The following is a 576,716-nucleotide window of genomic DNA, read 5'->3' as shown; positions in this document are numbered from 1 at the left end:
ACTTACTGATAAATTAGTGGTTAATAAAGTTAAACATTTTAAAAGATTTAAGTTTGTTATATGGTTATTAAATTATAGTCGTAAGCCTCTTGAGTTTTGAATAAACACCATGGCCAAGCCCACTGAAAAGTAAACAAAGGTCTGTGTTTATTGTGTGGTATCATTTTATTTATAAAAAATATTGCCTACTATACATATAGATGCCACTGGCACTAAAGCAAACATGTATGGTGGCAAGGAATGAGTTAATCTGCCCTGTCTGAGATTTGAATGTATGGAAGCTTTACATTTTGTGCCAGTTGGTCAGTTAGAAATGTATCTAAGCAGAATTGGTGACACTCCTGTTGCTGGGGACTGGATATAGTCAGGGAGTGGTTAAAGGTTGCAAGTATAAAAAGAGCGGGAATCTGGGACAGTATAAAATGCATAAATTGTTCATTCCTCTAAGAGTACACTTAAAGGGACTCTATAGTCTACATATAAAAGCAAGAAAGACAGGTCCCCCAGCCTTCCTTCTTGCTTTTATATGAACTTACATTTAATTAAAAAAAAATTCGAGGTGTTTTTATATTAAAAACTTACCTCCGTTCCAGCGCCGAGCTCCCAGCCAGGCCACGCCCCCTTTTTCGTCAAAATGACGAAATCGCGGGGCCCAATAGGACGCTTCTCTGAGAGAAGCGTCAGGGCGATGTGGTGCGCATGCGCGGCTTCGCGCTGCACCAATCGCGTTCTTCATAGAGCGGCATTGACAGCCGCCCTATGAAGAACCTGAGCGCTTTACCGCGCATGTGCGCGGAATGCGCGTTCGCGAGCTGAGCTGTCTGACTGACAGCTCAGCTCGCTTTCTAAAACTATATCAATAAGGGGGGACCTACTGTCCCCCCCCCCCGGCCCCCACCCCTGAGCGGTGGGTGGGGGCCCTAAAATGCACAATAGGGGGGGACCTACTGTCCCCCCCCCGGCCCCCACCCCTGAGCGGTGGGTGGGGGCCCTAAAATTCACAATAGGGAGGGGACCTACTGTCCCCCCCCGGCCCCCACCCCTGTGCGGCGGGTGGGGGCTCTAAAATTCACAATAAGGGGGGGGGGGCCTACTGTCCCCCCCCCGGCCCCCACCCCTGTGCGGCGGGTGGGGGCCCTAAAATAAAAAATAAGGGGGGGACCTACTGTCCCCCCCCGGCCCCCACCCCTGAGCGGTGGGTGGGGGCCCTAAAATTCACAATAGGGAGGGGACCTACTGTCCCCCCCCGGCCCCCACCCCTGAGCGGTGGGTGGGGGCCCTAAAATTATCAATAGGGGGGGACCTATTGTCCCCCCCCGGCCCCCACCCCTGAGCGGTGGGTGGGGGCCCTAAATACAAAGGGGGTGGGGACCCTAGTTAACCCTCTCCTCACCACCCCCCCTCCCCAAAAAAAAACTTATCTCCCTACCTACCCCCCTCACCCTAAAAATAATGAGGGGGGACCCTTTAACTAAAAACCTGTAAAGAAAAAAAAAATAAGATAAAAACAACTTACCATTCGATGTTTTCTTTCTTCTAAAATCTTCTTTCTTCAGCCCCAAAAAAGGCCAAATAAAAATCCATAATAACCGACGCAATAAAAAAAATAAAAAAAAACCCGAGCGCAAAAAAAATTATCCATCTTCACCCATGGAGGGCTCCGCGCAGACTGAGCTCCGCAGGGCGGGGGAAGGCTTATAAAGCCTTGCCCCGCCCTGCAATTAGGCTAAGAACACTCTGATTGGTGGGTTTAAGCCAATCAGAGTGCTCTTTGTCATTTTACAAGCGTGGGAAAGTTCTTTGGAATTTTCCCACGCTTGTAAAATGACACAGAGCAATGTGATTGGATGGCTTGAAATCCATCCATGCACAGTGCTCTGTGTCATTTTACAAGCGTGGGAAAATTCCAAAGAACTTTCCCACGCTTGTAAAATGACAAAGAGCACTGTGATTGGATGGATTTCAAGCCATCCAATCACAGTGCTCTTTGTCATTTTACAAGCGTGGGAAAGTTCTTTGGAATTTTCCCACGCTTGTAAAATGACACAGAGCAATGTGATTGGATGGCTTGAAATCCATCCAATCACAGTGCTCTGTGTCATTTTACAAGCGTGGGAAAATTCCAAAGAACTTTCCCACGCTTGTAAAATGACAAAGAGCACTGTGATTGGATGGATTTCAAGCCATCCAATCACAGTGCTCTTTGTCATTTTACAAGCGTGGGAAAGTTCTTTGGAATTTTCCCACGCTTGTAAAATGACACAGAGCACTGTGATTGGATGGATTTCAAGCCATCCAATCACAGTGCTCTTTGTCATTTTACAAGCGTGGGAAAGTTCTTTGGAATTTTCCCACGCTTGTAAAATGACACAGAGCACTGTGATTGGATGGATTTCAAGCCATCCAATCACAGTGCTCTTTGTCATTTTACAAGCGTGGGAAAGTTCTTTGGAAGTTTCCCACGCTTGTAAAATGACAAAGAGCACTCTGATTGGCTTAAACCCACCAATCAGAGTGTTCTTAGCCTAATTGCAGGGCGGGGCAAGGCTTTATAAGCCTTCCCCCGCCCTGCGGAGCTCAGTCTGCGCGGAGCCCTCCATGGGTGAAGATGGATTATTTTTTTGCGCTCGGGTTTTTTTTTTTTTTTTATTGCGTCGGTTATTATGGATTTTTATTTGGCCTTTTTTGGGGCTGAAGAAAGAAGATTTTAGAAGAAAGAAAACATCGAATGGTAAGTTGTTTTTATCTTATTTTTTTTTCTTTACAGGTTTTTAGTTAAAGGGTCCCCCCTCATTATTTTTAGGGTGAGGGGGGTAGGTAGGGAGATAAGTTTTTTGGGGGGAGGGGGGGTGGGGGGAGAGGGTTAACTAGGGTCCCCACCCCCTTTCTATTTAGGGCCCCCACCCACCGCTCAGGGGTGGGGGCCAGGGGGGGGGACAATAGGTCCCCCCCTATTGATAATTTTAGGGCCCCCACCCACCGCTCAGGGGTGGGGGCCGGGAGGGGGCAGTAGGTCCCCCCCCTTATTGTGAATTTTAGGGCCCCCACCCGCCGCACAGGGGTGGGGGCCGGGGGGGGCAGTAGGTCCCCCCCCCTATTGTGAATTTTAGGGCCCCCACCCACCGCTCAGGGGTGGGGGCCGGGGGGGGAACTAGCCCCCCCCCCCTTATTGTGAATTTTAGGGCCCCCACCCGCCGCACAGGGGTGGGGGCCGGGGGGGGCAGTATGTCCCCCCCTTATTTTTTATTTTAAGGCCCCCACCCGCCGCACAGGGGTGGGGGCCGGGGGGGGGACAATAGGTCCCCCTTATTGATAATTTTAGGGCCCCCACCCGCCGCACAGGGGTGGGGGCCGGGGGGGCAGTATGTCCCCCCCTTATTTTTTATTTTAAGGCCCCCACCCACCGCACAGGGGTGGGGGCCGGGGGGGGACAATAGGTCCCCCCTTATTGATAATTTTAGGGCCCCCACCCGCCGCACAGGGGTGGGGGCCGGGGGGCAGTATGTGCCCCCCTTATTTTTAGGGCCCCCACCCACCGCTCAGGGGTGGGGGCCAGGGGGGGGGGAGGAGAGTAGGTGTCCCCCCCCCCCCCTTCAACCACTATTGTGGCCAGACAGCATCCCTGTGGGTTCGGGCTTCAGCTGTCAGCTGAAGCCACGCCCACAGCAGTGCTGACAGGCTATCAGCACACAAAGCGCGTTCACAGTGCTTTGCGTGCTGATAGCCCGTCTGATGCATTCACCCAGAATGCATCGGACGAGAGGCCTTTTTAGGGCCTCTGAACTCGGAAGTCCCTCTGGTGGCCGTCTGATTGACTGCAACAAGAGGTGTTCCAAGCTTCCAATGTAAACACTGCATTTTCTCAGAAAATACAGTGCTTACAAGAAAAAGGCTCCGGGTAGCTGTAGCACTCACCTAAACAACCTCATTAAGCTGAAGTTGTTCAGGTGACTATAGTGTCCCTTTAAGTAGGAGTGACGCAAAAGGACCCCGCAATCTATTTAGTTAATTTTATTTAATTGTATTGTTGTGGGGCTATGAAGCATTGGTGCAAAAGTCATCCATTGGGTCAAGTTCTGAGGAAAGATAGGTGGTAAATGGTTTTAAATAAAAGGCAGCCAGGTCTTCTAAGACTGACTGACAATTTCGTGGTTAATAAAGTTAAACGTTTTAAAAGGTTAAAGTTTATGTTATATGGTTATAGTTATGAAATTATGGTTGTAAGCCCCTCGAGCTTTGAATAAACACCACTGCCAAGACCATTGAAAAGTAAACGTCTGTATTTGCTGTGTGGTCTCATTTTATTTATACAAATATTGCCTACCATACATATCAAAGTTTTTTGTTGTTGTTTCTTGCAATCTGGATATGTCAAAATTCTTTTTTTTTTAGAAGTGTATAACCCTTTGTGAAAAGAAGCTGAACACCCACACACCACAATCTGGTTTCATGGTAAGGGGATGTTACCAATTTGAGAAATAGAATTGGTGAAATTAATAAATAATGATAACAATAAATTGCTGTAGTTTTTAAAAGTTTAAGTGACTTATACTTTAATCACTTTGGGTTTTGTGATCTATAGTGATGACTTTGGTGATGGGAAATGGGGCATATGACTTTAGCTCAAAATAGAGGTTAGGGAAGTCCCCCAAGAGATACATTGTAACTGGGGTTACAGTGTTGCTGCAGGCCTACCAGTGTTCCCATAGAGAGGAATCTCTGCAGGAGGTTTTGGCCAGCGTCCAGAGTAGTGAGGAACAGAGGGGTACTGAGGAGATAGCAGGAAACAGGCGTAGGACCAGGCTGACTAGGCCTCCTTCATGTTTGTCCCCCAGTTCAGTACGGTGCAGACGAGACTCGGTTGTGCCTGGTATGCCTGAAACCATGAGTCCGGAGGAGGTGCCGTGGAGGAGCCCGGTAATTAGGCCCACGCACCAAGAAGATGGTGGCAGAGCCACGCTTTGCTCGATGAGCCCCATGCCTTCTCTTCCGGTACAGCCACAAGTTGCGTCAATACGTCACCGTGCACCGGAGCGCGGCTACGTCACAGGCAGTGGGAACATCGCCGTAGCTGCAGGCATCGGGTAGGGAGACAGGTGGGCCCCAGCAGCACCATATAATGTATGCATGTTCAGGTGAGTGCAGCCTCTTGGTTTCATTTTTATATTTGGGAGTCCAGGCCAACTGCCTGGTTTTGCACTCCTCCCTGCTGTCACAAGTGCCTCATCCAAGGGCCCTGTTTAACCTTGACCTGCAAAGTGTCCCAGGAGGAAGCATTTCCCAAGTAAGTGGATTAATCTTATAAGAGCAGGCATTAGGTTGCTAGAGTAGGACCTGCCAAGAACGGGGTACATTGACGTTGTGGATTTTGTATTCTGTTTGTTCACTCCTACCTTCCGGTTTTCGCGCAGAATTTAAAATCGGTTATAGAGAGGAAGACGTACTTGGACAGAAGTTGGCACAGGAGGTTAAGTTGGGGCAAATGGTGGATTTATTTGTCAATCTCCAGGTGTCACTGTTAGGACTGGTGCAAAAAGGCATCTGGTTCCTATTGGCTGATTCATCATTTGCTGTACCCACCCATAATTTCCCTAGGTATGTTTTGCTTCCTTTGATCAGGTGTTGGAGCTGGTTAGGACAGCGGGTCCAGGTGCTTTGTTAGCAAAATCTGATGTAGAGTCCATATTTTCATTTGCTTCTAGTTCACCCTGACTGGTTTCATTTGTTGAGTTGTTCTTTTCGGAATTTGTTTTAATATGACATATGTTTGTCTATAGAGCTTTTCTATTTCCTGTGCCTATTTTAAACAGTGGATTGGGTTATGATGCAGGTTTCCAGGTTGTCTTTCTTTTAATACTACCTGAATGATCACTTGTTTGTGGGTTTGGCAGCGTGGCAGTTTTACTTCACTCGTTCCAGTCAGTGGCAGACGACTTTGGCGTCTCTGTGGCAGAGGAAAATACAGTGGGTCCGTGCATAGTGATTGAGATTGATTCCAGGAGATGGTATTTCATTTGCTGTTAGACAAATTGAATACTCTGGTTACGTTGATTGGGTTAAGAACGCACGAAAAGTGCAGCTTTCGTTGCTACAGTCTCTCCTGGTCATCTAACTTTTGCTTATCGGGCAATGACTACGGGGTGCAAGTTTTGTCGGCGGTTATCACTGGCTATGGTGGGTGTGTCGCAGCCTTTTCACTCTATTCAGATTACAAAGGGGTTGCACTCTGATCTGGGGGTAAGGAGTGTGTTTCTTCAGTCCTTTAATGGATATACATGTTGGCCGCTCCCGGAAGCATGCAACTTGATTTGCCTATCTGCAAGATCAGTGGTGTGCGGCTCATTGGCCAGCAAAATGGTTATCGTGTGACAATACTCCTAACATGACCTTTTTGGAGCTATTCCCTCTAGTGGTCACAGTGGAGCTCTGGAGTAAGGTCTTGGCGAGTCAGAGAGTCCTATTTCAGACCGACAATATGAGCATGGTGCAGGTGGTTAATATATTCTTTGGCATCCCCTCCGGTTTTAGGTTTGTTGCGGCACTTGGTTCTAAAATGTTTGCAGTATAACATTTGGATTAGGACGTGTCATGTTCAGGGTGTTAACAATGTTATTGCTGACTCCCAAAAACTATTTCAGTGGGATCGTTTTTGGGAGTTGGCCACGGAAGCCAGCAAGGTAGGAGTTTCATGCCCTGGAGCACTTATAGACCCTTGCAACTTGAGGAGGTTGGTACAGTCGTGTTTGACTCCGCAGATGTGGGCTGTGTACTTCGGAGTATGGTCTTGCTGGTGGTCTATAGGTAAGTGGTTAAAAGGCAGTCAGGTCATCTAAGACTTACTGGTGGTCTATAGGTAAGTGGTTAAAAGGCAGTCAGGTCATCTAAGACTTACTGGCGATTTAGAGTCAGAACCAGATCTGGAGTCAGAACCAGTTTGGGTCGATCGTATTTTGCTGCTGTTGTCGCAGCTACAGGACGCGGGTGCATCTGCATTGCAGCAGAGTTGACGCTGGCAGCGTTCTCTTTTTTGTTTCATATGGCGGGTTGGAGAGATGTCACAAGGGAATATTTTATTTGGTAAGTTTTAAAAGGTTGCTGTGTGGGAGGGTTGGGATTGTTTCTTCTGTTGTTAAAGGTTCCAGCATACTTCCGTAGTTTTAAATATGCTGTTGTTCTGGGTTGTTTTTTTTCTTTTTTATGATGCTTTTCTGATTGATGAAGTGGTGGTGCATGGATTGTGGGGCACTCCATCTACTGGGCCACTGGGGGGAAAGGACATATGGTACAAATTTTGGATGACAGATGGAGATGTTTGCATGACTTGAGGTGGGTTCAGATTAATCCTGAGTGCACAGCTTTCAGCAGCTTTGTTTCTGGTTTTGTTAGTTTAGTTATACATGCGGGAGGTAACAATTTGGGCAGAAAGTGCACAATCGATTTGATTTATGCAATCAAATACGATCTGGCATGTTGTCACGCTTATTCAAAGACCTGGTGGTTGTCTAGCCGAAGGTGGTTCCACGGCCTGTTTGGCAAACTTTGCCTTATGGCAGGGTGCTGGAGAGGAGTAAGAAGCTGAATATGACCATATCGAGGTATATCCAGAGGCTTGGTGGGGTTGTGATGCGTTATCAGGAATTGGAGGGCGATGTGCAACCTATGAGCAAACATTGTATTGCTCAAATGTGTGCCAAGCAGAACACTGGAAAAACAAAAATCAGTATTCAAACACTAATGTAAATTCTGCATCACCTATAAAAATTAACCCAGAACAAAGAAGAGGAAGATCCAGCGTTCTGCATTACAATCTCTTATTGCCTTGTGACTTCCTACCATTGAAAGTAGAACTAAGGACTGGGTCAAGATCAAAGAGGAAGGTGACCAAACAATTACTTGTAGACAAAATTAATTAAAGTCCAGAAGAGGATTAAGACTATGGTTAGCACTACTTACCTGTAGATGAAAGCAGTGAGTTTGAAAATACAGACTAACCAAATGTCCATCCTTATGAACCGGTAAACTAAGAAAATGAATTGGGTCAAGAGATGATGACTAATGAATATCAGCCTAAAAATGGAAAATGGCGAGTGTTAACAGGACAATGTACCTCTACAGGAAGAGAATGAAACCAAGGATGAACAACCTGCAGAAGCACCTAATGGTATAGCAGATGTACACGTAGTCCCAGATGAAAGAAACAGTAATTATGAAAAGGAGTCGAGATAGCCTAGAAGAAAAGGAAGACATCCAAAGACATTTACCTATGACTAACTGGGTACTCCAGCATGCTACAGTATAGAGCACACAAACATAAGGCCTTATAGATACGAGCCCATGCTGTATGGAATGCAGAACCTGACTCAATAAGCCTACCCAATATAGCAGTGTCAGCCAGCATATCTATACATACAAGAGACCTCAGGTGTATCTCAAATTAAAGAGACTGAGAAAAGTACATGAAAAGAAAGAAAAAGAATGTACCTAGTCCATAGACTAGGTACACATGTGCGTCGCAGGGTTAATCAGGGGTCAGATCGCGTCGGGAATAGCACTGACCGCGAGAGCATTTAGCAACAGCTGTTGCTGTACCCTCGTGCGTTTTTCAAACAGGGGTCCGCACAAACAGTGCTCTGTTTGGAGCACTTGTCCGCGAGGGTACTCCCTGGCGGGAAAAGCAAGTATTTAAGGCGCCCTGAGGTAAGTCCTTGATGCCAGAAGAAAGAAGATTTACCCTAAAGAAGAAGCATCTACCCTTTCTGGAGCTATTTTCTCCTCCCTCCCTCCCTATTCATTTGTCGTGGTCTTTTATTGGGGTTGAGGTCACCTGCCTAATTTAAAGGGGGGTGGACTAGCTGAGTTTATGACCATTTGGTTGAAGTTCTGGCTAATAAGGAGGGAAAGCCTCAAAAGGTAATTGCAAAGGAAGTTGGATGTTCCCAAAGTGCTGTATCAAAGTGCATTAATAGAATGTTATGTGGAAGAAAAAGGTGCACAAGCAGCAGGGATGACCGCAGCCTGGAGAGGATTGTCCGGAAAAGGCCAATACAAATGTGTTGGGGACTTTCACAAGGAGTGGACTGAGACTGGAGTCAGTGCATCAAGAGCCACCACACACAGACGGATCCTGGACATGGGCTTCAGATGTCGTATTCCTCTTGTCAAGCCGCTCCTGAACAACAAACAACGTCAGAAGCATCTTACCTGGGCTAAAGAAAAACAGACCTGGTCTGTTGCTCAGTGGTCCAAAGTCCTCTTTTTCTGATGAGAGCCACTTTTGCATCTCATTTGGAAACCAAGGACCCAGAGTCTGGAGGAAGAATGGAGAGGTACACACTGCAAGATGCTTGAAGTCCAATGTGAAGTTTCCACAGTCTGTGTTGATTTGGGGAGCCATGTCATCTGCTGGTGTTGGTCCACTGTGCTTCATTAAGTCCAGGGTCAATGCAGCCGTCTACCAGGAGATTTTGGAGCACTTCATGCTTCCTTCCACAGACGAGCTTTATGTGGATGCTGACTTCATTTCCCAGCAGGACTTGGCACCTGCCCACACTGCCAAAAGCACAAAAGCCTGGTTCAATAACCGTGGGATTACTGTGCTTGATTGGCCAGCAAACTCGCCTGACCTGAACCCCATAGAGAACCTATGGTGCATTGCCAAGCGAAAGATGAGAGACATGAGACCGAACAATGCAGAAGAGCTGAAGGCTGCTATTGAAGCATCCTGGTCTTCCATAACACCTCAGCAGTGCCACAGGCTGATAGCTTCCATGCCATGCCACATTGAGGCAGTAATTGCTGCAAAAGGGGCACAAACCAAGTACTGAGTCCATATGCATGATTATACTTTTCAGAGGTCCGATATTGTTCTATGTACACTCCTTGTTTTATTGATTGCATGTAATATTCTAATTTACTGAGATTGTGGATTTGTGGTTTTCATGAGCTGTAAGCCATAATCATCGCACTTATGGCAAATCACGGCTTGAACTATCTTGCTTTGCATGTAATGCGTCTATCTCATATATTACGTTACATTACTGAAATAAATGAACTTTTGCACGATATTCTAATTTTACGTTACATTACTGAAATAAATGAACTTTTGCACGATATTCAAATTTTTCGAGTATCATCTTTAAATCAGTTAGGCAGGATAAAGCAGAGTTGAAAGTAATCCAGGTTGGTATGGAGCAGGGTTGGAAGTAGCCCAGGTTGGCAGGATAAAGCAGAGTTGTAAGTAATCCAGGTTGGTATGAAGTAGGGTTGGTATGGTGCAGGGTTGGAAGTAAACCAGGTTGGCAGGATAAAGCAGAGTTGTAAGTAATCCAGGTTGGTATGAAGCAGGGTTGGAAGTAACCCAGGTTGGCAGGATAAAGCAGAGTTGTAAGTAATCCAGGTTGGTATTGTCAGGATCGGGACAGGGATCCAACACGCAGAGTACAAACAGTAGCCAGATACGTATACCGGACCTTAGAATGGCCGGACTAACGTAAGTAGTACCGTATAGAATGGTCAAAGACAAGCCGAGATCGAGGGTAACAGAAGACAGGTAAGCGAGAGACAAGCCGAATCAAGGGTAACAGAGATAAGCAGAGTAAGGTAAACAAGCCGGGTCAAAACCAAAAGGGATAATAGAATACACAAGCACTGAGTGACTAGAACAAGCTAGAACCACGACAGGGCAATGAGCTAATGAAGAAAGCTCTGTTAAATACCCTGTTCAGAGCAGTAACCACACCTCCGAGACGTCCTGATTGGTCCTGCAGCAATTGACTGACAGGTCGATCCGGGGGAGTGTCCTGATGATGACTTCCTGCCTAGATGGTGTAAAAGGCAGTCACTCCCTCGCGGCCGGCCTTGCATGACCGGATAGACCGCGGGGAAGGGAGTCATCAGACCGTCTGGATGGTGGAACAGCTAAGTCTCTACCTCTTTTGGAGGTAGAGACCACAGGTACCCTGACAGGTATGAAGTAGGGTTGGTATGGTGCAAGGTTGGAAGTAAACCAGGTTGGCAGGATAAAGGAGAGAAGCAGAGATGTAAGTTATCCAAGTTTGTAAGGAGCAGAGGTAGTAGCAAATTAGGTTGGAAGCAATGCAGGTAAGTGACAGGTTGTTTCACAGGAGCCAGAATCTGACGTCTTTTTAGTATGAACATCAACTTCAATGTAAAGGCCACTTGGTTTGTTGGGTGTGGCCTTGTATAGCAGAACTTGATTTCATGTTATACAGGTGAGAGTCTGAGGTGACTAGTGCCTAGGGAGGTCACTAGAGGCGAGAAACAGGTACTGGATTTAAAGGAACAGTATTAAACGGAAAAAGTCTTGCTAGTCAGACATGTTAAGTTCCTTTAAATTTTCCTTGTATAATCATGCCCTTGAGGCTTTTTGCAGTAAACACTGTCTTTTCAGAGAAAATGCAGTGTTCACATTAGAGCATAGGGATACCTCCACTGTCCACTCCTCAGATGGCTACTAGAGGTACTTCCTGGGGCACTGCTGCTTAGTGTGCAGCACTGCCATTCAGTGTCTGCACCCTCTGCATGCAGACACTGAACTTTCCTCATAGAGATGCATTGATTCAATTCAGTCTTATGAGGAGATGCTGATTGGCCAGGGCTGTGTTTGACTTGTGTTGGCTCTGCCCCTGACCTGCCTCTTTGTCAGTCTCAGACAATCCTATAGGGAAGCATTGTGATTGGCTCAGACCACCACTTCTGATGATGTCAGCAGACAGGCAGGTCAGAGGCAAACAGGAGCAGAGGCAGCAGCTGCAGACTTCAATAAAAGTAATATTTTACTATATTTGGGGAGGTAAGGAGGGTCTAGACAGTTGTTAACACTATAGGGTCAGCAATACATGTTTGTGTTACTGACCCTATAGTGTTCATTTAAGCACTACATTCCTTGTTTATGCTGGGAGCATTGTGGATACCATGAGTACATCTGGAAGCTATACAATTTATGAAAATAGATATTAGTAAAAAAACAAAATCTACCATTTATTAATTACATGCTGGCTCTTCTGCAAATTATAAGAATAATATAAAATACCCACATTATACTGGTCTCAACAGCAGGTGATAACAGCCTCTATCTCTCCTAAGATGAGTTTGAAAATGAAACCTTTATTTTCAGGATGTTGAAGTAAAGTGTTCAGCAGTCATGTGGAGGGCACACCTGCATCATCCATTGCTTTCTAATAGTGATGCTATAAATGTACATTAAACTGTCATAAGCAGCTGTTAGCAGTACTTACTGAATAAAATCGTGTTATATTATATTATATAATAACTATTATAAAATCATGTCTTGACTTGGTTTGAGCAGATAACGAGATCACTATTGATACTTCACTCTATTGCTTGATAAGATCCGTCTATGTTGGAGCGTCAAAATAAGTGGTTTTCACTGGATTTAATACATTTTTCAATTACCATAAATTATGTGTGTGTGTGTGTGTGCTCTCGAATGAGCGTGTTTGGATATTTTAAATGAGTGTGTGTATTTGTGTGTCAAATGTGTATGTGTATTTGGAATTGTTCATCTTCTTGTAGGCACATTAATCTTAATATCTGTCTTGAAATCTTAAGAACAAATATTTATCATCTATAGCAACCTACATGAATCTTGTGCACCATACTCCTTTGTAATCTATTTCCTAAATTACACATTTTACCTTTAATATAGCTGGTATGCACAATACAGTTATCCTGTTATACATACATAACCATTACCGGTTACAGTAGGAAATAGTTTAATAGTCACGTTGCTATATTTGCATTCTTATGTCTGTTCCCTGTATTTATGCCGCAGTTCAAAGATCAATGGTGAAAATGGATATTATGCTAAACAGCATCATTGAATTTAAACTTACGATGAACCCAGTTCAATAAGTTTCACATCTGCCAGTAGCCATTCACGATACACACAGCGTGATCATGTGGTTGATATTCAACGCAGGCAGTTGTTTTACCATAAAGAGCAATTTTCCTTTTTAGTATAAAATAATAGATGCAGATATGAACCAAACAGAAACAATTTAAGAAAATGCTGATTGGAAAAATATATATATATCACTGTTTGAGCAAATGTATATTTCAAGATATGATATGCAAATTCTGTGCATTTCTTTGTTTGTCTGTCTGTTATTCAGTGTAAGTTTGTTTGTGCTTTTATACGTTGCTTTATATATGAAGTCATTTCATATCAGAAAGATAAATAAACTGAAAAAAATAATTATTTGGCTGCTCAGATCGCATTATACTATCTTTATTAGACTGCGGAATAATTTTCATCACAATACCGAGGAATCATTTCATGAGACCAAGGTGAATTAAAGTTTGACCTTTTTAATGCTGTCTCTCTTGACATTTTCTTTCATGTACACTTGTTTTCAAGTTCCTGAAATGAACAGCATTGATCCTGATTTTGGAAATCAGTCACAGTGGTAAACAGAGGCTCCCATGATTTATGGATGGCACTCTGAGAGAAGGTGGAAAAAAAGTCTAAGCTTCCCGCAGATTGAACAGAGACGAAGACACAGGGGTCACACCGTCACTTGTTTCATTTTATCATATCATTTCCTTATACATTGGAAAGTGGTTTAAAACAAACAATGTAAGATGAGGACTTAAAGGACCAGGGAAAAATACTTCATCTTATAAAAAGTATCAAAACATGGATAAGGAGCATTACGGTGCGTGCCCTGTTTGGCTCAGAGCAGTATTGCCGCATGATTGATGGTGCAAGGCAAAATTAACGCATGATGGATGACACAGAGAAAACGAATGAATGATTAATACCATTGCAAAAAAATTGACTGTTGATTGAAATAGATGATTAGGATGAGAGAGGTAAGATTGTGAACTCATATTATTGGTTATTCTTGAACATTAGTGTTAAAGATATGGGTTCAGTTTAGAAGAGATTGATTTTGGGTCGGGTTAGAGGTGGGCTTTTCAATTAAATTTGTGGTAAGGGTTTGGGATTAGGTGTTATAACTGGACACTATGGATTAGTATATATTATTGATTATTGTTGGAATACGGTTTTGAATTTGGGGTTAACAATATTATTAAAGATTAGATCTTGGTATTAGGGTTATTGTTCCTACTAGAGGTAGGGTTAAGGGATGGGGTCTGGATTTAGTTTAAAATTCGGAAGAAATGGCTACGCTGATGCTCTATACAAATGATAGCAACTTAATTCTATCATTCATCACTTTTGCTTGATGCACATTCGTTTAGCTCTGCCTTATCAATCTTGCACTGATCTGCATCATAATATCAGAACCAAACTAGAACATTCTAAATTATAATATTCTATACCACAATCCAAAATGCTTATTTTCTTAATTATTTTTCCTACAGTTCTCAAGCAAATATGTCAAAGAACCAATGCTGTAACACTGTGCAACACTTGGGACACTAGGAGATCTATTCACAAAGGTCCTTAGATTGCAAAGAATAGCCAGGATACATACATAAAGAGCACTAATTGGTTTTTTTCTGGGGTGCAATAAGACCCTCGTCCCACAGTCGTTCCAGTCGGTGAAGAATACAAGAAAAGATGGTCCAGTTTCACTACTGTGTGTGACATGCTCGATAAATTCTTATGTTCACAAAGGTCCGACCTCAATATCACTTGAGACCAACTAGGAAACCACTCAAATTCAGCTATTAAGTAATTGTTTTAAAAGATGCTTACTGACATTATTTTCTAGGTCCAGAGTTTTAACAACATTCATCAATAAACATCAATTTGTGGTAGAATAGAGAAATATGTTGGGGGATAGCCATGCATTTGTCTGTCCATTTATATTGAGACCATTCGCAAAATTGATTTGAATATGCTTCATATTGGAACATTAGATTAATACATCAAAAATCTTAATCTTTTATTTTTTTTGTTAACTCCGCTTGCTCTGTAGCTCTTTTAATTACTAATTGATGTTTAGTTTATCTAATTGTTGTTCTATTATTTTGATTATTATTTATGACAATTTAATTCCTTAACAGATTATTACTTTCTACAGTAACATGAAGCTGAATTTTGATCAAAGTAGAGAAAATAAATTATTTGTTTTGTTTATGAAAAGTCAGGTTAAACATTTCTCTCAGGAATAGAGTATATTTTTTAATAATTAAGCTTTTCATTTGCTTGTTCTTTCATTTTTGTTTTTTAAAAAAGCATCTCAAGCACCATAACCACTAAAGCTCACTATTGTGTCAAGTGTGACCGCCATTGAAAGAAGTCAAACTTGGATCCACTGAATATGTGTTTGTTTGTTTTTTGTTTTTTAAATCATTTTGTCTTATTAGGAAGAGGTCCGTCTTTGAATCTATTCTGTGATTTCGTATGCTGCAGATCGGCGTTCATACGGATAGCGGAATATGTTGCTGTTTAGACTTCCTACTGTGTGACAGCTACATATGTTATTCTTGAACAGTAATCCCCACGATCCTGTAATATCTAACAGATCATCTAAATGGTGAATAGCATTTTAGTGGTGTCTTGGATATCCCAAGTATCTTTCTCCTTCGTTAATCGTTTCAATTAAAAATGTAAATATTCTGGTTCTTGGAGCATATAAACACCTCACAACAGAACTACTAGGGTTGGTAAGCTGAGGGAAGGAGCTTGGAATATGAGTATGGCACTCATCCGCAGCCCATAAACCATTTATATAGCCCATAGAAAGCTCAATCTTCACATTGTAGTAGGGATTGGGGAGAGAGATTGACGGCCTGCTACAAATAGCTGTCAGTCTTATGCTGTCTGCTCGATAACATATTGTCAGATAGTTCATCGCTTCAGAAGCCAGTGGAATGATCTGATATCTCCCATTATGAATAGAACTGACATAAGAGTAGCAGGAGAACCCAAACCTAAAAAAAAAAAAAAAAAAAACTCACTAAAATATTTTTCTTTATTCCCAATCACAGATGAACAAAGAAACGGCAGCATGATCACCATGTAATACTATTGATAGAAAGCTCAATATAATATCTGTGAAAACCATAACAGCTTCTTTTTTTTTTTCTAAAGTATGTGTGGTTCTAAGTTTTCAGAACCTATACAAAGGTTATTTTCTCTGCTCTCACTGGAGACATGTGAAGCATCAGTGTAAACCTATAATATATTTAAACAAACTGTGTTGCAAAATTAGGTTTCTTAACCCTGCCTCCTCTGCCCCATATCCCTCTTTCTAAAATATTTCCTTTTTGCTGGTTGCTAAACAGATTTACAAAAAGTCACTGCTCCACCATCTCATGCATTCTGCCCCACCCTTCTGAGTGGTGTTGTTCCCATAATAATTTGGTACATAGCATCAGGAAACACACCAAAGGATTCTGGGAGTTGCAGTTCAGATAAACAACTTTCATAGGAGGCAAACTGAGAACTGAACTGCAAGTCCCAGAAAGCCCTATTTTGAGCCATACTGAGTCTGTGCACAAAATGCACTCCCCTAGACAGTGTAAACATAATTTAGCAGATTTATAGGAGTGAGTTATTTTATAAACCAGAGATTCTCACATTTCTAATCTCTACAATAAAGAGTTAAACAATTTGAAGCTCTAGATTAAATATATTAAACAGTTCAGGTCCTTAGATTAGAATGGTGAGGTTTCTGAATGACCAAATTACTTTCTGTTGTGGACAGAGTTAAAGGTTCATGATCCGAATATAGAGGATTTCTTTTAAATGCAGCAACTTGAATGTTTTATCTTGTATTCATTTGTATGTGTTATTTTTTTTAAAGCACTCCAAGCACCATAACTACACTATATAATGCAAGCATTATATAGTGGTTTTCATGCCAAGTCTGCCTGTCTCCCCCTCCCCCCTCCAATGTAAGTAGTCAAATAATTTTAGATCAGACCTGTGGATTAGTCAATTCCTGGAGTAGCCATTTTAAGTATCCTGGAATATCCTAAAGTGTCCTGGAGTATCATATTCTAGAGCAGGCATAGGCATCCTTCGGCACTCCAGATGTTGTGTACTACATCCCCCATAATGTTGGCAAAGCATCATGGGAGGTGTAGTCCAAAACAATTGGAGTGACGAAGGTTGCCTATGCCTGTTCTAGAGTATTCTGAAATTACCTTGAATTCTGTGGAATGTCACAAAGTAAGGCGTCACATATTAAAACAGTGGATGGTCCTAACAGCCAACATTTGGTGAAAAAGAGGTTTAATATATCAATTGAAATGTATAATATCCAATCATAAAGTAATTAATTAATCCTAAAAGAATTAAATGATCCAAAATCTTGGATTGAAGTGGAGTCTGACTATGTTAATATAATGCTTCAGTTGCTAATGATTACCTATGAAAATGTAGATTTAGGCTGCATGCGCACAAACACATAGGATATTCTCTATATTTTTCTACGGCAAGTGGTATGCTAAAGTAAAACTTGCCTTTTGGACAAAAAGGTTAAACGAAAAATTGTACAAATTCTATAAATGTTATATGGTTCAAAGAAATACAGTTCATGAAAAGGAAGATGCAAGACACGTATACAGAATTCATATGCTCTGTATCAGCTTGCGATTATTCTTTGTAGAATGTAAGGGCAAACCGACAAAATAAAAATCATTGCTAGTATGCTTGTCTCAAGAACAAAGTATCGCATGTCGATTAAAGTCAAAATAAAAGTAAAATAAGTATTTATCAAAGGGTGAGTTGAATATACACATGGGTTGTCTGTCAAAGAGAGCATTCAATCTGCACCTCATGTAGGCACAGAACACCCTGACTGCTCCCTCAAAGTCTTGAATTTACTATTTTGGGAGAGCCCCATCACATGGGTGTGACAACATCATAACCTATAAGAGTGAGTGTGGTCTACTATATTCCCAGCCAAACTATAGGTTAGAAAGACAGTCAAAACAATGTAATCCTGAAACGAAGAGGCTAGCCTGCTAACAATGACCCCGATTTAATATTTTTGCTTAATCTTTTTTTAAATGATTTATTTTTGGGTAAACTTTTAAAACAATGTAATATTTTAATAATATTTTATTTTGGGGGGAAAATATTTTAGTTTTATACATGTTTGGTATTTTTATATTTAAATAAAAATATATTTGGAAATTGTATCCAAAAATATTAAATCATTTGAAAAGCTTACCCACAAATTATTAAATCATGGCCATTATCATTGTTCTGCATTATTTGGGAGTGTGACGAGACCAATCTCACCACTGTGCATTGGAGGAGCCTGGTTGCCCGCCTGCTGCCTTTAGACTATGGCCCCTTGTTGAAACGCTTGATTTTCCCCTGCAAAGACAGGAAAGCCGGGTCATTCGGTACTTGCCCTGTTCGAGCGGTGATACCCCAGATATAATGCCATGGAGCCCATTCGTATAATGAAAGACTATGGGAAAGACTTTGGCTCCATGGCAATTGAACTGTATGTGTGTGATCTGAGCGTCATTCAGTAATAATGTGCGCTCAGATCCGAGCTATCTGGGGATATGTTGAATGTACCTGTTTTATGCAATGGCTGCACAGTTATATATTTTTGTGTATTTTATTGTCTTTTGCTGCCATGTGTTCAAAGGAGTTTTGCCTCTGTCCTTGGAGATAATTGGATTACTTCCCAATTATCTCCACGATAGAAGACTCTGTGGAACTGTTTTGGGCAGAAAGGCTATGCTTCATTTGGTCACAAAGGACTACGATCTATCTTTTGAACCACTGGACCAATTTGTATGATTTTGACGTATGTTTGTATTTGGAGTATGCTGATTCTGAAAATGTATGTGAATGTGATGCATACTTTTAAAGTTATGAATAATGTGGGAAAACTGTATTTCTCTGCCTGTGATAATTACATTACCCATTGTGTAAGGTAATTGTATCACAGGCAGAGGGGAGGATTTTGTTTGGGAGTGTCCGAGTGTATTGTACGTGTTTATTGGTTGTTTTCCAAAAACCCTGTGGGTGGTACTAATGTGTATATAAGAACAATAAAACCACAGCTCTGGCTGTTCCTGTTTTGACCCTCAACACGGAGCCTTGTCTCGTTTTTGGGGGGATTTATTGTATGCTGTTCCAGTTCGACTGCTAGGAGTGTAAACCTTTCGTATGGTTTTTCCTATTCGATTGTTTACAGCATTCGTATGATTCCGGTTCTGCTGTTTACGGCATTCATACGCTTGTACGGTTTGGTGTCTTGGTGTCTACAGTAGCTGCCTGTATATCTGGAAGGGAATATCCTCTAAACAGCGTTTAACCCCCTTTTATGTCCTGAGTGCCGTTACAGGGAGGTACCTGCAATGCTGTTTGGTTTTTACTTTTTTCAATGAGTTACTCTTTCTATTCATTTACCTTTACTGACATTGGCCTTGTTGAGAATATTTGTGTGTGTTTGCATTGTTCTCCTTGCCAATTCTTCCAAACAAGTGTAAAAAATACATGGACGTATGACAGAATTACCAATAAAAGCTAACACTCTAAATTAATTAAGTGTTGTCTATATCATACATGACGCCATCCTAAAGATCCCAGAGATATCATGTACAGGCGATATGGTCCGTTTTTGTACTACTTACTACATGATAACAAAGGCATGTGGGGTCCAGGTCCCAGCAGTTTGTTTATCAAACATGTTAAGAGCATGGATGACCGTAACATGAACACAATTGTCATAGTTGGCTCAGAGTTGTCCATCTCAATTAGAAGATATTCTTATCAAAACGGCAGATGAATTGACACATTTGTTGCAGACATACAACGTTAATAGTACATTGAGATATCCCTGAATTTGTACACAATAGAACATTAAGAAAATAAAAGTGGCTAATGATACTATCAATTATAATAACAAAGCCAAGCTAACCATTATCTAATAATGATTGATACATAAGTCGTGCACCTTATCCTTTATGTTTGACTTAGTTCATCCACTGCCGCTCTGTCATACTCCAGTGAGGATAAAGCCTGTCAACTGAGCTGACTTTTAATGACAAAATGTTCACATAACCTTCAAGCAAATCCTTTATCACAGACCAATCACTGGGCTTCCAGTGTGTCCCAGGGTAGCAGTAAATGTCATATATTTGTCTTGCACTACATAAAAGACGATGGCTAATGCCTCCTGGAGTGTATGAAGAAACACACACGTAATTACATGACTGTACATTTCTAATCTTCTAAAAGTGCAAATTCTTTTTGTATTTATGTAACAGCCTAAGTACAGTTTTATGTCATTTATGATAGGGTTTTTGGGTTTTTTGTTTTTTTTTCTCTCCAAGAAATATCAATCACAGAGATAAAGACTTGATCTCAGAACAAAAGCTGCTGAGCGATCTCCCTTGTGGAATAATGTGCAGGTTGTAGCCTAGTATTAGCGCAGGTCGTTGAGAACAAGATGAATGTCTTGGAAAAGGATACTGTACATGAATGATATCGGCATGTGCAAAATTATATTGGGCTGTGCCCAGGAAATACGCCGGGGCCTGAAGGTGAAATGGAAAGGAAAGATCACAGACTTAAATGGTTCATAAAATATGAAAGTTTCGTTGTCAGCTATTTCTGGTTGTATGTATGTATATATATATTTATTTTTATTTATTTATCCAGAACCTTGAGATGGCTTTATTTTCCCTAATACACATTTCACGATTAAGTATCTTATATTACATGATAGTTTTAGGTTAGTGTAAGTGTTAAGGTAGTAAAGGGTTAATGTTTACTAACTGTTTAGTGTGTTATGATGATCTAGTGGCTAAGGTGTAGTGTAGTGTGATAGGTTAATATGTAGTGTTTCATTTAGAATATAAGGGTAGTGTAGGAGTTTAGGGAGGACTCTTCTTGTCCCAGTGCTGACAGAGATAAGTAGGAGTTACAGTCCTGTGCAACAGCTATTTGCATTGAAATGACTACAGGTGCCACTCGAGAGTCTAACGACCACCAATCGTGGGCAGCACTAGCAGCAAGCAGGCAAATAGTTTTTAAAAAGCCTATGGCAGTCAATATGACCCCCACATTAGTATATGGGAGGTTTAATGCCTCCTTTATGCTGCCGCGGCTGCTCACGGTACTAATCCAAACACGTGACTGGGTAGCTATTGTTGCATAGTGTCCTGACAGGTCTATATGCGTTTCACCACTAGTGATGCCCAAAAGGGGTGGTCACACCTGGACAGGAGGTAGAGCTACATGAAGAAGGGGCATGTCAGCTTCCCTGGCAGGCCCCAATCAGGCCAAACCACGTACAAGAGTGCTTTCAGAATCCATTTGGGCATGGTCTTAGTTGTCCTGACGTTCAGCACAGCATTCATACATCTTTCCTTTCTTTATGCACCCTGTATAATAATGATTATATTCCTCCCCTTGTCTCTCATAGTGAAGCACTCTCTGTATGTCCACTAAGCATTTCTGTGAGAAGCATTTGATTGGACATAAGTCAACAAGATTAATTACCAGATTTTACTAATTACATGACGTAAAGTCATGATTTTATTATGGACATGGAGGCGATTATTAGGCTTTATCTCTTTCTTTATTCATCAGCAGCAAAGAAAGGACAAAGTATTAATAGAAAAACAAAAACAAATACCCTTAACCCCTTAAGGACCAAACTTCTGGAATAAAAGAGAATCATGACATGCCATGTGTCCTTAAGGAGTTAAAGGGTTAACCATATAACATATTCAACCAATGGGACAGTCCTCGTTCCATATACTTCCATGTGACCTAAGCCACTCCCTCTTTCTTGATGATGCCAAAGCCAAAAAAGTCAACGACAAACAACCAACATGAACAACTGACTCGACATGACCAAGATTCCAACATCCGAAAGATGCAAAGACATAATTGTGGTGTATTACCAAACTCTATAAATTATTATGTACGCATACATATATAAACTCTGGTTCGTCTACTTTAACAAGTATTTATTCAGAGACAAAACAACAACAACATACAAATAATGACACACAATCTATCTAACTATACCAACAACAACAACAACAACAACAACAGCAACAACAACCTAACTAACAATAACAACTATATCTTATAAAATCACCAGATCCCACTCACAGTTCACTATGATAAAAATTAGCCCATGTCTGCTCAGTAGCACAGCCAAGAAGGAACAGGAAGGAATGAGGATAGGGGGATGTGGTTATCTCTTTCCTGACCTGTAACGGTATTGAATTACCCAATTACCATATCAAAGGTAAAGCTTATCCCACTGTGAGAAAGGCATACATGAGCTTGGTCACATGACCACTGGTCACCATATTAGTTTGATGACAGAATGTCACCACATTCCCTCACTTTTTTTTCTCTTATGTTGAGCACATTTAAAAGTGAGAGAAAGAATATAGTCAAACAGGGGTTGCATCACCCCACATTCCCCCAATTTCTATTGTTTTCAGTTGTTCCGTTTTTAAATTAACTACTGCCCTAGTGGGTTGGTAAGAACCCTGGTAGTTGTTCATTAATATTATATGGTAATGTGTTCATGTGAAGTAAAGTAAAATCCAGACACAATCAACCCCATACAGCAGGCCCGGACTGGCCATCTGGCACACCGGGCAAATGCCCGGTGGGCCGCGATGGCCGTGGGGCCGAGGCCTGCAGGGGAGATCACAGGATCTCCCCTGCCAGCCCCAGCAGGGCCAGCGCTACCCGAGCGCCGGCCCTGCTCTGAGCCTCCATGGGCCGGTGGGGAGATCAAAGATCTCCCTCACCGGCCCAGAGACACTGACAGGCAGCCGCCGGCTGTGGGGTGTGAGGGAGGCAGCAGAGAGGACCGGCGGAGCTCTATCCAGCAGCTCCGCCGGGTCCTCTCGCGAGGTCTGAGCGTTGCCGCGGTTAACGCGGCAACGCTCAGATCTCGCGAGAGTGAACTCTAGCCGGCAGGTTAGAGTTCACTCTCACCACTGGACCACCAGGGAAGGAAGCTGCAGAAAGGATCCCCCCCAGGCAGAACGGGGATATAACTTTTTTTTTTTTTGATTATTAATAAAAAAAATATTTAAATAAAAAAAAAATCACACCAACAGCCCCCTCACGCACACACATCACCCCCAGACACACACAGCCCCCCCTCCCCCAGACACACAAAGCCCCCCCAGACACACACAGCACCCAAACACGCACAGCACCCCCAGACACACGCAGCCACCCCAGACACACACAGCACCCCCAGACACACACAGCACCCAAACACTCACAGCGCACCCAGACACACAGCGCACCCAGACACACAGCACCCTCAGACACACAGCGCACCCAGACACACAGCACCCTCAGACACACAGCACCCTCAGACACACAGCACCCTCAGACACACAGCACACATCACCTTCAGACACCCACAGCACCCGCAGACAGACAGCACACATCACCTTCAGACACACAGCACACATCACCTTCAGACACACACATCACCCTCAGACAGACTGCACCCTCAGACAGACTGCACCCTCAGACAGACTGCACCCTCAGACAGACTGCACCCTCAGACAGACTGCACCCTCAGACAGACCGCACCCTCGCTCACACACATACACATGTATAAAATAACCCCCAGTGAGTTAACAGACAAAGAAAATTAGAAACCTAGAATGTGACGGCAGATAAAAACACCCTCACACACAGCACCCCTCTTAAATACACACACACTGCGCCCCTCACACATACAATACGTCCAAATATATATATATATATATATATATATATACACACACACACACACACTACAGCACCCCTCACACTGCACCACCACACACATTACGCTCCAGATACACGCTAGATCCCTTACCCTATATGCACTCTTAATCCTCTATATATATACACACACACACACACAATCTCCTATACACACTCTGGGTCCTTTACACACTAGATCTCCTACACACCCTCTCTACAACCCCTACACACACTACGTCACCTATACACACACACACACACACACTACAGCCTGTATGCACACACTCGCTACATCCCCTATAACACTATGCCCCCTATACACACACTATCTACAGCCCCTAGCCACACATATTACACCACAAACACAAATGAAATTGACCTATTTACACAATACCACACCACACTCTACACACACGCAATTTCACAAGCAGGCCCCAAACACATGCACCATACACTTTCCTGGCCCAATTGTCCTCTGGTATCCCACTTGTGGAGACACCAGAGACAATTTAAAAGCAAACACAGCGCAAGCCTTTTTCTAATGCCAGAGCTCTTCAGCAGGGCTCTGCGCATTGAACCAACTTGCTCACTTTGAGAGGGGGTGTGCTTGTCATTAGTGATGACAAAACACACCCTCTCTGGCCCTGCCCCCTTCTTAGGGGGCCGCTCTGATTGAAAAATGCCCGGGCCTAATTTTTTTCCCAGTCCGGCCCTGCCATACAGTAATTATCACTAGTTTATGACACAATATGATGTTTAGTTTAGCCTGGGACTGGAATCTGAAGACTGTGACTGATCTGTGTGCTTGATAGCTGTGATTTTAGAATGAATTATCCTTGAATATTGTCTTAGCCAATCCATTACAAAGCTTGAGGTTTGTTTGTTTAATGGCACATGCAAGTTCATGAGTGTAGGGGAAACTCATTCTGTGACCACCTTGAAATGACACAAATTCCTGCTTCTTGCTGTTACTTTATCCTCATTCTGGGCTGTTTTAATAGTTTGACTTGGTAATCTCAGCACTTCTTCATCTGTATAGTATCCATTTTCAGGATAATAGTTTGACGTGTAATCCCAGTATCTCTTCATCTGAATAGTAATCATTTTCAGGATAATAGTTTGTCTTGGTAATCCCAGCACTTCTTCATCTGTGTAGTAAACTGTGACAGGACATGTCAGTTACCTTCACCTCTCTGGGCCTTCCAATTAAAATGTTCTTTGAATCAAACACAGACAATGAAAAATGTACAACAGTAATCAGCGTATTGTCTTGTGTCAAAGGCTTAACTAGTGTTGTCTGATAAAATCTAGTTGGTTGTGGTGTCTTAAAGGGACACTCCAGGCACCCAGACCACTTCTGCTCATTGGAGTGGTCTGGGTGCCAACTCCCAGTACCCTTAACCCTGCAAGTGTAATTATTGCAGTTTTTTTTAAACTGCAATAATTACCTTGCAGGGTTAAGTCCTCCCCTAGTGGCTGTCTATTAGACAGCCACTAGAGGACACTTCCTGCTCTATAGCACAGGTTTTCTGTGCTAGAGCGTCGCTGGACGTCCTCACACTGTGTGAGGACCTCCAGCGTCGCTCTATTCCCCATAGGGAAGCATTGAAATTCATTTTCAATGCTTTCCTATGGGGTGCGCTAATGCGCATGCGCGGAATTGCCGCGCATGCGCATTAGGTCTCCTCGGCCGGCGGGCGAGATCAGTCTCGCCCACCCGCCGACGTAAGCAGAAGGAGGAGCGGCGGGGGAGGAGGAAGCAGCGACGTGGGACCTGTCGCTGCCTCTGGTAAGTCACTGAAGGGGTTTTCACCCCTTCAGCAACTGGGGATTGGGGGGTGGGAGGGAGAGGGAACCTCCAGTGCCAGGAAAACGGATCGTTTTCCTGGCACTGGAGTTTCCCTTTAAGGCTATGTTTACATTTTAGATGTAGGTAAAAGACCCACAAATGTCTCCTGAAATTTTGATTAATTTAGACATTTACTCCACACCTGATGGAGAGTTGAACACAAAACCATATTAGTTATTTTATAATTTACTGATGAATACATGCAATAATCACAAAATGTACATAGTTTTAGCCAAAAATTATTATACATGAATGTGAGTGGGAAAGATGTAAGGATGAAAAATGTATTCGCAATTGAACGTAGGTGCAAATTCTCATACCCACAACTATTTAATCCCCTGCGTATAGCCAAATAGAACAAATAGCATACATTGTCACTTTATTATTTATGCTATCTTCACTCAAGGCAATCTAATTTCCCTATATTCTTAATGACAAAAAAAAAAAAAAAAAAAAAAGCATCAAAGATGGAGAGAGAGAAGAAAATAAATAGACTGAATGCTACCATGGCACAGTTTGGCAGCGTGCAATCTATAGAAAACTGTCTGTTGCTATTCAAAAATCAAAAATCAACTTGAGGCTATATTTGTTGGGAACCAAATAAAAAAAAAATGCTTTTAATGTTTTTACTGTTGTAAACCAACAGAAAGTTACACTATCACATCTCTCCAGTGTGATCAAATATAAGCCTCTCGTTGGCCACAATTCACTTAAACTATGAATTTTTTAATTATTAACCTGACTGTAATTAATGAATTTAGAGGCTTATCCTTAATATGAAAAAAAATAATACATAACAATACATACTAAGGTCCTCTTTAAACTGGAGTGTTACGAGATAATGGTGAGACAGATAAAATATAGAAAGAAAAGAAAAACAAACATACATACATACAGATGTAGAGGACAACAAACATTATGAGAGTTATTAATTACTGGGGACCCCCAATTGATCAGTATTTCCCTCCCTCATCTGTTCACTAAGCGCTTTCACGTCTGCCTCCAATCTCTCAGTCTGTCTCTTTAGGTCCCAGTAGTCTCTATTCCCTTCTTTATTCCTCCAATTATCCCAATTCTGTCTATTAGTCTGATGCTCATCCCATCTATGGTTCCTTCTCCAATTATTCTCCCAATAACTGCTCCTGTTGTTTCTCTGTTTTTCTTGCCAACTGTGATTTTTGCAGTTATTCTCTCTCCTTTTTAGCCTCTGCCATGTATTATTATTATTCCAATTATTATTGATTACCTTAGGCCCCTCCCATCTATTTTTCCAATTATCTCCCATTACATTGCTTCTTTTAGCACTGTCCCTATTTCTACGGTCCCTCTGTGGATCTCTCCATATTTTGTCAAAGTCCTGTTTTGGTCTCCAGTTCTCATTATCCCTCTTGTTCTGGGGTACATCCCACCTCTGGCTTCTCCATTTACCATCTAAATCTCTACCAGAGTCAACCTTGAATGTTCTTATGGCTGAAACAGAGAAGGCCTGTTCTGAGGAAGGATGCTTAATCCACCAATTGTCAGCTCTAGTTAGTACAATTTCTAAGTCTGCTGGTGTTGGATCAAAAAGCCTCACAAATTCCTGACACTCCCAGGGAAGGGCTTCCATTACTTTAGCAATGTGTTCTGGTGAGCCCAAGACCAGAGGCTGTTGAGGTTGGCGTAGCATATACCAGAACAATATCCTTTGAGCTACCTCTCTAGGACCATCTGCTGGCCTCATCATAATATTAGCTATTTCTTTCTCTATGCTGAGTAGATAGAAATTTGTTGCAGCAATTCTTCCTGCCTGATCAGACACACTGTTATTAAATCCAAATAGTCTGCTAGCCAAAGGACCCATAGCATATTCTAACAGTTCTGTCCATTCTTCTAAGTTAAGACCTCCTTTTTTTGCTCTATTTGCTCCCCTCATAAACCAATGTGTAAAGGTGTTAAGGTCGTCAGTTGGCATACTTCCCCACCATTTCTGGAAATCATCTTTATCTGTGATTGACATAGTCCTTGTATGCCTAGAGAAGCTACTAGGCATTTCTCTTACATTAAAATGTTCAGTTATTATTATAGGGGCTTGTGGGACACAATTTACAATTGGCACATTTCCCTTGTGTTTTGTTCCCAGCACTGGTTCTTTACTTTCTGATATAAAATAAGACTGGTCTGGGCATACTCTAGGAATCTCCTTATCCCATTTATTTGTGTTTTCTTTAATTTTCATTTTATATTCCATGACTAGGTCTTGGAGTTCAGTGATCTTAGCACTATATGCATCCCTCTGTTGTTCTATTTCCTTTAATTCCTTCTCCAACCCCTCGGTCATTTTGTTTGTTCTTAGGGCAGCTATTTTAAAACAATCTCTTTCATCAAGAGCATCTTCCATTGCATTAGTGGTTACTAAATTAGCATGCTTGCCAAACACCCTATTGCAGCAACAACCGCTTGTGCCACCAAGCTTTTCCTTTTCTTAATATGGCACTTTTTATTAGTAACAATCTGTGTCAAAACATCCATGAAACCTTCATATTTTCCACAATTGGGGCCTGCTGGTTCTGGAAGCTCATATGGTCCATCATGTTTGTCAATGTCATTCTTGAAGTACTCTAGTACTTCTACAGAAAAGTACCTAGAAATGACATTTTAAAACTGAGCTCTCCCTGAGTCTTTAATCGAAACAGACCAGCAGACTAAGTAAAAAAACAACAAGCTTGGGCGGAGCCTGGCTGTGGAGCTGAACAGACGCGTGCAGCACGAGCTCCCGCCTGAAACTCTATTTACCTCGATATAATCCTTGCTCCCCAGCTACAAAATCGACTAAAAACACAGCACCCACGAAGGGGAAGCAAGAGTGAACAGATCGAGACCACTCTTGAAAAGCTGTGCCACCGTTAACGCGGTCTGCAAAGTTGGGGCCTACTGCAGAAACGACTGACCTACACGGAGATAAGGGAAAGGGTGAGGCGGCCGATCACCCAGCCCTGAATGCCGACATGAAAACTGCGAGGAACCATCCACTAGCCTTCCTCCCTCCCCCCCTGCCGGTGGGGGTTATCCCGGCACCAACAGCTCACTCACCGTGGACACTCACGTCCCAGAGACTGCATGCATCAGGAGCCCCTGGCTCCAAAATGGCGGATGCCACGCGCCAGTCGGCAAACACAGGTACGGAAGGCGAATCGACATACAAACCGCTGACAAAGCTAGACGAAATCTTTGCTGCCTTCTGGGCTAGGATCTCTGAGAGAGCGCATAACACTGCTACCACTATACGACCCAAGCCTACCTGCACGCCCCCGACAATGGCGGGCTCCAAATGCAAGAAGGATGCAACCGCCCTGAAGAAGGCGGTGTCCCTACCTTGGACCAGACAACAAAGCCCGGCTCAAAATCACCCAGCCGGATCCAGAGGCCTACCTAAGAGCCCACAGCTACACATACAGCGGCAGGGACGCGGCGCTAAACTGCCACGGCGAACCACTCAAAGCTTCCGACATCCACTGGAAGCCACTACCGTGGGCCGCCCACAATACCTTCCCAGGTTGAAGGCCACAGGGAATCAGATTCCGAGGCACCGACCACACCGCCGGAGGCCTGCCCGCCGCTGGCGGCGGCAGAACACCCAGGCCTCACATGGCGCCCGACGAAGGGTCGACCTGGCCTCTATGAGCAACCGAGTCGGTGGATCACGGGTGCAGGCCTTTGTGGAGACCTGGGGCCGGAGGGCGGCCGCCATCAACCCGCACCATGCTGCAGCCTTGAGGAATCCCCAAGACGACGGTGCCGTACATTCCATTTTGTCGGCCCTACCCAGCAGCGGCATAGGCTAAACTAACCTCTTGGATTGACAGTCCGGTTGCCAACACGCACAACCGATGACTTTAGGGGTCCTGGCCCGGATGGCAGGCACAAAACCCCCTAGCTGGACTTCCACCCACGGACACACGTAACACAAGACTTAGGGGTATCGTCTAATGATTGTATTCAGCTAGTATATGGCACCCATATGTATAACGACTTGCATTACACCTGCCAATGTTGCTAATCCACTGTATTTTTATGCTGTATTGTTTAGCTTGCTGCTTATCTTGTTACCTGGTGCTGCATACACGGGACCTGGACGACTACAGTCGACTTCGCCTGTATAACTGCTAATAAGCAAGTAGACCGTTTAGTATGGGGGTCACCTTGTTCACGATATGTTAACCTGTCCATAACGCCACCTATGCATGCGGGCCCTGGGATCAGAATTGCACTTACCCCGCTACTGTTTAATAGTCCACTCTCATAGCCTCGCTGCCTCAGATCATGACACCACATTCTATTTTCTTTAATTTAACCTAACTCATTATAGTTACCAAGCTTGTATCATTATACTGTTCCCATGATGTTTTAAAATACAAAAAATATGGCAATCTTTCTTCGGAGTGCACTAAATGCCCTCTTGTTATCATTCACCTCTGTTACCCCACATTGCCTCCTTTCTTTATTCTGTACCCCATAACGCATGTGCCATAATAAAAGAAAGATTTACAAAAAAAAACAAAAAAACAACAAGCTTTTAACAATGGGATTAATTTAAAAAAAAACTGAAACTGGCTCCAAAGAGATTGAACCATTTGAGAAACTTAATTACATTAACCTATTTAAACAAACTCTTGTCTTTTAAGAAAAAAACTTCACAGTCTCAATACAACAAATGCCCACAGATAGCAAAACACAAAACCACCCTTCTGCTTTTAAGTGCAGTGAAGCCACAAAATGTACAAAATGTAACATCTAAAAACAATTACAATATATTCAGTTTAGTTCTAGTTAGTTGCAACAGGAGAGAGACAATACAGCACATGGGCTATTAAAAATGGCCGAAAGATCAATAATACCAATGCAGTGCAACTATTCAATCTTCCCCTTTAATCACCAATAAATTAAAACTGTGCAGAAACAAAATTAAACTATAAATGCTACAATTTGCAACAAAATACGTTCTGTCAGTCATAATGCACAAACATTATGCTCCTATCCTGAATTCAATTATTCAAACAGACAAAAGATAACAACAACAAAAACGTTTGCTATTTAAACTTAGAATGCAGTGAAGCCTCAAAATGTAACATCTAAGAAAACAATTAAAATAGATTAAGTTTCATTCTAGTTAGTTGCAACAAGAGAGAGACAATACAGCACATGGGCTATTAAAAATGGCCAAAACATCAAAGGTTCCAATGAAGTGAAACTATTAAATTTTCCCTTTTTATCACCAATACTTTACAACTGTACAGAAACAAAGTTAAACCTATAAATGCTACAATTTGCAACAAAATATGTTCTGTCAGTCACAATACACAAATTCAAAACAGTCAACAAAACACATATGTATATTTGTTTCAACAACGAATCCTATGCTATAAGGTCTCTTAGATTATGTATCAATATGGTAGTTATTGCGCCTCACAAACATTGTAGAAGTCTAAAATTCATGGTCGCATGAATTCATGTTCGCCAAATGTGGTGTATTACCAAACTCTATAAATTATTATGTACGCATACATATATAAACTCTGGTCCGTCTACTTTAACAAATATTTATTCAGAGACAAAACAACAACAACATACAAATAATGACACACAATCTATCTAACTATACCAACAACAACAACAGCAACAACAACCTAAATAACAATAACAACTATATCTTATAAAATCACCAGATCCCAATCACAGTTCACTATGATAAAAATTAGCCCATGTCTGCTCAGTAGCACAGCCAAGAAGGAACAGGAAGGAATGGGGATAGGGGGGAGTGGTTATCTCTTTCCTGACCTGTAAAGGTATTGAATTACCCAATTACCATATCAAAGGTAAAGCTTATCCCACTGTGAGAAAGGCATACATGAGCTTGGTCACATGGCCCCTGGTCACCATATTAGTTTGATGACAGAATGTCACCACAATAATCCGATGGTAGATGGTTCTAGGGAGCATTCTCCATTGCAACCAAGAGAAGAAAACCGGTCCCGATTGACCCATTGTAAAAGTTCAAGCTGTAGGAGACAGAGAAACAGGTGGTAAAATAGGTTCAAATACAGTATCTGTGAGAGTTAAAAACTTGTAAAATTAAGCATGTCACCGTGAGTCCAGCGAAGAAACAAAATCGTTCTAAGTATTCAATAACCCACACTAAAGTTAAGTCAAATCATACATGCTGTCGAAATTGGGTGAGAAGACAAAACGTATGACTTACCTGTCTTCTGGATGGGCTAATACTCGCCTCCGTGTCCTTAATAAAATCATGACTTTACGTCATGTAATTAGTAAAATCTGGTAATTTTATTAAAGGACACGGAGGCTCATATTAGGCCAGATTAAAGCTGTGAGATAACCATAGAAGAGATGTGTTCTGCTGGACGAAAATAGTAATCTTTGAACGTTGATTCTCGAGACCAATCAGCTGTGTGGAGAAGGTCCTCAAGTTTACAACCCAATGTGAATGCCTTTGAAGCCATAGCGCCTCTAGTAGAATGAGCTCCATAAACTGATGTGTCAATGTTCACAGACGACATTATCCATTTCACCCAGCATGCCAGAGTCACTGTGGATACTGGGTGAAGAGGTTGCTTCAGAGCCAGGAACAGGTTGTGGTGTGTTGGTTTCCTGAATGACTGAGTCAGTAGCTCATACTCTTGGAGGCATGCCACTGGGCAGAGATTAGTATTGTGAGGAAAAGAGGGATAGAAAACTAAAGTGATCTTCGATTTCGTAAGTCTGGTGATATTAAACAAAACACAGTTTGGAGTAAAGGAACGTGCATCGATATCCAGAGCTCGGACGTCCACCACAATTTTACAAGAAATTAAACACAAGAGCATAGCCAGTTTTGAAGATGCTTGTTTGAGCATAAGTTTCGAGTTCATAGGCCAATCTTCCAATAGATGAAGAACCAGGTTGACGTCCCATAGAGCCGTGTATCGGGGCTGGGGAGGACGTGCAAATCTAATGCCTCGTAGAAGGCGACAAACCAACAAGTGTTTCCCAGCAGGGAAGCCATCCATTCCGCCATGACCAGCTGAGATTGCCAATCTATATACGTTTATCGAGCGGTAGGCCAAGCCTTGGTCATACAGGGCAGTAAGGAAACTCAAGATGGGGTTTACAGAAGCATGTATGGGATCCACGTGTTGTTCCATGCACCAACTACTACATGTGTTCCAGGCATGAGTATAGGATCTTCTTGTTCATGGAGCCCAATGTCCTGCCCATAAGTCAAGAGTTGCTTGTAAAACATTTGGCATGACCAAAGGTCCCCAGAGAGGAGCCACGCCAGAAGTCTGAGGTGCCCCTGAACCAGAAGGGGGTCAGAGTTCCCATCGGGATCTGATAGTAGGTCCATGGATCCCGGGATTAGTCTGGGGAGGTCGACAGAACGAAGGGAACCAAGGCTGTGCCGTTCAGAACGGTGTTATCAATACCAGTGACACTCTGGAGCGTTTTAGATGCAGTAGGGTCCGAGCTATTAGAGAGAAGGGAGGAAATGCATAGAGCCGTTTGTTTGGCCAGGGTTGGAGGAAGGCATCCACCGCCAGTGTGTCTGGGTCTGGTTTTTTAGCTGAAGAATGACGGTAGTTGAGAATTCAACCGGGAGGCAAAGAGGTTGATGTGCATTGGGCCCCAGAGTTGTTGGAGCCGCAGGAATATTGTGTGGTTCAGTCGCCGGGCACTGTTGTCTTGTAGATGCCTGGAATTCCAATCTGCTACGATGTTGGATAACCTCAGAAAGTATTCCGCTTGTACCGATATGTTGCAATCCAGGAAGAAGTGCCAAAACTCTTTCGCTAGGTTCGTGAGTATCGTGGATCTCGTGCCACCCAGATGGTTGATGTTACTGATGGCCGAGATATTGTCCATGCGAAGTAGGATAGAACAATTGGTTGTGCCCCCGAGGAGGCTCCGAAGGGCGAACGACCCCGCCAGGAGTTCCAGACCATTGATGTGAAGCTCCTTTTCCTGTGAGGACTATTTTCTACCCGTAGAGGGTGGAACACAATGCACACCCCAGTCGAGTCTGCTTGCGTCGGATTCTATGATGAAAGCCGAGGTGGTTCCCAAGATTGCCGTGCCATTCCATGCTTCCATGTGTTGAAGCCATCAGGCGAGTTCTTCTTTTGCTGAGCAATCTAGTGGAACAGGATCGGAGTAAGACTGACCCAAGTGTAGGTTCACGTCTTTGAGCTGCTGTAGGGCCCTGTAGTGGAGGGGCCCTGTAGTGGAGGGGCCCTGGAAAGATTGCTTGTATGGAGGCTGAGAGAAGGCCGACTATCCTCGCGAGTTGTTGCAAGGTTAAGACCGGTCGTGCCAGCGTCCGCCGGATTTCATAGTTACATAGTTACATAGCTGAAAAGAGACTTGCGTCCATCAAGTTAAGCCTTCCTCACATATGTTTTTTGCTGTTGATCCAAAAGAAGGCAAAAAAACCCAGGTTGAAGCACTTCCAATTTTGAAAAAAAATTCCTTCTTGACCCCAGAATGGCAGTCAGATTTATCCTCGGATCAAGCAGTTATTACCCTACATTGAAAGATTAGATCCTTGAATATTCTGTTTTTGCAAGTATGCATCTAATAGCTGTTTGAACATCTGTATGGACTCTGATAAAAACACTTCTTCAGGCAGAGAATTCCACATCCTGATTGTTCTTACAGTAAAAAAACCTTTCCTTTGCCTTAGAATAAATCTTCTTTCTTCTAGTCTAAACGCATGACCTTGTGTCCTATGTAAAGTCCGGTTTGTGAATAGATTTCCACACAATGGTTTGTATTGGCCTCGAATATATTTGTATAATGTTATCATATCCCCTCTCAGGCGACGTTTTTCGAAACTAAATAGGTTTAAATTTGTTAACCTTTCTTCATAGCTGATATGTTCCATTCCTTTTATTAATTTTGTAGCCCGCCTCTGCACTTTTTTTAGTGCCATAATATCCTTCTTTAGAACAGGTGCCCAAAATTGCACAGCATATTCAATGTGTGGTCTTACTAGTGATTTATAAAGAGGCAAAATGATATTCTCGTCCCGAGAATGAATGCCCTTTTTAATGCATGGCAATACCCTACTGGCCTTGGCCACTGCTGATTGACATTGCACATTGTTGCATAGTTTGTTGTCTATAACAATTCCCAAGTCCTTTTCGTGTGTTGTTATCCCTAATTCGCTTCCATTAAGGGTATACGTTGCTTGTGTATTCTTTACGCCGAAGTGCATAACTTTGCATTTTTCAACATTAAATTTATTTCCTTCTTGATGAGTTTCACTTTTGTGGTAGGTAAACTGAGCATTCCGTGAATTGCATTTATGTTGAATCCCAAAAACTCCATTGTGCAGGAAGGATGCAGGATTGACTTGTCCCAGTTGATTAAGAAACCTAGATTTTGAAGGAGGGACAGCGCCCAGGAGAGATGTTGACTTAGTAATTTGGCATCATGATCAGCATGTCGTCAAGGTATATGATCATACGGACTCTGCTGCGTAGAAGGGCGACCACCGGCTTCAGCAGCTTTGTGAAACACCACATAGTCTTTTCCCTTTGGAACTGAAGGAGGTGTTGACACTCTTTGGCGATCGGAATCGTGAGGTACGCATCCTGTAGATCGAGTTTGACCATCCAATCTCCTAGTGTATCCCTTCCATCTTGAAGTGATGGTACATGACAAAGGTGTTGAGGGTTGAAGATTGATTACCGGTCTCATACCACCACCTTTCTTGTGTACCAAGAATATGTTGCTCAGGAAACCGGGAGAGGTAGTTGGAACCTGGTAGATCGCATCATTCTCTTTTAATCTGAAAACTCCTCTGATACTAGGCCTTTGTCTTGTGGGGAACAAATGGGAGAGTCTGCCCCCCACATATGACAGAGAAAGGGTGTGTGATGGAAAATAACTCACTATAAGGCCAACAGCCATATGAGGATCCCCTGGTTCCACGGGGTTGCCACGACCTGCCCCTGGTCGGGAAGAACTGTGATGGTACTCTGGGTTCTGGAGGTTGGAATCTTGATGTGGCGGAGCCCCGATAGCCCCAGTACGAAGTCCGGGAGGAGCGGCGGGACAGACGTCCCCGATCTCTGCCGGCCCCACTGAAAACCTTCTGGGAGAACACCCATTTCATATTCATTTGTGCTTTGTCTAGTGCCGTATTTGCCCAGGTCTTTAACGAAATTGTCTCCGAACAGGAGAGCTTTTGCCTGTGTGCCAGGCTCAGATATTGCCAGATTGAGGAGTTTTGGCTCAATTTTCATCAGGATGGCTTTGCGCCGTTCGGTGGCCAACGCAGTGTGAGCATTTCCTATCAAGCATATGGACCTCTGGATCCATCCTCTGATGGCCATCAGGTCTATTGGTGTCCCCTCGGTCAGGGCTGCTTCGACCATGTCGAAGATATTGGCTACAGGCCCTAACACGTCTAAGACTTTGTCCTGACAGTGTCTCAAGGAATAGTCTAGTACCTTTTTGGCCTTCCAACCCGATTTACCAAGAAACTGGGCGATCTTAGGATCCACGTCCGGTGTAAAACAGGCCATGTCAGGGACCGTAGGGCGTGGGCACTCTTCTCTGAGTTTACTTCTAGTGGCCTTATCTAGGGGTTTTCTATCCCTAGTTGCGATGTATATGGCCACATGGTCAGTGGGGTACCGGTTAGCCAAGCGAGGGTTATGCAAGGCATCAGGGTCAAAAAGGGGTTCCCCTTGAGAGTCTAAGACAGCGGATTCGTCCGCCTCTCGCCTAGCTTTGATAGCTGGTGGCGCAGTCATACTGCCTTCAGGAGATGAGTCCTCCGAGTAAACTGGGTCGATGGCAAACCTCCTCCGAGTCTGAATCAGAGTCAGATGAATCAAATAGGGCTTTTGCCCTCTTCCAAGTCGGCACCGCTTTTGCCCGGTGGGTGACTGATTTACGTGGGAGCACCACGTCCTCAATATCAACAGGGCGCAACCTGTCCATCAAATCATTTGGAGGTATTTTTAGCCACATGGTGGGATTTATTCGTAGCCTTGCAGCCACTGGGGACAATCGACTTATTATCAGAGGCCACAGGGAGCGTTGGGCCAGAAGCCCGGCCAGATGCCATGATAGCTGAACAGATGGAGTAGGACAAGTTATCTGACATCACTCCCATGGCTGTGTAAATGGCTTGGGTAACTGATTTGCTCATGGTAGCATTCAGGAGCGTGTGGAACTCTTCAGAGTTATGCCTCTACCCCACCAGGGGTGGTAGGACCAGCGGACACAGAGGGTATGCACCCCGAGGTCGTCCTGCGAACAACTGGGTTATAAACAACCCGAAATTGCAAGTGGTAAGGGTTTGCCCCAGGGGAGAGGTGAGGAACCCTGTAAGGGAAAATTAGAAACCATGCAGTATACAAAATAGATAACACAGACAATTACAGTATACAGTATAATAGTAAAATACAACACAAATCTGCAGAGCAAAAATTATGAGGTACTTAGCTGAGGCAGCAGCAAAGAAAGAGGGAGTGGCTTAGGTCACATGGGAGTATATGGAACTAGGACTGTTCCCATTGGTTATTTATGTTATATGGTTAACTTTTTAAGGGTACAGTGGAGCCTCGGTAAAATAAAAATTTGGTTTACGAATGAGAATCCGTAAAAAATAATGCCTCGGTTTACAATTTTTTTTCACAATACGAAACAAATGTCCCGGTTTATAGCTCCGCCCCCTCATACTGGAGTCTGGGTAGCACGTGAGTGTGGAGTGTGGAGGTGTTGGAGAGCTTTTGGGGCCATTTGCAGCAAGTTTTGGAGCCTTTTTGGTGCATCTCAAGAGGTGGAATGGTAGGGAGCTGAGCTTAGTTGTTTGCATGCCTTTTACTGTGTGTTCTGCATTGTGGGGTGATTTCCATGCCAGCTCATGTGCTGTGCATGCCTGTTACTGTGTGTTTTACATTGTGGGGTTATTTTCCATGCCAGTTTATGTGCTGTGCATGGCTTTTACTGTGGTTTTCATGCCAGCTCATGTGCTGTGCATGCCTTTTACTGTGTGTTTATTGTTACTGTTATGCCTTTAAAGTGCACTTTATAAAGAGTTTTGAACAGATAAAATACTTTTTTTTACTTTTTTCTCACCTCCGGAACACATTAATTGGTTTTCAATGCATTCCTATGGGAAACCGTGTTTCGGTTTACGAATTTTTCGCAATATGAAACGTCCCGGAGAACGCATTAAATTCGTAAACCGATGTCCCACTGTATTTGTTTTTCTATTAATGCCTTAATATCCTTTATTTGCTGCTGAAGAATAAAGAAAGAGATAAAGCCTAATATGAGCCTCCTTGTCCTAATTAGTTCAGTTAGGGCGGATTGGTCTGCAGTGAGGAAACCCTCTCAGTTCGGGTATAAAGGTAAGTATTATAGTGATATTAAACATTTGTTTTCAAATTGGGGGAGCCAGTGATCTAAAGTGATTAAGGAACAGAGGCATCTAAAAAAATGATAACTTTAAGTAGAGTTTTTCTTTTAATTTATATTTCTTAGCAAGCACAGCACAGGCAACATTACCAAAGCTAACATTAGTAAGTTCACTGCAAAATCCAACCCTAAGTTGCATTTTCTAAACAAAAACGTCCACTTTATTTAGAGTATATCATGGTAAAGAAAAAGTGATGTCCGGGGTGCAGACAATGACCTGACAGATTAAAAAGTCTCCTCTTTGCAATTTCACCATTACTTGTAAGTGACAAAGCACCAAAAGACAGGATTGTGGCAGTAGTCATATATTTTCTTCAGCATAGGAAAATCATCAACAAGATGTCTCTTTCTCTTGCACGGCTTGAATATGAAAGCAATTTTCCGAATCTCTGCCGTTTAATCTTTTCCTTTTATCCATGAAATAATTCTGCATCACTTTTTGTTTTTTTGCTGATGATTGATCATAATAAATGCCTACGGCTAATAGATGATCTGATGTTTGACTACTAAATAGTGGTATAATTGCTTTGATTTTTTTTTTTTTTATTCCTTTTTTAGTTTATTTCTTTTTTGTATTTGGCTTCTTATTATTAAGCTGTAAAAGTTACTCCAATGATTTTTTGAACATGTTGTACCTATTGGCCAATATTCTCGAGCCGCCCCTCCCTTAAATTAAAATTCTATGTAAAATTAAATGTCAATTTACCTGGAATCCAGTGCCAGCTTCCCACTCCCCATCTGATATCAACTGAGCCGTTGTGAGGTCCACTTTTATGCTTCACATAGAGAAGTATTTGACTGGACCGTTTACCCAGCTTAAAGCACATGCACGCGTTCTGGGCCAGTAAGGAAAGGGATGGGGCGAGAGTGAGAAGGAGAAAACATTTATTTTAAAAAGTAGCGGAGGTTATAGAGAAGCGCAAGGGTTTTAATGAGGCTGGGGAGTCCAATGCTTCCCCTGTGCGCTGATGACAGATAGAAACAGAGTTTCGGGCTGCCTAAGTAGCATGTGCTGGAGGTGCAACGATTTCTCTGCATGTGCAGTGTTCTCAAGCATACACTGCGCATGTTTAAAATCAAACTGTTTAGGAATGCTTTACTATAAACAGGGAAATCTCTGTACCCGGGGGCCATCATCATTTCAGATATGCATCTCAAATAACTCTTCCTTATTATAAATGTTAATTTCACCTGACCATGACAAAATTGATTGGCTGAGAATGCTGGGCTAATCCACCCCAGGCACTCTTCCCCAACCACCGCTGCCCAATTTGGACAGAATTGACATTGTTAATGTGGAAGAGGAGAACATATTTGATTGATATCAAACTATTCTTAAACTGATTGTTCTTTAACCAGAGGACTGCACCTGGGGACTCTGTAGTGTTTATGTTGTTTTGTGTGCCCCTCTAAAACGTTCATTGAATCCTTTATTAATCAGAACTTGCATGTGTCCACATAATCCCCATATCACATGATCAACATTAAGTAAGCTAAGAAAATAACAGAATTCCAAAGGGTTCCCACTTAACAAATGGGAACGTAACAATGGACCCCCTTTTCTGATAACCTATATGTAGTATGGTACGTGTTAAATCAACACTATCAGCCCACAACCACTGCAGCTTCCAGGCCGTTCCTCTCACTCGAATTATAACCAACAGGTTTCAGAGAGCATTCGGTTAAAGAACACTAAAAGCTGCTAAATGTCATTATGATTCGCAAACAGTCTCATACTGTGGACTAGAAACAATATGTAACACAAACCTTTATGTTTTTGGACATTCCTTGTGTTCTCAGAAATTTTGGTTTGGCTTGTCTGGATATTACTAGGGTCTCCCTACATCTAAAGGATATGCAAGACATGGAAGGTAATGTTTTTTTAGAAATGACATAGTTTGATACCAATCAAGGTCACATTGAATACCAATCTAAATTATTTTGAACTAAAATAGTTTGATGCTACTCTTCCATGTAGTTATGCTGGTGTTTTTTGTTTTTGTTTGTTTTTATTTAGTTTTTTATCCTCCCCCTGGCTCAGAGCATTAGTGTTTCCTTATATGTTCCAATAATAATGAAGTATAGGTTGTCATGAGTTACGAGTCTGGGAATTGATGTTCAACTTTTACCTTTCTACAGTAAAAACAATTGACATTTGAACTGCATTTCCTAGACACCCTAGCTGTGCCCATAAAATTCTGATTGTTACATAAGTTCAACAATGCTATTAAATATTATGTGAGCATCATGATTGGTTGACGGAGTCACATTCTGATCTGGGCAGACCTCACTGCAGAAGCTTTCAAACCTGAGCATTTGCAGCAAATGAAAGAACCTGACAGGTGTATAGTCGCCATTTTGGGCAGTCGGAATCCAGGACAAACCAAACCCATATCCTAACCCAATAACACACAGACACTAATGAATATGGGGAAATTTGTCCACAGCTTTATTAACCAATAATAATAATAATATTAATAATAATAATAATAATAATAACGATAATAAATTAACAGATAAACATGGGTCATTGCCCCCCATACTCTGCCCCCTCGCATCCTGTTCCTTCGGCTACCATACAAAAAGCAATGACCCCCATATAATAACACATATACATATTTATAACATACACCAACATTATTCCAATCCACCAATTGTAAAAGTGCCAACCATCCATTAACCAAGGCAGGGGTATACCCGGATACCCCTGCCCCACCAGGTTCTGAGCGACCTCCAGGACTCGAAACCTCTCAACCACCGATGACCACAATTTGTTTATTCCACCTCACGTTCATCCTGGGGAGCCTATTTCCTCTCCTTCAGCTCCCCGTCCCGCCGCTATGAAAGAAACGGGTAAATAAACACATAACAAACAAAGGGAGGGTGGGTGGGACAAACTCAACCAGGTAGAAAGTTAGAATGACTCACCTAAAATGGCTGCTCATTTAAATAGCCAATCCTACTTACCCATAATTCCAACCCTTGCTTACTTCCTCCTAAGCCCGCCTCCTAACCCCTGTCAAGGCCTTTTTCCGCTTAGCTGCGCTCTAGCTACATGGGGCTACATGACAGGTGTATAGTCGCCATTTTGGGCAGTCGGAATCCAGGACAAACCAAACCCATATCCTAACCCAATAACACACAGACACTAATGAATATGGGGAAATTTGTCCACAGCTTTATTAACCAATAATAATAATAATATTAATAATAATAATAATAATAACGATAATAAATTAACAGATAAACATGGGTCATTGCCCCCCATACTCCGCCCCCTCGCATCCTGTTCCTTCGGCTACCATACAAAAGGCAATGACCCCCATATAATAACACATATACATATTTATAACATACACCAACATTATTCCAATCCACCAATTGTAAAAGTGCCAACCATCCATTAACCACGGCAGGGGTATACCCGGATACCCCTGCCCCACCAGGTTCTGAGCCACCTCCAGGACTCGAAACCTCTCAACCACCGATGACCACAATTTGTTTATTCCACCTCACGTTCATCCTGGGGAGCCTATTTCCTCTCCTTCAGCTCCCCGTCCCGCCACATGCTCAGACCTTGACCCCTTAAGCTGTCTGAGCTCCGCCACCCCGAAGAAACAGTGCCATCCATATACCATCCTGCCAACCCAAGTTGAGCAGGTCCAAACCCACATCCAAGAGATGAACACCATCCGAGCGGTAGTATCCTGGCAACCCTTCCTCCAGCTCAAGGTGCCTCACCACCACACCCCCCACCTTCCGGACAAAGCTTGCCATCAAGCTGTTCACTTTCTTCCATAGCCACCGGATCCCGTGCGTACCGCCACCGGCGCCGCGGGACAATTTCCGACCAAACTAACATGACCCCCGGAAGCAGGCCTCTCAACTTGTTAATGTCCTGCTTCATCCCGCAGGGCATCCCCGCCGTCCAAGGCCGACCCGTCCAGCGACCGCTCCCACAAGCCCCAAACCTTACTGTACGAGGCCCAAGTGGCCGGTGCCAGGGAAACCTTCACAAGTCCTCCAAGCAGGATGCTCCCAGCTGCCAAATCTCGTCCGGGCAAGCCTTCGATGCCCCCGGCGCCGCCAGCCAGAATCGGGACCACTGAAAACGAGACAGAGCATCAGCCACCTCATTCAAATAGCCTGGAACATGGCGCGCGCGAAAAACAACATTCCGAGACATACACAGCAATACAAGTCGCCTAAGCAGCCTAACCACCGGCTTCGAGGCCGCAGACTGACGATTCACCGCGTGTACCACTGCCATGTTGTCCGAGAAAAAGACCACCTTCCGATCGCGCAGCCCGTCGCCCCACAGTGCCATTGCAACGACCAACGGGAACAACTCAAGGAAAGCCAAGTTGCGCATAAGAGGGCTCGATCCCCAAGAGTCCGGCCACCTCTCCGCGCACCAGCTACCACCAAAATACGCCCCAAAGCCCACACTGCCCGATGCATCCGTGAAAAGCTCCAGCTCGGCCGACGACTGGCCCTCCTGCCGGAACAACACCGTCCCATTAAAATCCCGCAAGAAGGCATCCCAGATGCCCAAGTCCGCTCTCATGGCCGCCGACACCCGGATGAAATGGTGCGGGGACCGAACCCCCGCGGTAGCAGCCGACAAACTGCGACTGAAGACCCTCCCCATTGGTAAGACCCGGCACGCGAAATTGAGCAGCCCAATCAAAGACTGCAGCTGCCGCAGGGTAACCTTGCGCGCCCCAGCCACAGCAGCCACTGCCCCTCGAAGCCTGTCCAGCTTATCCCGGGGCAGCCGACATTCGCCCAGCCCTGAGTCTATCTCCAGTCCCAGGAAACTCAGACACGTGGTCGGGCCTTCCGTTTTATCCGCCGCCAGCGGAACCCCGAAGTGGCCCGCCACCCACTCAATCGTCCGCAGCAGGCGCAGGCATTCCAAGGAATCAGCCGGCCCTACACACAGAAAATCATCCAAATAATGCACAATAGAACGATTCCCCGCCTCCTCCCGTACCACCCATTCGAGAAAAGTGCTAAATTTCTCAAAATAGGAGCACGAAATGGAACAACCCATGGGCAGGCACAAGTCCACGAAGTAGGCCCCTTCGAAGAAACACCCTAGTAGGTGATGACAGTCCGGGTGGACCGGTAGCAGCCGAAACGCCGCTTCAATGTCCACTTTAGCCATCAGAGCCCCATGCCCGGCCCGCCTGACCAGTTCGACCGCCCGGTCGAAAGACGCATACGACACCGAGCATAAGTCCTTACTAATATCGTCATTCACCGACTCCCCTTTCGGGTATGAGAGATGGTGAATGAGTCTAAATTTACCCGGCTCCTTCTTGGGAACCACCCCCAGTGGGGAAATCCGCAGGCCCTCCATCGGAGGCACTGCGAACGGGCCCGCCATGCGGCCCAGCCCGACTTCTTTGCCCAGCTTCTCCCTCACCACGTCCGGGAAGTCAGCGACAGACTTCAGGTTGCGCAGCCTCCCCGATCCCCCCTCCCGCTCCTGAAACGGAATAAAAAAAACCATCGCAAAACCCGCCAGGAGCACAGCAGCATCCGCCCTGTTACCGTAGCGGCTTAGCCACGGCTCCATCGCGCTTAGCCTCACTGGGGTTAAGCCCCGGGGAAGCGGATGCACCCCCTCCCCCGGCCGCGACAGCCGCACCGGCGCCTCCGGACTTACCCTTCTTGAAGCAGCGGTTGAGCCCATGAGCGCCCCCGCAGCCGGAGCACTCGTGCTTGAAATGACAGGTGGCCCCCCATTTGCATTGGCCCTCATTATAGAGCCAGCAAAAGCCCTTTTGTAAGGTGGCCGACGAGGCGGACTGCTCCCTTGCGCCGGCCGAGTTCTGAAAGGGCTGCGCCTTCTGCGCCATCATCAGCTTTATCCAGAGCGGCAGGTCCATCTGATCCCATCGCATACCTGGATTAGCCGCCAGCCGTTGCCTAAACTGCTCGTCATACCGCCACCACGCCAACCCCCCGTAAGTACGGTACGCTTCCCAAATGCCATCCAGATAGCAAAACAGAGACGAGCATAACCCCGGCAATTTCTCGCCGAGCACGCTAGCCAGCACGCAAAAGGCCCTCAACCAATTACCAAAGGATTTCGGAATCTTGCGATACCGCTTCCTCTTTTCCTCCTCTTCCTTTTTCACATCCTTCTTATCCTCCTCTTTGAGGTCAATAAAGTCCTCCAACGGGAGGAGGGAGAAAATCTCACAGAACTCACCCTTCCATATCTTATCCTTTACGTCCTGTTTCAAGTGAACCCCCAGCGGACCCGCAAAAGATACATACGCGTGCTGCCTAGCCGCGTCGGGGATACCCCCTGTCAACTCAGCCCGCTCACTCCCAGCCTCCCCTACTTCCTGCGGCACCACCATGTCCCCGCCCGAACTAGGCCCTGTGTAATTCCCGACCCGAGAGCCCGTTGCCACAGCTCCTGGAGCCCACACCTGTCCAATGCCGCTAGTGTCACCCCCCGCCCCCAATGAGTGGAGTAGTGCCTGAAGTGTTGTAACTAAAGCGCTGGAGTGTAGTGACCCACTGGACTCACCGGCCAAGCCCCCCGACACCTGAACGGTGGGGGCTGCAGTGCTGATCGCCCGACGTCCAGGAAGAGGAACTTCCGCCGCTGTCTCGCCGACCGGGGAGCCCACCCGGTGTCCTGCCTGCGAGGAGGCGGAACGGCTCCGAGACCTAGGACAAGGAGAAGTCCTGGGTAGGGTGTAACGAGCATCACTTCCCCTCCCGTCACGACCCCGGGAGCACCTGCTCTGTACCGAAGCCTCCCACTGAGCTCTACTACCACACGGCACCTGGGAAACCCTGGGGCTACGACTCCTCCCGTCTCTACCAGTAGCCCGCCCCCGCCGACCATACCTAGGGGCCGCCACACCATCCCCTGCCGAGCTGTCCGAGGGGGAGCAGTGCCGACTTGACCTCCCCCGAGTATCCCGGGACCCCAGAGATCTAACTGGCGAGGGGCTGCCACTACTACTCCCAGAACCCGGGCCCCCCCGAAAGCCACAGCCCCCCCGCCGCCCACCCACCACAGAGGATCCCAATCCCCCGCCTACCCCACTTCTCTGCCTATCTACCTCCGGGACCTCCTTCCCCGCACCAACTGCCACAGCCCCTTTACCCTTCCCCCCATGCTTACCAGACCCTGCCAGCACAGACCTACCATCCGCCCCCTCAGGGGACCCGCTCACTGACCTGGCCGCACCCTGGGAACCCCCACCGCCCTTGGAACTTAACCCTTTGTGACCACACTTTCTCTTAGGGGCCCCAGGACCCCCCCCTTACGACTAGGGCCCGGGCGCCCTCTACTGGCCTACTCCTGCCCCCCCCTAGTGGCAGAGCTCCCCCTAGCGTCCTTCCCGCCAAGAGGGCCCCGTCCGGAGCCCTCTGCACTTGCCTGTTGCCTCCCAGGCCGGCCATGCGGTCTCCCGGATCCAGACTCATCGGCATCATCACTCTCCGATGGGGGGGAAGCCCTCCTGGACCTCCCCTCCGTGGTTCCCGAACCACCAGGGGGCCGCCCGGACACCTCTGTCCCGAAAGCAGCAGCGCCCCCGTCCGCGACATCCTTCCGCCGCCAAGCACTTATCCGAGGCTCCGGCCGCTCGCGGGGAGGCGGAGCCTCGACCACGCGGCTACCGAGCCTGCTGCCGCCCGCAGCGGACCCGCCACTGCCACCAGGGATGTCTTCACCGGGCCCCACGCCCGGGCTTAGCCTCCTCGGGGGCCTCCTGCGTCCCGTTCCGCCGCCTCCGCCAGGGCAGGGCCCAGCTGGGCCCGCAGCCAGTCTGCTCCCTGATTCCTCGCCGCTGACCTGATCCCCTCCAGCAAACGCTCCACGTCGTCCATCGTACCTGCAGAGGAGACAAAAAAGGAAAATCCCACCAAGCCAAATCTGTGCACACAGGGGTGAACACAAACTCAACCAGGTAGAAAGTTAGAATGACTCACCTAAAATGGCTGCTCATTTAAATAGCCAATCCTACTTACCCATAATTCCAACCCTTGCTTACTTCCTCCTAAGCCCGCCTCCTAACCCCTGTCAAGGTCTTTTTCCGCTTAGCTGCGCTCTAGATACATGGGGCAACATTAAAGTAACTGTATAGGTAAAAAAAAAAATGCATATTTTTGCCTCACCCCCAAGAGTAAATCTACTGTCACTAAATGACAGTTCTTTCCCTGAATAGTGTCAAAATGAACTTTAGAAGTACATTTATTGATCTTCATGTCATTTCAACCTTTGCTTTTTCCCTGCTTCCTGTATCACAGCCAGACTGTCCATCAATCTCCATGCTCTTTATGAGAATCAGAAATGGCACACCTTAGTAGGCATGCAAGAGCTTAGTGATGCAATTTGCATCACTCAACACACGCCCACAATGCCGTGGGTTACACCAAATAATTAAAAACGGCATCAAAATAATAAGCAGCACAATCAGGAATCCCTTAATCAGGGAAAATCAGCTGATTGAGGGATTTCTGATTGTGCTGCTTATTATTTTGATGCTGTTTTTAATTATTTGGTCCCTGAGGAAGTCCTAAATGCAGGACGAAACGTGTAGGACCTTTAGCTACTTGATATTGTTTTAGTTTGTTTTTTTTCTGTATGCAATAGAGCACTTTACTGAAGTATACTCGGAGTCCCATCTTCTATACTGGTGATAAGGCCGGCATTCAAGAAACGGGGTTCTGGATTAGCCCCGCAGTATTCCAAGGGGAGGCACCTAAGGCGATATAAACCATCTCGTTCCTGTAAGTGCAACTCTGCTAGTGCACAGATTACATTTAAACTGTATTATACTATTACCTTCAGCTGTACCCTCCATATTGCTTTTGGTTATATTTGAGCTTATTAGCTTTAATTTAATCTTGACTTGTTTAGATGCCTGGTGTGTCCGTTTAAATGAGAGTATCTTTATCATTTATTTTACTTTTAATTTATTGTTTTTGCGTTTATGTTTCCAGCATTTTCCACAGAATGTATTAACAAAGAATACTTCATCGCCGGCCTGGAGTCTGTTTTGAAACTATAAGGTTTTTGTTGGTGCATTAAGCTATAACTGAGTCTTTCGCTAAACTAGGAATCCTGGGCAACTGGCAAGAGAACCACAGATTTCAAACCGAAATAGATGAGGAGGAAATTTTTCCGAATCCATCAAATTTTGACCTAAAATTGGCAGCTTGTGGATCCTCCACAATTTCTAGTTTACTGAATAACCCAGTAGACCTGTACTATATATTATAACACATAGAGTAAACAGCACTACTGTTTGCACGGCAACAATATCATACAGGACTTCAATAAGCACATAGTTATGACAACAAGAAGGGTTTTCTTAATGCATAGACTTTCAGCATTATCAGTGATGTAGAATGGATAATAATATTGCTTCTACTTACAAAATCAAAGCAGATCTAACCTTTCAATCCTCTTATTAACAAGCATGTCAGGATTCTCCTTGAGAAAGCACCTTACTGCCACTATCTCCAACAAGTGTCCTTTCATTCACTTTCATTAAGAGCCTTGTTTTCCTGACAAAGGATAATAAATGGTCATTGCTCGTTCCTAATGTGCTTGCTGATGCTTAGCTTGTGCCACAAAGGCAATTATTTGTCATTTTAATATGATTTGGCAAAGATGTATCAAAGAGGGGTCCTTTCAATCAGTATGTAGATTTCCCGAATGAAAAGGTGTTCGGTAAAATCTCTCAGGATTAAAGGGGTTAATGACATTTTTCTTCTGGAGTGGCAGAAAGAATTTCATTGATTCCTGTGTGTAAAGGATATAGATGTCAGTGAATGAACCCTCTAGACGATAATAAGCAAAAACGTGTCCCATCTGGATGTTATTTTATTGAAAATACCAAGGATTTCAACAAGAATCTAACTATATGTTGGTAAAAGTACGAAATAATTCATTTGTTATCTTTAGTTTTGTTTTGTTTTTAAGTTTTATGCAAATAAAAAACGTTACAAACTTCACAAATAAAAGGGATATGTCATAAAACAAAATGCAAATTAAGAAATCTAAACTTTACAAAACAAAGTCAAAATGTCAATTCATGACTGATTTGGGGATGATATAATGTGGACATTAACCCCTTAAGGACAGACGACGGATATATTCCGTCATGATTCCCTTTTATTCCAGAAGTTGTGTCATTAAGGGGTTAAACGTTATAAACTCTTGTTTCTTTATGTATTTTACTCTATATTTCTAAGGAGAATTTTATCAGAGTTTTTTTTTTAGTAAAGTCGGAGAATTGTCGAAATTTGAAGTGAATTCAAGGTGAAATTCTGATTTAAGGCCAAAGTACCAGAACTTTAAGCATAGTTGACTTGGAGAATCGTCGCAGTTTGGCTACTTTGCCCTTAAATTTGCACAATTCTCAGTTTAGTAAATAACCCTGTTAGTTTTTAGCACATTTCACATCCTTGTTATATTACTAAGGACTACAGAACATTGAGGGTTCCTATATATTTTTTTCCCAGTACAAATGCCTAAAAACATCTGAAAAACGTGCAATATACAAGGAGAATATTACAATGGTATAATAAAGCTTTTAATAAAACTAACTACAAATATAGCTCCATCTTCACTAGAAGAGAATTCAAAGAGTTTATAATTACAACTGTAATAATACACAGGTGTTATTTTTACCCGTCCGAAGGGTAATTGTTGTCTTGACATTGGATGAGTTGTCTGTACTGACTTGTATAGTAAGACAGATGTGCAGTGGGATCTCTCTACTGTTGTATCCCACTACACCGTTACTTATACCCTCTACTTCCTATGCTTCACATCCCTTAACCCAAACCCCTACCTATGTGCTCCTTCCAGATTCTGCTCATTTACATTAACCCCATTGTTCTACAAATTACTGCAATCTGTGTTGTATAATTACCAGATTTTACTAATTTCATGACGTAAAGTCATGATTTTATTAAGGACACAGAGGCGAGTATTATGCTTATTCTATTTCTTTTATTCCTCAGCAGCAAAATATTTATTTTAGAAAACAAATCTAAACATGTAAACATGCCCCCAAAGGGTTAATCCTATAACAGTATAACAGTACCACCAATCATAATGCCTTCAGCACCATCAAGTACCCATGTGACCTTAAGCCACTCCTCTTTCTTGATGTTGTCGACGAATAATCCACAGCAGAACATAAGTCAACTTGAATGAAAAACAAAATGCAAAGAACGCCACAAAGAAGAGTCCGGTACTCTTCAGAGATTGGAGACTTTCCGTAGGTCCTGAAGGAATCCGTGCACAACGGTGCCAAATCCATTCATGAAGCTGAAAGGAACAGAGAAACAAACTGGTAAAATGTGTTTCTGGACATTTGATCATAACCCTAGTACAGAAATCATCATCGGACTATATGCCACCAATAACAGATTATCATCTAAACAAACCTTTCAATACCTGCAATGTGCTGTAGTAACTTAAATCCGTAGTAATCTAATGACCACATATCCGTGGGAGGGCGCCACTTACCTGCGTCGGGTGGGATAATACTCGCCTCCGTGTCCTTAATAAAATCATGACTTTACGTCATGAAATTAGTAAAATCTGGTAATTTTATTTAAGGACACGGAGGCTCATATTATGCTAGTTCAAAGCTGTGAAACTACCACATCAGAAATATGAGAAATCTGCCGAAAATAAAACTCCTTGAAGGTAGATTCGCGGGACCAATTAGCTGCCCGGAGTAGGTCCTCCAACCTGCATCCTTTGGAAAAAGCCTTAGTCGCCATGGCACCCCTGACCGAGTGTGCTCCATACACTGTAGTGTCGATGCCCGCTGATGCCATAATCCATTTGACCCAACGAGACAATGTGACTGTTGAAACAGGGTGATATGGATGACGAAGGGCCAAGAATAACTCTGGAAATGTAGGGTCACGAGTAGACGAAGTCCTGGACTCGTATTCCTTGAGACATGCCACTGGACATAGCTTAGCGTTTTGTGGAAAGGCCGGGTAGAAAACTGAGGTGATTGACGTCTTTGTACGCCTGGAAATATTAAACAAGACACCTTCGGGGGTGAATGAACGTGCGGAGAGGTCCAACGCACGTACATCAGACACCCGTTTACAGGAGATCAAACAAAACAACATCACTAACTTTGCTGTGAGTTGTTTCAGTGAGAGATCTTCGTTCTTTGGCCAGTCTGTCAGAAGCTGGAGGACGAGGTCAACGTCCCATGATGAAGAGTACCTAGGTTGCGGAGGACGTGCAAATCTAATGCCGCACAGGAGTCGGCATACGAGGAGCTGTTTACCTGCCGGGGAACCCTCCAAACCTTGGTGTCCTGCGGAAATTGCTGATCGGTACACATTTATCGTGCGATAGGCTAGGCCATGGTCGAACAGAGAAGTGAGAAATTTAAAAACGTAATTTACAGGGGCAGATAAGGGATCCATGTGTTGTTCCATGCACCAACCACTCCATGAATTCCAGGCATGTATGTAGGATTTCCTTGTTCCCGGAGCCCAAGCTCCCGCCAGAAGGTCAATAGTTGTCTGTGGAACGTCTGGGATGAATCCAAATCCCCGGAGAGGAGCCATGCCAGTAACTGGAGATGTCCCTGTAATAGCATGGAGTGCGTTTCCCCGTTGGGGTCTAATAAGAGGTCCGGAGAGGTTGGAAGTAGCCTTGGGTAGTCCATGGACATTTCCATGAGTGTAGGGAACCATGGCTGAGCCGTCCAGAATGGGGAGATGAGAATCATGGTGGTTTTGTAGCGCCTGAGATGTAAAAGCGTCCTCGCAATCAAGGAGAAAGGAGGAAAGGCGTACGTTCGCGTGTCCGGCCACCGTTGAAGGAATGCATCTGAAGCTAACGCCTCTGGATCCGGTCTCCAACTGAAGAACCTCGGAAGTTGGGAATTCAACCGTGATGCGAAGAGGTCGATCTCCAGTGGGCCCCAAAGTGACTGGAGTTGCAGGAAAATGGTGCGCTTCAGCCGCCAGTCGCTGGCATCCCGTAGGTATCTGGAATTCCAATCCACCACCATATTGGACATCCCGGGAATGTATTCCGCGTGAACCGAGATATTGCGATCCAGGCAGAAGTGCCAGAAGTCTTTCGCCAGTTCCGCTAACACTACGGACCTCGTACCCCCGAGATGGTTGATGTAGCGGACTGCTGACACGTTGTCCATCCGTGACAGAATGGAACAGTTGGTTGAGATACCCACGAGACTCTGAACTGCAAATGACCCCGCTGTAACGTGTATATACCCCTACACGCAGGATCCAGCAAAACAGAAGACAGCACAGAGGAGAGATACGTCTACCGGACCTTAGAGTGGCCGGACTCGACGTAAAGGAGAAGTACAGAGTCAGGAGCGATCCGAGGTCAAGGGCACAAAGAGACAGCGTAAACGAGAACTAGCCGGGGTCTGGTACACAGGAATCAGCAAGCCGGCAAACAGTACAGACAAGGATAAAGCGAAAACGAAGTCAGAATACAAAGCCAAGGTCAAGTACGGAGAAACACAACTGAATACAACAAGCACTAAAGGGAACTGTAGCAGAAACCACGATAGGGCAAGGAACTAAGGGAAAAGGGTAAGTATAAGTAGCCTTCAAACTAACGTGATTGGCTCCTGTCTCTTCCACTCCCCCAACAGGTAAGTGTATGGGGTGATTGGCGTGACAGGAGCCAATGGGAGCCTTTTTGCAATTTAGGCTCCCACTGTCTCTTTAAGAGCGCGCCCGAGATTCGCGGCGCGCTCTTAGCTGCAGGCGGGACACGTGACCGCTTCTCGCGGTCACTGCCCGCCTTCCTGTTTGAGCAGTCGGATGAGCCGCGCGCGGCTCGTGCAGCCGCAGGACCGCGCGCGGCTTGAAGAGAGGACCGCGGCCGGCCCCCGGATAAGGTAAGTACCGCTACAGTACCCCCCCCTGAGGACACGCCCTCCGGGCGGGCAGGACCAGGTCTGGCAGGAAAACGCGAATGGAAAGAACGTACAAGGCGGGGAGCATGAACAGCATCCGCAGAAATCCAACTGCGCTCCTCAGGCCCATAACCCTTCCAATGTACCAAGTACTGAAGCCGACCCCTGAGGAAACGAGAGTCAATAACAGCAGACACTTCGAACTCCTCATGACCCTCCACAGAGACAGGAGGGGGAGGGGGTGTACTCCGGGTATAGCGGTTGCGTACGTAAGGCTTCAACAACGAGGTGTGAAATACATTGGGTATACGCAGATTTTTAGGCAGACCCAAGGCATAAGAAACGGGATTAACCTTATGTATAATGCGATAAGGACCAATGAAGCGGGGAGCCAATTTCATAGAAGGCACCCGGAGGCGAATATTCCGTGTGGAAAGCAAAACCCTGTCCCCCACAACATAGGAAGGAGCCGCTCTGCGATGCTTGTCAGCCTGAGCCTTCTGGCGGGCAGCAGAGTCCACCAAAGAACGCTGAACCTGCTCCCAAGTATTACGCAAACCAGCCAAATGCTCATCCAGAACTGGCATGCCCTGTGAGGAGAATGCAGCCGGAAGAACAACGGGATGCTGGCCATAGACAACGTAAAAAGGGCTTTTGCCGGAAGAATCATGAGTGGCGTTATTCCGAGCAAATTCAGCCCAAGGAAGCAGGTCAGACCAATTGTCCTGATGGTGAGACACAAAACAACGGAGGTACTGCTCCAGAGACTGGTTGGCACGTTCAGCAGCTCCATTAGACTGGGGATGGTAAGCGGAAGAAAATGAGAGGGAAATACCCATCTCCGAACAAAAGGCTTTCCAGAACCTGGAAATAAATTGGCTACCCCTATCGGATACAATAGATAAGGGAATACCATGTAATCGAAACACTTCTTTAGCGAAGATAAGAGCCAGTTCCTTGGAAGTGGGCAACTTGCGAAGAGACACAAAGTGAGCCATTTTGGAAAACCGATCTACTATCATTAGGATGACTGTGTTACCATTCGAAGGGGGTAATTCAACAATAAAATCCATTGATAGATTAGACCAAGGTCTCTCGGGAACGGGTAACGGATGCAACAGCCCACAAGGAACTCTACGAGAGGTTTTCATACATGCACAAGTAGAACAAGCACTTATATAGTCAGTAACATCCTTACGTAAGGTATCCCACCAGAAATACCGAGAAACGGCTGACACTGTTTTGGAAATACCAGGATGTCCAGCAGTCTTAGTATCGTGATACAGTGACAGAATATCCCGTCTCTCGGGAACGTCAACGAACAATTTATCATTAGGCCTCTCGCCAGGTGCCATGCTCTGTTTCGCTTGTATGGCCTGCAAGAGGGACGAGGAAATAGACAATATAGTAGTTGCTATTATCCTGTCTGGGGGAATGACAGGAGTGACATCAATCTCCTGTTTGTCAATAGTCTCGAATTGTCTGGACAGAGCGTCCGCTTTAGTGTTCCGGTCGCCTGGCCTATAGGTTATTATATAATTAAAATGAGACAAGAACAGTGACCACCTAGCCTGCCTGGAAGACAATCTTTTAGCTTCGCTAAGGTAGGACAGGTTCTTATGATCCGTAAATATGAGGATGGGATCCTTAGTGCCTTCTAACAAATGTCTCCATTCTTTAAGTGCTAAAATGATAGCAAGGAGTTCGCGATTACCCACATCATAATTCCTTTCTGCTTTGGACATTTGTTTAGAAAAGAAGCCACAAGGATGCAATGGCTTGTCAGGAGACTCTCTTTGGGATAAGACAGCACCTACCCCTATATCGGAAGCATCAACCTCAAGTATATATGGCAATGAGGGGACAGGATGCTGTAAAATAGGGGCAGAGGCGAACGTAGTCTTAAGAAAGTCAAAAGCCTGAAGTGCCTCAGTAGACCAGACACGTGTATTGCCATCCTTTTTAGTCATACGAGTAATAGGCGCTACTATAGACGAAAAACCTTTGATAAAACGTCTATAATAATTAGAGAAACCCAGAAAACGCTGGATGGCTTTCAGACCTTGTGGCAGAGGCCATTCTATGACCGCAGCGAGCTTCTGGGGATCCATCCGAAAACCCTCAGCGGAAATCAAATACCCTAAAAACTGGACCTCGGATTGGTCGAATAGACATTTTTCTAATTTGCAATAAAGACCATTAGCAAGAAGGGTCTTCAGAACTGTCGTAACATGTCTGTGATGAGTGTGAATGTCTGTAGAATATATTAAAATGTCATCCAAGTACACAATAACAAATGAGTGAATAAAGTCCCTTAAGACATCATTAATAAATTCTTGGAACACTGCTGGGGCATTGCAAAGCCCAAATGGCATGACGGTATACTCATAATGACCTGACCGAGTGTTAAAGGCTGTTTTCCATTCGTGGTCCTTTTTTATACGTATCAAATTGTATGCTCCTCTAAGATCTAATTTGGTGAATACCGTAGCATGTTTGAGCCTGTCAAACAATTCTGTTATTAACGGTATAGGGTAAGCATTTTTGATGGTGATTTTATTAAGACCTCTATAATCAATGCAAGGTCTTAAATCACCTTCTTTCTTCGATACAAAGAAGAACCCCGCTCCAGCCGGAGAAGAGGATCTCCTAATAAATCCCTTTTCTAATGATTCTTTAATGTACTCCTCCATGACACGGTTTTCTTGAACCGATAGGGGGTACACCCTGCCCTTGGGAGGTATCGTACCAGGCAACAAATCAATAGCACAATCGTAGGGTCTGTGAGGCGGTAATTTGTCAGCCTCTCTTTTATCAAAGACAGTCTTTAAAGTTAAATACTGAGAGGGTATAGCCGTAGATAAAGGAGGAACAGTAGGAACGTTAATAGAATTCACAGGCGTGACTTCAATAGTACATGACTCATGGCAGGCTTCACTCCATGATTTTATCTGCCCTGTCTCCCAGTCAAAAATGGGATTGTGGGCACGTAACCATGGATACCCTAATACCAACTGTGAAGAGGGAGAGGTGATGACCTGGAACCGAATGGTTTCATAGTGTAGAACCCCTGTGTACATGTGTAGCGGTGCAGTCTCGTGAGTAACAACTGGAGATATCAATGGTCTACCATCTATGGCCTCAACGGCCAAGGGTATCTCCTTCTCCCTGATGGGAATATTGTTTTTCTTTACAAAACCAGAGTCTATAAAATTCTCAGCTGCCCCAGAGTCAACCAGGGCGTATATGTTTTCAACTATACAACTCTCTCCCATATGTAAAGAAACAGGGAGAAGCAGTCGGTTAGGAGGCAATGTAGGAGACTTAGAAATCACACCCAAGGCCAGTCCCCTATAAGGTCTTAGGTGCGAGAGTTTTCCGGGAGCAGAGGACACTCCTTTACCATATGTTCTCTCCTACCACAATATAGGCAGAGTCCCTCTCTTCTCCTATGTAATTTTTCATTATCAGAGAGTTTGGCAACCCCTAATTGCATTGGCTCCTCTTCAGATACTTTTACACTCTCCGGTGGATTAACTCTGGGGTGAATAGGCGTAACAAAACGTCTATTCCTGTTCTTGGTATAGAGCCTGTCCCGAATCCTATTATCTATATCGATGAGGTAGTCAATAAGGTCCTCTAAGGCAACAGGAAGTTCCTTAGCCGCTACCTCATCCAATATAGAATCTGATAAGCCTTCCATGAAGGCAGTAGTTAACCCATTATTGGTCCAATCGACCTGTGAGGCAAGGGTACGAAACTGTATAGCGTAATCAGCCACAGACCTAGAACCCTGTTTAACCCTCATTAATGCTCTAGCGGCATTCTTAGACCTTTTCATAGTGTCAAAAGTTCTGCGAAAAGCTGTTAGGAAACTGTGAAAGTTATGCACCATAGGTCCATTAGCCTCCCAAATAGGGTTTGCCCATTCAAGTGCTTTGTCGGTAAGTTGGTGCATAAAGAACCCAACTTTGGACCTCTCTGTGGGAAATGAACGTGGATACATTTCAAAATGAAACTCTATTTGGTTAATGAACCCTCTGCATGTCTTAGAATCCCCTCCATACCTAGGAGGAGGCGTTAAATGTGCTGTAGCATTAGGCATAGTCGATACTTCAGGAAGCAGGGGTGCAGGAGGGTTAGGTGCGGTTGCTGGAATGGTTCTAGCTAAGAGCGTCTGGAGAGCCTGAGCTATTTGATCCATACGGTGATCCTGCTCTACAAATCTAGCCTCATGGGTCGCCATCTGTTGAGCTAAATCTGCGGGGTCCATGGCCCTATCGTAATGTAACGTGTATATACCCCTACACGCAGGATCCAGCAAAACAGAAGACAGCACAGAGGAGAGATACGTCTACCGGACCTTAGAGTGGCCGGACTCGACGTAAAGGAGAAGTACAGAGTCAGGAGCGATCCGAGGTCAAGGGCACAAAGAGACAGCGTAAACGAGAACTAGCCGGGGTCTGGTACACAGGAATCAGCAAGCCGGCAAACAGTACAGACAAGGATAAAGCGAAAACGAAGTCAGAATACAAAGCCAAGGTCAAGTACGGAGAAACACAACTGAATACAACAAGCACTAAAGGGAACTGTAGCAGAAACCACGATAGGGCAAGGAACTAAGGGAAAAGGGTAAGTATAAGTAGCCTTCAAACTAACGTGATTGGCTCCTGTCTCTTCCACTCCCCCAACAGGTAAGTGTATGGGGTGATTGGCGTGACAGGAGCCAATGGGAGCCTTTTTGCAATTTAGGCTCCCACTGTCTCTTTAAGAGCGCGCCCGAGATTCGCGGCGCGCTCTTAGCTGCAGGCGGGACACGTGACCGCTTCTCGCGGTCACTGCCCGCCTTCCTGTTTGAGCAGTCGGATGAGCCGCGCGCGGCTCGTGCAGCCGCAGGACCGCGCGCGGCTTGAAGAGAGGACCGCGGCCGGCCCCCGGATAAGGTAAGTACCGCTACACCCGCCAATAGCTCGAGGCAATTGATGTGTAACTCTTGTTCGACTGGGGACCATTTCCCTCCGGTGGAGATAAGACCGCAACGCGCGCCCCAGCCCAGCAGACTTGCGTCCGATTCCACGACAAAGTCTGGCCTTGTCCCAAAAATTGCTCTTCCGTTCTATGCTTCCATGTGCTGCAGCCACCAAGAGAGTTCTTCTTTGGCTGCACAATCGAGAGGTACTGAGTCTGCATAGGAGAGACCCGAGCGAAGGTATCTTGCCTTTAGGCGTTGAAGTGCCCTGTAGTGAAGTGGGCCCTGGAAAATTGCTTGGTTAGAGGCCGAGAGAAGGCCGATGACCCTGGCCAGTTGTCGTAACGTTAGCGCCGGTCGAGCCAAAGTCCGGCGGATTTCTTTCTTGATAATCCTGACTTTGGAAGATGGTAACAGGAGTGTTCCTTTCACCGAATCGATGGTGAAGCCCAGAAATTCCAAGACTTGGGCGGGTTGTAACACCGACTTGTCCCAGTTGATGAGGAAACCAAGGTTGCCAAGTAATGTCATTGTCGAATTCAGATGTTCCTGGAGTAAGCGTGCCATCAGAAGCATGTCGTCCAGGTATATAATCAGACGCACCCCTCTGCTGTGCAGGAGGGCGACCACTGGCCGCATGAGCTTCGTGAAGCACCATGGGGCCGAGGAGAGGCGAAGGGCAAGCATCTGAAACGCCAAGTGGTTTCCTCCCATTGGAACTGGAGGAAATGTTGGCAATCTTCGGCCATCGGGACGGTGAGGTACGCATCTTGCAGGTCGAGTTTGACCATCCAATCCTCCAATAGGAGCAGGTCTCGGAGGGAGTGGATGCCCTCCATTTTGAAATGGTGGTACGCTACAAAGGCATTCAGGGGGCGTAAGTTGATGACCGGTCGGACACCTCCGCCTTTCTTGGGCACCACAAAAAGGTTGCTGAGAAAACCTGAAACTCTCCGATGTGACTCTATGATTGCACCTTTGTCGGCCAGAGACTCTATCTCTGCTGCGATTAATGATCTGTCGTGGGTGGAGGAGACGATATGTCTGGGAAGAGCTATCTGGGCAGGTGTTTGTACAAATTTCTATGGCGTAACCCACTACAGTTTGCAGGACCCAAGTATCCAAAGTCAACATTCGCCAGGCATCTATAAAGTGGCATAACCTGCCCCCCCACCAACGTTACTGAAGGGAGTGATGAAGGAAGTGAACTTACCATAAGGGCGTCGGCCATAGGAAGAGCTTCTGGATCCACGAGCCTGCCAGGGTCTTCCTCGAACTGGGAAGAATGGAGAGGACTTGGGTTCCGCACCCTGGTAACGTGACTGGAAGGAGCCTCTAGAAACCCGGTATGAGCCCCGGGAGGAACGGCCGGGCAGACGGCCCCGATATCTGCCGGCCCCGCCAAAAACTCTATGGGAGAATACCTTTTTCATATTAGTTTGCGCCTTGTCCAGAGCAGTAAACGTGCCCACATAAGTACCCAGCTCCTTCACAAAACCGTCCCCAAAAAGAAGGCCTTTGGCCTGTGGCCCAGGCTCCGTAATAGCCAAGGTAACTAGCTTTGGCTCGATCTTAATTAGTATAGCCTTCCGTCTCTCTGTAGCTAGAGCCACGTTGGCATTTCCGAGAAGACATATGGCTCGCTGTATCCAGCCCCTGATAGCTAGCGGGTCTATGGGAGCGCCCCCTGCCAATGCCGTTTCGACCATGTCGAATATCTTTGCACTGGGTCCGAGGACATCCAGTACCTTATCCTGGCAATGGCGAAGTGCAAAGTCTAGACCCTTCTTTGCCTTCCACCCAGTCTTTCCCAGGAACTGGGCAATTTTAGGGTCCACCACAGGGGCGACACATATCAAATCTGGGAGCATGGGGCGTGGGCATTCTGCCCTCATCTTACTTCTTGCCCCCTTATCAAGGGGTTTTCTGATCCGTGCGGCAATATATTTTGCCACGTGGTCCAGTGGGAACCACTCAGTAGATCTTGGGTGCTGCAGATTATCAGGGTCAAACAGTGGTTCGCCCTGTGGGTCAAGGAGAGTGGAGTCTTCCACACCGTCCTTAATCTCATTCACAGACACAGATATAGAGCTGTGGTCAGGGAATAGTGCACCCAAATTGTATGAGTCTTCATCATCAGACTCGCTCCATGCCTCCTCCTGTTCCGAATCTGACTCGGATGATTCCACTTGGGTTTTCGCCCTTTTCCAACTCCTCACCGATTTTGCCCGGTGGGTGGCTCTTTGTTGTGGTGCAACCACATTATCTTTGACAGGACGTTCCCTGTCTGTCAGTAAAATTTTGGAGGCTTCCTCGTCTATATGGCGAGATTTTTTGGCGGCTTTGCGCCTACTGGTCTTGCCAGTATCGTGCTCTGTGGGGTTAGGAGCAATATGAGTAGAGGTCCGCTGGGCGGCCATGAGGGCATGGCTGATAGAGTGGGACAGAGTGTCCGACATAACTCCCATGGCCGAATAAACGGATCTAGTCATAGTGGCATCCAGGAGAGAATGAAGCTCTTCCGAGTTCAAATGCTCCTGGTCTGTCACATCAGTGACAGTTAAGCCGGAAGGTCTGGTGACAACCTGGGGAGCAGGGGGTATATCAGCCCTAATAGGCTGTGCCCAAATCCCTTTGAGACTGCATAATAAAATAGCAGTTCTCACAGTGGTTATAGTAAGAAATATAAAAAGGTATTCAAATACATAAGGGGTGGAAACCCAAATAACTCTAGGTGGGATAGAGTGACCACACTGTTAAGCCCACAAGCTTATAGGCAATATGGGACAAATAAGGCACTAGCAGAAAGATGTATTATGCAAACAAACTATGCAGCAATATGAAAAAGGCAAGCTCACCAAGTGTTCCCTCAGGAATGGCTCCTAGGGCACACTGGTATGCTGCCCAGCAACTGTGCTGTCCAATCAGCACCCACTCCCGCCCCCACAAGCTTAAAAAAGAGCGGGAATCAAAAAGGCGGCAAAAATGCCAGCCGCAAGATGGCCGCCGCAATGAGGAAAAAAACCCTCTGAGGCACTGAATGACACTGGGCGGTAAGAGCCTCCACACGGAGAGCTGTTAGCCGCCCCAGCTCAGTAGGTGATAAGCCACCTGACTGAGCAAGAGATGGGAGGGGGGGGAAGGGGTGAGGAATTGGCTCCAGGTCAAGGAAACAACCCAGAGCCAGCAATAAAACCAAGCACAGAAGCAGGGCAGAAGCCCTGCAACAGACAGAAACAACAAATAAAATATAAATGCAATATCAACAAAAATTATGACAAAAACACACTGGCAGCATACAGAGAAAAAAAATAGAAATGTACTTAGCTGAGGAAGGCAGCAGCAAGAAAGAGGGGTGGCTTAAGGTCACATGGGGACTTGATGGTGCTGAAGGCATTATGATTGGTTGTGCTGTTATACTGTTATAGGATTAACCCTTTGGGGGCATGTTTACAGAATAAGAGAAAGAGAATAAGCATAATATGAGCCTCCGTGTCCTTAAATAAAATTTGGAATTATTTAACCTTAATGTTTTGGAACCTACTGTATCTTAACTTAATTTTGTTTGATGAAGTTTTCCTGGTTACAATACATTTTATTGCCTTATCCTACACCCACCAAGTAGGGAGGAAGGGGAATATCCTATTATTACTCTCCTCCCACAGCACATGGGTTGGAGGAAGTAATAAGACTGCTCATGGATCCCTACCAGTATTTGACACCCTCCACCCCACACAAGTAAGAGGACCAACCTTGGGTTCCCAATGTTACTTTTCGGTTCATATGGAACATCACACCTTTTTTTTTTTTTAAATCCTGCCCATGGGACCTGACTCGCCAACATTAAAATCTATATTTGAAGGTTTATCTATATTTAAAGGTTTATTTTTCCATCTATATCCTGCTTTATTATTGTATTGTGCAAACCCACTTCTTATTCTTAGACAAAACCAAATATTGTCTTAAAGTGACCAGTTATGCTTGAATTTCAACCCTCGCCTATTGCTAGTAAATAGGAAGGAGCTTTTTCTTTTTTCTTTTTTTTGTTACAAACATTATTCATTTCCCCTGCTATGCAATTTTCAGCAATTAGTAAATTGATCCCATTATATGCTGTCAATTATTTAACCATTATTGAGTTAGCATGTTTTTCTTGAAAGTTGATTCTGCACAATTATCTTAAAGAGGCTTAAAATCTAAAGAATCTTAGAACATATTCCTGATATTTGCCTTTACCCATAAATACAATATGATACTAGATGATGTTTAATTTGTCTCTGAGTGTCATTGCTTACAAGAGAACAGATAGAGCAAAGCAGGGAGTCTGGTGTGCAAAGTTTGAATGATGTTGCTTTCAGAATTCTCTTCGTCCTTGCTCTTAGAATGTAATATATAGGATTTGCTATGGGCATAGTGTGTATGCCTTTAATAATGATGTTTTTGCTAGTAATAATCCAGAATGGAAATGTTTATTTATCTTGTATCCACAAAACATAAAATATGCTAAAAAAAAATACTGTCCAATTTAAATTACAGATTGTGTGTGTGTTGCTTGTGCTAAATCAGTGTTATCTATGTACCTGTCACTTATTTAAGAAAAAAAAGGCAAATTGTACCAGTTCAAAGAAAATGTTTTTTTTTTTAATAAAATATGGTTGGAAGAAAATAGAAGAACTTCTATTTTGATACTCAGTTCAGTTGCATTATTTTTAGTGATGATAAAACTTTTATAGAGATTAAAATGTCATCATCACATATCTATATTAAGAAAATATACATTTCATGATTCACGGCTATAATTACGCATGTTCTGCATAGCAGCAATCTGATAAATAATCAAAAAGTCAGGAAACACTGAAATACATGTAAAATGCTAAATGTTACATTGTATTCTGTAATAAGTCAGTTGGTGTTCCTATAATATAACCTAACATTCTACTATATCTTGTTAAATTAACAAACAGTTATTTACTAAAGGGAGAATAGTTGGGAATCCAAAATTATTTTAAAATGTAACCAATGCCAATGTTACCGAACTGGTAAAGTTCTCCAATTCTGGTATGCATCCTGTTCTGCTATTTTGCCCTTAAAGGAACACTATAGTCACCTAAATTACTTTAGCTAAATAAAGCAGTTTTAGTGTTTAGATCATTCCCTTGCAATTTCACTGCTCAATTCACTGTCATTTAGGAGTTAAATCACTTTGTTTCTGTTTATGCAGCCCTAGCCACACCTCCCCTGGCTATGATTGACAGAGCCTGCATGAAAAAAAAAACTGGTTTCACTTTCAAACAGATGTAATTTACCTTAAATAATTGTATCTCAATCTCTAAATTTAACTTTAATCACATACAGGAGGCTCTTGCAGGGTCTAGCAAGCTATTAACACAGCAGGGGATAAGAAAATCTTAATTAAACAGAACTTGCAATAAAGAAAGCCTAAATAGGGCTCTCTTTACAGGAAGTGTTTATGGAAGGCTGTGCAAGTCACATGCAGGGAGGTGTGACTAGGGTTCATAAACAAAGGGATTTAACTCCTAAATGGCAGAGGATTGAGCAGTGAGGCTGCAGGGGCATGTTCTATACACCAATACTGCTTCATTAAACTAAAGTTGTTCAGGTGACTATAGTGTCCCTTTAAATCTGAAATTCACTTTGAATTCCCTAAAATTTGCATTTTATTAAAACCATCAGTTCTGGATTCTATTATAAATGATAAACATAACACTGGTAACTGAATAGCAGTTTGTCTCATTCACATCTATTCTAAATTGCTATTCAATTACCTGAAATATGCTTATCTCTTGTGATAGAATCAATAATAATGTACATCCTAAATCTGTGTCTGCAGTTGCTGAATGCAAAGGATCTCATTATCACAGTGCAGCTTGTTTTATGAGAAATAAATTACTTATTGGGAACACTGTTAAAGAATTCCTTAGTGACGGATCTTGGCTTTGGGCCTGTGGCGAGCCAAATGGCGTCTGAAACGCCTGGATTACTGCAGAGTTGTCGAAGCCGAATGCAACTCACCAACACAACGGCTCAAACATGGGACTTTTCTTAAGCTGTACAGAGAGTCAGGCGTGCTGGAGAGACCCTGAAAGCCGAAAATGAGCCTACCTCCAAGCTTTGTTGTGACGCTACCACGGCTCTCGCATGTAGCCCTGTATCCAAGGACTTATTGGCCGTACCTACACTCTGTCGAACCACTATGTGGCATCAGGGCTGTCTTTAACACCGGGCAAATGGGGCAGCTGCCCTGGGCCCTGTTACACCGTTTTGCTGATAATACAAAGATTTAGAACAGAGTGGATGTTCCATGAGGGATAAGCCAAATGGAAAAATGGTCAGAGTTGTGGCAACTGACATTTAATGTGGATAAGTACAAGATAATGCATCTTGGGCATAAAAACCCAAGGGCAGAGTATAAAATATTTGATGCAGTCCTAACCTCCACATTTCAGGTGACATAAAGGTAGGCAGACAATGTAATAGAGCAGCAGGAAATGCTAGCAGAATGGTTGGTTGTATAGGGAGAGGTATTAGCAGTAGAAAGAGGGAAGTGCTCATGCCATTGTACAGAACACTGGTGAGACCTCACTTGGAGTATTGTACGCAGTACTGGAGACCATATCTTCAGAACGATATTGATACTTTCGAGAGAGTTTAGACAAGGGCTACTAAACTGGTTCATGGATTGCAGGATAAAACTTACCAGGAAAGGTAAAGGATCTTAACATGTATAGCTTGGAGGAAAGATGAGACAGGGGGGATATGATAGAAACATTTAAATACATAAAGGGAATCAACACAGTAAAGGAGGAAAACTCCTATATTTAAAAGAAGAAAAACTACCACAACAAGAAGACATTGTCTTAAATTAGATGGGGCAAAGGTTAAAATATCAGTAAATATTACTTTATTGAGAAGGTAGTGAATGCATGGAATAGCCTTCCAGCTAAAGTGGTAGAGGTTAACACAGTGAAGGAGTTTAAGCATGCGTGGGACAGGCATAAGGCTATCCTAACTATAAGATAAGGCTAGGGACTAATGAAAGTAGAAAATTGGGTAGACTAGATGGGCCGAATGATTCTTATCTGCCGTCACATTCTGTGTTTTTATGTTTATCAAAACATTATACATTTTTCAAAAGCTTATACAACACTATTCAATTGAAACCTATGTATGACTTACATATAACTTACGCACAGAATCATGCAACAGTTTTCAAAGTGATCCAAAATTCACTGACCATTTTATTGCTTACAACTTAAGAAAATGTTTTAAGTTGAAAGTAAGGAAATTCATAATTTGCAGAATTATTTTTAAAAAATCAATAAAGGTGATTCTGAAAAGTATTGAAATTGTGCAACTGTGAATACTTTAATATCATAAAAGGCTCAGTGGGGCCCATTAACATGCTAAAAAATATTAAATATGAGATTGTCATTTATACCAAAATTATCCACTTCTAAATCTTTTATTGAGCATGGTTTTTAGGTTGAAATGTGCTCTTTTCTTGTTGACTGGTTAATTTTGATTAAATAGATTTATGAAAGCAATTCAGTTAGAGTGATCTCTTAATTATTGCTACAGTTATTATTGTGCTACTATGTATCATTAGTAAATCTGTCAAATATATTTCATACTTTCTGTTAAGTAAACATAAACTCCCTTGATAAAGGCAGCAAGGAGGTTCCGAAACGTTGGGGGGTTGTTTTGGAATAGTTTTTCTGCCCTATTAGGTTCGTGGAATTTTTTACTGTTGATTCGTGTAAATTCGTGATTCGTTGATTCGTGTAAATATTTACTGTTGATTATTATTTCTAGCCTGTTTATTATCACTTGTTGTTGTATTATATTTGTAAACCTAATGTTGGCTTATTAAACCAAGATAGAGATTTCTTGTGGTTTCTGGTGTGCATTCTCTTTTACATTTAACTATTTAACTTTCTGTTAAATTCACACATAAAAGGTTGAAATGGGGGGGGCGGAGTCTGACCACCGAGCCGTGCAGACGCATCTGACACGAGCTCCGGCCCGGTGGGCAGAAAACGGCAAAAAACGGAGGCTATGAAGCTTGAAATTGCTCGAGGGTGCGCCACCCACGTCGGGGACGCCCCGCTGAGCACGATGACACCACTCCGGTGCATGCCGAAGCCGGGAATACGGAGCTCCAACTGCGGCCTACTGGGGCCGAACCAGGGGGGAGACGGCCGCTCCCTTCGACGCACGAGCCAACAAGCAATCCCAGCACAGCCTACCCTCCCCTCCCCTCCCCCCCTGGACCGGTGAGGGATATCCCGGTCCCTTCTGGCCACACAGACCAGCAAGGAAAGCGTGCAACATAGCCACAAGACATGGCAGGACAACGGGCCCACAAAGTACAGTCAAAATGGCCGCCCAGCCAAGATCTACTAAATAAAGCAACCGCCCACAAGCACATATATCCCCTTTGGCAGTGTTTGACCAGCTATGCGCAGGCCTCAAGAAAGCCCTGCTAAGCCGAGGGGTAACCCACCGACAAGCTGACCTAACAGTGGCCTCATGGATAAGACCAGCTGCGAGACGCAGATATTATAAGCAGGTACCCCGAGCATCTAAAATGTCCGTCAGGCAATTCAGATACCAGAGAGCCCTGAGAGTCACAAGCTTCCACCCGCACACAAGCAATACAGGGACCTTAAAGCACACTAAACAAGCGTCTGACCCAGTTTCCGGCTACCAGCGTAACACCAAGCACCTCTCCCTGACCAACACCGCAACACAAGCGGCTCGGAGGCCACACATCATGAAGAGAAGTGCCAGAGATGACCCCTACAACAGAAACACAGGACCCAGCGGCCCTTATGAGCCTGCGACACTCCGCAGCCGCGCTACCGTATCCGGCCCGTGGGGGTCCAACGAGAGGGAGGTCTGGCGGGGAGACATCACGGGAGACCGGCATAACAACCACCATTCCAGTGACACCCTCCACGCTTCGGGCATCGGTTGAACATCTAGGACTTACCTACAATAATCGTGAGCTCCATGTTGTGCAGTATGCAGTTTTTTCTTACCAGTAGCCTACAATAACTGTAGGGCTAAATGTGACACAATTTACTATTGTCTATAGTTTTACTCTCCCTGAATCCTGCTGCTGAGACCAGAATAGCGAGGGAATAGAATTGTTAACAGGCCTTTGCATTGCTCTGGCAAATATACCAGCTTATACATTGCACTTGTGTTTAACAGGAGTTTCTTATTCTGATAACTTAATAAATGTATTTGGGTTCTGGTAGCCCAAATGTTCATCGCATGATTAGCTAGACAGGGCAAATCGCCTCAACACTGTACCAGCGTACGTGAAGTTCCACAATTAAGCCTGACCTAGCGATATATAGTCTACGCATGTACACTAATACTCATACGCTTATCTCTTGAATCGTTACTCGTTAATCTTCTAAAAAAAAAAAAAATGTATGCAAGTCTCTCATGCCACAACACTGTTATGTTAAACTTATGATACTGGAGGCTGCTGAAGCCGTTGTGGCCATACAGGCACTGTTGTACTCACCTGCATATAAAAAAAAAAGAATAAAAAAAAAAAGGTTGAAATGGGCAGCAAACAAAACAATATATCCCTGTTTCATTAACCATACTCTATCCCTGTACAATATTACAACACACTGTGTAAATTAAGTAACCTTTCAATTTAACTCGTACAGAAAAATTGGCAAAATCTAGTATAGAGTATATGAGATAAATCCCATTATTTGCATGTACATAATATTTAAACAAACTTGCAAGTTTCATTTAATCAATATAGTTTAACTCCTTTTAAATAGGACATCTAGCCTGGAGAGATCACTTTAAGGAGATAATTGGAGTTTCCTGCTCATGTTTCAATATGGCCATTGTTCTCTCACTAGCGCACGTGGGAATATTTTCTGCAGCGAGCGGGGATAAAGTTTACTTAAAAAGGAATTGTCAATAGTTTCTAAAATGGACAATAAAATAACACAGCCCTCCTCTGGGTTCTCCAGAGTATACTTTATTTGTCCTTGGAAAAATCATATCCGTTGTACCTTTCAAAATGATTTATTGCGTGTTATTGTAACAGTGTTCAATATTGTTCAATACCCGACTATTGTAGTGATTACCTCTCTCCAGTCTGGTTTAGCTCTATCATGTGCTTTTATTTATCTCCTGAGGCAAAAACATTTTAATTGGTTTAAAAAAGTCTGAACTCTCTTTCATCAATGACAGATTACATCAAAGTGAACTAATCCCGTATAGTGGAGCATTGTGTGCCCTCAATAGTTGGCTAAATGCACACATACTTGCTCTTTTATTTCTTATATGAGATAGATAGATAGATAGATAGATAGATAGACAGACAGACAGACAGACAGACAGACAGACAGACAGACAGACAGACAGATAGATAGATAGATATATGATGGATAGATGGTAAGATGGATAGATAGATAGATCGATAGATAGATAGATAGATAGATGGATGGATGGATGGATGGAAAGATGGATAGATAGAAATAGATAGATAGATAGATAGATGGGTCCATATAGATAGATGGATGGATGGATGGATGGATAGATTAGATAGATAGATTAGATGGATAGATAGATAGATAGATTAGATGGATAGATAGATAGATAGATAGACAGAAAGATAGATAGATAGATATATATAGATAGATATATAGATAGACTGACAGCTAGATAGATGGATAGATATATAGAGATAGATTAGATAGATAGATTAGATAGATAGATAGATAGATAGATAGATAGATAGGTAGATTAGATAGATAGATAGATATATAGGTAGATAGATAGAAATAGATAGATAGATAGAGAGATAGATAGATAGATGATGGATAGATGGTAAGATGGATTGATAGATAGATAGATAGATAGATAGAAATAGATAGATAAATAGATGGATAGATGGATAGATGGATAGATGGATAGATGGATAGATAGGTAGATAGATAGATAGATAGATAGATGGATGGACTATAATCTTAACTATCTTTCCCAGAATGCTGATTCGATCTTTTGGCATCACTATGTTGACGACAGTGCAGTTACACTGATTCAGACCGTGTATTTGGTCATTTGTCCCAGAAATAGGCAATTATTTTGCAGGATATTGTTATTTTAAAACTGAGAGATAAGGTATTGATTGCTTCACTAAAATACTGCAGTTATTGCATTGCATTGTTGGATGGGAATATTTAATATGACCTTTAATCACATTCAATATCTCATTAGTAAATGATGTTGCATTGAGGGAATATACCGCTTTAAGAGACAACAACGCTGAAACAAAAGTTGTTTCACATTTTAAAGAGCTAGATTTATTGCTTGAGTAATTTCCATTTTAAAGAAGATAGAATACAGCAATGATGTAATTGTATCTGTGCATCACATGTCCATGATATATACTAATTATATTCTGATTGGCTCAAAACAACATGATTTTAGGCAGTGCACAACTGTGCGAAAACAGAAAAAATGAAAACGGACAGAAACTCTGAGAATCTCAATAGTTTGCCCTTCTCTTAATCTCCGCTTAGGTCTCGAAATAGAAATTGTTCCATAGAATGTGACAGCCCATCTAGTCTGTCCAATTTTTTTTTTTTAAATACTTTCATTAGTCCCTGGCATTATCTTATAGTTAGGATAGCCTTATGCCTATCCCACTCATGCTTAAACTCCTTTACTGTGTTAACATCTACCACTTCAGCTGGAAGGCTATTCCATGCATCCACTACTCTCTCAGTAAAGTAGTACTTCTGGATATTATTTTTATACCGTTGCCCCTCTAATTTAAGACTATGTCCTCTTGTTGTGGTAGTTTTTATTCTTTTAAATATAGTCTCCTCCTTTATTGTGTTGATTCCCTTTATGTATTTAAATGTTTCTATCATCATATGCCTGTCTCGTCTTTCCTCCAAGCTATACATGTTGAGATCCTTTAACCTTTCCTGGTAAGTTTTATCCTGCAATCCGTGAACCAGTTTAGTATCCCTTCTTTGAACTCTCTCTAAGGTATCAATATCCTTCTGAAGATATGGTCTCCAGTACTGCGTACAATACTCCAAGTGAGGTCTCAACAGTGTTCTGTACAATGACATGAGCACTTCCCTCTTTCTACTGCTAATACCTCTCCCTATACAACCAAGCATTCTGCTAGCATTTCCTGTTGCTCTATTATATTGTCTGCCTACCTTTAAGTCATCAGGAATAATCACCCCTAAATCCCTTCCCTCAGATCTTGTGGTTAGGACTCTATCAAATATTCTGTACTCTGCCCTTGGGTTTTTACGTCTAAGATGCATTATCTTGCACTTATCCACATTAAATGTCAGTTGCCACAACTCTGACCATTTTTCTAGTTTACCTAAATCATTTGCCATTTGGCTTATCCCTCCTGGAACATCAACCCTTTTACATATCTTAGTATCATCAGCAAAAAGACATACCTTACCATCAAGACCTTCTGCAATATCACTAATAAAAACATTAAAGAGAATGGGTCAAAGTACAGATCCCTGAGGTACCGCACTGGTGACAAGACCATGCTTCGAATATACTCCATTGACTACAACCCTCCAGGGCCGGCCTTAGGGGTGTGCGAGCTGTGCGGCCGCACAGGGCGCCATGGCAGCAGGGGCGCCGGGCGGCCGACACAGCTCGCACTCAGTCACTCACAGGCCGGCCCGAGTCATGTGCAGAGCAAGTTAAGTGCATTGTGCTGTGCACTTGACTTGCAAATTATGAAGAGAGCGGCGGCCGGGAGAGAGAGGAGGTCAGGAGCACGGAGGAAGAGCATGCTCCGCCTCCACAGTCATTCGCGGAAGGATCCGCACAGTGAGTGTGAGGGAGGAGGTCAGTGCTGGTATCAAGGTCGGCAGACTGGGACACTTTCAGGAGGGTCCAGGGAGCAGCAAGATGTAATGTAAGTCTGCTTATTCTTGTTGTAACTATTGTTTTCCTTTTATTAAATAAATTGTTGTCTTTGTGTGTGGGGGGTTTCCAGAACGGGAGCAGAGGTTTTCTGGCTGGGATTTTGGGGAAGGGGTTTTGTAGAAGGGGAGGGGTTTTGGTTTAGGGAGGAGCAGAGGTTTTATAGAAGGAGTTAGGGTTTTGGTGTAGGGAAGGGGTTTTGTAGAAGAGGGGGCAGGCATTTCTGGTGAAGTGGCAGGGGAAAGGATTTTGTGGAGGGGGCATGGGTTTTGTTGAAGGGGGAGCAGGGGGTTTGTAGAGGGAACAGGGGCTTAGTATAAGGGGGGCAGGAGTTTAGTATAAGGGGGCAGGAGTTTAGTATAAGGGGGCAGCGGTTTAGTATAAGGGGGACAGGGATTTAGTTTAAGGGGAGCAGGGGCTTAGTATAAGGGGCAGGGGCTTAGTATAAGGGGGCAGGAGTTTAGTATAAGAGGACAGGGGTTTAGTATAAGGTGGGCAGGTATTTAGTATAAGAGGACAGGGGTTTAGTATAATGGGAGCAGGGGCTTAGTATAAGGGGCAGGGGCTTAGTATAAGAGGACAGGGGTTTAGTATAAGGTGGGCAGGGGTTTAGTATAAGGGGGGCAGGGGTTTAGTAGAAGGGGAGCAGGGGTTTAGGAGAAGGGGAGCAGGGGTTTAGGAGAAGGGGAGCAGAGGTTTATGTAGAATGAGTACAGGTCTTTTGTAGAGGGTGGCAGTGGTTTTGGTGGAGGGGGAAGGTTTTTAGTGATAGTATGTGTACATTGCTGTATAGTTGATATATACAATGATAGCATGTGTTTGTTAAAGGGGGAGAAAAAACTTTGTAGAAGGGTGGGCAGGGGTTGTATTAAAGGGAGAGCAGGGGTTTTGTAGACGGGGCAGGTGTTTTGTAAAAAGGAGGGCAGGGTTTTTGTAGAAAGGGAGGCGGGGGTTTTGTGGAAGGGTTTTGTAGTAGGTGGAACAGGGCTATTGTGGAAGCAGCAGGGGTTTTCCTGAAGGGGGGGGGGCGCCATATGTTGGGCTCGCACAGGGCGTCTGATCACCTAAGGCCGGCCCTGCAACCCTCTGTTACCTGTCATTCAGCCACTGCCTTACCCATTGAAAAAAATTGGAATCCAAACTTAATTACTTAAATCTAGGTAAACAATTATACTGCACCACCCTGATCTATTATTTTAGTTACCCAATCAAAAAAATCAATAAAATAAATAAAATCAAGTTTGGCATGATCTCCCTGAAGTAAACCCATATTGTCTCTGATCTTGAAATCCATGTGTTTTTAGATGTTCAACAATCTTATCAATTAACATGATTTCCATGACTTTCCCTACTACTGAAGTAAGGCTTACTGGCCTATAGTTGCCCGACTCCTTCCTACTACCTTTCTTGTGAATGTGCACAACATTTGCTAACTTCCAATCGTCTGGGACTACTCCTGTTAGAAATGATTGGTTAGGGGGCGGGGCTTGGCCAAGGAGCTGAGAGACAGCAAATCTCCTCAGCTCTCTCAATCTGAATCGTATAGAGCGGATTTCACGGATCAAAAGACGTCTTACCGACACAAAAAGGTCACCAACAGAGAGGTGACAACCAGAGGCACAAGTGGATACCATCCGTGGCACGAAGCAAGTAATATTTCCCTGAGATGAGGTCGAGGACTAACAACATGGCGGGCTTGGAGGAGACAGCCGCTCCTCAGCCGCCAAGACAGACTGATCTTCTGCGGAGGGACTCTCGTTCCCCCCCCCCTCTGGGCCGGCGGGGGTTATCCCGGTCCACCCCCAGCATGAAGGTACTCACCAACGGAGAGGGGCCAACAGGCGAGAGACATGAGACCAAAGCAATGGCGGACGGCACAGACACCAGCACAAAGAAACAAAGTCCCAGGGACTGGGCAGCTGCCTTTCAGGCAAAGTTTGATGCAGTCTGCGAACGCTTCTGGGCACAGTTGGAGGATAGGCACCAGCCTCTACAGCCACCAATGGCCAGCACCACGGCACAGGCATCCACACTGCACCAACCAGACAGTGCTAACTGGCACCAGACCAAGAAGCAGATGGTGAAGGCCCAACCGGGCAAAGCACTCCACGACGCTCCACAGACAGCAGAGAACCAGCTGAAAGGCCGAGCTATAACACTACACGGCCAGAGACTTACCCACAAGTGGCAGCCACACACGCCCAAGAATACAGAGAGCAAATGGAGCACCACGCGGGCAACATACGGTGCCCACCGCGACACCGCCTTGGGGAAGACCCAGGGCCCCACTACGAGTCAGGCATGCAGAAATGGAGCACCGGCTCACCAGCGACCCCAGAGTTGGAAGGGCTCCTGACCCCCACAGCGCCCCGTTGCAACTAAACGCACACCTAGACCTACTCACCCACTCCACCTGGCAGCATCAGGGGCCTGAAGCCTGCACCCTTCAGCTCCACCACAGACCCGGATACTGCCAACACACCAGCCCCTTCAACCGGCATCCGTGCGCAGAAACCCGACCAGCCCGGAAGAATGAAACATGGGACAGCCAAGACAGGCAACGGAGGCATGGGATCCTGGGCTGCGCTCCTGCTCCTGTCGGAGTCACTAACGGGCCACAGAAAGGACTATCTGCTCCAGCACATAAGTGGTATCGGGTGAAGATCTGTGGCTGTGGGGACTCTCTGTACTGCAGCTGAGTACACTACATTCATCTGACATTTATTGTTTGGTTTATCCCTATTACTTTGCAATTCCCTACCTCGGCCTTATTCCAGCAGTTTTACAACACATGCATTACCAGTCTGTACTTAATTCCCTGATTTCAATGCCTAATCTATGTGTCACTCAACCATTTTACATAATAGGGCAATATCGCCATAGGATATTTCCCCGCCTACACCTGTATGTCTAAACCTACTCAGGAACGAACTCAACCAGCCCATGTAAACCTGTTAAACTAATATATATGATAAACGTTGATCTTCAACTTCCTGTGCAACAATAGACTGCTATGCAGCAGTCCGTTCTTAGAATAGCCTGTTTAGTATAAGCCTTATCCCAACGCTCAGTGAAAGCATAGGTACCAGAATAGGCATGCTATGCAATTCTTAAATCGAGGTTAACGTAACCTAAAATGCACGTTTTCTTGTTTAACACTACCTTTAAAAAATTGTGCTGTTTCTCTAATGCTACACATTTGTCTAACCATGTTGAAATTCCTGCGCCTGTTTCTGCTGTTGTGGTATGGCAGGCATCATTGTAATCATCTGCACAACAAAAATAAAGAATATATTTATTTAAGATTGGTTAAATAAATCTGTTAATGGTTTTGCTAGTACACCACTAAGCTCTTTTAATAACTTTGGGTGTATTCCATCTGGTCCCATTGACTTATTTGTCTTTACTTTTGACAGTTGAAAACCTCTTCCTCTGTAAACTCACATGTAACAAATTACTTATTTGTCCTTTTTCTAACTGAGGCCCCTTTCCTTAATTTTCATCTGTAAATACTGAACAAAAATATTAATTAAGGCAGTCAGCTAGACCTTTATCCTCTTCTACATACCTTCCTTCTTTCGTTTTTAATCTAACTAATCCTTGTTTTACTTTCCTTTTCTTATTTATGTATCTAAAAATGTTTTGTCCCCTTTTTTTTACTGACTGTGCTATTTTCTCTTCTGTGTGTGATTTGAAAGCTCCTATAACTTGCTTAGCCTCTGTCTGCCTTATCTTATAGATCATTCTGTCTTCCTCACTCTGTTTTTTTTTATAATTACTAAATGCTAACTTTTAGTTTTTTTACTATTTTGGCCACATCTGCGGAGTACCATAATGGTTTCTTGAATTTTTTGCTTTTACTTACAAGCCTAATGCAATTTTATGTTGCCTTCAGCAGTGCAACTTTTAAATAATCCCATTTCTCTTGGACGCCATTTAAATTGCTCCAGTCTGATAATGACTCCTTTGCACATATTCTAATTTTAGAAAAATATGTGTTTCTAACGTCAAAAACTTTTGTTTTTGTGTGGTGTGACGCAGTCACTGTTCTTATATTAAACCACACTGACTGATGATCACTGAATCCTAAACTTTCACCTACAGTAATATCTGATACCAAATCTCGATTTGTTAACACTAAATCTAGTATGGCCTCCTTACGAGTTGGCTTCTCAACAACTTGTTTTAGAGACAATCCTAGTAGGGAGTTTAGAATATGTGTGCTGGCAAAAGCAGCTATTTTGGTTTTCCAATTCACATCAGAAAGATTAAAGTCACCCATGAGGATAACTTCCCCTTTATTGTCATTTTAGCTATTAGTAGATTATCTGACTGTTCTATTTGTCCTGGGGGCCTATAAATCACACCTACACAAGTTATTGTGTGATTACCAAATTCTAACGTAACCCAAACGGACTCTATGTTCGCCTCACTAACTTTTATTAGGCTAGATTTTATGCTATCCTTCACATACAGTGCCACTCCTCCCCCTTTCTTGCCTTCCCGGTCTTTTCTATATAAAGAGTACCTTGGTATTGCTATGTCCCAGTCATTTTTCTCATTATACCATGTGTCAGTAACAGTGACTAAATCTACATTATCCGTTTCCATTATTGCCACAAGTTCATGGATCTTATTTCTTAAACTGCGAGCATTTGTAGACATGACTCTAAGCTTATAATTGTTTAACACACTTGCTACAGGCACCTTCTGTCCTTGTTTTCGTAGGCAATTGGATTGATGTTTTATCACCCTTTTGCTCCCTCCTCCTAGTTTAAATACATCCTAGCAAAACCTCTGAACTGATCACTGAGAACATTTGTTCCCTTTTGAGAAAGATGCAAACCATCTTTTTTGTACAGTTTATTTCCATTCCAAACAGAGCTACCATGAGAAATTAAGCCAAATCCTTGCTCCCGACACCATTCACAAGCCACAAGTTCCCTTGTGCCATTACAGAGTAAACCTATCCAATTGGTAATTCAGATCCGAGATGCCAGCAAGTCCCCTCTGTAGAAGACATATATAATCCCCATATCCAAACGATCGTTCGGCCTTTTTTGGGCCTTATCAGTCGATTTAGCTGATATCTCTCTAAACACCGAAGGCATGGGGTCCACGTCTGGATTACTCTTTAACCTTAGGGAGAGCCACGTGAAACAATGAACACAGTGAACCAATGCAATTTGCTTGTCAGACTGATTCCACCCACAAGGACAATCCACATCCAAAATGCCAGCAAGTCCACACTACATGACAGATACAGCAACCCTGGACGATTGTTTTGGCCTTCTTGCCAGTGAGGTGTAGATGCCAGATGGTGTAGATGCCATATGTATTACCTGTTTATACTACTACCAGTTTCTACATTGTAACTTCCAGAGAGAAGACACTTACATGACTCACTAATTGAACACATAGCTTGTGAATATGGTGGAGTGCTAGAATATATCTCTGAAACTGATCACTCAACACCAGGTACTCAATTCCTGGTCCAATGTGATGTAATTTCCTGCTCAACCCTATAAACATATAGATAATACATATGTTTGGGAAACAGCAACCAATTTAAAGAGTTCAAACTCCACCTACTGAACATGATATACTATGACAGCCCAAACACAGGACAATACACAGGCCGGTCTTTCAGGGCATTCAGGATCTAATAGGTAAATGCAAAGCCAATGAGTAACATCAGAAATCAGATTGGGCAGAAAACACACTTAACAGTCATCTATAGGCAGAGAAAGAGACAGTTTTTTCAAGTATTCACTAATAATTTTTAAAAAGTACTTACCTAAATTACCAGGTTATGACCCTCCAGAAATGACATCCTCTCCCATAGTTGATTCACTGAACATTTATATTTATATCATGACAGTCCTGTCAGTCATCAGTCACAGGGCTGGTGCAAGGATTTTTGACTACACAGGCGTAGATGCATTTTGCCGCCCCCTCCCACCCCTATAAAAATGCATCTTCACCTCTGTGTCTCATAGCCCCCCTTTTGAATTTCTAACCCCCATTAGTGTTTCATATCCGCTCTCTTGAATGTCTTACCCCCTTTGCCCCTTACACTCCCTTCAGTGTGTCTCTTACAACCCCTCTTATGTATTTCTTACTTCCCCGCCAGCCCCTTTGTGTATCTTTCTTCCCCACAACCCCAACCTCTCTTTCTCCCCTCCAGCCCCTATCGATCTCTCTTTCTCCCCTCCAGTCCCTATCTATCTCTCTTTCTCCCCTCCAGCCCCTATCTATCTCTCTTTCTCCCATATAGACATAGATACAGGCAAAAATATCTACATGCACAAATACAAAAACATACAGACACACAACCATACAAGCACACAGACATAGTTATTTATGCACACAGTCACAGAGATATACAGACACAGTCATAAAAGGCACACAATCAAACAAACACAGTCATACAATCTACACATACAGGTATACTGTCAAACAAACACAAACATACATTCATACAGACACAGGCACACAGAGAAATACAGACACAAAGAGACATAGAGATAGGCATATAGAGACATACATACACAGTGATACAGAGACTTACATACGCAGACAGTCATGCAGAGACATGCAGACAAGACAGACTGTATGTCTCTGTATGACTGCCTGTGTATGTACACAGGGTGGCTAAAATATAGATCCCAATCTGTCGTGCAACTTCAACAATGCTTTGAAAGCTGGGGCTCTACCAATTCCCCATGCTTGCAGGAATGTATTTAGCACTGAGCAGTATTTATGTTTTTGAATGTAAGCATGTTTTTGAATGGAGTATGTTTGTGTGAATGTAGGGATGTGTTTGTAGGTAGTGTTTGCGTTTGAATGCAAGCATGCATTTATGTGTAGTGTTGGTTTTTTAATCCGGGGGTGTGTTTATATATAATTTTGGTGTCTAATACAGTGGTGTGTTTGCATGTAGTATTGACATTTGAATGCAAGGGTGTATTTGTGTGTAGTTTTGGCGTTTGAATGCTGAGATGTATGCACATATACACATACACTGCCAAACAAACACACACACACTGTGATACACATACACGAAGATACACACACTGACACACATTCAGATACACAAACTGATACACATTCAGATAGACAGACACACAAATACACACACACATAAAGATACACACAAACACTGACAGAGATACAAATAAACACACACTGACATACAGACACACAGATACACACTGATAGACATACAGACACACACATACATATTGACAGACATACAGATACACACACGGACAAATACACACACACAGACAGATACAGACATACACATGCTGGTTAAAATATGCACTTTTCTAAGCACACTATTTCCTACCTTGTGAGTTCAGGAAGGTGACTTACCTGGGATCCAGAGTGCTGCCTGAGGTAGTTGGGAGTTGAAGGAGCTGGCTCTGCCCAGCCCTCCTCCTTTTTGCCTTCTCCTACTCCAGTCTTCTTGGAAGGACATCACTTCCTCCCATGCCGATAAGAAGGGGGGCCGCGGTAGCTCTGAACCTGCTGGGCGCCATCCGCGCTGTGTGCTACAGAAGGAGCAGAGATATAACGTGTTCATATCCCCGCCCCCTCCACACAGTCCGCGGCACTGCAGAGTGGAAGGCAGGCTGGACATAGTTGCTGGGGCTTGGTCACGCTATGAGTCGTGACCATCAGGAGAGGAGTGTTGTTCCAGACATTTGCGCCCCCGGGTCGTTGTACCCTAAGATGGCCATCTGTGCCGCCTTATTGACGCGCCCGGCCCTGACCAGCAACTAATGGGTTCATCAATCACATGAGTCATTTGTTGTTGGTTTTTTTTCATCCAGTTGTTTAAGGTTGGCTTCATCACAAATTCTTTGATTTTTTTATTGTGAAGATTATCTACTTAGTTTCTTCAAGATCAGGTACTCTGTAAATCTTTCATTCTGCCTCTGACTCTATGAATCTCAGTCCCTTTTTATTTGGTACTAAAATTCCCCATTACAAAGAAGAACACATTGGTTAAATTGGAGCAGAGAAATCAGCAGGTGTAATATATCAATCTCTTTCCCAGACCACAACTAGGTTGTACTTTCCTTGTAAACTTGCTATAAACTCAGGAGAATGGCAGGGATTACAATAGAATGGTCCCTAGCGTGCTATACGCCATGGTCACATTGAAACTGGATAATTTTCACAGTGATACAGGTCTAATCTATCAACCGTTACATAGTCAAGAAAGCTGCAGAAAAGTAAATAGACCACATATACTTTAAACCCAAAAGTAGATCCCATCTTCTCCGATTAATCAGCCAAGTCTTAATCATTTCTTTTACATTTATTGTGGTTGAGGTAAGTGTGACACATGCAACATTCCAATATTATTTAGAAGCGTGACTATGGAGTAATATTTTTTACTAATATATACATATATAATAATACATATAAGGGTTTATTACAGTGCAGCATTGTGGTGGACCGCCTGGCCCCCCCACTGGGTACATCCGCCAATCACGCTTCCTAGTGCTCACCGAGTACAATAAGCACCGCACCCGTCACCATAACCACTGTAGCCCCCTTTGCCGCCGCAGCTTGGCTGGGGTCTCACCGTCCCTTCCCACCCTGGACCAAACACCTGGATCTAGCTCCCAGTGGGAAGACCTCTCTTTCAAGAGAGTATTGCTGTATAGCCAGTAAAAGAGCAAGTGATATGGCAGTTTAGCTGTTCCCCCACACATGAGCAAAGGCTTAATGCTGGGACTCATCTCATTTATTGGAGGCCACACACGGCCTTATTTGCAAAAGCCCCTGCTAGGGGTCTCCAACACAAGAATACAGGGAAATCCTTCCCATGATCCTCTGTGCCTGAGAGATAATTACCTGAGTAAACACTTATAATTAAATTATCTCTCAGGGACAGAAAATATAACAATTTATAAAACACCCCAAAATTAAATAAATGAAACAACCATGTACCCCCCTCAAGTCTTACATCCCTGGATAGCCTGGATCTGAGCACACAACATATCCAAAAAGCACTCAGATCCTACGAACACAGCCGGATCACCACCGGGGTAATGTTCTGACCGTGTGCACACGTGGCTCCTCCCCAAATAGTTCCATGAAATCAGTGCTAGCGGTCAGTCTCTTTCGGGAGTGCAAAAGTAATTAAAATATCGAACGGAATCCATTGTTAACATATGTAGCTTGTTCACCTTGTTTGTGGGAACGATTCCACCGAACAGTGCCCTTCTAAGTTGCATAGAACTGAACGCAGGTGATGATGGAAGTCCAGCGGTGTTCGATGTCTAATGAACCACATTTTCTTTTAAATCTGGTGGTTGGTGCATGAAAAGAGATGGCAGTAGGATGCACTATGAGAAGAAGGAAGGCCAGTGGAGGCTCTGAGCAATATTCTGCTGGGAAAACTTTGTTCCTGGCATTCTTGTTGCTTTGACACGTACCCCCTTCCTTGAGATTGCTGCAGAACATGTACACCCCTTCATGGCTACGGTGTTCCCTGATGGCATTCTATCAATGAACCCTGCCACACTGCAAAAAATGTTCAGGAATGGTTTAAGGAACATGACAAAGAGTCCAAGGTGTTGCCTTGACCTCCAATCTGTCTGAGCATCTGTAGGATGTGCTGGAACAACAATGGAGGCCCCAACTCACAACTTGCAAAACTTTAAGTATCTGTTGCTAATTTCTTGGTGCCAGATAGCACAGGACACATTCAGAGGTCTTGTGGCGTACATGTCTCAAACCATCAGAGCTGATTTGTCAGCATGAGGGGGGCCTACATGATATTTGGCAGGTGGTATTAATGTTGTGGCTGATTAGTGTAAAGCTCTATATCGTTTTAGTTGTTAACACCAAGAATTTGTAAAATCATTCTATTTATGTAGCATATGTCCATGGAAATTGAACTTTACAGGGATTTAACCTATTTATGTGTTATTAAAGGAGTTTATGACCTGCCAGGACTGGTGGGAACTCTGACCTAACTGACAGACCCCCATGATTTTATTGCCATAATATATGACTAAAACCATTTTTTCACCCCTGATATGTGTTTTTATTTAGCCTTGATGGATCAATAGCCTGTTGGATATCGAGTGCACTATTCTCTCCTTAGGTAGTTAAGTGCACTAGTGCTATTCTGGGAACCGTGAAATCAATAAAGGAAGAGAGCACTCAAGGGGCCTTGTAAAACCAAACTCCTAGATTAAATTGTAATAGAGCGATAACATTATATAACGCTCAAATTTTTAGTTTGTATTTAAGACCTTAGGTTTTCAACCAGGCTTTTGAGTGTTGCCTCCTTGTATTGCTGTATATATTGACTGTTCTATGATGTGCACAGTTCCTAATCTAATATATGCCCCAGTCTGTCCAAGATTAGTAGCAGTTCCACTTCCAATTGACAACTGCCACCAAGGGGTGTAAATTCCACTAATCTTGGGCAGACCAGGACATGTATTCCTTATAAAAATCATCAAATATAAAAAAAAACAGTAACACCTATATTAGGGGAAAATACCATAATTGTTTTTTGGAGACGATTGTCAAATTCTGTTTCTGGGCAGGCTAATGACAATTCTATGATGCTGCCATAGGTGGAGTTACACCTCCGGCAGCAGAGTGTTTGAACTTGTAGCTAAACACTGCACATACAGACTCCAGGCACCATAACAACTTCCAATCACTGAAGTGGTCATTGTGTCTCATGCACCCCTTTAAACTATTCATATATTGTTTATTCAGAATGCTTTCTTTTTTTTTCTCTTATGTCACTACTTGTTGATCATTGCAAGTCTGTAAATTTGGCCTGTTGTAAAAACCATCAAGGTGCCATAGTCGATTAAGCTGTACCTATTGCTTTTTATAATTAATATCCATTTTCTTAAGGGGGTTCTCCAAGGTTATCAGTGATTACGGTGCCTTGAAACTGCTTATGCAAACTTATTTTTCAAATTAGTTCCAGCTAGACTTTTTTTTAGAAAGTCTGATATTAAAGTATGGATTTCACAAATTTACTGTAGTGTTGGAATTCTTTATTAGAGCATTATCTCCAATAGAAAATGTTATGGATCTTTCAAGGCCTTCAATATATTTTTTTATGTTCACACATATAGTTACACTGGTGTGCCCAAATTATTAAATGGACACCATAGTCACTAAAACAACTGTTGCTTACTGAAGCAGTTTTTGTATATAAATCATGCCTCTGAAGTTTCACTTTAGGAATTTAGGAATAAATCACTTTTGTTTCTGTTTATGCAGCCCTAGTCACACTTCCCTTGGCTCTGACGGATACAGCCTCTATGAAAATGGTTTCATTTTCAATCAGATGTACCTTACTTTAAAAGTTGTATCTCCTGCTCTGTAAATTGGACATTAGTCACACACAGGAGGCTCCTGCAGGGTCTAGCAAGCTAATAACAGAGCAGAATATAAGAAATTCTAAATTAAACAGAATTTGCAATATGGAATGCTAAACATTAGATGACTCTTTACAGGAAGTGTTTAGGAAGGCTGTGTAAGTCACATGCAGGGAGGTGTGACTAGGGCTGCATAAACAAAGTGATTTCATTCTAATACGGCAGAGAATTGAGCAGTGAGACTGCAGGGGCATGATTTATAATTTAATTAAGCTAAAGTTATTTTGATAACTATAGTGTCGCTTTAAGATGGAATGGGGTCTGGGTGCCAGAGATTTTGCTGAAAAGAATAAAAATGGCAAAAATATTGCAATGAAACAATGTATAGTCAGATTCAAACGACTAAAATAAACTGTAGTGGTTATGGTGATTTGAGTGTTCCCTTGAGAATATATAGATAATGTTATTTTTCATACATTTATTTATGTATAATAAATGTGTTGTGCACAACCCTAAATGTACTACGTAGCCTTTTATTGTTATATAATATTTTATTTATTCTCCACTGTCAGAAAAGAAGAAGCATACCAGTTTGATTTTATAAAAGCTAATGCGAAATTAGGATAAACATAAGTTTTACATACTTTGAGAATAAATGAATTACTCAATTTAACAAAAAAAACAGTGGACTTTCAGCTCCTTGCTGCTGTTTTATGAGAAAAGTCAACACAATCTCCACAGATTAGTGCAGAAGGCTAAAAAAAAAACAACCAGTGCGATTTTTAATTATGTTAAATTGGCCCAGTAGACCTGATAAATCAAGTGTTGTGCAAGCATTTAATCATGGAAACAGATAACTGAGTCAGTCTTTCCTCGGCAAGTTTGTGGTGACTCAGAAACCAACTTTTAGGCAACATTTAGGCCAGAAAATAGTCCATCCATTAAATTAAATATGCATGGTCATAGAGGTGTCTTCCAATACATAAACCCGTAATAAGTGCCAAATTAGGCCAGTGTTATCCTCATTTATGAATAACAAAAGAACAATCAAGTTGATGCACTAAACAGAGAATTATCAGAAACTCTACAAAATAGCCAAACTGTGAATATAGTTGAGTTGAGTTTTGTGAAAATTTGAACTTCTAAAAAAATTCAGTGTAGTGAATAACCCTAAAATCCCAAATACGTATTTTCTAAACCTTCACTTTCTTGTTTATCCTTTTCCGTCTTCTTTTAAGTATTCTCAGAAAACTCACTTATGCATCGTAATTTTTTTACTTTTATGTTTAAATTCAATGTTTCTCCGTGATATAGAATGATTGATATTACTTGGTATAAGTGCCCCCTATGAATATTATGCCAGGTTCCTAACGCATTGACTAAATAAGGTATCCTGCATTGTGTCCAGAGTGGCAGAACATCTTTTTCATAGTTTTCTGTATTTATTTTTTATGGAGACAAAGAAATAAAGAATAAACATACAGCGGCGATGATAAAGAAAATCAATTACATTAAATAGGTCACAAAGGAAAACAGAAAACAATAGGACAGTTACGGCACACAGTGAAAGATATAGAGAGAGTAATTACACACAGGAAAGACGAAGAGAGAATACACTTGATTGAGAGGGAAGAGAAAGAGGTATAAGCAAAAGATTGGAAATAAAGTGGTAGAGGGAATCCAAGTCTGCTAAAATGGACAGGGACAACCTGGTATGAAGGCCTGCAGAAGAAGGAATCCACAGAAAAAGCACCGTTATTAGAGTTTGAAAGAGTAGGTTGTGACAATCATGACTTTTGAGTATCAATAAAACCATTGAGTATACTTTTATGTGCCAGATGTTAAGTGAATGAGTCATTTCATTGCTTGCATGACCTCCCCATATGGTTCATCCATTCTTAGACAGTAGGTGCAAATGTCTGATACCAGTGAAAAGGAGCTAAAATTTTAGCAACGTTGTCAGATGAATGACTGCAGTCTTTTTATATGCAGAAAAAGGGAATAGTTCATGGTGTAGGAGAAATGGTTTGAGTGGGTTGTGAGGGAGTATGAGTGATGAGAAAGGTTTGATGATGAGACAAACCCACTAGATTTGTACTATAGTAGCCACTAGCAGACAATGTCGAGCTGGGAAAAAGAGTGATGAATTGCAAAGTACTGTGTGAATGTGTCATAATTTTCTCCAATTCTTTCTACAAAAAGATGTTTAGGACAATTTCTCATTTAGCTATGAACGAGGGATATATTTTAGATATGTGATAGTAGTGGGTGCAATAAATAAGTCTACTCCAGGCATGCTTTTTGCTTGTTTAAGTGGGTTCAAGGGATGAAAATCACTAGTCAATAGTTCAAAGAGAATGAACCATTGCTACTGCCACCCATACTAAGTGCCACTGGGGGAACAACTGGCAGTGCAGCTGGTGTACCTCATACTTGAGGACACGAACACCCAATGGGCATCTCTGATTAGGGACCCGGTCAGGTGCCGCGGCCTTTTAACTGCACAGTCAGACAGTCAGATCACTTCCTCCCAGCTTACACAGCAACGTGCAGGAAGACAGAGGAGGCAGAGGAGAACCCGGAGAGAGAGGAAGAAGCAGACTGATACTGTTAAATAACCGTCCTTGCCAACAAACTTAAGCAAGTGCCTATGCACCAAAAAACTTTACCCACTGGTGTCTCGCCTCACCCCCTCGTCCAAACCAAAATTCCCATCATCTTAAATGCTCTACCACCAGCCGGCTTTTTGCTCGGTGGGCATGTCCAATTCGGTAACTTGAAAGTTTACCTTACAGAGCAGGGGAGGTTGAGACCCACCTTGTCCATCTCCTAACATTCCATCTGCTCCCCAACTCTGTTGGCAAGGACACGCTCCACGTCACAAACCCCGCTGTTTTAAACCTAAAATCAGCGGGATGCCCCACCACAACCAACCAAGGCCTGTTCCACCATTTTCCGCTTGGCAAGACGAAAAAGGTCGAGCCCGTATGCAGACCCAGGACAAACAGGAGTGCAGAAGCAGGGGAAGTTGTTTTGTGGCCAGAATCCCAAAAGGCACTGAGGTAAGATGATCCCTGCCCCCCTACAAACACATAACCACTCCCCTAAACACATACAGCCAATCACTAGCACCATCCCCACACTCATTAATGTGCCCTTGTCTGTTTAGCTGTGCTGACTCCCCAGGGCCTACTCTTTATGCCCACTTGCCCAGCTCTCTCCTAATATCAGATGGATACTGGAAAAAAGACGATATATAATTAACTATAACTTTATTAACTATAAAGCAGATAGACTAAGTACAGAAGAAAATACTGCTTGGAGTTCAAAACATACTGCTCTCTATTTCATAAACATTAATTGAATGTTTCATTTTGAATATTCTGTATCTAGCATCTTATTCTACCTACAATGCTCCGGTTTTGCATTGATAAACACGGTTTGACCTATGAGCAGTAACTCGGCGGTATCTATTGCAGGCCACACGAATGTTGCGGACAGATTAACCATGCACCGTTTCACTAAATTCTCAAAATTCTTTAAATTGCTGCCAGAAATATATGATTGTCATGCCATTCCTATAAGTACAGACAGCTGGTTTAATTACGATGCTCAGTGTGCGCTTGGTTATATTATGTTAAAAAGTGTTTATATTTCAGCAGCTGTTTTAACGCTTTCTTGAAACACTATTTTCTTGGCAAATGTCAGTTGTTTTGAGAAGTAACCTATATGTCGAAGCTGTCAAAATAAGAGAACGTCATAATATGCCAACTGGTTTTCTGGCCTACACATGAATTGCAAATGATCAGTTTATTTTTGCATTTTTCAGGTATGTTAGCACCCTTTCAAAGGAATGTGAAACTGGCCCTTCAGTCGCCAAGATGTTTTTAATATATGTGGAGATTGTATCAGAATTAATAAGTTGCAGTAAATGACAGTCTCGTGCTAGTCAGCATAATAGATCTAATTAGAAGTTTTAGTTTTTTTTTTTACCATTGCTTGTGAAGTGTCTGAAAATATACAATACACACAAAGTATAAATTTTCCAGTTAATACATTTCTGCATAAACCCTGCATACATGATTTAAGCACATTTCCAAGTCTCCCATGACTCTTTGCACTTGTGGTCTGACCAGTGGTGTATTTTGGTTTTGTGCTGCCCTAGACATGACTAAACCTGGGCACCCCCCTAATCTAAATTTGCCCCACCCATTCCTTTGAAGGCCGCACCTCTTCCTGATTAAGAACCCACCCCTTCCTCTTTAGACCTTTTCCTACTACTTTTACATGTACATGAGTGTGTGTGTTTATGTTTAGGGGCTTTGTGTAGTGATTGTGTCTTGTCTAACCCCAGGCAATGCTCTGAGAGGACTGATGTTGCAGTCCAAGAGCAGTTCACCTGAGATGTAGACCCGATGCTCCTGGGACTCGTTAGGTCAATCAGGTACATCTTAATTTCCCCACCAGTCTATAGAGCAGTAATGTCCCTCTTGGAAAAAAAAATATTGTTAATGTAGTTCGTCCATGTGGTGGGTCAGTTCGTTCGAATATTGTCCATGCAAAATATGCAGGAAAATTATTCGGATTAACAATAAGAGACACAAAAATGGCCAAACAGTGTACTGTAAAATGTAACTATTATGTTTGATTTTTCCCTGACATTCGCATTTAGATGCATTTAGATGTCATTTGATTTACTGATCAAGTGAGAAAAAGGAACCAAAAAAAGGGAAAAAGAGGAGGAGCAGTGAAAAAAAATCGATATTTATATCTAATGCTTATTTTTTTACATTTTATTGCTGCTACTCTTTTTTCCAGTCTGTTGGCCACTTCTTGTGTTGTGCCAGTGTTTGTATCTGTATGCGTGTCACTGTGTGTATCTGTGTGTCTGTATCTGTATGTGTATTATTGTTTGTGTCTTTGTATCTGCATGTGTGTCAGTGTTTGCATCTGTGTGTCTGTGTATCTGTATGTGTGTCATTGTGTGTGTATCTGGATGTGTATCTGCATGTGTGTAACTGTGTATCTGCATGTGTGTCAGTGTGTTTGTCTGTGTATCTGTATGTGTGTCATTGTGTGTGTATCTGTGTGTCTGTGTATCTGCATGTGTGTAACTATGTATCTGCATGTGTGTCAGTGTTTGCATCTGTTTGTCTGTGTATCTGTATGTGTATCATTGTGTGTGCATCTGGATGTGTATCTGTGTGTCTGTGTATCTGCATGTGTGTAACTATGTATCTGAATGTGTGTCAGTGGTTGCATCTGTGTGTCTGTGTATTTGTATGTGTGTCATTGTGTGTGTATCTGGATGTGTATCTGTGTATCTGCATGTGTGTAACTGTGTATCTGCATGTGTGTCAGTGTGTTTGTCTGTGTATCTGTATGTGTGTCATTGTGTGTGTATCTGGATGTGTATCTGTGTGTCACTGTATCTGCATGTGTGTAACTATGTATCTGCATGAGTGTCAGTGTGTGCATCTGAGTGTCTGTATGTGTGTCAGTGCGTTTCTGTTTGTTTGTATCTGTATGTGTCATTGTGTATGTCTGTGTATCTGGATGCGTATCATTGTGTGTGTTTGTGTATCTGCATGTGAGTCAATGTGTGTGTCTGTGCCTTGTCTGCCTATACAGCTAGGAGCTGTTTACTCTATACAGTTTATTCCCAGTGCATAAAGCCAGCATACTTTCTATCCTACTGTTCCTATCAATATGCACTGTGCTCTTCATGTCTATTGAAATGCTACCCTATGAAGTGTTACTTCACGTCGGACTACCCAATGTGTAATATTTACTTTTTGTTCTGCCAAGCTCATAAAAAAAAGATTTTTTAAAAATATAAAAAAAAACAATAATTAACAGTAGTTTCTGTTATGTATTTAGTACATCACAGAGTTCCACAGCAATACATTTTACAATGCAATAACTATGAGTCTATACAAGAACTCAACAGCACTAAAACTCACATTAATGTGCATTGTGTAAGAATATATCATTGAATTCCACAGGTACAAAACCTACAGATTCTCCATTGTCCATGAATTTACCCAGAATTCCACAGCATTAATACTCACAATAACGCCAGTTATGCTGTGTGTCTGAGTATATCCCATCATACCAAAGTAATTTAAGTCATGGTTATAAATATATACAGTGTGTATGAGGATGACTCAGTACTTCACAGCAGTAAAACTCATATTAACGCATAATCACTCAACAACAATAAACATTACTGCACTGTGGGTATAAAAAAATAGGTTTTAAGGTCGTGGAGATATGAGTTCTTATGCCGACATGAGTTTCAGACACCCAATCTTCACCAAATGCTATTATGAACCATGGAAGTGTAGATTTAATAATTTGAATATAATTGTGAATATTTTTTTCTTTCGTATTTTATTTTCCTCTTTTAAAAAAAAATAAAAGAAGAAGAAGTAAGGTAGGAAGGAAAAAGATAAATGTAACAGCAGGTACAAAGACTAGCTAGTTGTTTCCATGTGTCTGGAAGACAGAATTCTATTGACAGCCTGATTTCAGAATGAGTAATCCGGCAAATTTGCTCTGCGCTTGATCCTGATGCATGATGCTATAATCTCATGATACAGTGGGAGTTCAAGTGGAAGGATAATTCAGCTTGAATCCAAAATGACATGAAGCATTTTCCCTGGCCACCAGGAGATGTCCTATTTTAGCCAGTTATTGAAAAACCCTTCGAGCAAACATTTTTAGCCAGCTTCGGCAATCTGTTTACAACAAGATTTGAAACATTTCTCAACAGTGAAGATTACTGGGACAATCATCCATTGCAGCTTTGTAGATGCTCTGAAAGCACATGACAAACGAGTCATCCACATTAGTGTCAAGAACAAAAGCAAAACATTAGAAGAATAATTACAACAGGGTGGGCATCGCTGGGATGATTCCTGTTTGGTAGTTGAAAGAAAATACAGTTCAGGGTCTGTTCTTAGAAATTTCAGATAATACAATGACTACAGTATTCCAGGATTGTAATTGGATTAATCAGAGAGAGAAAATAAGATACGTACATATGTTAGTAAATTTTATATTTGAATTCAACATGGGCTACTCAACAATTTTTAAATGATTCTCACTAAGTAGTATCTCAGCTTGGGAATAAAACATTTAAAAAAAAAAAAAACAGCTTAAAGCTGTGAAATCGTGCTAAAATGAGTTATTCAGAAGTCTGTGAAAAGTTTGGTGATATTTATTATCATGCCTAACAAGCTGATTCGCAGCTTAACTCATCTTAGTCAGCATAAATATTTTTCAGGAGTAACTGCGGGTTTTGCACAACACCAGGAAAATACCTGGCATAAGTAATTAATTATAGCAGCAAACAGAGACAGAGTTTGTGTATATTTTCTAATGCCACTGAAAAAAATTATTTGTATGGCTCCACTCGCCTAGCGGGAACATGAGCTGGCTCTCAGTAGGACCAGCATTTTTGCCTGTTATACGGCAAAACCAGACAGGAAATTGCAAATTATGTTTCAGTATCTTTGGTTTCCTATGGAGGGATTTCTCCACAGGTAGATAGCTTACTATATAAAACATGGTATCAAGTGCCAGAGATAGTCACCAAGTATAAATGATTGTTCAATAGCACCTAAGGGAATACCATTTTCAGGAAGTCTCTGAAGTCTTTTAGTTGCGGCTCGTGGCTAGACAAGGCAGCACCTAAACCACTCTCACCTTCCATGCTCTAGACCAGAGCTCTCATCTTCCATGCTCTAGACCAGAACTCTCACCCTCCATGCTCTAGACCAGAGCTCTCATCTTCCATGCTCTAGACCAGAACTCTCACCCTCCATGCTCTAGACCAGAGCTCTCATCTTCCATGCTCTAGACCAGGGGAATCAGCCTTTGGAACTTCAGATGTTGTGGACCACATATCCCATAGTGCTCTTGTGTCCATAATGCTGGCAAAGCATCACTGGATGTTTAGTCCATAATATCTGGAGTGCCGATGGTTGCCTACACTTGCTTTAGATAGACAGCTAAGTTGTCTAATGAGTGATCTGGCTCTGTGTAAGGGTAGGCTTTAAAAGGTTTATGGCCCATGAAGTCTGCATCACTCGGTCGTCAAAACACAAGGAACTATTTACTAGAGAGTGGGTTTTAACTGGATGGACAAAATCCGGTGAAAATTGCCTGATTCCGACCGGAATGCAATTCTAAGATTTGCAAAAGCCAAATCTGGTCAGAGTTCAGTCAAAACAACCAAACTTACAAAAATCAGCCAGGTGCTCCTGGCGCTTGGTTTAAAATCATTGCTTTTTACATCCAACGTATACGATTCTGTACATTTACAAAGACCCAAATTTAAACTAAATAGGGATAGATTTCATTCAGCAGGATACACATTTGCAAATTATCATTCATTTTATGCAAGAAAATGTTAATTTGAAGTATTATTTGCCCACTGGGCAGTGCTAGCAACCAACAGGGAAATAGTTCAAAAACCCTTGGAGGAGCAAGAGTTAACCATGGCTTTGAAAAGGGATAAAAGAAGCCTTTGAAGGTAAATATGATCCCCCATTTTAGTCCTAAAATTGTCTTATGCCCCCACCTGTCATGCTACCCAGTCATTAAGAAAGACCCCATTTCATGGGGATATAAAATAACAACGGAGCCTGTCACTGGCACCACCATGCCTGTAACTCCGTTCGTCACTTTATTAATAATCTTCTAAGCAGATATTCAGATATTGTTGTGCACAGTGTTATCCTTTATGCATCTGACTTTCCCAGACCTTAAATAAGTGTTTCTTACACTAACAAATGAGACCACATCGCAATAAAATTTGCAAATATGCTGTTGTGGTATACTTAGCAATTCCTGCTGATTCCATATGCATTCCAGAGTATGTGCAAACAGGATAATTTCCCCAAGTACTTGACATAAGTGTGTTATGCAAGCAAACATAAGCTGCCATATGCATCATTTTTATTTATGGAGCATCTTTAAGATAATTCCTGAGCATGTTAAACAGTATACACAAATCTCTTGATAATCGTTTTAAGCTTCCCATCAAGCGGCGGTGTGCAGATTGCTGATAAAATGGAATGTACAGAGTAGGTTATGTGTGACATAATGAAAGGACTACAATTAAATCCTTATTAAACAAAATCACAAATGTGATCAAACACCAGGCAATTAAGAAGAAAAAAAATGAACATTATTTTATATTTACAAGTGAAATGAAACATTAAATGTTATCTAAGCTCTGTCTCTTAAAATAAAATGTCTAACATAATTAAAAGTCTTGTCTGATTTCATTTGGGATAAAATTCAGCGCAGTGGGGAGTTGGAATGCAGATGGGAGAGTTTTCTATTTGCAGTTGGTACCATGCTGATATCAGAATCTGGTGCATCCTCAGCTGAACAAAGCAAATCTCTGCGAGCTCGCTTCACTTACGAACTGTTTCTCTGTGATTCTTATAGATATCAGTATGTATTTACATTTTCAATAAAATTTGTTTAATTTGTAACAGCTTAAAAGGTTTTCGGGGGTTGTCTGTGATTTATACATTTTTATTTATTACTATTAAAGGACCACTATAGGCACTCAGACCACTTCAGCTCAATGAAGTGGTTTGGGTGCCAGGTCCATCTAGGGTTAAGCCTGCAGCTGTAAACATAGCAGTTTCAGAGAAACTGTTATGTTTACATTAGGGTTAATCCAGCCTCTAGTGGCTGTCTCATTGAGAAGACGGTATATACACACATATATTAACAAGGTCTTTTTTGTTGTAGATATCTCAAAGATTTAAAAGAAATGGAGAACAGACAATATTAGTGCAATATGTTTTTTAAAAAGTTTCTGGATTACGTTTTGTAACAAAGGCACACTCACACTTTTGAGAGCTACAGAGAGCTCAGTTAATTAGCCCATGCTAATAACAGCAGAGCTCTCAGTAGCTCTCAAAAGTGTGAGTGTGCCTTTGTTTCAAAACATTATCCAGAAACTTTTTAAAAAACATATTGCACTAATATTGTCTGTTCTCCATTTTTTTTTTCTTTTTGAGCTATCTACAACAAAAGAGACCTTGTTAATATATGTATGTATATACCTCTTATGTGTGATTTCACTCACATGTTTTAAGGTGCATGTTATCTGTTGTTTGTTTTTGTCTAAAATATATTATATATATTATTTTTTTGTACAAATTAATTTATTTTTACTGTTTTATTGTTTTTTTATATTTAAAAAAATAAATATTAAATTAACTGCGAAATTGTTCGCAAATAGTTGATACAGATTGAAAACTGACAACTCTTTTACGAACTCAGCTGTTAACATTTATGTTCTTGTTTAGCTTTGGTTATAATTTATTAATTTGATACCAAGATGTTAGAAAATCTAACTATTGCATCAATTAATTAATTCTCACTGTGCTTGTTTGAGTCTCAGCAAAATTAGATATATCTAAAGGAAATAAGATTTCTAGAGTTTTCATTTGTGCAAAGCAGTAAGTATTGATAATATATGGCTATTGCTAATATTGACTGTAATCCAGCTGTATCCTGTATCCTAAAGAGAGCCAAAAAAATGAGGAGTTGTATAAATCTGTTTATTGTTTAGAACACAGGAGATTCAGAGCAATCAACCTGCAGTACACCGATTCCCTTGATGGATTGCTGACAGAAATTAAACAGTTCTCCAGAAATAATAAAATTTTATTGGATATAAAAAAATATATCTGTGAACATGAATGGGCATATATTACTCTATAAATAATGCCTACTTCTTGTAAAATATGATCCTAAACCTACGTGAGCACTAGAGATAAAGATAGATACGCGGGAGCGGGGCTTGACCACTATGCCGGGTGGACACATGGTCTTATCGCTCCTCGGGGAACGTGAGCACTACTCTTAATATCGGCATCTAATAGCTGCTTTTCTATCTCTGATGAGAGATTAAGCTTTGGCTTTGGAGAGTGGCACCTCTTTTTATGCTGACTAAGTCCACATCTGGCTCGATACAACGGAGAATGCAGGTCCCCAGTTCAGAGGCCTAGCCTGGAGATCGCAAGAGCGAGGTGAACGTTCCCTATATGTTTTGCTTGAGCCTTTAATCTTTGCCCTGCTATGGTTTCTGTTACTCTTGGGTCTTGATTTGCCTTGTTTATCATTAATATTGTTCTCTGTTATCCTGACCTGGTTAACACACCTGAATATGTGTATTTCTGTGTTCTATGAGCTGGTTCTGTTGTTTTGACTTCACTAACCTGTTCAATGGTATCTTTCTTATGTTAAGACCACCAATGTCAAAGCAGCCATGACAGAAGCAGACCTTCATGGTGTGGCCCATCATGCACAATTTTGTTTTCTAAGAAATATATTCACACACCCATAAATACAGTATTAACTGTTTGTTGCAAATACTCATGATCTGCAGATACCAGGATGTGGGTGTTTTTGTTGCAAATACTCATGATCTGCAGATACCAGGATGTGGGTGTGCTTTCTCAGCCATTCAAGAAACAGAGTGGAGTAGGGGTTCTATGGGATAGGTACAAGATGATTCAATCATAGGCATGGCCACCAAAACGCCGATAGATCTTATAAGTTCTTGTAGAGCTAAGTGAAGATTGTCCTGTGACATATAGCTGACATTTAGCTGCAAAATTCGTTTGCAACAGGATGAAGTGTGATATTATGTTATTGCACTATAATCTATAAAAAGTAAATAAATAAGAATATATTCCACAGTGTAGTATCTAAAATCACTGGTAATGTGGTGAAACGCATCATTGTTAAATATTTTCTATCTTTTATATACTTCTAATAAAATACTGAATTTGTACTCTTTTGGTATCTATTCGCAGGATTTAGGTGGCAATTGTTACTTTTGGTGGGAGATTTTTCGCCCGTGTGGGCCATGCAAATAGTTCAAGCACTGGGTAGCTATCGGCCTAGGTAGGCGAGTAGGAGATTGCTTAGGAATCTGCAAAGTGGTATCGCCCCGAGGAGATCTTTCCATCTTCGACAACATGATTCTCCATTTTCCTTTTCTTTGCGTAGGCTAGCTGGATTACTCACGGTTGCGTAGTGTTTCCCAGAAGCACCTTAAAATCTCATCCAGCCGCTTCAATGATTATTCAGTGGAGCTTTGCACGTCAGGGTAGCACGAGCAGAAGGCAGAACGAGAGCTGGCAATCATGAGAAAAGGTGCCTGGAGGAATCTACACTCGATCCGATATCAGCTGAGGTCGGTGTAGGGCACCAAAATGAAAGGTAAAAGCTTTTTAAATAGGTATTGTTGAGGAGCTAATGCAATCTGCATCCCTCTAGCTTAACGGTCAGACCCCACACCCCACTTTCTTTTATTTATAATACAAAAAAACAACTTTCTACACTATATAGTTTTCCTCTGTGTGCTTGTCCCATTTCATACTGGAATACTCCTGAGGCTCTGCTCTCTTCAACTGTTCAACTGTAGACATCCTTCCTTTGAACAAATAAAGAAACTCTGGTTTGGGTTGTTCCAGCTGTTACTACCCAAAATTACAAGCGCTGGAAACTTACCTCTTTGTTCTTTCATTTGGAGAGTTTATAAGAATGATTGACACGGAGTTAAGAAGGAGGTGCCCAATAATGGTGTGTGGGTTTCTACATTAATTTTTCCCATATCATACATGCTTGTTAAATATAGAGGACATGTAAACATTGTATTAAGAATCCTGCGACATGACATTTCGTCATCAACTCTGGCCTAATTGGGGTAACAGCAAAGGAGAATCCAGACAATCTAAGCTGGAGTATGGAGTCTGCACAATTTTTAGGAACACATATATTGTCTTGTCTATCATAGTTTCCAAAAAGCAAAATTTCAGATTTAAACAGATTTAATGCACTACAGAAAAATATAAGGAATGAAAATATATATATATATATATTTAAATTCAGTGAAACAATGCAAAATTTACAGGTAGAGTGAATGATATAATCACTGCATGACTGTATGTTCAATCACTAGACAGTGATAATATGTAAATATGAAACTATAAAATTCCTCAAACGCAGTAAGCTGTCTAACATAGCAAATCAGCGCCCCCTGCTGAATGGACACAGGAACACACATTCTATATGGTATATTACAGCAAGACACTTCATCTAAAATTAGACTGCATTTTTTTCAATCTTTCATTTTTTCTATGTGTAAAAAAATAAATACGTGGGTTAATACTGATTTTAATTAATTAGACATAATAATTTCATATATCAAGATCATTTACAAATATAATTTAGTGCATATAAGTGTTGTTTTGGTGTGATCACAGCACTGAAAAAGCATCCACTTAGAGTGTCACTCATATTGTTACATTGTCGTGTTATATTAATACTGCATGTGAATATTTACAAGTTTAATATCTTACTGCATAAATTATTTAGTTCACCATATTCTATAGTTTTAAATTATAATTTTTTTTAACCATTTTGTGGTGTAGACTAGTGCGGAATATTTTGATTGCTCGGCCCTAGGCAATGATGTATGGGCACTAAAACAACCTTTTAGGGATTGGTTGGGAGGAAATGTAAAATATATTCCTCAGTTAAACTAGATTCTACATTAAGAAGATATGTCGAATGGCTTAAATAAGGCCAGGCAACATGCAAGTAATAATACAATACAATAACTGTAACAAAAAGCGTCAATTAACCTTTTTTCACTTCAACTATGTAAAATCTCTTTTGTGAAGTTGAAATGTATGTTTAATATTCCTTATAAAGATGCAGGTGAACATTTAATATGCAATTTAAAAGATTGAGTTTGAATGTCGCTAAAGTATAGAGGAACATTATAATGGCAGTACATTTACGTGGCCACATGGCCATTAAACCAGTGTTTAATCTTGGAGGCATGTACCCCCTAGTTCTAAGCTCCTCTACCCCTAAATCTACCACGTGGAATATACTGTTGGATTCAATGCAACCTTGACAGCGTGGTGCCTTTTTTGCTTTAGTTTAATTTTGCTGCGGTCATATGAGCACATCTTCATTATAATGTTGCGTAGTTTAACGATAACTTTTTTTACCTAATTAGTTCAAGTTGGAACTACTCACGAGAACCGTATGTGACATATATGTGTATTTTCCTAAGTTGAGTTTTTAAAGTAACTGCACTCAGTAACCAGAGGGGGTTGCAACCTTGGGAACTTGAAGCTTAGCACCTAAGCAATTTGCAGAGACATTTAACTAATGATGTCACTGATTCCGCTACATTATATTTTCCTATTTATCTAAACTTTAGTTTTGTGACTAAATCCCAAATGTATCTAAAGATGAGATTTGTAGCTTTTATTTATGGGTATTTCTTTTTAATGCTTCAATGAGGATATGAGACCGCATGCTTGCTATTTGACCTCTTGTAAAACGCGATGAGAACAAGGATGTAAACTGATTAGTTCTAAACAAGCACCAATTTTTAGCCACGTTTCTCCCCAGTCTGTAAAAAGTGCTCATCTTTGAGTGAAAGATCAGCGTCTCATGCGTTGTTAGAAGCCGTTTGTTCCTAGTCCACATCTGGCGTTAAGATGATAACAGTATTACCCGCTTTATGAACTGGAAATGTTTTGTTAAAAGTGTTATTTCTATAACCCTGTAAAGCTTCCTTAACTACAATAATTTCTTGTCGGTAGAAATTGATTTTTTTTTCTTCATGCTTGGGTTAGGCATAATATTCCCTTTTATTAAGAACAGAGAAAACAGCAAGATGAGATGACATAAGGAAGTGGGGGTGGAGGGATAAGAGAGACCGGATGACTTGGGGGGGGGGGGTCAAATGGAGTAAATAATATGAAAGAATATAAAACAGCATAGGAGAAGGAGTGGAGAGTTGATTGGAAGGAAGCAAAGGTTTACAAGAAGAGACTTAGAGAAACATGTTATTAGGGTGTTGAACTTTGAAGAAAATAGCTGTGGCTGGTGATCGGAGAACGTTTACGGACTTACTGTTTTTTAACTGCTTAAGTGCCAGGTGGCACGCAACTGATACGGCAGAAAATACATCAATAGGTAGTGCACAGGAAGTATAAACCATTTAAAGGGACACTATAGGCATCCAGACCACATCAGCAGTGGCGTACACACCACCCATGAGGCCCCGGTGCAAAAAATGATCCGTGGGCCCCCCTGCGCTTACTCTGCGCGGGCTGGGGCCGCAACACATGGCGGCGGGCACCTGGTCACAGGGCTGCGAGCCCATCGACCGCGTTATGTACGCCAGTGCATGCAGATGCACACACACTTAAAGGACCACTACAGACACCCAGATCACATCAGCTCAATGAAGTGGTCTGGGTGCCAGGTCCCTCTAGTTTTAACCCTGCAGCTGAAAACATAGCAGTTTTAGAAAAATGCTATGTTTCACTGAGGGTTAATCCAGCCTCTAGTGGCTGTCTCACTGACAGTCGCTAGAGGCGCTTCCGCAATTCTCACTGTGAAAATCACAGTGAGAAGATGCTGGATGTCCATAGGAAAGCATTGAGTAATGCTTTCCTATGGGCGGTTTGAATGCGGGAGTCCGGCGCTGGAGAAAGGTAAGTGCTGAAGGGGTTTTAAACACACACACACACACACTCTCACGAACAGACGCATACACACTAGCTAACAGACACACACATTTACTGACAGAGACACACTCAGCGACATACATACATACATACTCACTGACAGACAGACACACATACACACTCACTTACAAAACATACACTCTCACTGACAAACACACACTCACTAACAGACATCAAACAGACTCACTAACAGACACACACACAGTAACACACTCACTGACACATACACACTCACTGACACACAAACTAACACTCACTAGCAGACACACACAAACTAACACACTCACTGACACTCACTAGCAGACACACACACACTCTAACACACACACACACACACACTAACACTATCACACATACATACTTTTTTTTTTTAAATCCCCCAGCCTTCTTACCTTTGGGAGAGCTGAGGGGATTCCCCGGGGTCCAGTGGTGCTGCTGGGCGGCCAGTCACCGGGCAGACGGGCTGGCGGGCTAGCTGGCAGGCTGGCGCGTCGCGAGGGAGCACTCCCCCCTGACGTCATATTCCGGTTCCGGCATCTACGCGGCGCGCGAGGGAGCTGGGCAGAGAGAGTTTAGGGGAGAGTGCTCCCTCGTGCGCCTGCAGGAACGGCCGCCCGGTGACACCAGGGCCAGCCTCGGGGGGCCCTGAGGTGGCCAGCTCCTGGGTCCCCCAGAAGAAGAGGCTGACCACACTAGCGTGCATACCGGGTCGCAGGGCGGCCATGCCCCCTGGTGGGCCGGGGCCGGTCGCAGCCGCGACCCCTGCGTTAGCGGTATGTCTGCCACTGCACATCAGCCCATTGAAGTGTTCTAGGTTCACTGTCCCTGTCCCTTTAACCTTGCAATGTAAAACATTAGTTTCAGAGGAACTGCAATGTTTACATTGCAGGGTTAAGACAGCCTCTAGTGTCTTCCAGAGGGGCCTTAGTGCTGGAGTTTAAAGTTTTTTTTTAACTCTTTATTTGCCGGGGAGTGTGGGTAAGGGACACTAGAAGGAAAGGGACACTATAGAGATTTGTATTCCTGAAACTATAGTGTTCCTTTGAATGTTTTCTTTCTTTTAATGCACAGAGAGGCTGAATGATCAAGTGCATGGGAGCATAATGAAACCAGCCATTTTATGCAGCACCTATTAAATAAATGACACTTTAGGGAAGCCACGCCCGGTCTTTATTTACATCCAACACTTTTGGATGGTTTCAGCATGATCATAATTCAGTTAGTAAATGGTACAGTTTGCAGATGAATACTGAGTGCACTGGAAATCATTTGTTAACTCGCTGTATCCTGGCGTCAAATCCAAAGCGCTTCCTGACAAATAAGAAGATATATTAGAAGAAATAATGTTTTTAGAAATGGTCTATTCATAACAAACTTTTTTCTTTCTTTTTTTGATTTAGATATCTCACCTTCAACAAGATTATGAAGATTGCAGTAGTTTATCCCATCATCCAGAACTACGTACCACGGCTCCGAAACCGAGAATGCCTGTGAAACACAGCGAAGTACCAAATGGATTTTCAATCAGACCAGTCTGGACATACCAGTGTATTAGAGCCATGTTATTTAGTACAGGAATTCATATATCTGCAGTGATACTATTTCCTATTTTACTATTGACTGGCAGAAGTTTGTAAAACTCACAATGTACAGAGATGTGGTCATACATTTGGTGTGGAGGCAGTGATTTCAAAGAATTGCAGTTTCATTCCTGGGATTTTTTTTTTTACTCCAGTGGATACTTACATTTACCCTACTCATTTCACCTTGCGGCGATGGCAAACACCAGGGGCGTCATACATATTAATTGTATTGGACTCAGATACCTCATTCCAACCCAGAAATTTCCTAGTGGACCAGTAACCCTGGGGGGGAATTGAGACCACAACTCAGTAGCCATTGCACAAATCCACAAAGTACTGGGCTAATAAATACTCTGGACAATTCATATTACTTTACTGTGCTGAACTGTGCAAACAGTCCAACACACCTCACACTATTTTAATTTTTAGTAGAATGCCTGGAGTCCAAAGTCCAATATTTCATTCCCAGCTCTTGCCCACTGTTTTAAATGCCTTTATCAAGTGCGTTACACCATATCCTTTCACTGACCAAGAGTTTCCCTCTAATCCATTAATAATAATTTGATAAATATAGTTTAAAGCATTTTAGAACATATTTTAAGATGTATTTAGGGGGTAGTATACTACCATGGGTAGTATACAATTTCTGTTATACATACCACCACGCGGCAAGATATTTCTTGAACCGGGATCAGCTTAAAAGTGATGTCGTCCACATACTGGTGTATCATATTTGTATGTTTTGCAACTACGTAATGTTCATTAGCTGATTTAAGCTAAAGAAAGAAATGAAATCATTAGTTGTTCTTCAAATTTGTTGCTGTGATTTTTTTTTTATTAGCCAGTTTGAGCGAAAATAGAAATTAATTAGTTGTTTTTCAACGTGTTGCTTTGACTGTTTATTTCATTTAAATAATAGAGGGGCAGTTAGGATAGAAGAAAGAAAATGAAAATAAAAAATACATTCTCAATATGTTTTTAACCCCTTAAGGACCAAACTTCTGGAATAAAAGGGAATCATGACATGTCACACATGTCATGTGTCCTTAAGGGGTTAAGATGATAACATTTGTCGAACTTGTCTTGTTGCAACTTTTGTGTGTTGGTTCACCTATTGTACAGCTCTGCGGAAAATGTTGCCGTTTTATAAAAAAAAAAAAAAAAGAAAATTCTAATGAAGAAACTAAAAAGAGATTGATGAGTATGTCTTAGTTTGCTTTGTTTAGAATTCTTATATATGAATAAAAAATTAAAAAAAACACAACGTACGACCAGTTCAATAGATGTCTGTGTATCTGTTTCCTCCAAAGAACATAACTAACAGGGATTTTACTAAATTGAGAATTGTCAGGAAATTTATGTGAACTCAACGTGAATTTCAAATTTAAAGCTAAAATAGCTCAATTGGATGCATAGTTGACTTCTGCATTTTTGGTCTAAAATGTGCAATTCCTGACCATTCTCACTTTAGATTGTAAGCAGGGTCGTTTGAGCAGGGTCCTCTTCAACCTATTGTTTCTGTAAGTTTTCTTGTAATTGTCCTATTTATAGTAAAATACCCCCTCTCCTAATATTGTAAAGCGCTACGGAATCTGTTGGCGCTATATAAATGGCAATGATAATAATAATAGCAAACAGACCATCCAGTGAAGCATGATTGTGCCTAGCATGATGCATCACGTAAGGCATTCTGGGATGCAGCGCTAAAGGCTCGTTTCCAAAATTGTCCATAAATATTTGTCATAAGCAGTGAAAGGAACAATCAACACTAACGTTGACATTTTGCGGTGGGGAAACAGCTGTTACTACACAAGATTTGCGACAGCTACTATAGTGCGTAATAAGCCCTAAACATTTAGGGAAGGGTTGGTCTATTCATTCGTGTCTTCTTTGGCAGAGATTTCTGTAGACAAACTTCCAACTATTTAACATACTGAATTGTGACTTCTCAGGATGTTTGCACAAATTTGTGTACGCAAGCTCTAAAAAAATTAAATGAAACATAGAAATTGACACGGCTGTATTTGTCTTTGTCCTGAAACTACGTACTTCCATTGTGACTCAATGATTGTAGTGCCAACTAATAGATCTTTAAAATACATTTAAAATAAAATGCATCACATAAACACAACAGAAACTTAATACAAGTTACATGTGGTTTTTAAAAAGACACTCCACTTCCTAAATAATCTATATATATATATTTTTTGTAATCACTATTTAATATTTATCCAATGAAAACATGCATACATTTAATTATGCATTGTTTTATTGCGAGTATGCCTAAGAACAGTTTGTGAATGCTTCAGATTATCGTGTCTGCAGCCTTGCAAGCCCTTCCCTTATAACCCCCGCCCAGACTTTTCCTGGCTGTTAAATCACAGACTTCCCAATGCAGCTCAATGTGATTTTTTAACTGGGCAATTATCTGCCTCTTGATTTTAGCTCCACTGAGGTAAACAACCAGGAAGTAAAAGGACCAGTTGTCTAATTGACATAACGGTGGTGTAAAAAGGTTAATTTATAAAAGTCACAATTTCTATTGAAAACTGCACTTTCTGTAAATTGAAAAACAGTGACATGCACTTCATACGTAAACACTTCAGCAAGCTAACATGCTTTAGGGATTTGGTGAGCCCCTTTAATGTTTTATTCAACAGTGTATATATTCTAAAGAAGTAACAGTTCCTCTTTAATATGCACGATGGTGTATATATAGAAGACAGAACAATTGTACAAATGTTTGAAATTTAAGCCCTTTCACTACGTAGCTGAAAATGTTTAACCCCTTAAGGACACATGACGTGTGTGACACGTCATGATTCCCTTTTATTCCAGAAGTTTGGTCCTTAAGGGGTTAAGAGTCTTATTCACTAAACATTCAATATCAGACATTCAACTTGCTCAATTTGACTGATCTAACCAATGTGGCTTTTTGTAAAAATAAAAGAGAAAGGCAAATTCAGTTATTTAAACCAAATTTGCATTTCCATTCAGCTGCAATTCCACGTCTGTGGAAATCGGCTAGTTCTGCACGTAACATGGCTGATTAGTCTATTTACAAAAAGCTGCATTGTTAGTGAAATGCCTTCATTTGGGTGTTTCCTTACCTCTGGTAGAGAGCAGGGAAAATGCACCCATAACTCTTAGCACCCCAACCTTAAGTCACCCTAACATTATCACCATCCCTTTAACTTACCTTGACTCCATCTCAAGAAATTCATTAGCAATTTGCTTGAGCTATTTTCAAATAAATCTCACTGTACTGATGAGAATTGTTGCTATTAGAATGGATCAATTCTGCTCAATTCGATTAGCATTGTGTTGTTAGTAAACACAATAAACAACAGAGCAATTTTACAATGCTATAGATTTGAGTAGAATGCGGTCAGCCAACTAGAGTCCTTAGTGCAATCTTTTTGGAACATGAGATTCATTACGTGGCATAGCTAGGTTGCTGTACAGGGATACCTAAAATAAAGTCAAATTTAGGGATAAAATGTTTTAGATTTTATACAGTATTGATTATCTTGCAAATGTTTGAGTCAGAACCTGAAAGATTAGCTTGTGAGCAGAAATATACATTTGTGGTCAGAACTCAATTCGTATATGAAAATAGAGAAGAGAGGGAAAGTTGGTAGTGATGTGCCGAAACCAACGTACGGGTAGGTCTGTAATAAAGAGGGCCCACCAGAGCTAATGTAATGATGATTGTACAGCGCTACAGAATTTGTTGGCGCTATATAAATAATAAAATTATAATAATAATAATGATAGTAAGTTATTAGAGGCAGTGGTGGGAGGGGTCGCTCTAACAGGAACCAGCATAGGTAAGCAGGGGGGTATAGCTTATATGGGGAAAACTCCTACCACAAATTCAGGCCTATGGCCTTTTACAGCTGCAAGCAATGGAAATGGAACTTAAAACCCTGGATACAACAATCAGCAGATAAAGAATGTAGCAGTGTAAATAGCAATGGTATGTGTTTTAGAAATATATATGAAGACATTTTCTAAATTGTTCACATAAACCAATATAATCATCAAATCAGAGGACATATGGGTTTTATATTGAAGATAGCCAATCCCACCATATATGTTTATCATGACATTAATTTTAAGGGGTTTGAGTGAGGTAGTCTTGATTTTGTAGTAATATGAATGATACATTTTAATATTTGTGATTATTTCAAAATGGCTGCCAAATCACATGACTCATTATCAAATGAAGCGACCAATAGCATAATAGCATCGTTAAAGTACATAGAACCATAAAACACAGCCAGGGCTCCATATTGGCAATAGCAGAGTACTCCCGAGATTGTATCACCATGACAATTTTAAAGAGTTTTGCTGAACAGTTTTATTGTATAGTTAATTTGGCCACCCACTATTGACATACGTTTGCTGAATGTTATATTCGTATGCAATACTTACTTCATACAAACATCTTTCACCTCCTTGTTTACAGTTGTCGTCTGTCCTCCACAGTTTAATTTGTGTCACCAGAGTTACATATACATCAAAACAGGATATTCCAAAGGTCCTGAGTAACAATTTGCATTTAAAGAAACAGTTACAACTTGACTTGTATACCTCTCATATTTAAAATTTCCTAATTAGCATATTTTCTTTATGTTGTAAGTATGTATTCATTGTCCATACACACTGCGGTATAAAGATGTCATGGAAAATTCTAATAGAAACTGCTGTGTTCATTATACATCATGGTTAGTCAATGATTCTCATCCTCAAGTTTTATTGTGAATTATTATTTTATAGCATTTAACCCCTTAAGGACCAAGCTTCTGGAATAAAAGGGAATCATGACGTGTCACACACGTCATGTGTCCTTAAGGGGTTAAATATATATATATATATAAAATTTTAAAAATTAACAGCATTTTACCCTGCGTCGTCTGGGTGATATAGATTGAATTCAACATATGAATTTAACTGTAACTTTGTTACACAGCTGTGTGTGGGTCATTTTAATTTACCATCTATCAAAAATGGTTTTGTGCGGATTCAATGTTAGTAAGTAAAGACCATATATTTACAACGTGATCAACTGTTTGTTTTTATAAAAATGACATAAAATCAAAGTGTTACAGTCTGAAACACTGGTGTTTATTTCTTATTAAGCGAGATTTGCCACCCATTCCCATCTATGAGGTAACTCACATCAGCTCTCTTAACAACCAGTCACAGTGTTAAAACTTACCAGGAAAGGTTAAAGGATCTTAACATGTATAGCTTGGAGGAAAGACGAGACAGGGGGGATATGATAGAAACATTTAAATACATAAAGGGAATCAACACAGTAAAGGAGGAGACTATATTTAAAAGAAGAAAAACTACCACAACAAGAGGACATAGTCTTAAATTAGAGGGACAAAGGTTTAAAAATAATATCAGGAAGTATTACTTTACTGAGAGGGTAGTGGATGCATGGAATAGCCTTCCAGCTGAAGTGGTAGAGGTTAACACAGTAAGAGTTTAAGCATGCGTGGGATAGGCATAAGGCTATCCTAACTATAAGATAAAGGCAGGGACTAATGAAAGTATTTAGAAAATTTGGCAGACTTGATGGGCTGAATGGTTCTTATCTGCCGTCACATTCTATATTTCTATGTAAAAGCACAGACTAGGCCAGTCCTTGTAATTCTGGAACCCTAGGCAAACACTGAATTTACAATCTTTGCGTATAAGTTATAAATTAGGTTTACTTACCGGAACTCTAGAATCAGGCGAAGCTCCCAGCGCTGCTTTCCCCGCCCCCTCCTGATGTCAGACCTGCAATTACGTAGTCCAATCAAAGGCTTCTCACAGAGAAACCTCAGATTGAACCACGCTGGTTCAGAGTGCATGCATACAGGGAGGGAAGAGAGTTACAAGACTCCCCTTGCAGGCTCTGCCTGCGTGCAGTGTGTGCTGATAACCGATGTAAAATATGCACAGAATTTACATTAGGCAGCCTAAGTCACATTGGGCTGCCTAAGTCACATGTGCCGGGGGTGTAACTAGCCCCGTCACAGAAATGCAAATACCTGTGCAGTGTTTCACTAGCCCGTCACAAAAATGCAAATACCTGTGCAGTGTTTCAAAAACTGAACAGTAGACACCTTCTTACATAACTACCTCAAAAAGCTGAAGTGGTCATGGACATGAAAGTAACTCTTTAAAGAATATACAAATGCAATATATTTAACTAGGGTTACCATATCCACCATGTTTTCAGGAACACATGTCACATATTCATATTGATGGGCAGCACATGAAAAGAGTTGCCCTGTTGTATGTAGAATTCACAAGAAGGTGTATAAGACGAAGTAATTGGGCAATGAAGAATCCTGCAGAGTATGTATTATACATACTGCATTTCATAAATATGACAAAATTATATCTGTTCCTGAAAACATCATGGATCTGGTAACCCTATATATAAAACATAAAAACATGAAAAAAGGGATAGGAACAAGTATTTGTTCATCCAAAATAGCATAGGATTAATCAAATTAAAAATATATATATAATTTATTCTGAATAGCATGGGAAATCATTGGATTGGCTAAAAATGGGCCATTTTGATGATGTCACAAAGGGGGCGGAGCCAGCGCCGGCTGACCCGCGCTGCACTTGAAAAAATGTTTTTTTTTTACTTTTATAGTGGGGGCTGGGCGGGGGGGGGGGGCGGCAAGCCACTTAAGTGGTGGGTTAAACACCATAGGGTCAGGAATACATGTTCGTGTTTCTGACCCTATAGTGATCCATTAAGAATATAACAAACATTATTAAAAATTATTGGTAGTTTGTTTTTTTCATTTGCTTAAACAGTAGAGAATATGACCATTATATCTTGGCCATCATGAATACATCAGATAAGGAATTTAATTCATGATTTATTTTAGTAATGAATACTAGAGACTTTTAATATCATTTACCTCACTCAGTGAGGCCCACAATAATTCACATTCATCTCAGATGAGATATCAGTAAAAATCTAAGAATTGTAACCGTTATAAAACTGGACATCCACGCTTTCACAAAGAGCAATACGTCTTTTCACTGTCAATACAATTAGTTAAGATTGTGATCTTACAAAAAATAAATATCTGTTCACTTACAAGATGGTCCAGCTTTTAATTTATACCAGCTTTATAAACCATATTTTATAAAATATGATTTTTTTATTTTTCAAAAATTGCCTCAGGAGAAATCATAGTTGACTGGCATGCTGTGATATATTTTTAATAAAAGAACAGCTATTCCATGCTGTGTGTATATGATTTGCACTGAGAGATGCCTACACACCTGATTAATATAATAAGCTAGTCGTTATTATTACAGTACACAGAACTAGAGATATATGCTAATTTATCCTGCTTATTATAATGTCAAGCTTGGATTATTTTTACATACTGCAGATTAGTACAAAACACATCAGTATTTTAGCTTTTTTATGCTTTAAATTATATAAATCTATTGAAAATGAAAATACACACCGTGCACTATTGTACTACACACACGGTTTGGTTGGAGTAATCCTTACATATTTACATTGGGCAAATTAAATCTTGCCTAAAACTGTATAGACTAACATTTTTGCTACACAGAAAAATGAGTTAAATTAAACCATGCATCTGGTGTCTATATTATCCTATTACAGCCTTCGAGTGTGCTTTTTTTCTGTTTTATAGTATATCGGCTATATAGGCATCGTAATATATCATTAGGTCAAATAAACTTCACACTTTTCAATATGATTGATCATTTTGTGCTGGGCAAAAGGATGTGGGTCAGCTTAAGTTTAGACTTTAAGTTTAGACTTAAAGCAGTTAGAAGGGGAATTGTGAAAGCTAAAAAAAAATTATGTTTAAACAGGGATTTGATCAAATACGGTATGCATGTCTTAAAAACTATTTAAAAGCAGTGATTTGATCATATGCGGTATGCATGCCTAAAAAATCATTTTAAAGCAGGGATTTGATCATATGCTGCATGCCAGCCTGCTTCCTTGTGAGTCAAAAGTAAAGAAATTAATCAAATTCTATAGACTGATATTACATTACAAACAAGCAGATGCATTCTGGAATACTGAACATTTTATTTTAACTTTGCAATTTACTACATCAATGTTCCACCTTCTTCTTCTAGCCAGTCCCTGGCACTTTAAAAACAATGAGCATTAATTAATTAATATCCAGATATTTAAGTCAAGAAAACCAGTACATACCATTCGAGTCTACACTGGGCATGGAGAGGTCCAGCAACATTTAAAGTTGGAAAAGATAGTAGAAACGCAAGATAAAATGCCTCTTTATTCTTAAGAAAGTTCATTTTTTACAAGTTGCCTGTTCTTGTCATCTCAGTCCCAACCAAAGGAGAGATTGGTTCGTCTTGTCATATTATGCTAAGTCACAAGGGTTAGGATTTTTAATTGAACACACTAGCACTGTCATGTGGTTAGAATCAGTCTAGCTTTAGTTACATTGATACGGTCATTACTCCCCATTTCCAACCAAGCAGAGTGTCCTGATAAAACCCAGTAATGCAGAAGAATCAGGCTTAGTCACTGAAGTGTAAATTCCAAACGAGTTTCAAATCAATTAGATCTCGGAACTAAGCACCTTATATACAACTATAGCCATATGCCATCTCTCAGATAATTAGGCAAATGTTACATTTTCAATTCTTAATGCTCATGTATGGTATATAAACCCATAGAACCTGCTATGCTTTAAACTTGTAAAACCTGCATTTCCAAAAACCAAGAAAATTATGCTCCATAATACACATCTTTTGTATTTATTTTGGTGTTATATAAGGGCCAGTTTTAGAGTCAAAACCACTTAAGCTTAAAGGAACGTGGCATTGCCCCCCAAAACATATTATTTTTGTAAATCACTATTTAGTAGGCTTTCCCCCAATAAAAATATGCATGCATGCATTTAATTATGCCTATTTCATTGGGGTATATATAAAACATCTTGCAAATGCTGCAGATATCTTGTCTGCCTCATATGCAAGCCCTCTCCTTCCAACCGCGCTCAAACCTCCTATGGCTGTCCAATCACACTTCCCAAGGCAGTTCTGCATTAAGAAATTGGTGGATGTCTCCCACCAGCCTGCACTTATGTACAGTGCAGGCCCTGTGCCAGATGCTCCTTCCACTGGACCACCAGGGAAAATAATTTCTCCCCAGCATCCTCTCCTGCCAAGGATCAAGGTAAGGATGAAGGATGGGAGAGTATGTAAGTTTTTTTGTTTAGTTTTTTTGTCCCATGTCCCCCTTCCTTACCCAGCAGTCCCTGCCCCTCCCACCTTTACACCCTGCAGTCCCTACTCCCCTCTCACCCAGAAGCCCCATGTCCCCTCTTCTACCCTGCAGCCCCTGTCTTCCCCACTCACCCTGCAGCCCCTGTCCCCTCTCATCCTGCAGCCCCTGCCCCCCATTTAACCTGCAGCCCCTGCTCCCTCTTAGCCTGTAGCTCCTGCCCCCCGCTTACCATGCATCCCCTGCCCCTTATTACCCTGCAGCCCCTGTCTTACCCTCTCTTTGGGTCAACTTAGGAGCTAGATCTGCAGCAAAGAAAGTTAAGACTTTAGACAGTTGGGAAGGGAATTCTAAAAACCAACAACTAATTAACACTTTTTAATCTGCATTGTACAAAAAATAAAATCAAAACATATGAATTCTGTAACCTAGAAATTCCCTTTAATGCTCTTTTCACATTAATTTCCAGTGACACAAGTATAGATTAGTCTACAGTAATACAATTATAAAAAATAAAAAAAACATCTAGCCATTTACCAACCATTGCAGAAAATTAAGGTTAGGCAATACAAATTGTATTTGCTTCTGCACTGGAACCATAATCTTACATAAATTGTGTTTTCACTGTCTATTTCAAGAAATTAGTACTTCCAGTTGCAACCACTAGATGTCACCGTAGACATTCAGCTAACCCAATAAGCTATATGTTCTGCTGGAGATGTAAAATAAAGTGAGTTATTCCACAACAGTGCTTAAAAGAAATATTGCCTGTAAAAAAAAAAAAAAAAGATTATTATATAGATTTATGATTATGGTGCAGTTACGGAGAACGTGGACACAAACCCATAAAATACTCACTTATAGCCCACTCACCAGCAGAGCAAGGTTCATTTTTGGAATCCTGGAGATGACCTGAACAACGAATGCACTGTGAGTGGCCACCGGCAGAGCCTTCAGACAGTACATTAGCAGGCAGCTGTCTGCACTGGATGAAAGGTGAGTTCTAAAAGGAACCAGGAAGACTGTGTCTCTAAATACAGACACGTATTTATAATGTTAGAGTGTTTCTTTAAAGGCAGGCATCACTAAACCTTAAGATCTCATTAACCTCAAGGTTACCACACAAGTTTTGTTACTCTATTCCCTCCATCCCTCTTAGGTTTCCATACTCAATTCCCTCTGCGCAGAGCAAGAGCATGTCAGGGGAACTACTAAAACATTTAAAAATATATATACATATATAGAATAAGAAAAGTGGTACACCTCACCAAAAAAGTGCTCAAAAGTGCAAATACATATATTATACATACATATTCATCTTGATTCATATAGCATAATGAGATCTTCAAAGGAAACAAAGAAAAAAAACAATAGGATAATAGTGCAATATGTCAAATACAAGTATATATAAAAAAAATTCCAGATAGAAGGCAAACTCACACTTTACAGAGCTAATAAGAGCTCTGCTGTATAGCACTTGGACGGTACAATCCCCGTCTTAGGATGTGTAGATGTTGGCTGCATGGGATATCCAGGCTCAGCAACCATATATAGGAAGAAAGAAAAAAATACAAAAACCAATGGTACAATATAAACACCAGAATTGGGATATTAAAATGAAGATATCCTACTTACAGTATCCAGAGCAATGACTTGCTCTTGTATAGTTGGCTTGTGGTGGTATAATCCCCACCAAAGTATATAGGAATGTAACAGGAATCCAGCAGCACCAGGTAAAAAGAAAAAAAGATTGGATAAAAAAGCTTGACTTTATTAATAAAAAACAATATAAAATAAAATGCAGCTTCCAGTCCTTCACTTGACGCGTTTCGCCCGAGTTTGGGCTTTATCAAAAGTGTAGAAGCTGTATTTTAAGCTGCTCTGGAAGCTGCATTTTATTTTATATTGTTTTTTTATTAATAAAGTCAAGCTTTTATATCCAATCTTTTTTTCTTTTGTTTTCCTGCTGCAGCCTTACAGCAACACTTTTACCATCTGGGGTCATCGCAAATTCGCAAAGACCTTTGACGGTGACATTGTCGCCTGCAATCTGGTGCCCGGGTCGGCAGGTAAAGGTAAGATTTACTTACCTGAACCTGTCTATTGCTGGCGCGTCCATCTTCTTTCTACGGGCCTCTTCAGCTCCTAAAGCTGAGAGTACTGCATTGAGTTCTGTGGAGGATCCCATGGCATCCTCCATAGACAGAGCTAATTCCCTGCAGCATCACTAGTGACAGTTGTCAGGTTTGACACTGTAGCTCCCCCTAGGGACCAAGAAAGTCAGGCGCAGGAAATATACAGAGACAAAGTATTACCTACTCTGTCTCTGTATATCTCTTGACTGGATTGGAATTTCAATGAATTTCCAACACAGTCAAAATGAGTATTTTATAATATTTTTTATCTTTATGAAATACTGAATTTTTATGGGTGATGACAGTGCCGATTTAAAGAGAATAATACTTACCTTCCTTTTTTTCTGTCTTACATTATTTACATTTTCGGGTCATTTAATTGTATGTGAAATAATACATTTAACATATGGTGAGTTATTTTCTGTTAATTGTGATTCTTATGTTTGTGACATTTATGTAGGGATTTAATTATTACTGATCTGGTCTTTTTTTACTCGGAAGTGTAATTTCTTTTTATCTTATGAATGTATTAACAGTTATTAACAAAACAATAAATATCTCCCTAATGGTTGGGGATAAGGATGAACTATAATTTACCTTACTCTTCACTTACAAACTCTTTAAATGGGTTTGTTTATTCTGTGCTTGGTGATGTCCATGCATTCCAGACTTCAAGCAGTCATTGCCTGCAAAGGATTCTCAACAGGGTATTAAAAATTAGCATTTTATTTCTGATTGTGTTCATTTGTCCAATTACATGTGAGACCCTAATTAATGGGACTTTTATAAAAAATTGTTGCAATTCCTAAACGTTCCATATGATATTTTTGTTCAACCCCTTCAATTGAAGTTGCAAGTCTGCACTTCAATTGCCTCTGATCTTTCATTTCAAATCCATTGTAGTGGCGTACAGAGCCAAAATTATGAAAATTGTGTCAGTGTCCAAATATTTCTGAACCTAACTGTATAGCACTCAATACAATATAAGGATAAGTAAACATATTTAAAGTTTAAATTTGGGAAGGGGCAGTTCCCCCTCAAACATTTCCTTAGCACTAGCAAGTTCCAGGGGTATCGCTTCATTCCCATTGTACAGCGCTACGGAATAACATTGCTGGCGCTATATAAATAATAAAATAATAATAATTCTATGGGAACTGAAGTTGATACAATGGTGCTTTTTACATGTGAAGTTAATACAGTCTTTCTTTATGAGGTTTAGTACATTGCCATGGTTGCTATGGTAACGAGGTCCCAAAAGACATTTTTCTCATCCACTTTAACTGGCTGGACTGAATGTAACATTCCTGAAAATGGATTTTGGCAAGGCCGTCACGGATATCTGAAATATTAATCCAAAACATTACCGGCAGTTAACTGTTCTCTTTGTTTTAAGGAAACCTTGTGATAAACTCTTTATATCTCAGTACGGGAATGTACTACATCTGTCAAATTAACCACAAATAAATATTTGGATACCGTCATTAATAGTATCATCATTTTATTCTTTCTAATGTATTACTGCATTTATACAAAAATAAGAGGTAAGAAAATGTATCTCGTGATATCTGTGAAATTCTAAAACATGATTTTGAATGAAGTGGATAATTTTCAAGATTTTAAGTAAAATAAAGATCTCGCTTAATGAGATTTTATCTTCCGTGAATGCCTACAATGAAATAGAAGATAATCTGAGAGCAGTACAATAGGGGAGTGACTGGGCTCATCCTAGGAGAGGGGTGTGTACAGACAGAGGTGGGGTTTCAGCCGGAGTCAGGACAGCATGCCCTGTCTGCTCTTCGTCCAAGCTGATCCTGAGCATGTGGGTGAGTTATTGCCTTATCTTTCACTGTAAGACACTTTTAACCTTAATTTACATTTAAATATTCCAGGTTTTATTTCATTACTAAGTGACACGTGAGTAAACTATAGCTGACACTTCCTGGAAATTCTGGTTTGAAGGTATTTATTCTTTCTACACAAACTTGCTTCTGGCAATGGGTTATGGGTATTAACCCTTTCAATATCAGTTGGGTGTGAATGGGTATCATGCTGTTTGAGAGACACATATCTTTAGACTAGTAATGAGCAAATAGCACTATAAAGTATGCACGGGTGGAGTGAAAACAAGAAATAGTACATTTAAAGGGACACTCCGGTCACCATAACATAATATAAATGAAGTTGTTATGGTGCTAGGACACCTGCCAGGCACACTCTTACCTTAATAGGTTAAACCGTCCTCTAACAGTTAAACCCCAAAAGATGTCTCCAGCCTCTGAATCTGAGTCACAGGAAGTGTACGTACCTTTTTATCGATGGGGAGCTACTGGTTAGTAGAGTGTCTACTGACTGCTCTAGCCAGTCTGCGGCGCCCCTGCCTGGCGGCACTCCGCGCTTCCTGGGACTCAGATTCAGAAGCCAGATGACATCTGGGAGACCTGGCGATCGGCGCTGGAGGCAACTTTTCGGGTTAAACTGTTCAAGAACAGTTTAACAACGTAAGGCAAGAGTGCGTCTGGGGACCTCCTGGCAACGTAACTACTTCATTTAACTAATCATGAAAACAAGAGATTTGCCTAGAGTGGTCATGATGGAGATAACAGCATATTTTGGTCCTGCAGCATATGAATGTTACATACTCATAGTTATTCACTAAAGAAAGAATTGTCAGGAGTTCAGTCTGGATTCAGAATGAGACAGGAATTTGATCAATTTTCCAGCTTGGCTATTTTTGGCCCAAATTAGAAATTCACTTTGAATTCCTAATAATTTTTACTTTAGCAAATGACCCTGATATAGGGTCACATATACAGCATAACTGTATCACACAAAACACTGTTATCTGACACCTGTATGACAGAAACATTGCAAAGATTACATGTTTCATCTCTGTAGATACATTTTGTATAAAAAAATGAAACGTACATACATTTGTCAAGATTAAAACAATTACTTATAAATAATATATTTGCATTACAGGTTCTCCTCTGTGTTTACTGTGACCCACTGTTATCAAAGTGAATTTGAAACGATTGGTTAAAAATAGGTACACTGGAAAAATCCTCTACATTGTTTGTTTTGACATGAGTTTGACATTAATTTAGGGCTCCAGACGATCCACCCTTTAGTGATTAACTGGAATTATTGGTTGTTGCGTTTCTATAGAAATATATGCGACCGCTATTGTACAGTAAAATGATACCTGTTATAAATTAATTGAGCTCTAGATAGTAAGCTTATTTGAGCAGGGTCACCTGTTCACCTATTGTTCCTGGAACATTTTGTAATTGTGTCATTTATTGTTAAAGCGACACTATAGTCACCAGACTAACTACAGCTTCATGTATTTGTTCAGGTGAATATAGTCAGGCCATGCAGGCTTTTTGCAGTAAACACTGTCTTTTCAGAGAAAAGGCAGTATTTACATTATTACAGCCTAAGGACACCTCCAGTGGCCACTCCTCTTCAGTGGCTGCTAGAGGTGTGTCCTGGGGCAGGTCTGCACAGTGTGCAGCACTGACATTCAGTGTCTTCACCCCCTGCATGGTGACACTGAACTTACTTCATAGAAATGCATTGATTCAATACATTTCTATGAGGAGATGCTGATTGTCTAGAGCTGTGTTTGGCTTGTGCTGGCTCTGCCCCTGATCTACCTTCTTAATTTTCTTAGCCAATCTAATGCTTTGCTATGGGAAAGCATTGTGATTGGCTGACATCATCACTTCTGATAATGTCAGCCAAGAAAGCAGTATAGGTGCAGAAACAGCACCAGCAGACTGGAATACAAGTAAAATTTTACTATATTGAGGAGGGCAGGGGGGATAGTTTGTGTTTTAACACTATAGCATGTTTGTGTTCCTGACCCTATAGTGTTCCTTTAAATTTCCCCCTTTGTAATATTGTACAGCGCTGCAGAATAAGTTGGCGTTACATAGATACCAAATATCATAATAAATGTTGCCTCTTTATAATAATACATTAAAGGGACATTACAGTCACCTGAACAACTTTTGCTTAATGAAGCAGTTTTGGTGTATAGAACATGCCCCTGCAGCCTCACTGCTCAATCCTCTGCCATTTAGGAGTTAAATCCCTTTGTTTATGAACCCTAGTCACACCTCCCTGCATGTGACTTGCACAGCCTTCCATAAAGACTTCCTGTAAAGAGAGCCCTATTTAAGCTTTCTTTATCGCAAGTTCTGTTTAATTAAGATTTTCTTATCCCCTGCTATGTTAATAGCTTGCTAGACCATGCAAGAGCCTCCTGTGTGTGATTAAAGTTCAATTTAGAGATTGAGATACAATTATTTAAGGTAAATTACATCTGTTTGAAAGTGAAACCAGTTTTTTTTTTTCATGCAGGCTCTGTCAATCATAGCGAGGGGAGGTGTGGCTAGGGCTGCATAAACAGAAACAAAGTGATTTAACTCCTAAATGACAGTGAATTGAGCAGTGAAATTGCAGGGGAATGATCTATACTTTACAACTGCTTTATTTAGCTAAAGTAATTTAGGTGACTATAGTGTTCATTTAAGAGCTATGGGCTGTCATAGTTTAGAGGGAGCACGCTCAGCTCTGCATTGTTCTCATGAACTGTGTTGGTAATCTTTTTGCTGGAATTTTTTTGTCCTTACTTAGGAAAGTAGAATGAACTGCTTTGTTAAGATACAGTCTGATTATTATACCAGATTCACTTCCTTCCCAATATAAAACAATGCATGTGTTTACTATTTACTTAAAGCGGGTCTAATCAGGGCTCGGCAAAGTTAGTCTGGGCCTCAATTTGGTTTTAGCTAGTGCTGCTTTTTCCAGCCATCAGTCATTAAACTGCACCTGCACAATTTTTCAAATCTACATTACGAGCAGCAGCTAAGTAACAATTGTGCAACAATCCATATGACTCATACAGCACCCGTGTGACATGCAGTGCGTCAGCCACATGACCTTAACACACGGCAAAGAGCACTCGCATCACATATATCTACATACATTGGCAATGCAACAAAACAGAGTCGCATCATATCTTTTAAAATAAGGAAGTGAGAGGGCGCCTATGACTCAATGAGCATATGTTTTTAAAAAAGTGGCATGACTCATAGGTGCCAACAGTCCCAGATTTTCTGGGACAGTCCTTTGAATGTTTATCACTAGTAGCACTGTAAAATCTACATATTCTGTGTTTCCTAAAAATAATCTCATGTTGTTATTTATTTTCAATGTTTTAATGTGTTTCCTTTTTCTTTATGGGTTAACAACCTTCAACTGTAGGAGTCACCCAGTCTAATAATTCCCCAGTATTCCCTTTTGATCGAGATACATCACGTGCATCCTAGTGTACTATGTATAGAAGGGAATGCAGCAGCAAAGGCTGACACTGGGCGTAGCTTAAATTTGGCCTTGGGTCACTTGGCAATCATCATTACCCACAATGCATCCGTAAAAGGAATTCCCTAGAAGACGTCATGGACAGAGGGAACATAATGGCCGCGGCCAGAATTAGGGCAATGAAGAAAAGATAATAAATTTAAATAGGGGCAAGGGATGGGAAGGGTGTAATCATTAAAATACAGGATGATACGGAAAGAAAAACATGCAGAATTTTTTTTTTTTTTTTTAGAGGGCCGCCTTAAAGCACGTCATCAGATTTCAATAATGTCTCCAATCTAAGGAGCTGTCATTCCCCGAGGTAGCTCCAGTACAGAAATTCACCTCTGTGTTTTTATTTGCCAGGAAAAAATGGTTTTCCAAACATTGCATAAAGACGTTCTTTCATAAGAGAGTGATTTGTAACGTCCCCAGTTCACTTTCCCGTCAGTGATTCACTGTCTGCTTCTGACCACAGACATAGTGATTATTTGTTCACTCAACATACCTTCATGAAAAACAAACTGCTAAAAAGTAAAAGAAATGCAAAAAAGAGGAAACAAATGCACGTAAACGTTAGAATCTGAAATCGTTCCTGCTTACACTAAGCGAACACGTCTTTTATTCTGTTTTATTAGATGCATGCTTGGCTGCGTGGACTGAAATTAAGTACAGATGGATAGCAGTAGGACAAGCACTGGGGTAAGTTGACCTTTTATTTAGCCCTTAGTATACAAATATGTACACAGTGTGTGCTGGTGAGGCTCTTAGCTCATCAGTTATTTATTAACTGCTAGATGAATGAATTGTAAACAATCAAATTAAAAGAAAGCAAATTATTAATTTCTATAATTTTAGAAACCTAGCACGCATGGTGATCGTATTACTAATATATAAATACCAGGACGTACTTGAAAACTAGAGTAATCTGAATGTACCTTTCCTGGTTAAATACTTTGTTATTATTAGTATTATTATTATTATTATTATTAGTGGATGATGATGTATGTTTGGCTGTTTCATTAGTTTCTTTCCACGTCTCTGCATATTGACAACCTTTTTGCAGATCCTTTAGTTTGTTTCTTAGAAACTTTTTTTCTAATATTGTAGAAACTACGAAGGCATCAATCAGGTTTTAAATTCCTGCAGCCAGGAGCAGATTAAGACTTAGGATAACAACTTGAGCCTTTATTTCATATTTTTGGATAAGCTTTGCAAATTATTTAAGATTTTTGGATACACTTTTTTTATATATTTTTTTTTATAATCAATTTTAATTTTCAGGCCTAAAAAATAAACATTACATGAATAAGTAGGATAGATATATCTACTATAATATTCTGGGTAGCATCTTTTTGTCAGGGTAAAATGTATATTCTGGTTTTTTTTTTTGTTTTTTTTTAATTCTTTGCGTTGCCACAACAGCATTAGCAAGCCGATTAGGAACAATTGATTTGACATGGAATGCGATTTGACAGCACATTTTTATATTAGTATCAGGCTTACGCTGGTACGGTTATGTCTAAACAAGGTATACAACTTTAAACTAAAGGTTATGGTAATTCAAGCTTAGTCACAGGTACGGTTGATTATAAACATTTGTAGCAAAAGACAAGCTAAATACAAGCTGATTAATGATGTCTGTTGTAGTGGTGCTTGTTTGCTGGCTTAAAGGCATCTTCTCCCAATACCATTGGTATGATCTCACGGTAGTCCATTCCCTGGCCCTTCAAGGTGTCTCCCATGGTAGTCTCACCAGGTGTATTGATGCTGACAGTACCGGGGGATATGTTCCAGTGACTCTCTGCGTGGGTTGGAGACCGCATAGGTGAGAGTCTCTGGATGTGCCGCGTGAGTCAGCCGATGCCCCTTCTGGAGGCTGGGTTTCCAGGTGCTGCGTGTGGATACTGCTTTCCCGTGTTGCAGTCAAGCTGCCAGTCAGGCCTTTTTGATGGTGTGTTCCTGCTGAGGCCACTTTACTGCCGGGGAGTCATTGCGAGACGGGGGCCGGCTCCAGCATCTCTCTTCGGTATGTCTCCTGTCCTGCTTCCTCTGCCAGGTGTTTGTGTGGCCTTTTGAGGGAACAGTTGGTCGGCGCCGTTCGGGAGCCGCTCTGGAGGCGCGAGGGGTACTCCTGCCTAGACTCCGCCGGATCGCTGGGTGGATCCAGGCCTCCACCTCATCGCCCTACTGAATGTCCATTTCTGGGCATGAAGCCTGGCCCAGAGAGTGGCGCAGATCTGTTCGTGGAACTCCCATGTGTGTTTGGGAGGCTTGATTTGCAAGCGTGGTAAGGTTGGCTGTGTGTGGGCCGCCATCTTGTTTCGGCCCGGACATGCCCGTCTTGCTTGGGGTGCCGTCGCCTGGCCATGCTTTGTTGTGGGGGTACTCGCCCCCATCGAGGACCTGGATATCCCCCGCCGGTCCAGAGGGGGGGTAGCAGGGCTATGCTTGTGTGCAGGACCCGTGCCGAAAGATCGGCCGCTTCTCTCAGGCCTCGGGCTCCGCTCCACCGCAGGCCGCATGTTTGGCCCGGGCCATTCCACCTTACTTCGGTACCGGACTGGTATCCTTCTGCTTCTCTCGTTTTCCTGAGATTGTTTCCGGTCACCTCGTTCTACCAGCATTAACGGGCCGGTCGGTAGTCGCTTGTGTTTGTATGTGGTACCGCTGGAGCTCTTAGATTGTTCGCCCGGCCATCTTGGTTGTCAGGCCCCGCCCCGGATACACTTTAAAATTATTTTTCAAAATATAAAAATATAAAAATTTAAATAAAAACAAACTAAGAAATAATATAAGCTGCACCTTATAATGTGTAAAAGCTAAAGAAACACATAAATAAACATAAACCATAAAAAAATAAAGTGCTCTGTATCTTTAAACCATGTAATATATGGCATACATGGCATACTGAGCAAGCCACCGAGCCCCCTCCTGGTGTCGGGTGACCGAGGACCCGACACAGTCTGCCGAATGTGGTTTAGGCAGCCGCGAGGCCTTCAGTGGCTGCCTAAACCACCTAAGTAGAGAGCCGGCCCTGATTGCAGAGCCTATACAGTTAGAGCAGGCTTCTCTGCTATACACTTGTGAATTGAATATTCTCCCTTACTTCCTTTTTACACCATTGTTACGTATTACCCTATGGTTTTTTTTTTTTTTCTATTTATTTTTATATGATATACTCCTGATGAGATTCTTCTTGCTGATAATAGTATGTATCAAGAGTTCTCATATTGACACAGACTTAAGGCAATATATTTTCAGCTAATTTTGATGCACTTTATTGTATTTTATTGCACAGTGCACTTTTACACAGTTTTACTTGTGGCTCACTTTGTATTCACAATTATTAGAATATATGTGTGCACTTTATTATTGAGTGAAATAGACTGTTATCACTCTGCAACATATTATATGTTTTAAAGGTTTTCATATATACAATATATTAATATCTCACTCTACAACTTTTAAAAGGAGCAACATACATTTGCTATGCCAAGACACATGTTATGTTATGTTATGTATAGGATGTTATGAAATGTCTGTTCAACGTCTTATGTGATATCTGTTCCAATTGTATAAGTTGGGCGTACAATGATTGTGACTGTGCTTAAATAATCAAACAAACTAAAATCTTGAAACATTTTGAAAAATCAATAAAAATCCAAAATATAAAAAAATATATATATATATCAAATATAATATAAAAAAGATTTTTCAAAATATTAAATAACTTTAAAAGCTTATCTAAAAATGATCCTAAAAAGTTGCTATGGTATGGAGAGGACCGCTCTCTGATTGCTCTGCTCCTGAACCTCCGCTCCATATCCCAGGCTTCAATGAGGAAGGTTCAGACCAGGCACCACTGATTATTATTATTATTATGTTATTATTTATATAGCGCCAGCAAATTCCATAGCGCTGTACAATGGGTGGACTAACAGACATATAATTGTAACCAGACAAATGGACGCACAGGAACAGAGGGGTTGAGGGCCCTGCTCAATGAGTTTACATGTTAGAGACTGAAAGTGGCAGCTGGCATCCCCAGTCAATCAGTAGCTCCCCATTAAAGGGACACTCCAGGCACCCAGACCACTTCTGCTCATTGGAGTGGTCTGGGTGCCAACTCCCACTAGTCTTAACCCTGCAAGTGTAATTATTGCAGTTTTTCTTAAACTGCAATAATTACATTGCAGGGTTAACTCCACCTCTAGTGGCTGTCTACTAGACAGCCACTAGAGGTCACTTCCTAGTTTCTAGTACAGGTTTCCTGTGCTAGAGCGTCGCTGGACGTCCTCACGCTGTGTGAGGACCTCCAGCGTCGCTCAAAACCCCATAGGAAAGCATTGAAATGATTTTTCAATGCTTTCCTATGGGGAGACGTAATGCGCATGCGCGGCATTTCCGCGCATGCGCATTAGGTCTCCTCGGCCGGTGGGCGAGATTAGTCTCGCCCACCGGCCAACGTAATCACAAGGAGGAGCGTCGCGGAGGCGGAGACAGCGGCGAGGGACATCCCCGCTGTCCCAGGTAAGTCACTGAAGGGGTTTTCACCCCTTCAGTAACCGGGGATTGGGGGGTGGGAGAGAGAGGGACCCTCCAGTGCCAGAAAAACTGATCGTTTTTCTGGCACTGGAGTTTCCCTTTAAGAAGAGGTACGTATCTTTTTCACGCTATTTTAGCAATGGAAGATGATCTCAGCCTATCAGTAGCCCTCGGCTTACTGATTAAAGCCTCCAACATGGAGTTAAAGTTCAGGCTCAGAGCGATAGGGGGCGGGTTTAAAGACTTTCTGGTTAAACCGTTCTTTATCTTTTTAACCCCTTCAGTTAAGCCAGCACCCGAGATCTCCTTGCACCATTATAGCTTCATTCCAATTAAGTTGTTATGGTGCCTGGAGTGGTCCTTTAATTATCTTAATCCACTTCTGATGGTATGCATTTTGAACCTCATTGGGGTTTCATTAGTAACCGCATGAAACAATATATATTTTATTATATTGTATTATAAGAAAGGGGTGAATTCAGGACACTCTTGGGACACTTACAATCTCAACTGAACACAATACGAATCAACAATTTCTCTCTACTAGGGTTATAAACTATAATGTGAATTATTAGGAATTGAAAGTGAATTTCTGCTACTAAATTCCCAACAAATCTCCATTTAGTGAATAAACTTGGTAGTGTACACTCAGTGTTATGTTGGCATGGTCAGCCTAGGACATAATTAAATAATTTCTTTTTTTCAATTTCTACTGTTACTGTATTTGTTTGTTTTCCTTTTCTCCATTAGGTAAATAAATGATGATTGTGTCTGTGGTCAATAGTAAATAGTGAATAATTGGCGGGAAATTTAGCTGGACAGATTACTAGCCACTCTCTTAAAAATAGAAGCCGTTAAGCAAAATTTATTTTTTTCTTGGCCCTGATGTCATCCAGATTCCAGGATGGAGGAGGTTCAGGCGATGTAGGGATTCATTTGTAGACTGGTCACAACACCAACATCCAAATCTTCTTTGCACTGATTACTAGTGGAGAGCCAGGACTCCAGAAATTCCAGAAATTAGTTTGTTTACAGTTTGGACCCCTTATCAGCTACACCTGTTTGCGTTACCTGTCCAGTAATGCTCTCTGTCAGTTTGTTAAACAAACATACCTCCCATTATACTACAACTGCTGACATCCAGTAAACCAGTAAAACACACATAAACACACAGCACAAACACGCACACACACTCACCACCAACGCACACAGAGGCACTCTAACTCCTTTCAGTCTAGCCCAGAAATTGGATGGTTAAGCCAGGCCTCCACTCCCTGAAGTAAGAGTCCTTATAGGAGATATTTGAGCTCAGGGACCATGTGGGTACCCTCTTCCTTCAAACCCTGTCTCGTGAGTTTAATTATTGAATTGGTCTTTCATTTTGATTCATATAGCATTGGAGAAATAAATCCTCCTATAAAGGATCCAAGCTGAGGCCCGAACATTCATTTATTTAAAACCAAACATTATTTCTGGTTATCTGTATGGATTTGCTGTAAATAAAGAAAACACTAAACATTGGGTGTGTTTCTTAAAGTTTACTGGGACATGTTAAGCGCCATAACACCCACAGCTGATTGTAGCAGTTATGGTGCTATTCCAATCAATATACTGTTCTACTTTTTTTTTTTTTCAAAACTGACAAAAAAAAAGTCACTCTGACAAAAAAAAGTCCCTCCCTAGCTCCCAAAGCCAAACTCCTAAGGACCATAACCACTACATCTCTTTAAGAGTAAAACACAACACCTATTGGAGGGGATGCGGCCATAGAGGCACATACATTCACATGTGGTGGGAATGCCCCCAAGCACAATCCTTCTGGACAAGGATATACAATATGATTAAAATAATTTTTCATAGAGCGCCCGACTTAAATCCCTGGATATATTTGCTTAGCAGATCTATAGACGATTGGACAAGGAGGGAACAGAAGCTGTTCCATAAGATCACTCTAGCCGCCAGGAGAGCGATAGCGCAGACCCTGCTACAAACACAAATGCCACCGACTCGGAGGGTCATATCCAACATAAAAGAGGTATATTTGATGGACGACCTAACCGCCCGACTAAAAGGGATCATGACCAACTTCGACAAACTGTGGGAACCCTGGCAGAATAGTGACCTCTCCAACGAAATGACAATTGAGGACCTCCCAGAGGACTCGGACATATGCTAGGGAACCCCGCACAATGCCATGCTACATGGGACTGATGTACCCACCCCCCTTCCTCCCTATTCCTTTCCAGCTAACTCTCTACCTTATTTCTTGTTCTATGTTCTGTTACCTTTTTCTCGTTTTCATTTTTACCATATCATAATTTTAGCCACAAAGTACTACATAATGTACGACACCACACGCTACTGCACAGTGAGATAAATAATAATAGCGAAAAGTGCACCGCCATGGTGGACACAGAGCCCGCCCTATCGAAGGGGGTAACCACGGGAACAACCTAGTTACATTAGGCACCCCTACCACACTGTACCAATGGGGAAAGGTTGTCAAAGAGACGAACACACAGGACGTGTGGCATAATACAGTTTAGCATATACTCTGTTATTATATCTTCTGTTAAGATTAATAAATGGAAAAAACCTTGACGGGTAACTAGGCAAGCCTACTACTACTGTTAAGTTGCATATGCTATGAGTTGTCAATTGTTTTACAGTGTTTAACTATGTCGCAAATTTTTAGGCTTTTGCATAAGCCATGTTGCCTACGTTATTAAACTATCCTTGTCAAGATGAAAAAAAAAAGAAATAAAAAAAAAAAAAAAAAGAGTAAAACACAAAAGCCATTTGACTGTAGTTAGTAATTGACTTGTTTAGTGAGGTTAACTGATGAACTTATGATGTGAAATTTACCTAGTAAAATTTAGTGATTATTTATAAAATAAAACATTTTTTTTTTTTTTTACATTATTACTTTTTGACCCACAGCAATCACCTGATGCAGATGGTTTCCATACAACGAATGGAGACGCGTTGGCCACTCAGCAATCGAAGAGTAGACATTCTGAGGTATGAATTGGGACTTTACATCTCTTTTTTCTTTTTTTTACAGTCAAACATAGCTTTTATTTCATTTCTCAATATCTCACTGTTTATAGCTGTGATAGTTAACTTGTAAATCTGGTTTTATATCAACAATGTGCACTTTGCTGCCTTTACACAGGCTTTATTAAGGTTAAGATACTTGTTTACAACATTACTATAATGCGATAGGTGTACATGGGAGACTCGCAGGTCTCAAAGCTGTTGAGGGAGAATGCGATAATACATGTGCAGTTTCATATGCAGTGTTTCGAAAAAACATAAGCAGTAACAGTACAGAGTTATAGAGGTTTCGGAGCCTATCAGCTATTTCTAAGCATATAGGAAGAGCGTGTAAACACCACTGTCGCCGACAGGGTGACGACCCCGCAGAATGAACAATTCACCGGTTATTCCACGGTAGTCGAGTGGGCCGGGCCGGCAGGGGGCCCCCAGAACACATTGAACACCTCTGATTGGTCAGCCTCAGGAGTGTACGTATGTGTATGTCAGGACTTTACTGTCAGGTTACCTTGTGTATCAGCCAATGGGCATGTCACAGGCTGCCGTCACATTGCAGGGTTTTGGGGACACCCCTATCAACTCTGCGCTTGTCCCAAGCGATTCTCACGCCAGCCGCAATAACCCCGCCTCCTTTTATGATGCGGCTAATGAGCGCCGACGTCATGACGCTAAGAATGCCACGGCTCGCCAAGGTGTTTCCAACGAGAAAATTTTGGGGGCGTGGTTACCTACCTAATTGAAACGGTATTTAAAGAGAAACCAAGGAGAGACTCATTGCCTTGTTGTGGTTCTTGATAGACTCAAGAGCGCGTATCTCGTATTGGTATTCTTGTATTCTGACTTTGGCTTGGTTTGACTATTCCTCCTTCTGTGTTCCTTTGCTTTATCGTTGATCCTGATTTCTGGTACCCCTGACCACGGCTCGATATTGACTATTCTTTGTGTGTGTAGTGTTAGTCCAGCCATCCTAAAGTCTGGTATACATTACTAGTATTTGCATTCTGCGTGTAGGATCCCCGAACGTTCCTGACATTTACATCTTGACTTATATGTTCACTGAAAATCTTCCTTCACATAGGACTTAAATAGCTGTTTGTCCTGGTTTCAGTATATAAAATATACTACCTGTTCATTATTTAGGGCAATGTCTTCATTTCCAGTTTAATGTAAAGGGACTACCTCCTATTTTATTTCCCCCCTAACTTCATCTCTGTATTGTTAAGGTAATATAGCCTTGGAGATCAAATTTCCTGTACAACTATGCCAAGCCCTACAAAGAAACTAGAAAAAGATTTAATATGGACAAACTCCACGAATTGTGGGACATTTCACACATCAGATTGTGGGAGTGGCAACACTTACAAGGCTTACAGTTTCCATCTGGAAGCAAAGACACTCCCACCCCCGCAGCCCTAAAAAAAAAATGGAATAATCCATCAATTACTTCAAATTTGAGCATCTTTTTATTTTTTTATGTTGATTGCTTTTGCTTGTATTTTTCATACATTTATATATAAAGCATTAAAAAGAATGAGTCCTCTCCAGTTTTGAGCATTCCTCTACGTTTTAATCTATGATTCACATCTTGATGGAAGCACTATTTCTACTTGTTAATCAAGAATAACAAGTTGGACACTGCTTCGTAGATCTTGGGAACAAGTTATACCAGCAAAGTGAGACTTAAGCAATGAGACTTGTTCAATAACCGATGCATTGATAACTGATTTGCAAAAACTAGGCAAAATCACAGAAATTGAAACGAAATTGAGATGAGGCGGACCATTTTTTTTTTTTCATTACTTGGTTGTTGTGGTTGAAGTTTTGCAAGTCAGACTTCAACTTAGTTTACTCCAAGCCAGTGTCTGGTAAATAATAAACCACTTAATAAATAATCCTCTTAGTATTTTCTACAGTAGGATATTGTAAACACTAAAGCCATGCATAGTCTAAGTGCCAATATTAATCTAGAGGCAGGTGCCACCCTGCCAATTTATCCACTTTAATTAAAGATTAGGACACGTGTGTGGGAGGACAGATTACAAATATTAGGACAAATTCCTTTTCTCTGTAGTTAGTAATTACAGTATAAAACTGATCCTCTAAAGCGCTGACCTTGAGTACACAACATATTATTTATTATCTTGTTTTTTAAGGCATAGTTTTCATTTCGTTTATCAATGTCCTGTATTTTATCTACTAATAAAGGGATTTGTTCGCTGCACACTGAATAGTAAATTTGGGCTAAAGTAATCAAGCTTTGACTTTTCAGTTTACCTGAATTCACCAATTAGTGAATTAGTGAATAGTTTGTTTTTGGTTTTGCCTAGGTGGAGCGTATTCATTAAAGGGGCACTATAGTGTTAGGAATACAGAGAGGTATTCTTAACATTATAGGAACCCTCTACCACTCACCCCCACCGACTTGATGATATAAAGGGTTAAATAACCATTTCAACATTTACCTTTACCACTAGAGGCAGTCTTAGTCCTGCAATCTAAATATTGCAATTCCTCTAAAACTGAATTGTTTTACATTACCAGCTTAAGGGGACTGGGACACTCCACCCAGGCTACTTCAATGAGATGAAGTGGTCTGGGTGCCCATATTGTCCCTTTAACCCCTTAAGGACTGGACTGTTTTTGCGATGTTGTACATTTGCGACCAGGCCTCTTTTTACACTTTTGTGGTGTTTGTGTTTAGCTGTAATTTTCTGCTCTCTCATTTAATGTTCCTATACAAATTATATATAATTTTTTTTAGGACAAAAATGGCTTTCTTTACATAATCCCATGTAATTTAATTTTAAGAAAATAAAAAAATATGATGAAAAATTGAAAAAAATACATGTTTTTTGACTTTTACTTGAAAAATCTTTTACTCATCTACAAAAGCAAATGGAAAAAAACTGCTAAATAGATTCAAAATTTTGTCCTGAGTTTAAAAATCCCCAGTGTTTACGTGATTTTTTGCTTTTTTTTTGCAAGTTATAGGGCTATAGGTACAAGTAGGATATTGCGGTTTCAAAACATACATTTTTAAAATGTATCAATAGTGACATTGTAACACTATTATCTGTCATAAATCTCTGAATAACACCCCACATGTACATATTTTTTTTAAAGTAGACAACCCAGGGTATTCAATGTGGGGTATGTCCAGTCTTTTTTAGTAGCCACTTAGTCGAAAACACTGGCCAAAGTTAGCGTTCATATTTGTTTGTGTGTGAAAAAAGTACAAAACTAAATTGAACGCTAATTTTGGCCAGTGTTTGTGACTAAGCTAAAAAAGACTGGACATACTCCATTTGCAATACTTTGAGTTGTCTTCTTTTGCAAATGGTATGCCATTATGGGGGTTATTCTCATTCCTGGGCTACCATACGCTCTCAAAGGCAACGTAACCAACCTGGCCATTTTCAATGTAAAAATATTTGACCAATATATTTGACCCTGTAACTTTTAAAAACGCTATAAAACCTGTACATGGGAGGTACTGTTATACTCGGGAGACTTTGCTGAACACAAATATTAGTGTTTCAAAACAGGAAAACGTATCACAACAATTATATCATCAGTAAAAGTGCTATATGTGTGTGAAAAATGCAAACAAAAGTCACTTTCACTGACAATATCATCGATGTGATATGTTTTACTGTTTTGAATCACTAATATTTGTGTTCAGCGAAATCTCCCGAGTAAAACAGTACCCCCCATGTACAGGTTTTAGGGTGTCATAGAACGTTACAGGGTAAAATATAGTGCTAGCAAATTAAATTCTCTGGACTTTGGCCTGGGTTGGCAGGCAGGTCCCTCAAATTGCAATCAATAAAATTACTTAATTATGTAAAAATATTACATAAATACGCACGTAGAATGTAAATATATATGCATATTTATATATTTGAAGTCTACGTGTATATTTATATAATTATTTATGTAATTTTGTATATGGACATATGTATATTTTGTATTATTTTTATTTATTTATATATACATAGATATATATACAATTTCATTCTAAGTGTATTTTTATATAAATATATATATATTCCTATCAAAATACAGTTAGAATCAAATTTCATATAGATATATAATTTTTTTACTTTTTATTATTTTTACATGTTTTTATTTAATTTAAATTACTTATTATTTGTATTTCATAATAATATTTATATACAATATATATAGCTATTATATATATTATATATATATATGTATATATATATATATTATATATATACGTGTGTAATTTAATTGTAAGTGTATTTTTATATTAATATATGTACATATTAATATAAAAATACACTTAGTATGACATTATATATGTGATATATAGACATATATTATATAGATATAATATATGTCTATATATCATATATATATACACACATATATAATTATTATTATTTTTTTATTAACATTAACTTTATTTTTTTTAATGATTTTACAGTTGCAGGGAGACTGCCTGTCAGCACAGGCAGTCCCCCCTGCAGGCAGACACATTTCCCAGCCACAAAAGTTAAGCTCACAGCTATAATTTTTCCAAAACCTACATTTTTTCTTACTCTGTAACTATTCTAAAGATTCCTGAGCTCATGGGATTAATCATAAATCCATAAATTGAGCTAATTCTGATTAATATAAAGTGAAGTATGAACTAAAAGGCGCCTGTAGTGCCTTCCTCCTTCCGAGACGCATTTTGTCTGTAAATGGCTTTTTCAATGGGTGTCTGATGATATCCTGGTCCTCACCCTGCAGACATGACCGCGACTCTGCTAACAAGGCCGAGGAGCCTAACCACTGCATCCAAAATGGCGGGAGCCATGTGCGTGGACGACACGGAGAATACCTCCCTCTTAGCGTCTATTAATAGCAAGACAGCTCATGATGTCCAATCCCGCCACATGGGGAAGCGGCAAAACCCGTGGCAATCCTCTCAACCACTCAAGCTACCATCACGAGACACAGGCGGCTCGAAGAGGCGAGAGACAGCAGCGGCACCGATAGAACAGAACGTCAAACAGCGACTATTCCTGCCCGGGGTGACCGCACCTTCTACCCAGCGAGACACCTTCATTAGTGGACCGACCCAGTGCTCACCTACCAAACAGCCTGCAACAGAACAGCCCGGAAAAAGGCAGATCCCTGCAAACACCCAGCCTTTACAACATGGCGAACACCAACCAGCGGATGACCGTAAGCGGCAAACCCACCACAGCAGGGCTGCTACTCGGAGGAACAAACGGACAAAACATATCCTGATGTCTGCTCTGAAGGTCCCTTACTCCCGACTACACAGACAACAGAGCAGCTCTTGGACAAAAACAGGACTGTCCCTAGATGAGGGGCCTTGGGCCCACCAGGATGCGGACCCCATCCCACGGAGGAGACTCTGGGAATCCCGAGCCACCAGGGTGAAAGCTTGGCTCATTCTCTTTTTCTTTTTACTTTACATATAGATGGCAAATCAGCTCATAATTAACATATACTAGCTTACCTGCGATAGCATAACTTAACTGTATACCACACTTAACTCAACCATTATGGCACTGCATAACATGCTTTAATATTATGGCTCCATTAGCACAGCTACCTTAACATAATTAACTTAACCTAACCCTGATGTAAACGCTGATTTAGCTAGGCTTGAAACACAAGGAAAAAGGAGTGAATAAATACAATAGTCTGTTCTAGAAACAACATGAATAATATATCCCTGCAACATAAGCATACTATAATAACAGTTTATTTTTCAATGTAATTTTAAAGGACCACTCTAGGCACCCAGACCACTTCAGCTTAATGAAGTGGTCTGGGTGCCAGGTCCAGCTAGCTTTTACCCTTTTTTTTATAAACATAGCAGTTTCAGAGAAACTGCTATGTTTATACTGAGGGTTAAGCCAGCCTCCAGAGCCTCTAGTGGCTGTCTCACTGACAGCCGCTAGAGGCGCTTGCGTGCTTCTCACTGTGAAAATCACAGTGAGAGCACGCAAGCGTCCATAGGAAAGCATTATGAATGCTTTCCTATGCGACCGGCTGAATGCGAGCGCGGCTCCTGCCGCGCATGCGCATTCAGCCGATGACGTCGCAAGGAAGAAGAGGAGGAGGAGGAAAGCTCCCCGCCCGGCGCTGGAGAAAGAGGTAAGTTTAACCCCTTCCCCCCCCAGAGCCCGTCGGGAGTGGGTCCCTGAGGGTGGGGGCACCCTCAGGGCACTCTAGTGCCAGGAAAACGAGTATGTTTTCCTGGCACTAGAGTGGTCCTTTAAGTTTGACTGAATATTTTCCATGTATACAACCTATAGACTCATAAAGTTGAACCTGTTATACCTGTTAAAAAATGTGCAAGGAAATTATGCCACTACCTAATATGTATATTCATGCATATGTGTACGCTGTTGTGGCGTCCTGACAAAGATATTGTACTCACCTGCACACAAAAATAAAGAATAAAAAAATAAAAAGGATTAAAAAAAAGGTAGGTATGTACATAGAAATACACACTAATACATATACAAAATATTTAAACAATTACTCAATTCAAAATCAGCATTAAGACTAAATGGGATTAAAGTATTAAGATTATAGATCCATTTCATCTCTGTTTTACCTAATATTTTAATGACATCCTTTCCTCTCCAATTCTTATATACGGTACTTTCTTTATAGCCATAAATTGTAGAAACTGTCGGTCACTATTATGTACTTGTTTAAAATTTAGTGAGACGCTATGTTTTTCATATCCATTGCTAATGTTTTCATATAATATTATATGTAATGGGTGTTTGGTTATTCCCACCTAATACAATTGGCATGTCCATGCAAGGAGATAAATGACACTTTTAGCAAAGCATGTAACTAAATTCCTGATTTAATATCTCACTCATGTGAAGTGTCTTTATGTGTCTCTTCGTGCTCTTAGTATTTTTACACGCCAGACATAATCCGTACCCAAAAAACCTTCTATATGAGCTCATTTTGAATTGGAAAAAATGAGCAACTCATCTAAGTTGGGGATTTCCCATTTTCAGTCAGCAGTTTACTCCAACTCATAAAACCTTTTTTTTTTCTTTTCATATCTTCAACTTCCTAGACTCAGAAAATGTGCTTGTGTTTTCACAAAAAAAAAACAAAAAAAACCATATTCACGGGGGGCGGAGCCTGCCGACCAACCTGTATAGACGCCATTTTCCACAGCTCCCGGACCGCCGCCCGCAATCTTGTTAATATCACCCGAAAGAGGGACCATCCGACCAAACAAGGCACATAGCCAGACTCACAGCGACGGGGCGAACAGGCAGATGCCCTTCTTCCAAGCCGCCAAGCAACCTAGGCAGCGGCGCAAAACCGCTGCCTACCACGCGGTGCCAATCCTCAACCTAGAGGCGCTTTTCGGCAGACAGGGGGAAGGCCGCGACTACCAGGCATTCTCCCCGCCGGACACACCAAACATGGGCCGCCGCACACCCAAACCTGCAGCCGGAGCCAGCTCCCAAGGTAGGGACATAGGGGAAATGCTGCTCAGACCGGGACCGGCCGCGCCAATACATGCGGACCCCTCACCAAACATGGCCCGAACCCCGGAGACAGAGGGAAGAGGGACCCCAACTATACAGAACCCCCAGGAGGGACAAGCCATACCCCCGACCTCACCAGAGGACTCAGCCCCCACCACCAAAGGGGACCTGAAAGCACTCCTAGCAGACATCCAGAAGCTTTTAGCCGCTGATGTAGCCCTGATCAAAAGGGACATGCAACAGGTCACAGATAGAGTCACTAACACAGAACTGGACATAGCAAGAGTCCACAACAACATAACCACCTTGCAAGACTCAGTCCAACAGCTGCAAACGGAACAACATGTACTAGCAGCATAAATAATGTCCCTAGAAGACAAACAACGCCGCACACACATTAAGATCCGCGGCATACCCAACACCATCACCACTGAAGAACTGCCGCACTACACGCGGCGCCTCCTGTCGACAATTCTGACACACCCAGTGGCGAAGAAAATTACACTGGATGGAATATACAGAGTAACCAACTCAGTCCGCATTTCACCTAACACCTCTAGGGACGTTATCTTAAGATGTGTCACCATACACGACAAGATTCACATAATGACTGCCCTGAAAGGCAAAACGCCACTAGAATTCGAAGGCGCAAAACTATTGTTTTTCCAAGACTTAACCAGGGCCACATTACTCAGACGCAAATCTTTTGGCACAGTGACGACTGCCCTGCGCAAAGCCAACATACCATACAGATGGGGTAACACCGGCTCCTTACTTGTCCATCACGCGGGGACCACCCACAACCTCACCTCCCCGATGGGAGCCCCGGCCTTCTTGACTGCACTGGGACTTCACCCAGGACAACATCACACTGCAGAAGACACACAAACCACTACCTGCGACACAATAGCCAACACCTCAACCGGCCAAATGGCGAAGAACCAGCAACCTCAGAATACCTGAACCTGCTCTGGACTTTGATACAACAAATGAGAGTCTACAGCCGAGAGTTACTCTGCTATTTCGCTATTGTATTACTATGTTATTCTGTTCACGTTATTTTGCTTACATATGGCTACCACATCAAACTCACACATGCAAGGTATCCCACACAAGAATGCAACCACAACCCCCGACCACAAGGGGTCCACACATTTACTCCCGCTTACCCAACAAACAAAAGGCCCGCAACAAACAAAAGGCACTACGAAGACAAAAGGCGTCCCAAAGGCCCCCCAACCATCCCACTCAGACCAGGGGTAACATTATGCATGACAGATCGCACCTGGAATACAATCCAGACCAACACATATGCGCACCGCGCACAGTACCTAGCAGATGCACCACCTAAGCACCAAAGGAACAAACATAAGAACGCACATGTGTAGACCCCTAGGCAGCATGGTACCCTCCTGCACCACAAAGGAGCGTACACCACACCACACGCCTGTAGTATCCCGGGAAAGTAATACATACCATTTACCAGCCTGCTACAAACCAGCCAGACCCGGGCTTGTCCCCTAACATGGTCATGACACAAATGTGCTCACCACAAGCATTTCACTGTACAGCTTGAAACAAACCACAAATGTTGCGTAAATAATTGAAACCAATCTATACGTGAAAAATGTAAACCCACGAAATGCCTAAATTACCTTTCTTGTACAACTGAGCACGAAAAATAATCATAAAAAGAGAGAATGTCAAAAAAAAATACATATTCACTACCAGGTTTTAGTTGCAATGCAAAATGAAAATTAGTTCATGTGCTGATGGAAGGAAAGGTTTTACATTTAATCAACCTGTAGACAATTATAATGGATTTTATTTATAGAATGCTTAGTGCTAAACAACTTATTTGTTCCCATAAAGCACAATAAAGTATTACAATAAAAACCCTGAAGAATAAAGTTACTTGCACACTATCACAAATCCATATGCATATTTAAATAACTGGAGGATTGTTAGTATCAATCTAATGGCCATTTAAGTGTAAGTTCATCTGCCACGTCAAGGCAAACCCTCCTAGGTACACTAACAAGTCACCTTGCGTCTTTTAGCTAAAAGGCAAAATCTCTAAAGAGACAGAGAGGGGTATTTCTCTAACCCCCTACTCACGTATTAACCCTTAATAGGGTACACATGCAGTGGGCGGCAGTACTGTAACACGGCTGTGTAATACAAAAGCTAATACAAATATATACAAAATAAAGCTCTGCGCTCAAACTCCCACTACTCCTGGGCACCAGCAATGAGCATAGTACACATAAGCCTCAATACATACAAACAAAAACAAAGAAAAGAGTTACTTGCGCACTGTCCCAAATCCCTATGCATATTTACATAGCTGGTTAATATCACTAAAATGGCCATTTACGTGTAAGTTCACCTGCTACGTCAATACAGGTAAGGTGAAAGTGTTACATCCAAGCATTGGCAGCTTGCCTAGTTTGCATACATCACATATACTTCCTTAAAGGAAGAAGTTTTGGCTCCCACTACCCCTACGTGTCTTTTTGGCATAAACTGCTTTATCCGTTAGCGAGGCATTAGGTTCAGGTTATTTGTAATTAAGATAATATTTAATTTACTTTCACAGGCAGAAGAAATAAATATCCTGTTTAAATTTTACATAATTTTCTTACACAATTACTTTTGCCATGCAAAAACACATTTTAAAAAATAATCAGGAAAAGGAGTTTAATATTGGGAGACATATACTGACATATACTGATTAAAAATATGTAGTAATAACTGTCTCACCACTGAACTAGTTTTGTGTCTTACACTGTTCGTGGAGGGGGTGACTCCTGGCCATCTGGCACTTGCGTGACCTAACTACAACGGCAAGTGCTTCTCATTCCCAGTATCTCTCTTTGGTGTATAGGTAATCCTAACAGTCTGACAAGGTCCTTTAAATGGACATAGTAGGCACCATAACCACTCCAGCTTATTTAAGTGGTTATGGTGCCATCCCTTCACACTTTTTGACTAATTTGCTTAACTCAGAATTAACAGACCAAATTGCAATCTAACATGAAAATCAACTCTTTTCTGATTGCAACCGCATCCCACCATTGAGTTTGGAACTGCAAATCACCGGAATGTATAGCTAGTGCTGTAATTGTCTATTGCTGGACATAGAACATTATTCAGGGTAAGGTGCCGTCAGATATAGTTAGCAGCATAGGCGTTTGCACCCTAAAGCACAAACGCACACGCCGCATGTGTATGCATGTGTATATATATATATAATACACAAGATCCAGCGCACTCACCTATCCACTAAACAGCAACTTCAATGTTGAAAGATTTTATTTGTTTTGTTTTTAAAACACCTAATCTAGGCAAAAATAATGGGGGTTTAGTTACAATATATGATCATACATTGCATAAGCCTTCCACAACGTCAATGTACCCCATCTTTGGCAGGTCATACTCTAACAGCCTAATGTCTTCTCTTAGAGTAGGACCTGCCAAAGATGGGGTACATTGACATGTACACTCCCCATTTCATGTTCACCCCCAACCAATCATATTTCATGTCCATTCCTCTGTATTTCATGTCAGCCCCCATATTTCAAGTCCATCTCCCCTCCCGCCCCCATTTCATGTCTATTCCCCCATACGGAATGTAGGGTACATGTTGAGAGATCAGATTGTCTTATTAAAAAGAGATCATTTGCTCTCAGATTTAAGTCCAAATTTTTTCATTTTCTGTTTGAATGGTTTACAGTCAAATTGAAGAAAGATTAGTTATCATGATCTTGCCAGACAATACATTTCAATGGGGTTTCTTGAAAAAATACGTAGAGCAAGGTTAAGCAACCAGCAGAAGCTGTTAATGTTCTGCAACACTTACTGCCCACGAAGATGCATTTGATGGCCACAAAAAAACTGCATTATATGTAAGATTCATAGGGAGAAGTAGGTAGGAGGAAAATAAGGCAGGCTTGGCTCACTTGGTTCAGATTACTGGGATAAGTGTCCTGCCGCTCTCCCAAAATGCCCCATAGGTGCTACGCAGGCCCGGACTGGCCATCGGGCATACCGGGCAAATGCCCGGTGGGCCGCGATGGCCGTGGGGCCGAGGCCGGCAGGGGAGATCACAGGATCTCCCCTGCCAGCCCCTGCAGGGCTAGCGCTATCCGAGCGCCGGCCCTGCTGTGTGTCTCCGTGGGCCGGTGGGGAGATCAATGATCTCCCTCACCGGCCCAGAGACACTGACAGGCGGCCGCCGGCAGGAGAGGGTGTGAGGGAGGGAGGAAGGCAGGCGAGAGGACCGGCGGAGCTCTATCCAGCAGCTCCGCCGGGTCCTCTCACGAGGTCTGAGCGTTGCCGCGGTTACCGCGGCAACGCTCAGATCTCGCGAGAGTGAACTATAGCCTTCAGGCTAAAGTTCACTCTCACCACTGGACCACTAGGAAAGGAAGCTGCACGGCCCCCCACCACCCCCCCAGGCAGAACGGATCCCCCTCTCCCCACAGGCAGAACAGATCCCCCCCCTCCTTCCAGGCTAAAAGGTAAGAAGGGAGGAGGGGGGATATAACTTTTTTTTTATTAATAAAAAATATATATTTAAATGTAAATAAAATATACATTCACACTCACACACACAGCACACAAACACACACAGCGCCCTCAGACACACACACACAACACCCTCAGACACACACAGCACCCCCAGACACACACACAGCACCCTCAGACACACACACAGCACCCTCAGACACACACAGCACCCTCAGACACACACACAGCACCCCCAGACACACACACAGCACCCTCAGACACACACAGCACCCTCAGACACACACACAGCACCCTCAGACACACACACAGCACCCTCAGACACACACAGTATCCTCAGACACACACACAGTACCCTCAGACACACACACAGCACCCTCAGGCACACACAGCACCCTCGCTCACACATATACAGCACACTCCCACACACACACATATATATATATATATATAAATAAAATAACCCTCAGTGAGTTAACAGACAAATACAATTAGAAACCTAGAATGTGACGGCACATAAAAACACCCTCACACACAGCACCCCTCTTACATACACACACACTGCGCCCCTCACGCATACAATATGTCCAAATATATATATTTATATATATATATATATATATATATATATACACACACACACTAAAGCACCCCTCACACTGCACCACTACACACATTACGCTCCAGATACACGCTAGATCCCTTACCCTATATGCACTCTTAATCCTCTACACACACACACACACAATCTCCTATACACACTCTGGGTCCTTTACACAGTAGATCTCCTACACACACACACTAAATTCCTTGTCAGCAAACACATACAACATTCTCTAAACACACCCTCTCTACAACCCCTACACACACTACGTCACCTATACACACACACTTCAACCCGTATGCACACACTCGCTACATCCCCTATAACACTATGCTCCCTATACACACACTCTCTACAGCGCCTAGCCACACATATTACACCGCAAACACAAATGAAATTGACCTATTTACACAATACCACACCACACTCTACACACACGCAATCCCACAAGCAGGCTCCATACACATGCACCATACACTTTCCTGGCCCTTTTGTCCTCTGGTATCCCACTTGTGGAGACACCAGAGACAATTTAAAAGAAAAATCAGTGCAAGCATGTTAATAAATTTGCTTGCGCTGCGCAGAACAAATTCAGGGCCTTTTTCTAATGCCAGAGCTCTTCAGCGGGGCTCTGCGCATTGAACTAACATGCTCACTTTGAGAGGGGGCGTGCTTGTCATTAGTGATGACAAAACACACCCTCTCTGGTCCCGCCCCCTTCTTAGGTGGCCGCTCTGATTGAAAAATGCCCGGGCCTAATTTTTTTCCCAGTCCGGCCCTGGTGCTACGTAAGGTTGCTCTCCATTATGAGGATAAATAGAGGCTTTGTGATAGCAGTCGGGCTGTCAGCATGAGCTATTTTGATACGTAAATTTAAAGTTAACTGATTGCAATATTTAGAAAGGCTATGGTTTATTTTTTTATGTCTTTTGGCCCCTTTAGTAACGCTTCAGCCTTTTTTATCTGTGAACTGATTTTTTTCTGCATATTCTTGTATGTCTTTTGTTGATTAATTATATATATCATTAAAGTTAATACACTTTTATTCGTTAATTTCTTGTGTAATGAGTGAATATTTTATCGATTGATAATGCTATATTTATTACGTTTCTCTGCTTTTGGTTTTACAGAACCTGGATTTCCATCTAGACTGCGTGCGCCAAGAACCTGATAATATTGATAATATTGACAAAGCATCGTATTTTGACTTGTTTGAATGGAACTCTCCCATTGACTCAAAAAAGAAACTCACCCTGTTTCCAAAATGGCATTTACCTTTAAAAGTAGCAGCCGCACTGACACTATTTATTTTTATTTATACCTTTATCAGAGAAGTACTTCACCCTTACGTAATGCGTAGCAGAAATGAGTTCTATAGGATTCCAGTTTTGGTGGTGAACAAAGTCTTGCCAGTGGTCTCCATAACACTTTTGAGTTTGGTTTATTTGCCGGGTATATTGGCTGCAGTTCTCCAACTTTACAGAGGAACAAAGTACCAAAGGTTTCCACAGTGGTTGGACACATGGATGCTAAGACGAAAGCAGTTTGGGCTGTTGAGCTTTTTCTTTGGCGTAATGCATGCCCTCTACAGCTTGTCCTACCCAATGAGAAGGTCTTATCGATACAGGCTTCTGAACTGGGCATTTCAACAGGTAATATAATCAAATAATGCATATCACATGGCAAAACCTTCAATATGGTAATTTCCTTTCCCCAAAAATGTAAATATTATTGAGTACTCATTACCTTGTATGTTTAGTGTATGCGCACATTAAAGCAGAATCTAGTACATCACAAGGTAGCCATTGTTAATGAGGTCATTATAGTCACTAAAACAACTTTTGCTTAATGAAACCATTTTGGTGTATATATCATGCCCCTGCAGTCTCACTGCTCAATTCTCTGCCATTAAGCAGTTAAATCACTTTGTTTATACAGCCCTAGTCACACCTCCCTGCATGTGACTTACAGCCTTCCTAAACACTTCCTGTAAAGAGTTATCTAATGTTTAAACTTTCATTATTGCAAGTTCTGTTTCATTTAGAATTTTTTATCTCCTGCTGTTAATAGTTTGCCAGACCTGCAGATCCTCCTCTATGTAATTAAAGTTCAATTTACAGAGCAGGAGATAAAAACCAACTTAAGTAGTTCAGTTTCTAGAACTAATCTTCAATATACACTTCAATTTCGCACCAGGGCCCCATGGATTGTGTGTACGACACTGGCAATCAGTGTGCTGTTTTGCAACTGAAAGTGTAACATGAACACATTGACTTTAGTAGTTGAATAAAGTCCCTGTCTATTAAAACTAATAAATTAGTTTGTCTAGAATAATGCTTAAAGGACCACTATAGTGCCAGGAAAACAAACTCGTTTTCCTGGCACTATAGCGTTAATAGGTCCCCCCACCCTCATGGCCCCCCTCCCGCCGGGCTGAAGGGGGAGGAAGGGCTTACAATCTTACCTTTCTCCAGCGCCGGGCTCCCGCGGGGACTCTCCTCCTCCTTCCGACGTCATCGGCTGAAGGCACATGCGCGGCAAGAGCCGCGCACGCATTCAGTCAGTCGATAGGAAAGCATTATCACTGCTTTCCTATGGACGCTGGCATCTTCTCACAGTGAGAAGCGCGGAACCGCCCCTCTAGCGGGTGTCAATGAGACAGCCACTAGAGGCTGGATTAACCCTAATATAAACATAGCAGTTTCTCTGAAACAACTATGTTTACAGCAGGCAGGGTTAACCCTAGATGGACCTGGCACCCAGACCACTTCATTAAGCTGAAGTGGTCTGGGTGCCTATAGTGGTCCTTTAACTCTTAGGTATGTGTGACATTCATGAGCTGCTGATGAAGCATTTAAAACAAGCTGTTCCTTGAAAAATGTTCTCTTATTGAAGTATGCTCTTATATTGTAAGAGTTCCATTGTTGCAAGAAAGACAAGGAGATCTCAAACAATAAACAATTCTTATAGGTTAAAGGAACGCTCCAAGCACCATAACAACCACATAATGAAATTAACACCGTGGGATCAGTGTGATGAATCCAGGAGCTGGTCCCACGGTGTTAATTTCATTATTTCGTATTTTCAGACAGAGTTTTGGTGAAATCTCTGCCTATATCCAGTTTTGAGCGACTCCATCCACCAGTCAGACTCCCTCATTCCTGTGTGTTGCACTAGGCATACCAGATTAACCCAACCATAACAACCACAGCCTATTGTAGTGGTTATGGTGCCAGAAGTGCCCTCCCCCGAGTCAAATAGTTTTGAATGGTCTTACCTGCTTACCTGTGCTCCCCACCTCCACTAATATGTCGGTAGAGCTGCAAGTTCCTAAGCAGGAACTCAAAATGCGTTTTGTTTTTGTTTTGCTGTTTTCATTTTAATAGGCATACATGAGCTGCATGTTTAGCTTATGGCAGTCTGGGTTTATATAACAAAATGGATTCATATAATGATAAACAAATGTCTTTAGTAAGATTTTCTCAAAGCTTGGTAACTCTGCATTATCAGAAAACCTATACAATTCTTAAAACCAATATATCGCTGTCAAACTTTGCAGGTCAAAGAGAACAAAGAAAATGCCTGGATTGAGAATGACGTATGGAGAATGGAAATCTACGTTTGTCTAGGAATTTTATCGCTTGCTATCCTGGCAGTTTTGGCAGTAGTGTCAATCCCAACCATTGCTAGCTCTTTATCCTGGAGAGAGTTCATTTTCATTCAGGTACATTTCTGCGGGGTGCATATTAGACTAATTAGTGCACAGTTTGCTAACTGTAGGTAAAATCAGGATATATGTGGCAGGAGCTGTGTGTCCATGGATGTTAAAACTGTGACATAGAGCAGAACACCTACAATAAATACCAAACAGGGAGAAGGACACCCCAAATGAAGGCAAAACAGCAACTCTTCTTCCAAAAAACAACTTTTATATTTCAAAAGATTAAAAACAAGCTCCAATAGACATATCTCGTGCTGAAATAAGGGTGTTTTTTTCACAGGAGTGAAAAGGCTTGAATAAGATGTGGAGATAATATATATATAGATTTTTTAATTATACTTGGTAACTTAATTATTATAAACCTTTTCTTTATATGTACAGAGCCAAACTGAACTCTTTATTCTTTTTAATAAGCTACATTTGGTAACTTTGACAGTAAAACTGAATAAGTAAATCTATGTATAAAACAAAGAGAGAACATATACGGTAAAATATACTACGTAAACATGCATATACGTACTGAGGTGACAGTGTTTAGATTACATAAAGTCTAGTCACTAGTAAAACAAAAATGTTACTAGCATTCCAGGTAATCTTTGTCATATAGAGACAGGGGAGAGAAAGTACTATAAATCGGGGGCAATAATTAAATCTAGATCTCAAGATTTACTCGTAAACATGTGACAAGCTAAATGTACCAATCCCAGTTAAATACTAAATATCATATTGTGCAGTCACTCTCTGTCCCACATCGCAAAATGTTACTTGGTAGAACTGGATCACAGACGCTCGCAGTCAGTCTAAAAGTATAATCGTAAGAGAACAATTAAGAGGTCTTTATGTAAGAAGAGACATATAAAGATTAAGATTAACCTCATAAATTCTTCTTCACTACAATACCTGCTACAACGGGAATATGCATGCGCAGTACATTTCATTCGTGGTGTTTTTGCCCCACAATTTACTTTTGGAAAAGGCAAACATTTATTGATCACTTTGGCAACATTTTTGTTTATTTATGTTTAGCTTTGAAAGAAATGCCAGCTAAATTTTAACTAAAAACTACATGCTTCAAAAATATATATTAAAAGGGGGAACCTAGGGACAAATTGTCTCAGGTACACCGACTGCGCATTCTGAGAATCAGATAACTTTTTGAAGTACTTGCTGATACAAAGCCCTTTTAGCACATATTATATATCTTGTGTGTTTTATATATGTATATATCTAGCCTAGTCTACAAAGTATATACTTAAAATTGACTTTAAAATCATTAATAATTTCACACTTTAAAACAGAAATACATTTTTTTTTAAAATAAATATATGCCACTTAACTAGAAAGCCACATTTCCTGTCTAGACTAGTTTTAAAAAAAATAGAGGATTCTTCTCATCAAATGCAGTCTTAAAGATGCTTTTATGTGTATCATTCAGAATACATTAGACATGCAATACTAAGTCATACTTGGTTAGATGTTCATTTGTTAAAACACTATAATCCCTTCTTTTGTCCCGAGCTCAATGTGTAAAATTGCTGTATGGGGAGCGTTTGATCTTTTAGATGATTATTTTTTTTTTTTTACATTTATTGGCTTAACGTCATTATTGCTAAAAGAGGGACGCCAAGCGTAAGTTATTCCCCCTCCCTTATGAATGCATTAAGGAGATAATACGTGAAAAATGCAAACTACAAAGTCAGATCTACGTTAAAGTTTTATTACTAGGTAACCAACTCTGCAATTGTCTTGTGGCTGGATATCTATAGAACCTTCAGGACTCAGGAAGTGGCTGAGAATTGCTAAACGGAATGCTTAATTTACCATAACCCCTACCACACATTGTGAATTCATTTTGGAAAGAATTATTGAAACCATTCCTACTCTTATTTTTTTTAAACCTGGCCCCAGTTACACAACTGCGTTATCCATCCAATGTGCCACAATGATATCCCCATGTCTATTCTCCACAAGTCCCACATCAATTGATAAACCGCAATGTCTCTGCACTTTTATATTTATTGTATGATGTTGTTTCTATGCTAAATAACCCCTGCCTTTTATTTACAGAGCAAGATGGGATACATTGCATTGTTCCTGTGTACTGCTCATGCGTTTGTGTTTGCTTGGGATAAATGGGTGGATGTGAATCAGTTTATATGGTACACACCCCCTTCTTTCATGCTCGCGGTTATTCTTCCCGTCATCACTTTGGTCTGTAAAGCAATCCTCCTTCTGCCATGTTTGAACAAGCGGGTACAGAAGATCAGATGTGGCTGGGAGTCAAAACAAGAGATTGGAAAAAAACGTGTTATGTATCACTTCTAGCAGTAACACAGCAAGTGAAAAAAATTCCATGTTGTGTTCATGTAGTTTTGTAAATGATTTATGTGATTGCATTTCACACTTTTCTACAAAGCATCTTTACGAGTTTATCACTAAACACAAAAATGTGGACAATTGTCAAAGCAATTTAAATTTTTATTTCAAAGTAGCTAACGGTTAAACACCTACAACAAAGTTATTTTTCAACTCCGCTATTTTTCTCTATATTTTGCAGTTTCCTCGGCAATCCTTTACAATTCCAATTTTAGTGAATAACCCGAACAGTCTGACAGAGGCAGTAGGTTTTGACGAGCTAACACTGTAGGGATTGTTTCACTGTTCACCAAATAGCATTGAATTGAAAACCGAATTGTAACATTTGGCCAAAATACGGGATATGATAAAATGTTCCAATTCGACTCTAGCCACAGCTTGGTTATTTTTGCCTATATTTTGGGATTCAGTTTTCAATTCACTATAATATTGCTTCTAATGACTAACTGCCAAGAATTGCAAAGAGACTGCTGATAGAATAAAGTCCACATTATGGCATTTGGCAGGTAGAAGACATTTCATGTAGACATGGTACTAGCAGACTGCCCTGCTTCACTCCTAATGTCCTATATAGAGTTTGGGGTTTATCCAATAAATCGCACATTGCTGAAAATGTGGAAATTTGTATTTGTATTTATGTTACAATCTTAATTAAATTTATTTATTTACATACAAATAATGTATAACTGTATGATTTATTTACACCACTCTTACTTCTTCGGCACACTGCTTCATCCACACTGCTTCATCTTTCTACCCCCTATGTTGATCCAAAATCAGATGGAAAAAAATGTAAGCAATGGCCAATTATACCATATAAAGGGGGCATCTTTAGGTAAATAATTCCACATCTTTATTGTTCTTACGGTAAAAAATCCTTTCCTCTGCTGTAAGTGAAAACGCCTTTCTTCCAGTCTCAATGGATGACCTTTTGTCTGTTGTGTATAAACAGAAATTGCACCACATATTCATGGTGGGATATTACCATTCACTTACTGTATATATAAACAAAGAAATTAAGAGAGCATTCACAGGACCAATTTCAGGGGAATGTAACTGCCTTTATTGAAGCAAATTCAGTGTCAGAGCAACAAGTTCAACGTTTCAGTCCTATAGCGGACTTTTATCAAGACTTTTTTAAAGGGACACTATAGTCACCAGAACAACTACAGCTTATTGAATTTGTTCTGGTGAGTAGAATCATTACCGTCAGGCTTTTTGCTGTGAACACTGTCTTTTCAGAGAAAATGCAGTGTTTACATTACAGCCTAGTGATAACCTCACTGGCTACTCCTTAGATGGCTGTTAGAGATCCTTCCTGGGTCATGGCTGCCTAAAATGCATCCAAACATTCAGTGTCTCCTCCCTTTACATGCAGATACTGAACTTTCCTCATAGAGATTCATTGATTCAATTCATTTATTTGAGGAGATGCTGATTGGCCAGGGCTGTGTTTGAATCATGCTGGCTGTGCCCCTGATCTGCGTCCTTGTCAGTCTCAGCCAATCCTGTGGGGAAGCACTGTGATTGGATCAGGCTACCACCTATGATGATGACAGCAGACTGCTTGTTTTTTGTTAGACAAACAGCATGCAGATCTACAGCTTCTGGCTTGAATGCAGTAAGATTTTGCTATATTTATGGAGGCATGAGGGGCCCAAGGGGATTAGATGGCGGTGTAATCACTATAGGGTCAGGAATACATGTTTGTTTTCCTGACCCTATAGTGATGCTTTAATAAAAGTCCACTATAGGACTGAAACATTGAACTTATTGCTCTGACACTGAATCTGCTTCAATAAAGGTGGATATATTCACCTGAAATTCATCCTGTGAATGCTCTCTTCATTTCCTTGTTTAGCTATCGGCCGGAATAACACCCAGGCCAGTACTTTATGTTAAGAGTCATCGAGTGCCTTGCTCACCTGTTTCTGTATATATGTATGATATTTGTGAATATTTGCCTATTCGTCATCTCTATCCAAGTTTACTACACCGTGTATGAACTCATGTGTCACAGTCTATGCCAAGAGTTATAAAGTAAATTAAACTATTGTGTCAGCCAGTTATTGCCCAATATTACACCAACACTGCCAGGCATCGTGACACTGAACTAACTTCCCGTCCTGTAATTCTGACCTGTGATTAGAATATGGCATAAACAGACAAAGTGCAAATCCCCATGTTTGTATTCCTGGCACTATTATCTTCCTTTAGCTTTAATAATAAACATATTTAATTTTTAATTTTAGAGGGTTATTTAAAAAGGTGTACTGTCAGTTACCAGAATTTTTAATACTATGTTTATGTATTCCCTAGGTTTAACAAATAGGTATTTGTAAGGTCTGAAAAATAAAATTAGACATTGAAATCCACACCTGTATGTTTATCACTATCCTGGCATTAAGTGACCCCATCTTGGCTCCCTGTAATATGCTTCATCCATTGCACGTGGCAGTCAGCATAGAAAGAGTATAACAGAGGAGAGACTGAAACAAAGTCTTGTGTGCCCTGGCCAGGAGTAAGCTGAATTTGAAACGTCATTGCTAAATCGCATGATAAAGAGCTTCACATGAAAATGTTATAAGTGCTTTCAAAGCTTTATTTAAAATCCCAAAAAGTTATTTAATCCAACAACCATGACCACTTCTTTTAGAAGAGAATTACACCCATGATGGCATACCATTTGCAAAAGGTATTGCAAATGGGGTATGTCCAGTCTTTTTTACTAGCCACCAGTCATAAGCACTGGCCAAATTTAGCGTTCATATTTGTTTGTGTGTGAATAATGCAAAAAACTAATTTGAATGCTAATTACCTTTTCTATGGTTAACAGTGATAGTTTTTTTTTTATTGAGAAGAACTTATGCACGGTTTGTTACCTTCTGAGACAAAATACTATATTGTTTAGCAACAAGTATTACAATTTAGTCACAAGTATGTTTCTCTTGTATCATGTATTTTGGTTTGGTACATTTTGATTTTTCTGGGACCATTTGAGGATATATTTTACTCTATTTTTATCTTATTGCATGGGGACTGTGGGGATATTTATGGGATGATAATATTAAACAGTCGAGAATTGCCCACTATTTGAATTCTCTTAGATCTTAGAGATCGTTATCATGTAAGTGAAATGTATTCCATACAAATAAAATCACAATTTATTATAAAAATAGATATAATTTATTGTGACAAATAAAATAATAATAATATTAGGCAGCATGCATGATAATAATCAGTGAATATTTAGTATAACATAAGTATGCAATACAATGGCAATGTTAAAACACGTTCCAATGGCTAACAGCATCAACTGTCAAGACTTTAGATTTATGAGGGTATTTCACAGACAGAAAGGAAAACTTCCAGAGAAAAGCCATAAAACCTTGGCTAACAGTTAAATCAACTGAGTAGCCCTTTCAATGCTGGCTAGATCCTCCTAGGCATTTAATATCCTATTCTTATGTAATTTTTAATTAAAATAACATTTAAACCAGCTCATTAATCATTTCCTGGAACCATCCAATAAGAATAATCTACCAGGAGGGCGTGGCTTGAGCGCCGAGCGGAATGGCGGCGTGAACCAGGAGCTCCCTGCAGGCTGAAAGAAAAAACCCCGTCTCACTAGCCTTAGCCCGCCGACAATGGGGAGAAATAACCGGTCCCAACAAGCTACCACGACCACCGACACCCCGAGGGGGTCACAGGCGACTAACATGCGCAAATTCCTCACAACCCAAGCAGACCAGGCTGATCAGGCCTCCGGGGATACGGAAGCCTCAGGCACTACCCACGCGGCCTTGCCATGCGGTGGACACAACGAGCAGGTACTGACACCACCCGATCTGCCCCCTTCCCAGCTGGACTGGGCGACTATACTGCGCAACCTGCCCACGAAATCCGACCTCAAAGAGGCCAACGATGCCCTCCACAAGTCCATAACTGGAGAATTACATGCCCTGAGGGAGGATATGCAGGGGATCCATAACAAACTGACTCAACTAGAAGCTGACTGCGACCATGTCACGACGGCGCAGAACGCAACAGTAAGCATTATAAAACGACAAGAAACACAGCTACGCCAAATGGCCCTCCACATGGAAGACCTAGATAACAGGGGGCGACGACAGAACCTCAGGATCCGAGGTATACCGGAAGACCTGGACCAAACCACACCGATCCGTGACACACTCACGGAAATATTTAATGCCCTCCTGCAGAAACCGCCCGACTCGCCCGTTGAGTTTGTCAGGGCACCCAGGGCACTCAGGCCCAGGGGCCCGCCGGAGTCCCCACCACGGGACGTCATCTGTTGCCTAACACACTTCCAGGTTAAGGAAGACGTCTTGAGAAGTGCCAGAGACCGACGCCAAATCCTACACAAAGGTGCAGAACTACAACTCTACCCAGATTTATCCCCGGCGACCCTGGCATACCGCAGGGCCATGCGCCCCCTCACGAGAGTGCTACAGACCAACAAAATTAGATACCGCTGGAGCTTCCCTAATGGATTACAAATCACCACGAATACAGGCCCCTTTATGGTGAGGAGCGAAGAAGACCTTAGAGACATTACACGGGAACTCCAACTGCCTCAGATACATCTGCCCTGGCCTGACCCGATGGCCTTTTACACCTTTTCACCCGAGACACAGAACAGACCGCAGCAACCGTCGAGGCCTCGGAGACCGAGACAACAAACCACGCGCCCCTCGGGCGCCAACATGTAAACAACCGAGCTCCTAGAACCCCCCCAACCCGTGGTCCCCCACTGACGAACCAAACAGCCGATCCCATCTCAGCCCCGAGAAACCAGAGACTATGGACACACCAAATGGACTCCGCTATGATGCAACACACCACGCCATTGTGAGACGAGATCCCCTACGATGACAAAAGAATAACGGAGACCGAGTGCACAACGTGAACTCCACAATTCAGTGGAGTAGGGTAACCTATCAGACTGAATGGGCATTGAAGGGGTTCCCACATGGGGGGCGGGAGGTAATGGGAAGGGAACGTACTCAATGCTATCTTATATCACACAAGCTGTTTATTATAACCTGAGGGGGTCCCCCGCACTGATGAGGTTCTCGCTTGGAGGGAGAGGGGTAGCGGGACGGGAACGTGACCACTGTTATTTATCACTATATCGTATGTGCTGTGTAATGTGAACTGAGGGGGGCCCTTCGCGCTGGCTGGGCCCGGCTGCTGTCACCCACCTGCCCTGTGATGATCTTCGGGGAGCAGGCGGGCGGTGGCGCCGGCGGGGCCCACCTGGGGCGGGGGACACAACCGACAGGGGTGCCTGAGAAGCAGTAGTCAGGTAGAGGCTACCCAGCCCGGGGCCGCCGGCGCGGTGGACGCCACGGGGCTCAGGAGAGGCGGGAGCCTGGGCCCTGGGGGGTCCGCTGCGCTGGTTACGCCCAAAACACCAGCAGTGAGGTCTAACAGCTTCAAGGGGAATAGGATTGAACCAGACCTGACCCTGGCCTCGTGGGCGCCAGCACTAAAACTAGATACATCCACGCAGCCCAATGGAAAGGGGACCTAGTCACTACACTCCAGCTAGCTTAGCCGGGGGGACCAGGGGGAGGGGGACAGTGATACGCTTAATGTTTTTCTTTTAATAATGATTGAATTGCCAGTTAATTGTATATACTTGTTGAGATGAATAACTCACTGTTAATGCTGTTGTTTATGCTACACCTCACAGTAGCGACCGGACATGATACACACGCGAGACCATCAACACACACAAACCCATGAATAGAAACATAATGAGACGGGGAAGACGAACAAACCCCTTTATACCACCACTTAAGAGCCGCACAGGGACACCTGGTGACATGTCACTAAGACGCCGACACAGACGCCCGGACACCCGACCAACGCCTAACAGGAGAGACGCCGACCAAACGGTGAGCAACCCACGTGCACCACAGGTGGTGCCGAGGACTGTGACTCCCCGACGTCTACACCTAACGGTCGAGAGACCGAGACACAGACTACACGTTACCCTACCCCCCCCCCCCCCCTCGCATACCCTACTACCACCCTTACTGGACACCGGACGGCCCCCCTGACTGAGACACCAGACCTACTTTAGAACCGCCCATATAACAGGGACTAGGAACTGGAAGTGACACCCACCCAAGACACGAGAAGACAGACATGGCCCTGACGCCCGCTCCCCTACATGTAATTACTATTAACGCAAAGGGACTTAACAAACCGGAGAAAAGATCCGGGGCACTGAGGGACTTTCACGAGCGAAGGGCCTCAGTAGTTATGATACAAGAAACGCACTTTAAGAAAGGGGCTAGACCCAAACTGACTGATCACCGCTACACGCAAGGCTACTACAGTGACTATCACGGGGGAAAGGCCAGGGGAACAGCGATACTACTCCACAAGAGCGTGCCGTTCCAGGGGGGAGAATGCATGATAGATGACGAAGGCAGATACCTATTCCTCAAAGGGAAAATAGCAGAGCGCCCATACACGTTCGCGACAGTATATGCCCCCAACACACGGCACTACAGCTTCCTCAAGCAAACACTCCGCAGACTCATGGAGTTTAGGGAGGGAATCCTCATACTAGGGGGGGACTTCAACATGACATTGGACCCAACATGGGACACATCGTCAGGCACCTCCCACATTTCCACGCAACAACGACAAACCGTTAAATCACTACTCCGCAGCCACCGTCTGGTCGACTGCTGGAGAGCCCACCACCCAGACACAAGAGACTACACCTTCTTTTCCCACCCGCACAACTCGTACTCTCGCATAGACCACATATACACCACACACTACGACCTCTCACTGGTCACTCAAGCCACGATTGGAACGGCAACGTGGTCAGACCACGCGCCAGTCACCATCAAACTAAAATCGCCACTCTTTCACCCCACCACCCCGAAATGGAGATTAAACGAATATCTTCTAACTAACCCAGAGGTCCTAACCCTGATAGGCGACAAAATTAGAGACTACCTGTCCCTCAACACAGCCGAACACACGTCCCCGACAGTACGTTGGGAAGCGCACAAATCAGTAATAAGGGGACACTACATTCAACAAGGAGCGCTCATAAAGAAACAAACAGCACTAAGATTAACAAGCCTCCTAGAGGAAATACACCAAACAGACGACCAAAACAAACTCGACCCGAACCACAAGCTCCAATCCCGCCTCCTACAATTGAGGAGGGATTTAGCCACGTTAATCCACTCTAAACACCACAGGGACGCCGCCAGACATAAAGCCTTCTTCACCCTACACGGGAACAAGAGCGGCAAGCTTCTGGCGGCTATGCTAAGGAAACGAAGGCAACACACATATATTGACAAGATCAGGGACAAAGGAGGGACCATACACCGCATCCCATCGGACATCATGACAGCGATCCGCGCATACTACACGGATCTCTACACACTCCCGCAGCCCCAGACAGAACCAGCGAAGGCCCGCCTTCGCCACTCGATCCAAACATATTTAGCTAAGTACCCAATGCCGACCCTAGACGCCGAAACCGCCGAAGTGCTCGATGAACCCATCACATTAGAAGAGCTATCGGCAGCTGTCAAGAGCACCAAACCCGGTAAAAGCCCAGGGCCAGACGGCCTGCCGGTGAAATATTACAAGACGTACGCGGAGGAGCTGCTTCCACCAATGGTGGAAGCGTTCAACGCAGTGAGGGAAGGGGAATGTATCCCCAAGCAAGCCCTGACGGCCCACATAACTGTCATACCCAAAGATGGCAAAGACAGAGAATTCTGTGGGAACTACAGGCCAATCTCGCTGATAAACTGCGACGTCAAACTCTTAGCTAAGGTCCTGGCCGCGCGCCTCACGAAGCACATCCCCTCTCTGATCCACCCTGATCAGGTGGGGTTTGTGACGGGGCGCGAGGCCCGGGACAACACCATCAGGGCACTTACCCTCATGCACGGCAACGGGAGGACTGCCGGAGGCCTTCTCCTGCTGTCCACGGACGCGGAGAAGGCCTTCGACAGGGTGGGATGGGAGTACCTCTTCGAAACACTAGCCCACATGGGTCTGGGCCCCCACCTAAGACAATGGATAGAGGCACTTTATCGAGAACCTACTGCCCAGGTACTGGTTAACGGGGCGCTGACGAGTGCCTTCACCATCCACAATGGCACCAGGCAGGGGTGCCCCCTGTCGCCGCTCCTATTCGCTCTGGCCTTGGAGCCGTTCCTTACACATATCAGACACAATGCAGACATCACAGGCCTAATGACAGGCCCAGTACATCATAAGGTGGCGGCATACGCCGACGACCTGCTGTTTATGGTGACCAACCCAGTAATTACCCTACCGAATATAATGAAAGAACTACAAACATTTGGGGACATATCTAATATGAAAATTAATTACGGAAAATCACACATCCTAAACGTCAGCGTACCCCAAGCAAGGGCGGAACCCCTGAGACATAGCTTCCCCTTTCAATGGGCCGAAAACAAAATTAAATATCTGGGAATCTGGCTGACCAAACACACGGGAGACTTGTATAGGGACAACTTCACGGCCATCCTACAGACGTTCCAGAGGGACATGAGGGAATGGTCGTATCCCCATATCTCGTGGCTAGGGAGAGTGCAGGTCATAAAAATGAACTTCCTCCCGCGCCTCCTGTACCTTCTACAGGCCATCCCCATTGTAATTCCGAGACCCTTCTTCGTAACACTCAGGAAAGAGATGACCAGATACATATGGGGAGGGGGGAAGCCTAGAATAAAATTCTCCACACTGACCAGACCCAAGGACAAAGGGGGATTAGCCCTCCCGGACTTTCAGCTATACTATGTGGCCACACACCTACAGAGGGTTGTAGAATGGTCTAAGAACGGGGTACACAAACTGTGGAAAACAGTAGAAGAAACGGAGGCAGGTAGACCGATCGCAGGACTCCCATGGAGTCGCGGCTTGAAGGAAGGACATGACATGTCCATATACACGAAAAACACACTGGGAGTATGGCAGAAGGCCCAACGACAGGGAAACTTGTCACCCTACCCCTCCCCCCTTATGCCACTAACACAGAACGAGGACTTTCCCCCAGGACTAGACCCACGAGCCCTCAGGGACATCGTCCCGAACGCATCCCCACGTCTACATCACATTCTCCAGAGAGGGGCCTGTAGACAGCTAACAGATATGCTAGAGGAAACACCCCCCACATTCATGCACCGTTTTCGTTATGCCCAACTTATAAACTTCATACACACCCTACCACAGGGTCCAGCGCTCGCAAGGGAATATACCACAATGGAAAAGATCAGCGCGCACCCAGACCCACTACCTCACGGGATATCCTTCTTATACTCCATGCTACAGTCGGAACTCCCGACGGAACCGCCCCGTTTCATGGGAAAATGGGAAGCAACCCTAGGTATCACACTCACGGAAGGGGAATGGGAATCAATATGCTACCTCACACACCACTGCTCCACACACAGTAAAACACAGGAAACGGCCTACAAACTCCTGACGCACTGGTACAAGACACCACACCTCCTACACCAAATGAACCCAAACATATCTAGTCTGTGCTGGAGATGCGGACAGGAGGAAGGCACATTGAAACACATCTGGTGGGACTGCATGCTGGTCACCCCGTACTGGAGGGGTATACACAAAATGTTAGGGAAGTTTACAGAACGCCCACCCCCCCTGGAACCGGCAGCGATGCTCTTACACCACACACCGGCCCCCCACTCCAAATATAAAAAATCTATGACTATCAGAATATTGAACGTAGCCAAACGAGTACTTCCTCAATTCTGGAAGAAACCAGTCACACCATCAATGCTGGCCTGGTTCAACCAGATGGAGGAACTAAGGACAATAGAGGAACTAACAATGACGACAAATGCTACCCCGACGACATACACAGAACTATGGACATACTGGATCCTAGAGACAGCAAAACCACAATTCCAACTAGACCTTAGGACAATCACTGACGCCCTCCCCCCGACCACTCGATAGAACTCGGAAACCGTACACCCAAGACGACAGAGGACCACTGACAGACGACCAACCCGACCGCCCCACCCCCTCCTGCTTACCTTTCCCCAATTCCCGAGGAGAACATACTGACAGACCCCACTCGACTGAATAAACCTAAAGTAGGTCAAAGCTGCCCGCAATCGAAGACACCCTAGTGGCCACTTGAAAGCCATGGACAATTAGTGGCAACACCCCTGGACAGTTAAGAGTAGGACACAGGGTGGAACCCGCCCAAACCGACCAGTGGGAACGGGACCTACCTAACTCACTATCCTACTGCCGAGGACAGAGGGGGCACAATATTAGAAATTCATGATACTCAGACCTACAATTGAAATTGAAAATTAAATGTAAACCCATAAGACAGTAGTAGAGAGCCATACGGCTCACAACCATGGTACATATGTGGAGTCGAAATAGACAACAATTGGATCTGCGCATCCACAAACCCTTAAGAAGCGAGGAGACCTGCGAGTCTCAATTGAATGACTAACACTAACGATGAATAAATGAGAACCAAATTGTCAATGAGGAAAAGCGGGACCTGCGAGTCCACATGATTTTATTGGGGCCTGCGAGCCTGGCTACATCTGACACTTGTCATTATTGCTAGGGACCTGCGAGTCCTATTATCTTGTGCCTATCTCCTGTTGGAATGACAGTGCAAACACGTTAATAAAAATCAAATTTACGAAAAAAAAAAGAATAATCTACCAGATTCTATAAGCCGAATTTTAATTTGCCTAAAAAGATATAGATTAATTAAATAAAACCATTCTGACGTAATTTGGCTTATCTATATGACTACCATAACTTAAATTTACTTGTCAGTTCAAAGCGTTTGCCTCAGTCTTTGTGGCAACTATTTTGATCGTAATTTCTAAAATTGACAGTTGTAAACTCAATTTCACCCCTTAATTACAATGGGACCTTGTAAAATTTAGAAAGTGATATTAATTACTTGTCTTCTCTGTCACTAATGTCTATGTTTAGAATTATTTCTATTCCATTAACATTTAAACAGAGCCTTCCATCCCCCTGCTTCATTGCTTATCACTTGGCTTGTTTATATAATGCATTCCTTAGTTCAGGCTCAGTGGTTAGTTACAGAAAGGATAGAAATTTTATGTATCTTTGTTAGCCTGAAAATAGCAAAATGGAGTCCGCTCTGTTCTGAGTGACTCTGACAATATACACTTTTAATTTCTATTTTAGCACAAAATGTCTGCCTATATAAATATCCTGACAGGACTTTATGGACTTTGTGTGCTAAATATTGTTTATTTACACCTGTTATATGATTTGTAGGTTTTATACGTCCTTCGATTCGATCAACTTATTTAACCCCTTAGTGACCAGACCGTTTTTCAATTGTCTTACCGTTAAGGGCCAGGGCTGTTTTTACATTTCTGTGGTGTTTGTGTTTAGCTGTAATTTTCCTCTTACTAATTTACTGTACCCACACATATTATATACTGTTTTTTCTCGCCATTAAATGGTCTTTCTAAAGATACCATTATTTTCATCATATCATATAATTTACTATAACAAAATTATAAAATATCATGATTTTTTTTTTTAACCCCTTAAGGACCAAACTTCTGGAATAAAAGGGAATCATGACATGTCACACATGTCATGTGTCCTTAAGGGCTTAAACACACTTTTTCTAACTTTGACCCCCAAAATCTGTATGCATCTACAACCGCCAAAACACCTGTGCTAAATAGTTTCTAAATTTTGTCCCGAGTTTAGAAATACCCAATGTTAACATGTTCTTAGCTTTATTTTTGCAAGTTATAGGGCTATAAGTACAATTAGGACATTGTTTTTACAAGTAGGACATTGCTGTTTCAAAATATTTATTTTAAAATGTATCAATAGTGACATTGTAACACTGTCATAAATCTCTGAATCACACCTTACATGTACATATTTAGACAACCCAGGAATCCTGATCCTGATGAAAGTCCTAGATAGGGACTGAAACGTTGATCTAATTTTTTAATGGATTTATAATAAAGCTTGAAGATTTTTTTAACCGCTGAAAGGCAGTGAGTGCTGATCACTACCCTGCATGAATATATACATATACAAACACATACATATACCTACACACAGATATATATATATATATATATATATTTTATTTATTAAAAAAATATATATTTTAACAAAAGCAGGGAGTCTGCCTGTCAGTACAGGTAGTCCCCCTGCAGGCAGCACTATGGACGCCTATTGCTCTTTTAGAACGATCACATAGCCCACGGGGGGCTAATTTGCCAAGGGGGGACTGTCTGGGCTGTAAGGCAGTTCCCCCAGACAGGAGCAACACCAATCGCCGGGGTGGGGGGAACGTCGGAGATCGGGTAAGTATTAAGAAATGCCGCAGATATACTAGGTACATCCGCAGTCCTTAAGGACCGTTTTTGTCGGACTTACCAAGTACGTCCGCGGTCAGGAAGGAGTTAATTTACAGTAACATTGGCATTATATATTTTTTCATTTTTTATTGTTCACTACCAATTTCTGCATCTGGCTTTATGATCAGTTCATTCTGTTACATTTTTTGTGATTCGTTATCTTTTTTTTTTTTTTTTTTAAATTCTTTATTTTTGAGTGCTTGAGTGAACATAAGTATCTCACAATGCCACAACAGCATATGCAAGATTGGTATTATTACAGCATTGTACAGTTATGACATTTAGGTTTAGCACATTTTTGGTATAAAGTTAGTCAAGTAATACATATACGTCTTATGGTTGTACACAGAAATGAAAGTAAAGCGTATAAACTAGACGTGGTGAGTAACCGATAGAAAAGTGATTCGTTATCTTTTAAGTATTGTATCGTATAGTTGAGAGTGCTATTTAGTAGCTTTTCCTATACATTTTTTCTTTCTCTTTTGTATATACCGCAACATATCGTCTGTGGACCTCGCCCTGAGTAATTTAATTCACCAGAAACTAAACTTTAACACTCAATCTTTATCAATCACTGCTGGTTCTGATCAAAACAAATATTTAATGGAACTTTGATGCAAAATCTGCTAACTGTTTTGATGCCGAACATCTAGCAATGACATTGTTAAGTAATTCTGAAAACTCAAATTTAGCCAATAAAGGCTTTGATTTAATATTTTTGAATAAGCTTTTCAAATTATTTAGTATCTTTGGATAAATTTTGAAAATTATTTATTATTTTGATATAGTTCTTTATTATTATTTTTTATATTCTGAATTTTTTTTCAAGATTTACCCCAAATTATTAAATCTTATCCAAAAATATTAAATTGAGGCTATAGTTGCTTATTTTGTAATAATGACATGCCTAAAAATATTGATTTCTCTTCCTTAATGTGTTTGAGTGTCTGATTCTACTTACCAATCGAATGTTTATTTAGTGTGAAAGACACTTGTTGAAATATAATATTGTATATGGATGCATCATCTAGCGTGCCTTTCCCACATGGTAACGCACAATGTGCCTGATCCTTATTCAATATTTATACTGTATCAAGTCTTGAAAGACTTTTTAATTACTATATTATACAAACAAAGTTTGTAACAGGGTATCACAGTTTATAAAAAGTATTAAAATTTTATTTTTTATTAAATCTAAACTTCTATTACACATCAGATGCTACTTCTTTCTCAACTTCACAATTTATTATAAATACTAATGGCCAAGAAATTTGCCAGTCCATTTGTACCAGTGGAGGCTGGTTCATAGGGGAACTTCAAAATGAATTGAAAATCAATTTCAATTGTAAGGTCGAAGTAGCTAAATCTAGAGAATGTTTCCAGGTTATTTTTGGCCTTAAAGGGATACTCCAGGCACCCAGACCACTTCTGCCCATTGGAGTGGTCTGGGTGCCAACTCCCACTACCCTTAACCCTGCAAGTGTAATTATTGCAGTTTTCATAAACTGCAATATTTACCTAGCAGGGTTAAGTCCTCCTCTAGTGGCTGTCTATCAGACAGCCACTAGAGGGACTTCTGTGTTCTTAGAACACGAAAAGTGTTTTAAGCAACGCTGGACGTCCTCACATTATGTGAGGACCTCCAGCATCGCCAAAATCCCAATAGGAAAGCATTGAATAATGCTTTCCTATGGGGAGGTCTAATGCGCATGCGCATTAGGACTCCCCCGACGGCTGACATAGGCAGGGGAGGGTCATCGGCGCTGGACTCCAGTAAGTCACTGAAAGGGTTTTAACCCCTTCAGCAACGTGGGATGGGGGGGGGGAGGGAGGGGGAGGGGCACTACAGGGTCCTGCAGTGCCAGGAAAACTAATACCGTATATACTCGAGTATAAGACGAGTTTTTCAGCACATTTTTTGTGCTGAAAAACACTAACTCGTCTTATACTCGAGTCAGTTGTCTGTATTATGGCAATTTACATTGCCATAATACAGACATGGACCGGGGGCTGTCAGGAAGCTGTTACTTACCTTCACAGCAGCTCCTGTCAGCTCCCTTCTCTCTTCTCCGGTGCGTGCAGCTCCCAGGTCAGCTCCCTCTGCAACTCTCGCGAGAGCCGCGGGGTCAGAGCGTTGCCACGGGTTACCGAGAGAAGGGAGCTGACAGGAGCTGCTGTGAAGGTAAGTAACAGCTTCCTGACAGCCCCCTCCTACAGCCCATCCACTGGACCACCAGGGAGTGAGAGCCCCCCTCCCTGGCCAGCTAACAAGCAGGGAGGGGGGACGAAAAAATACAAATATTAATAATAAAACAAAACATTATTAAAATAATAACATAAAAATAATAATACAAATAATAATAAAATAAAAAAAAATAGTTACCTAAAAAAAATAACATTTAAAAAAATATTAAAATAATAATTAAATAATAATTAATAAAATGCCCACCCCCCACCAATGCTCTGCACTCATACACACACACTGCACATACACACACTGCACATACACACACTGCACTGCATTCATTATAAACACACTGCATTCATACACACTGCACTCACACACACTGCACTCATATACACACACTGCACTGCATTCATTATACACACACTGCATACACACTGCACTCATACACACACACTGCACTCATACACACACTGCACTGCATTCATTATATACACACTGCACTCATATACACACACTGCACTGCATTCATTATACACACACTGCATACACACTGCACTCATACATACACACTGCACTCATATACACACTGCACTGCACTCATTATACACACACTGCACTGCATTCATTATACACACACTGCACTCATACACACACACACTGCACTCATACACACACACACACTGCATTCATACACACTGCACTCATACACACACACTGCACTCATACACACACACTGCACTCATACACACACACTGCACTCATACACACACACTGCACTCATACACACACACACTGCATTCATACACACTGCACTCATACACATACACACTGCACTCATACACACACACACACTGCACTCAAGCACACACACTGCACTCATGCACACACACTGCACTCATGCACACACACTGCACTCATGCACACACACTGCACTCATGCACACACACTGCACTCATACATACACACTGCACTGCATTCATTATACACACACTGCACTCATACACACACACTGCACTCCATTCATTATATACACACTGCACTCATACACACTGCATACACACACACTGCATACACACACACTGCATACACACACACAGCACTCACACACACACACTGCATTAATTATATACACACACTGTAAATAAATATTCAGTTAATATAATTTTTTTAGGATCTAATTTTATTTAGAAATTTACCAGTAGCTGCTGCATTTCCCACCCTAGTCTTATACTCGAGTCAATAAGTTTTCCCAGTTTTTTGGGGTAAAATTAGGGGCCTCGGCTTATATTCGGGTCGGCTTATACTCGAGTATATACGGTATGTTTTCCTGGCACTGGAGAATCCCTTTAAATTATAAATTCACTTTGGATTCTTAGCAATTCTTACTTTCATGAATAACCCCATAAGAAAAAAAAGAGAGATGGGCTGGATAGAATCAGTGACAGAGTGAGCAGAGAAATCATGAACATAGAGGATGTCAGCTCCGGGCAAAAGAAAGACAGGCGAAAGATAGGGGGGGAAAGCTGAAGAGAGAGAGATGACAAATGGCAAAATTTAGACCCAAAATAGTTGATATGGAAGAATTCTCTAACTTACAACTATAGTCACTGTTGAACTGTTTTTGCTTAAACTTTTTGATTTGGTTTTCAATTTACTGCTATTTAGAGTTTGGTAAATAAACATCTGTAAGAATGTAGTTGAATTCATGAGATGGTGTCAAAATGGATCTTTGCCTATGGCGGCAGGAATACTTGCACCGGCCCGGTTAAAAGAGGTGGGCCTCATGCTCACTGTGCCGGGAGGGGTATCAGTTACACCTCGCTGATGAAGCCTAAAGAAGGCCAGAATGATTGTCCGGGGTTGCTGTATCTCTTGTGCAGAGGGAACTTGCCGGCATTTTGATTCTGGATTGCCTTTGTCGGTGGGGATCAGTCTGATATGCACATGGTATAGGTTCTCTTTCTAAGGCACAAATGAACAAAAACTACTTTGAGGTGAGGATATCCAGTGTTAGCCACAACCCCATAGGAAAGCAGTGATTCAATGCTTTCAAGATTGTTTTCCTGGCACTATCTTTACTTTAAGACCTATGGGGTAAACTGTATCTGGGAAGCAATGGGTTAATAAATCCTCATATAATCTGGAATAGTATGTCAAGGTGTGTTTTATTTTCCAGTTTGTAAACCAAACAATGAATTTCACAACTGCTCTCTGGGGCACAGTCATATTTATTACTACAGGAGCCTGAACAGATGTCACAGTTGAGAGACAACACTTACAAAATGTTGCAAGTTCAGTGAAAGCTCTCTCTCACTTACGTTTTGGGAGGATTCTAGATCTAACAGGTTTTGAGTATGTATATGTATGAGATATATGTCTGGATACTCATAAATCATGTGACCTGGTTACGAAGAGATCACAAGCTCCTGGACATAAATTTATTTAGTTTTATATTTTCAGCCAGGTTTGCATTAATTGCCCTCATGAAACTGGATTTGTTGCACCCCTGGCCTGCACCTGGGCTAAGTAAGCAGAGGTGCTACGTGCAGGGTTAATACAGCAGGCGTGTAGTTTACATAATATAGTTATTTAATTCAGTGTGGTATTATTATTATTATTATTATTGCCATTTATATAGCGCCAACAGATTCCGTAGCGCTTTACAATATTATGAAAGGGGGGGATTTAACTATAAATAGGACAATTACAAAGAACTTACGGGAACAATAGGTTGAAGAGGACCCTGCCCAATTGAGCTTACATTCTATAATGTATATATATATGGTACATGGCAGACTTTTAAGAGAGGAGAGTCACTACAATGTTTACTAAATGGCTAGTTTAATATTATATGTGTTGTTGTGTTAATTTTCTGGATAAGATTAAACAGTGCATATGTCTTTATACTAAAATAAAATCCTTCAAAGTTTTATCCACAAAGACTAAGGGGGATCTATCACAGTGTCCTGTTCTCAAAAGAGGTAAAGGTTTTTAGTAATGGTGCATCAGCCAATGAAAGGTACCTGGGGATTCCATATGTCCCCATGCCGATTTAAAACTCTCCGTGTACCACTTCTAAGAACACAGCAAAGCACTTTGATAAATCTCCCTTAAGTGGTGCAGCAAAATTCCACAAGTGGAACGTCGACTGGTTTCCATGGTGATTGCATCACTATATGATGGTCCTGCGACTGTCCATCATATATGACAGCCACAGTATGCAGCCAGTGGGGTGTCTGCAATGTGACGGTGGCTGGCCAATTCTTAAAACAAACTCTGCTTTGTCGAGAACGTCTCCTGGCTGGCTGCACAGATACACGTTGGATCGGGAGCGCGCCGACTCCCAGGTAACTTGAATGCGCAATCGCGCTTGGCATACTGGAATTCCGTACTGCGCATGCGCGGCAGTGCCAACTCCGGGTCTCGACGCGCTTGCGCCCTTAGCCAGTGATGCATCTTTAGAAGGAGAAGAGTTGCAGGTGTTAAACATGAAATAGATGCGCAGGGTGAGTATTACCGGATTCTATCGCTTTGGGTTGGATTGGGCGCACGCTTAGCAAGGATTAGGTCACCATTCACTGTTACGGCGGCTGCAATGAAAGATGTCAGTGTTAAGGCAGCTTGATGGTATCTGTACCCAATGGTAAAGGGAGGAATATCAATGTGGCTGGTTACATGTAATGGGGGTGGTCTGCCTTTTATCTCCCCTTGACATGTATATCTCCAATGTGAGCACAGGTGGTCCTCACTACTGAGCCAGTTAAAGGTCCATTGCATTGAGACAGTTAAAGGTCCATTACTGCTGATTTCATTAAAAAAAAAAAAAAAACAGCCTCAAAAAACAAAATATCTGTTATCATTGAGAACATATAGGTATGTGGTACCATCACCAAAGGGATATATTTACAGCACAGATCATTTCTTCTCCAAATGTACTAAACTTGTAGCATTCCTATTATTCTGAGTGAGCATGCACCCAAAATACTCCCTGTGCAATATGTGTCCAGCACAATCTTTATTTTTTCATTATACATGTTGGACTATGTATATATGTGTAGTCATTCAGGGTGAAAGCTCTAAATCTGGATCCACTTAGCAGTATTTCGTAATCACTCTAGAAAAATGTACTGGTATATTTGTGTCGAAATTTGTGCTGAAATCCCAGAATAATCAAAAGATGCACATTAAGCAACATGGAGACTTCTTTGACTTGTGTTTGTCTTGGAAAATGCCAACACAGGGAAAAGCCAGAATAACAATGAATTTACAGTTGCCTTGCCATGCCATTGTCCAACACAACTCTAGCATGAGAACCTCTGTGTAAAGTTGTGCTGGTCAGACCCACTGCCCTCTCCCCTCTCCTGTGGGGGCCACCCGTGGTATCTGGCCACAGGTAAAGCATGCCAGGGCTCATATTCCATTATCTAATAGTAAGTGGTATTTGGGTCCCCAATAAAGTGATATGCTATTGACACAGTGGTGTATTTTGTATTTGTGCTGCCCTAGGCACGACTAAATTCGGGCACCCCCAAAATCAAAATTTGCCCCCGCAATTCGTGTCAAGGCCATTTTTGTGACTGACAGACACATGCCCTCATTGATACATGCACTGATATACACTCATTGACAGATACACAGTCATTGGCACACACATACAGTCATTGGCACACACTGTTTAATCCACACACACTTTCACTGACAGACACACACTGACACACTCACTCACTGACAGGCACACACTCTCAGATACCCAAAAAATGACATACACACACTGACACACACTCACAGGCACACCCATTCTCACTCACAGACACATACTGACAGCTACACTCACTCACTCACTCACTCACAGTAAGGTGGACAGCCCCAGAACACGAGGCAAACAAGGCATTTTTCTGGGAGCTTGTGGAAGGGGGAGGGGGGGGGGCATTTTTGGCGCCCCCTGTGGTGTACCCAGAAAGTGCCGCCCTAGGCAAATGCCTTGTTTGCCTTGTGGTAAATACATCCCTGTATTGACAAATTCTCCTCTACTGAGGAGTTCATACAAAAAAATAATCTTTTTACATTTCATTTAGACTGAAACATCTTTATGAAAAAATGGAGTCTATCACTATGATGGGAAGTCCAAAGAGTGTGAATGATTCATTCCTGCCAAATGGAACAACCTGCCTGAAAGAGACCAAAACAACTATTGGAATATTAGGAAGTGGAGACTTTGCCAAATCATTGACGATTAGGCTGATAAGATGCGGTTACCACGTGGTCATTGGGAGCCGTGAACCAAAATGTGCAGCTGACTTTTTCCCACATGTCGTGGACGTTACCCACCACGAGGACGCAATAATGAAAGCGAGCATCATATTCGTAGCAATACACAGAGAACACTATTCTTCCTTATGGGACTTGAAACATTTACTCACTGGAAAAATACTAGTGGACGTCAGCAATAACATGAGAATGGATCAGTACCCGGAATCAAATGCAGAATATTTGGCTTCGTTGTTTCCAGACTGTTACGTTGTGAAAGGATTTAATGTGGTTTCAGCATGGGCACTGCAACTGGGCCCAAAAGATGCAAGTAATCATGTAAGTTTTAGTTTCAATAATTTGTACAATCTTTTTTTTTTTTTTTTTTATCAAAGCAAATAAGTTACCATACTTTTGCAACAAAATGCCTGTTCTTACGATTAATAACAATAAATGTATTGATGAGGCTAAAGTAGCTCTGTTACCAAAACAAAAGTCATCTAATCTGTTTTTATATAGCTCGCTGTGCATGATCCCTTTTTTTTTTTTTTTTAACCTGAGTTTTAATAAAATTCATAAAGAATAGTAGGGACTACTTTCCTTTATGTATAGCAGTTAAAGGACCACTAAAATGCCAGGAAAACAAACTCGTTTTCCTGGCACTATTGGGTCATCAGGTCCCCGTCCCCCCTCCACCCTCAGGGCTCCCCTTCCGCTGGGCTGAAGGGGTCCTCCCCCTGCCGACGTCAGCTCCGAATGCACATGCATGTTATTTGAGAGCCGCGTGCATTCAAACCACCCATAGGAAAGCATTACTCTATGCTTTCCTATGGACGTCCAGCGTCTTTGATTTACACAGTGATTTTCACAGTGAGAATCGCAGAAGCGGCCTCTATTGTCTGTCAGTGAGACAGCCACTAGAGGCTGGATTAACCCTCAGAAACTGCTATGTTTTCAGCTGCAGGGTTAAAATTAGAGGGACCTGGAACCCAGACCACTTCATTGAGCTGAAGTGGTCTGGGTGCCTATAGTGGTCGTTTAAGTTGACAAAACTTGACAGTGGGCATTGCTTAAAGCAAGGTTCAGCTTTAGTTCCCAACTTACCCCCTCACTTTGCCACAGTCACCCCTGATAACCCAATTACAGTACCCACATGAAGATAGTCATTGTCATACAGTCACCTCCCACATACGAAACACAACCTCACCACAAACACAACGCACAAAGCCCACAAACAGTGTCTCTTACACACAACACAATCACTTTAGAAGTTACACCAGCTGCCTGCACCTGAAAAGAAAAATAATGGGCACTCAACTCTCAGTCTCAGCCCAGATTAAAAACATGTCTAGCTCAATAAGGAATTGAAATTTTTATTGGCAGCATGTTAGTAGAGCGTGAGGATGTCCAGCGTCAGATACCGGACCAAAGGTCCATTTCGATTCAGGAAGCCCTCTAGTGGCTGTCTGGTAGACAGCCACTGTGGGCAGACTTAGAGCTGCAATGTAAACATTGCGGTTTCTCTGGAACTGCAATGTTTTACATTGCAGCACTAAGTGCAAAAGGGACATTGCACCCAGACTGCTTCAATTAGCTGAAGTGGTCTGGGTGCCTACAGTGTCCCTTTAAATCTTTAGTTATGTGAGGGTGAAATTGGCTTACTAGTGCAATTTACTGTGTAGAAAGGAAAGTGTCTGCTTTTGAAGAACTTTGTCAGCATCCATTCATGCAAAGATGTATTTAGATGTTACTATACTGTAATTGGACGTCTTGCTTTTTTATTTATATTTTTGTGACCTTCTTGTAGAAATGTCCTTTTTGAGGAGTTGCATGATTTTTTTTACATTTTTTTTGTTCCTGTATATAGAATGTTAAAAATAATTGTGGTATTTTCAGGTCTATATTTGCAGCAATAATGTTCAAGCTCGTCATCAAGTTATTGAACTCGCTCGTCAGATGAGCTTCATTCCAGTCGACTTGGGTGCACTGTCTTCATCACGAGAAATAGAAAACATACCTCTGCGTCTTTTTACGCCATGGAAAGGCCCAGTGGTGCTTGCGATTAGCCTTGCTACGTTCTTCTTCGTCTATTCCTTTATAAGAGATGTTATTCACCCGTACGTAAGGAATCAACAGAGTGACTTCTACAAGATCCCCATTGAAATTGTGAACAAGACTTTACCAGTAGTGGCCATCACACTTCTCTCTCTGGTATACCTAGCTGGTCAACTAGCCGCTGCTTACCAGTTATATTATGGAACCAAGTACAGGCGATTCCCACCGTGGCTGGAGAGTTGGTTACAATGTAGGAAGCAGTTAGGTTTGCTAAGCTTCTTCTTTGCTGCAGTCCATGTGGTATACAGCATGTGTTTGCCAATGAGACGTTCAGAGCGTTACTTGTTTCTCAATATGGCGTATCAACAGGTAAGTAAACAAAAACAATCTAGTTTATACTTTTACACTAAATGAAAAGTTCTACGGTCATCAAATAGAGCAAAGGTTGAGATAATTCCGTTTAGCAGCCAACTAAAAGTTAGTCAGTAGAGTTCTATATAGAGTAGGCTAGCATTTGTAATGGTAAACAAGTAGATAATATGCCTAATGATTAATAATGTGAATGTTTTAAGCCTCCCCTGCCTACAATTGATTAACATTTCCCGCAGTAGGAGGTATAATATCTGTTTTTTAAGTGTGGAGGACACTTCTGTTGTCACAGATGTAGGGTAGTAGATACCTGGAACAGCCTTCCAGTAAATGAAATGAAAAGCATGACAGAAACTAAATATACACTTAAGGATATTTGGGATGTCTGGGGTTTCAAAAACTGGTTAGATGGACTTAACGGTTCCTCTCTGCTATCTCTATTAACATTTGCTACTTAAAGGGACACTATAGTCATCAGAACAACTACAGCCTAATGAGTAGAATCATTCCCTTCAGGTTTTTTGCAGTAAACACTGTGTTTTCAGAGAAAAGACAGTGTTTTCATTGCCCACTAGGGATACCTCCACTGGCCATTCCTCAGATGGATTTCAGCGTGGAGACGCTAAACTTTCATCATAGAGATACATTGATTCAATGCATTTCTATGAGGAGGTGCCGATTGGCCAAACTGGCGTTTGGCCATGCCCATGTCCTGCCTCCTTGCCGATTTCAGCAAATCTAATGCTTTTCCTATAAGAAAGCATTAGATTGGAAGAAATCATAGATTCTGATGATGTCAGCAAGGAAGAGGATATGGGGCGGGGCCAGCACCGATGGACCAGCATGGCGCTGAAAAAATTTATGTTTTATTACCTTTTAACAGGGGGACAGGCCACCTATATGGTGGTTTTAACACTGTTTGTGTTTCTGACCCTACAGTATTCCTTTAATTACATGTAGTGCTCTAGCACTCAATGGATCTTGGCATATGCTATGATTTGACATGCACTTAAAAATTATAATAATCGCATACCCTCAGACTCTAAGTAAATCCCCCGCAGAGCTCCCACGGTTGTTCTAGTTATAGAATTTTTTTTTTTTTAGAATTTTAAACATTATTGTTGGTTTTAAAAATCAACTCTGTCAGATTAAAATGAAACGAAGCTGCAGTCAAATCCTAAATGCTGTAATTATTATTGTATTGAATAGGTTCGTGCTAACATTGATAACTCTTGGAATGAGGAAGAAGTGTGGCGAATTGAAATGTACATTTCCTTTGGCATAATGAGCCTTGGATTACTTTCCTTACTGGCAGTGACGTCCATCCCATCTGTCAACAACGCTTTAAACTGGAGAGAATTCAGCTTTATTCAGGTATGGTAATGACGAGGTGGATATAACACAATAGTTTACCCATACAGACAGAATTAAATAAATTTTGAATACGTTTTTTTCTTTATCAGCCTCTACCAGGGGTGCTAAACATTGCCTTCTTTCTTCCCATCCTATATTGCTACCATCTCCTCTTTCTTTATCTCAAGCAATATATTAGATTCCCTGCTCCACGGCTTTTAGCAAACAATTGGATAACTTTTTTTTAAAGGGGCATGCATCACTTTGAGACAAGAGTCTAATTGACAGGCTCCAAACCAGCAGTGTTGTAAATATACTTAGATTCACGTTTTAGCCTAAACGTGGCAAGCAGAGCCTCAAATCACCAAAACACATTTAATTGAATAACAGCCCCATAGCCTACGTACATTCCTGTACAAAATACATACTGCCATAGGCAATAAATAATATTATGTCCGAATACTATCATTTATCTTCATTAGTGTAAAAAAAAAACAAGAAGTTTTGTTTTCGGGGAACTTTGATTCCCTATAAAAATGCCGCCTTTCTAGGCACCTGTATTAATAGATATACTGTGACTGTATAGACATGGGGAGAGGAAGGATGGGCATGATTTAGGCAGTGATGGCAAACGTGGCATCCTTGATGTTTACCTGTAATGATTATTCAGGCTGGCTGAGCATTATGGGAAACGTAGTTTAAAAACATCTGCTGTACAAATTTTGTATTTTTCACCGCAATGCGACTGATAAAAGGAAATTTAAAGCCTCATCAATCAATGATGGAAATTTTACCTTTACATTTAGAAACAGCCTTGGGAAGAAAAATTACCAGTTTGGTTTGTGCACTTACCTTTTTCATGTACAGTATAATTTATAACTTCTATGGAGGACTGAAGGCTATATTTAGCTGTAATTTGTTTAATATGTTTCATATAATATGTGGGTAGGCCTGATTCAGACATAATAATAGTAATGTAGTGATTACAGGGGTGGCTTCCAACCATTAATTGTTGTGAAGAATGATAGGCAAACTACTTTGGCCTCTAATTAATATTTTTGGATAAACTTTTCAAGTGTGTGTGTGTGTGTGTGTGTGTGTGTATGCATGTTTGTGCATAGGGGGGAGGCTGAAAAAACTTCCAAAGCTCAGAGGCGTGCCAGAGAGAGCAAAATGACAAAGTTTATAGTAAGTTTATAAACATTTATTACGTACATTTCCAACTTTTATTACTTTATTTTAGTTTGTAGATTTGTGTAAAAGTGTTTGCTGGTTTAAAAAAGAAAATTGTCAAGTGATGCATGTCCCTTTAAATGAAAGGTATAACTGGCATGTAGATATGAACTGTAGATCTGGATTGAGTAAATCTTCCTGATCACAAAAACTGCTACACTTGGTATTGTGAAAGGAAAGTCTAAACTTTCATACCATTTTGCTGGTCAAAATTTTCATAGTAAGCTAAAAGGGACAGCAGTGTTTATTTAGTGAGGTTTTTCTATTGTAAAAAAAAAAAAAATCAACATTCCCAATTTGTTAAAATAATGTAAATTTCACAAATAAAGGGGATTTTTTCTTTTGTAACAAAAAAAGAAATACGAGGAGAAATTTTGTTATAGTGCATCACAGAGGAGGGGGATAAAAAGGACCTGAAATAAGGCCATGAAACGCTACCAGGATAACAGAGATACATTAAATATATCAGATATTGTTGCTGTGGTGTATTTTATAATTTGCTGACAATGTTGTATCACAGTCTGTTTTTGTTTTTTTTCCTCTTAAAGTCCACCCTTGGATACGTTGCTCTGCTGATAAGCACATTCCATGTTTTACTATATGGCTGGAAACGGGCATTCGAAGAAGAGTACTACCGTTTTTACACCCCTCCAAACTTTGTCCTGGCGTTGGTCCTCCCATCTATTGTAATTCTGGGTAAAATAGTTTTGCTCTGCCCATGCGTGAGCAAAAAGCTTCGAAGAATTAAAAGAGGCTGGGAGAAAAGCTATTTTAAGGACAAGTCCAGTGGCTCGGCGGCTCACGTATCTCCAGAAAGGGTTACAGTAATGTAATGTGCCAATGAACTGTTCTCGAATTCTCCATTTTTCAATCCAACATTTATTATTTTCTTTTGCGTTAACATGAACTGTGCAGGAGCTATACAGAAAAAGAAGGTATAAATAGCAATAGAGCAACAGTTTGAACAAGTACTCTTCATATATATTCTAAATTGCGTTCACATAAATTAATCTTGCTAATTTATGTAGTATTAACCAGCGTTACAGCAAGATACTGTATTCAAATGTAATAATATCTATCTGTGTAACAGACAATTGCACTACAGCTAAACATTATTAGAACATTGTGAATCTTTTCATTACTACGGAACACCATCTGGAGAGCTCCTACCATAAGCACACAAGAGCATCTTTTAACATGGGCTCTCTTTGACAAATTAAAGTTGTATCCTACATACAGGAATAGTGCCAATTTAGATAGATAAATTCATAAATAAAGTGCAAATAAAAATCTCATTCAATTTTAGAATCCCTGTATTAACACACTTGTAGATTCCATGAGGTTGACCCAAAATAAAGACGTTCATCAAGAGGAAAACTAATTGGTACTCTGTTTACAGAATACAAACTCCTTGGTGGCTTCAGTTTAGAAAGAGGCTTTTTCTCAAAATTACAGAAGATGCCCATATTAAGAATATTCCTATTTCCTAGGAGGAAAACAGTAATTTAATGTTTAAAACTTTATTGTTCCAGATTAAATTAACATTTTTCAAGCATAACACTTGTATATGACCGGCTGGGGTGGTCAGAATGAACTGTCTTTGCATCCATAGAACATAAACAATTTATTGAAACTATGTTTTAAAACTCAGTGCAATAGCAGCTCATATCTGATCACCCCCATGGTACAGCTCTGGTAGGTGTGAAATATTTTCAACATCAATGTCTAATTTGTGTTATTTTGTTGCAATATTTAATGACCATTCCACACTCTTATTCGTCCTCTTCCAAAGTTATTTGGCTAGTAATTCTATGGGGAAAAATCATAGCCGTAAGTGTTCAGTATTAGACGACTTCTGATGTTACAAGGTTTTCAGTCATGTTTTGTATTTCCAGAAACCCATTGATACATCACCTTTTGTAGTGATATTGGATTTGTATTTTTTTATCTAGAGTTTCATATATATATATCACCAAATGTTTTTAAGATAGTATTCGTGAAAATAATGTTAATTGCACATGTGGCATATCAGCATTTCTTATGATGTTCCTAATTGCAGTGTTTTTAGAATATATATGTGCCAAAATTCCTTCACAGAAGCCTTCTGGAGAATGAAGGTTATTGAAAAGGATTATTCACTAAAGTGAGTATTCAAAGTGAATTTCCTATTTAAGGCCAGAGCAGCGAGATTTTTTCCAGTTTGGCAATTTTTACCTTAAATTTGAAATTCATTACAAATTCTCACTGTAAACCTCTTTAAAAGAAAGATAAATGACGTGCGTTTAAGAAAAAACAGAAAATTGTGAGCAAAAACATGTTATCAACTGCAAACAAAATAAAAAAGGACAGGGATATCAAAAGAAATAGTTCAGCTTATCTCTAGCCACTTCAAATACTTTTGTTTTGTTTTTCTGTAATATAATTTTGCCAAATAGAAATCAACACCATAACCACTTCAGTTTATTGAAGTAGTTATAGTGCCTGTACAATCTTTCATTTCATTTGTGACAGAATATGTTTTTAAAGTGGAGCTTGTAGCTCAGCCCACAATCCCTCTCAGACAGAGAGCTGGGAATTACACCTTGAGTTGGGACGGAAAGAGAAATACAAAGATTATAATGGCTAATTGAAAAAGATTTAATAAAAAGATATTTCCTATAATGATAAAGTTTGCCTCCCCTTACCATCCATTACATAGCTCACATAATCCAACTGTAACCATCCATTTCCACATTCAAATTTGTTGTTATCCTTCCTGAAGGGTTATACTAGTGTTTTCTAAAAACATAAAATACCCTTCTGACAACAACCTTTAAGCCTCTATACCAGGGACACCTTTGGCACTCCAGATGTTGTGGACTACATCCCCCATAATGCTCTTACACACATAATGCTGGCAAAGCATCATGGGAGGTGTAGGCAAAAACATCTGCCGTGCCGAAGGTTGCCTATGCCTGCTCTACACTATTGCCGAGCAGAGTCTTTAAAATTCAGGCTTGGCCCGTCCTTGTAATTCTGGCACCCTACAGATACTACACTGTGTGTGATTTTGTGGACTACATCTCCCATAATTCTTACATTCATAAATATATGAATATTTGTCGATCAAACCATCAGCATTGATTCTGTTACGCAGGATAGAGCCCATGTCTGCATTAGTTAAGGCAGACCATTTATTTTGTACAATTTTTAGAATGCCCAGTTTTCTGTGTGAATGTTCCTGCGTTGTAAGCAGTGCTGTACCCTTCATTGTAAGAAGTGTGGGAACACAGAACCATCTACAGATATAGGCCTCCATTTCATATTTTTCATATAAGCTTTTCAAATCATTTTTTATATTTTTGGATAAACTTTTAAAAACGTTCTTTCTCAAAATATAAAAATATCAAAAACATACGTCAATGGGACGGAGCAGTATACCGAGCTCGACTATTAAGACCATCCTGAAGACCCTCAGGGACCTTCGGCTCATAGACACGTGGCGGGCACTACACCCGGTGGAACGAGACTTTACGTACTACTCCACACTACACCACCGGTACTCCAGAATTGATTACATCTGCATACAGCAGGAGGGACTCACCTACCTCAGGAAGGCTGACATCCAACCTACGCCCTGGTCGGACCACAGTGCGGTAAAAGTGGAACTTGAATCGCCCCTATACCGCCCGACCAAGATGACATGGAGACTTAACAACGCCCTACTTCTGGACGAACCAACGAGAACGCAGGTGGCTGAGCACATCCATCAATACTTCGAGGAGAATATGACGGAAGAACTGTCAGGCATGACGATCTGGGAAGCGCACAAAAGCGTCTTGAGGGGACACCTAATACGGATAGCAGCGCAGAAGAAAAAAGACGCAGGACAACAACTAAGAAACCTCACCCAGCAGATAGCGGCCTTGGAACAGAGGCATAAAAGATCCCAACGTGACCAGACATATAGAGACCTCGTCGCGAAAAGGAGACAACTAACGGACATCATAGAACACAGGTATGCAAGACAACTGCAACACTCAAAAGCATTCTTCTATAGACATGCCAACAAGGGTGGGAAACTGCTGGCCCAAATGCTGCGGGGTCCGCAAAACAGGGCCCAGGTGCACGCCCTGCGAACCAGACGAGGCAGATTGTCGCAATTCCCTGAAGAAATCACAGAGGAATTCAAGCTCTTCTACACAAACCTCTACAACATAGACGACTCAAACGGGGTCCCTGATGTCGCGCGAAAACAAAAGGACACGGTGAACTACCTGCAGGACTTCAGCCCTGATGCCCTCACCCCGTTGGAAGCAGAAACGCTTGACGCGCCGGTGACTGAAGAGGAGGTCAAACTAGCCCTAAAAGTAGCTAAGAACGGTAAAGCACTAGGCCCAGACGGTTTCCCGGTAGAATACTACAAGAAGTCCAGCGACGAACTGGTACCGAAATTGGTTAACGCACTAAATAGCCTACGGGAAGGAGCATCCTTTCACAAGGAATTCACAAGGAAGCAGCGATGATCACGGTGATTCCGAAACCGGGCAAAAACACAGAACAAGTGGGGAACTACCGCCCGATATCTCTCATCAACACAGATGTCAAGCTCTTCTCGAAGATACTATCTTTTCGACCACAGACGTACATGCCGCGACTGATCCACCCGGACCAAACAGGGTTCATCCCAGGCAGGGAGGCCAGAGACAGCACCCTCAGGCTCTTTGTGGTCCAACACGCAGCGAAACACCTTAAGAAGAAGCTACTTCTGCTATCCACGGACGCTGAAAAAGCATTTGATAGAGTGGATTGGCGATTTATGATGGAAACACTGCGGAGAACAGGCATCGGAGACCAGATGCTGCAATGGATCGCAACACTCTATCATCAACCAAATGCTAAAGTCCGAGTGAATGGGGCACTCACAGATAGCTTCAACATAAAGAACAGAACCAGGCAAGGCTGCCCACTCTCGCCGCTTCTATTTGCGCTCACCTTGGAACCACTCCTGGATAGAATACGAAGGAACCCCAGGATACTAGGCTTCAGCCATAGAACGCAGGAACACAAGGTCACCGCTTACGCAGACGACATGCTATTCTTCCTGGCTGAACCCCTGGAATCGACCCCCCCACCTTATGACAGAATTCCAGACGTATGGCAATTTATCGGGGCTCAAACTCAACATACCCAAGTGCGAGATACTGAATGTGACGGTACCAGGGGAAGAATGCGAGCGGCTACGACGACAATTCCCGTTTCACTGGTGTATGGAGAGCATGAAATACCTGGGGATACAGGTTACCCCCGACGCGAAAGATCTGTATGCGCATAACTACACACCCCTCCTGTCCACTGTCCTGGAGGACCTCAAAAGATGGAACTACAACCACATCTCATGGCAGGGACATATCGCGGTTGTAAAGATGAATATCCTCCCCAGGATACTCTATGTGTTCCACACACTCCCGCTCATAATCCCACAAATTTTCTTCAAAACGCTCCGGACCCCGATCCTTAAATACGTATGGAAGGGGGATAGAGCCAGGATAGCACACGAAAAACTGTGCCTTCCCAAAACATGGGGGGGGACTTGCCCTACCGGATCTGAACAAATACTACCAAGCAACGGTTCTACAGCGCATTAGAGAACTCCATATCGCCACACCTCGTAAACGATGGACCACACTGTGCAAGGTTCTCACAAATAATCAACTACACCAATACATCTGGCACGACGGGACCGAGGCCTCGAACTCGCTGGGAGAAGACTCCCCCATCACACAAACGCTCAAATCTTGGACCAGACTGAGGAAGGCACCCTACATATCCCCCTCTCCCAGCCTGCTGATCTGCATCACACACAACTCGAACATAGGAGACAGTCTACCGCCGTCAGCATGGCCACTGGAAGCTACATCCCACTACATACGATACTAACTGGAACCGGACTGAAGACCCTGCGGGAAATATCGGACGGAAGGACAACTACCCCCAAACACCAATTTCACTATGCCCAACTCAAGCATTTTTACCACAACCTTCCAAACAAGACCAAGCTGCACAGGGACCTAACCTGGTTTGAACAACTCTGTTTCCAGACGCCCGAAGCAGATGGCACTGTCTCGTCCGTATACCAACGACTGGCGACGGGCGAAAGGGAAAGGAAGGACCTGTTCAAGAGGTAGTGGGAAAACCTCCTGGATAACACATACACAGAGGGACAATGGGAACAAATATTGCTGCTACAGCATAAAAGCTCATCGAGCACTAACTACCAAGAAATTAATTATAAGTTGTTATCTCACTGGTACCGCACGCCGTCTCTCCTACATCGGATCAACCCGACAATACCAGACACCTGCTGGAGATGTGAAAATGAAATCGGCACTCTCAAACACATCTGGTGGGACTGCGACAAGATTCAACCATACTGGAAGGAAATTGAAGCAGAAATACAAATTATAATGGGAGAACCCACTGGCCCTGCTACACCATACGAGAGACACGCTCTCGGCGTACAAAAGATCAATCCTCAGACACCTGCTAAACGCAGCTAAGGCACTGATACCGATACTGTGGAAAACGCTGACCCAGCCGACAATCGGGCAATGGAAACTCAAGGTCGAAGACATACACAGAGCCGAATCCACAATAGCTAGTCTTCTGGGGAGGCAGGAAAAACACGCAGAGCAGTGGAGACTATGGTATGTCTATTGCTCTTAGAACACATACGATAACCAGAGGGGAGGTGGGGGGATGGGAGACGGGAGATGGGACACCTGGACTCGCCGGACGTAGCACCACCGGTCCAAAGCCTAGCTCCCCCATACACTATGAAGACGAACTTACACAGGACCCTACCAATGGGCAAACGGGAAGAACTAAGACCCTAGGGGCGGAAATAGGGGGGTTTACTATTAGACGACAGGTGGACAGACACCCCCACGACCCCCGAAACCAGAATACAAACTACCCCATATCACACGGGGGGAAAACAAGATGGGAAACAACACCATTCACCACCACTGGTCTACCACAGCCCAGAACATACACACTGCACCCCCACGCAGGGATCCTCCATGCAACCACTACAGCACATACACACATACAAACCACAACAATACAACCATACCCCGAATCACGGGGTCAACCGCATGAAAACAACATCGAGGACCTCACTAGACAGCAGCTTTGATACCTGACATCCCCTGGAATAGCTCACGCCAAACAACCGCCCCAACGACCACGTAGCTACCTGGTGTTGACGGGACTGTGGGAGCTGGAGGGGAAACAGCAATCTCAGGGGCGAACATGACCCCACACTAGCCCTCAAATGACAGACACAACATATGTTCTACAGAAGCAAACACAGAGGATCAACCCCCCCCTGACTCACAGGGGAGTCAGGCAACTGGCCAATACGAACCATGGACACAAGGGGGGCCCAGTCAAAAGGGGAGACGCACCACACGGCACATCACTCCACACACACAACACCACACAGACTCAGATAAACACGGACGGCAACACTGCCACATAAAGTTATAAATGTAAAGCAATAAATAATGAAGGAAAAACATATTTTGGTAAACGACTAGGTAATGAAAATAAAAACGAAATGATAAATAATAACGCTACGACAGACCCATTATGGTCACGATTACTAATTGTTGAAGGGACCTCTGCGTCCCGTTGTTCATACGCACTTAAGTTAACTCTTAACACTCCACTGATTATATATAGGCAAACTGGTTAATAAGGTTTTCGTATGGAGCAAGGTACCCACTTTCTCTCTACGAACGAATATATGCCTCCCTATAGTGGAGCTGCTTATCCAAATCATATGTTATTGATGTCACCCACATGGGGACCTGCGTGTCCCACTGCTATATCATCTGACTGCCATGTTTGCTTATTTATTCTGTTCATACCTTACAATAAAAAGTGATTTTACAAAAAAAATATCAAAAACATGTTGCGTTTAAAAAATATATATATATATGAGTATATTAAAAAAATATATTTTTCAAAATATTAAATCATTTTAAAAGTGCATACAAAAATATACAGCTCATACTAAAATATTAAATCGATGCCATATTGAGGGAACTGAGGGAATAGAGCCCTTCTGGTTCATAAATCAGATACTCTCTTATAGTAAGGTTCATTAAACAGATATTATGTAAAATTGCATTATCTCATGATCAGTAAAGTAAATTTTATTTGCTAGAGAGAGATGATAGTGTATCGAACAACTAGTAATCATAAACGTGGTTACTACTTACTCAGTATCTGAAATGTGATATTCTAATTGTGTAAGCATAAATTATAGCACAACACTTCTTATATTGTACGTGTTGGTCCATAGTTTTCTCTATTACGCCTTTCAAACATATATTTTGTTAAGTTTGGTAAAGTAAATCTAATATGATTTTTAAAGAAACACTGCAGCATTAAGAGTAATAATGTGTATTGCTAACTCTATTGTGCCCTGTTAGTTGTTTAGGTCCCCTGACCCCCACGTCCAGGGAGTAAAAAAAAAAGTATTTTACTTACCTTTTTCTCCCTCCCAGCACCAGTCTCCATGGGGGAAGCTTCGCCTGCTTGGCTAAAATAATCGAGATCAATGATCTCAGCCAATCCACAGCTTTCTCATGAGAAACCTTTGCTATGGTACAGCGCATGCGCGGCAAAACGCAGCACTGTGCACCTTAGATGGTTTCTCAGAAACTGTCTGATAGAGATAGCAGAGTTTTACTCTATTTCAGAGGAAATGCTCTAGTGACTGTATGAGTGACAGCCACTAGAGGCATGTAAACCCTACAATAAAAACATTGCTGTTCTGTAGAATGGCAATGTCTTCAGCTGGGGAGAAAATGGGGAGACATAGCATCTATTGAGATGAAGTGATCTGGGTGCCTATTGTTTCTCTTTAAATGATTAAAGTTGACAGATTGTGTATTATAATATTCAATGCACGAAAACTACCAAATTAATCTATTGCCAGGCTCTGGGGCAAGCAAGGTGGGTGCCAGAGGGCCAATTTGTGTTGTTAGTCTTTTGTGCACGAAGGAATAACATTTGGCTTTTAGTAACATAAAATCAGCCATACCTTCTGTGAATACAATACAGTGTTTAGCAAAAAATAACATGACAGCTTCACTTTAAATTGTCACAGATCTAAAATATAGATACAACATTTTTTGGAAAAAATGGTCTTTAAAAAATTTCATGAATGGTGCCATCCTCTAGCATGGGCGTAGGAAACTTTATTCACTCCAGATGTTGTAGACTACATCTCCCACAATGTTCTTACAGTTATAATGCTGTCAAGCATCAGGGGAGTTGAGAAACCGGAGTGCTGAAGTTTGCCTACCCCTGCCCTAGCAACACCCCCGGGCACATTCTCTGCTTTACAATTGCCCCTCCTTAGTCGTTTTGAATTGTTCTATACGCACTTGACTTAATAAAGTGGCATACTGGTTTATGGCATCTTTTACAGGTATATAATTAAAGGAGCACTATAGGCACCCAGACCACTTCAGCTCAATGAAGTGGTCTGGGTACCAGGTCCCTCTAGTTTTAACCTTGCAGCTGAAAACATAGCAGTTTGACAGCCGCTAGAGACGCTTCCGCGATTCTCACTGTGAAAATCACAGCGAGAAGACGCTGGACGTCCATAGGAAAGCATTGAGTAATGCTTTTATTTGGGCTGTTTGAATGCGCGCGCGGGTCTTGCCGCACATGAGCATTTGGATCTGACGTCGGAAGAGGGAGAAGAGTTCCCCAGCACAGAGGGAGCCCGGCGCTGGAGAAAGGTAAGTGGCTGAAGGGGTTTTAACCCCTTCAGCCCTGAGGGTGGGGGGACCTAATGACTCTATAGTGCCAGGAAAACTAGTTGTTTTTTTTCCTGGCACTATGGTGCTCATTTAAACAAAATTTAATCTAAAAATAAACGCACTTTAACATACTCTGCAAAAAAAAGTTATATATAAATGAGTTATATTATAAATATATGTATTTATATATTAAATATTCCAATTCTAGGTTAGAAGTGATACCCAATTATGGTCAGAGGAACAAAATATCTTGACCTTAGAGCAGATTGTATTAAAAGTAATTAGTATGGTGGTATTACTGGAATTGTGTAAAATTATTTGTACAAGACACTTTACTATCAAATGGCAAAAAAAATAATATTCTGATAACATAACGATAACATTTTTAATCTTTGCATAGAAAGCTTCAAGCAAATCGGTCAAATCCGGCTGGTTCGTGAAACGTGATTAGATAAATTGCTTGTTTTAGTGGTGTAGTCATGGATGAAAATAATAGGATTAATAACATTTATTTTATTTCTCAAAACAGCTACTGTTAATCCCCCTTTATAAGATCATTTTGATGCACGTGCCTTGTTCTTGGAAATCTATAAGTTAATACCAAGCCTGGTATTCATACAGCCCCTCTTTGTGCTTCCAAAATAGAATAAAATGTAACATCCACTGTAGTAATATACACTAAAATCACGTTTTACCACGTAAGGTTCTCTAAAGATCTGTGGAATTTCTGGTTTCCCTCTATGCAGTTACAAACTTCAGGATGCCATGAAGGCATGTGAGACTTACAAACTAGTGTGAGAGTGTATTTTACAATTATTTTGTTTGGGGGGGGTTTGTACAATAAAGCAATATGGTCAGCATTTTAACCCTTTAAGGACCAAACTTCTGGAATAAAAGGGAATCATGACATGTCACACCTGTCATGTGTCCTTAAGGGGTTAAAGCAGTGAACTCGGCTCTCTCCTTGTCCAACCTTCTGTACTCCTTGTATGCTAAATTATTTAAGTAGGAAACTGAGGGTATTTGTGAATTCAAATATCTCCAGACGTATACACTGTATTTCAACTATTTAAGTAAGCATTTGGCTTTTAAAGAAATTGAGTGTGTTTTGTTTTTCTACTGTATCACACTATAGTCATTTTATTTTATGCTGAAACTCTCTATATGATGATGTGCTGTCTGAATCTTGAATCCGTTCTAAAACAAAAGGCAAAACTACAAAAGTATTTTTTTCTTTTCTCAATATTGTTATTTTAAATATTTAAGGTGTCTTTATGTTTTAATGTGCTACACTTATATTCTGTTGTGTTGTTTATTATGTGTGGAGAACAATTCTGGGGCAGAGTGCTACTTTTAATATATTTACTTTGCTACCAAACTGAGTATTTCTCTGTGAATATCTTGTTTCAGAGTGGCTTCAGTGTTTAGTTTACTAATATATATATATATGTGTGTGTGTGTGTGTGTGTGTGTGTGTATGTATATATATATATGTGTGTGTGTGTGTGTGTATGTATATATATGTGTGTGTGTGTGTGTGTATGTATATATATATGTGTGTGTGTGTGTGTGTATGTATATATATATGTGTGTGTGTGTGTATGTATATATATATGTGTGTGTGTGTGTGTGTATGTATATATATATGTGTGTGTGTGTGTATGTATATATATATATGTGTGTGTGTGTGTGTGTGTGTATGTATATATATATATGTGTGTGTGTGTGTGTGTGTGTATGTATATATATATATATGTGTGTGTGTGTGTGTGTGTGTGTGTGTATGTATATATATATGTGTGTGTGTGTGTATGTATATATATATATGTGTGTGTGTGTGTGTGTGTATGTATATATATATATGTGTGTGTGTGTGTGTGTATGTATATATATATATATGTGTGTGTGTGTGTGTGTGTGTATGTATATATATATGTGTGTGTGTGTGTATGTATATATATATATGTGTGTGTGTGTGTGTGTGTGTGTATGTATATATATATATATGTGTGTGTGTGTGTGTGTGTGTATGTATATATATATATATATGTGTGTGTGTGTGTGTGTGTGTATGTATATATATATATATATTAGTAACAATCAATTAGGAACTATTGTGAATTAAAAAAAAAAAGCACAACACATAGCTAACCTACTTTTCTATGAGCTGAAACAAAATACTACATCTGACAATTCTGCTTATAAGACTAACAAGATAATTTAAGCTTTGATGCAGAAATAGCCGATTTAGAATATGTTTTTTACATATAATCTTGGCAATTCCCAATAACTCATGTTTAAAAAAAAAAAATGACATTGAAAGTTTGCCTTTTCTTAAAAAAAACTAAGTGTTAGTGTTAAAACAGAAACATATATTTAGTATACAAGTAAGTCATAAACTTTTTTAATCCATTCAACCTGTCCCCTTTCTAATCCAAAAATATGAGACCGTGCTTGATCTTGTTTATAACTCTGTCCATTGTTAGTGCTTGACACTGTTAAACTCCTCTATTGTATTGGCAGCTCCTCCAGACAGTTGGCCTTTTTATTGATCAATAATCCTTTTGAAATAAATACATCTGCTAATGTTACCCACTTAAGAGCATAAGCCATTTTTTTCCCAATGATTTTTGAGGCTGCAGAGAAGCTTATCGTTTTGTAATTTGATACTTTTAATAAACCTCTCATTACCTGTTCTCTGTCCCATTTAATTCCTGTTAAGAGCTTTTAAATCATCTGTGCTGTGTTCTTCAAAAGTTAAGCCATAGCAGCCACAATTGAAATGTGTATTTTAAGGTATTTTGGCATCAAATGTAAAATACACTTTAAATTCCTAACAATACAATACATTTAATTAATCTTTAGCAATATATTAAACATCCATAAAACTTATTTATTTAGTTGTTTACATTATGTTCCTAGTTACACTTGGCTTGCAATTCTTCTTTGCAGAGTATGTCTAACTTTGTGTCGGTTTTAATAAATTTTTTGCAGATTTAATTTACTGAGCAGCTTAACACTAACTGTCTTAAATAACACTAACTGTATTTTAGAGGAGGGTAAACTGCATTTAATACACTTGTACATTCCAATTGTGTATTTTTATCTTCATTTTTTGTTTCATGTGATTTTAACACTATAACTCCTGCTTTACGTCATTACAATGCTTGTCTAATGTGTAAAATATTGTAGTGTCTGGTGATGATGGTAACATTAAAATAGTGTTGGTAGAAAACCCGCTGTGTAGCGTCGTTATTATTGTCAAAGTGTTTGCAATGTGTAACTGGTACAGAATGATCATCAACCATATGCTATCAGTTCCAGTTCATTAAATGCTTTAAACACTGCATTTTTTACTGGGTTATAGCTGAACTAGTGGATATGGCAAGGGGACGTTTATAATTCAAGGAATATCTGGTGGATTTGCAGAATATAAGCATGGTCAGCCTCATTATGTAAAGTAAAATGCTGGCACTGCAAAATACTCTAACATGCTGCTGAATCCTGCACACAACTATCCAGCCATGCATTCATTATTTCTGATTCTGGAGAGACACGGGTCACTGACAAAAAACTCCTAATAAGGAACACTAATTTTGTATTCAGCTAGGGAGGGGGTGCTTACGATGGACCCTGAAAAATGTTGCACAAGGATACGGAGTATGTGAAGGTGAAAGTGTCTCAAAACGTTTTTTGTTTTGAGTTCATCAACTTTCTTTTATTCACTTAAAGGGAAACTCCAGGCTTCAGTTAACCATTTTCTGCCTAGTTATATAAATAATTCAAATATATGTAAAACCATACAATAAACAATATAAAACCGCTGTACAGCTATATCATTGGAGCAAATAGGAAAGCACTCTAGGTTGAGGAAGGTGTGGAAAGGTGGGCTTAAGGACCAAACTAATAATGGGGAAATCAAAAACCCTGGACATTAATTTAAAAAAAGTCAGTCTGACCATCTGTAACCTAGCCTACATATTGCACCTAACAAGGAACGTTTGTCTTTAACGTGGAACCGTCCATACAGGTGTTTAAACTGCAATTGGATACATACTTGTAAAAACATAACATACAGAGATATAATTTCTAATTAGTTAATTGGGGTAATAGCTGCTGTATCCAAGGAGACATCTGACTGCTATTTTGGGGGTCAAGAAGGAATTTTTTCCTAGTTTGTTGCAAAATTGGAAGTGCTTCAGACTGGGTTTTTTGCCTTCTTAGATCAACAGCAAAAACATGTGGGAGGCTGAACTTGATAGATGCAAGTCTCTTTTCAGCTATGTAACTACGTAACTACGTAACTATGAGTTCCATCTATTTTTTATTTATTCATTTTTTTTTACTTAAGTAGATTTCCCTCTCCCCTCAACCTTACTTGGAATTCTCCCTATGTTATGGTTCAGTCCATTGATCCTCCAAAGATGATGATATGTTACACATCATTTGCTAAGATGCCTGTTCCTATCAGCCATGGCGAGTGATAGTGTACCCACTGTACAGCGATGCGGAATTTGCTGGCGCTATATAAATAATATAATAATAATAGTGTAATGTCGCCCGTGCCGCTACCCAAAACAGATATATGAAATCATTGAAAAATGTACTCACTCAGTTCAGATTATGTAGAGTAGATAGATAACCATGGTGCCAGTTCTTCTAATCCTTGCACAATAATGCACAATATAAAAAGTTGGATCCCCATTCGAATAGTATCAATTGCTATTTCCATGGAGATTTTATTAAAAGTTATGTTTTTTTTGGGGGAAAAAAACAAAACACATTTAAAGATTCATGGCAATATTTATGACCACATAGGTGTAGATAGACTTGATAGAGCACAAAAAACAATAACCCCACTCCTGAAAAATTAAGGGGATTCAGGAATAAAAAGAAAAAAATCTAGCGAAGACCGGACACATTGCGTGTTTGTACCGATGCTTCCTCAGTCCAGCCTTTGAATGTTTTATACTTTTTTTTTTTAAATCCCTCCCTGACTCCCTTAATTTTTCAGGTGGATTGATATATTTGTGCTCTATCAAGACTACCCACACCTATATGATCAGAAATATGTATGTTTAAATGTTTATTTTTTAATATATTTTTCTTTCCTTCAATAAACCATCAGTTTTAATAGAATTTTCGTGGCATTGGTGATTGATACTATTTGACTGCTGCTCCAGCTTTGTGTGTTGGGTATCCATGGCAAGTTATACCTGATCTTTTCAATGAAATTACAACACACCTATACATTGATCAGCCTCAACGTTAACATCACCTGCCTAATATCGTGGAGAAATTTTTGGTGGTCTTTTACTCTTACACGACAATGACTACGGTAAGCCTGTTTAACATCTAACAGGGTTATTGGCTAACGTGAGAATTCAAAGTGAACATCAAATTTAAGATCAAAATAGCTGATTTAGAAAAAGTCAGCTATGTTTTTAGTTTGGCTACTGTGGCCTTAAATTTGTAATTCACTTTGAATCCTCAATTTAGTGAATAAACCTGTAAGATCTACCAAGAGCAGGTGATTATAGACTGGAAATGTGGCAGCGAAGATGCACCTTAACAGTATATAACTCTAATCAGGAACCCAAAGAAAATACTAATGTAACACTTCACAGAATCATTTACCTGGTATTCCATAATGGGAAACTGTAGTGCCAGGAAACAAAATCCCTTTAGTACCCACCTTCCCGACCCGCAGTGCAGGAGGGGTTAAAAACCCTTTCTGTCACTTACCTGGGTCCAGTGCCGATGTCCCTCAATGCTGGTTTGGAGGGACCTAATGCGCTTGTGGGGGATTAGGATTTCCCCATAAGCAATTCATTATACAATGCTTTCCTATGGGAATTCTGGTGACGCTGGATGTCCTCATGCACATCATGAAGACATCCAGCGTCATGTGACCAAAAGTTGCCTAACAGCCCGGAAGTCCCTGCTGGAAGATTGTTTAGTCAGACCTAGTGCTTTAATCCAGCAGGAAAGGGGGAATGTAATGCCTAAATCATTTTCCCATGATTGCATACATGGTAGTTTATCTGTATTGTTGATTTCGTTAGAAGCATTGTAACACAAAGATAGGGATTCAATTTTAGAATATGTCCCTAAGCAACAATGCCCAATGGATGTAATTAGTGTAGGATCTGGTGCAGGTATATGCTTATATAACAATACATTTTTGATCCTTGAATGAGTAAATAACTCCCTAGCGGGAAGCGAAAATTCCTGTTGTATATCCGGAAAGCTGTTAATCACAGAAATATTGTATACAGAGCTTATTTTGTGAATCCCATAGGAGGTCTACTTATTCAGCTTGAGGTTTGGTGTAAGAGCCATCAAGGCTGTCAATGTGGCTAGTGAGAGAATTTCTAGATTCCCCATCAATTGTGGTACCCATTTTTTTTAACATTGGAGTATAAGTTTGGAAGATGGGAGCATGTTGTGTGTCAACTGGTCGGGCATTGATGCCGTCCAAAGGAGATTTTCTAGTTTATTTGAGAACATGCACACATTTTCCAAATTAGCATATTAGATCGAGATAAGATTGCCAAACCTTGAAATAGTAATGTTGCCCTATAGTATATATCAATGATTGGAATGCCAAGGTCTCCTTTTAGGAGTGGAAGCCATGTCAAATGATTTTTCTTCCAAATATGTACATTAACAAGTTGCTGGACTTGCCTCAGCAGTTTGTTTGGTAAAGCAATGGCTATGGTGCGGAAGAGATATAAAAGTGTACCAAACTTAATTAAAGCTTCGGATATTGTCCAAAATTTGACTTCAAAAATCAGAAACACATTCAACTACTGGGATTCCTTTTTGGTGGTCTCCCCCACCCATTCTAGGAGACACAGAAAGGACCATGCATGACAGGTAAGTCCTTACAAGAGTTTATGGTCACAAATGTTAGGTGGTGTTTGGAGTCACAATATGCCTTTCTCAAACTCCAGTTGAGACCACTTGCACACTGAGCCCCATGGCATTCCTTCTAGGCTTTAATTAGAATCCCTCTCAGTCCAACCTGTCTGCTCTGTGAAAGCTGCCACATCCATTGGGCCCATGGTCTTATCCAAATACTTTCTACATTTTCGGCTAAATTCTCACAGGAAGGAGTTATCAAAGTAAAATATCTTAAAGACTGGATAAGTTGTACTAACACCTCCCCTGTGTATGTGCATTGTTAATTTCATGTTTTATTTAAATTTTTCTTCCACTTAATTTCATAAATGCATAAACCAGTATGAAGTAAAGCAGAAAATAAATAATGAAAATGTAACTTGTGTTTCAGACTGGTAGAACGCGCACGTTAAGTTTGATCCTCGGCAGCCGCCGTACCTCAGGTTAGAGACTCGTCTCCATGGTAACGGCACCCAGCCTGTGTTGACACCCAGAGCCCAGGGGACTCGCCTGGGATACCGAACTGCGGGCTTACTGTCCTGGATCCAGACAAAACATGCCGGCGGCACAGGAGACGGCAGCGACGCGGGCACCACTACCGGCAGCAAACATGGCGCAGACCGGGCGCAACAGAGCACCGAACAGCAAGGAATCCCCGCGGCCGGTGGTGAGGCTGGTGGTGACGGACACCGAGCTCGGGGACCAGGAGGTAATAATACAGGGACAGATAGGGGCCCCAGGGGTAATAGAGGGGCCCCACGGGTAATAGGGGGACAGAAAGGGCCCCCAGGGGTAATACAGGGACAGATAGAGGGGCCCCAGGGGTAATAGAGGGACAGGTAGGGGCCCAGGGGTAATAGAGGGACAGGTAGGGGCCCAGGGGTAATAGAGGGACAGGTAGGGGCCCAGGGGTAATAGAGGGACAGGTAGGGGCCCAGGGGTAATAGAGGGATAGAAAGGGGCCCCAGGGGTAATAGAGGGAGAGATAGGGGCCCCAGGGGTAATAGAGGGAGAGATAGGGGCCCTGGGGTAATAGAGGGACATATAGGGGCCATGGGGTAATAGAGGGACAGATAGGGGCCCCAGGGGTAATAGAGGGACAGATAGAGGCCCCATGGGTAATAGAGGGACAGATAGGCCCCATGGGTAATAGAGGGACAGATAGAGGCCCCATGGGTAATAGAGGGACAGATAGAGGCCCCATGGTTAATAGAGGGACAGATAGAGGCCCCATGGTTAATAGAGGGACAGATAGAGGCCCCATGGTTAATAGAGGGACAGATAGAGGCCCCATGGGTAATAGAGGGACAGATAGAGGCCCCATGGGTAATAGAGGGACAGATAGGGGCCCCAGGGGTAATAGAGGGACAGATAGGGGCCCCAGGGGTAATAGAGGGACAGAAAGGGGCCCAGGGGTAATAGAGGGACAGATAGGGGCCCCAGGGGTAATAGAGGGACAGATAGGGGCCCCAGGGGTAATAGAGGGACAGATAGGGGCCCCATGGGTAATAGAGGGACAGATAGGGGCCCCATGGGTAATAGAGGGACAGATAGAGGCCCCATGGGTAATAGAGGGACAGATAGAGGCCCCATGGTTAATAGAGGGACAGATAGAGGCCCCATGGGTAATAGAGGGACAGATAGAGGCCCCATGGGTAATAGAGGGACAGATAGGGGCCCCAGGGGTAATAGAGGGACAGATAGGGGCCCCAGGGGTAATAGAGGGACAGAAAGGGGCCCCAGGGGTAATAGAGGGACAGATAGGGGCCCCAGGGGTAATAGAGGGACAGATAGGGGCCCCAGGGGTAATAGAGGGACAGATAGGGGCCCCATGGGTAATAGAGGGACAGATAGGGGCCCCATGGGTAATCGAGGGACAGATAGAGGCCCCATGGGTAATAGAGGGACAGAAAGGGGCCCTGGGGTAATAGAGGGACATATAGGGGCCCCAGGGGTAATAGAGGGACAGAAAGGGGCCCCAGGGGTAATAGAGGGTCAGACATGGGCCCGAGTGGTAATAGAGGGAGAGATCCCAGGGTCAATGTATACTCTCACACTTAATAAATATAATAATTATTATTATTTATATATATTAATATCTTTGGATATAATAAAATTATTTCAGTAAATGTAAATATTAATATATTTGTGTTTATTATCATTATTTTAGTAAATGTACATATTATTAATATATTTGGGTGTGATATCATTATTTTAGTAATTTTGTTTATAATATATATACTTGCATTATATTATTTCTCACTGTAATTCTGAATTGAACAAGCTAAAGGCGTTAATTATTACTGTTAATTATTACTTACAGGTCCAAAATCATAAATAAATATATATATATATATATAATTTGTTTCCCCTTTTCAAAAATGTATTAATTAATGGGAAACTACTCAGGTAAAATATTTTCATTAAACAACCCTTAAAGGTCTCTTTTGCTTTTGTAGGTCATTGAGGTCATTGAGGTCATTGAGGTCATTGTATCTACATGATTTGTTTCTTATATACAGAATTAAAAAAAAAAAACTAAAAAGCCCTGTAGTGGTTATAGTGCCATCTGTGCCCTGGTGCGCTCCCATGGTAAATAGTCAAAAAATTTAGTATGGTTTGACAACTTACCTAGGTCCCACCAGGCAAAATCAGCCCCCTCTGGTTTGTTAGACATGCAGTATTGCACTCTTCTGCTAATATAGTTGATTAAAATAAGTCTGTAAAATACAGTTGATTTCTTTCATATAATAACACCATTTGCAAAAAGACTCATTTTATTAAGAATTATTGTTTGATTTTATATATGAAAAATACAGGTATTCTATTTATTGTTTTACAATATAACCTTTTACTTTTTTAGGCAGTCCCATTTAAATCTATGGACCTTGCGCGTGTGCTCAAATTATTCGAAGACCCTTTCTCTGTAAGTTTTCATAATACTTTTTGGTATTTCTTTGGGCTTTATTCAACCAAACAGTGCACTAAACAGTGAGTTATTGTGAATAGATTGCCAGCTTAGGCAATTTAGCTATCACTGCCAAACTTAACCCCTTAAGGACCAAACTTCTGGAATAAAAGGGATTCATGACATGTCACACATGTCATGTGTCCTTAAGGGGTTAAAGGGAACCTATAGTCGTGAAAATAACAATTGTTATTTCTGGACTATAGGTCCCCTTAGTGTGAAGTAATCACAGTCCATCCCCTCGTTTCCAGCTCCGCCTCTAGTGATGCCAACATCCTAGCTGATTTCACCTGCGATATCCTCCAATCCATTGCTTCTTATAGATAAGTACTGCCAAAGCGGTAAATAGATCCCCCTAACCCTAATACTACCCCAACACAAACTCTATTCTTTACCCTTATACTACCCTAACTCTTACACTAACCTTTAACTATTACTCTATCCTGACACTCGTGATAACAATAATTGTTAGCCCTAACTCTACCCTTGTACCAACCTTAACCTCAACCCTAACCATACATCCTAATCCTAATTTCAGCACTGAGAAGCTAACCCAAGCAAAAACCCAGATAATATGTAATATAAAAGACTTTTATAACGGTATAGCATGTATTAGGGAAATAATGCCTTCTCTGGCATCTGGAGATATGCATAAACCACTCAATATTCAGTCTTGTGGTTTATTCTGATGTCTCCACAGCTCCTCAGAAGCATTGATTTTTCATAATACGTGTTTCACCATGATTTACTGTGCTTTTAATCTGACTCTTTAGCCCCCCATATATGCTATAATTCTCCCACATATGCTATAATACCCCAAAAACTATTAACCAGTTGCTTATCCCCCTCAAATTGCTGCAATATTTATTAACCCATAATATTCTTATACTCTTTATATGTCCAGTGCAGCACACAGAGGCTTACTTTTACTTACCTTGTCAGGCTTTTTATTTTAAACTATAGTGTGAATTATCGGGAAGTCAGAGGGAATAGAATAGATGAATTGGGGAAAAATGTATGTTTTCAATTTAGCTATATGGCCTGAAATGTCATATTCACTTGAATCCCTAACAATGCACACTGTATTGAATACATGTGTATATCTTATGGTCTATTCATAGGTTAGTATGTTGTTGTTATTATTATGTATTTAAAAATGTGCGTTACATATCTATCTATAATATATCATACATTAAAATAAAACAGTGGTGAATCGACTCCAGTATTCTTTCAACCTGCATACATTGTTGCATTTAAAAGAATGGCAAGTATTTGCAGATATTTTAAATTGTATAATATTTAATTCTTTTGGAAAGGGAGGGTACTATTCCAATTTGCATGTCCACGAACAAGAAAGAAAATCGTCTTTCTTTCTTCACCCAGTAAGGAATTGTAAGCACAATACTAGAATTTGTTTATTGTAGTATATTCTTATCTGAAGGCCAGGGGAGTGAGCAAGACTTGTGTAACCAAAGAACACTTGCTTACATCCAACAGGCGTAATTGAATCACCGCATGCACTAATGAGCTTTAAAACTTTAGATAAAAATATCTTTCCCTTAATTCATCTGAAAGCAATTGGCTACCAAGATTAGAAATAGAGATAACAGTTCTCATTTCTTAAAGGGACAAACTAAGCATCATAAATACTACAGATGGTTGTTCTGTTTAAGGTGCAAGGAGACTTTAAGTTCAGACTCTCCTTTTTTGCTAAACAGTTTACAACAAGAGTGAAGTAAACAAACAAAGCCTATCCCCTCTGCTGCTACAAAGATTTGAACAGCATTAGTAGTCTGTAAGTGCTAGACTTAGTCACCCCCAATGTTCCAGCCTATCATTGATCATTGCCATCCAGATTTTTACTGATTTATACATACTATGTGCAGGTAAAAGAGGGTCGAGCCTTTGTTTTTGTCAAACCACTCAAAATCAATTTGTCAAATATCAGAGAAGCTCTCCCCAGAATATTTGCATCATAAACACTGCAATACACTGAATTGGTTAAGATGCCATATTGTTTCTTTGCAGCAAGCTGTCCTTGGTTGGTTACTAATGAATTTGTGATATTTCAAACCTTCTCAGAGTTATGAATTATCTGTCAACGATTTGTTTTTGCATGGTCTGTTCTTTCTACTGCATATAGAATACATGTTGTTTTTTTTATTATATAACTTTATAATACCTTGCAGGTTTTTTTTACTCCTGTACCTAGAACTGATCATGTAATTTCTGTTTTGACAGCGAGATTTAACAGAACGCCATGTGCGGGTTTTGAAAAAAATATCCAAACATTATTGCAATGGTATCGTATCCTTTTTGTGATGTTATGTAAAATCGAAATGATAAGAAAGTTTTAAAATCGCATCTATCTATCTATCTATCTATCCATGTGTCTGTCTGTCTATTTGTTTATGTGTATGTGTTCCTGGTATTGTATCAAAATATATTGCATTGTATGCAGCTAATTATTTATATTTTCTTAACTTGCAACCTTTAATGCAGCCTTTAAAAGATTTGACACAAATAATAAAAATTCTGAATATTTGTGCTCAAAGGATTGAAAACCATAAAGATTTCATAGACCCTATGTGTGAAATTATAAAGCTTTTCGGGTAAGTATACCTCTATATTACAATTATGGAAAAAGTGTTTGAATGAGAAAAGACAATAGGTTCTGTTTTGGATATTCATTATTTTGTTAATGTTTTGAATTTGTTATTATAAACAACAATTTTGAGAAAACATATTTTTCCTTGAAAAACTAAAACAATCAATGTTTTAAATAAAAAAAAGTAGAACAATGTAATTTGTCTGTTTGCTTTATTTTGACTTTGTTAATATTTAATTTGTTTAAAGTTGGTTAAATGGAGAATACATAATGGTGAAGCATGTACTATGGAAAATATAATGCCATTGAGACCTAGATGATGTCATTTTCACATGATACACACTTGTGCATAATCTACATGTTAAATATTTGAATGCATAAGTACTGTTTGTTACTGCTACTGTTAATGCTAAAAACCATAACAGTGAAACAAAGCCTTGCCCGAATGCTAACCATAACCCAGATCCTAAACAAATCATGTAATTTAAAGTATACATGACACTCCACTGCCCAAATGCAAAATAGATTTTAAAAATCACTGTTTAGTAGACACACCCGAAATAAAAACATGAATGCATTTTGATTATGTATATTTTGGAGGTAAATCTAAAGACATATTTTAAAACGTGCAGTTCTCTTGTCTGCTCCCTTTGCACGCCCTCCCCTTATAGCCACGCCCAGACTTTCTGTGGCTGTCTAATCACAGGCTTCCCAATGCAGCTTAATGAGCTACATTGGTCATCTGAGCAATTGCTGCTACCTGAGTTTAGCTCCACTGAGCTACCCACACCAGGAAGTAACAGGAACGCTTGTCTGCTTGATAGTCAAGTGGGTGTAACCTTGATATTGCACTTCACGCCTAAAGCTTTTCAGCAAACTAGTGCCTTAGGGATCTGAAGTGTCCCTTTAAGTGCATGTTATGGAACAAATAATGCTATTTTTGTGGGGGGGGGGGGGGTTTATGTCTCCAGAACCCTTCTATGGTGTTATTCTTCCCTATCAATGGTTAAAGCGGCACTGTCATGTCGAACTTACCTTTCCCCAATCGATTTCTCTTTTCTCCCTCTGTCAGTATCTGTTCTTAATTTCTCCCTGTCTGCTCTAGTTTTTTTTAAAACATAAGGCAAAGTAGGGACTACTTTGTCTTATGGAGTTTCCTACGGCTGACCAGCTATGACCAGCGAAAGAGCAAAGTGTGCTTTATTTCCGGTGGTCAGAGCAATTTCCCCACAATTCTCACCTTTCCTCCGTGTTCTTGTGAAGCCTCCTTTCACATTTCCCGAACGTCTTATCATTTAGAATGAATGAAACTCCGATCCTATTCGTGCCGCGGCTCAGTCTGCAGCGTGCCTTTCATGGGTGAAGATGGATTACTTTTTTAGCGTCCGTTTTTTTTTTTTTGTTTGTTTGTTTTTTGCGCTCAGGTTTTTTATTTTATTTTCAAAGTTTGACAGGTATTATGGATTTTTATTTGGCCTTTTTGGGACTGAAAAAATAAGATTTGAGAAAAAGAAGACATCAAATTGTAAGTTTTATTTATTTTTTTACAGGTATTTAGTTCTCTTGTTCACCCCCTCACTATTTTTAGAGTGAGGGGAGTAAGTAGGGGCTTATTAATTTTTTTTTGGGTGGGAGGGTGACTAGGAGCTTGGGGACCCCTAGTCTCCTGGGGGGGGTTAACATTTTAATTTAAGGCCCCTACCCGCCGCTCGGGGGTTGGGGCCGGGGAAGAGGACAATAGGTCTCCCCCCCTTATTGTAATTTAGGGCCCCCACCCGCCGCTCAGGGGTGGGGGCCAGGGGGGAGTAGAATAGGTTCCCCCCGCCACATTTACATTTAGGGCCCCCATCTGCCGCTCAGAGTTGGGGACCATGGGGGAGGACAATAGGTACCCCCCTTATTGTTATTTAGAGCCCCCCACCTGCTGCTCATGGGGGGGCGATGACGATAGGTCCCCCATTCAGTTTAATAGCCCCCACTCGTATGGCTCGGGAGGGGGGATACTAGGGTTTGTTTTGTTGTTTGTTTTGTTACAGTGAGCAGCCACAGGCTGCTCACTGTTTAGTAGACATGTCCCTACTTGCTGTATAGCGAGTAGGGGCAGAATTTACTAAAACTAAGTAATATTTACTTAGTATCAGTAAATTTGGCTGAAAGACAAATTTAGGTCTTTCTGCCTTTTAGTAGATAGCTCCCTAATACCGTGGGAATTAGGAAGCTATCTACTAAGCGGCTGCAAGATGCAACCGCGGCACAAATAGGATCGGAGTTTAATGCATTCAAATGAAATTCCGATTGTGAATTGTGTCCTAACACGAATGGAGAAACTGTTCTCATTCTGTTAGTATGCAAATCGGTAGTTTCGCCCGCGTTCTGTCTAAGTGACAGGACGTTTGAGAAATATGAAAGGAGGCTTCGCGGAAAGGTGAGAATTGTGGGGAAATTTCTCTGACCACCGGAAATGAAGCACACTTTGCTCCTCCGCTGGTCATAGCTGGTCATGGTGTAGGAAACCTCCATAAAAGAAATAGTCCCTACTTTGTCTTGTGTTTTAAAGAAAACTAGAGCAGACAGGAAGAAATGAAGAACAGATCCTGAGAGAGGGAGAGAAGAGGAATCGATTAAAGAAAGGTAAGTACGGCATGACAGTGCCACTTTAACTGTTATGTATCCAAAATGTATTGCACAATAAAGATCTGAATGCATTTTTAGCTAAAGCTTGGCAAACATACTTTCACACACGTTCAGCACTGTCACGTATTAAATGTTTAAACGTAAATATAATTTATTTTATAACTATATAAATGTAAACTTGTTATTTTATCTGCTGTAACCTATGCACAAATCTTCCAATAAAACTATTTATTAAAATAAACTCTTTATAAATAATTGAAGTACAGAAAAGAGTTAGCAATAGTTACAGAAAGAATGAAGAATTTAAATAAAAAAACTAGTCCCCTGGTGCTGGTCTCTGATATAATATGAAAATGTTAAAAATATAAAAACTGCTTGGATCGTTATAAACAGAGAGTCTTCATGGTACTGAGAACCTACCCACATTTCAGCTTCACTGGCAATGCAGGATATATCAATATCAGTTTTAACCATTGAGCTTTGAGCGGAGCACTAACCCTCCCATAGTGTTCTAAGGCAGTCACCACCGTCAGCTGACAATGATAATGTTTATGTGTTAATTTTGCATTATCAGTGGGGCTGAGGAATGGACTGTCTCTGTAGAGATTCAGTTTGTGTCAAATTATTCCTAGACTAAGTTACTGTAGTGGTTATGTTGCCTAGAGTGTTCCTTTAAGTGATATTGTGTTACAATCTCCAATGTGACAAAATATGCTGACAAATTATACTATTTGCAGGTTGATGAATTAAAGTGACTCTGTCACTTTTAAACTTTTTTTTTATAAAGATATAATCTTTATGAAACATTATTTTTGACTGTTTGAAATGTATTTGACATTTCAACACAATCAATAAATATACAGAAGACAAAAAGGGACTACTTTGATGTAACTGAAAATCTATGTAAAACGTTGAAGTTACCGCTCAAGCTTCCCGTCAACTGTCAGTTGCAATGTCTAATGGGCGCAAACAGCAGCATTGCGCAATCAGGAAATAATCTATGGAAGATCCCACATATGCGTGACAGCTGCTGTCAGAAAAAGTCTGCAGGAGCAGAATACATATGTAATTTAAAGAAATAAAGCTCTGGCACTCAGTAATTTTAGGTGCAATGTGTGTTTTATCCAGCCAATTCAAATGCTAGGAAACTTTTTGACACGATGTGCATATTTATCACGCCATCGACACAGGTACCAAAAATCTTGGAGCTTTAATAGGTTTCAGAAGAAATATGTGTCAGCACAAAGGAGGAAGCATTTTAGTATCTTTCCCTGATTAATCCTCCCCCCATCTTGACCACAACCATACATACAGACATGTGACAATTGGAAATCTTTGCTGAAAATTAAATTACTTTAAAATTGAGAGTACCACTTTAATATATTACAGTAGAAATGTCTACAGTTAGAGGATTCAAGATCTCATCTTAAAAATGAGTGCAGTGAGATTTGTTGAGTTAGTTGCAGGCCAAATCTGCAAGAGAAATCTTGTTCAAGGTTTTTTTTAGTTTCCTATCATAAACTCACCCTTTTAATTCCATTGAGCAGTAAAATGTTTGCTCAAATTAAAATATATCTGTACATTTTTGTCAATGCAAGTTATGTCTTTCGGTTCTGTCACTGTTATGGTAAGTGATAATTAGACTAACTGTAACCCTAACTCTAAACCTAAATATAAAAGTTAACACATAACATTAACACAAAAATAAAATTGTTATTAAAATTAATGTTTCTATTGTGACACTGTTTAAAAATGGGACTTTTACAGGCTGCCTTTTCTGAAAGAGAAATCATCAGATGAACTAAATTATGCAAACGCAGTCATGCAATCAATATCTCAGTTGGGTATGTTCCTTATATTGACAATGGCTTTCCTCCATATTCCAAAAACTGGCATCTTAGTACATTATCAGAATGATAGGTGAAATGTTTATGGCTCCTGATTGGTCCAAGCGTCCGTGGGCTTGCTATTACAGGTCCTCTGGGGGGAAACAGAGTGGGGGTACAGTGGGGTGTCTAACTGGATAGAGAAGATGTGGCTTTTGTTTGGTGTGTGTGACCTTGTGTACAACTTACTAAAATAAAATATCTATTACAATATTTTATAGAGCCTCTTTCATTTTACACTATTTTATAGTAGGTACGTACTGTATTTTACAATATTGTATAATATGTGCTGTCATTCTGCAAGACTAGTGCTCTTGCTGATCTTAAAAAATACATTGAGTTAATAAGAGATCCAAAACACATTTAGTTATCCTTAAATAACATAATCTATTTGAGATAAATAAAATCATTGTGTGTATAATACCTACTTTATTAGAAGGCATGGAAGCACAGAGAGAAAAAATAATGTACAACTGAAAAAGTACATAGAGAGGGTTTAAAATAGACATCGTAGCCATAAGCTTCCTTCACACTACAAGCACCACATTTTCTTTTAAAGTACCATTTTGTTAAAGTAAAACTAATACCACAGGGTTTGAGAGATTATCAGATTTTGTAATGTATTAACGCTCATTCATCAGTATCAAAAAGCAATGTTGTTGTCGTCCGTATTTTAGATCGAATAATACAAGCTATTAAAACGCATGCAATACTTTGTGAATTCTCATGAAACCAGCTATTATCATGATATTTTGCCTAATACACCAATGTCTCCCATTGGGATCTGCAACCAGACCATTTGAAGCAAGGTTTTTTTTGTTTGTTTTTAATTCTAATGTGGAAAGCAACACACAAAGTAACTGTTTAAAATAACTGTGATTCTGGTAATTCAAAATGAAGTCATATTTAGGCTTAAAATAGCCAGTGAATATTAACCAGAAATGCTACACACTCTGCCTAGCCTTTTTGAATGTAATCGGGGTGCTGCCTCTTAAAGAGACAATATAGGCACCCAGACCACTTCAACCCAGGCCCCTTACACCCTGCAATTGTAATTATTGTAGTTTTAGAGGTGGTTAACTCCAACTCTACTGGCTGTCTACCAGACAGCCCCTAGAGGGACTTTTTAGTTGATAGGTGACTCTTGGGCCAAGCGATGCATGAGGACACCCAGCGTCACTCAAAACCTCATAGGAAAGCATTGTGCATGCAAATTAGTCGGAGGGACATCGGCACTGGAATCAGGTAAGTAAGGAAGAGGTTTTTAACCCCTTCAGCACCATGGGGGAGGGGCCGTGAGAGAGGTGGCCACTATAGGGAGCTATAGTTTCCCTTTAATGCTCACTGATTACATACTGTACCATTGGAAGATGTGTCCTGTAGAATAGTGATTTCCAACCTTTTTTGTTTGAACTGTTTTATAACCTTAGAATATTTTGCAGACACCTACATACCAATAGAATCTTTTACCTTTAGTCCCCTAATCCCACGCTTTTGGCCTCTATCTCTCAAACCCCAGGTTTTGCTCTTTTAAATTGTTATTTCTTTTGTAGGCTGCTTGATGCGGGTCCCGAGCTCTCTAGTAAGGATACAGATATGCAATTCCATTGCCAATTTTTATAATCCAGAGTCCGTTAAACAACCGATTGAAGGTAAAAAAAAATCTACTTTAAATTAGATGTGATATAGTAACTTTTATGAAGTGTGTATGTTTTTCAGTTACTAGGTTTTACATATTTACATTTCTTCCTTTTCTATCTGATTTTGCTTTTCTAACTTCACGTTTTATAAGCAGGCTACTGAATTTTCTTATTCTAGCAACTCATCACTATTTTCTCTAAATCTCTCACGTTTCCTTTGCTGTCCTGCAATAACCTCTTAACATTTTCTCGAAGCTATTATAAAGAAATTTCCTTACCTGCCTCAGCAACATCTTCTAAACCTGATCATCTGACTCAAACGATGAGACCTAAAATCACTGTGTTCTCCTTAAAACACTACTTTAGTTTGGATTTGCATGCACTTTTAGGTGCATTGTATATTTTCCAGTCTGTCTCTAGATCGTGTCTTTCTCTTCTTCTTTTTTTTTTTTTCTTTTTTCAGTAGTTGGGGTTGAGAACCTTAACATGTCTTGTATTTTTGGATTAATACAGAGCCCCCTACTCATGAATACTATTATGACACCATCTTAAAACTGCTTGGTATACATTAAAACCATCCATCCCTCCCCCCCCCAAAAAAAAGATGATTTTCCTGGGATTTCCTCTGTACACTTTTGTATATTTTATTACCCAGCGTATCACATCCCGTTTTTGGGACCTTTTGCAATATCTCTGCCCTAATAAGTCTTTATATGTCTTGATTCATTTCATCAGAGCATTTAACATCGAACCTAAACTGACATTTGGAATTCATTACTCTGCATTAATAATTTTATTTATTTATTTAATTCGTTATGGGAAATAGTACGCATACTATTATGAATGAACCTATTAAACAGTAGGATCAGATAGAAACTAGATTGATATTAGCAGTTAGCAGTAGTGATGGCTAGATGTTTTAGGCTGTGGTTGCACAATGCATTGTAAGACGTAAAGGGAGGATTTAATGAGGTCAAACAGAGGGGCTGGTGAGATAAAGATTGATTGGGGTTCAGCAAATAGATTGAACTATACAGAGTCAAGAAATGTATTTGTGAAGAAATTAATCTTCAGGGGTTTGTTGTGAGAGTGGTGGCTGAATGTAGTAATGATTTTTTTCCGCTAATTAGGGGATAATAAGAGACCGAGCTAGTGTAACAGGGAATGAGCGTCTGAAAGCGGCTGGATTTAAGGGTGGTTGGGTTAAGGCCTCAGTGGAGAAGGGCAATAGTATAGCAGCAGGTAAGAAGGAATGAGGATGTAGAAGAATTTGTAAATAACAATTTAGAGTTTCTAGAATTGGAAACTAGTACAGGTTTGCATTATATTTGGAGGTAATAGAGCTCTGGGGGCGGCAGAATATGTAAGGCAGAGATAGTCATTCTCAGGTTAATTCTGAAAAATTACATTATTTTCCTTTCTTGTGTGAATATTGTTGGATACAGGTTTTCAACCAACCAATGTACATTTCAAGATCCAGATGGCTGAAGCAGGCGGCTTGGCTGAGACTCTGGTATTGTCTCTAACATTGGTTGAGAATCATCTGCAGGAGAAGATTTCCATGCTTAAAGTATTGCAGCTTCTGTCTTCTACTTCTGGTATGATATATATTGAATTAACTGTGTTTATACTATATGTTTACTGAGGGCTAATGACACACTGGGATCCTGTGCATATTGCAAAATTGCTCTGGTTTGTCACAAACATAAGACCTGCAGATTATATGCTTGTCACAATACTTATTGATTATAATTTTTAGTGTAGGTTCTGCACTGATGGCAGATCAGCTTTCAGCGCAGATTATTCAGCAAATTATACTTATTGATCAGGTTTAAGAGCATCTTCCTTGCTAATTACTACACCCATTGATTACAGCTTGTGTGTAGTAATAATAACTGTCTAGGTACTCCAACTGTGTAGTTATTTTACATACTCAGAATTTAGCATGCTGATTATTTACCACAAAATTCACTGATCACACTTTGCTAGCTACCGTATTTTTCGCTCCATAAGACGCACTTTTTTTCCCCTCAAAAGTGAGGGGAAATGTCTGTGCGTCTTATGGAGCGAATATGAAGCTTTACTTACCTGTCTTGCAGCGTTGGCCGGCAGCACAGGGCGCACCGCGGTAGTGGAACTTGAATTTCATGTTCCGGTTTCCGGCGGGACTGAAAGGAAGTGTGCACAAGCTGAGTGCGCACTTCCTTTCAGTCCCGCCGGAAACCGGAACATGAAATTCAAGTTCCACTACCGCGGTGCGCCCTGTGCTGCCGGCCAACGCTACAAGACAGGTAAGTAATTATGGGACAAGGGGAGGGGGACAGTATGGGGGAGAAGTCTATGGGGAGGGGGATGAAGTCTATGGGGAGGGAGGGGGATGAAGTCTATGGGGAGGGAGGGGGATGAAGTCTATGGGGAGGGAGGGGGATGAAGTCTATGGGGAGGGGGGATGAAGTCTATGGGGAGGGGGGGGGTGAAGTCTATGGGGAGGGGGGGATGAAGTCTATGGGGAGGGGGGGATGAAGTCTATGGGGGGGGAGGTGAAGTCTATGGGGAGGGGGGGAGATGAAGTCTATGGGGAGGGGGGGGTAGATGAAGTCTATGGGGAGGGGGGGAGATGAAGTCTATGGGGAGGGGGGGAGATGAAGTCTATGGGGAGGGGGGGGAGATGAAGTCTATGGGGAGGGGGGGGAGATGAAGTCTATGGGGAGGGGGGGAGATGAAGTCTATGGGGAGGGGGGGAGATGAAGTCTATGGGGAGGGGGGGAGATGAAGTCTATGGGAGGGGGGGAGATGAAGTCTATGGGGAGGGGGGGAGATGAAGTCTATGGGGAGGGGGGGGAGATGAAGTCTATGGGGAGGGGGGGAGATGAAGTCTATGGGGAGGGGGGGGAGATGAAGACTATGGGGAGGGGGGGAGATGAAGTCTATGGGGAGGGGGGAGATGAAGTCTATGGGGAGGGGGGAGATGAAGTCTATGGGGAGGGGGTGGATGAAGTCTATGGGGAGGGGGTGAGTGAAGACAATGGGAGAGAGGAGAAGACTATGGGAGGGGGGGACACTATGGGACAGGGGAGAAAAAAAATATTCTGTACAAACTGTCCCATAGTAAGAAACACTATGGGACAGTTTGTTCAGAATATTTTTTTTCTGGGTTTCTTCCTCTAAAAACTAGGTGCGTCTTATGGTGAGGTGCGTCTTATGGAGCGAAAAATACGGTAATTAACTAATTATTATGCTTGCAGTTTTGCATGTAGATTATTCACACTGATCACAGGGATAGTTTATTATAGTTTTGAATGTAAATTATGATCACTGCACTTGCTGTTCACCATTCAGTGGACAGATTATTCACTTGTCACTGTAATAAGTGGTAACAGTTTTGCATGGTTTCCAAAGAAACACATTGTATAGCAGAGTTATACCACTGAAGTATGTTTTGCCACTGATGGGGCTATATTGTTATTTACTATCATTTTAAATCCATTTAAAAAGAATATTCAGTTTGATAATTCATCCTTTCCCTCCCCCCCAAAAAGCTAGTTTCCATGCTCGTCACAAGAAAAGAATATTTTAAGCATTCATAATATTAAGATCCGGTAGATATTAGCAGCTAAAAATACTGAGAAGTTTCCTCTTGGTCCACCCCTGCGTTTAATGTTTTGTCGCTGTTCACATCTTCATCTTCTGATGGTGAGTGACCACCATATAGCCGTAATTAAATAAGTATAGTCAATGCACGTGGACTTCGTGTTTTCATGAAACTTGCTTGCCAATTTCACAAGCATTGAAAACTACAAGTACCATGCTTTATGCCCAGATTCAGAAATTATTTTTCTTTTATAATTTTCAGAAATTATTGCTCCCAGAAACACTATTGGTTTTCACAAAAATAACCATAAACAGGGAATATGGTTACTTTTCTCTATAATTTTTCGCATCACCTCTTCTAAATGACAATTTATATGTTATTTTATATAAAAGTGTTGCTTGCATGTGGAGTTTCTTACTTGAATGGTTGTGTCTGCTAGATGTATAAATGTCCACTGTACACAAGTGGTGTTTACTCATAAAAATGAACTGGGTGTATCTATATGTTTAAACACCCCACTTTTTATTTGATTTTAGGCTTTATGTTTGGGACATCATTTTAGGGGAGAATGTACTAAAATGTGCTCTTCTTGTATTAATTAATTTAATTTAAATAATTTCATTGTGGAGGGGTAACAATGCTTATTACTGGTTTGTGGATTATGGGAAATGATTAAAGGTAATAACAAAGTTAAACAATGAATTTCCAACTGTGGAAATATCTGTTAACTCTCCACTGGGAATTTTAGTAAGTGTTTCCTTTAGGGCAATGGTGCAGTTTAATTTGAACTGGGAAGAGAGATCATGCCAATGAGGTTTCAATTGAGGAATAAGCATTGTTCCCAAGAAACAGATATTTTTTGTTTCACATCCCTTAAAGGGACACTCCACTGCCCAAATATAAAGTAAAAATCACTGTTTTGTACATATAACCCCAATGAGAACATACTTGCAGTTAATTTTTTTTTTTTTTTCATTGAGGGTATATTTATAAGCAACTTGAAAAAGCTGCAGATCTCTTATCAACTATCTTTGTAAGCCCTTCCCTTCTTCCCAGCCCATACTTTCTTCAGCTAGCCAATCACAGAAATCCCAGTGGAGATCAGTGAGAAATCTTTGCAAGGCCGGTGCTCTGGGCAATTGCTGCCTCTTGAGTTTATCTCCACTGAGCTAAACAAACCCAGAAAAATAGTACTGGTTGTTTGACTGGCAGCCAGGAGGTATAACAGGGTTAATTTATAAAAGTACCAATTTCTATTGAAATCGGCGCTTTCTGTAAAGTAAAAAAAGAGGACACACTCTTCACACATAAAGCTTTTCAGCAAGCTAAAGTTCCTTGCTGACTAGAAAAATATATGATGGAATGAAATATCTATCTATCTATCTATCTCACATCATATACAGATAAAACAAGGAAAAACCGCACTCCAGGGATGTAGTATTACAAAATATAAAACTTAGCTTTTATTTACATGATCCAATAGAATTTCGATGTTTCAGCTTCCAACTGAGAGAATTTTTTTTTTTTTTTTTCTGTTGTCCTGATGAAAGCTCTAAGTTGGGAGCTGAAACGTCGACATCTTATTGGATTGGAGTTTTATATTTTGTAATGCTAAGTCCTTGGAGTGCTGTTTTTTCCTTGTTTTTTTTGTACGATTTGTACAAACCTGCACCGGGCTTTTTTTGGTTATAACCAGAAGTGCACGTTTTTGGAATATATATATATATGTTGAATAAATTACTTGACAAAAAAAAGTACTGCAGTAAAAAAAAGTTCCCTTCAATTTTCAAACTAGCCTTTCAGTGCTGCAGGTTTCTCCTCAACGCGTCCATTTTCTTGACACTAGAGTCTCTGCATGATATCATTCTTTAATGGACTGTACTCTGACCTGCTATTAGTGAAGACATCAGTCATTGTTCTCCACACTTCATTGATCATTTCACAGGGGGATCATTACTTCTAATGTCGAATAAAACATTGGCAATCACTCATAACATATGATGATCATAATTTTTTTTTATAATAATGACTGACAGGGAGCTAAGGTGGAGGCGCCTGGTTGCAAGATAAAGAGGTATGGATTTCGGCATTTAAACCACTCAAATACATATCTGTTAGATATAAGGATACATAAACGTAATAGTAATATAATAACATAATGTATATATTATATATATATATATATATTCTAATCTACAAAATGGTTTATCATATATACCATTTTGTAATATCTTTCTAATAACCTACAAATAGGAGAAATATTGAAAATAAATATATATTTTCTTCTACTTTTTTTTCTTAAACTCCAGAGAATTGTAAGCTTATGACAAAAGCCCAAGCTGGCAGCAGAATTTGCTCCCGACTAAATGACCCAGATCCGTCTGGACAGCTTCTTTTCCGTTCTTCTGAAATTTTGTGGAACCTGTTGGAAAATGGACCCAAGGAAGAGCTCATTAGTCAGCTTAGCACCATAGAGTGCATCTAGTAAGTGCTAACTACCTAAATCGATCTTAAAGGGACACTATTAGCACTCCAGCTTTAAATTGCATTGACAGGCCATTGAAGTGGAACTGTCTCAACTAAAGCAATGCATTGCTAAATAATAGTAGTCAGTGTCCTTATACTTATATGTATATAATTCTGTATACTTTTTTTTGACAGCTTTGCAGTGTTAAATAAAAAATAAAAAACCTACTTAAATTGTTGATAGTAGTCTCCTCCTAACATGTTATTTTTTCAGTCCATTAAAAGATTCGTTTGTGCGACTTCTGACGAACGGTAACAGACATTATGACCGCCAACTTAGAAATGATCTACTAGTAATTGCTACATTGATTGCAGAAAACAATGTGACGCCAATGATTGTAAGTATAATTAATATATATATATATATGGTGCATGCTTAAATAACCTTAATGTGGATTTTTCATTCACAGATTTGTGCAAAACAATGTCTCATTTGGGTTAATTATACAATTTGTATACCTGTATAGATTTTCTCCCTGGTCTGCACTGTGGTTTACTCCTGCATCCTTAAAACGAAAATGCCAATTCTCTACAATTTACACCATTGAATAAAACATTTAAATCTCCCTATAACTTGTGTTAATAGCCGTTATTCATGTGATTCTTTGCTTAATTTAAAATGCACATTAAAGATTTTGCAATAGCGTCGCACTCTGGTTCAGTCTAGGTATAGCTACACAGGGTAAATGAGGAGAAAAGAAACATTGCTTCGATTTCCCCTCTTCCTCTAACAAAGTTAAATGACAGAAATAAAAGAAAACAACAATTATAAACGTGATTGACAGGAAACTGAGAAGGAGATGTCTACATTTATTTTGTAGACCTAGCAGAAAGAGTTTTGCTAAATATAGGGAATCAGAAAAAGAAAATCTGGGGAAGCAATAGTTTCAATTTAAAGGACCACTCTAGTGCCAGGAAAACATACTCGTTTTCCTGGCACTAGAGTACCCTGAGGGTGCCCCCACCCTCAGGGACCCCCTCCCGCCGGGCTCTGGAGAGAGGAAGGGGTTAAACTTACCTCTTTTTCCAGCGCCGGGCGGGGAGCTTTCCTCCTCCTCTCCATCTTGATCGCGACGTCATCGGCTGAATGCGCATGCGCGGCAGGAGCCGCGCTCGCATTCAGCCGGTCGCATAGGAAAGCATTTACAATGCTTTCCTATGGACGCTTGCGTGCTCTCACTGTGATTTTCACAGTGAGAATCACGCAAGCGCCTCTAGCGGCTGTCAGTGAGACAGCCACTAGAGGATTTGGAGGCTGGATTAACCCTCATTATAAACATAGCAGTTTCTCTGAAACTGCTATGTTTATAAAAAAAAGGGTTAATCCTAGAGGTACCTGGCACCCAGACCACTTCATTAAGCTGAAGTCGTCTGGGTGCCTAGAGTGGTCCTTTAAAGGAATAAGCCGTTTTGGTTAATACAATGCATTGGGGAAATGTTATTGTCTATGAAGTGCCACAATGTCATTTTTAATTACTTCTGTACTTTAATATTTATTTATTTTTCTAAAAAGGAGGAATTTTTTTTTTTTTGTACAGTATCATAGTTGTACAATCTTCTGTGTGAGTTTATGAATATAAAGAGTTATAATAGCTCTGTCTCTGACATTAAACTGGCCTTATACGTTTATTTGCATAGCAAAGTCCTGTATCATCATTTAAGAAATATATAATCCTTTGACTGCTGATTCCGTCTGTCTGTATGGTTCTTCTGTCCATTCATCCATCCATCATATGCATTATTAGCTGTGAAACAAATTGGACATCAGACTTTAAAGTGGAATGTTACTCTAACCTTTGCTCTGATGCAGTGTGTAAAAACAGTATACTGACAAAAGCTACTGTTAATGACAAACACATATTAATGAATACTCAGCAGCAGAAAACAGAACAAACAATCTTCAGTTTGTCTTATTTTAAATTAATTTTGTTTTTGATCTGAATATTTCATTGTCTTTTCTTTTGTGTGTGTGTTTCAGGAAAGTGGATTTGCCAAGCAACTTATCTTGTTTGCTACATTTTCAGAAGGTGAGTCTGGAATGGTTTTTACACGTATAACATGGAAACTCCTAAATCAGGACAGTGGATGATTAACAAATAGCCATGTCTTCGTTAAAGAAACACCCGATTATTAGAAGTAATAACATGTATTTAGAACACTGGAGTGTTCAGGTGTTGGTTTAGATTTACGATCCCACATCAAAATGTCTAAAGTAGAAATTACCCATCTTTTTTTCCACTGGTGAGATGGTCTCCTCTCAGCAGCTCTAGGTGGTAATGAACTCCACTGATACTGCACTCCATGTGTCCACCCTCTGTCAGAACTGTCTATCTTCAGTGGGTAAATATGCCACGTTTGGTGGTCATACCCAACTGTTCTATCAGAAATTAACAGAACCCTTCAGCAACAAGCCATTACACCCATAGCTACTGTGCTGTTCCATAATAGGTGTCAGCACCTGACAGAGGGTGGACAAAAGGTCTTTGACACCTAATTTCTTAAATGAGGCAAATCTCTAATCCTCATTTTTTGGAAATGTTCCTTCATTCATACACTTCAAGATTTGAATAACAGAGTGGGGATCACTTAGAACATGTTGGAGATGCACCTTAGTGCCCTTTATAGGGATTGTCATATTTGACAACATAGTATGCTTAGTTCTCCCACTTCTAGGATCCCCTCTGTGTTCGAATTCCCCCTCATCAAACCCCTAACCCAGGCAATTCACCTCAGCATTGACTATTCAGACCTATTTTAGCTTAATATTCTCTGCAAAGCATATTGATTATTTGTCTAGCCGGCTCTTACACTTCCTTTCCTAAGGTAAAAGGAATTTAAAAAGTAAACTTGTGGCATATTTAGAAATATGCAAAACATTTCCTTAATTTGCCACATACTCATGCCCTTAAATGTATTTTCTGTAACATTCCACCTGGAACTGCTTGATATTTCTCAATGTTTTTGTTATAACGTTCTGCTTTCCTCAATAAAAAATACATATTTAAAGTAATAGCTGTATGTGTGTTTATTATGTGTTTTCAGTGAAAAGTCACAATCCTTTGGTTAAAAATCTAAAACTTTTACACAACCATGAAGATTTTGAAATGAAGAAATTGCTGTTCAATATGCTTGTGGTCTTAGCCAAAGAATTTTCAGCAATTCAGGTATAATGCTGTTACTACTTATTGTCAAATTCTACCAGCAATGTGCAACAAGCTATAACAATACAGTGTTTGACTTGTTTGACCTGTTACTGTTTATTGCCAAGTTCTACCAACAATGTGTGACATGGTAAAACAAAACAGCCTGCTGTCTTTTAGACAGAGTCCATATTGACCTATGACTTTGTGTACTACAGAATTGAAAGGGGTGAAGGACGAGCACAGGGAATAATGCTACAGTTTAATCAAATTGATTGCAAGTTTTAAGAAAGACTTTAAAAAACAGTTTCCAGTGTCTATGCTTTGACAGAGCTAACAGTCTTCTATAGCTGGAAGTTACCCATCACGCAAATGAAAAGCCTGGGAAACATGATTGGCTTGCAGCCTGCTTTGAAGACTTGCAGCTCCATGCCACGCCACCATTTCAAACAAACAAATATGGACACTTTAATCTTAGATAAGGGCGTAGCTAGAGGCATGGCTGTTCTGAGAAATTGTAGGTGACTTTCTAATATTTTTTTAACCCCTTAAGGACACATGACGTGTGTGACATGTCATGATTCCCTTTTATTCCAGACGTTTGGTCCTTAAGGGGTTAAAATAAAATTTAATTTAGAACAAGAATGATGTATTTTATTTATAAATAGTGTTTTCTAAGCTTTATTGTAGTTGAAAGCCACATTACCGTGAATTTTATTGCTGTGGAGCTCTGATATTTGCTTATAAACATTAACAATATGGAGCTTTTAGAGAAGAGGATCATTAGGACAGAAAAGAGGAACAGAGGGATTTGGGCCTAAATAGGGGCCATCCTTCCTAAATAGGGATACTTGAAGCTGTGCACTAGATTAGAACTCCCTACATATTTCATTGATAAATGTCACATTTGTGCACATTTTTTTTTTGTCTGCTAGAGAGAATAAATATATTAAAGTGACCAAGTGTCTTGCTTTGCTCTTATGTATTTATATACATGCACTCTGATGATTTACAAACATATTATGAAGATTCTTTTTTTTTGTTGTTAAAGAAATCACACCAGACAATCACATTTTTCATTCATTAGATATTTGTCTACAATCACACTTTAAGAGCACGCATTGCTAGTCTCCAGGATGCCATGTGATTTGTTAAATAGCATTGTGAAATGTATTTCTTGTCCTTGTTTTATCTTCTTGAAGCTGCTCAGTGATGGGAAGGTGGTCTTAGCCCTTTTTAACTATGTAAAAGCAAATGAAAAGCCTGGAAAATATGACTGGCCTGCAGCCCGCTTTGAAGACCTGCAGCTCCATGCCATCGCAACCTTGACAACAGTAGGTCCCTTACTGCTGGAAGACTACATGACCTGTCAAGGAAACACACGCATCCTTCTGTTCCTTGATTGGTGTGTCAGCCAAGGTGATGTCACCTTTATGATTATTCTGTAACATATTTTCATGTTAAAGCAGTTACTCTTTACTTTTATTAGTATAGTATATGTCTGAAGTAACTATAATACATTTATTTTTTAAATAAGGAGTGGGGGAAACTATTCATTGTGGTCATTCTTTTTCTGTTGAATAAATTACTTGACAAAAAAAGTACTGCAGTAAAAAAAGTTCCCTTCAATTTTGAAACTAGCCTTTCAGTGCTGCAGGTTAATGTTGAATAAAACATTGGCAATCACTCTTATTTTTTTATAATAATCACTGACAGGGAGTTAAGGTAGAGGCGCCCGGTTGCAAGATAAAGAGGTATGGATTTTGGCATTTAAACCTCTCCAATACATATTTGTTAGATATAAGGATACATAAATATAATAATAATAATATAATAACATAATATCATTATGATTACAAATCATGGGAAGTGACAGCTCTTCTTTAAATCATTGTGACTGGTGTAGCTGATGCTACACTTCCTGATGATGATGATGATGATTGGCTGATGGGTGCGGATTGCTCCGATTTACTGCTCTTATGAGGCAGCCAATGAAAGTCTACAGTTCAGTGACAAACATATTAGGATTACCAATAGCAGGTTAGAAAGGGGCAGCCAATAACATAATCACATCACTCAGTGACCATCGAGCTGTACTCTATGCTATTTCTCATGGCAGAAATGTTAATCTTTGAAACTATTGTAGGTTATATCTGCCATGTCATGTGGCTTGCTGAATGGCATGTTAGACAGTCCATAAAAGATCAAGTAGCAAAGGTTAGCCATCAGTATCCAACTCCTTCCAAGTATTCCAAAGTATTCATCCACAAAGCGTAGCTTAGATATAGTTATAGTTACTAGTGCAGTCCAAATTTATTCAAAGATCCAGCCGGTCCATGCAGAGCCGGCGCTATCCGAGTGTCAGCCCCGCTGTGTTCCATGAAGGGCCGGTGGGGAGATCAAAGATCTCCCTCACCGGCCCACATGCAGTCAAACGCGGCCGCCGGCAGGGGAGAGAGGGAGGGAGACAGACAGCCAGGAGAGGAACCTGGAGGAGCTCTAACTTGCAGCTCCGCCGGGTTTCTCTCGCAAGATCGGGTCTTGCGAGAGTGAACTCTAGCCCCACAGGCTAGAGTTAATTTACCACGAGGATGTCAGCAGCACGACCCCCTCCTTCCAGGCTACAGGTAAGAAGGGAGGGGGGGGTATAATGTCTGGTTTTTTTTTTTATATTATTATTATTATTATTATAAAAATACATACATCAATATTGGCATTTACCTGCCTCCCCCAACACACAATCCTTACAAACACACACAGCACCCTAACACAGCACCCTAACACACACACACATCACCGTCACACAGCATCCTAACACACACACACACACACACATCCCCCTAACACAAACACACAGCACCCTAACACACAGCACCCTAACACACAGCACCCTAACACACAGCACCCTAACACACAGCACCCTCGCTCACACATCACCCTAACTCACACAGCACCCTAACTCACACAGCACCCTAACTCACACAGCACCCTCACTCACACAGCACCCTCACTCACACACAGCACCCTCACTCACACAGCACCCTCACTCACACAGCACCCTCACTCACACAGCACCCTAACACATACAGCACCCTCACTCACACATCACCCTCACTCACACATCACCCTAACACATTCAGCACCCTCACTCACACAGCACCCTCACTCACACATCACCCTAACACACTCAGCACCCTAACACACATCACCCTAACACACAGCACCCTAAGACACAGCACCCTCACTCACACACAGAGAACCCTCACACAGCACCCTAACGCACATGCACAGCACCCTAACACACACACACATCACCCTCACACAGCATCCTAACACACACAGCACCCACACACTGCACACCTCACACACACACATTGCACACCACACACACAGCACCCACACACACACATTGCACACCACACATACTGCACCCCCCGCACACACACAGCACCCTCACACACACACATCCCCCTAACACAAACACACAGCACCCTAACACACAGCACCCTAACACACAGCACCCTAACACACAGCACCCTAACACACAGCACCCTAACACACAGCACCCTAACACACAGCACCCTCGCTCACACAGCACCCTCGCTCACACATCACCCTAACTCACACAGCACCCTAACTCACACAGCACCCTCACTCACACAGCACCCTCACTCACACAGCACCCTCACTCACACACAGCACCCTAGCACACAGCACCCTCACTCACACAGCACCCTAACACATACAGCACCCTCACTCACACATCACCCTCACTCACACATCACCCTAACACATTCAGCACCCTCACTCACACAGCACCCTCACTCACACATCACCCTAACACACTCAGCACCCTAACACACATCACCCTAACACACAGCACCCTAAGACACAGCACCCTCACTCACACACAGAGAACCCTCACACAGCACCCTAACGCACATGCACAGCACCCTAACACACACACACATCACCCTCACACAGCATCCTAACACACACAGCACCCACACACTGCACACCTCACACACACACATTGCACACCACACACACAGCACCCACACACACACATTGCACACCACACATACTGCACCCCCCGCACACACACAGCACCCTCACACACACACACACTATACTCCTCACAAATGCACACTACACCCCTCACATACACAGCAGCCCCAAACATGCTGCACCACTCACACACACACAATACTTCCAAACATATATGTATATATACTACAGAACCCCTCACACACACACTGCACCCCTAAACACATTAAATTCCAGACAAACACTGTGTTACTGTGGATGTGGCATGTGTGAGGGTTTCAGCTAACTGCATTTCATAATATTACTATTATTTCTTTCAGATGCTTTCTCTGGCCAGGGCAACTGTTTCCATGGTGTTGGTGGCCGTGGAAACAAGCACGCCCACATGCGCTACAGCTTAAGGCTGCTAAGGTCTGTTGTGGCCCAGGGGGATGAGACTGTGAATCAAGACCTTTGTGATCAGGGAGCAATTAGCCAACTCTTGGGTAAATCAAAACATATTTTTTTTTTTAGCATATCCTATAATATGTTGTTCGAAGTATTGTTTAAAGGGAATTTTTTTTTATTAGTTTGAGATATGTATCTACCTTATGCACTACATTGGCGGAGCCGCGCAGGCACAACCATAGCAAAAATAGTTGTAAAAAAATTATTAAGAACATGCAGTTCCTTGCATAATACAGTTTGATGATATCACTGGCTTTCCATTGACAGCACGATGCTGGTAAACTTGTAAGGAACTTGTCACTAACCTGGAACAGGCAATCTCCCCTTATATCAGCTAGGATAAATCCCAGAGCTGCGTGAGCAGTAGTGACGTATTAGTATAGTAGTTTGTGCAGCTGGAAATCTGCATTCTTGGCTCACTCTGTGCTCACACTTTATTACCCCCCTAAGGATTATAGGTAATATTTCCCACATCTCAGGGTAAGTAACCACCGAGGGCAAATAACTCAAAGGTAACCAAACATTTGAAATGCATTAGGACTATACTTGCTATACACCCATTGTACAACTTCAAAAAGTGTAGATGGTTCCCAATGTTTAGCTACTTAACTTAGTAAATTTCTTACTGTTTGTGTGATTTCCTTAAAGTATGCAATTTGTTTTTATTTTCTTTTTATTTTTTTTTCATTTAGATTGTGCTAGATTTAAATTAAATGAACAGGTTTTTTTCCAGTAAGAGTGATATTGGTTTTTGATGATTTAAGAAAGTGTTTAATTTATAATCAAATCTGGATTTTTTTTTAATTTTTTTTTTTTTTAATGATAAGGAATATTGAGGAAATTATTGACTGATGTGGATGGGAAAGAAGACGGTGTTCTTCTGGAAATTCAAGCGGACATACTGTTCATATTATCCACTGCATGTGAAAACGATCTTCATAAAAAGGTTTGCATCAAACAGCCCACTGCAGCAAAGACCTGCAAATTGTTTAAAATGATTCCGTATTGAATATAACTATTTATTGTATCTTTTAAACATAATTATTTCTGAACTGAAAATAGGGTACACAATATATGCAAAGTATATTCAATATCATAGTGAGTAACTTTCACATTAAATCTAACATAATTATAATAATCATATCTGTCTGTATTATAGATGGCCAATTCTGCCATCTATAATACAGATTAAGGAACAGTGCACACATAAAAATACATTTTAAAATTTTATAAGGCTTCTTAAAATTAACAATCTCAGCAAACAAATGTGGGTATTCAGTTCCACCTTATGGCCATATTGAGTTAAGCCCACCACTACTTCACAGTACCCCAATACCGGTGGGTCCTACACTAATTGCAACGTGGGAGACAAATTAAATAGTGCTAGTGCTAAATACACTGAAGTGTATTTAAATAATCTTTTCTAAGAGCATTGTTATATATATATATATATATATATATATATATATATATATATATATATATATATATATATATATATATATATATATATATATATATAAACAAAACCCAGGCCAACTCCTTGGTTTTGCACCCCTCCCTGTTACAGGTGCCTCATTCCAGGACCCTATTTAGCCTTGACTTGAAGAGAGTCCCAGTAAGGAAGCATTTCCCAAGTAAGTGGATTAATCTCATAAGAGCAAGCATTAGGCTGCTACTAGAATAGGACCTGCCAAATATGGGGTACTTTTACATAGTTGGCAGGCTTATGCAATGTATGATCATATAATGGAACTAAACCCCATATTTTTGGGTTTTTTTAAATAAAAATATTACAATCTCTAAGATTTGAAATCATTGTTTAGTAGATAAGCGAGTGCGCTGTATTCTGTATTTTGTATGTATATATATATATATATATATATATATAAATTAACGTGATAAACACAATTCAAAAAATGCAGTGTCAATACTAAACAATTAAAGTGATAGTGCTTAGATGTATATACTCACAATGCATATCATATATCTGTTCTATAAAAATTATAATTAAAGTCACACTACTAACAATAACCTCTTCAAATTCTGTCATCTATGTCACCAGTTAATTCACCAAATGACATGAGTAATCTACTATTTTTTTTTTATTTAGACAACCGCAGTATTATTGTTTAGTTGTCCTGATTAACATTTAATTGATAAACTGAGAATTTGATGAAATAAACCAGTGTTTGTATTAATGGATTACCTACGTGCTGCGCTTTAATTTAACTGAAATAAAAAAAAATATATATAGGCAACATTTGCATGTACATAAAATGAAACCACAGAAGACAGAAAAAAATATGAATCTGTGTGTTATATGGATATAGTTCTGTCAAATCCATATACTTCTATTTCATGTATTGTAGTTCTGGTGTTTGTTAAAAACACTCCCATTGTCATTATTTCCCCATTTTGGAATTTTAGGAGTTATTTGGCACAGATGGGGTAGACCTGTTACTCCAGTTGCTCAAGATGGATTCCTCTAAATTCTATAGCGGCCTAGGTCACAACAAACTGATCTTTTGCACATTGGACTGTATTTGGTAAGCATCTAAAATATGTGATGATTATGAGTATATGATATCGAGTATATGATATCAAATTATATGGATGCTCATGTATATTAAGACACACCTACTGTCAGTTCTGCAGACTTACTTACCAGGGAAGTTGATTCCTTTCGGCCCTTTTTAATAGGAACAAAAAACAATGAGCCACAACCCCAGAATTATACATACATGTGCTATTTTACGACCAGAAAATGAAGTAAACGTGACGTTTAAACCAAAAACAGGCTGGAAAAAAAAGCCATACGTCTTATGTTTATTGCTACACAATTTCATTCCTGATTAGCAGGATGTAGGGAAAGAACTGAAATCACGCACACTACCCTGGTTAAGAAAACCTGCTTGCCTGTTTCAAAGTATTTATCGTAATGTTTTTTGTTTATTTTTTATATCTCAATTTGTAGCTCACGTTTACCTTGCAATTTTTCACCCATAAACCTCTCAGCCCGAATATTTCCAACTTCCTTCCTTCCTCCCTTCTTCCCTCCCTCTCTATCTCTCTATTTCTATCCCTCTCTCGCTCTCTCTCTACTTAATATTCAGTGTAGTATAATTTGACTAAATTACTTGTTATTTTTTATTTTGAGGTGCTGTATTATAGGATGTTTCTCATCAGAGGACTATTTCCTTGAAAAAGAAGGCATGTTTATAATTCTGGATTTATTAGCTGTAAGTATAAAAGCATATTTTAAATGCCCATTTGTTCATGGACTTGCGTCATATAGTTTTTGGTTTTTATGTTAATGTTATGTTATGGTTTTTGTTTAAAGTAAACTAATATGATACAATTACATCTGGACAGTAACTTTTCATTGGAAACGTTTTCACCCAGCCCTATTAACCACTTAATGAACTAGCAAGATATAATTCAAAATATAAATATCTGACATTAGTGGATGTATATAATAAAATAAAACATTAATAATGCAGTACTTTTACAAACAATATATATTGTTCTAATTGGTGGTAACACAATTACATTGAGTAGATTTAAAAACTTATATTCTTACAAATCCATACTTTGTATCATATGTGTGCACAGCACATTTTGTTTTAACCCCTTAAGGACACATGACGTGTGTGACATGTCATGATTCCATTTTATTCCAGAAGTTTGGTGTTTAAGGGGTTAAGGAAATGGGGAAATGGGTAGAGAGATACTAGAACTACAGTTTATCCAAAGAAAAATATATGCACGCACACAAAATTTCTCACCCTCCGCTTCCACATCTCTTCCCAGTCTCCCCCCTCTCCCTTCCCACATCTCTCCCCCTTCCACATCCCCACATCTCTTCCCTTTCCACATCCCCACATCTCTTCCCTTTCCACATCCCCACGTTTCTTACTCTTCCAGTCTTCCACATCCCCACGTCTCTTCCCCTTTCATATCTGCACGTCTCTTCCCCTTTTGCAGCCCAACATCTCTTCCCCTTTTATTATACTTATCTGCATCTCTTCCCTCGCCACATCTCTTCACCCTCCCTCCTTTACCTCCCCAAATCTCTTTCCCCTCTACCTCCCCAAATCTCTTTCCCCTCCACCTCCCCACATCTCATCCCTGTCCTCCTCCCCTTCCACATATCCACATATATTCCCCTTCCCTTCCACATATCCACATATATTCCCCTTCCCTTCCACATACCCACATATATTCCCCTTCCCTTCCACATACCCACATATATTCCCCTTCCCTTCCACATACCCACATATATTCCCCTTCCCTTCCACATACCCACATATATTCCCCTTCCCTTCCACATACCCACATATATTCCCCTTCCCTTCCACATACCCACATATATTCCCCTTCCCTTCCACATACCCACATATATTCCCCTTCTCTTCCAAATCCTCACATCTCCACGTCTTTCCCCCTTCCACAGCCAAACATCTCTTCCCTTTTACTTACTTATCTACATCTCTTCCCCTTCCACATACCCACATCTCTTCCCATTCTGCATCCCCACATCTCTTCCCCTTTTACATATCTGTATCTCTTCCCTTCCACTTCCTCACATATCTTCCTTCTCCACAAAGCCACATCTCTTCCCTTCCAATCCACACATCTCTTCCCATTCACATCCCTACATCTCTTCCCCTTCCAATCCCCACATCTCTTCACCCTCCTCCTACCCACATCTCCTCCTCTCTTCCACATGCCCACATATCCTCTAATTCCACATACCCACATATCAATCCCCAGGGCCAGTGCAAGGATTTTTGCCGCCCTAGTCAAAGAAAAATTTGCTGTCCCCCCCCCCCCCTTGTTACACCACAATGCCCCACCGATATGATATGCCATATGAACCAACGCCAGTGCTACACACAGTGTTTGTTTAAATTAAAAAGCCTGCAGGGACAGGCTATAGACACCAGAACCACTACATTAAGCTGCAGTGGTTCTGGGGACTATAGTGTCCCTTTAATGTGAGGTAAATGAGAGATTAGTGTCACAAATAATATACTAGATTGCCTACTTACAACCAGATGAGGATGATGATGGGCTCTGGTGGCAGTCTGGCTCCACTGGTCTGGTGTAGAACAGGCTCTCTGGAGGCTGTTTGTAACTGTGGTTACAAAAATTAATGTCCTGTAGGAACAGGAAGCAGCTCCATTTTTTGTGGCCCCTTATACAGCTTAAGGTCTGGGCCCCAGGACCTGACGGTCAGTATGCCCATAAGTCCACCTACATGTTCCGCCAATGAGTTCGCTCACAGGGAGTGGAGTGTGTAGGGGATGTGTTATGTGTTATTGTAGAGGATCTCTACAGTGTGTGCTTATGGAATGTAGTGTATAGGGATACCAGTTTGTGTAGTGGATGCAGTGTAAGTTTGTGTGTAAGGGGATGTATTGTGTTTTTCTGGTTGTGTGTAAGGGATGCATTGTGTGAATCTGTGTTTGTATGTGTAAAGGATGCAAGGTATGTTTCTGTTTATGTAAGGGATGCATTGTCTTTGTGTGTAAGGTGTGTGTGTGTGTGTGTGTGTGTGTAGGGATGCATTGTGTGTTTCTTTGTATGTATCGGGAAGCATTGTGTGTAGTGTGAAAGAGAGAGTTTTTTTGGGGTAGGATAAGGGCTGTTCCCCCACCCCTCCCTTTCCATTAGTGTTCTCTCCACCCCTCCCCCCTTTCCATTAGTGGTCTCTCCTCCCCCCCAGTGGTCTCTCTTATCCCCCCTTGTTGTCTCTCCTCCCTCCCACTCTTAGTGGTCTCTCCTCTCCCTCCTCCCCCTTAGTGGTCTATCCTCTGCCACCCTTCCCATAGTGGCCTTTCCTTTCCCCCACCCTTAGTGGCCTCTCCTCTCCCCTTTCCTTAGTGGACTCTTCTCACCCCACCCCCTCCCTCCTTTAGTGGGCACTAATCTCCCCCCATCCCATCCCCTTGTGGTCTCTCCTCCAACCCCACTCCCTCCCTTAGTGTTCACTCCTCACTCCCTCCTTCCCCCCCTAGTGGTCTCTTTCTCTTCTCCACCCTCCTCCCTTAGTAGTCTCTCCTCACCCCTCACCCTTAGTGGTCTCTCCTCACTCCCCCCTACCTCCCTTAGTGGTCTCTCCTCACCCCCCACACTCCCATAGTGGTCTCTCCTTCACCCCCTCTACCTCCCATAGTGGTCTCTTCTCTATCCCCTCCCATAGTGGTCTCTTATCCATCACCTCCCATAGTGGTCTCTCCTCAACCCCCCCCCCCCCCCCCCCTTAGTGGCCTCTTCTACACCTCTCTCCCTCCCCTAGTGGACTCTCTCCCTCCCCTACCTCTATTGTAGCGTGGCCAAGCTCTGGTCCAGTCCGCGGTACAGGAGCTTCTGTTTCCTGTGCACAGCTGGACTTACAGGAAGTGCAGTCCATCCGGGTACAGAAAATGGATGCTCCTGTACTGCGGACCAGAGAGGAGCTCAGCCACGCTACACTGAGGGACTGGGAGGAGGGTGCGCTGTGCGCTTCCTTCCTGCCAATCTCTCATGGACACGCCAGCCTGGGCAGTGCTGCAGCCACCAGAGGCTCTCTATAGGATGCGCCGGCCCTGTCAATTACATATGCCTCTTAAGACCTCTATGTCACCCCTTCACAACTCCATATCTGTATTCCCTCTCCCAAACCATATTTCACTATGTCACGGGAGTGTTAACCCAACACGCAGGAAAGAGGAAACCACAAAAGGTGGTACCGAGCCTTAGAATGGCCTGATTTAACGTGACTAAACAACAAGAATCAGGGTCAAGAATAAATCAAGGACAGGAATAACAGGAATACTCAGAGTCAAGACAAAGCCGGGATTAGGATACCAGAAATCATAAGTCAAATACGAAGCCGGGGTCAGGATACCAGAAATCACAAGTCAAATACGAAGCCGGGGTCAGGATACCAGAAATCACGAGTCAAATACGAAGCCGAGGTCAAACACAGAAAATCACAAGAGAATGAGCACTAAACGAGGTTCTAACAGAAACCACGATATGGCAATGAATAAGGGGTAAAACAAGCCTTAAATAGGCTTACCTATGTTCTGATAGGTACACGTCATCACTGCGATTCTAAACAGATTAGGATCGCAGTGATGACATGGCCACTTTAAGAGTGGGCGTGACGCCATGTCCACATCTATATATACACATCTTACCGCGCGGCCGCGTAGTTCAGTTATACCGCGCGGGAGGTGGAGGTTGGCTAGGATCGAGGGAGATCCGCGCGGTCGCGTGGAGCGGTCGGACTGCGCAGCAGGAGGGGTTCTGCGCGGCCCAGCGGAGGCAAGTAGTAATGCCACACACTGATAGCAGTTGACTGTATAGAACAAGTTCGTTATATAATGTCACCTTTGGAGGCCAAAGAAAGGAAGAACATTTTGATTCCCCCCGCATAACACAATTGTTTAATGTCACAACAGGGATCATGGTGTCTATATTTTCTATATTGTTTCTATATAGTTGTTGTTGTTTTTTAGTCAGTGTAAGGGTTTTATTCTCTTATTTCAGGGTTTCCATCTTTAACATGCTGGACTCTAGGGTACTTTCCCCTTCTGGTGTGCTGACTTGTCAAATAGGACAGTCGGTTGCATCAGTCAACCTGTTGCCATATAGTGGACCCCTAGTCCTGTCTAGCCATCCAGTCAGGTCTTCATTAATGTTTCTGTAAAAGCTTTTAAAATATGAATATTTTAGTTTATTTTATTTTCCTCCGGTAATGGCACTTTGGCTCCATCTTGTGGCCGATTGCAAGTCCTCTCAAGAATTGTCTGACATAGAGCCATCATTTTACTTGTATGAAAACTCCATGCAGTCTCTGACTTTTATCCGCTCTATACTGCCACATAAAAATACAGAGCACCTAGAAGTTTGACAGGTTTGATCCATTCTGTGAAAACAGTTGGCACGTGTAGCGGAGTAGAGGTATGATCCAAGGTAGCTCCGCTGGTAGACAGGAACAACAATCCAAGACAGGTATAAAACAGGTAGCGTAGTTACAATCCCTTCCCTCCAAGAACTAGACGACACATAGCTTGGAGGTCAACTGCCAGCTTTATTCACACATTTGCTTTTATGTCCTTTTCCCATGCAAGGGAGGTAACTTAAAATAACCAATCACATCGTAGTCACCTCCTCTCCCTCTCCTCCCCTTAGATTAACAGTTAAGCTCATTAGTGGGAACAGAGTTTTCCCCAGTTTCTGGATGTCCCCTAAATACAGGGGGTACGGTGACAAATGAGGGGTCCCCTGGTAGGTCTGCTCTGGGTGAGCAACATATTCAAAATTCACCCAGATCAGACCAGGGGTTCGGGAGTTACAGACATTTAAAGATTTGACCGACTGCAGGGATTCAGTAGCCGAAATCAGCTCCATAGATTCTGGCCCTGTAGTCGGTCTACTTCACTGAACAGAAAGTACCGAACATTTCAGCCATCCGACTCTAATCTTTCGTTCGGATGAATCCCCTAGTCTGGGAAATTCAAACTACCGAACGGCGGGCCGTTCGGCAGTTTGGATCGTACGTTTTGGTGATCCTGGAGGTCTGAGCGGTGTCTGGTTAGTCGAGCGTCCGATTTTAGTTCCAGACGCTCGACGACCAAACACCGCTGTTCGGCAGTTAAGATGGCCGCCGCCACGTGGAGATTAGGCGAACGGCGGCCACCCACGAATTCAATTACGGTACTTGCAACATTGTTTCTTTCGATTAATGGGAGGCACACGACCACAGCAGGGTGGTCTTGCATTCGGTACTTTCAATCGGTTCCCGAACCGGCTACGTATATCTGATTCGGGAACCGATTACATTAACAGGCTGGTAAAATACACGGTACATTCAGTGACAGGTAGTTCGAATAACATATAACAGTTTAAGTAACAGTCTCTTGTGGCTGCTTCTGCCACAGCACGAGACTGCAACACGTGTGGGAAGGGATGACAGACACACATTTGATTTAGGGATGATGTCTATCAGAAATGCTTACTTTTACTTAGGATTACATTTTAAAAAATGTTCATTCGATAACTAAATCTCATCATTATCTGGCAATCCTAAAGCTGAGATTAATTTACCAATTGTCACCCTTGATATATCGGGCTGTAGTTAAACAGCAGCTGTTTACTGCACAGACCCACTCTCTGAGAACGAAGAATAGGACATGAGCTGCAACAAAGTGGCTCTCACATTGATATATTTGAGGGACAGACAGAGCATAGCTAGCTGGCTCCAGACACCCAGATACACAAGTATATTTGCAGTAGGCTAACATTGAAATAGGCAGTGGGTACTGTGATGTGATATCACATTCTTCCACCTGCTGACTGTCTAAAAATGCAACCGCATGCTGTGGGGAAAGTTTTGCCACATTGGAGTCGGAAGCATTTTTAGTGGTCTCTCCTACACCCCCCTCCCTCCCCTAGTGGACTCTCTCCCTCCCCTACCTCTACTGTAGCGTGGCCAAGCTCTGGTCCAGTCCGCGGTACAGGAGCTACATTTGCAGCATTAAGACAAAATGCAGAATTAAAACAAAAAAAAAACTAATGTTGCAAAAAAAAAAAAGCACAAAACTAAAAAATCCCCATAGTGGAGAAAGAACTACATACCAGACCTCCACAGTACTGTCACACTGCCGTGAGCTGTAGCAAGAAATTGGTTACCTTACATGTATAATCAAAAATAAAAATGTTCCAGACTTATGAAGTTAAAGACTTATACTACAATGAACTATATTCCTCTTGATATAATCAACTCATGAGAAATACCAGCGTTATTAGTTTTATGTGTGATGTTTAACACGTAATAATTCTGAAATGAAAGTACTCACTCACTTGTTTTTTTATTTTTAATACCGTAGATGTTTGTCAGCTATTTGACACAAAGTTTATTTTGTTGTCTCGTATTCTTCCCAATAGTTAAATGTGAAAAACATGATCAACATAGTGCTTGGAATCTTGGTGGAATTTTGTGACAATCCTAAAACTATTCCACATATTGCAACATGGCGAGGGAAGGGGAATGAGACAGCCGCTAAGCTTCTTCTGCAGCTGTGGAAGGAAGAAGAGGAAGAACTGGGCGTAAGACGAGATGAATATGGACGTATTATTGGTAAACTTTTATTCTAAAAACTATTTTTAAAAAATTACTTATTACATAATTCCCACTTCCCTTTAAGGTGGAATTCTAATTAATCACACATTCGCCACTAATCAAAGAGGAGCTGTTTGGACTTACTCTGGTAACTGACACGGTCAAATCTAGGACAATAGAAATCTTTATTTGTTCTGTTTGATGCTGATTGTGGTTTGTTGCATTAGATCCTGTCTCTCTGGATTTCTACTGACAGCATTATGTATGGATTTATTTCCAATACAGCATCAGTTAAATGGAAAAAATGATAAATACTGATTGAATCTAACCAAGTATCGCCTTTATAAAACCATCTAGATGTGAAGAAACCTTTAGTTGGACAGTTCCAGGAAGCTCAGGAGGTGACACCAGTGCCTGCTAACTCTTTCAGTATTGCAATCATTGAAGTGGCTGAGAACACTAGAGCAAAACTTTATTCCATATTTTCTAAAATTGGTGAGTTCTTCATCTTAAATGTTTCACTTAAAGTGCCAATAATGAAAACAGACCTAGAGGCACAGTTTTGTTAATATAATTTCATTTATAAATATTCAATCACCTTAGAGCAAGCATGTCAAAATTGCGTCCCACAATGAATATCTTTGCGGCTGCCTTCCCTGGGACCCCTTTGTGCTGTGGCTGCAACCAGCCACAATAAAGTACTGCAATGTATTAATTTGGGGTGGGGGGAGGTAGTGGGCAGTGTATTAGAGTGGTGTGAGGGGGGGGGCAGTGTATTAGAGTGGTGGGAGAAGGGGGCCATGTGTTAAATTGAGGGGAGGGCAGTGTATTAAGTTGAGGGAGGGGGCATTGTATTAGATTGGTGGGAAGGAGGGAAGTGTGTTAAATTGGGGCGAGGGCAGTGTATTAATTTGGAGAAGGGAAGGGGCAGAGTATTAGAGTGCAGAAAGGGGGGGACAGTGTTGTTCATTGGGGAGGGAGGGCAATGTATTCAATTAGAGTGGTGGGAGTGGGGGTAGTGTATTCAATTAGAGTGTAGGTGGCAGTGTATTGGAGTGGAAGGAAGGGGGGCAGTGTATTAGGTTAAGTGGAGGGGGCAGGGTATAAGAACGGAGGGAGGGGGCAGTGTATTGGATTTGGGGGCAATGTATTGGATTTGTGGGCAGGATATTAGAATGGGGGGATGGGGAACTATATTAAATTGGGTCTGCATGGAGGCGCTGAGCGTTCTCCATGGAGATAGTGATTGGTCACGCAGCTTTTTTTTTTTTTTTTACATTCTTTATTTTATATGTGCAAAGTATAACAGACAGGCATACAGTGACATTTCATATGAGTGTAGACAAGAGTATATACAAAAATAGTTATAGTGAGGTTGAGAGATGTCAAAATACTCCACTTGTTTTATAATAACAAAAAACAAAATGATAAAGCAAAGACTTGTCAGGGAAGAGAGAATAGAATTAATCAATCAACAGGCTGCTCTAACTGACAATGTGATTGTATGTTAATACCACTGGGTAGACAACAGTGAGAGAGAGATCATGAGGCAAATAAAATTAAAGCATAAGGTACACATTTTTTATTTTTTATTTATTGAGTTTATTGGTTTTCAATAACAAAAGAAAAAGGGGAGGGTACAGAAAAAAAGGGGGAGGGAGAAGGTACACATTTTTAAGAAGAACTCTTAAGCAATAGAAGTTGGAGCAGAACATGTGTGGGGTGTCACTGTGGTAGATCACCCTATGCCACAAGCAGGGCAAACTCTGCATTTCAGAGTCTTGTCAGGATTGCTATGTGACCCCTCCACCAGACTACTGTGCCGAATCTGCTTGTTTACATACTGCATTAGGTGGGGTATGTCTTCTTTCTGGGTTACCCCACAACTAGAGCTCCGGGCCTTGGTGAGGGCTTGTGCCTTGTGTCCATTGATCTGCCTTCTCCGAGAGGCTGAATCTTGAGCCTGCAGGGTCTCTGTGACTCAGTTTCTCCAAGGGGTATATGGATGGCTGCCTGGATGTCCCTCCTTATGGGCCCCCAGCACAGAAGAAGAGTGGGGAGCTGGGTTAGCTGGTGTGATCGTTGGAGCGGCAAGAGGGGTGAGTGCCTGACAGGCTTCGGACCCCGAAGGATGGTGATGGTCTGCTATGGTTGCTTGCTAATGTGGGTCTGTTGGCTTAGCAGGGTTGCGAGAAGTGCGCTTAGAACTTTGCCTTGAATTGCTCCCTCCATTCCTGGCTCCCAGAGCCTGCATTAACTTGGTGAGATGTATGCATGGTGGCCATCTTGACTCCACCACGCGGTCTTCAACAAAACTTTGTTGAAGGCCTGTGGAGATGTTAGCTTCCCCAGTGGGGAGCAGGATAACCTCCACCGGACGTGGTAAGTATGTAGGGAGATTTGGTGCGATCCGGGTGTTTGTCAGCGTAGATTGCCTGGTTGTCGATCTGCATTCAGCATCGGGCACCAGTGGGCAAGGTTTCATGCTGTGTATACCGATTTTAGGCCCAAATCAGCAGTAGCTTAAGAGCGGCATGTCCGACCATCTTGGGTGTTCAGCCCCGCCCCCCGCCACGCAACTTTTTGCCACACATGCACAATAGCCTCCCAATGCTTTCCTATGGGAAAGTATTAGATTGGCTGAGATCATCAAGTCTGATGATCTCAGCCAAAGTGAAGAACACACTCATAGGACTTCAAAATCAACAAGATAACGTCATTTGTTTTTTACAGCTGTGCAACAGTATACATTCACCATTTCAGTCCCATTACCAAACTTTTCTTCATATGTCAAGGTAGTTGAACTGATACATTGGTTATATGCAAATGCACATCTCCTTAACCCCTTAAGGACAGAGCTTCGGAAGCTTGTCTTTCACTTAATGACAACGGCATTTTTTTAATTTTTTGCATTTGACTAATTAATTGCATTTATTTGTGTTTTTTAAAGGGCAGAAAGGGTTTTAATTTGATGTAACATATATATATATATATATACATGCTTATTTATTATAAAAAAAAATACAGAAAAATGCAAAAAAAATTAAAAATTTCGTGTTTTTTGTTTACAGTTTTTGCAATAATAACGTGTGCACAATTAGTGCAGGTTAAGGAAAGTAATTAAAAATAAATTAATTTAGTTGTTCTGATTTACAGAATATATAATGTGTCTGGGATTTTAAGTTTGTTTTGGTAGTTACAGGTCACAAAGCACAAGGAGTAAAATAAACTTAATGTTGAGTGATTTTATAATTTAGTATGTTTGTCTTGTAAGCTTAATAGCCATAAAAGAAAACAAAATTGCCACACAAAAGTATATATTTATATAAAGTAGACACCACAGGCCATTTACCTAAGGTTGTTTTGACACTTTCTACTTAGCCATTTCACCGCCAATCTCTGCTAAATATTGGAGTAAAATTGTGTTTTTGGGGCGTTTTGGCACACAAACTTATAACAAAGAACTTCTCATGTGTATTTTGTAAAGTTGGTGTGTGCTTTTCCTGTACAAAGTTTTATTTTGTGTTCAGTTACATCTGCTGAGTAAAATGACACCCCCATTGTATGTCTTTGGCACTATTTTGTGAAGCTACAGTGCCATATAGGAGACCTGTCCTTTTCAGTATTCACAGTCGAATTTTGAGAAACTGATTTAATGAGCCTATGCTTCCATTTGGGGTACTATAGTAGTTTGACTGTTAAAAAAAAAACCCACAAAGGCCTACCATTTCTAAAAGTAGACACTCCAGGGTATCTCATAAGGTGCATATTGTGCCTTAACATGCCCCCATTTTTTTACCAATATATGCCAAAGTATGTGGTAAAAAATAATTTTGTGCATTTTTTACATACGGATTGCATTTTTGCTGGGCATTTTGTATATTTCATATGTGCCACTAAGTTCAAACCCCCCAAATTATGCTCAGCTAAGTCTTCTGAGTAAAAGGACACCCCCATTGTATGTCTTTGGCACTATTTCGTGAAGCTACAGTGCCATATAGGAGACCAAGCCATATCAGTTTTTACAGAACTTTGACGCTGGGCCTATGTGCAATTTCCAAGCATCTTCGCAGGTTTTAAATTCAAACTACCCCACAAAGGCCTACCATTTCTTAAAGTAGACACCCCACGTGGGATCATTTTTCCGCTAGCTTGTACCAAGTGCAGTGGTAATAAGCGTTTTTTCTGCCTTTTTGACACACAAAGTGAGTTTGCACAGTATATTTTGCAAACCTTATGTGTACCACCACTCTATAATACTTCATATGTTGCTCAGCTATGTCGGCTGAGTACAAAAATACCCCCGTATGTACCTTTGCCAGGTATATGTGGACATTGGAGGGGCACATTTGGGACACAGCCATTCCAGTTTTTTTTCAAACTTTAAATTTTTACGCTGTGCCCATGTCCCATTTTAGAGTATTTTACCAGGCTATATGATCCAAATACCTCATAAAGCCATACCATTTCTTAAAGAAGACATCCCAGGGTATTTCAAAAGGCATATTTTGAACCTTAGCGTGGGATCATTTTTCCGCTAGCTTGTACCTGGTGTAGTGGTAATAAGCGTTTTTTCTGCCTTTTTGACACACAAAGTGAGTTTGCACAGTATATTTAGCAAATCTTATGTGTGCTATGACTGTATAATACTTCATATGTTGCTCAGCTATGTGGTCTGAGTACAGCAATACCCCTGTATGTAACTTTGCCAGGTATATGTGGATGTTGAAGGGGCACATTTGAGACGCAGCCATTCAGTTTTTTTCTATCTTTGAAGTTTTACGCTGTGTCCATGTTCCAATTTGGAGTAGTTTAGATGGTTGGTTATTGAAACTTCCCCACAAACACATACTTTTTATTAAAGAATACACCCTGGGGTAATTCAAAAGGCATATTTTGAACCTTAGCGTGCGATCATTTTTTATCTAGTTTGTTCTAGGTGTAGTGGTAATGAGCGTTTTTAAATGTATTTTGTAACTTTTTTTTTTACTTTTTTTACTTTTTAAAACTATTTTTTAAACTTTTGTTTTGCTTATTAATTTTTTTAAACTTTCCTAAACTTTCTTAACCCCTTAAGGACACATGACGTGTGTGACATGTCATGATTCCCTTTTATTCCAGAAGTTTGGTCTTTAAGGGGTTAAAACTTTTTTTACAGATTTTAAATTTTTCTAAGCTTTTTTTTTTTACCATCAACCCCTAACTAGCAGTAAGCAGCACTAACAGTAAATTCCCAATTTTCCCATAACTCCCACCCACCCCAGCTAGAAAAAAATATTTAATTATACAATATTTAAATTAGTTAATTAAATAAATTGAACCCCTGAGGATTAAAAAATAAATAAAAGTTAATCGTCAGGGGTTAAAAAAAATGAGATCACAGTATAATACTGTGATCTGTGTTTTGATCACTGTAGGCAGTGATCGACGGGCAGGGAAGGGGTTAATTTTTATTTGGACTGGGTAAAGGGGGGTGTTTTTTTTTTTTTTTACTTAAACGTTATTAAAACTTTTTCTAGCTTAATTTTTAACTTTTTAAAGCTTATTTTAAAACTTTTTTAAACGTTAACCCCTAGTTAGCCTAACACCAAATCCCCCAATTCCCCACTAACTTCCACCCTCCCCAGCTAACTAAATATATAATTTAAAAATACTTAAATTAATTAATAAAATAAATTTAACCCCTGAGGGTTAAAAAAAAAAAAAAAAAGAATTAACCCTCAGGGCTAAAAAAAAAAATCAGATCATAGTAAAATGCAATCCCTGCCAATTGATCACTGTAGTCAGTGATCAATTGGCAGGGAAGGGGTTAATTTTGTATTAAAATGGTAAAGGGGGGTGGGATTTTAAATAAACTTTATTTTTTTTTTACACAGGGAAGCAGATCAGCACTGATCCGTCTCCCTGCACTTCACACTGAACCCGGAAGTGCAGGGAGGCGGAAGGTGAGTATACACAGCACATGTGCCCGCTCTGACATGCTGTCAGAGCGGGCACATGTGCTGGGACAGCCCGATCCGGTGCTCCTGGTCTGCCTCTAATACAGAGGCAGACCTGAGCACCATTAACCCCGCGATCGCGGCGATCTGGGGTTAATTTTACCGCGTGACGGACAAGGTCCGTCACTCGTCGTTAAGGGTTTCCCCTGAGTGACGGACCTCGTCCGTCACTCGTCGTTAAGGGGTTAAAATAAATTTGACACGTTCAGTGTCAGTTAGGCAACTTTTTTATACTGTACTTTTCTAAATAAACCTACGTTTCTATGAAAACTGAAGTTTTGCGACTAAATTAAACAATTTATTGACTCCAGTATGCTCCTCTTCAGGATCTATATTAGCGTTAAATTTAGCAGATTAAATTGTTAGCTGTTGAATGAAGATCACTGTTTCCAATCATTACTTTTAACTTGAAGTAGCTTTTTTTATATTAATCATATGATTTAGAAATATGACTTCTTTTTTTGTTTTGTTTTTTAGGTTTTGACAACCTGCCGGGTTTATCAACACTAGATTATGTCACACTTAGTGTGATTAGTAGATATCTTGATTTTAAAGTAAGTATAGCACCAACTTTGTATTGTATTGAGGGAATACTGTGTAAATACGTCCTTAGACTACATCGCTCAATCCCTGACAGCCTTCTAAACCCCCACTGTATGTTTATGCCATTTACGTGAGCCTAGTATGCTTGCAGATGCTGTGCTGTGAGTGCACAGTCACATTCATAAATTATTTTCTTATTTATTTATAAAATATTTTACCAGGAAGGATACATTGATATTTCTCTCGTTGTATGTCCTGGGCCCACAAACATTGCATTGTTACAGGGTACAGTATAATATTAAAAATGCAAAGTCATATTAAAATACACATATATAAATTTAACACATAACAGGTAAGAAATATAATCAACCATGATTACAGTGATTTCTTGAAGGATTTTAGTGTGGAAGAAGATTTAATTGTGTCTGTGAGGTTATTCCATAGTTGTGGTGCCCTGTATGAAAATGAGGATCGAGCTACTTTATTTTCGTAATGTGTTATACCAAATAAAGTGCTAGTACTGGATCGGAGATTATATGAGACATGTCCTCTTCTTTTCGTAAATGACTTAGTCTATCTAACGAGTATTATTCTTCCACACTATTTACATGTTTTTAAGGACACTATTAATTGCCATATTTTGGCGTGACGTGCTCAGCACTAAAAAAAAGATGGATGTCTGCCTCTAATAAATCGATTCTAATCTGCATTTGGCATGATCACTAAGTAGAATAAAATATTACGCGATCATAAAGCTTTTTCATAAAGATCATAAAGTGATCATAAAGCTTTTTAAACTCACCTCTTACTATTTTTTTTTTGTTGAAGGTTGGAGAAGTTTGGCGTGAAATCAGAGAAGAGCTGAAAGCTGAGAATATTAAACCAGTAACCTCTGATCAGGAAGTCTTGGACGTTATTGCAAAAGCTACAGAAAACATTAGTAAAACTGTTGCCTCTCACCAGACAGAAATAATTGAAAACCAGCAACAAACTGAACTTCAAGAAGAACAGCAAACATATGCAGAGGTAGCACTAAGTCCATCTATGATTTATATATATATATATATATAGAGAGAGAGGGAAATAATACTCCAATGCAGCAAGATTTGCCATTCAGTGGAAATCATTTTGTGTTTTGCAGTTGAGCACTAACCACAAACAAGGTTTATTCACTGATGTGTGAGCTGTTGGGAATTCAACACAGCTTTTTTTGATTTGGCTATTTTTGCCTAAAATTCTGAATTGAATTCAATGTTATTAAATGAACTTGTATAACAGCCAGTAAAAACACCTCCTCCTATAAAAGGCTAGTAAAACTATTTAATGTGTTGTGCCATGGTCAACCACAGGTTAAAATAATACAAAATATTGTAAGTAAATCTGCCTTTCCTCTGTCTTCACTAACCTGCTGTACACATTTTAAAGTGGCTGGGACACCATTTACTAAACCATTCTGAGATGCTGCAGACAGCATCAAAGCTGCTTCAAAAGGACTCTTTATTCAAAACATCTTCATCTCAATGAAACTAACAAACTAACACTACCGACTCTACTCTAGCAATGGGCAGCCAATCATAGGCTGTTTTGAGGAAGAGAATCTTGCCCCTCTGATACCCACTCCTGCACAACAAGTTTAGTTGTTTTCTCACCCCCTTGAAATCTGTGCAGCATTCTGTACAGAAAGAATGCAGAGGAATACAAGTCTGTGGTCTTTCTTTACCATAGTTACATCACCAGTTACACAAGGTCTATGAAAATCACTGCAAAATTGTGTGCGTGTGTGTTTAAAAATGTTAATTATTCCCTCTACATTCAGCAGAAACAAAAAAACTGATCATTTCTTTTTAACTCATCAAGTGTCATTGTCAATATTATATATTATTTCTTCTTATGCAGATGAAATCAAACAACAAGCAGATTGAATTAGTCATGAAATCTTGGGATAATTTCCTTGCTCGGACATCAAATTATGAGTCTTTAAAGGTAATATTTTGTGTTGTACAAATTCATGTTATGTACCGATATTAGTGGTCAAGCATCTTTATAAAAATTCTTGTGGAGGTTTCAGAATCCTACTATAATTATTATTAGTGTCTTACATTGTTCTCCTGAGAATAGTCTGTATCTATAGCATGATCTATTACTGTTGTTTACTTTGGTGCAAGGTTTTCTGGGTTATTTTCTATGTATTTTTATTCATTTCTATTGTAGATCCTCAAAGAATATGATGTTTTTATGAATCCTATGTTCTAAATACAGTTTCAGCTTCCCATATAAGATGTTATCCATAGTATCCTGTGCTATTTCTTGGTACAAATATAGGTGTCATAGGCTTTACCTATGAATGTGACAATATTTAACAGATAGAAACGTATTTCTGCCAATTTGGCCCTTGCTAGTTCTCCAAATGCTTTAGTGAATTATACCACATCTATAATTTGGTCTTTTTTTTTATTGCTTTATTTAATATTTTAGAAAGCAAAGCGCCTGCAGGAAAAATCTATAGAATCTTCTAGGCCTAAAGCGAGACCAAAAAATGCCATTATCCATTCAACTCAAATTCCCCATCTTAATACCACAGTAAGTAATAATGAAGGGGCATTTACCTTCTGTTTGGAAAACATTGTAAACAGTGAATTAACTTTAGCGTATTTACAAAGTGTTATATAATAATCGTCTATGGATCAAAGCAAAGTAAATGTTTTTGCTACTGCCTGTAGCAAATAGTGGCTTTTACGCAATGTGTTATTATGTCGTTGAAAGGAGAATTGTGTATACTGTGGTCATTAAGCCAAGCCATCTGCAGGATTTGTTTGATGCAAGCTCAAAGCGTCTTCTGTACATCAATTGTTTGTGTGTGTTTATATTTAGTGGATCATCACATCTTTTAAATGTGTCATATTTATACCTGCAGTTAGGTTACTTTTCAAAAATGACACATCGATTTTGAAATGCATACATTTAAGGTTTTGCAATCCACAAGTCTATTTTTTTTTATTTATAACTATTATGTTTACTGGAGAATTGATTTAAGCACAAAATGACGTGCAGTGTGTGACATCTTCTAGCACACAGCTAAATACACTGTAAAGCAACTTAAGAAAAGACAATTGTAAATCAAAGTCAGATTTTGATTAGTGATCAGTGTTTTTAAAGTAGAGATGGGATTTTTTACATGAATTCAAATGCTAGTTTTGAAAATGCACTGAGGCTCTATTAGATAATTATCTATTGCATGTGACTTTCTCTATGACTGGGTTCACTGATGAACCCTTGATTTCAGTGGAATGTACAGTGTAAGTGATTGGTAATGTTTTTTTTTTTTTTATGGGAAACACTGGTCAGTATGTAGACTCCATAGACAGTGAAGACAATCTTGATTTCCCTTGCTGATCCTATAGATAAAATAACTGAAAGCCTGCTAACATGAATTAATATCTTGGGTTCAGACATACTAGCAATAGATTATCACGATGAAACCTGATTATATGTTTGTGAATTGAGTAATACTTGTTGGTTCATTGAAAATTAGTGTGCTTGGCTGCATCCACGTTCTCTATTCATTTTAAAAAATACCAGTACTGTAGAAAAAGTCTGTACATTTTTTAAATGTAGACATATCAATACAGATTTTAGTGAATACATTTTCTCAGACTCATACCAAAGTATATATAATTTCCTATTTTCAAATTGAATATATTTATTCCAGTATTAATCAGGGTAAAAAATAGGATTTCAACGTGAACTTGCCAAATAAATATGACTTCTCTTGTGTCAATACATGCAACCTGTTCTTCTAAGTTATAATCTCTATTTACTTTTTAGGTTGCCTCCGGCCGTCTGGTGACTGTAGAAAGTACACCTTCCCATCTCATTGGAGGGCCACTAGCAGACACAGATATCGCTGTAAAAAGAGTTTCCATACGTGGCGGAGCTCTGCAGAAGACCATGAGTGTTAAAATGTTCAACCAACACAGCATAGACTAGGTGTCTCTCAAATAAACTATGTTCCATTTCATTTTATTTACAAGTAACCTATTTATAGATGCACTTCATGTACAGTGGATATAAATTTAGAAGGCAGATGAGAACCACACAGGCAATCTAGCCTGGCCATTTTTCTAAATATTTTTAACAATCCAAGAGTTTGCAAGATGACCTGATATCTGCCTCTCTTATTCTCTTGCATAATCATAACATTTTGTGTCTGAAAATCCTGTCATATATTTCTGATGGATAACATTTGGCATTCCGGGCTGTTGAAGTTGGCTTACCATGGTTCTAAGCCAGCCAGTAGGTGGGTTTAGAATCACAGGAAGTGTGTCCCACCACCTCAACTGTGCCAGGGTTGTAGGCCATTAGCTTCATGTCAATAATCATTTCTGTTTACATCTTCCAAGCTATCGTACTCATCTCTGCTTGAAAGAACTAGATTTAACCAAATATATATGGTTATATGAGCGTGTGGGCATGTGTGTAGTTATGTATCTGAATTACTGCATAAACAGCTATACAAATACAATGGGTTGTATAAAATAATTAACTTTTTAGAACACTTTAAAATGTATATATGTGGTTTATTGACTTCCTTATAGATATTACTATGATACTTTGTTATGTGTTACTGAGTTGTAACGCCATTAATATTTTAACAATTTCCTGGCAAATACGTGATATTTATGAAATAAAATAATATTTTATTCATTATTCTTCATACTGATCGGCAATCTCTAGATTATTTGATAGTGCATCTGTTGTCATGAGTATTAAACTCAACTACAAATAATTTATTTGACTGTAGCTTGGTTAGATGAAAATAAAGTCTGCTGTGTTTCATTTTAAACCGATTCATGTAAAGGCATATTTAATTGACAGAACCTTTTTTATGGATTATAAATATGTAACAAAACATTGTCACCAGAACTGTATACAAACAGAATATGTGAACACAGCCCCATACAAAAAGTGTATGATTTAAAACAAACCGGAACTTCCCTGTAATAGGTGAAGTATCCATATAGGTCCCCAAAGACTTCCTCCTGTCTTCAGCAAATATATACAAATAGAATAGGGGATAATCTGCTAAATACAGATAAAATGGAAAAACATAGCGTTTAACTGTGCGAGAGTGAGTGACAATGTGTTGATTACAATTGGCCACTCACAAATTTTCAGATGGAAAATAGCCTTAAGTGAAATCCTTTCTTCAATGGTCACTGTACTTTCTCATCTTCACACCCCCTTCATAGGGTTGGAATATGTAGCTCAGAAGAAGAAATATACAAAAAATTTAATGCACTTCCAGAATGTAGTAAATGTAGATAATTCTGTTGTTACTGATCCACCAAGTCCCAGAGGAAGTCCGGTTTTAGGACGAAACGCGTAGGATGCCCAGTGGTGATATGAGATTTGTTTTAAGCTTATGTGTAAGTTATTAAATTTCTTTTTTACTACATTCTGGAAGTGCACTACATTTTTTGTATATTTCTTCTTCTGAGCTACATATTCCAACCCTATGATGGGGGTGTGAAGATGAGTAAGTACAGTGACCATTGAAGAAAGGATTTCACTTAAGGCTGTTTTCTATCTGAAAATTTGTTATTGGCCAATTGTAATCAACATAGTGTCACTCACTCTCACACAGTTAAACGCTATGTTTCACCAGAACTGTAGATAGAAGTGCGATAAGCATGGTACATGTTGATTTGGAAAACTCTGTCCCCTAGTGGAAGATGATGATTCAAGATTGCTCCCAGTTCAAACACACCCTTCTACAGGGTTATTTACTTAAGTGAGAATTTCAAATTCAAGGCCAGAGTAGCCAAACTGAAAGCATAGCTGATTTAGATAGTTAGATGAGTTCAGCTATTTTGACCTTAAATTTGAAATTCATCTTGAATCTCATTTTAGTGAATAATCCAGTTAGTATCCGCATCGGCTGTCTTTAATGTTAACAGCTGACCTTCATATGTACAACATCCATATTATAAAAACAACTGCTCATTATTCAGCCACTCATTAATGATTAAAATAATTCACTCTAATACCAAATCATTACCCGGGATCCTGAACATTCTTCACACTATTATCTGTTTTAAAGCACATACAAAAAAAGAAGGCAATATTACAAAATACAATATATACACAAGTTTAATTTGTTTCACTCAACCTTATTAAGTGAACAACCAGTCTTTCCTGAAATTAACTATCAATGGTTGATGTAGTTTATACAAATGATTTGGACTTGTTAATTGTCTTCTGCCAACTCCATGTGATCTTGAGAGGACACAATCCACGTATATATCCCAGAAGTTCTGTGCTAGGCCATCAAAGAGCGTATTGTGCTTGGGGTTAGTGGATTCTTTCAAATATATCATGAAATCCCAAAGGCCTATGATTGTATCTGAAACTCTGAGCTTTTTCATTTCCACCAGCTTGCGTGATGAGGCATCCCAGCACTCGTGGTCAATCTCACCCAGGTTCCCAGCATGTGGATGGCCGTGAACTTCTTTGTGGTAAATTGACCGTGCACTGACAGAGCCTATCATTAGGATGCACATGAGATTAATGTACCTTTTGCTACCTGTAGGTTCCATGCCCTGGATAAAGTACCTGCAAATAAGAGATTTAACAATTTCGCAGTGAATAGTCATGGTTAGAAAATAGTGTGTTGAATGTTTGGTGAAATGATTTTAAATATTTCGTCTGATTGCTAATTAATTTTGGAGGATGTTTATGATATTAAATGTATACTACTATTCAAATTAGATACCACAATATAAATGTTTAACCAAATAGATTACTATAATAAAATCTGTTGCTAGGATAGGTTGCTGAAGTGCTTTATGCGTGAAGCGTGTCCTCTTTTTTTCAATTTTTTTTTTCAGAAAGTGCAGATTTCAATAGATAATTGGCAAATTAATCTTGTTACACGTCTTGCTGGCTCAGACAACATGTCCTGTTACTTCCTGGTTTGTTTAGCTCAGTTCAACTAAGCTCAAGAGGCATAATTTGCCCAGCGCACCTGTCTTGCAAAATCTTTCACTGAACTGCATAGAGAAGTCTGTGATTGGACAGCCACAGAAATCTGGGTGTGGTTAGAAGAGGAGGGCTTGCAAAGAAAGCAGAGGAGAGATCTGCAGCTTTCGTAAAATGTTTGTAGACATAACCCTAATGAAACAAGTTAATTAGATGCATGCATGTTTTTATTATAGGTATATGCACTAAACATTGATTTGTATTTGGGCAGTGGAATGGTCCTTTATTATAAGTAGCTCACGGTTCAGGAACCATTTTCAGCATTTCAAAAATGTTGTGGCGCACATTTAGACCGTGATGGCTTTTGCAGCTATCAGTTTTATTAAAGGAAATATAAAAAATGTCCCTAGTGTGCCTTTTCAGAAGGCAGCTGTATTGTCAAACTACAGTTTTATTCAAATATGAAAAGTACAATCAGCTGTTTTTTAAATGCATTTAAAAAGTACTTTTTGTGCTAGAATTACAGGTACTTCGCTCAAGCATAACACAATTTCTATTTAGCACTTTTCTTCTCTCCCGTACCTTAGGGAAATTAGGCTCAAGCATTTTGAGCGTGTCAAAAGATTCAGCTGCTTTGTAGCATGTTGACCCCATCCCTAGCATGCAACACTTTATTTTTATGTTTATATGAAAAGCATCATTAAAGAAGTATGTGATAGATCATGATAATATTCAGATATCTAGATAATGAAATAAAACATATAAAAAAGAATGAGCTGGAAATATGAGATTCATATACGTGATCTATGTCTGTCAGAGGCTTTGAACTATTCAGTTTACATATTCAATAAAAGGACTATAATATGAGTGCTGTGCCCTGTTTTCTGTTTCAGCCTATGCTTTAGTGATCCAAAATTGATTTTGTAACTACTTTTTTCTTGACATATACTATTTTCCTCTGAATAGGCAAGCATTTTTGGTACACAATATAATGCAGTGTATGAGTGCTTAGTTCTCTTATCTACATGTGGGCAATTGCCAAGCTAAACATGTGGTGCTATTTTCTTAAAATATATACTATACAAACAAAAGATGAGCTCTTTGCATCGATTTACCATATCGTAAACTTTGATATCACTTTCAGGATTATTAAAGTCAGAATTCAATATGAATTTCACATTTAAGGTCAAAATAGCCAAAAATTAAAAAATTCTCTAAGTCAACTATGCTTTTAGTTCTGGCCTTAAATTTGAAATTCACTTTGAATTCTCACTTTAGTAAAAAAAAAAAAAACTGGAAAATATGATTTTGTAACACCAGCATTTTCCTGTAGCCGTATATACAACGTTTACAAAGCCGATATAACTTAAAGATTGAAAGAGCTATGTCTATCTATTTTGAGAGATTACAAAAGGCTCATAATGCACGTAACTATAAAAACCTAAAGCTATAAATCAGCCATATGTAGACTCACTCCTCACCCACTTTCTAGGTGTTGACTTTTTCTGTCTTATTGGGTTTGTACAAAAAACAACCAAAATAAATAACAATAATACAATAAAAAAAAAAAAACTCATAAAATGTACAGTATAGAAAAAGAAGAAAATTCTTCTAAAAGCAGGCATAAAAAAATAAGTTAAATGTACTTACAGATTGAGGATAAATGAAATTTCACCTGTAAGACAAAAATATTTTATGATATTAAAACATGTAAAACTCATTAGTTTATGATACAATGATAGACAGACAAAGACAATGAGGTAGACAGAGAGTTTTCAGCAGTTTCTGATAGACAGACCTATCGGAGCTTCTGATCAGTGAATGAGAACTACAGACTTGGTACCCTAGTGAATATTTATATTATAGCCCCACCCACATCCCTGCATGACAACAAAGGGGATAGAATTTATGTCTGAGTCAATAGTGTTTGTATTGTAGAATGTCTTGTGCTGAGATCATTACTGTGAGCAAAGAGGATTGCAAATAGGCAGCAAGACAAAATGTCATATTATTCGTACTGCAGTCATGATCATTTATTATAATGCATGACGTAGGATATATATTTTGCACAAGAGTTAGGCACTATAGGAAGAATTCCTAATTGGTCAATTAGACAAATAATAATAGGCAAGGTACAGCATGTGGAAAGGTCAGAATATGGATTTTTTTAACATTAATTTTCAAATAAAATATATTAAAGGTAAAAATTACTTAAAGATTTTATTTACAGGATGCTCTAAACACCATAATTACTACCGCATATTATAATGGTTATGGCACAAGAAATATTTGAGCAAATTTCTCCATTTTTAAAAATTTCTTTATTTATAGGTTTTTAAATATTTTAGGTGAAACAAAAAGGGATTGAAATAACAATGCAGTCATATTATCTGATAACAGTGCAGTAACTACAGAGACAAGATGGCTACAATTGGTGACATCAAACATTACTCAACAGAAGTGTGGCATTAAGTGCCACAATAACTTTGTGACTGGAATAAAGTATGTTAAATGTGATGCATGTTATGGAGACTGTTGTTGCCAAGTCTGGGATATCCTTAATATTTCCCAATGAACAACACCACTGGAGATATGTTGCCATCAAAGTTATGGACCAATGTACAATAAAACGACTATGACCAGGTGGCATAATATGTGTAGCCTGTATTTGGGGGTTACCTAACTAATCAATTGAGCATTCTGTGATCGGAACCCTCCGAGGTTAAGGGAAGTTATCATGGGACTGCTCCAATCTTGTTTTAAATTGCTTTTGAGCAGCTTGATAACTGGGATCTCATGACAATCAAAGCTAATATTAAATAAACACTCCAAGCACTATAATAACCACAACAGAATGCTGTAGTGGTTATAGTGCTAGGAGTGATCTGGCTCTGGTGCTGTCCCAGTAGAAAATGTTAAAGCATTTTAGCATGATTTGACAATTTACCTGGGTCTTGCTGGACGCCTATGACCACATACTCTGTTTCTAGGATTCTGCTTTAGGAGAATCTGGTTAGATCTCCGGTGCTAAGCAAAGTCTTGTAGACCAGTGTTTCCCAACCCAGTCCTCAAGGCACACCTACCAGTCCAGGATTTAAGGATTACCCAGTTTTGTCTAAGGTGTTTTTTCTTTTTTTTTTTCTAAAAACACCTTAGACAAAACTGGGTAATCCTTAAATCCTGGACTGGTAGGTGTGCCTTGAGGACTGGGTTGGGAAACACTGATGTAGACCACACTCATTTTCAGAGCATCAGTTGAGTGATCCTGTATCAGGCCACGCTTCAGTCTATGGAGACATCTGGCTTCTCCTACAGGATTTTTGGTTCCTTGTATCTCATCTCTAGAGCCACCAGTTAACTGCCCCCCAGCCAGCGCAGCGCAAGTGCATAATTATACAAGCTTGTGCGGAGCATACTAGTACCGAACTGAGAGATTCACACCTCGCTGGCACGTCTCTTCTATGGGTAGCCATAGGCTTTTTGGGGAGTCACACAACCTTCAAGGCCTGCCCACCCACTGTCCTTTTTGTATTGGGAGGTACTGTGGTGTGAAATGAGCGGTTGCATTAATAAACAGCCGCCCAGTGAATAAATACATCCTTCAGGCTGCTACCCCCATCTAAGCGTACACATCAGGGGTTATGTGGCTGGGTATTTACATGCGTTTGTGGTTGGACTTCATTTTGCATGACCCCTAGTTGTCTAATTCGCTAAGGTTTACTGCGCCTCCTTTGGAGGGTCTAGGGGGTATGGAGGTGTTACAGTTCTATATTTCACCCTCTGTGTCTCTGTCCTACATCCCAGGGCTCCCCCTGCCTTTTGTTGTCAGTAAATGTTAACGACAAGCTGCTTATCACTAAAATGGCTGTTACAAACATTAGCGTTTAACACCGGTTTCCTAACTATAATATCTCACCTTTAGCTACAGGGAATTACCATCTGATGTTATTTTTAACAAATCCATATTGCATACACTGTTATTTTCTCCTGCATCTATCATGATCAAAGCAATTACGAAACAAGTGCGCATTTGCAGGGTGAGCCATTTTTACTGTCCATGTGTGGGTGCTCTAAAAAGCATGCATTTACATCCAAGTTGTTAATATGTGAATGGACAGTGTCTATAGTAGTTGGTTTTAGTCATTGTGTGGCTTACCTTGAGCATGTGCACGTTACCTGTGCACATGCTCATTGCATGATACGAAAAATCCCTGTTATTGCATCACCTGCGTATCTCGAGTTGGACTCTGAGGGGTCAGTCGTGAGCATAGAAACTTGAAAAATCACAACTATCCCAGCATTCCCAGTGTGATATGCAAATGAGCACAGAAAGGAATCACGTTTTATTTTTAATACAGCATTACCAGTAACAACGATCCTTTTGGATAATAGCCCATGCTTTAATTTAAAAAATGCTGTGTTTAATAGTCTCCATTTCTAAGGGAATTTTTCGAAATGCAGAATAAAGTCTGAGACACACTGTATGTCAAGCTGGGGGTCTCTGGGATAATTAGGGAAAATGCTGTGTTTAATAGTCTCCATTTCTAAGGGAATTTGTAGAAATGCAGAACAAAGTCTGAGACACACTGTATGTCAAGCTTGGGGTCTCTGGGATAGTTAGGGCAATATGATTTCTCTAGTTTCTATGCCCAGAAGGGACTTCTCAAAGTCTGTAGCTGTTGTTGCTCTGAAACCCATGTTATACATTATTACACCTGTATGTTAGAGCTCCTATGAATGAGGGGCTTTCCATTTAAATTGTGTTACTGTAGGAGGGACAGCCCTGTACAAGGTGCCATTCTCTTCTATCCCAGCATGGGGGACACTACTCTTTCCATACAGAGAGTAATTCCCTCTGGGGCCATAGGGAGCACTACAGGGAGGATCTCTCACAGCCTCCCCAAACCCTCTTCCCCCGGAACTCTGTGTGTGAGCATTCTGTTCCGGAACTCCAGTGTCCGCGCTGTTTGCTCAGCCGGGCGGGTTTAGCTGCTGCACAAAGTCATGCTGTCACATGCACTGCCTGCTTGGTGAATACAGAGGGCTCTCAGTGCAGGCTGTATGGGAATAGCCCATTAACCGGGTCCTCAGTGCAGGCTGTATGAGAATAGCCCACTAACCGGGTCCTCAGTGCAGGCTGTATAAGAATAGCCCTTTAACCGGGCTCTCAGTGCAGGCTGTATGGGAATAGCCCATTAACCGGGTCCTCAGTGCAGGCTGAATGGGAATAGCCCACTAACCGGGTCCTCAGTGCAGGCTGTATAAGAATAGCCCTTTAACCGGGCTCTCAGTGCAGGCTGTATGGGAATAGCCCACCAATCAGGTTCTTAGTGCAGGCTGTATGAGAATAGCCCATTAACCAGGTTCTTAGTGCAGGCTGTATGAGAATAGCCCACTAACCGGGGTCTTAGTGCAGGCTGTATGGGAATAGCCCATTAACCAGGTTCTTAGTGCATGCTGTATGAGAATAGCCCACTAACCGGGGTCTTAGTGCAGGCTGTATGAGAATAGCCCATTAATCAGGTTCTTAGTGCAGGCTGTATGAGAATAGCCCATTAATCAGGTTCTTAGTGCAGGCTGTATGAGAATAACCCATTAATCAGGTTCTTAGTGCAGGCTGTATGGGAATAGCCCATTAATCAGGTTCTTAGTGCAGGCTGTATGAGAATAGCCCATTAACCAGGTTACCAGAGTTCAAGGAGTCCATGGTCTGACTGACACAATGGTTTGGTGCTCCAGGATCCTGCTCAGGAAGGTTCATATCTTTATTTACCATTACTGATTCCTTGTAAAGCCAGTCTGAAGCTGTTGGTTCTTATAATATTAATCTGTGGTTGAGCAGGTGTTTCTGTCTCTATTTACAAGCAGTAATATTTAGTATTTCTCTGTAAATCCCATTATTAAAGGCAAGCATCACCTGTGAGCATGACACATTTTACACCTGCCAAACTTTTATTAAATGTCCAGCACCCCTAAAGTCTTAAAAATGTTATTCCAATACTGCAGTGCTTTGCTGATAACTTTCTGAAATGTGTCACTTCTCTGGGAGTTATACTGTTGCATAATAACCTTGACTTATGAAAATGATGTACTGCTCTGTTTCTAGCAAAGCACAATTTATGGCGTGTATTGCATTGGAAGTGTATGACAATTATTTTTTAAAATTCTAGCTAGTAATGTGTCAATACCTTATGTTTTTCAGTGATTGCATTATTTTGTACCAAGTTACTATTCGAAGACATATTAATATTAAAGATTAGATAGATGCTATTGATGTATTTGCTCCTTTTCTTTCAGTATGGCAACTTCATAGACAATTTAAGAGTCCACGTGAAAGGTGGAACTGGTGGAATGGGCCTTCCACGCTTGGGTGGCGAAGGTGGAAAAGGCGGGGATGTATGGTTGGTGGCAAGCAAGGAGGTTTCTTTAAAGAAAATAAAGGACAAATTCCCACATAAACGATTTGTGGGCGGTGTGGGCAACAATAGTAGGTGAGTGGCAAACACACAGGGTGTATATGATTTGGTGATTTGGTGGCTTGAGGAATTAATAGAGAGCTTGTTGTTATTGTTTAATTATACAGCCAAAGATACATTTTGGAAGACTGCACAACTATTGCCCACCGTACCAAATGAATATTATTTATAGCTTTATCAATTATAGGTTTAGAGAGGCCTAGATGTAAACGTTACTATTCGTATAAATTGCATTACATACGTACCTAATAAATATATACACACACACACACACACACACACACACACACACACACACACACACACACTTAAAGTTCATTTGTTTTGCGTAATTTTTTTTTTATTAATCAGAATATTTTATAGTTTCTGCTTTTTACCACCTTTCTTTACGCTAGTATGTGTAACTTAGCTTTCTCGACCATTGTAAAGTCATTGTTTCATTTAAACAGCTGTAACTTGAAAAAGGAATACAGCAATAAAGAAAACCTAAAATACAGACTATTTAAAAGTTTTTATTTTTTATTATACAGAAAAAAGTAAGGACCACTTTAAATGTATTCTTACATTCTTCCAGTCAGCCTCATTATCGTATGCACACAGTCCCAGCTCCAAGAAGCGGTGAGTGAGTGGCCATTAATTTACAAACTCGCTGCAGACAGTCAGATACACTATAAACAGTTAGTGAAATCCTTTACTATATGTCTCCCTGGGTGTCCTCTCCTTCTAATGCAGGTTGTTTTTGTCTTTAGTGCTTCAGCACTGTCAATGCCTGAGCTGTGTGCATACCTTTGATAAGGAAGCCTTTTTTGGCATGATGGAGCGTGGTTAACAAGGCAGGCTTTTAATGCAGCATTCTGCACAAAACATTTATTTTATGCAAAAACTAAAAAGATTTGAGCATGCAAAAAAATATAGCATATTAATGAGGCCAAAGCCTTTCAAATGCAGTAAAGTAATATTGGTGCCCAGAGTGTTGAACACTCAACAGGAATTCTGTCCTTATACTTGCAGCGTCCGTGAACTGAGAGGTGAGCCAGGCACAGTGTGTGAGGTTGAAGTTCCTGCTGGTATAACTATTACAAATGACAATGGAGCCAAGATTGGTAAGCAATATTTTTATTTGTAATACTTTGCGTTGGTGACATTGGTCTTTTTTAGACAAAATATAAAACTTCTCTACTTGATCAGTATTAAAATAATTATGAAATTGCTAAAAGTGACGTTTATGTTCAATATTTAAGTATTTGAGTTCATTATTTATAGATAAGATCAGGGGAAATTATTTTGGTTTTGTATATGTGTAATGCACAATCAAAATATATCATGTATTGCAAGAGTCTGACTATCACATAGAAATTGTCCCAACATACTCCCTGTGAGCACAAAAGTAATTACCCTTTTGCCATTAATTCTAAATATTGATGGCAAAAGGGTAATTTTATATGTGGTTCCATATGTTGTTTTATTGTGGTGTTTTTTTCTCTACTGTACTAAAACATCCCCTTTCAAGTAAAAACTGTGGTGGGGGGCGGGAGAGGAATAATGTGATTTCTTTGCCCCTTAACTGGTGTATATTTCATTGTATGCATTTCACTTGATTTTATATGTTTACAAGACAGTGTTGGGCAAGGTCAGGAAGCAAACCTGTGTTCAAGCAGTGATATCTTTTTAGGCACTGTATATTTAATGATACAGTATATGATGCAAGCTCAGTCAGTTTACTACGGTAGTTTTGCATAGTTGCCAGATGGGAATCACAATTGCAACGCGAGCACCTATTAAAACATTAACTTAATGAGGGCATTTAGCTTCTTACTGCCCTGCAGTCTGTTTGCTGCACACTGGTTGAAAATCACTGGCATGTATTATCACACATTTTTATTGTAAATTATATAAGTCTGAAATCTACCTACTAAGCTAGTTGACTGCTTTATCAGCAATCAAAGTTGTGACTTTCCAAAACCTAATGCACAATCGTGGTAGTTTAAAGACGGAGTGCTAGCTTTTACCTCCTGCTTTGTATTAAAAAGTTAATGTGACCTTGTTGTAGTGTTGGGAACATTTTGAATTGCTGACGCTGCTCTGTGTTCAGTCCTGGGCCAGTTGCTGGCACTTGGCTTTTCAGATGCCAGTTTGTTTCAGTAAGAATATTTCTTTTTTTTAGGAGAGCTTGATAAAGCTGGAGACCGGTTACTAGTTGCCAAAGGTGGCTACGGGGGCTCGTTCAGGACCAATTTCACACCCTCCACAGGGCAGAAAAAAATAATCCGTCTGGACTTGAAACTCATAGCAGACATTGGACTAGTAGGGTAAGTAGATGTCCCTCTGTTAAATTACTCCAGCTATGTAAATGTTTCAGAATAGCACCTGTTTTGAATTTTAAAGGGATACTCTAGGCATTATAATTACTACAGTTTGTTGTGGTTATGGTGCTAGCAGAATACTGCTTCTCCCTTTTTTGTGTCAGACTGTTTTTGGGTGGTTTGACAGATACTGTGAGGTCCTCAAACGTCTACATCCTGACCCTTGATAAAGACCTTGGCTGTGCACCTGGATGTTCCATTAAAATCTGTTTGAAATTTAAAACAGTGAGTGCCCTATTATTTTTTCTTTATAATCTATGCATATGGGGAGTGCTGATCTTGACTCAATGAGCACCCTGTTTTATGGTTGAGGGCAGATCCCCCTTGAAGAAGGCTAGACGCCGAAACGTTGGGGTTACTGTATCTCCTGCTCTGGGTTAGTATGCCTATATTATTATGGGTTTGTGGGATTTATAACTAAGCACTTATCTCTTCCTGATATGCTTTATATGGGTTTGGGATTTAATGTTTACATGCCTATGCTGCTGATTGCACGTTGCTTGTACTATTTTTTTTATTGAATCACTGGATGAATAAATCTTTTTATATGCAAACTTAATCTGGTGTGCTTTGGGTTATTTATTATTGAGTGCAGCCCTCACCAGCCACTGCACTGTGCCAATCAGCGTCTCCTCATAGAGATACATTGGATCAGTGCATCTCTATGGGGTGATTTGGCAACTTCATGCTGAGCGTTTGCCTTTGCAGTGCATGCTGGAATTCTTCTAATGAGCAATGTGTAAATTGTGGTCTGCCTACAAATATACCACAAGTTATTCATGTTACATATATGTTAAGGCTTTCAAGGACCACTCTAGGCACCCAGACCAATTAAGCTTAATGAAGTGGTCTGGGTGCCTGGTCCAGCTAGGGTTAACCCATTTTTTTTATAAACATAGCAGTTTCAGAGAAACTGCTATGTTTATAATAGGGTTATTCCAGCCTCCAAATCCTCTAGTGACTGTCTCACTGACAGCCGCTAGAGGCGCTTGCGTGATTCTCACTGTGAAAATCACAGTGAGAGCACGCAAGCGTCCATAGGAAAGCATTGTAAATGCTTTCCCATGAGACCGGCTGAATGCGCGCAGCTCTTGCCGCGCGTGCGCATTCAGCCGAATGGGAGGAGAGGAGGAGGATTGGAGGAGAAGAGCTCCCCGCCCAGCGCTGGAGAAAGGTACGTTTTAACCCCTTTCCTCTCTCCAGAGCCCGGCGGGAGGGGGTCCCTGAGGGTGGGGGCACCCTCAGGGCACTATAGTGCCAGGAAAACGAGTATGTTTTCCTGGCACTATAGTGGTCCTTTAAGCTGTACTGCAGCTCGTACCTCAAGACTGCAGGCGTCTTCAGTGAACCACACCCTCCTCCCCCTTAATCTATATTAGGCCATCTTTATACACAGTCTAACCTGACTATCGGTTCCAGGACACTAACCAACTTTGCCTTAGGTAGTTTGTACAAGTGTGTGTGTATGAAAGGCACATGCAGTTTTTGAATAACAGTGTAAAGCTGAAATTGTATAGTCAATAATGTGTCATTTTGTATGACAGATACTCTTTAAATTTGTGCTTTTAGTTTTATAGTCCTTTTTAAATTTAGTTATAAAGAAGTCCGATAATTGTTCTGAAAACCAAATTCTTTAAAGAACTGTTTTCTATTGTCTCCCACAGTAATGTTGATTATTCTAGATTAGAATATGAAATAATAAACACTGTCCATTGGTTTTGTTTGTAATAATCACTATTTTATCTTTCATCCATAATTGTTTTCCTTGTATCAATCTCCTTTTTGTGACCTTTGATGTCCTTTGATGTGGAACCATTATTAAAGAATCATTTTTTCTTCTGCCTAATTTGCAAATAAATCCTCAATTAATCAAAGTTCAGTTTAAAAAAAACAACAAAAAAGGTAAAAAATATCCTATTTAATGGCTGTGCATAAGGTAAGCCACCAGCTGCTGAGATAACAAGACACTTATTACTTTTTCTTCTTCTTAAAGCAGCACTGTAATATCCAAGTTCTTTGTTTAACAAAAAATAAAGGGACATGTCTTCTTGCATGGGAGCACTTGATGTTGAGTAGTGTAGCAGAAATTGACCGATGTTCTTCCTTGTGTGCCATTGCACGTTTTATTAAAACTCGATTTTAAACGGAGTATAGCACTTGGGTATATGGAAGCCCCTACAAGACCGTCAGAAAGATTTGTATTTTAAAGGAAAATCTCGAGGTCTATTGCTATTTAATAGCGTTTCCAATGGAACGCATATCAAATATATTACAGTAAAATGTCCAGTTCTGGATTTCCACAATCCACAATAAAACTGTCATGGCTTTTACGCTAGCTAAGGATTTGTATTTTATGCATATACCGGTACATATAAAAGAAGTGTGTTAACAGGCTGCACTCCCAAGCACCACTGCTTAAAAATGTAGATTTTGTGAATACATTTAAAGCATACACAGCCCAGTTGTTGTTATTATTGTGAATAATCTATTGCATTGTTGCAGGTTTCCAAATGCTGGTAAATCCTCCTTACTGAGCAAAATTTCACATGCCAAGCCTGAGATTGCTGATTATGCATGTAAGTTTTAATTTGTCCTATATGTTTAGTTTGATCCTTCATTCGTGTTACTGTCTAGATCAGGGGTGCTAAACCCATGATCCGTGTGCCATATTTGGCCTGCTTGACAAAAGGGGACATAAAGCGGCTCCTCATAGACCTACGGAAGATCAGGAAGGAGGGTCTCAAGGTAGTCCATACCGAAATAGGAGTGGTCCACCAAAAGGTTCAGGTATTAGAAGTGCGATGATACCGGAGAAACTGACGGAAGCCAAGCACAGAGAGATGGACACAGGTTTCTTCAGGAAGGAAGAGATTCTTTATTGGATCACCGATCGGGACTCAGAGGGACTAATGTCACCAAAATACAGCAAGTTCTGAGCCCCGGACAATAGTGCAGGCTCCTTATATAGGCACATAACTCCTCCCATATTAAGCTCCACCCGCACATTCTCTTGACCAATCAATACAAATAAGAATTAACTTCCTGCTTGACCGCATGGCCTGTCCAGCACAATGGAGGAGGGGAATACTACATCCTGTATTCTTGCACATGCTCCGTACACTACTGATCGTATCTTGCCTCGTGCAACCAACTGATCGATACGTCAGCATATGCACGTACACATGCCACGTGGTAATCTCGGCCTACTAAATTTATTTTTACCGAGATTCCACCACATTCCCCCCTTTGATGCCTCTTGATATTTCACAATTACTTGAGGCATCACTTAACCTTAGTTTGCATACACCGCAAGTTACCTTGAGCCAGACCAGACTTATCTTATGATGTGAATCTTCAACACTCATCTTCCTGCATTGGTTCTCCCTGATCTAGAGCCTTATATTTATAAATTGCCATTATCTGTGCAGCAGCCTTCCTCTCTGCTATATTTTCTATCAGGCTTTGCACAGACCTAACTACTAAGGGTATAAGACACGGCAGGAGTAGACACAACATTAAAATCAGTAGGACTCCACCTACCACTGCCTTAAGCCCTCCAAACCACTCATACCAGCTACCAAACCAACTACTTGGATTATACCCCTTCCATACCTGAGTAGGCACATGCGCTAGTTTAACCATATGGCTAGTAAGCTCAGCTATTGCTTGCCCTTCGTCATCTATTTGAAGACAGCAATTGCTCAGGTTAAACTTCCCACATACACCTCCCTCTACTGCCAAAAGGTAATCCAAGGCTAATCTATTTTGGTATACTGCTGTCCTCATCCTGGTATTATGCTTCGCTAGAAGATTGAGCGCTTGTGATGTCTCGTTAGTAATGATCTTAACCACTGCCTGTAATCTTATAATACGGTTGAGCATATAAATTGGGGTTCTATAACCAAAGGTACCGTCCTCTGCCCACGTGGCTGGCCCATAGTAATCTATAATACGCTGGGGAGGCCATTCATGATCTTCCCAGGCGCCTATCTCTATGGGTCCCCTTTTCTTCCTATGATTCACATCATACACTTTAACACCTAAAGTCTCACCTGTTTCAATAGGTAACAAGAAGAAGGATGGTTTGAGCATACCCAACACACATGCCCCTTCCCAGTCCTGTGGCAACTCCGAATAGGCTTTCTTACCACAGATCCAGTACAAATTTGCTGGGGCTCTCCAGGTAGATGTGATGGATAGGTCAAACCACACATCCTTTAAATTGGCGTATCTAGCAAACGGGTTAGATGGTTCTGAGACATTTGAAGCCGACCACCAAGTTGTATTCTTCGTATCATCATCATAAGCTTTTTGCCCTAGACAAGTTAATTCTCCTACAGAAGTATTATACATCATTCCTTTCCTTGCTATGCAAACATAACCTATGATGGAGGTCTTTAATCTCCACTCAGATTTACCTCTAACACTCATATGATAATCGGCTTGTGTAGATATTAATTGGTCAACTGCCTCAGAACCGGACATTACCTCCTTTGCTTCCCAAGGCCATTGGTCTCCCATGTTAGTACCTCCACACACGGTAAGACTACCGGCAATACTCTTGGCTAAATCAATAAACAGGTTTTTAGCATTATGGGGGATCTTATTATCTATGCTCATCTCTTCATAAAAGGAATGGTATACTTGATGAGTCTGGGAGGATACCGTATCAGTCTCTATCCCTATAAACAATACTGTCCCAGGATCTAAACCCGTCCCATATATTTGAAACCCAAATAAATTACCATATTTATCTAAGAACTTGTCGGGGTTATTTATAAGTATATGGATGGGATTGCATTCCATAGACCTACAATATGGGCTGGTAGGCAACTTAGTCACAATCATGTCCTTGTCTACTGTCTGTCCCCAAGTTGCCCACCCCACACAAGACCAATATGGGCAAAAGTTATAATCTCTATTTGGGCATCTAGGACTCACATATTTATTTTTACTACTGGGACAAATATATTTATCGTTAGACCCATACGTCCTCTCCCATCTAAGATCCCCACATACATTCCACGGCTTTCTACCACTTGATATCGCCTTACACGCATCAAATAGCAGAACACCTGAAGAATATACGGATTCTAATACCGTTTTATTAATTAGGGTCCCCTGAGGATCTCCATTCCTGAGAGTCAACCAAATTGTACGAGGTTAATACTCTGGACTGAAGCACTTAGGTTCTCCTACTCCTAAATGGCACACACTATATTCTATATTTAGGTATCTACATCTTGATACATCTCCTTTACACTCGTATTGTGAATGCCAAATTAGGGTTTGGGAAATATGGTTACCTGTTCTTGTAGTCTTAATGCATACCTCACAGCTAGGAGTGTCGGTACCTCTACCTTCCTGAATATAAAAATACAAATAAATAAACATTATCATAAACACATCTTTCGTCGTCATCCTCAGTCTTCGTCCGTGCGAAGGCACCTCAGCTTCCAGGATGTAAGGGCTGCAGGGAATGGAGTTCTGCTCGTCTTCACAGGGGTCCCTTCGAGACTTTTCCTGGCTTATATACTATACGTCGGTGAGCGGACAGGCTTTATTATGGCCTTCTCACTCACTTACCAAATCTCTGAAACAATAAAATTTGTAATCCACAAGGTTCCTCGTCACTCCGACTGAGTCGTGCGCTTTAACCGGATCTTGCAGGGATTCTCTGGATCTGCTGTAACTTGCCAAGAATCGACTGCTGCTGGTTTAACCTTGGAGTGATGTATCCACGGAGTCACTTCGGCTACTTTTATCGCTGTAGGGGCCTAACCACAGTCCTAGTGGACAAACAAGTCCTGGCCACCATGAGGCGACATTGCTCCTCGTGGCATATCTGAATCCATTTTGGCGAGTCGTTTACGGCCTGTCTCCAACAATCAATATATGGAAACTGTCCGTAAAGTTCAGGCCTACCTGACACAGCCACGTGTACACGCTGTATCAGGGTTGGATCCAAACTACCACGTAGCGGCCATGCCGCAACCAAAGTAGGCCACTCCCTAGTGCACAAAGTGACCAAACGTACAGGAGACATTTTAACCCCAAAATCACATGTTTTGAATCCCTTTTTAAAATTCTTTACCATACAACCTAAGGGATCCGGAATCGTTGACTCCGACGCGCCCATACTTATCAATGGAACGTCGTTGACAACGAATACTATGCACGCGTACTATTCAACAGTCACACCCGTTTCCTCTGGCAACAGCACCACGTGGTACGGTTACCAAGTGAAACGTACACAATAACACAATAAACACTCAGGGAATTCCCGTACACACACAGCTGTTACACCAGTCACTAGATAATCAATATTATGCCCTTTGGCGAAACTATACAGTCACCCACGCTATAATTCTCTTTATATGAATTACCCGTCTATAACACACCCCAGTAACATCGTCTTTTACAAATAGCGGTTACAGTACGGTTAGCATAGGTCAAAGCACGATTTAAGGTCACAATACAATTATTAGTGGTTATGGTGTTAAACATGCAATGGACGACAGTGATTAGTACTTATATACAGTGTCAGTAAATATACAGGGTTATGGTACCGTGCACTATGATACAGCAACACACTATTAACACTCTCGCTAGACGGCTGAGCTCGCGCTATCTAACAAGATATACACTTTACTAAACAATCTTTAACACATTTACAATCCCAACTAAACTATTGGCCAGTACCTTGAATGGACTACCTAAAACTATCTACATCCGTTTTGGTTAGCCACACTGCCCAAGCACCACATATTGCGAACTAGAGGACCGAATTTACACAGACGCCTCTTAGTCGATTACTCTATCAAAAATCTAGTGGGTTCCAAATTTACACGCCTTCCCACTTAGCCAAGATAGGTTGAGAGCTAGCGAACCGAATTTACACAGACGCCGCTTAGTCTCCCGGTCCCTCCGACCTAGCGAACAAAATATACACCCTAGAACGCTAGTCTAGACAAGACACCGGTGTCCGGCTAGGGCTATTTACACCAGAACCCCGCCTGACTAACCAAATCAAACAGTCTTACTAAAGAGCGTTCGATTGAGCGGTGCGCCTTCGCTCCTTCCCTCCGACAGAGGGGGCAGATTCCATACACAATTCAAACACCTTATGGGCCTACCGCACAATCGGTATACCCCTAGTGGGTCTGCCGTCTAAAACAGCAGTTGTCTTACCTCCTCGTTCCTGAACCTGAGTTCACACTCATCGACGGGGACACCCCAGCACTTCTTACGTAGAGGCCGATGATCTCCTGGACAACAGACCAGTGGCGCCGAGACGAAGGGAGGTCCACGCAGAAGTTCAGGGGTGCAGCCGTAGAGAACGTGGGCAAAGATAGACCGTCTCACGCCTCTGCCTCTCAGCTACCGTTGAACGATGAGCTTCCCGGCCAATGCACCAAATGATACCGGAGAAACTGACGGAAGCCAAGCACAGAGAGATGGACACAGGTTTCTTCAGGAAGGAAGAGATTCTTTATTGGATCACCGATCGGGACTCAGAGGGACTAATGTCACCAAAATACAGCAAGTTCTGAGCCCCGGACAATAGTGCAGGCTCCTTATATAGGCACATAACTCCTCCCATATTAAGCTCCACCCGCACATTCTCTTGACCAATCAATACAAATAAGAATTAACTTCCTGCTTGACCGCATGGCCTGTCCAGCACAATGGAGGAGGGGAATACTACATCCTGTATTCTTGCACATGCTCCGTACACTACTGATCGTATCTTGCCTCGTGCAACCAACTGATCGATACGTCAGCATATGCACGTACACATGCCACGTGGTAGTCTCGGCCTACTAAATTTATTTTTACCGAGATTTCACCACAGCGAGAGGCCTCCTAAAACAAGAAATGTCAAGCCACAAATGACAAACTGGAAGGACTTACCTCTCTGGTACAACAGTTGAGCTGGGTGGTGACAGGCTGGAGTTGCACCATAAGCATAGGAACATGCGCCTCAGACGCATCCCTGAAACTGTCGCCAACGCAAAGCTCTTGCCATATGTCCACAACCTAATAATTTCCATGGGTATTAGGAGCAGCTCTGGATTATCATAATACCATACAATAATTGTCGATTGTCATCTGGAGCAGTGCTTTCTATTAGCTACTACAGAAATTGCTTCCAGAATATGTAATTCAGATCGGTGCAGTAAAATTTAAATTGCGCACAGTGCCAGCTACAGAAAGGTTTAGGCCTGAACAGGCTATAGAGCTACGCTTTTGGCTAATTATTGCAGTCTGAAGCAGCTATATTCTGGGAGAGAGGCACATGATGTTCCTTGCTCCATACCAATGGGAATAAGATGTGTGGTGGGAATACATAAATAGATATCCACCTTTTCATTCTTTCTCTGTTTCAGTCACAACAGTGAAACCTGAACTTGGCAGAGTTATTTACTCGGATTACAAACAGGTGAGAGCAACGTTGTTTTAGCCGTTAGTGGGGAATGCAGGTACATTCACTGTCTTATTAGAAGAGGTAGTGGTTAGCCACAGTAAGCATCATCGAATGTCTGAATTTAAAGGCAGAGAACCAAACCGGAATGATTATTTTCCAGTATTTATAGGAATCACCTTGTCTTTTATTTTGTCATTCCTTAAAATCTAGTCACCTAGGGTTCTCTCACCTGGGTTTTCTTGGCTGCTGTAGTTACATTATCTGGCAAATACTTTACTCCCCAAATAATATGGCCTGGTTTTTGTCGGCAGACAGAAGATTGGTTAACTATGCAGCTGAGATCAGATAGCGCTAGGTTTAGCTGTAATATAATGAAATGATGTATAACTCTGTGTTATGTCTTTATTACTCTATAGATTTCTATAGCTGATCTCCCAGGTTTAATTGAAGGTGCACATATCAACAAAGGAATGGGGCACAAATTTCTCAAACACGTAGAGCGGACCAAACAGCTTCTTTTTGTGGTATGTGGAATACTGCTCGTCTTACTTACTTTTAAAGGGATACTCTTGGCACCATAAACACTGAGGTTTACTCTACCCATATTGCCTTTTGTCTTGGCACCGTCCCCTGGTTTAATGGCAAACATTTAAGAAGAGTTTGATATAAACCTGGGCTCTTCGCAGCTCCTGAGGACACCCTTCTTGCCTGTATTTATAATTCTGAATTATCATAAAGTCCATTTATCAAAGTTCATTTTCTTCTTGATCACTTCTCTGCTTGATGGGCAGAGAGAGCTGAGCAACCCTGCCCCTAGCACTCCCCGCCAAGCACCACTATATAAGTTCTGTATTTCAAGTTCTGCTCAATTCTAGAACCATGGACTTGTTTCATATTTCTGCTGTTGCTGATCATTGCCACATAGTGTTGTAGCAGGCAATTTATTTTCTTTATATCCCCAAACACTCTCAAATTAGATTAAGACTATTCATTTAAAAAGTACAGTAACCGTAGGACTCAAATCTTCAACTTGACCTCTCATCGTCAGTGCGTGGAAATCCAACTCTAGTGATCGTTACATTAGAAGAGGTTTTACGATGGCTATAAATGCCTCCCATATTCTTTCAGTTTCCATTTCTCTGCAATGTCAGTTGTGCAACTGTTTATGGGATTAAACTCCTTGCACTCTTAGCTTTCTCTTTAAATGCCATAGAGCATGATGAATCTACTAAGCAAGCTAGTTGAATAAAAGTCTCTCTATAAAAGACATGTTGCGTTGAGGGTTATCCTTTAAATGTAATCGCATTGCTGCATGTTAGACAATCAAACGTGTTGTGTTATTTCACCTTGTATTTGATGACTATTTTTGTAGAAGACCTATGTAACTAAAACATGGATTTACAAATGGCAATAATTACTAGTCCGCACAGTTTCATTTATTCACTATAACTATTCATGTATTTTGTAGGTTGATGTGCAAGGTTTCCAGCTGTCATACAAAACACCGTATCGAACAGCGTTTGAAACCATCCAGTTGCTGACATTGGTGAGGTTTGACTTTACAACTACCTGCAGTGTAACAAAAAAACAGTTCTTGTTCTAGATTGGATCTTGTCTGCACATTAGTCTTTCTCTAAGAAAATAATTATATTTTTAAAGGGCTTTGCATGCTCCTCATAAATCCTGAATAAGGGCCCCGTCTGTGACAGAGGAACTGAGCAGACCAAGTACCGTATATACTTGAGTATAAGTCGACCCGAGTATAAGTCGAGACCCCTAATTTTACCCCCCAAAACTGGGAAAACTTATTGACTCGAGTATAAGACTAGGGTGGGAAATGCAGCAGCTACTGGTAAATTTCTAAATAAAATTATATCCCAAATAAATTATATTAAAGGGACACTATAGTCACCTGAACAACTTTAGCTTAATGAAGCAGTTTTGGTGTATAGAACATGCCCTTGCAGCCTCACTGCTCAATCCTCTGCCATTTAGGAGTTAAATCCCTTTGTTTATGAACCCTAGTCACACCTCCCTGCATGTGACTTGAACAGCATCCATAAACACTTCCTGTAAAGAGAGCCCTATTTAGGCTTCCTTTATTGCAAGTTCTGTTTAATTAAGATTTTCTTATCCCCTGCTATGTTAATAAATTCCTAGACCCTGCAAGAGCCTCCTGTATGTGATTAAAGTTCAATTTAGAGATTGAGATACAATTATTTAAGGTAAATTACATCTGTTTGAAAGTGAAACCAGTTTTTTTTTTTCATGCAGGCTCTGTCAATCATAGCCAGGGGAGGTGTGGCTAGGGCTGCATAAACAGAAACAAAGTGATTTAACTCCTAAATTACAATGAATTGATCAGTGAAATTGCAGGGGAATGATCTATACACTAAAACAGTTTTTTTAGCTAAAGTAATTTAGGTGACTATAGTGTTCCTTTAATTGAATATTTATTTACAGTGTGTGTATTTAATGAATGCAGTGTGTGTTTGTGTATGTGATGCAGAGCCTTGGTGGGGGGTGGGCATTTTTATTATTATTTTTTAATGTTGTTTTTTGTTATATTAGTAATATTTTTTTTAATAATTATTATTATTTTTTAATATTATTAATATTTTATTTTATTATTTACATTTTGGTTTATTTTTATTTGTCCCCCCTCCCTGCTTGTTAGCTGGCCATGGAGGGGGGCTCTCATTCCCTGGTGGTCCAGTGGATGGGCTGTGTAGCAGGGGGCTGGCAGAGAGCGTTTACTTGCCTTTCCTGCAGCTCCCTTCTCCTCCCCTGTCAGCTCCCAGTGTAAGTCTCGCGGCCGCGCAGAGCGTTGCCACAGGCTCTGACCCCGCGGCTCTCGCAAGGCTTACACTGGAGGAGAAGGGAGCTGACCGGACCGGCGCGGAGGAGAAGGGAGCTGCAGGAGAGGTAAGTAAATGCTCTCTGCCAGCCCCCAACAGCCCCTTGTCTGTATTATGGCAATGTAAGTTGCCATAATACAGACATTGACTCAAGTATAAGTCGAGTTGTTTTTTTTCAGAACAAAACATGTGCCGAAAAACTCGACTTATACTCGAATATATACGGTAATTGCAAAATAAATCAAATCTGTATATAATGAATTGGTAGTAAAGTTAGTAGGTTTGATGGTGGTGGTATCTACAGCAGAATTTAAAATAATTTTCATACCTGTGTCAACAGGCCCTGTATTTGATTTAGAAGTAAATGTAACTAATATACCAGCTATACTAAACCATTGGTACTTAAAGGGACTCTACAGTCACCAAAACAACTTTTAACTTAATGGAGCAGTTTCGGTGTATAGAGCATGCCCTTCAAATCTCCCTGCTCAATTGGTTCTTGGACTAATTCTTCCTCATTAGCCCAAGCAGCACACAAGGGATTGGTTAGCATTTAATGCTGAAAAGAAGGGCTACAGAAACTATAGCCCCTGCAATGAGGCAAAGCAGTTATGGTGCTTTACTCAGTGCAGTAGAGATCCCTAGGCCAACGAGAAGAGTCTAAGGTATTTGGCAACAATTAGCTTTATGTTTACCTTTATGTTCATTATTACCGTACTCATTATTACTCCTGAAGAATGGATCACTGACATAAGGTCATAAATATAACTTCCCTGACGAAACAAAAGCAAGCCTCACAGGGCAATTAAGTTGCTATTGACATGGAGGTAATGTAAAGGTAAGTGTTTTGTTTTTAAATCTACGCTGCACTCCCCACCCTAGTAAGTGCTTCAGTAGAGGTTACTTTGGTGATAAAATGAAGAACTTTATAAATTACAGTTCTGCCTGAATTTTTATTTTGATTCCCATTGTCTCAGTAGTTAAAAAAAAAAAAAAAAAATACTATCAGTTATATAATAAGCTGTCATTAACTTTGTATATATGATTGTTTAATATAGTAAATGTTATTTTAAACATCATTTCAGGAGCTGCAATTATATAAGAAAGAGCTTCTAACCAAACCTGCCTTACTTGCTGTCAATAAGATGGACATTCCAGATGCTGATGGCCATTATCAAGAACTGCTACAACAACTTGCAAATCCGAACGGTATGTCTAATAGGATATTACGTTGATGTGTTGGCTCTTCTTCCTTGCCTAGCCATGTGCACGCTTCCAGCAACAAAGCTCATTTGATCCTGTAAAGCTTAAGTGCGTGCTGGGCATACCAACAGGAACAAGTATATCAAAACACAAGTTGTGCCTAATGCTTAGGATCCCATGGCAAACCCCACCATCATCACATACTGGTTACCATTTACACATCTGTAGAGTCCTGCCAGTGCTTAAATAAATATCTTTGGACCGGCCTAGTCTTGTATGGATTAATTAGAAAATATAACAACTGCTTGTTCTGTGTAGAGACTCTGCTTTGATGACCTGCATAAAGATTGGGGGCATCTTGTATAGACAGAAAAAAGTGTAGAGTATTCTAAATAGTAAAGTGGGATACAATTATACTCACCACTGAGATCAATGGAATGTCCCCACTGAATCCAACTCACACCAGTGTAAGTAGGCAAACTGTTTTTCAATGGTTTGTGGTCTGCCTGGCGCTCCTCACCTCCACTGTTAAAGTTCCTAAGCAGGATTTCCCATTAGCTCTCCGGAGCTGAGCCCGGCACTAGTGACCACACCACGAACCCGCATTAGTAGTGAATGCAAGGAGCAGAGCCCAGGTAAGAAGTATGACAGTTCAAAACGGTTTGGCTCCATTCCCTGTGGGAGATGGGGGTACCAGGGCACTCCTAGTACAATACCTATTACAGCAAAATGTTACTTGTAGTATTTTTTTTAAGGATTGTTTTTATTGTCTGGAATTTGTTATGCTTTATTCTGTATTTACTATTGTGTGAAGATTTTGTATAAATGCAGCAATAATTATAATTTTTTTTTTTTAATGTTTTGTTTTCTTTCTAGAACATCTACATTCATTGCCTGACGACCTCATTCCAGAACGTCCAATTGAATTCAAATATGTTCTTCCTATCTCTGCTGAAACTGGTCAAGGTATAGAGGACCTTACGCATTTTATTCGGAAGTCAATTGATGAGCAGGCTGAACTGGAAATTCTGGATTCTGCGAAAGAGAAACTTCAGAGCCTTCAAACCATGCCATCTAGACCTAGGAAAAACAAACCAGCATTGCGTCCATGATGTGCAGTATTGTGATATATACCGTGTATACAAGTGTAAGTTATTGTACAGAGTAACTAAATTACATTAAAACAGAACTTTTAATACAATAAGTGACTTCACATGAGTGATAAGGTGTGTGTTTTTTTCTGAATAGTGTTCCAGATTGTTTGGCGACACTGATATCAACTTTGCATTCCAGCAAGTGTTGCTCTGTTATTTTAGATTTGTGTTTTGATGAGTCGAAGGATTCCTATTGTAGGCTTTTACCCTTGAGTACCAGCTAACGTTAATTTCTAAACTACAATTTAAAGCCAATGTCGCATCGGCAACCCTCTTGTTGACAATGCCAAATCCTGCACTTCCCGATTGCAATGCTTACTTCATCATAAAAATACGAGGTAGTGATTTTTTTCACTGTAACATCTCCAGCTGACTTGATGCACATATGGTTCCAGTGTAACAAACTACTTGAATGCAGTAGTAGTTATGGTGTCCCGTTAAAGTTTGTCTTGCAGGGACGGGTTTTGAGGTAAACCTGTCAGGTTGGAAATAAACTAGGAGGAATGAGCGGATAAGGCAATATTGTTACCAGCAAGCACCATTGGGGGGAAATAAAATGACACAGCTCCCCCCTGCCCTGCACAATGATTGATATCATTATAATAAATATGGAGAGTGCGGTTGGCTGAGCTAAAAAAGAACAAAAGCTAAATCATTTTGTGGTGGTTTTTATGTACTACTAATTACATGGCTATACCAAAGCCAGGTAACCGTAACGTTCTAAATGCTGACCAGTGTTTTCAAACCTTTTACTGTATGGAGTGGTCTAGCTGTGCTCCTCGTTCCTCTCCCTCCATTGACTCCCGCAGGCATTAGTTGTTTGTTTGTTTTTTTATAAATAATTTTGTGTGATTATTTTGCTCAAATGACCAGCAGTGGCAGATGGAAGGCAGGGGAAGAGTCAAGAGCATCGCTAGACATCTTTATGAAGGAATAAAGAGTTTTAACACAATTGGTGACATTTTAAACATAATGGTTTCCATTTTAGCATTGAAAGTCGTACATCTAAATCTAAATACACAGCCATCTCCTTTAGATTTCCTATTATGAGGTTACATGTGATAAAGTTATGTGTAGAAATTTGGTCAAAATGTAACCCACTCTGTGACCCACTCTTGGTGGTAAAATAAAGAGTCTGGAAAATCCATTATAATTCATTACATGGCTTCTGGTCTGCACTCTGAGTGTGTTCATGTGCTTCTTGCAGTCCGTTACCAACAAACTTGTTACATTTTAAAATGGCTGTCTGAAGGATTGTGACATGTAGCTGTTTCCATACTTCAGAATTTCACTTTTAGGAACTGCATATTAGTGGCAGACAGTACATTTAACATCTCTCTTAAATTAATAGGAGATGAGAAACCCCTAAATCCAGGTTAACATGCTAGGTGGTAAAAATATTGCCACCAGGATGGTCATAAACCCACCAGACATCACACTTTAGTGAATAAACCCACAAGACCCTATCGAAATGTTTAAACCCAGTGTTTGTTAATGTCAGGTTCATGCTCTCACACCCTGTTGGAGAAAGTAAAAGGAACACATCCACGTTAAAACCAAATATCTATTTTAATGCTTGAAGTATTCCTTTAACCCAGGGGTCCTCAAACTCCAGCCCCCCAAATGTTTGTGAACTACAACTCCCATGATTCTCTGACTATCTATATAATTCAAAGAATCATGGGAGTTGTAGTTCAGCAACATCTGGAGGGCCACTGTTTGAGGACCCCTGCTTTAACCCATTGCATCCTAGATGCCCCATCCCGAATAAATAAACTTTACTTACCTTTTTGTCCAACGGTAGGTTTTCTCCCCTGCTGCTTCGCTACGGTTAGTGGCAACAGTGTCTCCTTCCTGTTTGCATGAAATTAGCGCATGCATGGCCATTGCTGTAAATCCAATAAATCAAAGCAATTGCTGAATAGAGTGGATCCCATAGGTAAGCATTGGCTAATTATTTCCTATAAAAGCTCTTCATGGACTCACCTCGGCAGCCTGGGATGTTCCCAAATTGTCCCAAGGAGGGCCTGCAGTTAAACCCCTAAAGCACCTTAGGAATCTGACCGGCTTTAGGGGTTTGAAGTGTCCTTTAATATAGAATACACTGTGCTATTCAAAGTGCCAACAAAATCTATGAATGTAAAATATTCTAAACCTAGAGTGCCCTAACGCTAGATCCCCAGATGTAAAACTACAACTCCCATGATGCTTTTAGAATGACAACTCATAATGGAAGTTGTAGTTTTATAATATCTGGGGATCTTCTTTTTGGTCATCCCTGTTCTAAACACTCTTCATTTTTTACCTATTTATATACTTTACAGTTGCGCCATCTTCATTACAGTATAGACAACAAATACAGCGGACACAAGTGTCTACACTGACAGCAACTCTTTGGCACCTCACAACTGTTAACATGCACACACGTGTCTTTGTGAGCCTGCTTGCCCATTCCAGGATGCCACCTTAGGAGGATAGCTTTTAATGTGTACGTCTACTGGTGGTTCTCCAATATAATATATAGACATCAATAACTTTCTGAAGGTGGGCTTGTCATCCACGCTGCTTGTGAATGACCAGTCCGCTTTAAATAAGACTAGTAGAAAAGTAGAAAAAAAACAAGACATTTTAATGTGAAATTAGACAATATAGGGAGATACAATGAATTTAGATTGTCCAAATGGGATGATTTATTAATTCAGATGTAATTTTTATGACATAATTTACCCACAAATTTAACAGCACTGCTGTATATGTGTTTTGGGATTAAATACTGGAAGTAAAGTCTAATTATATATAAAATGTAAAAAGATTTCTACACGCATGTATTCTCTTTTGGTTCTGTGATGTGGCCGCACTTAACTGATTTCCGTTTCCACCCATAACAAAATATAATACCGTTGTTTGGCCTCACATCATAGTTGTTTAAACTCTACATTTGACAATAATGCATAAAAGTCAGTATTTCAGTAAAATCTATTAGTTTGTTTTAATCAGCTACAGAATAATTTCAAGTTTTTGAAATAACCACTATTAGGCATACGCAAACACTTGCACGCTAAAAAGCTACGGCACAATCGAGACAAGTTAAGCATTACAAAAAATGTGTTACATTCCACTTTGTCTGCCTTTATAGAGCGTTAACAGTTTTAGTGCTGGGGAAGGCGCAAACCCTTTCACGATACCCCAACACCAACCGGTTTTAAATGCTGAACTTCTTCAGCAATGCAGAAATACCCCCCCTATACACAAAATGTTGCCCGATTTACGTTAATTTTTTCTGTCATTTCCAATAGGTACATGTGAAAGGCACAGCATGTATCTTGGAGGAACTATAGATTTGGAAAATATTTCAGTGAGCCTGCACCATGTCTCCACATTTCGAAAAACCCTTCAAATTGAAGATACAATATATTTTGCATTGACAGTGATCTGTTAGTACTGGTTTAAGTCTTTAGATTCTTCGTTGCAAAAAAGAACGGTCTACACACAAAAAAATAATTATGAATTCAACATTAAACTCATCACAGTGCAAAAACGTTTTTGCACACAATGACAAGGAATCCTGTTTAACTTTCAACGTTTGCAGTGTTATTGTGCATATGAACTTTGATTGCGGCAGTTTTTTTTTCCTGCAAACAGATAAAACTTTTATTTTGCAATTTATTAGTTTTATATATATATAATCTATATATTCTTCTAAAACTAACTCATTTTTCTTTAATAACTATGTACGTTGCATATATAATGCTCCTGATTGTTTCGTTGTGTTTTTAGGAGTTTTCTATAATTTAAGGTTACATGTAAAACAGGTGTGCTCACTGATCTTCAGGTGCTTGACAAAATAAAATACTATCTACTGTATTAAATGCTTTCCTTTTTTTTTTTTTTTTTACAATTGATAATGTACATATGTACAGAAATATGCTTTTTTTTTAATGTTCAGAACTTGATAGCTAATGTCTCATTAATGTGGCTTTTTTTTTATTTTTTCAATTATAAAGTAAAATGGCTATGTGATATGGTACCATGCTAAATTCATTATATCCTATCTGCGGTAAGTGGAAAAGACAGTATGAACATGCACTGAACAGAATTAACCATAGTGGGGACGTGCATCAAAATAAGTCTTGACTACCACACTTTCCGTCGTACAATGGATGACTAGTTGTAGTAAATTTAGACCTTTGTACTATAGAACCTTAGAATTTGTAATTAGTGTCTGAAAATATATTCGTCATGCAGAAAGAAATACTCCTCCTACTTCGTCCGTATAAGTCTCGGTTTAAGTTCTTTGTTTTTTTGAATTGCTGTTGGGAATATAAATAATTGCAGTCGGTAAGAGGTGTTCCGGTAGATCAGAAATGATATTCTCTGTAAACATCCTTGATTCCATGGCATTTCTTATTTCTAGCTGAAGAACAAGCACACCTGTAGTTGAGGATTGAGTGTAGACACCATTTTGGCTTTCCGGAGCTTGATTTTACTCTTTTACCCAAGGCTCCGAGTTCTGGAATGTTCAGATAGATGTCTCCCATAACTGCTTTAATCGGAAAAAGAAACCATGTTAAAATCTTGAAACATACTTAACACAATATTAGGTCCACCTTAGCTAATAATATCTCCTTATGTGTTGAATATATAAATTTGTATAGTGTTAAGTAATGTATTTGCTTTAGCAGATGTTGAATGTCCACCTCCTACGCGCACACAAAGTTCCTCCTATCCTCCATATGTTTCAATGGTCCTGCTTGAGGACGCTTCTGCAAATGAGGCAGCCTTCCTCTAGGACACTGACATGATTACTTCACAGAGAGTGCAAGAACTGTCACTGTGGTTGAGACACACATGCTGGGTGAATATTTGTGTAGGAGGGTTTTCCTGCTGTCCCCTCTCCCCAAATCAAGCCTGGAGGCCGTAAGCCACAAACCGACTCATACATAAGGAAAGGACCATTTTTTTTTAATTAATTTATTTTTTTTAATGCATCTGAATTTTTGCTAGCAGGTCTACTAACACAATGACAATGTATATATTTTTTTCAGTTTTAATTTAAACTAAACTTGTGTGTACCAAGACAGGTATATTTGAACTAAGAAGCAGATAGGAAGTCTAGGTTATGTGAGCTCCTGTTGAGGAAAAATGTTTAGGCAGAATTTGCATCATAGATATCTTTGGATACCTATTTACCAGAACACTGCTATCTCTTGGAAAGTCTGGGTTGTAGTCATTGTTTGCCTACAATTCAGCCATCTGTGATAAGAATTCTAATTCAATAAAATGTACAAAGCCACAGGGTGGCCTACATCTACATCTACATCTTCTCAACAGCCTAAAGAGAACAAAAGAATCTAATGATGGGCTACTTGTAACACTAACCTGCGGTCACAGATAGTATGGATAACCAACACAGAAGTATAGAACAGTAAACGGGCCAAGACATATTACTGGTCATTAGAGTGGCAACGCAAAAAAAAAATAGTCAAAGGACAAAGCAAGGTCAAGGGACTACAGAGAAACAACAAGACGAGTAAACAAGCCAAAGCTTAGGATTAGAGAATTCAGAATAGCCAGAAGTCGGTAACTAGATAAGCTGAGAACAATCACAAATGTACTCTCGGACCAAAACAGACAACAGGCCACAGACCTACCTCCTAGTGGTCTGAGATTATGTAGGCCTGTTGTCTGATGTCACCAGAATGGTGCCATATCATCATAAGTGTGCAATGGTGGAATGACGCCATGTCTGCGATATTTTGATATATAGCTAGAACGATCATAGTGTTCCATGTCAGTTATGGCGCAGGAATAACGCGTGCCATCAATATTCTAGTGTTGGATCAAGGTTATGCCGTTTTTGATGCAGTAATGTCAGTGAGTCTTTCCTATTTAAAAAGTGGTGCCAGTCAAGTCAATGTGACGAGCGGAGTTAACTGTGACAAAGTGAACACTAGCTAGAGGTAGGTATCCTGACACCTACTCCCACATAGATTTTTGAGTCACAGATAAAAAAAAAAAGGTTATAATGCGTCCTGCACAACCTACACCTCAACAGGTGAGCAGAGTACTTCTGAGACTAACCTGGTCCAACAAAAGGACAATTCAATCCAGAAGTTACATGCTAACATTATTATAGGCCTGCAATTCAAACAAGTTCATCAATCAAAACAAACAAACAAACTAATGACCTACAGTAATACCAAGTATAACAAAAAAAGCTCAATACCCTTGCACTTTGTTTGCTGATTCTCTTCTCTTCATCAGGAAGTGGTGGCATGGGGTACGGGTACTTCCTGCTTGAGGCAATGGATCCAGTTGATGATGATGGAGATTTAGCAGGAGACAGAGTTCTGATGGAAAAAAAGAGAGATAATTAAAAGAATTAGAAAGATGAATTTAAAAAAGTATATTAGACAATATATAGTGTAGTTTTAACATTTTATATGAAAAATAATTTTCTTATCTTACCTGTATACAACTCAATAAACAGCACGGGCCATGAAGTGATGGCTAATCTTGGCACTTTATATACCGTTGGTCAATATTTTCCTTAAGGCTGGCTGAACATTATAGTACATGTAGTCAGAAATATTTACAGTGCCAAGGTTAGCAATTCCTGTTTTTATCAACTGCTGCCTGCTTCGATAATTAATTAGAAAAAAAAGGAAAAGCTTTCTAGGTCAGAATACAGCGTACAATAAAATGGTCCTCTTGAACTGTGATAGCTCATTGGTGAGAAAATGAAATATCTGACTACGTGAGTTGGCAGAATATCGATCTAATTTTTTTAATATATATTTTTTTTTTTTTAAATATAATAGTATTAGGATTCTTGCGTGATTAGAATGCAACTTATTGCCATGTAAATAAAAAGTTATTTTGTAACAAGGAATACAACCCGAAATTGATGCCATTTGTTTTAAATTCTATCTCTGGTAGGAGTGCTGCTCTATTTTACGGTTTTCAGACCTACAATGATTGACACAAGTAAAATAGTTACTTAGAGCTGGGCCCGTGGCCATTCATGCAAATACTGATCAGATAGCAACATTGGACTCGCCAGGTGATAAAATATAGCACTGCAATAAGTGACCCATTTGACGGGACAACTCAGAACAAACATGTCATGAGAGATAAATACACTGGTTTTCTGTACTTATTGTTAAAGGTGAGGAAAATGCTACATTGTTGTCCAGTACAAATGCCATACGGGATTGATCAGTAATATAATAGATTAGTCTTTAGATAGGTTTCATCTATATTGCACCTTGTACGGGATCAAGTCCTGGCCACTCTTCAAAGTCATTGAGTGAGACCTGCTTTGCTCATGTTATAAAATGGTCAGGGTGATCTTAGCAAAGTTCCAGAACTGATACCTAGAATATGGAAAAATCCCATGAACTGCATATATTGTTGTTTATAGAGATGTATTGTTTGCTATCATACAGAAAACCATAGAGAAAATGCAATGACTGAAATCTAGCTTTTTTTGAGATAATGCCAAGTTTGTCTTTTTTATTTTTTTTAAACACAGGACTCCAGAATTAATTCAAAAGAGATGCATTTTTTATGTCCTTGACCATTGCCTTTTAATCAGTTTTATTCATAATGATCACTCTGATCACAGCGTGGAACTATTTAAAGGCATGTTTGACGACAAGACAATAAAATTATACTTAGTGGCTTTGGCTTCAGTTTCATGTATGAAAAAATTAAATGTATTAAAAAAATAGATATGTTTGAGAATTGCATTTCAGACACAGGCGATAGATTTGCAGTAGAACAAGAGTGACTTCAGAGCTTTTAAGAATCTTTTAAGAATCTGTTAAAGGGATATATACAGTAAATAATTTTATTTTTTCCCATATGAATTAGATCCCAAAATGTTGCATGGTTTTTATTTTAGCCATATCACGTTGTTACAACAAAAGAATAAACATATAGATATAGAATGATGCATAACCCATAGACACTGGCATTTTTTGCAAATCATTTGCTATAGCATACAAATTTGTTTATGAGTTCTGCCTTTTCTGTTCTCAGTTGGAATAATGCTAACCGATTATATTAAAGTATATAACATTACAGAGGATACGGCTGCCTTGTGTTATGACCGTGTATCACCAGATCCCTCTGTAGTGACACCAACTGATATGTCCACGGCCAGCTGGTTTTTCACTTTTGCAGTTTCCTTGGTGCCTTTTTAAAAATATACCACCCTGCAGTGCTGTAGACTGTCTAAATATGTTAAAATTCTAAAATGCCAAAACACTGAAACACAGAACCAAAAGAAACAATATAGTGTATATTAATATGTGTTGTCTCTTTAAATAGTGCAACAAAATTCAAATTAAAAGCAGCAACCACAAATGATGGTATATGTGATTGTGATTCTCATGTTTTAATAGTGTACGTATATATTACTGGTGTACAAATTGTTTGCACTATCTAGTTTTTTACTATTATTTACATATTATAAGAGATCAATGAAGAATATGTGTTTAGTATTTACATTTAAAACACTTCACTGATTTTTGGGTTATTGGCCAAATTTGTTACTAACGATTTTAACTAGGGATTTCATAGTAAACCGAATACATTTGTCCCTAAAAATCCTACTTGACTCCAACATGATTTTTTTTCGTATTTTTTTTTTTTTTTTATGGAAGAGCAAGCTGTTATGCCAGTACCATCTATTATATCCTCGAATTTTCCTTTTACAAAAAATATAAACGGGGGGGCGGGGCCGGGCCGCCGAGCCGAGCGGCAGTCATCCATGCCAGCTCCGGCTATGAGATGCTAAAACTCACCTCAACACACTAAAATTAAGCACCAAAAGCCCACCTGGAGCAGGGGAGAGGCACAGGAGCAAAACGCAGGGACACCTACTAAGCCACCGCCGCACAACCGGAGCAAGATGAGCCCATGAGGCCTACGCGCACTCGTCGACGGCAGGAGCCACAAGACCAGATGGCTGAGAGAGAGAGGGGGGACCGGACCCGGCCCCGCTCCCCCCCCTTGGGCCGGCGGGGGTGATCCCGGCCCGCGAGTCAAATCTCCGGAGACTGGAGGCAGAAGGCCTGCACATTGGGGAGCCCTCTCCCACGTGGAGCCAAGATGGCTGCTATCTGCGCACACTACTTGAAGTCATGCGGGGTCACCCTGGCCCTCCGGGAAGACGGATCCCACAGATGGACCCCTCCGGGCAGCAGAATGGTCGGCGTGGAGCCGGCTCTAACCCCTGGATTTGGTGGTGGTCCAGGGAGACCAGCCCCCAACTCTGTGAGCCCTGTGGAGCCGGGGCGAGCTGGACCCCCGGCGGACCGGTGGCCGGGGAGGCGAACACCGGCGACATGCATGTGACCGGAGAAGGGTGAGGCACAATGGAGCTGGAGCTCCAGCGGGGTACTGCAGATGTTGGGGAGGTGCAGGGGACGGGGGCCCGGGGACTTTTCAGGGGTGGGAGTCTGCCGGACCGCTGAAGTCCTTGAGTGCCCACAGCACTGCAGAACTTTCGGCCGACCGGCCAGAGCAGGCCCGGAGCGGAACACAGAGGGGGTTGGTAGCACTGGGGGAGCTGGAGGGACCCTGCACTGAATCACCAGCTTGGCAAAAATATGCACCCCGGGCACAAGCCTGCAAGAGGCCACGGCAGAGAGAAGCCCACACAGCTATACCAGAGGGTGCCATTACCTCACGCTGGACACTGCTTCCCATCAGGCACTACAAAGCCACATCCAGTGGAGAGACTCACCGGTCATTGTTCCACAGAACTAGACCAGGATATACTATATTGATCCAGCAATTGGACACTACACCAATCATCAGTTGCTTAAAGAAGGGACTTTTTTTTTTTTATAATGTTATATATGATTACTATATCACCCGTTTAAGTGTTTTTTTGAGCTTATATAGAGAGCATATGGTTGATACTTGCTATGGAATAACTTTCGGATGCATATTAAGGCTCACGTCTACTTAATTACTTTAATTTAATTACTTCTCTAGTTTATTTTTGTTTAATGAGTTTTCAATGAGGCTTAGCCAGGGCAGTACAGAACATGCGATATGATTCCGACAAACGAGCCCGGACCTTATTAGGCGCTGTTAAAAGGCCAATAGCGCAGATTTATCACTGCTATACACAGCCTGATCACAGTATCCCATTCTAACCGCGTGAGCTTATCTCGCAAAGTGCTGCTGCAAAAAAGTTAATAGGATTTATCGATGCCTCAAGATGCCATATGTGTTTGATGTAATGAGTAAAAAGCCTCTGCGTAGGCAACTGTATGTTGTGATGGATGTAATGAGTAAACGCCTCTGCACAGGCAACTGCCTATACAGATTGACGCAAAGAGAAACATGCCTCTGCGCAGGCAACCGAACGTAATGATTGAATGCAATGGTAACCCACGCTTATGACATGATACCAATAAAAATATTTAAAACAAAAAATATAAACGTTTCCATACCTTTTAAAAAATATTTGTAAGCATCTGATTAAACCAGCGCATAGAATTCCATTTTTATTTTTTTTTATTTTTTTTATAAAAAAAACTCTTTTCTGCCAAAGGTGAAATCTCATTTTTTTTTTTTAAAATGTCAATTGTCAGCTTCACCAGTGAACCCTGTATATATTTGTACAGTGTTATCATACCCCCTGAGATGCCCTTTTTTCTAAAGTAAATATGTTTTCTAGTATTTATTCATAACTAATCTTCTATTCCCCTTATTAATTTTATTAACACCTCTGCACTTCTAGTTCCATCTTTAAAACAGGTGACCAAAACGGTATCACATATTCAAGATAGGATCTTTTCGTTGGTTTATAAAGGAGAAAATGATAATTTGATCACCATTCTTTTTTATGCATGACACTATTTTAGTGCTCTTTGCATAATCTGACCACAACTGAACATACATATCCCTATAATTAGCCTCTTTTTACCGTTTTCTCGAATTCAATACCATTTAATATATAAGTTGCATGCATGTTCCTTATCCTAAAATGCATAATGTTTTTCTACACCAAAACTCATGTTTGTTTTTTTTGGGGGGGGAGGAGGGGATAACATTAAGGTACTTAATACAAAAAATTGGGTTGTTCTTGACCAGTTTTTTTAGCCTAGCCACTAAATTGCCCTTTTGTGGGCATGTTTATATTTTATATATGATGCCACAAACTCCTATGATTTAGATGCAATAAATGTTTTATTATGTACGTGATAACATAATTTACTTGATAAGATTTGTTTAAAGAATTTTCTATTTATCATCTGAAGAGATCCTGCCAGCCAGTAAGAATGTTGTTACACCATAATAATAGCTTGTTTTTGTAAATATTTTGGTGAACACCATATGGTAAGTGTTTCTCTAATGCTAATTTAGTTCAATGATTGTGAAAAGAAGACATTTTTTTGTCAATGCATATCTAGTTGCTACACAATAACATACTATCTTCCTACTTCCCTCTATGTGTACCCCAATTTTAGTCAACGTGAACCTCTCTGTAACCAGCACTTGTTCTCTCTATGGTAGTTGGGGAAGTCAAATACACAGAGATCTTCCTTCTGAATATGCCTGACCGTCCCACCACTAGGTAACAGAAGCATAATTGCCATGTAGACAAGAATGTTCTCTCTTTAAATACCTATAGTGAGCATGTTCTTCCATATATAGCTTTTCAAACATTAGTCGACCTACAATTTGGTGTCTTGGAGAAGTTGAAAACAGTTCTTAAAAATTACACTTTTTTTTAATACAATATAAGCTAGAATATGTATGTTTACCAAATGATAAAAATGGAACGTATTTTCCAATGGTCCACAGAGCATTTGAGTATCACTGCTTTTATAGTCAACATACCATAATATTGAATTGCAGCACCAATGTTTTATATACGCTCACACTGCTCTACCCATAATGCACATCATATGCAAATAAGTTGCTTCCATAGAAAAAGTCCAAGTGGTTTTGAATTTGATGCCCACCTAAACTATTAAACAACCATTATGATCTATAGATTGGCTTATAAGCTCCGTAAACAGCGACACCATCATAGAAGGGCCCCTTGTACTGGCGGGCCCCTAACAGATGCCCATTGAACTTAAATTAATAAATCACTGTAACCTTAACAATGAGCAAATTATCATTAATTGGTATGTATACATTGTTATACATTAAAGGGACACTAGTCATCAAAATAACTTTAGCTTAATGAAGCAGTTTTTGTGTATAGATCATGCCTCTCAGGTTTCACATCTCAATTCACTGCCATTTAGGAGGTAAATCACGTTTGTTTCTGTACATGCAGCCCTAGCCACACCTCCACTGGCTGAGACTGACACATCATGCATGAAAACAAAATGGTTTCATTTTCAATAAGATGTAACTAATTTTAAAAGTTTTTATCTCCTGCTCTGTAAATTTAACTTTAATTGCATACAGGAGGCTCCTGAAGGGTCTAGCAAGCTATTAACAAAACAGGAGATAAGAAGTTCTAAATTAAACAGAATTTGCAATAAAGGAAGTGTAAACATTAGAGGACTCTTTACAGGAAGTGTTTAGGTAAACTGTCTAAGTCACATCCTGTAAAAGGTGATTTACCACCTAAATAGCAGAGAATTGAGCAGTGAGACTGCATGGGCATGATCTATACACCAAAACTGCTTAATTAAGTTTAAGTTATTTTGGCGACTACAGTATCCCTTTAATATCAAATATACTAAGCAGACTATGCATAGATCTACACATAGTCATCTTACTTGTGGCAGATTACATCTTATACCATTGAGTTTGTTCTTGAATAAGTTACTCCCAGTGTTCTGTTCTATTAATATTATATATTTTCTAAACAGTATATAGATAACTAGAATGAAACCACAATGCTACAAAAAAAAAAAAAAAAAATAAAGGATCTGCATGCTTGACCATATGAGCCACAAATTGAGTAACAAAAAGAAGTTGTTGATCACAGTTTATTTGTACAAAAACTAGTGTTATAAGTTCGTTCAGACAATAGGAGCAGAGCTATGTTGACCATAATATTTTAGACAGGATCATAAGACATGCTGATTATCCCAGTTCATTCATGGAAACATTTAACTTGTAACATTGCTGGATAGACAAACGTATCAACAACATATATCATATCATATTCATTTCATTCCTACTGCGTGTGGTCATATCAAACGAACGTATGAGCGGTAGTGATAATGTTTAGAAAGGTGATAGGCTTACACATTTAAAGCGTTGCACAAGTTTAAGCAATTTTTGCAGCGTTCCTGCTTTTCCTATTACTAAAAGACACGTTGTCCTTGGTTAGTTTTGTTTTTCATCAATATATGAAGTGCTTCACATATCCCTACTCTCTGCCAGGGGTATTGCTGGGGGGGCTGACAGGGGCTGGAGCCCTGAGTAGGGTAAATTAGACTAATTTTGGCAGCATTTCATTGTGAGCCCCAAGTCCCCTGTAACAGAGAGATAGCATCTCCAATTACATCATTTGTGACTGCGCCAATTTATTGCAACATATTTGGAGTTAATTATACACCGCAGTGTGAAGGTACTGCGTTTTAATGCAGTTGGTAAAGAGTTAATACAGTATGGTATGGGGTTAATATGGCAGGTGTATTTGGAGTTTATGAATATAGGTTGAAATAAAGATTTTATGTCAAATGTGATTTATGGAACATATTAAGGTTTAGGATTGGCCTTAGGCTAGGGTATAGGGCTGCTTTTAGCGGGGGGAGGGGGGGCATAAGGAACTATATAAGCAGGAGAGGACATTTTTGCTTGGACTGAAGCTTCTGTTTTTTTTGTCACCTAGCAACACCCCTGGTCCTTGCTCTGCTACATCTTTCTGTATCCCAGGTATGAGAGATGGGTGAAGGCAGGAATAAGATGGCACGTTGATTTCTCCTGCCTTTTATATCACAGAGAAGGGTATGAATTATCCTGGCATTAAAATACTGAACTACACTGAACTAGGTTCATTGTTTAAGGATATACATAAATCATATCTAACTTGGAGCTGAATCCTTGTAGCTCCTGCTACATAGCCAAATCAGCTCTGCAATAAGCAGATTTACCGTTAAATAATGGTTTCCCCTTATGGAATGTAACATTCCCTCGAGCTATGGAGTGCAACATTCCCTTAAGCATTCATTGTAAGATGCAACATCGCAGGCTGGATGGCATGGAGGAGTCTAATAAAATGGTGACACAAGTCCAGAACATCATCAGTAAAAAGTACAAAAGCTTTCGAAGGTGAAATAAAAGCATGCACGAATACACCCCATTCTAAGAGCATGACTAGAATACAGGAGCTAATAGGCACAGTGCTCTATAGCTCTACAGAAAGCCAACATTACAAGCAGCCAAAGAACACGGGTCCTTGACACTGATGAAATACAAGGTGCATCGTCATATTCAATGACATATACATATAACATCCATATATGTATACCTATACACCTTGTATTTAAATGTAAATATACATACGCACAGACACACATACGGATATATCATGTGTATGTGTTTATATACATTGAGAGGTATGTACAACTACACATAGCGACTAGCAAGCACCGTCATGACAGTCTATGGTGACATCATAACTCTCATATCATAGAATGGTTACGTTATACCTAAAGTACGGTCCTTCTGTGTTTTTATTCACATCTTCTACCCATTTAGCTACAATATGTTCTCTTTTGTACCAGGGGTTAAAATACCTGCAGAAAGTAATAGGAGGAACAGAACAAAGAACAAAAGAAAGGAGAAGAATATACAATCTGAGAAAATAACACCAGGTGAAGCAAACAGGTCCGAAAATAATTACGGAAGTTGGTATGGGAGATGGGAAAAAAAAACAAAAAAAACAAAACGTGAAAGGAATGGCAAATACCACGATCATTAAGCAGTGCACTATCAGGGAGGTTTGACAACGCAGTCAAATATAACTGATGTAAGGTACAGGCTAAATGCGTGTTAGACACAGCAACTGGTGCATAATCATTTCCTGTAAGTTTCCGAACTATAATGTAAAAAAAGATACTATGTATCGAATAATCAAACTACCAGCTGCTCTGTGATTGGGTGATGTTAGGTACACCGATTACAGCTGAGCATGAGACAGCCAATAAAAGAGCACAGTTCAGCAACTGACAGCCATCCCAACCAATCAGAGAAGGATAGCCAATAACCGACTGACCTTATGGTGAGAATATAAAGCTAAATAGGAAGTGTTGTGGGAGAAGCCTACTGCTCTGCTTCAGTTACCTCATGATCACTGGAAATTTTAGTTTTATTTATTTTTTTTCATTTTCGTTTTTTCACATTACCGACTACTTACATTATCTTTTGATATTTTTATTATAAACAGATTATTTAACCGAAAAAAGTTTTTCTGTAACTTAGAAACAGTTATGGAAATATGTAATAGTCAATGATATTGTCAAATATCCCATTAGGTTCCATAGCATATAAAAAGACACATCCTTTTCTTTAAAGTAACAATTTAATATTACAATATGTTGAAAATGTGTGTGCCTCTACCCCTCACCCATCTATTACGTTGGACTAATAACATATTGGACCAGAGGATAGTAAACCCCTTTCCCAATATTCTGCTGGAACCACCAATCAGCAATCCCCTGGTCTCATACTATTATCATTGACTTTTTAGATAAAATTAAAACGACACTTTCAGAACATGAAATATCTACTATCATTCCACCAACTAAATTATTAAATGGTTGGGTAGGAGGTATGAATGAGACAAGGGGAAGGAGAACAATCAAGCAACCTCATTGGCTGGAAATATTCAGCTATCTTATTGACTGGATTTTTCAAGCCAATCAAAATTAACTATACTCCACTTTCTTTAACATCCTTCTAATATGGAATGTTGGGGGCTTAGCCTTAATTTTGAAACTAGCTACTGGATTGAGAGGACTGTTTTGTTTTGTTTTTTTTCCATAGATATCCATTTGACAGGTCAGACGATGAGCATTTAAAAAGTATCAATTGACAGCACACCATGCATGGTCCAAGTACCCGCTGCTCTGTGCTGCCCAGAAACAGTTCCCTGGTGTCCCCAATGTGGGAAACAAGGGAACTAAAGTAGGACGGAGGGACAGAACCCCGGAATCAGGAATGTCCTGCTAAAATAATGACTGTTGGGAGGCCTGAATCATAGTTGAGCAAAAAGGCACTATCGAAGCAAGAAGCTGCCCAGCCAGGCAGAGAGAGACAACATGCAGACAAAATAATAGAACATATTTACTCTCTATGTGGCTGTTATATTGTCCCCTACTATACTGCCTCGCTGCTGAACAGAAGCAGCAGTTAATTCTCTCTTCATATAGTTTAGAAATCTGATGGTAATCCGTTTTGCCCACATCACAGGTAGAGCTTAGAAGACATGTGAACAGATTGGGATCGACAGATTTTTATATTTTAACTGATGAGGAATGTTTCTGACAGCACTACGTATTGGTTACATAGAAACATAGAAACATAGAATGTGACGGCAGATAAGAACCATTCGGCCCATCTAGTCTGCCCAGTTTTCTAAATACTTTCATTAGTCCCTGGCATTATCTTATAGTTAGGATAGCCTTATGCCTATCCCACGCATGCTTAAACTCCTTTACTGTGTTAACCTCTACCACTTCAGCTGGAAGGCTATTCCATGCATCCACTACCCTCTCAGTAAAGTAATACTTCCTGATATTATTTTTAAACCTTTGTCCCTCTAATTTAAGACTATGTCCTCTTGTTGTGGTAGTTTTTCTTCTTTTAAATATAGTCTCCTCCTTTACTGTGTTGATTCCCTTTATGTATTTAAATGTTTCTATCATATCCCCCCTGTCTCGTCTTTCCTCCAAGCTATACATGTTAAGATCCTTTAACCTTTCCTGGTAAGTTTTATCCTGCAATCCATGAACCAGTTTAGTAGCCCTTCTTTGAACTCTCTCTAAGGTATCAATATCCTTCTGAAGATATGGTCTCCAGTACTGTGTACAGTACTCCAAGTGAGGTCTCACCAGTGTTCTGTACAATGGCATGAGCACTTCCCTCTTTCTACTGCTAATACCTCTCCCTATACAACCAAGCATTCTGCTAGCATTTCCTGCTGCTCTATTACATTGTCTGCCTACCTTTAAGTACTCAGAAATAATCACCCCTAAATCCCTTTCCTCAGATGTTGAGGTTAGGACTCTATCAAATATTCTGTACTCTGCCCTTGGGTTTTTACGTCCAAGATGCATTATCTTGCACTTATCCCCATTAAATGTCAGTTGCCACAACTCTGACCATTTTTCTAGTTTACCTAAATCATTTGCCATTTGGCTTATCCCTCCTGGAACATCAACCCTGTTACATATCTTAGTATCATCCGCAAAAAGACACACCTTACCATCAAGACCTTCTGCAATATCACTAATAAAAATATTAAAGAGAATGGGTCCAAGTACAGATCCCTGAGGTACCCCACTGGTGACAAGCCCAAGCTTCGAATATACTCCATTGACTACAACCCTCTGCTGCCTGTCACTCAGCCACTGCCTTACCCATTCAACAATATTGGAATCCAAACTCAAAGATTGCAGTTTATTGATAAGCCTTCTATGTGCAACAGTGTCAAAAGCCTTACTGAAATCTAGGTAAGCAATGTCTACTGCACCACCCTGATCTATAATTTTAGTTACCCAATCAAAAAAATCAATAAGATTAGTTTGGCATGATCTCCCTGAAGTAAACCCATGTTGTCTCTGATCTTGAAATCCATGTGTTTTTAGATGTTCAACAATCCTATCCTTTAACATGGTTTCCATCACTTTCCCCACTACTGAAGTAAGGCTTACTGGCCTATAGTTGCCCGACTCCTCCTTATTACCTTTCTTGTGAATGGGCACAACATTCGATAACTTCCAATCTTCTGGGACTACTCCTGTTAACAATGATTGGTTAAATAAATCTGTTAATGGTTTTGCTAGTACACCACTAAGCTCTTTTAATAGCTTTGGGTGTATTCCATCAGGTCCCATTGACTTATTTGTCTTTACTTTTGACAGTTGAAATAGAACCTCTTCCTCTGTAAACTCACATGTAATAAATGACTAATTTATCCTTTTTTTTAACAGAGGTCCCTTTCCTTCATTTTCAGCTGTAAATACCGAACAAAAATATTCATTGAGGCAGTCAGCTAGACCTTTATCCTCATCTACATACCTTCCTTCTTTTGTTTTTAATCTAACTAATCCTTGTTTTACTTTTCTTTTCTCATTTATGTATCTAAAAAAAGTTTTGTCCCCCTTTTTTACTGACTGTGCTTAACTTGCTTAGCCTCTTTCTGCCTAATCTTATAGGTAATTCTGTCTTCCTCACTCTGGTTTTTTTTATAATTACTAAATGCTAACTTTTTGTTTTTTACTATTTTGGCCACATCTGCGGAGTACCACAGTGGTTTCTTGAATTTTTTGCTTTTACTGACAAGCCTAATGCAATTTTCTGTTGCCTTCAGTAGTGCAGCTTTTAAATAATCCCATTTATTTTGGACTCCATTTAAGTTGCTCCAGTCTGATAATGACTCCTTTACACATATTCTAATTTTAGAAAAGTCTGTTTTTCTAAAGTCTAAAACTTTTGTTTTTGTATGGTGTGACTCAGTCACTGTTCTTATATTAAACCACACTGACTGATGATCACTGGATCCTAAACTTTCACCTACAGTAATATCTGATACCAAATCTCTGTTTGTTAACACTAAATCTAGTATGACCTCTTTACGAGTTGGCTCCTCAACGACTTGTTTTAGAGACAATCCCAGTAGGGAGTTTAGAATATGTGTGCTTCTGGCACAAGTAGCTATTTTTGTTTTCCAATTCACATCAGGAAGATTAAAGTCACCCATGGTGATAACTTTCCCCTTCATTGTCATTTTAGCTATTTCTTCAACTAGTAGATTATCTAACTCTTCAATTTGTCCTGGGGGCCTAAAAATCACACCTACACGAACTACTGTGTGATTACCAAATTCTAACGTAACCCAAATGGACTCGATGTTCGTCTCACTAACCTTTATTAGGCTAGATTTTATGCTATCCTTCACATACAGGGCCACCCCTCCCCCTTTCTTGCCTTTCCTGTCTTTTCTATATAAAGAGTACCCTGGTATTGCTATGTGAAGGTGTGACTCTCATATTGATACCTTCTGCAGCTTCTGCCCAATATGCATTTTAACAATTGCAGTGCTGGGATTTGCAGTAGAAGCAGGAACTTTAAAACGGAATGTCTTTTCGATTTTATTTACGGTATATATTCGTTTTCCGTTTACTTTTAAGCACATTATTTAAAGCATTTCAATTAAAATTAAAATAAATTTTTAAAAAATAGTTGCATGTCCAGCCAGTAATTCTTCCTTTAATGTGAATTTGAAAATTAAAGTAATATATAATATAAAGTAATAATGTCATGTACTTGATATCTTGTTAAGAATGTAACAATGATGGTGTACGAAATGTTAGTCATCCTCTATACATACATATATATGCACACATTTATAGATCATATTTTACTTATGCTTTTGAGAGACATAGATGTAACCACCAGACTGGCTCCCCTTTATTTTATATTACAAAGTGTTTAACAAAATAGCAAAACTAGAATCCCATTGGCTACACCAGGGGTAGTCAACCTTTTAATACCTACCGCCCACTTTTGTATCTTTGTTGATGGTAAAATGTCATTAACACCCACCAGTGCTGCAGTAACTAATTTTATAGCGCAAGTGCGATTGTTTATTTATTTATATTTTTTCCTTTTTCTATTCTCTATACTACTCTTTTTCTCTGTGTGTCTGTGAGGTGTTGTGTGTTTGTGTGTAGTGTGTAAGAGGGGCTGTGTGTGTGAGAAGGGTGCTGTGTGTGTGTGTGATGGGTGCTGGGTGTGTTTGTGTGTGAAGGATGTAGTTTGTGTGAGGGGACTGTGTGTGTGTGAAGGGTGCTGTGTGTCTGTGACTGGTGCTGTATGTGTGTGAAGTGTGCAGTGTGTGTGAGGGGTGCTGTGTGTGTGTGTGAAGAGTGATTTGTGTGTGTGAGGTGGAAATGTGTGCGTGTGTAAGGCGGGGCAGTATGTGTGTGAGGGGGCAGAGTGTGTGAGAGGTGCTGTGTGTGTGAAGGGTGCAGTGTGTGAGAGGGAACAGTGTGTATAGGGGGCACTATGAGTGATGGGAGAAGTGTGGGGTAGTTTGTGTGTGAGGCGTGCAGTGTGTGAGGGGTACAGTGTGTGTAAGGGGTTCAGTGTAAGTGAGGGGTGCAGTGTGTGTCAAAGGGACAGTGTGTGGGGGGCAGTGTGTGTGTGAGGGGTGCCGTTTGTGTGAGGGGACAGTCTGTGTGTGTGTGTGTGACGGGGCAGTCTGTGTGTGGGGGCAGTGTGTGTGAGGGGTGTAGTGTGTGTTTGTGTGTGAAGGGTGCATAGGATCTATGCTGTGTGTAGGTGGCTGCTGGGAGTCAGCTGGCTCGCCCCTCCTCACGGTCTCTACTCTGTCTCTCCTCCCTCCCGCACGGAGTAAGGTGGGAGGAAGTGACCAGCTGTCACATACTCCCAACACTAGTTGCGGCTGCCATTTTTAAAGGGGCCCGGTCATGCTATTACATGGCTGCAGCGCTGACCAGGTCCCTGAAGACAAAGGCACAGTAAGTGGTCCTTAGTGCATGGGCCAACCGGTGGGCCCCATCAGATTGCAGGCCCTCGTGCAGCCGCACCGGTGGCAGTTTCACCGCTACAGATGGGGAATGTGTAGCCCCCCCAGGACCACCGGGCCAGTGACAACTGTAGTAGTTGTCGACCCTGGTGGTGGCCCTGCATACATCTATGAAGCTGTTTAGGAAATGGTTATCCATTATTGCTACAAGTTTTTTACATCTTAAATGTTCCAAAATGCTAACTTTTGAAACTGAGGTTACACCAATATATACCAGAAAACATTATGTTTCTGGAAAGTACAAAGCTTAAGGATTTCAAATTCTGCAAACAATATAAATAAATACTAATACTAATAATAATAATAATAATAATAATAATAACATATCATGGGAATAAAAGATGGTTAGTGAAAAATGAGGCCTGCCAGATATAAGGGATCACACACACACAACTACGTAAAATGGTAAAATCTCATAAGAAAACTTAGATGTGTAGAATCTTCCCCACATATTACACATATACACTGAGATGCTACGGGCATTTACTGTGCAAGAAATTTGTTGTTTTATGGTGAGTGTAGAATTGCTTACCAGCAATTAAGTAGCTTTTTGTCTTTAATCTTTCCCGCAGTTAGATGTAAGACAAAGATATCCTATCATTGTTTCACGCATATATTTTAGTGAAATTCCAAGATAGTATATAAGCAGGTTTAGCATAAAACTTACAGTACATGCATGTGCATACACAAAATAGCTCCTAGATTTTTTTCTTCTTTCAAGAAATCTCCAATACTTTTTGACTCTGGCAAATTTATTTTTCAGCCATTGTTTCCATTTTCAGTCAGAGTCACAATGTAATTACAAATCGACTGACTTGTGTTTAGCATTTACTGTTTGTAAAGAATTCTGTAGCCTTTTGTACAACGGCAATTTCGGATCCTGTGTTGTGCTAAACATTTAATTATTTTACAAGAAGTTTTAGTCTTTCAAAAGACGGCTTTATTTAGGCTTGTATAGATGACGTATTAAAAGAGTTCGAGGGCTCTAATATTTAGGAACAGGCAAAATAAAGTAGGCGGCTGCTAACCTCTAGACGTCATACTTTGGAAATGAAAACAGTAAAAATGAGAAAAATGTGAAAGTTTTAGAAATCAAATAGAAAATATTTTTTTCTTTTACAGAAAATAAAAGCAGTCTTTACAAATATACAAAATTGCAGATTGAGGTGTCCAAAGAATTCTGTAAAAAGTAAGCAGATTTTGTGTTGCATTATCCTGTGTTACGCGTGTAAGAGAATAATGCATCAAGCCAATGACAGGTACTTTGGAGCTGTGTGTGCTTCAAGCCAGTTTCAAACAAACTGATTTGAGACAGAATTCAATAGCCAATAAGCATGCGTGGGCACTTTAAATCTGTACTTACTCAGTAGAATTGGAACGCGGCCGGAATCTTTTTCCTCTTAATTTCTTTTTGCTGCTGCTTATGTTACCTAGGGAAAAAAGGGATTCAAATGTATAAGACAGACTGGGCAAGATTAGGAGTATGGAAATATTCAAAATAAGCAGAGGTTAAAGGATACTAACTTTGGCAGAACATTTTTTATCAGAACTGCTATATCACATTTTTAATATTGTTATAGTCTAACTATTGCTTATACTCTATACTAAAACTCAACTAAAGGTTTTCTAGGAGATAGAATGGCCTTCAACAAAATGTTTAACTGATACACTTTGAAGACCGAGAGCGGGTTCTATCTCGGATAACTGAATACCAATTTTTTTTTTGTGGGAAAATTTTGTTTTGGTTGCCAGAGATCATTTCAGTAAATAATGGGGTATGCATGAACTCTTTTGTTTTAGGCCCGAGAAAGCCAACTTGTTGTTCCCCAGTTGTGTAGCAGGCATGTTGAATAGTAATTCACCAGGAGAACTGTAAGTCACCTACCACGTGCTAAGTTATGTGAAATCTCTCTTGACCCCAAGGTACCTTGCCAAGAGTTACTCCGCGGTCGGCCATTTTCACAGACATCGGAAACATGTTTTGTGTCTGGAATTCTTTCACTCCATGAATGAGACAAACCATTAGATCTGAAAACAGAGAAGACAGGATTGATTCCTTTCATCTGCTGTTAGCAGGTGGATACAATGTGATCTTGTGTTCCTCTGTCTAATTATTACAAATGTAATATACGAAGGCTTTCGGATACATGACAACAAAGACTAAAAAAAATGAAGTAGACAGGAATATAAAGACAACCTATTAGCTGATTTAATGATGAGGGCTGAAAAACAAAACTCATCAAAAGAAACAAGTAACAGTCAATGGGATTGTTTAGAAATAGACTTCGTTGTTAGAACTAATACAATGCGGCTGCTCTTCAAGACTACAATCATCGAGAAGTAACAAAGTATGCGTTTGATTTTCTAAGTGTTCACTTTAGCTACGGATGGCAAACAACACATTATTATACAACCGCTGAGTACTACACTTCAGACATAGAAGTGATTATAGCATAATACAGAGGATGACATGACTTGACAGTATGATTTAGATGAAGCGCCTTTTTCTTCTCAATGAAAACGCGAGTTTTATAAAAAGGGAATATGACTTTAAATTATTCATGCAGAATATATTGTTTTACTGCAGACACCATGTCACACACACACATACATGTTTTTCTAATTGCTATATTTATGCGTTTATACCTATGTGCTTGTTAATTTTACATGCAGCACAATCATACATGTACTATATATATTTGCATTGCATATCTTTTATCACATAGATAAGAATGTTATTCTATACATCCGATTATTCTCTATCCACCTTTATATCCCCTATTTCTAACTAACCATCTTTCAAACTATCCTTCCGTCTGTCTGTCTCTCTTGACCTATGAGAATGTCCACCTAGATAATATGTATTAAGCTATATACATACCTATAAATCAACCTACATACCTGTTTTCATCCAGTTATCAATGGATATTTTTTTCTTAACTCTTTCCTTAGCTACTTATCAATCTACCTACCTATCCATCCAGGTACCTACTAAGCTTACCTGTCTGTCTGAATATTTATGTAAAGTTATGCACCAATCTACCTACCTACCACTTCCATCTAATTATTCATCAGTCAACAACCTCTCTCCATCTAGCTACCCATCTATCTACTTACCATCCATACCTTTTAGCTATTCACCAATACATTTTCAACTAGTTGTGTCTCAGTTTACCTGCACACCTTGTTTATCTAGATTTGTATTATTTTACAGATTTATATATTTCCACTGATCTATCAAGCTATATATTTATAGCTTACGTATAAATCTATCTACCATCTGCTATATAATCTTTCTTCCTTTCTATCTAGTGGTCTATCACATTCTCTATTTACCTACCTATCTACATACCTACCACTTTCCAGCTTGCTATCAATTTATTTAGCTACCTGCAAATTCATTAAACTATACACCTACCTATTTCTATCCATAAAAATATCTATCTATATTTCTAACTTTAAATTATTATTATTATTATTTATATGAATCTACCTACCTTTCATTATATAATAACATACCTACCTATCTCTGTCCATCTATCTTTCTATGATTTATTCCGGTTATCAATAGACATTGCTATCCTCATTTACATCTATTTTTGCACCTATTTAACAGCATAAACTTTTCAAAAGGGAAATGGTTTCTTTATTAGAAGTTGGACTTCCTTCCAAACAATATTTAAGTGTTTTTAAAGGAATAATTATGGTTAAAATAGCATTGACCTTTAACCCAGTGTGTGCTTTTTTTCACCTATAATGCCGAGTTATATATTTTGTTGGGAAATTGTGGGAAACGAGCAAGGGTACTGCAAATTAAAGAACAAAGTAGATGAATTGAAAAATTTCCCACATGTTTTTGCCTACAATTTGCAATTCCCTTGTCAATTCTGCATAATTCCCATTGCAGGCCTCAATTTAATATTGTTGGATAAGATTTCCAAATTAGTTATTATTTTGGATAGACTTTTAAAATATTTTTTCCCCAAAATATTAATATACAAAAAAAATATGTAAAAAATATATATATTTTTTCATAATATTAAATCATTTTAAAAGTTTGTCTAAAATTATAAAAAAAAAGCTTTGAAAGCTTACCCCACAATATTAAATCATAGCCGTATTAAAATATAAAAAAAATTAAAATAAAAAAATAAAGATATCTGCTCTCGATAGCAGAAGATGAGATCCGATGTGTTATATAGCACAGCATTGCTTTGTAATTGAAGGCTAATGTATTACGAAGTATGTCTCTGCATGCAAAGGTTATTCCCACCTGTTAGTAAACTTATTATATAACAACATTTATCTTCTTCTTTGACTTCAAAGGAGCTGAGCAATTGTCCAAAAAATGGGTTTAACTTTATTCGATTCTTATGTGAACATCTACCCCATCAAACCTTATGAGGGACATGCTATCATAGATCTAGATCATAAATATATTGTGAAGACAGACATTTATCTTCAGAGATTAGATTGTATTATCTTTATCTGGCAAACACATGAAATAGACGAAATTACATATTAAATCTCAACTGCATTTTTAAAAAATATTTGAGTAGTTAAGGATAGTGGGAGTTTCTATTTATAAGTAACTAACAGGAGATGAGATTCTGTAAAACAAATAAGGATAGATAGTATACGAAGAAGAATTGCATGTAAGAGAAGTAGCATTTTTAGGGAATTTCTTCATTTTTGAAAACTAGACACTTGATTTATCAAACAGTCACTATTACTAAGATTTTCAGAAGTTTGGGCTTTTTCAAGAAATTTTTTGGAAGTCAAATGTAGGTGGCTTGTCTAACAATCTAATAATAACAATAATAATTACAATAATTGTTGGTAATATTTTCAGCAAGTATGAGGGTCCTGTCCTAATTAGTGGGAGCACATTTTAACCAAAATGTACACTTTTTAAGGTTAATTTAAACTACTACACAATAAAAAGAGAAAAGGAGGCCACTTTGAAGTCAAAGACGCAGGGACAAGATATTCTTAATAAATATTCCACAAAGAAGGAGGAAAAAAAAGTAATCAAACCTTCTGCAAAATAATGAAATGTTCTGACTAATGGAATAATGTGGGATGGAACAGGCAGATATCTGAAAATGCGACAGAATAGCAGACCTCTTCTTAGAGCTAGAAGCTGAGTTTGAGCTGACTCCGGGAGGCAAGTCGCTATAAAAAGAGTCGACATCTCCAGGCTTTTTTACATAATCTCCCTGGGGTATTTGTCTAAAGCATAATAGATATTGTAAAGTCAGAAAACAAGACACACGGACACAGAAAATGAAACATACAGACATAAAGCAATATTAGTTCAGTAGGGAAAACAGATAGGGAAATGGAACATAAACAGTAGGTAGAATAAAACATGGTTAGGTCCAACAAAGCTATGAAGGTGGTTGGTTGAACTCACTGTCGTTCTAGATTAATTTAACTAGCACATAGAACAGTTATATAGGCTAGATTTGTTTTTATTAGAACGTAAGAGTTTGTAGAATGGGCAATTCTACAAGAATAATGAATTAGTATTCTCGGTTATTACTCTACTTCCATAGGTGTCTACTGCACTGCTCGTAAGCCCCTAAACCAGGGGTAAGCAACCTTCGGCACCCCAGATGTTCTAAACTACATCCCCCATACCACTTTTACAGCCATAATGCCGGTGTTCTATCATTCTGCTATACCAGTCAGATTTCTATACCCTCGTCACTTCTGGGGAGGGGAAGCAGCTGGATTCTGTGCTGCACATGCGTGCTAGCACTCCTGCTACTCCTCCACAGCCAGGTCCTGGAAGGTAAGTAAAACTAGTTTTACACTTTCATTATAGTTAGTGCATTCACTAAGCTTAGGACATGGGACATTTAGGGTTAATGTTAGGGTTCAAATTAGGGTTAGGATTAGGGACTTGTTCATATTTAGTGATATTTCACATTAGGGGAATATCACTAAATAGTGATTTCTGACACTCTATTTTAACCCTTACCCCAAGGGTTAGGGTAAGAATAGAGAGTGAGAGAGGTTAGAATCACTTACCTAACCCTAATTTGAACCCTCACTTAACCCTAAATGTCCCGTGTGCCTAAGCTTAGTGAATGCACTAACTATAATTAAAGTGTAAAACTAGTTTTACTTACCTTCCAGGACCTGGCTGTGGAGGAGTAGCAGGAGTGCTAGCACGCATGTGCAGCACAGGATCCAGCTGCTTCCCCTCCCCGGAAGTGACGAGGGTATAGAAATCTGACTGGGTATAGCAGAATGATAGAACACCGGCAAAGCATTCAGGGAGATGTCCACAACTGGACTGAGGAAGGTTGCCTACCTCTGCCCTACAGTGTAAATATTGTCTAAGACGAGAGTAATTATTCAGATAATGATGATAACGTCCTGTCCTTGTTGACACCCCAGTTGACATACAGAACTTTGCACCAGCATTGCAATTTTTTTCTCCACCACCATTGCATTTACTTACTAACAAGTATCTTGACCTTAGAAACATTCAGAATATCACATTTTCCTGATAACTGTTTAATGAAGAACAAAGCAACTATCATAACCGCTTCCAAAATAACAAGTGATTATTACAAAATTCAGACACTTTAATGTAATTTAGAAAATTAAAGGGACACTATAGTCGCCATAAAAACTTTAGCTTAATGATGCAGTTTTTATGCATATATAATTCCTCTGAAGCCTCACTGTTTAATTCTCTGCCATTTAGGGGTTAAATCACTTGTTTCAGTAGCCCTAGCCACACCTCCCCTGGCTGTGACTGACACAGCCTGCATGAAAAAATGGTTTAATTTCTAATCAGATGTTACGTACTTTAAAAGTTTAAATCTCCTGCTCTGTAAATGGAACTTTCATCACACACACACAGGGCTCCTGCAGGGACTATTAACAGAGCAGGAGATAAGAAATTCTTCAAATTTTTTTTCTATCAATGTATTTGAACTTGAAATGCCACCAGTTATTTGGATATTGTGTCTGTATGTTGAACACGATGGAGAATTTTTCCAAGCAATATTGATATATTTGATATTTGAAAAAAGCCACTTTTAGGCACCTTCAGTTGACGTCAATTAGTTTTTATGTAGGACAGGCTTCCCAAAACTCCAGCCCTCCAGATGTTGCTGAACTACAACTCCCATGATTCTATGAATGAGATAGATAAGCTGAGAATCATGGGAGTTGTAGTTCAGCAACATCTGGAGGGCCGGAGTTTGGGAAGCCTGATTTAGGGTGTAAATTCATCAACATGATATTAACAGCAAATACAATAAATATTTTATCATTATGGCTAGGGAATCAATTGGATATTTTTGTGTATGTAGCCTATTGGCTATTACCAGGGAATACAATAGGGCTGGCTGAAAGAGAAACTCTAGACGCTTATAGGAACTGTTCGCCCAGCCTAATTAACATAATGGAGCGATTAATAGTTGCCATGAGATGAGGCAAAATGTTTTGATCCAGTTCTTGAAACAAGTTTTATTTTTACAAAACTGGGTTAAATATATAAAACCATGATTCCCATATGGTGAATCACAGTCAGGTCCATAAATATTGGGACATCAACACAATTCTAATCTTTTTGGCTCTATACACCACCACAATGGATTTGAAATGAAATGAACAAGATGTGCTTTAACTGCAGACTTTCAGCTTTAATTTGAGGGTATTTACATCCAAATCAGGTGAACGGTGTAGGAATTACAACAGTTTGTATATGTGCCTCCCACTTTTCAAGGGACCAAAAGTAATGGGACAATTGGCTGCTCAGCTGTTCCATGGCCAGGTGTGTGTTATTCCCTCATTATCCCATTTAGAAGGAGCAGATAAAAGGTCCAGAGTTCATTTCAAGTGTGCTATTTGCATTTGGAATCTGTTGCTGTCAACTCTCAATATGAGATCCAAAGAGCTGTCACTATCAGTGAAGAAAGCCATCATTAGGCTTAAAAAACAAAACAAACCCATCAGAGAGATAGCAAAAACATTAGGTGTGGACAAATCAACTGTTTGGAACATCCTTAAAAAGAAAGAACGCACCGGTGAGCTCAGCAACACCAAAAGACCCGGAAGACCACGGTAAACAACTGTGGTGGATGTCCGAATAATGATTTCCCTGGTGAAGAAAACACCCTTCACAACAGTTGGCCAGATCAAGAACACTCACCAGGAGGTAGGTGTATGTGTGTCAAAAACAGGAAGGCCAGATTAGAGTTTGCCAAACAACATCTAAAAAAGCCTTCACAGTTCTGGAACAACATCCTATGGACAGATGAGACTAAGATCAACTTGTACCAGAGTGATGGGAAGAGAAGAGTATGGAGAAGGAAAGGAACTGCTCATGATCCAAAGCATACCACCTCATCAGTAAAGCATGGTGGTGGTAGTGTCATGGCGTGGGCATGTATGGCTGCCAATGGAACTGGTTCTCTTGTATTTATTGATGATGTGACTGATGACAAAAGCAGCAGGATGAATTGTGAAGTGTTTCGGGCAATATTATCTGCTCATATTCAGCCAAATGCTTCAGAACTCATTGGACGGCGCTTCACAGTGCAGATGGACAATGACCCGAAGCATACTGCAAAAGCAACCAAAGAGTTTTTAAGGGAAAGAAGTGGAATGTTATGCAATGGCCAAGTCAATCACCTGACCTGAATCCGATTGAGCATGCATTTCACTTGATGAAGACAAAACTGAAGGGAAAATGCCCCAAGAACAAGCAGGAACTGAAGACAGTTGCAGTAGAGGCCTGGCAGAGCATCACCAGGGATGAAACCCAGCGTCTGGTGATGTCTATGCGTTCCAGACTTCAGGCTGTAATTGACTGCAAAGGATTTGCAACAATGTATTAAAAAGTGAAAGTTTGATTCATGACTGTTAATCTGTCCCATTACTTTTGGTCCCTTAAAAAGTGGGAGGCACATATACAAACTGTTGTAATTCCTACACCGTTTACCTGATTTGGATGTAAATACCCTCAAATTAAAGCTGAAAGTCTGCAGTTAAAGAACATCTTGTTCATTTCATTTCAAACCCATTTTGTTGGTGTATAGAGCCAAAAAGATTAGAATTGTGTCGATGTCCCAATATTTATGGACCTGACTGTATATTTTTTTTGCATTCTCAAAAGTTAGAAATGGGAAAGAGTAAAAGAGACACTATAGTCACCAAAACAACTTTAACTTAATGAAGCAGTTTTGTTGTATAGATCATTGCCCTGCAGTCTCACTGCTCAATTCTCTGCCATTTAGGACTTTGACCACTTTGTTTATGCAGCCCTAGTCACACCTCCCTGCATGTGACTTACGCAGGTTTCCTAATCACTTCCTGTAAAGAGTCATCTAATGTTCACACTTCCTTGATTCCAAATTCTGTTTAATTTAGAATTTCTTAAATCCTGCTCTGTTAATAGCTTGCTAGACCCTGCAGGGTCAATTTACACAGTAGGAGATAAAAACTATTAAAGTAAGTTACATCAATTTAACTCTTAAATGCCAGTGAATTGAGCAGTGAAACTTCAGAGGCATGCGTAATACACAGAAACAGTTTCATTAAGCTAAAGTTGTTTTGGTGACTACAGTGTCCCTTTAATACTATTTCAATCCACATATCAAATAATCATTTTTAAAAATGTATATAATCAACTACACTGTAAATAATAAAATAACTAAATAAATTACAGATATGATATGATGTGCTTTCCTCAGTGTTACCCACTACTGAACAAAATGTGCTAACTTTGCCAGAATGGTAGTTTTGCTGCAAGGTGAAAAGCCTGAAAGTGGAGTTTATGTTAATTCCCAGATAATTTCAAACATATTAATTTTCATACAGAAGTACAGATTCAATAGAAAAGTACAAGGAACTTTTTATTTATTTTTTACTTCTGTAACAGTTAACCTCTTTCAAGCTTTGCAGGGTTTTGACGTCAGCTCTTTATTAATGCATGACTAAGATATAGTGCCACAATGATGCTTTATTTTTATTGTGTGTGATGCAATACAAGCTACACTTAGTTTATCGCAGCTGCCTGTGGCTCATACATTTGTTGTTTTTTTTTAACTGCGGCTACATATGTGGACCATGGGCAAGGGGTCTGGTTTGATCCAGCATAAGTCCCAACATCGGTGTCCTGAGTAGCGGGAGGGGAGTAAAGGTCTGTTTAAGCTCTGTTTAAGTTTTGTTTGCGCTACATTTTTTGGTGTCGCCAGAAGCACGACACCAGAAAACAAAGTCGGGACATGACCCAAAAATTGGAACTGATCAGGACAGTTGGGAGGCCTGCTCATGCATGATTTTGACAGAAAGACTACTTAAGGAAGCTAGATTGAGGAAGGCTGAACTTGATGGACGCAAGTCTCTTTTCAGCTATGTAACTATGTAGATTACTGTAATTTTTATTAATTTTTTTTTATTTTTTATTATTGCCATTTGCCCATGACCTATATATCTTAAAGAACTCAACAGAGTTTATTTACCATGGTAAAATGTTATGCATTTATTAAACATGCCTATTGTCTCGTAAAAAATGTTGTTTGTATCTGATATGAGAATATCTCGTATTGGCTAATGTAAACTCACCAGGACATTGGAGAAATGTCTGTGGTTAATTTTAATTATTTTCCATTTTTTTGAATAATACATTATTAGTGTTAGAATTCTACCTACATTAAAGTGACAAAAATGAGGGACTTGATAAGTTAATAGGTTTTGCTTTAAAATGGATCTATAATTTCTCTGGAAATTACACAATTGACTAGAATATTGACATTCACCTATAACTTGTATTAAAGGGACACTCAACGCACTATAACCACTACAAATGCTCTAAAGGTTATGGTGTCAGGAACCTCCTCGTGCTGTCCACCGGTAATCTGCCAAATAATTTATTTACCTTTTCAGATCATGTTTTTGGAAGAAATTACCATTTCTCCTTAACACAGCATTTTTTACCTCCAAGCGAGGTTTCTCTGTCGCTAGAATGTCAGCTATATAGTTTTCTGGTTGAGATTACTTGAAGTAAGTTGTTTCTGTTAGAAACTTAGCTAGCTTCTATTATTTAGTTTGGGATATTCCAAAGCATTTAAATTAGTTTTGTTTTATATTATTCTTTAATGTGCTATAAAATGGTTGGTTTTTAAGACTTAAAACATTTCGTTAAAATGGCAATAGATCTTTATTTTTTATCTATATCTGAGTTAGACAACTAGCTGATTCTGGGTTTGATTCGTATGACTGTCATAGAGCCAAAAGGAAGTAGAGTATAATAAGAGTCGGGTAGGGGATGTTTATTCATCTTTGAACTTAATGAATATTGTTAACCAATGAGGAGGATTGTCCTCCACAGCCATCTCATTAGAGGTTAACTGAGGGTGATGGGAGTTGAGTTCAATAACAGCTGGGGAGGTGAGCATGTTTTTCATTCCTGTTATACGTGAATCACTGGGAAACGAATGAAAATGATGATGTTAGCAGTGAGGAATTAACATTTCACAGTACGTACCTCTCTCGTCGATAATTTCTTTTCATGTTAAAGAAGAAAACAAACAGTTATTCAAAACATTGTTCCCCAAATACATCATTGCACAAATCTATCAATACTAAGTGCCATGAGCTGAGATCGTTATTGGTACTTGAGACTAAAGCAAATGAAGACTTGTATGACAAATGAGCCATTGACTTTGCATAGGACTAAACAGACATACCCCAAACAGCCCACATGGGAGTGAAGGGTAAATGTAACCATGATTTGTTCGTTTGACCCCTTTCCAGTATTTTTTAAAATTATAATGGCTTTTTTGGGGGGTAACATTTGTAATTTCATGTTAATTCTCCAGAATTCTGAGTTTAGCAAATAACCCAAGCATTCAGCATCATTATACTTTTATACATACACACACATATATATAAATTACCAATAAAAAAAAAAAAAGAGGAACGAGGTTAGTAACTAAAGTAACAGAAAGCACTGGAATCGGTAATGTTAATGTTTGTTCTGTGTAGTTTCTAAATAGATGTTTGTTTGTTTTTGTTTGGCTTTAACTGGCATGTTTGTGATCTATTAAACCTTTTATCCTACGTATGAATGAAACACAGTACTTACAATAAAGAATGCTAACAGTGTATGTGTATAGCAGACCTGTGTTAAAATACCTGCCCTGTAAGATGCATACGATGTCAGTGAATGTAGTCATCGCAGTCCTACAGAAACGCTTAGTCTAAGCCAGGCATTTATTTTGCTAAGGTTGCTGAGTAGGCAATGTACATTGCAAGGCATAGTCATGATGGAAATGAACTTACTTGTAACCCCAAGCGGTTATTCCTAATACCAACACCAATACTAGTATAGTGCCAGCAATGGCTCCTATGATTATGTTTGTGCTAATAACACCTGTAAAAAAAGAGATACAAATAACATTGAAATATAACTTTTCAAAGAATATTAATTATTTTGCATAAAACAATGAAAATTGCATGATTCTTGCTTCTAAGTGTTATTCTAAGTGTAGAATAGCTGCAAAATACAACATCATAAAAAGACAGTTTAAACATTTAGCAAAAATAATATTGGTACAATCATACACCAGAGATAATATTGGTGCAATCACATAGCAGAGATAATATTGGTGCAATCATACAACACAGATAATATTGGTGCAATCATATAGCACAGATAATATTGGTGCAATCATACAGCAGAGATAAAATTTGTGCAATCATATAGCACAGATAATTTGGTGCAATCATATAGCACAGATAATTTGGTGCAATCATATAGCACAGATAATTTGGTGCAATCATATAGCACAGATAATATTGGTGCAATCATACAGCAGAGATAATATTGGTGCAATCACATAGCAGAGATAATATTGGTGCAATCATAAAGCAGAGATAATATTGGTGCAATCACATAGCAGAGATAATATTGGTGCAATCACATAGCAGAGATAATATTGGTGCAATCACATAGCAGAGATAATATTGGTGCAATCATACAACACAGATAATATTGGTGCAATCATATAGCACAGATAATATTGGTGCAATCACATAGCAGAAATAATATTGGTGCAATCATATTGCACAGATAATATTGGTGCAATCATATAACACAGGTAATATTGGTGCAATCATATAGCACAGATAATATGGGTGCAATCTTATAGATATAGCACAGATAATATGGGCGCACACACAACATACACACTATACACACACACACACACTTATACCTGTGTGTCTGTGTATCTGTATGTGTGTCTGTATATGTGTATCTGTGTGTCAGTGTATCTGTATGTGTGTCTGTGCCTATGTGTCTCTGTACATGTGTGTCTGTAAGTGTGTGTGTATCTATATGTGTGTTTGTATCTGTGTGTCTCTATCTGTATGTGTGTCAGTGTTTGTCTGTATATGTGCATCTGTGTGTCTATGTATCTGCATGTGTGCCAGTGTGTGTATATTTGAGTATGTGTATATGTGCATACATCTCAGAATTTCACCAACACTACACACAAATACACCCCTGCATCCAAATATCAACACTACATAAAAACACACCACATATTCAAAAAACACACTACACAAAAATGCACTCCTGCATTCAAATGCCAACACTACATGCAAACGGACCCCTACATTCACTCACAGATACTTCATGCAAAAACATGCTTACATTCAAATACACAAACACTGCTCAGTGCTAAATACATATTTTTTTTTAAAAAATGCAAACACTGCTCAATGCTAAATACATGAAAAAAAAATGTGTGGGTATTTTCTACATTTTAAAATTAGGGGGAGTGGGGGGGCGCAAATATAAGATCCGCCCCGGGTGCCATGTATGCAGAATGTCCCGGTTTACAAACGCCAGGATATTCTTAGCACTGTGCCTTTTTCCTTGATGTTTACAACAATCCTGCTGCACTGTCCAGCTCCAGGTGCCGCAGCCCAAAAGCATTTGGGCTAAAATGCACACTTGACGACCTCATCAAAAGGAATGCAGAGTTTTTAAATTGCAAAGTGTATACACACCTTCATATTCAGGTTCATCTACAGCCTTCGTTAGTAGAGGAGAGAAATTACTGCAATCATCGCCGGTCCAGAACCGATTACAAACACACTTCACTTCATTGCTGCATATCTATAATTAAAATACACAGAGAAATATAGATTGTCATAAAATACCTTGTTAACGTTTTCATGCAAGAGAGGGGAGCAAAACTCTTTATTACTCTGAGATCGGGTGAATGAAAGACAATGGCTTGTTGTGGATTATGTTTTATGTAATCTGATATTTGTTTGAAATTATGCAAATACACATAGTTTGAAAGGAGATTGGAATACTGGGAATTGGCAGTGATCAGGAAATAAATACAGTTTGCAAAAAGGAGAACAAGTAGGAAAAGTATTTGTTTTCTAAGATGAATAGCTAAAAGACTTGCAGGATTATTCACTAAGGTGAGAATTGCTGGGAATTCAAAATAAATTTAAAGAAGTTCAAAATGGATTTAAAATTTAAAACAGATATGGCTTGGAGAATTTTTATAATTTAACTATTGTGGCCTAAATTTTGAAGTTCACTTCAAATTCACTTTAAATTCTCAGCAATTCTTAATTAAGTGAATAGCCCTGTTAGATGTCATGTGGGTAGTACATCACTAAATGGAAAGTGGATACATGGAATAACAGTGGATGTAAAATAAATGTCCAAAATTCCAAACATTTGGAAGCTATATACTGCATAGCACACGGACAAATTAAATGGCCTAAAAGGTACATAAAACGGCACTGTTACGCCCCCCTCCCCCCCATAAAAAAGAGTAATGTATAAAGATAGAATTCTTTATGAAATATTCATATTGACTGTATTGGAACTTCACTGAAATTCCAACCCAGACAAGAGTCAAAATAGGGATTACTTTGTCTCTGTATATTTACTTTGCCTGACTTTTCTTAGACACTAGGTGGAGCTACAGCCATCTAGACTAGGGGTTCCCAACCCAGTCCTCAAGTACCCCCTAACAGTCCAGGATATAGGGATTACCCAGTTCTGTCTAAGGTGTTTTTAGAAAGAAAAAAAAAAAAACACTTTAGATACTACAGGGTAATCCCCAAATCCTGAACTGTTGGGGGGTACTTGAGGCCTGGGTTGGCCACCCCTGGTCTAGAAGTGTTAATCCCCCCAGCTGTCACTAGTGACGACTGAAGGGAATTGGTTGAATCATCTCCAGGAGCTGAAGAGCACCGACCAGAAGAATAAAGCGGCGCCCGCGGGGGACAGGTAGTGGAGTAGAACTCACCTTTACCTGCCCCTCTGGCCACCTGACCCCCAGCGGCGATGTCAACGTTGGGGGTCTTTGCACATTCTGCAATGTCCCCAGATGGTGACAGTGCCGCTTTAACTGCTTGCAAAGTCCTGTTTCTATGTTTTACCACACTATTGGATTTTTTAAAATAATTTGTAATCCTGTTTTGAGGTACACATGCCAAAATACTTCAAATTATTAATTATATTTTAACTATATATATGTTAATATATACAGGAATTAAAATTTGATGTCCTGTGCTAGTAGCCAGTTACTCACAACTGCAAGCAAGACGTGGCTTGCACATCAGGGGACAATTTCTAAGCATCATTTTCATTTGTCAATGGTTTTAGGCAAGTGGAATTTTTGAGATTGAGAATATTTATTTATATATACACACACACACACACATCCTTTCCACTACCTCACTTTTTCCACTACCCCAAAGATGTAGAAAGATTAAAGGATTCTGTAAAGTTGTACCCTCCATCTGTGGGAACAAGAAGTTGTAGACCAGCCCCAAATGTTGGAATGAGACTTCCTATCTCTACCTTAGAAGTGAAAAATTCCCAAGACATCAGACACATAGCAGACACTACCTTTTTTAGATACACCTACCCCATGTCCAGAACAAATACTGTTTTGGTTGCCCATGCAGGTGCTGATGTTGAAGGAATCGATGGGTAGACATCTGCGCTCCAGACACATCATTTGTACACCACATGGGGTCCCGTCTTCCACATAACCTAGATCAGTGTCTTCATCCAATTTTACATGGCCACCACTGCATGTGCAAAATTGGACAAGTTCTTCATAACGTATTGATACAATATGTGAGCATCACTTAAAAGAACGGTGAGTCTGAAGGAACCTAAATTCAATAATCTGTAACACCTATCTGCACCAGTTATAAGCCATGCCTTTCCTTCTTTAATTACCTGCAATTGAAGAAAACCACTTGATTTCTGGAGACAGAAGATGTTGTAATTTCCCCATCCAGCTCGCCCAGTCTGGGGATGTTTGAAACGTTGGTGCATTGAAGATATCCACACAGCACATCTCTGGAAAAGGGTAAGAAGTTATATTAGAAGGTAACTAATATGGCAATGAGCATTTAAGGTGTGTGAATGCAGTCGTTTATTGTGTGTAATATCAGTGCGTGTATATGCAATCTTGGCTTGTGTGATGTATCACTGTTTGTGAAGGGCGTGGTTTATTGTGTGTATTTATGGGAATGTAAGTGTGTGTGTGTGTGTGTGTGTAAATATCGAAGTGCGTTTTTGTATTGTGTCATCGTGTGTGAAATGTTGACACTACAAAGTTTTTGAAAGTCATTATAAAATAATCTCATTTATCTTATATCTTTGTGTTATCTTACCTTTTGTAACATTGTACCCATTTATTTTATTAGTTTTTATATTTCCGTTTTTTTTTTTTACAATGAATTCAATTATTGTATACCCTTGTGCTATCTTACTGTTTTTTTTACATCACATCCATGTATTTATTTATAGCCTTGTGCTATCTTACTGTTTGTTACATTGAATCCATGTTTCTTTAGTTTTGCCGCAATTGCCTTTTTCAGTCCCTTCAATATTCAGCTTTTCGTAGCAATATTTGTCGGCAGCAGACACCACTGAAAACCAAAAGAAAATTATTTTTAAGTTAAACAGCAAGATCAAACATTTAAAATTAAAAAAAATGTTAATACTAGCACATGTACATATTTATAATGTGAAGCAGTGGATGCTGTGTTTTATATAAAAATAATAATGGTATTCTAATACTGCCCAGGAAAAGGCGATCCCCTGCTGAGCTGTTCATCATGCATATTTATAATGGAAATATTAGATTCATATGCTTTAATCCTATCCAGAAATATTAAATAATTTAAAACAATTTATCCAACATTATTAAACTCAAGGCCAATGTTGGATGTTTGCCATAATTTGCTATAACGTTACATCAATCCCTCTTTTAATACCACGTTGACCTAGGATCATTTGTTGCAAGTATCGTGTTTGGCTCAGATGGTAAGTTCTGTGACACATAAGATCATATCCCCTCTTTTGTTTTATTTGGAATATTTTTCCTGCTATCTCTGTAAATCCAGAAGCAAGTTATATTAATGGATGGAATTCATTCTGCTACTTACTTTCTCCCCAGACATACTTGCACTGTCTGTCCCTGGTTTTGCATCTACCTCCAAAACAAAGCCCCTGATATGGAAACAGAAAAAACACACAGATATCTAGATTAAGGCTCCCACAGGCTTATAAATGGTCGTCCAAGAAATTACACTAATTAACGGTTCAGAAATCAAGTCTCTAAAACGTCTTAAGAAACCCTAATCACACCAACGCCCTCCTCAGAAGATAAATCTAACCGAAAGGGTGTGCTCGTGAAAATGCTGGTGGGCTATGCAAAGACTGATGAAATAAAAAAATGGAAATAATGTTATAGTGAAAAAAATACTTAGAAATGCTAAATAGTGATGTCCCGAACAGTTCGCCGGGAACCGTTCGCCGGCGAACATAGCGTGTTCGCAGTTGCGAACACGCGCGATGTTCGGTCCGCCCCCTATTCGCCATCATTGAGTAAACTTTGACACTGTACCTCACAGTCAGCAGACACATTCCAGCCAATCAGCAGCAGACCCTCCCTCCTCCATGACGAATGGGGGGCGGACCGAACATCGCGCGGGTTCGCGACCGCGAACACGCTATGTTCGCCGGTGAAAGGTTCCCGGCGAACTGTTCGGGACATCACTAATGCTAAATAATTATAGAAATATTTCCACTTCTGCAGGTTTCCAGGAGAAGATTATGGATGGTCTAATCCGTCATTTATCCCCGTAACGAGCAATGTCTGCTTTAGTGAATGTGATTAATTAAAATAAAAAGTATCAATATTTCATTGATTTAAATCATTCATAAAATGTTCTTCTCTTGGTTTAATACCTAAAATATAAATGGGCACACACACACACACATATCTAGAACAGGCGAATAAATGAAAATAAATTAAAAAAATATGTTTTGCTAAAAAGCAGTTTAGCCTATACTAAAATTATATAGTATTTATGTAATGTGGTATTGGTTAATTCATATGTTTTCAGAGACTGCCCGGTTTATTTGCTAAAATGATGATTCAATTGGGAATTTCAAATTTAAGATGAAAATTGCCGACCTGTAAACATTATCTAAGTCAGCTATGCTTTCAGTACGATTACTCGGACATTAAGGTTCCAATTCACTTTGAATTTGCTTTGAATTCTCCATTGGTAAATAACGCTATTGGCTTCAGTTAGATCTGTAAAACTTTGGTATCACTTTTTCAATTTATTTAGAGATTCCCCATGACCAAAAATATCTGTTCCTCTAATCCTAATTAATAATAACTGTGAAAAAAAGCAACAAAAAAAAGCAAAGCAGATTAAAACTAGTTTGGCCACCTTGCTTAGCCTTATAAAAAAAAAAAAAAAAACACATTATGATTATTTGTTATCTTATCATAAACAAGTAGATTAAGGATTCAAACTATGTTTCTATTAATATTGGGTATAATGAGATTTAGCCTTACCTGCTCATTATCACAGTTGTATCCATCTAGTTTATGTACATTTGAAGGACACTACAAGAAAGAATGAATGTAAATTTAGGCTAACTTCTAAGATAAAGAATATAAAGGAGGTCATGTTAATGAGCGGACAGCATTATTAAATCTTTCCTAAGGGTATATAACTGTGAGTAGCCCACTACACAAAGACTGGTTTTGGTGGATCCACCACTGCCGATCATCCCACCCATCGTTTCCTATCTTCAGGGATGAGGAGATAAAGGTAAGAGGTCTGGGTTCATCTGAGGTTTAGTGAACTTGCTGGAAAACTTGGGGATGGAAACCAGAAGCCACAGGTATCCTGCATTACAGTTACCCAAACCCCAAACTAGAGAAATGTGGGTTCCTAAGGTACATACTTGATGTCCATTAGTTATACATTTGCTTATAACCATTATCTTCCCAATCACATTGGATATATGTTGTTTTAGGTAAAGGATTAGATAACAAAAAGGGTTAGATAACCAAAACTTTCAGTCAATACAATAAGACGGCTAACCCTGGCTACATATATGTGTGTGGAGTGCATGAATCTGCTCTCCAGTGAGAAAAAACATGGTATTCTCTAATGTTAATACCACTAGACAAACCCTTCTTTCACCCATTTGACTGTAACAACCGCAATCAAGTTTTGACAAACAAAAGGCAGCGACTAGGGCAGAATATTAAGAAACAGTTTTACCATTTTGACTCTGTGAAAACAGATTTGATTGACTTCCTAAACCTAGGCTGGAGCAGAGTCCACTCAGTACATGAACTCCTTCATAACACATTCAAGTTTTGTAAGGCAAAATAGCTGCATCTATTATCTACTAAACTACGATTTACAGTGAGATGATCAACATATGTTTAACTTTTGTTTAGATCCTCTCTACTGCCTACTTATAGCAGTGAATTTCTGTTAATGTCTAGGGCACCTTTGCAAGTCTCTCATTGAAGCACGGAGTCTCTCTGATGGGTTAATTGTGTCTTCAACAGAAGATGACAAATTCTGAATCCCCCTCTATAGTAAGGGCATGTAAGTTGGCATTGTAAATACATACGAAACAAAATGAAACAAAAACAATAATATATTTAGGGTTTCCAAAAAATTCCATCTACTCAAATTAAAATGTTTTAGAGAAGGATGTAGAATCCCAAGAAGACAAAGTATATTGGTGTAATACGGTCAGGTTACCTGGCTGGAATTTCCTGTACAGTTTTCTGGAATATCACAGTCATTCACAGCTTCTCGACAAACAATTTCATTTGGACTGAACTTTAAAAGAAATAAACACAATATATTGATATAACCACACAGCACAAGCTGATCACTATCAAGGAAATAGAATTGTTTTATGTATGGAAAATATTAGACCTGAGCATTTAAAAGTACTCCTATTGTCCTCCCTGATGCAGAATATTGATCTCAGTTAATCCAATGCTTCTCCATAGGAAAGCACTGGGAGGCTTGTTAGTGCGCATGCACGTCAAATTGTCACACTGAACCAATCAAATGCTCTTTAGGACAGGGAAGCGCCTCTAGTGGCTGTCATCAGATGATTGTAATATTTTTGTAACAGCAACGAAGCTCTCGACATATCGGGCTGGCGTGAAAATAAGTAGTGTCTCAAAATTTCCAATTGAATTTATTATTTCGGTCTATGGCAAATTAAATATGCAATGCATATGGAGGGTTTTTGTTAAAGTAAACCTGGCGTGATAGTGGGTTCAGTAAGAGAGAGGGAAATTGGCGGAGGTGTGAGCTGGAAGTCTCCCAGCCCCCCCCCGTCATACAGGCCTATAATGGCACGGGGAGGGACATCTTTGACATCTTTTGTCCTCAGCTGTATATATATTCAAAATTTGCTATATATATGTATGTATTGGGCCTGGCCCCCTTATATGTGTAGAGGTTGTAACCCCCTGAGTGGCTCTGCGTGTAGATGTGCCCTGCATACAGTTTATTCAGATAGTGGCAGGCGGTAGGTTTTACCATTTAGAATGGAAAACAGCTTCTGCTTAGCGCATAGAAACTCTTATTAAAGTCCACAGGAGAGATTAGAACTTCTAACATCTGCTAGTTACCAGTCATTGTATGCTGCTTTGTTTACCTGACAGCTCGAGCAACACAGCCCATCACTGCATTTAGATCCTTCGGTTAACAGACATTTTTTGCAACAGGCACCTCCTTCCAATGCACATTCCTAAGGAATGTCGAAGAAAAAAAACTAATTATTTAGAAATAGGAGATTTTACACTACAAGTTACAGGCCGGTGCTTTGTACATTTATGTTAATACATCTAAGCTGACAAGGTAATTGTTCATTTAAACCTGGACGGATATATGTTATGGAAATAGAGCTAGGATTGTAGATTTATAGCTGAAATGTGCACAATGGTCAGTAAGTAGAACCTCGAGTGATGAGGCATGGATGTGAAATAAATTTACAAACGTGTTTTTAACCGTGTTTTCAGGAAATAAAGGTGCCAAGTGGCAGAGGACAGTCTGCAACACCTTCTCATTTCATCATTCCATAGCACTCATGGTGGGAGAGCTCTGCAATTACTAACTTTCTGCTGGTCTGAGCTAAATGGAATAATAAAATCTGTGCCTCTAACAACCAAGATCTCTCAATTTCTGTTATCCACTAAAAACGACTTTCCCGGCACCCACAACATCCCTGGCAACTACTGTGGATTGGCTAAGGGTCACAGTGAAATGTAGTCAGTAAATGCCCCCAGCACAATTCAGCATGTACCAAGAACTTTACATACCAGTTTTACACTGCCAAGGCAGCAACAGAATAGGAACATTTTCTTTTGCCAAAGAACTAAAATCTAACATCTAATGGCACTTTAAATATTTTTAACCTGGTGTAAATGTGCAAGTAAGAATTAGAAAGAGATGTATGTGTCTTGCCGGCTTCAATGTTACGTTTATAGTAAGTTTGATAAAGAACTATATGTATAAAAGTGTAATAACAATGCTGCTTTTAGACAGGTTAACACAACAGAAAAAACTGTTTAATCATTAGTAAAATTTAACAACTTACACAAATATAATGTATACCCATACCTCAAAGGTGCCACAGTCACATTCCTCACCAATTTCAATAAAGCCATTTCCACACTCTGGGGGGTCTAAAAGCTAAACAAAAAACACTTGGAAATAAGTAGTGAAAGCATATAAGTCTATAGCAATAGGTTATCACTTCTATCATAGAAAAGAATCTGGATTACTATACTATCACTCAAAACTTTTCCTGAAAGAGTGTGATATTTCAAGCATCACAGGAATCTGTCTACTGCTGGGAGTGCCATCAAGTACCATCCAACACACGAAAAGGTGAGAAGTACAGGTATCAGACAATGACATGGGACACAGAGGAAGCTGAGACATATCTTAGAGGTTGAGAGGTTGATAGATGCAGAAGGGGCACAAGATACTTGGGAGAGAGACAATGGACTCGGGGAGACATGACAGGTTTGCATACAAAGGGGAGGCAGAGAGACAGATGAGATAGAGCGAGCTACCAGAGAGCTGAGAGGCGATGGGAGACTGAGAGAACAAAAAAAAAGGTAGGTTGATAATGGGTAGAGGTTCAGAGACAATGAACGAGGCAAAATGATAGAGCAGAGGATGAAACATACTGGGAGGTAAGAGAGGCTGATAGACACACAGAGTAAGGCTGACATTGGGAGGAGGCTGGGAGACCAAAGAGGAGGCAGAAAAATCTAGAAACTGTTAGACAAAATATTATAGATGTGGAAGGGTACCAAGAGATATCTGTGATAATTATATTTCACAGCAAGGTGATATAACGTCAACCAGGTCAGCTAGTAAACCCTGTAAGCCTTTTATTGGACACAAAGGCATCTTTAAAACGTGAATACCTTAAGGGGCTTATTGAAGAGACAGGATCCACCTCCACTATTCAGAAACTCATGGTATTCTTCAATACTACACACAGAGAACTTGCTGGGTAGATAATAGCTGTAAGCATAAAAAGCAAATGAAAACAATGTTTAGGTTAGTGGTAGATTTTTAAAAAATGCAGAAAAATAAATAAAATAAATTAAATCAACAGAGCACAAACCATTTCAATTTTATAATAGATGTCCTAACAGTCTATTACCTGGGAAGTGAAGGAATGCAGTGTCAAAATAGAATTTACAAATGATCTTTTTTGGCAAAATGTTTCTATTTATTTTTTAAATTATCCACAATTATTTTTTTAGTAAAATAATAAGAAAAAAAAGAAAGCCTTGTGGTTTTTATATAATTTTTTTAAATTATGAAATTTTTATTTACTAATACTCAATATAAAGTATCTCAAATAGTGATGTCGCGAACATAAAATTTTCCGTTCGCGAATGGCGAACGCGAACTTCCGCAAATGTTCGCGAACGGGCGAACCGGGCGGACCGCCATAGACTTCAATAGGCAGGCGAATTTTAAAACCCACAGGGACTCTTTCTGGCCACAATAGTGATGGAAAAGTTGTTTCAAGGGGACTAACACCTGGACTGTGGCATGCCGGAGGGGGATCCATGGCAAAACTCCCATGGAAAATTACATAGTTGATGCAGAGTCTGGTTTTAATCCATAAAGGGCATAAATCACCTAACATTCCTAAATTGTTTGGAATAACGTGCTTTAAAACATCAGGTATGATGTTGTATCGATCAGGTAGTGTAAGGGTTACGCCCGCTTCACAGTGACAGACCAAACTCCCCGTTTAACGCACCGCAAACAACCACAAACATTTGCACAACCGCAAACTCCCCATTTGCACAAGGTTGGATACCAAGCTAGCCATGTCCCGTTCCTTGTCCTCACTGATGTCATTGAAGGTCTATCTTCCTCCACCCAGCCACGTACAACACCAAGGGTCCCCGAAAGGTGACAACAAGCCCCCTGTATTTTTTTTTTTTAAATGTACACTACTGTTACACCAGATATGAGTTGCACTGGTGTGACACTGTGCCCTGGCAGGCCCTGAAACGCACACGTGTGAAGGAAACTGACTGCTATTATATTACAGTCAAAAAAGTTTTTTTTTTTTTTTTTAAATGCAAGCTATTGTGACACCAGATATGAGTGGTGGCACTGGGCAAGTGGGCACAGTATACGCTGTGAGCCTGACACACACGTTGGCAGGCAGGCAACTGCAATTAGATTACACAGGAAAAAAAATGATGTTCTAGCCCTAAAAAGGGCTTTTTGGGGTGCTGTCCTTACAGCAGAGATCAGATGAGTCCTTCAGGACTGTAGTGGACACTGAATACACTAGCCTAGCTATCGATTTCCCTATTAAATCAGCAGCAGCTACATTGTCCCTCCTCTCACTAAGAATGCAGCTTCCGGGGGGCAGGGCCTAGCTGTCATGGAGGAAAGACGCACTTTGTGTGAGCTCCCTCAATATCTCACTTTAAGCAGCTATCAACAAGCGAATTTCACCCCAGAAGGGGATGACCTAGCAATGTTGCTCCTACCTGACCGACCCGACATGCTTAATAGCGGTCAGCAACTCGACAGTCTTACTTACCTCCACGTGGCAATTGTGGCCTGGTGCTCACCGGGCGGGAGAGGCGGCCGATCTCCTGATCCTGGGATGCCCAGGAGCAGCTACTTCCCGGCAGGAGCTCCGTTACCCGCCCCCTCGGACCGGTGGGGGTTATCCCGGTCCACCCCTGAGAGGCTGTCTGGAGCTAATGGACGCACAGAGCACAGCCGCCCAGGCTGACATACTCATCTGCGACTCTCCCAATATGGCGGCAGCCACGTGTCCTCCTGGTACCAGCAAAGCATGGCAGGATATTGAGTCTAAGCTGGACAGGACAGGCTCCACCACAGCTAAGCGAAGCAGTCCCCATTAAAATCCACCAACGCAAAAGGCGTCGAAGACGAGACTGGAGGCACAAACAAAAATGCAGAGCCTGCCCCACGTCAAGCACTCACCTCCACCTTAAGCCACCACAATCCCGCACCAAACGTGAAGCACCACCGGGACAAATCCAACCACCCGACAAAACAAGCTTCCACCACCTCAAGCCGCGAACCCGGCACTCAGCCAGAGACTTGCCTTTGTTGTTCCAGGTATCAGGGACTCCCAGGGTCTGCACCTGGCGTCCAGAAGGGATCGGATGAGCACAAGCAGTAAACAGCAGCCTGTCAAGCATGTCCCACTATAGCCGACCCTCCACACCATGCCTTTGATCACATGGACTGCTCTCTGCACATTAACTAATCGTAAAGTAGCAAACGTTTAAACATGTCATTATTTCCAGGAGGTGGGAGGCTCTGGGAGGGAGGGTCTGCTGCTGATTGGCTGGAATGTGTCTGCTGACTGTGAGGTACAGGGTCAAAGTTTATTCAATGATGACGAATAGGGGGCGGACCGAACATCGCATATGTTCGCCGTCCGTGGTGAACGCGAACGTGAACGAGAACTATTTACCGGCGAACTATTCGGGACATCTCTAGTCAGGATAGATGCCTCTGGAATGGGAGGTACGGGTTGAGATGGTACGCATACCAGTGTCTCAGGGGCCAAATAAGCATTTCTGGACAAAAGTGTCTGATGGGCCTGGGCAATCTGGTCCATACGGTGATCCTGTTCTTAAAATCTTGCCTCATAGGAGGCCATTTGCTGTCCTAAACCTGCAGGGCCCATGGTCCTATCATAATGTCATGATGTAATACCCCAACACGCAGAGTTTAGGATAGCAAGGGACAAGACTAGGATATAACTTATTACCTGGACTTAGAATGGCCAGACTAAACGTCAGACAGAGATAAAGCGTAATCAGAAACGAGACGAGGTCATGGTAACAGAGACTACGAAAACGAGAACAAGCCAGAGTCAGGTAGATGGTAATCAGTCACACGGGCAAACAAGACAGGAAAGGGTTAAAGATAAATTCAGAGTCAAGAACAAAGCCATGGTCAATACCAAAATAAACAAAATAGATCAAGGAACGCACCAAAGGGTACTGACACAGAAACCACGATAGGACAAAGTGGATAGGGCTAGGGAAGTTTAAATATCCTTTAACATTTGATTGGCCCACGTCATGCCTACGCCCCAAAACATTTGTGTGTGGGGGTGCTGGAATGACGTGGGCCAATGGGAACCTGAATCAACTTTTGGCTCCCACTGCCCCTTTAAGAGCGAGCTCGTGACTCGAGCCATGCTCCTAGTGCCAGGCGGGCCACGTGACCGATCACTGCGGTCAGTGCACGCGGCTAAGTCAGAAGAGGAGATCAAGCCGCATGCAGCTCGTGTGGAGGCAGGAGTGATTCAGCCACGCGCGTCTCAAGCTTAGGAGCCAGGTTGGTCGCAGGATAAGGTAAATACAGCCACAACCACTTATCCCAATCACACACCTTTCCTAACGTCCTATCCCATTAAAAGCATATTACCGCGTATTTAATAAAACAGATAGACCCCCTACTTCATCCAGGTTACCGATTTATGGTTCGATATTCTGAGCCCTCTCTGAATTACTGTACACGACTATTCGATATTCCCACAAATTTTATATAGCATTTTATGTTTGTTTGAGACCACCTTAAAAATATTGGATATCGCTAAAAATCATGATCACTATATACTTTCTCTACAAACCTCTAAAACGAACAAAACTACTCATCCATCCGCTATACCACTTTATCCCACCTAGAACTAGTGCCCAGTTAAAATACTTGACTCTTACTTACCCACACTCAGTCATGCCACACACATTTCACCACTACTCTCACTGAATCCCTCTGACTACGGCTAAATTCATCTTCTACATCAGAACACTACTCCTAAGATTGGGTTGTATCCATGTCTCGGGTCTTTCATTTAGAATAGGGGCAGCTTCGGTCTCCTTCAACACTGACACTCCAGTGCATATTATTAAAAGATTGGGCAGATGGAAATCCTCAGTCTACAACCGATATATTCCTCATCCCGAGAAAGAAATGAGGAAAGCTTTTAAAAGTTTGGCTTTGTAAATTTGATGCAATAAGTGTGTTTTTCTTTAATACCTTTTCACCCTCTTTGCATGAACCCAATTTACATATATTACTAACATGTTTCTGAACATATATATTATATTATTCACTCACTCACTCACTCTCTGGGCCGGCCTAAGACATCATGCTGCCTAGGTCCAACGATAAATGACTATGGGGGATAATGTATAATAAACACAGGTTACTGGCTATGGGAGGGATAATGTATAATAAACACAGGTTACTGGCTATGGGAGGATAATGTATAATAAGCACAGGTTACTGGCTATGGGGGGGTAATGTATAATAAACACAGGTTACTGGCTATGGGGGATAATGTATAATAAACACAGGTTACTGGCTATGGGAGGGGTAATGTATAATAAACACAGGTTACTGACTATGGGAGGATAATGTATAATAAACACAGGTTACTGGCTATGGGGGGAATAATGTATAATAAGCACAGGTTACTGGCTATGGGAGGGATAATGTATAATAAACACAGGTTACTGGCTATGGGAGGGATAATGTATAATAAGCACAGGTTACTGGCTATGGGGGGATAATGTATAATAAACACAGGTTACTGGCTATGGGAGGATAATGTATAATAAACACAGGTTACTGGCTATGGGAGGATAATGTATAATAAACACAGGTTACTGGCTATGGGAGGATAATGTATAATAAACACAGGTTACTGGCTATGGGGGGGGATAATGTATAATAAACACAGGTTACTGGCTATGGGAGGGATAATGTATAATAAACACAGGTTACTGGCTATGGGAGGATAATGTATAATAAACACAGGTTACTGGCTATGGGGGGATAATGTATAATAAACACAGGTTACTGGCTATGGGGGGATAATTTATAATAAACACAGGTTACTGGTTATGGGGGATAATGTATAATAAACACAGGTTACTGGCTATGGAGGATAATGTATAATAAACACAAACACAAAAAAAGTAAAATAAAATAAAAAAAAATAATAATACAAAAAAAAAAATGCAGCTTCAGAATTAATCTAAATTGTATGCTGTCTAGGAGGTGGGAGGGTCTGCTGCTGATTGGCTGGAATGTGTCTGCTGACTGTGAGGTACAGGGTCAAAGTTTACTCAATGGTGACGAATAGGGGTCGGTCCGAACATCGCATATGTTCGCCAGGAACTATTCGCCAGCGAACCGTTCGGGACATCACTAATCTCAAATATAAACACACATACAAACAAACATATACACACATACTTAAAGTCCTGCAAGTTGCCAGGTAGGGCCTCAATGGATCGGGTTTGTTTTCCTGACACTATAGTGATCCTTTAAATTGAGATCTGGGAGATTTGGAGGCCAACACGACACCTTGAATTTTTTGTCATGTTCCTCAAACCATTCCTGAACAATTTATGCAGTATGGCAAGGTGTATTACCCTACTGAAAGAGGCCAATGTTATCAGGGAACACCATTACCATGAAGGGGTGTACGTGGTCTGCCAAAATCTTTAGGTAAGTGGTATGTGTGAAAGTAACATCTACATGAATGCCTGGACCAAAGATTTCCCAGCAGAACATTGCCCAGAGCATAACACTGCCTCCGACAGCCTGCCTTCTTCCCATAATGCATCCTGCTGCCATCTCTTCTATTCGTAAATGATGCACACTCACCCAGCCATCCACCTGATCTAACAGAAAACGTGATTCATCAGAACAGGCAACCTTCTTCCATTGCTCTATGGTCCAGTTCCAACACTCATTTCCCTATTGAAGGCACTTTTAACATTTGACAGGGGTCACCATGGGCACTCCGGTCTTCAGCTACACAGTCCCATACACAGCAAACTGTGATACACTGTGTTCTGACACACTTCTATCATGACCAGTATTACACTTTCCAGCAATCTGAGCTTCATTAGCTCTTCTGTGTAACTGAACCATTAGCTCTTCTGTGTAACTCCTCACGTGCATCCATGAGCCTTGGGCACCCAGGCCCCCCGACGCCTGTTCACCATTTGTCCTTCATTGCACTATTTTTGGTACCACTGCATACCAGGAACACACCACAAAACTTGCCGTTTTAAGAGATACTCTGACCCAGTCGTCTAGCCATCACTATTTAACCCTTGTCAAAGACACTCAGATCTTTCCACTTGCCCATTTTTCCAACTTCTAACACATTATATTCAAGAAAAGATCGTTCGCTTACTGCCTCATATATCCCACCCTTTGACAGGTGCCATTTTAACAATACAATCAATGTTATTCAATTCACCTGTCAATGGTTTCAATGTTGTGGCAATGATGAGATCACATGAAGATTACTTTTTTGTAATACTGTATTTGTTTCACACATTGTCCCTTTTTGAAAGCAGGTTGCCTATTTATTAGGGAACAATCATGAAAATAACTTTTGCTTTATTGTAGAATTAATTATTATGTGATATTTTGCAAAGCTATAATGGCCGCAGTACTTTAAGAAATATTGCATTTCTGTTACTCCCTCTTCCAGTCTGTCTTGATAATATAAGGGGAAATAAATCGAAGAATAAGAGTCATTGACCCTCTATCCACCTCAAATCAAAGCATACTGCTCCATGTGGTAGTTAGACCGGTCGATCGTTGCTTGTAGAATTTTCATGAGAGGCTGAAAGGAGATCAATTAACCAGCACAAAAAATCCCAATATATCCCATCCCACCTCCTCACAAAAGAGAGAATTTCGGGCACTTCAAAATGAAGTTAAAAGTTTAGGTCAAACTCAATATAGCTGAATTAGAGAAATTTTTGGAGTCAATTTTATTTTTTGTTTGGCTATTTTAACCTTCAATTTTAAATTCACCTTGAATTCCTGGCAATTCTTATTTTAGTGAATAACCATTAAGGTGGTTATGGTGATTACAACTTTGCAATACCTATGTTGTACATCTCATATACTAATTTATGCTTCAATATATCTTTTTTTTTCACTGTAATCATGTTAGCAGATACAGTATGTATGCATTCCGGCCTTTCATCTTTTATGTTCCTAAACAACGTTTCAATTGCTGGCTAATGCTAGCTTTTAAACATTTATTAAGGTACACTTAAAGGCCTAATGTGATGACAAAATATATGACACTCATGTAAATGGTCACCATGCTAAACCAGCAAGAGAAAATCTTTGAACACAAATGTGAAATTAGGACTCCATTAAACATCAATGAAGATGCAAATAAGGAGTTAGTGAATCACAATGTTTATAAGTGGTAACTAATAACTACAAAATATCTATAATTACCATTCGTGGTAAAGAACCAATTCAATTTACTCTGAATTGTGCATGCCAAGAAATATCTCTATCAATAGAACATAATGAACAGCCCTCACCTCTCCCCCACAAATTAAACTGAACATTAATCTCTGCGTAATAAAGTGACCGTAGCGCAGGATATTGAAACTAGCAGGAGTCATTGAGAAGCTTGCCCTTTAAATATATTTTGCTATCTCTTGATTTTAAAGAAAATAAAACCATTTTCTTTGATCATGAAACTCGGAACCTTTCCAAAGAGAATCTCTTTCTAATAACAAGATAAACTCTTTATAAAGCAATGAGGAATTTGTTAGTGCTTAATAAATAAAATGATATTAAATACTAAAAGGGTACCCAAACTCCCAGACCACTTAAGCTTTAGTGTTTACGACGCAAGGAAACGAAAGAGAAAATTCAGGGTGAATTTCAAATTTAAAGGTAGCCACTATAGTGCCGTATACCTGTCCCCTTAACCCTGCAATGTAAATCACAACTATGACACAATTATATGTGTGCCTGTAAACGTGGTGGATATGGTAACCCTACCTTAGTGACTGTCTACCAGAAAACCACTGGAAGCACTTCCTGCTGTTTCATAGAGTTTAATTCCGTGAAACGACACTGGACGTCCTCACGCATTGCATGAGGACGTCCAGAGTCTTCAAAATCCCCATAGGAAGGCTTTAAGGCAATGCTCCCTATGGGGAAAGGACTAATGAGTACGTGGTGCATGCACATTTAGGTTCCTTCTCGCGACAAAGTTGGAGGAGGAGGAGGAGGAGGAGACGGAGGCAGCGCCAAGGGATCTCAGTGCTGGAATAAGGTAAGTAACAAAAAAAATAATATTTTTTTTAACATTTTCATCGCTGTGGCAGGAGGGGTTGGTTTGGGGCAGCAATGGATTCCTAACAGTATAGGCCAAAGTAGCCCAACTAAAAGCATAGCTAATAGTTTGTAGTTTTGGCTACTTTGACCTTAAATTTAAAATTAATTTAGCATTCCCTTTGAATTCTGACTTTGATGAATAATCCCCTAAAGTTGCAGTATCTCTGCTGTACCAAACGAAAAATAAAAAAATGTGAACATAAAATTGTGGGTTTTTGTCCTAATCTCTAGTGTTATGAATAATATCAGGTTTATTTACTACAAAGTAAAAAAAGGTAAGGTTTTCATTCCATTCAGCGAATCTGGCCTGAAATTCGAGATTCACTTTGTATTTTCACTTTACGTTTCAAATAAGTATTAAGGTATTAAGGGGGAGAGGGATCACTTGGAAAAGAAAGGTTAATAAAAGCACATTTAGTCTTTTACTTCATAGTAAATACCACAGTCACACTTCAATTGTTTTAACGCTAGGCCACAGTTAGGAGCAATTCAGTGTGTGCCAGGGTTGTTAAGTAAAGTAAGAATTTTTGTGAATTAAAAGTAAATTTAAGATCATATTAGCTTAACTAAAAAAATCTTCAAATCATATGTTTCCAGTTAGATTGTGTTTGCATTAAATGTAAAAATTAATTTTACTTTTAATTCCAAACAATTCTCACTATAGTAAATAGCAGGATTATTCACTAATGTGAGAATTGCCGGGAATTGAAAGTGAATTTGAAGATTTAGACCAAAATAGCCGATTTCGAAAAATTCTCCAAGTCAATTCTTTGTTCAGTTTGACTATGTTGTTCTTAAATTTGAAATTCCTGTTGATTTCACTTCAATTCTCGCTTTCATTAAGAACCCTGTTGGTGTTTGTGTATGTCTCTCTAGTGAGAACAAGTAATTATATTTATTTATTTAACTATTTATGTGTTTTACAATTTAGAAAATATTAAAATGTATTTACAAATACACAATATGATAATACAATTATACCAGAAAACTCTAGGGAAGAACGAAAGAAGAGATGGGGATTAATGAAAAAACGTGTGTTTCGGGGGACAGCAAGTTTGAGCTAACTGCCCTTTTAAGGAAAGCATATGAGAGTATGGGTTCTGCATTACGACATGAGCCAAACGCATTGTATTTTTTTTTTTTTTTAAATAAACTCACCTCTAGTACTACCAGTTAAGTGTATCTGCAGCGTAAGCTCCTATATTTTCAGCCTGTGTATATTATAATTTGGCTCCACCTGCTGGATTATTGCAAGATGTACAATCACTAAGGATATCACCAGTGTTCTATTATATTAATGTAAGTAGACTTACATAATATAATGCATGGTTTCCAAAGACCTACAAAGGTTTCCCTGAAGAAATTACCATCTGTAATGCCAATTCTATATAGATTTATGCCAGACTGTCTACTCAAATTCTACATGTTACACATGAAAGTGCATTCAAATATCTGTATAGGACACGTCGATAACTAGTAATGACCATACTCCTCATAATTATATTTCTTTAAAGGGCTACTCCAGCCACCATGAGCACTTCTGCTTTTAGATCATGGTCATGGTGGCAGGAGTCTGTATGTGCAGAGTTTCTGCTTAATATGCTGCACATACTGAGATATTTGCGCTTTTGAGCTGGTGGCTTGTTGCACATACGGCACATGTGACTGCCTGGAACTCATAAACAACCTCAAATACAATTTTTTTGTGTGTTTCACTATCATGTTCTGGATTGAAGATTGTGTGCATCACTCGGGAACTGGCTGAGGATGTTCAGCCAATCCTTGGTCTCCTTTTCATTCTAATGGTGGAATTACTTTGCACATGCATGATATCCAATGCCCATCTGGTTAATAATGTCTCATGAAATTAATACAAAGAAGGTGACTCACTCATATGCAACAGAGCCACTGCCTGTTACGAGGTTTTATTTTCTGAATCTATATCCTGTTAAATTGAACCCTAGCATTGTGTCCCCACGGCAAACTGGACAAATGAGGCTTACATTGTTCACTGAATACTGGGGTATCTTTCTGTTATGAGATTTATATTTCATATTATTCACTATCGAAGTTAGCAGCAGAGTTAAAAGCAACAGACATGAAGTCTAGAACAAGAAGATGATATAAACACAACCTGAGAGGACACAAATGTAAATTATTCCAATCTTCATGTTTTTTTCCAATGACAGCCAAGAAACGATCTACAAAAAAATATTGAATATACAGTCGGGTGTATGCGACACATATTGCTCTTACCCGATATCTCCCATGATGCATCCAGCCCACATGTCATCACATTTGCAATTACCTAACACAGGAATATGACATATTAATCCTCTAAAACAAAAACAATGTGTTCCATAGTTATAAAACAACACGAATCTATATAACTATACTACAGAATAGTTCATATGATAAAAAAAATATAAAAAAACATGTGATCATGATAATTGTTTATAACAGATACACCAGCAGACCTGTACATCGAAAGATTCAACTTTAATTATTTTAGCTGGAGAGCTTACAAATCTGCATTTAAAGGGAATACAGTCAAAGAAACATCTATTCCTTATCATTGACAACAAGATATATGATATCATGGCATACTACTAGGTGGGAGTATAAAGAATAATGTTTTCCATTCTATTCCCCAGGTCAGTAAAAAGGGGCCGGCAATTTATTTTGTGTTGATGCTAATTCTTTTGGTTTTTCAATTTTCGTCCATCAAGCTGTGATTGCTAGTGGGAAAACCTACCGGCCCCTGAGTTACATGTACACCATAAACTAGCAGTCAGCACCGGCTTCTAATATCTGAGGGTCCAATGACCCTGGTCACATGCACCAACAAGGCCAGAAGAACTTTAAAAAAAAATCAGAACATATCTCTCAGGTTTATTACAATGCTTTAATTAATGCCACCTCATACATCGAAGTTACAGTTTTATTTTAGCTTTTGTCAAGTCTAAAAAATTATAGTATGAGGTGGGACTAGGTAAAAAAATAGTAATATACTAGAAAGAAGAGTGTTGGGTGTTCTTTTATTTCTGAGTGGATTACAATTGTTATATCAACAAATTGCTTCTGTAGTTTATGGGCTAAAGAAATATCATGAAATCCCGGCAGGGTTGACTCAGCCCATCATCCTTCCGAGGTAGATAAAGTGAGTACCATTAAATTGGGTAATAGTAACAACCCCCGGATGTTGGGCTAAGGTAACATCCCCAGGACGTACTTGAAAACAGAGTAATCTGAATGTACCTTTCCTGGTTAAATACTTTGTTTTTATTATTACTATCTTATGCCATTATATGCTCAGTTAAGGGCTATCTGAATTTTATGGGGATTGCAACTCAACCATGGTTGCCAGAGCTACCTACTGGTTCTGAATTGTCACTGGGAAGATTTATGGATATTCACTACATACCGCTCAAAAACTTCTTGTCTGAGAAAATGCCTAAATTATGACCCAAGGATTGCGCCAATGTGATCGCCATGACATCCGCCTTCCCAAACTGAATAATAAAATAAAACACAAAGTTAGTTTGCACATGACCGACTAACTCTAAAGTCTAACTCTAAAGACTGACTCTAAAGTCTAACTCTAAAAACTAGCTCTTAAAAAAGATCTACCATGCATTTACATACTATCTGCTAATGTTTACTCTATTACACTATTGCATTTTCTTCTTTCTTTTTATATGTATATGGAAACAAACCGCCCTAAGTCCATACATAGGGGTAGTTTTAACATATTGTAAGCACTGCACTCGCACTTTGATGTTTTAAAGTGGTGGTATATCACCTAAACATTGCTGTATTTTGTTTTTATAACACGTTAGTGGGTTTTCTTTGGGAGTTCCCACAGAGTGCCACATCTGCTGATCTTTTATTGAACCACTTAAACTAACAATAAGCGCCACCATATACACACTTATTCTACATAAATATAAACACAGATAAATTGTAAGATGACATGACTAAATAAACTCTGTAGTATGAAAGAAACCGCCTACCTCGTTTACAGCGCCTCCCTTCAACAGCGAGCACACACCGCCAATATATGCTGCACCACTTCGGCTACTCTCAAATTGACTGCCCCTTTAAAACAACGTATTTGCAAAGCATGTAAGGAGTTAAACACCTTAAGCACAACTCAAATGTGTGAGAAACAGCTGTACAAGTTTAAACATGCAATGTATGGTTGACTGCTTTCAGTTCATCCATTTTAGCCTAAGATTTGCAATTCCCTGGTGAGTTTTTAACAGTTTACTATTTAATGAATAACTCACAGATTGCGATAGACATTGAGAAGACCATCAGATATGTCCATACGTACCCACCTGTGATAAACCTGTGCTTTACTAAAGTGAATACGTGAACACAAGAACCGCACTCATTTCTCAGGGGAAAGCAAAGCTGTATGCATTTATGCTAACTGAGGCTCCAATTTAATATGTTTCGATAAGCTTTTCAAATCATTTTGTATTTTTGGATAAACTGATTTTTTTTTTCAAAATATGAAAATATCAAAAATATATTATATACAAAAAAAATATTTATGTTTACAAAAATGTAAATATTAAAATATTTTTCAATATATGTAAATAAATTAGCCAAAAATATTAAATCATTTCAAGTTTATAAAATATTACTGAAGACTCAATTTAGTTTATGCTTTCCAAATGATTCAATACCGTTTCCAAATGATTTATATACACATTCCTACGTTAAACGGACACTACAGTCACCAAAACTATTTTATCTTAATGAAGCAGTTTTGGTGTTTAGATCATTCCCCTGTAGTCTCACTGCTCAATTCTCTGCCATTTAGAAGAAACGTCACTTTGTTTATGCAGCCCTAGCCACACCCTCCCTGCCTGTAACTAACACAGCCTTCTTAAACACTTCCTGTAAAGAGTCATCTAATGTTTACACTTCCTTTATTGCAAAATTTAGAATTTTGTATCTCCTGCTCTGTTAACAGCTCGATAGACCCTGCAGGTGCCTCCTGTCTGTGATTAAAGTTTCATTTACAGAGCAGGACATAAAATATCTTTTAAAGTAAGTAAAATGTGATTGAAAATAAAACCATTATTTTCATACAGGCTTTGTCAGTCACAGACAGGGGAGGTGTGGCTAGGGCTGCATAAACAGAAACAAAAGGGATTTAACTCCAAAATGGCAGTTAATTGAGCAGCGGAACTTCAGGGGCATGATCTACACACCAAAACCGCTTCATGAAGCTAAAGTTGTTTAGGTGACTATAGTGTCCCTGTAAAGTCTATGGTAACTTTCTAGATAAATCATATGGAATTTTTTTTTTAATCATTGGTAGGCTTACTAAATGGAAGCCTAAATTGGTACTTTAGATACTTGATGTGGGTGGAGAATAATGATGGATCATTCAGTATTGCAGAAATCCATGCAGATATAAACGCGTGATGCAGGGGCAAGACCTCTATTTCTGTCAATATTAATAGAAATTACCACTCTAGAACATCATATAGTGGTATTTAGTTTATTCAACCAATACATCCAATCAGTCTCATGAAAATCAATAAACTCCACAAGGTGCCACTGTAAGATATTACAGATATTATCTTCTATGGGAATCTGAATATTGGTGATATTATTTTCGAAATAGTTATTATATTATATTATTTTCGAAATAGTGCTAAGGGCTGACATAAGGAGTGGGCTTCAATAACCAAACCAGAGCTTACTCAGCACCATCCATGGATAGGATAGAGGATAGAGTGAAAGACTAGAAACCACCACTAGACTCTGAGATGTGGGAATGATTTAGCAGTTAATGGGATGAGATGCATGAATATTAAGGACCAGGCAAAGGGCAGTCACTTGGTAACAAAGAGATTGTTAAATGATCTAAGTAGGCTAGTAGGAGCTTCTGTGGTAGATAATGTTATGGTTGACAATGGAGGCCAGTGCAGATTACGGTACGTTTTACTGTAGGTTCAAAGGTTCCAATCCTTATAGCACCCACAAGTTTCACTGTGATGCCCTGTGATATTGTATTAACAAATTAAATTGGAGAGGTGATGATGTTTATGAATAATTAATGTTTATTTTAAAGTTTGTATGTTTTTTTTTTTTTATTACCTAATAATTTTATTTCAAGTCATGACACTGGACACCCCTTGGTCCATTAATATAATTTAATATTATCTTTACCTAAAGCCTATATGAGATGGGCATTAAAAACCCAACCCACAGCACATAAGGCGAGAGTAGAAATGCAGGTAATCTCCTTCTGATATTTATGGGAAGTTCCTGGTCATTGCGCCAGGCTGTATTAATTAGTTACTCTCTGTCACTGCCTACCGAGGAATAGCAATGTATAGTAGAATTTAAAATATTTACTTACGAGAAAAGGTGGACAACATCACTTTTGTCCTTGATGAAATCCCGTCTGTATTTCATGAACTCCTTTAGTGTCACAAGTGGGTTTTCAGAAATGCTGAACTTGTTATCATTAGCCCAGGTTTCCATGGCAACTAACACAATCCTCGTATTTAACTGTTCTTTATAGATCTAATGCACAAGTTGGTATTAAGACAGAACAATGAGTACAGCCTTGCGGTAAAGATAAACTCTAAACAATGTGCTTTTCAATCTGTAATGTATTCAGGTTTTTCACCACTACCACTAAATCATTTGTTAAGTGTCCTTAAACTTGTGCAGGAGAAATATTTATTAAATAGAAATCATTATTTAAGCTTTACCTTACTACAACCTTATATAGAGTTCTCATCAGCCTCCACACGTCAATTGAATGTAACTTTTCTCTTATTGAGGAAAAACGACTTCAGATTAGAAAAATAGTCATGGCCCTGTCATTTTATGCATGAGATAACCTGGACAACATGGAAGTGCTCAAGCTAAGGACATTTCAGAAAGAAAAAAAAATCATTCTTCATTCTTCTCTCTGTCAAGAGCAACTGTGTGTTTTTAGATTTTCTTTACAGAAAACTAAGCACCATGCCGACGTTAATTTATTTTAGTGGTTATGGTGATATGAGGCTATGCGTGCAATCCATTTTTGATGTGAGTTGACAAAAAAATAACGGTATCTTCTTTCTCAACCATAGATCACTTCCCTCTGTCACCTAGACAACAGCAGTTTATCTAGAAGATGTTTAAAACCACAAGTATAAATGTAAGCTTCCATATATTCAGTTTAACAGCAAGTAATCTACAAATATGCAGATAGGCACTTATCTGGCTATCTGTAGGGGACCTTCTACCGCTCTCTTCTTGGCAAAAAAAAACAAACAAAAAAAACTGGAACTAAAGGGGTTCAAATGTTGCCAGGTCTCCTTTGGTGGGAGCTAAGTAAATGGCAAGGACCATGAATTTTGTTTTTTGATACAGCAGATTTGGCCTGAGCCATGTCACCTAATCTGTATACTATATATTGCTTCTTATGATACAATGTATTTTGAATGTATTGCTAGTTAATTGCCCTTATCTGCAGGTGAATGAAATAAAACGTTCAGGCTCATGGGTAGAGTTCTGCTGAAAATATGAATGCTTTATAAATAAACATAATAATAATAATATTGAAATAATATTTGACATGACCATATTTCTTTGTTTCTTTAAATAACTTTAAAGGGACATATTAACAACATAACCACTACAGTGGAGTGATAGTCTAATTTATAAAAAAAAAAAAAAAAAAAGTATATATTATATATATATATATATATATATATATATATATATATATTATACACTTGCATGGAATAGTTTTTCATACTTACTAAATCTGCCAAGTTGACAACCGACTTGGCATAACCGTTTGTATGGCCAACAGATAAGCGGTGCTTCTTATACTGAAAAAAAAAAATGAAAAAGAAAAAAAGATTATTTCAAACCTTAAACATGTGCAAATTTTGCTAACTCTGAGATGAAATATGATTCTTTGCAAAATGTCCCCTTGTAAATTCACTGGTTGACTACTTAAAGATACATTTGATTAAAGGGTTACTCCAACCCTTTTGGAGGGGGTCCTTTTTGGTGTAAAATGCCCTATTGGGCACTGTGGAGAAGGTCCCTCCTCCATTTCCCCTCAAACGTGCAAATAAAAGATTTTTACTCACCTGGAAGACAGCGCCAGGCGAACCTGATCTTCTGCGCCCCCTCCACCGTCACTGGGGCCTCACGCAGTCTAATCACAGAGTTTTTTATAGAGAAGCCTGTTACTGGTCTGTTTCGTCACCTCAAAGCTCAGGAGGGGAAGCGATGTGCGCTGACAACAGACGTAACATATGCACAGAAATGACATTGGCATTTCTGGGATTCCAAGGTCACATGTGCTGGGGGCGCAACTTGCCTTCAGCAAACAATTACAAATATGTTAGTATGTGCAGAAAGACTGTACATACATACTCCAGCCACCATGATCACTACAAATCACTGAAGTGGCCATGGTGGTTGGAGTAACCATTTAATTACTTCTCATGCCAGTAGTTTGAAATAATCGCAATGCTCATAACGAGTGCATTTTATAGATAGAAATAAATCCTGTTTCAAGAAAATAAATCACATTATTAAGTTCTAAAACTTAATGATGCATTGAGGTAAGTAGCAAATAGGTGCTGGTGAAATGAAAAAGTGGCTACACAGACCATCTTACCATTAAATGATCATTAACAATCATCAGTTCAACATATTTGGTTTCTTCTTCAACATTACGTCGCAACCGTCGAGCCTAGAAACAAGAAGACAAGGTAGCACAATAAGTAATCTACTTCCGGACCATCTTTTCAAACATTCCAACGCCACCTGCTGACAGTGTTATCCAATGTCTGCAAAACTAAAGCAGACAATGGCTCTAACAGGCTAAATATTGCTAAATGATTAAAGTAGACTTGCGATACTAAAACAATAACATTACATAGATTGCCTAAACTATTATTATTATTATCATTTTACTTATATAGCGCCAGCAAATTCCGTAGCGCTGTACAATAGAATGTGACGGCAGATAAGAGCCATTCGGCCCATCTAGTCTGCCCAATTTTCTAAATACTTTCATTAGTCCCTGGCCTTATCTTATAGTTAGGATAGCCTTATGCCTATCCCACGCATGCTTAAACTCCTTTACTGTATTACCCTCTACCACTTCAGCTGGAAGGCTATTCCATGCATCCACTACCCTCTCAGTAAAGTAATACTTCCTGATATTATTTTTTAAACCTTTGCCCCTCTAATTTAAGACTATGTCCTCTTGTTGTGGTAGTTTTTCTTCTTTTAAATATAGTCTCCTCCTTTACTGTGTTGATTCCCTTTATGTATTTAAATGTTTCTATCATATCCCCCCTGTCTTGTCTTTCTCCAAGCTATACATGTTAAGATCCTTTAACCTTTCCTGGTAAGTTTTATCCTGCAATCCATGAACCAGTTTAGTAGCCCTTCTCTGAACTCTCTCTAAGGTATCAATATCCTTCTGAAGATACGGTCTCCAGTACTGCGTACAATACTCCAAGTGAGATCTCACCAGTGTTCTGTACAATGGCATGAGCACTTCCCTCTTTCTACTGCTAATACCTCTCCTTGTACAATGGGACATATACAACTATTATAAGTCTTTCGTGGGGGAGGCAAAATATAGAACGGTAATATTCAAACTGGGCCACCGATTCTCACGGGGTTCTTTACTAAATTGAGAATTCAAGGTGAATTTAAAATTAAGGCCAGAGTAGCCAAAGTAAAAGCATGGCTGAATTAGAGAGTTTTTCCAGTTCGGCTATTTTGACTTTAAATTTGACATTTACTTTGAATTCACCTCGAATTCTCATTTTTGTGACAAATCCTGACTGTGAAACTCAGATCTAGACTATAACTGGGCCACCTCAACATTTATATTTTTGTTTACACTATTCCACTGTACGGTCAGTGTTTTCTGCCAAAAAGCTCTATGTTGGACCCATCTGAACATAAAACATTCTGCCACATGTCTCCAGGGGAACTCGGATGCTTTCCTAACACCAGCCTATAGTCAGAGTACTTTTTGAGTCACAGCTTCTGACGCCAACCTCTTTCAAATACACATCTTTAAAAGCAGGGGTACACACTCACATGTCTCTTCATTCTGTGTCTACCAGGGGTCCGATTTAAGTTCACTGACGTGTCATTCAATGACCAGAATTCTAAATTAAAAGATATAAACATTGTCAGCATGCTCCTATGTAAACACATCACAGTATATATCCAATGTATATTAGCAAATCGTATACTTTTTAATTTATTCTTCAATCAATATATTATTTAAAGGGAATCTGTGCTTGAGCCGCTTCTTAACTACATCAGAGATGGACAGTGCACAAAAGTATGACATCACCTTGAGTTCATACAGTAATTTCTTTTGTAGCCTCTATCACAAATAAAAAGGGGGATAGGGTTCCTTTAAACAGTAAATCCAATTTAATGTAGCATTTCTGTTGCTCCTTTACAGTTACCCTTCCCCTTTCTCAAGCCACAATGAACATGATCTTACAGTTGCCAATAATGTTCTTGGGCAGTGTACATGCTGTATATCAAATTTCTCTGTATAATGTAAGCCGCATTTCGATCACTCAAGGACCAGTGAAGGTCAATACCATCATAACAAAGCTTATATTTAAAGATCAGATTCTAAATGGAATCATTCAGTAAGCGTTAGCGGGGCAGAACAGAGCTGCTGAATTAAAAAGGTTACTCCAACCAACAAGACCAGAACTGCTTTTATAAGTGATCATGGTGGTAGCAGTCTGTATGTGTCGTGTTTTTGATTGAAATGCTGCTCATTCAGATATATCTGAAATTTTGTGCCGGGGGTTAGTTACACCCCCTGGTACAGGTGACTTCGTAAGCCAGGAAATTTGGACACTGCTTGCTGGCAACAGACGTAATGAGCTGCACTCTTGCAGGAAGTGCTGGGAGGCTCTATCTCCCCTTCCCGCCTCCCTCCATTTGCTGAAATAGCCCATTTTGGGTTTATTACTGTTTTTGCTTATGACCCTCCCTCCTTCATCCACTCCTTCCCTCTTTCATCCACTCCTTCCCTCCCTTCCCAGGCTCAGAACAGGGGGTGGGTGCAGAAGGGTTTTACTTAAAATCAGAGGGACAGACCTAGTGAATAATGCCACATAAGGCATTTTAAATTGATTAATGAATAAATAGAAGTTAAACCACTATTTAGTATATACAACACCCAGTGTCAATAAATAAATAGAAGTTAAACCACTATTTTTAATTGCTTAACAAATTTAGACAAAAAAGGGTTTGAGTAACCTTTAAACAAGACAACAGGACGTTGTATGTCCAAATGGGTCTTTAAGAGTCAGATTATAATAGATAGGCTTGGGGCTTTCAGGGTTTAGTAAAATAAGAAATATACAGGTTAGTAAAAGTAGCCATTAATTTTCAGTAACTGATCGTTAATTAAAACAATTTACATTTTAGTCAGACAGTCAAACTGGAGAATGTATTAAATGCAGCGTATCTTTCTAGTTCAATTATTTCGGCTTAAAACTAGGAATTCCCTAATCAGTTCACAACAAGAAACACTTCAATAAATAAGCCAGTGAATGTGTTTTCCTCAACTTGTAAGGAGACAAAAAAATACCTACCAGATGGTAGATCATCCAGAGGAAATTCAAGTAATTTTGATTTGTAAACAGAATGGAATTGGTAGTCTGCCTGCAAAACCAAATAAATTAAACATTTAAAATAGTGTTATACAGGAAGTTTATTAACTGAACAGTAATTGGTTAGAAGTTGATTCCCAAATGGCAGTCTTAGTCTAGTCTACTACAAGGTAGTGAAATTACGTTTTAAGGGAAAACATGCCGCTGAACATCTCCAGGGATTTATGGGATACGTGTAGTTCTCACTATCAGGGTTATTCTCTAATATCTAAAATGTTGTGAATGGAATCTAAATCTAAATATATATGTACAGTGAGTGAAAAAAGTATTTGATCCCCTGCTGATTTTGAACATTTGCCCACTGACACAGAAATGATCAGTCTATAATTTTAATAGTAGGTGTATTTTAACAGTGAGAGACAGAATAACAAAAAAAGAATGCAGAAAAAAGCATGTCAAAAAAGTTATAAATTGATTTGCATGTTTATAAGTGAAATAGGTATTTGACCCCTTTGACTTAGTACTTGGTGGCAAAACCCTTGTTGGCAAACACTGAGGTCAGACGTTTCTTGTAGTTGGCCACCAGGTTTGCACACATCTCAGGAGGGATTTTGTCCCACTCCTCTTAGCAGATCCTCTCCAAGTCATTAAGGTTTCGAGGTTGACGTCTGGCAACTCAAACCTTCAACTCCCTCCACAGATTTTCTATGGGATCAATGTCTGGAAACTGGATAAGCAACTCAACGACCTTAATGTGCTTCTTCTTGAGCCACTCCATTTGCAAATAATCGCACCAACTGTTGTCACCTTCTCACCAAGCTGCCTGGCGATGGTCTTGTAGCCCATTCCAGCCTTGAGTAGGTCTACAATCTTCTCCTTGACATCCTTGGACAGCTGGCCGTGGTGGAGAGTTTGGAATCTGATTGATTGCTTCTGTGGACAGGTAGGTGTCTTTTATACAGGTAACGAGCTGAAATTATGAGCACTCTCGTTAAGAGTTATAAATCAATTTATAACTTTTTTGACATGCGTTTTTCTGGATTTTGTTTTTGTTCTTCTGTCTCTCACTGTTAAGATACACCTACCATTAAAATTATAGACTTATGATTTCTTTGTCAGTGGAAAAACGTTGAAAATCAAATACTTTTTTCCCTCACCATAGCTGAGTTTGGACATTTTTCCAACATAGCAGAGGAAAAAAATCCTCCAGGACGGACATGTCAAGTACCCTCAGAAAGCACTTCAGGTGTGAAGTCAGTAGAAATCTGACAGTCTTCCCTTTATACAATGCCAAGAACTTGACAAGGTGGCCCATGCAAATGTGATTTGGTTAGCAGATCAGCCAGAGGATTTTATAGCCATCTCTTTAAAAGTGTCATAGGAATCTAGGGTCATTGCATGGGCTGGCAGGTCATGGGCTAGAGTGATGAAGACAACAGTAATAGCATGGTTAACTGTCCTGATCCCATTAATTTATGTAACCTTATTATTCTGTATTATTTTTTTTTGAAAGGGGGGGGGGGGGGTTGAAAGTAACTGTTAGAAGGTTCCTCGAACAGGGACTCAGCTTCAGACAGGCAGGTGTACACAGAGTTAGAATGGTCTACAAAAGCATTGTGGGACACCGGTGACTTCTCTACTCTGGATTCAATTCTCGCCATGTTCTTCCCCAGTGCCTGGATCGCGGCCTTTAGTTATCTAGCCCTCATCTCTCCTAAACCAAATGCTGTAGGATTCTTGTGTTGTCATCCAGAACTCTTTCTTGGGAATCAGAAGCCTCCTCATCAGATTGATTCACCTGCCTCTGCAGGTGCCATCTTGAGAGGCTCCCAGGTTCTTCCTCATTCTAGCTCTCTCAATCCTTGGGTAAGACTGCGTTGGAATTTCCGATGTAAACAAAAGTTATCATAAGACAAAGTAGGGACTGTTTTGTCTTATGGTAAAGCCTGAGGTTCACAAAAGTTGACAAAAAGGAGGAGCTCATCTGTCAACTTTTGTCCAATGTTTGTAGCAGTTACAAATGATGGATGCGGAATTCAGTGTTGTATTCTGGTGCATACGCAAGAGTACACCACTTACGTGGCTCCTGGCCATTGAAATGCCAGGAGCTAAAGAGCCTGAGGTAAATAAAACTCATCTGCCCTTCACCCTGCGGCCACCAGACCCACACTGAATCGGTCCATTTTAGAGGACTTTGAGAAATATGCAAGGACCCAGGAAATTGACGGATCTGCTTTAAGGGTCTCATGGGAAGACAAATATTTATCTAGATTCTACTAATACCCAGAAATGTATATATATGGGTTTCTCTCTTGTTGTTAAATGCTGCATTCTAAAATGTACAGAAACAATACGCATTTTTGTGTGCTTTTCCAATGAACAACGTCGTTATTATTTTTCTGATGTTCTATTTAAAGAGGTGATTAGAAATGTCAACTGTATTATGTTAAAATACCTTTTTATTTTGTTTATGTAAGAATTTAAAAAAATTCCGGGAGTGTGACTTTATAGAGAAAGAGAGTATATATGGAGGAGTTCCATGTGTATGTATCTGCAAGGGAAAAATACTTAGAAATCCTCCCACTCAGTTCTAGACACGGTCATCATTCCTTCAATTTCACCTTGATGTTGTTGACATGGAAAGAATGTACTAAGAAATATATTCACATTTTCCATGAAATAGAGAAAAAAGGTATACAGTAAAAATGTATACAGAGTATATAAGGATACATTTCAGGGCAGATATGGAATTGGAGAAAATGAAACAGTAAAGGAGAGTAGAATGTGTTCCTAATCTGTTAAGCAACAAAACTAAGCATGTTTTTCATGGTCTGCTGGGGACACAAGGATAATGCCATATCTCAGAAAATGTTTCAACGATTATTGCTAGGGCGTCGGACATCTATGGAGGAATTCTTTAGAAAGCATGCGTGCTCAGCGTTTTCCATAGCATGGTAGCACGCACAAAATTGAGGGGGATACAGAATGCATAGGGTTAACTAATTTAAGGTGCTTGATTTCCATGTGCCCTGCAAAATAAATAAATTAAAAACAAAAAGAGATCTTTAACAAATTAATAATAATAATAAATAAATAATTAATAATAATATAAAACTACTTTTAGTTAATTTGGTTCTGCTAAAAGTTCTTAAGTGGCATTTCCTCTCTAAACATAAGTTATAGCTCAGGGTTGCCCAAAAGGTAGATCCCCAGATGTTGTAGAACTACAACTCCCATGATGCTTTGCATGCATTTAGAATGGCAAAGCATCATGGAAGCTGTAGTGTTAAAACATTTGGGGACCTACCTTTGGGGTACCCCTGGTATAGGTGATATTCAATACTTTATTTAATGGTATAATTTCCTTCATTAAAGTCAGGTTGGATTTTAAGGAATACAAATCTGATGATGCTCAGCCAGCAGAATGCCTGTTATTATACCCATAGTCCTATCTGTACTGCATTATATAATATTCTCTCTCTCTCACTGCCTGAGCCCTCCCCCCTCCAGGGACACCCACGCTCTAATCACAGCGTAGAGAAGGCGTACAGAACTCCCAGCTTGGAGGCAGAAGCGATGCACGCCGGGAAGTGTAGTCCCACGCACCAAGGTAGTGGATAGCAACCGAGGTCCTCACGACTGCTCTCCCAGGATCCCCGGCGTCGGGAAATAGCGAGCATGCGCAGTGCGCTGTGTGGGAGCTCCAGCGAGCTGGTAACACTGTGTGTGCATTGCTGGTAAGTGATCCCCATTACAGGCGTTCATGGCGGGGGTTTTAATGCAGTGGGAGGGCTGCGGTAATAGGGTTAATATGGCAATTAGACTCCCAGGATGTAATGTATGTGGGAATCCAGCACAGAGAGGGTTAAACATGTCCTCTATAATAACAAGCACTCACTGCCCAGGACAGACTGATATATGTATCATTACACCATGCATGCTAGGTGGGCACAGAGAGGGTTAAACATGTCCTCTATAATAACAAGCACTCACTGCCCAGGTCAGACTGATATATGTACCAATACACCATGCATGCTAGGTGGGCACAGAGAGGGTTAAACATGTCCTCTATAATAACATGCACTCACTGCCCAGGACAGACTGATATATGTACCAATACACCATGCATGCTAGGTGGGCACAGAGAGGGTTAAACATGTCCTCTATAATAACATGCACTCACTGCCCAGCACAGGCAGATATATGTATCAATACACCATGCATGTTAGGTGGGCACAGAGAGGGTTAAACATGTCCTCTATAATAACAAGCACTCACTGCCCAGGACAGACTGATATATGTACCAATACACCATGCATGCTAGGTGGGCACAGAGAGGGTTAAACATGTCCTCTATAATAACATGCACTCACTGCCCAGCACAGGCAGATATATGTATCAATACACCATGCATGCTAGGTGGGCACAGAGAGGGTTAAACATGTCCTCTATAATAACATGCACTCACTGCCCAGCACAGGCAGATATATGTATCAATACACCATGCATGCTAGGTGGGCACAGAGAGGGTTAAACGTGTCCCAGGGTGAGAGCCATGTCCTCTACAATAACAAGCACTCACTGCCCAGGACAGACTGATATACGTATCAACACACCATGCATGCTAGGTGGGCACAGAGAGGGTTAAACGTGTCCCAGGGTGAGAGCCATGTCCTCTACAATAACAAGCACTCACTGCCCAGGACAGACTGATATATGTACCAATACACCATGCATGCTAGGTGGACACAGAAAGGGTTAACATGCTTTGTTATTGCAGTCAGACATTTTAACAGCCAAATAAACAATGTATCAAGATACAAACAGGAGCTAGTCTAAGGTGCAAAGTGCTACATTGTGGCATTCTATCCGTTGCCATGGTGATTGCTCCATTGCATCCCATTTTTGCTTTGATGAATGTCATATTGGGCTGTTTTAGGAGCCAGTGAAGAATATTGTAATAGATCAGGGGTAGGCAACCTGAGGCACTCCAGATGTTGTGGACTACATCTCCCATAATGCTGGCAAAGTATCAGGGGAGATCAAGGCCACAACATCTGGAGTGCCTAAGTTTGCTTACTCCAACTATTGATACAGGAGTTAGGAGCTAGCAGTAAGAACAGCAGGAGTCTTGGCTCTTGGTGGTTGCTGGTGGCTAGCGAGTGCCTAATAATGTCACTTTGAGGTGAACAAATGTGTTTTCCTCTTTATTTCTTGTTTTTTGTTTCTGGGGATAATGTGGGACAACACAATATTTCACTGCATTTGTATGATATCAGTGGATTTTACTCTGCAACACAGATTTTATAGTTGAGTATGTATAGTAGTAGTGTGACGAGGTGTCCATTAAACGTGGAGATAACTTTCGGATCGAACTGCAATTAGTCCGAATTTGGGCTCATCAGGTGATCAGTCGAATTCCTGAATTGAAATGTACCTGAATCTCAAACCTTTTGAAGTGAGCAATGGTTGAGTGTTCATTTGGATTTGTGATTCTGGATCTTGCCAATTGAGCCAAAAAAAAGCTGATTGATGCGAGGGGAAAAAAGACGATGATAGTTGGCTAGGTGACAATCACTAAATATTGATTTTATTCACAGATCAAATGATAAGTGACCAATTGGAGGAAATCAAGGTGGAGCAGTAAAAAAAACAAACCGAATATATTGTATATTCAATGTATAAATATAGATTTTACTTTATTCCTCCTCCTTTTTTCTTTTCCACAATATTGGTTACTTATTTTTTTTTTTTTATTCGATCTGTGAACCAAATGGCTGGAAAAGGCTCCCATCAGTGTACAATATATACATGATATATTATGTATATATAGTGATGTACACTGATTGGCCCATGTTCATATATTTTGGTTTGTCTGAGTTGGGTTTTCAGTATAGAAATTCTGCCAAGCTGACATATGGCCGAAATTCAGGCATTCCAAAAAATGTTAAATTTTGGGGAGTAACTGTTTAGCCAAGTTGAATTTTCTCACCATGGTTAAATATATTCCCTATACTGCAACTTGCGGTACTTACAGATTAGATTTATTTCAAGCCCCTTTAGACCAACTTAGTACATTACCTCTGTTAAGTCACTCTATAGTCTAATAATATCTTGATTTGAATATATGTAAAATGCAATACACTAAACATCAAATTCTAGTGATTGAAATGTAAACTGCAAAACGTTTCCACACTTAATTTGTAAAAAAAAAAAATTGTTAAAAATAAAAAAAATTGTCAAACTCTGCAACTTCTTTTTGCCTAAAATGCAATGCAGATTACTGTCTTGCGAATAATGCCAATTTTGTTCTAAAATGTATAGTTTCGGTGTTGATTCTCCACAATTCATGGCACCATGAGTCTTGGACCATAGATGGGCAGTCTGAGCACCATAACCACTATATACCGTTTTAGTGGTTATAGCTAACAAGCAATTGGTGTCTTTGCCTGGCTTAGCTTATCAATGCCATTTAAATATGGACTAAACTAATTTTGCTTATTCAGAAGTGGAATGTCCACATTAGCAATTTGGTGAGTAAGTGTGGCAATATTTACTGGTTATTGTGCTTTGATCTTTCTTTTTCATAAAACGTTATTGTATGGGGAAAATTTCTATCTAAAGTATACCTTTCCACTATGTAACCCCTGCGCTGGCAAACGGACATGTAATAACATCTAGATTTTAACAAATCCCCCAAAACCTCAGATGTGTCACTTAGCAAGTACAACACTGAGAGGGGCTCAGTTTTGGGAGAGAGAAATTTACTCTCATCTGACCATTTCCTGAAACTCTATTTGTATGGGAGTGGTTATGACTCAATCAAGGGTGTTGGTCTCAGCCCTGCACCTGAATTAGGTGACATGTAGCACAGCACTGTCTGATATCTACAATAGTATACACAGTACTGGTCAGGCACCAAACAAATGTTTTCACTCCAATATTAACACCTCATTAACTTACTGTCCCATTAAGAGATATTTATCCTGAAAACTCTCTGTGCTCAACCCCTATCTATATTTTATATAGAACTTTATAGATTTGTATCTTGTAAGGTGTTTAGGTCCTTTTTAAATGTTGGAAATATTTCAACTTTCATATTTTGATATGACACAACTATGGCACGAGTCTCTATGTCGCTCACACTATAATCCATGCTTCCTTAAACTCCGGCCCTCCAGATGTTGCTAAACTACAACTTCCATGAGTCTATGACTGAAATAGATAGGCTGAGAATCATGGGAGTTGTAGTTCAGCAACATCTGGAGGGCCGGAGTTTGGGGAAGCCTGCGTATAATCCCACTTCCTGTGCACAATGGACCTTATTTACTATATGTGGCATTGCAGAGAATTGATAATGGAATTTCAGTATCAATTTTTCACAAAATAGATTAGCTGAGAAAACTAGAAGTGGAGAATGTATTTTGTTTGCCTATTTTGACCAAGATTTTTGATTGTTTGTTTTTATAATTTCGCTACAATTGCCATTCCCATTAATAAAGTAAAATGTTCTGGCAGTGTGTTCCGGCTGATGAGGGAGAGAACGCACACGTACAGACCCTGCTCCCTTCCCTCTGAATTTTCAATAATTGTGGTGTGATATGCAGTTATTGCATCTTAGGGCAATATAAGGTTCTCAACAGCATCAGAATTGCTGCTGGTGGCTGATTTTTACCCTTTGAGACTCCTTTTTTTATGTTTGAGTTTAGCAGCTTCTTGTCTTTGCACAGGCAGTACATGCAGTGTGCTTTTTATATTTTACAGTCTGAAAAATTAACTTGCCATTTTTTTATTTTTAATAATTTGGATTTTTTATGTTGTATATCATGCTCCCCCCCCCCCCCCCTTCCCTGTCACTGTTTTCAACAGACGTGGACATGTATGTGATTGCCTCTGCATGTTCTAGTATGTGATACACAAGCTGTGGCTGATATTAATCATTACAGATTCTGACTCATTGCAGCAGAAGTCACCATATAAGATCCAGGCTGTTTCCTTGTCCAATTGACAGATGGCTGTAAAAATTTTACAAAAGGATTCTTTGGATTAGAGGCTCATTCTAAACAAACGCACCCACTCCAGTCTCAGACTGATCACCAGGAAGGCCTGCATGTGTATGGGTATATCTCAGTTTAGTGTTTCACTAATTACACATATAGATGCGCGTCATGGAAACTTTCAATCTTATAATGGTACAAATTATTTGTTCTCTCTCCACTGAATTCTGCATCAGTTATTGTGACCAGAACAGTTACAAACATATTTACATGCTGGGAGATCATAGGATGCAAAGCTGGGCAATGTATGATTAAAGATCTTGTTTAAAACTGAGGAATGGTTTCTAGAAGAAGAAGAAGAATTAAAGTAACAAAGTTGGCCACACTCTGCTAATGAATGGCACAAAGCGCAAAAAAGATAATTTGTACAATATGAACATTAGCCAGCCCAAAACTCTAGTTCTGGGCTGGCTTAAGACACATGATGATGCTGCTGGCAGTGGAATTATATCTCCAGCAGCCAAGGGGTTAAACTCTGTACACTGCACATACAGACTCCACGCACCATGACCACTTCAAATCACCAAAATGGTCATGGTGCTTGGTCATGCTTGCACACTATTGATTAAATCTGCCAATGTCTCACAAAAGACACCATAAACGCTCCTATCTTTATTACTGCAACCTTATTCTCCATCAAACAAAATGCTGCTACCCATCTCATCTCACTCAGTTCCTATTTCCCACTGGCTTCCTATTCAATGAAAAAACTAAATGGAAAGTTTTTCCCCTAACTTACGAAATCTCTGCCTTTACTAGCAAGCCTGGTCCTGCTTTGCTTTATTGCTGTTGTGACCCCATGCACTGACATAGACTCTATATACATTGAATGTTTGTTTCTCCTTCCAGTAAGTTTTAAATATATTCTCTGTGTTTCCTTGGCAGGTGCCACTAATACAGAAACCAACATGGGCTGCCAGGAAGTCCACGCAGTCACTTTATTTGCCTTTGTATGTGGTACAGCCTCCATAGCTGGGTTATTTGCTGCCACTTTGCTTCCTCAGTGGAGACAGATGCAACTCTACACCTTCAACAGAAATGAGAAGAACCTAACGGTTAGCATTGGTCTGTGGGTGAAATGCACGCGCTTGGAGTGGAGTCGCGACTGCATGATGTACGACACAGATTGGTACGCAAGTGTCGATCAACTGGACATCCGTGTTCTGCAGTTTGCCCTTCCTTTCAGTATCCTGACCGCTGCTTCTGCCCTCATCCTGTGCCTAACCGGAATCTGTAACACCACCTTCACCACAAATGTGCCAAACCTAAAGCTTACCAAATGTCTTGTCAATAGTTCTGGCTGTCACCTTGTGGCTGGTTTGCTGTTTATTCTTGCAGGAACCATGAGCATAACTCCCTCCATCTGGGTTATATTTTATAACAACGTTCTTAATAGCAAGTATGGGCCATATTTTACGTACGACATAGCTGTCTTTGTTGCCATAGGTAGTTCTGGTGGGATGTTCTTCACTGCCCTTTTGTTATTTTTATGGTATTGTGCGTGCAAATCCCTTCCTTCCCCTTTCTGGCAGCCTCTCTATTCGCATGTCCCTAGTATGCACAGCTACGTACCCCCATCATACCCGTCCCGGTCCCGTCTTTCAGCCCTTGAAATTGACATTCCTGTTGTTACGCACACTGCCTAAAGACATCAAATGCTGCTTGTGCCAATAGACTTTCATGTTGCATTTAAATATCTGTATATTTGTGATGCATATTGTATTTTTTAAACCTTTCGTTTGGCCTATTTAGTGGGGGGGGGGGGGGGGTTCTCAGTTTTGTTGCTTTTCATTTCTGTTTCTGAGCCAAAATGCATGTTCTGCATCCTCGCTTCACATTAAGAGAATGGAGAAAGCAAAATACCTTACAGACAGAACCTTTTAAAAGTAGACAAAACCAATAAGCGTCTGATGACTGGAACTATTCCTATACAGATTGCTCATTGTCTTCTACAAATGGACTTGCATACATTCCTTACATAGAATTGGTCACTACTGTTGCATGAACTGCAACTCAAAAAAGCTAGCAATGCATTGTGGTCCTTGGAAAGGGTCAGTGGTTACCTCATATCTGCTGTTACGACTTATTTATGCACAAAATGACCAACATATATAATTAGCAAATAAATTTAGTTACATTTGGAAATATCTTCATTTACAGAAACAATACAAGCTGTAAATATAAATGTATATTGGGAAATCCTGGGTATAGTGAGCAGCTCAATAATGGAATTCCTGCTGATTGCATTTTTCTTCAGTTAATTATGCTAAATATGTGACATGTTTTAAAATGTATTTGAAAAACCTTGGTACTTTTTTTTTATTTCCTTTTTTTTTATACTTTCACATACGTCTGTTTTCCTAATTATTTTGTGATTTTCAAAATGTTGTTAATTGTAGAGTCCTTGGCTTGATAAAATAATGTTTACGTGCTCCTAATTGCACATGTGTAAAATGTACATGCCGCTAACAAGTCAAGTGCTCGATAGATAAAGAAAATTCTATTTAAATATGTGAAATAAATTTTTGGAATGACTAAGTTGGGATTTTTGTTCATTCGTGAACTTCTCCTAGAACACAAATATATGGATAAAATACATTGTGCCATTAATTGTATAGCTTTATATAGAAATAAACTATATTCTATTTATGGACTCTCCTACCATCTTGTTGGCATAGACAGTCACTTGTTGGCATAGACATCTATTCCGACAGCTGAATGACAGGAGAGAGCAGATGAACCCTTTTAGAAGAGGTTCTCCTGCTCTTTGTCACAGCGCTTGTTAAGGGAATATAGAAATGGATCTAGTGTGGATCTGTGCCACTATGATAACTTTTATAGTGAATGTCTAAGGAGATATTATTTGTTAACTTGCATGTGTCAGGATTGGATCACATTTAAGAATAGATTTAAAACAAAACAAAAAAAGAGAGAAAAAACATTGTTTAACTGAGCTGATCTGTATCCAAAATTTTAACGCAACATGTTTTCCATAACTCCAATTTAACTCCAGCTTGGAGTATGAAATGTGATGCCATATTCCAGAAGAGCTGGCATCACAAACAAGATCTAAAATCTGTTCATTTTTCAGTGAGTAGGGTGTCAGGACTGGTGATCCTGAAGAATAAAATTCTGTAATGACTTATCCTACTAATAAAAACATAATGAGGTCATGTCCTACTTGTAAGATAATGTAATTTTAGGCTACTGCAATCAGCAGAGATGTTCCCATGGCTTGTGCCTAGGGCACAGTGCTACATTTCCAGTCCAGTAGAATGTGCTGGTGGATGACTTCAAACATACCAAATTGGCCCATAATAGTAAGAGTTATGAAATAACCCTAAGTACAACTGGGAACCCTATTGCCTTTAGCAGCTGTCCAGCTCTGTGACAATTCTCATGATGCTTAGTTGAAGCACAACTGACCATTATTAAAATTGTACTCCCAACAGCAGGTGTAAGTCTTGGTGAGGTGCTTTGCGTACATGAAGGAGTACACCATAGACCAGGGTCCGGCAACCTTCGGCACTCCATCTTTCATAATGCTCTTACAGCCACGAGGCTGACAAAGCATCAAGGGAGATGTAGTTCACAACATCTAGAATGCTGAAGGTTGCCTACCCTTGCCGTAGACTCGTGCATGCTCATCTTTAACCATTAGTTTTCACCAAACTGTATATTGTGAACTTTGCGGGTTTTTTATTTTCTGTTTTAACTGAAAAAGATCAGGTGACTTATTGTTTTTTTGTTTTTTTTCTTGGGTTTAAGAATCTCATTTTGTAGGGGACTTAATCCATTTATGCACTAGCTTAAACTGACACATGCTTGTTGATAATAAAATGAATCCTCCATCCATGTAGATTATTGGAAATCTCCATGCTTCCCTAAATAAAGGAACGGACGATCTCCCGGCTATTAGAATGCTTCTCACAGAAAAGCATTGGGTCACAGCCATCACCATGCTGCATCTGAAATGCTTCTTAGAAAGAAGCACTGACTTCCACTTTGTACCAGGGGACAAGGCAAGTTGAAGTGCTTTAGGGATTTACAGTGTTCTTTTGGGATTTAGAGTGTTTTTTGGAAGGATCACGGTTTCTTTTTTGTAAAGATGGAATCTTATTGGTATTGGAATCTCACTGAAATTAACCACATTCAAAAGGTACACACTGGACAATGTGGGTACTACTTTTGAAATAAATGTGAAAGGCAAGTGCATTCAGTGAGTTTCTCCCAATCAGTGCTTAAGTGTTGCTTAAATTGAAAAGCTAAAAAAAGTTAAAAATGAATTCCTACATTTTAAAAGTATGGATCTATCAAGTTAGTTTAATTAAACTAACTAAAAGGGTTCTTATCCATGACACAAATGGAAATTGCTTCATATTTGTGTTTAACCCTCTTTTGGATCAAGAGTATAAAAAGATGTGTGAAAAGCTGAACTGTAATTGATAGACTTGCATGTTTGTACTTTTAGATGTTTGGACAAAACAGAATTACATTAAAGGAACACTAGGCACCAAAACAAATTTAGTTTAATGAAACCATTTTGGTCAGCTTAAACAGTTCCTGTAAAGAAAGATCTAATGTTTAAACTTCCTTAATTGCACAATATGTTTAATTTTGAATTTCTTATCTCCAGCTTAGTGAATAGCCCTTTGACCCTGCAGGAGCCTCCTGTATGCATTTAAAGTTAATTTCACAGCGCAGGAGACAAAAACATCTAAAGCAAGTTAACATCTGATTGAAAGTGAAACCATTTTCAAACAGGCTGTGTCCGTCACAGACTGGGGAGGTGTGGCTAGAGCTGTATGAACAGAAACAAAAGTGATTAAACTTCTAAATGGATGAGAATGGAGCAGTGAGACTGCAGGGACATTATCTAGACACCACAACTGCTTCATTAAGATGACCTTGTTCTGATGCATATAGTATGCCTTTAGGTTTTATTCACCAAACTTGAATCACAAAGAAATGTAAAGTAGACAAAAAAAGGAAAGGAAAGGAAGCCTTAAACAGGCACTCAATAGGTAGGGGATAACCCTCAAGAACTACCAGGGTAGTGACAAACAAAACAGAAACAAGAAGAGTGCCCTGCGTATTAATACGTAACCTTTAATAAATATATTGATAAAAATAGGTGAAATACCACCACAAAATGTGAACCAATAAAAAACTGTTATAATTCCAATAGGATGAAATATCAAAAATAGGTTATAAGTGCCAGAGTATTGACAGATTATAACAGATGTTCCAGCATGTGAGGGGTTAAAAACCCAATTTCGTAAACCCCCACCATGTTGGAAGTGTAAACTGCTTCAAAAAATGAATAAAAAGAGAGGACATGTACTGAGGCGATCGTTATCCCCACGGATATACCACTGGACGCTATAGCGAAGATGGTATCACAGTACTAAACTGAGGGAAATCTGCCCCATGTTTATAGGTATACCCATGTGAACGGAGACCTCATTCTATAGATCCCTAAGTCCATACGTGAGACTTCAGTAATACCTGTTATTAACAATTGTAAGTCTATACAGTGATACGTTGAAGCCTGAAACTAGAGAGAGGTCCTGTTCAAAAGTTTTCAGTGTCCTCTCCTAAATAGCTATGTGCAAAAGAGCAGTAATTTCGCACATGGAAATACATGAAAAACTGAGATCTCCAGGGTATGAGGTTTCAGATAGATCACATAGACATATAATGTAGGCACACTGGGTAACAAGCTGTATACATTGGTAACATATGTGAGATGTTAGATCGACCATGGGAGTAAAACACTCCTAAATGCAGATCGCTAACACAGCCATTGTAACTGGTACAGCCTTAATGCATGGTATAATACCAATGCTAGTCAGGTATACCCCCCTGTGTCTCCTAGGTACCCCTATATGGCCTAACACATATATGCATGGGTACCACAATCAATAATGTACCCTCAGTCCGTATTCCATGATAGGTCAGAGAGAGACTTCAAAATAAACCCGGGGGAAACAGGATAAAAAACACGGCCAGTGCAATAGTAATGATAAGAAGGTTTTAAACTTCTGCAACATAGCAGTAAAACTGTGGCCACTTAACCGGGTTACTCCTAGTAGGAGTTTGAAGTCAGCTCAGGATCCATAATATCACGAATGCCATGATGAACAGAAACTGGTGATATGGCTGGATCGTCAGCCCCTGACGTGCACGTTTCGCCCGCAGCTCATCAGAGGGGAGCCGATGTGCGGGAACTGAGCCGGTATTTAAAGGTAAGTAAAACTTTTTCATTGGAGGAAAGTTAGAAAGCTGTCAGCCGTTGACGGCCAATCAACATCAGGTAAGGATTTGAAAGTACAACGTAATGTTGACGTCCCCTGGGTTAACCCTTTCAGGGGTACTATTCTTGGAATCCAAAGAGGGAAAGAAACAGAAAAAGGACCAGACTAGAGCCCTTGTGTCCACTCTGTCGGGTGGATTTGTAAAGCGGCACTGACAAGGTAAAAAGTATGTAGTTTACCCGACATCTGTCATAGAATAGTCTCAGAATCTGCCTACTGCTCACTTAGTAAAACCGGCAGATGGTGAGATCACGGCACTGACACGGAGAACTCTCCTGTCCGTGTCAGTGCTGTATAGGAGGTGGATTAACCCCTTCGGGGATCCCAAATTTTTAGAGCCGGAATATTGCTATCCTCCCTGAAGGGAGGATGTTTAACAGAGGTCATAACAAAATTAATGAGAACAGCCACAAAGTATTGACAGACCGATAATGTTATCGGAATGTGATACAAAGTGCTCAAACTGCATGAGCGCTCAGTAAGGGAAATGGAACAGTGAACAACGGTTTCAAATGGTGCACAGTCCGTATATTCATGATATTAAGGGTAGATGACATTGTAATTAGATCCCTAATATAACATATATACACTGCTAGTAAGAGGTAAATACCCGAAAAATTAACCACAAAGTTGTTGTGGTTGGGTCAAAATACTGTATATAATCAGTGAACATTGCCTATAAGTTAATGGTCAAATACCCATAATAGTGAACAATAAAGAGACACTATTGTTGGATGCAGTGAATGTCACTAGGATGACGATAGAGGTGAATGATTGTACAGTGGAATCCCTCTGGCGCCACAGAGCCAACTGATTGGAAGTTAATATTTCAAAAACACAGTTTAGTAGACTTATGTTCGAAGTCCGAAAATGGACTTTTATATCGAGCATCAGAGTCTCAAAGTAAGGGAGCTCACAACATTCCAACACATGAGATAGAGTGAAATTGGTTTAGTGACTGTGGAATGGTCCAGAGTGTCTGGCCTACCCCGATGTTACCTAACACCCACCTCAAGACATTAGTATGGAATCCCAGATATTCACCAAATTGCTCGAGGAACGAGCACAGGTGGATTAGTGGATGAAGGGGGTAAAATTAAATTCTTCATTCATTCCCCCTGGAGTCAGGGTCTTGAACTCGTAGATCCACCTGGATTCTTTGCGAAGAAGAGTTAAGTTAAAATTACCCTTTCTCGAGTTTTGGGTCACCTTTTCTAAAGCCTGAAAGGATAAATGACTCGGATTGCCATCGTGAAAATGGCGGACGTGGTTCGCTACGGGGGTACTAAGATTCAAATTAGTAACAGAGTTAATATGTTGGAGAACACGTCTCCTAAACTCCTGATACGTTTTCCCTATGTACTGGGTACCACATGAACAGGTTATTACATAGATGACACGTGTAGTGCTACAATTAATGAAATGGTACACCCTAAATTCTTTAGACGTTTGGCTGCATCTCACCGTCTTTGAAGTTTTGATATATTGACACGCCTTACAGTGGCCGCATTTGTGGGTTCCTACTGGGGCCAACAACCAGTTTTTCGAAGGTGTTTTTCTTTCTAGGTGACTATGAACCAATAGATCTCTGAGATTCTTAGATCTGCGTGCAGTAATATTTGGATGAGGTATTAAACTGGTGTCGAGATCTTTATCATATTGGAGAATAGGCCAATGTCGGGAAAATATATCTTTAATGGGTTGCCAATGATCATCAAAGGTGCCTATGCATCTGATCGTTGGTGTGGTGGGAGTAGGTCTTGTTGATCGTAGACTGGTACTTCTCTCTTGTGATAGAGCTCTCTGGTACGCCTTCTTTAGGGTCCGATTGGGGTATCCTTTGTCTTTGAAACGGATGCGTAGTCTATTGGCCTCAGCTTTGAAGGACTCCTCACTGGAACAGTTCCTTCTTGCACGAAGATACTGTCCGTACGGGATTCCTGCCTTCAAACGCTGCGGATGAAAGCTCTGCCAATGTAATAGGCTATTAGAAGCAGTACTTTTACGAAAGAGTTCAGTATCAACCGTTCCATCCATGTTGAGTATGATCCTAAGATCCAAAAATTCCAAATGTGTCTCATGGATCACATGTGTAAGTTTGAGCCCAATGTGATTGTCATTGAGCTCATCCACCATATTGACAAAGGATGAGATCGAACCAGTCCAGAACAACAGGACATCGTCGATATATCTCATCCATTTGTGAACATATTGATGGAAGTGACTGGTATTGATAAGGATGGTTTCCTCCCACCACCCAAGATATAGATTCGCATAGCTCGGGGCACAAGCTGTGCCCATAGCAGTGCCGACAAGTTGTAGGTAGTACTTCCCATCAAAAACGAAGTAATTATGGGTAAGGATGAACTCCAATAACGCTAATATTACCTCAATTTGTTCAGCATCATATTTACTAGATTTGAATAGAAAGTAAGACGAAGCACGTAGTCCTATTGCATGTGGAATGTTGTTATACAAGGATACAACGTCTAAACTCCCAAGTAGGGTGTAGGGTGGAACCACTAGATTCTCTAATGTCAACAAGGTTTGTTTGGTGTCCTGTACATGTGATGCCAGATTGGTAACAAAGGGATGGAGAATTTTCTCTATGAACTTACTAGCTCTTTCTGTAAGGAAGTTGTTACCCGAGATGATTGGTCGGCCAGGAGGATTTGTAAGAGATTTATGAACCTTTGGCAGGCAATAAAAAGTTGAAATTGTAGGATAGTTGTTAGGTAACATAAACTGAAATTCATCCTTTGAGATTACATTCGTTTCCAAAGCTCTAGTTAGTAGGGTTTTTAGTTCAGTCAGGAACAAACTGGTTGGATCTTGGGGGAGTAGTCTATATTGGGTAGTATCTTTGAGGTGATCCATACACATGTCCAAATAGATCTGTTGATCCATTAGCACAATGTTGCCTCCTTTATCAGAAGGTTTGATCACTAAGTCCCTTTTGTTAGTAAGATCACATAGTGCCTCCCGTTCTGCTCTGGTTAAGTTATCCCTGACATTACTTGGTGGTGGAAGTGACTCTAGACACTTTGTCGTCATCTGGACGAATAAGTCCACACTTGTAACTTCTTTGAAGTTAGGGGTGTACCAGTTCTGGGGTTTACAATTAGTGAGGGGTTGTTTATCATCCTGTTCATCGAGGAGGGACACCATTGTTTGGAGGTGTTGGTACTCCTCATACGTAAGACCTAATTCTTTCGCCTGTTTTTCATCCTTTCTTTTATGAGTGATATGAAGGGCAAGTTTGCGTCCAAAGAGGTTGGTATCTTTTACCCAGTTAAACCTATTGGTAGTAGGAGACGGGACAAAAGATAACCCTTTGTTCAACAGCGATTGATGTTTTTTTTCCAACTTAAAGGTGGATAAATTAATGATCAAATTCTCATCTGTTCTGATTGGATTCATTGATTTTTGTAACCTTCCTTGTTTATTTTGTACCCCCATCTTTTCCTGTCTCTGAGTTTGCCACGCTGGGGTTGGGGCCATTCCTGATCTAAAAAAGGCACTCCTACTTGAGAGGATGAAAATACAGTTGGTATACTGCTAGCTGTACTCGAGGGATTGGTGAACTGGGGGTCTGGAAATGATACCGTTTTATCGGTGGATTTAAGAATGCTTTTCTTTTGTTGGGAATTGCTTGGGATTCTCGTATTGCTTCTACCTCGCCTTTGGGAGCTAGAGTCAGAGTTGGACCAGTCACTCTCATCTGATGTTTGGTTATTTCTACTGTTAAATCGACGTCTACTGTTGTATCTTGGTCTGAAGATGGTGCCTTCCTTAAAGTCTTTGTAATCTCGTTGGTATTTGAGATGTTTCTTTTCCCTAATGTATTTCTTAAAGCTTTCAAGGTTATTGTTTAATTTGGTTTCCATAGGTTTAAAGTCTGCATGGGTATGGAAGACTTTTATGTTTTTGATTTCCGTCAGGAGATTCTGGTTGACAGTTTCAAGATTGGTCTCTTCAAGTTTAATCAGAAATTCCATGAGTCTGATTGAACTGTCAATCAGAATATTATTCCACTCTTGGATCTGACTGTCAGTTCTAACTTTTTCGGGTCTGGAAATGTCAGACCTTAGTCCTCTAGGGACTAGCTTGTCCTCAACATACTTTCTTAGGCTCGTAATTTCCCAATGACCTTTAATCTGTTGTTTGTACAGATTCTGGATATCAAAGAAACTTTCATTGATATCATTTGGGTTCTGTTTGATTAAAGGTTCAAGGGAAAACACATTTTCTATATCTGTAGTACTTAGGTTCGGATTGATAACATTGCTCAGGTATGAGGTCATAATTACAGAGAGATATCTGTTAATAATGCTTCCAAAAAGGGGTATTGAAACCCTAACAACTTAAAGTAGACAAAAAAAGGAAAGGAAAGGAAGCCTTAAACAGGCACTCAATAGGTAGGGGATAACCCTCAAGAACTACCAGGGTAGTGACAAACAAAACAGAAACAAGAAGAGTGCCCTGCGTATTAATACGTAACCTTTAATAAATATATTGATAAAAATAGGTGAAATACCACCACAAAATGTGAACCAATAAAAAACTGTTATAATTCCAATAGGATGAAATATCAAAAATAGGTTATAAGTGCCAGAGTATTGACAGATTATAACAGATGTTCCAGCATGTGAGGGGTTAAAAACCCAATTTCGTAAACCCCCACCATGTTGGAAGTGTAAACTGCTTCAAAAAATGAATAAAAAGAGAGGACATGTACTGAGGCGATCGTTATCCCCACGGATATACCACTGGACGCTATAGCGAAGATGGTATCACAGTACTAAACTGAGGGAAATCTGCCCCATGTTTATAGGTATACCCATGTGAACGGAGACCTCATTCTATAGATCCCTAAGTCCATACGTGAGACTTCAGTAATACCTGTTATTAACAATTGTAAGTCTATACAGTGATACGTTGAAGCCTGAAACTAGAGAGAGGTCCTGTTCAAAAGTTTTCAGTGTCCTCTCCTAAATAGCTATGTGCAAAAGAGCAGTAATTTCGCACATGGAAATACATGAAAAACTGAGATCTCCAGGGTATGAGGTTTCAGATAGATCACATAGACATATAATGTAGGCACACTGGGTAACAAGCTGTATACATTGGTAACATATGTGAGATGTTAGATCGACCATGGGAGTAAAACACTCCTAAATGCAGATCGCTAACACAGCCATTGTAACTGGTACAGCCTTAATGCATGGTATAATACCAATGCTAGTCAGGTATACCCCCCTGTGTCTCCTAGGTACCCCTATATGGCCTAACACATATATGCATGGGTACCACAATCAATAATGTACCCTCAGTCCGTATTCCATGATAGGTCAGAGAGAGACTTCAAAATAAACCCGGGGGAAACAGGATAAAAAACACGGCCAGTGCAATAGTAATGATAAGAAGGTTTTAAACTTCTGCAACATAGCAGTAAAACTGTGGCCACTTAACCGGGTTACTCCTAGTAGGAGTTTGAAGTCAGCTCAGGATCCATAATATCACGAATGCCATGATGAACAGAAACTGGTGATATGGCTGGATCGTCAGCCCCTGACGTGCACGTTTCGCCCGCAGCTCATCAGAGGGGAGCCGATGTGCGGGAACTGAGCCGGTATTTAAAGGTAAGTAAAACTTTTTCATTGGAGGAAAGTTAGAAAGCTGTCAGCCGTTGACGGCCAATCAACATCAGGTAAGGATTTGAAAGTACAACGTAATGTTGACGTCCCCTGGGTTAACCCTTTCAGGGGTACTATTCTTGGAATCCAAAGAGGGAAAGAAACAGAAAAAGGACCAGACTAGAGCCCTTGTGTCCACTCTGTCGGGTGGATTTGTAAAGCGGCACTGACAAGGTAAAAAGTATGTAGTTTACCCGACATCTGTCATAGAATAGTCTCAGAATCTGCCTACTGCTCACTTAGTAAAACCGGCAGATGGTGAGATCACGGCACTGACACGGAGAACTCTCCTGTCCGTGTCAGTGCTGTATAGGAGGTGGATTAACCCCTTCGGGGATCCCAAATTTTTAGAGCCGGAATATTGCTATCCTCCCTGAAGGGAGGATGTTTAACAGAGGTCATAACAAAATTAATGAGAACAGCCACAAAGTATTGACAGACCGATAATGTTATCGGAATGTGATACAAAGTGCTCAAACTGCATGAGCGCTCAGTAAGGGAAATGGAACAGTGAACAACGGTTTCAAATGGTGCACAGTCCGTATATTCATGATATTAAGGGTAGATGACATTGTAATTAGATCCCTAATATAACATATATACACTGCTAGTAAGAGGTAAATACCCGAAAAATTAACCACAAAGTTGTTGTGGTTGGGTCAAAATACTGTATATAATCAGTGAACATTGCCTATAAGTTAATGGTCAAATACCCATAATAGTGAACAATAAAGAGACACTATTGTTGGATGCAGTGAATGTCACTAGGATGACGATAGAGGTGAATGATTGTACAGTGGAATCCCTCTGGCGCCACAGAGCCAACTGATTGGAAGTTAATATTTCAAAAACACAGTTTAGTAGACTTATGTTCGAAGTCCGAAAATGGACTTTTATATCGAGCATCAGAGTCTCAAAGTAAGGGAGCTCACAACATTCCAACACATGAGATAGAGTGAAATTGGTTTAGTGACTGTGGAATGGTCCAGAGTGTCTGGCCTACCCCGATGTTACCTAACACCCACCTCAAGACATTAGTATGGAATCCCAGATATTCACCAAATTGCTCGAGGAACGAGCACAGGTGGATTAGTGGATGAAGGGGGTAAAATTAAATTCTTCATTCATTCCCCCTGGAGTCAGGGTCTTGAACTCGTAGATCCACCTGGATTCTTTGCGAAGAAGAGTTAAGTTAAAATTACCCTTTCTCGAGTTTTGGGTCACCTTTTCTAAAGCCTGAAAGGATAAATGACTCGGATTGCCATCGTGAAAATGGCGGACGTGGTTCGCTACGGGGGTACTAAGATTCAAATTAGTAACAGAGTTAATATGTTGGAGAACACGTCTCCTAAACTCCTGATACGTTTTCCCTATGTACTGGGTACCACATGAACAGGTTATTACATAGATGACACGTGTAGTGCTACAATTAATGAAATGGTACACCCTAAATTCTTTAGACGTTTGGCTGCATCTCACCGTCTTTGAAGTTTTGATATATTGACACGCCTTACAGTGGCCGCATTTGTGGGTTCCTACTGGGGCCAACAACCAGTTTTTCGAAGGTGTTTTTCTTTCTAGGTGACTATGAACCAATAGATCTCTGAGATTCTTAGATCTGCGTGCAGTAATATTTGGATGAGGTATTAAACTGGTGTCGAGATCTTTATCATATTGGAGAATAGGCCAATGTCGGGAAAATATATCTTTAATGGGTTGCCAATGATCATCAAAGGTGCCTATGCATCTGATCGTTGGTGTGGTGGGAGTAGGTCTTGTTGATCGTAGACTGGTACTTCTCTCTTGTGATAGAGCTCTCTGGTACGCCTTCTTTAGGGTCCGATTGGGGTATCCTTTGTCTTTGAAACGGATGCGTAGTCTATTGGCCTCAGCTTTGAAGGACTCCTCACTGGAACAGTTCCTTCTTGCACGAAGATACTGTCCGTACGGGATTCCTGCCTTCAAACGCTGCGGATGAAAGCTCTGCCAATGTAATAGGCTATTAGAAGCAGTACTTTTACGAAAGAGTTCAGTATCAACCGTTCCATCCATGTTGAGTATGATCCTAAGATCCAAAAATTCCAAATGTGTCTCATGGATCACATGTGTAAGTTTGAGCCCAATGTGATTGTCATTGAGCTCATCCACCATATTGACAAAGGATGAGATCGAACCAGTCCAGAACAACAGGACATCGTCGATATATCTCATCCATTTGTGAACATATTGATGGAAGTGACTGGTATTGATAAGGATGGTTTCCTCCCACCACCCAAGATATAGATTCGCATAGCTCGGGGCACAAGCTGTGCCCATAGCAGTGCCGACAAGTTGTAGGTAGTACTTCCCATCAAAAACGAAGTAATTATGGGTAAGGATGAACTCCAATAACGCTAATATTACCTCAATTTGTTCAGCATCATATTTACTAGATTTGAATAGAAAGTAAGACGAAGCACGTAGTCCTATTGCATGTGGAATGTTGTTATACAAGGATACAACGTCTAAACTCCCAAGTAGGGTGTAGGGTGGAACCACTAGATTCTCTAATGTCAACAAGGTTTGTTTGGTGTCCTGTACATGTGATGCCAGATTGGTAACAAAGGGATGGAGAATTTTCTCTATGAACTTACTAGCTCTTTCTGTAAGGGAGTTGTTACCCGAGATGATTGGTCGGCCAGCAGGATTTGTAAGAGATTTATGAACCTTTGGCAGAAATGTAAAGTTTAGGCTAAAATTGATGTTTAGTTTGCAATTTCTGTTAGTTTGGTAAATAAGCCCCAAGTGATCTGGAGACTAAATGATCAGACATATTGCAAGAAGCAAACCTCATACAGCATGTTTAACTGTAAATATAGAAGGACACTTACATTTGGTTTATAATTTTCGCCTGGTTCAATAAGATATGTTTGATTTCCATCGCAGAACATCCCACTGTATAATGTAAAAAAAGAAAGTAAAAGATGGTTAATAATATACATTTAATATACACCAACCGTTGTATAATTTAGATCAAACTTGTATCATTTAATTCGTCATACAGGCTACAGTCAGTTTTTATAAAATGGAAAGGGTCCATTCATAAAACGGGGGGAAAATAGGCCAAAACAACTGAGAAGGACGGCCGACGAAGATGGCTGTGTGAACGAGCTGCTCCTCGTGGCCCCAGCATATACCGCTTCAACTAAGCGCACCCCACACGCACTCACCTCAACATGGGGCGCACTAAAAGGCAGTCAGAGCCCCAGGGTACCCCGAGACCAACGGGATCCGGGGCAGAGCCCTCTATCCGCTCCTTCCTCGTCACTCCACGAGACTTTGCGTCCCAGCCGGAAATGGAGGCCGCAACTGAGACCGCGACTCCCGCCGGATTTTCCCCGGCTTCATCAGCCTCCCCAGAGACACAGGGCACGCTAGACGGGGACCTGCGCGCCCTCCTGCCCAATTTACTAACCAAGGCAGACCTGGACGCCCTCTCCGACCGCCTCAGCAGAGTCATAAGGGAGGAACTGGCCCAGGTAAGGGCAGATGTAGCCTCACTAGACACACGCCTTACTGTCACAGAGACTGAAACTGGCACCCTCCGGTCTGATGCAGACCTCGCCCGCACCTCCATTACCAACTGTGAATCCAGCTTGGCCCACCTGACCACCTGGGTAGATGATCTGGACAATAGGGGCCGCAGACTCAATCTAAGAGTGCGGGGGGTGAAGGAGGGGGGCCCGACAGAGAACCTGCCAGAGCTCCTACGCACAGTGTTTAGCCATGCCCTGGGGGGACAACAAATTCACAGACTGGGCCTGGTCAGAGCCCACCGCGCTCTGCGCGCACCTCCTGCGCCCGGTGAACAGCCACGGGACATTGTCTGCTGCCTTGACAACTTTGCCATGAAGGAAGATATACTGCGCGGCGCACGCCGCATGAACACAATCCGCATAGATAACCAGCATATATCCATATACCAGGATCTCTCCCGCTACACCCTGCAGGCAAGAAAGGCTCTCAGACCAATCACCATGGCGCTTCAAGCAGCAGGTGTTCCCTACAGATGGGGATACCCCTTCTCGCTATCCGCACGCAGAGGATCAGACCTCCACGTCATAAGGTCCCCGACAGATGTCCCGGGATTCCAGCGCTCCCTTGGGCTCCCGCAGGTGCAGGTTCCGAACTGGCTGACCCACCAATTCATACGCCAAGCTACAGGCCCTCCACCACCACCACCGAGCAGAGATCAAGGCAGGAACAGGCCCCAACGTGACCGCCCATGGCACCCGGACCCAACAGGGCCCGAGGAATAAACACCGCAGCAGCCCTATCACGACAAGAGGTGACGAAGCACCAACGCGACCATCCATCACTCCATGAACTTGTGAGTACTTTCCATTGACTGGGGACATTGTCCAGACACACGCTACACCACAGGGGGGGAAATGGCATGCACCTTGGGAGGGGGGCACGTGGGGGACCGGGACACAGTCACACATGGAAGCTAAACCTACACAGGGACACAAACGCCACTACGGGCGGAAAAAAGACTTCAGGCCTTCAGAAACAGTGAACATTGCAAGAGGCCTAGAAAAACTGACCTCAAAGGCACCAAGGGCCATCCAGGACGCTTCACAAATATGAGACATAACTGCTATAATTTGGCGGGAAGAGGGGGGTGAAGGGGATGTTATTCACTGCACAGACACGCGACCCCAACAGACATACGACCCTAAGGGAGGGACGGGGGGGGGGAGGGGGGAAAAAACAAGGGGGGGAAAAAAAATGGGGGGGGGGAAGGGAAAAAAAAAAAAGAGGGGCAAAATGATACGACAATAAAGATAACGACACGTAAAGGGGGGAAGAGGGGGGAGGAGAAAGAGGGGTAAAAAAAAAAAAGGGGGGGGGGAAATAATAATAAAGGAGAAAAAGAAAACAAAAAAACAATAAATAAAAAAAAAAAAAAAAAAAAAAAGGGGGGGGAGAAAACAGGACAACATGGGGAAAAAAGAGAGAAATGGGGGAAAAAAAGGGTGGGGAAGGGGACAAGGGAGAGAGGGAAGGAGAACACATAAGGCGTTCCCCACGCACGAAAGGGGGGAAGGTAAAGGAAGGGGAGGGGGGAGGGACGCACAGGTCGCTAAGGCGAGAGGGTGGGAACGTATAGACAGCTCTGACACATCGGGCGGGGGAAAAATAGGACGAATATGAAGACAGGGGATAGGATCAAAGGGAATACACAACCACAGACACCACAACGCGACCAGGCACCCCGGAGCAGACGTGAGGTGGAAAACACATGACTGGAACAGGCGCAGACACCTCCACCCTTAGGGTTTAATGCACAGGCGTATGACCCGAATGTAACTAACAGCACTGCACGGTGAAGCTCACCAACGCGACACACGCACCGCTCCACCTATAGGACCACCAGACCCACGCCCACAGGCCCCCCCCCACGGAGACATGAACCCAATCCCGCAGCGACCCACGGAATACTCGCACTCACACCCACACCCCGCAACCCACACAATGGAATACGACCAAGGGAAGATCGGAGACATGGAACACACAAAACAGGCTGGACACAGATGACATGGCGCATAACATGCCCCACGACCCACACACATAGGGGTAGCTTACCCAGACAGATAAAAGGGCCTACACGAGCCACACCACCACACTATCAGTCAAACACTGGTCATTGCCTCGGACGGCTAGACAGACGGTTGTACCCTATACCCGACGCTATTCAAGGCCGACGGAGACCATCCCCCCCGTCGACCAGAAACCGGTACGGGATACCCGAACCCCCCACAGGGTAAGGACTAGAAGCACTCCCACTTAGGCAGAGTGCCCACTGTCCAGGAGTGGGCCCGGGCCTCAGCTCCACTGAGCCTTTGGTCCTCACTACCAGGACATTAGTCCACTTACCAGATCTAATACTAGGTCACATTAGGACCAACACCGACACGCCACAGTGCACACACACCTACACACCCCTTTTATTTCTTCTTCTCCCTCACCCTCTTCTTTCACTTCCTCCCCCCCTTGCCTACCCCCTCACGCCCCGATCCCTCCCCACCCACCGCTGTGGGTGTCACAGATGGCCGCCCAAGGGACGCAAGCCCCGGGGACTGCCCGCTACATCAAGGAAAATCTGAACGTCATTTCGTACAACGTCCGAGGCCTCAACATACGGGAAAAACGCTCCCGACTCTTACGAGATCTGAAACGATACCACACATCCGTAGCGTTCATCCAAGAGACGCACTTCCAGGAGAACCGTACACCATCCCTAAGAGACCGCAACTACCCACAAGGACTCTTCAGCAACAACCCACTGCGCCGCACACTGGGCGTCGGTATCCTGTTCTCCAGGGGGACCCCATTCGTTGAATCAGACACACTTCGCTGCCCTCATGGCAGATACATCTTTGCGAAGGGGACCATACACGGCCAGACATACACCTTTGCGAATATTTATGCGCCAAATGCTAACCAATACAGATTTCTCCGAACGACGCTGACCACCCTGATGGGATTCACGGAGGGCACAATGATTATAGGCGGAGATTTCAACCTACCGCTCCATCACCAAGACACTTCGGCAAACTCCGCTCAACAGGCACCCAACAGGCACGCGCGAACGATACAGCTCCTACACCACCACCAACTCACGGATTGCTGGAGAGCACTGAACCCCACTGCAAGGGACTACACATTTTATTCCACGACTCACGCCACCTACACCAGGCTGGACTACTTCCTCCTGCCATACCACCATCTACCCCTCCTCGTAGAAGCAGAAATTCTGCCCATGACATGGTCAGACCACAACCCCATTCGGATAGGACTCAAGTCACCCCTGTTTCGACCTCGCCAGGTCTCTTGGCGCCTCAATGAATCGATCCTTGCAGACCCAATCCTGGTCACAACGACAAAACAAACTATCCAAGACTACTTTCGCAACAACGAAACCGAAGACACGACGCCCCTGATGTGCTGGGAGGCACACAAAGCAGTACTCCGTGGACATTTTATTGCGCACTGCTCGACACGGAAAAAGGCACACAACAAACAAATACAAGACCTCAACAAGGACATAGCGGACCTGGAATACCACCACAAATGGACAATGGACCCGTCCACATACCACGATCTGATTCTCAAGCGAACCCAGCTCACCGAACACCTGAACCGAGCAATTCAACGCTCCTTCCAACAATTCCAACATCTGGTATATGAACACGGAAACAAATGCAGCAGACTCCTAGCAAACCTGCTGAAACAGCGCAGAAATCACCTATATATCCCCAAGATTAAAAACACTGACCAACAAATGTGCCATCTCCCGGACCAGATCGCAGCGGCGTTCACCCAATACTACGAAGACCTCTACAATCTACAAGGTGTCGCACAGGCTAACAGGGAACCCCGCAAGACAGAGGCCATTCATGCATATCTTGAAGCAGCCGGACTGAAACAGTTATCTACCCCAAACCGGGATGACTTGGAGGCCCCTATAACAGTAGAAGAACTGGCGTACGCGATCAAAAAAGCAAAGACAGGGAAAGCACCAGGGCCAGACGGACTGCCGCTACAATACTATAAAACCTTCCTACCAGACCTCCTGCCGAAACTACATTCAGCTCTGAACTCAATTCTAGACGGCGCTACCCCCTCAGCCCCATTCACGGCAGCAAACATCACCCTCCTCCCGAAAGAGGGTAAAGACCTGACATCCTGCGCAAGCTACCGCCCGATATCGGTCCTGGATGTGGATGTCAAACTCTTGGCGAGCGTGCTGGCCAACCGATTGGCACCACTACTCCCGGACCTGGTCCACCCAGACCAGACTGGGTTCATCCCCGGAAGAGAGGTCCGAGACAACACCATACGGGCACTGAACCTGATCTCCGTAGCAGCGCAATCTGACCAACAGACCCTGATCCTCTCCACGGATGCCGAAAAGGCTTTTGATAGGGTGGACTGGGAATTCCTCTTCGAAACCCTCCGGAGCCTGGGCATCGGCCCCAAATACATACAATGGGTAGAGGCGCTCTACAGTTCACCGACAGCTAGACTCCGCATCAACGGGGCCCTCACAGACCCGTTCTACATCCGCAACGGAACACGCCAAGGGTGCCCCTTATCCCCCCTGCTCTTTGCACTAACCCTGGAGCCATTCCTTAACAACATTAGAGGCAACGAGGCGATCCATGGACTCCGTATAGGCCGATCACACCACAAAGTCCTGGCATACGCGGATGACCTGCTCTTCATTGTACAACAACCGGCCACGACAATCCACACGATCATAAATGAATTCGAAAAATACGGCAAGGTCTCCAACTTACGCATCAACTACAGCAAATCAGAAATCTTAAACATTAATGTTAGACACACCCAAACGCAGACGCTCAGACACCGCTTTCCCTTCCGCTGGTGCACCACCAAGATGAGATACCTAGGGGTCTGGCTCACACCAGACCCAGCGGATCTCTACCAACACAATTACCTACCACTTCTCAAAACCGCGCAGGCCGAACTTCAGGCCTGGAATACCTACTACATGTCGTGGCTAGGCCGCATCAACGCGGTGAAGATGACCCTACTCCCTAAATTCCTCTACATCTTCCAGACGATACCAATCGCAGCGCCGAAGAGCTTTTTCACATCCATCCAAGCGGCAGTCCGTCACTTCATCTGGAAGGGCAGGGCCCCCCGAATAGCCCACTCCCAGTTAACACTCCCTAAAATCAAAGGGGGACTGGCTCTTCCCGACTTCAGGAAGTATTACACTGCGACCCACCTCACCCGAATCATCGGCTGGTCGACAGCACCAAGAGATAAGCTATGGGTTCGACTTGAAGCAGATAGCTCCGACTGCGACCTCCGAGCCCTACCGTGGATCACCCCAGAAGCGAGCCGACGCACCACGCACGCGAACCCATTTGTGAAAGCCACCCTCCGCATTTGGCACCAAAACGGCCCCAAATACTACCTCACAACACACCCGAGCCCTCTACTCCCACTCAGGAGAAACCCAGAGTTCCCGGCGGGAGACATGGGGCCCACCCTGAGACCGCGGACCGACACCACAATACCCCGAATGATGGACGTACTCACGCCCCCTTGCTCTATAAAACCACTTGCGGACCTGTTCCCGGACCAAAGGCATACCTTCCTCCACACTATAGCAAGGGAACAACTGCAGAGATATGCACGCTCGATCCCCCAACGACCGAGCCTCACGCGGGATTGTACAGAGTTTGAGTCCATGTGCCTGTTGGAGGCACCCCCCCTGAGAGCGATCTCCCAGATCTACACCACACTGACGACTGGACGATACCTACTGGCGCCACCGTGCATTAGGCGTTGGGAAGAAGACCTAGACGTAACGCTCACGGACGCAGACTGGGATAAGATCATAACACTCACCCAGAAGACCCCAGGGTCAGCGAGGCTCCAAGAAAATTCGTATAAAGTCTTCACGAGATGGTACATCACCCCAACGAATCTACATGCTAGAGACAGCACAAAACCAAACACATGCTGGCGATGCGGAAAGGAGCCGGGATCGTTCCTCCACCTATGGTGGGACTGCTCCCTCATCCGTCCGTTCTGGGAAGCGGTGGGCCGAGTACTTCACGAAACCACAGACGAAAACATCCCAGTGGCACCGGCACCATTTCTACTACACCATACCACAACACCCACACCGGCATACAAACGATCAGTGATACCAAGGCTCCTCAATGCAGCGAAAGCAACAGTCCCAATCTTCTGGAGACAACCATGCACCCCCTCACTCAAGCGCTGGGTGGAGGAGGTGGAAGACACCCGGAGATTCGAGGACCTAAAGGCAACAACTACAAACGCCAAAGAAAAATACCGTACAAGATGGTTCTACTGGCTAAGACACATCGCCTCGGATGACTTTGTGACGCTCTTGAATACATCTGAACACTGAGAGGAACACATGGGCAACAGGTGGGGGGTGGCCATCTGGGGCACCGGCGGAGTGGAGATGCCCAGAACAGAGATGGGAGACACACAGAGACCGGCTGACTAAGATACCCGCTTGCCGCCAAGCCGCCCCTCCCCCCCCCCCTTTTTTTTTTTTTTTCTTTTCTCTTCTTCTTCTTCTTCCTCTCTCCTCCTCTTCCCCTCGTCCTCTTCCCCACCCTCCCGTCCTCCCCACACACATACCGGACTCACACCAAACACGACCACAACCCCTAGAGGGAGGCACACAGACATACAAACATAAACCAGATCCCAACTAACAACATAACCTACAATTTTAACCAAAGCACAACCCCATGCACTGCCTACGAGCATACCAAGACTCAGAACAGACGCTACGGACTGAGCCACAAACACGCCCCCACTATCCCAAGCTATATAGAACGGTTGAAACCGCTAACACCGGAACAACAGTCAGCATAGACCGCCTAGACACAAGAAACGATATACTAACATACTGGCCGCACCTGCTGACTAGCCGGGTACAATTTCAAACCAGATACACAACGTGCGATACCTCTGGCAGGCGCCAAACCACTGAAGGCGACATATAGGCCGGGACCACGTAGGGGACAAGCACACATAATCACAACAAACTAACCAACCCAAGATTACTACAAGTATCGTCTAGCACTAAGCCGCTCCGCTAGCTAGCTACCACAAGGCACCCACCCAAACCAGCTAACATGAGGCGACTATCCAAACCAGAGGACAAAAAAAAAAAAAAAAACGATATACACAAACCAGTTAACACAAGACAACTGCGCAAACCAACTAACACAAAACAACTACGCAAACCAATTAAAACAGGACAACCACACAGACAAATATTACTTTGGGCTATACCCACCTAGTTAATGTATCTTGAAGTGCGCACCTACTTAATTAAACTAAATACGCATGTTCAATATTCTTGTTTCAAAGTTACCGCCTCTGCGTAGGCGACCGTATGCTTTTACAATACTGCGTTTGAATTCCACAAACAGAATGTGATGACAATAAAACCGATTTAAAACAAAACAACTGAGAATTTTTCCAATTGTGCTGTTTTGGTAGAATATGACAATACACTAATTAGTAAATAAATCCCTAATTCATGGCAGTAGAAGAACATCAGAGGTAAATATTAATGGAATGCTTGGAAATGATTATAGGTAGAGTTAATCAGGTATAATATAAAACGGAATTTTTTTGTTTGTGAAAGAATTATTCACTCTAAGGATTCAAAAACCAGGTTCCTGCATGTCTGATGCTCAATTCAAACCTAAATGAATTTTAACATACTATGGAGAGTACAACTGCTGAGTGGAGTGGTCGCATGACCCTTCAATGCACATCAATGGTCCAGGTTTTGTTAGTATCCATGTGTGATCAGAACTGGGAGATGTCAAAATCCAGAGCTGTTGGGGGACCTTGAGGACTAGTTTAGGAGCATTAAACTTAGACATTTGGAACACTTACTGGAGAAAAAGATATGGGTGAAATGTCACCTTGACATGCCGACATTTGGCTAGGAGTCGGTCAACATATAACACACCAGTTATTGTAGAACTGCATTTCCCATGGATTTATGAAAGCATGTTTTTTTTACATCCTCATTTTTGTCTACTGCTTCGATCCATTAGTCCAAAACCATGAAGTGAAATCCCAGTGTGAATAAAACCAGATACCAGGCTAAATGCTCAAGTCTGAAACTCTTAGTGGATTATATATACTATTGCGAATGTTATCTATCTTTTGCTTTGGAGACACAGCCCCATTTACATAATTATAACTTTGTTTTGTAAATGAAGATTAATATTCAGGATTGGCCATTGGAGGGCAGCACTGCACCATGCCATAGGACTGACAGCCTCTATAGACGTTCTGTTTTATACCTGCTTCCAGGTTGATTTTCACAGAATGATTCCAAGCATCATTGCAATCTGTGCTTCTTTCACACGGTATGGTTACTAGAACTCCTTGGTTCCAGCCTCTGTATGGTGTGTGGCTAATAACTGCAGAGATTTGTTAAACTCACTGCAACTCCATACATCCAGTGAGACAGTCCTGATTTAAGATTTCTGCCCAATGTATTTATCCAAACAGGGCAGATCCAACCTTAAGTGTATTTGCAATTGAACTAGTGTAGGTGCCTGGTTGGCAGACGTGTTATACATGTGTTAGTTTGGCAGCTTTTGTGCCACTCATGGCATCCCTTACAAAGTGGATTCCATTACCGATTACCTACTGCCTTAACCTATTATACCAGGGATATAAGTGACATTTACAAATATAAGCCCACACCTCCAGCTCAAATGCATACCGGGAAAGCTACGTTTCAATCCGGCTCTTACCATGAACCTGCAGGATGACCACACTATACATTTCCCCAGGTTCTAAGTGAGCCTTCTTAAAGGGACACTATAGGTACCCAGACCACTTCATCTCATTGGGGTGAACCCGTAACCCTGCAATCTAAGACACTGTAGTTTCAGAGAAATTGCAATGTTATCATATAGCCACTAGAGGCACTTCCTGCTATTTCATGGAATTTGACACCATGAAACGACACTGAACATCCTCACGCTTTGAATGAAGATGTCCAATGTCTTCAAAGTCATTATAGGAAAGCATTGAGTGAATGCTTTTCTATGAGGAAGGTGAGTGTAAAAAGGGGGTTTGATTTGCTGGGGAGGGGAGGGGGGGCAGTGTAACACTTTAGTGTTAGGAACACATTTCTGTATTCCTAATACTAAAGTGTTTCTTTAGTATATTTTTATGAAGGAATATATGATGTAGCCACACATGAATGTATCAATGTGTGTAATTTCTGTAAGCTTGCACTACAATTGTACTTCCTCCATCTTGGAGAGTTCAAGTTTTGCTGGTGGTATTAAAGGGACACTCCAGGCACCTAGCACACTTTAGCTTGCTGAAATGATTTGTGTGTAAAGAGTGTGTCCTCTTTTTCATTTTACAAAAAGCACAGATTTAAATGGAAATTGGCACTTTTATATTTCGAAATATTGGGCAGACTAGATGGGCTGAATGGTTCTGATCTGCCGTCACATTCTGTGTTTCTATAAATTAACTTTGGCAGCCAGAGGGTGTAACAATCAGACAGTTTGTCCTGTTACTTCCTGGTTGGTTAACCCAGTGGAGATAAACTCAAGAGACAGCCAATTGCAAATACTTCTCATTGAGCTGCATTGGGAAGTCTGTAATTGGGCAGCCACAGAAAGTATGAGCGGGGTTAGAAGAACTTCAGACAAAAGAGCTGCAGTTTTTGCAAGCTGTTTTTAGATAATACCCTCATTGAAAGAAAATGCATAATTAAATGCATGCATGCTTTCCTTGGGTGTATATCTACTAAATACTATCAATACTTAATGTACTTTAAGGTACATCAAGTTACCTCTACAGAAAGGTTTCCTGTTTATGTGCAGTTTGTTAAACTCACTGCAACTCCATACATCCAGTGAGACAGTCCTGATTTAAGATTTCTGCCCAATGTATTTATCCAAACAGGGCAGATCCAACCTTAAGTGTATTTGCAATTGAACTAGTGTAGGTGCCTGGTTGGCAGACGTGTTATACATGTGTTAGTTTGGCAGCTTTTGTGCCACTCATGGCATCCCTTACAAAGTGGATTCCATTACCGATTACCTACTGCCTTAACCTATTATACCAGGGATATAAGTGACATTTACAAATATAAGCCCACACCTCCAGCTCAAATGCATACCGGGAAAGCTACGTTTCAATCCGGCTCTTACCATGAACCTGCAGGATGACCACACTATACATTTCCCCAGGTTCTAAGTGAGCCTTCTTAAAGGGACACTATAGGTACCCAGACCACTTCATCTCATTGGGGTGAACCCGTAACCCTGCAATCTAAGACACTGTAGTTTCAGAGAAATTGCAATGTTATCATATAGCCACTAGAGGCACTTCCTGCTATTTCATGGAATTTGACACCATGAAACGACACTGAACATCCTCACGCTTTGAATGAAGATGTCCAATGTCTTCAAAGTCATTATAGGAAAGCATTGAGTGAATGCTTTTCTATGAGGAAGGTGAGTGTAAAAAGGGGGTTTGATTTGCTGGGGAGGGGAGGGGGGGCAGTGTAACACTTTAGTGTTAGGAACACATTTCTGTATTCCTAATACTAAAGTGTTTCTTTAGTATATTTTTATGAAGGAATATATGATGTAGCCACACATGAATGTATCAATGTGTGTAATTTCTGTAAGCTTGCACTACAATTGTACTTCCTCCATCTTGGAGAGTTCAAGTTTTGCTGGTGGTATTAAAGGGACACTCCAGGCACCTAGCACACTTTAGCTTGCTGAAATGATTTGTGTGTAAAGAGTGTGTCCTCTTTTTCATTTTACAAAAAGCACAGATTTAAATGGAAATTGGCACTTTTATATTTCGAAATATTGGGCAGACTAGATGGGCTGAATGGTTCTGATCTGCCGTCACATTCTGTGTTTCTATAAATTAACTTTGGCAGCCAGAGGGTGTAACAATCAGACAGTTTGTCCTGTTACTTCCTGGTTGGTTAACCCAGTGGAGATAAACTCAAGAGACAGCCAATTGCAAATACTTCTCATTGAGCTGCATTGGGAAGTCTGTAATTGGGCAGCCACAGAAAGTATGAGCGGGGTTAGAAGAACTTCAGACAAAAGAGCTGCAGTTTTTGCAAGCTGTTTTTAGATAATACCCTCATTGAAAGAAAATGCATAATTAAATGCATGCATGCTTTCCTTGGGTGTATATCTACTAAATACTATCAATACTTAATGTACTTTAAGGTACATCAAGTTACCTCTACAGAAAGGTTTCCTGTTTATGTGCAGTTTATGGTCTAACCCGCTTCAGCAATCTCCGCCTATCATTAACATCCAGGCTGGACAGAGTTGCCCTTTACATTTCACAAGTATAGTTCATGCATTATAAGCGCAGCCAAACAGGGATCGGATGGCCTTGGAATATGTGGCTAATTAAAAGCAGGGGATGGCACAAATGGACTTATAGCACCATAACAACTATATGCAGCTGGAGTAGTTCTAGTACTTAAACTGCCCCTTTAAATATGCTTTCTTGTTTTACATAGATTTTTGGAACTGTTTCTAGTAATGGTTACTGGGCCCAGAGACATCTGTGCAGACAGGCTGTAGCTGACGGTTCACGTTTCCAGCTTTATGTGCCAACAGGTAACTTGCAGAGCGGCAGCCCTACTAAGGCTGATCACTCACTCTGAAACAATTACGCCATTTACGCTTCAGCGATATTATTACTGCAGGTGCTGTAAACCTGTGGCATAAAAGCAGAAGATATCTGCCAGAACGATGCAGGTTTGACATAGATTTCTGAGCTCCATGCATTTTCATGAAATGCTCTAGGTCTAGGTCGTAGGAGATATACGACATTCTAACACTGTCAAACTAAGGAATTACGCTACACAATGAGCTTCTTTCTGACCTACGCGTTATGGCACTAAAGGGAATACAATTTCTTATTTAGAAAGCCTATGCCCTCATTTTAATCCTATTAAATCATGCATGTATAGTTTACATCGCTCAGATATGTACTTTGCCACAAAGTGTCTCCTTTGCACCATTAGAAACAAACAGCAGACATTACACAGTTATTTTTACAAGAGTAGATTTATTTAAGAACTGTAACGATTTCCAGGTTCTTTTTTTCCCCCCCCTTTTCATAAGACTATATTAAATGGATCTGTCACTTTCAAAGTTTTAAGGGGGGTCTGATGGCTTAATAGTGAATTGTGCTTAAATCCAGATTTGATATCACCTTTTGTGTATATGGTATTGTTTCCATTTATTGTTCATGGAGATATTAAAAAAAAAAAAAAACCAATAAAATAATCTTGGGGATTTTGACTTTCGTTTTGTGAATTTATAGGTTTGACTGGGTTAGAATAGTTAAATTCCAACACAGTGTTTATGAGCATTTCATAACGATTTTATATTTAAGAAATGCTCATTTTTGGGGGCTGGGAGAGGGGGGATCCACTTTAACCCCTTAAACATGTCATGATTCCCTTTTATTCCAGAAGTTTGGTCCTTAAGGGGTTAAAGCACTGATACAGAGGGCAGGTGACACCCCCTCCCCCCTCCCCTTTTCTGATTAAAGACAGCATAAAGTGAATGACCTATCCATGGAGGAAGGGGCTAACAGGACCCTGTGCTTTCTGTCCTCCTGCTTAGGTCATGGCAGATTTTTAAAGCAGGAGGTGTTCTGTTAGCTTTCTTGTGAACAATTGGATAACACAGCGGGAGGGGAAGATTGGTTCAAAGTGTTCTGAAAAGTGTCTTTCATATTTGGCCTCTAATCTGTTCATTTTTATTAACTTGATCCAAACAGTGTTTCTTTGCTTGAATTATGATTTTTCTTTTTTTCTTCACATAAATATCAATTTAAGAAAAGACCACCAAATGTAGAGGGGTGGAAGAAGACTAGTGAAATGGAACACATTCTGCTCAGAAAAAGTGAAGAAAAGATAAGTAATTGCATTAAAAAAATAAAAAAATAAAAATAGGTGTACATTGAAAGTAGAGGGTGCAAAAGAATCAGCAGATGGAAAAATCAAACAAACAGAAAAAACTACATATATTTAATACATTTCACTGAAAAAAAACCACCAAAAAAACAGCCAAGGACATAAAACCTTTGATAAATCTCCCCTAGATCACAGAGTTATACTATGCTAAAATAAGAATACTTCAAATCGGTATCTGATGCCTTGCAGTGGTCTATCTGTAATCCTGGTTCAGCCTTGGACACATACGTTTATGATTAGTGAACCTTTCCTCTAACACACTGACCTTGATCTTAAGAATTATATTCTTTTTTTTTTTTTTTGAGAAAAACAACCATTTCCTAGAGGGAACTAGAAATCTGTGTGTGGCGGAACCAGCCTCGCCACTGGGCATTGGAGAAGACTGATTGCCAGCCTCTTGCCATGTGACTATGGCCCCTGGGATGTATTGCCTGCTCTCCTGTACTGCTGAGGTTTGCTACCAACTAGGTGGATTTGGCTATGAAGCTTGTCTCGTGCCCTCTGTTGGTAGCAACAGCAATATGCACTACCTGAATAGCAAGACTGGTTCATTTGCATATTTGGGTAGATTTGCATATTGCTAATTCTGCAGGCACGTGAGATATTTTCTGTTAATTATTGTCTCCCCCACCTCTTTAAAAATATGCCATTGTGTTATAATAAGTCACAGTATGTTGCCTGCTATGATTTGACTGTTTGTAATTGTATTGAGTTTTCACAGCAATGTTAATGTAATGACCATATGGGCTAGTCCCAAGGAAAATAATGATTTAGACAGTTCTACTTCAGTTGCAATCTAGTGTCCTGTCTATTATTGGGGGAGTTGCTATGCTCTGCATACTCCCTTAGCTATTCACTACTAGGCTCTTTTAAGAGCTTGTTCCTGCATTGCTCTCTGGAGGAGTCTACGGTGGCTATGGTGTCGGCTGGAGTGCTTGGAGCCCTCAGAAAGTGTTAGGAGCATCCAATAATGGAGGTACCCAGTCGGGGTGCCAGGTGATCCGTTACACTGTGTTTAGTGAATATGTGCATCTTAGCAACATGTAATACCACACACATAGGGAAAATAGTAAATAAATACACTTACTGAAGTCCATGACAGGTTGACAAAGCCACAAAAGATTTAGGTACTCCTCGGATTTGTCCCTGGTAATAACAATGTTCTCCACCCTAAAAAATAAATAAAATGAAAAAACATTCACATTATTATATTACTCTTGTATCTTGGAAACCAATCCAATCTGTACTTGGTCACATCCATATAAATGTCCTGCATTCATTTGAATCCTGCAAAGTTTTACAACAACCATAACCAACAGATACTGCCTATACTCTGCTATTTACATTTTAGTCATATATTCGGATACAGTCCATAATACCACCTTGGCAAAATAATAAACAGACAGGGGACGTATAGTCCCTTTTCTGTGTGTGTTTGGAAGGAATGGAGGGATCAATAGTTCACCGCTCTGTCTCTATCTGGGTTTGCAGTTTTGTGCAGCCCCCAAGGCTGAGTGGTCACAGGGCGAGCTGAGCAGTTTAGCTTGTGCTGCCACAGCACTCTCCTAATGGCTGGGAGCCAGGGACCATTTGCCTCACGCTGTTATTATGCAGGCAATGGGTCTATATGAGCGGCAATCTTTGAAGTAAATCTCACAGACCGCCAAAAAAAACAACCTATAAATTTTACGTTTATTCGGCTTCCCTACCTCTAAACCTTTATTTAAATTTACTATAAAGGGACACTATAGTCACCAAAGCAACTTCAGCTTAATAAAGCAGTTTTTGGTGTGTAGATCATGCCCCTGCAGTCTTACTGCTCATTCCGCTGCCATTTAGAAGTTTAATCACTTTGTTCATACATTCCTAGCAACACCTCCTTGCATGTGACTTAAACAGCCTTCCTAAACATTTCCTGTAAAGTGTGATCTAATATTTACACTTCCTTAATTGAAAACTCTGCTTATTTGAGAATTTCATATCTCCTGCTCTGTTCATAGCTTGCTAGACACAGCAGGATCCTCCTGTATGTAATTAAAGTTAAATTTACAGAGCAGGAGATAAAAACTTTTAAGGTAAGTTACATCTGAAAGTGATACCATTTTATTTTCATGCAGGCTTTGTCAGTCACAGTCTGGGGAGCTGTAACTAGAACTGCATAAATAGAAACAAACGTGATTTAACTCCTAAATGAGAATTGAGCAGTGAGACTGCAGGGGCATGATCTATACACCAACAGTGCTTTAGTAAGCTAAAGTTGCTTTGGTGACTATAGTGTCCCTTTTATCACGTTGTGGTCTTTATTTGGAATGGTGGTTTGGCTGCCAAGATAAATGGGGGTTTACATTTCCTATGGTGTTATACGGGCGATCTTTAGAAGTATCGTATTCGTAATAGTATTTAAAGTTAAAGATGTTTTTTAATTCCTTTCAATAAAGATCACAGCCTTTCTCCAAACATTTGTTTCTGTGTGATTATTTTATGAGAAATATTTTAAGTTTCCTTCCCATAATGCAAAGTCTGGGACACTGGATTCAAGAATCCCAGAGATACGAAATATCTTGGCCCTTTACTAGAAAGAAAATCATAAATGAAATGTTATTTTAAAGTTTTACGAATATATATAAGGTTCATTAGGAGATATTTACTAGCTATAGATGCTATCTGCTATGACAAGCACTGCAGTATAATAGTGAGAAGTCTGGGAGATAATTAAAATTGACTAATTTATATGGCAGCTTGCTGTACCATCTGGCCAGAATGTGCAGCGGGCGCAGGAGCAGAATCCTCCCAAAAGACCTTAGGTCAGATGAAATTGCTGACTTGTAATAACGTCTGTTGTAACAAAAAGGCATTCAACTGCAGGATCAACAGGGGATAAAAGGTATGAGAACATTTAACGGGATGGTTCACCATCAGAAACAAAGGTTGCAGATAAAGTGATATTGATGATAATTCAAATAATTCAAATTTCTTTGTCAAATGCAAAAAAAATAGTAATTGGGCATTTTTGGTATATCAGGTATGTGCACACTACACTATTGTTGTTGCTTTATTTAAAGGGACATTCCATGCACCAACACTTTTTTTTTTTTTTGCTTTAGTTGAAATTATTATTTGTATTTTTTGCATGCTTGATTTAAAAAAATAAAATACAAAAAATGTGCAATTCTGCACCTTAACCTCTTTCCTACTTTCTTCATTGTAAAATGCTTTCTTCTTGCTGGTTGTTGTATTAATGTATGCAATGTTACAGCACTGACAGTATAAGAACTATTAAAGGACTTATTGGGAGCCGATAAAAGTGACTGGGTCTAATTTAATTGAGGCCAATGTTAGATGGATGAACGTTTATTTGTCAACAGGTTGTCCTGTTTCCTGGTAATAACAGGATTGGGCAAGTCTTGTGTATCACCTTGCATCAAGCAGAGCAATCAGTTGATGCTCTCAGCCAATAGCTAATTATGAACTAACGGCTCTTCGGCAAGGATTGTACAGGCACGGAGAGGCGCTCGGCAGACCCAGGTAAGAAGTCAAGCAGCTCACAAACAGTTTCACTCCATACAATTGGAAGGCGCAAGGGCACTCCTGGCGCCATTAGTACTACAGTGAGCTGTATTCGTTATGGTACTTGGAGTTTTCCTTTTAAAATCTTGACAACAGGTTATTTATAATTCTACACTGCGCTTATACAATTTTAGAAAAAAAACGAGGTTGCAGCATATATCATCACCACTGCCGTGTTCAAGTTGGTAGGTTGCCCTCAGGTGCTTGTTAACCAAACCTTTCGCGACAGATGACTTGCAGGGACTTTCATGATACAAATGAACAAACGTAACCCTTCGTGAATGAGATTAAATTTCATGACCACAGATGCCAATCAATAAAAAAAATATAACTAATGATGCTGCCTATAGGCTCCCCGCATTCACACCACCTTCTAGGAATCTGTGAGTGAATGATGAACATGAACTTTTTTAATTTGTAAAAGTGTCAAGAAATTAAAGAATGCATAAATATATCATATTCAACCATTTTTAAAATTAATAAGACAACCTACAGACACTTTAAAGAATTCTGCTACCCAGCACAATTTTATTTAAAACCCAAAGGACGTATGCAGAAAATGCAGTGTTTAAAAATGTATAACTTTATGCTTCTGTCAATAAGCAAGAAAGTAGATCTAATAAAGATTCTGTTTTTTGTTTATGCGTCCGTCCGGTTTATTTCTTGCACGGGTTTATTTCGGAGACTCTCACATATGGTAAGTTTAGAATGGCTTGACATGGCCAATCATTGCAAACAGAAATGGCACTTGGAACATGATTTCGGCCCACAACCCACTCAAACATGTTAAAACACTCTTTGGAAAAAGACCTCTAGTTACAACAGATGCTGCTTTTATGTTGTCATAGAACCAATGCCAATTCTCACACCAACATGCGCCATTAGGGAAAGGATGAGATGGGCAAACAGTCTACCCCTATTACCTAGGCATTCCTCCCAGATGCCTGTTATTTAAAATCAAAGAAAAGGATGTAGACATTTAGATTTTGCGGCATTTTAAAGATTATCTGTATATCCAGTCCCCAGACAGTTGACTACCATCAGGTTGTAAGACTCCTTCAAAGTCATAAAAAGTTGACAGTTCCCTCTAGAATTTTGAGCTACGATCAGCCAACAAGAGATGCTGCTGTAATTTGTAGCTAAATGTATTGAAGAGAACGAATCCCAGCAAGTCAGCACTCGAGATCAAATGAACAGCCCCTTAACATCAAGAGAATACTAGGTTGTTCCTACAGATACATCAGGTCACACATCTATATCCTTAACGGGCTGTTCCTCACACTTTAAAACTATACGTTCTGGTCTACAATCCTGTTGTGCTTCCATTGGTCACAGTGAGTCATTTTTTGCCATAAACAATTTAAGGCTGTGAGTATGGCTTTGTCAGCTAAGATACAAAAAGACCGGCATATGTATACAATATATATAAAGATGTGTAATTTCCCAAATGAAAGGGTGCTAGGGGAATTGCAGAATGACAACACAAAATAATACATTTCTACAGGTAGGGTAATGCCAATATCCATTTTCGCCCATGTTGCTAGAAGATGCAGTAGTGTGATGGAAAGCAATCCATATGGAGGAGAGCAACATATGGTGGATTGCAGCAATGTAGTATTTTGGAACAGCCAGACAAACACACATAACAATGCACTGTCTGCTGCCGACTGTGAAAAGTTTGTTTTTCTTAAAGGGACACTATAGGCACCCAGACCAAATCAGCTCATTGAAGTGGCCTTGGTAGTGTCCCAGGTCCCTTAACCCTGCAATGGTAATTATTGCAGGTTTTGTTTTCCTGGCACTATGGTTTCCCTTTAATAACTATATTAAAAATAATTTTAAAGTAACGGTGTCCCATATATCATCAGCCTGCACATGGATTTAACTGCTAAGAACGAATAAGGGCAGGATTACCATGATCAATGGTTTGTGTGATCCTAGTTTGGAAGGGATTAACGGTGTGTTTTACTCTTGTTGGCTCCATTCACCCATTGTAAACATAGCTTTTGATAATGTACTGTAACCGGATAGTACTGTAATATCTGTGCCAGCATTCTAAGCACCATTGTAACATACTGCCCTTAGAACACCGTGACCAGGTGTTTCATTGATACTCTATGTAGCCCAGAGAATGCCAGGAACAGACAATAGGAGAACACAGACTATTGTGAATGACAATGAATGAATTAACAATTGTCCGCATTACATGGAAAATCATTTTACAAAACGACATGTTTTGTATGGACAACTTAAGTACAGAATTTAAGTTAAAACAGCAGAGTTGAAGAAATCTTGGTGAACTTGTATCAAAGTCACATTGATAAAGGATTTATGACAGGCGAAACATTGGTGTTGAATTAGATGGTGGTTTGTTATCCTTGGTCTTCGGACACCTCTGGCCCAGCCTCCATTTGAGCAATTGTTAAAGAAGAAGTCCCCTTTCTGCAATATATATATATATATTGCAAAAAGGGAACTTCTTCCAGTTACACCAGTTACTCGGGTGTATTCGGGTGTACATACCAAAATCTGAAATGTAGATTTTGAAAAAGTGACAAATATAAACATAATACATATATGTATATATATATGTGTGTGTGTGTGTGTGTATATATAATATAATATATAATATATATGTATTATGTCTATATTTGTCACTTTTGCAAAATCTACATTTCAGATTTCGGTATGGCGCTGGATGTACAGGTTACGTTACCAAATATGTAAACATTTTATATCCAAATTTTACCCTCCTCACTCTATCTCACTCCTAATCAATTACCGTTTGTCTCATGGTCTATCTATTGCTGTTAAATGTTACCCATTTTACTATTGATACATCCTATCCCACTTGGATCTGCACTGCATTTATTGTTCGTAATCCATCTGTTCTCCCAATAATTCAGATAATAGGGTCCTGTTTTCCCCCACACTGAAGGATGAACACTTCTTTTTCTCAGAAATTGTTTTAGCGGGAATGGGCAATTGACAACCCACAGCTTTCCCACGCATCCAGTCTGTAGCGGTAACTGTCCTTTAGTGTGGTATAAAAAAAAAAACCAATGCCAATCACCAGCTTGTTCCAGCTGCATTTGCTGAGGTCGCACGCATAGCCATACTGGCATTTGGAAACATTATAACAACCGGAACTACCACCACATTTTAGAATTCTTTTATTTTTCTACAGAAAAAAAAAAGGCGTGCAGGTAGGGTTCATTTGTGCAATTTGCAATCGACAAGTAATGGCACACCAATGCATCAAATAATTCTGTCACTAGAAATAAAAAGATATAAATTAATCACAAAGTGATCAAAGTGGGTGTAAGTGGCACAAGCAGTAGTCATAGCTAGGACAGAGGGAATTTTTTGTGTCTGACTTTTCTCTCAGTAATATAGACCTGTGGTGTCTTTGCAGTTGTTGGTTCATATCGGCACTCGTAAAATTACCCTTCAAACTCTACAGACTTCCTTGCTGCACAATTTGCACTTTGCAACTCAGCCTTATTGGAACCACTCAAAGTGATCCCAAACTTTGCTTCGCTGCCATACATGTATTTGCCTTAACCCTTTGCCTTTCAGCTGATGCAGAAGCAAATGGATTTACATTTGAGGCAGAGGAAGCTGTCGCAATAGTAGCCTGTACATTAGCACTTGGTTCATTAATGCTGATGGTGGGGACTGGGGGTGCTAATGATGTTGATGGTGGTGGTATTAGTAGTGATTGTAACAATGGCAGGAGGTGAGCTCCTTATGCCAGTGATAGCAAGTGCAGCTGATGTCACAACTATCTCCACTTGCTATTCAAAAGTAGACAGAGATAGACTTTGAAAAGGCGAAGAACATGCAGTAGGTGAGTGCCCACTAACTGCAGGAAAAAATAGTGGGCTGCTCTCTGTCTTCTCCAGACTCTCCTCTTGTAATTCCTTGGGGTCATAGTTGAGTAGCTCAAAGGCCAGAGTTAAAAGTGCAATGCCTGCAGTGGCGACAATATAATCACCAGATTCATCACCGCTACCACAACCAAGACCAGACATTAGGGACAGTACTTTGGTGCTCTGCCCTACCTCTTCAGTAAATAGTACCACTATGGCGCCCACAAAGTATACTCCGCTGAGCTCCTGCTTAGTTGCTTCTAGGTGGGGCTACAAAAAGGTAAAATTCTGCAAATAGCTCTGGGAGAAGGTGCTAGTGGAAGCAACAGCATCAGGTATTGTAGAGCTGGTGGTCTTCTTTGTGGGCCTAGTTTACTTTGCTGCTGTAGAGTTTGAGTCACCCAAAATAAATAGATAAAAACATTTAGAGAATTCCACATTATTGCAGAATAAGATGAATGAATCCAAGTTGGAGAATGTTTCCAGAACTGCACGTTTTGCCTACATTTTGAAAATTGGTCTTCATTTCTTACATTTCATTGTTTAGTGAATGTATCCCTCAAAAATATGCAAGTGTGTGAACATGCACAGAGAATATATGTTTCAGTGCTTAGATTAACATGGTGAGGAACAGTTAGTCACAGCACTGGAATAGTTCAAATTTATTCCAAACCATACTCTTTATTTCAGCAATACTCAAAAATCATAAAGGTTTGGGCGGAGGGGTGAGTCGCACAGCACCTCCTTCTCACAACATTACTTACTATAGTGTGGACAAGTGGGACTATGGGAGAGACTCTCTATATTCCTTTGCCCAGTTTGTCATTGGAGCAGATTCTGGCATTCAGTAAGTAGAGGGTCAGGGATAAGGCATATCACACCTGCTGTATCCACATTTTACAATTCTTCTCTCCTCTCTGAGGAGTTAAAGGGACACGATAGTCACCAGAACAACTACAGCTTCATGTAGTTGTTCTGGTGAGTATAATCACTATATGCAGGCATTTTTTTTTTTTGCAAACACTGCCTTTTCAGAAAAAAGGCAGTGTTTACATTGCCCCTAGGGACATCTCCAAGTGGCCACTCCTCAGATGGCCACTGGAGGTGCTTCCTGGCTCAGTGGTGCACAGTGGGCAGCTCTGCCGTTCAGCATCCCCATGCAGAGCATTTTTCTGATAGAGATGCATTCATTTAATGCATCTCTATGAGGAGGTGCTGATTGGCCAAAATGTAATTTGGCCCTGCCCCATTGCCGATTTAAGCCAATCCAATGCTTTCCCCATTGGAAAGCATTGGATTTGCTAAAAATCGGCATTTCTGATGATGTCACCATGGGGACGGACCCAGTGCCGGCGGACCCACAAGGCGCTGGAAATAAGGTGAATTTTTCATGATTTTAAGGGGGATAAGAGGGAGGCAAGCCACCTTAATGGTGGGTTTTGCACTATAAGGTCAGGAATACATGTTTGTGTTCCTGACCCTATAGTGTTCGTTTTAATTGTGTTTTAACTTACTGTTTCTCAGAGTCTGGACTAGGAAGCACCTCTAGTGGCCATCTGAGTGACTGCACTTAAAAATGTTACTAGGCAGCAATGTTTACAGGGACATGCTATAGACACCAAAACCACTACATTAAGCTGTAGTGGTACTTGTTATTATTGTGTACCTTTAAGATCTTCAGTAGTAGGAAGTCCTGAACTTCAAAGAATCACACACTTTTTGTAAAAGTATTCCTTAACAAAATCCTCCATATTTAGGGTGATTGTTCCTCTGGAATCAAAGATTTTCTCCAAACGGACCAAGATGACATCACTCGGCCTTATTGCGATTATGCTTTCACCCACTCCCCCCTCCTTTATTCTTCAATATATTTGTTCTCTCATCTTTCGAAGGTTCTTTGAAAGGTTCACTGTGAGTCAGCTCACGTTCTTATACCCATTACCGAAGGAATTTTGCACATTTAATGGGATTCAGTGGAGCTCAGATTGGCATCCTGGCAAGGCTTTCAATGAACAAAAGAAAGATTTAGACTACATTTCCATAAGCATGCACTTCTTTGCAAGAATCATTTAAAGAGTGATAAACCTATGCAAACATAACCTCTAAATGTATAAAATATTATTAAGGCCAGTGATCTAAATAGCAAGCATTCTGCAGGAGCAGATGTTTACGGGACACTAAACAATGATATTTTAACCACAATTCGATTGATGAGTTGCTACGGAAACCACAAAAAAATTAACTCTCACGGTTACCCTTAGCAACTTGTGATTTTGATTGATCAAAGGCTAGAGAAAATATGTTCTGGTGTTTTAATGCCAATAGCTTGTATTAATAACTGCTTAAAGAGAACTTAATTTTTTTTTCCTCCATTGCCATTGCTATGATGTTTGGAGGATACCACACTTGTTAGCGTTTTGTTGGATCCTTTGTGTATACAAACCAAAGTTGAAATTTAATGGATACGGGGCCCTCCCCAGCAACCATAGACTGACCCTTTCTTTAGCCACCCTCTTCCTCCCTCTGATGCTGTGTTATGTCTTTGTGTAATATTAGAATTTGAACTGGAACACAACTGGAGAACTCCAAGCAATTAAAGGGGTAATGGCCATAAAATGACAGGCAGATTGCACATGGAAAAAATAAGATAATAGTTAAACTCTCATTAAAGTTAAACTTAGATGATAGGATATTCCAACCAAAAATGTCCTGGTAATGTTATATATGAAATTCAGACATTACGTAGGAAGTCCTTTGAAGAATTAAAGCCAAGGGCAGGAGAGAGACCCATAACTAAAAGTCATTCATGGTCTGGCAACAAGTAATCCAACAACAATTTATACAGAGACTGATCTCAGTAACCAAGTGTTCATCCTTGTACCTGATGGTGGGTTTTTTCAAAGTGAAAAAGGATACACCCACTATTGAGGAGCATATTAGACTTGTGGGTGACACAGCTACTTTGTTTTTTGTGTGTGGCCGCCAGATGATGCCACATTTTGGTGGCTCCGTAGTTTACATTTTATTGCTTTCTAAATGTGCTCCTTTAAATCAGTTAATAGAATGTTGTATAGGGAAGGTCCATCCCTAAACATCAAAAAACACTTAACAGCAAATCCATTAAAATCATACCCTTTATTTCAGCAATCTTTGAAAATAATGAAGCTTCAAATCCATACTTTTTATTTCACCCACATATGGCTTTGCTTCATATCATCGGTTAGAGCCAACAACATAAAGACCATAATGACAGGTAACTCAATTTTACCATACCATGCCAAGAACATCGCCTACACCCCGGGCTTGGGCTGGAGACTACATCTGACTGTTCTTTGCTACATCTCAGAGACAAACATCAATCCTATGCGAGAGTGATTGACTCAGCTATCTAAATCATTCCATATTATTTTCATTTACATTACAGAGGGGATCACCATCACTGATTTTTATGATAGACCTTCCCACTTCTCTGTTTAACCAGAAGAAGAATGATGGAGAAATGTAAAGACTGGGAGAACTTTGAATGGATATGTTTTTTTTTTCAATATATAAGTAAGCATTTAGGTTTTAGAAGTAGTTAATAGTTAATTCATATAAACACCATATCCTAATTCTTCCCATGTAGAGACATTTTACATTCAGGCTATTCACGTTAATTAAATTCAACTGTATGCTAAAGAAACACTTGTGACAAATGTTAGATCTTTGGAATTGTCCCTGTTCTGTCATTTGGAGGGTTTGTAGATCAGGTCTTTTCTATATAAAGATACAGTGTAATTAAATTCAAGATCTATTGCTGTATTAAATGGAACACAGAGATAGATGGAAGTCATTCTTAAAGTCTTCGAGCTTCTTTAATATATCAAGATAAGTTCAACAATGTTACCAGCGCTCTAGAATTGTTCTTTGTATAAGGCATATAATGAGTACGTGCACTGGGTGGTAAACCGTGGGATTTAATAATCTATTACCAAAATGATCACAAGTCTCATTAGTACACGAGTTGTGGCATCTGGGAACTTTAGCATTAAGTAAACGTGAGTTGAAACATTTCTTTTCAAGGATTTATAGCATATTTGATAGATGGTCTATATGTATGCTATATTAGGTGTAAATAACAATATTGATTTTGAAAAAGGATATCAGCAGTGTTAGAGCAGATCTATCTCCCCCCAAATGAGTAAAATCTTTATGAAATACTCATATTGTCTGTGTTGGAATATCAATGAAATTCCAACACAGTCAAAAGATATTATGAGACAAAGTAGGGACTAATGTGTCTTAAGTATTTTTCCTACACTTGACAGAGCCTGACAAGAAGGCAGACCTACAACTGTGAAGCCCCCAGCCATCACAGCTGTAGGGTAAAAGGCATTGTCTGTAAAGGCTCCTGCGATCTCGCAGGATCCTCCATAGACATCGGTGTTGTACTCTCGCTCATGCGCGATTGTACAGCGCTGACATGGGCGAAGCAACAGAAGCTAATGTGTATCCTGCAGAAGAAGATGGTGGATGCCACATGGGTCAGCTTCAGGTAAATAAAACCTACCTTCCTCTGCATCTTGCAGACACCGGACACCAAGTGGCAATGCCATCATAGGGATCTTTGCAAAATAGGCAAAGAACCAAGAAGGTGACAGAGCCACTTTAAGGATGAAAGAATATTATTGGAAATCTCTATAGATTACAATGTGTTATGCTGATGACATATATGGATATTGAAAAAATGGATATTTAAAAAAAAATAAAAATATATATATATATATATTTGTAGTCGGGGACAAAAGCCGTATACATGATAAGTTAGATATATGAGCAAGTCGGTTGTAGTGTGCCGAAACCGACGTATCGGGTAGGCCTGTAATAAAAGAGGGCCCACCTGTAATAGTAATATGTATAAGGGGAGAGGTGGGAGGGATGAACCAGGCAGCATCAGCCCTGTGGTGTAGGGGGCTTGAGTTTAAATAGCCGGGTAACCCCTCCCACAACTTCAGGCTACGCCTTCCAATTTGTAGTCGGGGACAAAAGCCGTATACATGATAAGTTAGATATATGAGCAAGTCGGTTGTAGTGTGCCGAAACCAACGTATCGGGTAGGCCTGTAATAAAAGAGGGCAAAAAGTTGAATAAGATACCTTATTACACATCTTTACGTTGCAAGATTCATAACGGCTTGTCCTATTCAAATCTAGCTCTGGTTGTGGTATGTATCTAGTATTATACTGTGGATTTCCAGCGTCCTAATGTTTATGGTGTGAGCAGGGACATTTTTCTGGAAGCAGCTGATGCTGCCCTGATTCTGGAGGAATGTCCCGAAAAGGCATTGGGGTTGAGTCCCCGCCTAGTTAAGAGGGTTCTGAGGTACATTATGAATGTGAGTGGTTTGCCCTGCAGTTAAATAGGGGCATATTGAGATTTGGTCCTGTGAGTGATAACCTGTAAAGGTCTGACATTTTGACCGGCACCTTATTGCCCGTAGGATTGTCCCTACGTATTACATATGGCAAGAGGATGTGAACTGTTTGGTACTAGGATGGGCACTTAAGACATGGTGTAGCCAGCCAGGTAAGTTTTGTAGTGTTAAGAGAGATTTTATAAATTGTGTGGGCAAAAAGGAGAGGAGTGTCGCAATGGTGACTAGTGAACGAATATCGGTTTTATGGTAATCGGTGGTAAACTTGTTGTAAAGGTGAAATCTCTATTGTATGCTTGTGATGTATAATCAGAGAGGGCAGCTCAATCCAGAAATCTGCCAAATGCCATGAGGCGAGTTAGTGCAGTATTAAGCCATGGAATGTGGGTATAGCCAGCTGCTTTATTGTCAGAAAATCACTTGACTTCCCCTATCCGATCATACCTCCCCAGGCCTTGTAGGCGGCCACTATGGGGCAGATTCCAAAGAAATGTTGAAGAGGAATAGAAACTTTTTTTATTTTATTTTATTTTTTTTTTTTTTAAGAGTCTCAACTGGCCAGGCAACTCAGAACCAAAAGTCACCAAATTGGCTGTGAAATCAGTGTGTGCGGACGCATTGGTCCATGTAACTGGGAAATGATGAGAAATGGCGGGAATAACCTGGCCCCCAATCCAATGTGGTATGAACCTGAGCCATATGTGTAGGTCTGCTTACAACTAGTGCCAGAATGCAACTGTCGGTGGGAAGAAGACTCAGCGGTCGGGAAATAAATGTGCAGAATAATTCTCATGGCAAACCTCAATGTGCCCAGTAGGACTGTAGATCCATTCTCCCCCCACCCTCCCCGCTTGTTCTTCAGAAGGAAAGGTTCCCAGGACTCCGATGCGCTGTACCTTCTCTGTAGGTGGACATGTTCTGTAGCTTATTAGTGTCAAGATGAATGCCTAAGAAGGTCAGTTTGTGAAAGTGGAACCCATAGTGAGGAAAAGTGCCATCGTCTTGTGAATACTAACCAGAGCGGAGTGAGGGCGTTCTATCATGAGGAAGTTATCTAAGATAACCGGTGACTGCAGGACATTCGCTAATATTGAGTGTTAGTCAACATAGTGTGTTAGAAAATAAGATAAACAGCTTGGGGTTACTCTTTGCTCTAAAAGTTACACGTGTGGGAAATTCATGACAATCCCTCCATAAAATGCCATGAACATGCCCTTGGGATGGCTGAATAGGTAGAAGCTTGGAGGCATAGGAAATGTCTGTCTTGCCCACCCAAGCTCTGGTCAACCCCTTTGGCATAGTGCTGGGAGAATTCCTTTGAGAAAATCAATGAGTTGAGGCTAGGGGTGGGTAATTAATATGGTTGAATACCTTCTTAAGCAACGTGATTGAGTTGCGGGGTCTATTAATGCAGACAGAAGGTTTTGACACTCGTGAATACCGGACAGGAGTGTGACCAGACCTGTGTGGAACTGGTGTGTGGAAACCTTGATGTAGAAGTCGCCATTACCAGAGACCATGGGGAGTGTTTAACCAATACTGCGACAATAATGGGGGATAGGCAGAGTCATGAGTGACCGCTAATTGGTCCTGTGACTTCTTAAGCTAAAATACATATAGGGGGATATGGAATACCAAGCTATGATGGCAGTTTTGAGCTATCCCGGTAGGACTTAGAATATTTAATTATGGTCGTGCCAGCATGGGAAGGAGGGTGTATGTGTGGGGAATTAAGGATCCCCGGGCGTGGGCCTGTGTACGGCCTGGCAAAGGAATTGCGTGCCAGCGTTGGCTGATGTAACATAGAACAGTTAGAGTGGAGTTGCTGTAGGTTTAGTGATACAAGGGTCGGTTAGGATGATGAACTTGCTTGAGTAGAATATAGCAGCAATGAGTAAATAACCTTTGCATAATACGTGATTATTTTGACGTAGAGTCAGGGGGAACATATGATGGTATGGTAAAGCCTGGTACACTAGGGTTTGTCCCAGGGAACATGACGATACATATGAACATAGGAGTGTGGCGTGTTACAAAAAAGGTTTAGCGAATAGGTGATCGTCCTCCAAATAAGTAATATACCTATCGTGGGAGCAAGTATACAGATTGGCCATAACACATGGTAACAAATGTGAACGTGATGACTGCCTCAGAACAGTACCAGGTCCATAAGTGATAGAATAAGACATATGCGATATATGATGGTAATGCTATATATGTAGTGAATATTAAATGCTTACCAGAGCTGAATTAGTAATGGGAAACTGACAATATCCATGCACAATCGTAAATAATAACAAGAAACATAGCAAATATAACAGAACTACAGGGGGCATGTAAGGATAACTAGTAGCAGGCTAAAGAACCTGGACATTTCATGTATCAGGGAACAGTGTAAAACTAACGAATTGGTACTATGATTGTGGTGGCCGTTGATGGAAGCATAGAATGGAAGATGGAAGCATGTAATTGAGATAGACGGGAGACTAGTTTGGTAGAAATTTGACGAAAATAAACTAGCGAATAGGAATGGAACAAAGAGCAGGCAGGAGTAGGTGAACTGACTTAAGTCCTGAACGGGAAAAAGTCCAGAATATACGGTATGTAAAAACGTAAACGTGTGAACAATTGTGTGTTCATGGATTTGGCCCGTACAGGCAGACTCACGGTTCGTGGATTTGACTGGTACAGGAAACAAACGAGAGGTCAGCTATGTGGCTGGAAAGTACCCAGACTTGGTGGACACGGAGGTTTGGTCCAGGAAAAGGCCCGATAAGCCGGTAAGGGGTCTCATAGCGCCAGCGAGAACGAACAGCCAGTTCTGGAGAGGAGGTGAGTAGTCTCTGACTGCGTGTGGCTGGAACAGCGTGACGGGAGTTGTTGGAGCAGGGAAAACTTGGTCCGATCAGCGTGGGAGTCAATGACCGCATGTGGCTGGAACAGCGTGATGGGAGTTGTTGGAGCTGGGAGAACTTGGTCCGATCGGCGTGGGAGTCTGACCGCATGTGGCTGGAACAGCATGATGGGAGTTGTTGGAGCTGGGAGAACTTGGTCCGATCGGCGTGGGAGTCTGACCGCATGTGGCTGGAACAGCGTGATGGGAGTTGTTGGAGCAGGGAGAACTTGTCCAATCGGCTTGGGAGACTTTGACCGCATGTGGCTGGAACAGCATGATGGGAGTTGTTGGACCAGGGAGAACTTGGTCCAATCATCGTGGGAGTCTCTTACTGCATGTGGCTGGAACAGCATGATGGGAGTTGTTGGAGCAGAGAGAATTTGGTCCGATAGTCCTGGGAGTCTCTGACGGCATGTGGCTGGAACAGCAGGATGGGAGTTGTTGGAGCAGGGAAAAACTTGGTCCGATCGCCATGGGAGCCACAGTAGGCCCAGACCAGCTTGTTTGGAGTTTTAGGCAGTCTGTGTTGATGACCTTTGAACCGGAAATAGTCATGAACCAGGCAGCATCAGCCCTGTGGTGTAGGGGGCTTGAGTTTAAATAGCCGGGTAACCCCTCCCACAACTCAGGCTACGCCTTCCAATATATAGTGTGTATAGTAACCTGCACCCACAATCAGGTCTAAAAGTGGCTGAGAATGATATGATATACATCATAGATTAGCGCTCAACACTGACCAACATCTGAGAATGCAGTCCATCCCGCACAGCTCCAGTTTAGAACTGGAACAAATTTTAAATAATAGCTGCAGCTATTAGCCAGTTCCACTTCCCACCCCCTAAACTCAAACAGAGCAAAGGATCAGTTTTTATTTCCTTCCTTGATTTGTCATTTTTGTCCAATTTCTGCAAATGCAGTCTGCGTATATTGACGATTCATATTTAGGGTAGTTCCACACATACTATGCAGTGAGTGGAATTGTGGCTTTGGGTAAACCATTTTTACCATAAACCGCTGCTAAATATGAGTTTATAGGAAACAAACTTTTCTTTATAATATATACTTAATAGTTTCTGTATTCTTTTATTACTTTTTGGTAGGTGATAGTGCATACGTGATTATTGGCATCTAGATTTTTGCATAGATTTCTTTATTTTGAAAGAGCTAACATGTAACACAAAAATGACAACCGATTTTTAAGAATATGAAAAATACATATGTTAAAGGACCACTATAGTGCCAGGAAAACAAACTCGTTTTCCTGGTACTATAAGGTCTTTAGGTCCCCTCCACCCTCAGGGTCCCACTCTCGCCGTGCTGATGGGGGCTAAAGGGGTTAAACTCTTACCTTTCTCCAGTGCCGGCGCTGGGGAACTCTCCTCCCTCTTCCGACGTCAGCACTGAATGCGCATGCGGGGCAAGAGCCGCGCGTGCAATCAGTCCATAGGAAAGCATTTCTCAATGCTTTCCTATGGACGTCAGCGTCTTCTCACTGTGATTTTCACAGTCAGAAGCGCAGAAGCCCCTCTAGCAGCTGTCAATGCCCCTAGAGGCTGTATTAACCCTCAGTGAAACATAGCAGTTTCTCTGAAACTGCTATGTTTACAGCTACAGGGTTAACCCTGGATGGACCTGGCACCCAGACCACTTCATTGAGCTGAAGTGGTCTGGGTGCCTATAGTGGTCCGTAAAAAAAGCAAGAAGTAAAATAAAAAACACAAAAGCAAACAAAACACACAAAACAAAATCATATGATCTTGGTTGATTATAGTACATTATTAGCCAAATACAAATACTATGGATCCCACATTTATTAAAGGATGAAATTGTGTGGTTAAGCATTGTAGATAGTTTATCCATCAGCCAAGTTTCTGGCTTTAACCATGGCTAAAGCAGAAAGAGAATCTTTTGTAAATGTAGAAGCAACAGCCCTTCGTTATGTCGAAATATAACAACATTTTACAGGCAAGTTTGTTCACTGTTTTCACGAGCTGTTCCAACAGGTGAGAAAGAATTAAAAACCAAGGTTCAGTCTTTATTGGTTAGATTTCTTTTCAATTTTTTTTTAATAGTTTGACAGATTTATTCAATTTTTAGGGAAGCAAAATAATTAAATCCCTTTAAACTACAAAAGACCAGCAGAGCTTGTTAGATATATATATATATATATATATATATATATATATATATATATATATATATATATATATATATATATATATTAGGTAAAGCACACCCTGTACAATTTAGAGGGCATGATAAAAGAATTTGAAAAGCATATTATGTCAGTTAAGGCTGATGTGACTGCTGTGATCTACTAAACCTCTTGGACTTTGTGCAATGGTGATTGTAACAAACCAATATACAACATTTACTTAGTTTTTTTTTATTGTATGTGCCATTTGTCTTGAATAAAGGCTTTAAAAATTTTTTACAAATCATTTTATAGAACTGTTCCTTAAGCCGGACAACACAATTTAATCCTCTGGAAGAAGCCTTTCAAATTCCCTACCATTAGGATCCCGCTAGTAGTTCTCCAAAACCCTTTTCCACACACTGGTGTAATCAATGGCACCCCTGTCTGGGAGATAAGAGCACAACCATGAATAAAGAAGAGAGATAAATAAATAGGTTGCTACACCCATGTTTAGACACAAGCTCTCAAAAAAGGTTGAGTAAGCTTTGGCAATAGACTTTACATTTGGGGAAACACTTTGAATCTGCTTCAACGTAAAAAAAATAAATAAAAGTAAAAATGGTGGTGAGAGGGTGCCCTTTCTCGTAGGTGATCAAATTTAATTAATGTGTCTTCTTACAAATAAAAATATCTATGCAAACAGCAACCTCAATCCTTGCTTTGGAACAAAAAGCTCAGCCAATTTGAATTTAAAATTAAGTTTCTCCCATAATATAAGGGAATAAACTCTCATGTTTGGCTAAACAAAAATAAAATTGGGGCAGGTTCTAACGCATCATTAAAGATTCCAGGTCTACTCATCTGCATTGGTCCTAGAAAGAATTTACCAATGTGCAATAGCTGGAAAACGTTATATCACACAAATAAAACAAAGGTACAAGTCTTAGTCTGTACAATGTTTCTCTGGAAATACGTCTACATAAAGACATCTTTACTCTGTCTTAAATTGGAAATATCTGTATAATCTACAGATTACAGGAAAAGTAAGGCTTGAAAAAGAAATGGTAATCTTGGTAACAAGTTCATTTTACTGAATAGATTCTTCCAATCGGAAGAAACGTTTCTATGGATCTATGAAAGTTCTATGAATCTAGATCTTTTTTAAGAGTCCTAAAAAGGTAAGAGTAATTTGTATCATAGATCTTATCTGAATCTGCAGCTGGAAAAATGCTTGTCAAAACTCAACTGGCACCCAGGCTTTAGCTTTAAATAAATCTATAGTCACTTTTGTAAAGCAGAAATAGTAATAGAATTATTTATATTCACTATCTAACTTGCTATCAGGGTAAATTGATCCAAGATCAGCAATAAGGCAGGGATGGAACTAAGAGGATTGGTAACAGGCAAACATCATTGGCATAAGCTACATGTTTTAATGTCTCCAAAGCCAAGGTAAAGCTTCTAATATCCGAAGCTAACCTATTTTGGTGAAGAAGGGGCTCTAAATAAATTATAAAATAAAATAGAAATGGAGATAACAGACATCCCCACCAAGTGCTGTTAGAAACAAAATGTTGAAGAAGTGGAGCGCTGAATTATTGATTGGAATGGAAGGGTATACAAATAGGGAACCTAACAACCTATTAGAAAAATATATAATATACAATAGAAGCAGGTTATACCCTTAACCTTTAACTGCAGTCTCTATTACTACAGTAATGTGGATGAACCTATCTTTCCTTGATAGTCAAACACTAATCTGTCACAAATAGCAAAAAATAGAATCAATTATAGATCTTCTGTATTAGATGCAACAGACTCAGTAATAAAGTCCAATTTTGGTCTGTGCAAATTTCTTTATCCCAGGTATTCTCTTCAGTAGCAACACTCCACAATAGAGTTTAATATATGAAAAAAATATATGCAGAGAAAAAAAAAATATATACATATATAATTAATGAAACTCTGTATTATTGAAATGCTTAAGAAATAGTCAAAAATGAATTAAAAAATAAAACTTGCTTTATTTAGCTCTTTGCTGAAATCAATTTCTAAAAGTTCAAGTAAAAGGTTTTCATAAATTAATGACAGAAAAAACTTCATTGGCATATGTCTATCGGCTGATTTGCAAAGTGCATGTTAAGGCAGACCTTGTATTGCTCACGGCGTCCCGGATCAGCAGCTTGATGTTGCCTTGCTGGATACAATAGGTAAGTGTGCCCTAGATGCTGGCTTGCAGTGATCAGCCCTCAGTCCTTCCAGACGCGTTTCTCCGGCACAGCGGCTTTTTCAATGGATGTGGACTGTCGGGCAGTTGCTGCTTATATAGTAACGTATTTTCATCCAATTTTCACATATCGGTAAGCACACATTATTGGTTGTCTTACATACATTTTACATTTAATATTGTTACATTATCATAATACTGGCATGTGTTTTCAAGTTCTCATTCTTAATCTTTAAGTATTATGTTACAATTATTGTTGCTGTTTGTAACCATAGTAACTCCCGCTGAATATCAGTTTTAAACGTAACTGTCATTTACTCAGATGTTTATTGCATTGATACATTTACGGATGAAAAGTCAATTTTAATAATGTGTAACAGTTCACATTATATTCATACCTATCTAAGAGGGAAGTAATTAAATGGACAAATTGAAAAACGGATTTTGATACAGATAGTACTAATATATATTTCATCTAATACTGCAATCATTTTCATTTGCAGGATAGAGTGCCTAAACTGCTGGTTCAAATTAGTACTGACTGGTACTATGTTAATATAGGACTTTCTCACTATCTTACCACATACATTTCTTAAAGGGACCTTGTCCTCATTTTAATTTTTAATTAGGACATAGTGGGATAGAATGTTTTACCATATATATTTATTAAAGGGACCTTGTCTTCTTTTTGATGTTTAATTGGGACATTATAAGATAGGAATAAGCTGTCTCAATGGCAGTATTAAAACCTAGACATGAATGCAAAAAATGTCCTACATAATTAGGCAGAGTGAGACTCTCAATATCGATAGTTGTGGATTTGAAATTCCTAAACTAGATAGTGGTGGCGTAAATGTATAAAAAATATAAAATAAAAATAAATGGGATATAAAGAAAAATACATATACGAATAAAAATACCAATAAAGATAAAAATAGAAATAAATAAAAGAATAATAACTAAAAAATAAATAGAAGTAATAATAAAAATAAAAATAAAGATAAAAATAAAAAGAAATAAAAATAAAGATTAATAAAGATAAAAATAAGAATAAAATAAAGGATAAAAATATGGATATAATACCGCCCACATTGGAGGGACCTATCCTACTCATTTACTTAATTGCGATTTTTTCTTGTTATTGTGAAATATTTTGAAATCTTTTAGATTCTTATTAAAGGAGCTTCCTAGTTAATTTTATAGCATTCTTCTATTTCTCAAATTAGTGTTATATACGAATTATTGGCTTGTTTTAAGATGATTCAACCTAGAAAGTGGCATAGTTCGAATTCTGCATTCAGACCATTTGGTTGCAATGTATTTAAAGTATATATCCATTTCATTTCTTGTATTCCCAACTGCTTTATATGGTCTCCACCTCTCCAATGTTTTTTTACTCTACATATGGCTTTAAAATTCAGGAGACTCATATCTGCTCCGTGGTACTCTGCAAAATGGGCCGATACCGTATGTTGCATATACTTCTTCTTAATATTAAGCATATGCTCTCTTATTCTAATGTACAGTTGTCTTTTCGTCCTACCCACGTACTGGAGTCCACATGGGCATTCCAGTACGTAGATAACATGTGTACTTTGGCACGTAATAAAGTCCCGAATTCTAAATACTTCGTTATCATCTTTGGACTTTCTTTTTGTAATTTCATGTACTCCTTTCATTGAGGTATTTTTACTGGTCTTGCAGGTAATGCACTCATTGCAATAAAAGAAGCCTTTCTTTTTAGTCCCTTCTTTTTTGTTCATTTTTAGATGTTGATTTGTTAGTTTATTTTTAATATTCTTGGCTCCCCTGAAAATTACCCTCGGTTTGTCTGGTATAATACTAGTCAATAGTTTATCCTTTTCCAACAAGTGCCAATGTTTTCTTAGGATTTTTCTGAGTTTTACATTCTCCTTGTTGTAATCCAGAATAATAGGTGGGAACAGATTGGATTGTTGTGATGTTGTCTTGATGTCTTTTTCTTTTTCCTTTAGGAGGCTATTACGGTCTAGATTCTTCACTTTTATTAGTGCATCTTCCACTTCCTTAGAATCATAATTCTTCGTCAGAAATTTATGCTTTATTTTTTCCGCCTGTTCTATGTACACTTCTTGATCTGTGCAATTTCGTCTTACCCTTCTAAATTCATTGTATGGTACATTCTTTAACCATGCTGGAAAATGACAGCTCTCTTTCAAGATAAAACTGTTGACATCAACTTCTTTGAAGTGTGTCTTAGTTCTTATGGTGCCTGAATCTATATAGATGGTGAGATCTAGAAAATCTACGGCCGTAGTACTATGGACTGTATTGAGTATTACTCCCCAGCTGTTGTTGTTGGTGTATTCAAGGAACTTGTGCAGTTCTTCTGTACTCCCTTCCCATATAAAGAAGATATCGTCTATATATCTTCTGTAACTGTGGATGTTATTATTCCATGGGTGGGTATTCCAGATATGATTTTCTTCCCATTCACCCATGAAAATGTTGGCGAAACTGGGAGCAAATTTCGTCCCCATTGCAGTCCCTCTTTTTTGGAGATAAAATTGACCTTCAAAAAGGAAATAATTGTTCTTAAGGATAAACTCGATACCCTCGATGATGAAGTCAATTTGTGATTCTTCCAGGTCTTCAGTCTTACTCAGTGTGTTCTTTACCGAGTTGCAACCTAATTTGTGCTCGATAATAGTGTACAGTGATGTCACATCCATAGATACCAGAACAAAATTATCCCTCCATACCACGGAGGCCAATTCACGAATCATTTGTGTTGTGTCCTTTAGATGTGATTTTACCCTGAATACATATGGTTGTAAGAAAAAATCGATATATTGAGACAAGTTAGAGGTAATGGAGTTAATGCCGGAGATGATAGGTCTGCCTGGTGGTGCTCTCAGATTCTTATGAATTTTCGGCAGAAAATAGAATGTCGGTGTTCTAGGGAAATTTATGTTCAGGAATCTATATTCTGACTCCTTTAAAATTCCTGTCTCTCTAGCTTTCACAAGCATGTCCTTCAGTGTTATTTGTATGTTCTCCAATGGATCCTTGGATAGTTTTTCATAAGTTTCCTCATCTCCCAACAGTCTATCTGCTTCATTCAGGTAATATTCTTTCGTCATAATCACAATTCCTCCACCCTTGTCTGCCGGTTTAATGCATATTTCCGTGTTTTTTGATAGATTCTCCAGCGCTTCCGTTTCTTTCTTAGTGAAAATGTTTCTTAATGCTAACTTTTCTAATGAACCTTTTTATATCAATGGTAGTATTAAATTTGTCCACGTGTACTGTTGGGGCAAATTTTAGGCCTTTATTTAGAGCCGTAACATGTGAGGGCGATAATGTGATTCCTGCAAGGTTGAAGATGCCTATTGGTTGTTCTTCTTGTTTCTTTTTCTGTTTGTTTCTTGCTCTTCTGCCTCCTCTATCTCTTCTAGGCTTGACTCCTTTCGTTTGTTCCGTTTCGGTGTTACCGGATGGAACCATGACGTAATTTCTCTTGTGTTCTTGCCTAAAAAAACCTCCTCTCTTGAGGGATTATGAATCTCTGCCTGAATCGTCACAGTATTGCTTATTTTGGGTACAGTGTTGGTGTCTTCTTGTCTTGTTGTCTCTGACATCCTGTCTATAACAGTATCCTCTTGTCTCAATTCTTTCCTTTTCTCTTTGTTTAAATGTATCATCTTCTCATATGGCCTTCCTCCTGTCTTGCTCAATGCCCTACGATTTGCATTTTCTTTATTTTGTATATCTGGTCTCTTCATTCCTCTATAGTCTATAGATTTTGTCGGTCTTACGGGATGGTCTTCTTTCGTGCTCATATTGGACACAACACAAATGATTCGTGAATTGGCCTCCGTGGTATGGAGGGATAATTTTGTTCTGGTATCTATGGATGTGACATCACTGTACACTATTATCGAGCACAAATTAGGTTGCAACTCGGTAAAGAACACACTGAGTAAGACTGAAGACCTGGAAGAATCACAAATTGACTTCATCATCGAGGGTATCGAGTTTATCCTTAAGAACAATTATTTCCTTTTTGAAGGTCAATTTTATCTCCAAAAAAGAGGGACTGCAATGGGGACGAAATTTGCTCCCAGTTTCGCCAACATTTTCATGGGTGAATGGGAAGAAAATCATATCTGGAATACCCACCCATGGAATAATAACATCCACAGTTACAGAAGATATATAGACGATATCTTCTTTATATGGGAAGGGAGTACAGAAGAACTGCACAAGTTCCTTGAATACACCAACAACAACAGCTGGGGAGTAATACTCAATACAGTCCATAGTACTACGGCCGTAGATTTTCTAGATCTCACCATCTATATAGATTCAGGCACCATAAGAACTAAGACACACTTCAAAGAAGTTGATGTCAACAGTTTTATCTTGAAAGAGAGCTGTCATTTTCCAGCATGGTTAAAGAATGTACCATACAATGAATTTAGAAGGGTAAGACGAAATTGCACAGATCAAGAAGTGTACATAGAACAGGCGGAAAAAATAAAGCATAAATTTCTGACGAAGAATTATGATTCTAAGGAAGTGGAAGATGCACTAATAAAAGTGAAGAATCTAGACCGTAATAGCCTCCTAAAGGAAAAAGAAAAAGACATCAAGACAACATCACAACAATCCAATCTGTTCCCACCTATTATTCTGGATTACAACAAGGAGAATGTAAAACTCAGAAAAATCCTAAGAAAACATTGGCACTTGTTGGAAAAGGATAAACTATTGACTAGTATTATACCAGACAAACCGAGGGTAATTTTCAGGGGAGCCAAGAATATTAAAAATAAACTAACAAATCAACATCTAAAAATGAACAAAAAAGAAGGGACTAAAAAGAAAGGCTTCTTTTATTGCAATGAGTGCATTACCTGCAAGACCAGTAAAAATACCTCAATGAAAGGAGTACATGAAATTACAAAAAGAAAGTCCAAAGATGATAACGAAGTATTTAGAATTCGGGACTTTATTACGTGCCAAAGTACACATGTTATCTACGTACTGGAATGCCCATGTGGACTCCAGTACGTGGGTAGGACGAAAAGACAACTGTACATTAGAATAAGAGAGCATATGCTTAATATTAAGAAGAAGTATATGCAACATACGGTATCGGCCCATTTTGCAGAGTACCACGGAGCAGATATGAGTCTCCTGAATTTTAAAGCCATATGTAGAGTAAAAAAACATTGGAGAGGTGGAGACCATATAAAGCAGTTGGGAATACAAGAAATGAAATGGATATATACTTTAAATACATTGCAACCAAATGGTCTGAATGCAGAATTCGAACTATGCCACTTTCTAGGTTGAATCATCTTAAAACAAGCCAATAATTCGTATATAACACTAATTTGAGAAATAGAAGAATGCTATAAAATTAACTAGGAAGCTCCTTTAATAAGAATCTAAAAGATTTCAAAATATTTCACAATAACAAGAAAAAATCGCAATTAAGTAAATGAGTAGGATAGGTCCCTCCAATGTGGGCGGTATTATATCCATATTTTTATCCTTTATTTTATTCTTATTTTTATCTTTATTAATCTTTATTTTTATTTCTTTTTATTTTTATCTTTATTTTTATTTTTATTATTACTTCTATTTATTTTTTAGTTATTATTCTTTTATTTATTTCTATTTTTATCTTTATTGGTATTTTTATTCGTATATGTATTTTTCTTTATATCCCATTTATTTTTATTTTATATTTTTTATACATTTACGCCACCACTATCTAGTTTAGGAATTTCAAATCCACAACTATCGATATTGAGAGTCTCACTCTGCCTAATTATGTAGGACATTTTTTGCATTCATGTCTAGGTTTTAATACTGCCATTGAGACAGCTTATTCCTATCTTATAATGTCCCAATTAAACATCAAAAAGAAGACAAGGTCCCTTTAATAAATATATATGGTAAAACATTCTATCCCACTATGTCCTAATTAAAAATTAAAATGAGGACAAGGTCCCTTTAAGAAATGTATGTGGTAAGATAGTGAGAAAGTCCTATATTAACATAGTACCAGTCAGTACTAATTTGAACCAGCAGTTTAGGCACTCTATCCTGCAAATGAAAATGATTGCAGTATTAGATGAAATATATATTAGTACTATCTGTATCAAAATCCGTTTTTCAATTTGTCCATTTAATTACTTCCCTCTTAGATAGGTATGAATATAATGTGAACTGTTACACATTATTAAAATTGACTTTTCATCCGTAAATGTATCAATGCAATAAACATCTGAGTAAATGACAGTTACGTTTAAAACTGATATTCAGCGGGAGTTACTATGGTTACAAACAGCAACAATAATTGTAACATAATACTTAAAGATTAAGAATGAGAACTTGAAAACACATGCCAGTATTATGATAATGTAACAATATTAAATGTAAAATGTATGTAAGACAACCAATAATGTGTGCTTACCGATATGTGAAAATTGGATGAAAATACGTTACTATATAAGCAGCAACTGCCCGACAGTCCACATCCATTGAAAAAGCCGCTGTGCCGGAGAAACGCGTCTGGAAGGACTGAGGGCTGATCACTGCAAGCCAGCATCTAGGGCACACTTACCTATTGTATCCAGCAAGGCAACATCAAGCTGCTGATCCGGGACGCCGTGAGCAATACAAGGTCTGCCTTAACATGCACTTTGCAAATCAGCCGATAGACATATGCCAATGAAGTTTTTTCTGTCATTAATTTATGAAAACCTTTTACTTGAACTTTTAGAAATTGATTTCAGCAAAGAGCTAAATAAAGCAAGTTTTATTTTTTAATTCATTTTTGACTATTTCTTAAGCATTTCAATAATACAGAGTTTCATTAATTATATATGTATATATTTTTTTTTTTCTCTGCATATATTTTTTTCATATATTAAACTCTATTGTGGAGTGTTGCTACTGAAGAGAATACCTGGGATAAAGAAATTTGCACAGACCAAAATTGGACTTTATTACTGAGTCTGTTGCATCTAATACAGAAGATCTATAATTGATTCTATTTTTTGCTATTTGTGACAGATTAGTGTTTGACTATCAAGGAAAGATAGGTTCATCCACATTACTGTAGTAATAGAGACTGCAGTTAAAGGTTAAGGGTATAACCTGCTTCTATTGTATATTATATGCTGTTAGAAACAGTCAAAAAATTATGAATTATTCAAAATCTCCTCACCCACGATCCAGGAAGTTATAGAGAGTTCTAAAGGACACAAGAAACCTTGGTGAGGGGGCAGGGCTTGGCTACAGACCTGGACGTTCACATGGTGCATGGGCTCCACAATAATAGGGATTATACACCGGCGATTCCTCATGCTCCAGGGCTCAAAAAACGAAATCCTGTGGCACCTACCCATGATGGGACAAAAAACTAAGAAGCAGAGGGCTGACAAACCTCGACCGAGAGCCAGCATCAGAGACCTTTTACGCCAAGCACTGGGTGCGTGTGGACCTAAGATGGTCGCTGGTGTTGCGGAATACTCAGACTCATCGGAGGATCTGGACCTCAATGAGGTCCTCTACGATCTACCCCCATTAAAGCCACCACAGAAAGCCTTGGCGAAACCGGACTAGTGACAACGGAGACGTTGAAAACCATGCTTGAAGATCTACAGAAGGTCCTCCAGTCAGATATTTGTCAACTCCATACGGACCTCACAGGCCTGGTCGGTCGCATTGGGAAAGTGGAAAACACAAATTACCTAACAAACGCAACACATTGCTGAGCTACAACACGAGGTACAGTCACTCAAGCTTCAACAGGTCAAGACTGAACTGCGCTTTGCAACACTGGAGGACCTAAAGCAACGCAATAATTTAAAGATCCGCGGCTCATGGAGAAAATCCCTCCAGAAGAACTCCCACAACTAATGTGGAAGCAGATCGGAGCACTACTGGCACCCAAACAAGCCAAGAACATCAACATAGAGGCAATATTTCGAATACCCAAGCCCCGGACAGCGCCTGAGTCGGCTCCCCGGGACCTCGTTGTGAGGTTTCGCAATGTGGAAGACAAGATGGCGGTGCTCGCTGCCCTTAAAGGGAACACTCCATATATGCAGGGAACACTCTCCTTCTATGCAGACATATCGGGCTACACGCTACAGTAGAGACAGTCCCTGCAACCTTTTACGGCACTGCTTTTACGCCACTGCTACAATAAAAAGTATACTGCTAGTAAAACAACAGTATACTTTTTATTGTCTTTAGACCTCCTGTATTGTTTATCCAATAAATTGTTTGAATCAAGATCCTTGAAAGGAAGCAGAACCTGGAAGCAGTGATCTGGAGGTTATATTTATTGAAGAGTCCTGAAAGTCTGAGCCTGCTCTTAATAGGCTTAGAACCATGTGAGTTTAACCAGTTGACTTACTTAATTTTTTAGCTTATTAATATATTACACTTAGGTCTGTATTCTATGCTTTATTACAGATATTAGTGCCTTGCTACCCAAGATCCTGCAGTGGTAGTATTTTATTGTTCTAAGTGTTCGCTCTCACCTATTTATTTTATTTCCTTTGGTTATTTATTAGTGTTGTTGGGTGACATAACACTGGTGATAGTAGCAACACGTAGTTTCTTTATTCCAGCACTGTATTTTGCTTGTATTTTAGTCTGGCACTATGCCTGCTACTTAGTGAGATCACAGAAGGGCATGCCGCTTTTTTTTAACAAACGGCAGGTAGATAGCACCAACAGAGCAGTCACCACAATTATAACAATTGTACACTGCTCAAAAAAATAAAGGGAACACTTAAACAACACAATGTAGCTCCAAGTCAATCACACTTCTGTGAAATCAAACTGTCCACTTAGGAAGCAACACTGAGTGACAATCAATTTCACATGCTGTTGTGCAAATGGGATAGAAAACAGGTGGAAATTATAGGCAATTGGCAAGACACCCCCAATAAAGGAATGGTTCTGCAGGTGGTGACCTCAGACCGCTTCTCAGTTCCTGGCTGATGTTTTGGTCACTTTTGAATGCTGGCGGTGCTTTCACTCTAGTGGTAGCATGAGACGGAGTCTACAACCCACACAAGTGGCTCAGGTAGTGCAGCTCATCCAGGATGGCACATCAATGCGAGCTGTGGCAAGAAGGTTTGCTGTGTGTGTCAGCGTAGTGTCCAGAGCATGGAGGCGCTACCAGGAGACAGGCCAGTACATCAGGAGACGTGGAGGAGGCCGTAGGAGGGCAACAACCCAGCAGCAGGACTGCTACCTCCACCTTTGTGCAAGAAGGAACAGGAGCAGCACTGCCAGAGCCCTGCAAAATGACCTTCAGCAGGCCACAAATGTGCATGTGTCTGCTCAAACGGTCAGAAACAGACTCCATGAGGGTGGTATGAGGGCCCGTTGTCCACGGGTGGGAGTTGTGCTTACAGCCCAACACCGTGCAGGACGTTTGGCATTTGCCAGAGAACACCAAGATTGGCAAATTCGCCACTGGCGCCCTGTGCTCTTCACAGATGAAAGCAGGTTCACACTGAGCACATGTGACAGACGTGACAGAGTCTGGAGACGCCGTGGAGAACGTTCTGCTGCCTGGAACATCCTCCAGCATGACCGGTTTGGCAGTGGGTCAGTAATGGTGTGGGTTGGCATTTCTTTGGGGGGCCGCAGAGGTAGCTCGCCAGAGGTAGCCTGACTGCCATTAGGTACTGAGGTGAGATCCTCAGACCCCTTCTGAGACCATATGCTGGTGCGGTTGGCCCTGGGTTCCTCTTAATGCTTCCTCAGCTGGATGTAGTGAAAAAGTCTCAGAGACAGAGACTTTTTCACTACATCCAGCTGAGGAAGCCTATACGGCGAAACGTGTCCCTGGAGACACTTAGACTTTGGATTACCGGATTTTGATGCCTATATAGTGTTGTTTTATATATATATATTTTTTTATACTTTTATTGATAATAATAAGTTGATATATTTTTTATATATGCTATTGGCATTTTCCTGCTATATTGAAAGAAGGAGTGTGGTCCTTAACCATATATACTTTTGGATCAGAGCCGATTTGGATGGCTGTGGGTTTGTAAGTACCCTATCTTACTTATTTATTAAAATATATAAGACCTACGTTATTGCATCATATGTGCTCTTTTCCTATTCAAGACAAGAGAAGGAGGAGTTCCCATTAAAGAAGGGAGAGGGTCGCCTTTACGGACCCTAAGAGCGCTACTATTGAGCTATTACCCTTTAGCTCTAAAAATTGTGAGTGGGAATTCTCCCCTTTTCCTTTTTTAGTTTTCCTTGGCTACAGTCCGCACTATGTTTTGGTTTTTGTGTTTATGTTTTATAGGAACTACATACTAACCATTGTGATCAGATTTAAAAGAATACTTAAGGTATATACACCTGTATCCCTGTTCTCATATCACTTCTTATCCTTTTACTATATATAGCGCTTCACCCACACACTGGTTCTATTTCTATGTGATAAGATAAGTCTAAGGTGATATAGCAGCTGACATCATACTGGGTTATTATATTGGCAATATTGTCATTTTATATTATTTTTCTAATATTAGCGCTGGTACTACCTTTTTTCAAATCACTTGCCCTACCCTACAGCCTCACAGCTGCTCCATACAATCCACTCTACGCTGTCTGGATGACATCTTCCAGAGATTCTGGGTGCGAATCCAAGAACGCACCCAGGCTGGGCTGACACCGCAGCGGGAGGACCATAGCAGCGTCAAGCAGGCAGGAAACAGGAGACCTCCCCGAGGCAATCCTGCTTTATCTACACACCCTCAATCTACCGACTGCGTGCCTGGGATGAGAGCCTCCTGAGGCACAGGCTCGAAGCACCACTCACAGCGGCTGAGGATGCACACCATTAGATCCCCAGTACACCCCAGAGGGGGACAGGACTTGGCCATCATAAAAGCCCAGGGCTGAGGGGGAGCCCCGCTCCGGTGCAACCCTGCACTCTCTCCTCTGAAAAACATGGCCTGTACCCCCTCTCTACCACCTGTGGGGATCGGTTGACCCGGACACTGAGACTGCTACCAAGGGGCACGCAAGCTGCTTGCGGAAGCCATATACGCTCCATATTTCATCTGCTTAGTTATTGCTAGCACACACCACATTCTCACCTCCTTCTACTCACACATACTACTGCTCTTAGATAGTGCAGGGCTTGTGATGCCAGTGGATAACTCCTGTTGTAGTTCACTAGTCTTGATTCCTCATGATTACAGTCTCACCCTCATGTCTGTATATTTCTGTTACTTTAAAAGCTTGCTACACCAACTGGACCCAGACATGTATGTTAAGCCAGTAATTTACCATTTATTATTTTTATGACTATCCAAAAAAGTGCAGCCCTCTCTTGACATTTCATACTGTTGTCGCATCCATGTCTTGTAATAATTAATTTTGTGAAATGTTTTTGCTCACCAGAATGTCAAACTATGCACCACAGAAAAATAATTTAAAAATAAATTATGCAACTATTAATTACGCTGTTTAGCCTGTGAGCATCTTTACCTCTTGCATATATATTTAAAAATGTGCCGTTATTTCTATTGTCACTGTTATGCTATGTGTTTTACCGCTCTTATTTCTGCTACTGTGGCAACGTAAGAATGTTTGTTATCTGTGCACAAAAAAAATAAAAAATAAAATTACTAAAACAAAAACAAATATCAGAACATAAAAGGTCCAGATCTACCATGTATTCATCCAAAATATGATTATGCAAGGATTTCAGTTTAGGTATGAGGAGTACTTTAACGATTTTGTAACATATGTTAGGAAACCAAAGGTGTCTTATGGGGCATCAGTTGGCCAAAACAGTGTCTATTTCTTCCTCAGCTGCATTTAACATAAGTGGCTGACACACAGCTCCCAGTCAGGCAGCGTAGAAGATGCTGTCCGCTTGTGGCATGCGTCTTTTTATAATAATGAGGAGTGCAGCATCACTTCCAGTTTCAGGCAGCCCATGTCATTTCCACAACCTCATTACCATACTGTTTGCAATCGCAGGATCGAAGTGGACCAATCAAAGTGCATTTGACCATATAAATAGTTTTGTTTTAGCCCCATAATCCTTGCCCTATCGTGGTTTCCATTGTGGTTCTTGATTAGTGTGTTTTCATAAGGTTTATGACTTTCTAGTATTGACCCTGACTTGTTTCTTCGACTGTGTATTTCTACTACCCTGACCTTGGCTAGTTTTCTCGATTCTCACTACCTCCGTAATACTGACGTCGGCTTATTTCCGTTTACAATTTTTTCTTTTATCAAGCGTTTATCAAGCGTCAAACAATCTATAGAGTGGTTTACTGTTTCCTCGGTTTCTGACCTAAGTTCTGCGAATATGGTATTGTATCCTGACAATGCCTGACCTTGAGTCAATGTAGGAAGCTATAGCATGACAAAGAAAGATTACATGGAATCTACATGGGGAGAAGAGCCCTTTGCAGATAAGGGAGTATAATTACATAATTTTTTTTTATAAATATTCCATAAAAACATGATTAATAACCTTTGGATGAAAAGAAGTCTAGCGATTAGCAATCCTAATAGATAACACATTTCGAAACTGGTATATGACAAACTACTGGAAAACTGATAATACACACAATTAGTCCACGCATCTTAGCCATAATATGCCAGCAATAAGTCTTGAAGCTCCATTTTAGTGGCCTGTAAGGATCCGGTAAAGGGCTACTCCAAACTCTGAAGAGCTTGTTGTAAATGAGATAATTGGGCAAGTTTCTTTTTTTTTTTTTCTTCTTCTGAAAAAAGTCATTTGAATGATTAAGCCTCTGATTACGGTCTTACTGTCAGACCAAAGAGTGGCGAAGGTTAATAGCGCAGATCATTAGTTACGAAATAAGACTGTTAATGTTTAACTTATTCTACAAAACTCAAGATCATTCAACCAGTGATCTGAGTTTAAATATAGGCTAACTCACAGTCGATGGTACATATTTTCAGTCATAGATAATATTTGACGACTATGTTTATTATTCATAATATTTTATGGGTTGAAAGACTAAAAGTTCACTTGGTATGTATAATACAATTACTGTTATACTTACCAAGAAGGTCTATATGAATTTTCATTATTGGTAAGACATATCTGTAGAACACACATTTATATTATGTAACCAGGAAGTTTGACAAAGTTTTGTTGTCACTACCTGTCCAAGTAGATACAGAGTACAACGAGACAGAATCTTTCAGCCGGGTTTATTCCTGTCATCCAAACTTTTCTGAAGTTTCCTTATTTTTTCAGTTGATATAACTTGTGAGCTGGTGTTGTGAAAATTGGATATAAGCTCACATCCTGGCACCTGCTTCCTGTGTCAGTGTCAATATGTAGACGGGCAGTAATCCCACCTGACACTAAGCACGCTCTGAAGTCTCCAGGCACACTGGGCAACGAGAAGCTAACATTTAGTCTGGCACAATACTATTTCAGTGCAGGAGCTGTTCACGGGCAGAACTCATGCCCAGAAAAATACATGGCTTGGGGTATGAGTCCTGCTCACCATGCCACAAAGGGTGGGCCTGGTATATTTACGTATAAAATGAAATATACTTAATATTACAGAACTGATTAATTACTGTAAAATTTGATAGATAGACAGGAAAACGCTGTAAAATTAAAATGTCAAAATGTCAAACTGCATTTCCAAACATAAGGCTTTCTTAATAAAATGGTCGATGGTAAAATATAATTTCTGTGTGGTTTCTTGTATTTGTAAGACACCTAACATAATTCCGATTGTTCGAGCAAATATGAGAAGTTCTATGTTATTTTATTCTTCTTACAAAAAAATGCATAAAAAAACTACTGCCAAAACATAAAAAATGACTTACTTGGATTTCAATTGTCTTCCCTTCCTCTGTAATGTGTCTTTCCAGGTAATCAGAAGACAACAAATCACTACAACGAAGAAAAGATGAACAGGATTTAGAACCATCAACTTTACTGCTGTAAATTCAAAGAAAAACAAGATATTCTCTGAAGTCATCAATGGTGTCATTCTGCTTATAATTTATTTATGTACACACGTACTGGGCAGTATAATCAGCTAAATAAAAATAGATGTGGTGAAATGAAAATAATAAGATAAAAAATTTCTGAACTTCATAGATCTACATTCTTACTCTGTATTTTAGCTACTTTGTCTTTATATTGCAAATTGGATATTAATTCACTAACGTTTCTGCTTTTCACAATTCTTGATGTCATTACTCTCCTAGGAAATTATGTACAGGACTCGTGGCCGGTACATCTTTACTTCAATGACTCCAGAGAGTTTTCCCCAAGTCTAAAATCATACTTCCCAAGTGTCCCAATTTAGAAAAGGCAGTCCCTATTTTAGACACAAATACCTCGGTCCCCAGGATCTCCATATTGTTGGTGTCCCTGAGTGTATAACAGAACTCCACAGCAATAATACTCTCAGTAATGTGTCTTTATACTACAATAAATGTGTGCAGAAATCAGTCTGTGTAAATAAGATATTGCTATTAGTATGACACCTAAAGTTTCTCATAACAGCCCTGGCCCTGGGCACAGCCACACTTACCCATAAAATCAAAGTGTCCCTCTTTGTCCATTTGGTATGCTAAAATCATTTGTATATAGTCCTATCTGTAACTGATGGCTAAACTCTGAACCCCAAATGCTTGGAAAATAATTTTTTTCGAATCCTCACTCAGACCTTTGGCTCATTCAGAGTAGGATTAAAGCAGCATTGTCATCGTTTGGGGACTTTGCCGAAATTGCAAAGTTCGTTGACTGTGACATTGCCACAGATGGTTCAGTGGCCGTTGGGTGTAGGTAAATGGTGAGATTACTAACCTGAACCTGTCCCTCGCGGGCACCTCCATCTTTCTCATACTGCTCCTTTTCAACTCCTGGATTCAGCTTGAGGTCTATGGGGGATCCCGTGAGATCCTCCATAGAAACGGCCAATTCTCTGCAGCCGTCATTGGTGACAGCTATCGGGATTGACTCATACTCCGCCTTGGGTTAAAGAAAGTTTGGTAGAGGAGAAATACAGAAACAAAGTAGTCCCTACATTGTCTTTGTATATCTATTGACTGGGTTGGAATTTCAGTGAAGATTCTATCTTCATGAAATACTCATTTTTTAGGGGGGTGGAGGGTAAACAGTGCTGCTTTAAGTTGATACTGGGCCCTAGGCAGGTCACTAGTTAGTGCCCACACTTTCATTCTTCATAGGTTAGACATGGTTCTGGGGCCTCTGTCTAACCCCTGGGCCCAAGGCAGCAGCTACCTTGTGGTTAATATTGCTTTGGGCTTGTTGAACATCATGGGAAATGTAGTTCACAATCAACTTGTTTAACAAGGTAAGCCATCATTGTGTTATTGAACATTCACATTTTTGTAAATTTTGTCTGAGTGGTTATCGGATACTTTTATCTATACACCTTTTTTAGCATTTGATTATAAGGCAAATTAATCGCATTTATTTAGTATGATAACCTTTCTAAAAGTCAACATGGCCTTCATAAGTCACTTGGAAGGGAATCAATAAGCACTCAGTTTTGATACATGCAACGATTTATTGTGCTTCAAGTATACATTAATAATGCTTAATATCCTTATTAAACATTTATAACATATAATCAATATTGTATTTGTCCATTAACAATAATGTACATGTTATGTGCTCTTCCTCCATATGGTTTATAGCCATCTAGTCTCTCGCATTCAGCCAAACTAGCTGTCAGCATGTGGTCTGTAACACAGACTAAAAGAATGTAACTGTGAACCATATATTCTGTACTTTTTTAGTTACACATTTTATTATATGATAGGAGGATTATTTTTGCATGCTTTCTTTATTGCACTTCCATATAGGAGCAAAAATGGACAGTAACAGAAACAACCAATCAAAACAAAGAGATATCAATAAAAGGCACCGTCAGTGAGGTCACTTCCTCTTTCTTTGTTGCTCGCCTCGTGAGTCAGGTCATAGTATTGCTTCTGCAGAACTACTCTACATATCTATATTTATACGGTTTGTCTTCAATTTGTTTTAATTGTATTAATATTATTATTATTTTCTTAGTTCATTTGTTACTTGATCCATTTCCCTTCTCAAGCTCTGTTTTGATTTTCTGTTTTGATTTTTTTGGCCATACACATATTATACTTCTCTCGCTCCTGCTTCCCTTTTCAATTCGGCTGCAAATTGCAGCCTTTTTTCCTCGCTGATGCAATTTTATGCCTCACATCGCAAGAACCAGGCTTTTACTTTTGGATGAATTTGGACACAAACCGCAGCTCTTCCACAGCGGCCATATTCATATTGTGAGACTTGGGCATCATCTTTGGTTATACTGTGCTTACACGCGAGAGGTCCGTCAGCCATCTTGTTGAGGCTGATAAGGTGATCGTGGCAGACACATTTTTGTCCCTTTTTTTATATTGGTTGGTAGGCACATTTAAAAAAAAAAAAAAAAGACGAGAAAAGAAAAAGGTCACTTTTAACTTCTCCACAAAGGGCTCAACTTCTCCACAAAGGGCCCAACCCAACCCTAAAGCTTTTTAGTAAAATTTGTTAGTCCCCTTAAATGAGACAAAACAGCTCTAACTGATGGCTTTATTAAGAAAATAAAAAAAACTGTACTTCTTCATAAATTAATCAAAGAAAAGGGCATGTGATTAAAATAACCTATCAAAAGTTCAGTATAACCTAACCCAGAGAAAATAATAAAAAAAGACCAATAAAGACAATGGGATGTGTTTCTACCATCAATATACCATCTATACTGGGAAATATTTCCTTTTTTTTGGCTTCAAGGTAAGGGGTACATCCACTGAATGTTTACATGCTGCCTAAAAAGTATCAGTTCAAAAAAGTGTTGCAAAGATTAAAAGGGGCGGAGTCAGCAATGGAATGTCTGCTGGTTCCACAGTTTCCATGGTGACTGCCCCACTTATAATACTTTAAACAACTTTTTAGAACACAAAACTTGTTATACATTACACAAAATATGTGATTGAGTTGCCACAGCTTGCACTATGTCTCAATCAGAGAACAAGTTCACAAAAACACTGACAGCATAGGACTGTATTATATTGAGAAGTATATGATCCCCTCAATATTTGTTCCTCAACTGTAACCTATTCTACATTGCATCATGATCCAAACAGGAATAGGCTACCGACTGCAATTATGTAGATAAACATTAGCTACAACGATATATAAAAAGACAATAAGACAGACACATGTTCTCCAAAAAGCTTAGATGAGTGAAAGTTGACTTTGAAATGACGGTCACAATTTTGGCCCTGATTAAATCCTAAAAGATTTCTGAGAAATCAAACGCAGAAAAGGATGATTTCTTCAAACTCATCTATGCATTACAAACGACGCTGACTTAAATGAGCCTTTTTGAAGTCCTACATTTTTTATGACCCAGTAATGCAAAGCGGATATAAGATCGGCAGTTTTGCAGAGGAAGCTATAAGGAAAATGATGTAACATGGGGGCAGGGAGTCAGCAACATACAAATACTGCAATCACAAAGTAATTGCATTAATATAATAATTTATAAAGCTGCATTTTTATGTTGCTTTGTTGTTGTTTTTTTGCATAATCACCGTTATAGACAGAGGTACACTGATTGGGTTCTAGAAAACAGGTAAAGTACCAGCACTGATATGTAGATCAAAATTTAATACAATTATATAAAGACTCCCACTAATATTCAGCTGCTGTGACACCCCAATCTTATCTTTCAAAAATTAAGTAAAACCAGTGTATGGGTGAAGCGCTATATAAATGGGTAACCAAAGTGTAAAATACCAGGTGATGTAAACCAGAAAGAATAATATACCTTCTATGTTATCAATTTCACAACAACTCTTAAAAGGGGTTCCTAAAAACATAAACAGAAACATCCAAACATAGTGCAAACCGTAGTGCTAAAAAGTATGATATAAAATTTCCACAAACTGCCCACTCACACTTTTAGGAGCTAGAGGGGTATAGCTCAATAGAAGCACTTTCAGAGTCCATAGAGGCGACTCTTATCCCTTCTTTTATCTCTTCCTTTCTTGTATTCTGGAAAGTATAAGGGAGAATACCTCTGGTGCAATAACGTAAGTACACTTTATATATGTATAAAGGGAAAAAGGGTACTTACAAACCCAGAGCCATCCGTATCGGCTCTGATCCAATAGCATATGTGGATTAAGGACCACACTCCTTCTTTAAGAATAGCAGGAAAATGCCCAAAGTGTGTATCAAAAATGTAAACTTTATTGACTATATAAACAATTTAGTACAATAAAAATATATATATATATATATATATATATATATATATATATATATATATATATATATATATATATATATATATAAACACACAATAAGGCATAAAAAGTCCAGTAGTAAAAGAGTCTTTTGCTCACAATGTTTCCAGAACGCGTTTCGCCGTGGCGGCTTCCTCAGCTGGATGTGCAAAAAGTCTGTTCAACTGATTGGGTTACTCACTAAAATGGGAGCACTAATACAACGAAGTAGCATAATTTTGGCCAACAAATGGCAAACTGAAACAAATCAACAATTTTGAATTTGGCTATTTGGGCTTAAACTTTCCAATGCCCAGGTCGGTTCACCGCAGTTCCCAAGAATAACCGTTTGTTTTATAGATATCTTGCCGTCCCCATATCCTTTTTTTCTGTTATTTTCTTGTCTTTTTTGCCCTACTCAGTTTCAATTTGCCTTGTCAGGTAGTGGGAAGCAGAGTTAGTTCTAACCCTTACAAGAAACCGTACGTTTAGCTAAAGGAACACTCCAAACACCATAACCACACCATAACCACAACAGCAGGCTTGTGTCGTAATGAGGCAAGATTGCTCTCACTCCCCCAGAGTCATTTGTCAAAACATTTTTAAACAGTTTGACAACTTACCTTGGTCCTGCTTAGAACCTGCACTGCTTTACAAGGTAGAATGCACGGTACTGCTCCACTGCACCGGTCCTGCTTGAAAGGTTGCCCCAACCAAAAAACTATTTAGAATGAAGTTGTTTTTGTGCCTGGAGTGTGCTTTCAATCTGCTGCGGATTCAGTTAAATGTTTGAGCATGCCTAATGTTAGTGATCAACGTCCATTGTAAACGGTTTGTTAAATGCCTGCATGTCTCCCAACAGTTAGGGGACACTTTCATTTTAGGGGTGAATTGGAGTGTAGCTGGGGGGTGAGGCTGTTCTGGGAAATGTAAGGTTTACACTGACTGATTTCTAAACAAATGTAATGTTGTTTAAAGACACAATAATGTGAGTATTATTACAGTGGAGCTCTGTTATACACTCAGACACACCAACAATATGGAGTTACCAGAAAAGAGGGACAATGTGATCGAAAAGAGGGACAGAGCAATTTGGGACAAAAATAGGGACAGTCCCTCCTGATAAAACCAACATCTGGTGTAACAGATCGTGTTAACCTACACAAGTAAAATACAGGAGTACATTAACCAGTGTATTTAGTGCCCACTACCTAGTTTAGAAAACAAGATTCCTTAAGTCATCTCTAAATTTATAGTTATTGTGCCACCTACAAATAGATTAAACAAAGCAGCAGACCTGCAGAGAGATTTAAATTGTGCTGCTAGCGCCGATTCTATCCTATGTCTTAGAACAAGTAACTGACAGGTAATATTTTGTATAATGTCTGATCCAACCCCACTGAATGTGCCTGGGTTAGCCATCACCAGACTCACTAATGCTAAGCAGAACTTAACTGTTACAAAGAAAGGTCTTGCTTATAACACTTTCTAAAAAGCATTGGACAAAGCAGATAACATCAAAGGAAAATAATTGCAAACTGCAAAAAAAAACAAAAAAACTGCAAAATAAATTGTACTGCTAGCCTCTAAAACCCTTCTCACACACAAAATAAAGGGAAAAATTATCAGAGTGAGACCCTTCTTTTTAAAAAAACAAAAACAAATGGATCAAATATGGATGTAAAATAAATAGTAAATACATATACAGAATAGGAAAAGATGAAAAGATGACTTTAAGGACCCTAATTGGGCAGCAATCTGGAGAGGCCAAGGTTAGATGGATGAGCCGCACGGGAGCCTGAGCCAAAATGCAGTGAGGAAGGGGAAGGTAGCCTCTTGCAGTTAGGAAACGTAAAGCGTGTCTTTAAAAGTGTAAAGTTTGCACATGTGTCAGTATGCCTGTCTGTGTGTGTGCCAGTATGTCTGTCTCAGTGTGTCAGTATGTCTGTGTCAGTGTGTCAGTATGCCTGTATGTGCCAGTATGTCGGTCTGTGTGTGTGCCAGTATGTCTGTCTCAGTGTGTCAGTATGTCTGTGTCAGTGTGTCAGTATGCCTGTATGCGCCAGTATGTCTGTCTGTGTGTGTGCCAGTATGTCTGTCACAGTGTGTCAGTATGTCTGTGTCAGTGTGTGTATCTGTATGTTGTCAGTATGTGTGCATCTGTGTGTGTGTGTGTCAGTGTGCATACCTGTGTATGTATCTGCGTGTCAGTGTGCATACCTGTGTGTCAGTGTGCCAGTATGTCTGTTTGTATGTGTGTCAGTATGTATGTCTGTGTGTGTACCAGTATGTCTGTCACAGCCAGGACTGCTTTTGTGGTGGAATCTCAGTAAAAATAAATTTACTAGGACAAGATTGCCATGTGGCATATGTGTAAATGTTGTATCAGTTAGTTAGTTACACGTAGCTAAGATACAATCAACACCGTATTGAGCAAATGCAGGAATGCAGAAACTGAAAACACTTCCCCCCTCCTCCATTGTTCTGGGTGAGCCATGTGGTCTAACAAGTAAGGGAAGTTAGGCTTTGTTCAGCTGATTGTGTAAAGAATATATGTGGGTAGAGTTAACTATAGGAGGAGCTATATGTCTATATCATGCATTTACACAGTCAGTTCTGGGCTCAGATCTTGTTGTATTTTGGTGACGTTAGTCCCTCTGAGCCCCGGTCGGTGAATCGAATAAAGAATCTCTTCCTTCCTGAAGAAACCTGTGTCCATCTCTCTGTGCTTGGCTTCCGTCAGTTTCTCCGGTATCATTTGGTGCATTGGGCCGGGAAGCTCATCGTTCAACGGTAGCTGAGAGGCAGAGGCGTGAGACGGTCTATCTTTGCCCACGTTCTCTACGGCTGCACCCCTGAACTTCTGCGTGGACCTCCCTTCGTCTCGGCGCCACTGGTCTTTTGTCCAGGAGATCATCGGCCTCTACGTAGTAAGTGCTGGGGTGTCCCCGTCGATGAGTGTGAACCCAGGTTCAGGAACGAGGAGGTAAGACAACTGCTGTTTTAGACGGCAGACCCACTAGGGGTATACCGATTGTGCGGTAGGCCCAAAAGGGGTTTAAATCTGTGTATGGAATCTGCCCCCTCTGTCGGAGGGAAGGAGCGAAGGCGCACCGCTCGATCGAACGCTCTTTAGTCAGACCGTTTGATTTGGTTAGTCAGGCGGGGTTCTGGTGTAAATAGCCCTAGCCGGACACCGGTGTCTTGTCTAGACTAGCGTTCTAGGGTGTATATTACGTTCGCTAGGTCGGAGGGACCGGGAGACTAAGCGGCGTCTGTGTAAATTCGGTTCGCTAGCTCTCAACCTATCTTGGCTAAGTGGGAAGGCGTGTAAATTTGGAACCCACTAGACTTTTGATAGTTATCGACTAAGAGGCGTCTGTGTAAATTCGGTCCTCTAGCTCGCTATATGTGGTGCTTGGGCAGTGTGGCTAACCAAAACGTATGTAGATTGTTTTTAGGTAGTCCATTCAAGGTACTGGCCAATAGTTTAGTTGGGATTGTAAATGTGTTAAAGATTGTTTAGTAAAGTGTATATCTTGTTAGATAGCGCGAGCTCAGCCGTCTAGCGAGAGTGTTAATAGTGTGTTGCTGTATCATAGTGCACGGTACCATAACCCTGTATATTTACTGACACTGTATATAAGTACTAATCATTGTCGTCTAATGCATGTTTAACACCATAACCACTAATAATTGTATTGTGACCTTAAATTGTGCTTTGACTTATGCTAACCGTACTGTAACCGCTATTTGTAAAAGACGATGTTACTGGGGTGTGTTATAGACGGGTAATTCATATATGGAGAATTATAGCGTGGGTGACTGTATAGTTTCGCCAAAGGGCATAATATTAGTTACTTAGTGACTGGTGTAACAGCTGTGTGTGTACGGGAATTCCCTGTATGTTTTGTTGTATGAGTTTGACCTAGTAACTGTGCCACATGCCGCTGTTGCCAGGGAAACGAGTGTGACTGTTGGAGGTGTGTTTGTTGTGTTTCTTTGAATTAGACGCTCCGTTGCTAAGTATGGCAGCGCCGGAATTTAAAGATTGTTGATCCCTTAGAATGTATGCTAAATAACTTTAAAAAGGGATATAATGTGTGTGATTTTGGGGACTACCTTATGTAGTAGAGAATGACCAGTTTTTGACTGTTAACACAGTTTGTGTTACTAGATGGTTATCAAAACTGGTCTGTCCATCCCCAATGGAATCTGACCCATCTGACCATCCCTCAACTAAATTCTTTAGCAAAAACTGGTGCAGCTGGTATGTCCCCCTGTGCTCTAATTGTCTCTGGCTCTCAGATGCCTGTCCCCTCCTTTTTCTGTGCCTACCTACCCCCCCAACTGGTTCTTTGTATTCAGTTTTATTATTAGCAGTCAAAATTGTGAGGAGAATTCTTAATAACAGTAACTGAATCCACTGAAATCAGATAATTCTCAGCAATTACAAAACACCATAACCACTGAAAACACCATAACCACTGAAAACACCATAACCACTGAAAACACCATAACCACTGAAAACACCATAACCACTGAAAATACCATAACCACTGATAATACCATAATCACTGAAAACACCATAACCACTGATAATACCATAACCACTGATAATACCATAACCACTGAAAACACCATAACTACTGAAAACACCATAACCACTGATAATACCATAACCACTGAAAACACCATAACCACTGACATAACACTATAATTACTGAGCCTTGTGTGCCTTTAGTAACAGTAAATTAGTTTTGAAATACAACTGGATGAAATGGTCAATGGTATAGGAGGCTGGAATACACTTTTACCATTTTTGGTTACTGGTCAGGCTCCTCCTAGCCCTGTCCGAAACATTTTGTTAACCAAGTTACTGACCAGTAAAATTAATTTATCCATTTCCACCTACCTCACCACTCCCCGACCGGAACCTATGACTAAACAACCCTATCTAAGTCCCACCCTAACCTGACAAATGACCGGTGCCCTCCAACTTTGACATTTACAAATGCCACTGCAGCTTACCCCTGGTCCACCACACATTGATATTAATGGTCAATTACAGTTGGCAGACCCTGTATTTGTTTATGTCCCGTTCACCATGACTGATCTGTTTAATTGGAAGACCCATAATTCCTTTACGAAAGCAGACGAGTAACCTAATGCTTTCTATGAGAGATTGCTGGAGTCATATAGTTTATATACTCCTTTTAATCCAGAGGCCCCTGAGAACTCTCGAATGAACAACTCAGCATTTGTCAGCCAGACCCAAGGTGATATCAAAAGAAAATTGCTAAAGTTAAAGGGATTTGTAGGAATGTCCATATCACAGTTCAGGTGTATATGAACAGGGAGATTGAAACAAAGCAGGAGGAAGAACGTAAAATGAGGATGAAGGCAGATATGCTAGCTGTAGCTATCATAAGTGTAGAGAGAGAGGGAAGGGAGGTGAATAGAGGAGTTGAGAATAGCCTGAGTAAGGGAGGAAGTAGGAATCACTGTGCGTATTGTAGAGAGGAAGGATATTGGAAAAGTGACTGCCCACAGAGGGAATATAAAGCAAGTTATAGATAAGACAAGAGAGAAGGTTACGAGATGGTTACAGAGGTGGCTATAGAGAAAGTCTTGGAGGGAATGACAGTAGTATACTATTCCCCTACCTAGAGATGAAGGGATAGAGAAGATAGAGATTTTGCCGGTCTGGCTGACACTGTCATGGAAGACTATTGATACCGACTGGGCTCCATCCCCCTTTAGCCGAGTGCAGCCTATGGTCGATGTATCAATAGAGGGAAAGAGGAGCTTTTTCATGATTGACACTGGTGCTGAGTACTCTGTGGTAACTAACCTAGTTGCTCCTCCTTCAGGAAGACTATAATTATGATAGGAGCTACTGGCAAAAGCGCTGCTAGACCAATTCTCAGGAGTCATACTTGTATTCTAGGAGGCCATTTGGTTAAGCACCAGTTCCTATATATGCTGGAGTGTCCAGTTCAGCTTCTAGGACGAGATCTATTATTAAAGCTTCAAGCCCAGATAACTTTTAAACCCAACGGATCAACGTCTCTGAAGTTTAATAGATCACCAGGCATAATATCAGTATCGGTGCAAAGGGAAGAAGAATGGCACTTCTACTCTATAATAACAAATACAGACCCTAAGAGTGATGAATCCTTATTTGACATTTCAAGAATATGGACAGAGAATAATCCTCCAGGACTTGCACGCAATATTCCACCAATACACATTGAATCGAAGCTTGGAGCATATCCTGTTAGCCTTAGTTAGTACCATATATTATAGAGGGCTAAGGAAAATATACAAACCTATGTGGATAAGTGTGCAAAGTATGACATCCTAAAATTCTGTACCTCCCCTTGGAACACTCCATTATTACCTGTTCAGAAGCCGGGATCAGATTAGTATCATCCTGTACAAGATCTAAACGCAGTTAATAATGCAGTAGTCAATATACACCCAGTGGTACCCATTCCCTATAATCTGCTTGCTTTAATACCAGGTGGGGCAACCTACTATACCTTCCTAGACCTCAAAGATGCTTTCTTTTGTTTCTGGGGTACTGCTGAAAAATTATGTATGGGCATCCACCTTCCATACTTGGTAACTTAACGGGGGATTTGAGTCAGTTGGGAGAAGGAATTACCCGGCAGCAGGTTGTAGAGTTGGGTAAAACTATGGAGGAGGTACAGAAATGGGTACAAGATAGATTACCTGTGAATATTTATCCACCTAATCATTCTTAACATCCAGGGGATCAAGTGTGGATAAAAAAATGGAACACTGTTCCATTAGGTTCCAAGTGGAGAGGTCCCTATGTTGTTCTTTTATCTACCCCAACAGTTGTAAAGGTTGTAGAAGTGACTCCGTGGATTCATCACTCTAGGGTAAAAAAAAAAACAGCGGCAGATTCCTGACAAGCTACCATAGATCCAGAGAATCCTTGCAAGATCCAGTTGAAGCGTGTGACCGAGTTGGATTAAAAGTGTTTTTTTTTTTTTGCGAAGATAATATTGTTAAAAGGGAACATCAACAAAGATCTACAAGTGAGTGTTTTTGACGGCCATAATAATGCCTGTCCGCTCACCAACGTGTTATTAAAAGCCAGGAAAGTCTCGAAGGGACCCCTGTGAAGACGAGCAGAACTCCATTCCCTGCAGCCCTTACATCCTGGAAGCTGAGGTGCCATCGCACGGACGAAGACTGAGGATGAAGACGTCGAAAGAAGTGCTTTTGATAATGTATATTTTTGTGTCTTTTTATATTCAGGAAGGTAGAGGTACCGACACTCCTAGCTGTGAGGTTTGCATTAAGACTACTAAGACAGGTAATCATATTTCCCAGACCCTAATTTGGCATTCACAATATGAGTGTAAAGGTGATGTGTCTAGGTGTATATATCTAGGTATAGAATATAGTGTATGCCATTTAGGAGTAGGAGAACCTAGGTGCTTCAATCCGGAGTATCAACCCCGTACAATTTGGTTGACCCTCAGGAATGGAGATCCTCAGGGGACCCTAATAAATAAAACTGAGTTAGAAACCGTACATTCTTCGGGTGTTCTGCTATTTGATGCATGTAAAGCAATATCAAGTGGTAGAAAGCCGTGGAATGTATGTGGGGATCTTAAGTGGGAGAGAACGTATGGGTCTAATGATAAATATATTTGTCCCAGTAGTAAAAACAAGTATGTAAGTCCGAGATGCCCAGATAGGAATATAACTTTTGCCCATATTGGTCTTGTGTGGGGAGGGCAACTTGGGGACCGACAGTAGATAAGGATATGATTGTTACTAAGTTGCCTACAAAGCCATATTGTAAGTCTAGGGAATGTAACCCAGTCCATATACTCATAAATAATCCTGAACGATTCATAGATAGGTTCGGTAACTTATTTGGGTTCCAAATATATGGGACGGGTTTAGATCCTGGGACAATATTATTTATAGGGATAGAGACCGATACGGTAACCTCCCAAACTCATCAAGTATACCATTCTTTTTATGAAGAGATGAGTATAGATAATAAGATCCCCCATAATGCTAAAAACCTGTTCATAGATTTAGCCGAAAGTATTGCCGGTAGTCTTAATGTTACCAACTGCTATGTGTGTGGAGGTACTAACATGGGAGACCAATGGCCTTGGGAAGCAAAGGAGGTAATGTCCGGTTCTGAGGCAGTTGACCAATTAATATCTACACAAGCCGATTATCATATGAGTGTTAGAGGTAAATCTGAGTGGAGATTAAAGACCTCCATCATAGGTTATGTTTGCATTGCGAGGAAAGGAATGATGTATAATACTTCTGTAGGAGAATTAACTTGTCTAGGGCAAAAAGCTTATGATGATGATGATACGAAGAATACAACTTGGTGGTCGGCTTCAAATGTCTCAGAACCATCTAACCCGTTTGCTAGATACGCCAATTTAAAGGATGTGTGGTTTGACCTATCCATCACATCTACCTGGAGAGCCCCAGCAAATTTGTACTGGATCTGTGGTAAGAAAGTATATTCGGAGTTACCACAGGACTGGGAAGGGGCATGTGTATTAGGTATGCTCAAACCATCTTTCTTCTTGTTGCCAATTGAAACAGCAGAGACCTTGAGAGTTAAAGTTTATGATGTGAATCATAAAAAGAAGCTAGCATCTTTGAATGTAGGTAGCTGGGAAGATAATGAGTGGCACTGGCTACCTTAGCGCGCTTCATTGCCAATAGGAGGGATGTAATATGTGAGGGAACTGGTTAACAGCCAAACTGTATGCCCATGAAGTGTTATTGTATTCTAATACAGGGATTCAAGCCTCATTCTACCATTAGGCAATTATGGATTCCTCTGTAAAGCACATAGCCTTCTTACCAGGTAAACCAGTTGGGCTGTTGATAAAGTCCTCCATTCACTTCCAGTGCAAATAGAAGGAGGTGTATGTGGAAAGTTCAATCTCAGCAACTGTTGTCTGCACATAGATGATGAAGGGCAGGCAGTGGCTGATCTCACAAGCCACATGGCTAAACTGACGCATGTACCGACTTAAGCCTGGAACGGGTACAATTCTAGTAGTTGGTTTGGAAGTAGGTACGAGCAGCTTGGAGGGATCAAGACATTGGTAGGAGGAGTCATGTTGATTATAGTGTGTCTCTTTCTACCATGTTTGGTTCCATTGGTAATTAGGTCCATACAGAGTGTCATAGAGAGCACGACAGAAAGGAAACCAGCTGCGCATGTAATGGCTGTTTGCAAGTATGAACCCTTAGCCCAGAGAGAATATATTCAGAATGAGGAGTGCTGAAGGAATTTGTAAGGATGCTAAGATACTTACGAGGTCTGTTCTGATTCATGGCAACCTGAGGTGTAAGCAAACTATGGTTAAGTGATGCATCTGGAATTGTGAAATATCAGAAGCATCAAAGGGGGGAATGTGGTGGAATCTCAGTAAAAATAAATTTACTAGGACAAGATTGCCATGTGGCATATGTGTAAATGTTGTATCAGTTAGTTAGTTACACGTAGCTAAGATACAATCAACACCGTATTGAGCAAATGCAGGAATGCAGAAACTGAAAACACTTCCCCCCTCCTCCATTGTTCTGGGTGAGCCATGTGGTCTAACAAGTAAGGGAAGTTAGGCTTTGTTCAGCTGATTGTGTAAAGAATATATGTGGGTAGAGTTAACTATAGGAGGAGCTATATGTCTATATCATGCATTTACACAGTCAGTTCTGGGCTCAGATCTTGTTGTATTTTGGTGACGTTAGTCCCTCTGAGCCCCGGTCGGTGAATCGAATAAAGAATCTCTTCCTTCCTGAAGAAACCTGTGTCCATCTCTCTGTGCTTGGCTTCCGTCAGTTTCTCCGGTATCACTTTTACTCCTGGAGACCATTCTACTGCTTCATGTAGGCTGTAAAACAAAATTCTAAAAGACTAAGCCACTATTGTCAGATAACAAATGTTCTGAAATGAATCCTCTATGTATCAAGTTTCCTAGATGCTCGATACCATCTCTGACATCTATCTCTGACAGCTATAAATCCATAAGATCAAGAAAAATCCTTGGTTTGCCTGCTTTCTTTATCTGATCCATTATGTCTGTTCTGTGACTTTCTTTAAAGGGACACTATAGTCACCTGAACAACTTCAGCTTAATGAGGTTGTTCAGGTGAGAACTAAAGCTCCCTGCAGCCTTTCTCATGTAAACACTGTATTTTCTAAGAAAATACAGTGTTTACATTGAAAGCTAGGAACACCTCCAGTTGCAGTCACTCAGAATGCCATAAAACTCCTCAATCCACTCAGATCTGCTGTCAGCAGAGCACAGGGCAGCACTGTGTCTCCTCCGTCTGCATGCAGACACTGAACTTTCCTCATAGAGATTCATTAATTCAATTCATCTCTATGAGGAGATCCTGATTGGCCAGGGCTGTGTTTAAATCATGCTGGCTCTGCCCCTGATCTGCCTCTTTGTTAGTCTCAGCCAATCCTATGGGGAAGCACTGTGATTGGATCAGGCTACCACTTCTGATGATGTCAGCAGACTGTTTTTTTTTTTTAGGCAAACAGCATGCAGAGTTACAGCTTCAGGCTTGAATACAGTAAGATTTTTACTATATTTATGGAGGCATGAGGGGCCCAGGGGAGCTAGATGGTGGTGTTAAAGGGACTCTCCAGGGAGCCCCTGTTTACTCACCTTGTTCCAGTGCCGGGAGCCTCGTGAAGCCGCGCCCCCTATTTCGTGAAAATTACGAAATAGGCGGGTGCGAGCAGGGAGCAATCAGACGCTTCCATTTGGATGCGTCATTGCTCCCTTGTGCGCATGCGCGGCTTCGCCGCACATGCGCACAGACTTCAGAGGGCGGCATTCATGCCGCCCTCTGAAGTCCTCAGCGCACTACCGCGCATGCGCACGGTGTGAGCGGCTGCGAGCTGAGCTGACTGACAGCTCAGCTCGCGGTCTTTGCCCGCCCCCCTCCTCTGCTGACAGGCTGGAGAGAGAAGGCGCGCACACAGTGCCTTCTCTCTCCAGCACACGTCAGACGTATTTTCAAACGTCTGACGTGTACAGGGCCTTTTTAGGGCGCTGCATGATAGGAAGTGCCTCTAGTGGCCGTCTGAGTGACGGTCACTGGAGGTATTCCTATCAATCAATGTAAACACTGTATCAGGATACAGGTAACAAAGAACAGGTTAGCTCAGGCTTGTAGTCTAATAATAGGCCAATGGTCAGGACAAGTGGTTGAAATCCTTAATCAAATTGTAGGCAATAAATGGGTACAAGGAAAGTCAAAATAAAGAATGGTGCACAACAAAGCTCCCCTCAAGAAACTCTCCACAGGAGCATAGATAATAATTTACACATGCACACATAAACAAAAACAATTATTAGAAATAAATGAATTAAACAAATCAAGGGTTTCCTGGACCCCTATAGACTAGGAGGGACCCAATGATGTGGTCTATCCTTTTTCCTCACACCAGAGGCGAAGGCCTAAGGCTTAAAACAAGAGCAGCTGGACAGCTGCAGACAGTTAATTAGACTTGCAAAACCAAAACATGTCTAGGAAGACGTTATAAGAACAGACAGAGGAAACATTTCGTGGACTAGCTGTACCCAAAGGCTTTTCCGTTCAGGTCTGCCGTCACTCCTCCTGGTGCAGCAGATTGTCAAGGCCTGCCAGGTGGCTGTAATAGCTTGACATCTGGAACCATCGGAGGGCCTGGCAGTAACACTTGGTTGTCAGGTACTATCATACACTACAAATCCCTAATAAACATATTTCAAGGTGTATTTTATAAATAAAAAATACATAGTGAAGACAAGTCTACTTTAATGCCAATGTTTCTAAGTCACCTTAAATTGAAACATTCCCTTAGCCAGTCATTCACTTATTTAGGTGCACGATTTGCAGGAATATTGACTAGCTCTGCAGATCTTTTGCAAGTCCCCTGAGACAAGGGGAATTCTTGCTGCCTGCTGAATTCAGCAATATGTAAATAATCACCAACATGCTGTGAGAGGCAGGAAAACCCTTCCAGAAAGCACAATGACATTGACTAATTTCTGCAATTCTCAAACAATTCAACTGCCAGAGGTATTGGATTGTATTGCCTCTGGCTTTTAAGGGGTAAATGGAAATTGTACTTAAAAGCTTTATAAGGCACTGTGCTCAATGCCAGGGCTGTAAATGGGCAGACCGCTTTATCACAGCTGTAGATGTCATAAATTAGAAGCCTATGATTAAGTGCTCAGGAGAATGATACGTAGGCCTGCATATCTGGAACCTATACCTTCTAAGTATTTGTACCCTCTGACCTCACAAACAAGCCCGATGCGACAGTAAATAAAATGTTTATTTGATGGCGAGACTTGGACATAAGCTAAACTGATCAAAAATTGTAAGTATGCAGCCTCAGTCTGTGCAAATAAACCAGGAACTCCAGGCGAGATCTGGAGATGCAAAAACCTGCAAACTCCACATGTGATCCAACAGTGTAAAAACCTAAAAATTCCAGATAAGATCCAGGGAATACAAACCTGGAAATTCCAGGTGTAATCTAGATGTGATTAAAAACTTGTAGTATCCCGGTGTAATCAGATAATTTAAAAGCCTGGAAACTCAGGTGGGATCCATAGGTGCTAAAACTTAAAAACTCCTAAATATGTAAGCAAGTTTTAGGAAATGTGCGCACTCTCACATTCAGGGGTTAAGCGAGAACAATGCGCGTGGGGGCATCCTGGCACCATAGCAACTAAATTTAGATGAAGTTGTTTTGGTGCCTGGAGTGCCCCTTTAACCCCTTAAGGACACATGACATGTGTGACATGTCATGATTCCCCTTTATTCCAGAAGTTTGGTCCTTAAGGGGTTAAACATAAGTTAATCTTATATAAAACAACATATTGATCAAAGTCCAAAAATGTATGTAAGTTTTAGGAAATTTGCAGACTTCCTAAGGCAATAAAAGGAAAAATATACAGACAGGACATTATTTTGACCTGTTCTGTGCATTTTCTGACCACTGACCGTTCTTTGAATTGTATCTGCACTCCAATTGGCCAATAAAACTGGGAACTCAAGTTAAGACAGCGGGTTGTTTTCAAATGTGTATGACGAGATATATATATCTTTTTTTACATTTATATTGCAGTCTTTTGTTACCTGCCTTCTGTAAAATGTAGTTAAAGGAAGAAACATATTAAGTCCCATCTCACTATCCTACATAACTGAATTTATTGAACTTTGCTGATTTACAGAATTTTTATTGTTTATTTTTTAGCACGATAGACTCGTTAAGGAAAAAAAATAAATTATGTTTTATGCCTAACTGAGCTGTTCAACTCTCACCATCTGTCTTTCGTGCTTTTGCTTTCCGCTCAACGCAAGAACGCAACAAAACTCTCTCTTAACTGCAATTTTCAGTGTTTGTGCCAAAAAAATGCATCTAAGGCTAAAAAAAAGCCTCTAAAGAGCCTCATTCTTTAGAAACTGACCCAAAAACAGTGTAAGTGTTATTTGGATGGATAATATAATGGGCTTAGGAGGTTCGGTGGATAGATAGCAGACAGTTCTTGATTTATGCAGATGGGAGACAAAAGATTTGCAACGGAGACATTTAGGAAAGTAATTTTACTTTTATACCTATTGTTCTCCCCCTACTTTTCCTTTTATATCTTAATAGAACTGGAATGGGCAGCTACCTCATTCTTCCTAATCATCTAAGGAAAGACAGTCCATATAGAGTCTCTTGTTTTTAGAAGATGCACATTTTCGTGTATAAACAGAGCTGACAGCAATAAAACGGACCATAATATGTATTTATACTGCAGGCAATGTGTAAGCGTTCTTCTCTCACTGTCCCTTCCCCTCAGGTTTTACCGACTTGGTTGGCTGCCTGTACCTTTTTAAAGCAATATTCCTGGTTTGTTTAACGACATAACATTTTTTTTGCAATATTATTATTGTACTGCCTGTTTGTTTCTTGTGCTCATCTGTGCTTGTGTATGTAGTTGTATGTTTTTTCCTCTTTGTTAATCTTGAATGAAAAACATCTTAAATAAAGAATGATAAAGAAAATTATTGATCTTCTTATAAATTATATCTTCACATTTTCTCTGACACCAAAGATTATCAGTAGCTCATGTAGATGTAGTCACGTAAAAATTCCCGAATAGCCAAAGCCACCTGATATGAAAGCGTCCCTCTCTGGATATTTGAAAATGTGATGGATATGCTATTTCATAGGCAGCGCCAGTCAACTCTTTTCTTGTTAAGTGTTTGATACTGTGATTCCTTTTAAAAATGGCTTTTAAAATATATATTTTATATAGTCACATCAAGCTCTTCTTGTATTTTCAGGCATGTAGGCATGCTCTTCTTCATAATTTGGCCGATAATAGAAATTACCATATCAGAAAAATGCACACTTATTCAATTTTGATTCTTTACAGAATTATACATACCTTATGGGATCTAAACCATAGGTCATTAGCATAAAACAGTGGTCACACATTGTCTCCTCCCTGGACATAGCAACACATCATTCAGATACAAAGTCCCTTCTCCGTGCATTATGGAACTAATTAACTAATAAACAAAGAGATCAGGAAGTGATTTTGATCCTCCTGCTGATATAAATTAAATAAGTATTCCATGCTCCAGCTACACTGGTATATGCACATCATCTATTCTGAGGACAGAAAATTTTATACAATGCTATACTGACACGCAGTTTCGTACACTTTCTGACTGTTGCCACGAGTGTTATCTATTTACCATTCCTTATAAAGTGTTATTCTATAGTATTTTGCACACAGACTAATAATTAGGCTAAACTGTTCATGAATTATAAGTTTGTTCATCTATTTATTAACCATAAACAGCAAACCTTCAGAGAAACGGCAATGTTTACATTGCATGGTTAAGACGGTGTCTAGTGGTTGCCTCTCAGAGAGCCACTAGAGGTGCTTCCTGAATTCACAATGACTTTTAACTCTGTGAAATGACGCTGGATGTCTTCATGTTTTGCATACGCAGCAAAGTGTGCGGCGCTCGCCACACATGCACATTTGGTCCTTCTGATTGGCTGACGTTGTTAAAGGAGGAGCCCGACCCAGCGTTTGAGTCAGGTAAATGTTTAATGGTTTATTTAAAGGAACACTCCAGGCACCCAGACCACTTCTGCCCATTGGAGTGGTCTGGGTGCTAACTCCCATCACCCTTAACCCGGCAAGTGTAATTATTGCAGTTTTTATAAACTGCAATAATTACCTTGCAGGGTTAAGTACTCCTCTAGTGGCTGTCTATCAGACAGCCCCTAGAGGGACTTCCGGCTTCTTGAAACATGAAACGTGTTTTAAACAACGCTGGACGTCCTCACGCTATTCATGAGGACCTCCAGCATCGCCGGAATCCCCATAGGAAAGCATTGAGTAATGCTTTCCTATGGGGAGGTCTAATGCGCGTGCGCAGCCATTGCCGTACATACGCATTAGGTCTCCCCAGCCGGCTGACGTCGGCGGGGGAGGAGCGTGAACGGAGCCTGACCCAGCACCGAGGGACTTCGGCGCTGGATTCAGCTAAGTCACTGAAGGGGTTTTAACCCTTTCAGCAACATGGGATGGTGGGTGGGAGGGAGGGGGGCACTGCAGGATTCTGCAGTGCCAGGAAAACGGATTTGCTTTCCTGGCACTGGAGAGTCCCTTTAACCCTTTCATGGATGGAGGGGCAGGAGGGGGGCACTTAGTGTTAGGAATACAGTTTTGCATATACAATTGTGCAAATGTATACAAATCACAAGAGAAAAACAAAGAGCATGTAAAGAACACATTACAAATTCTAGCTTATGCTCAGCCAACAAACAGATGCAATCATAATGATAGTGGTTATAATAGTTTTCACATAAAAAATCCAGCCTTTATAGTAATTTACCTAAATAATTTACATTAAAACCATATAATGTAAAGATGCCAGATCCATCTATAGTTAACATACTACCATGTTCTGGTAAAATCTACTTTCTCTGATGCCAGTAGAGATTAACAAGGAGTTTATGTTGTTATAAATATACTTGGACAGAGCATAGTTTTAGCTGCCGAAGTTAAATGTATCCGATAGGACACGTTAATATTACGGGTACCTTTTAAAACCAAGATTGGATAAGCAAGACTCAAACCTGGACTTATGCTACAAAAACGCTCAAACAGTTCTCATTTCGAAAATATGATATTACAATCAACAAATGTATTAATAAGATATTTGTATTAAGAAATATATTAATAATAATAATATTAATAAGATTTGATTCATAAATCTATATTGTAAGCTTGTTTTAGCAATATCCTTAACCTTGTTATAAAGCACAGCAGATTATATTGGCGCTATATCAATATCTACAACAATAATACATTGTTAGTGCTGAACACAAAAAGAGCAATGGCTACTACCCAGGACATACTTGAAAACGAGAGAAATCTCAATGTATCTTTCATGGTTAAATATTTTATAAATAAATAATACTTATATACTGCCATTTATCATTGTGTCTTCCTTATTCGTCAGACATTTATTGTGCAGCTTTATAAAAAAATAAAGTTAAAATAATAATAAATATAGGTACATAAAAGTAGAAAAAAAATATTGTTTTAGTGTAGATAATAACTACCCTGTTATTGTAAAGGTTAATATAGATACAAGCTCGGTTATTAATACATTAGTGGTTGTATACCATTCTACCATAATACCGCTCTTTGAAAGAAATCTTTGCATTATTTCACTCTACACGATCATTTCCGTGCTTTAAAAGCAGTCAGTGAATTATTACAATGACTATAGCAATGTTGCTTCTCAGAAACTGAACATGTTTTAAAAACTTTAAGAATCATTGATTAGTGGAGGAAATTGCTGATCACATCAGCAAACAAAATTATTCATTAAAGCGGCATTGTCACACCCCCCCTCCTCCCCCTCTGAAAAACGAGCAATCAATAAAGATAGAATCTTTATGAAATACTCATTTTGACTGTGTTGGAATTTCACTAAAATTCCAACCCATTCAAGACATAAACAGAGACAGAGTAGGGACTACTAGGTCTCTGTATATTTCCTACGCCTGACACCAATGCAGTACTTTTGCACACACGCGCAAAAGTACTGCATTGATGTTGACTCTTGGCACTGAAGCAGGAAGATGTCCGTGCCTGTATGGGACAGATTCAGCTAAGAATATCTCACCTTTACTTACCACCCTCCCCTTCCCCCCGGCCACCGGACCGCCAGAGCAATGTCACCATCAGGGGTCTGTGCGATTTCTCCAAAGACCCCAGACAGTGATTGTGCCGCTTTAACTAAACACTTATTTTACAATATTTCAGCAGATACAGCTTGTGTGTATGTACGTAATAATGTAAAGCGGTGCAATACTTTCGGCTGATGAGTTTGGATCTTCATAAAATAATTTTGGAGCCTTGACAAACATAAAACCAAACAGAGTGATCAAAGTATGACCACCTTCTACAAATGACTGTGAAAGACAACTTCAAAACTTCAACACTTTTGTTTGTGCACTTTTGTTAGTAAGTGGACCCATTTCAGAGTCCAGGCTTGGAAGAATCAAAATGGTAAGAGTTGTTGGCCAACAATATCACATGACCTATTTTCAAAGAAGTCACATTATATGTCAAATAAATACTATAGAATTTCTTTAAGGGTATCTGAATGGCTGCAGTCCTGGGAGAGAATGCAGTCACCTGTGGAGTTGGAGTAGGAGTAGTTTTGGGAAGATTTTAAGAAAGAGAAAAAAACAATATAATATAAAGTATTTGTAATATAATTATATATAACATAAGGAGTTGGACTTGACAATTTGGCACGGTCCAGTGCCTAGCCTATAACAGTAAAATATAGAGGATAAGTAAATATGAGATTACAAAATACCAGGACGTGAATGTTCACAATAAAAACGCAAAAAGAAATTCAATTATCAAATGGAACAAGTCAAAAAAGAAAACTGAAAACACAAACGTCAGATACAATCTTAGCAGACTATCCTGTCCTAGACAATCACATTTAGATCAATACAGAATGCAGTTCTATTGTTATAATATGAATTATTCTCACATGGCACACACTACAGAGTACACAATCAATAATCTATTTCAGGAATAGCAGCCTCTCTGATAACTCCAAGTACACACATTCCCTCCACTTCACCTTCCAAGTTCATCCAACAGCTCTCTGAAATTCTATTAAAATAAACTTGGAAGAAAAAAAAAAGAACCCTCCACTTTGTCAGAATGTCATTCAAGGTATAAAATTACTGGTATGAAAATAGTGTTTCTTTTTTACACAATAATAAAATTATGAAAAATTAATAGACAGATAGACAGTAGGGTATATAGACAAACCAGATCACTAATCAAAACTGTTTAACCCCTTAAGGACACATGACATGTGTGACATGTCATGATTCCCTTTTATTCCAGAAGTTTGGTCCTTAAGGGGTTAAATATGGTGCAATAGACCTATGGTGCACTATATCCTTCGCAGCAAAATGGTTATAGGTCACATGGTCTGGCAGCCATTCAGTTTTCTCAAACTATTTCAAACAATATTCAGACATCTTCTCAGGAACCACTTATGCGTCTTGAAGGAACCCTTTCTGCCCGGGCATTTTTTTATTACGGCCCACTAAGAAGGGAGCAGGGCAAAGAGGATGTTTTTTGTCATCACCAATGACAAACACGCCGCCTATTAAAGTGAGCATGTTGGTTTAATGCTCTTCCAGGGCAGACCATGCGCAGAGCTCTGCTAAAGAGCTCTAGCATGAGAAACAGGCCCTGTATTTGTTCTGCACAGCGCAAGCAAATTTAACATGCTTGTGCTGTGTTTCCTTCCAACTTGTCTCTGGTGTCTCTATAAATGGATACCAGGAGACAAAAGGGCCAGGAAAGAGTATTAAGCATGTGTTTGGAGCTTGCTTGTGGGATTGTGTGTGTGTAGAGTGAGCTGATTGTGGTGTGGTATTGTGTAATAAGGTCGGTTTTAGTCGTGTTGTGTTTGTGGTGTAATGTAATGCATATGTGGCTAGGGGCTGTAGCGAGTGTGTGTATAGGGGATGTAGCAAGTTTTGTTTGAAGGACCCAGAATGTGTATAAGAGATGTAGTGAGTGTGTGTATATAGCAGATTCAGGGTGTATATAGGGATCTAGTGTGTGTATGATCCAGAGTTGGGTAAGGGATCTAGTGTGTGTCTGGAATGTAATGTGTTTAGGGGTACAGTATGTGTGTGAGGGGTGCTATATATGTTTAGAAGTAGTGTGTGTGTGTGTGTGTGTGTGTGAGTGGTGGAGTGTGTTGGGGGTGTGTGTGAAAAGTGCTGTGGGTGTGTGTGAGAAGTGTAGTGTGTATGTGAGGGGTACAGCATGTGTGTATGTGAGCGGTGCAGTATGTGTGTGAGGGGTAAAGTATGTGTGTCTGATGGATGCTGTGAGTGTGAGGGGTGCTGTGAGCATTTTCCCGGTGTGCCCGATGGCCAGTCCGGGCCTGAACCCTTTAAGATTTTATCTGATTGTATAAATGTGCATTTGCTTCCTGAATGTCACAAACATATGATTACTCAATAACAAAAGTGCTAAAGGTAATAAAGGGGCTTAAGGTCAGAGGCCATTTTGAATTTTAAATAAAATTAAACTTCATGAAAACGTGCAAAACTGACTAATAAAATGCAGGGCACATGCATGATGAAATAGGCACTTTTATAAGGTGTGAAACTGGTTGCAAGTAAGCACTTTAGGAGTTTGAAACAGGCCTGTCATTTTTTAATTATTCATAAAAAATGGTTTATATAAGATTATGAAAAGCTTAAAAGTCTTTTATTGTAATTTCACTGAAATTCCAAAGCAGTGAAATCATGACATAAGGCAAATATTTGCCAAAATTTAAACAGTTTCTGTTGGACTCACCTTGCCATTTACCATCAGTCGTGACAACACAAGATCTCCCCCGCCCCGTTTTATACGTTTGCCGATTGCCAATACATGGCTCCTGGTGGCTTAATATTTAATGAGTCACTATTTATTTTTATTTAAATTGATTATAAGTTAGATAAAAAATTTAATGACATCTCATTTAAAAAAAATGAACTACGGTACTTAAAATAGGTTTGTTATGGGGGCGGAGCCGAGCAGCGAACCTGGATGGCAGCAATCCCTCAGAGCTCCGCTCAAAATTGACCAAAAACGGCTGAATTCTGATAAAAAAGACCTGCTTACCTTACAAAAACGACACCCTGACTGCAGGAACCAGAATGGGTCGCAAAACCAAGAAATCTAGACCTGATAAGAGTCCACCGGGCCGAGACATTGGAGAACTTTTCCGAAGCTCACAGAGGACAGCATGGGACAAAATGGCGCTGGCGGACGACTGCTCCTCTTACTCGTCGGACGACATGGCAATTGCCCCAAGGGTACAGACCACTCCGGCTATGAAGCAGTGCCAAGCCCCACTGGGGACCACCACAGACCGAGACCCGGTCACCGCAGCGCAAATCAAGGCGATGCTGGCGGAACTCCGCGCGAATTTGGCGGACGACCTAGCCCCCCTCAAAAAGGCAGTAGAACACACTACTGCCAAATTGGCCCAGCTCGACACTACCCAGAGCAAACACGCTAACCGGCTCACTGCGGTGGAGACAGGGCTGGCAGCCTTAAACCAACACCGGCTAAAGACCGACCGCAGACTCGACAACATGGAGGACCAGAGGCGCAGGCACAATTTGAAACTCAGGGGAGTGCCGGAACATGTGGGGCTATCAGACCTACCTCACTTCGTCAGGAGATTCATGGCGGCCCATCTACCTCCAAAACAGGCCAAATCAATCAGAATTGATGGTATGTTTAGGCTCCCCAAACCGCCAAACGCACCAGCCTCCACTTCTCCGGACCTCATCATCCGCTTCAGCTCTCTACAGGACAAGGCCCTGCTGCAGGCTGCGGTGAGGGGTAAAACGCCAATTCCCTTCGAAGGCGCTTCGCTGCTCCTTTTCCCGGACCTGTCCAGGAACACACTCCTGTGGCGCCAATCCATGAGACCGCTTCTTCAGCAGCTGAGAGCCAAAGAGGTGCCATATCGCTGGGGTCCCTCCCGCACGGTGCTGATAACAGCCCGGGACACTACCCTCCGCGCGGAAACCTATCAAGAGCTAGAAGACCACCTACGGTCGCTGGGACTCCCCCTTACTGCAACCCCTGAAAGCAGCAGCCTGACACAGGTGGACCTAACCACGATCCGAGAGTTCGTGCCTCGAGCGACAGGACCCACCGCATCCGTAGGATTCGGGACTTGACTAAGAGGTGGAAGGGTCCCAGCGGAGGCTGAGCGCCTACCCAAATGCCTCCACACTGCCAGGGACTGTACGAACTGTACAAATCGTTCTCAAGTTCCCGATATTACCGACCGCATGGTCAAATGTTAGACTTAATTTTTTATTTTTCATTTTTTTTTTTTACTTTACTTTTTCCATAGTTCAGGACTCTGAATGATCTAATTGTTATACTAGTTTTAACCCGCACCTGCTGTGCTTCCAACACACACATATGCGACACAGACCACATAATAACACCATCCAGGTACTCATTGCAAACATATCAGACTCTCTCTCTCCCCCCACCCCTTCCGCACTTCCATCTGCCGCACTGATCGCGTTACTCTCTCCAGAGGGAAGGGCACACACTCTAGCCGCGAATATACAAATCACCCACACAGCATTCCAACACTACAAGTATGCGGCATCACCACTCACACAACAATCGGGCAGGCTCTCACCACACAAACAAACTCACCCCAATTCACTAATAGAGCTATATATAGCAACGAGATTGTAAACAGGAACGCTGAACCTCGCAAATGCTGTAAAAATTTTGTTGTTCCCCTTATTCCAAACAACCCTGCTGTTAGTGATCACGTTGCAGAACCTTCCCATATAAACCCATAGCTAACAGGGAGGTCTTCTGTTAGCACAGTACTCTACATTATGCTACGATATTTGGGCTGTGTAAACAGTGACAGCTCCTTGTGCACCGGTAGCAATACATGGCTCACTCTTGCTAAACTAACCGACAAAGGTCAGAGCTTCATGTTTCCTATTTGTATCAATGTCTTAAAATGCACCAATACTGTTGAGTTTTATGCATGTACTTCTCTTAAATATATACAAAAATGAGCGCAGTTTTTCCCATGTACCACTACTATATTATATGTTGTCAACTCCTGTCTTACTTAGCTGATGTGGCAAAGCAAGAATACTTGTAACTTTCAAGCGCTCCAAAAATAAAGAATTAAAAAAAAAAAAAAAATAGGTTTGTTATTTGTACTAAACAGACTGCAGTTACTTCCCAACATATTATTGTCTTGTCATTTAAATTGTGTAAAGTAAGTCAGATTGGACCTGCATGGGGATGTCACATTAAGGAGATATCGTGTAACACTGTGCGACGGACCATATGCACTAAACATCAGAGTGGAGTAAGACTTAAAGATAGCTTTATGCACATCTCTGCAACTTGGCCCAGCAACACCACTGTCAGCATGGTTTGTCTTTACATCTATTACTGCATGTCAGCAGTTAAATTACAGCTTTGCGTTAGATGAGAACAGTCTGAGGTTCAGTTTTCCTTAATGTAAAACGAATACCAGCCTTATTCTTTCCCCATCTGTATGTTTATGTATACAATGTTTTATATATATATGTATATATATATATATATATATATATATATATATATATATTTACATTTAAACTAAATAAAATATATTTTTGCTTATATTTCTATTTTGTAAAGTTTTGTATTTTCCCAAGTATGTCAATATCCACTAGTTAATGTTTAACCCCTTAAGGACACATGATGGAAATATTCCGTCATGATTCCCTTTTATTCCAGAAGTTGTGTCCTTAAGGGGTTAAACAAATGTAAGGCTATTTAGTTGCTCCAATGGCCATGAGAGTTTAGCCCACTTGCCACGTCAAGGCAAACCTCTCAGGTGGGTCCTACACTGACTTTTCACCTTGCTTCCTTGAGCTTCTGGCAAAAATATCTCTAACACGACTCATTGGCCATTGGAGTAACTAAATTACCTCCATTTGTTTAAATATGTATAGGGATTTGGGAAGAGCGCAGGTAACTTTTTTTTTTTTTGTGTACTGTGGTCGTTGCTGCCGCCCAAGAGTAGTGGGAGTTTGAGCGCAGGACCTGTTTTTTTTATTTGTATCCACTAGTTAATATTTACTGTTATTCTATTTTATATTATATATTTATCATGCAGCCAAGATGAACTATGCACAAAAAAAAGGGTATGCAGATCTTATGGTTCTAGATAGTTATAGTTAAAGATCTAAGTTCTCTCTCTTGGGCCTACACGTGGTATACACTGTTTGTGTACTTAAAGAAACATTAGGAATACAAACATGTAATCGTAACGCTGTAGTGTAAACCCTTGTGAAGGTTTAAATGGTAAGTTTTACTTACCTTATATCCTTCAGTGTTCTAGTCTCACCGTGGCCGTCCCACCTTCTTGGCTGAGACCATTCATTTTGATGATCTTAGCTAATCCATGCTTCCCCACAAAGAAGCAGTGGGAAGCTAAAGCACATGTGCGGCAAAGTATCATGCTGTGCCATTCAAATATTTGGTATGAGAAGCATCTGATTGACCAAGCAAGTCTGACTGTTATTCAGGGCCGGATTAACATAGGGGCTGATGGAGCTGCAGCTCCAGGCCCAGGCCCATGGAATAGGCCCATTTAGGTTACTCTTAGGTTTGCCACCTGACTGGTATTTTACTGGTTTGCCACCTGACTGGTATTTGAGGCTGCCTGGCCGTGCCAGTATTGCAGTAATACCAGCAATACAAATGCAGGTATTTTTCTCAGAATAAATGGAGATTACTCTGCAATACCAGCACCGGCCAGTAGGGGTCACTGTGTGTGGAGAGAGGCAAGGATAGGAAGTTACAGCATATCCCTGCCTATCTCTACTACTTACTGATCTGTGGGGGAGCAGCAACACAGCACAGAGTCCAGACAGCAGCTCTACAGCTCAGGTAAGAGAGGGATGGGGGAAAGGCAGCAGGGACACATGGGGACACTGAGACACTAGGGGACACATGTGGACACTGAGACACTAGGGGACACTGAGACACTAGGTGACATATGGGGACACTGAGACACTAGGGGACACAGACACTAGGGGACAAATGGGGACACAGACACTAGGGGACACTGAGACACTAGGACACATGGGGACACAGACACTGGGAGACCTGGAAACACCGAGACACTTGGGGACACTGGAAAACATGGGGACACTGATACACTAGGGGACACTGGGACACATGGGGATGCTGAGACACATGGGGATGCTGTGAGACATAGGGACATTTGGAGACAATGAGACATTGGGACACAGAGACACTATGTCCCCATTTCTCCCAGTGTCCCCATGTCCACCATCCAGTGTTGCTAGTGTCTCAGAGTCCCCAAGTCTCCCAGTGTCTGTGTCCCATGTCTCTCAGTGTGCCTAGTGTCCCCATGTGTCCCAGTCTCCTTATATGTCCCAGTGTCTCCATGTCTATGTCCACAACTGTCCCCATGTCTCCCAGTGTCCCCAAGTGTCTGTCTCCCAGCCAGTGTCCCCTAGTCTCCCAGTGTCCCCTAGTCTCCCAGTGTCCCCATGTCTCTGTGTCCCTAGTGTCTTAGTGTCTTAGTGTCCCCAAATGTTTCAGTGTCCCCATGTCTCCCAGTGTCTGTGTTCCTAGTGTCTCAGTGTGCCTAGTGTCCCCATGTCTCCCAGTGTCCCTATATGTCCCAGTGTCCCCATGTCTATGTCCACAACTGTCCCCATGTCTCCCAGTGTCCCCAAGTGTCTGTCTCCCAGCCAGTGCCCCAAGTGTCCCCTAGTCTCCCAGTGTCCCCTAGTCTACCAGTGTCTGTGTTCCCATGTCTCTGTGTCCCTAGTGTCTTAGTGTCCCCAAATGTTTCAGTGTCCCCATATCTCCCAGTGTCTGTGTCCCTAGTGTCTCAGTGTCCCCATTTCTCCCAGTTTCCCCAAATATGTCAGTGTCCCCATGTCTCCCAGTGTCCCCATGTTTCTGTGTCCCCCGGTCTCTCAGTTTTCCTGGGTCTCTCAGTGTCCCCATGTCTCTCAGTGTCCCCATGTCTCACTGTGTCCCCAGTATCCTAGTGACATGGGGACACACTGAGACATTGGGACACTGGGAGAAATGGGGACACTGAGACACTGGGAGACTAGGGGACTGGGCGACATGGGGACACTGACACTGTGATACATAGGGACACTGAGACACTGGGTGACTTGCGAGACTGAGACACTGGGAGCAATCCATCTATACAGCAGAATCAAACTTTGAGTAGTTTGTTGGTGATTTTACAGAATTTTCTCTGATGTCACTCCTTGTGATTATACAAATGATTAAGGCTGGTATTTTCTTTCCAAGAAAGGTGGCAACCCTAACTACTCTTCACATACTCTTGCTTAAAGGAGCACTATAGGGTCAGGAACACAATCATGTATTTCTGACCCTATTATGTTAAAACCACCACCCTGGCCCCTTCTTGCCTCCCTAAGTATAGTAAAATATAACTTGTATTCAAGTCTGCAGCTGCTGGCTCTGCCGCTGAACTGACTGTCTGCTGAGATCATCAGAAGTGGTGGTCTGAGCAAATTACAATACTTCCCCATAGGATTGGCTGAGACTGTCAACTAGGCAGATCAGGGGCAGAGCCAGCACAAGCCCTGGCCAATCAGCATCTCCTCATAAAGATAAATTGAATCAATGCATCGGTATGAGGAAAGTTCAGTGTCTGCATGCAGAGGGTGGAGACACTGAATGACAGTGCTGCACACTAGGCAGTACTGCCCCAGGAAGAACCTCTAGCAGCCATCTAAGGAGTGGCCAGTGGAGTTATTTTCTCTGAAAAGACAGTGTTTACTGCAAAAGGCCTGAATGGAATGATTCTACTTACCTGAACAAATACAATAAGCTGTAGTTGTTATGGTGACTATAGTGTCCCTTTAAGTTTGGAAGCTTAAGAGGGATGTATGGGAACAAAACTTGTGTGGACTGGCTGACAATAAAATTAGTTTAGATAATGCAGACGCTTGTCTCTTTTAACACTGTGGCATGTCCCCTTTCTTCTACACTCACTACATACACATTTTCTCTGTCCCAGACTATATACAAGTAACTTCTGCCTGCTAGTAAGAAAGTAAGGAGACAAGTGGACATGTGAGTGCTAGGGGACAGTCCTTAGAAAGCATGGAGTGAACGCATCATTAGACACATTTATGTCAAGCTCAGGGTGCTGCCTGCATAGTATGCCCTTAGTTGGACAGCCTGCAGGATTGGCGGGCAGCCTGACATGCATTCATGCCAGGCTGTCCTTCAAATTCTTTGGACAGACATGCCCCCTTTTTGGGCATGTTCTCCCCTTTTAGCAAGTCTGGTCACGTGATTCGCACCAATGGCCCACCCTTTTACCCCGCCCATTGACTTCCTGCTTCACTGGACACTGCTGTTAGGGGTTATGGATTTACTTGAAAGATGAAAGCATAAATTAGAGAGAGATTAGCATAGAGTATGTGTTCTTATAGCCGCATCCTGTGAGTTTCCCTTCAGCACCATCTCCATCAGATACATGATGCTTGGGAGGTATGACTGTTTTAGTGTTTTTGGTCAATAAGATTCCGTAATTAGGCCTATCATAATTGTCAGCACCAGGCCCAGTGTGCTCTTAATCCGGCCCTGCTGTTATTGCAGCGGAAGCTCCTCTAGTGGTGTGGTGGAATCTCGGTAAAAATAAATTTAGTAGGCCGAGATTACCACGTGGCATGTGTACGTGCATATGCTGACGTATCGATCAGTTGGTTGCACGAGGCAAGATACGATCAGTAGTGTACGGAGCATGTGCAAGAATACAGGATGTAGTATTCCCCTCCTCCATTGTGCTGGACAAGCCATGCGGTCAAGCAGGAAGTTAATTCTTATTTGTATTGATTGGTCAAGAGAATGTGCGGGTGGAGCTTAATATGGGAGGAGTTATGTGCCTATATAAGGAGCCTGCACTATTGTCCGGGGCTCAGAACTTGCTGTATTTTGGTGACATTAGTCCCTCTGAGTCCCGATCGGTGATCCAATAAAGAATCTCTTCCTTCCTGAAGAAACCTGTGTCCATCTCTCTGTGCTTGGCTTCCGTCAGTTTCTCCGGTATCATTTGGTGCATTGGCCGGGAAGCTCATCGTTCAACGGTAGCTGAGAGGCAGAGGCGTGAGACGGTCTATCTTTGCCCACGTTCTCTACGGCTGCACCCCTGAACTTCTGCGTGGACCTCCCTTCGTCTCGGCGCCACTGGTCTGTTGTCCAGGAGATCATCGGCCTCTACGTAAGAAGTGCTGGGGTGTCCCCGTCGATGAGTGTGAACTCAGGTTCAGGAACGAGGAGGTAAGACAACTGCTGTTTTAGACGGCAGACCCACTAGGGGTATACCAATTGTGCGGTAGGCCCATAAGGGGTTTGAATTGTGTATGGAATCTGCCCCCTCTGTCGGAGGGAAGGAGCGAAGGCGCACCGCTCAATCGAACGTTCTTTAGTAAGACCGTTTGATTTGGTTAGTCAGGCAGGGTTTTTGTGTAAATAGCCCTAGCCGGACACCGGTGTCTTGTCTAGACTAGCGTTCTAGGGTGTATATTTTGTTCGCTAGGTCGGAGGGACCGGGAGACTAAGCGGCGTCTGTGTAAATTCGGTTCGCTAGCTCTCAACCTATCTTGGCTAAGTGGGAAGGCGTGTAAATTTGGAACCCACTAGATTTTTGATAGTAATCGACTAAGAGGCGTCTGTGTAAATTCGGTCCTCTAGTTCGCTATATGTGGTGCTTGGGCAGTGTGGCTAACCAAAACGGATGTAGATAGTTTTAGGTAGTCCATTCAAGGTACTGGCCAATAGTTTAGTTGGGATTGTAAATGTGTTAAAGATTGTTAGTAAAGTGTATATCTTGTTAGATAGCGCGAGCTCAGCCGTCTAGCGAGAGTGTTAATAGTGTGTTGCTGTATCATAGTGCACGGTACCATAACCCTGTATATTTACTGACACTGTATATAAGTAGTAATCATTGTCGTCCATTGCATGTTTAACACCATAACCACTAATAATTGTATTGTGACCTTAAATTGTGCTTTGACCTATGCTAACCGTACTGTAACCGCTATTTCTAAAAGACGATGTTACTGGGGTGTGTTATAGACGGGTAATTCATATATAGAGAATTATAGCGTGGGTGACTGTATAGTTTCGCCAAAGGGCATAATATTGATTATCTAGTGACTGGTGTAACAGCTGTGTGTGTACGGGAATTCCTTGAGTGTTTATTGTGTTATTGTGTACGTTTCACTTGGTAACCATACCACGTGGTGCTGTTGCCAGAGGAAACGGGTGTGACTGTTGAATAGAACGCGTGCATAGTATTCGTTGTCAACGACGTTCCATTGATAAGTATGGGCGCGTCGGAGTCAACGATTCCGGATCCCTTAGGTTGTATGGTAAAGAATTTTAAAAAGGGATTCAAAACATGTGATTTTGGGGTTAAAATGTCTCCTGTACGGAGGGCGGAGCCTAGCATCCAGGCTGAGTGGTTGTGCTGAACCTCAGCTCCCGCTTACACATGCACATTTCGGGGATAATCCCCCTAAAGAACGGCGCACCTACTCCCTGGAGTGGAGCTATGATGAAAGGGACACCGGGAGGATCACATAGATACCCAGAACGAGCATGCAACCCCCGGGGAACCCCACATCACACCCTGAGGCCTAACGGGAGTCGAGTGATAGGGAGACGGCCGCTCCCCGAGCTAACGACCCTGAATATGGATTCCTCGGAGCTCTCATCTCCTACCCCCCCCCCCTCTGGACCGATGGGGGTCATCTCGGTCTAACACAAGCAACTGGGGTAACAGATACGAGCGGCACTTACAGCCGGGTGACTGGCAAAACCAAGGCAGCAGAGCACATGGAGCGTCTAAAATGGCGGCTACAGATACAACAAGCAACGTAAAACTCCTGCCTGAGCTGGAGGACTCCTGCACCATTCAGCAACGTCTTGAAGCCACCTTTGCCCGATTCTGGTGCAAGCTATGGAGAAGATTGCGGGCGCCTGCGGCAGACCTGCAGACCCTGCCATATCAGGGCAGGCCGACCGGAGAACAAAGTAAGCTAAATGGGACTCCACCGCTAGCTCACAAGTCTGGGGCTGTGGTCGGGGGGAAGAGGCAGCCTACTCCGGGCAGATCGACAAACCCCAAGCTAACCACACACACACGTTGCCCGCCCAGGCTGAGGGCCACACGGAGAGAGCCTCCGAAGCATCCGCCACCCTGCGGGAAGACTGCCCGCCGCTGGCGGCGACGGAACACCGGCAGCGTCCGCTACACCCACAAAGGGTCTGCCTCGAACTCGCCGAGCTCTCGAGCCAGTGGCAAGAAGATGCCACCCTCTATACAGGCCTGGGGCTGGAGGGGATCCTCACCCCACGATTGCCGCTCCGAAACCTTGTGCCATCCCGCCCAGGACGACAATCTGACACGAACCGGCATGGGCTGACAGAGACTGGTTTGTAGGCCCGCAGCCTCCGATCCTCTTAGGTCGTCTCGAAACATCTCATTAAAAGGACTCTGTGCTTCTTACACTATACCCTAATCACATAGTCAGCAGAGCTCAGTTATGTTTTACCTATACCAAAGCTGGCAAGTTAATGTTTTTCTTTATATATGATTAGTACTCCGCATGATTAACCCATAGCGACATTATTTTCAACAGCATAAATGTGTTCAAGCACACCACTCCATGTCTCACTAGTCGCAAGCTCCCACACTGTAAGCGAATAATCTCTGCTCTAACTCATTGCTCATAACCTAGACGGAGTCACTCTCATAATGATTACTTAAACTAGTATGAAATGCCGGCACTAAAATATAGCTAAGGGTACGAGACTACTGACTGTTAAGTAACTCTGTTAGCCTATCGACCCCTGCATTACTTTAGCTGAGTAAAATTCTGTGGCTAGCATCTCGTGTAACTGTTAGTCGGCTTAAATTAGCCTGTCCATGGTTACCAGCCATCCCCATCATTGTTGAAAGCATGTTTATCTTTTATCCTTGTTCTCTTATCGCTCTATGTGCATATTCTGCCTAAGCATACCCCATACATCTTATCGCTAAGACCCATCCAAGGTACGGTTTTCACGTTTACTAACATACTCAACATCAGCATGTGAACCATTTACAATGAAAAATGCTTAGTCTAACTTGTCTATATTAACTATAAAATGTGCAGTCCTGTTTAAAACAGCCATGAAAATTTATACTGCTTATTCTTGTTCGTGCTATCGTGGCACACCATGCATGATTGTAATTCCCTGCACGCTATAAATAAAGAATTAAAAAAAAAAAAAAAATGTCTCCTGTACGTTTGGTTACTTTGTGCACTAGGGAGTGGCCTACTTTGGTTGCGGCATGGCCGCCACGTGGTAGTTTGGATCCAACCCTGATACAGCGTGTACACGTGGCTGTGTCAGGTAGGCCTGAACTTTACGGACAGTTTCCATATATTGATTGTTGGAGACAGGCTGTAAACGACTCGCCAAAATGGATTCAGATATGCCACGAGGAGCAATGTCGCCTCATGGTGGCCAGGACTTGTTTGTCCACTAGGACTGTGGTTAGGCCCATTTTGGACACGCCCCCTGAGTCCGAGATCCCTTTGCCGCCCCTTTACTTCCCTACAGGAAGAGGTAACGCGAATGCAGGAAGTTCTATACCCCTCCCCTCATTGCCCTCATCCACTTCCGCTTCCTCCTCTAGTACAGAATCCACCCCCCCTCGTATTAAACCTCCCCTTCCGGAACCAGAACCAACCGCCGTTAGATCTAAATATCCTGATTTGGCGCCACTTCAAACTTCCGGTCAAGCTTCTTCTAGCTCGGCTGGGAGTATTCTATTTACTAACTTTTCCCAAAATCAAGCTCCCACATCCTCATGCCCTATTTCCCCCCCGACTGGAACCTCTAACTGACGCCCCTCCACGTAGCCCCATACTAACCCGACAACTGACCGGTACCCAACAATTAAAACATTATCAGATGCCTCTTCGTCTGAATCCCGGGTCAGCCTATATCGATGCCGCAGGTCAAATGGCACATGCTGACCCAGTCTTCGTATATGTCCCGTTCACGACTACCGATCTCTTGAATTGGAAGACCCACAATACCTCGTATTCTGAGAAACCACAAGCTATGACCGATCTGTTCACCTCGATAGTTCAGACACATAACCCGACATGGGCTGATTGCCAGCAGTTATTAATGACATTGTTCAATAATGAGGAAAGGACAAGGATTAATCAAGCGGCCATTAAAGCGCTAGAGGATAGAGCCCGTGCTTTGAATCAAGCCAATCCAGCAGCATGGGCCGCAACACATTACCCTAATACCGATCCTGATTGGAATGTAAATGGCGCAGATATGGTTCAACTCAGAGCCTATAGAGACGCTATAATTGCTGGTATGAAAGCCGGAGGGAAGAAAGCTATTAATATGTCAGTTGAGGTGATTCAGAAAAGTGATGAAGCGCCCAGTGTCTTTTATGACCGATTATTGGAGGCATACCGCTTGTATACCCCCTTTAATCCGGAAGATGCAGATAATTCCCGAATGGTGAACTCCGCCTTTGTCAGCCAAGCTTACGGAGATATTAAGCGCAAGCTACAAAAGTTAGAAGGGTTTGCAGGTATGTCTATCACCCAACTAATGGAGGTAGCGAATAAAGTGTACATGAACAGGGAAACAGAGACGAAGAAAGAGGAAGAGCGCAAGATGCGTAGAAAGGCTGATATGTTAGCGGTAGCGATCGCAGGCGTAGATAGACGGGGCCCAGATAGAGGCGATAGTAAGTGGAATGAGGAACCTCTGAGTAGAAATCAGTGCGCATACTGTAGGGAAGAAGGGCATTGGAGAAATGAGTGTCCGCGAAGAGAACAGTATGAGAGAGACAGACCTAGGACAGGTTATGGAAGCTTTAGAGGCAGAGCGAGAGGTAGAGGAGGCCCCGGAGGGAGCAATGGTAATAGAGGGAGTAATGGGAACAGAGGAAGTGTAAGGGAAGATAGGTACTATCCAGCAGCGCAAAGGTCCCGCGATAGAGAAGGTAGGGACTTTGTAGGATTGGCTGACACGGTCATGGAGGACTATTGATACCGACCGGGCTCCATCCCCCTTGGTCGAGCGGAGCCTATGGTCGATGTATCAATAGGGGGAAAAAGGAGTGCGTTCATGATCGACACTGGTGCTGAACATTCGGTGGTGACTGACCTAGTTGCTCCTCCATCTGGAAGAACTATTACTGTAATAGGAGCAACTGGAAGAAGTGCTGCAAAACCGGTTCTTAAAAGTCGACTCTGTACATTGGGAGGCCACGTAGTAAAACATCAATTCCTTTATATGCCTGAATGTCCAGTCCAATTGCTGGGACGTGATATGCTATCTAAGTTACAAGCGCAGATTACGTTCCTACCAAATGGAACAGCATCCTTAAAGTTTAATGGACCTTCAGGTATTATGACATTATCCGTACCAAAGGAAGAAGAGTGGCGACTTTATACAGCGTTGACTAGCCAAAACCCTAGGAGTGATGAGTCCTTATTCAACATACCAGGAGTTTGGGCAGAGAACAACCCACCAGGACTGGCCCGCAATATTCCACCTATTAAAATCGAACTAAAACTTGGGGTTTATCCAGTGAGCCTAAGACAATATCACATCCCGCAGAAGGCTAAGAAGAACATCCAATCTTATCTGGATAAGTTCATACGGTATGGTATCCTAAAATTCTGTACTTCCCCCTGGAACACCCCATTGCTGCCTGTTCAAAAGCCCGGTACAGATGAGTATCGACCTGTGCAGGACTTGAGAGCAGTCAATGATGCGGTTGTTAGTATACATCCAGTTGTGCCCAATCCATATAACCTGCTTGCTTTAATTCCGGGCGGGGCTACTTATTTTACAGTCTTAGACCTCAAAGATGCCTTCTTTTGCCTCCGAATTGCTGCAGAAAGTCAATGTATCTTCGCTTTCCAATGGGAAAACGCTGTAACGGGCTCAAAACGCCAAATGACCTGGACAAGACTGCCCCAAGGGTTAAAAAATTCACCTACCCTATTTGGTTCAGCTCTAAGTCAAGATTTATTGGATTTCGAGTCCATCCCAGGAGAGTGTGTATTGTTACAATATGTAGATGACTTGTTGATAGCAGCAGTTACAAAGGAAATATGTCAGCAAGCGACGCACGATCTACTACACATTCTCTGGAAGGCAGGATACAAGGTGTCTAGAAAGAAGGCTCAGTTGTGTTTGCCAACTGTCAAATATCTGGGATTCCATATCTCTGAAGGTCAAAGAATTATGGGGCCAGAGAGAAAAGAAGCTGTGTGCCAAATACCGATACCCAAGAATAGAAGACAAGTGCGAGAATTCTTGGGGGCAGCAGGCTTCTGTAGGATATGGATTCCCAGCTACGCGATACTGGCAAAACCTCTGTATGCAGCTATCAAAGGTACAGACAGAGCACGACCCCTTCTTTTGGGCTCAAGAACAGCAAACGGCATTTGAAGATGTGAAGAAGGCTTTGATGAGTGCCCCAGCATTAGGTCTACCTGATCACACACGACCATTCTACCTGTATGTACACGAACAAAGAAGAATGGCTGTGGGAGTATTGACACAGTACTTGGGATCATGGCAAAGACCTGTTGCCTACATGTCTAAGCAACTGGATGCAGTGGCCAGCGGACTTCCACCTTGTCTAAGAGCCGTAGCTGCAGCCGCCCTGCTAGTAGCTGAAGCCGATAAACTCACTCTGGGTCAAGAACTTTATGTACGAGTCCCACATGCAGTACAGACGTTGTTGGATTACAAAGGAAATCATTGGTTTAGTAACAGCCGTATGACCAAGTATCAAGCAATGTTGTGTGAAAACCCAAGAGTGCATTTAGAGACTGTAAACACCTTAAATCCAGCTACCCTTTTTGCCACAACCTACTGAAAGTCAACATGATTGTTTGGAAGTAATGGATGAAGTATTTTCAAGTAGACCCGATCTTCGTGATTTTCCCATCCAGAACCCCGATGTTCAATATTACACCGACGGCAGTAGTTATGTGAAAGAAGGGATCCGCTATGCAGGATATGCAGTGACAACGATAGACAAGGTGATAGAAGCTCGGCCACTGGCAAAAGGAACATCAGCACAAAAGGCAGAATTGATAGCACTGACACGAGCGTTACAATTGGCTGAAGGTTTAAGAGTGAACATCTACACGGACTCCAAGTATGCGTTTTTAACCACTCATGCCCACGGAGCTTTGTATAAAGAAAGAGGACTATTGAATTCAGAAGGCAAAGAAATCAAGTATGCAGCTGAAATCCTACAACTATTGGAAGCAGTGTGGGAGCCGAAAGAAGTCGGTATTATACATTGTCGAGCGCATCTGAGAGGAGATGGTGATGTAACCAAAGGAAATCGAATGGCAGACAGTACAGCTAAGCGTGCCGCTGAATCGGGAAGACAGGAGTATGTGGGGCATATAGCTGCTCTTATACCAACTCCACTGTCTCAATGGACTCCAGTTTATACAGCTCAAGAAGAGGAGTGGTTAAAGACTGAACCTGGAAAGTATTTGGAGAACAAATGGTATCAGTTAGAAGATGGAAGAATAGTCATTCCAGCATCACTAGCGGTAGAAATTGTCCAAAACTATCACAACGGGACACATTCTGGGAGAGACAGCACAGAAGAATCTCTCAGAAAACATTTCTACATACCAAGATTGTCCAACTTGACTCCATTGTACGAAGATGTGTAACGTGTGCTAAAAATAATGCAAGGCAAGGACCAGTAAAGCCACCAGGAGTCCAGTTTATGGGGGGACTCCCATGTCCGATTTACAAATTGACTATACAGTGATGCCTAAATCGGGTGGACATCGCTACCTGCTGGTGGTTGTGTGTACCTATTCAGGCTGGGTAGAAGCATGTCCTACTCGTACAGAGAAAGCAGGAGAAGTTGTGAGATTCCTGCTACGAGAAATAATACCCCGATATGGACTACCCTGCTCTATAGGATCGGACAATGGTCCAGCTTTTGTTCATCAGTGCCTACAACAACTGACTCATATGCTTGGTATAAAGTGGAGGCTTCATACGGCATATAGACCCCAGAGTTCTGGTAAGGTAGAGAGAATGAATAGAACTATTAAGAATCAGTTGGCTAAAATGTGTCAGGAAACCCAACTTAAGTGGAACGTTCTCTTACCCATAGCTCTATTGCGAATCCGCAGTACACCTACCAGAAGGATGGGCCTCTCTCCTTTTGAAATCATGTATGGGCGACCACCTCCCGTACTTGGTAACTTAAGGGGGGATTTGAGTCAGTTGGGAAAAGGAATTACCCGGCAGCAGGTTGTAGAGTTGGGTAAGACTATGGAGGAGGTACAGAAATGGGTACAAGATAGATTACCTGTGAATATTTATCCCCCAGTTCATAGTTACCACCCAGGAGACCAAGTGTGGATTAAAGAGTGGAATAATGTACCGTTAGGGCCCAAGTGGAGAGGTCCTTATGTTGTTCTTTTGTCTACCCCTACAGCGATAAAAGTAGCCGAAGTGACTCCGTGGATACATCACTCCAGGGTTAAACCAGCAGCAGTCGATTCTTGGCAAGTTACAGCAGATCCAGAGAATCCCTGCAAGATCCGGTTAAAGCGCACGACTCAGTCGGAGTGACGAGGAACCTTGTGGATTACAAATTTTATGGTTTCAGGGATTTGGTAAGTGAGTGAGAAGGCCATAATAAAGCCTGTCCGCTCACCGACGTATAGTATATAAGCCAGGAAAAGTCTCGAAGGGACCCCTGTGAAGACGAGCAGAACTCCATTCCCTGCAGCCCTTACATCCTGGAAGCTGAGGTGCCTTCGCACGGACGAAGACTGAGGATGACGACGAAAGATGTGTTCTTAATAATGTTTTTATATGTGTATTTTTATATTCAGGAAGGTAGAGGTACCGACACTCCTAGCTGTGAGGTATGCATTAAGACTACAAGAACAGGTAACCATATTTCCCAAACCCTAATTTGGCATTCACAATACGAGTGTAAAGGAGATGTATCAAGATGTAGATACCTAAATATAGAATATAGTGTGTGCCATTTAGGAGTAGGAGAACCTAAGTGCTTCAGTCCAGAGTATCAACCTCGTACAATTTGGTTGACTCTCAGGAATGGAGATCCTCAGGGGACCCTAATTAATAAGACGGTATTAGAATCCGTATATTCTTCAGGTGTTCTGCTATTTGATGCGTGTAAGGTGATATCAAGTGGTAGAAAGCCGTGGAATGTATGTGGGGATCTTAGATGGGAGAGGACGTATGGGTCTAACGATAAATATATTTGTCCCAGTAGTAAAAATAAATATGTGAGTCCTAGATGCCCAAATAGAGATTATAACTTTTTCCCATATTGGTCTTGTGTGGGGTGGGCAACTTGGGGACAGACAGTAGACAAGGACATGATTGTGACTAAGTTGCCTACCAGCCCATATTGTAAGTCTATGGAATGCAATCCAGTCCATATACTTATAAATAACCCCGACAAGTTCTTAGATAAATATGGTAATTTATTTGGGTTTCAAATATATGGGACGGGTTTAGATCCTGGGACAGTATTGTTTATAGGGATAGAGACTGATACGGTATCCTCCCAAACTCATCAAGTATACCATTCCTTTTATGAAGAGATGAGCATAGATAATAAGATCCCCCATAATGCTAAAAACCTGTTTATTGATTTAGCCGAGAGTATTGCCGGTAGTCTTAATGTTACCAACTGCTATGTGTGTGGAGGTACTAACATGGGAGACCAATGGCCTTGGGAAGCAAAGGAGGTAATGTCCGGTTCTGAGGCAGTTGACCAATTAATATCTACACAAGCCGATTATCATATGAGTGTTAGAGGTAAATCTGAGTGGAGATTAAAGACCTCCATCATAGGTTATGTTTGCATAGCGAGGAAAGGAATGATGTATAATACTTCTGTAGGATAATTAACTTGTCTAGGGCAAAAAGCTTATGATGATGATACAAAGAATACAACTTGGTGGTCGGCTTCAAATGTCTCAGAACCATCTAACCCGTTTGCTAGATACGCCAATTTAAAGGATGTGTGGTTTGATCTATCCATCACATCTACCTGGAGAGGCCCAGCAAATTTGTACTGGATCTGTGGTAAGAAAGCCTATTCGGAGTTGCCACAGGACTGGGAAGGGGCATGTGTGTTGGGTATGCTCAAACCATCCTTCTTCTTGTTACCTATTGAAACAGGTGAGACTTTAGGTGTTAAAGTGTATGATGTGAATCATAGGAAGAAAAGGGGACCCATAGAGATAGGCGCCTGGGAAGATAATGAATGGCCTCCCCAGCGTATTATAGATTATTATGGGCCAGCCACGTGGGCAGAGGATGGTACTTTTGGTTATAGAACCCCAATTTATATGCTCGACCGTATTATAAGATTACAGGCAGTGGTTGAGATCATTACTAACGAGACATCACAAGCGCTCAATCTTCTAGCGAAGCATAATACCAGGATGAGGACAGCAGTATACCAAAATAGATTAGCCTTGGATTACCTTTTGGCAGTAGAGGGAGGTGTATGTGGGAAGTTTAACCTGAGCAATTGCTGTCTTCAAATAGATGACGAAGGGCAAGCAATAGCTGAGCTTACTAGCCATATGGTTAAACTAGCGCATGTGCCTACTCAGGTATGGAAAGGGTACAATCCAAGCAGTTGGTTTGGTAGCTGGTATGAGTGGTTTGGAGGGCTTAAGGCAGTGGTAGGTGGAGTCCTACTGATTTTAATGTTGTGTCTACTCCTGCCGTGTCTTATACCCTTAGTAGTTAGGTCTGTGCAAAGCCTGATAGAAAATATAGCAGAGAGGAAGGCTGCTGCACAGATAATGGCAATTTATAAATATAAGGCTCTAGATCAGGGAGAACCAATGCAGGAAGATGAGTGTTGAAGATTCACATCATAAGATAAGTCTGGTCTGGTTCAAGGTAACTTGCGGTGTATGCAAACTAAGGTTAAGTGATGCCTCAAGTAATTGTGAAATATCAAGAGGCATCAAAGGGGGGAATGTGGTGGAATCTCGGTAAAAATAAATTTAGTAGGCCGAGATTACCACGTGGCATGTGTACGTGCATATGCTGACGTATCGATCAGTTGGTTGCACGAGGCAAGATACGATCAGTAATGTACGGAGCATGTGCAAGAATACAGGATGTAGTATTCCCCTCCTCCATTGTGCTGGACAAGCCATGCGGTCAAGCAGGAAGTTAATTCTTATTTGTATTGATTGGTCAAGAGAATGTGCGGGTGGAGCTTAATATGGGAGGAGTTATGTGCCTATATAAGGAGCCTGCACTATTGTCCGGGGCTCAGAACTTGCTGTATTTTGGTGACATTAGTCCCTCTGAGTCCCGATCGGTGATCCAATAAAGAATCTCTTCCTTCCTGAAGAAACCTGTGTCCATCTCTCTGTGCTTGGCTTCCGTCAGTTTCTCCGGTATCAGTGGCTGTCAGGAAGACAGCCACTAGAAGTGTGTTTAAACCTGCAACGAAAACAGTGTCGTTTCTACAACATGGTAATATTTTACATTGCAGTTTTTTAAAACGACAGGGACACTGCCCCTGGACCACTTTATCACTGGGTGCCTTTAGTGTCCCTTTAACAAGGGGACATCTCATCCTATAATTTAATAGCATCCTATAATTAATTACAATTCTAAAATAAGCAATTTAGATTTTTGTTGTATCTTAAAATTGCTGATTTAACAATGAAAAAAACACTTATAGGACCCACCATTGTTGATGACAGAACATGTATTTCAGTCCATAATTTAGAGTGTTGCAAATAACATATGTTGTTTAAACGTGCAGCAGTAAAAGGAACACTCCGAGCACCATAACATCTACAATATGCTGTTGTTGTTATGGTGCCAGGAGTGTCATGGTACTCCTCCAATGTATGTATTTAGAGCCAAATTATGAAGCAGTACAAACCGCCAGGATGCACAGAGTCCAGTTCCCACCCACAAGCCACTAGGTTTACAAAGAAATAAAAAGTAGTCCAGCACGGGGGGCGGAGCCTGACCTACAAGACGAACAGTCGCATGATCACAGAGCTCCCGCTAATCTCAGCGGATTTCCCGACGCAAACTGAATTGCAAAGCCTGACAACACACCAAACTGCTCTACCTAAAATAGGGGAGAGCTGGTGTACCCCCTGATACCTGACTCGAGCGATTCCGACATCGGGAGCCTGTGAATGGCGGAGATAGGGAGAGGCGGCCACTCTCCCCGTCCTGCTGCTAGCAGCACAATTTCATCGACAGCCTACCTACCCTCCCCCCCCCCCAGGGACCGGCGGGGGTGATCCCGGTCCACTCCAGGGAGGCAACCCTGCTCCACAAGAAACACGACCAGGCAATGAATGAGCAACATCCAGCTGTAGAGAAGCAGAAAATGGTGGAGGCCCTCGGAGGGACCTCAAAGCTAAACTGAACAACCTGTTCACTGCCTTTTGGAACAAATTGGAACTTAGGCAACTACAGGTTCAGACACAAGATAAGGCAGAACACTTACCTCTCAAGACACCTCCGCGATCCAGTGGCAAACCCACTGTGCCCAAGGTGCAGAGGGCCCAAAAATGGCGGACCACACGACCCTGCTCGAGCCGCTCACACACTGCCCATCGGAACACAGCAAGGCATCCCAGCACAAGAAAGGCGGTAAACAACGCAACAACTAACCTGCCACAACGCGACCGGACCGCCCCTAGTAGCCTGCCTCACAACTTCAGCCTGATTTTGAGACCACACAGGAGAGGCTTCAGTGCCTCCATAACAAGGCCTCACCTTCGACTCCTGTATGCGGGTCTCTACCTGGGAGGGCAACAGGGTACAATAGCGAGACTCTCCGGGCAAGGAAGCGGAGTACCCAAGCACGGTATAGGACGACCTCAGGACTGAGCACAGGTACCATGGTATCCCAGCAGTGCACCCTCGGTGCCCACACCATGTGCCCAGATTAACCCATGTTTAACCCACCGCATTAGCATGTTCCATTACCTTTATTATCACAGCGGGACTCAAGACCTAATCTACCTGGGTGGCCTCCCGGGAGAATCCCTAACTACTCACAGTGCCTATAGCTCTCACATTTATGCCGCAATGGTCAACCCCTCAATAGCACTGTCCCCATGATTAAGCTTACACTTCGTGCTACAATATAAAAATGTGCATTGTGTTTTCATAGCTATGCTTTCATAAGTCACTGTCTGTTATTATGGCGAATGCAGATGCTGTCAGGGCACTGCAAAAGCTAATGTAACTGTTTAATTTCTTTATGCACGCAAAAATAAAGAATATTAAAAAAAATTTAAAAAGTAGTCCAGCACATCGTTCTTCTATCTGTGTCCCTTTATTACTGCAACATTCCGGCTGGTAACCTCTGTCTTTGTCAAGCTTGTCCAATGGAAGTAGTCATAATGTTTGCTAACGGGTTGGCTTTTTACCTCTGGGCTGCCGGTGTCAGGAATGGAGATATCCTAACATACAAATCTAAAGGAAACCGTAGAGGAACGCGTAATGGTCCTTAGAGTGGTTACTGCCCAAGACAGATAAATGAAATGTCTGCAAATAGACAGGGAATAAACGAGAGACAGTCCGAGGCTAGGATAACAGACATACACAGAATCGATAGTCAGGATAACAGAGAGCAAGAATGGTCAAACAAGCCGAGGTCCTTCCATAATTCATACTACAGACGTATGGAGAGCAGGTGAGGTGTAAACATACCTCTGAATTCTCTTGTTTCTATACAATAACACTTTATCTTTGAAAATGCTTCCATGTGAAGCAGCCTCTGTGAATGTTTTTTTGGATAACAAGCACAGGCTAGAGACAGCTGTAGGTTTGCAGCTAGTCCAAAAATGTCTTAGGGTCACACTTCAACATCCCTAATGTGAAAGAACAGTTTAGTATGATACAATATGTGATGCAAAGTGTCAGGAGACTGAGGATGAAGTAATTTCCTCCCATGGAGAGACTACGCCAAGCGAATGAGTGAGGGGAGATGAAGGGAACGACAAAAACTGCAGGTTGAGAAGGGACTAAGCTAGGGACAGTTACGTAAGAATAGGCAAAGGGGGGGGCGGGGCCTGACCGCAGAGCCGAGTGGTTGACAACCTCAAGAGCTCCGGCACAAATACGCAAAAAAAGCCACTTTTCCCGTCCAAAACGGAGACTAATCGGGTCAAAAGACCCAGCAATATACAGGGAACATCAAGCGGAGTGCAATGCTACCCATCAAGCGGCGAAACGAGCAATATATACCGGACAAGCGACGGAGGCCTACCCGACAGGTGGGAGGGGGAGAGGCGGCCGCTCTCCCCCCGCCACGGGTGAGGACTTTGGTGTGGAAGGGTCCCAGTTCCCCCCCCTCTGGACCGGTGGGGGTCATCCCGGTCCACCAGCATATGGCGAGCACCCACCTCTGGGACGCAAGTCAGCGCCACACCACACAGACTGGCCCACGAGGCCCAGCCAAGATGGCCGACGGTGGAGCTACTGACCTGAAGCAGCAAACTACTGAGGAATGGGCAACGGCTTTCAAGGCTAAATTTGAAGCTGTCTGCCTGCGCTTCTGAGAACGATTGGAGGCAAGGCACTCACATCCCAGACCGATGCCTTCTTCACCGACAAAGAATCATAGCGCACCCCCTAAAAAGCAGCCGGGACGCCCAAGCACAGCGCTGCCGATGCGGAGGAGAGTGCAGGGCGCTGGGACTCAGCAGACGAAGCGACGAAAGGGCATTACCCGCACGAAGCGGCCTGTTGGAGGCCATGCAAAGGCACCCCGGCCGCCTACGGGAAGCTCCGACGGACCGCCCACCACCCTCCAGGGCCACAGATGCCCACAACCAACATGGCACCATAATCAAAACGGAAGCCCAAAGCCATCTCCCGCTCACTGCTCCGCCAAGACAAGCCTGAAGGGCAGAGGCGAACTGACAACCGGCACACACCCAGCCAATAACAAACCTGCGTTACAGCCCAGATCAGGGACGACACTGGTGACCAGTGCCTACATGCACAAGCCTCCACACCGATGGCAGATCTCTCAGACAGCGTTGTGGGACTTTGCAACTCACCTCCCAAGGTCTCTGCACCTCCCGTTGTTAAACCCACGGCAGCGTGACCGCATTCCTCCCCGCAGACTGGGCATCGGATGAAAGGGAGGTAAGACCCGGTCTGCCTGATGGCCAGCTCCGGTGATGAAATCGACGTAGACGACCCGGAAAAACCCACTTAACCTGACGGACAAATGTAACAAGCCAACACCCATGGACATAGTCCTTCTCATAACTTGGACTAAAGTTTTTTTTTCTCTAAGCTGACACTGCTAGCCAACATATACCATAACTACCCAGAGATGCTGCAAAATTTGCCATAGACTACCTCTCATTATTATTTGTTTGGCTCAGAGCCAGGTAGTTTAAACTTACCTATGCGATTTTATAATCTCCATTATGTCCACCTATCGTTAAAGTGCAGCTGACTAGCAGGTTACCCAGCAGCCAAATAGCCTACCCGTAATAGCCTGCGCCAATTAATAGCTTTCTGGTACAACATTTATAGCACTGTTCCAAGTAATGTCTCAAAATTGTTCTAACGATGTTAGCAAACCACCCTCACGCACACGCATGTAGTCCCTTAATTCAATTGTTGTGTTCTGCACCCATAAACCATTTAAGCCATACATGTATACCACTACCACCAATCACTATAAGCATAAAACATGTAAAGCCGGTACCTAACGGAACCAAAACGTGCAGAAGTTTGCATAGTTATCCATAGTGATGACGCATCAGCGCGCCACACGCGTTTACTCTGTAAAATTTACGTTGAATAACCGAATGTTTAAGCTACTTAAAATCCTAGAATGTCATTTCCTGCAATTCTCTACCACATAAAAAATGTGCAATGTGTTATCAAGCCATGCTTTCTTACAACGCTGTTTATTGTTATATCGAGTGCTCATGCTGTTGGAACATGGCACACGCCTCTGTAACTGCTTTTTCCTTTTGCACACAAAAATAAAGAATTATAAAATGCAAAAAAAAAAAAAAAAAAGAATAGGCAAAGGATCTTTTAAGATTGAAGACAAGACTGTGTGCTAACATTTCATAAGCAGAATGAAAAATGAAGAATCGCATTGCATTAGTGAAACTGAATGCCTAATGATTTCCCGGCATTAAAAATTCCATTTAAAGAGCAACAATACAAAACCAATAAAATATTTAAATTATGTTACTTGGACACAGGACGACAGTATATTTTTGTAATGCTAAACATTGTCATAGAAAATGACCCTTTTATTCGTTTTCCCTCGTTTCAAGCATCACCAGTTCAGAAAGCACCAAGCATGATCATCTATATTTAACGAGATTCATGTTAACCTATGGAAAATTTATAGCTCGGTCAAACGTTATAATTTTCACGATTTACTGGAAGGTCTTTTGAAAATGTCTCCAGTACGCAAAAGGTTAACTTGTCAGCAAATGAAAGACCAGGGGTCCTGTCTATGCATTCTCTGCCTTGGTTCCCTTGAGATTAGCTCGTACTAAGACAGAGTGGATAAACGGACACGCAGCCCTGTTGGACTGCATTCAGAAGGCATTTTTTTTCTAGGTCTTTAAAGTGTACCCGCCATCAAACAAACCGTCCACACAAATGTAATTTTATTCATAAATAGGTTTTGGGTGGTTAAAAAAAATAATAATTAGAAAACAATATAATATGAAACATGTTACAATAAGTACATAAACAAAAACAACAAAAAACACAAAACCAACTAGAAGGTTTCTGCTGACAAAGCCTTTCTGGTTCGATCAGTGCTCAAATACCTTCCAATCAGGTTAGATACCACAAAAGTAAGTCCGCGCGTTTCAAAGCACAGCAAAACACAATTAAGATTTGAGAATCGGGGTAAGGTTATGTCAATCTTTCTTTTATTAAGGCATGTGCAATAGGGTACAGAACAAAAAGAGGGGAAATGCAATAGTGATATACAGATAGGGGTTAATACAGCGTTAATTACATTTCCTGCTAAACAATGCCTAATTTTTTATTTTTATGTAGGTTAACGAGTTTAGGTTCACGTTTGGTTTTGAAACGAGGCTTGCTATGCCACGACAATAAACACAGGCATCTCAAGAAGCGTAAGACTTTGAGGCATACGATAGTACTGCGCATTTTTTTTGTTTTTAAACAAGAAACAGGCTGAGACATATAATGTCACTTAACAAGAGAACAGTTAGATTGTGTGAAACATCTTGTTTGGATTGACACTGGTGTATGCAAATATAATAATTCAAAGTAAGGTAACAGACTAAACACTATGTAATTCCCTGAAACATTCTAATGGCGAACAATCTGTTAACTGTGAGTTATGCCGAGTATCATGCTTATAGTGGGAAACAACCTGACCTGTCCTGCATAGCTATACTACAATGCTGGGTTACACGTAGAGTACAAAGAGTTAAAGGTATGAGCTAAGCAGTTCGTTATACAACTGTTACCTTGCGTTCTAAGCTTAAATATGAGAGGTCTAATCAAAGCAAAATCAAATAATAATAATCAAGTGTATCTACTAGCAGGTAGGTGCAAAACAAGGTATGGTTTGTTGGTCACAATTCAGCAGGGGCACATGTGGCCAGGTAGGTATCTGGGCTGTAGGTCGTCGTCAGCAGTGATAATGTCCCTGAGGGTGCCAGGCATGTAAGCTGGGGCCTTGCACTACAAGCTGTTGAAACTCATCCCCTTCAGCCTATGCCCACCGGGTGTACAGACCTGTCCATCTTGAGGGTGGCCTGCCCGGGGGCGTCGTTGGTCTGAGTGTGGAGCTTCGTGTGAGCTGGGTCATGAGGCTTCCATGGTGCCCTTAGAGGTGAGTTCTGTCGCGGGTGTGATGCATGGGAGTGTGGGTGACCCCTCTTGAGCTGTGGCACCGATCGCTCCCGGTTTCCAGCTGGGTCCAGTCTTCGAGAGAAGTGTGGCTGGGGAGACTCCCGCTTTTGTCGTGAGGCTGGGTTGGGCTTTGGCACTCGGAGAGGTGTTCCTGAGTGTCGGTGGTGTCGGGCTCCGGTTAGCCGGGGGCTTCTCTGGCACGCTGGCGGGCTGTATAGGGCCACTGCTGTGCGGGTGCGGGGAGAGGTACCGTATTTTTCGCTCCATAAGACGCACTTTTTTTCCCCTCAAAAGTGAGGGGAAATGTATGTGCGTCTTATGGAGCGAATGTGTGGTACCTTGAGTCAAAACGCCAGAGTGCAGTGATGAAATGTGGATCGTGGAGGCTCCTGGGGTTCCTGTGCGGCTGAGAGGAGGCTCATGGGGTTCCGTGCTGCAGAGAGGAGGCTCCTGGGGTTCCGTGCGGAAGAGAAGAGGCTCCTGGGGTTCCGTGCGGAAGAGAAGAGGCTTCTGGGGTTCCGGTATTGCGTCTGTCCAGCACCGTGCTTCTTCCCCACTCGCTCGTAACCGGGATCTACCGCCACCTAGCTTACCTCACTTGAACAGCAGTGGTCTTGCTGGGATCTATCGCCACCTAGCTTCCCTCACTTCAACAGCAGTGGTCTTGCTGGGATTTGAGGTAAGAGCTCTATCGCCACCTAGCTTTCCTCACTTAAACAGCACTGTTAGCAGTGATCAAAACCCATAGCTGATTAAACACTGTTATATTCCCACAAAATGTTGTAATATATTACAACATATTACAACATGTACAGTAATTACCGTACATTAATATATATTGAATATAATATTAATTTTATTTAAATTGTCAGGGATCAGATTAATGGGGCAGTTCTCTGAAAAGTGCAAATTTGCACATTTATTTTCCTTGTGGAGTTTTATAGATATCACTTACGGTACTACGTATGTTTGCTATGATGCCATTATTTAAAGGTACGGTCAGCACTCAGTGGTACACATTGGAGATACGGTACATTACTGACAGTTCCTTCAATACTGTATTTTCTTGCAGAAACCTTCCCCCATTCTACGTACAAGAATGAGCAAGCAGAAAAGACTAGCATATAAGATTCCTTTTAAACTAGAGGTAGTAAAGTATGCTAAGGAGCATGGAAACAGAGCAGCGGAGAGACATTTTGGGCCACCTCCAACTGAAAAAATGATAAGAGAGTGGAGGAAACAGGAGGATCAGCTGCAAAAAGTGGATAAAAGTAAGCACACTCTTCGTGTACATGCTGCAAAGTGGCCACAGTTAGACGTGGCCATGAAAGAATGGATCACAAATCACCGGAATAATGGCTTCTCAGTCTCTACAAAAATGATAATATATGAAGCCAAACGCATTGCTGTAGAGAAAGGCATTCACGATTTTATTGGATCACCATCGTGGTGCTACAGATTTATGAAGCGATGTGGCCTTGCTATGCGCACCAAAACCAGAATTGCGCAAAAAATGCCAAAAGAATATGAATCTAAGATTCTTTCTTTTCATAAATTTGTCATTGATGCTAGGAAGAAAAATGGGTATGAAATTGGCCAGATTGGGAATATGGATGAAGTCCCGCTAACCTTTGATGTGCCATCTAATAGGACTGTTGATCTGAAAGGTGCCAAAACAATCACCGTGAAAACCTCCGGACATGAGAAAACCCATTACACGGTTGTGTTGTCTTGCTGTGCAGACGGCACCAAATTGCCACCCATGTTGATTTTCAAAAGGAAAACGTTTCCAAAAGAAGCGATTCCAAGAGGAGTTGTTGTTCATGTCCATGAGAAAGGATGGATGGACGAAAATGGAATGAGAGTATGGATTGAAAAAGTGTGGTCCAAACGTCCTGGAGGGCTTCTGAAAAAAACTGCCTTATTAGTACTTGACCAGTTTAGAGCACATATTAGTGAAACTACAAAAAAGTGCTTTAAAGAAGTGAAGACTCATCTAGCTGTAATTCCTGGAGGTCTTACCAGCCAGTTGCAACCTCTCGACGTTTCCATCAACAAACCATTTAAGGTCTTTATGCGAGAAGAGTGGAACAAATGGATGGCTGCTGGCAATCATGATCTGACACCTGCTGGACGAATGAAGAGGCCCACTATCACTCAAGTTTGTGAATGGGTGAAAACTTCATGGCACTCTGTGAAGGAGGAAATTGTTGTCCAGTCATTCAAAAAATGTGGCATTAGCAATGCTTTGGATGGAAATGAAGATGATATCTTATATGAAGATAGCGAAGAAAGTGATGTCAGTGATTGTGAGCAACTGAGCTTCCTAAATTCTGACTCTAGCAATGATGAGTTCTTGGGGTTCACAGAAGACTAGAAGAGTACTCAAACCTTAAAGTCTCTCTTCATTTGTTAATGACAGTGATGATGGTTCTTAATACCACTGTTGACTTAATGCCACTGTTCACTTTACATGGTTGAAATATTATTCTGATATACTGGTAGTTTATACTGGTAGTTTATTAAATAGTTTAGTACAACATTTGATTCAGAATATTTTTTTTCTTGTTTTCCTCCTCAAAAAACTAGGTGCGTCTTATGGTCAGGTGCGTCTTATGGAGCGAAAAATACGGTAATCCTCCAGCCCCAGGCTGGTGAGCAGGCCTGCATCACTGTGCCACAAACCCGGTGACTGCCAGAGTCCGAGTTTACTCCTCTTATGGGAGAGCCGGGGGGTCTGGTGTTGTGCTGCCGCTTACGGCGCTGGGACCTCCGCCGATGTGGGAGATGCGTACGGGCTTTAGCCCTGATGGCCTTCAGCCCAGGTGGGCTACGTGGAGTAGGGATTTTCGGTTGTGGGACCGCTGTGCCCGAGGACACCCTCCTCACTCCCTGTCGCGTGTGCCCCGACTCACCAGCGTGCAGCTCGGATTGTGGGCTGAACTGGGCTGACTGCATGCGCTGATCCAGCTTCTCCCAAAACCGGAGAAAGGTTTCTTCAAGACGTTGCAGTATGTCTGTGTGAGTACTGTGGCTGGGCATGCAGTTTTGAGGCTGGCTGCGAGTGTGAGGTGAGTCTATAGCCGCCATCTTGAACGTGCCACGAGGCGAGCTTGTTTAGGGCCTTGCTTCTCGCTGGTGGTAGAAGTTCTCCACTGCGGTTCTGAGTGGTCCAGGATAACCCCCACTGGACCGGGGGGGGGGGGGAGGTGAGTGGGTAAGAGGCTGCAGTCGCCGTACCTGTGCCCGGAGAGCGGCCGTCTCCCCGTGGCTCAGACCCTGGTAGGCCGCAAGCCTCGGTGTGTCCGTTTGGCTGTGCCGGAGCTTGGAAGAGGCCCCGATCGATGCAGCAGCCTCTCCTAGTCTCAGTCGTCGCGGTTTGCCGGCTGTCAGCCACGATTTTCATGCAGAATTCCCCGTTTTATTGTCCCCAAACGTGGGAGCTCTCGCCCGACACGTCTGGGCTGCTTGGTTGCTTAGCTCCGCCCCTCTCGGGGTAAGGTTTAGAAGAATTAGAGTTAAGAGTTTAGAGTTTAGAGTTGGGATATTTAGGTTTCGAGAACTGTGGTTGGGGAGGGGAAGGTTGGGAGCTTCTAATCAGCATCTCTTCCTACCTCTACCTACCATGATTGTAGTCATCAAACTCCTCTGAACAGTGCAGATGTAGAGAATATGTAATATCATATCCCTGCCTCTCACAAACAGCCAACAAGTTGGAATAGGATGTTTCCACATTCCACGTGTACATCACTATGCTGCCCAGTTACCCTACACTATCATGTGAGGTGATGGGTAATAAGATAGCCAGGTTTAAAGGGACACTTCTGATCCCCAAAGCCTTTTTTTTTCCATTTTACAAAAAGTGCAGATTTCAGAAGAAGCTGGTGCTTTTATAAATTAACCTTGCTATACTCACTTGTCAGTCAATCAGACAACCAGTCCTGTTACTTCAGTTCAGTGGAGCTAAACTCAAAAGGCAGAAACTGACCAGTGAACCCACCTTGCAAAGACTTCTCATTGTGCTACATTGGGAAGTCTGTAATTGGACAGAGACAAAGTCTGGGTGGGGTTAGAAAAGGAGGGCTTGCAAAGGCTTCAGACAAGAGATCTGCAGCTTTTACAAGTTAGATTTACCCATAATAAAAAAAAAAAAACGATTAATAAAATGAATGCATGTTTTCAGTTTGTATGCCTTTACTAAACAGTATTTTTTTTTTCATATTTGAGCAGTAGAGTGTCCCTTTAACACTTAGATGGAAATAGGAAATATCAGTGCTAACAAACAAGAACTACAATATTTAAAATCAGCCACGTGTCAGCATTACAAAATCGGATAATAAAGACTAATGCAATAACGGCATTTGCAGTGAACCAGCAATGAAATTAAACAAAATGTCCTGTAAATCTTTCCTAATTAACACAATGTAATCACGAAGATTGTCATGCCGCAGTATGAAAGGGTTCTCGGATTTTGAACAATAGTGTTGCTTGCAGATACTGTACCTCAAAGAAACCAAAAAAACTCCCAACATGTATTTTAATAAAACCGAGACCCTTACACTATATTTTTTTTTTTAAGGAAATATTGCAGTGCTACTCTGTTGCAGTACTATGGGACTTTTTTGGTTTCTTTAAGGTACACTGTCTGCAAGCAACACTATTGTTAAGGGTTCACTCTGGACCCCTAAAATGCTTTAGCTTGCTGAAATGCTTTGTGTGAAGCGTGTGCTCTGCTATTATTTTATAAAATGTACAGATTTCAACAGAAATTTACACATTTATGGGGGATACACCCCCTTGGTTTTCAGGTAGACAACAGGTAATATTACCTCCTAGCTTGGTTAACTCATTGGAGCTAAACTCAAAAGGCAGCAATTGCTCAGAGCACCTGCCTTGCATTGAGCTTCATTACGAAATTAGAAAGGGAGGACTTGCCAAGGCTTTAGACAAAAGATCTACAGCTTTTGCAAGCTGTTTTAGCTGAGTTAAGAATGAAAACATGCAAAATTAAATGCATGCATGTTTTCATTGGGAGTATTTCCACTGAACAGTGATTAATTTATTTAGATTTAGGAATTGGGTGTCGATTTAAAGATCCAAGAGCCCTTTCATCCTGCATGCATCCATTCATGACAATCTTCATGGTTACATTGCATACATTGTGAAACATTTACAGGATACTTAATGTATTTGGCAACAGTTTTATTTTTTCTTCACTGCATATGTTGTTATATTATCAGTCCTCATTGGCCGATTTTGTACTGCTGGCAATGTATTTATTGATTTAAATGTTTAAATGTTCATAGGTGATGGCATCTTATGTTAGCAGCTTGAATTAATAGTGTAGGTTTTTATTATCAATTGTAATACTGAAAGATGCATTTTGGAATAATAGGTTGGTCCAGGCACTCTGGATTTGTATATCAAGCTGATTAATTGCAGAAACTTTGACAAAGACCTCGGTGGGAGGCCGAAACGTTGACCAAGGCTTTATGGCAAAATTCATGCTTGAGCGTCTAAGTTGGTAAGTGACCTTACAGTGGTTTAGCAATATCCAGATACAGTGGTCCGGGTCCATTTGGCGAATCTTTAAGCCCAGTCCATTACAAGCCAACACATTTGGTAACCCTCAATGTAGCAGGGTAATAGAAAGCCAACATATTTTATATTTACACTATGAGACTTATTCAATAAACTGCATTATGTAACAGAATGAAATTTTAGTCCAACATGGTAGAATATCTTAGAAAGCTTAATTATTTCGGAATCCTTTGGCTGATTCTCCACAATTCCATGTGAATAGATCCATTGGTTTATAAAAAAATATTTATTAAAACACAAGTTTTAAGGAGACATTGAATCGTTTTTTTTCCCATTGGTTTGTGAAGCATTTTTAACTTTCTCGCTGGCAATTATCTGGCACTGATGCAGCATTTTTAATTTTAACAATATGGTAGCAGTGAATAAACTGCAAAAACAAAATCAATTTTTGTTGTTTGTGTTTTTCTCACTGCTCAGTACATCAGCAAAAACTGGTCCAAATTTCCTGTTCCTGTTTAATTATGAAAAAATGTACATGAAGCAGTTTGTTTATTACAATATTTCTGGCAGCCCTATATTAATAATAGATGAATACTGATCAGTAATTTTGCTTTCTCATGGTAAGAAATGCAAGCTCTTAACACACAGTGCTGTAGTAAGCTTTGCTGCAGAGCTGAGCACAGCCCTACAATATCCTTCAGAAAAAAAGAAAAAGCTTTATATACATAATTCTTCCCCCCCCCCCCCAATAAACATGTGGGTCTCTGCTTGATGTAAGAGCAACCCATGAATTTCTGTATAGAAGTCCACATTGCGAAAATATACTAAAATATTTAGTAATTTTTTTTTTTTATGGTTAACATTGAGGGAAACTGAATTCTAAAAATAAATAGCTGGTGAGATAGTTATGTTTAATGTTTCAGCTGTAGAACCTGTTCGAACTGTTTAACATTCCAGTCTTAGTAGGACATATTTTATTCTTCTGTAATTATAAGTAAATAAGTTAAAGGGACACTATAGTCATCAGACCAACTACAGCAGCTTGTTGCATTTGTCATGATGAGTATAATCATTACCTTCAGATTTTTTGCAGTAAACACTGTCTTTTCAGAGAAAATTTAGTGTTTACATTACAACCTAGGGATACTTCCACTGGCCACTCCTCAGATGGCTAGTAGAGGTGCTTCCCTCTGCATGCAGACACTGAACTTTCCTCATAGAGACCGTATTGACTCAATGGATTTCTATAAGGAGATGCGGAATGGCCAGAGCTGTGCTTGGCTTGTGCTGGCTCTGCCCATGATCTGTCTCCTTGACAGCCTCAGCCAATCCAATGCTTTTTTATGGGAAAACATTGCGATTGGCTGAGATCACCACTTCTGATGATGGCAGCCAATAAGGCAGATCAGGTGTAGAGCCAGCAGCAGTAGACAGGAATAAAGGTAAGATGTTACTATATTTATGGTGGCAAGGGGAGGCAGGGGGACTAGATTTTGTTTTTAACACCATAGGGTCATGAATACATGTTTGTGTTCTTGTCCCTATAGTTTTAAACTAGTATCTATGTGTTAGACAATAATAAAACCAATAATGAATATCTATTGGTTTAATTTATAGGAAAAAAAGAGAAGCTGTGCTCACAAATGGTGGATTTCCACTAGGAACTATGTGAAGTTGCTTTCTCAATTGTAGGTGTAGCTGCCACACACCTTCAAGTGTGCAGTCATTATTGGCTTGCCAACAGTTAAGGAGTAAATGTTAAAATGAATACATACCAATACTATTGCTGTTTTAATAGCATTTATCCTGGTGTTTTTTTCACCATTTTTATTTAAATAAGAAGAGCATTTTTTCTATACATTCTCATCTAGAGTTCTGCTTTCCTGCTATACTGCAGACCAAGGAGAAGGGTTTCATAGCCCCCCAACTAAATCGGGGAAGGCCTCCATTGAGCACTTAATACGTCTACATCTTGGAGTGCCACCGTTTACAGCGCACATTTCATAGTTTTAATTGTATTACACTATGTTGCGTTTATGTTCTTTTTAGAATTACAGCCGTATCCCATACGTTTGTTGCTTATAAAATTAATACAGAGCTGAATAACTTTGTATCTGTCCATGTGCTAGCTTAAAGTATAGAATAAATGTTATTCTATAATATGGCACGCCTTTAGTTAGGTCACAAGTGCATGCAGGAGATCAGGTCTGAGGAAGGCTCTGTTTATTGAAATAGAGTACCTCGTAACTGAAGCAAATACTGCAATAGACATCATATACCAATAACACGTAAGAAAATAGCCTACGATAAAGCTATCACCTAACTTTCCAGAGATCAGCTAAAGACCAACGACCTAATGAGCATGCACATCAAAGTGATCAGTTATGAAACAGGCCCAGGTAAAACACAATAGGGTTATGTGTAAATGATTATATCATTTCTAACACTATCAATGATCTGTTTGATTTGCATATGTATAATCTAAATAGGCTTTATACAAGGGAACAAAAAATCGGTCACAATCTTTATTCTTACATTGTGACTTTGTGCGCACATTCAGATGCAGAAAGACATGGATTATACTGCAATAAATAAATAAAACATTTTGCGCTTTCAAAGATATTTAAATTTTTTCAAAAGAAAACATGCATGCATTTAATTATGCATTTTTTTATGTATATATAAATGTATATATAAAAACATTTGTAAAAGCTACAGATCTCGTCTTAAGCCTTTGCTACCCCTCCCCTTCAAAACCACCTTAGGTCGATGCACATACTCAGGGACAAAGAGTCCACAGATGCTATAAAGACTGCATCAAACCTCCATTAAACCGAGTGGTTTATGATATTTTTCTACGTTAACGTTGAATGCTGGAATTACATAAATAAATGTTTTCTGTAGTATTGGGGCATCTGCTAAATATTTTTTTTCATTTACCCATTTACAGAGAACTGCTGAAGGTTCTTGTATGGGCAGAAATGATAAGGAGTAGTCATAAACTATTTCAGGACTTTTCAGAGGTATCCTCAGAAATGACACATCATAGAAAAATCTAGGGTCCCATATTGGGACTGTTACACTGGATGCAGAACAGTTGGGCAGTATGTGTCTACTGGAAAAAGAAAAAGGCACTTCAAAAAAGGACAGCATAACTAAAAAAATAAAAATCCAGCAATGAAAAAGGTCCCCCAGTATTTTACATGGAATTTCGCTTCCTGTAATAAGACAGTTCAGCCTAATTTATAATCAGGTCAGCTGGTGATGGGGGCCAAAGCTATATATAACAGCGTTAAAAAAAGCATATTTTAATAGCATGTTTAAAAAAAAGAGATGGATATTAAAAAAAAAAAAAAACTCCAAATGTAGGGAGATTAAAGGAAATGTAAGAATAAAATAAAGAGAAAAGTCTAGGCCGACACAAAAGACAAGATGTGTGTGAATATATTAGTATACAAGAAAGGTGTTCGAAACCTATTTTGACATGGCGACAAATTTGCGCATGATATTAGCCTGGCAACCTAGTCTTAAACATGATATAAAATAAATTCTGCATAGCACCTTCATTATACTTTCCCCAACATCATATGGATATTCATTGCGCAAGAGTCTGATCTGAGGAATAGGATGTATCTTTTAAAACTAAAGGGAGCTCACTGAAATTAGTACCAAGAGAAAAGTTTAGGTCTCAACCCAGGGTTAAGAACTACAGATACACCTTTATGGTTCAGAATCAGTAAAAAAATTTATTCAAAAAAAGTCATTCAAAATGTGTGTGAAAGTATATTTGTCAATGGTACATTATTTATTAACATTGAATGTATTGATTAGTATCTATAGCAGGGGTAGACAACCATTAGACAACATCTCCCATGATGCTTTGCCAGCATTAGAGCTGTGAGAGCATTAGGGCAGATGTAGTCCAGAAAAACTGGAGTGCCAAAGGTTGCCTATCCCTGATCAATAGCTTGAGGTATTTTTTTTACTAGTATGTAAATTGATTGTTCTGTGGTACCCAATTCCTAAAACCTTATAAAATGTGTAAACTATGTATAGCTGAATAACATTTCATTATTATTATTATTGTTTCTAAAGCGCCAACCACGTCCGCAGTGCTGTACAATGGGTGGACTAACAGACACGTATTTGTAACCAGACAAGTTGGACGCACAGGAACAGAGGGATTGAGGGCCCTGCTCAATGAGCGGACATGGTAGAGGGAGTGGGGTAATGTAACACAAAAGGTAAGGGAAGGAGTAGAAAAGTAGGATGTTAGAAAGGTATTTACCGAGGGCTTAGTGTTTGGTTTTGATGACAGTTTCAGGAGAGGAATACGGGTGCGGGGAGGGAAAGTTGTTCACAGTTTAATGGATTTGCTTTCCTAAAGAAGTAAGTTTTCAAATATATTTTGAAGTCGTGGAGACTGGGTGAGAGTCTAACAGAGAGGGGAAGGGCGTTCCATAGGAACGGTGCAGCACTAGAGAAGTCTTTAAGACGAGCATCAGAGGTAGGAGTGCGAACAGAGGTTAGATATAGGTCTCCGGCAGAGCGTAGGGGCCTAGATGGGATATATTTGTGTATTAGTGAAGATAAGCAGGTGGGAGCAGCATTGTGTAGAGATTTGTAAGCAAGTGTCATGATCTTAAATTGAGCCCTTTATCTTACAGAAAGCCAATGGAGGGACTGACAAAGGGGGGGGAGGCGTGGGAGGTGCAGGCAGACAGGAAGATGAGCCTTGCCACTGCATTCATTATGCACTGTAACAGGGCAGGTTGGGAACACATAAGACCACTGAGAAGCGGATTGCAGTAGTCAAGGCAAAAGAGGACAGCACCTTTGCCGTACCAGGTGTTAAATAGCGTTGGATGCGTGCAATGTTTTTGAGATGGAAGCAGCAGGATTTGGCGATTAATTGGACATAAGGGGTGAATGAGAGGTTGGAGTCAAAGAGAACACCTAGGCAGTGAGTCTTAGAGGTAGAGCGGATTGTAGCGCCATTGACTTGGCAGGACACAAACAATGGAGTAGCAACACTTGAGGGAGGGAAGACCAAAAGTTCTGTTTTGTACAGGTTCAGGAAAGGAAATGAGTAGCAATCCAGTTGGAAATAGCAGAGAGGCAGCAAGAGACACGAGTTAGGAGGAGTGGTGAGAAATCAGGAGAGGACAGATAAATTTGTATGTCATCTGCAGAGAAAGTATACTGGAAGCTGAAGGAGCTTATGAGTTTACCAAGAGAAGCAGTGTAGATTCAGAACAATAGGGGACCAAGGACAGACCATTGGGGAACACCAACAGAGAGGAATTGGGGAGATGAGGCAGAGCTTGAGAAAGAAACACTGAATGAGTGCTGGGAGAGGTAGAAAGAGCACCTGGAGAGAGCGGTGTCTCGTAGACTGAGGTTACGGAGGATGTGAAGAATCTGTTGATGATCAACAGTGTCAAAAGCAGAAGAAAGGTCGAGGAGACTTAGGATAGAGAAGTGGCCATGGGATTTATCAGTTATAAGATCATTGTTTACTTTGGTCACAGCTGTTTCAACAGAGTGACGAGCGCAGAATCCAGATTGAAGCGGGTCAAGCAGAGAGTTAGATTTGAGGAAGTCTGTCAAATTCGCATACACAACTCTGAGTCAAACGACAGTAGCAAGATAGGGCCGTAGTTGGACAGGGAATTAGGGTCAAGGTTGGGCTTTTTCAGAATCGGGGTTACAGTCGCATGTTTCAAGGGTAGAGGAAATGTGCCAGAGGAGAGGGAGAGATTTAAAATTTTAGTGAGAGGCAGAGCAAGAGAGGGAGACAAAGTGCGGATGAAATACGAGGGAATAGGATCGAGGGAACAGGTGGTGGGGCTGGAGGAACGGAGCAGAGCAGAAATCTCTTCTGCTGTAGCTGGTGCAAATGAGTGTAGGACAGCTGAGGGAGTGTGGTTAGGGGAAAAGTTCATAGTGAATGGAGAGAGGTGGGAGATCTCTTCCCTGATTGTAGAACTCTTCTCAGTGAAGTGAGTTGCAAAGTTTGTGGGGGTCAAGTTGGTAGGAGAAGGAGGCACGACAGGGTGAAGAAGAGAGTTAAAAGCATGAACCAGTCGTTTGGGCTCGCGAGAGAGTGTGATTATGAGTGTATTGAAGTAGTTTTCTTTTGAAGAGGAAAGTGTCAGACTGTAGGAGCGCAGCATAAATTTATAGTGGAGGAAGTCAGACGCAGAGTGAGACTTTCTCCAGCGGCGTTCAGTTCTTGAATGTTTTTGGAGGTATCGGGTCAGCTTGGTGTGCCAGGGTTGTAATTGGGAGTGCTTAGTGCGTTTAAGTGGAGGAGCTTCCATGATGTCTAGTTGAGAGGAGAGAGTAGAGGGAGGTTGCAGTGTTAGGGTAGGTGAGATTTGAGATTGGTAAAAGGAGACTTTGGAGGTTGGTGGAGAATTGCTGTAGGTCAAGACAATGGAGGTTTTTTGCAGACTGATGTGTAGGTGAAAGTAGGTGGATCTATGCTCCATCACCTTTGCAACGTGTAAAGAATTGTGGCAGGTTTATTCACTAGAGTGAGAATTTCAGGGGAATTAAAGGTCAATTTCAAATTGAAGGTCAAAATAGTCAAATTGGAAAACCCATCTCAGCCAGCTACACTTTCAGTTTATCTACTCTAGCCTTAGATTTGAAATTCTCTTTAAATTCACTTTACATTTCTAGCAATTCAAAATTTACAGGGTTATTCTTAACGTGACAATTCAAAGTGATTTTCAAATTTTATGTCGAAACAGCCAGACTGAACATGTAGCTTCGAATCTTCTCAATTTGGCAATTTTGTCCTAAAATCGGAATACACTTTTATTTTCTGAGAATTCACAATTCAGTTAAAACATGTCGGTATATTAGGACAGTTACGGCTGGAATGGTGAGATCCAAGTCCCTGTCACACAGACATGGAATTGGCAACATTCTAATGTCAATCAGGCAGTAATACCCTCCATGCACACAGTGTCTGCAGGAAAAGACTAATCGAGCCTTTCTCAGAACAATGAATTACTAAAGTAATCAAAGTTTAATACTCACTGATTTAGCTCTACGTCCAGAATAAAGGAAGATCCGAATGCATCGACCTGAAAGCTGGCCTGTGCAATATGCGTAGACTGCAAAGACAAAAAGAGAAGTGGAATCAGAATTCAGGACAAAATTATCTTTAAAAGGAAACTAACTTCTGAAAAATATCAATCAAATACATGCATGCATTTCTTACTCCTACCTATTTATATTTAGGAACCCCTTATTTGGTGAAGTCACCACTCTGCACCTGGCGATGATGACCTTGGCCAATCTAATAATTCTCCATAGAGAACATAAGGCCTCTGAAGACAGAAGCACCATAGTAGGAAGAACATTAAGTTGTAGTGGTTCTGGTGCTAAAATTGTCTCTTTAACCCTTTAAGGACACATGACATGTGTGACATGTCATGATTCCCTTTTATTCCAGAAGTTTGGTCTTTAAGGGGTTAGACAAAAACAACCTTAGAAATCCTTTGTTAATGTATGTTCATATGAAAACGGTTAAGAAAAGGATTATTTGTTATGAAATCTGCCCCATAAAGCATACCTTCAAACTTCAAAGTCCTGTGAAGTGAGACACCAATGGAAATGATAAGAGAAGGGTGGGCAAGTGATGCAATTAACATCAGTGGTTCCATCAAAAGGGGTCGTCCCCCCTGGACAAGAAGTGAGACTGCCCATAGATTGGGCAGGTCAGTCTTGTGTGAATCCACGCCAGGTTGCCTGCCCATCAAGTAGGCCATTCCACCACGGGTGGACCATGCAAGAACATTGTTACAGTTGTCTCTACAGGGTCTTAATGGGACAGGACACGAAAATCGTGATGGTCCTGCTGGAATTAGGATGATTTAGAGGCTTGGCTTAAAAGTTACACTCTGGGCACCAACATAACGTAAGTACCTCATACTCAAACCATATACACGCATCTTGGGTCAGATGGTGTTTGAAAACCGTCACTCTCTATAGTCTTCCCTGCTTCTGTGCAGTAGGTGAAGCAGGCAAGACCATAAAGATAAATTTAAAAAAATATATAGTTCCTTTCAAAACTTGATTAAAGGATTATTATATTAAAATATTTTTGAAGTAACAGATGTCCTTTAAGAAAAGGTTAAACACTAACCATTTCATAACAAAGGAATGGCCATCCACTGGCTCAACATTCTGTGCTACCATCCAATCCAAAGCATGTGGATTGGAAGAATGGGATTGGACCTATGCATGGCTAATAACCATGGGTATAGTATGACATACCAGGAACATGTAATGTGAGGATTATAGTATGACATACCAGGAACATGTAAAGTGAGGATTATAGTATGACATACCAGGAACATGTAATGTGAGGATTATAGTATGACATACCAGGAACATGTAATGTGAGGATTATAGCATGACATACCTGGTACATGTAATGTGGGGATTATACTATGACATACCAGGAACATGTAATGTGAGAATTATAGTATGTGACATACCAGGAACATGTAATGTGAGGATTATAGTATGACATACCAGGAACATGTAAGGTGAGGATAGGGGTATGATATGCTAGGAGCATGTAAGGTGAGGATAGGGGTATGATATACTAGTAGCATGTAAGGTGAGGATAGGGGTATGATACACTAGTAGCATGTAAGGTAATGATTGAAGTATGATATACTAGGAGCATGTAAGGTGAGGATATGGGTATGATATACTAGGGGCATGTAAGGTGATGATAGGGGTATTATATACTAGGAGCATGTAAGGTAATGATAGGGGTATGATATACTAGGGGCATGTAAGGTGAGGATATGGGTATGATATACTAGGGGCATGTAAGGTGAAGATATGGGTATGATATACTAGGGGCATGTAAGGTGAAGATAGGGGTATGATATACTAGGGGCATGTAAGGTGAAGATAGGGGTATGATATACTAGGAGCATGTAAGGTGATGATAGGGGTATGATATACTAGGAGCATGTAAGGTGAGGATAGGGGTATGATATACTAGGAGCATGTAAGGTGAGGATAGGGGTATGATATACTAGGAGCATGTAAGGTGAGGATAGGGGTATGATATACTAGGAGCATGTAAGGTGAGGATAGGGGTATGATATACTAGGAGCATGTAAGGTGATGATAGGGGTATGATATACTAGGAGCATGTAAGGTAATGATAGGGGTATGATATACTAGGGGCATGTAAGGTGAGGATATGGGTATGATATACTAGGAGCATGTAAGGTAATGATTGAAGTATGATATACTAGGAGCATGTAAGGTAATGATTGAAGTATGATATACTAGGAGCATGTAAGGTAATGATTGAAGTATGATATACTAGGAGCATGTAAGGTGAGGATGCTTGCATTATATACCGTAAGCAGAATCCTTGGCAGCTGAATCTCTTGTAAATAACAGTATAAAACTGTGAAATGATGTTTACATTGTATTAAATTATATAATCACACTGCTTATGGGCAAATAATTACAACTAATAACAGGGTTTAATCTCATAGGAACCACAAAGATTAATGAATAGATTTTTGCACTGGATCATATTCACTGCAGATGGGCCTTAAAACCTACTATGCAGCAGTTGTAATAATGGAACATTTCATCTTGATTCCAACTGTTATACATGCAGAAGTTAAAACGATTTTTTGAATGTAATTTGACCCAAAAATATTTTTTGGGAGGTTGGTGATAGGATGAGAGCATGAGCTGACAATCTCAGCCAATCACTGGCCGTCCTTTTTCAGTATTAGCAGTACTTTTACTTGCTTCAGGTGACATTCTCAGCCTAACACCAGCTGCCAAGGCAAAATTACATGGGCTGTACGGCAGCTAGAGGAAGACTGAGAGGCAGTACTAAGGGGTGCTAGGGACCAACAGCTGGGTTAAATCGTTCAAGAACTGTTTAAATTCTGAATATAACACAGTGTCCAGGCACTCATGCCACCATAACAACTTCATAGAAATTGTGTTTTTAGATGGTGAGACTGGTCCTTTAAACAATAGGGGGACAAATTGCTCACAACATCACCAGGACTAATATGTCACATGACAAACATCGCAGGCGACATCTCACTGACCACTGTGGATAATTTCATGTGGATCTCAAATCACAAGGTGTGCTGAATGTCCATTGGGTCTCAGCTTAATCTGTAAAACAGGTCAAACATCCACGTTGTAATCATTGCAATCCATACAGCCTCTCTGACCAATAATGTGTGTTCATTTCTGCAGTACAATCTGACTGCAACATGAATAAATGGAATCTAGCCTGGGTGTATATCAACCATATGCATTTCATCCAATGGGGACTACCTAAAACGGTGACCACTCAAACAAGGGAGCAACCTATCAATCCAAGAGAATTCTAAAGAACCAAATCAAACTAAAATGAAATGAAAGAATACGGATTATAGAAAAGATTTCTCTATTTAAGCTGTCCTACATTGTCCAAGATTTTATTTAGTTAACATTTTTTGATGGCACATTTATCCCCTGCATCCGCTGCCTAAAGTTCTCTTGTTTAGAATGCTATTTAATATGGTATTGTTGCTGGTAATATTGGGGGGCTGGGGAGTGTAGTAGAAGCAATGAATGAAAAGATATCTAGACAAAGCTGGACGTAGGGTTTCTCTCCTTTAAAAAAGGCAAAAATTTAATTGCACCATCAGCTGGTCCTGTAGGTCGAATATCTGGACTTTGTAGTCTTACATTTTAACTAAATACTGTGAACTAAATACTGCACGCTAAACTAAACTTCAACTAACAGAACACAAGCCACCATATTGTTGCTGACAGAGCATACCAATAGAAAATGGTTAGTTTGCAAGGACCACCATGGTAGAAGGTTATTAGTAGTGGTACAGAATTCAAGGTGTTTCTGATCTGCAATCCGAGAGACTTTAACCAAGATATAATGACTATCCACCATGAGTTGTGTGCTAAGCAAAACTGTATGTTTATGGTACAAGTGCACTTTTTGTCTTATAATTTGTAAGAAAATAGACAGTCAGCCATCGAATGTATATTTCCTAACCGCTGAGGATGCCTAACCAGGGAAAGGCTGCAAAAATGTTGGCATTTGGGTCAAGTAAAGAAGAAATGCCTTTTATTGTTTAGGAACCTCACAGACCCCAGGAAACAACCCAGTGGGCTAGGATAGACCTGTTGAGTGTTATTATTGCAGGCTACCAGCCCAAGCACCAACCAAAACAGTGCTGGGCTAGCAAAGGCCCTGCATAATCTGTACCTGCTGCCTCAGTACGGTGCCAACAGACATTCCAATGTGCCCTGGCTGCAGCCCACAAACCTTGAAGTCTAGTTACCCCCCTGCCCACCATATCAGCCCTCCCCTGCATGGCTAATGAAAGTTCATGTGTGCACACAGCATTACTGGAAGAACACCTGCCGTGTACGTATTAATTTGAAGGAGATACACGCCTGCCAGGCACATTTTGGGAAGATGTTGGTGAAGATACCTGGAGGCCCAGCAGGTCCAAGTTTAAGTTTGTTTTACATTTACTGAGCTTGGTGAAGACCGAAATGTCACTAGATTCAAAAGTTGACAGATCCTCTGTAACACACGTTATTTAACAGGTCTTTTAACCTCCTCATGTCAAGGCTTAAAGCAAATGCCACCATAGGCTATCTTGAATGACCTGGCATGTTGAGAGTAATGAAGGGGTTAAACAGAATTTTTAAATTGTATCCATTATTTTTCCTATTTTAGACTGACAATCCTCCCTCTAACCTCCTCTAAACAGAAAACTTTGTTCGGTCTACAAAGATTGCTGAAACATTGCACTGACGTGTCTTTTGAATATTAATTACTGGCTTAAAGAAGCTAATTTGTATGCTTCACATCCACCCAACACAAAGCATCAATGGGGCATTTTCCTAAATCCATGGGAGCATAACAAATATACTTCTACTGTGCGCTGCTTTTATTTATAGAGACGGTGGACAAACAGTACATCTCCTGCCTTAAAGCTGGCAAAGCTTCATAGACATTGTAGATCTACAATAGCCGGTTATATACAGTTAGAGCATCCGTGATTCGCATTTTATAAACACTTTGTTTTTTATTTTTTTATTTAAAACACTTTGAGGTTAAAATGACTTTCTGACTTGTACACATCCGTTTCAATTATTATCCTCTGTTTGTACGGTGACAATTTCTCCGTAACGCACGTAAGACAATAAATGGAATAATGAAAGTACACTTACATGCTTGACGCATTCCAAACACCCAGGTGACGTATTTACTGACATTAGCCAATGCTGTACCACTTCATTAACGTCACATTAGTCTCCACAACAGCAGTTCCGGAGCCATCTACACTGACATGCATTGACATCATCATACGCACGTGCAGATTATTTTTTTACATTTTTTAAAGTGTGAACATATATTGAATACTGTATTATAAGATGATACATGATAACATATCAGGACATTTATCTTCTTTTTCATCAACTTAAAATTAAACTGAATATTGTGTCATCCAGTCTATACTTAAAAAAAAAAAAAAAAAGGAACACCAATTTAAAAAATGTTTTTGTTGTATTAAAAGAGCATTATAAGTACAATAACCACTGCAGTTCGTTGTACTGGTTATGTTGCAGCTTGTCTTAGGGTTCTGTCCAAACTAAGTCATTTTTGAGCAGTCTACTCTCCCCAACAATTAAAGTCCAGATCTTGTGTTGCTCACGTAGTGTCTTAGAATCGCTTTCATTTTTGACCACAGCCATCATCTCTTAGAGAGCAGTGATAAGATGTGAGCATTGGGCTGATCTGTTTACTCAATACTCACCATGTGACTACAACAGACCAATAATTGAGAAATGTTAAAGACAATGCAGTAAGCAGCATTCATACAAAATAACATCATCCAATGTTTAAAGCAGCTATTTAATCTGGACACCATAATAGGGATCTTATCTACTGTGAGATGGCGGCCAGGTAAATGGCTTGTATATGCAACAATGCATATACAATGTTTGCGCTGTAGCGGGTGGACTAACAAACACGTAATTCTAACCAGACGAGTTGGACGCACAGGAACGGCGGAACTGAAGGCTCTGCTCAATGAGCTTACATGCTAGAGGGAGTGACAAAAAGGTAAGGGTAGGGGTAGAAAAGTACATTGGTAGAATAGTATTCACTGATGACTTAGTGTTTTGTTGTTGTTGTTGTTTTTTAATGACAGTTGAAGTAGAGGAATCAGGGTTTGGGGAGGAGGTATTAACAGTTTATTTGATATGCATTCCTGAAGAAGTGTGTTTTCAATGATTTTTTGAAAGACTGGAGACTGGGTGAAAGTCTAACGGAGAGGAGAAGGGAGTTCCACAGGAACGGTGCAGCCCTAGAGATGTTTTGAAGGCGAGCATCAGTGGTTGGAGTACGGACAGAGGATAGACGTAGATCTGTGGCAGAGTGAAGGGGCCTCAACGGGACATACTTGTGTATTAGGGAGGAAAGATAGATTGGAGCAGGATATTCTGTATTTACCCTCCCTGTATACAGTTGCTTTACAGTTCAGTTAAGAAATGTAAAAATGTGTTGTTTTTTTCCAACTTGTATTTTTATTATTTTTTCAAAGCAAGGCGGAGGTACAGAAAGAAAGAGGGGGGTAATCAAGGTTATTAGTACATTCCAAGAACCGTATCACATATCCTTTAGAACATTATAGTAATGGAAATAACAACAATCAACCAACATCATGCAAAGCTAAAACATGCACAGTATTATATAATGTAGCCTTTGTATATATATGAGCAAAATAAGAGCCTTGTGGAGAGCAAATATTGGGTCGCAAGAGAATACTGAGAACGGGCAGCAGCTGTAATAGCCTGCCCTTCGGTGGGTCCCCGCTCAGTTCTCAAGCTGGTTTTAGCTCATATTGTGCCATTACAGAGAGAACATCTCTGAAACATATCAGACTGGTCCCACCCATATGGGCAGTCCAGATCCGAAATGCCAGCAAGTTCCCTCTGCACGAGAGACACAGCAACCCCAGATGATCGTTTCAGCCTTGATAGGCATCATCAGTGAGGCATAGCTGATATCTCCCTAGGCACCAGTATTCTCTTGCGACCCATTTTTTGCAAAATAAGAGCCTTGTTTAGACTCCGAGGAGTTCTCAGTGTGCCCCACTTTCTAAGGACTACTATGACTTAATTTGAGTTACACCCATTTCCTGCTCAACATTTCATAAGGCGACGGACTCTGGGACACGTTCATTTTAAGGGTAGTGATGTCGCGAACATAAAATTTTCGGTTCGCAAACGCGAACTTCCGCAAACGTTCACGAACCAGCGAACCGGGCGAACCGCCATAGACTTCAATGGGCAGGCGAATTTTAAAACCCACAGGGACTCTTTCTGGCCACAATAGTGATGGAAAAGTTGTTTCAAGGGGACTAACACCTGGACTGTGGCATGCCGGAGGGGGATCCATGGCAAAACTCCCATGGAAAATTTACACAGTTGATGCAGAGTCTGGTTTTAATCCATAAACGGCATAAATCACCTAACATTCCTAAATCACAATGGATATGGATTGACACCTGACATATGACATATTGACACCTTGACATATGGATTGACACCTGTCCTCAGAGACCCTGATACACACTGACACAGAGCAGAATAGGGACTGTTCCCCCTACATAGGGTCACTTGGCAGATATGGATTGACACCTATCCTAAGGATCCCTGATACACACTGACACAGAGCAGAATAGAGACTGTTCCCCCTACATAGGGTCACTTGGCAGATATGGATTGACACCTGTCCTCAGGGACCCTGATACACACTGACACAGAGCAGAATAGGGACTGTTCCCCCTACATAGGATAACTTGGCAGATATGGATTGACACCTATCCTAAGGATCCCTGATACACACTGACACAGAGCAGAATAGAGACTGTTCCCCCTACATAGGGTCACTTGGCAGATATGGATTGACACCTGTCCTCAGGGACCCTGTGTCACGTCTAAACATTTGTTATGAAGGAACACAACTGCAGATTTCTTATAGTTTGAATATTTATTATAAAAAGTAAAAGGTATTGACTTTAAGTCCAATTACAGGTACTGTAGCTTTAATTAATAAACGATAACTGAAGTCCACAATTACAGGCACTGTAGCTTTAAGTAGTAAACGATAACTGAAGTCCACAATTACAGGCACTGTAGCTTTAAGTAGTAAACGATAACTGAAGTCCACAATTACAGGCACTGTAGCTTTAAGTAGTAAACGATAACTGAAGTCCACAATTACAGGCACTGTAGCTTTAAGTAGTAAACGGTAGTAATTAGCAGACACTGAATCAGAAAGAGTCTCTTAGTAGTATTAATGAATTAGGTGATAAGAAGTTACAATAGCTGTTCCATAGACTTTAACTGAAGCGATACAGATGCAGCTAACTGAGATAAAGTATGAGTTGAAGTTAGCTGTAACGGTTTTGTTTTATCGAAGGACTTTGAAGACAGGAAATAACAGCTTTGAGATGCAACGCTTATCACAGAGGTTTTACTTAGCTTCCGGCACATAGAACACTGGTTCCCGAGTTCTCCAGGCGGTTATCCTGGAAGGAGAGAGTTCAGCTTTAGTCGTGGATGAGGAGAGGTGAAGGGAACTTGAAGTCTTCCAGTCCGGTCCGGTAACAGAGGGCTTTCACAACGATGTTGTAGCCGGTTCGTGAGTACGGAACGTAGTTCAATAATCCAGCGTCGATCAACTGGTGCGGTCGGATTAAATAGGGAGACCGTGTCATAAAGGGGTGTGGCTAAGCTCCGTGGAACCAGGAAGTAAGAGGATACCATGGTTAAGGCATGACAGTACCCCCTCCTTAATGAGCAACCTCTGGGTGCTATTGACTTGGTTTAGAAGGGTAACGCTTGTGAAATTTGGAAATCAATTTGTCAGCATGAACGACAGAGGAGTTTTCCCATGTATCTTCATCAATTCCATATCCTTTCCATCTGATGAGGTATTGTAAAGAGCCACGATGGATCCTTGAATCCAGTATACTTTGAATTTCGTATTCTTCTTCACCCTGGACCAATATGGGATCAGGAGAAGTAGTGACATTTCTTTGGAAAGGGTCAGGATGATAAGCCTTTAGTAAGGACACATGAAAAACAGGATGTAGCTTCAAAGTAGGTGGAAGTTTCAATTTAACAACATTACGGTTGATAACCGATATTATTGGAAAAGGACCAAGAAAAAGGGAACTTAACTTCTTTGATGGACGGTTTGTAGAGATGTTCTTTGAGGAAAGCCAGACAAGATCACCGATTTTATAAGAGGGTGAGGGTTGTCTTTTTGTATCAAAAAACTTCTTTTGATTGGAGGAGGCCAATTCTAGATTTTCATGTAATTTCTTGAATAAAGAGGACATATGAGAGATTTGATTCGAATCGGAGAGATTAGATGAAGAAACTGTCTGAGCAGGAAATGAGGAAGGATGAAATCCATAATTGGATAGAAATGGAGTCATTTTGCTGCTGGTATGAAAAGAGTTATTGTATGCGAATTCTGCCATGGGTAACCATGTTATCCAATCGTCTTGTAAGTGAGAGCAATAACAGCGTAGATATTGTTCTAAGCATTGGTTGACTCTTTCAGTTTGTCCATCTGTTTGAGGATGATATGCAGATGATAGTTTACGTTGGATATGAAGAGTGGCACATAATGCATTCCAGAATTTGGAGGTGAATTGAGTTCCTCGGTCTGAAATGATATCGTCTGGCAGTCCATGAAGTTTAACTATGTTGTCAAGAAATATTTTCGAAAGTTCAGAGGATGAGGGTAACTTCTTTAAAGGAATAAAATGAGACATTTTCGTGAAGCGGTCTACTACCACTAAAATGGTGGTATGATGATGAGAAGGAGGTAATTCCACCATGAAGTCCATAGAAATGGATTGCCAAGGTCGTTCAGGAATCGGTAAATTCAATAATTGACCGAATGGTTGATGATGGACATGTTTAGATCTTTGGCATACAGAACAAGATTTGACATAAGATTCAATAGTTTGGTCTTGACGAGGCCACCAATAGTATCTTTTAGACAATTCAAGGGTCTTTTTTATACCTGGATGACCTGCCAGAGGAGAATCATGAATAAATTCGAGTACTTTAATTCTGAAAGAGGGAGGTACGTAAATCCGGTCTTTAAAATAGTAGAGACCGTTTTTCTTGGATAATTTAATTGATTTAGGAAGTTCAAGAGCATCTTCACTGAGATCTTTAATGTCGTCAATAAGAGAAGATAAGATTCCAATGACTGTAGGCGAAGGAGGTTCAATTTTAGTGTCTTTATGGATCCTGGAAAGGGCATCAGCCTTTTTGTTTCTAGACCCAGGTCTAAAGACTATTTGGAAGTTGAACCGGGAAAAAAAGAGATTCCATCTCACTTGTCGAGCAGACAGTGTTTTATTGGAGTGAAGATATTCGAGATTTTTATGGTCAGTATATACGATTAAAGAGTTCTGAGCACCTTCAAGAAGGTGTCTCCAGGTTTCTAAAGCCACTTTGATACTTAATAATTCTTTTTCCCCTGTAGGATAATTCTTTTCGGCAGGAGATAATGATCGTGAGAAGAAGGCGACAGGATGAAGAGGTTCGTGAGGAGTTTTGTGTTGAGAAAGGACAGCTCCAATTGCAATTTCCGAAGCATCCGTTTCAAGGACATAAAGATATGAAGGATTTGGAAGTTGAAGAACAGGAGCTGTTGTAAACTTTCTCTTTAATTCATTGAAGGCAGTTTGAGCCTTCTCGTTCCAATTGAAGGGATGTTTTTTACTGTTAAGTTGATTGAGTGGGTGAGCTATCTCAGAGTAGTTTTTAATAAATTTTCTGTAGAAGTTGGCGAACCCTAGAAATCGCTGTAATTCTTTTACTGTAGAGGGAACAGGCCAGTTGATGATACAATCGACTTTTGAATTATCCATACCTATTGAATGAGGGGAAATAACATAACCTAAAAAGGTTATTTCTTTGACGTGAAAAATACATTTTTCGGGTTTAGCGAATAGTTTGTGAGTTCTGAGTCTGGATAACACCCATCTGACATGTTTTTTGTGTTCGTCAGGAGTGTTGGAGTATATGAGAATATCATCTAAATAAATGATGACACAGACGTCCAATAAGTCTCTAAAGATATCATTTATGAAATGTTGAAAAGCTGCAGGGGCGTTGCAGAGGCCAAAAGGCATCACCAGATATTCAAAGAGGCCATATCTTGTTCGGAAAGCAGTTTTCCATTCATCATTAGCCTTTATCCTGATGAGATTATATGCCCCGCGAAGGTCAAGCTTGGTGTAGATGGTAGCAGTTTTCAATCGTTCAACCAGTTCATTGATGAGGGGAAGAGGATAACGATTTTTAACTGTTATTTTGTTTAAGGCTCTGTAATCAATGATAGGACGTATAGTCTGGTCTTTGTTTCTCACAAAAAACATACTTGAGGCAGCAGGTGAACTAGAGGGTCTAATGAACCCTTTCCGAAGGTTTTCATCCAGATATTCTTTGAGAATTTGCAATTCAGCCTCAGAGAGAGGGTAGATGTGCCCAAAAGGTACTGGGGCACCAGGTATGAGGTCTATAGGACAATCGTAGGAACGATGAGGTGGGAGCGTTTCAGCTTCTTTTTTACTGAATACGTCTGAAAAGTCTGAATAACAAGAAGGTATAGTTGGTTCTTTGGAGATCTGAAGAATAGGAATTTGCTGTAAACATGTTTCTTTACAATAATGTGAGTTAAAGGTGAGAGAGAAAGGAGACCATGAAATTTGAGGGTTGTGGTTCCTTAACCAGTTGATCCCTATTATAACGGAATAGAGAGGTGATGGAATAACATCAAATACTAGAAATTCAGTATGAATATGATTGGTGGTTACCTTTAGAGGGATGGTTTCATGAAGAATCGGTCCCGAGGATATAAGGGAGCCGTCAATCACTTTAATAGGAACAGAAATGGTTTTTCGAACACAAGGAATTTTATTCTTTGTTACAAAGGTTGAATCGATGAATACTCCATTTGCACCAGAATCGATGATAGCTTCAGTCACAATTCTCACCTTGTCCCACTGTAGTATAAGAGATATAGGAGTGAACTGAGTGGTTGGTGTAGAAGGGAGTGCACTGAAGATCGCAGAGGTATAGGCTTGCCTACCGGCCTTTGTCCGTTTTAATAAGGGACAATCAGAAACCAAATGATCTTGAGAGGCACAATACATGCATAGGTTTAATTGACGTCTTCGGTTCTACTCTTCAGGAGTGAGAGGACTTCTTATTGCCCCTATTTCCATAGGTTCACTTGGTAAGGAAGTCTTTTCAGGAGCTTTTGAGGGAGTGAAAGGTTTTCGGTCTTTAGGATGTAAGAGGGCTTTTTCGGCCTTTCTTTCTCTTAATCTTCTGTCAATACTGATTGATAAGTGAATTAGAGCGTTCAAAGTAGTAGGGAGTTCTGTTCTAGATAGTTCGTCTTTTACAGCTTCAGATAAACCAATTCGGAATTGGTTGCGCAATGTGATGTCATTCCATTGCGTTTCTACTGCCCATCTTTTAAATTCAGCAATGTAATCTTCAACGGGTCTATGTCTTTGCTGTAGTGTTCTGATTGTTAAATCAGCTGTTGCTTGTTTGTTAGGATCTTCATAGAGAAGAGACATTGCTTCAAAAAATTCATCCAGTGAGTCTAAGATGGGGTCATCGTTTTCCAGAAAGGAATGGGCCCATGACATAGGTTCACCTCTTAGAAAGGAAATAACCGAACAAACTTTGGTTCTTTCTGTAGGATAAGATCTAGGTTTCAAAGCAATTAATAGTTTGCAAGAGTTGAGGAACTCCCTATATTTGGAACGATCTCCAGAGAACTTTTCAGGGTTACATACAGCAGGATCGCTAGCCGAGTGCAGAATGGTATGAGGAGTATGAGTTTGTAGATCTCTGACATAAGTGAGAATTCTTTCGTTAGTAACTTGCAGGTCTTGCACACCTTGGGCTAGTGTATCAACTCGTTGATTCAGCGTAGTTATCGTAGAATCGAAATCTGCTGGATCCGTTACAATGGCTGGATTATTCTGTCACATCTAAACATTTGTTATGAAGGAACACAACTGCAGATTTCTTTTAGTTTGAATATTTATTATAAAAAGTAAAAGGTATTGACTTTAAGTCCAATTACAGGTACTGTAGCTTTAATTAATAAACGATAACTGAAGTCCACAATTACAGGCACTGTAGCTTTAAGTAGTAAACGATAACTGAAGTCCACAATTACAGGCACTGTAGCTTTAAGTAGTAAACGATAACTGAAGTCCACAATTACAGGCACTGTAGCTTTAAGTAGTAAACGATAACTGAAGTCCACAATTACAGGCACTGTAGCTTTAAGTAGTAAACGATAACTGAAGTCCACAATTACAGGCACTGTAGCTTTAAGTAGTAAACGATAACTGAAGTCCACAATTACAGGCACTGTAGCTTTAAGTAGTAAACGGTAGTAATTAGCAGACACTGAATCAGAAAGAGTCTCTTAGTAGTATTAATGAATTAGGTGATAAGAAGTTACAATAGCTGTTCCATAGACTTTAACTGAAGCGATACAGATGCAGCTAACTGAGATAAAGTATGAGTTGAAGTTAGCTGTAACGGTTTTGTTTTATCGAAGGACTTTGAAGACAGGAAATAACAGCTTTGAGATGCAACGCTTATCACAGAGGTTTTACTTAGCTTCCGGCACATAGAACACTGGTTCCCGAGTTCTCCTCAGAGGCGGTTATCCTGGAAGAGGAGAGTTCAGCTTTAGTCGTGGATGAGGAGAGGTGAAGGGAACTTGAAGTCTTCCAGTCCGGTCCGGTAACAGAGGGCTTTCACAACGATGTTGTAGCCGGTTCGTGAGTACGGAACGTAGTTCAATAATCCAGCGTCGATCAGCTGGTGCGGTCGGATTAAATAGGGAGACCGTGTCATAAAGGGGTGTGGCTAAGCTCCGTGGAACCAGGAAGTAAGAGGATACCATGGTTAAGGCATGACACCCTGATACACACTGACACAGAGCAGAATAGGGACTGTTCCCCCTACATAGGGTCACTTGGCAGATATGTATTGACACCTGTCCTCAGAGACCCTGATACACACTGACACAGAGCAGAATAGGGGCTGTTCCCCCTACATAGGGTCACTTGGCAGATATGGATTGACACCTGTCCTCAGGGACCCTGATACACACTGACACAGAGCAGAATAGGGACTGTTCCCCTTACATAGGGTCACTTGCCAGATATGGATTGATACCTATCCTAAGGATCCCTGATACACACTGACACAGAGCAGAATAGGGACTGTTCCCTCTACATAGGGTCACCTGGCAGATATTGATTGACACCTATCCTAAGGATCCCTGATACACACTGACACAGAGCAGAATAGGGACTGTTCCCCCTACATAGGGTCACTTGGCAGATATGGATTGACACCTGTCCTCAGAGACCCTGATACACACTGACACAGAGCAGAATAGGGACTGTTCCCCCTACATAGGGTCACTTGGCAGATATAGATTGACACCTGTCCTCAGGGACCCTGATACACACTGGGGGGGGGACCTACTGTCCTCCCCCCACCCCCACCCCTGCGTGGTGGGTGGGGGCCATAAAAATAATGAGGGGGGGGACCTACTGTCCTCCCCCCGGCCCCCACCCCTGCGCGGTGGGTGGGTGCCATAAATCACAATGGGTTGGGGGGACCTACTGTCCTCCCCCCTGCCCCCACCTGTGAGCGTTGGGCAGGGGCCATAAAAATAATGAGGGGGGGGGACCTACTGTCCTCCCCCCGCCCCCACCCCTGTGCGGTGGGTGGGGGCCATAAAATAATGGGGGGGGGACCTACTGTCCTCCCCCTTGGCCCCCACCCCTGCGCGGTGGGTGGGGGCCATAAAAATAATGAGGGGGGGGACCTACTGTCCTCCCCCCCTGGCCCCCACCCCTGCGCGGTGGGTGGGGGGCCATAAAAATAATGAGGGGGGGACACCTACTGTCCTCCCCCCTGGCCCCCACCCATGAGCGGTGGGTGGGGGCTTAAATAAAAATCCCCCCCCAATCAAAGGTGACTAGGGGTCCCCAAGCCCCTAGTCACCCACCCCCCCACCCCAAAAGAAGTTACCCCCTACCTACCTCCCTCACCCTAAAAAATAGTGAGGGGGGAATAAAATAACTAACCTGTAAAGAAAAATTAAACTTACCATTTGACGTCTTCTTTTTTCTAAAATCTAAAAAAAAATCTAAAAAAAAAAAATCGAGCGCAAAAAAAATAAAAATCCATCGTCACCCATGGAGGGCTCCGCGCAGACTGAGCTCTGCAGGGCGGGGGAAGGCTTATAAAGCCTTGCCACGCCCTGCAATTAGGCAAAGAACACTCTGATTGACTGGTTTAAGCCAATCAGAGTGCTCTTTGTCATTTTACACAGCGTGGGAAAATTCCAAAGAACTTTCCCACGCTGAGTAAAATGACACAGAGCACTGTGATTGGTGGGCTTAGAATCTAACAAATCAGAGTGCTCTGTGTCATTTTACACAGCGTGGGAAAGTTCTTTGGAATTTCCCACGGGGACCCCTAGTCACCTTTGTTTGGGGGGGGGGGTTTATTTAGGGCCCCCACCCACCACTCAGGGGTGGGGACTAGGGGGGGGACAGTAGGTCCCCCCCTTATTGTTTTTTTTTAGGGCCCCCACCCACCGCTCAGGGGTGGGGGCCAGAGGGGGAGGACAGTAGGTCCCCCCATTGTGATTTATGGCCCCCACCCACCGTGCAGGGGTGGGGGTGGGGGGAGACAGTAGGTCCCCCCCCCCCCAGTGTGTATCAGGGTCCCTGAGGACAGGTGTCAATCCATATCTGCCAAGTGACCCTATGTAGGGGGAACAGTCCCTATTCTGCTCTGTGTCAGTGTGTATCAGGGATCCTTAGGATAGGTGTCAATCCATATCTGCCAAGTGACCCTATGTAGGGGGAACAGTCCCTATTCTGCTCTGTGTCAGTGTGTATCAGGGATCCTTAGGATAGGTGTCAATTCATATCTGCCAAGTGACCCTATGTAGGGGGAACAGTCCCTATTCTGCTCTGTGTCAGTGTGTATCAGGGATCCTTAGGATAGGTGTCAATCCATATCTGCCAAGTGACCCCATGTAGGAGGAACAGTCCCTATTCTGCTCTGTGTCAGTGTCTGGGGGGAGTATCTGCAGTAATACAGAGTGTCTGGAGGGAGTATCTGCAGTAACACAGGGTGTCTGGAGGGAGTATCTGCAGCAACACAGGGTGTCTGGAGGGAGTAACTGCAGCAACACAGGGTGTCTGGAGGGAGTATCTGCAGTAACACAGAGTGTCTGGAGGGAGTATCTGCAGTAACACAGAGTGTCTGGAGGGAGTATCTGCAGTAACACAGAGTGTCTGGAGGGAGTATCTGCAGTAACACAGAGTGTCTGGAGGGAGTATCTGCAGTAACACAGAGTGTCTGGAGGGAGTATCTGCAGTAACACAGAGTGTCTGGGGGGGAGTATCTGCAGTAACACAGAGTGTCAGGAGAGAGTATCTGCAGTAACACAGAGTGTCTGGAGGGAGTATCTGAAGTAACACAGTTTCTGGGGGGAGTATCTGCAGTAACACAGAGTGTCTGGAGGGAGTATCTGCAGTAACACAGAGTGTCTGGAGGGAGTATCTGCAGTAACACAGAGTGTCTGGAGGGAGTATCTGCAGTAACACAGAGTGTCTGGAGGGAGTATCTGCAGTAACACAGAGTGTCTGGAGGGAGTATCTGCAGTAACACAGAGTGTCTGGGGGGAGTATCTGCAGTAACACAGAGTGTCTGGGGGGAGTATCTGCAGTAACACAGAGTGTCTGGGGGGAGTATCTGCAGTAATACAGAGTGTCTGGGGGGAGTATCTGCAGTAATACAGAGTGTCTGGGGGGAGTATCTGCTTGTAACATTTATATGCACTGAAAAAAAATAATAATAATAATTAATTGAAAAAAAAAATGAATGCAGCTTCCGAATGAATCTTAAATGCATGCTGTCCAGGAGGTGGGAGGGTCTGGAAGGGAGGGTCTGCTGCTGATTGGCTGGAATGTGTCTGCTGAATGTGAGGCACAGGGTCAAAGTTTACTCAATGATGACGAATAGGGGGGGGTCCGAACATCGCATATGTTCGCACGCAACCGCGAACGCGAACACGCTATGTTCGCCGGCGAACCGTCCGGGACATCACTATTTAAGGGTTGTTCCTGGAAGAAATGTTAGGTAAGTTTACGATCTGCAGATATCCAAGTATCTTATTTCTTCACACTAATTTACTATAGTTCACAGATGCATTACTGTGAATTTACTGCTGTGCAGCTCTGTTATACCTTCATAGACTTGAAAAAATGGCGCTCTAAGAGAAGAGGGTTGTTAGGCCAGAAAGGGCGACACAGAAATTTGGGCCCATTTATAGCCTTTCCCTCAATAAAAGGGACACTTGGTCCCAAAGGCTAACCGTGCCCTTAATCTCACAATCCAAAGGTACACTTTGCAAACACTGACTTGACAGTCTCAGATTTCTATCACCCACCAACAAGAGAAATACACGTGGGCTTTCAAAACGCCTCTTAATTTTTCTCTCCAATTTATTTTTTTAAATAACATTACCAGTCTTGGCTGTACGTAAACTAAAACAACTCATTAAAACTGATCTTTCGAGGTTTTTTTGTTCGGTAATTAAACCACTAGAAACCTAAAGACGTTATGCCAACAGGAAAATGAAATCAACATGGTAATTACTGGGGCACTTACAAATAACAGCTATTTTGTTGGCTAGAAATACTTGTTCTACTTTTACTTACTTAGGACTGAAATGTTTTACTTTATTATGAAGCACTTTCCATGATCTTGTGATTTCAACCTTATTTTCCCCCAATTCCTGGCATGCAAGCAGCCGAGTTCTCTCTGGATGCTTTGTACAGAATATACTGCATAAAAAAAGCATGGATGTAGTATTGAGAAAAGCTAGAAAAGACTAATCGGACATCATTGATCAAAGAACGATAGCAAATGATGGCCAAATACTTTGTAGGGTGCATTGGAGAAGAAGTAGCCAACCAAAAAAATGGCATGGAAGAGGTTTTACACTAAGGAAAAATGATCAATGGAGACTATTGAGACATTCGGCTAACTAAAAACATCTACATTTAGCAGTATTTAGAACAATAAGCTTTACTAGAAATGACTATTTAAAGGGGAACTCTACTGGCCGAAATTAAAGCTATTTTTCGTCCTAAACTCAATTCTCCCCTTCCCTTGGACCCTTGTAACCCCCCTTTTAACCTATAAAAACTTACCCAAATATCCCTTTTCTTACCTTATTTCTAGCGTCGCGTCACACATCCAGCCTCCGTTGGCTACTCCCCCTGCCGAGTCATCCGGTCTGCTGACCCTCCTTGCTTCGCTCCTCCACCCAGCTTATACTCATTGGGAAGCATTGAGAACTTAGAGCGCATGCGCATCAAGCGCAGCGCCCCACCTATCACATGCTTCACGTGGAGATTCATTGAATCTCTAGAAAACACCCAGCTCTGCACTGTTTAATGCTGTTTAATGCAGGCACGCTCACATCGGAGTTCCCTGCATCAGACCCACATGACGCTAAATGTCCTCATGCAGAGCGTGCGGACGTTGAACGCCATTCAAGACACTTTTGGTCCAGTCAGAATCTGGAAACACCATCTAGCGGCTTTCTGAGAGATAACAACTAAAGGTGAGATTAGTCCTGTAATTAAAATACTGCGTTTTTTCCAATACCACAGTGTTTTGACTAACAGGGCTAAGGGGCGGGGGGCAAGGCACCCAGATAACTCCAATGGGCAGAAGTGGTCTGGGTGCCTTCAGTGTCCCTTTAACCCCTTAAGGACACATGACATGTGTGACATGTCATGATTCCCTTTAATTCCAGAAGTTTGGTCCTTAAGGGGTTAAATAAGTTAGCATTCAACCAAGATGCTTATTTAAGAGTTGGCCCAAAACAATTGGATATTTAACTGAAATGTTTGAGATTTTGGGGGGTAAATAAGGGGGCATTATATATTAAGAGAAAATTAAAAAAAAAAAAAAGTTTGTGCATTTATAAGAGTAAATTTTATTTATATTACACGTGACACCCTTGATTTAATCTGGGATAGTGATAGTGCGTTCCTTCAGCTTTATCTACTGTGGGATGGCGGTTAGTTACATTGTCCATTTTATAGAATGGGATTGTGAATTACATGTCACTGCGCTTGTTGTAACGTACAAGCATTCAATGACCATTCCTCTTACTGTGAGTCGTGAACCTCTGCTAAGTACCGACACACTGTCCTTGAGCCACCTCCGTCCTAATATGAATAATGCAATAGTGTCTATGTCTGAGCTGGTACAGCTTTTAGCAATATGACTATCAGTTTCTCTCTTTGCTTTTTCCTCCGAACAGTGAATCAATATTCTCCTATAAACAGACAGGGGATGCATAGTACCGTATCTGTATGTGTTTGGAAGGAACGGATGGATCAATAGTTCACTCCTCAGTCTCTTACTGAATTTGCTCTTTTGTGCGGCCCCTAGGCTGAGCTGCTGCAGCGCTTCCATATTGGCTGGAAGCCAGGGACCTATTTTTGCACAGGCAATGGGGCTATATAAGTGGTGGTCTATGGGGTAAATCTCACAGACTGCCAAAAAAAACAACCAAAACTATAAATTTACAGTTTATGCAATTTCCCTCCCTCCTACCCTTTATATAAATTTACTATAATTACGTTGTGGTCTTTATTTGGAATGTTGATCTGGCTGTCTAGATAAATGGGGGGTAAAAATTTTAGATGGTGTTATACGGGTTATTGAAAATCCGCGATGTGGTGTTTACCCCTGGATATTAAATGCCAGGGATGAGTTATAAATTGTACGATTAGTTATACAGATGTGTTGTAAATAAAGTATTTGAAGTTGCAGATGTTTTTAAATTCCTTTCAATAAAGACCTTTCTCCAAACGTTTGTTTCTGTGTGAGTTTTTTATTACTAATGTTTTAAGTTTCCTTCCCATAACACATAACTCTTTCACAGTTACTTCAGATGATAATCCAAGTGCAATGTAATGTGTAATACACATAGCCAAAAACCTGTGGCGCTGTGCTTCTAAAGGATAACGATTGAACCCCCTGCTTTTGTATGGGAAGCCTTACATCCGCTTTGAGTGAATAACAGCACACTGCAATCTATCTAATTAACAATCAGGACTTTGCAGCCTGGGGGCTTTATTAAGGGCCAGTTCTCTTTTATAAAGTGAGGAAGAGAGGACACTCTGCTAACTCCTAAAGCAGTTCAGAAAGCTCAAGTGCTTTAGGAGTTTGGACTATTCATTTAAAGGGTCACATCAAGCACCATAACCACTTCATTGATTTGCAGTATCGGGAATCTGTACGTGTAATACAGATGTTAACATTCTTAGCTGCCGAAGTTGTAACTCCACCTCTGGCAGTGTCATTAGCCTCCCAGAATTAAGTTCTCGGCTAGTTAGTAATTATCGTACAGGACACCGGACTCTTGTGGATCCCAGGGTGCAACCAGGCCCGAGGTTGGCCAATCCTCACAATCTAATTTGCAGAAAATAAATGATGGTCCAGGCAGTCAAGGTAAATCCAAAGTGAGCAGGTTTATGTGAGTAGATGAAAGCAACGTTTAAGGCCCACAACAGGGTCTTTGTCAGCTTGATATGTACTTATACTTAATATATTTAATATCTACTTATCTTTTCTTTCCTTGCTACACTGTACTGTCCACAGCAGCACCGCCTCCACGGCTAAGATCATCAGTCTTGACAATCTTAGCCAATCCAATGCTTCCCCACCAGCCAATCCAATGCTTCTCATAGGGGACACGTGTTGCAAAACACCATGACAACTAACATTTCCTTTGAGATGCACTGATTCAATGAATCTCCATGGGGAGCATTGAGCATCTCCATGCAGAGCTTGGAGACACTGAATATTGTCCAGAAAGCCCCTCTTGTGGAGACACTAAAGGTGGACTTTGTGAACGCTGGCTTTCTGAATAGTTATATGCCTCAGAACCACTATATTAAGCTTTAGTGGTTCTGGTGACTATAGTGTCTCTTTAAATATGGCAAATAAACAATGCAGCAGCAATACTAGCCTTACTGCTCAATCTGCTCCAAGAGGCCCTCCTCATGGATACAGTTATCAGGACACTTTTAGAGTGAATGATTAAATCAAGAAACGTGACTGCGCCTCCGCCAACCCACCCAACCATACACAAGTACTCACATACAGGCACACTGACACATAGATACCACTCACACATATACATTTCAGACACACTCACATATACACACACACACACATACCCAGATACAAAGTGCCAGACAGACATATACATAGGTATATTCAATGCCAGGCACACACATGGATACCAATACACACTACCAGACATACATAAACATGTTGACAGCCATGCACAGCCAAGTACACAGCCAGACAGACACACACTCACTGGTAAGCACACACCACACACAAATGAGATGTTTTAGCCATCCTCCTCTTTGCCTATCTTTTGTCAGGAAGTTGCTGTCCCTGTCGTCTAGCAGGATCCGTGCACAGACGGCCCCCTTACAAGTTGGGGGCCCTGTAAATAATCATGGGAGTTGTAATTCAGCAACATTTTGGGAGCCAGAGTTTAGCTGGTTTAAAGGGACACTATAGTTACCAAGATCACTTCATCTCATTGCAGTTCCCTGTCCCCTTTAGCCAGACAATGTAAAATATTGCAGTTTTTTTTTGGGAGAAACTGCAATTATTACATTGCAGAGTTTACACAACCACTAGTGGCTGTCTTCCAAACAGCCACCATGGATTCTTCCAGATCAGTAACGGAGGTTTATTCCATCAAACAACGTTGGACGAGGAGGTGACCTAGCCAGTGAGGGAGCATTGGCGATGGAAAGAGGTAAGCATTAAAAAAGGGGGTCTATCCCTTTCAAGATCGGAATGGGGGGGGGGGGGATCTATTTAATTAGCGTTAGGAAAGCTAGTTTGTATTCCTAATGTTACTTTAACTAGTTTAGAGTCTAGCAAACTTTCTAACACCCTATTTAGCATCCTGTTGTGAATTTATGTCATAGTGAATTGGTCTGGATTTTTTTTTGTTTTTGCAATTATATAGACAACTATCGACAGGCACTCAAATTACAAGTAGTCTTGGATGTTTTTGTGAGTGGAAATATTTTACCATAATGTACTCCAAATCAGTGTTTTGGCAGCAAATTTCAATTTAGTTTTAGTCATAGTCATTTGACAAAAAAGACTTTTTAGTTTTAGTCACATTTTAGTCATCTGAATTGCTTTAGTTTTAGTCTAGTATTAGTCGATTCAATCTCCAGTAGATTTTAATCGACACGACTAAAATCTAATGGGTTTAGTTAAAGCCTCTCTCTGTCTCTTTTGCCCCTTCCCCAAACCCTCTGTGTCTCTTTTGCTCCTTCCACAACCCCATCTTTGTCTCTTTGTGTCCCTCAGCCCCTCTAAGTGTCTCACCTCCCAATGCCCTCTCTGTCATTTTTGCTTCTTTCCCAGCTCTTTTGTGTCTCTTTGTGTGTCCCCAGCCCCTCTGGGTGTCTCTCTCACAAGTCCTGGTCTGTCTCTTGTTCCCCTTCTTCCTCCCTTCTTTGTGTCCCCTCAGCCCCTCTGAGTGTCTCCACTCCCAAGCCCCTGTCTGTCTCTTTTGCCTCTTCCCCAGATCCTCTGTGTGTTTCTTTCTCTCCACAGCCCCATTTGTGTGTCTCTTCCCCCCAGCAACTTGTCTCTTCCTCCCTCAGTCCTTCTATGTCGCTGTGTGTCCCCCAGTGCCTTCATGCATCTCATCTCCCTTACATGTTTCATTCCCCCAACCCCTTATATGTCCAAATTCCTCCCCCAGCCCCTCCAAGTGTCTCACCCCCAGTCCCTCCACATGTCTCATTCTCCAAGCCCCCCCCCTCTACATTTCTCATTCCTGTGTCTCCCTCATGTGTCTCATTCTCCTAGCCCCCCCATGTTTCTCAATCCCCCAGTGTCCCATGTGCCTCAATGCCACAGTCCCCCATGTGTCTCATTTCCTCAGCCCCCCCATATGTCTTATTTCCTCTCCTGCCTCCCCCATGTGTCTTGTCTGCCAGTGTTAATTTTGGTGGCAAATGAAAATTTAGTTTTAGTAATAGTCTTTTGGCTAAAAAGCCATTTTAGTTTTAGTCATATTTTAGTCATCTGATTTGTTTTTGTTTTCGTCTAGTTTTAGTCGACTAAATCTCCAAAATTTTAGTCGACTAACTCTGATGAAAATTGTTAGTTGAGAAAATTAACACTGCTCCAAATGTAAATCATAGAGGCTGATGGTAAGGGCACGTTATAAAAAATATATTTTAAAGAGTGCTATCATATAGTAAAACTATTTTTCACTCAGATGCCTAATAAACCTGCATATTTTGGCAAGTATTACTGATTTGTTTTATTCATCGTTCTCAGCAAGTAAGAAGAAGCCAAGTAAACAAATTAATCTACAGGAACTATTGTAAAGATGCCAAAGGTACACCAGCCGTCACCCCATATTTCATTCCTGCAGACTAGTGTTTGAATTTTTTACTTTTTTTTTTGCTTTCTCTCACCCATGGCAAACTAAAATTTTGAGAATGTGGCAATGTGTTATTTTTTTATTTTTTTTTACCCCTCAACATCTGGAGTGGAAACCACAAATCTCATTATGTATAACTGATGTGCTATATTTGCTATAAAATTAAGAATACATTCCCACAGACACTGCCCTAAATTGAATTTGCAAATTGTGGGACAACAAAAGAATTTGCACTTTAGTTGTCTTTACTAGAAAGCTAATTTGCCATTTGCCATTTTCAAATATAACTAAATTTATTATATTTTGGAAAAACGTTTTAGAGAAAAGAAGAAAATCAAAATATACAATACATTTATATACACACACTCACAAGCACAGTATATTTTGATTGATGGACACAAAGTCTGTGGCTTACAGTGACACTATAGTCACCCAAACAACTTTAGCTTACTGAAGCACTTTTGGTGTATAGATCATGCCCCTGCAGTCTCACTGCTCAATTCTCTGCCATTTAAGAGTTAAATAACTTTGTTTATGTAGCCCTAGGCACACCTCCGAGCATGTGACTAACACAACCTTCCTAAACAATTCCTGTATAGAGTCATCTAATATTTACATTTCCTTTATTGCAAATTCTGTTTAATTTAGAATTTCCTATCTCCTACTCTGTTAATAGCTTGCTAGACACTACAGGAGCCTCCTGTATGTAATTAAATTTCAGTTTACAGAGCAGTAGACGAAAATATTTAAAGCAAGTTACATCTAATTGAAAGTGAAACCAATTTATTCATGCAGGTTGTATGAGTCAGAGCCAGGGGAGGTGTGGCTAGGGCTGCATAAACAGAAACAAAAGTGATTTAACTCCTAAATGGCAGTGAATCGAGCAGTGAGACTACAGGAGCATGATTTATACACTAAAATTGCTTTATTAAGCTAAAGTTGTTATGGTGATTATAGTGTCCCTTTAACCTTAGTGACTCACTAAAATAGTGACGCACCCAAAACATCTCCAGCATTTGCCATGTGAGCCTTGTCGAAAAAGAAATTCAATTTGGAGAAATTCTTTGTCTGTCTGTACCAAATGTATCAAAAACCTTTACAGAGTTAAATGCATTAAACATACTTTACAGTTACCGATGACATAGTGTAATTAATGATACATTTTTGCAACATCATTTATTGGAAATTTGTCAAGCTCATTCCCAGCATCACAAACACCTCTTCCTTTTCAGCTATATATTCAGTCACGCCGGCCCATTGGAGAAAACACCTGGATTTGAACTGATGTCATATCCAAAGACCGGGCTTTTCTGCTCAGTGATAAAGATGTCTTGCTAAGGGGCAGACTCCAATAACCGTTTATTCACACTTTACGTTAAACACTGACATGGCAGAGAAGCAGAGGGGAGACAAAACATGCACTCTATATGTGGCTCTGATGGATTCTGTGTCAGTTTAATGGATACAAAATGTGTTCTATACAGCTCTCACAAACCACTGTGAGTTTTATAGCTGTGGAGCTCTGTAATACCGTGATATGACATTTGTAAGGGCATTCCACAGCACTCCAGGGCCATAAACCAGCAATGTGTGTTGTGTACCAGTATGTCATAGCGATCCACTGCAATAATACCCTCAAGGGTATAAATGTGTGTAGAGTATATCACAAAATGAATGACAGAATTCCAGAACAACTACAAAAGAATTCACAGTAATTTGCACTTAGTTTTTGTTGTAATACGCTCATACACATCACTGTGAGTTTTATTGCTGCAAAGATTCATGGCACACTAATATATACCATTGCATTAATTATGCATCATTCCATCTTTCCTGTGTCTTAATTCTAATCAGGGATTAACATACGGACTGATGGGTCTGCAGACAAAGGCCTATGACCCTATAACTGTGCGACTGCACAGGACACCATGGCAACAGGGACGCCAGGTGGCCGACACAGCTCTCAACTGCAGGGACAATCCGATAGAGGGGCACTGTATCCGAGGATACTGCAGTGCCCATCAAAAGTTAAACTACAATTTTATTTAATAAAATGCCAGATTGGTAATATATTATAAAAAAAAAAGATTTTCTGGTGGTCCGGTGGTGTATGGCATGATCTGTGCATCCTGCCCGAACCGAGGGGGAGAGGTTGTGACGAAGCAGCATATACAGACCCTGCGATGCGCCACCAGACCGCATGGGAATCTGTACTAGCCATGAGCCAGCAGCGGAATACCAGGAATTTATATTACTCAGCCAGAGGCCCACCAGCCACAAGTATCTAATGTGCAGCAGGATTGCTTTATGTGTCAAACCAGAAATGTCCGAGAGAAAGCGATTTACAGGTGTAAACATAAGCAGATGCCTTGAATTGTCTTTAATACCATCTGTGTGCCATTAAGATTCTATATCACACTGGTGATAATACCATGCCAGAGCTTGGAATAAGCATCCTAAAAGTAATCAGGAAAAAACCTTATGTAGAATTGAACAGTAGCTGTAGAGACACGGGGAGCCTGACGTTTTCTTTCAGGTCACACACACTATATACACACACACACACACAAAGTACTCTGTTATACACACACTATATACACACACACACACACACACACACACACACAAAGTACTCTGTTATACACACACTATATACACACACACAAAGTACTCTGTTATACACACACTATATACACACACAAAGTACTCTGTTATACACACACTATATACACACACACACACAAAGCACTCTGTTATACACACACTATATACACACACACACACAAAGTACTCTGTTATACACACACTATATACACACACACAAAGTACTCTGTTATACACACACTATATACACACACACACACACACAAAGTACTCTCTTATACACACACTATAGCCACTATAAACATACACACACAAAGTACTCGGTTATACACACACTATATACACACACACACAAAGTACTCTGTTATACACACACCATGTACACACACACACACACACACACACACAAAGTACTCTGTTATACACACACTATATACACAAACACACACAGTACTCTGTTATACACACACTATATACACACACACACACACACACACACACACACACAAAGTACTCTGTTATACACACACTGTAGCCACTATAAACATACACACATGACAGGTGCATTGTCGCCATATGGGCTGGAGGAGCTGACCATTACCTTTTCCCAACCCACACCAATGAAACACTGACACTTCAGGGTATGGGTCAATGTGTCCACAGCTTTTATTTATAATATATAATAATAATAATGATAATATATAAATAACATAAAAGTCATTGCCCAGCCCCACATCCTCAGCCATCCAACATAATCACTTTTCCACATATCAATTCGCAAGGCAATGACCCATCATATTTAACATAACATAACATAACATTGTAAAACAATCCATAAGTATAACAAAACAAAATCCAACATTTTCCACACGATCCTGGCAGGGGTATACCTTGATACCCCTACACCACCCGGGTTCTGAGCTACCAACGAGCTCGAAACGACTAACATCTTACCAACAGGTAACCAGTCCATATTGAAACAGCCAACTCACTACTCTTGCTCTACGCTTCCTTAAGCAGGCCCGTTACCCCCTCAACTTTCCTTCCACTAGCCCGCCGCTGTGACCAAGCGGGTAGAATAAAACCCAACACTAAAGGGAGGGAGGGATCAATTCAGTCAATTAGTAATGTGGTGTTATAAAATGGCCGACATTTATATCAGCCTACCCAGAATCCTGATCTGTCAATCACCAACCCTGCTCCACCTAAGCCCGCCTCCAAGCCCTGTCAAGGCCCCCTCTGCTAAGCTGCGCTTTCTTCTTGGGGCTACAGTACTGCTTCAAGCACACACACACAAACTACACCACTATACGTATACACTATAGCCACTATAAACAAACACACACTACCACTCCCAAGTACACACACACTACACCACTATACGTATACACTATAGCCACTATAAACATACACACAGGGCTCGAGTCCTGCAGGAATGCGTGGGAACGGCATTCCTGTACTTTTTTTACAGCTGGAACGCCGTTCCTGCTGTTCCTGCAGGCACTCAGGGGACGGCAAAAAAAGTGTGTGTGTGTGAGTGTGTGTGTGAGTGTGTGTCTATGAGTGTATGTGTGTGTCTGTGAGTGTGTGTATCTGAGTATGTGTGTTTGCACCTGTCAGTGTGTGTGTGTGCACGCGTATATATATTTGGGGGGGGGAGGAATCTTGGGTGAGTTCCCACACTTTATTCCCCAGGACTTGAACCCTGCATACACACACTACCACTCCAAGCACACAAACACACAAACTACACCACTATATGTACATACTATAGTCACTATAAACATACACACACTACCACTCCAAGCACACACACATAAACTACACCTCTATACACACACTATAGCCATTACATACATACAAACACTACAGCCCCTATACACACACACATAATTTACAGCCTCTTGACACAAAAAATCTCTACAGCCTTTAGATATGCACGCGTACACACACTTACAAAAAAAGGGTCTGCATTACATGACATCCTGATACTATTTTTTCACGACTGTATATCAGCACCATAAAGGACCAGTATGGGCACCAGAACAACTTCATCAAATGAAGTTGTTATAGTGTCAATAGGCCCCTGGCACTGGCTCATCTTTAGGTGTTTAAAAGTCTGTTCAGCAGCACCGATCTCTCTGCCCCCTGTTCTATTGTTTTTTTAAATCCTAGATAAAGTAATGATCTGGTAGCATAAGGCAGGGCACTTTGGATTAGCATAGCACGGTCTACGCTCTAAGCCAATCAGTAGAATGTGCTGTTTTTAGGAATGGGAAGCTACTGATTGGCTTGATTGTCAACTACATGCTCTAAGCCAATCACAGGCACCCCTGGCCAAGGCTTCTATTATTTAGGATTTCAGAAAGTGAAAGGACAGGGGGGCTGAGCAAATACAATGCTGAAGAACAGATTTGAGGTTAATCCGTTCATGAATGGTATAACTTATAATTGTGCGCTAGCACCAGGGACCTCCTGGTACCATAACAACTTTGTTTCTACAAAGTTGTGATGGTGCCCAAACTGTTCCTTTAATGTGTTAGTATTAGAATATTAGTTTGACAATTATCGTTTACCACTTTAGTTTTTATACTGCTATAGAGTCAGGAAGTTGCCCACAGTTCGCTACCAGAATGGGAAGGGATGTTATGTCACATTCTTGCCACCCACTAACGAGTTCTGCCCAACGGGAGAATACTGGTTATCTTCTAAAAAGTGGGGGATTCCCATGGGAACCAGTGGGACCAGAAAGAACATTCTATTGGTGATTCCTCCCTTTTTATATTTGTGCACCATTTTCTTTTACAGCAAATCACTTTGATAAATATCCTCAAAACGAGCATGAAACGGAGGCAGGCAACAGGGATGCATATCTCCCATCACTGGGACCAAAACATCACAATTTTCTATAGTAATTAGCTCTGGCCTGTTATTCTTAGTTGAGGCCAACAATAAACTTGAATGGTAAGTTTACTTTTAGATTTAAAACAGAATACCCTTTCAGTAAAATATTATAGTTACGTAGACTGAAAAGAGACATGTGTCCATCAAGTTCAGTCTTCCTCCCATTTGTTTTTTGCTGTTGATATATACATCTGATGCTCAGCTGAAAAAAAAGTGGAGTAATTGTTTGAGATTTCTAGAGTAACATCCATCAGCACTATGGCTGCCAAATCCAGATGTGTCCATTCCTGGATGCATATCACTTGCTGAGTAGCACAGGAAAAGTGCTGAGCATTTTTATGATGCACCAAAACTCAATCCATTACTCATGTAGGAATTTACTGTTTGAATCATTTAAAGGGACACTAAAACAACTTCATTTTAAGCCCCTGCAGTGTCACTGATCAATTCGATGCCATTTAGGAGTTAAATCCCTTTCTATATGTAACCCTAGCCACACCTTCAATGGTTGTGACACAGACTCCCCTAGAAACTTCTTGAAAAGTGTACATTTTTGTTAATTGCCTGCTAGAGCCAATAGCAGCCTCCTCTGTGTGATTACATTTAAATTAACATACACTTAAATTAAGATCTTCTAAAGTAAGCACACTATGCTAAAAATATAAAAACATTTGTCATGGAGACTTTGCGAGTGTTGCCCATCAACATGACAACAGATGAGTGTTCAGGAAGAAAAAAATGGTTGACTCTGCCAACTCTTATTAGCTCTCATGAACCATATAAATTATTTTGGACTCAGCATTACCTGGTCACGATGCTGGGAGCTTCCTTCCTTCACCCGCGTGCTAAGTTGGCTCTGTGTGGTCTGGTTTTCCTGATCATTTCTAAAAATCAGACGCAGCGGGACCGTGTCCTCTCTCCCAAGAAACCAGTTTTCCTTTTTTCTGTGCATCTCTGTCATCCAAGCATCCCCTGAGGATGGGAGGGAGAAATAAATATAGAACAATTACTTGATGTGAAATTATTGAATATGTTCTATAGTTAATTAAACCAACACTAGCAAGGTTATTCAATAAAGTGTGGATTGTCAGGAGACCAAGAGTTATTGAACCAGAAGTGCAATCTCTAGCTGCCGTGAATTGGATTAAAGTACCACTCTAGGCACCCAGACCACTTCAGCTTAATGAGGTGGTCTGGGTGCCAGGTCCCTCTAGGATTAACCCTTTTTTTTATTAACAAAGCAGTTTCAGAGAAACTGCTATGTTTATAAATGGGTTAATCCAGCCTCCAAATCCTCTAGTGGGTGGGGGCACCCTCAGGGCACTATAGTGCCAGGAAAACGAGAAAGTTTTCCTGGCACTATAGTGGTCCTTTAATGTATTCTTTTAGATCTGGAACAACTCAGAATAACTTCTCGTTAACTTTGTGTGATTGAAAGGGACAAGAAGGGGAAGTGAAGAAAATGGAGAGATACGCAGACATTTTAATACAATATATTTTGCAAAATAAACGAGTTTCAGAGTTTTCCCACCAACTACAACATCTACTAACAAAATCTACAATTAATCAGAATTCACTTCTAGATGCACGTGTCCCCTAAATGCAATACTAAATGTGAAAAAATTAAAAAATTGAAATAAGTTAGCAAGGTTTAACTGGACTCGACTTCAATTTTTCTTACGCAGCAGAGAATAGGTTAATACCTGCTAGTTATACTGTGGTATATATATAAAAAAAAAAGTGAGAATTTGCTGGTCAAGTCCAAAACTATTTTAAATTTTACACTAAAATAACTGAGCAAGTAATATCCCTGATTTCGAGAATTTTGCCAGAGGTGCTAATTTTATCGAATATTTGCAGTTCTTTTATCAAATCAAAATTTATATTTGCAATTTAGGAGATAAAAAAAAAATATCTTGGGATCTACCCAAACTAACAGGATTATCCAGCAAGCTGGGAATTGGCAGGAACTGTACAGGAAATTGTAATTTGTAAACTAAAACAACTCAGCTGGAATCATAGCGAAGTTAGTGAATTGTTCTGTTCTGCTAGAAAAAAAAATCCTGATTTAGTGAAGCCAGTTTTTAGTCCAGTCTCGGGATGAATGGGTGCATTTTCTGGGTCACGTGATGTGGAGATGGCTCTTTCATTTTCCAAACTGATTTGGTGATATGAACGCCTGCCTGGTACATTTCTTACCAATAAGCAATTGAGCCTAAACAGGTAATGTAGCTAAAATGAAGAACATTTAAAGGTTGCAATTCAGCCTAATTCATTATTATAAAACTATTCAATAGATTACATATCAAATAATAAATGATTATTACAATTATGACATCTATATTTTATCAGGTACCATGATGATTACCAGCAGTATCAAAACCATTTAGATCAGTGATCAAACGCTGCCATACTAGAAGTTTCTGGAATGCATGTCTCATGATGCACAGCCAACCTTAAGAGATTCCAATATTTGCCATCACCGATTAAGGGAGTAGCTTCCAGGATCTCATTTAAATTCATATTTTGAAGAGACTTAGCACAGCACATGCATAAACATCCCATGTAGGTTTATTTGTAATAGCTCTCCAATGTACTACGTAAACATACACCCCCTTCCCCCTCCCCTCATCACCACCTTCCCCTCCACCCCCCCCCCCCCCAAAAAAAGTGTGCATTTTTAAAATGTCAAAGATCAATAGGAAAGTGTTATTCAGGGCAGATGGGGGGATATTATAAACCCAGGCACCCACTCACCACCACTGCAATGTGATACTAGCCCTTTCTGGCAGCTGAAGGGTTAACTCTAGTAAACACATACACACAGATAGATAGATAGATAGATAGATAGATAGATAGATAGATAGATAGATAGATAGATAGATGCATACATAAATACATATAACATACATGCACATATGTAAGTATATAACACATTGAAAATGTGCCCTCTCCAGATAATGTCAATGAGGTGGAGGGGATCATAAAATAATAAACAGAGTGAGAGAATGGTCCCTGGAGCATACTCCTTTAATTAGCCATTCTGCACATATAATGACAACCTCAGGCCAGTGATGGGGGCTGTGCTCTCTGTCAGTGGTGATGGTCAGTGCACCAGGCGGGCAGTGGGTCCCCCTGAGATACATTGTCACCAGCACAGCGCAGACTGTCAGCAGAGAGATCCATGCAGGAATAATGGCGAGGGATCCCCCTTCTCTGGCTCTCCCAGCTCTGAATCACAGCATCACAGCCTCCAGGCACACAGAATCTGAGAGAGAGAGAGAAAGAGAGAGAGAGGGGGAGAGTCTTACCTGCAGAGGAGCTCCCAGGCAGCACAGCCATGAATCCAGTCATGCAATATATCCATGGAGCCAAACCCTGTGATGCCTGCATGCTGAGGGTCAGTGTGAGCATCAGATCTCCAGTATCAGAGAGATGCTGGCATGTTGATGGTTTGTGTCAGGGCCTCTCCTCTATGTAACAGTCTCACACACACTCTGTGCTTCCCTCACTGCAGCATTGTGTCTGTTACACTAGGTTCTATTAGGGGTTTTTGTGCTTTTACTGCATTGGGTGGTTTGATGTGGATGATAGAAATTCAAGCACCTCCCAGGTTCACTCCTCATCCACATGCACAGCCACATCCTTAGACACCAAACAGACCTGCCTGCAGAGACTGCCTTCTTCCAGGGTCCTACTGCACTCTGGGAAATGTAGTTTCATTCAAGGATGGCATTTTCTGCTGCTACAATATATCCACTAAGCATCAGTCTGAGCTAATTATCATACCTGCATGCACACTGCTATCCAATGTATTGCTTGCATTTATCTGTTCTAATGATAAGTGGCAGAACTATTGTTTTTGTTTTTTATTCTATTAGGGTGTTATACATATGTTTGGATTTACCACTGTTTTACCTGGTACCCTTAAATTATCAATTTGTATTTATTATTATTTTTTTTACTGCATTGCTGCTGCAGGTAGCATCAGTCATACAATAAAATGTCATCGTGGGCACAGCATCCAATATACAGGCCAGAGTGGGTAATATTACTCTTGTAGGAGAGCAGTAACTCTATGAGAACTTTAAAAATGTTAATCTGCATGACCACCTTGTCATTAAGAGTCTCTAATAAAAATAAATGTACAATTGGAGCTTACATATTGCAGCCGTGGAGTGTGCATTTATAATCGATCCCAATTTAAAAAAAAAAAATCAAAACGTGAGCCTTCAAAGTGAATACAGAGTGAATTTTCAAATGTTCGCTAATTATGTCTACGTTAATTGCGTTAAACAGTTCCCTTAAACATTTCACCCCAAGGCTGTGTGATACAAAAGCAAATACAAACACACACAATTTAAGCTCAGCGCTCAAACTCCCACTACTCCTGGGCTGCAGCCTGCTTTACAGGAGTAGTGGGAGTTTGAGCGCAGGATTTAATTTTGTATGTTCACATTTGCTTTTGTATTAGAGCCATGTTACTGTGCTGCCGCTCACCCCATGTGTTCCCTATTAAGGGTTAATAAGTGTGTAGGGGTTTATAACAAATACCTCTTTCTGTCTCATTAGATATTTCCAGCTGTAAGAATCAGGATGAATTTGTAGTGTAGGATTCACCTAAGAGGTTTTGCCTTGACGGGGCAGGTGAGCTTACACTTAAATGGCCGTTGGAGTGAAACTAAAGACTTGCTGTCATTTAAATGTGCAAAGGTTCCTGTTATTTAAATGTGCATAAGGATTTGGTATAGTGTGCAGGTAACCTTTTTTGGGGTGATGTATACTGTAGCAGTTACTGCCACCCAAGAGTAGTGGGAGTTTGAGCACAGGGCTTAATTTTGTGTGTTTCTGAGAGTGTTTTATCCACTGCTGTTTAATCCATATGTCACATCTTCATCACGTGACGTGTACACGTATTTGGTTCCCATAGTAACCCCAAATGCTGTATTGATGTGACAATAAATAATTTTGCTTGTGTGCTTATTATTTAAGATTAATACATCTATATGTTACAGTGAGATATCACCGGACAGCCTTTATATCCACAGGTAATTAAATGTTAAATAATTGCGATACCACGATAAAGAATGCTATAACAAATGTAAAACCATTTAAAGAAACCTGATTTGGAGTATACATTCTGCCCAGGGGACATAGAAACAAAAAGCTGGTGTGCAGGAGAAACAAACATGGATAAATTGACATAAAGGGACATAAAGTTCCACTTGGCAGCCCAATAGTATCAGCTATAGGAGTTTACTAGAACCTTTGGCAAAATAAGTAAATTTTTATAGCAAATCAGTGGTAGGTCATTTACCTACTTGCTTAAATGATACTCAGGATTTTCTAAGCGCTCATCAAATAATTTAAAGTATCTGATAGTGATCTCCTAGTAACACTTGATGTTAAACATGTATATACTATAACTCCTCATGAAGATGGCATTCAGGTCACTTTGCAAGTGTTAAAGAAGAACAAGGACTATGAGGGTCCACAATACCTTGTGATGATTTAGGAAATAGTACTTGTGATGATTTAAGAAATAGTACTACGGAATAAATATTTAAAGTTTGATGGAACAGCAATGGGGGTTGCTATGGCCCCCTTATATGCTAATCCATATAAGTATTATTTTATAAGGAATTTATCTTGTACAAATACAACCCACAGATTTAGATTTACACTGGATTTGTGGACGACATAATCTGAATTTGGCGCAATTCAGAAGACAAATTTCAGGAGATCAATTCAGATCAAAGATCTTTACTATTTACTCTGAATTATGATGAGTCCAGTATTTATTTTTAGGATGTTAGAGTATATAAGGTGGCAGGATATATATACGCTATATAAAATAATCCACCGACAGGAAGCTTCAGCCACAGTATAAATGCTTGAAATGACGAGAAGATTTTGCAAAAGGGAATACAGCTCCTATACATTAGAATAACCAAGACAAAAGATAATTTAGATAATTTCACACCAGTAGAATTTTTTTCACATATAGTTTGGGATTTATTTATTTAATTATTTGATTGTCAGCTTTTTTATATTTTTATTTTAATTTCATTCTTCTATTTCAGTTTTTTTTTAAATGTATTTTGAAATTCTTTATTTTGTCGTGCATAAAAAATACAAAGCGGCAAGCAATGCCACAACAGCTATTGCCAGCGTGTCTGTCAACATTTAAAAACAATGGTTTTGCATATCAGAACATTGCGCATTTTATATTATAATGTAGTTTCATCAAGAATTAAACCAACATGTCAGCTACAAGATAAGGCAGCCGAGGTACTGGTTCAGTTTAAAATACTATCATTTTTTAGGATTATAGGGTCACAAGTTTAACTAAGACATATCTTATTTGTGTGAGTTATAGAATAACAAGGCATAACATTTCAAACAACTATCAGCTTTCACTTTTGAGGGGCCACCCACTACGGCTGTCGCAGTCTCCCTAATGGTATGGGCATGAAACTGCGTATAAAATCAGTAGACTTGCACCTTTAAGGAAAACAGAGGGTTAAAACCTAAGTAATAAGCATACTAGTCTGCATTTTTAGGGTTGCTTGGATCTTGTGTAAAAGGTATGGCTATGTCACTTTTTAAAAAACATGGCATTACAGGAGGCTGCACGACAAATGCCTCATGTCCCAGAGAGTCTTCTTCAGCCTATGCCTTCAAGAGTCTCCTTCCAGATCTGCATCCTGCAGAGGGACTCACCCATCCCATATCTCAGTCCTGAGTGCCCTAAAGACTGGTGCGTAGATGGAGGCATACTGCAGAACTATCAGGGATGCTTGCCAGTGTTGTTCGGGTCCAGCTTGTGTAAATGTTCAGGCTCTTCATGGCTCTTATATCAAGCTGTGCTGTGGTGGTGAGTTGGAGTGAGGCTGGCTGTGTTTTGCGCGGACCGGTAGCTGCTGACGGATGGGAGATAGCGTTTTCTTCTGCGCCATTTTCTGGCACACTTTGCTAGGCCAGGAGTGCCTCCAGAACTGAAGTGATGAGGTAGCGCCAATGGTGTGTTCTCGACCCGAGTGTGTTCTCGACACTCAGTCGCTTGTCAAGTTTCTTCCAGAAGGCCTCGAATGCAGCATCCAGCCGCGCCAGAATGTCAGGCTCCTTTGTTATGTTGGGTGGCCCAGTAGTGATCTACGCCATTTTGGTGTCAGCACGCCTCGGCTGGGGTTGTTGCCACAGCCTCCGGAGGGGCCTTTCTGGGACCGGGATAACCCCCACCAGTCCCATAATCAAAATTTTAGCCTTTGGAGACGACAGGGGAGCGTCTGTCTCCCACGAGCCTACCACGCTGGTGGGCCTTGTGTTTTGCTCTGGTGGTTCCTGCTTGTTGTGTTGAATATTTGGTAGAAACACGTAGCCCCCGGTTTAGCCTCTCCGTTAGGTGCCTGTTTGAGTAGTTTGAGTTTTGCTGAAGGCTCGTAATCCGGGGAATATGCAAGAGCAGCTCTATTCTGCGTCCACTTGGTTCAACGGTCAGGCTATTTTTATCTTCATGCACTCACATTTTTTATATTTCTTTTTTTACTCTTTTCATTCTTTTTTCTTTCTTATTCTTTTTTTCTCTCTTTTATTTTTCTTGCTTTTCCCCGTTTTCTTTTCTCCTCTCTTTTCCTTTTTGTATATAGTTTTGTATATACACTCACATTACATTCACACAGGCATTATGAGTCCAATAGGTCACTATCTATTTCTTAACTTCTCCTTTGTTCTACATGCACTTTTATTTTTGATATCACATCAGACATTTAAACAATATATCAGGTTTTTTTTTTGTTAAAGTTTTGATACAGATTTTATCTGGATGCTATGTCACTTATGAGGTCTGTCTGTATTTTTTGTACCTTGTTGCATATTGTTCAATAAACAAAGTACTACCTCGCTGAGATGGTATGGGCTTACTAATTGTGCAGATTTAGGATTATGGTGAAGGCTGAATATAGAACTATGGACCCAGCACCAGAAACCTAACGGTGAATTAATCAGACATAGTAATTAACCACTTCGCACATCTTGCTATTTATCCCTTTATGTCAGAATTGGGGAATATGGGCAAAGAATACGCAAAGAATATTTTTGTTTTTGATTGTTTCATGAATTTGTTTATGTCGAGACAACATGGGGAGGTATGTCCCAGGTGTAGTGAGTAACTGCTGCTTCATAACCCCCTTCTATGTTCTTTGAATAAATAAAGAAAAAAAGTGTGTATTCTTTTACCCTTCCTACACTTTATTATGCATAAACAGGTAGAAATATATCAACTATTTTATAAACACTGGAAAAATAAATATTATGCATCTATAATATGAATTTGTCCTTTCTGTTTTTTAATGTTCAAAGTAAAAGTTTCATCATCTTTCAAGTACAAACGTTTGGACGCTGGGGACAGATGAAAACTTTTTATCCAAATTCACCTCTTACCTTTAAACTGGTTTTATCCAGAGTTTTTGGCCTGGTTGTTTTTTTTGTTATTTGTTGTTGTTTTTTTTTTTTTGCCATTATGATAATCTGCAATTATGTTAAACCTTATGTGTTTTTTTTTTAAAACAAAGTAATCTTGAGGTTTTACAATGGTTATATTTAAAGGTTAAAATCCATCACAACCTATATACATTGTTTTCGTGCAATTTTCTAATTACTAAAAAGAAAATCTGTTAAAGTAAATTAAAAGCAAAAATCATGATTGTTCCAGTTTAACCGATATTAAAAAAAACAGGTACATAAATAAATTATATGGGCATAATTTAATAAAAATTAATTACTAAATAGCCTAATAATTAATTGTGAAAGTGCAATAAAGGTTTTATCTGGAACAAAAGTTGCAAATTAATTGAATGTACTTTTGTAATTGCAGATATTATTTATTCATAGTATTCTAATCAGCTGTGGCTAGACACATTAAACCCCTTTCTAGATCACCTATAATTCTATTTATTAATGTGATGATCATTGCCAAGTAAGCTTCTATGCTTACATCCCTCTTGCACTCTTGTATTCAGAGCAAACGAGAAGACAACCGTTCTCAGATACTGGTAGAATACTTGCTAATCCTAAATTGTGGTTTTACTTTGGTAAATCAACACAACAATGTTATGAAATATGGGCACTACAAAAAAGATTAGCTTGTTTTGGACAAAATATGATAGCCAAACAGTGAAAAGGATTTCCGTTCATGAATACCAAATGACATTAAATTAATTCTGAGCTTCTGACTGAAACAAAGTATTTATTAAATGCTGCTATAAACTTTAAGGAATAATTTAGATTTATTACCTTAAGATGCTACCATTAATTATACATTTTAAATTAAACTGTTTATGGTCTGTCCATGATAATTCCTCATTCTTTAATCTCCTTTGTACATAGACCAATGTAAATTTTAAAATACATCTTAATACTGTCAAGCTTACACTACAAAGGGCTTTGTGGCACAAGTGAACCAGCGTATGGTGTTATAGAATATCAGGATAGGGACATATACCAGACCTTAAAAAGATTGGACTTAATGCAGTGCCTACAGAGAAGCAAAATAGGGGTGTAGAATCTACAATGTCACAAATACGAGGAAACAAGGTAGAAATCAAAGGATAAAAAAGGATAGGATAATTGAGAACTAAGGTGGGTTAATTAAAAAAAAGGACTAGGAATATAAGGTGCTATTAGATACCTAGAGGGAATTCTGCACAGGTGACACATTGGAATGTGTGTCTTAAAAGTGACAGGGCCAGGTATTGTGATAAATATCACTCATAAAGTTCCATCTCAAGCAGCAAAATGAGTACTCCTGATTTGGATAATACCCTATACCCTTAGACAGACACTATATGGCCACCATCTGATCATCACGTATATGTGCTTCTTGTACACCACATTCCATGGGCATTAATATAATATGGTCCCCCCATTCTTCCATTTGACGATATAACAGCCTCAACCTTTCTTGGAAGGTTGTGAAACAGTTTTTGGATTGTGTCTATGGAAATATGTATCCATACAGACAAAAGAGCATTTGCAAGGTCAGGCACTAATGTTGGATGAGAAGACTGGCTCATAATCTGCATTTCAATTCATTTCCAAAGGTGTTCAGTGGAATTGAAGTCAGGTCTCGTTGCAGGCCACTTGAATTCCAAAACACTAAACTTGTCAAGCTATGTATTTATAGACCTAGCTTTCTGTACATGGGCAAAATCATGCTGGAACAGGAAAGGGCCTTCTCCAAATTGTTGCAACAAAGTTGGAAGTATCCAAATGTCTTTGTATCCTGTAGTATTGAGATGACCCTTCACTGGAACCAAGGGTCCAAGACCATTATCCCTCCTCCACCAAACTTTATATTAGGCACTAAGCATTCCATGAAGTAGCATTCTCTAGGCATCTGCCACACTCCAGTGCTTCAATCAGAGTGATAGTAAAGCCACAATTATCACTCCAGAGAACATGTTCCCACTCCTCCAGCAGTGGAGTGCCTTACACCACTCAAGCAGACGTTTAACATTGTGCATGTCAATGTGAAGCATGTGTATGGCTGCTTGACCATAGAAATCAATTTCGTAAAGCTCCCGATGCCCATTTGTTGTGCTGCAGTTGCTTCTAGAGGCAGTTCGGAATTCTGTAGTAAGTGATGCAACAGACTATAGGCAATTTTTACATGCTATGCACTTCAGCATTTGGAACCTCCTCTGTGTGAGTAGGGGATGCTGAGAACTCATCGACACTTCCACTTCACAGTAATAGCGCTTACACTTCCGTTAGCTCAGTGGCGTGTTTGATTGACAGCTGGGGAGACCACTTATAAAAGTGCAGATTTCTCAAAGAAATCTGTACCTTTATAAACTGGACTTCTAAGGGGATAGTCCACAGTCATAAAGCATGGGTGTGGACTGGCCCTTTAATGTAAGAGGAAGGTAAGGTGTAGTTTGGAGAAATTGAGTGTTTATAGTATTTGTGCCACCATGAATATTGGGGAATTCCAATGATCTCCTGTGTTCAAAAATGGATCATCATGGGTTTTAAAAGCAGCCATATCTTTACCACCTTGGTGGCGGGAAGACCTGGCTTGACCCCAAGGAACCCAATATGCTGTGTAAATGTGCCTAGGGGCTTTCTTCTGTCTACTCATTTGGTTTCCTAGTTGTCCAGAACATTCCTACATAGCCAACAATGTATAATTCTGGAATACATGTTTGGGGTCCAGCTGAAATCACCAGCTTCCTGTAATGTTAACACATACACAGAAACCTTACTCTAGTGTCTGTGTCAATACACAACGTGGAGAATTGACTCGAATGTCCATATGCTTGGTGTCTGGGAAGTGTATGAATGTGTGCAGATGATTGAATTATATCCTGGCTAGGGACACTGAGATTTACGCACTGATAAAGGATGCACACTTGATCACTGGTAACAACTATCAGACTTCAAAGCTTATGTGGGAGCTGCTGAGTAAGTGGGATTGCTGCATTAAAGATGCATTGGTAAGCTTACCTGACCATTGATTGAATGCATTAGGTATTCAATCAATGTAACTTCCAGGAAACTCAAGGCATTTTCTCAGGTCAGATGTGGTTTATTACTTTCCTACTTAGCTTGGCATTATTTTATTTTATTTTTACAAACCATGGCAAATTTTACACGCAGAATAGTAGTTTTTGTTTTCAGTAATAGATATATTAACCTCTAGGGAAGACATTTGTTTACAGGACAGTTACTCTTATGGGAAAACACTTTATTATAGTAAGATTATAGGACCTCATTTTAGAATATTAAAGCCTTGGCTTAATGTTTTCTTGATAGACTTTAAAATTATCACAATCCGCTAAAAAAAACTTTTCATATGATTTACCTGCAGAAGTCCCCAATAACTTACATAAACTATTATTTAACCCCTTAAGGACCGGCCTGTTTTTGCGATGTTTGTACGTTAAGGACCAGAGCAGTTTTAACACTTTTGTGGTGTTTGTGTTTAGCTGTAATTTTCCGCTCTCTCATTTACGGTTCCCATACAAGTTATATATTGTTTTTTTTCACGACAAGAAGGGCTTTCTTTACATACCATTATTTGTATTATGTCATATATTGTATTTAAAAAAAAATTCTAAAATATGGTGAAAAATTAAAAAAAAAACCATGTTTTTGGACTTTTACTTGAAAAATCTTTTACTTATCTACAAAAGCTAATGAAAAAAACTGCTAAATAGATTCAAAATGTTGTCCCGAGTTTAAAAACACCCAGTGTTTACATGCTTTATTGTTTTTTTTTGCAAGTTATAGGCCTATAAATACAAGTAGGAAATTGCTGTTTCAATATATATATATTTTAAATGAATCAATAGTGACATTGTAACACCGTTATCTGTCATAAATCCCCGAAACACACCTAACATGTACATATTTTTTTAAAGTAGACAACCCAGGGTATTCAAAATGGGGTATGTCCAGTCTTTTTTAGTAGCCACCTAGTCACAAACACTGGCCAAAGTTAGCATTTATATTTGTTTGTGTGTTAAAAATGCAAAAAAACGCTAACTTTGGCCGGTGTTTGTGACTAAGTGGCTACTAAAAAAAGGCTGAACATACCCCATTTGCAATACCTTGGGTTGTCTTCTTTTGCAAATGGTATGCTATCATGGGGCTAATTCTCATTCCGTGGCTACCATACGCTCTCAAAGGCAACCTAACCAATCTGACAAATTTCAATAAAAAAAAAAAAAAGTAAAATCAAGCCTTATATTTGACCCTGTAACTTTCACAAACACTATAAAACCTCTACATGTGGGGTACTGTTATACTCAGGAGACTTCGCTGAACACAAATATTAGTGTATCAGAACAGTAAAATATATCACAGCAATAATATCCTCAGTGAAAGAGCTGTTTGTGTGTGAAAAATGCAAAAAACTTTCACTTTCACTTACAATATCATCGCTGTGATATGTTTTACTGTTTTGAAACACTAATATTTGTGTTCAGCGAAGTCTCCCGAGTAAAACAGTACCCCCATGTACAGGATTTAGGGTGTCATAGAAAGTTACAGGGTTAAACACAGTGCTAGCAAATTAAATTATCTGGACTTTCGGCCTGGGTTGGCAGGCAGGTCCCTCAAATTGCAATCATTAAAATTACTAAATTAGGTAAAAATATTACATAAATATGCACGTATCATTTTAATATATATACATATTTAGATATTTGACGTCTACGTGTATATTTATGAAATTATTTATGTTATTATGTATGTGGACATATGTATATTTCGTATTATTTTTATTTATTTATTTATACATAGATATATATATATGATTACATTCTAAGTGTATTTTGATATAAATATATATATATATCAATATCAAAATACTGTTAGAATAAAATTGCATATATATATATAATATTTTTTTAATTATTAAAAATTATTTTTATTTTTTGTTATTTATTTTTATTAACATATTATTTGTATTTTATAATAATATATATATATACCATATATATAGTTATTATATATATTGTATATATTCGTGTGTAATTTAAATATAAGTGTATTTTTATATTAATATACGTATATATAAATATAGAAATACACTTAGTATGACATTATATATATGATATATATACATATATTATATATAGGTATATATAGATATAATACATGTATATATATCATATATATATATACACATATTATTATTTTTTTCACACTTATTACTTTATTTTAAAACTTTATTTGTGATTTTTCACTTGCAGGGAGACTGCCTGTCAGCACAGACAGTCCCCCTGCAGGCAGACACATGGACCCCTATTGCGGTCATGTGATCGAGTGATCACATGGCCGTGGGGTCCTGATCTGCCGAGGGGGGACTGCCCGGGCAGACAGGCAGTCCCCCTGGACCGGGAGGAGAGCTGATCGCCGCCGTGGGCCAGACGGCGATCAGGTAAGTAGCCCCAGACCGTTATGACGGTTCAGGACCGTCAGCGGTCCAAACGCACGTTTTACCGCTGACGGTCCTGAACCGTCAGCGGTCCTGAAGGGGTTAAAAAAAACAACGTATTGTTATTGTTTGGAAAGCTTATCCAAAAGTATTAAGGCTTAATTGGTGATTTATTATTTTTTTCAAAGAATGGCTACCAAACATTCTTGATCCTCTGTCTACTCTTTTTCCAATTTATAGACCACTCAATCATTAGCAATTTTTGAGGAATACCTCACTTAAAGGCATTTCTCATGATGTTTAATTCTATTTTAACATATCTCTTTTATTAGGAAATTTGTGTTTGTTAAGTTCTGAAAAATGAAATAAAATGTATACAGTTGCAAGAAAAAGTATGTGAACCCTTCGGAATGATATGGATTTCTACACAAATTGGTCATAAAATGTGATCTGATCATCATCTAAGTCACAACAATAGACAATCACAGCCTGCTTAAACTAATAACACACAAAGAATGAAATGTTGCCATGTTTTTATTGAACACACCATGTAAACATTCACAGTGCAGGTGGAAAAAGTATGTGAACCCTTGGATTTAATAACTGGTTGAACCTCCTTTGGCAGCAATAACTTCAACCAAACGTTTCCTTTAGTTGCAGATCAGACGTGCACAACGGTCAGGAGTAATTCTTGACCATTCCTCTTTACAGAACTGTTTCAGTTCAGCAATATTCTTGGGATGTCTGGTGTGAATCGCTTTCTTGAGGTCATGCCACAGCATCTCAATTGGGTTGAGGTCAGGACTCTGACTGGGCCACTTCAGAAGGCGTATTTTCTTCTGTTTTAGCCATTCTGTTGTTGATTTACTTCTATGCTTTGGGTCATTGTCCTGTTGCAACACCCATCTTCTGTTGAGCCTCAACTGGTAGACAGATGGCCTTAAGTTCTCCTGCAAAATGTCTTGATAAACTTGGGAATTCATTTTTCCTTCGATTCCGTCCAGGCCCTGACACAGCAAAGCAGCCGCAAACCATGATGCCCTCACCACCATACTTCACAGTTGGAATGAAGTTTTGATGTTGGTGTTCTGTGCCTCTTTTTCGCCACACATAGTGTTGTGTGTTTCTTCCAAACAACTCAACTTTGGTTTCATCTGTCCACAGAATATTTTGCCAGTACGGCTGTGGAACATCCAGGTGCTCTTGTGCAAACTGTAAACGTGCAGCAATGCTTTGTTTGGACAGCAGTGGCTTCCTCTGTGGTATCCTCCCATGAAATCCATTCTTGTTTAGTGTTTTACGTATTGTAGATTCGCTAACAGGGATGTTAGCATTTGCCAGTGACTTTTGTAAGTCTTTAGCTGACAGTGTAGGATTCTTCTTCACCTCATTGAGCAGTCTGCGCTGTGCTCTTGCAGTCATCTTTACAGGACGGCCACTCCTAGGGAGAGTAGCAGCAGTGCTGAACTTTCTCCATTTATAGACAATTTGTCTTGCCGTGGACTGATGAACAGCAAGGCTTTTGGAGATACTTTTATAACCCTTTCCAGCTTTATGCAAGTCAACAATTCTTAATCGTAGGTCTTCTGAGAGCGATTTTGTGCGAGGCATCATTCACATCAGGCAATGCTTCTTTTTTTATAGGGCAGGGCAGCTGTAACCAACACCTCCAATCTCATCTCATTGATTGGACTCCAGTTGGCTGACATCTCACTCCAATTAGCTCTTGGAGATGTCATTAGTCTAGGGGGTCACATACTTTTTCCACCTGCACTGGGAATGTTTACATGGTGTGTTCAATAAAAACATGGCAACATTTCATTATTTGTGTGTTATTAGTTTAAGTAGACTGTGATTGTCTATTGTTGTGACTTAGATGATGATCAGATCACATTTTATGACCAATTTGTGCAGAAATCCATACCATTCCAAAGGGTTCCCATACTTTTTCTTGCAACTGTATATCTACACCACTTTTTTATTACATATCCTAGAACTGGGTGCCTCCATGGCAATCAACAATATATATGTTGCCTTTTTCAGCTGCCCCTTGAACATAGGCCTTCATCTATTTACCCCCTTAAGGACCAAACTTCTGGAATAAAAGGGAATCATGACATGTCACACATGTCATGTGTCCTTAAAGGGTTAAAGGATCACTATAGGGTCAGGAACACAAACAGGTATTCCTGACCCTATAGTATTAAATCCACCATATAGCCCCCTGGGCCCCTCATGCCTCCATAAATATAGTAAAAAATTTACTGTATTCAAGCCTGAAGCTGCTGGCTCTGCCCTGTCTGCCTCAGAAAAACAAGCTGTCTGTTGACATCATCAGAAGTGGTAGACTGATCCAATCACAATGCTTCTCCATAGGGTTGGCTTGGACTGACAAGAAGGCAAATCAGGGGCAGAGCCAGCATGATTCAAACACAGCCCTGGCCAATCAGCATCTCCTCATAGAAATGAATTGAATCAATGAATCTCTATGAGGAAAGTTCAGTGTCTGCATGCAGAGGGAGGAGATACTGAATGTTTGGATGCATTTTAGGCAGCCATGACCCAGGAAGGATCTCTAACAGCCATCTGAGGAGTGGCCAGTGAAGTTATCACTAGGCTGTAATGTAAACACTGCATTTTCTCTAAAAAGACAGTGTTTACAGCAAAAAAACTGAAGGAAACGATTCTACTCACCAGAACAAATTCAATAAGCTGTAGTTGTTCTGGTGACTATAGTGTCCCTTTAATATTTTTGGATTAGCTATTGAAATGAATTAATCTTTTTGGTGATTTTTTTTAAATTATGTAATATTTTGTTTTATATATAATATATATATATATATATATGCACACACATTTTATATATATTTATTTTTTATAAATAAATATCTTTAATAAATAATTTTCATTTAAAAGTATAGCAATAATTTGAAAGCCATGATTTTGTAGCAGATCAGAAATAAAAACAAGGCTTCTTTTTCACCTTCTCATTTGCAATATGTTTCTTGGTAGTGCCAAGACTGAACTGGATTGTGATGTCCCTTGCTAATTCTTTACTATTCTGAACATTTAGTAGAAAATTAAGCATCACATGTAAAAAAGGCTAAGATGAGTTATAGGTGATTTTCAGTGTTTAATGCAATGGTGCAATTTCCAGAGACGTGATGGCTACCTTTAAACTGCAAGCTCATATGACACTACCGTATATACTCGTGTATAAGTCGATCTCATGTATAAGTCATGTATGCTATACCTCGTGGATAAGTCGAGGGTAAAACTTGGGGCTATGAAATTCTGTGAATTTTATAATTATATAAACACACACTCATACACACACACTCATACAAACACACACTCTGCATTATATACGCACACTCTGTGTGTATATAATGCAGAGTGTGTGTGTATATATAATGCAGATTGTGTGTGCATATATAATGCAGATTGTGTGTGTGTTTGTATGAGTGTGTGTGTGTGTGTGTGTATATAATGCAGTTTGTGTGTGTGTGTATATGTGTGTGTGTATATAATGCAGTGTGTGTTTGTATGAGTGTGTGTTTGTGTGTGTGTGTGTGTGTGTGTGTGTGTGTGTGTGTGTGTGTGTGTAATGTGTGTGAACTGGGTGGGGGGGAGGGCATTTTTAATATTTTTTTATTTTAATATTTAAAAAAATTTATTTTAATATTTGAATTTTTTTATTTTAATATTTGTAAAAAAAATATTTTAGAATTTTTTTAATTTTATTAAATTTTTTAAAATTTCAATAATTTAATTTTTTATTATTATTTAATTTTATTTTCGTCCCCCCTCCCTGCTTGTTAGCTGGCCAGGGAGGGGGGCTCTCATTCCTTGGTGGTCCAGTGGATGGGCTGTATAGGAGGGGGCTGGCAGAGAGCTCTTACTTACCTTTCCTGCAGCTCCTGTCAGCTCCCTTCTCTCACCTCTGGTTCGGTCAGCTCCCCTGTAAGTCTCGCGGTCTCTCGCGAGACTTACAGTGGAGCTGACAGGGGAGCTGACCAGACCGGAGGAGAGAGAAGGGAGCTGACAGGAGCTGCAGGAAAGGTAAGTAAGAGCTCTCTGCAGCACCCAACAGGACCGCCGGGCAATGTAAGTTGCCATAATACAGACATTAACTCACGTATAAGTAAAAATGTGCTGAAAAACTCTACTTATACGGTAATTGGAGAGGTTCCTCTTGTTGAGAAACCCTGTAGGATTCATCTGACTCTAGCCGAGCTTAACTTAATAGTAGTTATAATAGGTTTATTGATTATGAAGCCGAAGTGCAATTTTGGCGAACTAGTTACCATTATCTGTACCCGTGAACTGGAGTGGGATGTCAATATTCATATGTTAAGAATTGCTCACAAGGGTTTGAAGATATGTATTCCATGCAGGCATGTCTGGTAGATGCAGGAAGTTGAATAATGCAGCTCTTCCAAGATTCAAATTTTTTTAATCCAGTTTTGATAGATGAGCTTTGCCAGTAAGGGAGAAGTGATTTTGTTGTGTTAAGGTGGTGAGTCAATGGCTTCTCCATTTTGGCTTTATTTTTGTTAAATAAATTAAGACAAATAATTGTTTCTGCTTGTGCAGGATGAGATGACACAGTCTGCACACAAGTCAATTTTTCAAATGATAATTTAATTTCTTTTTTCAGAATTATTTCTTTCTATAACTTGGAGTGACTTCCATGAGCTCCAATGCACGTACGCCAGCATATTCATGGCTGAATTGGAAGAGGGTTGAATTTACAAAAATAAATAGCATATAACGTTTGCCACTCATAGGTGGCATTATATCGATTATGCACTTGTGTTGTGGAGCGGCACACTGGAGTTTTATGATTTTTCCCTTCAGATTAGAGGCAGTGCTTTACCAATGGGATTTCTAATCTGGAGGGAAAAAACAGGCAGGCAATTCTCCAACTTTTTAAAACCCTCCCCCTAATTGAATCCTTTCCTTTAAATGCAATCTCACCTTGAACAACCCCAGTTCTTTGCCTGCCTTCAGCAGGGGAGGTTAGGCAGGTTTTATCTCCAAAGGAAGCAGGTGAGAAGGGCTGAGGCTCGGGAGGCTCTGCTTCCTTTCACTGGTAAGTATAAATTAATACGCCGGACGGCGGGGTCTGCCTTTGTTTATATGCCGTCTCGTCCGCGCCAGGTGCCGGTCAGACGAAGGACGCAGGTGTGCGTCGGCTGGAAGGTCCTGGCAGTGGAACGCACGTACAGGTTGCGTTCCACCGGGGGATCTCGGAGCGCTATGCACATGCGCAATGCGAACCTAGATTCAGGCGCCAATTCTGAACTCAGCGTTTTTTGTTCAGTGGCTTACAGGACTTAAAGGAGCAACCTCTGTTTGCCAGGAGCTCTCAGAACTGTTGCAAGTGTGTTTCTCACCTGCCCTCCAACACACTGTGAGGCCATTTAAGGTAAGACATTTAGCTTTTATTTAAATTGGCTCTAGCCTGAATCTTAAAACGGAAAAAATCATTTATTTTTATTTTTTCCCTTTCTTTTTCTTTCCTCAGTATGTCTAATCCTGAGATTCTGGACAAATCAACAGAAAAGGGGAAATGTACAACAAAATCCAAGCATTTAAGTTGCTCTGTATGTTGCCATTCCAACCGATGCCAGATGGATATAAAAAGAAGCTTTGCTCGCTATGTTCTAAAGAAGCTTCAGAGGAAGCGAAAAAATCTGAAATGTCCACGTTTCTCAGCTGGTTACAGCAGAGTATGCAGCAAACCTTTGTGGATATGCAGTCGGCAGCTATACAGACAGCCCAGGCTTCGGTTGCCCAGGATTTACAGGTAGTAAAGCATTCAAAGAAAAGACAGAGAACATGGGAAGATTCAGATACAAGCTCTGATTCTGGTGAGGATTCCGTTAGTGATTCATCGGATGAGGAATTTGCCTTTCCAGAAGAAGCCATTGGGAAATTAATAAAGGAAGTGCAGAACATTTTGGAGAATGGGGTGTCAGGAAAAAGAACTAAAGTTTTTCCTTTACACCCACAACTTAAGGAGTTGGTTTTAAGAGAATGGAAGTTCCCAGGTCACAAACCTTTTATTTCAAAAAAATTTAAAACACTTTTTTCCATAGAAGCGGACCAGGACTGCCTGTGGATACAGTCCCTGTAGTGGACGTTCCTATAGCACAGATAGGAAAGAAAACTACGTTACCTATTGGGAACTCGAGTGGTCTAAGGGATGTCATGGAAAAGCGCATGGACTCATCGTTAAAGAAGATGTTTGTTTCCTCAGCGGCCCAAGCAAAAGCACTTATTGCAGGAACACCCGTGGCTGAAGCCCAAAAACATTGGCTAGAAGAACTAGAGAAGGTTTATGCAGGAGAATCAAAGGAAGATCCAGTAAAGCTGTTAAAAAATATCAAAATGTCTGCAGATTTTTTGGTAGATGCTTCTTCAGAAAGTCTGAAACTATCTAAGAATTTGGGTCTTACGACAGTAGCTAGAAGAGCACTTTGGCTTAGAAACTGGTCAGCTGACGCAGCATCAAAAAATTCTTTATGTGACTTACCCTTTGAATCTGGAAGACTTTTCGGCTCTAAACTGGATGATCTGTTAAAACAAATGAAGGAAGGCAGGAAGGCCTTACCTGAATCCCATAAGAAAAACAGTTTTGGAACCGTAAAATGGGGACTCATCCCTCATTTAGAAGTTCCTTTCGCAGGAACAACTCTAGGGGTCAACAAAAGAGGGTTTTCGATTATAGAAAGAAAGAAAGATTCACGGACAAGAGAAATAATATGTTGTGAAACCAGGCCAGTGGGAGGAAGATTGATGCACTTTCTAAATCACTGGGAAAGGACGACATCAGATTGCTGGGTTCTCTCAGTAATAAAGTGCGGGTACGCTCTGGAACTGTCAAATACCCCAAAGAAAATGTTCTTATGTTCCAAGGTTCATTCTCAGGAAACAGAGATAGCTTTGATGCAAGAAGTGTCAAGACTCCTGCAGAAGAGAGTTGTGGAAGAAGTACCCCTAAGAGAAAGACATCAAGGCACGTATTTAAGGCTATTTTTGGTGCCAAAACCAGATGGCTCTTTCAGACCCATATTAGACCTAAAAGCCGTAAACAAGTGTATTATAAAAAAGAAGTTCCGGATGGAAACAATAAAATCAGCTACACTTCTTATTCAACCAAGAAATTGGTTTGCGTCCCTGGATTTAAAAGATGCCTATCTTCATGTGCCCATAGCAGAATCCAGCAAAAGGCTTCTAAGATTTGCGATCTGCATCCAATCGGTAACCAGGCATTACCAATTCAAGGCCCTGCCATTCGGCCTGTCATCTGCACCCAGGGTATTCACAAAGCTGCTAGTAGTCATCTCAGCATACCTAAGAGGCTTAGGGATTTATGTCATCCCTTAGTTGGACGACTGGCTTTTGATTGCAGAGTCAAAAGAACAACTAAAATTAGACCTTTTTACAGCTTTACAAGCTCTTCAAACGCATGGTTGGCTAAAAAATTTCAGCAAGTTGGAATTAGTGCCGTTCAAAGGATTCAGCTCCTAGGTCTAATCTTGGACTCAATCTCTATGAAGATTTTCCTGCCGGAAGAGAAGAAGCTAAATATCACACAATCAATTCAGAGGCTCAGGAAAAAAGGTGTTTTTTCAGTCAGAGAAGCAATGAGTTTACTGGGTCTTTTTACGGCTTCGATCCCTGCAGTCGGTGGGGCAAAAGCCAGAATGAGGCCTCTTCAGAGAAACATTCTACAAGTCTGGAATCGACAGACAAGACGGCCTGGACGGGCTTATGAAATTCAACAATCTAACGTTGAGGAGTCTTCATTGGTGAACCTCGTCTCGATTCCTGCAAGCAGGTCTTTCATTCCAAATGAAGTCCTTCAGAATATTAACTAGACGCCTCGGCACTAGGCTGGGGGGCCCATTTGGGAGACCTTAAGAAGCAGGGGTGTTGGCAAGAAAAGGATGCGAGAACTTCCTCAAATTTCAAGGAATTGAAGGCCGTGTGGATGGCTCTCCTTGCGTTTGAGTTCCAGATAAAAGATCAGCATATTCAGATACGTTCAGACAATCGAACGACAGTGGCGTTTTTGAACAAACAAGGAGGTACAAGATCAACGAAGTTGGAAAGTCTATGTTCAAAGATCATGCTATGGTCGGAAGTTCACCTTCTATCAATCTCAGCGGTTCACATTTTAGGTAAATTCAACGTATTCGCAGACGCCCTGAGTCGTCATCACTTAAAGCAAACAGATTGGTCCCTTTCGTGCAGAATTTTCAAGCTTATTGCAGACCGCTTCGGTTGTCCAGAAATAGACCTTATGGCCTCCAGGACAAACAGGAAGACAAGACGTTTTGCATCTCTGAACCCTGCAGACAATCCGGATATCATAGATGCTCTGTCAGTGCCATGGAAGTTCAACCTTGCATATATCTTCCCACCAGTAGTTCTTATTCCCAGAGTGCTTCAAAAGATCAAGTTGGAAAGAGTAAGGATTATCATAATCCTCCCCTGGTGGCCAAGACGAAGTTGGTTTTCGGTTCTTCTAAATGTACCAGGGGCCACCTTTTGGAAGCTTCCACTATCAGAAGAAATTTTAGAACACTCCATGGTGCCTCTCCCAACCCTTCAGAGATTCCAGTTGACGGCTTGGTGTCTGAACTTTTAAAGGTCTAGATTCTGAGGTTATAAAAATTGTATTAGCTACTAACAAAGAATCTACGTCTAAAATTTACTCCAGGATTTGGAAGAAATTTTGTCAGTGGTGTTATAGGTTTAGAGTGAACCCTGTTTCCGCCTCCATCCAGAAGATTCTCAAATTCCTTCAGATGGGATTTGCAAAGGCATTAAAGCCAGCTTCATTAAAATTACAAGTTTCAGCGATCAGTTTCTTTTCTTTCAGAGGTTTAGCCTCAAACATTCTGATATCTAGGGTCTTCAGGGCTCTGGCCCGTTTGGTTCCCAACATTAGGGAAACCTGTCCACCCTGGGATCTAAATTTAGTCTTATCCGCTCTTTGTGAGCCACCCTTTGAACCTATAGAAGAGGCGTCTCTGAAGATTATATCGTTAAACTTATTTTTGGTGGCAATCACATCGACCAAGAGAGTGGGTGAAATCCAAGCTCTTCGGGCGAATTTTCCGTTTTTGGTTTTTCATCAAGACAAGGTGGTTTTAAAGCTCGACCCCTCGTTTATCCCTAAGGTTTTGACTTCTTCTAACATCAACCAAGAAGTTGTTTTGCCTACGTTTTGTCAAAATCCATCTAATACCTTGGAAAGAAAATTTCACTGCCTAGACGGGAAGAGATGTCTTATGCAATATCTTAAATCTACAGAATCCTTTAGAAAGGATAACAGTCTTTTTGTCTTGGTCAATGGCACGAGGAAAGGTATGAAGGCTTCAAAGAGTTCTCTGGCTAGATGGCTGAAGGATTGTATTCTTTTGGCTTATTCCACAAGTGGCACGGAAATTGCAGGCCCCATAAAGGCCCATTCAACTAGAGCTATATCTACGTCCTGGGCTCTGCGAGCGGCAGCTACGCCTTCTCAGATTTGTTCAGCGGCTACTTGGTCTTCACTGCATACATTCTCGAAACATTACAGGTTAGACATACTGGCCTCAGAAGATGCAGCTTTTGGGCATTAGGTGCTTCAAGCAGTGGTGAAATAAATCCCGCCCTTAGGAATTGCTTTGTCATATCCCATTGGTAAAGCACTGCCTCTAATCTGAAGGGAAAAACATAAATTTTTACTTACCATAAATTTATTTTTCCTGAAGATTAGAGGCAGTTCTATATTTTCCCCCACTTTTTTTCTAATAAACTCAGTGATTTGCAGGTAAGTGGCTTGTGTATTTTCAGGGGTTGTTCAAGGTGAGATTGCATTTAAAGGAAAGGATTCAATTAGGGGGAGGGTTTTAAAAAGTTGGAGAATTGCCTGCCTGTTTTTTTCCCTCCAGATTAGAAATCCCACTGCCTCTAATCTTCAGGAAAAATAAATTTACGGTAAGTAAAAATTTATGTTTTCTTGAACAACGGTTCATGGATACATGACTAATGTATTGAGAAAACCTCTTGCCAGCAATGAGGTCTTTCATTACACTAGTTTTCACGCACTTAAAAGTCAGTTTATGAAAGTTAAAAGACTTGTCTCTTAAGCTGATCAGCAATTACGAGAAATGACAGAGAGGTTTAAGACATGTGGTTATCCCTCTGAAATTCTAATGCAGAAGTTGACTCAAGTTAAAGACAGAAGTAGAAATAAAGTTTTTGTATCTAAAGCCTCTAAGAATAGAGATGCCCTGGTTACATTTATTTCCTGGCTTGGCATCTTCTCTTCACACATAAACAAAGTTATTAATAAACATTGGTATATTCGGACTGAATTCAATTTCTAAGATCCCTGATTTTACCAACCAGCCTCTATTAACCGATAAGAGATGCCCATTATTGAGGTACAATTGGTAAAGGCAGATCAACCTAGATGCAATTATGAAAAAGTACCGCACAAAGAAGAGGTAATTTTCCTTGTTACAACTGTTTCCTGTCATTGCATGGTCCACATCCATGAGACATCACCCTCACTATGGCAAAAAAAAAAAAATACTTTGTCAAGCATTTTGTAACTTGTAAAATAAAGTTTGTGATCTATATTTTAAAATGCATTTATTTAGAAACCAGAACCTCCTTGACTGGAGACATAACTGTACTTGAAATGTGGACACCTTTACACCACCCAACATACACTGCACCCATAACCCCCCCACATCTTGGGCGCCCTTCCCCCCTTCCCTCACCACCTTCCTTGGGCCAACCGCCCACACCCCGCAGTAAACCAAACTGCATGAGCCGTACACTGTCCCAATGTCACTTCGAGACACACACCCCTATACCAGACATTCAGAGTACGAGAAAGATTGCGGGCACCGGGTAGTGCATGATCACAGGTCACGCTTTGAAATAACCGTTAATGTATGTAAAATGTGAATTACCGACAAATTGTACATATTGATCTTCAATGATGCCCCCCCCCTTTTCTTCTGTACCCCCTCCCACCCCCATAACTGAAGTTGAAGAAAACAAAAATGGTAAAATTTAAAAAAAAAAAAAACGCATTTAATATTGTATGTCAAAATATTGGATTCTTATCGCACTATTACACTTTATTAGGCATTTAATTTACACAATTTAATTAGGAATTGTTATTTAACCCCTTAACCCCTTAAGGACCAAACTTCTGGAATAAAAGGGAATCATGACGTGTCAGACATGTCATGTGTCCTTAAGGGGTTAAGAACCAAACTTCTGGAATAAATGGGAATCATGACACGTCACGTGTCCTTAAGGGGTTAAAACTGCCTAGTATGTTTTTTATACTGTGAAACTTTATAATATATATATATATATATATATACACACATATACACACACACAATTTTCCAATATTAATGGCTCTTTATTTATAAAAGGTTTTTTAATTCTCTATTTTAAAGTCATTAGCACTTGCTCTAACCTGTATGTTTAACACGTGCACTTTTCTGCATTCAGATTACAACCGTTTTATTTGACACGAATATCACTAGTAGCTGTATGTATTACACCTACAGCAAATTTGTCACTTTTTTACAAATTAATTATTATGAGTTCTTTGGCCTTAATCTAGTGGTTTATCTTTAATTAAATAATTGACGTGTGCCTGTCAGTATTTTATACTAAATTATTGAAATCTATATACAAGATGTTTATTAATAAAAAAATCATACAAGTACTTTTATATGTTTTACTTTGTGCCGTATCTCATATGAGAATCAAGTTTATATTTCCCTTACTACTATTAATTTTGTATGTACACATGAATTTTGTGTATATCTACAATTAACTTTAATAGAGCTGACACATATGCAGTTTTCCTTTATTTAAGATGAAGGTGCTCGCTTCTTTTCCTAATCTCTTGTATTATTTCCTTTTGCTCTGTGACTTCGCTAGAAACAGAAAGAAATTATTATTTTTTTTTTAATAGTATTCATTTTTGTTTGCTCGAAGGAAGTTATTTTTCAGTATTCTACTAAAAATTGTGGAGTCCATAACCTCCCCATTTTTTTAAATCTACTGATGCTTAAGTGGTTACTTTTGTTTCATAATATTGGTACTATGATATGGACAGTTATGAAAAATGGCAACATACATTTCAAGCAACAGAAAGCCACTCAAAAAACTGGGCAACAAATTAAAAAATGAACACATTAAAACATTAATCACTACAGCTCATGGACGTGGGTATGGGTCCAGAAGTGCCCTAGGGCCCCCACCACCATTGTAAGTAGTCAAGCCGTTTTAGAAAGCTTTGACTTCGCACCTCCACTCCAAGTGGAGGGAAGCTGGAAGATGCTAAGCCGGAGCCTCGAATAGCCCTCCTGAGCTACGTCCGGCCATTGCTAGCAGGTAGTGAGCAAAACTCTGAACTGCAGGGCTTAGGTCAGACAGAATGCCTTCTGGCTCCCCATTATCATTTGTGTTGGCAGGTAGCAACACCCAATAGACCGCAAATACAAAACATTCTAAAATAGATTGGGCTACTTTTAAAAAGTAGAGGGTCACCAGAGCATTCCTGGTAGTGAGCAGTTATGGTGCTTAGAGTGTTCCTCTAAAAATGGTTACTTCTCATTATCCCTATGTAAAATGTGTCTGGTTCTGTGGCACCACTATTCACATATTTTTTATTTTGGTAGCAGCCGCCTTCAGATTACTTTGTACCGTGCTCTATAGATATCCTTTTAGTACATGAGCTTGTAGACTCATAGTTTAGGATTATATCAATGTATAGGGATCAGGCGTGTTTCTCATCCTTGATGCAGTGACCTGGTGGATTGGTATAAAGTGATTTAGGGGCTAAGCAGAACAGACGTTTAACTAGCCCTTTATTACCATGGATAAAACCATAGATTGTCTACAGCCATGTTTGAGTTTAGGTATATGTTTATATGCCTTATCTGGTGTAAGTTAAAGTAAATGGCTTATATTATTGGCAAGTGAGATATTACTAGCAATGGACCTATTTTCACAATAGGCTTCCATTTGACAGCGTTGCATCATAGTACCCATTTTTCTGTTGGCACAAGAGCCAATGATCCAATCATATAAGCGGCTATAGTAATATGATCAACATTAGTTACCTTTACTATAAGTTCTAGTGAGAAAGGACTACACTGTTGCTTTAGAATTTGACTGTTTCTTTAACCTGTTGGTGTTTAATGTGCCACCTAGTGGATATCTGCAAAACCTCGATCCCAGTGTAATTCTAAGATTTTTATGTGCAAATAGCTTTTATCACTCCTTTCAAATATACAAATGTAGGAAAATGCATTTATGGATTGTAGTATAATAAATATATTTTAATTTGTCAGTGTTGCCTACTTAAGAAGACTGACAGTCACATTAAACTAAAATTACTTGGAAAAACAATAATTGCAAAATAACGGTTACTCAAGCATTATAGAAGTCTGTAAGTTTCTTCTTCATTCTATTAATTTATGAGTGTGAGAATGACAACACAGATGCCTTCTTCCACCTACTAGTTTTTAGAAATTGGTGGTCTGCATTCATTCGCCATATACAGTGCTTTAGCATTCAATATTTATAAGATTTTACAATTGACATTGGGATCACTTTGGATGAAGCAACCTTTGCTGCCTTCCATGCCCCATCTGATGTTACTCCTTACCTCTCAGAGTTCCAATCAAATACTTCTCAGAAAGGGGTTTCAAGCATTTAAAAAACCAAAAACAGCAGCTGACTATCCCTTTTTTTGGTTAGATTTAACATTAGGCAGTCCAAAAGAAAACTCTGAGCTACCTAAATCACTTGTGACCGTGGAATAATAAGTAACCCCCTAGTACAAAAATACAAATATCTCTGTATGTGCAGTGTTTCAAATTAAAACACTGCACATACAGATTACTACCATGACAATTTCAAAATGCAGAAGACTAGATGTAAACTGAAAGCAGACATTTTTACTTTTTATAAATAAAATGGTCTCAAGAGTAACTATATCTAAATTAGAGATCAATTTTCCACTAGCCATTGGTGAAAACATAGTCCTGTCGAGTAGAAATTCACCCATAGCGTATACTATGTCTTACAGTGAGGAGTAAGATTCTGTCCTGACTAGTAACATAGAACCTCAAATTTTAAGTTCTAATATTATTTGGAAATCGGTTCAGGCAGAACTTTAGACATGAATTTTTTTTCTCTCCCCTAGATAAATAATCTATTCTTTTGTGGATTATTAAATGACCACCAAAGACACCCAAACCACTCGAAGTGGTCCTGTCATTTTAACCATGCAATGTTGAAACTGCAAAGTTTACATTACAGGGTTAAACACACCTCTAGTGGCTGCTTCCTGACGGCCACTAGAGGTGCTTCCACCTCCAGAACCAAATGAAACTGCTCTGGAATCAAATGTTGCTACAAGTAGCATTTGATTGGAAGAGCATGACATTTTAGCGTGTATATGTATCTGCAATCCATAGCTTCTCTATGAGAAGCGATATATTGGAGAAGATCGTAGAAGATGTCGACAAGTATACCGATGTCTTCGAAGGTGGAGTGGGCAGATGCAGAGAAGGAGTCCCAGCGCTGGAATAAGTTAAGTAATATTAATTTAACTTTAAAATTAACTTAATTTAACTGGTTTTCTTTTTTTAAAACAAAGAGGAGTGGACAGAAGGGAACCTATAATGCAGAAAAAAAAAAAAAAAAAAAAAAAAATTTTCAGGACTATAGGTTTCCTTCAAGTCATTATAGTACTTCTTCCCTGAATAGCAACTGTTTCTGATCACAACCGTACTCTCTTTTAATGTCAATATCTGTAAGATTGGCATGGCAAAAAAAATTAAATAAATTTATGTAGCGTTAAGAGCATCTGCATATTGTAGTCATTAAAAAAAAAATACATATTGCTATGAAAAATAAAATGTGAAATATAATTACATTTAATAAAAGTCCCTTCTTTAAAAAAAAAAATTAAAACCCATCAAATGTACAGCAAGAGGAGCTTGTGTGTGAGAATAGACACCACAGCCTTTCTGATGAATCTTGATTATCTACAGTTTTTGAGGAAACATTCATAGAACCACAAGTAAACCCAAAGAACTCATAATCCTCCTTGCTGGATTCAAATAATGCCAACAGGCTCTCATGCTGTAAACTTAGACCCAGCTCCTGTGGAATAGACACCTTGTACTCAAGTGTGCTGTGCCTGTCCTCTATTTTTCGGTTTCTCTTTAACATTTTAACTTTTCTGTGCAGTCTGCTAGAAGATGAACCGTCAGACTGATGGTTGGAGGGGTTGTCTGGTAGTTTTAAAAGATATGTTTGCTCAGATTTCTCATACTCTGTATTTGTCTCTAATGGAAGTTTATGTGGAGTCCTGTCTGATAAATTAGCAGTTTCTGGATGAAATGCAGAGGTTTTAACACACGTGGAAGGGGAGAGAAAAGATGCATTTTCTTCATGTCCATTGCCCATAAATGCAGGACAGCATTTCTGTACAGCTGTATCAAGTTCATTAGGTGCCAACACAGTAAACACTTCAATGTCATTTTCGGGTCTTTCATTTGTGTACAGGTTATTTTCACTGTAAACAATACATAACATTTCTTCATCATCAATGGAAACTGGAATTCCAGGCTTCAAACAAACTGGTGGTGTGGAATTGCAAATTGGTTGCAAAGAAATGGACTTCATTTCACAATTTGTGTTCGGTACAAATCCAGTATGAGTACAAGATGTATTCTGTTCTGTGCAACAACCTGTTTTATGCATGGTGTTTACACCAGGAAGCTGTTCTGCTGAATTAACCACTCGAATAATGTCTATTTCCATGTTTTCCAAATCTTTCATTTGTGAAATTAAATTGGTTTGGCAGTCGTCTTCTTTCTTTCTAGGCTCTTTAAATCTCTGCATTCTCATCCTATAGGTGAAGAGAGGAAAAGCAGTTTGTACAAATTAAAATAAAAACTGTCTATCAGAAGTGGAAATGCACATTTCAATCTGTGGGGGAAAAATGCACGCACACACAATAATAAAAATAGTAATGTAAATGCTGGGGCTATATGTTTGTTAGAATAGGGTCCCTTGCAACGGCTCACTTTAATTTGTTGACAATTTTTCAATGATGGGGTATAAAAGCATTAAATATCTCTAAACACATAGGGACATTAAAGTCACCAAAACAACTTTAGTTTAATGAAGCAGTTTTGGTGTATAGAGCATGCCTCTGAAGTTATGCTGCTCAATTCTCTGTCATATATGAGTTAAATCACTTGTTTCTATAGCCTAGCAATATCTTTCTGGCTGTGACTGACAGTCTGCATGAAAACGGAATGGTTTAATTTTCAATCAGATGTAACTTAATTTAAAAGGTGTTTATCTGGCTCTGTTAATTGGACTTTAATTACATACAGGAGGGTCCTGCAGGGTCTATCAAACAATTAAGAGAGCAGAAGATAAGAAATTCTACATCAGACATTGCTATAAAGGAATTGTAAACATTAGATTACCCTTTACAGGAAATGTTTAAGAAAGCTGTAAGTGTAAATCACATGCAAGGAGGTGTGCCTAGGGCTGAATAAACAAAGGGATTTAACTCCTAAATGGCAGAGAATTTAGCAGTGAGATTGCAGGGGCATAACCTGTACACCCAAACTGCTGCATTAAAGCTAAAGTTGTTTTGATGGCTATAGTGTCCCTTTAAGGCTGTGTTGGTGCAATAAAAATAGACTTACTGTATATAATGAATGTAAACTGGTATCATTTTTCACTATTTTAACAATCAGGGGAGGAGAACCTTTGTGTACAATGCATTTTCATTTTAAAACACACACCAACAACCTTTTAATTTATTTAATAAAACAAAAACAAAAAAAACCTCTCCCCTCCACCACTGGCTGTTGTGCCAGGAGTGCTCTGGTGCCTTCCCATGTTATGTAGTCAAACCATTGAAGAATGATCTGATAACTTACCTGGGGGGGTGGGGGGACTCCTTCTGTTCAGACAGAAGCTTTTGCAATGAGTTTCCATTAGCATCCTTGAGCTAAGGCCTGCACTATTATGATTAGCTTAATGCAGGGAGTTTCTGGCTACAGAGCAGGTGGCTGCAGTTACCAGGGGAACATCAAGTTGTCAAAACACTTACTGCTTACCCTGGAACCTATGGCACCACAACCACTACACCAAGCTTGCACAACAGTCATATTTAAAAGGCACACTCTATGGCAGATTTACCACATTTTACTTCAGGTGTCTCTTTTGCATGTCTTTCTGGTATCTGAGCTGCCTGCAGTGATTCTTACTGAAACCAGGAACTGCACCACATCGCAGGCTATTTTTAGCCACCCAGAGGTGTTAGTGGGAGTGATCATTAACAATTTCTGCTAATGTAGTTTTCAATTTTCTATTATATCAAATACATCTACATGTTTGCAATTAAAAAAAAGGAAAACATTTTTTTTTAAAAAATGATAGATTACCTTTTTGGGTCATTTCTACATTTTGGCAAGTCCACAAAGTCAAATTCAAATTCAGCTATAAGGTTATCAACATTTTGATAAAGATTGCTCTTTGCAAAATTATTGTGCTTCTGAGTTAAAACATGCTGTAAGGAAGGAGAAAAAAAAAAAGTAAAAGAATAATAAAAAGAAAACAGGCAATGCCAACAATCACAGTAATCACTATAGCGAATATGAGAATTTAAAGTGAATTTCAAAGTTATGATCAAAATAGCAAAAAGAAAATTTAGAAAAAATATATGCCGTCACTCAGATATGCTTTCACTTTAGCTAATCTGGTCTTCTTACATTTGAATTCACTCTCACCTTAGAAAATAACCACGTAAGCAACATGTTTTCTGACATAATGACAGTATGGGTTTGCCACACAGAAGCAGGCGCCCATTTTTTACTATCAAAATGTTTTCATTGTTTAAAGGGCACTTCATTCCAAAACATGTTCGGTACAATGTGTAGGTTTGCAGTTAGCTATGCTGGTTAGATCTTATATTTGGTTTTACCAATATTTAGTTTCTTTTTTTTCCTTTTAATATACCAGTTATGCTCCATAATCTCACTCTTTCAGCCCCTCAACTCCTGACTTACTGGTACTTCGAGACCACCTTTTAGTTGCCACCTGTTAAAGTTATACTTGGCGTGCATTCAGTAGCAACACCTGCTTTGCTGGAATCTTATCGCCTTTGAAAATTTGTGCTTAGACCAAGATCCATTTACACATGGTCTCACATACCTTTATAAGACCCTGCAAGAAAAGGCAAGGAATCCTACATCCTCTTTATTTGGGATCTAGTCCACCACGGCTCATTATCCAGCAAGCTGCAGGAGTCTGCATCTAGGTTTCGGTTACTGTGGTAGCTAACTGCAGTGAATGCGGTCCATTGACTCAATATTGTCTGGGCTCTGCTGGAGCTGCCACCGGGCAGAGAGTACAACTATACAAATTTGGTGGGAATACGTAAGAATCCAGCCCTCCTGGCAGTAGATCCACTTGATCCTCACCCAGACAAATAGCCCCTTTTCCAACCAGTCCTGTTCCAGCTCCACCACACGAATACACATCAGATGGACATAAAAAGTCACCGACAATCCACATGCTTGATGTGGAAAAGAGCTTGATCCCACTCTACAGAAACAAGCCTCAACCACCCCCAAAGCTGTGCTGTTTCCACAGAGGAATTGACACATGGTCTCACATACCTTTAGAAGACCCTGCAAGAAAAGGCAAGGAATCCTACATCCTCTTTGCAGTGACTAGTCTTAATGGCAACTGGTAACACATCTGATTGAGTTGGTTCTTGTCCTCTACATCAGAGGATTGTCGAGCATTATTACTCTAACCATGTCTCGATCCCAGTACACTTCTCTAGCTCATCTCTGGGTGAACGAGTTATGGAGACAATGAATTTAGGATAACCTTAAGATTTCCATACCTACCCATCTGAACACCATTCTTTTGGTTCTTCGCTGGTTTTTCTTCCTTTCTTTCATCTAGTTCCTTACGTTATCAGTTTATGTAATGCCAGGTAATTCTCGGCCAATTACGGAGGTTTATTTTTTTTTTTGATGCTACTGGAGCGTATCCATGTCTTACTTTGATGTTCTCGATACACTTACTTCACACATAGAAACATAGAAACATAGAATGTGACGGCAGATAAGAACCATTCGGCCCATCTAGTCTGCCCAGTTTTCTAAATACTTTCATTAGTCCCTGGCCTTATCTTATAGTTAGGATAGCCTTATGCCTATCCCACGCATGCTTAAACTCCTTTACTGTGTTAACCTCTACCACTTCAGCTGGAAGGCTATTCCATGCATCCACTACCCTCTCAGTAAAGTAATACTTCCTGATATTATTTTTAAACCTTTGTCCCTCTAATTTAAGACTATGTCCTCTTGTTGTGGTAGTTTTTCTTCTTTTAAATATAGTCTCCTCCTTTACTGTGTTGATTCCCTTTATGTATTTAAATGTTTCTATCATATCCCCCCCGTCTCGTCTTTCCTCCAAGCTATACATGTTAAGATCCTTTAACCTTTCCTGGTAAGTTTTATCCTGCAATCCATGAACCAGTTTAGTAGCCCTTCTTTGAACTCTCTCTAAGGTATCAATATCCTTCTGAAGATAGGGTCTCCAGTACTGTGTACAGTACTCCAAGTGAGGTCTCACCAGTGTTCTGTACAATGGCATGAGCACTTCCCTCTTTCTACTGCTAATACCTCTCCCTATACAACCAAGCATTCTGCTAGCATTTCCTGCTGCTCTATTACATTGTCTGCCTACCTTTAAGTCATCAGAAATAATCACCCCTAAATCCCTTTCCTCAGATGTTGAGGTTAGGACTCTATCAAATATTCTGTACTCTGCCCTTGGGTTTTTACGTCCAAGATGCATTATCTTGCACTTATCCACATTAAATGTCAGTTGCCACAACTCTGACCATTTTTCTAGTTTACCTAAATCATTTTCCATTTGGCTTATCCCTCCTGGAACATCAACCCTGTTACATATCTTAGTATCATCCGCAAAAAGACACACCTTACCATCAAGACCTTCTGCAATATCACTAATAAAAATATTAAAGAGAATGGGTCCAAGTACAGATCCCTGAGGTACCCCACTGGTGACAAGCCCAAGCTTTGAATATACTCCATTGACTACAACCCTCTGTTGCCTGTCACTCAGCCACTGCCTTACCCATTCAACAATATTGGAATCCAAACTCAAAGATTGTAGTTTATTGATAAGCCTTCTATGTGCAACAGTGTCAAAAGCCTTACTGAAATCTAGGTAAGCAATGTCTACTGCACCACCCTGATCTATAGTTTTAGTTACCCAATCAAAAAAATCAATAAGATTAGTTTGGCATTTTTAGCATCGCAATCAGGAGGATCAACAAGCAGGTCCTCTGAATTAGAGAAATCCGAGTCACAGTCAGGAGGACAGTATGTAAAATCAACAGTGACGTTATGACGTGCTGACGTGCGGACGTGCCCACGTGCGGTATCGTCGTGACGGAGGAGGAGGGGCAACCGCCGGCGAGGGGGATGGCGGGTGATGGCGGGCTTTGAAGCGGCCGCTCTCCGTTGAGGCGTCTGCACTCCTGCCGGCATCCTCGCGTCAGCTTCGATGGTTCATCCTAGGAGGCATACACACCGCTCCCCCCCCTCACACAGCCCTTAACTCAGCATACAATAACGGCAGTTCGCTTTTGCTGTGGCTCTGCCTCGGGTGAGACTTCTCTCCTCTCAAGTGAAGGTACTTTTCATTTTCTACGTGGTTGCTTTCTGTTTTTTTTTTTTTTTTTTTGCCATAAAACTGCCACAAATCTGATATAACAAAAAGACTATTGGAAGGAACTGGGTTGTTTAGCCCCCAAGGACCAACATGGGTATTACCCCGCTCATTTCCTGAGACAGAAATTTGGATATATTATTCTTAACTGTGATTTTTTATTTCAGTTTTTTCCTTTTTTGGAGTGTTGGATGTTTGGAGCATTTGGCAGAATCAGTTCCAACCAATCTAACTTTCCTCACCTGTGGTCTATGAGGTTTTTTTTTTCTGTCAAGAACCGGGTTTACTTCTTAGAGTGACAGGGGTTGTGGTTTCTTAACCTTAAGAATCTGTCCAAACGAGAACTTGAGAGCGCTCCTAAACGTTTCCAGCCTATCATTGCTGTTTAAGGCTGCAAGTATTCAAAATAACCATGTGGGAGAACTTATGTTTCTTTTCTGAATAACGCAGCTGGGGCTCTCGACACTGCTAAAGCCTGGATGCGCACATTATAATTTTATACTTTGCAATTTGTATATATCCTCTGCCTATATATCACATAATATAAGAGGCAATACAATACAACTGAATATGGCTTCAAAGAAATCCACTGAGAATAAATCCTCATCAAGAAAGGATAGAGAGAGGTCTCACAGGACAAGTCATTAAATGCCTATTTCTCCCCTCAACATCACAAAAACCCGAAGTTGAAAGATAATGCTAATGACTCTACTCTTGATGCATGTGAACCCGAGGGGTTAACTACTATGGAAAAAGATCTAATTACCCCTACTTTATTACGCACTACTTTAAGATCGCATCTGGAAGAAATAAAGAATGAATTGGCGGTGACCGCGGCAGAAATAAAAATAGAATTTAAACAAGAGATAAATCTCCTTGCGGTCAATATCCAAAGGATGGAGGACCAATTTAAAGCAATTGACTTCCAAGTTAAATCTCTTACAGATGAGAATAAGAAGGCCCAAAGCAAGATCTTGGCCCTTGAAAATAAATTAATTGATTTGGAAGATCGCAGTCGTCGTAAGAATTTACGTTTTAGGAATATCCCGGAGAAAGATAGACAAGAAGACACCAAACAAATTCTGCTGGACTTTGTTGCAACATTGGGAATTCAGTTTGACCCACATGATCAAATAATAGAAAGGTGCCACAGGATATTCAAACCCCAATCTATGCAGAAAGATCTACCAAGGGACATTATTGCGTGTTTTTTTTCTTATGAATTCAAAGAATCAATTCTAAACTCTGTCAGAACTGGGCAAAGTAATTCTGGACGTTTCCAAAACATTCAGGTCTTTCGGGATCTATCGTATGAAACTCGTCAAAACAGGAAATTATTCAGCTCAGCAACCCAAATTCTCAGAGCTCATAACATAAGATATAGGTGGTTATATCCCCTAAAGCTGTCTCTGACACATGAAGGAAAAAGAGAGACTTTTGATTCAAATTCTGATTTACTTGAATGGTTGAGGGGCAAGAAATTACTATAGCAGATCCAGAGTGCTCTCTGGGGCTAGGGGGAGGGGGGGAGGGTGAATCAGGATGATTAATAGATAGGGCAGTTGTTTAACCATCTGACTTAGCTGTGTTTTTTTTTTTTTTTTTTTTTTTTTTTTTTTTTTCTCAGGGTTTAGGTGTGTTAGGTTATTAACATGATTAGACAACAGGATTTTTTGGAGTGGTGGTTGCTTAGTCTCCTGATATGTAGAGATGATAAGGGTATAGTAATCGTATAATAAGTACAATAAGCGTAAAAAGTAATAGCACTACTACAGAATAATTTAACCAATTATTGCGGTCATCGCAAGGGTGTAAATAATAGATATAAAGTAAATTGGTTGTTTGCTGCAACATTTTGGGAATTTTGGACACTAATTGCTACACACTGTATAATGTCTACTAGCCTGATTGTACTACTATAACACTATTTTTTTTTTTTTTTTTTTTTTTTGGAGGCCTATGCACAGATAGGTCGAAATAATATAATAGCACGATGTATTAATACAGGTATTGTAATTAATATTTCTTTATGGGGTTGAGTATGGGATAATATATGTAATAGCACTTATACAGAACAATTTAGCTAATTTGGACGACCCGAATGAGGTGATAAATAATGTATGTAATAGGTTTGATGCAGGCTAGATAGATGCTAATTGAGAGACACTATATAATGACTATAACGTCAATTTAACACTATTATAAAGAATTTGGGTCTGGTTTGTGTGTAGATATCCGGACACGAAGTAACACAAATGACACTTTTTTTTTTTTTTTTTATATTGTCTACATTTCTGTAAGATGCTAAATATTATACAAGGTGTGTAATGGTGTCACCATAGAACAATTTAATTATTATGGTCGACCTATTCACGGTGGCGCACAATGTATAGATTGTGCTTTCGACGAGGATAAGTGGCTTCCCATAAATATCTTGATATAATCGAACATAACTACACAATGAGATGCTATGATCCTATAGATCTATAAAAATGGATACTGTTCCGTGGTGATGATCACAACATAGTGTATCTAACAGCACTTTTATAGAACAATCAGATCTATGGTTACGGTCTAAAGTTGGGAATAAACCATTTAAGGATATCTGGCCTATCCAAAGATAACACCATGCAATATAAGGACATAGGGTTTTGATATAAATTAAATTTTCTATCACTACTCACTTTGCTTAAGTAGTGTAAGGCTTGGCCTAACCACTACCGAGTGGCAGGGGCAGACGGACAATCCTGTATTAGGAGTCCGTATGCTATGCCACTCGGATGTATAGCGGTATACAATAAAGGCTGATACGTATTGCGTTTATTACGTTTGAAATTAATTGAAATAATTGGAATCTTGTCTATTCGTTACTAGAAGAGGTCACTGTTTTATTCTCTATCTATTAGAAATAGCATGATCCTACGAGGCTGCCTATTTCCTTTTTTCCTTCCCCTTGCCTCTCGATGGGTTGCCCCTCTTGGTGTAGTACTACTACACTGTTTCCGTTGATTTCTATTGCAATCAGAAATCTACGGGTTAAAAAAGAGAAAAAAGAACTATGTTCTTTTTAAGTTTGTTTTATGTTGTGCATTGACGCTGAATCTACTACGAATTTATTCGGCGAGATTAGGCGCAATATGTTTGTTGTGGTGTTTTTCTTTGGGTGTTTTTTTTCTGTCCTTTTTCTTTAGAGCAAATGATACCCTTGACAAAGATATCTTATCTAATGATACTAAAGCTTTCCTGCCCCCAGACATCGGGGCGTCGATTAGTTTAATAGATGTGCAATTTTCAATAACTCCAGATGCTTAGGTTTTTATCACTGAATGTTCAGGGCATGAATACTAATAAAAAAAGGAGAAGACTATTCAATACTCTTAATGAGCACAATGTACAGGTGGCATTCTTACAAGAAACTCATTGGCTCAAGGACATCCAACAAAGATGGGTAGGGCATAAATACTCTAATATTGTCCACGCCTCACTAACAGAGAACAAAAAAAGAGGAGTTGCAGTTGTGTTTAATTGTAATATAGAGTTGGAAATTAAATATATTGAATTGGATCCAGAAGCGAGATCCATAATTATTGTTTGCATTATTGATAAAGTGACCTACACTCTTGTTAATGTCTATCTTCCGAATGTTGATCCTATGACTAAATTTGCTACCATAATGGACCGAGTCGATAAAGTATCAAAGGGACATTTAATCATAGCGGGGGATTTTAATTGCGTATGGGATCCTAAAATGGACAAGACGCATATTTCAAAAAAAAATTGTGATAAAAGAACTATTAAGCAGGCTAAAAGACTTTACAATATTTCTAAACAATATAATATCCATGATATATGGAGACTATTACATCCCACTGATAAAGACTACTCTCATCAATCATGTGTGCACGGTACGTATGCTCGCATTGATTTCTGTCTCCTTGACGCAAATTCGATATCTTTGTGCAATTCAATTGAAATCAGAGAGAGTCTATGGTCAGACCATAGCCTCATAATAATGGATCTTGGAAATAAATCCCCTATGGCCCGTACTACATGGAGATTAGACGATGCTCTTCTTAATGATTCAGACAATAAAAAGGAATTAACTCAATTATTAAATAATTTTTGGCTAGAAAATAGTTCCTCTGATACAACACCGGCAAATAATTGGTGTACACACAAAGCCGTTATGCGTGGTTACTTAATCAAATTAGCCCATAAAATGAGGGTTCTTAATGGTAAGACCCTGACCGATTTATACATTGAGTTTTATAATATATCGAAACTTAACAAACAGAAGCCATCTATAGAATTAAAAATTAAGCTAAATACTCTAAAAAAACAGATCAATTTGAAGGTTGAGCAGAAAATTAAATTAAATATTCACAAACTAAAATTAAACAATTATTATACGGGAAACAGGGCAAATAAAAATTTGACAAAAAGACTGCAAAACCACTATGCCAAAAATAGAGTCGAAAAATTGACAGATGGACAAAGGATCTATTCGACACCTTCTGCAATTGGGCAGAGATTTAATCAATTTTATGAGGACCTGTACAATCTCAAACTGTCTCCTAATTTAAACGATATTCAAAATTATCTAGCCTGTACCCAGATTCCTAAAGTTACACCGCAAGACCTAATAATTTTAAATAGGCCCATTTCGGAGGATGAAGTCAAATTGCAAATAAATAGACTTCCTATTAACAAAACTCCGGGACCAGATGGCTTTACGAATATGTATTATAGACAGATGCAGCCTCTATTAAGTAATCCTTTAACAGAAATGTTTAATCAAATAGCCCTAAATAAATCTTTTCCAGCTGAATTGTTGCAGGCGAATATTATTCCAATACTGAAACAAAATAAATTAAGCTCTGATCCCGGTAATTATAGACCCATAGCGTTAATCAATACAGACATGAAGCTATACGCGGCAATAATTGCCGATAGAATTAAGAAAATTATTTCGTCACTGATTCACCCTGATCAAATTGGATTTGTTCCAGGCAGGTTAGCATCCAACAACACCAGGAGAATAATCGACATTATAGATTGGGCCAATAGAAATGAGCTTCCCCTCCTGACCCTGTCTTTAGATGCTGAGAAAGCATTTGACAGGGTCGGGTGGGGCTATCTCAGTGAAGCCCTTAAGGCTTTTGGACTCATGGGCTGGATACACAATGCCATCATGGCTCTCTATTCTTCTCCCTCCGCCAGAACTGTGGGTCCGAACATCACAGCAGGGTGGTTTTCACTCAAAAACGGTACGCGACAGGGATGCCCTCTTTCTCCTCTGTTGTATATTTTGTCTATAGAGCCATTGGCTATTAACATTAGGAACAATGCATTAATAAAAGGTGTACAAACCAATTCGTTGAATGCTAAAATATCTCTCTATGCGGACGATGCGCTACTTACGTTGACTACCCCTGAGTCGTCTTTAAAATTTTTAATGTTTGAGATCGATAGATACTCTGCTATCTCAAATTTCAAGCTAAATATAAACAAATCTACGGCAATGTTTATGAACTTGAATAATGAGATAGTAAATAGTTTAGTCTTAAGCTATAAATTTATATGGACCGATTCACAAATAAACTACCTGGGATTAGTTATAACGTCTAAAGTGTCAGAAATAATGGAGCGGAATATCTCGATTCTTATGAGAAATATGAACCTCAAACTTAGAAAATGGAGAAATCTAGAAAACTCCTGGCAAGGAAAAATAAACATCATTAATTCATATATTTTGCCTAAATGGCTATATTTGTTTTCCATGATTCCGCTTGGGGTTTCCAGACCTTGGTTGGCGATGATCCAAACATATTTCAACAATTTTATCTGGAATAACAAAAAACCAAGAATTGCCCAAAAGATCTTAACCAAAAAATTGACAAATGGAGGCCTACACTTCCCTAGTATTCTTTATAGTTATCATGCTAACATTATTAGGCATATATATCTCCTTCAGGACCCTAAACAGGTCTTGGAACCATGGTATATTATGGAGGCGAACGTGGCCCATGTAGACAAATTACAATATTTGATGTGGACAGCTACAAGTAAAAATTTAGTAAATTCGCCTATAAATAACTCAATGATACTATCGCAAATATTAGAAGAGTGGATACTAATTAAAAAAAAATTAGGCCTAATAAATATGATACCTAAGACATGTCCCTTGGATATATTCCAACTACTTATACAAGACTTTTCGTTAAAGAATTGGGTCTGCGCGGATAGAATAAGAATTGCAGAAATTATGCAGGGAGACAATATCCTACCCTTCCAGAATATTATTGATTCTCTGCATATTCCGCGCAGAGAAATTTTTACTTATCTCCGCATAAAAAACTTTATTCACAAAAACGTGATTAAATCATCTTCCATTTTTGCTAAAAAGTTAGAGGTCATATTTAATTCCCAATCTATTAATAAGATTATGTCTGCTGCAGCATCAATGTTGGAAGCTCTTAAGGAGTCTCCCCACAGCTTGATTAAGACGTGGGAACAAGAACTAGAACTGCAAATTTCTCTGGATGATTGGAATGTCTCTTTGAGCCTGGTGAATAAATATATTCACTGTTTGAATCTGTCTGAATGCCACTTTAAAGTCCTCTACAGATGGTACTATACTCCGGCAAGATTGGCGAGAATGTTCCATAATTCTGATCCAACTTGCTGGAGATGTGGTTCTCATCCAGGTACTTACATACATATTTGGTGGGCCTGTCCAGCTGTCAAATATCTATGGTCTTGGGCCTTTCATATTTTTACAACTGTGACTACTAATAGAATTACGGAGAATGCCGCTTCTGCTCTTTTACATCTAAACTTGTCATTTGATGCAAAAAAAGACATTTGTTTTGCTATTCATTGTTTAGTTGCTGTTAAAATTATCATAGCGAGACATTGGAAATCATCTAAGCCGTATAATAAACGGTTATTGATTGATCAGGTCCTGTTCCAAATATCTATGGAACACGAGATGATCAACAATGATAACTCGAAGAAAAAACAATGGTATGGTGATTGGCTGTATAAATATAAGATATTATTCTGCTCCTCCAATAGCCCTTCTTGATTATACTATTATTCGAAATTTACCAGTTGATATATGGAAAGCGAGGAATATAGATAAGTGATAATAAAATACATATAAGCGAGTATTGAAACTAATCGATCATGTTGCTCTAGATTTGGTGTGGGGCTTTTATTGTCTGTGTTTTTGTTTCTCTTTTGTGATTGTAGACTATGTCCGTATGTGATATATACTGTGCTATAATTGAATATAAGACAAATCTTGATGATATATGATTTAATAGAATGCTATGTGATTCTGTATTTGTCTGTTAAACAAAATATGAGACCAGTATATTGTTGTATATGTAAAGGAAAAAAATTTCTAATAAAAAACTATAAAAAAAAAAAAAAAAAGATTAGTTTGGCATGATCTCCCTGAAGTAAACCCATGTTGTCTCTGGTCTTGAAATCCATGTGTTTTTAGATGTTCAACAATCCTATCCTTTAACATGGTTTCCATCACTTTCCCCACTACTGAAGTAAGGCTTACTGGCCTATAGTTGCCCGACTCCTCCCTATTACCTTTCTTGTGAATGGGCACAACATTTGCTAACTTCCAATCTTCTGGGACTACTCCTGTTATCAATGATTGGTTAAATAAATCTGTTAATGGTTTTGCTAGTACACCACTAAGCTCTTTTAATAGCTTTGGGTGTATTCCATCAGGTCCCATTGACTTATTTGTCTTTACTTTTGACAGTTGAAATAGAACCTCTTCCTCTGTAAACTCACGTGTAATAAATGACTCATTTATCCTTTTTCTTAACTGAGGTCCCTTTCCTTCATTTTCATCTGTAAATACCGAACAAAAATATTCATTGAGGCAGTCAGCTAGACCTTTATCCTCATCTACATACCTTCCTTCTTTTGTTTTTAATCTAACAGCCTTAAATCGTGAGCCCCATAAATTTACGGTCTTTATTTGTTGTCTTATTTTTTTTTTATTCTTTATTTTTGGTTGTGCAGATGGTTACAAGATTTCAACGGACGCCACAACAGCATATTACCAGCTTATTAAAAGATAAACAGTGGCATGATGATTTGCACATTTTTATATTTTACATGCTTAGCTAAACAGTTTGTAAGAGTAGGATAAAATAAAATAAAGATGCTAGCTGCGTTCTCGCTAGTTCATCTATGCTAAAGACAAGATAGTGTGAACACGTTTCGCGGCATAGCATTATCTAGTTATGAAATAATGCATAGAAACATTATGCTATGAGTATTTAGGCTATGAGGCATCGTATAATGCATAACAGTGCTAAAGCTTGATACACAATTGAGTTGTGAAAACCGGTATCGTTATATGTGTCTAAGTTATAAAGCTAAGGTGGTGTAACTTTTTAATTTTTTTTTAATTTTTTATTTTTGTGTGCATAGAGTAATTACAAACTGGCTCCAGGTACCCCAACGGCATTCCTTGAGCTGCTTGGCATAGATAACAAATAGGGTAGTTACTAAGCAGTGCACATTTTTGGTATAGTAGGTACAGGATATTACAAGCGGGTACTATGCTGTTTATTAGTTGCTGGATACATGCTTTAGTCGTGAGAATGAAAATGTCACCCCTTAAGCCCCTGTTGCTACACATTAGTAATGCTAGTTAGGCTGGTGTTTTATGACAGGTATAATTGCGACTCCCACGGGGGCGGTTGGTAGGTGCTGCGCGACAGTCCGTGAGTCTTGTGCGGCAGTTGCCTCGATGGGTCCGGACTGGAGAGCGGCACGTCGCGGGGTAATGGTTGTTGGTCTCGGCTGTTGGGCGGGCGCTGGTCTGCTGTGCCCCTTTCTCCGCCGTCGGTTGCCGGGTCGTCTCCCACACGGAGCCCAGAGCTTATGACGAGGCTCCAGAGGTAAGCGTCCTGTTAGGTTTCCAGGATGGGAGCTTGTCGCTGTTCAGTGTGGGTGTCAGTTATTGATGCTTCTAATCCGCGTTGGTTGCGGTTGATGTGGGGTGCTGTTGCACGCAGCCTCCGCCATCTTAGGTGTATCACCTGAGTTGCGGGTTGTTTTGGCAGTGTTGCTAGGCCTTATTTGCTTTGTGGAGGTCTGGGCTTCGGGGTGAGGACCGGGATTACCCCCACTGGTCCAGAGGGGGGGGGGTGGAACAGGGCCGGTTCCTCGAGGGCGTGAGCCTTTGGCTGGGCACCTTTAGGCGGGATAGTGGGGCAGCGGCCGTCCACTCCACTCACCGCCGGAGTAGGCCCCAACCGTGGTAGTGAAGCTTCCTCCTCCAGGGGACTAATACTTGGTGAGCCAGCCTCACCCTGGATCCAGTGCACTCTGCCTGTCGAGGGCCGCTGTTGCTGGTCATCAGAAGGTACAAAATCATGTTGTATGGCTTAATTGTTTGGCTTTTTGCCGGAGCTGGTCTGTCTTGCGACCGTCCATTTTGGCGGCCCGGCCCGGCCCCGCCCCCCAAGGTGGTGTAACTTAAATGCGTCAATTCAAGTGTGTGTGTAATAGACATACCATCTGAAAGCATTTAGTAGATTCTGCACATTTTTTAAGGTAGTAATGCGGCGGGTATGGCATGCATAAAGAGACAGTTGCTATGAAGAAGCAGTTGCTATGTGAACCATGGTTAACAAGCTAGTTGCCTGTGGTTAAGATATGGTATTGCTTGCTCCACTGCTGCTATGAGTAACTAAAATATAATGAAAATAAAAGTGAGAAGAAAAGCTTTCTCAGATGTCTATTTAGTGGGTGAAGAGGTTTATATATTAAGCTTTGTCTAGACTCACTATTGATATGCATGCTATGTCTAGTCATTGCTCTGAGCGGTAGAGAGCATTATCCTGGGGCTTACAGTGTAACCTGTTGCTGCTCTGTAGAGAGTAGGGTATAAGTCCACAGCGAAAAAGGCATTAAGCGTTGCACAGTGGGCTCAGTTCTGTGTGACCTCTGTCTCCCTCAGCAACTGCCACTTGCCGAACTGCGGGTCCACTGTCTATTCAGCCAATTCCCAGGGTTGGCAAGTCCACTGAGCATGTCTGGGAAGCGATGAAATTGTCAGTGGTAAACGCCACTGGGAGGTAGGTTATGCATGTGTGATTCAGGCTGCTTTGCGGCTGAGAGTTGCGCCTCCCGTCGGCGGTCTGTTCCCGTATCTGCTCCACGTTGCCACGCTGTCGTGTACCCACTGTTCTTCTTCAGCTCCCGTCTGGGGGGTGGCAGTGAGCTCCACCAGACCTGTTTTTACGGTCGTGGCCCTTTCTCCTCCGTTTGTGTGGCCGGTGCGCCTTAGCTGTCGCTGGTCTCCACCGCATCTCATGGGGTTGTGCATAAACCTTTCGGTGGTTCAAGCTTGGTGAGGAGCTGGGAGCTTGAGGTGAGTTGACTTGCTGGTGTGCTGATCTCGGTTTTTCCGCAGGCAGGCTTGGTTTACTTTCAAGCTTTTTCCAGAATGCCATGAACAGCCTGTCGATTCGGACCTCGAGTGGCTCTAGTGGGCCTCGTGTGTTGTAGGCCTGCGCAGTGTCTGCCATCTTTACTGAGGCAGCATGGTGGGCTACACGTTGTTGGGTTGCCCCTCCGCCGCAAGTCAGAAGGCAGTGGGTGAGTGCCGGGATATGCCTCACCGGCAGGGGGGGGGGGGGAGGGGGTTCCCTTCCTCCTCTAAATGCTCCATCAAAACTGCCTGCCGGGGAATCGGCTGCGTCCCCCGTCTGTGCTCACAGGTAGGCCGCAAAGAGGTTTTGGGGTGTAGACTGCCAATCCTTCTCTGGAGCACACCGATATGTGTCCCCAAGGTATACAGGGTTGTCTCTGCTGTCATAGGTTTGGGGTTATCCCAGTTTAACACCCGTTTAGTACATTATTTCAGCGATTGTCTGTGGAGCTCGCTCCAAGTGCTGCCATTCAGCTTGGCAGTCAGGCCCCGCCCCCCCTATTTGTTGTCTTATATTGCGCAAAACCGCTTACTTTTTTCTCTATATTTTATTGAAAACAATTCTCAAACAACTTTACAGAAAAAAAGGCAATGCAGCTAGCATAGGCTTAAGAACTGTGGTCTGTTGGATCCAACAATTAACTTTATGATGGATTTAACTTCTCCCATTCAATAAGAGATGTTTACGCAATTGTTTCAGATCTTACACTTTGGCATAAAATGCTCAAGAACAGATCTGAGGGGCTTGTGATGGCTGTACTGAAGATTGGTTTGAACATTTGACATGCCTTGCATTTTTACAGGCTGTACAACTGATAGGTAGACCAGGAAATTTAATTTCAATCTCTCTCTTCCAAGTTATTCTGGATCAGGAGATTCCTAAAGGCAAGTTTGTAGCGATTAAAGAAACACTGCAGCCTCATAACTTCATGTCAATAAAATTGTTATGTGGCATGCAGGGCAGTCTTTAATTTGGATTGGACCCTGGGCAAACATTTACTTGGGCCCCCTGACCGCATATAGATACACCGACACACACACAGTTATACAGATACAAACACTGACACATACAGATACACACTGACTATATACAGACACAGAGACACATTCTGACAGACGTACTGACACAGAGACACACAAACAGCCATACTGAAACACACATACACAAAGACATACTGAACCACTCAGACACTCATGCAAAATTTGATAACCACCCTCCAGTTTCTTACCTTTTCCTGGAGGGTGGCTTCCCTGGGGTCCAGTGGGCTGGCTGGGAGTTAAGCTCTCGCTCGCTCCCGGCCTGGCCCCCTCCAGAACAACTCCTTCCTCCCGCACGACTGGCTCCTGTTTCTGTGGGAGGAAGTGACGTGCGGCTGTCACTTCCTCCCAGTGCTGCCGAAAAGCAAGGGCCCGGTCGCGCTGTTTAAGCGCCACAGCACCCGACCGGGACCCTGCTGACACAGAAAGACAGAAAAGGGGTAGGGGCTGCGCCCGAGGCTAATATAAATATTCTATGATAACAGACAACCAGACCAAATGGTCTAAATGAAAATACAACATGGTGGGCCCCCATAGTTTGCGCGCAAAGGGCTCCATTTGCCCCGCGTTAAAGACGGCCCTGGTGGCATGAAAAGGGAAAATCCGGACACCTAAAGCACTTTATCTTGCTAAAATGCTTTGTATATTAAGAGTGTGTCCTCTTTTACAACAAGTGCAGATTTTGAAAGAAAATGGCACTTATATAAATTAATCATCCCCTCGGCTTTCAAGCAGACAACAGGTCCTGTTACTTTCTGATTTTTTTTTAGCTCTGTGGAGGCAAGCAATTGCCCAGAGCACCTTTCTTGCAAAGACTTCTCACTGAGCTGCCAAAGTCTGGGCAGCGTAAGAAAGGGAGGGCTAGGCAAAGGCTTCAGACAGGAAGAGTTCTGTAGCATTTGTGAGCGGTTTTTAGATATAATTAAAAAAAAAAAAAAAAAAAAAAAAAAAGCATAATTAATGGATCATGTTTTCATTTAGCCAACAGAGATTTTTATTTGGGCAATGGACTGTCCCTTTAAATCCTGCTCTAAAATAGTTTAACATCGAAGTTTTGTCTCCAGGAGTCCTTCATCCTACCACTTCTCTTTTGCCAATAGGGAAGCACTGGCTTTGGTGACCAGTGACAGAGATTGAACTAACGCACAAGCCAGTCCTTATCATGTGAGAGCATTATTCTCACTTTAGAGGGGAAAGGAATGTGGCTACAAACCACCCATTTGTTCATATAAAAGAAATAGAGTAACATAGAATGTGACGGCAGATAAGAACCATTCGGCCCATCTAGACTGCCCAATTTAAAATACTTTCATTATTCCCCTTTGTTTTGTTTTCCTCACATACACACCTTGGCAGCAACAAAACCAAAATGTAAGAAGTAAGGTTATATAGTTTACCTTACTCAACCTATCTGTAATTAATTTGTTCTCTGAACATCTTAGTGTCATTTTAAATTGCCTTAAAGGACCACTCTAGTGCCAGGAAAACACTCGTTTTCCTAGCACTAGAGTGCCCTGAGGGTGCCCCCACCCTCAGGGACCCACTCCCGCCGGGCTCTGGGGGGAGGAAGGGGTTAAACTTACCTTTCTCCAGCACCGGGCGGGGAGCTTTCCTCCTCCTCTCCTTCTTCCTTGCGACGTCATCGGCTGAATGCGCATGTGCGGCAGGAGCCGCGCTCGCATTCAGCCGGTCGCATAGGAAAGCATTTACAATGCTTTCCTATGGACGCTTGCGTGCTCTCACTGTGATTTTCACAGTGAGAATCACGCAAGCGCCTCTAGTGGCTGTCAATGAGACAGCCACTAGAGATTTTGGAGGCTGGATTAACCCTCAGTATAAACATAGCAGTTTCTCTGAAACGGCTATGTTTATAAAAAAAAAAAAAAAAGTTAATCCTAGAGGGACCAGGCACCCAGACCACTTCATTAAACTGAAGTGGTCTGGGTGCCTAGAGTGGTCCTTTAATGGGGTAGGATGTAGTTAAAGGGACACTCCAGGCACCCAGACCACTTCTGTCCATTTGGGGTGGTCTGGGTGCCAACTCCCACTATCCTTAACCCTGCAAGTGTCATTATTGCAGTTTTTATAAACTGCAATAATTACCTTGCAGGGTTAACAGCCACTAGAGGGCACTTCCTGATTCATAGCACAGGTTTTCTGAGGACCTCCAGCGTTACTAAAATCCCCATAGGAAAGCATTGAAAACATTTTCAATGCTTTCCTATGGGGAGGTCTAATGCGCATTAGGTCTCCCCCTGACGGATGACGTGGAGTAGCGTGGGCGGACCAAGAAGCAGCGACGAGGGACATCGTCGCTGCCTCTGATAAGTCAATTAAGGGGTTTTCACCCCTTCAGCAACCGGGGATGGGAGGGAGAGGGGGAACTGATTGTTTTCCTGGCACTGGAGAGTCCCTTTAAGCCTTTGCAACTTAATCTCTTTATGACAATGGTTAGGCAAATTCCAAATATATATATTGATGTTCCATAAACATGATATAAATTAATGTCCCAATATTTATACACACTATATATATATATATATATATATATATATATATAAAAAACACACACACACTATATATATATATATATATATATATATATAAAAAAAATACACACACAATATATATATATATATATTATACACACACATTATATTTTATATACACACACACACACTTTTTTGTGTTACAAAGGCGAGGAAAGCATAAGTGACACATAAAAAAAAAAAAAGAGCTCAAAGAAAAAATGCTGTTAAAAAGAAAAATAAGAATTTGCACTGCATTACTTACAGATTCCAAGTCGTCATACTTTTCAAGGCAACATTCACAATAACCCCTCTTTTTCTGCTCCTTTAGTTTAAAACGGTCATTTCTACCATCATGCTTGGCAGCACTGCAAAATAAAAAGTACTTTTTTTCCCCCACTCAAAATACAGCATAAGTTTTAAAAAAAAGATAAAAAAAAAAAAAGAAAAGAAAAAGTACTAAAAAGTGCCAAATTAAAGAAACTTGTTCATGCAGTCTTTCAAAAGGTAATCACTAAGCAAGGCACAATATGACTAAAAGGAAGCACCATGATGGATGTGTTTATACCCTTTCATAAATAGCCAAGTCAAACTGAACAAGAACTGTGAATCTCAGTAACTGCGGTTAACACATTAACTTAAATTTAAATACACATACTTTGATGTTATACACCACACAGTCTAGAATGTCTCTAGATTTCTCCCAACATTTAAATGTTTTAGGTGACATGCTTCTAATGAGTTTAGGGCCTTTATAAAAAAACTTTCGTTTTTGAGAGCAAATGAATTCACTTATGGAGGATAAATAGAGTGTAACTCTGCCATGAGTGACTTATAAATTCACCATTCCCAAGTCTACGCACTTCAGCAGGACTAAACACTGGAAATAAAGAGGCTATGGCAGATTTCAATCACTTGGGGCAGCATTTAACGCACCTGCCACTGGTCGCAGCAATGTTTGAGATAGGACAAAGCATCAATGTGGTAATTTGGGGAAGTGACACATACAGGTGGGAATAAGCTCAAACAAGCAGAAACTGAACAAATGTCATATTGTTGAGACAGACAGACACACGCCTAGCTAGAGGCAAGACATATATAAAAATTGTGGCAAATGTCAGAATACATAAAGGACAAGTTAAACACCTAAAATTATAATAAATATATATATTTTATTTAAAAGGGGAAAATAATAAAAGGGGATCAACCAACCTTTGCTTAACTGCAGTCACCTTTGTTGTAACACTGACTTTTTTATCCACTTTATTGGAAGTATTTGTTTTGGGACTTTGGAAAGATCGCAAGATGGGTAGCACCAAGTAATGGGGTTTGTACTGGCTATGAATAAAGCAGGGGAAAAAAAAAATACTGTTTTTACAAATTAAATGCCAAATAATATTGCAAAAAACAAAAACAAACAAAAAAACGAAAACACACAATATTTGAAGAGTTTTCTATTTCTGCTAGAAACTTTCTCCCTATCGCCATACAAAATCTCAAAAGTTTGTAAGTGAACACAGTCCAAATCAGTGACCGGAACTTATTTTGCATCCTGAAACTAATCTGTATTCCTAAGCCCGGCAGAATATAATTTAAAGGGATCAAAAAACAAACAGAAAAAAACTGTACAATCCTAAGCACTAAGCAGAAGAGTTTGACTTGGGAAACAAGGGCATTGTCACAGTAAGCTCTTCTCATGTGGATCATGATGTTTATGTTGGCCTCCTCTTACAGAGATTTTGAAAAGTATATTGTGAGTGAGCACAACGTTTATTCATATTTGAAAAATTCTAAACGAAAACTAAAATTAGGGAGTTTATTTTGACCATGATCCCACTTGACAGCTGCCAAGTTCTGCGATTGAAAAGCTTGTGTGCAGCCTTTATTTGACCATTTAGCATGTTAAATACTATGAATGTAAAACTTTTATGCACAATATTGTGCTCAAAGCAGCAGTCACTTGAACTTTTCACAAAGATATAATGCTTATTTTAAAAAAAAAAAAAAAAAAAAAAAAAAGAAAGTGTCAAATTTGTATCCGTATGAATGTCACTAAAATACATTCATAAGAAAAAAAAAAAAAAGGAAAAAAAAAGTCTTCTTAGTCTGCAGATTTTTGGCAAAACATTGTAAAGTCTATTATATATCTGGTAAAGTTCATAAAGCACACACAGACTCCATGCACCATGTCCCTTTCAAATTACTTAACCAGTCATGGTGCTTGGAGTAACCCTTTAAGTTAGATAACACACTTACCTTTTGCTGTCTTCAACTTTCAGGTATGGACTTGGCAGTTTTGTGGCTGAAAAAAATAGAAATACATATATATTTCATTATTCTTCCCCTTAAGAGACTGAGTAAATAAGCATTGTATGGCAAATAAGAATCCGGTAAATTAAGTTAAAATTACACACACACTTACGTTTTATTTTGCGACGTACTGGTCCTTTGCTCTGTGTAAAGTAAAGGCAAAAAAACGTTACACACATTGTAGGATAATATTTATCAAATTAGATCCACACAAGACTATCTAAAAAACACCGGTAACAAAGCAGATGTCCAAACAATTTTTTACCTTTTTTTTTAGTCACATATGACCAAATCAAGGATAACATGCCATACCAAAGGCTCTCAGTTTCAGCATTTAAAAGCAAGATTTAATATACAGATTGTATCTCTCAAAAAGGCCAAAAGTACTTATTGTGTTAAGCAAGGTTACCCTTCTGCAATTTTTGGCAGGCATGGTATCCTTTTATAAGACATCATGGTTTTAGAAACTCTATATGTCCTATGATGCTTGTGTAAAGTTATCAATTCAACATTGCTCACATCAAATTATCATTATTAGGTAGATTTATTACAAAAGATTACTACCCATTTAAATTATTTTGCAATGTATATTTTTAGGTCAACTGTGACACTGGATCAACAAAATCATTGTTATGCTGCGGTCAAAAATAAAAATGGTCTTACATTGCAGTTGAGTTTCTCACACTAGTGTCAGTAATGCAAATGTATATTCCTGATGTTATAGCTCTAAAATAACATTTTGAGTGCAGTGTGTGTGCGCATGAGTGCAGTGTGTGTGCATGAGTGCAGTGTGTGTGTATGAGTGCAGTGTGTGTGTATGAGTGCAGTGTGTGTGTATGAGTGCAGTGTGTGTGTATGAGTGCAGTGTGTGTGTATGAGTGCAGTGTGTGTGTATGAGTGCAGTGTGTGTGTATGAGTGCAGTGTGTGTGTATGAGTGCAGTGTGTGTGTATGAGTGCAGTGTGTGTGTATGAGTGCAGTGTGTGTGTATGAGTGCAGTGTGTGTATAATGAATGCAGTGTGTATGTATGAATGCAGTGTGTATATAATGAATGGAGTGCAGTGTGAATGCAGTGTGTGTATGTGTGTATGTATGAATGCAGTGTGTGTATGAATGCAGTGTGTATATAATGAATGGAGTGCAGTGTCTATATAATGAATTAAGTGCAGTGTGTGTATGAGTGCAGTGTGTGTATGTGTGTATGTATGAATGTATGAATGCAGTGTGTGTATAATGAATGGAGTGCAGTGTGTGTATATGAGTGCAGTGTGTATGCAGTGATATATAATGAATGCAGTGCAGTGTGTATATAATGAATGCAGTGCGTGTATGAGTGCAGTGTGAATGCAGTGTGTGTATGTATGAATGCAGTGTGTGTATATAATGAATGCAGTGCAGTGTGTGTATGAATGCAGTGTGTATGCAGTGTGTGTATATAATGAATGCAGTGTGTGTATGAATGCAGTGTGTGTGAGTGCGAGTGCAGAGCATTGGTGGGGGTGGGCATTTTATTAATAATTATTATTTAATTATTATTGTAATATAGATTTTTTTAATGTTGTTATTATTTTTTATTATTATTATTATTTTTATTTATTTATTTTTTCGTCCCCCCTCCCTGCTTGTTAGCTGGCCAGGGAGGGGGGCTCTCACTCCCTGGTGGTCCAGTGGATGGGCTGTAGGAGGGGGGCTGTCAGGAAGCTGTAACTTACCTTCACCGCAGCTCCTGTCAGCTCCCTTCTCTCTCCTCCGTCCGTGCAGCTCCCAGGTCAGCTTCCTCTGCAACTCTCGCGGCCGCGCGGAGCGTTGCCACGGTAACCCGTGGCAACGCTCTGACCCCGCGGCTCTCGCGAAAGTTGCAGAGGAAGCTGACCTGGGAGCTGCACGGACGGAGGAGAGAGAAGGGAGCTGACAGGAGCTGCGGTAAAGGTAAGTTACAGCTTCCTGACAGCCCCCGGTCCTTGTCTGTATTATGGCAATTAAAATTGCCATAATACAGACAACTGACTCGAGTATAAGACGAGTGAGTGTTTTTCAGCACAAAAAATGTGCTGAAAAACTCGTCTTATACTCGAGTATATACGGTACATTGTTCTGGTGACAACAGTGTCCCTTTAACACTGCATCATACCTACTGCAATATGGCAAAATTACCTTTGAGTTTTATTCTATATTAACAATAAGAGGTGAACTTACATCTCAAATTTTACACAAAAGCCATAACCCCCGCAATTTCATGTGCAGTAAAATTTATCATAGGCATTAAGGAAGTGCATATATAAAATAAAGATTAAAAACAACACACACACATAGAATTCAGGGGAGTCAAACAATCAGTTCAGAGATTTTTTTTTAATACCCACCACAGGTTTGACAGATTGTGTTTGAGGTTTCTTTACTTTTAGCAATCCCTTTTTCTTTTCCTCTATATAACGTTTTGCTTCTAGAAAGCAGGAAAAAAAAAAAAAAATACATGAAATATTGTCACATTAATGTTTCAATGTCCTAACCTCATACAAACAAAAAACAATGGCAAAAAATTTTGCAGCTGCATCTAGTTTTCAGAGACGACTCACCTTACAGTACAGCTTTTGTGGACTGCATTTCCAGTGATACAATGCTCAGCCAGAAGGCTGGCTGAGATTGGTTGGAAATGTAGATTACATTTGTTAGCACAGGTTAGCCATTACTGTACTAATGCCATACTAATATGATCAAAGAGAACATAGTTAAAGAAGTAAAAGGAATAAGGAACTCAACCACCCCAAGGCCAGAATAGAGTATAAATGTTTTTACTTTCATGTACTTTGCAGATTGACAATTGGACCTTAAAGTCTCACTCTCACACATATCTAGGAATGTAGATAAACACCGTTTTATATCAGATCTCTTGCTTTTAAACAGTAAAGGAAGTTTCAATGATTCACATTAGTCCGACAGTCAGGGAGGGGGGGAGGAGTAAATGGACTCTACTCCCAACCCCCATGTTATTCCTAATTCCCCCATCTCCTCCCTCCCCTCCCCCCCCCAAAAAAACTTTAATAAGAATTGTGTTTTTTTATTGCAAACAATAGTTCCACATACAGTTTGATTGCATCTATATTACAGCACTACATGTATTACCTTCAATGTGCAGGATTTTTACTCCCCAGTTCCAAGCATTGGACAATATGCTATTTTCCGGGAGAAAGTCCTATTTTGTAAGAAAAAATAAAATTTCCATATAAATTTGGCCAGTTGTAAGTTGTATAGCTTTTATCAATGCTCCCCAATTTCATACTGGTGTTGAGATATTGCACACATTCCTTGAATTATAACTACACAACCTGTTTTACCACAAGCACATACTAAAAGTAAACACTGAAAGTTTTGATGTGTGTGTGTGTGGGGGGGGGGGGGGGGGAGTAAATTTCTAGCCACCATGTACTAACAAAGCTTGTTTAGTTTTGCACTTCAATCCACTTCACAGAGAGGAGAGAAACATGCTGAATATTAAACCATATGTGGCTACAAAATGATATATATGTAATATAAGTTATCAATTCACCCCAAAAAAAAAGACAATAAAGTTCAAATTTTACTTACCGTAAATTTATTTTTCCTTAGGATTAGAAGCAATGCCCAACAACTGGGATTTCCTCTAATGTGGATCAGAAAAGGTAGGCAGACAACCAAACTTAAGTCTGTATTATTCCTATAGGAGGAGGAGTCTACAGAGTTAAAGGTTTGGTTGCCTGCCTGCCGTTTCCTATCCACAGAGGAAATCCAAATTGTGCACTCTAATGTGGAGGGAAAATCCATATTATAAAGACAAGTAGAGGAACAGAAGCATAAATTACACCAACCTGTTCTTTGATTGCTTTTTTAACTAGAGATTTCCCTCTGCTTACAAGACCCTGAAAGTAAAAGAAAAAAAAAATGTGTATGTATACATATACGGTACATATACACACACTTGCATTTGAAGAACAAAAACAATGCCACTAGTTGTTTTGAATGGAAATATTTATCTGTGCCCTAAATATTTATTTATCAGAGAGTCTTCAACTGGAACAAAAATTAATACTTTGAAAATTTTTGGTAATCCTGCAAAACCACTCAAAGTGTATTACTTGTGTACAAGGTAAGAGAATGGCAAAACAAGATTAAAGTACCTACAAGTCTTACCTTTTCAGCTTTCTTTGGAGTGATTTCTTCCTGGCAATAATTCTTACAGCTTTGATGATTTGAGCTTTCTCCTGTGTTTTTTGCAGGTTGAGGGCGTTTTCTAGAACACATATACTTTAAGACTTTGGCATTTGTTGCTTCCTTCTTATTTGTAATTAAATAGCTGATCTCTTTGCTGAGAAAACCCTCTACAGTCTAAAAGATTTTTGGAGAAAAACAAAACGTTTTAGAACCGCTTCAAAACTAATGCACATGCCAAAGTTGCAATTAGCAGCGTTAAAGGCTTTTATGAACCATAGATGAATATCATTTATGAACAATGTAACAGCCTTAACACTATAGTGTTAGAAATACAAACGTGTGAAAACATTGTTTAGGATCCCAGCACCCCGTTACAAAAAAAAAAAAAAAAGTGATTTTACTCTCCTTTTGTTCCAGGGCTGTGCTGGTCTCGCGGCAGCTAGCTCTGCCCCGTTCCACCTCCTTGGCTGAGATCAAAATTGACAAATCTCAACCAATCCAATGCTTTTCCATAGGAAAATGCCACACTGCACCATCAACATCTCCTCATACAGATGCATTGATTCAATGCATCTCTAAGAGGAGTATTCAGCCTCTCCACGCACAGCTTAGAGATGTTGAACAGTAGTGTGCAGAACTGACCCATGAAGCACCTCTAGTGGCTGTCTACATTCTGCCTAGGAACACCTCCAGTGGCAATCACTTAAACACCCCTGTTTCTCCAAAAAGGCACTGTTTACATTAAAAAGCATGCAGGGACAGGCTGTAGACCCCAGAACAACTACAGTAAGCTATAGTGGATCTGGTGACAACAGTGTCCCTTTAAGTAAGCAATTACAAAGGATGTCCGAGGTGCACCAATAAGCATGTTCTGAGCATATGAGACATGTAAAATAAAGCAAGACTGAAAATATTTGGTGTTTGCTTACCATAAACCAAAGAAAGATTTAACCATACAATATGCAGGAAAGATTATATCCGATATGCCTTCAATCCACATTCAACAGATGTTAACTGCAGACAGTGCTGTGGGATACACCATGCAACATGGATAAAGGATAGTCCTTGAAGCCCCATTCCCCTCCTTTACTAGGCAGGAGCACCTGGTAAGTGTGTGCTATAGCTAATAATAGGGGGTTGCATTAAGTACTCTGGGTGGAAAGTTAAAGCTACACATTCTCTGGATGGCTCTGCATACAGTGCATACTGACAGCAGATGTACAATAAATACAGGATTGACATTCATGTGGGCTAGGGGGTGCAATTTGCCCCTGACACACAAGTGCCAGTTCCTCTGGATGTGCAGAGTTGTTCCAGATCCCCAACACCAGAAACACTTCAAAAAGCTGAAGTAGACATAGTGGTTGAAGTAAGCCTTTAAAAGAAAATACTGTTCTATTCCACAAAAAAACGCAAATGAACAGACATAATTCACATTCTTTGGTCTGTTCACAAATGCCTTTACAAAAATGGCTCTAAGAAAAAAAAAAAAAAAAAAAAATCACTAAAATTCACATTTTAATGAATAAAAGTATGTTTTGCTCACATACAACTTTTGGAAAATGAGGAATTGATGTGACAGCACAATGTGTATATTAAATGCTATATATTAATATAAACCTGTGTGTACCATAACAAGTGCTTTTTTACTGAGAAACATTAGTGAATGTTTTGTGATTCTGCTCCAAACAAACTCATGATGCTTTCTAGAATATATATATAATCCAGTTGTACCCAGCACACACACTCACAGATTGTCAAAAAAATGCCGGGTGCATTTCAGCCATAGCCAAAACATATAGAACAATCTCGAAAATAAAGGCTTGCACTCACGGTCTGTTGCTAGTATTAAAACACTTCTTCTTTATTCCATATTGTTAAAACATAGTTGCTGTCATTTTATCGACGTTTCAGCCACATCCGTGGCTAGATATATATATATATATAGATATATAGATAGATAGATATATAGATAGATAGATAGATATATAGATAGATAGATATATAGATAGATAGATATATAGATAGATAGATATATAGATAGATAGATATATAGATAGATAGATATATAGATAGATAGATATATAGATAGATAGATATATAGATAGATAGATATATAGATAGATATATAGATATATATAGATAGATATATAGATATATATAGATAGATATATAGATATATATAGATAGATATATAGATATATATAGATATAGATAGATAGATAGATATAGATAGATAGATATAGATAGATATAGATAGATATAGATAGATATATAGATATATATATATATATATATAAAGTTTGTTATGCTAATACTTACCCCTCCGAGCTCTTTGATATCCTTTTCCAACTTTTCTGATATTATTTTGGATGTTAGGTCTAGATAAAATATTTTTCCTGTGAAAGGCTTGCTGGCATCTTGAACCTTTTCTGGTGCTTTCTTCAAGTTTACTTTTGAAAGTTTCATTTTCATGTCTCTCCCTTGCGTTCCTCTTCCTGTGTGTAGAAAAAGAAATAGAATTTGTTGGATTAACAACTGTTGTAAACAGATTCCATAATACTTTCTCTAAACAGCAAGATATTTAAAAGGCTTGCATGTAAAGTGGTACTAAAATTTAAAAGGGTTACTATAACCTTATTCAAAATGAGGACCTTTCAGCACAATATGCCCTACTAGGGAGACGCTCGCTCCTTTCAATTCCCAGTTAAAAAAAAAAAAAAAAAAAGGGGGTTGTTTTAGTTACCTTTAATCAAGCACCGCGAGAAGCTCAGAGCGCTGCTTTTTTTGTGCTTCCCCTCCGATGTCACTGAGGCCAGCCACGCTGAGGTCCAATCGCAGCCTTCTCAGTGAAGCCTCGGATTGGACCACATCACCGGCTCAGAGTGCATGCATGTGCTCCGGACTGGCGAGGGGGAAAGGTTTTTTTTTTTTTTTAAACTAAACCCAATGTTGAACGGAAGGAGGAGGGAGGTAGCACAGGGTGAGAGGAAGGGTTGCAGTGTGCGCGGACAACAGACGTAATGAATGCACAGAAAATCTCTGGATGTGCAGTGTTTCAAGATTAAACACTGCACATACCGACTCCTACCACCATGACCACCTCGTCATGATGGTTGGAGTAACCCTTTAAAATAGTTATAAAATAAAGTATGGGGAAACTAGATTGGGAGTTGACACCTGACTGACTTCAAACTGATCAACATTGATATCTGCAACACTCATCTACAGTACAAAAAAGTTATAGCGCAAGACAGTTGCAGGAGTCCACAGTCAATGTGTACTCCACAAAAATGACATGTATTTGTTAAAGGAAACTTCATGCTACAATACATATATCTTAGTTATTCCTCAGCTACTTCCCACTTACTGTTTCTGTCGGGTCCTTTGGTGGAGTCATTTGCCTGGCCTGCCACCGGCTGTGCTGCCTGTGTGAAAATATGAAAGGGTCAAGTGTTTAATAGATCTATTTTGTGGATGTTCAAATCTACGGTGAAGATTCTCAATGCCAGCTTAACAGATAATCTTTTCAGATTCGTCTCAAAAGAATAGAATTTGAATAAGTGAATTATGCAGGCCATTTGTGAAGTACCTACAATTAGGAGGTGGCAACAAATATTTCCCTTCCTCCCCCCGTCAAGTTTTGTATTAAGGTGAAAGTGTTGCTAGTAATTGTCAGTGACAGCCACTAGAGGTGTTTCGTCGACCCCAACATTTTTTAACCATTGACATATCCCAGACACGGAAATGTTCACATTTGTCAGAGATACAGGACAGCATCGATGCACCAAAACCAGAATATTAAGATGTAGTATATTAGGTGCTTATAGTGTCACTTTACACCAGTAATAGTCTATGTTGTGACAATATTTGGATTCTTTCAAAACTGATTCTGAAAGACCGTACTCTAACAAGTAATTTCCAACTAATTTATCATTGGTGAAGTTATATAGATCTGCTAAGACAAGATAACCAGATTATTCCATGGTGGCACATGACAACTAGGGGTCAAATTGTGTTGATATAGGGGCGGGGCCTGACCGCCGGTCGGATCAGACGTGTTTCGTCTGAGCTCCTGCTTCTGAGCTGAAATATCGGAGCTAACGGCGGGCCACAAGCAGACCCCGACCTGAAAACATGACTGCAGCACTGTTCAGGCGATGGGGATTCCGGTGATACCCGACAAGACTCCCAACGGCACCAAAGTAACCCGGTAGAGGCCTGAGGCCTAAAAGCTTGAGCCTGGGTGAGACGGCTGCTCGCCCGGTTCACCGACCGGCGCTCTGCCACCCCCACCATCTGGACCAGCACCTAACCAACGCACAATATGGCGGGGACACCGAGCAGCACACAAGTGACCTGACGCTCTCACACAGCTGGATGCCGTGTTTGCGGCCTTCTGGAGGAAACTGGCAGAAAGGCAAACGGAGGCACAAGCCCCGAGAGAGCACCCACCAGGAACACACTCCCAACCACGAGGTACTGCTCACAGGGGAAAGCGAACGCAAAGAAAACTACTTACCCAAAAGCTCTCCACCTAAACAAGCATCCCCGGTTGCGCGATTCCCATCATGGCGGCGGAGAAGTAGTAGATCAGTGTCGAGCCTCAAAATGGTGTCGAAGAAACCTAAAAGGCTGAACAGCGCGACACACAAGCTACGAGCGCCAACCTACCGGAGCATGTCGTGGCAAGATGACAGGCAGTGGGCTCCTGAACTCAGAGACTGTGTTGTGTCCCCTGCTGGCATGGGACAAGTCTGTCCCTGAGACTGATCCGCAAGGGGTAAATCCTGAGTAGCACACCGCAGCAGACCACCCACGAGACTGTAATGTTATGTGCAAATATTTAATAGCCTGTGTGGTTAATACACATGATCCGTATTTAATAGTCTCTGCCCACTAGCCCTCATGGCGTTCTTTTACTTATCATTTCGTTTGCATTTTTATAAAGCGTTATTTTACTTATTACTTTGTGAAACGTTAACCCAGAGGCAGACTCTGAGGCATATGCATTTTTACAGCTCTAAGATTTAATCAGCGAACACACATAGTTTGCCATATGTTTTGTTTTACCTGCTTTTAGGCTACATACTGATTCTCTTGCAAATACTATGTGAAGATGATAAAGCAATTGTTATAAGCAAATGTTCAAGGACCACTCTAGTGCCAGGAAAACACTCGTTTTCCTGGCACTAGAGTGCCCTGAGGGTGCCCCCACCCTCAGGGACCCACTCCCGCCGGGCTCTGGGGGGAGGAAGGGGTGGGTTAAACTTACATCTTTCTCCAGCGCCGGGCAGGGAGCTTTCCTCCTCCTCCTCTCCTTCTTCTTCCTTGCGACGTCATCGGCTGAATGCGCATGCGCGGCAGTTGCCGCGCTCGCATTCAGCCGGACCCATAGGAAAGCATTTACAATGCTTTCCTATGGACGCTTGCGTGCTCTCACTGTGATTTTCAAAGTGAGAAGCACGCAAGCGCCTCTAGCGGCTGTCAATGAGACAGCCACTAGAGGTTTTGGAGGCTGGATTAACCCTCAGTATAAACATAGCAGTTTCTCTGAAACTGCTATGTTTATTAAAAAAAGGGTTAATCCTAGAGGGACCTGGCACCCAGACCACCTCATTAAGCTGAAGTGGTCTGAATGCCTAGCGTGGTCCTTTAAGAGCAGCTGTTATATGCAAATGTAGGATTTCATCTACTTAAGTGTCTACAGCGATGACCCAGTTAGCATGTACCTAGACATGTGGATCTAACTACCTACCATAACCAATCTAGCAACGTCAAGCATAAATTGTTATTATTTACTACGTGCCTAAGTTATTGCATAGTCTAAGGTTACTTTCTAATAGTCTATCAGCATAGGCATAGCCACTAGCTACAACACGCTTTTGTTACACGACAAGTTAACACAATTAAAAAAAAATGAGGCATCATCACTTAGGAAATGTAATTTTTTCAAAGCTATCGATGTACTAACCTATTATTGTAAACCGTTTTTGCATTTCCCTCTCTTTATTTCTGTACCCCATCTAATATGCTTCAATAAAAGAAAGATTGACAAATTGTGTTAAAATCTATTGCAAGTGGTCCTAAACGGGGCTAAAGCAAATGTAAAGTTAAAAACGTCAAACTAAGCCATAATTGTGGTGCTGGAAATAATACACACAAGTCCTAAAGCTGTAATGCAGAATATACATTTTGAGCACTCTTTATTTATGACCCTTAGAAAGTGTCATTTAAAAAAAGATTGCTGTGTTCACTTTATAGGCTGATATTCTAAATTGCATTACATTTTCTCCTTACTGTTCCATTTATTTTATTTTTTACAGTCACAAATGTGTCAATGTAAAAAAGGAGGAAGCACGTTTGCCTTTTGCATACATTTTAGTGCAAGGGCTACTTCACACTTTATCTCCATTCATTCTGTTCAACAGCAGTGATATGAGGAAGATGAATCACTGCAGCTGTCAAGTCTGCTGCTATAAACTTTCTGAAGAATTTCACTAATCCCTCCACAAGTAAAAGTTCCTTTTCCATCTTAATATAGACACATATGACAGACATCTGCACTACTGAAATGTATGGAAGATGTTACATAATCCCACTTACAAGAAACAGCTGATGTTAATTGGTAGCCATGGTGTTTTGTAAAAAATTTATTACATTTTACTTCATGGATTTGATGATTATTATTTTTTTTTTAAAGGTTTAAATTCCATAATGGATTAAAAACAGTAGCAAGTCTACAAATGCTTCAAATTTACACCACACTACAATATTACCAATATGCACACACCAGTTTGCATCAAGACCCTATTTTTATTTTGTTTTCAAAAACAGATTTGGTAAGGTGGGATCCCTCATTCAAAAAGGCTTTCCACAACTCCAAAAATAATACATTTGACTGAGAGGTTGAATCAGGACTAATAGGACTAAGAATTAACTACTCAGTGCTGGACTCTTCCCAAGTATTAAAAAAAATATCTAACCAGAAAAAACAAAACTAAAAACTCAAATACAGCGGTCCGCACACATGGGTAAATGCAAACACTCCACAAAAAAAAAAAAAAAAAAGGTAATGAAAAAGTAGCACATTTATTGGAAAAAGTATTAGAAATAAATACATATGGCATCACACTATAACAGAATTCCTCGCGTATGCTGAGGTAGTTCCAGTATCATATGTACAAAATAGTATCAAGTGTGTAAAATAAAGTATCCAAAAGTAAAAAAAGATATAAACACTGAGTGATTGAGCTGAAGAAGTCCACCCAGAAAAATGTGCTGCCCTGGACGCGTTTTGCACCCCACCTGGTGCCTTTTCTGCTATTTTTTATTACATTTTTCCCCAATTACAGCTATTTTATCCAACGTTGGCAGGCGGGCATTCCCTCCAATGGCCATTGGAGCAACTAAATGACCTCCATTTGTCTAAATATACCTAAGGATTAAGGAGAGAGCGTAGGTAACTTTTTCTTTTCTTTGGTTTTTACAATCTAAATTTACAGAGTTATTCACTAAACTGTAAAGCGAATTCAAACGTTCGTCCAGAATAACCGAACTGGAAGCATAGGGAGATGTTTTCCTATTCGTCCTTAAATCTTTGAAAAATCACAATGAATTCTCACTTTATTGAATAACCCTGTCGGCAAATAGCCTTAGAAAATGAAGTCTGAGCTTCAGGGGCTAAAGAGCCTGAAAACATTAGCTATTGCCACCCCCCTCAATCTCTTTTAGCTTCAAATAATTGTTACAGCGCTACAGAATTTGATTGCGCTATATAAATAATAAAAATAAATAAAAAAAATTAAAATGATAAAATCCACAATTTAATTTTTTTTAAATCCCCAGTGTTTATAGGAGTCTCCCTTGACACAGGCAGGTAAGAGTGACAGCACCCAGGGAGGTAAACCCCCACAGTCACTGTCCTGCCTCCTCTGCAGCCCTGACAGCTCTCCCCATTGCTGTGGACTACACTTCCCGTCATGCTCTGCGGCAGCTCTGTCTGATCATCCTGGAAACATGCGGCAAAGATTGGATATAGTGTCTGAAAACCATGCCATTACCAGTCTTATTATTAATGGTATTATTACCAGTCTTATTATTAATGTTATTATTATTATTATTAATGGCATTATTATTGATGTTATTATTACCAGTCTTATTATTAATGTTAATCAGGGGGTGGGTGGGCACTCACCGAGCTGGCGCCCTGTGCCCGAGCCTGGGGAGCGGCGGCTGACGGACCGGACTCGTCCCGCGGCGACTCCAGTTCTCAGCTCGGCGCTCAGAGCCAGGGTTTGACTGCTCTGTGTTTCCCGCCTCTGACGCACTGACCACGCCCACCCAGCAGCCAGGTAAACCTAGCCTCACACACAGCGAGCGGCAGATTCCACACCCAGCGGCCAGGTAAACCTAGCCTCACACACAGCGGCCAGGTAAACATAGCCTCACTCACAGCGAGCGGCAGATTCCACACCCAGCGGCCAGGTAAACATAGCCTCACTCACAGCGAGCGGCAGATTCCACAACCAGCGGCCAGGTAAACATAGCCTCACACACAGCGATTCGACACCTAGCGGACACATTCAAGGCCAGAGTAGCTGATCTGCAAGCAGAGCTGGCTGAGAGAATTTTTCCAGATCGGCTATTTTGGCCTTAAATAGGAAATTTACATTGAATTCTCACCTTAGTGAATGGCCCTTTCTGGGTTTTCTATTTTTTTTTTTTTACTTTACTTTAACAGAGAGATTTCATTTACTTCACTTTGTGGGGAAAAACGTGTCAAATTCTAAAGTGTTGTAAATTGTTATCGAAATTGCAAAATCTTTTGAAAAAAATAAAAATAAACCTGATGTTGAAATATTCTTGAATTCGGCTTGGTTAATATCGCCTAAATCTTGACACTGGATTCTAATTCGTGACAATTCGTAGTTGAGTAGATAAATCAGTGTATGGCTGCCTGTCCTGGCACAGTCAGGGCATGCCATGGAAATTACTTTAACCCATGCAACGCAGTACTGGTGGCATATGTGTGCATACTGGAGGAATGTGTACAGTATTTGCTTGTATATGCCCAACTGTGCGTCAAGGGCAGACAATGGCGTACTAATGATACCGGAGAAACTGACGGAAGCCAAGCACAGAGAGATGGACACAGGTTTCTTCAGGAAGGAAGAGATTCTTTATTGGATCACCGATCGGGACTCAGAGGGACTAATGTCACCAAAATACAGCAAAGTCTGAGCCCCGGACAATAGTGCAGGCTCCTTATATAGGCATATAACTCCTCCCATATTAAGCTCCACCCGCACATTCTCTTAACCAATCAACACAAATAAGAATTAACTTCCTGCTTGACCGCATGGCTTGTCCAGCACAATGGAGGAGGGGGAATACTACATCCTGTATTCTTGCACATGCTCCGTACACTACTGATCGTATCTTGCCTCGTGCATCCAACTGATCGATACGTCAGCATATGCACGTACACATGCCACGTGGTAATCTCGGCCTACTAAATTTATTTTTACCGAGATTCCACCACATTCCCCCCTTTGATGCCTCTTGATATTTTACAATTACTTGAGGCATCACATAACCTTAGTTTTGCTTACACCGCAAGTTACCTTGAACCAGACCAGACTTATCTTATGATGTGAATCTTCAACATTCATCTTCTTGCATTGGTTCTCCCTGATCTAGAGCCTTATATTTATATATCGCCATTATCTGTGCAGCAGCCTTCCTCTCTGCTATACTTCCTATCAGGCTTTGCACAGACCTAACTACTAGGGGTATAAGACACGGCAGGAGTAGACACAACATTAAAATTAGTAGGACTCCTCCTACCACTGCCTTAAGCCCTCCAAACCACTCATACCAGCTACCAAACCAACTACTTGGATTGTACCCTTTCCATACTTGAGTAGGCACATGCGCTAGTTTAACCATATGGCTAGTAAGCTCAGCTATTGCTTGCCCTTCGTCATCTATTTGAAGACAGCAATTGCTTAGGTTAAACTTCCCACATACACCTCCCTCTACTGCCAAAAGGTAATCCAAGGCTAACCTATTCTGGTATACTGCTGTCCTCATCCTGGTATTATGTTTCACTAGGAGATTGAGCGCTTGTGATGTTTCGTTAGTGATAATCTCAACCACCGCCTGTAATCTTATAATGCGGTTGAGCATATAAATAGGGGTTCTATAACCAAAGGTACCATCTTCTGCCCACGTGGCTGGCCCATAATAGTCTATGATACGCTGGGGAGGCCATTCATTATCTTCCCAGGCGCCTATCTCTATGGGTCCCCTTTTCTTCCTATGATTCACATCATACACTTTAACACCTAAAGTCTCACCTGTTTCAATCGGTAACAAGAAGAAGGATGGTTTGAGCATACCCAACACACATGCCCCTTCCCAGTCCTGTGGCAGCTCCGAATAGGCCTTCTTACCACAGATCCAGTACAAATTTGCTGGGGCTCTCCAGGTAGATGTGATGGATAGATCAAACCACACGTCCTTTAAACTGGCATATCTAGCAAACGGGTTAGATGGTTCTGAGACATTTGAAGCCGACCACCAAGTTGTACTTTTAGTATCATCATCATAAGCTTTTTGCCCTAGACAAGTTAATTCTCCTACAGAAGTATTATACATTATTCCTTTCCTTGCTATGCAAACATAACCTATGATGGAGGTCTTTAATCTCCACTCAGATTTACCTCTAACACTCAAATGATAATCGGCTTGTGTAGATATTAGTTGGTCAACTGCCTCAGAACCGGACATCACCTCCTTTGCTTCCCAAGGCCATTGGTCTCCCATGTTAGTACCTCCACACACATAGCAGTTGGTAACATTAAGACTACCGGCAATACTTTCGGCTAAATCTATGAACAGGTTTTTAGCGTTATGGGGGATCTTATTATCTATACTCATCTCTTCATAAAAGGAATGGTATACTTGATGAGTCTGGGAGGATACCGTATCAGTCTCTATCCCTATAAACAATAATGTCCCAGGATCTAAACCCGTCCCGTATATTTGAAACCCAAATAAATTGCCATACTTATCTAAGAACTTGTCGGGGTTATTAATAAGTATATGGACTGGGTTGCATTCCATAGACTTACAATAAGGGCTAGTCGGCAACTTAGTCACTATCATGTCTTTATCTACTGTCTGTCCCCAAGTCGCCCACCCCACACAAGACCAATATGGGCAAAAGTTATAGTCTTTATTTGGGCATCTAGGACTCACATATTTATTTTTGCTACTGGGACAAATGTATTTATCGTTAGACCCATACGTCCTCTCCCATCTAAGATCCCCACATACATTCCACGGCTTTCTACCACTCGATATCGCTTGACACGCATCAAATAGCAGAACACCCGAAGAATGTACGGATTCTAACACCGTCTTATTAATTAGGGTCCCCTGAGGATCTCCATTCCTGAGAGTCAACCAAATTGTACGAGGTTGATACTCTGGACTGAAGCACTTAGGTTCTCCTACTCCTAAATGGCACACACTATAGTCTATATTTAGGTATCTACATCTTGATACCTCTCCTTTACACTCGTACTGTGAATGCCAAATTAGGGTTTGGGAAATATGGTTACCTGTTCTCGTAGTCTTAATGCATACCTCACAGCTAGGAGTGTCGGTACCTCTACCTTCCTGAATATAAAAACACATGTAAATAAACACAATCAAAAGCACATCTTTCGCCGTCATCCTCAGTCTTCGTCCGTGCGATGGAACTTCAGCTTCCAGGATGTGAGGGCTGCAGGGAATGGAGTTCTGCTCGTCTTCACAGGTGTCCCTTCGAGACTTTCCTGGCTTATACACTATGTGATGGTAAGCGGACAGGCTTTATTATGGCCTTCTCACTCACACCTGTAACAATAAAATTTGTAATCCACAATAATTCCTCGTTACTCCGACTGAGTAGTGCGTTTCAACCGGATCTTGCAGGGATTCTCTGGATCTGCTGTAACTTGCCAAGAATCGACTGCTGCTGGCTTAACCCTGGAGTGATGTATCCACGGAGTCACTTCGGCTACTTTTATCGCTGTAGGGGTAGACAAAAGAACAACATAAGGACCTCTCCACTTGGGCCCTAACGGTACATTATTCCACTCTTTAATCCACACTTGATCTCCTGGATGATAACTATGTACAGGGGGATAAATATTCACAGGTAATCTATCTTGTACCCATTTCTGTACCTCCTCCATAGTCTTACCCAACTCTACAACCTGCTGCCGGGTAATTCCTTCTCCCAACTGACTCAAATCCCCCCTTAAGTTACCAAGTACGGGAGGTGGTCGTCCATACATAATTTCAAAAGGAGAGAGGCCCATCCTTCTGGTAGGGGTACTGCGGATTCGCAATAGAGCTATAGGTAAGAGAACGTTCCACTTAAGTTGGGTTTCCTGACACATTTTAGCCAACTGGTTCTTAATAGTTCTATTCATTCTCTCTACCTTACCAGAACTCTGGGGTCTATATGCAGTATGAAGCCTCCACTTTATACCAAGCATATGAGTCAGTTGTTGTAGGCACTGGTGAACAAAAGCTGGACCATTGTCCGATCCTATAGAACAGGGTAGTCCATATCGGGGTATTATCTCTCGTAGCAGGAATCTCACAACTTCTCCTGCTTTCTCTGTACGAGTAGGACATGCTTCTACCCAGCCTGAATAGGTGCACACAATTACCAACAGGTAACGATGTCCACCCGATTTAGGCATCACTGTAAAGTCTATTTGTAGATCGGACATGGGGAGTCCCCCCATAAACTGGACTCCTGGTGGCTTTACTGGTCCTTGTCTTGCATTATTTTTAGCACACGTTACACATCTACGTACAATGGCCTGAGTCAAGTTGGACAATCTTGGTATGTAGAAATGTTTCCTGAGAGATTCTTCTGTACTGTCTCTCCCAGAATGTGTCCCGTTATGATAGTTCTGGACAATTTCTACTGCTTGTGATGCTGGTATAACTATTCTTCCATCTTCTAGCTGATACCACTTGTTCTCCAAATACTTTCCCGGTTCAGTCTTTAACCACTCCTCTTCTTGAGTTGTATAAACTGGAGTCCATTGAGACAGTGGAGTTGGTATAAGAGCAGCTATATGCCCCACATACTCCTGTCTTCCTGATTCAGCAGCACGCTTAGCTGCACTATCTGCCATCCGATTTCCCTTGGTTACATCACCATCTCCTCTCAGATGCGCTCGACAATGTATGATACCGACTTCTTTCGGCTCCCACTCTGCTTCCAATAGTTGTAGGATTTCAGCTGCGTATTTGATTTCTTTGCCTTCTGAATTCAGTAGTCCTCTTTCTTTATACAAAGCTCCGTGGGCATGAGTGGTTAAAAACGCATACTTAGAGTCCGTATAGATATTTACTCTTAAACCTTCAGCCAATTGTAACGCTCGTGTTAGTGCTATTAATTCTGCCTTTTGTGCTGATGTTCCTTTTGCCAGTGGCCGAGCTTCTATCACCTTGTCTATTGTTGTCACTGCATATCCTGCATAGCGGATCCCTTCTTTCACATAACTACTGCCGTCGGTATAATATTGAACATCGGGGTTCTGGATGGGAAAATCACGAAGATCTGGTCTACTTGAGAATACTTCATCCATTACTTCCAAACAATCATGTTGACTTTCAGTAGGTTGTGGCAAAAGGGTAGCTGGATTTAAGGTATTTACAGTCTCTAAATGCACTCTTGGATTTTCACACAACATTGCTTGATACTTGGTCATACGGCTATTACTAAACCAATGATTTCCTTTGTAATCCAACAACGTCTGTACTGCATGTGGGACTCGTACATAAAGTTCTTGACCCAGAGTGAGTTTATCGGCTTCAGCTACTAGCAAGGCGGCTGCAGCTACGGCTCTTAGACAAGGTGGAAGTCCGCTGGCCACTGCATCCAGTTGCTTAGACATGTAGGCAACAGGTCTTTGCCATGATCCCAAGTACTGTGTCAATACTCCCACAGCCATTCTTCTTTGCTCATGTACGTATAAGTAGAATGGTCGTGTGTGATCAGGTAGACCTAATGCTGGGGCACTCATCAAAGCCTTCTTCACATCTTCAAATGCCGTTTGCTGTTCTTGGGTCCATAAGAAGGGGTCATGCTCTGTACCTTTGATGGCTGCGTACAGAGGTTTTGCTAGTATCGCATAGCTGGGAATCCATATCCTACAGAAGCCTGCTGCCCCCAAGAATTCTCGCACTTGTCTTCTATTCTTGGGTATTGGTATTTGGCAGACAGCTTCTTTTCTCTCTGGCCCCATAATCCTTTGACCTTCAGAGATATGGAATCCTAGATACTTGACAGTTGGCAAACACAACTGAGCCTTCTTTCTAGACACCTTGTATCCTGCCTTCCAGAGAATGTGTAGTAGATCGTGCGTTGCTTGCTGACAGATTTCTTTTGTAACTGCTGCTATCAACAAGTCATCTACATATTGTAACAAGACACACTCTCCTGGGATGGACTCGAAATCCAATAGATCTTGACTTAGGGCTGAACCAAATAGGGTAGGTGAATTTTTAAACCCTTGGGGCAGTCTTGTCCAAGTCATTTGGCGTTTTGAGCCCGTTACAGCGTTCTCCCATTGGAAAGCGAAAATACATTGACTTTCTGTGGCAATTCGAAGGCAAAAGAAGGCATCTTTGAGATCTAAGACTGTGAAGTAAGTAGCCCCGCCCGGAATTAAAGCAAGCAGGTTATATGGATTGGGTACAACTGGATGTATACTAACAACCGCATCATTGACTGCTCTTAAGTCCTGCACAGGTCGATACTCATCTGTACCGGGCTTTTGAACAGGCAACAATGGGGTGTTCCAGGGGGAAGTACAGAATTTTAGGATACCATACCGTATGAATTTATCCAGATAGGATTGGATGTTCTTCTTAGCCTTCTGTGGGATGTGGTATTGTCTTAGGCTTACTGGATAAACCCCAAGTTTCAGTTCAATTTTTATAGGTGGAATATTGCGGGCCAGTCCTGGTGGGTTGTTCTCTGCCCAAACTCCTGGTATGTTGAATAATGTCTCATCACTCCTAGGGTTTTGGCTAGTCAACACTGTATAAAGTCGCCACTCTTCTTCCTTTGGTACGGATAAAGTCATAATACCTGAAGGTCCATTAAACTTTAAAGATGTTGTTCCATTTGGTAGGAACGTAATCTGCGCTTGTAATTTTGATAGCATATCACGTCCCAGCAATTGGACTGGACATTCAGGCATATAAAGGAATTGATGTTTTACTACGTGGCCTCCCAATGTACAGAGTCGACTTTTAAGAACCGTTTTTTCAGCACTTCTTCCAGTTGCTCCTATCACAGTAATAGTCCTTCCAGATGGAGGAGCAACTAGATTAGTCACCACTGAATGTTCAGCACCAGTGTCGATCATGAACGCACTCCTTTTTCCCCCTATTGATACATCGACCATAGGCTCCGCTCGACCAAGGGGGATGGAGCCCGGTCGGTATCAATAGTCCTCCATGACCGTGTCAGCCAATCCTACGAAGTCCCTACCTTCTCTATCGCGGGACCTTTGCGCTGCTGGAATATACCTGTCTTCCCTAACACTTCCTCTGTTCCCATTACTCCCTCTATAACCATTACTCCCTCCGGGGCCTCCTCTACCTCTCGCTCTGCCTCTAAAGTTTCCGTAACCTGACCTAGGTCTGTCTCTCTCAGACTGTTCTCTTCGCGGACACTCATTTCTCCAATGCCCTTCTTCCCTACAGTAAGCGCACTGATTCCTACTTAGAGGTTCCTCATTCCACTTACTATCGCCTCTATCTGGGCCCCGTCTATCTACGCCTGCGATCGCTACCGCTAGCATATCAGCCTTTTTACGCATCTTGCGCTCTTCCTCTTTCTTACTTTCTGTATCCCTGTTCATATAAACCTTATTAGCTACCTCCATTAGTTGGGTGATGGACATACCTGCAAACCCTTCTAACTTTTGTAGCTTGCGCTTAATATCTCCGTATGCTTGGCTGACAAAGGCGGAGTTAACCATTCGGGAATTATCTGCGTCTTCCGGATTAAAGGGGGTGTACAAGCGGTACGCCTCCAATAATCGGTCATAAAAGACACTGGGCGCTTCATCGCTTTTCTGGATCACCTCAACTGTCTTCGACATGTTAATGGCTTTCTTTCCTCCTGCTTTCATGCCAGCAATTATAGCGTCTCTATAGGCTCTGAGTTGAACCATATCAGCACCATTTACGTTCCAATCGGGATCAGTATTGGGATAATGTGTTGCGGCCCATGCTGCTGGATTAGCTTGGTTCAAAGCACGGGCTCTATCTTCTAATGCTTTAATGGCTGCTTGATTTATTCTTGTCCTTTCCTCATTGTTAAATAAAGTCATTAATAACTGCTGGCAATCAGCCCATGTCGGATTATGCGTCTGTACTATTGAGGTGAACAGATCAGTCATGGCTTGTGGTTTCTCAGTATACGAGGAATTATGGGTCTTCCAGTTTAAAAGATCGGTTGTGGTAAATGGGACATATACGAAGACTGGGTCAGCGTGTGCCATTTGACCTGCGGCATCGATATAAGCTGACCCGGGATTTAGGCGAAGAGGCATCTGATAATGCTTTAATTGTTGGGCACCAGTCAACTGTCGGGTTTGGATAGGGCTACGTAGAGAGGCGTCAGTCATGAGTTCCGGTCGGGGAGAGATAGGGTATGGGGATGTGGGAGGTTGGTTTTGTGAAAAGGTCGTAAATAAAACACTTCGAGCCGAGCTAGATGAAGCTTGACCGGAAGTCTGAAGTGGCGCCAAATCAGGATATTCGTTTTTAATGGGGGTGGGTTCTGGTTCCGGAAGGGGAGATTTAGTACGAGGGGGGGTGGATCCTGTACTGGAGGAGGAAGCGGAAGTGGATGAGGGTAATGAGGGGAGGGGTGCAGGGCTTCCTGCGTTTGCGTCACTTCTTCTTAACGGAAAGTAAGGGGGCAGCAAAGGGATCTCGGACTCAGGGGGCGTGTCCAAAATGGGCCTAACACCAGTCCTAGTGGACGAACAAGTCCTAGCTACCATGAGGCGACACTGCTCCTCGTGGCATGTCTGGAGCCATTTTGGCGAGTCATTTACGGCCTGTCTCCAACAGTCAATATAAGGAAACTGGCCGTAAAGTTCAGGCCTACCTGATACAGCCACGTGTAAGCGCTGTACCAGAGTTAAATCCAAACTGCCACGTGGCGGCCATGCCGCAACCAAAGTAGGCCACTCCCTAGTGCACAAAGTAACTAAACGCACAGGAGACATCTTAACCCCAAAATCACAAGTTTTGAATCCCTTTTTAAAATTCTTCACCATACAACCTAAGGGATCCGGAATCGTTGACTGCGACGCACCCATACTTAACAATGGAACGTCGTCGACAACGAATACTATGCACGCGTACTATTCAACAGTCACACCCGTTTCCTCTGGCAACAGCACCACGTGGTACGGTTACCAAGTGAAACGTACACAATAACAATAAACACTCAGGGAATTCCCGTACACACACAGCTGTTACACCAGTCACTATATAATCAATATTATGCCCTTTGGCGTAACTATACAGTCACCCACGCTATAATTCTCTATATACGAATTACCCGTCTATAACACACCCCAGTAACATCGTCTTTTACAAATAGTGGTTACAGTACGGTTAGCATAGGTCAAAGCACAAGTTAAGGTCACAATACAATTATTAGTGGTTATGGTGTTAAACATGCAATGGACGACAATGATTAGTACTTATTATACAATGTCAGTAAATATACAGGGTTATGGTACCGTGCACTATAATACAGCAACACACTATTAACACTCTCGCTAGACGGCTGAGCTCGCGCTATCTAACAAGATATACACTTTACTAAAACAATCGTTAACACATTTACAATTCCCAACTAAACTATTGGCCAGTACCTTGAATGGACTACCTAAAAACAATCTACATACGTTTTGGTTAGCCACACTGCCCAATCACCACATATATAGCGAGCTAGAGAACCGAATTTACACAGACGCCTCTTAGTCGCACTATACAACGAGCTAGAGGACCGAATTTACACAGACGCCTCTTAGTCGTACTATCAAAAGTCTAGTGGGTTCCAAATTTACACGCCTTCCCACTTAGCCCAGATAGGATGAGAACTAGCGAACCGGATTTACACAGACGCCGCTTAGTCTCCCGGTCCCTCCGACCTAGCGAACAAAATATACACCCTAGAACGCTAGTCTAGACAAGACACCGGTGTCCGGCTAGGGCTTATTTTACACCAGAGCGCCCCGCCTGACTAACCAAATCAAACGGTCTGACTAAAGAGCGTTCGATCGAGCGGTGCGCCTTCGCTCCTTCCCTCCGACAGAGGGGGCAGATACACAGATTCAAAACCCCTTTGGGCCTACCGCACAATCGGTATACCCCTAGTGGGTCCTGCCGTCTAAAACAGCAGTTGTCTTACCTCCTCGTTCCTGAACCTGAGTTCACACTCATCGACGGGGACACCCCAGCACTTCTCACGTAGAGGCCGATGATCTCCTGGACAACAGACCAGTGGCGCCGAGACGAAGGGAGGTCCACGCAGAAGTTCAGGGGTGCAGCCGTAGAGAACGTGGGCAAAGATAGACCGTCTCACGCCTCTGCCTCTCAGCTACCGTTGAACGATGAGCTTCCCGGCCAATGCACCAAATGATACCGGAGAAACTGACGGAAGCCAAGCACAGAGAGATGGACACAGGTTTCTTCAGGAAGGAAGAGATTCTTTATTGGATCACCGATCGGGACTCAGAGGGACTAATGTCACCAAAATACAGCAAAGTCTGAGCCCCGGACAATAGTGCAGGCTCCTTATATAGGCATATAACTCCTCCCATATTAAGCTCCACCCGCACATTCTCTTAACCAATCAACACAAATAAGAATTAACTTCCTGCTTGACCGCATGGCTTGTCCAGCACAATGGAGGAGGGGGAATACTACATCCTGTATTCTTGCACATGCTCCGTACACTACTGATCGTATCTTGCCTCGTGCATCCAACTGATCGATACGTCAGCATATGCACGTACACATGCCACGTGGTAATCTCGGCCTACTAAATTTATTTTTACCGAGATTCCACCACACTAAACTTGGAAGGACTCTAGAGGGTTGCCTGTTACTTATCTCCACTGCACTTCTCCCCCCTAGTATGTGCTTCAATAAGGAACGGCCCTTCCGGAAAAGTGACAGCTCAGCTTGAAGCCATAATAATTGCCAAATTGCAAAATAAGGAAAATTGGATCATTGTTTTTTTTTTTCTTCAGTTTAGCTATTTGGCCTAAGAGATATATTCAGGGTTACTAAAAGCAACTGTATGGGCACCATAACAACTTAATAAAAATTAAACCGTTTAACCTCAAAGGTTGCTCTGGGGAAAGGGAGATGCGATGCTAGAGAGCCCCTTCAGCTAAAACATTGTGAAAGAAATCTGGGCACCATAACAATTTTATTTCAATTAAGTTGTTCTTTTTTATGAATGGGAAGTTACTGATTGGCTTAGATCATCAGCGCACCGCTGTAGCCAATCAGCGGTTCCATTGGCCAGTGGCATAAAAAATGAAAGGCTAATTTGTTTATTGAAGGTGGGTGTTGACGGTGTTCTATCAAAAAACCCTACCCCGTGAAAATTCCCTACCCTCGTCACTTCCTGTGACGCGGCCGCACCGGAAGTGACCCTCATCCAATGGAGGAGGAGGGTGTGCGCCGCCGCGCAGGCGCACAACAACTAGGCTAGGTAGGGATTTTTCACGGGCTAGGGGAAATTAATGCCACAGTGCGCACGCGCGGCAAAGTACTCCCATCGGAGGTACAGCGCGCGTGCGCACTAGTGGAAAGGGAGCTTCACAAACCGCGCGTGCGCAGTATAGGGGTAGGGGATTTTGATGGCTATTAGCCCTGTGAGATCTCCCTACCCCTATAATGCGCATGCGCGAACGCTGATCGTCGGATTAAAGCCTCTCCCTGCTCCCAACACTCTCAGCCATCCAAGATTGAGGGTGAAGTATGGTGGGACGGTGGGTGTTTATGTGCATTATATTGGGGGGTCTGCGCAGAATTGGGGGGTCTGTGCAGAATTGGGGGTCTGCGCAGTATAATAGGGGGGCAGCTGTACCGCTGTACCTCCGACGGGAGTACTTTGCCGCGCGTGCGCACTGTGGCGTTAATTTTCCCTACCCCATGAAAAATCCCTACCTAGCCTAGTTGTTGTGCGCCTGCGCGGCGGCGCACACCCTCCTCCTCCATTGGATGAGGGTCACTTCCGGTGCGGCCGCGTCACAGGAAATGACGAGGGTAGGGAATTTTCACGGGGTAGGGTTTTTTGATAGAACACCGGTCCTCTTCTTCTCCTGGCACTTCAGCACCATGAGCATGAGGTCTATAGAGGATACCATGACAATACGAGATCCTCAATAGGCAGAGCCATTTCCCTGCACCCGTCACTGGTGATGGCTGGGGGATTTACATGTCTTAATAGCGGTAGCTCTGTCCAGCGTCTAGAGGTGTCAGGTGTAGGAAAAATACTGAGACAAAGTAGTCCCTATTTTGACTCAGTATATCTCTTGATTGGGTTGGAATTTCCGTGAAATACAAATACATTTAATATTAGTATTTCATGAAGATTTTATCCGCATGAAATACTAATTTTGCCACTTTAACATGTACAGTTTGGTTTTTAATTCACTGTTTGGTAAATAAACCCCACACTGCTGCTCTGATGACAGCTACCATTTCATATTATCCATATGAGTGCCATAAAATGAGCAGCTAATCTGGTAACAAATAATTTACAATGTGTTAACATGTATCAGTTTGCAGGAGCTATTACTTTTCGTTGCAACATTAGCCTATTCTAACATATGTGACATTCTCCAAATAGAATCTTTGCCCTTATCAAACATGGCTGCCACGACCTTCTCCAGGCTCCACCTCTTTGAGGCAGCACAGGGGGAAGTTCTTGTCTAACTCTCCCAGCATGGCCAGAGCTGCTGCACACATGTAGCTTCCCATACTGTGGCATCACATGCTTGTATGTCCTTGCATAGTTATGGCTGACAGATGACAATGCCTTGTGATTATCCAACTCCTGGCATGCTCTGTGTGTTCAGGTCCCTGTGTTTGAAAGAGAATCTGTCAATACAAGAAAAGCAATCTGCAAAGAGAATTTTTGGCACTTACTCCAGATCCTAGTCACTGCAGAAGGGCAAAGGTACAGTAGGGCACTAGACTGTAAAGGCTCCAAAGCAGGGCCCTCTCTCTATCCTGTGTGAACATGTATCTATATGTATGTTTATTTTTGTACTAGATAGGTATTTGTAACCTTGTGCTTTTATAGTTTATTATGGAATATGCTGACATAACAAATATTCAATAATTTAGCTGACTAGTGCAAGGATGGCTTGTTGTGATGTGATTGGCAGTGGCATAGCAGGTCACATCTTATTTTATTACTAACCGCTAGAAATGAAGTAAGTACACACACACACACAGCACTAAGTCATGGGTTTCTGCAATCCTCCAACTATTGATGATTTCAACTCCCATCAGAGCCCAGACAGTATTTTGGATCCTGGGTGTTGTAGTCCATAGCTGACCAACCCTGGAAGTAATTTTGAGCCAAGTTGACATTTGGTCACATTTATGTGCCCTTCTGTCTGTCATTATGTATTGACATGACTGTGCATCATGGGAATCATAGCCAACAATAGTTGGCTTGCTGAAAGAAATCTATTTTTTTAGAAATCTATTCTCAGAGGTCATAGATGTACCCTTTGATACTACAGTTTAGTGTGTTCTCTGTTGGCATACCTTAACTTTTAATCTGTTACTCTGAAATAAGTTTATTTAACCCCTTAAGGACCAAACTTCTGGAATAAAAGGGAATCATGACGTGTCCCACATGTCATGTGTCCTTAAGGGGTTAAAAGAGCTGCTGTCAACCCTACTGTTTTGATGCCTCAAGACAATGACTTTGAACAACCTGTTCTTATTTATAGAATATACATGGGAATTCTGATTCACTAAATTTTTTGACATGGCAAAAGTCACTTTCATCATACTAACACTAATATTGCTTGCATAGTTGCATTATATCGTTATTACAGAGCTGGGCACACTACTATTTCTAATGTTGTAATTACATGGGATGTCACAATGTATCCTGTTTAGAGGTGATGTATACTGCAACTCCTATCACTATCGACCAAGCTGTGACCCTGTCCTGCAGAATTGTGTAAGTGGTGTCATTGTTAATGGCAGTGTAAAGTCACTGCATTCTGGGCACAGCAACACCACTGTCTCATAAAAGCAACTTCAAAAGTGAATACGCGCTATTTATAAAAGGAATGGCAATTTATATACGTACTGCTCTTTTATTGGTTTTGGAATAGCCTGCTAAAGCATAATCAGCCTATTGTTAGTGATGTCCCGAACAGTTCACCGGGAACCGTCCGCCGGCGAACATAGCGTGTTCGTGGTCCTCCCCCTAACCGGTTGTCTCGTTATTTTTGACCCTGAGGAAAGTCCCGAACAGGGACTGAAACGTTGGTCGTCATTTTAAACTCTTTCAATTAAACTTTATTTTTAAGACCGGAGAGCAGCCATTTCTATTTTGGGGGAAAAAAATCTCTCTGTCTCTCTGTCTCTCTGTCTCTCTGTCTCTCTGTCTCTCTGTCTCTCTGTCTCTCTGTCTCTCTGTCTCTCTGTCTCTCTGTCTCTCTGTCTCTCTGTCTCTCTGTCTCTCTGTCTCTCTGTCTCTCTGTCTCTCTGTCTCTCTGTCTCTGTCTCTGTCTCTCTCTCTCTCTCTCTCTCTTTTCTATGATTTAACTCATAGAAGGCAGGATTATGTAATCCTGTAGAAATTCAACAAAAATATATACCAATGCAATATTTGTTTTTATTCTTTTTAATTCAGAAAAATGAAGGGAAAAGAAGAATTGATCCCTGGAGCTACTGGTATCACATTATCTCAACAGATTCTTGCATCATCTACAGGAGCTCTGCTGACATCTCTTTTTGGTATGAAATTAACATATATTAAAAATGTAATGGGATCGGTGTCCGTGCCAAAACTGAAAATATACTTGGCACCTAGTTGCAGTTATAATACTTTTATCTATGTAAAAAGGTGAATGAAACCCTGTGGGCTCTCTACCCCAGTGTCCATTTTGACTGTGACCTCTCTTTCACTCCCCACTTCCATTCAATATCTAAATCCTGCCACTTTTATCTCAAAACCATAGCTTGCATCGGCTCCTTTACTACTCCTTCACTCTGTTTACTACTGGAACCTTTTGTACTTTGGGATTCATTTATAGTTTTTACCTTTATATCTCTCCATAAGAGTAGTCCAAACTTGATTATATACTAACCAATTAACTTCTCCCCTCTTTGTCTTCACTTACCCAAACATCTCAGTTTTTACTCAGTTCTTATATAGTCTATGCCTTGTTCACCCATTGTACATCGCGGTATGTTGATTCTCCACTAACAATAATAATCTGAAATGTACAAATTAATAGATGCTTAAAATGTCCTAAACTATTAATACATGCCCTTTTCTTTTTAATTACCTAGTTACACCACTGGATGTTGTGAAAATTCGACTCCAGGCTCAAAGCAAGCCCTTCATTAAAGGTATATCCATTCTTTCCTTGTGTGTGTTGAGAATTGATGTTTTTTTTATTTATTTTTTTATGATGTTCTTAAGAAACAACTTAGAATCTTATGTACTACGACAGGAGTTCTAAAACATTTTTGACAGGAAGTAAAATGATGTACATGACATAGATATACTAAAATAAATTCTGCATAATACTTCCATTACACTTTTCCTAGCACTAAGAGGGAATGCAGCACCGTGACTGCAAATCATTTGTGGCCAGTGTCACGACGTCACTATTGCAGATATTTAAACAACTTTAAATTTTGGAACTTAACACTAACTCTCTCATTTAATGCGCTTTGTCTTATTTGAATTTATTGACATCTTCAGTGGTGGAATATATAGTCTAAAAGAAATTGAAACATCTATACGATGTACAGGCCCGTTGCGAACAGGCAAGCAAACCAAGCAATTGCTTGGGGCCCCGAGCTGGCCCGAGGCCCCAAGCAGGGCCGGCGCTTCCTATCAGGCTGCAGCCGCCTGAGCGCTCTATAGAGAGCCTCAGGCGGCTGCAACACTGCCTCTCTCGTCACCTCCCCTTCCCTGTGGCGTGGCCGAGCTCCTCTTCCTTCTGTCAGTCCGGCCGGGTACCGCGCGGTACAGGAGATTCAGTTTCCTGTTCCCGGCCGGACTGACAGGAAGTGCAAAAAGGTGAGTAATGTAACGCGCTGCGCATTAAGCTGGCGCTATATAAATACCAATAATAATCTGTTTTGTTTTTTTGTCTTTTTTCCATTAGGAAAATGTTTTGTTTATTGCAATGGTTTAATGGACCATCTATGTGTGTGCGTAAATGGGAACAGCAAAGCATGGTACAGGGCACCGGGTCAATTCAGAGGAACTGCGGTAAGATCTTTGTTACCCAGGTTATTGGGCATACATGTTTTCTTCATTCCATATTGAATTTAATCAAAGGGAAAAGTATACTTGGATTGATTGAAAAGGGTAGAGTTGTGAGGAGATGGATGGCTGGTAGGAATTAGGGAATGCAGGAAAGGCCAAGACAGGGATGACGGAGAGTGAGAAAATGGGGGGAATAAATACAGTTGGGATAAGAAGGTTGATGGGAGGAACACTTGTTGATGCTATTTAGTTTAGTGTAATATTTTAATGACACTATTTATTTAAATGTTTGTGTGGCATTCGAGCTCAATTGAAGCCACCAAGTCTGTTGTTATTATCATAGAAAAAAAAAAAAAAACAGTCTGTAGAGAATGACCTTATTAAGTATAGCACTGCAAATGATTACTAGATGTAGGCTAATGCAGATTGCTTTTCCTATTGTGCTATTATTCTAATATGTTTGTATTTTGATACCTTGGTTTATTGCCAGTCATCTTTTACATGATGTGGCAGTTCAGGGTAGTTAGTTAAATAAACATGCAATGGAACACTTAGATAAATATGTAATAGAAGTGCACGATTATTTACCTGGCAATAATTCACCTGTATGGAATGTTGTGGAAATTGCAAATGTGCAGACAGGCGCAGACAGAGTGTTAGCGAAACCTTCCTTTTTTTTTTTTTTTTTTTTTTTTCATAGAGGGTCACATGAGGCAGATATTTACTGTAGAAGATAACTAATAGCAATCAACTTTTAGTGGTAAAATAACAGGAACAGGATATTATATATCTAATACTTTTTTAGATGTACAGTAATTCTTAATCCGAAAGGAGCAGCATAACTGTTTTTCATCCACAAAGCAAATCAAGATTTAACTCAAAAACCGTAGGTGTACTTTTGTTGCCAACGGTTTAGACATTAATGGCTGTGTGTTGAGTTATTTTGAGGGGTCAGCAATTTTACACTGTTATACAGGCTGTACACTTACTACTTTACAGTGTAATTTATTCAGTGTTGTCACATGAAAAGATATAATAAAATATTTACAAAAATGTGAGGGGTCTACTCACTTTTGTGAGATACTGTATATTGGTCAACTCTGGCAGGATTTTTCAGTAAAGGGAAAATTCAAACTGAATTTCAAATTTAAAGTCTAAATGACAAACTGGAAGCATAATCTAAGTCTGCCATGCTTCGGTTCAGCTACTCTGGCCTAAATTTTAAATTCACTTTGAATTTTCACTTTAGTGAATAACCCTGCAACTCTACTGTTTCCTGGTGATATTATTGAGTTACCATCCATCTATTTTGCATTTTGCAGGATGCATTTATCCAAATTATCAGAAATGAAGGAGTCAGGTCTTTATGGAGTGGTCTTCCCCCAACACTGTAAGTGGTGTCTTTCATTTTTTTTTGGTCTACCATTTCTTTGTAATACTCAATGGTTAAACAATGTGGGCGGCTATAACATTGTTGCAATCTCAGAATCTGATAGAAATCAGTGTTAGCCAACTATATTTGAGTTTAAAGGGTTTCTCTTTTCAATTTTCAATGTGATTGATTTTATGTTTTACTGCCCCATGGGCACTAGTGACTTTGCCCAGCCCCTCCACCGTTTAAAAAAATAAATCTATTTTATTTTTTTATTTTGTTTAGGTTAAACCTGTAAATTAAAGATAACCTTTACCTAGAACCCAGGGGCCGTATCCTTTGTCTCTTTTATCTCTGATGAGCACTCAAAGACTTCTTATAGAGAAGAATTTGATTGGACTGACATCCTGGCTCTGACATAGAAAACACAGGGAAGTGGGAAGGGCTGTAAGAGCTCAAATAAGTGAGTGAGAGAGTGGGCATATAAGCTCCCATGCCGCCTACAAGGGTAGAAGCTGATTGTTTTTTACACAGAATTAAAAAATTAATTTCTTCCCCTTTTTCCCCGTTCTTTTTTTACATCTACTTGTGTTAGTAAAATTTTGTAGCTAATTACTACTTATCTTGTGACACACAGTTACACCAAACATATTAAGATAATATTTCCACTGAATCCTCATATATTATCTAATTTGCATATAAGATAAACTGACCTTGGAAGATGTGCTTTTTGGATAATGCACAGCTGTAGCTTTGGGTATCTGCGCTTATAGGACTTTATGACTTTAAAGTAAACCGGAGCCGTTCAGCAATGTGCCTTTGGAGCACTTGTAGTCTGTTTGAGCTTTCCTCTGTAGAATGTCATTTTTTTTTAGATGAAGTTTTTACTGTCACTACATCTTTATAGGTTTGTGTTTCATATTAACAACACTACAATGGTTACATCTGTAATTAAATCTGCATATGTCTCCCTTATCACAAGCCAAGAGTTACCATCCATTTCCAAGTTTCATTGTTTTTCTGTTGTTGTTCCACATTAAGTGTGATTTGTGTTGGACCAGTGCCAGGGTTGGAGTCTTGGCAGGTGAATTGGAAAATTAAGATTTACGGAAAAAAAATGTAAACGTAATTTATCTTTTCTATATGACAGAATTATGGCAGTCCCTGCCACAGCGTTTTACTTCACGTTTTATGACCAGCTACGGGATATTCTAATTCCAAGATTGCAAGGAAATACAGAAACTGCTAGTCTTCTTGCTGGGGCAACGGCCAGATGTGAGTTATGTTTTCTTTAGAATATCACCTGTTTCCCCTTTACTGTAACACAATACACTTAATAAACAACCAGTTTAACTAGAACTATATTTATAAACCTAAAACTTGCAAATTAGTATGTGTATGCAGCAACATTTGCTTTTTTTAATTTTGTTTTATTTTTAATGTAAAATTTGCTTATCATGAATTGGCGTTATATCTTTTTGAATGTCTTCTTTGCAAATGCAGATACAATACAAAAATCTTTTGAGGGCTGCTTATAGGACAGCCCTGTGCTAAACCATTATTTCCTGATTTTTCAGTGGGTTCAGTGACTCTCATTAGTCCACTAGAGTTAATTCGGACAAAGATGCAGTCCCGACCGTTGTCCTACAGAGAGTTGTGTCTGTGCATCCAGAGTTCGGTTGTGAAGGATGGCTGGCTGTCCCTGTGGAAAGGATGGGGCCCTACAGTCTTGAGAGATGTCCCATTCTCTGGTAAGTTTAGTGTACAGCAAGAGTAGTAAGCAGGTAAGAATGATGACCAAAGTCATAGAGAGAAGGCATTTAGAATTGCAGGTTACTTATGTTTACTGTCTTGGCTGCAAACCCACTTGAGGATCTGAAGTGAGCTGTCATCATAATACTAATGGACTCCAGTTTGATTCTCTCCTGACTTTCTATAAGACTGCTGAGCTTATCACTCTAAGCAGTGCTTTGTGGATACAACACTGATTTCTACTGGAGTTTAACCATCTGCTTTCTTTGTAACATCATCTATTGCAGTATTTTTTTAAACGGAAAGGGAACTGCTGTAGGTTTGGTGGGAAGATTGTAGAGCAGCATGCTTATGGAGAAAAACTAATTCAAAAGAAAAAGAATTTCTATAAACCACTCAGCATAACTAGGTTGTGCTCTTAACTTGTGTGAAAGGCTATAATGTTATTGTTTAATGTGAAGAGGTACGGTGCTACAGGAACAGCTTTTCCTCTCGCTTGCCCCATCCCCAGCTAAACAGGACCAGGAGATTCCAACTTCTACACTTATTAACTGGCAAGCTCTGTGGGATTTAGACTTGCCTGGTAATGTGACGGAACAATTCCTTTTGCAGGCGATACATTGGCATCTAATGTTTTTTTACATTAATTTAGTAAAGGGAAATCTGAAAACATGTAAAAATCAAACCGAGCACACGTTACACTGACCAGCCCCAAAAATATTGTATCATATTATTTCATCAAGTATTCCAGTGTATGCCAGTTTTGCTGTTTTAGTTTTTTATTTTATTTAAAAATGATTATTTTTTTATTGAGAATTTGCAGAGTTGCTGGAATTTCAAATTTTACCCATGTTTTATTATTATTATTATTATTATTATTATTATTTTATACTACATTACAATGTTGTAAAATGAATCTGTGAGATTATCGATATTTAAAAAATATATATATTTTATTTGTTTGCATAATAAATAAAAAAAAATGCAATGAAACCAAAAATACGTTGTTTTTTTTTATTAAACTTACAATTTTTTTTTTTTTTATTTAAATCCCCTTTCTTCCATCTCATTCCTCCACTCCACCACCCTAATTAACTCCCTTGGTTACACAATGGGAGTATAGACAGATAAAGAATTTTCTTATTGAGCAAGTAAACTCATGTCAGATTTTTTGTCATATATTTATACCCATGACCCTCGGTTAGTTTACCTACACAGAAAAAGTAACCATTTTTTGTTTTGCTGAACAGCTCTGTACTGGTTCAACTATGAACTCGGAAAGAAATGGCTGTGCCAGAAGTACAACTCTCCCGAGCCAACGTTTTCAATCTATTTTATAGCTGGGGCTGTGTCTGGTTCAGTAAGTAATTTTTTACCAACTTTCATTTTTTTGAAAGTTTCCTTTAAATTTTGGGGAAAATGTAGAAATCCAGAATTTTTACGCCATAGGCTGTAATAAGTCCTGAAATTTTGGAACAGGCTCCTTATAGTCCGCAAGCTGTAGAAAACAATCTATAATAACTTGCTTACTGTAAATGTAATATTCCCCCATTGCAGTAGAGTCCAGTGAAATACTAAGGTGTTTTGTAGAATTTGCTTTCTTTATATTCTAGTGCAATTGATGACTTTGGTCACTGAGCTATTTGTAAAATCGAAAATTGCTCCTTAAACTAATGCTGTGCATATCATCAGATATGACTTTGACACTGGGTATTACGGTGTTGACATAATTGATTAATGGGGATTAGTGTCTAATGAAGTTCCACTTCTACTTGAGCAATATTAGCTTAATTCTAAAGCATACTGTGCTTTAAGATTGTTTTGAGGATATTGACTGTGTGAGTCACAGCCAGGGGAGATGTGGTTAGGGCTGCAAAACAGAATGGCCAACAGCATGGCAGAGAATTGAGAAGTGAGACTGCAGGGGCATGATCTATACACCAATACTGCTCCATAACGTTGTTTTGGTGCTTCGAGTGCCCCTTTAATATGATCCTGTTAACTTAACATTTTATATTCTCTATGTCTTCTTTTCACAGATTGCTTCGATTGTAACATTGCCTTTTGATGTTGTAAAAACCAGAAGACAAATTGAAGTTGGTGAACTTGAAGTGTTTAGTAGTAAGTGTGTGAATCCCATTTCTGTTTTAAAGTGACAGGCAAGCTCCCACATGTTCAGTTCCTAGTAACATAAAATGTGACGGCAGATAAGAACCATTCGGCCCATCTAGTCTGCCCAATTTTCTAAATACTTTCATTAGTCCCTGGCCTTATCTTATAGTTAGGATAGCCTTATGCCCATCCCACACATGCCCAAACTCCTTTACTGTGTTAACCTTTACCACTTCAGCTGGAAGGCTATTCCATGCATCCACTACCCTCTCAGTAAAGTAATACTTCCTGGTATTATTTTTAAACCTTTGTCCCTCTAATTTAAGACTATGTCCTCTTGTTGTGGTAGTTTTTCTTCTTTTAAATATTGTCTCCTATATTGTTATTTCTCTTTATGTATTTAAATGTTTCCTATCCCCCCTGTCTCGTCTTTCCTCCAAGCTATACATGTTAAGATCCTTTAACCTTTCCTGGTAAGCTGTATCCTGCAATCCATGAACCAGTTTAGTAGCCCTTCTTTGAACTCTTTCCAAAGTATCAATATAGAATTACATATAGTTGTGTGTGTGTGTGTGTGTATATATTATATATCATACAAGATCTAGCGCACTCACTCTTTAAAGTGCTGCTTTTTTCCGATAAGCTAAGCAGTGTTATAGAAAGTTTAAGCACCCACGATTTACATCTTTCTTTGTTTAGTGCTCGCTGTGCACACTGCGTAGCTTTGTGTGTTGGAGCAAATCCAGTCACTTTTACTGTGTTTGTTTTTTGGGGTGGGGAGGGGGAAGGGTGCCAAATCTGGCACGGAGAGTCTGTTTTAATAATGATGAACATTGTACTAAATATACCTATATAAATGTGTTTTATTCAGCTTCCCAGAAAAGATCCACATCAACATGGAAGGTGATGAATACAATACTGGCTGAGAATGGGTTCAGTGGGCTGTTTGCTGGTTAGTTAATTGTTTTTTTTTTTTGTTTTTTTTTACTTTATCTATAAATGCTTGCATGATCCATGCTGATTTTTCTTATAATACTATCATTTTAAGACAGGTTTATTTTCCACTGCTTATTTTATATTTTTGGACATCTGAGTGCAGCACTGGGAGTTTTTACTAACAAATAAAATACATTTATATCTTTGATGGTAATTAGTCTTAAAATTCTCCATGCAATCTTTGAGAAAAGTGGTTGTGGCGGACCGCCTAGGTACCTCCGTCAATCACGCTTCCTAGTGCTCACCAAGTACCATAAGCACCGCACCGGACACCATAACCACTGTAGCCTCCTTAGCTGCCGCAGCTTGGCTGGGGCCTCGTCGTCCCTTACCACCCTGGACCAACACCTAGGTCCATCTCCCAGTGTGAAGACCTCTCCTCCAAGAGAGTATAGGAGATATAGTAATTCAAAGAGCAGTATAGCAATCCCCCCCCCCCCCCCACACACACACACATGAGCCAAGGCTCAATGCTGGGAAGTTGTCTCTTCATTAGAGGTCACACATGGTCTTTTATGCAAACCCCATGCAAACCCCATGCAAGTAAGACTCCAGTAGGTGTAAGTTGAAAAACGTATCAGCAGCTTTATTATAAAAAGGTGAACAATCACCATCAGCTTTAAATATAAAATTGAGGACTATAGGTCCTACGCGTTTAGTTCCAACAGGGGAACTTTCTCAGGGACCAAATGGCAGTGATATATATATATATATATATATATATATATATATATATATATATATATATATATATATATATATAAAACAAAGATAATAACCCCTTTATGAGTCTCTATTTATAGGGCTAATCCCTGTGTCCATTGGTGGATCCGTAGGCCGTTGATCCTTGAATCCCATAGGTGCAAGTGCAGTATCTGTTCAGGTGTAAACCATCATCCAATCTTCTTCCCGATTAAATTTGGCGCGTCTGTGTATAGCCGGAACCGGAAGTGTGTGTCATCCTTTACTTCTGCGTTCCAACTGATCGTGCGTTTCAGCACGACAAGATTTGGACATAACTACATATTGCCCTCTGGTGGTCGCCCAATACATAACATTTAACATACTTATATACAATACAGACGGTGGTTAAATCTACTGAAGGGGAAAAAAAGAATTAGTATCAAAACTAGACATTGTTCATATTGTACATCAAGCACCTTTGGGGAATATAATTCATATTTACAAGTGCATTTAATATCTTGTATTCAATTTAAATTTTGGTGTTAAAGTGAAAAGATTACAAATAAACTTTATATAGAGTGAAAATAATTTCCTATTGTCTTAAAGTGACACGTGCAATAAACCTTATACATAAGAATTTATATAGTCATATTATGTTCCAATAACTATAAAGAGTTCTCCATATTCTTTGGAGTTTAGCACACATACCTATTATTAGAAAAATACACCATTCGGTATACAGAATAGTAAAAAATGGTGGAATAATATAATTCCCAATTATGATATTCTCCCATAAAAAAAAAAAAAGTAAAATTTTATATATCATAAAGGAGAAAACACATCTAGAGAATACAAAGATACAACCATTGGAGAAAAAAGGGATGTATCTAATCCGGAGAAGAAAATGAAAGAATAATATTCAGACAAAACAAATTTCTTAAACCAGGAAGCAAACTAAATCTATATCTACAGTGAACCCCTTAGATTCAAGGGTTTGGAGTCTATGGATCCAAAATATCTCACTGAGCCAATTTATTTATTCTGTCACCTCCTCGCCAATGTGGTAAACCCCTTTCAATCCTTATACACCTAAAATGTTTAAATGAAAAGGAAGGGCAGGTATTACAATGGACTGGGACAGAGTGGGTAGTAAGTTTCTTTTTTTTATGTTATTCAGATGTTCAAGTATCCTTAATTTCAAGACTCTTTTGGTGCGTCCGACATATTGTTTGCCACATGGACATTGCAGTAGATAAACTACAAAATCCGTGTGGCAACTTATCTCCGATCTAATTTTAAACACGTCACCTGTTATACAACTTGAAAAAGCTTTGGTCCTGTCAATCAATGCAGTGGCACATGCTTTGCATAAACCACAACCTCTAAATGTTCCCGGTTGGGTTAGAATATCATCTTGAGTAAGATCATCTCCAGGGATAAACATGCATTTGGATTTGGGATTAGGTTGGGAGCACTATAAAATTCTCCAAGAATGTTTTTTTTTTTCTTGTTAAATAATTTTTATAAAGTGTCATGGCAGCCAGCATGGACACAGAAGAGAGCAAAGTTGGAAACAATGTGTTTGAGTCGCTTAATTGAAACCATATTATACTTTTTTTTAATATATGGGTAATGACTCACTGCCTTTCTCAGGGAATGCCTGATTGCAGTTTTAATATTTTGTTTGTGTGATTAATTCATTCTTGTTTTTTTTTTTTTCTTTTCTCTTTAAAGGTTTAATTCCTCGTCTAATTAAAGTAGCGCCTGCCTGTGCCGTAATGATCAGCACCTATGAATTTGGGAAAACTTTTTTCCGCAAGTTAAACAAAGAAAAACAGTTGAAAAAGCCGTGATCTTGCCACGTTCTCTCGTTCCTGTTTATTGTTCTGATTTACGGAGAGCAAGACGCACAGAGCTTCGCCTAAATCTTAAACGGGATAACTCTGTGTAGTAGTCCACACAATGGGCAGGATCAGACTGTGATCAGATAAACCAAGAGAAGAGTGTACTGTAGGTACCAACGTAAGCACATTTTAATGTACACATAGTAACCCAAACACTATATTGAACCATTCAGATGACCCATAAAGGAATAGAAAGGATGATTGAAAGAACTACGATGGCTTACACCACATATTACCTATGTTATTTATCTAGGTAAATAGAATTATCGGTATCCTAACAGTAGTGCCAAAGTCCCAGAATCTGCAACTGGTCCTGTAGTAAGGTTATAGTAATTATAGATACCAAACTATGTATTTTAATTGGGGTCAACTAGTTTGGTTAACAAAACCGCACAGAAATCTTTTAGCTTATACTATGGGGGCAGAGATGCTCAAATTGTAGTATATGCATATTTTTGGACCATCGTTCTGTTAATAACAGGAGTATTAAAACATAAAATGCCAAGGAGTATTGTACAAATGACATATCAAGCAAATCTGGAGTTACCCTCAAGTACCTGCGGGGAGCATTAGAAAACTGTAAAATGAATAAATTGTTATATATTACTTACAGCTTTTCAGAAAAGAAATGTAAATTAATTATATTGGAAACCTATGTAATTTATGGCTGAAGAGGAAGTCATTTTTGTGCTTACAATGTCCCTTTAATATAAATATTTTTTAATATAAATTGTGACACAAACTAATTATTTGTTGTGTATTTGAAAGTTATTTTGTATTCTAAAATACTGACATTCTGACAGTAGTAAGACATAGGTAATGAGAAATATATATATTTGACGGAGATCCTGTACTCCATCTGAGTACCTCCATCAAACTTTCCCTGTTTCTGGAGTAGAATCGTTGAAGTGATTTATAGAGGCTCCACAAACATCAACCGAGGCTTGATGGAGGAAAACAGACGTGTTATCGTCGCAACTCACAAGTATGTAATAAACATCCCTCCCTGGCCCCTCAGTGTCTGATATATAACTGGATCACATACAGGATAACTTAATTATCTATCAAACACCAGGGTGCCTTACAGTAGCATTCCCAAAACATGTTGTTCCCCAGAAGTAACATTAATTATACATCCCCAGTTTGTGCTAGTTCTCGAGCTTAAAATGTCCAAAAAAGCATCCACATTAAAGTCCCCTAGCCTGAGTATTCCTTGTGTAAAGTTTGACCAGGCCATGGCTAACCTCTGATCTGACACCGAGTTCCAGGCTGCTGCTGCGTAGGTGCCAGAGAAATAGTAAGTCCCTGGAGATATCTAGAAGGGGGCTCCACCTAGTTATTGGCTTTGTTTGATGGTTCATAATCGTCAATACCTCCCATCAAATTAGCGCTCTGCTGTGAATTCAGGGAGCCATGCAGTTCTGATCAGCAGTCCCATTCCTGTCTGACCTAGAGTGCCAGACGATTGGCTGTGGTTCCCTTTAATAGCTATGGCTGTTTCAGTCGTACCAGCAATGTCCCAGGTCCTGGAATCTTAACGCTCTGCTGCGTTGGAAGTACTGGCACAGGAGGTGAAGCAAATAGGGGTGATTGTGAGCTCTCTTGGGGTTTTCTTGAGTTCAACACCAGTTCTCTGGGCCACCGGAGCAGGATCTGTTTATGTATGCCACCTCAGAGAGCATTTCCCAGCTTACACAGTGAGCACTCTGAACTGTGTGATTGCAGCATTAAAGGGAGATCTCCCTCTCATGGTGCAGCTCCAGCAACTGTGATTGGTGCTGGGAAGTTGGCAAACCCCAGCATCAAACTAATTGTGACCCCAACTGACAGAGTGGACCCTCAGGTATTCAAAGATACTAAGTGGCAGGTGTGATCGAAGGATATAAAGTGCCATGTGCTGGATTCACTTAGTGTGGTGCACATAGCTCATCAGTCAAACTGGGGTTACTAACTGTGGCCACAGCTGACAGTAAGGACCCTGAGGTATCCAATGATACCTGAGGCTCTGTGGATTTAACCCTGCTGGTACTTTTTAAGGCATGACCGTTTATGCCGTCAATGGCGTTAAAGACGTAGACCGCTAAGTGGTCCTTAAAGTGACACTCCACTGCCCAAATACAAAATAAAAATCACTGATATACCCGAAATGAATACTTTAAGGACAAAAAAAATGCATTTAAATGAAAAATTCTAAAAACAGCTTGCAAAAGTTGCAATTCTGCCTTTGCCAGCCCTTCCTTCCTAACCCCACCAAGACCTTTTGTGGCTGTCCACAGGCTTCCCAATGCAGCTCAATGAGAAGTCTTTGCAAGGCAGGTGCTCTGGGCAATTGCTGCCTCTTGAGCTTTTGCTGCCTCTGAAGATTTTCAGTAAGCTAAAGTGCTTAACCCCTTAACCCCTTAAGGACCAAACTTCTGGAATAAAAGGGAATCATGACGTGTCAGACATGTCATGTGTCCTTAAGGGGTTAAGGAACAAACTTCTGGAATTAAAGGGAATCATGACATGTCATGTGTCCTTAAGGGGTTAAAGGGACACTCCAGGCACCCAGACCACTTCTGCCCATTGGAGTGGTCTGGGTGCCAACTCCCACTACTCTTAACCCTGCAGCTGTAAATATTGCAGTTTTCATAAACTGCAATAATTACATTGCAGTGTTAATTCCTCTAGTGGCTGTCTACTAGACAGCCACTAGAGGGCACTTCCGGGGTTCTAGCACAAGTTTTCTGTGCTAGAGCGTCGCTGGACCTCCAGTGTCGCTAAAATCCCCATAGGAAAGCATTGAAAAGCATTTTCAATGCTTTCCTATGGAGAGGTCTAGTGCGCGGCCGTTGCTGCGCATGCGCATTAGGTCTCCCCTGATCACGCCCGCAGGCTGACGTAATGAAGGGGAGGAGCGGTGGCGGAGGAAGAAGCAGCGACGTGGGACATGTCTCTGCCTCTGGTAAGTGACTGAAGGGGTTTTCACCCCTTCAGCAACCGGGGATGGGAGGTGGAAGGGAGAGGGGACCTGCACTGGAGAGTCCCTTTAAGGCAGCTGGAGTGTCCCTTTAAGTGGTAAAACTGTTTCATTGTGAATATAAACAAGGTGTGTGGGATCCAGTAATGCACCTCTGTACTGATTTTGTTTTTTTTAAAAGGGACACTCCAGGCACCCAGCCCACTTCTGCCCATTGGAGTGGTCTGGGTGCCAACTCCCAGCACCCTTTACCCTGCAACTGTAATTATTTACAGTTAGGGGGTCCTGAGGACTGGGTTGAGAACCCCTGCACTAGAGGGACTTCCATGTTCTTAGAACACGAAAAGTGTTTTAAACGACGTTGGACGTCCTCGCGCTATACATGAGGACCTTCAGCGTCGCCGGAATCAGTGTTGCCGGAATTGAATAATGCTTTCCTATGGGAGGTCTAAGGCGCGCGTGGCCATTGCCGTGCATGCGCATTAGGTCTCCTTTGCCGGCTGACTTCGCGTGGGCGAAGCCTGACCCAGAGCCAAGGGACATCGGCGCTGAATTCAGGTAAGTCACTGAAGGAGTTTTTTTTTTTTTTTTTTTTAATTCTTTATTTTTGCAGTGCATATGAGGATAACAGACAGGCATGTGGTACCCCAAAGGCATTCCACTTGCATAGTTCAAAAACTTAGATAACAATGGGGTATAAAGGAACATTGCACAATTTTATATTTTTTAAAGACAAGAGGATCAAGTTTGGAGCATGTTAGTTAGGTGAATATAGAAGACACGAGTGTATATATAGTGAACACGTTGATCAAACTGGTTAGACTAAGAACAGCTAGCTATGCCATATAACGATATAAAACAGTGAGGAGACAGCGTCGGCACCGCTTAAGATGTAAAATACATGAATGATAGTCGCCCATTCCAGGCTTAAGTTGCATTATACAAAGCGTGGGCTCTATAATATGAATAAGCTGGTGGCCCTGTTGTCTAAATTGCATGCTGTGGAAACATCTCCAGACTCTGTTTGCAGTGTCGAGTGTAAGTAGCTAGGCTAGAGTGCTATTTCACTAAGAAGAGGTTGAATACAACAATGTTAAGCAGTCGCGTTAAAGGGCCATTCCGTCAGGTTCTAATTGCTCAATTAGGTTCAGTCATGCTTAATAAGAATTAATCAATCCTCTTCCATTGTAACAATTATTTAGGTTGCCATCAGGGAACATAGACTAGGGCACAAGTTACATGTCGTAAGTGTCAAAGTAACAACAGGTGAGATAAAATGATTGGTGCTTGACAGTTTAGTTATGGTAGCGTAATTGTTATATAGGAACAGTGACTTAGCTTAAAATGCACTTAATAAAACACATGCTGGTACAGTATATACATCGTGCAAGACAACTATAGCTTTTGAGTAAATAGTAATCATGAACAGGTAAGTCGCTTCATTGCTTATATCACCCCAGCCGACCGGGATCACCATTGCTGCCTCTGCGGGTGGCCGTCTTCCTGGCGGTCCAGAGACCCCACACTCAGCGAGAGTCCCACTAGCTTTAGGAATCTGCTCTGCCTTATGTGTTTGCTGAAAGGTGAATGTCCATCGGGGCCGGCATCAGGACCCAGTCCCCCCATGCTGCATTGTGGAGTGTTCGCTGGTTCCCATAGGACTGCAGCAGTGCTGTAGTGTGCTCATCTCTCCCGACATACAGCCCGTCGGCGTCAGCCATGGAGGGGAGCCCGGCATGAGGTTTTCGGTTCCCGGGTGAGTCTGCCTCAGGCGTGTGGGGTGAGAGGTCGGCTTGTCTTCTTGTCGTTGACACGGTCAGTCTGTTCAGGCGGCGGTAGTCAGTGTGCGGGTTACCTCCTACTCCCCTGTGCCGCCGTTGCTGTCGTAGGTTGAAGTGGTTGCAGGGGTAAGTGGTCTCACTCCTCGGCTTAGCCGTGTCTGAAAGCTGGAGCCGCCTTATCTTCCTTGGGCTCCAGTGTTAGGTGTTAGTGCTTACTTCGCCGCTTGCGCACATGGCGCCCGCCATCTTGGGCCCAGCGGTCAGACCTCCCAGCTTCGGCCGCGGCATCCCGATCAAGGCCTTAGGGTGAGGACCGGGATCACCCCCCCGGTCCATAGGGGGGGGAACGGGGCCGAGTCCGCCCAGCATCGTGCTCCAGATTGGGTGCTGTGTGGCAGGCCAGTGGGGCAGCGGCCGTCCGCCCCACTCACCACCGGAGTAGGCCTCAGGCAAATCCACGAGGAGTTCTCCTCCAGGGGACTGTAGCTCGGTGAGCCAGCCTCTCCCTGGATCCAGCAGTCCCTCTGCTTTAAGCTTTGTAGCCGTCGGTCAGTTTTTCGGTGTAAAGGCATAGTTTTAATCGTTAATATGTGCGGTGTTGCAGGAGCTCTGCTTGCCTGCGACCGACCAGTTCGGCGGCCCGGCCCCGCCCCCACTGAAGGAGTTTTAACCTCTTCAGCAACATGGGATGGAAGAGGGAAGAGAGGGGCACTGCAGTGCCAGGAAAACATATGTTTTTCTAGAACTGGAGAGTCCCTTTAAAATTAAAAATTAAGGCTGCATTATAGGCATATGAGCAGCAGATGGCAGTGTTTGACCACATCATTCAGTTACATGATTTGCTTTGAATTCAGGTAGTACAAAATTATGACACCAAACCTTTGAGAAGGTAGTGTTCCTGCTGGAATTTCTTTTCTTTTCTGAAAAAAAAAAATAGATTCATTTTTAAAATGCTCTCATAATTACATCTAAGGTTAAACAACAATACACCATTAATATATATCCACATTGCTTGATTGGGTACATTTCTCTTTACAACTCGTGCCTCCCATGATTTGTTCTATGCTTTTACAAGTTCCAGTGCCTGTGATGCTTTGCCATACTTTGCGATTTAGGTGGAGCTGGTAATTGCAAACTTTTGTTATTACCTTATTTGCCTGTTTACCTTTCTCAGATGAAACCACCAATTGCTCCCAATATCGAGTGCACCCAGACATTTTCTTCTTCCCTTTTTGTTTTAAAAAATTCAAGACTTCACTGTATATGGCACTGTAATGTCTAAACTAATGGCTCCTGGGTTGGACAATTAAAAGAGTACTCCAAGTACCATAACCACTGTAGTCAACTCTAGTGGAATAGTGCCAGCAGTCCTTGCCCCACGTTAAGTAGTCAGGACTTTTTTGAATAGTTTGACACTTACATGGATCCAGGGCCGTATTAACATAGGGGCTGTTGGAGCTGCAGCTCCAGGCTCATGTCCAAGGAATAGGCCTATTGATTCCCCCTCCAAAAATTTTCTTTAACTTTTTATTTTTTTTAAGACTATTCGGGTTGCCACCTTGGTATTTAACCGGCAAAGCAGGTATTTGAGGCTGCCTGGCTGGTGCCTGTATGGCATGTGACAAACTGCCATTTGCCACTGGGAATTGGAGAGGACTGATCTCTAGCCTCTAGCCCTGCGACTATGGCCCTGAGATGTATTGCCCTTTAAGAACTACATTTGGGCATAATGGATTTTTGTATGCTGTTCCTGGCCCTTTAAATACTTTGGAGCAGTGTTACAACTTTTAAACTGGCACTTCGAATGCAGTCGAAGTGCCGAAGTCGTCGAAGTGGCCGCCATTCGACAAACGAACACGTGGCGGCGGCCATTTTAACTTATTCGAACGCAGTCAGCGGTGTGTGCAGCCAAATCTATGGAACTGTTTCCGGCTGCCCAATTGCATGAACACCGCTGACCCGTACCTACTTCGACAACGCGACTGGAGACTAAGTCCCGTTCGAATGGGACTTAGTCATTTTCTCGTTGTAAGATAGACTGACCGCACAGCCCAAATCCATGGAACTGTTTTGGGCATGAAAATGTGCTTGCGGTCGGTCATAAAGGACTTCCAGCTAACTCTTTAACCCCTGGATGGAATTGGCTGAATTTTGGACATGTTTGTAAGTAAAGTATGCTGATTATTAATATGTGGTTTATGAAGATTGAATGTATAGTTTTGGAGTTATAAAAATGTATAAGTTTTAGCTTGGAGATAATTGAGTTGATACAAAAAGAAACTCAATTATCTCCCAAGCAGAGGGGAGGGAATATGTGGGATGTAACCGTTGTCTGATTGGTTAAAGCCTAATTGCCTGTAGGCGTCTCCCTTGCAGGGGAACACTACATAAAAGCAGAGTAGCTGCCATTAAACATCAGTTCTTCTTCACCCTCAATCTAGAGTCCTGTCTCTTATTGGGGGAATTGCTATATCACTACAAGGGATTGCTATGCTCTGCATGCTCCCTTGGATAATCACTTCTAAGCTCTTGTAAGAGCTTGTTCCCGCTTCACTCTCTTGGAGGAGAGGTTCACTCACTGGAGCCGTAGGTCCAGGGTGGGTAGGAGACGGCGAGACCCCAACCAAGCTGCGGTGGTTCGTGGGGTCTGCGGTGGTTGTGGTGTCTGCGGAGCGCTTGGAGCCCTCTGTAAGCGCTAGGAGCATCCTTCAACGGAGGTACCCAGTCGGGGTGCCAGGTGAT

At 40.7% G+C, this 576,716-nt stretch overlaps 9 protein-coding genes across 18 annotated transcripts; 6 read left to right on the top strand and 3 right to left on the bottom strand.

Moving 5' to 3' along the window:
• Positions 1 to 111,605: 111,605 nt before the first annotated feature.
• On the top strand, positions 111,606 to 142,237 carry STEAP1 (STEAP family member 1). The gene is made up of 6 exons (XM_063450770.1): positions 111,606 to 111,670; positions 115,853 to 115,916; positions 122,703 to 122,783; positions 136,598 to 137,119; positions 139,027 to 139,191; positions 141,256 to 142,237. Exons 2-6 carry the CDS (start codon positions 115,890 to 115,892, stop codon positions 141,511 to 141,513), a joined length of 1,053 nt encoding a protein of 350 aa, XP_063306840.1. The 5' UTR covers positions 111,606 to 111,670; positions 115,853 to 115,889; the 3' UTR covers positions 141,514 to 142,237.
• Positions 142,238 to 159,662: 17,425 nt separating this feature from the next.
• On the top strand, positions 159,663 to 170,204 carry STEAP2 (STEAP2 metalloreductase). The gene is made up of 5 exons (XM_063452500.1): positions 159,663 to 159,731; positions 161,301 to 161,811; positions 163,369 to 163,896; positions 165,106 to 165,270; positions 167,031 to 170,204. Exons 2-5 carry the CDS (start codon positions 161,323 to 161,325, stop codon positions 167,313 to 167,315), a joined length of 1,467 nt encoding a protein of 488 aa, XP_063308570.1. The 5' UTR covers positions 159,663 to 159,731; positions 161,301 to 161,322; the 3' UTR covers positions 167,316 to 170,204.
• A 13,464-nt stretch (positions 170,205 to 183,668) lies between these two features.
• CFAP69 (cilia and flagella associated protein 69) lies at positions 183,669 to 229,475 on the top strand. The gene is made up of 23 exons (XM_063452499.1): positions 183,669 to 183,915; positions 186,070 to 186,132; positions 188,416 to 188,481; positions 188,677 to 188,786; positions 193,184 to 193,260; positions 194,856 to 194,954; positions 196,388 to 196,540; positions 200,844 to 201,018; positions 201,275 to 201,398; positions 203,039 to 203,087; positions 204,103 to 204,224; positions 205,403 to 205,619; positions 208,568 to 208,732; positions 209,522 to 209,640; positions 211,125 to 211,243; positions 211,855 to 211,936; positions 218,637 to 218,829; positions 219,169 to 219,306; positions 225,288 to 225,364; positions 226,182 to 226,379; positions 227,250 to 227,336; positions 227,829 to 227,933; positions 229,179 to 229,475. The coding sequence occupies exons 1-23, from the start codon at positions 183,763 to 183,765 to the stop codon at positions 229,338 to 229,340; spliced, it is 2,853 nt and encodes a 950-aa protein (XP_063308569.1). The 5' UTR covers positions 183,669 to 183,762; the 3' UTR covers positions 229,341 to 229,475.
• A 2,051-nt stretch (positions 229,476 to 231,526) lies between these two features.
• FAM237B (family with sequence similarity 237 member B) lies at positions 231,527 to 234,000 on the bottom strand. Its single transcript, XM_063453141.1, has 2 exons — positions 233,982 to 234,000; positions 231,527 to 231,965 (listed from the first exon to the last, which is right to left on the bottom strand). The coding sequence occupies exon 2, from the start codon at positions 231,947 to 231,949 to the stop codon at positions 231,527 to 231,529; it is 423 nt and encodes a 140-aa protein (XP_063309211.1). The 5' UTR covers positions 231,950 to 231,965; positions 233,982 to 234,000.
• Positions 234,001 to 237,289: 3,289 nt separating this feature from the next.
• On the top strand, positions 237,290 to 254,857 carry GTPBP10 (GTP binding protein 10). 2 transcript variants are annotated; one of them, XM_063450769.1, is made up of 11 exons: positions 237,290 to 237,361; positions 237,678 to 238,086; positions 238,629 to 238,822; positions 239,819 to 239,910; positions 240,972 to 241,116; positions 243,673 to 243,746; positions 249,561 to 249,613; positions 250,015 to 250,122; positions 251,067 to 251,144; positions 253,542 to 253,665; positions 254,536 to 254,857. In XM_063450769.1, exons 2-11 carry the CDS (start codon positions 238,054 to 238,056, stop codon positions 254,769 to 254,771), a joined length of 1,137 nt encoding a protein of 378 aa, XP_063306839.1. In that variant the 5' UTR covers positions 237,290 to 237,361; positions 237,678 to 238,053; the 3' UTR covers positions 254,772 to 254,857. The 2 variants fall into 2 exon arrangements, with proteins under 2 accessions (XP_063306839.1, XP_063306838.1); XM_063450768.1 differs by lacking the exon at positions 237,290 to 237,361 and having other exon boundaries at positions 237,405 to 238,086.
• Positions 254,858 to 258,595: 3,738 nt separating this feature from the next.
• Positions 258,596 to 484,133, bottom strand: ADAM22 (ADAM metallopeptidase domain 22). 7 transcript variants are annotated; one of them, XM_063452487.1, is made up of 31 exons: positions 483,774 to 484,133; positions 481,268 to 481,434; positions 451,272 to 451,348; positions 389,002 to 389,068; positions 356,093 to 356,175; positions 341,282 to 341,345; positions 318,324 to 318,393; positions 316,792 to 316,862; positions 315,347 to 315,421; positions 314,472 to 314,543; positions 313,073 to 313,239; positions 310,701 to 310,785; positions 310,112 to 310,199; positions 308,944 to 308,995; positions 298,401 to 298,500; positions 297,583 to 297,654; positions 296,618 to 296,710; positions 295,702 to 295,782; positions 294,489 to 294,539; positions 293,062 to 293,125; positions 292,437 to 292,542; positions 291,845 to 291,967; positions 291,525 to 291,690; positions 289,633 to 289,741; positions 287,899 to 287,989; positions 287,102 to 287,119; positions 280,624 to 280,818; positions 277,514 to 277,614; positions 276,950 to 277,016; positions 261,040 to 261,163; positions 258,596 to 259,356 (listed from the first exon to the last, which is right to left on the bottom strand). In XM_063452487.1, exons 1-31 carry the CDS (start codon positions 483,874 to 483,876, stop codon positions 259,333 to 259,335), a joined length of 2,826 nt encoding a protein of 941 aa, XP_063308557.1. In that variant the 5' UTR covers positions 483,877 to 484,133; the 3' UTR covers positions 258,596 to 259,332. The 7 variants fall into 7 exon arrangements, with proteins under 7 accessions (XP_063308557.1, XP_063308558.1, XP_063308559.1 ...); XM_063452488.1 differs by having other exon boundaries at positions 258,596 to 259,353; XM_063452489.1 differs by having other exon boundaries at positions 280,711 to 280,818.
• CLDN12 (claudin 12) lies at positions 321,985 to 328,936 on the top strand. Its single transcript, XM_063452498.1, has 2 exons — positions 321,985 to 322,078; positions 327,284 to 328,936. Exon 2 carries the CDS (start codon positions 327,307 to 327,309, stop codon positions 328,042 to 328,044), a length of 738 nt encoding a protein of 245 aa, XP_063308568.1. The 5' UTR covers positions 321,985 to 322,078; positions 327,284 to 327,306; the 3' UTR covers positions 328,045 to 328,936.
• Positions 484,134 to 509,322: 25,189 nt separating the features above from the next.
• DBF4 (DBF4-CDC7 kinase regulatory subunit) lies at positions 509,323 to 544,228 on the bottom strand. Of its 3 annotated transcripts, none has more exons than XM_063452496.1 (13): positions 544,002 to 544,228; positions 539,175 to 539,232; positions 538,127 to 538,302; positions 535,784 to 535,978; positions 535,462 to 535,512; positions 534,740 to 534,809; positions 533,980 to 534,059; positions 531,729 to 531,759; positions 531,563 to 531,608; positions 530,519 to 530,644; positions 529,572 to 529,674; positions 511,933 to 512,057; positions 509,323 to 510,374 (listed from the first exon to the last, which is right to left on the bottom strand). In XM_063452496.1, the coding sequence occupies exons 3-13, from the start codon at positions 538,277 to 538,279 to the stop codon at positions 509,426 to 509,428; spliced, it is 1,929 nt and encodes a 642-aa protein (XP_063308566.1). In that variant the 5' UTR covers positions 538,280 to 538,302; positions 539,175 to 539,232; positions 544,002 to 544,228; the 3' UTR covers positions 509,323 to 509,425. The 3 variants fall into 3 exon arrangements, with proteins under 3 accessions (XP_063308566.1, XP_063308567.1, XP_063308564.1); XM_063452497.1 differs by lacking the exon at positions 544,002 to 544,228 and adding an exon at positions 542,183 to 542,309; XM_063452494.1 differs by lacking the exon at positions 544,002 to 544,228 and having other exon boundaries at positions 539,175 to 539,278.
• Positions 544,229 to 556,849: 12,621 nt separating this feature from the next.
• SLC25A40 (solute carrier family 25 member 40) lies at positions 556,850 to 570,164 on the top strand. Its single transcript, XM_063450767.1, has 11 exons — positions 556,850 to 557,117; positions 558,822 to 558,925; positions 559,484 to 559,543; positions 560,311 to 560,417; positions 561,737 to 561,804; positions 562,937 to 563,061; positions 563,364 to 563,537; positions 564,789 to 564,898; positions 565,578 to 565,659; positions 566,522 to 566,602; positions 569,065 to 570,164. The coding sequence occupies exons 2-11, from the start codon at positions 558,826 to 558,828 to the stop codon at positions 569,181 to 569,183; spliced, it is 1,026 nt and encodes a 341-aa protein (XP_063306837.1). The 5' UTR covers positions 556,850 to 557,117; positions 558,822 to 558,825; the 3' UTR covers positions 569,184 to 570,164.
• The last annotated feature ends 6,552 nt before the right edge of the window (positions 570,165 to 576,716 follow it).

The sequence above is a fragment of the Pelobates fuscus genome, chromosome 4 (genome assembly GCF_036172605.1).
Source record: "Pelobates fuscus isolate aPelFus1 chromosome 4, aPelFus1.pri, whole genome shotgun sequence".
Lineage (NCBI taxonomy): Eukaryota > Metazoa > Chordata > Amphibia > Anura > Pelobatidae > Pelobates > Pelobates fuscus.
Note: the sequence above shows the minus strand (reverse complement) of the source record. Positions and strands in the feature narration are given on the sequence as shown.

Coding starts and splice junctions, on each gene's coding strand:
- STEAP1 (XM_063450770.1), top strand. CDS start 115,890: ATGGATAGCAGTAGGACAAGCACTGGG. Junction 115,917..122,702: donor GCAGTAGGACAAGCACTGGG/GTAAGTTGACCT, acceptor TTTGACCCACAG/CAATCACCTGATGCAGATGG. Junction 122,784..136,597: donor CGAAGAGTAGACATTCTGAG/GTATGAATTGGG, acceptor TTGGTTTTACAG/AACCTGGATTTCCATCTAGA.
- STEAP2 (XM_063452500.1), top strand. CDS start 161,323: ATGGAGTCTATCACTATGATGGGAAGTCCAAAGAGTGTGAATGATTCA. Junction 161,812..163,368: donor CAAAAGATGCAAGTAATCAT/GTAAGTTTTAGT, acceptor TGGTATTTTCAG/GTCTATATTTGCAGCAATAA. Junction 165,271..167,030: donor GAGAATTCAGCTTTATTCAG/GTATGGTAATGA, acceptor TTCCTCTTAAAG/TCCACCCTTGGATACGTTGC.
- CFAP69 (XM_063452499.1), top strand. CDS start 183,763: ATGCCGGCGGCACAGGAGACGGCAGCGACGCGGGCACCACTACCGGCA. Junction 203,088..204,102: donor GTTTGCTACATTTTCAGAAG/GTGAGTCTGGAA, acceptor ATGTGTTTTCAG/TGAAAAGTCACAATCCTTTG. Junction 205,620..208,567: donor TGATTGGTGTGTCAGCCAAG/GTGATGTCACCT, acceptor TATTTCTTTCAG/ATGCTTTCTCTGGCCAGGGC.
- FAM237B (XM_063453141.1), bottom strand. CDS start 231,949: ATGGAACCTACAGGTAGCAAAAGGTACATTAATCTCATGTGCATCCTA.
- GTPBP10 (XM_063450769.1), top strand. CDS start 238,054: ATGGTTTGGTGCTCCAGGATCCTGCTCAGGAAG. Junction 243,747..249,560: donor TGAGATTGCTGATTATGCAT/GTAAGTTTTAAT, acceptor TCTCTGTTTCAG/TCACAACAGTGAAACCTGAA. Junction 253,666..254,535: donor ACAACTTGCAAATCCGAACG/GTATGTCTAATA, acceptor TTTTCTTTCTAG/AACATCTACATTCATTGCCT.
- CLDN12 (XM_063452498.1), top strand. CDS start 327,307: ATGGGCTGCCAGGAAGTCCACGCAGTCACTTTATTTGCCTTTGTATGT.
- ADAM22 (XM_063452487.1), bottom strand. CDS start 483,876: ATGCTCACACTGACCCTCAGCATGCAGGCATCACAGGGTTTGGCTCCA. Junction 318,394..341,281: donor GCGAAAATTATAAACCAAAT/GTAAGTGTCCTT, acceptor TTGGTTTTGCAG/GCAGACTACCAATTCCATTC. Junction 296,711..297,582: donor GTGACTGTGGCACCTTTGAG/GTATGGGTATAC, acceptor GACATTCCTTAG/GAATGTGCATTGGAAGGAGG.
- DBF4 (XM_063452496.1), bottom strand. CDS start 538,279: ATGAAAATGAAACTTTCAAAAGTAAACTTGAAGAAAGCACCAGAAAAG. Junction 530,645..531,562: donor AAAGTTGAAGACAGCAAAAG/GTAAGTGTGTTA, acceptor CTTTATTCATAG/CCAGTACAAACCCCATTACT. Junction 512,058..529,571: donor AGTATGACGACTTGGAATCT/GTAAGTAATGCA, acceptor CCTTCCTTACAG/CATGTTTTAACTCAGAAGCA.
- SLC25A40 (XM_063450767.1), top strand. CDS start 558,826: ATGAAGGGAAAAGAAGAATTGATCCCTGGAGCTACTGGTATCACATTA. Junction 561,805..562,936: donor AGTGGTCTTCCCCCAACACT/GTAAGTGGTGTC, acceptor TCTATATGACAG/AATTATGGCAGTCCCTGCCA. Junction 563,062..563,363: donor TGCTGGGGCAACGGCCAGAT/GTGAGTTATGTT, acceptor CTGATTTTTCAG/TGGGTTCAGTGACTCTCATT.